Here is a 576716-nt window from a genome sequence, read left to right on the forward strand (position 1 = left end):
CAATAAAAATCCATGAAAAAACGTTTTTTTCTGAGGCATCTTCCAATGCAATATCTTTTATTTAATGTTCTTTCTCATTAAACTCATATTTTCAAATATTTGCAGATTTCATTATTTAAAGCATTTCACAAATAATGAAATCTGCAAATATTTGAAAATATGAGTTTAATGAGAAAAAACATTAAATAAAAGATATTGCATTGGAAGATGCCTCAGAAAAAACGTTTTTTCATGGATTTTTATTGAACAATGATGAACTGAAGAATAGGACCACCTTAGGTCCAAGTAAAAGTGTGCACACCTCAAAATAGAGTGCAGTACTTCTGCCCTCACCTATGTTGAATTAATAGACAGTGTTCCGAGACAAAACACTTCAAGAGGAAGTCGCACAACGTTAAGAAAATTTCTAAATATAAGTTTAAAGTGGAACTACAAGAGTGCAACTGATGGACATATAAAGATTTATTCAGTGCGTGTCTACCCCCCACAGTTAGCACCAACCCCTAATGAAGATGATTTTGGAAGATATTGCTCAGATTACCACAAATAAGGCGGAGACCTTAGCATACACTTCAGAAGAGGCAGAACAAATCTATGGACTGATCAAAGAAACCAGAGCTTTCAGCCCACAATTAAACACTGCGAATCAGTTACTGAAACAACTGGAGTACATGAGCAAACGTGAAATCAGCAAACGGTTACATGCCACAACACTAATACATTATCATCGTAACAAACGTATACCGAGAGGTTTAAGGCTTGCACTTAAACCGATGTTATGCAGGAACAACAAATCCTTTCTCAATAAATGGTATCAAATACTCAACAAATGCAGCTTAGATCTGATCTTGCTGATAGTGGAGGAACTATCAAAGGAACTTAAAGAAGTTGAGGAAGAATTAGAAGGCATCAAAAGAGAGCTCAACAAACATGATGACTTAACATTATTACTGGAAGACATTAACAAAAAACTGGATGAACATGCAAAAGAAATAGAAGACAGAAAAATAAAGAAATATAGAAGAGACACAGTGGATTATAAGTTGGAGGAGGTGTACAGTTGGGCGGAGGTTTATAATCAAAGAAAATGGCAAAAACCATCTACAAACATCAGTTCCTCTCAGGAAAGCGTTGTATCCGAGTCAGACACAACACAAAACAGAAAACCAATGGAGAAAAATGTACAAGCAGGACAGAAAGCCCAATCAGACAAAGCTTTTTTAGAGATAAGCCCTGCGGCCAACAATGTTCCAACAACATCCGTGATTGCCGAACCTCCAAAATCAGGAGGGGAAAGAGAAAAAGCAAAGGAGTCAGAAGCGGAACGGGAACTGAGATCCAAGAAAAAGAAAACGAACTTGTAATTAACATCTCAGATATATCTCTGTCTAAAGCCAGATGAACTTATTAAACAAAGGCATCACATTTGTTCCTGTATACAAATCTAATCCTGAAGAGACTGAAATAGCCATATTTAAATTTTTACGCACATTGAGGCTAAAAAACTTCTTTAATACTCTTCCACCTACAGAAAAAGTGGACAATACAAGCAAAGAATTCAGAGTTAAGAGCACATTCTGTGCCCCTACATCACATAAAACAATTGATGCTTATGAACGAGTGATCACTACAGAAATCAAGAATATTAACTACAAGAGCGGCACCAAAAGCAATTTTTCAAAGAAAGAATGGAACACACTTAAATCTTTGAAAGAAATTACTGAAATAACTATTCAGAAAGCAGATAAAGGGGGAGCCCTAGTGGTAATGAATTCGACTTTTTATAAGGAAAGTGTTAACCAGCATCTGCAGGATACAAATATCTACCACAAACTTGAACAAGACCCCACAGAAATTTTTGCAGCCACACTCAAGGAGATACTAGATAAAGCTCTGGAGATGAAATGGATTACCAATAAAACTCATCAATTCCTTAATATAAAATTTCCAAGGAGGCCACAGTTCTACATGTTGCCCAATATGCACAAGCATCCAACACGACCACCATTTAGGCCCATTGTATCAGCCTGCGGTTCTCTCTCTGAACCAATCGGACAATATTTGGATTGGTTTCTACAACCATTAGTCCAGAATTGGTGCACCCACATAAAAGACACTACCGCATTCCTAAATATTTTACAGAATGTTGAGATTCCAAAAAATGAAGAGATATGGCTTAGTTCAATTGATGTAACTGCACTGTACACCTCGATCCCTCACAACGAAGGATTAGAAGCAATGGAGTGGTGTCTACTACAGAATGAAATTGAGGGACCAGAACATTTTTTTTTATGGAAATCTTACATTTTGCGCTTTTTCACAGCTACTTGGAATGGGAACAAGAGTATTATGCACAATGCAGTGGGACCAGCATGGGCTTTGCTGGAGCACCGTCGTACGCGAACATTTTTATGTCCAAATTTGAGAGCGATCATATACTTGACAACCCAGATTGGAAAACAGGACTACTGGTCTATAAACGCTATATAGATGATATTTTCATCATGTGGAGAGGCAAGAAGGAAGAACTGGAAGCAAACATTGAGACATTGAACTTGAAACATGAAAGAATTAAGTTTACACATGAGATTGATCAGCATCAACTATCTTTTTTGGATGTAAAAGTTTCTATAAAACAGGGTCAAATATGCATGAATGTACATATGAAAGAAACTGACCGTAACAGCGGATTACACTATTCGAGCTTTCATCATCATGCTCTCAAGAGTCATTTACCAATATCCCAGTTCATCCGCTATAAAAGGATCACATCGGATTCCAATGAGGTTTCAGACACTATCGACAGACAGATCAAAAAATTTGAAAAACGAGGATATCCAAATAAATTACTACAAGAGTCAAAAACCAAAGTCATGGCCATGACGAGAGAGTCTTTACTGACAAAAAAGGACAAATCTAACCAAAAACTTACAGTGTGTGTTCTAAAACATTCTATGCAGTCACCTCAAATCACTAATATTATGAGAAAACATTGGCCTATCATTATTCAAGAACCTGATCTTCAACCTTTGTTCGCAGAACGCATAACATTTGCCTACAACAGATCTAAAAATTTAAAAGAATTGCTGAAGAAGAAAGAAATGAATCAAAGCAAGACAATCCACAAAGGAATGCGAAAGTGTGAGAACTGTACGCATTGTAACAATGTAATAACAGGGTCATCCTTCACACATCCTAGAACTGGGCAAATAATTCCATTAAAACATTCAAGCACTTGCGACACCAAAGGTGTGATTTATGGCATTAAATGCCCTTGTGGTAAACTATACGTTGGGCAAACAGAACGAAAAATTAAGATAAGAATAACAGAACATAAGAGTAACATTCGGCTAAAAAATGTAAAATCCACAGTGGCAGCACACTGGGCAGAAACAGGACATAACATCTCTCAGTTACGCTTTACCATACTGGAGGTGATTGAAACACGCCCAGACATGGACACACATAAAATGAGACTAAGAGCAGGATATTTTTGGATATAAAAGATGGGGAGCCTCCAACCGTATGGGCTCAATGACAGACTGGAATTAGCATGTTTTTTATAAATCAGCAGGAAGTCATTTTGCTTGTCCTGTATTGACCTCGGTTGACAGTGTTGATCCGTGGCTACATCTGATTACTAAACGATCAACATGTTAAACATCATGATAATATGTATTGTGTACCTTGGTTACATCCCATTCCAACATGGCCGACACGTCATTACCGTGATAATAGTTACTTGTCACACAATGTTTATGTATACCATTTTCTTTAAGGTATTTCAAGCTATTTTTATAATGGATTAATGTTGTTTTGTTTTGCGTGATACGGGAATATTACAACTCTGCTCGCATTATTTTCGTATATTTTGAACCATTGCGGTCATGTGACCGCATAACCAGCCAATGAGCATGTAAATAAGAGCTAAGAATCATTCACGCTATCTTAGCTAGACCGGCATTGGTGGAAAAGAGAAGCGGTACGCGAGTGAGCATTTCTGTAAGTAACTGACATGGAACGCGAGTCGTTCCGACCTGAAAATGCATGAAAAACCTGAAAATGCTTGAAAGACAGTTTCTTTAGACTATTGAAATGTATTTAGTTTGTCAGAATGATCGAGTCAGGCTGGGATCGTCATCATTTATTGCTAGTGTAAGACTATAAATATTTTCTTACTGATTGTACGCAATGTGCACTAATCCACAACCAAGAGTCTTGAAATTATCGATGGGTAACCACGTTTGCTTTGCATATATTTGTACGCTACACAAATCTTTAAAATGTTGAGTTAAAATCGTGTAGCGTGTTGCACCATGCAATTATTTAGTTTATATACATTTGTGAACACAGCTTTGGGCTCAAAATTGTTTTTTTGTTTTTCCATAGAGACCCCCGAGGAAGGGTCCGTTGGTACCCGAAATGCATTGGGTTGATGTGAAATGCTTTAAATAATGAAATCTGCAAATATTTGAAAATATGAGTTTAATGAGAAAAAACATTAAATAAAAGATATTGCATTGGAAGATGCCTCAGAAAAAACGTTTTTTCATGGATTTTTATTGAACAATGATGAACTGAAGAATAGGACCACCTTAGGTCCAAGTAAAAGTGTGCACACCTCAAAATAGAGTGCAGTACTTCTGCCCTCACCTATGTTGAATTAATAGACAGCGTTCCGAGACAAAACACTTCAAGAGGAAGTCGCACAACGTTAAGAAAATTTCTAAATATAAGTTTAAAGTGGAACTACAAGAGTGCAACTGATGGACATATAAAGATTTAACAAGAATCTAGCCAATGTATCGGGTACATATAATCCCTGGCTTGCCTCTTAGTTCACTAATAGCATTGTTAACTGACCGGAGCAGTAATAATTCCCAGTTTATGTTTAAAAACTCAATTTTCATAGATATATTACTAAAAAATGATATCGCAATGCACTGTCATATACAGATTGCATATATTCCATTGAAATGGCCACAAACCTTTCCCACTAACATGTTTTACTGATAATAGTGCATAAACAATGTTTGGAAATTGGGTTTCAGCAAACATATTTAAAATGTGCACATCACCAAGTAAGGTGCTCTAATATGGTTGATCCTATAAAAATATATTTTTTTCACCACAGAATTACAAGAATGTGTCTTCATAACTAGTGAAATATATTTGAAATGTTTGAACAGTTCACTTAACTATTTCAGTGTTATGTCAGAAAAAAGCCTGACATATCACTGCCTTTCATTTCACTTGCTTTGCACAGTTCAATTATCAAACAGTTCATTATACAAAATTCCCTAACTTTAGTCACAGAAAAGAAATAACCGTAGGAAGACAAATTGACTTTTGACCTTCGTCTCTGAAAGCCAGCAAATGCGACAAGATAAGATAAAAGGCATTGTTAATGCTCTATCACTTTGTGCACAATAAAGATGCATTTTAATCTGGTTATCTTGTCACATTTGCTCTGCTCTCAGTGACAGACGTCAAAAGTCAGTTTGTCTTCCTACATTTACTTTTTGTTCTGTGACTTTAGAGGATTTTCAGCTGTCCAGAAAGGGCGAGTAGTACCTAAAAATAGCTGCTCCTGATTAAATCATGTAAGTAAGTAAGTGATTTTTCGAGCCCTGATTAACACCATCATTATGAGGAAAAGATGGAAATGGATAAGATTGACCGTCAGAAGAAAACAAGACTCCATCTCAAGAACAGTTCTCCACTGGAGTCCAGAAGGCAAGAGTAAGAGAAGCAGACCAAAGAGTACCTGGAAACAAACTGTGGAAAGAGAAATGAAGGCCCTGCACAGATGGGGCACAGATACAGACACTTGCCCAAGAAAGACAGAAGTGGAGGGCCTTCGTTGCTGCCCTGTGTGCCTGGTGGCATAACAAGCAGTAAGTAAGTAAATATGACTAAAAACAATACAAACACAGCAGCTTATACTGTGGGTGTCCATGATGTTACTGCAGTGTTCATAACAAAAGAATAAAATATGTCAGCCTAGGTAGGAAGCAGACATGAAACTAACACTTCTCTATATGTCCAAAACTTCACACATTCTCGAGTTAGAGAGGGGCGTAACTGTTACGATTATGTTTAGTGTCCCTGCGAGGACACCATATGTTGTTGTGCATTCCTGGGTCCCTGCGGGGACACTGTACTGCCATCACCGGTCATGAGCTGTCAGCTGGCCGTTGACAGCTGATGACTGACATGACTGCTGCTATTATTACACTCCGCCTCCGGAGCCTGTGTTGGTCAATCTAATAAAGATCTTATTTAAAATAATTGCCTTGAGATAATCTTTATAAATTTGGCGACGAGGGTGGGATACGAATCCACGCGTGCAAATTTGTGCTAAAGCTGTACTAAATGAGGAATGGGGATGCAAAAACAAGTTAAAAGACTCTTTGAGACACTTCTGGGAAGTGAAAGATGACTTGTCAATTGAAAACGGTTTGTTAACAAGGGGAGGTAGAGTTGTTCCTCCTAGCAGTTTAAGGGTGAGAATACTAAACATATGTCACGAAGGACATTTAGGCATAGGTAAAACTAAGTGCAGAATTAAAAACTACTACTGGTGGCCAGGCATCAGCTTGGCAGTAGAAAGGATGGTTAGGGATTGCAAACAATGCATGAACTCTGATAAGACGCAGGTCACTTTCAGACCACCACTCCATCCCATCGCATGTCCATCAATGCTTGGGAGAGGATTGGTGTAGAAATGATGGGTCCCATCCTTGAACAAACGGAACAGTGGTACATAATTGTGGTAATCGATCATTTCTCAAAGTGGCCTGAGCTTAAAGTTGTTAAAAAACATGATTCAGTTTGTGTTGTTAAGTTCCTTGGCGACTTGTTCACCCACAAGGGACTCCCAAAACAGATTGTCAGTGACAATGGGACCCAATTCTTATCTGATGTTTGAAAGTCATACATGCACAGGAACCAAATTCTATGTCAGGATGGAGGCTCCGATTATGCTTTTCTCAATTTCTTTACTGGAGACAGCAGCCAATGAAAACACAGTAAAGAAAACAAAAAACTACACTTCCCATGAGCACTTAGTAACCATAAAGTACATAGAAGGTATAAATATAGTCATAGAGGTTCCAACTTCCTCTTTCTTTGCTGCTCCGCAGCCAGTTAAGTGTTTTTTCCTTTATTGTTACTATTATGCATTATTTGGTGTTTATATTGTGAGCGCTTTGTATTTTGCACTGTTGCGCTACCACTATATGCTAATTCGAACCTCCGGTTCGCGTATTCGCGCCGTCACCTTATGCGCTCTGCTTTCTACTTGGTGTCTTCGCCGCTTCTCGGCGTCGCTTCGGGGGCGTGGGCTCACCCCCCGGTTGCAGGCTTGCTTATTGCGCCTGTTTCTTCGGTTTGTGGAGCGGGAGTGGGGCTGAGAGACGCGCGTCCTTCTCGCGCGTCTCCCATTTTCGACAGGACTACTCAGCACATGCGCAGTACACCGGCTGTTCCGTTTTAGCGGTCGGCGGTGGTACTGCGCACTTGGTCCTGCGAAGAGTTTCTGACAAGACAGATGAGCGCTCAAGTGTCTCTTCGGAGATAAGTGAATTTGGCTTCTGCCTTTTCCCTAATTTCCTGTCGTTAGGCCCCTCACGCCCTAGAGTTATAAAAAAGGCCTAGGGTTGTACAATTATTGAGAGGCTCTGCCTAGAGTGTGTCAAGCAAGCCCTCCCTCCACTTTTTAAAATTGTTGGACAGGTTGCCGCCTGTTCTTGGCTTGCTTTGGGGTTACACTTCCTCTGAAGTGCCCTTTGGGTGTCGATATTTCTCTTCTCCTCTTGGGCGTATTATCTACCTTAAGGCAGAATGTCAGAATATTATGAGGATGAAGAATCATACTATTACGCTGAGGAAGAGCCCGCAGGCTCTGAGGGTGCTGAGTTCATGGGCCAAGCCTTGTATCAGGCTATAGCCCTCTAAAAAGACATTTGGCTGAATATGCTACTCAGCAAGGTTGAATACCTTCTTCAGGTCGGTCAAAGAAGTCTCCTAAAAATCCTCATAAGGCGGACTTTGTAAAATTGGCTAAAAATCTATCCACCTCCAAGACTTCTAAAAGGTCTGCCTCGTCTTTTCAGAAGCATCCAGTATCAACCGTCACTGATGACTCTTCTTCTACTGACTCTTCAGATCCTGTGGTTCCGCCTCCCAAGAAAAAGGCTTGCAAAGAACACTTCGTCGATGCCCCCTCTGTCCCACAGGTATTAACCTTTGATCCGGAAGACATTATTCATCCAAATTCTTCAGCTTGGCTTCCCTCTCCTGAAGTTACTGAATATGTACAGGCACATATTCGTCGTCCCTTTGAGAAAGATGTTCGCGCTAGACTGCGCTCTGAGTGTCCAAGACCAGACCTGGCAGACAAGTTAGCGGAGACTCCCGAGGTTGATCCCTCTATGATTACTTATATGCGCAAGTATGCCAAAGACCCGAAGAAAGGTCTGGATAGATCATGGAGGTCCTGCCAGGACAAATTACTAGATCTCTTGGGTCCATTGACCAAGATTTTCGACTTGGCGTATTCTGCAAAAAATTCTAACACTCTCATTGATCCCGAAGAGTTAGCAGGATGGTCTCAGCGAGCCATCTGCATTTTAGGTAATGCTAATTGTGCCCTGTCATGCGAGCGTCGTAGCTCCATCTTGATGAAATTAGACCCTAAATTAACGGATCTTGCTTCTTCCGAATCCGGTCCCTTAGCACAAGGGTTGCTCTTTGGTCCCCCCTTTCTAAAAGAACTAACTAATTTTGTGGCAACATTCAGTGGCCTTGACAAGGCGCAATCAAACCTACGTCGAGCCTTCCGTCCGGTTTTTGGATGGGCCGGACGAAGGGGACGTTCGCAGGCCGGGGAGGTAACTAGCCTACTCAACGAGGAGCTCAGTCCCAGAGAGGAGGAGCCCAGGATAACTATGGCTCTGGAAAATCTAGATTCTACCCCTCTCGCAAGGGCAGAAAATACTACGGCAAAGGCGGCTATGGAGGTGCCCAAGGAGGACGTCAGGATTCCTCCAACTCAGGTGAGCTTGATTCTAGCTTCGGAGGTTGTTCTGGGGGGGCAGACTAAAAATGTTTCTCCATAAATGGCAGCTAATCTCCAGCGATGCTTGGGTGTTGGAGACGGTGCAAGGTTTCAAATTAGAGTTTTACGAACGCCCTCTCCAACACCGCCTTCCCTTACCCCTTGTTTTTTCCCAACAAGATCAGGACTTCATCTCCGAAGAAGTCGAATCTCTTCTGGCGAAAGGAGCCATCATTCCTTCTTCCCGTCATCCCGACGGTTTCGTCAGCAATATCTTTCTAGTGGAGAAAAAAGGGGGAGGTTCCCGTTTGGTCCTCAACCTCAAAGATTTCAACAGCAGAGTTATATATCATCATTTCAAGATGGAAGGTATCCATCTTCTTCGAGATCTTCTTCAAGAAGGGGACTGGATGGTCCGTTTGGACCTAAAAGATGCCTATCTGTCTGTGCCGATCTATGCTCCCCACCGTCGCTTCCTTCAGTTTCAATGGTTGGGGAAATGGTTTGAGTACACTGTACTCCCCTTCGGTCTTTCTTCCGCTCCATGGTGCTTTACGAAGCTCATGAGACCGGTGATGGAGTCTTTGTGGGCCCGGGGAGTCCATTTCATTGTCTATTTAGATGACATTCTTTTGCTGGCTCATTGCCCTTTTCTTCTGCAACTTCATTTACAGTGGTCCATAGAGCTCTTACAATCTCTAGGGTTTCTTGTCAATCCTCTGAAGTCGGACTTTCAACCCTCGCAGAAGATGGATTTCTTCGGGTTCCGTATCGATTCAATAGCCTGTCAGCTTCTTCTTCCAGGTCAGAAGATCAGAGCGATCAAACGAGAATTGCGCATGGTCTTGTCCAAACAAATGGTCTCTTTGCGGACAGTGGCTCGGATTGTGGGCCTCTTGTCCTCTTGCATCCAAGCCATTTTTCCGGGTCCCTTACATTATCGCGCTCTCCAGCGCCTCACGATCAGAAATCTTCAGAAGGGCCTTCGTTACACTGACCTCATCCCCCTTTCGGAGGATGCTCGTTCGGAAATGTTGTGGTGGCTGGACCACATGGAGTCTTGGAACGGTCGAGCGCTGTTCGGGAAGACTCCAGACATTGTTATCGAGTCTGATGCGAGTCTTTGGGGATGGGGAGCCAGATGCGGTTCTCTGACGACAGGGGGCCGTTGGGCCCAGGAGGAATTATCCCTCCACATCAATTGTCTAGAGCTTCTTGCGGGCTCTTTTGCGATCCGCTCTTTCCCCTCAAGCGACGAACTGTTGCATTCTCCTCCGAATGGACAACATCTCAGCGGTGAGGTATGTCAACAAACTTGGGGGCACGAAGTCCAAACTCCTTTCGGAGATCGCCAAGGACTTTTGGCATCTTTGTTTGCAACGCCAGATCACTATTATTGCCGAGTACCTTCCGGGTCGCGACAATCTTATTGCGGATTGGAACTCTCGTCATCTCCGGGATTAGAGCGACTGGCGTCTCCAACCTCGGTTGTTTCGGACCTTGGCCCGGGTTTGGGGCCAATGTCACTTGGATCTCATTGCCTCTCGCCTGAACAAACAGCTTCCACTGTTTTACAGTTGGCGCCCGGATCCGGAGACCTTAGCCACGGATGCCTTTCTCCAGTCTTGGCCTCCTCTCCTGTGCTATGCGTTTCCTCCCTTCATGGTGATTCCCAGGGTTCTGGCCCGCACGAGGCGTTTTCTCTCGGACCTGATTCTCATCACTCCTCTTTGGAGGGCTCAGGCGTGGTTTCCAGTTCTTCTGGAGATGAGTTGCTCTCCGACGCTCCTTCTCCCCAACAGGTGGAACCTGTTGCTGGACTCTCTTCTGCAGCCCCATCCTCTCATTCTGTCGGGCATCTCCGTCTTGTGGCGCGGCGGATTTCGGGGGAACCTGGCAAGTCGCAGGCCTTTCTTCTGACGCTGCCCGATTTATCGGCGAGGCTTGGGCTCCCAACACCCACAAACGTTATGCGTCAGCTTGGAAACGGTGGTGTGATTGGTGTGCTCAGAGGTCAGTGGATCCCTCTTCGGCAGATGTCACCTTAGTTCTGAATTTTCTTGTTTCTCTTGCTTCATCTGGTTTGGCATACAGAACTATAAATAATTTTCGTTCTGCTATTTCAGCGGGTCACATTCCAGTGGATACTAAACCTATTGGGGAACATCCTTTGGTTTCTAAATTGCTCAGAGGCATCCGGATGGTAAAACCTCCTTGCCCTAAGTATGTTACTTTATGGGATGTGTCTGTGGTTTTACGTTTCTTGAACTCCTGGCCTGTTAATTCAATGCTTTCTCGGAAACAATTGTCCGCCAAATTGACAATGTTGCTATGCCTCTTGTCCTGCAAGCGAGTGTCAGATGTTCGTGCACTGGATCTTGCCGGTCGCACTTTCTCACCTGAAGGTTTTTCTTTTTCCATTTCTCGCCGTACAAAAAGTAACACATCTTCTGTGTCTCATCCCTCTTTTCCACACAATCCTAAGCTGTGTGTAGTACAATGTATTAAGGATTATGAGGTGAGTACTGCACCTTTCCGTCATGATTTGCAGGGTCAACTGCTTATAGCTTTGCAAAAGCCTTTTAAGCCTGCGTCTCGCGCTACCTTGGCACGTTGGGTACGATGGCTCATGTTAGAAGCGTAAACAATACGGGGGGTGTGTGGAATGCACTCCTGTTCACACATTTTGGATATAAATTTATCTTGCGTACTCCTTGATGCGTGCGACTTAGTTGCAGTGTCATGCCCATCAGACACTGAAGTCGTTAACCACATGAAAACTGGGCCGTTTCTCCGGCCCAAACCAAATGCACTGCAACATGTGCCATCTTCAGCGCTGCTTTCTCACTTTTTAAATTCATTTATACTTTTTAATTCATGTTCACTCTGTTTGTTGATATTTTTCATTCTAGTTCCCTTAAGACTTGATATGCCGTTTCCCAGGTTTCTAGTGTTCTGCCTGTGCCACTCGGGGCCTCTTGAAAGAACACAACTAGTGCACGGTTTCGTAAAAAACAGTGTTTAATTAGATACCCAATGCATTTCGGGCTGACATTGCCCTTCTTCGGGGGTCACTGTGGGTAAACAAAAAATATATAATATAATACCATCTCATATTTATGCTCTGCTTTACATCTCTGAGTTAAAAATCTGCATTAACATTTACATTTCTACGTTCAGCATTTTTATCTGTTGCTCAAATTGTTCCTTACTCTCCTTTCCCCTGTTGTCCAAACATGCTTTTCCTTAGAGTAGTAATGTGCCCTCCCTCCCCTCGTACAACAACCCACATGATTTGAATTTAGCAATATAGCTCTGTGTTTCTCTTGAATCACTCGCTGTGTTTCTAAGCCCACCTAGTGCTTCACTGGTTAACAAACAATGCCAAGCGGGCATTGATGTTTCCGTCTTTGGGGCCCATTCTGCTCGGGGAGCTATGGCTTCAAAGGCTTTTTCCTTGGGGGTTGGCCTCTAGGATATCATGAAGGCCGCAGATTGGTCTTTGGAATCTGTTTTCAAAATATTTTATTTCAAACGTGGATAAGCTTTGAACACGCATAATCAGAGACTCCGTCCTGACATAGAATTTAAAATTTGCTAAAATTCGTGCCAAGAATTTTCAATTCTATTATGGACAGGAGGCGAGGATTATCCCACCCTTAATGACATTTTATGCATTGGATTAAGTATGCATGTTTGCTATACTGTAATGTTCTTTCTTTTATGACTCTTTTCCCGCCCTATTGTGAATTTTGTACTCTTTACTTTGGAATGGCCTTTACGGCTCTGTTTTTAGTTCCTCCAGGCTCCGACCTTAAATGAGATGTGCTGCGAGTTTCTGCTCTTCTTGGGTCTTCTTCTAATCCTATGGCTTTGGGAGGTGCCTCCATCCTTTCATCTGGATGATGACTTTTCCTGTGGACGTTCTTAATGGATTTTGACTTTCTAATGTTCTCATGGTTCTGGACAAAGAAAGAGGAAGTTGGAACCTCTATGACTATATTTATACCTTCTATGTACTCTATGGTTACTAAGTGCTCATGGGAAGTGTAGTTTTTTGTTTTCTTTACTGTATTTCATTGGCTGCTGTCTCCAGTAAAGAAATTGAGAAAAGCATAATCCTCGCCTCCTGTCCTTAATAGAATTGAAAATTCTTGGCACGAATGTTAGCAAATTTTAAATTGTACACAAAAATACCTCAGTTTACCATCCTGCCGGCAATGGCACAGGAAGTGGTGTCACGACAGGAAGCGACGTCATGAAAGGTGGCTTGCACCATCAGGCTAATTGCCTTCCCTCGCACACCCCTTAGATGCGATTGCATCTGAGGAGTCAGCGCGTGAGCAGTGTCCTGTGAGCTCCGATCTCGTCCCAGAGAGGCCAAAGAGTGAAGTCCAGCTGTTTGGCAGGGGGGACGGCGTCCACCGGGTAAAATAAGTGGGGGGATGCCGTCCACCATTGTGGTACCCCGACTTGAGCCCTGGTGTGGCTAGAAAGAGACATAAGCGATCAGAGGCAGAAGAGAGAGGGAAGAAGAGACAGAGAATGGATGGATGGAAAGATCGAGAGCAAAAGAAGGGAAGGAGCAGGGCTGGTGTGGTATCTCCCTCTCTCTGCCTCCCCCGGCGGCTCCGCATGTGATGGTGCTGCTCGCGGTGACATCACTTAGAATGTCACCGCGACCAGCGTTCCAAGGCGAGCGCCGGGGACACTCTGAGGCGACAGGAGTTCGAGAGGCTGTGGCTGAGGTCACGGCAGTGTATGTCTTTAGAATAAATGGTTTTTGGAGTTCACCACCCTGTGTTCGGGTCTTCCTTTTGGTGAATACTACACTGGCGACGAGGGTTAAAAGCCCGTGACCTCAACACGCCAAGAAAGGAAATCGGGACTGCAGCTGCGGAAACGAAGGATCAAGGTTCACAGCTGAGAATCTTACACGGAAGCAGGCGTCGTTGTGAGCCTCCGGTTGAAGCGACGAATAACTGTGACCCGAGGACCATCTGGTAACTGGCAGCTGTGAGCGGTGTAAGGCGTGAAAAGAAGAGAACTGACCTGATCTTCACACAAAGTAAGGTGACTTTCTTTCGTGCCTCAGCGCGCACCCTAGCAGCACTTTGACGGTCTGCCTGACTCTAGCGCAGCATTTGTAACGCGCTGAAACTGACGGAAGATTAATGTACATCAGCCTGGCTAGCGGGGAGGAAATTATCCCTAAAGGAACTTTCTAAGACATTGGCGCAAGCTCCGCTCGAGCCTCCTGTCATATTTTTTTTTTTTTCCTCCTTTTGAAGTAAAAAGCGGTTGGCATAAACACCACAGGGGCGCGTGAAATCCTTTCAGACTCCGGTCTTCCGCCCACGTGTTGTGTGGCCAAATGTGACTTTTGACAACTCATTAGGGCAGCGTTGCATGTTGTCGCCACTGGGGCGAGTGTAAGCCTGGCCCTTTTGATGTACCCTCATAGTGGAGTGTGACAATTGGCATCCTGATAAGGGAAGTTCTCACTGGGCAGTGTTTGAAGTGAGGAGTATAGGAGCTGAAGTGCTCTCCTGAAACAAAGCAGCTTGGATTGTCGTTGACGCGTAATTACCAGCGCTGCGAGGAAGAAGAAGGGGTTTTGGCTGCTGTGAATAACGTGTGTAAACACCCAGAGACCTTTGGGAGCGCGGCGTGGAAGGGGAAAGGAGCCTACGAGCGCAGCAGGACAGGTTTCTTTGTCAGAATAATCCCAGCCTCATGCCTGCATGACTGTGGGGCAGTTGGCAGCGCAGTGTGTACAGTGAAAAAAAACATCAGTTGGTTGCACAATTGAGAACACAGCACGAGACTATGTTGATTGGAGTACTGTCCTGACATATTGCGCAAAGGAAACATCACTGTCTCAGAACTTTACAGCACAGTATTGAATTTTCGAGGGGCAGATTTTATCTTCATGTATATGTGAGTTAGGAAGTGGAGCTGCGCAGGGTTGGATAGGCACTTCCTCTCCTGTGTTAAGGTTCTCACTGGTAGCCCACTCTTTTCTGTAGTCACAGTTATTTGGCCTAGATTTCAGGTTCCCACTGTACACAGCTAGTTATACAGAGGGTAGGTGCATTTTAAAGTATAAAAGTTTCCCTCTGTTGATTGTGAATTAGATATGCAAAGTGTGACCCCTCCACCCTTTTTCTTGACTAACCCAGGAGATCCCACCATCCTGTGGAAAAAATGGAAAAAGGTGTTCCTCAATTACGCTACTGTTTGTGGGCCCAACTTAGGTCTTGAAAGGAAGGTTGCATTACTAGCCTATTACTTGGGCGCAGAGGGAGAGGAAGTCCTAGACCATCTCCCGGATTTAGGGGCACAGGAGGCAAGAGGTCTGAATGAATTTGAAATTAGTCTCAAGAAGTTAGATTTGCACTACCTCCCCAAGACCAGCACCATAATGGAGAGGTACCATTTTGGCAAGAGGGCACAAAAGGAGGGGGAGTCTATAGAGGATTTTGTGTCTGAGTTGAGGAAGTTAGCTGCAACGTGCAAGTTTGGGGGAGCAAGCGAGGAGAGGATAAGGGACCAGTTTGTTTTGACCTGCAGGATGGAGCGAGTGCGTGAGGAGCTATGGCTTAAGGATGACCCACCTTTGAGAGAGGTCCTTATCATAGCTAAGCAGGTTGAGCACATGTTACAGTGCGTCAAGGAGATTAAGCAAGATGCAGGGGAGAAGAAGAATGATGAAAGGACCAATGTCAGTGAGGTAGTGACTGAAAGCGAGACTGTGTCGGTAGTTAAAGGTCAGAAGGCAGTGGGCAAGGAGCAGAAGGAAGGCAGGCCGGGAGGGTCATACAGAGGTACCTGCTACAGGTGTGGAAAGCAAGGGCACCTGGCCAACGACAAGGAATGTCCCGCCCTCAGGTTCACGTGTAACAAGTGTGGTAAGAAAGGCCATTTTAAGCAATACTGCAAGAGTGGGCAGGGGGCCAGTAGGCAGAGTAGAGACAGAACGAATGTAGTGTGCGACGAGTTAGTTGTGCAAGTAAAAGAGTTGAAGGCGTGTGGTCCGAGAAACCACATGTGTACAGAAGTTACAGCACAGGTTGATGAAGATCAAGTCGATAGTCCTAAAGACACCATAAAAGTAGGGGAGTGTCATGAATCCCTTTTCTAGGCAATGCCCAGAGCTTGATTCAGTAAGAAAACCCACCCCTTTCCCGTGCACCGGCACTACCTGTATGTGAGTGTGTTTATGATTACTTGTATTTCACTGTCACTGTTATTGGCTTTTTGACATGTACTCGTTTTTCTCCTTAGACCACTTTTGTGTATCATTTGGAAGTACCACGTTAGCCTAGCAGCCAAGTAACGAGTTTGCCATTTATTTCAGGTGGATGTGTTCAGAGCGCTCTCAGAAGCTGTGCGCAGGACGCGCTGAGAGTGAAAGCCGCTCCGAGTTGTCTGCCGCTTCTGAGAGCGCTCTCAGAAGCTGCGCGCGGGACGCGCTGAATGTTAAAGGCGCCTCGTGTGATTTCCGTAGCGGAGGCGTTACGTGCGCACGTAATTATTTGGGTGCGGTTAACTATTTAAACCGCACCCAAGCTCGAGATATTGCTTTGCCTCGTGTTCCCTGCTACAGAGAGGCCGCGCTGAGGCAGCGCAGGAGACCTACCCCAAGGATTTCAACTGCAGAACGCCGACCTGCACCCGGAAACCTCTTGAAGGCATCGCAAGACCCTGCAAGGACAAGATAGAGATTAAGTTAAGTGACAAGTCTGATTTATAGGCGCCCATCGCAAGAAAGAGAGAGACTTTGAGAGTAACAGATTTCAAGAGATGCAGCATAAAAGATAGACATTGTAATTAGAGTTTGAAAAGGAGACTTTGAAAGAAAAGGTTTCTTGTGACGCAAAACAAGAATTGACATTGAACTGTAATATGGTTGTTTAGATAAATCCTTTGATTGGAAGTCCTAAAACTAGAGGAAAATATGTTTTAGTTTGGAAAGTGTTTTCTTGTCTTTTCTTTTGGAGTTGCTCAAATAGGTTTTACTTCACTGAAAGAATTCCCAGAACCCTCATATGTTACCTATTTTGAAAACATTTGCAAGTAAGTGTCACAGTCCAAGGAAGTGCTTAATTTATAGTTTTCTAGGAACAATCTCTAAGTTATTTTTCTTCATTTTTAGAAACTCATTACAACAAATCCAGACCCCAAAAGATCAACGCCAGGACAGATAAACAGACGACGATCCCGTCATCCCACCACTACAAGATAAAGAAATACTGGACAAAAACCAACTACTTCTGATCGCAGGTAGGAGCAACTTAAGTCCTATATCCCAACGTTAATCAGAGAGAGTAGGGTAATAGAGAAGAGATAGGTTCAAAGACCAGAGTTAACAAACCCCTTCCCATTTGTTGTTCGCAGGTCGACAGCAAGGAAAAGTCTACTCATCAACGTCCAGTACCGGCCCTCCTCCCATATTTCTAGTTCTATTCTTAGCTGTTAATATAGTCAGCAAGTTTATAGTTAGGGATTTGGGAAGTTGGTCACTTGCGTCTCTGCGGAAATCCTCTGCGTTGTCTTCGTCTACTCTGCTATATAAGGTAAGAGACAACGCAGTGAGAACTTGACAGAAGGCAAAGCCCACGAGTAACTTTTCGCCCAGACGCAATGGACCAAGTTTCCTTACAAGATATTGCCGCAGTTCTTAATGATTTAAGAGACGAGAATGCATCTCTTCGTAGAGATATGGCGGCCTTACAGACAGCTATACAGCAAAGACCAATCTTAAAACCCGCAACCTTTACAGGCCCGTCCTCCGAGACAGGAGCTCAGTCGCAGATCCAGGTAGTAACCCCTGTTCCCACGCCTTTGGCACAACCTGAAAGATTTTACGGAGATGTCAACAAATTCTCCATTTTTCTGCAGCAGTGCCATTTACACTTTCTGGCCAAAAAATCTGCTTTTCCCGATGATTCTTCTAAGGTGGCATTTATGTTATCTTATTTTGGAGGAGATGCAGCCCTTTGGTCAGTTCCTTTGGTAGAAAGTGATGATCCCATTTTATATAATTTTAACAATTTTGAGCGAGCTTTAAAGAAAATCTTTTCGAAACATGTTTTTGTTCAATCCTCCGATAACGAGTTACTCAATTTGAAGCAAGGGTCTTCTGATTTACTTCATTACATCTCTCAATTTAATCGCCTGGTCTTGGAAGCAAAGTGGCCTTATGATAAAAGAGTCTCGATATTTTATAGAGGCTTAAAAGACGAATTAAAGGACATGGTTACGCAAATTTTAGAACCACCAGAAGACATAAAGGATTTCATAGATTTGGTGGTAAAACTGAATCACCGTCTAGGTGAAAGAAAGGGAGAAAGAGGAAAGAGTGAACACAAGTTTCTTTTTGTAAAAGAAAAAGGTACCTCTTCCCGAGAAACAGCCCCCAAACTAGATTCTGTGGAACCTATGCAGATTGGTTCTATAAGAGGTCCCCTTTCAAGGGAGGAAAAGGACAAGAGACGTAAGTTAAATCAATGTCTTTACTGTGGAAAGTCAGGACATTTTGTTAAAGATTGTCCTACAAAACCCAATAAAGGAAGAACTAAAACTTCTGATGTGGCCTTGGTCCAAGAGCCTTCGGAAAACTAGTAAACTCGGTGAAGGTTGAGGTCAGTTCATCGAGTTCAATTCCCAGTTTGGCCTCTACTGTTCCCCCTATGGGATGTAAACATTTCTGTATTTTAGTGGAATTAAAGAGTTTAATTCCTTCCTCTCCAATTAGAAGAGTGGAAGCTGTAATTGATTCTGGCGCTACAGGTAATTTTGTTGACACTCATTACTTCTCCCAGTTAGGTTTTAAATCCATTCAGAAGGATCATCCTGAGATAGTAAGAGCAGTAGATGGCAAGGAACTGACTTCTGGTCCTATCAACAGACAATCAGAGTTATTGGAAATGGACTGTTCACCTATTCACAGAGAAAAGATTCATTTTGACATAATTGATGCCCCTCAATTCAAACTAATATTAGGTATACCTTGGTTAATACAACATAATCCGTTAATAGATTGGGCTTCTAAAACAGTGACTTTTAGGTCCTCTCATTGTGCCAATAACTGTTTTCGCTTGAATAAGACTAATGATACTATTCAAGGATTTGATTTTAGTTCAGACTCTTCTAGTGTTTTGGCTCTAGAGGGGGTCCCTTCTGTTTACTCCGATCTATTAGATGTATTTGACAAAAAAAAGGCCAACACCCTTCCTCCACACAGGGATTTTGACTGTCGAATTGATTTGGTTCCCGGAGCAACCCTACCCTGCAGTAGGATTTACGCCTTAACCGAAAAAGAAAACATACACCTTAGAGACTATCTGGATGAATATCTTGCAAATGGTTTCATTAGGCATTCTAGATCACCTGTGTCATCTTCTCTTTTTTTTATTCCGAAAAAGGGAGGTGAGTTGCGCACGTGTATTGACTATAGAGCCTTGAATAATGTGACAATCAAGAACAGGTACCCATTGCCTTTGATTCCTACTCTGTTAGATCAGGTTAAGAAGGCAACTATTTACACCAAGTTAGACCTACGCGGAGCTTATCATCTTGTAAGAGTCCGGGAAGGCGATGAATGGAAGAAGAACATGTGCAGCAGGTTCGCGCCATTCTTCTAAAACTACTTGCAAATTCCCTGTTTGTTAAATTAGAAAAAAGTCAATTTCATGTCACTAAAGTAGAGTTCCTGGGCTATGTCATCAGTCCAAAGGGGATTGAAATGGACCCAAAGAAGGTAGAAGCTGTAGACTCCTGGACCAGTCCCACAACGGTAAAACAAGTACAGAGTTTCTTAGGATTTGCAAATTTTTACCGTCGTTTTATTCAAGACTTTTCCCAAATAATTACTCCAATTACTAAACTTCTTCGAAAGGGAGTAAAATTCATTTGGTCAGATCAGGCTGAAAAGGCCTTCCAGGAATTAAAAAAGAAATTCATTTCAGCTCCTATACTAAGTCATCCTGATCCCAGCCAACCCTTTATTGTTGAAGCGGATGCTTCACAATATGCTTTAGGAGGTATTTTATCTCAAAGGGATAAAAACACAGGACAAATGCATCCTATAGCTTTTTATTCCAGAAAATTGTCTCAGGCAGAACTGAATTATGCTATAGCTGATAAGGAACTTTTGGCAATAAAAGCAGTTTTCGAAGAATGGCGCCATTACCTGCTAGGGGCTCGTCATCCAATAACAATTTACACTGATCATAGAAATCTCCAAGTGTTAAAATCCGTAAAAGCCCTAACTGCTAGACAACTCAGGTGGTCAATTTTCTTCAACGACTACAATTTTGTAATCACATACCGACCCGGAAAGGAAAATTTAAAGGCTGATGCTTTATCTAGAATGGGTTACATTCCCCCAGATTCTTCTTCAGAAGAAAGTCAACCGATCTTACCAGTGTCACGATTTCAAGCTTGCTTAACCTCTAATGATATCATAGTAGAAATCAAGAAGGAGTTGGACAAAAAAGGTTTTGATTATTGGAAGAAAGAGCTACCCTTTTTACAAGTAAGAGACGAATTATTGTACATGCATGATTTAATCTTTGTGCCTTCTGAGTCTATAAGAAGAGATATCCTTCATTACCATCATGACACTTCTCTTTCTGCCCATCCTAGTAAGATTAAGACTTATGAGCTCATAAAGAGAACCTTTTGGTGGCCATCTATGTTGAAGGAAGTTCAGTCCTTTGTGGAGACTTGTGGTGTTTGCATTCAGAATAAACCATCCCATCAAGCTCCAAGTGGATTATTGACTCCCCTTCCTATTCCACCTCATCCATGGCACACTATTTCTCTAGATTTTATAGTCGAACTTCCAAAAACCAAAAAAGGCTATTCGACTATTTTAACAATAGTTGACCAATTCTCTCGTATGGCCCATTTTATTCCTCTAAGGAAATTACCTACTGCATTGGAATTAGCTCAACTGTTGATTGTAAATATCATTCGATTACATGGAATCCCTTCAGTGGTAATTTCTGATAGGGGATCTCAATTTATTTCTCATGTTTGGAAGAGTTTGAGCTCTCTATTAAATATGGAAGTCCGATTATCCTCAAGCTATCACCCGCAAACAGATGGTCTAACTGAACGAACCAACCAGACCATAGAACAGTTTATTCGTTGTATGTTAACCTCAGAGGAAGGGGATTGGGCAGATTTGTTAAGTCAATTGGAGTTTGCTTACAACAATGTCGATCATACTTCCCTCGGTATGTCCCCTTTCTTTTGTAATTTTGGTTTTCATCCAAAAAGTTTTCCCAGTACTTCTAGAAAGGATTGTTCTGTGCCTACAGTTTCAGAATATGTTTCCAAATTATCCTCTATTCAAGATCAGGCAGCCTTTCATCTAGCTCAGGCCAAAGAAAGTCAAAAGAAATCTGCAGACAAACATAGAACAAAACAACCGGATTATGTTCCTGGAGATAAAGTCTGGTTAAGTACTAAGAACCTAAAACTTAAGGGCCAGCATAAATTTAATCCAAGGTTCATTGGTCCTTTCTCTATCGATAAGATAGTGAATCCTGTTTGTGTAAAGTTAACCCTTCCCAAGAAATATCGGATTCATCCAGTGTTTCACGTTTCTTTAGTGAAGCCCTTTAACCCACAAACTCGTTTCACCAAACCACCTGCATCTGTTATAATTGATGGAAACCCAGAATTTGAAGTGAAATCAATCTTGGACTCCAAAAGAGTTAGAGGAAAATTTTTCTATCTTGTTGACTGGAAAGGTTATGGTCCAGACGAAAGGTCGTGGGAGCCTTTAGAACACTTAAAGAATTCTCCTAGATTGGTTAAATCATTTCATGTAAGACATCCGAACAAACCTAAACCTATTGTACCAGTTTTGGGGGGGATCTTGAGGAGGGAGTACTGTCATGAATCCCTTTTCTAGGCAATGCCCAGAGCTTGATTCAGTAAGAAAACCCACCCCTTTCCCGTGCACCGGCACTACCTGTATGTGAGTGTGTTTATGATTACTTGTATTTCACTGTCACTGTTATTGGCTTTTTGACATGTACTCGTTTTTCTCCTTAGACCACTTTTGTGTATCATTTGGAAGTACCACGTTAGCCTAGCAGCCAAGTAACGAGTTTGCCATTTATTTCAGGTGGATGTGTTCAGAGCGCTCTCAGAAGCTGTGCGCAGGACGCGCTGAGAGTGAAAGCCGCTCCGAGTTGTCTGCCGCTTCTGAGAGCGCTCTCAGAAGCTGCGCGCGGGACGCGCTGAATGTTAAAGGCGCCTCGTGTGATTTCCGTAGCGGAGGCGTTACGTGCGCACGTAATTATTTGGGTGCGGTTAACTATTTAAACCGCACCCAAGCTCGAGATATTGCTTTGCCTCGTGTTCCCTGCTACAGAGAGGCCGCGCTGAGGCAGCGCAGGAGACCTACCCCAAGGATTTCAACTGCAGAACGCCGACCTGCACCCGGAAACCTCTTGAAGGCATCGCAAGACCCTGCAAGGACAAGATAGAGATTAAGTTAAGTGACAAGTCTGATTTATAGGCGCCCATCGCAAGAAAGAGAGAGACTTTGAGAGTAACAGATTTCAAGAGATGCAGCATAAAAGATAGACATTGTAATTAGAGTTTGAAAAGGAGACTTTGAAAGAAAAGGTTTCTTGTGACGCAAAACAAGAATTGACATTGAACTGTAATATGGTTGTTTAGATAAATCCTTTGATTGGAAGTCCTAAAACTAGAGGAAAATATGTTTTAGTTTGGAAAGTGTTTTCTTGTCTTTTCTTTTGGAGTTGCTCAAATAGGTTTTACTTCACTGAAAGAATTCCCAGAACCCTCATATGTTACCTATTTTGAAAACATTTGCAAGTAAGTGTCACAGTCCAAGGAAGTGCTTAATTTATAGTTTTCTAGGAACAATCTCTAAGTTATTTTTCTTCATTTTTAGAAACTCATTACAACAAATCCAGACCCCAAAAGATCAACGCCAGGACAGATAAACAGACGACGATCCCGTCATCCCACCACTACAAGATAAAGAAATACTGGACAAAAACCAACTACTTCTGATCGCAGGTAGGAGCAACTTAAGTCCTATATCCCAACGTTAATCAGAGAGAGTAGGGTAATAGAGAAGAGATAGGTTCAAAGACCAGAGTTAACAAACCCCTTCCCATTTGTTGTTCGCAGGTCGACAGCAAGGAAAAGTCTACTCATCAACGTCCAGTACCGGCCCTCCTCCCATATTTCTAGTTCTATTCTTAGCTGTTAATATAGTCAGCAAGTTTATAGTTAGGGATTTGGGAAGTTGGTCACTTGCGTCTCTGCGGAAATCCTCTGCGTTGTCTTCGTCTACTCTGCTATATAAGGTAAGAGACAACGCAGTGAGAACTTGACAGGGAGGTTGATCTAGATGCATTGTTTGACTCCTGCTCCAGAATTACTATTATCAATGCCAAGGAGTTCTCACGTGTGTCCAAAGGAAAGATAATTCTTAAGAGGTTAGACCTGAGACCAGGAGGGTATGCGGGGCGCCCCATCTCCATGAAAGGATACTTCCTGAGTAGGATTGAGTACAGAAACAGGTCTACCGTGTCAAAAGTATATGTGTCCACTGTAGGAGACAACATTTTGGGGTGGCGTGCACAAAAAGGGTTAGGAGTGTACCTCAATCCCAACAGCAATCCCCAGATTTTGATACAGGAGATACAGGATGGGGAGGCTGACATCACAAGAGAATTTGAAGAGGTGTTTAGGGAAGGGCTTGGGTGTTTGAGGAACTACTGTCACAAAATAAAATTGAAGGAACACGCCAAGCCCGTTGTGGCTAAAGTCAGAAGACTCCCCATAGCCATTCAGGAGGAAGTCAGAACTGAACTTGAGAAACTGTGCAGGGCTGGAGTTATCGAACCTGTAGAAGCGACCGAATGGTTGGCGCCCATCGTGGCAGCGAAGAAAAAGGATGGGTCGGTCCGGATCTGCATAGATTTGAGGGCACTCAACAAAGAGGTCGTCGTTGACCGATACCCCTTGCCGAACATCACCCAAATGATGAGCATGCTAGAAGGTGCCAAGGTGTTCTCCACCCTCGATCTCACCTCGGCCTATTTTCAGATAAAACTTCACGAGGAGTCTCAGGAACTCACTGCTTTTGTGACACCCATGGGCGCTTACAAGTTCAAAAGGATGCCTTTCGGCCTAGTCTCGGCGGCTGCCGTTTTCCAAAGAATCATGAGCAACATCCTGAAAGGCATCCCTGGCGTCATGTGTTACCAGGATGACGTGTTGGTTTTCGCTAAGAACCAAGTTGAGCACGACAAGAGACTGAGATGTGTGCTGAGGAGGTTTTTGTCCCAGGGTCTTACTGTGAAGAAGAACAAATGTGTTTTTAGCTGTGCCGAGTTGGACTTCCTGGGTCACAAAATTACAGCTGAAGGCATACTTCCCAAGGCCGAACTGCAAAACACCATTGTGAGTCTGTCAACGCCAAAAAGTAAAGACGAGATCAAGTCGTTCATGGGGATGTTGGAGTTTTATGGGAAGTTCATTAGAAACCTGGCAGGCAGGACTTACGCCATCAGGCTACTACTGAAGAAAGAAAGCGAATTCAAATGGAGCCAAGAATGCCAGAGCGAGTTCGAGGATGTAAGGAGAGCTCTTGCAGAAGCCCCTAGTTTGAGGTCATACCTGCCCGGCCGGGCAACGATCCTCACCACTGATGCAAGCGCAAAAGGCTTGGGAGCCGTCCTCACCCAGGAAGGCGTGGAAGGAGAAGAAACAGTAGCCTTCGCCTCAAGGTCGCTCCAAAAATCTGAGAACAACTACTCAGTCATCGAAAAAGAGGCATTGGCAGTATCCTGGGCGGTAGGCAAATTCAGAGACTTCCTGTGGGGTACGCAGTTCACCCTCCGAACCGACCACAAACCGCTGGTAGAAGTGTTCAGCAGGAAGGGGTTGGATGCCATCTCCAGCAGGATAAGGCGTTGGGTGGTCAGTCTCCAGGAGTACACATTCAATGTCGAGTATGTCCCGGGAACACAGAACCTCGCAGCTGACTGCCTGTCCAGACTCGTAAGTGATGTAGAAGCAAGTGAAATGCGAGATATAAAAGATGAAGATGAAGAAGGATTCATGGTTGAGAATGTCTGCACCATCCAGAAGGCGTTGGGTGAAGAAACGTGGAGAAAGGCACAGGAAGAGGACAAGATCATGGTAGAAGTTTGTAGAAGAGTGAGGGATGGATGGAAGCACGGTGACAAGCGTGATGAAGATCTACGGCCTTTCCAGGCTGTTAAGGACGAGCTAACCATTGCTGACGGATGCCTGTTCAGGGGAACAAGGCTCGTGCCACCAGCTGCTGTGAGAAGCAACCTGGTCGAGATAGCTCACGAAGGGCACTTAGGTATCACTAAGACCAAGCAAAGACTCAGGGAAAGCTATTGGTGGCCGAACATGGACCTGGTCACAGAAAGAAGAATCAGGGAGTGCATCCCGTGCTGCAACAGCGACAAGGTCCTGAAGCAACAGACACCGCCCATGGTGTGTAGGCCGCCCCCGTCAGGACCATGGGACGAGTTGGCTTTAGACATCGTGGGTCCGATGTCTGGGGAACTGCGGACACCTTACATCTTGGTGCTTGTGGACCTGTATTCTCGATGGCCGGAGATAAAACTCGTCAATGAAGTCACAACAAAAACCGTCATCGGATTCTTGCAGGAAGTATTTATCCGAGAGGGGCTCCCCAGCAACATCCTCACCGACAACGGGGTGCAACTATGCTCGAAAGAGATGGAAGACTTCCTGGGAGAAAGAGGCATCAGACATAAGCGATGCGCATTGTACCACCCAGAAACCAATGGCATGGTCGAGCGTTTTAATAAAACCATCAAGGAGAGCATCCAGCTGGCCAAAGCCAGTGGCATAAGTTGGAAAGAGGAGGTGTGGAGGCGTCTGGAAGCATACAGGTTCACGCCGCATCAGTCGACGGGCGTCACCCCGTTCGAACTGCTCCGCGCAAGGACACCCAACACTAAGCTTACCCCGGGGTGGATGGAATGGCACAAGGGGTGGTCGGACCGAGCCAAAGAAAAGGACAGTCTGAGGAAGCAAGAACAAGCCATGAAGGTGAGAAAAGAAGGTTACGACCAACGCAAGGCCACACGGGAGGTTGGTTTCAAAGTAGGTGACAACATCAAAATCAGAGCTCCCACAGGGAAGGCAAGCTGGTCAGACTACAGCAGTCCCACAAAGATCACAAAACTTTTCAAGAATGCAGTTAAAACCCAAGAAGGAAAAATATGGAACCTAGGGAGGGTTGTAAAGTACCACCCTCCAGCAGAAGGCCCTGAAAGTGCAAGGGGGGGGGAGAGTGGTCCTAGACTGGATAGCGGTTTCGCCAGCAGGAGGCCGTCAGGCGTCCCTCTCCCAGGTCTCAGGTCTAACAGGAGAGTGATCAGACCTCCCAGGCATTTCAACCAATATGTAATGATGTAACCTTTGACATTGCTGCCTAATGTAAGCTGTAAGCTTTTCCTCCATTTCAGGTTCCTGTTTTTTGTTCTACCTAATGTTTTCTGTTTCTGCAGGGAAGGGGGATGTGTGGTATCTCCCTCTCTCTGCCTCCCCCGGCGGCTCCGCATGTGATGGTGCTGCTCGCGGTGACATCACTTAGAATGTCACCGCGACCAGCGTTCCAAGGCGAGCGCCGGGGACACTCTGAGGCGACAGGAGTTCGAGAGGCTGTGGCTGAGGTCACGGCAGTGTATGTCTTTAGAATAAATGGTTTTTGGAGTTCACCACCCTGTGTTCGGGTCTTCCTTTTGGTGAATACTACAGCTGGCTTGGACATTTTTGCCAGCCCTGCTCTGAGTAAGCTTCCAGCTCTATGTCGAGGTTCTGAAGTTTTGAAATCCATTAGGGATTTTTCAGGCTCCCAGAGCACACGAGGAGCGACTTCAGAAACCTTTTGTGGTTTGACCAAGGTAGGAGTATTCCACCCAAATCCATCCATGGCTGCTCAGGCAGTGCACGCAGTTCCCATCTCTAACCGTGCCCCATCCGAGTCCACGCCTCATCTCTCGGGCTGGCAAACCAAATTTGGTTGATCGCCCTCACCTCGGCGCTGTAGCAAGTCACTTTAACCTTGTGCCCACCATGACCCGAATTCCCAACTGGCCTCGCACTCGTCTCCTGCCCGTTGTTAATAAATACACACAGCAGCAAATCGCTGGGCCGACCTCTATACTGAGAGTTCAGCAAAGCTAGAGCGCTAACTTCCTTACGGACTTTCTTGTGCTGGGCGCCATACTGCTGAGCTAACTACGTTTAAAATTCATTGTTAGGTTAGCAATCCCTTTTAAAATACTTTGTTCATTCAATGAAAATCATTTCGGATTGCTGGATGAATAACAATTTTCATTGTGTTCTCCATAACAGGCACGTTTCGTGTTAAAATGGTTAACGTTTAGGGGTGTTTAATAATAGGCTCGTTGTATGCGTCGGTGCAGTCCTTCTTTTGTGTCTCGGTCACTGGCATCATTGAAATTCTCTGACAGTGGCTACTGAAAATGTTAGTCTTACTTTTCTTTCCACTTTTTTTTTAGCTTTGAAATATTTGGGCACTCTTTAGAAATGGTTTTGGGGTGATATGGTCTGCCGCTGTTATATTGGGGTCAGACCAGAGTCTGTCGAAGGTCACGTGGAATGGGAGGAGCACGGGATGGGAAGGAGGGGTATCTTTGAATGAGACTCGCTAAGACCCGCCCAGCACAGGTTTGACATGGAGCCGGGACGTCTACTGAAGGCTCTGCTGTAGTCACCCTTGCACCCATCTGATTGTGCCACGGTTACAGCAAGATGTTTCCTCTGTTCTTCAGGTGTAGCATCTTCTTGCCACCCCTGCAGCTGAGTGCTTGTTCCAGTCACGCAGGTAAGGGGATTCTCTGTACAGTTTCGTAAACTGTAAGATGACAGAGCAGATAGAGGGATCAATTGCAACTTGGTGAAAGAGACAAATTGAGTTATCAGTCTTACAAGCTGTGGAAATAAGAATTTGGGCGGACAAATCACCCGTACCGTAATTCATGTTTCATTTAAATGTGCAACTTTCTTTTGCTATCTACTTTAAACATGTGTCTTCTTCACAGCAAACCTAAACAGACTTTTCAATTGGAATTGAGCATCATCCGTTTTTTAAATTAAAAATTTTCCATCAAGCCATTTCTAATGTTACTTTTATGGGGAGAAAGCAAAATGTACTTTATCATTTTGCTGGTTATTGAATATAGACTTCATCTTTTGCAAAAACATTCACATTTTACCAGTGTTAGACTAAGATCAACCCATGCATTTAATGTTTTACTCCCACATCGTACCTCATAAATTGAAAGAGAACTTGAAAACTGTTCATGTTTAAATAGTGCTTTACCTTCACCTAAACAATCAAGCCGTTACCCCGATTTACAAACATCTGAGGACAACGTAGCCAACTTGAATTTTGTTTTTTTCCTTACTGGTTTTTGCACTGTGCGGTTGACAGGTTGTAGAGCATAGGTAATCCAAGACAACCAATTCTTGGTCTATAAATCTGTGAGGCGCACCACACCATTCTACAATGTGTGCTATTTGTTCATCCTCTGAAGAATGCATTTGTTTCAAGATCTGTTTTTATTCATGGAAAGTAGTTTTAGAAATTTCAGATTGGGGAGTTTCAACCGTTGTAGGAGATGTGGGCATATTGCCAGTGCATGGGTCACCTATTCTAGCTTCATAAACCGTCCTAACACAACATAGCCTTCCCTAGTATAGCACATAGATGCAACGTGTTTCATTGTCAAGTGTTCCAGGAAACATCCAACTATGTATATGGAGGCGGGAGCGGCACACATTCTGGAAAGTGTCATCTTTATAGGTAGAAGGAATTGAGTGCTGGTGTGTAGACTGGACAGAGCTATTGTGCAGTTATTGTGCTCTTTCTCCTCATTGTCAGAAAGGCGCATGGGCCAGAATATCAAGTCAGAGACTCATTTCTTGCAGGAGTTGTGCGTGGTGGGATTTAAGTTAGTGATTTGTATGGCCCATGACCTGTGTCTGTATCTATACCCATATTTTTTCTTACACTTGTGACTGAAAAAAAAAATTGTTTTTTTCTGAATGCAGGCCTAAGAAGGACACTCTGCACAAGCCTAGACTCGCCGAAAGTGTGTATTGTAGGCAGTGGACCAGCAGGCTTTTACACCGCCCAGCACCTCCTGAAGGTATGTGTACCCCGAGTTTTATTGAACACTTTATAGCATTCTTCTGAATGTTACAGATGGATACAGTCTAATAATACTCTACAACTCCTATCATATATCATGAAAGATTCAGCTGATGCTTCGGATAGGCTGCCCAACTTCCATTCTTCAGTATTCATTTCTACCATAAGACATAACCCAGTGTCTTCCAAAGAGGCTTTATAGGCAGCGACCAGAATGACTACTGGCTCAAGAAAGTTTGATCAGGTCTTGCAGGCGTTAGCCGCGCGAAAGCGCGGTCTCGCCAGAGACCTGTTGTCAGCGAGTCTTCTTTCCAGGAGAGGGGACAGGAGCTGGCATCGCGCTCGGAATTGAGCGGGCCATGCGCACGCGAACGCGCTCGCTGTGGCCAGCTCCTGTCTCCTCTCCTGGAAAGCTCCAACACGACACACGCATGCGCATACTCAGAGACACACACACACACATGAGCGCCCATGCACGCACAGAGACATACATACAGAGACACACACCCCCCACACATACACACACACATACACACACACACACACCAGTGCACGAGCCCCCCGCCGTCGCACACACACACACACACACACACACACACACACACACATACACACACGCGTGAACACACACACACGCGTGCACCGAGACCCCCCTCCCACCCCAAGGCCCACTTACCACCACTCCGGACTTCAGCTGCCACCGCGGGGCTCTCCCTCGGGCATGGGAGCCCCGCGTCACCATTTCTCCTCTCCTGGCTAGCCACTCCGTGGGCGCTAGCTTCCAGCACAAAACGGAAGTCCCGCCCCACGGAAGTTCGTCACGCGCACGTCTTCGTTTTTTTTTCGTCTTGTTTTTTTTTTGAAAGCACAGCCTGGAGATTCCTCGGTTATTCCTCTGCTGATTGTAGGAAAGCTGATGATTTCACTAATTAAGAGGTGAGACCCGGCTTCCTAAGCAGGATAGCAATTATCAACAGGCCTCTGAAAGCGATGACATTACTACCTACTGCCTCATCTGCCACCTAAATACGTGCAATTTAATGTTACTGATAGAGAAAAAAACGATGACTTTGTTTAATTACAGAGACATAACTCGCAATCCCTGTATATAATTATCAGATAAATACGGTGTTCAGAGATGGCTCTGGCATGCACGTATTTATTTAGGTATCTGCACGGCAGGAGATATAATATGGGGCAAGTCCAGCGGGTGCATTAAGGCCGGCTCCTGCTCAAGCAGGGTCTGCCAGGAAAGAGAGGCACAAATCGTCTCTTGTCACGCACGGCCCTGAAACGCTCTGATGCTGTCATTATTATTCCCCGCTCTTGTTGAAGCACAGCCGTGCGGTTGTGGGGATAAGGAATTCTCTTAAACGCCTTGTCTGGCCGCCAGCTCCGATGCGCAAAGTAATCTCTTCACCTGGGAGACCTGTCACCCCCGTGACAGCCGGAGCTCCGTCAGAAGTGGCTCTTCCCGCTTCCTCCGGGTCCTAAACCGCCTCTCCGCATTAAGCGGTGTTTATTTTTCCTCTCCTTCTCAATTTGCCTAATGGACCCGAGTCTCTAGTAACACTCGAACGTAAAGAGCTGTGTGAATAATAACAGCTGTGAGCCCGTGCCTGAGGTACATCATCAGAGCTGTGTGAATAATAATAGCTGTGAGCCCGTGCCTGAGGTGCATCATCAGAGCTGTGTGAATAATAACAGCTGTGAGCCCCGTGCCTGAGGTGCATCATCAAAGCTGTGTGAATAATAACAGCATCAGCCCCATGCCTGAGGTGCATCATCAGAGCTGTGTGAATAATAACTGCGTCAGCCCCGTGCGTGAGGTGCATCATCAGAGCTGTGTGAATAATAACAGCTATGAGCAACAGCATACTCTTGCACACACTCTCACTGCTCACCAATTCAAAGTTTGCTAAACATTTTATGCAACGCATTGTCATACACAATGCCAATAGCTCAAACTTTAATGCTGCGAGACCTATTGCATTGTAAATGCTTGTTTCTTTGTAGGTCGAGTCTGGGTAACGCATGCTCTGTGAGGCATTCTGTAATGAGGTAGGGATTTGATGCTCCACCTACTCTCCACCCACATTTTTCATTGGCTCGTGTCATTGCCCACTGTAAACTGTATATGTTCATTGATCAAAAGGCTTAGTGTTCCCTCATTAATACCACCCTGTCACATTTTGTAACCTCCCATGGCGACACCCCCTGTTAGGTGTGAAGTTGCTCGGTAGGCTTTAATTATAGCCTCCAAGCACTATTTTCTCAAATAGCGTTGTTCTCCCTGTAGGGAGGACACGCTGTCTTCTAATGCTTTTGAAACGTTTTATAATAATAATAGTATAATAATATAAAGGGGTTTGTAAAGCGCATGGTGACGCCATCCCGGCGTGTCCCCGCGCTGTGGAGAAAGAGACAGACGTGAGCGAAGGGCTGTAAACTAAAGAGTATACAGGTAGGTCTTTAAAAGTTTCCTAAATTTAGTTTCAGTGTCCGCTAGCCTGATTTTCATTGGAAGAGAGTTCCATTTGTTGGCCACTAACACACGAAAGGAGCTGCCTCCCATTCTGGCCTTTTTTTATCCAAGGGATTTTAAGTAGACCAGTTCCCCTAGAGCGTAGTGATCTATTAGGCTCATAGGTGATGGCTAGATCCGTCCGATAAGGAGGGGCTTTGTACCAGGTGATCCTATAGCACATTAGGAGCGCTTTGAATAAGATCCTCTTTTTTATTGGTAGCCAGTGTAGAGCAGCCAAAGTAGGTTTGGAGGCTGCTCTTTTGGGTAGTCTGAGGACTAGTCGTGCTGCCGTGTTTTGTAGAACCTGCAATCTCCTGATGTTTTTTTCCGTAGTTCCTAGAAGTAGCACATTGCCGTAGTCTATTCAAGAAGTTACTAGGGCTTGGGTCATGGTTCGTCTGGCCTCTAAAGGAAGAAGGTCCAGCGTACCGTTAAGGGTCTTCAGAACCCCGAAGCATTTCCCTACAACTTTATGAATATGACCGTCAAAAGAAAGTTTGGGATCAATCCATATACCCAAATTCTTTGCTTCCTTACAAGGGATGGGTAAAGGACCAGGACAAGGTGGCCACTATTCTTTTGTCCAGCTAGCATCATTACCTCCTATCACTAAAACCTCCGTTTTAGAGCCATTTAGCTTCAAGCAGTGTTGGTTCATCCAATCTGCAAGATCCTGCAAGCAGGTTTTAAAGTTGGCAGCTGCTATGGTGGGAGCTTGGGACAGGGAGATAAGCAGTTGGGTATCGTCGGCGTAGGAGACTAATTCAACACCGTACGATTGAACCAAGTCTGCCAAGGGAGCCATGTACAGGTTGAACAGGGTGGGGCTCAGGGCAGGGCCCTGAGGCACCCCCTGTTCTAGGGCTATGCTGTCTGAGAGGTAGGTACCTCTCTGAACCTGAAAGCAGCGATCTCTAAGGAATGCTTTCAGCCAACCCAGTGCCGCCTTGGTGACCCCGGCTTTGTTTAGACACTGTAGCAAGATGGAGTGTGCTACAGTGTCAAACGCGGCACTGAGGTCCAGCATAATAAGTTCCATAGTATGACCCTCATCTGCTCCTGCCCGTAGAGTTTCGATCGCTCTTAGGAGAGCTGTCTCCGTGGAGTAACCCGTCCGAAAGCCATATTGAGAGCTATGAAGGAGATTGTTGGTTTCTAGATGGGCCATAAGCTGTTTATTGGCTATTTTCTCCGCCACTTTCGCTAGATAAGGTAGCAGCGAGATTGGTCGCAAGTTTTCCAGGGTGTCTTGGCTCACATTGGGTTTCTTTTTAATAGGGAGTACAATAGCTTTCTTCCACACTTCAGGAAGACTGGCCGTGGCAAAGGAGACTTGGAGCACATGTCTAAAGTATGGTTCCAGTACTGTTAAGCTTGCTCCCAGTACCTTGGGAGGGGCTGGGTCACGGGGGGAATCCGACTTGATACTTTTACAAATGTTTGTAAGCATTTCTGGAGGGGGAACTGAAAAACAGTGTAGGCATGACTCTATGAGACTAACGCCTTCACTTTCCATAAAATCATGACCAGATGTCAAGTTTCCAGAAAAGTTGGCATAGATGTCTGTTATCTTTCCAGAAAAGTATTTGGCAATTTTGTTGCACGTTTCCACAGAGTCAGTGTGGGACGTATTGTCAGTGGTTAGCACAGATTTCTTTAAAGATTTTAAAAAGCTCTTTAGAAGAGTTCTCTGCTTCCCCAATGCGTGTTTTATAGTGCAAGGCTTTAGTTGTGCGTATCTTTTTATTATAATCCTTTTGAGCTATTTTATATTGAGTTTTAACTGTCGAGCAGAAGTTGATGCGCCATTCCCGTTCTAATTTTTTACAGGCGGATTTAGCTAACTGAAGTTCAGGAGTGAACCACGGGTTGGATTTCTTCACATTCTTAGATTTTTTCATGTTGCGAATAGGGGCAGTGCTTTCTAGGGCAGTTAAAATCCGGTTCTGTAGGCGACTATAAGCTGTTTCGCAGCCGATACCTCCTGTTTCGAGTCTTTTGATAAAAATGTCATGAGAGAAATTTCTCCATTTCCGACATTGGTAGCGTTGTTCACACTCTTTTTTTGGGTCAGACTCAGATAGCCGTACGAGGAACAGAATTAAGGAGTGATGTAAATGTAAATGTATAGGCATTTATATAGCGCACTACTTACCCGTAGGGTCCCAAGGCGCTTCGACCGCTGCAAAACCCTTCCTGGCTTCCCTGAGAGATGGTCCCTTAATGGGTATCTCCAGGGTGAGACCAGGCATCCCCGGCGGTCTGGTGGGGCCGTTAGTGAAGATAAGGCAAGCTAATGCCCAGAGTTGCCGAGTGTGATCGCTGATCAGAGTGGGCACCGAGGCGAGAGAATTATCGAGTCCGCTGACCCTGGACCAGAAACCTGCCGCACCGGGAATCGAACCCTGGTCCCGGGCCGTCCTCTGCTCTCGGGTCTGCCGCCTCTAACCAGTGAGCCACACTACTTCACCTGGGTACCAGGGTACCAGTTGAGGAGGTTGTACTTGCACTCCGGTCCAGTTCCCGAAGATAGAGTCCAACAAATGTCCTAGTCTATGAGAGGGGTCACGATTTTTAAGGTCTAATTGAAGGGAGTGTAGTTCAAGCCTGATGTCCTTAGCATCTTTGTCGAGGAGATCATCAAAGTGAACATTCATGTCTCCAAGCACCATGAATCTACTTTTTCATATGGCTAGGTGTGCTGTAGCTTCCACCAGGCTAGTCGTGAAATCATACAGCCTACCTGGGCGTCTATATACAAGAATACCCGAGAGGGAGTGTTGAGGCCCTATTATAATAGTAAAAAAGCCTGCTTCACAATGATCGATCGTCAGGGGTGATAGGGAGCATTCCATTGGAGCTTTGATCGCGATTGCAATCCCTCCGCCCCTGCCGTCCTTCCTGTCCAGTCTGGAGAGGGAGTAGCCAGGTGGCATAGCCTCTATAATATCAGGGTCTGAATATTCTTCTAGCCAGGTCTCAGTAAAAAACAGGATGTCAAGTGCCTCATCCTCCAGTAAGTGATATATTTGTATGCTATGTTTACTAAGAGATCTACAGTTTATCAGTCCCGCCTTTACTTGCCCTTTAGCAGGCTCATAGGTCGGGTTTTTAACAGGTGTAAAAGGACATACTGAGCAGCTAGACAGAGATGGGACAAAGATCCAACAGTTCCTGTCTACCATACCGTAAAATAGGGAACTTTAGACAACCAGGATTACTGGCCCCGAGCCCCGTCCGGGCGCAGACGGGCTTGACTTTGGCTCGACTTCGGCGCGCTTCCGGCGCGCCCGCTGCACGCGTCCGCTGCGCAGTCGCGGTCCCACGCACATTTATGGGAGAGGCAGGGGCAGCTAGAGCGCTGACCTTGCAGCCCTGAGCCCAGAAGTGCTGGGCTCCTCCTCCACCCTCCGCTTCAAACGCCACTAATGGACGCGGCGGACCGGGGCGGGAGTCTAATGAGTGAATCACCAAGCTAAATTGAGTCAGCCCACAGGTGAGGCACAGTTTAAAATTATACACAAGAAATACACTGTTACAATTAAAATTAGCAGCAGATCGCTAAGTTTAAAAAGACGCTCTGTAGTCAGCGCTCGCAGTGCAGGTCTTGTTACACACAGCGTTAGCAGAAAGAATCAGCCACTGCCACCGGCTAGACTCGTCTCCACCACGCGAATGTGCAAATGCAGGTCTTTTATTCACTCTCTCGTACAGCGCAGCTAGAGCGCTGACCTTGCAGCCCTGAGCCCGGAAGTGCTGGGCTCCTCCTCCACCCTCCGCTTCAAACACCACTAATGGACGCGGCGGACCGGGGCGGGAGTCTAATGAGTGAATCACCAAGCTAAATTGAGTCAGCCCACAGGTGAGGCACAGTTTAAAATTATACACAAGAAATACACTGTTACAATTAAAATTAGCAGCAGATCGCTAAGTTTAAAAAGACGCTCTGTAGCACGCATTAGCAATGCAAAAGGTCTTGCATTTGCGCAGAGTTTAAGCTGTTGGCATTGTAAATGACAATGCCTTTTATTTATCTCTTTTAAAAACAACACATACATAAAAGGCATCATCATTTGCAATACCAATAGCTCAAACTCTCATAAATGCGAGACCGATGGCATTGCAAATGCTTGTTTTTATTTGTTTATTAGTATTTAACTTAATACACAGCAATACAAGGTCACACATAGCTGTTTTTTCCAGTTCACAAAAGAAAATAGTATTATCACTACATGCATAACAATACACAAAGTGATATTACCTACACATACACCTGTACCCCATTATGTAGACCGATTACAACCAACATTGCTGCCATTAGGTTGTGTGTTCTATAACTAACTGACTGTAGGTATATAATGATTGTAAAGTGAACAGTGTGGTTGACTCTCAGGCTAATAAATTCAATGGATTACCAACATATTAGATAATAATGCTTGCTGAGCTAGATGAAAAAAGTGAAAGTCTCCAAATGGAGCATGGCCTAAGAAGTGTAACTGGGACTCCTTTCCAAGAGGAGTGGCTTTTGTAATTAAAGGTGTGTGTTGGACCCGGCCCTTTGGGCAGGTTCACCCCTAGACTTTTTTTTGCTTTTTCCTAGCCTGTTTATGGAACCTGGTGTTGGTGATTTTAGGCCTCTGCGCACTTTTTTCACTGTGGTACAGTGTAAAGGGCTTGAGCTCTCTGTGAATGTATGGTGAGTGACCTGCCCTCCCATAGGAATGAATGGGGAATATGTATGCCCATGGTAGTTCCGGATGTGTGGGGAGTGCAGGGGCAAGTTTGGTATGTATGAACTCGTGAGAATGCATGCTGCAAAATGATATATGCAGCATGACTGTGTCTAGTCTAGAAGTACTACTTTTGGAAGTTGGCATATTTGTGTAAGTTGGTGCTGGCGTATGATTGGCTGGTGAGCCTGGCCCAGAGTGCCTGGGCCTGCTTGTGAATTGACTGTCTGGTTTGAGGATGACAGGGGCTGGAGAGCCCAGGAGGTTGTCTGAAGTCAGCCCATGGATGAAAGGCAGCATCTGCTGCCTGGGAAGTGGGAGGAGATGGCACCTGATAGTGAAGGGCTGTGCCTGCCTAACTACAAAGCTGGCTCCACCTCCCGCTGGGCGACTGTCACCTCTGTCCCTGATACTGAAGGGACTTCCCTATAACCAGTTCTAGCTGGTTCTCACACTGCCTGCTTCAAAGGACTTTAAAGACTTTTGGCTGTATAAGAAGGGGCTGTGTCCCCTTCCAAAATGTTCTTGTTTCTGACTTGAATCTACCAGGGACGGGCGCTGCCCAGCCCCTGGATGCCTGGAGGACTCTTGGGGACCCCTCTGCCTTGCCTGGGCTGATGGGGGGACTTTGCATTGCCCTGGATTCCTGATGGACTGGTCCTGGACTCCTGAAGAACTTTGCTGGAGGATTTCCCTTAATAGGAGCTGCTGTGCTGCCTCCTGGATGCCTCAGGACTTTTGGGACCCTTCTTGATGTAGGGGTCATCTCTGGGGGCTTGTGAGGCTGTCAGTGCCCCAAGCGCGATGGAAGCGCTTTATTTCTGCCTCCTAGCGCTTGAAAGCGCTCTTTGCGATATTACGAGCATTTTTGGCGCCTCACGCCCGATGCGTGTGACTTGGCAGGTGCCTACCCTGCGATGTTGTTCGTAGTTTTATTATATTTGCATGCGAGTGCCCATCTCGCTTATATTTGATTTATGTGCCCTCTGGCAGGTGCCTACCCTGCCAGGGACCTTGCCGCAATTTTACTTTCCATGAGGGAGCCCACTCCTCTGGAAAATCTCTGCCCGCCTGCCTCTCTGGAAACTGGCCGCCGCGCTGCCCGCGACGACCCGGAAGTGCTGCTAGAGATGCCCCGGAAGTCCCGCCTCGGGACCCGAGTGAGAGGAGGAGCCGAGGGAAGCATGGCGGCCGGGCTGCAGGGCTCCCGCGATGCGAGGGAGCCCTGCTGCATCTAAAGGAGCCCCGGGAGGAGCAGAAGAAGGAGCGGAGCAGTGTGGTGGGGGCGCGGGGCACATGGTCGGTGCCCGCCCCCGCCGCGAATCCAGGCCGCCAGCTGGTGGTGTCCGTGAGGCTCGCGCGCTGCAAAAGGAGGAGCCCAGCCTGCAAAAAGCCGGTGAGTGCAGAGCGGCCCCAGTTGGTATCGGGCCACTCCTCCGGCAGGGGCATTGTGTCCATAGAGCCTACGAGAGGCTCCAGCATCCGGGGGCAGTTTCCTGTGCACTGTCGAGCGGCCCCAGTTGGCAGAGGGCCGCTCCAGCAACTCTGTGGGGGCATTTCCGATTCCCGAATCCCCCAAGCGGGACTCCTACGATTCCCTGCATTTGTCCCTAGAGCCCAAGGGGCATTCCTGTTGTTGAGGCTCCGGGGCATTACTTGGTTGTTGAGCCTATGGAAAGGCTCGAGGGGGCATTTGTTTGTTTTAAGAGCCTGTGTGGCTCCAGCATTTGGCCGCAGTGTTTGTTTAGAGCCCCCGAGGCTCTTGGCGCCATTTTGTTGATTTCGAGTCCCCAGAGGGGGGACTCCAACGCTGGGTGCACAGTTAATGTCAGAGCCTGTGCGGCTCCAACCTGGCGCAGTTTTGTTCACAGCTGCCCAGCAATTAGTGGGCAGCTGCACCGTGTAGGCCCTTTTTATGATTCCCAGCTGCCCAGCATTTTGTGGGCAGCTGCCACGTTTAGGCCTTCACTGGTGACTGGCGCTGCTTGGCAGCGCGCCCTGACATTGAGACTCAGGGCGTCTGAGCCCCAACGAGGCCAGTTGGCCTAGGGACTGCCACAGGTGGTGGCTTATGTAAGTTATGCACAATGTGATTCCTATGTTTTTAATAGTAATTGCCTACTGTGTGTTTTTGCGCTATTGACTTATGTTCTGAATGTGTAGGTTTATGCATCATGTGTCTTTCTTTTCATGCGCTGCACCTCTGAATGTTTAGTCATCATGTGTCTTCTTGCGCTGCACCCCTGAATGTATTTTATTGCATCATGTGCTTTATTCTTAACACCGCTGAATGTTTTAGGCATCATGTGTTTCTCTTTATTACTCCTCTGAATGTGTTACATGCATCATGGGTAATGTGTTCTGGTATACCCCTAAATGTATTTTATTTTTAGGTGGTTGTCCTTTTTAGTACAGGTGGTCCTAGTAAGGTCCTGGTTCCTGTTACCAGTGGATACTGGTTGTGATCTTTGTGATTACCATTTTATGTTTATTATTTCTTATTCTAGAAGTACTATATCTGATCTGACAGTGGCCCATGTGGCCCTGTCTTGTAAATAATCCCATGTGAATATTGCCCGAGCCAGTTGGCACAATGTATATGTGTGATTTTATCTGATGTGTTTTTACAATACAAAAGTTATTTTTATAATAACCTTGTGTGGAGTCTCTTTTGTGGTGTGCCTAGTATGTTGTTGCTGTTGTGCGCTGGTGCAAATGCTTTACACATTGCCTCCGAGTTTAGCCTTACTGCTTGTGCCAAGCTACCAAGGGGGTGAGCAGGGGTTACCTTGGCGTGTGACTTCCTTGCCCTGACTAGAATGGTGGTTTCTGCCTGGCTTTGACGTCCGCCTTAGCCTACCAGAAATAGCCAGTTCTAACAGTGTGGCTTTAACATGTAAACTACAATTTTTGTGCTTCACTTAGAGTACCACCCAACCATTATTTTTGTGCCTTTCTGAGCTTTCTGTTATTGCATCAATTTATATAAAATAACAAGAAACACATGCCTAAAACAAGCCAGAACTATTGGCTTTGCTAAATTGTTCTTAGCAGTTAAAGATAAATGAGTACCATGAATGATTTTGTTTTAAATAATTAATATTGAAAATGTTTCAGTTCTGGAAATATGAGCTTATGAATTGAACATTACTAAGATCTGCGGGAGGGATCGTCGTCTTCTGAATGTCAAAATCGCTACCGTTATTCCCTTAACACCACTTTCCTTTGCTGTCTGTGTTAGACCATTATGCCCTGTTTCTGGATCTCCATCTTACCTAGCCCAAAAACTAACCCTCTCAGGTAGACAGTGTTAGCTTAGTGTCTCAGACTCTCGCCTTGAAATCTCATCTTTCAAGAAACGTACACACACATCAAATTATTCATGGTCAGGAAACACCTCCTTGATATGGAATTCTATCCCTCCCTGACATCCAGTCATTATCCTCTTACAGTACATTAAAAAAAGTATTTATAATATCTATTGTTTCAGCATTGCCACTCAGCCTGAAGCAGTGGCGGCTAGTGAACTTTGAAAGAGGTGCAGCATATATATGTTCTTAGAATCGGAGCAATCCAGCAAGGCTGACAATCATCTAGAGGAGGGTTCAGAGGATTCTGTTCTGCAAGGACATTTTGGAAAAAATAAGGACAAATGTGGTATTTTACTGTATTTTCTACATAAACTGGCCAAATATATAAAGGTGCTGAATGAAATAGTCCAGTGCTTTTTATGGTGTGCTAGGCACAGGCAACTGTCAGCATGTTACAGCTCACCTTCCCCAAGACGGTTGTGAAAAAATTATGATAATAATAATACTCGGTAAAGAGCAGTATGTAATAATAAACATGGCTATTTTAGATTATATATCTCATCATTTATCAAGTTGCAAAATTTTCCATTTTGCTTCTTCATAATGGGAGTCATACTTATGACTGAATTTCTTCTTGGAAGTGCTTTGCCAGAACAGCTGCACACCTTGAAGTCAACAGTAACAAAAACGCAGATAAAATCGACTGCAGGCGGGAAAAGACAAAGTCAATACTCCATTGAGTAGCATCAGGGATGCGGCGAATGTGACCACGCACGTTGCCGTAACGCCCCCTGGTTTGCTGATGCCCATCGATGAGATGAGCTGCTGGTTGATGTCCGCAGTCTCCGTCTCTGACTTCATGAACCATCGCCTGCTTTGAGCTTTTACCCGTTCACCCGCTCAAGTTAGACCCCCTAGCATTCTCCGCTTGCGGTGTTTGCGGTGCTCAGCGGTTCGCGGCTGCAGTTCTAGCCACTTTCACAGCCACCTCTGCTCTGCTTTTACTTTTGCTGAACGGGCGGTGTGGGAGACACATAAGGACGCGAGGATGCCGACAGCGGGAGGACTCGTGGTAAGCGTGGCAGTGAGGCGCTGAGCCCAGGGACTCTGCTTTGGTGTCCAGCTTTGGAGAACGAGGAAGTGAAATGTGAGAGGGTGAGAGGGTGCTCGCTGATGCTGATGCTGATGCTGAGGAAGACACTTGCGCTACGGTAGGCGTCAGGGGAATGCCACCTGTGCATCATCTAGGGAGCAAATAGTGTTTAGTCCGGACCCCCCTGCAGGAACTTTTGAACTTTTGAACTTGGGAACCAGCAGGAGTTGGACCCTGGGCAGGGGGGCGGCGGAAAAGGTCATCTCTGTACTGGCATCGTTCGAGAGGCCAACATACCTCTTAGAGCCTTTTAAAGCACACACGGGATGAAGCTGCATATCTGCATATCTTCATAACGTACACATGAGGTTCCCAAAGGGGTATTAGCTATTTCCCCAGGTTACTGCAGCGCGGTGCCCATACAATCTCTGCGTTCTGTGCTCCCTGCTTTGCCCGCTGCTGTGTTCGTCTTTAGTTCAACACACCCCCATATATTAAGCGTTCTGGTATTCTGTGATAAGTTAAGCAATTAAGGGGGGAATAAATAAATATATAAAGAACTAAGAAAAGAAGATGTCGATAGTCTCAAAAGCAGCGGCAACATTGCAATATAAACCGTCTAAAGCTGGGGCAGGAAAAGAGTTTCTAAAATCTGGCCAATCGCCACCAACACCCTTATTAGCGTCCAATGGTGTCAGAAGAGGGAAAAGAAATGCCCAGCAAGGAATGGACTTAAAAGCTAAAGTGTTGGCATTGGCTGAGAAAAATAAACTGCTTGGACAGAATGCCTTTGACAAAACCATGGAGGAAGAGGAAGAGGAGACCCTATCTAAACTCTCAGCTGATTTAAGTATGTTGGCTTTGGGTGCTGAAGAAGAAGAAGGAGGAGAGGGGGATGGGGTAGGGGATACACTGAGCAGAGAGAACGATAATCTGGTGAATTCTAAATAGTATCGCCTTTTCAGCAAGCCCCTCTACAGCCACTGCAAAAGGAAGATGGGAAAGAGACACTGGCAGATAAGTTGGATTTTGCATCTGAACCAGAACTTGAATCAGAGCCAGAAAAAGAAAAGGAAACACTCCTCACTTCAAGAGTCAACGAAAACCTTGGAAAGAAAAGAGCCGAACAAGACACTTTAATACAAATGCTAATAACTACTTTGCATGCTTTAGGAGACCTGAAGGTATCACAAGCATTTAAATATCACAGCTGCATAATAGGTTAACAAAGATGGAGGAAAATCTAGGCAACCTACCCAGAAGGGTTAAAGAGGTGGAGGCTCGCGTCTCAGCTCTGGAAGATAACATCATCACCATGCAAAAGGATCTCCAGGTGTTGAATAAAAATAAGATCCAGATGGAATCGAAGCTACAAGATCTAGAGAATTATAATAGGAGATCCAATCTACGTCTCGTGGGAATATCGGAGGGCCTAGAAAGTGCAGAAATGGTAAAATTGACTGAGTCTCTGTTGAAAAAGGTAATACCTGAATTACAAAGAGATCTCACAATCGCCAGAGGCCATATGGTACCTGCACATTAACCCGCAAATCTTAAGTACCCACAAACGATTCTAATACATTTCTCAGATTATAGAGTTAAAGAGCAAATCTTAAAGGCGGCAATATCAAGGAGATCATTTACCACCGACGAAATTAAAAACTTTAAAATCTTTTCTGATAGGTCAGCAGCCTTGGCCCATAAACGGAAGGATTTTGTCAAAATGATTGATTATTTTAAAGCCAAAGGCGGCGCAGGCGATGATTGTGCCGCAATCTAAATTAAAAGTCATAGCCAAAGGAACATTTTTTATTTTCACGGACACATCAGAAGCCCAAAACCTGTTGGAAGGTCTTAATGCTACATAAGGAAAAGGAGACTCTGTGGCCATAAGTCAACCTTGAATAACAATGAGTTGTATTTTATTTTGAGTAGTGGCATGAGAAATATTTAAAAGTTTTCTTTGAGGGGTGGATGTGAGGTAAATCAGGGGACGTAACAGGATACAATAAGATGGCGTCCAATAAAAGGAGGGAGAAGGAGAGAAGGATAGTGGGACAAACTGGGTTCTCCCTTGTTTTGGGGAGGGTGGGGTGGGGGTGAAGCAGTTAGAAAAAGAGAGTTCATGGACAGAAACTTTTTCCTTTTTTTGAATAAGTCAAAGAAGAGTATACGTAATGTTGCTATGAAAATAATACTGTAATTTATAATACAGTAATTTATTAAGCGCAACAGCTACCCCCCAACACAGGGGTGTCCCGGCGCTAGGAACACTAGGTAAGTGAGGCGACAGAGGCAAGAGTGCATATTTTCAGGTCTTAAGTACTGCTGTCCTAAAGAGCTAAAGAAAGATGCTGTTTGATATAACTGATATATTGCACATTGAACATTGCACTTTAATGCAAGTTAATGTTGATATAATTTGTACTGTAGTGTTTTGGTCTAATTGGTCTAATAGCTGCCCGATTTGCACTTTTAATAGTCTTTTGCACAATTGACATAAGTTGTACTTTAGTATACTGGTCTAAATGCGTGATTTGCACTTTAATGTATGATTTGCACAATTGTCAGAGTAGATATGGTAATGTATTGGTCTAAATATTTGCGCAGTTTGCACAACTGAAATGGCTTGTATTTTCGTGTATAACTTAGTCCGCTACCGTCTTATTGGGAGAAAAGAATCAACAATTTAAGCGGTCCCTCATCTATATATTTGGCATACTTTGCACAAGTTGCACTTTAGAAATGCATTTTGCACATATAGCACAAGTTGCACTTTAATCAGTATGTCCCGAGGCCTGTGTACAAAACAGGCTATATTTTTCCGTTTTTAAATATATCATGATATAGGTTACCTATATCTACCTTTAATCACTGACACATATAAACCTATATGTCACTCCTATGGCAGGCCTTATCAATCCTGAAGGCAGAGTGCTTGGTTTTATGTGAGAGGATGCCCATGTATGAGCAGGACCCCTCTGCAGCTTTTGGAATCTATTCTCTGATGCTGTTCTGTGATGCAGCTAGATCATATATTCTTAAGTGCATTATAACCTCGCGGTAAATGCTAACTTTGAAATTGCTGCATGGAATATGTTGTTTTTGTGTCAAACACTTTGGAATCCTACCCACCTGCCAGTCCCTGCGGCGGGGGTGGAATTCCACCCTTCTCGAGGGAGAAGACATATACACACGTACCTAACGGTAATAGTTTAAAAGAGCCCCAGCATCACAAAATGGATGTTGCAGCCACAGACCTGAGCCTGACCTCCTGCTGCTGGACGAAACTCCGGCAGGGGAGGCCTGGACAATAGGTTTCCTGTCACAGGGAGGTGAACCACCTCCCAGACAGGCTTTAGTGTATTGGGGCTGGGTGGGTGCATCCATAGAATGCTTTTCAGACAGTGCTTGGGACACACTTGGTGTCCCTCTGCATACCCCAGTTCAAACCCAGTTCGTGACAGGACGGGGCTAGGGGCAAGAGGCTATGGCGATGTCATCAAAAATCCTCGAAATCCCTTACATTAACCGGAGAACATATACCTCACAGGTATTGTTAGAGCTACGTAATCACCTCCCAACTGTATGTGATACAATCATAGAAACTCCCCTAGAAGGCCCGTTTGCTTGTCAGGCATGCCATACACAGTTTGACCTCTGTGTGGAGGAAAGAAGTCAACAGTGGGAATCAGCTGCATTGCAAGTTAAAGCGCGAGAAACGGTCCCGATAAATATCATAGGGGACAACCCCCTCCTGGGGAGCAAAAACCTACTTTGTAACACTCGTTCGCTAGTGAAGCATTCCACCCAGGTCTGGGATCTTATATCAACGGAGGAACCCGACCTTTGTTTCTTAACAGAAACATGGCTTAAGCCCTATTCAGTCCCAGCTATTACACTGGGTATCCCAATAGGATATAAAATAGCCAGGATGGACCGCCCTAACAAAATAGGGGGGGGGGGGGTAGTGGCAATTGTTTACAAGGAGGAACTGAACATAGTCATTCTTGAGGAAATTAGTACTCCTCAGATGGAATTATTAATTTTTAAACTTAGCTCTACCCCCAGGGAACAAAGGAAGGGTGCATTGGTGTACCGCCCAAGGGGCCCGAGTGGGAATTTTTCTGTTGCACTTATAGAGGCCTTAGCACCGTTTGTACAAGAAAACCAGAACTTTCTTCTGGTAGGGGATTTTAATGTCCATAGTGAGTCAGAGAAGTGTATGGAGGCAAGAACCCTCCTAATGGACCTGGACTCTCTAGGATTGAAAAAGATCAATCATGGACCCACTCATGAGGCAGGTCATACTTTGGATTTAGTCATGTCCAATTCATCTTTAACCAAATGTATGACACCCATCCAGGTAGAATGGACAGATCACTTCATCCTAAAGTTTTACACTGCTGTCATTGATAAGCCACGAATACAGATCGCCTTGGCTACCAAAAGGAGACCTTGGCATAAACTAAACACGGAAGCCTTTAGAGACAAGTATAAAGCTCCCCTGTTTAAAAACTCTACAGAAGATGTAACAACTGAGCTGAATAGGTTTGAGGAGACGGTTAGGGAAGCAATAAACATCACTATCCCGCAGAAAGTATACAAACCCCGCCTGGCTAATAGGCAAGAAATATGGTTCTCTGAGGATTTGAGATCGCTGAAACAAAAAACTAGAAAACTGGAAAAACTGTGGAGACAGTCTCGGAGGCTGGAAGATAAAGAACTTCACAGATCCTCCCTTAAGATGTACCATAAGGCCATTAGGGCTGCTCGAAAAAATCATATTGCAGCACAACTAACAGAGGCTGGGAAAGACTCTAACGTATTGTATAATATCTTACAAACTTTTACCAGGCCGGTAGCCTGTGAGACTGCAGAGGTTGCTTCCCAAGGTTTGTGTGATGAGATCTCTATTCTTCATGAAGAAGATAGATGCAATCTATGAAAGGATAATGGCTTCGAATACAGCTGCGGGAGCAGATAACAACATCTCTCAGACTAATGCACAACAGGTGCAACCTATTCAATGCCTTACAAGCTTTCCCCCCATCTCCTTAGAGGAGGTAACCTCACTGGTCACTCAAATTAAGAGTGGTAGCCCTCAGGACATCATCCCAGCCCGCATCATGCCTAGGTTGGCAGAAGTTCTGGGGCCAGGAATCCAGAATATAGTTAACCTCTCTCTTAGTACAGGGGAGGTTCCTATAGACTGGAAAAGGGCGCTAGTGAGACCGCTGAGGAAAAACACTGCTATTCCCTGGACGGAACTGGCTTATCTAAGACCCATCTCTCTCCTCCCCTTTTTGGGCAAAATTATAGAGCAATTTGTAAATCGACATTTGTCGAATTACATTGAACAAGTAGGTGGATTAGATTCTTCCCAGTCAGGTTTTAGGCCAAGACACAGCACCGAGACCACCTTGTTGTCAGTCGCAAACGATCTACACATGTTCCAGGATAAAGGCCATTCTGTTATCCTGGTTCTGTTGGATCTGTCTGCGGCGTTTGACACCGTGTCACACAACATCATGACCACCAGGCTAGCTAACATCGGCCTGGAAGATAAGGCGCTGGCTTGGCTGAGGAGTTTCCTGACAGACCGCACCCAAAGGGTCACCCTGGGTGGCTATCGGTCAGAGGAGTTGGGGATCTCTAAGGGGGTGCCACAGGGCTCTTGTTTGAGCCCTACCCTTTTTAACGTCTATGTGGCCCCCCCTAGCTAACATCATGAGGTCCCATGGTTTCATCCCAGTGTCATACGCGGATGACACCCAACTCCTCTTTCCTTTTAAAATCCTCACGGCTGAGGTTAGGAACTCCTTTGCTCAGGGGATGAAGGCAGTGGCTCACTGGATGGCATCTAACTTCCTGCAATGTAACGTTGCTAAGACGGAAGTGATGCTGTTCGGTGAGGCCAAACTTCTGTGGACCCCTGACTGGTGGCCTCAAGATCTTGGCCCAGTCCCCGAGCCCAAGCAGGTGGTGAAAAACCTCGGCGTCCGATTGGACCAGGAGCTTTCCTTAAAACAACATGGCAACCAAGTGGTGGGTTCCTGAGTCCATATCATTGGGATGCTACGGAAAGTATTTCCTTTGCTGCCAGACTCTACTAGAAAAACCTTGGTGCAGGCTCTAGTATTGAGTCGCCTGGATTACTGCAATGGGCTACTACTGTCAGCAAATGAAGCAGTAATTTCCAGGCTTCAGGTGGTACAAAATACCGCTGCTCGCCTTGTTCTAAACTGGCCCCCTCGCACCCCCTCTAAACCCCTTCTGACCAGGCTGCACTGGTTATCCATCAAACAGATGGTGAAGTTCAAAACCTGCTGTATAATACACAAATGTTTACAGGGGAAGGGCCCTGCTGACCTGTCCAATAAATTCTCCCTTTACACACCCACGCGCTCTCTGAGATCTAGCGAACAGGCCTTGCTGCGTGTACCTAGAGCAAAAAAGCAAGACAAGGAGATAGAGCCCTTTCAGTTGCTGGTGATAGTCTCCCACTAACTTTGAGACTTTGTAAGGATCACCTACCGTTTAGGAAACAATTAAAAACTTTCCTATTCCAAAATTGCTAGCATTCACTGCCAGCACTCGTTATTTGCATTATGGCTGCCAAAGGCGCGGAGATACTCCTTCGGGAGTCGATCCCAGCGCGATACAAACACGCAAAATAAAAATAAAATAAAATAAAAACGGTTGCAGGGGCACTCAGCCCCCGCTCTGGCGCGAAACTGGACAAAGGAAAAGGGGTGTAACCACCCCCTCCTTGGGTCCTCCCATAGGTGGGATCCTAGAGTAAGTCCTTAGGACTTTAGATTATACCTGGACGAAAACTCTGCAACATATATCCTGGAACTTTGACATTCTATATCAACTAGAAGACGGAAGAATCACCTGTGGCGTCAAGGAGTGACTCCCCTGTTCAAACAGGCAGTAAAGAAGCATCTTGCCGGTCTGCATTTCCAAGGATCCCGCTGGATCCCGACAGATTTGCGACTCAGGACACGGACTTACATACTTCTCAGAGGCCGACACGAGATCCCAGCAAAGCGAGACCTGCATCCTTCACGAGTGATGTGGAACCGGAACTCCTGAACACGTGCACATTTGAAAGTGTCTTGCCTTCTCGAGCTTTCCTGAGGTTGTGCATTGGGCTACTTGTAGTCCAAGCCCCTAGCATCCTTTGCACCGAGGATCGTGGGCCTACACTCCACGAGTGTTCCATGGGCCCGCTTCTAGCATTTCCGCTTGAGGCTCCTTCGTGATCAGGGCTCGACAAATCTAAAAAATCCTATTTGACCTGCAGGTCGAGTGAGTAGACTTTTCTACTCGACCTAACAGCAATGCACTCGACCCACAAATTGATCGCATAATGGACTTTTTTCAAAACATTTGCAGAAAGGTTGGTACATAACATCTAATAATAAAGACAACAAAACTAACCAAGGAAAAACCGTGAAATAAAGGAAGTTGCTACCCATTCAGTTCAGAAAGCGGCAACACGTTTGAAAGAGTAGTTTACATCGTGTAAATGTCAATGTTTTAAATTTCACTCGTTTCACGAGTGGCCCGGTCTTTGCACAACGACCGTGCTGCCATCTAGTGGAAATTGTACCACAAGCTCCTTTATGTCTGAAGCTATCTGTATTGCAGCCTAAATACTTTTACAAAAGTGAAACATTTTCCAATCGACCTAACCAATAGGGCTGCAACATGTCACACCGAAGAACAAAGCAAATGTTTGATAAACATATCACATTACAGCTCGCTCCTTGTAAACAAGGGAGGTATTCTGGAACTGCAGCAGTGGCAAATACATACAAATATTGCTTTCTCGAATTTTCACATTAATGATTCCAAGAATGTCAAATCCAACATGCCCTGCAGACTTTATAATTCTCTCAAGGATCACAAAAATGCTTGTTTCACATTTCGGGTGGAATTGCTCTGTCTACACCCATCCGTCTTTGTTCAGCCTCCTCCATTCCCTCTCCATTAATTGAAGCTCCTTCCTATTTTTCACTAAAGTGTCTTTACCAATTACGCAAAACAGGTTCTCAAATACCTCCTCCCCTCCTATCTGACACACTTGTACTGCCAATACAGCTTTACAGTTTACCTCTATACCGGAGTACTAAACCTCTACCCCTAAATGTATCCTCGTACATCTATCCTACCACCAGTGGCATGAGCCGTTCCTTGTAATGACGACGGCTCACACATGTGCACATGAACATGCTACCAGTCCCTAAGGCGGCGCCAAGTGTAGCCTCACTTGGCGCTAAATGAATATCCAGAGGAAAACAGCGAACAAAGCATTTTGTAAGGGTTGCACAAACAACATATCAGCTTATTATTTTCTATTCACGCCGGTTCTCACTGACTCAAGCTAAGGTGTCCACGTCTTCGAAAGAGAATCTATAAAACCAAATAATGTGTACATATTATGCCTCTTTTTTTAATTCTACGACGTGTATATGGCACAAGGGCTGTGGCGCGCCGTTCACCTTCAGCAATGCCCCTGTCACACCAACTGCAGCTTTCCCCCCCCCACAAGATGGCCCTTAAAGTGACCATCTTTATTACCCCGAATTACAAGTGGGAGGGGAAGTCGTGGCATTATGCCCATATAGCGTCCAACCTCAAATTATTCACAGGCAGCGTGGAGGAGCAGACCATTCTCGTAGGCCTTGGGGAGTGGTAATTACAGGACTGGGAGGGAGCCGGAGCTAGGCTGGGGAAAGGGTGACACATGACGGATCAGTCAGCTCAGCTCAGCCTCGTTTGACAAAAATAAATGTAAACGCAAGTTGTTGAAACTGACTCACCTCTGCCAAATTGCCCTGCACTCTGTCCCGAGTCCCGACTTCACCGAGGAGAGCGCGTGGTGGCGTGCTACGTCACTGCTGCACTTTAAGCAGCACAGCACGGGGGCAGGCCAGGGCCGTCATTGGTAGCGCTTTCGCGCGCTACAAGATTGATGGCCCTGGCACCCAAACAATAGGCAGCGCACCACAACACCACCACCACCACTAAGTTAGGTGGTGCGTGCATGATGCCCCCTAAAGCCTTTCACCGCGCACCGCACTCCTATCGTGCTGCCACCTAGAGCCTTCACATGCTACTGCACACTGCCAGATAGCACTCGCCAGGCCGGTCAAGTAGGCCTTGAAACTGACTCGACCATCACAAAATTCACTCGCATTTGCGAGCGGGCGAGTACATTTGTCGAGCCCTGGTGATCCCTGATCCGTCGACTGGTGGGTCCCCACGAAGGTAACTCTTTTGTTTCTTGGGTTTTCCTAGTTGCTCCAGATGTGCTCTGACTCCCCTCCAAAGGGTGAGTCCCTCAGACCTTGCTGGCCTGTAACGAAGCCAATCTTTGCTGTCTGCGTGGGTTGCTGTTGCCAAGGCTTGTTGGGTCCAATCCGGATACCGACGCCGCAGTACTCGACATCCTTTTTGGGACAGCTCGAATCCAGCACCTGGTCATCGACGCCGCCTCCTGGTCCGCGTGGCTGAATAGTCAAGCTTCACCTTCTGCACCTGAAATCACCAGACATCGGGGGTATCTTCTCATCGTCTTCCTGGTCACTGGCAAGTGACCCAGACTCTGTACCCTCTGCTTTCAGGTTCTTCAGATCTCTGATCCACCCTTGGATCCATCCGGACACTTTCCACTTGGTCGCCTGATGCACTTTTCCACAGCTCGCCATAGAAAACGACTACGAAACCCGACACGAAAAGACACCTATGCACCCGATTTCCCTGGGTGAGGTAACTCTAGTACTTCGGTGCTCCCATGGGTATTGACGCTAGAACTGCCTATTTCTAAAGGGGTTTGCTCCAAGTCCACTTCTAAGTGTCCCTAATCTTTAAAATTCTAATCGCAACTTTCTCCACAGAAGTCAATAGTGATTTGCGGCTGTGTTTAGACACTCCACGCGTCCCCTGTGGGTCCCTTGTGTCCCTACCTTGGGTGGTTCCTGGTTGCTGGTTGACCCGGTTCTTCAGGCCCTAGGCCTGGTCTCTATGTCTATTGTGGTTCTTATACCACTTTCTTAGTATATGGTTTGGTACGCCCCTAGGGCTAACCATAGATTGTGCTAATATACTGTGTTCTAAATATGTTTATTGTATGTACTTTTGCTTCTAGCCTCATACAGAGCCTAGGGGGATGTGTTTAGAATAAAGACATATATTTTATATATATACCTGATGTGGTTCTCCTTTCAATTGGTCATTCATGAGATTATAAACTGGTAAAACAAGCTGCTTTACATTCCTTCAAGACTTAGCCTGAAGGCTGCTCTCCACAGCTACCACTAGCATAGCTTTCTATTGATCCTCACGCGATATGGAAAGAAAACAAGAGGAAACTCGGCTGCGAAAGGACGTATAAGACCAGAACGCTGGTATTTTTCCATGGAACTTATCACGGCTCCGGTGCAGAACTAGAAATACATTGACCGCGACATTCCGTTGGCTTTTGAAAAAATAGAGATACCGCAAGTCTACAGGACTATTGAATATTAAAGTGCTGACAAGTACGGTGCTGAACATATTGAAAAATTGGCCTTGAGGAAGCCCGCAGGGGATGAAACGCGCGTCGGCTGTGAAGCACTTGATTTAAACGAAATAAAGTCTCAAAATTTGACGACCCTGCAAGGCTCCATTGGATTGAAAAGGAGTGTTTGTGCGGAGGAAGAAGGGGAAAAAAAAGCTTTGGATGGAACTGTTTGTGCGAAATGCGCATCGATTATAGAGACTGAATCAGATGTGCGCTGGTGTCTTGTTGTGTTTTTATAGCTTTCTATATAGGTTGTTTTTAAACCTACCATCAATAAGGGTCGTTTGGACTGGTGCAAGGTGCCCACTAGAATAGTGGACAGCATATGCCAGGCCATCTTCTCACATTGGTGTGCAGCATGTGGGATTCCAGCTTGCCATTGTTTTACCAGATAATCTCAAGTTATTGATCATTTGAAAACCATTAAAGGTACCAGAGGTACATATAATACAAGGTTAAATACAGTAAGTTCTACTGAACTTAGCGTTGTGTGTCAAGGGCTTACGCACACCCTTTCTACAACTCAAGAGAGGTTTAGTAGGTAAGCAACTAGAGTAGGTAGTGCATACACCACACCTCACTAGTTATGTCTTTAGGGGCAGCTGTCAGTATGTTACAGACATCCAAGTATGACACATTCCCTTTTCTAGAGTTCAGGGCTCTGTGTACTATGAGGAAACTAAAGACACCAAAAAATGCAACCACCCAACATTTCAGAGAGGTGTTAGTTCAGGACGACGTTAGACAGGCTTCAGAGCCTGAGAGGGCAGCCTCTGGGGTGGATGCATCAGAAGGGGAAGATGTCAGTGGTGTGAACCCACAGGACTCAGACTCTGATGTTGACCAGGCAGGTGACAATGGACTAGACCTGGACAATCCAGCTCCAAATGGAGATGAAGAAGGCCAAAGTGGCCCTGTCTTTGTCCCTAAAGGAAGAGTTTGGGGTGTGCCTAGAAGGCCAAGATCTCCTTCAGTGGAATCTAACCATTCTGACACATCTGAAGGGCCCTCTGTCTCTTCTCATAGGAGGGACACCTCCCAAGATAAGAGAGAGAACCAGCTGAAGTTTGAAGAAGCGCAGCTGGAGATAAGGAGACAAAGAGTAGCCTTAGAAAGGGAGTCCCTGGAGATTGAAAAAGCAAGAAAAAAAGATGGGACTAGAGCCCCATGGTGGCATCAATGTCCCTAGAAGTAGGGATAGGTCTTATGACCTTAAACATCTCAGCAAGATTGTCCCTCCCTACAAGAGTGGGGATGACATCCACAAATGGATAACTGCACTGGAAAGGGCCTGCAAAGTACATAAGGTACCCTAGGAGCAGTGGGCAGCAATCTTGTGGTTCTCCTTTGCAGACAAAGGTAGAGACACGCTCCTCACTATTAGAGAATAGGATGCTGATAATTACAAAGTCCTGAAGAGTGCACTGATAGATGGGTTCGGCCTAACCACTGAGCAGTATAGGGTACAGTTCAGAGATACCCAAAAGGCACTGACATAGGACTGGGTTGACTTTGTTGATTGTACTACTAAGGCTCTGGAGGGCTGGTTACAGGGCAGTAAAGTGTGTGATTATACAGGATTGTATACCTTGATTATGAGGGAGCAGATCCGTAATACCTGTCAGAATCAGCTCTTGCATCAGCACCTGGTAGACTCTGTTCTGATCTCTCCCCAAGAATTGGGTAAGAAGGCAGACCAATGGGTCAGAACAAGGGTGAAGCAGAAGGTACAGACCACAGTGGTGACCAGAAGCAAGATCCTAATAAGGGTGGGGAGAAGGGTAAAGACCACAAGGCCCCCAAAAATCTTCTCCTGGTAGGGATTCCCAATCTTCCAAGAAAAGTAAAGGCCAAAAGAAACCATGTTGTAAAATCTGTAAACAGAATAGCCATTGGACTAGTGATTGCACCAAGAAAGATGCAACTCCCACCACCATTCCCCCTAGGGCAACTGTTCCTCCTAGTTCATCCCCAAGTGGTGGTATTCAGCAGAAGGGTGTAGTAGGGTTAACCCTGGGTACTGAGATGGACTCTTGCCTAGTCAGAGTTCCAACTCAGGCTGTGTTCGTATGTGATGGAGGCATGGATATGTCCTCCTCTGTGAGTCCCAGTACCCTGGGCAAGTACAGGCAACAGCCTTTAATAAATGGAAAAGTGGCTTTGGCCTACAGGGACACAGGAGCAAGTGTCACAATGGTGACACAAGACCTTGTGGATCCTGGACAGATCATACTTGGTGAAGTTTACCAAGTGACCAATGCTAGCAATGTCAGGACCAACCATGCCCTAGTAGTTGTTAATTTCCCCTGGGGAGGGGTAACTGGCCTCAAGAAAATTGTGGTAAGAGCAGACCTCCCAGTTGAATGCTTGCTTGGAAAAGATGTAGAGATTTCAGCCTGTTCTGAAGTGGAGTTTGGGACTGTAGGAGAGTAGGGTCTGCTATCCTATGGTCACCCCAAATTTTTGCTTTTTGCTTCACTGGTTTCTGACTTAATGTGGCTGTGGGCCTGCTAATCAGACCCACAGCCTGCTGTTCTCTCTCTAAATTACTGCCAATGCACTTTAGGTGCATTACGAATTGGAACTGGTTCACCTTATGAGCCCCTGTATTAGTGCACCCTAGGTGCCCAGGGCATAGGTGTATCCAAGGCCTACCAGGGGCTGCAGCATGTATTGTGCCACCCCTGGCCTGGCCTCCATATTTGACACAACTGGCTGATCACTCAGCTGGGGTAAGTCGGTGTAACCACCTCTTACTTAGGTACAGTATGTCTGTGCCTAACCCTAAACTGGACACATATGTTCCTATCAGCCACTCCTATGGAAGGCCTCATCAATCCTGGAGGCAGAGTGCTTGGAAATATGTGAGATGGTGCTCTGGCATGAGCTGAGCCCGTCTGCAGCTGTCGGGAACAACTCCCTAAGCTGTTCCGGGATATTGCCATACCATATACTCTTAAGTGCATTATAATCCTTGCGGTTAAATGCTATCTTTGGTTTGGCTTTATCAAAACATGTCGAGTAAGGTGTCATACGAATTGGAATACTATCCCCTCGCCAATTCTGGCGACGGGGATAGCATTCCACCCTTCTAGAGGGACACGACATGTGCGTAGCCTTAACCCCGGTTAAAGTTAAACAGAGCCTCAGCTTCACAAAATGGACGCTGCCACCACAGACACAAGTCTGGCCTCCTGCTGCTGACCGAAACTCGGCAGATGGTGGCCTGGACAAAGGGTTTCCTGCCTTGGGAGGTGCGAGCACCACCCCAGACAGGATTTTGTGTATTGGGTAGGACAGGGCTGAATAGAATCAGACATGCCCGGGGCACACAAGGTGTCCCCGTGCATAGGCCAGTCCAAACCGGTTCTGGGGCCTTCCAGCCCCAGTCCTGGCGCGGAGCTGGACAAAGGAAAGGGGGTGTAACCGCCCCCCTTCCTGGTTCCTCCCAGAGGAGGGACCTAGTAGGTGATCCACCCCCAGTTTGGGAATAAGAGGGGGAGCAGTGCCATTGCACAGCAGATCATCCCGAAATCAACTTTAAACAAGAAGAAGACTGGACTTCGACATTCTGCTGCACAGAAGACTGAAGAGAATCTCCCTTGTGGCCTAGGAGTGGCCACCCTGTGAACACAGGTACCAACCAGCAACTCGACGTCTGCTTTGCCGCCGCCTCCCGCCGGAGACCGAGCCCAGAGCCCGACAAGAACCAGACTCCCAGACCTCTCAGAGCCCGATCCACAGTCCCTGCGAAGAAGGGACCCGTGGAGGCACCGAGTGACGTGGGACCGGACCTCTTGAAAGACACTCGAAAAGCTGACTGCGCAGCTTCTGAGGCATCCTCGACGTTGTGCTTTGGGGATTGAGAACCCCCACCACCGAGCAGCCCTTGCACCGAAGATCAGCCCTCCAGCATCTCCACGATCTGCGTGGGGCCCTTTTGCATTGTGCCACTCGACGCGCCATCCCGGCCACTAGCCACGCGGCCAGCGGCCATCTTGGCGACGAACCCGAAGATTTAAACAGCAGGTCTGGTTGCTCCAGACCTACCCAAGCTCCTGTGAAAAGGAGCACCCGCTCTGACCTTGCTGGTCCGAGTGAACAGCATCTTTCAACTTCTGCGTGGCTTGCATTTGCCAAGGCCTGTTTGCTCCGATCAGGTCGCCGACACCGCCAACAGCGAGAAGCCTACGTGGGACAGCTCGTGACCGACTCCTGGACGTCCTCGACCCCGGGTATCCACGTGGCTACAGAAAGAAGCTACCCGACAACGCCTGTTTGCACCCGACATCGCCTGGTTCCAATCTGGTTCCACGGTAGTCACTGGCTAGTGACTTTGAACACTGTCCCCTCTGCTTTCAGGTCTTCACATCTTCAGATCCACCCTTGGATCCACCGGAACTCTTCTCATCGAGCCGCCTGCAGCATCTTCAGCTCCAAGCACCATCGACCAGCGTGACGAAACCCGACACAACTTCGACCCTGTGCACCCGCTTCCTGTGGGTGAGGTAACTCAGCTCCGCCGGTGCTCCTGCACTGGTACACATCCCAAGGGCCTGTGTTTTAAGTTTCAGCTCCGTAGGTCACTCGGAAGGTTCCTAACTTTCTAACTTTGTGCTTTTTACGCACCATAGACTTTGTATTGAGAAGTGCGTGCACTTTGAACACTGCACCTGAGTCCCGTGGGCCTTTCCCGACTTAGTTAACTCCAGTCTCGAATAGCTCCAGCGATGCCCAAGGCCCTAGGCCTCTTCACTTTCCTCCTGGTATCTCTTATACCACTTTCTTAGTATATGGTTTAGGTGGCCCCTAGGGCTCATCCATATTGTGCAACTTTTGTGTATTTTAAACTGTCTTGTGATTTAACGCTTGTGCTTCTGTGCTCATAAAGAGTCCAGGGGATTTTAATAGTTAATAAATCAATATATATTTTCAATATATATCTGTGTGGTGTCCCTTTCATTTGGTATTCAAGGGGGTTGTGTATGGTATAACAGCTGGCTTCACATGCCTTTCAGAGTTTAGCCTAAGACTGCTTTGTCCACGTTACCACTAGGATAACTGGTCTACAAGGTTGAATTACAACCATCATCATAAGGGTTGCTTGGCATGGTACAAAGTGATCACTAAGAATTAGTGAGCATTATATACCAGGCCAACTTCTCACATTGGTGAGCAGCGGATTGGGATCTGAGCTTGCTGTTGTTTTACCATTACAATCTTTGAGATTATCATTTGAAAGATCATACAGGTACCTGCTAGGTACATATAAAACAAGACTAGTATACTTAAGTTCTACTGAACTTAGTTGTTGTAGAGCAAAGGGAGTAGCACACCCTAGCTACAACTACTAGATAGGTTTAGTAGGTAAACACCAGTGTAGGTAGATTGCAACACATCCACCCACACTAGAGCAATGTCTGGAACAGAGGGGTCCAGTGGACTTACTCCTGTTGAGAGTGACCCTCCAAGGGCACCATCCCAGTTTGCTATTTTTCCCTTTAAGGAATTAAGACAGCTTTGTGTCTTAAGGGGTCTGAAGGCAGGGCCTTCCCCTACTACAGACCACCTAAGAGAGCTCTTGGATCAGTCTGAGGCTCTAAAGACCTCTAAAGCAAACCCCACAGGGGATGCTGAAGGAGGCCATCCTTCAGAGGATGACACTGTAGACCCCCCTGCCCCTATCATCCTGGTAGATGAGGAAGCCTCCACCACTGGAGCTCCTCAGGTAGATGTAGAGGAAGAAGAAGAGGAGGAGGAGGTGGAAAGCAGTGAGTCAGATGATGACAGAGATAGTCAGGTGCTGGTCAGTAGACTGAACCAGGCTAACTTAAGTCAACTTGGGAATGAATCAGGTAACAACCCATTCAGACCCCCAGGTGGACTTAACCAGGAGCCTAGGAGGAGAAGGATTCACTCAGGTGACTCTGACAACTCCTATGCTTCTAGAGGTTCTCATGGTCACTCCAGAAGGAGGATGACTAGCCCTCAGAGAAGGGAACATGAGACCAAATTGAGAGAATCTCAAATTAGAGAGGCTGAATTGAGAGTCCAGAGACAAGAGTTAGAGATTGCCCTGGCCCAAGAGAAACTTGCTAGAGCAAGACAGCCTAGAGAGAGTGGGGTAATAGAACCCACTGGTGGCAGCAATATCCACAAGGATAAAGACAGGTCTTTTGATAATAGAAACCTGAGTAAGATTGTGCCCCCCTACAAAGCTGGGGATGATATCCATAAATGGATTACTGCAATGGAGAGAGCCTGCAGAGTACAGCAGATCCCTCAGGAGCAGTGGGCAGCAATCTTGTGGCTCTCCTTTGAAGGTAGAGGCCGAGACAGACTCCTCACAGTTAGTGATGGGGATTCTAGAAACTACCTGGTCCTGAAGAGTGCTCTGATTGATGGGTTAGGCTTAACCACTGAACAGTACAGGTTAATGTTCAGAGATACCCAGAAGACACAGACTCAGGACTGGTCTGAATTTGTTGAGTGTGCCACTAAGGCTCTGGAGGGATGGTTGCTGGGAAGCAAGGTTACAGACTATGAAGGATTGTATAATTTGCTGATGAGAGAACAAATTTTAAATAATTGTCAGAACCAGCAGTTGCATCAACATTTGGTTGACTCAGATTTTACCTCTCCCCAAGAATTGGGAAAGAGGGCAGATAAATGGGTAAGAACCAGAGTTAAGCAAAAGAACCAGAACCAGAACCAGGGTGGTGACCAGAAGAAAACAGACCAGAAGGGTGGGGAGCAGAAAGCTAAAGACCAGAAGTCTTCAACAGGGCCCCAAACTGAGACAGAGGGTGGGTCCCAAACTTCCAAGAAGAAGAAGAAAGAAGGTCAGAAGAAACCCTGGTGTAAAACTTGTAAGAACACCTCTCACTGGACAAGTGAGTGTAAAAAGGGTGGAGCCCCCAGCACTGCAGCCCCAAGGCACCTGCACCCCCTAGTACAGTTAGCAGTGTTGGTCCTCAAGCCAAGGGATTAGTGGGAATCACTTTGGGAACTGAAGGAGATTCTGACCTAGTCAGAACCCTTACACAGGCTGTTCTGGTTTGTGAAGGGGACATAGATTTGACCCCTGACATAAGTCCCAGTAACCTGGGCAAATACAGACAGACGCCTTTGATTAACAACAAAGTGGCTCAAGCTTACAGGGACACATGTGCCAGTGTCACTATGGTGACACCTAACTTTGTGGACCCTGGACAATACATGCCAGGCGATGATTACCTGGTGACCAATGCCAGCAATGTCACTACTACACATAGTGTGGCACTTGTTAACTTTTCCTGGGGAGGGGTAACTGGCCTAAAGAAAGTTGTGGTTAGTGCTGATCTCCCAGTAGAATGTTTGTTGGGCAATGACCTGGAGAACTCTCTATGGTCAGAAGTTGAGTACAGGACTCATGCAGAGATGTTAGGGATATCATCACATGTCCTTGCTGTGACCAGGTCACAGGCCAAAAAGTGCCTCTCTGAACCTCAGGTCTTGGATCCTGGAACAATGGACCAAGTACCTCCCAAGAAGAAGAACAGGAGGGTTAAGGCTGCGCCTTCCCAACTGCCTACAAGTGAGGATCAGGCTTCACAGGAAACTGATCTTGAGACCCCTGAAGGAACTGTCCCTGAAGAACTTGAACCTGATCAGGTTGAGTTTCTGGGGACAGGGGGACCTTCTAGGGCAGACTTGGGGCAGGCTCAGTTAACCTGTCCTTCTCTTGAACCCCTCAGACAGCAGGCTGCTGCTGAGGCTGCTGGGAATGCTCAAGGTGCCCATAAAGTATATTGGGACGATGGACTCCTTTATTCAGAGGCTAGAGACCCCAAGCCTGGTGCTACCAGGAGGTTGGTTATACCTCTGCAATTTAGGGGCTTCCTACTCACCTTGGCCCATGATATTCCTTTAGCAGGACACCTAGGCCAGAACAAGACTTGGGACAGGCTTGTCCCTCACTTTCACTGGCCTCACATGTCTGAAGACACCAAGGAGTTTTGTCGCTCCTGTGAAACCTGCCAAGCCAGTGGTAAAGCAGGTGGAACAACAAAGGCCCCCCTGATACCACTACCTGTGGTGGGGGTTCCCTTTGAGAGAGTGGTGATTGATATTGTTGGTCCAATGGATCCCCCTACAGCATCTGGGCACAGATTCATACTGGTGGTAGTGGATCATGCCACCAGGTACCCAGAGGCAATTCCCCTTAGGACCACAACAGCTCCTGTTGTGGCCAGGGCCTTACTTGGAGTTTTCTCCAGAGTGGGGTTTCCTAAGGAGGTAATATCAGATAGAGGTACCAACTTCATGTCTGGATATTTGACAGCTATGTGGAAGGAATGTGGTGTAAACTACAAGTTCACCACTCCTTATCACCCACAATGCAATGGGCTTGTTGAGAGATTTAACAAGACCCTAAAGGGCATGATTAAAGGATTACCTGAAAAGCTCAGGCGAAGATGGGACATCCTTCTGCCCTGCCTTTTGTTCGCTTACAGAGAGGTCCCTCAAAAGGGGGTTGGCTTCAGCCCCTTTGAATTGTTGTTTGGGCACCCTGTAAGAGGACCCCTGTGTCTTGTGAAGGAAGGATGGGAGTTACCTCTCAAAAAGCCTAAACAGGACATAGTGGACTATGTACTTGGTCTCCGCTCCAGGATGGCAGAGTACATGGAAAAGGCTTCCAAAAACCTTGAGGCTAGCCAAGAATTACAAAAAGCTTGGCATGACCAAAAGGCTGTCCTTGTTGAATTTCAGCCTGGGCAGAAGGTATGGGTGTTGGAGCCAGTGGCCCCAGCAGCACTCCAAGACAAATGGTCTGGACCCCATACAATTCTGGAAAAGAAGGGAGAGGTTACCTACTTGGTGGACCTAGGAACTCCCAGGAGCCCCCACAGGGTGCTCCATGTGAACAGATTGAAGGCATATGTCAGCAGGGCAGACATGGGCTTGCTCATGGCTACAGATGAGGGACAGGAGGAAGAGAGTGACCCTCTCCCAGACCTGCTCACTCAGAACCCTGAGGATGGCTCAGTTGATGGTGTGGCCTTAGGTGGCAGCCTCACTGAACATCAACAACATGACTGCAGACAAGTTCTACAGGCATACAGGCATATGTTCTCCTTGACACCCAGTCAGACTAACTGGTGTACACATGTGGTGGACACTGGTGACAGTCTTCCTGTAAAGAGCAAAATTTACAGGCAACCTGACCACGTCAGGGACTGTATAAAGACTGAGGTGCAAAAGATGCTGGAATTAGGTGTCATTGAGCCTTCAGAGAGCCCCTGGGCTAGCCCAGTGGTTCTGGTCCCCAAACCTCACACCAAAGATGGCAAGAGAGAGATGAGGTTCTGTGTGGATTACAGAGGACTCAATGCTGTCACCAGGACAGATGCACACCCTATTCCAAGGGCAGATGAGCTCATTGACAAGTTGGCTTCTGCCAAATATTTGAGCACATTTGACTTGACAGCTGGCTACTGGCAAATCAGGTTAGCTGAGGAGTCTAAAGCCAAGACAGCATTTTCTACCCCTAGTGGGCATTATCAGTTTGTGGTGATGCCCTTTGGTTTGAAAAATGCACCTGCCACCTTCCAAAGGTTGGTGAATCAAGTCCTCACTGGGATGGATGACTTTTGTGCAGCTTATCTGGACGATATTGCTGTCTTTAGCTCCACCTGGGAGGATCACCTGGTCCACCTGAAGGAAGTGCTTGAGGCTCTGCAGAAGGCAGGCCTCACTATCAAGGCAACAAAGTGCCAGATAGGGCAGAGCAAGGTTGTATACCTGGGCCACCTTGTAGGTGGAGGCCAAGTTCAACCACTGGAGAGTAAGATCCAGACCATCAAGGACTGGTCCCCTCCAACTACCCAGACTCAGGTCAGAGCTTTCCTGGGCCTGACTGGGTACTACAGGAAGTTTGTTAAGAACTATGGGTCCATTGTGACTCCTCTTAATGATCTGACATCCAAGAAGATGCCCAAAAAGGTTCAGTGGACAGAAATCTGTCAAAAGGCATTTGATGACCTGAAGAAGGCCATGTGCTCTGCACCTATCCTGAAGAGTCCTGACTACTCAAGAGAGTTCATTGTCCAAACAGATGCTTCTGAGTTGGGAGTGGGAGCAGTGCTTTCACAGCTTAATGTAGATGGCCAGGACCAGCCCATTGCTTTCATTAGCAGAAGGCTGACCCCCAGAGAGAAACGTTGGTCAGCTATAGAGAGGGAGGCCTTTGCTGTGGTGTGGGCCCTGAAGAAGTTGAGACCATACTTATTTGGCACTCACTTCAAGATTCAGACCGACCATAAGCCCCTCCTATGGCTTAATCAGATGAAGGGTGAAAACCCCAAACTACTCAGGTGGTCCATTTCCCTACAGGGGATGGACTTTACAGTGGAGCACCGCCCAGGGACTGACCATGGCAACGCAGATGGTCTCTCCAGGTACTTCCACTTAGAACATGAAGACACAACTGGTCAAGGTTAGTCTAATGTCCCTGCGTTTGGGGGGGGGGTTATGTAGGAGAGTAGGGTCTGCTATCCTATGGTCACCCCAAATTTTTGCTTTTTGCTTCACTGGTTTCTGACTTAATGTGGCTGTGGGCCTGCTAATCAGACCCACAGCCTGCTGTTCTCTCTCTAAATTACTGCCAATGCACTTTAGGTGCATTACGAATTGGAACTGGTTCACCTTATGAGCCCCTGTATTAGTGCACCCTAGGTGCCCAGGGCATAGGTGTATCCAAGGCCTACCAGGGGCTGCAGCATGTATTGTGCCACCCCTGGCCTGGCCTCCATATTTGACACAACTGGCTGATCACTCAGCTGGGGTAAGTCGGTGTAACCACCTCTTACTTAGGTACAGTATGTCTGTGCCTAACCCTAAACTGGACACATATGTTCCTATCAGCCACTCCTATGGAAGGCCTCATCAATCCTGGAGGCAGAGTGCTTGGAAATATGTGAGATGGTGCTCTGGCATGAGCTGAGCCCGTCTGCAGCTGTCGGGAACAACTCCCTAAGCTGTTCCGGGATATTGCCATACCATATACTCTTAAGTGCATTATAATCCTCGCGGTTAAATGCTATCTTTGGTTTGGCTTTATCAAAACATGTCGAGTAAGGTGTCATACGAATTGGAATACTATCCCCTCGCCAATTCTGGCGACGGGGATAGCATTCCACCCTTCTAGAGGGACACGACATGTGCGTAGCCTTAACCCCGGTTAAAGTTAAACAGAGCCTCAGCTTCACAAAATGGACGCTGCCACCACAGACACAAGTCTGGCCTCCTGCTGCTGACCGAAACTCGGCAGATGGTGGCCTGGACAAAGGGTTTCCTGCCTTGGGAGGTGCGAGCACCACCCCAGACAGGATTTTGTGTATTGGGTAGGACAGGGCTGAATAGAATCAGACATGCCCGGGGCACACAAGGTGTCCCCGTGCATAGGCCAGTCCAAACCGGTTCTGGGGCCTTCCAGCCCCAGTCCTGGCGCGGAGCTGGACAAAGGAAAGGGGGTGTAACCGCCCCCCTTCCTGGTTCCTCCCAGAGGAGGGACCTAGTAGGTGATCCACCCCCAGTTTGGGAATAAGAGGGGGAGCAGTGCAATTGCACAGCAGATCATCCCGAAATCAACTTTAAACAAGAAGAAGACTGGACTTCGACATACTGCTGCACAGAAGACTGAAGAGAATCTCCCTTGTGGCCTAGGAGTGGCCACCCTGTGAACACAGGTACCAACCAGCAACTCGACGTCTGCTTTGCCGCCGCCTCCCGCCGGAGACCGAGCCCAGAGCCCGACAAGAACCAGACTCCCAGACCTCTCAGAGCCCGATCCACAGTCCCTGCGAAGAAGGGACCCGTGGAGGCACCGAGTGACGTGGGACCGGACCTCTTGAAAGACACTCGAAAAGCTGACTGCGCAGCTTCTGAGGCATCCTCGACGTTGTGCTTTGGGGATTGAGAACCCCCACCACCGAGCAGCCCTTGCACCGAAGATCAGCCCTCCAGCATCTCCACGATCTGCGTGGGGCCCTTTTGCATTGTGCCACTCGACGCGCCATCCCGGCCACTAGCCACGCGGCCAGCGGCCATCTTGGCGACGAACCCGAAGATTTAAACAGCAGGTCTGGTTGCTCCAGACCTACCCAAGCTCCTGTGAAAAGGAGCACCCGCTCTGACCTTGCTGGTCCGAGTGAACAGCATCTTTCAACTTCTGCGTGGCTTGCATTTGCCAAGGCCTGTTTGCTCCGATCAGGTCGCCGACACCGCCAACAGCGAGAAGCCTACGTGGGACAGCTCGTGACCGACTCCTGGACGTCCTCGACCCCGGGTATCCACGTGGCTACAGAAAGAAGCTACCCGACAACGCCTGTTTGCACCCGACATCGCCTGGTTCCAATCTGGTTCCACGGTAGTCACTGGCTAGTGACTTTGAACACTGTCCCCTCTGCTTTCAGGTCTTCACATCTTCAGATCCACCCTTGGATCCACCGGAACTCTTCTCATCGAGCCGCCTGCAGCATCTTCAGCTCCAAGCACCATCGACCAGCGTGACGAAACCCGACACAACTTCGACCCTGTGCACCCGCTTCCTGTGGGTGAGGTAACTCAGCTCCGCCGGTGCTCCTGCACTGGTACACATCCCAAGGGCCTGTGTTTTAAGTTTCAGCTCCGTAGGTCACTCGGAAGGTTCCTAACTTTCTAACTTTGTGCTTTTTACGCACCATAGACTTTGTATTGAGAAGTGCGTGCACTTTGAACACTGCACCCGAGTCCCGTGGGCCTTTCCCGACTTAGTTAACTCCAGTCTCGAATAGCTCCAGCGATTCCCAAGGCCCTAGGCCTCTTCACTTTCCTCCTGGTATCTCTTATACCACTTTCTTAGTATATGGTTTAGGTGGCCCCTAGAGCTCATCCATAATGTGCAACTTTTGTGTATTTTAAACTGTCTTGTGATTTAACGCTTGTGCTTCTGTGCTCATAAAGAGTCCAGGGGATTTTAATAGTTAATAAATCAATATATATTTTCAATATATATCTGTGTGGTGTCCCTTTCATTTGGTATTCAAGGGGGATGTGTATGGTATAACAGCTGGCTTCACATGCCTTTCAGAGTTTAGCCTAAGACTGCTTTGTCCACGTTACCACTAGGATAACTGGTCTACAAGGTTGAATTACAACCATCATCATAAGGGTTGCTTGGCATGGTACAAAGTGATCACTAAGAATTAGTGAGCATTATATACCAGGCCAACTTCTCACAGGGACCCATGCAGAAATGTTAGGGATCTCTGCTCATGTATTAGCTGTGACTAGGTCACAGGTCAAAAAGCCTAACACTGAACAGGCCCTGGAATAATGGACCAGGTGCCTTCCAAGAAAAGGAGCAGTAGGGTTCAGGCAGCGCCATCCCCCCTGACTCAGTGATGATCAGTCTCTTGAGGGAGATGATTGTGCTCCTGAAGTAGGAACTGTCCCAGAGGAGCTTGAGCCTGATCACGTTGAGTTCTTGGCATCAGTGGGGCCTTCCAGGGCAGATCTGAGTCAGGAGCAGCTGAGCTGCCTTCTCTTGAACCCCTCGGACAGCAAGCTGCTGCTGAGGCTGCTGGGAATGCTAGTGGCACCCATATGATTTATTGGGATGATGGACTCCTGTACTCGGAGAGTAGAGACCCCAAGTCTGGTGCAGCCAGGAAGTTGGTTATTCCTTTGAAATTCAGGGGCTTCCTATTGACACTAGCCCATGATATTCCTTTTGCAGGACACCTGGGCCAGAAGAAGACTTGGGACAGAATGGTCCCTCACTTTCACTGGCCCCACATGTCTGAAGACATGAAGGAGTTTTGTCACTCCTGTGTCACCTATCAAGCCAGTGGCACCACAAATGCCCCCCGATACCACTACCTGTGGTGGAGGTTCCCTTTGAGAGAGTGGGGATTGACATTGTTGGACCAATGGATCCTCAGACAGCATCTGGGCATAGGTTTATCCTAGTGGTGGTGGACCATGCCACTAGGTACCCAGTGGCTATACTCCTTAAGACCACTACAGCACCTGTTGTGGCAAGAGCCCTCTTGGGAGTGTTCTCAAAAGTGGGTTTTTATTAAGGAGGTAGTATCTGACAAAGGTGCAAACTTTATGTCTAGTTACTTGACTGCAATGTGGAAGGAGTGTGAAGTGAATTACAAATTCACCACACCCTATCACCCACAATGCAATGGTTTAGTTGAAAGATTCAACAAAACCTTAAAGGGTGTGATCAAGGGTCTCCCAGAAAAGCTTAGGCGGAGATGGGACATCCTGCTACCCTGCCTTTTATTTGCATGTATGGGGGTTCCTCAGAAGGGGGTTGGCTTACTGCCCTTTTGAACTTCTGTTTGGGTATCCTGTAAGAGGCCCATTGTTTCTGGTGAAGGAGGGATCGGAGTTACCTCTCAAACCCCCTAAACAGGACATAGTGGACTATGTACTTGATCTCCGCTCCAGGATGGCTGAGTACATGAAAAAAGCAACTAAAAACCTTGAGGCTAGCCAGGAATTACAGAAATCCTGGCATGACCAAAAGGCTGTACTGACTGTTTACCAGCCAGGACAGAAAGTGTGGGTGTTGGAGCCTGTGGCCCCAGCAGCTCTCCAAGACAAGTGGAGTGGACCCCACACTATTGTTGAACAGAAGGGAGAGGTTACCTATTTGGTAGATCTTGGTACACTCAGGAGTCCCCAGAGGGTGCTTCATGTCAACAGACTGAAACCATATGTTGACAGGGCAGACACAGGCTTGCTCATGGCTACTGATGAGGGACAAGAGGAAGATAGTGACCCTCTCCCAGACCTGCTCTCCCATAACCCTGATGATGGGTCAGTAGATGGTGTAGCCTTGGCAGGCGGCCTCGCTGACAGGCAACAAACTGATTGCAGACAAGTTCTCAGTCAGTTCAGACACATGTTTTCTTTGACTCCAAGTCAGACCACCTGGTGCACTCATGAAGTGGACACTGGGGACAGTCTGACTGTTAAAGATAATGTTTACAGGCAACCTGATCATGTCAGGGACTGTATCAGGACTGAAGTCCAGGAAATGTTGGATTTGGGAGTCATGAACCCTCAGATAGCCCTTGGGCTAGTCCAGTAGTCTTGGTACCTAAACTTCACACCCAGGGTGGTAAGAGAGATATGAGGTTGTGTGTTGACTACAGAGGTCTCAATGCAGTCACTAGGACTGATGCCCATCCAATCCAAGAGCAGATGAGCTTATAGATATTTTGGCCTCAGCCACATTTCTGAGAACATTTGATCCTACAGCTGGCTACTGGCAGATCAGACTAGCTGATGATGCACAGCCAAAGACAGCATTCTCAACCCCTAGTGGGCACTATCAATCTGTGGTAATGCCCTTTGGTCTGAAGAATGCACCTGCCACTTTTCAAATGTTGGTGAATTAAGTCCTAACAGGCAGTGAAGACTATAGTGCAGTATATCTAGATGATATTGCTATCTTTAGCTCCACCTGGGAGGATCACCTGGTCCACCTGAGAAATGTTTTGGAGGCCCTGCAAAAGGCAGGCCTAACTATCAAGGCTACTAAGTGCCAGGTAGGGCAGAGTCAGGTTGTGTTCTTGGACCTCCTTGTAGGTGAAGGCCAGGTTCAACCATTGCAGAGCAAAATCCAAACCATAATGGAATGGGTTGCTCCAACTACCCAGACTCAGGTCAGAGCTTTCTTGGGCCTGATTGGGTACTACAGGAGATTGTCAAGGGGTATGGTTCCATAGTGACACCCCTGAATGACTTAACTTCTAAAAGAATGCCTAAGAAAGTTCAGTGGACAGTAAGCTGTCAAAAGGCATTTGATGACCTGAAGCAGTCCATGTGCACTGCACCAATTCTGCAAAGTCCTAACAACTCCAAAGAATTCATTGTCCAAACAGATGCATCTGAGTTGGGGGTAGGGGCTGTGCTGTCACAATTGAATGATGAAGGTCAGGACCAGCCATTAGCTTTTATTAGCATAAGGCTGACCCCTAGAGAGAAACGTTGGTCAGCTATTGAAATGGAGGCCTTTGCTGTGGTTTGGGCTCTGAAGAAGCTGAGGCTATACTTGTTTGGCACTCACTTCACAGACTGACCATAAGCCCCTCTTATGGCTAAAACAGATGAAGGGTGAGAACCCTAAACTTTTTAGGAGGTCATTTTCCCTACAGGGGATGAACTATACAGTGGAACATAGACCTGCGAGTAACCATGCCAATGCAGATAGACTCTAAAGATATTTCCACTTAGAACATGAAGACTCAACTGGTCAACTGGTTTAATGTCTCTGCATTTGGGGGGGGGGGGGGTAGTGTAGGAGAGTAGGATCTGCTTACTATGGTTACCCCCACTTTCTGCTGGTGTTTCACTGTTTTTCGACTTGCTGGGGCCCTGCTATTCAGGACCCCAGCCTAGCTTCTTCCTCTCTAAATTGATTGCATGCACTTTAGGTACACTCCAGATTGGTTACTGGGTTACCCTTGTGAATCCCCAGTATATGGTACCTTAGGTACTAAGGGCATAGGTACCCCAGAGGCCTACCAGGGACTGAAGCATGTATTATGCCGCCCCTGAGAAGCCTTCCAAAATGGCACCACAGGTCTGCTACTGCAGCCTGGGTAAGTTGGTGCATGCACCCCTTACTAAGATATAGGTTACCTATATCTATATTTAATCACTGACACATATAAACCTATAAGCCACTCCTATGGCAGGCCTCATCAATCCTGAAGGCAGAGTTCTTGGTTTTGTGTGAGAGGGTGCCCCTGCATGAGCAGGACCCCTCTGCAGCTTTTGAAATCTATTCTCTGATGCTGTTCTGTGATGCAGCCAGACCATATACTCAAGTGCATTATAACCTCGGGGTAAATGGTAACTTTGGAATGGCTGCATGGAAACATGTTGTGTTTGGTGTCAAACACTTTGGAATCCTACCCCCTCCCGCCAGTCCTGGCGGCGGGGGTAGAATTCCACCCTTCTAGAGAGAGAAGGCATGTACACACTTACCTAACCGGTAATAGTTTAAAAGAGCCCCATCATCACAAAATGGGTGCTGTAGCCACAGACATGAGTCTGCCCTTCTGCTACTGGACAAAACTCCGGCAGGGGAGGCCTGGACAATAGGTTTCCTGTCACAGGGAGGTGTAACCACCCCCCAGACAGGCTTTAGTGTATTGGGGCTGGGTGGGTATATTCATAGAATGCTTTTCAGACAGTGCTGGGGGCACACTTGGTGTCCCTGTGCATACCCCAGTTCAAACCGGTTGCCTGGGCAATCAGCCCCTTCTCTGGCGTGAAACTGGACAAAGGGAAAGGGGTGTAACCACTCCCTCCCTGGATCCTCCCATAGGTGGGACCCTAGAGTAAGTCCAACCCCTAAACTTAGTATAAGTATAGGAACCCAGTCCTTAGGACTTTAGATTATACCTGGACGAAACTCTGCAACATATAGCCTGGAAGTTCGACATTCTATTTCGACTAGAAGATGGAAGAATCTCCCTTGGGGTCAAAGAGTGACTCCCCTGTTCAAACAGGCACCAAATAAGCATCTTGCCGGTCTGCATTTCCAAGGCTCCCACCGGATCCCGACAGATTTGCGACTCAGGACACGGACTTCCAGACTTCTCAGAAGCCGACACGAGATCACGACAAAGCAGAGACCTGCAGCCCTCACGAGTGACGTGGAACCGGAACTCCTGGACACTGTGCACATTTGCAAGTGCATCGACTTCCCGAGCTTTCCCGAGGTTGTGCTTTGGGCTACTTGTAGTCCAAGCCCCAAGCATACTTTGCACCGAAGATTGTGGGCCTACACATTTCCGCTCAAGGCTCCTTTGTGATCCCTGGTCTTTTGACTGGTGGGTCCCCACGAAGGTAACTCTTTTGTTTATTGGGCTTTCCTGGTTGCTACAGATGTGCTCTGACTCCCCTCCAAAGGGTGAGTCCCTCAGACCTTGCTGATCTGCACCAAAGTCAATCTTTGCTTTCTGCGTGGGCTGCTGTTGCCAAGGCTTGTTGGGTCCAATCCGGATGCCGCAGCACTCGACATCCTTCGAGGGACAGCTCGAATCCAGCACCTAGTCATCGTCGACGCCTCCTGCTCCTCGTGGCTTAAGAGTCAAGCTTCACCTTCAGCACCTGAAATCACACAACATCGGTGGGCATCTTCTCATTGCCTTCCTGGTCACTGGCAAGTGACCCAGACTCTGTCCCCTTTGCTTTCAGGTTCTTCAGATCTCCGATCCACCCTAGGATCCATCCGGACACTTTCCACTTGATCGCCTGCAGCACTTTTCCGCAGCTCGCTTTAGAAAATGACGACGAAACCCAACACGAAAAGACACCTATGCACCGGCTTCCCTGGGTGAGGTAACTCGAGTACTCCGGTCCTCCCGTGGGTATTGACTCTAGAACTGCCTAGTTCTAAAGGAGTTTGCTCCAAGTCCACTTCTAAGTATCCCTAATCTTTAAAATTCTAATCGCAACTTTCTCCATAGAAGTTAATGGTGATTCGCGGCTGTGTTTATACACTGCAGGCATCCCCTGTGGGTCCCCTGTGTCACTACCTTGGGTGGTTCCTGGTTGCCCCAGCGGTTCTACAGGCCCCATGTTATAAGTAGGGCTCCCGGTTTTCCGTTTTTACGGATTTTTACATATAAATACAGACGGAAATCTATATTTCCTTTGTCTGTATTTATATTTAGAAACTGAAAAATACTTGAAAATGTTGCCACACTGCCCTGCTCGAATCCAGCTAAGCCCACTTCCTGCTTCTGGAAATTCCTTCCTGGGCGCGCACACAGCCGCACCAGAGTACTTCTCAGGTCTTTTGAAAGATCATTTACTTGTTAACGAGGCTTGATTGTTGTTTCACCCCATGCCGTAGCCTCCCCCAATGTCCCTGACTCCTCCTGTCCCAGGCCCCATACAGTGCATGTTTTAAGCCCTTCAATTCACAGTGCTGCAGCAGGAGAAAAAGAAGAAACGGCAGCTGTTCAGTTATACACGCGGGGCTAAAAGTACCAGAATACTTTAGGTGGTTCTATATAAAGGGGATGAAATACAGTTATCACAAAAATGTGTACCCCTGACACCATGGATTACACAATTATTTTTCTTACAGAAGTCCCTTTTATTGACTCTGTATGTATTCAAATATAGTTTTCTTTTTCTTTTTGTATTCTTTTGTCACATACCAACTTTCCTTTTTACCTTACATATAATACATTGACAATATTTACAACATTTTTCTCATACTGTACATTTATATACATACTTTTGTTATCACCGTTTTTATATTTAAAGAAACTCAACTCTTATATATACAGGGTCCTACTAAATTAAGGTTGTCAAGATCTCAAATTCTCTTGATCATATCCACATTCATAAGTGGTGGTCCTTAACAGATACGGTCAACAAAAATATATCTTGTAGTTTAGTTCTCAGTACTTATATCGGGAACTGTGTCTTTTTTCCACCAGATGTTGATAACACTATTTAACATTCATTTATATATGTATGACCAATGTATATCGCTGACGCGTTTCGACCTTGTCGATGTGGGACCTGCACTCTTGTTTTTGTCAAGGTCTTCTTCAGGGCTGTGTTTAATGTGTTGTAGGACAAGTTTTCCAATCTATAAAAATAATAAATTGTCTTTTTTTAGTGTTGGGTATTTTTAGTGAAGAATACTTTAGGTGGCACCACATTGAATCTGTAGAGACGCAGTGCCAGCTCTGATTATTATTGCAGAAATACACGTTGTAGAATATAAACAAACTGCGGTACGGCTCAAGCCCCCAGTTCAAAAAGAGATGTCCTAGTGTAGCTCGGGAGATGCAATTACTGCATAAACATATTTGTAAACTTCAGGTCCGGGGTTTGACTTCCAGTGTGGCAGCTGAGTGGGTTAAAGCGCCTCTTGCAGTGCTATCTCTGTCTGTAACCTGCAGAGGAAGCTCCAGGTGCCAGGCGGGTAGCTAAGCGGGTTAATGCGCCCTCTGCTGCGACTTATGAGAAATGCCAGCACACCTTTCAAACCGAGAGCCACATCTTGAGTAGGTTACATGTGTGCTTTACCTGCAGGATGAAGCCTCAGATCGCAGTGTAACACCTAAACGGGTTATACACCAACTGCAGCTCTCTGTGTGTGCCCCCCTCCCCCCACCACCACAGTCCACTGTCCTAATAAGATAACCAGGTACCGCTGGGTACACTCAGGGGTCCAAGTCCCAAACCCAGAAAGACAGCTCCGGTGGTCAACGCGCTTGCTGCAAGGATTTGTGCAAAATCTGAAAGCGGAACGATGAGCATTGTTCGACCAACAGAGACTTTTGTGCCTCTAATGGCAATTAGTAAATTACACCTGTTGTTTGCAGTGCCCAAGAGCACCTGCTGCTCCAGACAATGGTGTGAAAAATTAGGCGCCTTGAGCAGATTCTGTTGACTGAGTTGTTCTATTCCCATCTATTCATCCAGTCACCCATCCATCCATTCACAAGAAAACCTGGAGGCGCTTTAAGGCAATTGGATCACGTCATTCTTTGCAAGCCTATTCATCCATTCAGAGAGGTGCGCCCAGAGTCCTTCACTGACATTTTCTTTACTACATCAGGGTATTACAAATGCCTGCTATCAGCACAGTTACAGAATAAAACCCAGAAGTACATATATATGCACGTATAAGCATTGAGCAAGGACTGGAGACCAGATTTCGAATCCCAATTTCCCCGTTTGAAGCCTTGTTTAATCTTGGGCAAATCAGTGACGTAGCCAGTGCTTCAGACGCCCGGGGCGATCCTTCAGATATCCGCCCGCTTTGAGCCGGTACCTGGGGGAAGGGGGTGTTTGGGGTGGGAAGTCGGATGTAAACAGATGACGAGCAGCGGGCGGCGGTGGATTGGCCGGGTTTAACTACGCTTCTCTACTTCACTGCCCAGGGTGAAAGCAAAGGTCGGAGGTGATGCGTGCCCATCAGGTAATTCATCTGCAGCGTATGTGCCCACCCCACAGACGCTTTACATCAGCACCGGTTTCGTCACAAGCAGACACATTCATTTTTGTTCTGCAAAGGGAGATTAAGTGATCAAATCACTTAATCTCCAAGGTCGACTGTTGCAGCCATTTGGCCACATTCTCCCCCTTATATGTATAAGTGGCTTTAATTGAGTCTCTTGTGGCTGTTCCTGGCTGGTTAAAGATGGTGCTTACATGTTGCCACCTTCAATGTTAGAAGCGCACAACGCGCATGATGCTCTGTGGGCTGGCATGGTGCCCTGCAGGAGACTGGCATGAAGAAGAGGCTCAACTCCTGCCCAAGCACAGCCACACGTTTCCTGACTCATGTGCGTTGTGGAAAACAGTTCAGTTTTTATTTAGCATTTTAGTCAAACTACATATGAATAATGCAACATAAGAAACACTCCCAATATATAACGTTGGAAAGCAACTAAATTAACTGTATACAATAGGTGATACAGAGTGCATTCTACAAGTATACACACAGGTCAATGCATACTGCCCGTCATATATAGGTAGGTAAATTCCTATTTTTTCTAATAATAATCATCAGGCTGCAAAGCGATCACTTGTTATAGAGAGAAGCAGTCATATTTTAAAATAAGCACTGACAAATGCAATAGGTGTGGACATGTAAGGTTTTAGGTTCACGAGAACTAAGTAGCACATAGAATTCACTCACTGTGGGAAACAGGACACCGGGGGTGCTGGTGAAAGATGACGACAAGCAGCGGGGGGGGGGATTGGATTTGGCCGGGTTTGGCAATGCTGCAACCCCAGCAGCTGGTCCTGATCTGCGCAAAACTAGGCGCTAGACTGTTTCTCCTACTGCTAGAAGAGAACCCCCGTGAAAGTTGTGTGTGCCGATTCTGCCGAAGCAGCCGCTCGTGAGTGAGCCCATAACGAGGAGTGGGAAAACGGCCCTGTGGCATGTCTGATGCGTCATTTGCGCGTTTTCAGCACGGGGGTTGGCCTAAAATTATGGCCAGGAACGTCATTGGTAGCACTTTCACGCTACAAGATTGACGGCCATAGGACCCACAACAAAATCGATATGTCACGTACTTCAAACATAACTGCACGTCACGTGTGCATTTGCTCTGGGCTCGTGTGGGTGTAGGGAGTGGTGGGTGTACTTTGTGCATCACTCACTGTAGGGGCCGCGGCCGCGCAGCACTGGTGACCTGTGGTGCCGGCTGGCTTTATATTTTATTTGAGGACACTGACACTACTTTCAGAGATTGACAGTAGTGTCAGTGAGTGTCCCAAAATAAATGATAAAGGCCGCACCACAGGCCACCAGTGTCGCACGGCCGCCGCCCTCAAACTAGTGCCGTCTGGGGCAGAAACCCCCCCGCCCCCCCAACCCCCATCCCCTTGCTACGCCAGTGGGGCAAATCACGTTTTCTTACTCTTGAACTCAGCTCCATATTGGCTGGACCAAGGTATGGAGCGCTACTTTAAAACCCCGAACGATATGACGAAACTGGGTTAAACAGCCGCATTTGCCAGCTGTGTCCACGCACGCGAATCCCTCTGAAGTCAGAAGTGATGGGGTTCTGATGGTAGTTTCAATATCCAGCTGGCCCATGCTATAAAATGTGCTTTTTAGGCTAGCACATAGTCATGAATGACCAGGTCATCTTCTGAGCAGCAGCAGTGTCTGCCTGCCCTCAGTTATTGAAAAATGCTGTCACCAGTGTATCGCTTGTGTGCATTGTCAATTTAAATAAATGTGGAAAAATACTAACCGTAGTGACGTCTTTTACTGTGGCAAAAATAAATGTGGATAAATACAGAAAAAATGCCCAAAAAATAAATATGGATAAATACAGACGGAAATGGCAAAAAAATAAATACCATAAAACCGGGAGCCCTAGTTATAAGACAGGCCTTATGTTATAAGAGACTTAACGCGCACAATTACTCAGGAGTATCCTGGCGCGATACGGACTCAGATGTACGGAAGGAGAAAGATTAGAAAAAAGCTTGGTTAAAAAGGTGGGTTTTGAGAAGTCTCTTAAAGACACAGAAATCCTGGGTGTGGCGCAAAGCGACGGGAAGACTGTTCCAGAGCATGGCTACCTTGACCGAGAGTGACTGACCCCCCAGTCTGGAGCGTCGGAAGCGGGGGGTGGCCATCAAACGGTGAGAGGCAGAGCGCAAAGATCGCTGAGGAGTATAAAAGGCCACACGTTTCCTCACATAAGAGGGTCCTGAGTCATGCAGAGCTCTATGTGCTAAGGTGAGGGCCTTAAACTGCACTCGCTGGGCCACACGCAGCCACTGGAGGTCAAGGAGGTGTGCCCTGGATCTCTTAGAGATGTTGAATAAGAGTCTGGCCACTGCGTTTTGGATCAATTGGAGTTTTTATTTCACGAAATATCCCGGGATGCCAATGAAAAACGCATTGGCGTAGTGTAAACGGGACAAAATAAGTGCCCGAGCCACCATTTCCTTTGCTGGCTGAGAGAGCAAAGGGAAAAATCTACTAAGTGACTTATTGGGGTACTTATACCACTTTCTTAGTATATGGTTTGGTACGCCCCTAGGGCTTACCATAGATTGTGCTAATTTACTGCGTGCTAAATATGTTTACTGTATGTACTTTTGCTTCTAGCCTCATAAAGAGACTAGGGGGATGTGTTTAGAATAAATACATATATTTTTTATATATATATACCTGGTGTGGTTCTCCTTTCATTTGAAGCAAATGTTGAGGTGGGTGCACAGCCTATTTAAGTTGTTAGTCACGATGTGTTTGGTTCATGACTAATGTTGACTTTTGATGGGGTGCTACTTCAAGTGACGTGTCTGTCCTGTCACGTCGATATAACTAATATGAAGAAATGTGCAACCAACAATTTGGATGCATCCTTGGTTAGGGCACTCCTTTTGGTTCCACAATAAATGGACTCCTCTTGAAGTTTTTCTATAACACTTTTATTTCATTGCTCTCATTTCATTGTATGTCTTTAGAATTCTTATTCATTCTCTTTGCCATAATTTTCCACACAAATCATAGGTATAGCATTGGAGCATAATTTTGATAAGCAAGAATGCTATACCTATGATTTGTGTGGATCTGTTGCACATTTCTCCTTTCATTTGGTCATTCATGAGATTATAGACTGGTAATACACGCTGCTTTACATTCCTTCAAGACTTAGCCTGAAGGCTGCTCTCCACAGCTACCACTAGGATAGCTTTCCATATAGTTTGTCTTTAAACCTACCATCAATAAGGGTTGTTTGGACTGGTGCAAGGTGCCCACTAGAATAATGGACAGCATATGCCAGGCCAACTTCTCACACTCTCCTCTTCTAAACATGAATATAAAATGTTCTTGTAGATTTATTTGACAATGTTATTTGATCTATATAGGATATTGAGATGCATAATAATTAGTATTTACGTCAATTAGCCCAACACTGTCATTGGTCGTTTCAACTCAGTTGAAGAGTAAACTGTCTCTCTTCAGAATCCTAAATTAAATGACTTTTTGAAAGATCTTCAACCTATTAAAGGGGTATAACGGTGACATTATGTTGTTTAGTCTCATTGTGTCTCATTTACGAAGCACATTTGTACACAATTACCGTGGGGTTTAGAGGGTGACTGTTTGCTTCATAAATGTGCGTGGTGGAATTGATGCAGAGATTGGCGTCCATGATGGAAATGGCTGTTTCTCTTCATTTTTGTTATATTTTGTGGGTTCTTTATGCTTGCTTTCAGATGATGTTTTTTGTATCCTCCATTTGTACAGTGCCTTTAAGTTAGGCGCTATGTCAGGAAATAGATGAAATGGAACACAGGGTACAATTGCGCTTTAAGGCTCAATTCTTGCTTCTTTGGCATAGACCAAGGATATAGCGTTATTTATGCAAAGCTTTCTCTGTCTGTCAGAACACTGGCCTTCCTCCTCGCCATTAATCTCACCCATACCGAAGACTTTTTTTTAATAAAAGGCCTTCATACGTGATAGAGCAGCATTGAACTCCAGCACGTAATGTCCTTTGCTTTGGTTTTGAAGGACGCTAATGCACGCACATCACAACACAGGTTTTCTGAAGATTGCTGAAGGACCTTTGTGTTGAGCTTTGAGATAAAAGCCATTCTGATAACTGTTGTTACAGGAAACCTTCCCTTCTATTTATGGCCAGGGCTACTCTCTAATTTCTATCTGTCACTGGCCCGAGAAGTGCTAAGGCTGCTCATTCTATGCATTGCTGTTTAAATTGCCAGTGCCATTCTATAAAAGGCATTGCTATTGCAAGTGCCAGTGATGTCCCACCAAAGGAATTGTTGACTCAAGTGCCAGTAATATCATATTACAGGCTTTGCTGTACCCTCCCTGTGCCAATGCTGTTTCATCACATGCATTACTGTGCCCAGTGCCGTCCCATTATAGGCATTGTTGACCCAAGTGCCAGCGCTACTCTGTTACTGGCACTGCCACAGCAAGTGCCAGTGCTGTTCCAACCCAGGCACTGCTGTGCCCAGTGCCAGTGATGTCCCACTAGAGACATTGTTGGGTCGAGGGTCAGTGCTATTCTAGTGCAGACACTGCTGTACCTAGTGCCAGTTTCATCACAGGCACTGCTGTGCCCAGTTTCAGTGATATTCAACTGGAAGCATTGCTGAAGAGCTAGTGCGATCTTATTACAGGCATTGCCGGCTCCAGGGCTATCGCTATCCTATTACAGGCATTGCTGACTCAAGGTCTAGTGCTATCTTATTACAGGCATTGCTGGCTCCAGGGCTAGCGATATCCTATTACAGGTATTGGTGACTCAAGGGCTAGTGCTATCCTATTACAGGCATTGCTGACTCAAGGGCTAGTGCTATCCTATTACAGGCATTGCTGACTCAAGGGCTAGTTCTATCCTTTTGCAAACATTCTTGTGCCCAGTCCCAGTGCTGTTCCATCAAGGCATTGCTGTGCCCAGTGCCAGTGATATCCGACTGGAAACATTGCTGACTCAAGTAAGAGTGCTAGCCTATTGCAGGCATTCCTGTGCCCAGTCCCAGTGCTGTTCCATAACAGGCACTGCTGTGCCCAGTAGTGCCGGTGATGTCCCACTAGAAACATTGTTGGGTCGAGGGTCAGTGCTATCCTAGTACAGACATTGCTGTACCCAGTGGCAGCGCTGTTCCATCACAGGCACTCCTGTGCCCAGTTTCAGTGATGGCCGACTGGAAGCATTGCTGAAGGGCTAGCGCTATCTTATTACAGGCATTGCCGGCTCCAGGGCTAGCGCTATCCTGTTACAGGCATTGCTGACTCAAGGGCTAGTGCTATCCTTTTGCAGACATTCCTGTGCCCAGTCCCAGGGCTATTTCATTACAGGCATTGCTGTGCCCAGTGCCAGTTATGTCCGACTGGAAACATTGCTGACTCAAGGGCTAGTGCTATCCAGTTACAAGCATTGCTATTGCAAGTACCAGTGCTGTCACATCAAAGGCATTGTTGACTCAAGAGCCATTTAGCCCATCACAGGCATTGCTGTGCCCTGTGCCAGTGCTGTTTCATCACGGGTACTACTGTGCCCAGAGCTGTCCCATCATGGGCATTGTTGACCCAAGTGCCAGCGCTATTCTGTTACATGGGCGTCGTGTTGTGTGGCCGTACACTGATGTGTGTGTGTCTCTGTGATTACTGATTTAAAACCTCGCTGGTGTGTTGCTCTTGTTTTAAAAACTGCAGCGCGTTGTTATTTGCACAATAGAAGCTTGGAAAGTGCAATTTTAATCGTACCTGGCATCCTTTAGCCCAGTCACCCTTCAGATCTCAGCCCCCCGCCGCACGCCTCCCTTTCCGACCCCGGTCCACCACAGCTCAGGGCTGCTTGAGTGGAGGGCGGAACGGGGAGAGAGCGAGACACGCCCCCTGATCCAGCTGACCTATATCAGGCTCATAGCCTCGCGCCACGCTCCAGATTACTTGGGCGTCATGTTGTGTGGTCGTACCCTGATGTGTGTGTGTGTCTCTGTGATTACTGATTTAAAACCTCGCTGGTGTGTTGCTCTTGTTTTAAAAACTGCAGCGCGTTGTTATTTGCACAATAGAAGCTTGGAAAGTGCAATTTTAATCGTACCTGGCATCCTTTAGCCCAGTCACCCTCCAGATCTCAGCCCCCCGCCGCACGCCTCCCGCTCCGACCCCGGTCCACCACAGCCCAGGGCTGCTTGAGTGGAGGGCGGAACGGGGAGAGAGCGAGACATGCCCCCTGACTCCTCCTACTGGGACTATAAATGCAGCCCATATTGAGACCGCGCAGCGGGCGCGCCGCAGGTGCGCCGAAGGCGCGCCTAAGGCAAGCCCGTCGGCGGCCGGATGGGGCCAGGGGCCATAACCCCTACAACTCGGACCCCAGAAAGGAGAAGTTTCAGTGCTAGGGAACTTAAAGCTTTTAGGATAACTTCCCCTATTTCATGTCACCATATCTGGGATCCGATTATGCCTTCTTTTGCCTGTCCCACATGCGACTTTCAAATCAAGCCTTTCTCTACCGACAACCCGGTTAAGAACAGGTACAACATGCTCCTATTAAACTGTAGATCTCTAGTGAAGCATGCCCTAGAGATTCATCTCTTAATCCAGGAATTTGACATCGATGCCATTTTCCTAACTGAAACCTGGCTCACTGATGAATCAGAACCAGACGTGGTCCAGGCCCTTACCCCAGGGTATCAAATTGTCCACGAAAATCGCAAGACAGTGAAGGGAGGAGGACTTGCCATCATTTTTAGAGACTCTTACCAGTGCAGGACCTCCTGCCTCTCCATCGCCAGTTGTGAAAGTGTGCCATTTGTAATAGACCTTTCCCCGACTACTACCTTCTCTGGAATCTTAGTATATCATCCACCTGGATCGTCAGCAACCTTTATAAACATCTTACCCTCCTTAGTTGCTGACTCTATAGCCATGCATGCCAATTTCTCTTTGCTGGGGGACCTCAATATCCACCTGGATGAAGTGTCAAGCCCACCCGCCCTCCAGCTCATTTCTAGCCTAGCAGCGCTACAACTCACCCAGAGAGTGGATAGCCATACTCTCATCAAGGTTTTTTATAATACAAGGGGGACCCAACAGATAGCTAAGTACCATGGGTATAACTAAGTTATAGAGAACAGCGGTCCTTAGCTTATTTACGAATCAACATAATACAGTATAGGGACACAATGGAACACTATACGGATTAAGATTTCCAAACCCAGCCGGGAAAGGAGTTTATTTTCTGGAAGCAATGTCCAATCTTACAATATATACGAAATAGTTTGACACAAGCCTGTGCCGTACATAAAAAGGAAAAGAAGGATAGAATTAGAGTGAAAGGGGTGTCTTTCAGGCAAAGGAAGAGAGCTAGGACAGGGTACTGTGAGAAAATCAAAAATTAATAACAGTATTGCCTGGAGTGAAGTATACACAATCACATTTACCAATATTATGAGTGTAACCCCACTTATAAGTGTCGACGTTTCGATCTCTAAAGCTCCACTAGATACGTGGGATCATCATCAGGACTTTTTAGTATAACATGCCTGAATGAAAAAAGCCTCAGTATATCGAGGTGGAAGACCTCAAGAAGGGGGGGGGGAAAATGGTCCTTCTCTTCAGATTGCAGCGTAGGTGCACGTAGATTTTACGTCAAGGAGGTCTTTATGGGGGTCCAGAAGAAATTTAATGAATGAATTTCAGGGTCCGTTTCCAACTGCATAGAATGGCAGCTCTTACTCCACTGTTAATGGGATCGGGGAGTAGCTTAAGCAATGCAGGCAAAGGTGGCCGTGCATGAGGAATACCAACAGTGTGGCGTTATAGACGCGGGTCTCAGTGAAGACGCGTCTCTCCAGGGGCTGCTCGGACAATGCCGGATGCATGTTACACTCATAATATTGGTAAATGTGATTGTGTATACTTCACTCCAGGCGATACTGTTATTAATTTTTGATTTTCTCACAGTACCCTGTCCTAGCTCTCTTCCTTTGCCTGAAAGACACCCCTTTCACTCTAATTCTATCCTTCTTTTCCTTTTTATGTACGGCACAGGCTTGTGTCAAACTATTTCGTATATATTGTAAGATTGGACATTGCTTCCAGAAAATAAACTCCTTTCCTGGCTGGGTTTGGAAATCTTAATCCGTATAGTGTTCCATTGTGTCCCTATACTGTATTATGTTGATTCGTAAATAAGCTAAGGACCGCTGTTCTCTATAACATACTCTCATCAAGGGCCACTTTCTCGACCCGATATTTAGTAATTGCCCGGGTCTTGAAGTGTGTAGGCCCGTGCCTGTCCCATGGTCTGACCACTTCTCAGTCCCCTTTACATGGACCATATTCAATCCACAGCCAGCTCATCACACCTCTCTACCCCTACAGAGGAATTGGTCCAAACTTCCTGTACAGGAATGGCAAGCCACTCTGGACAAAACCAGACCTTCCGGGAACACAGACCCCACTTTAGCGAACGAGGACCTTAACAGCTGCATTACTAGGGCCCTCGACGAGGTACTCCCCCTACGGAGGACAGAGGCAAAACGGGGCACTAAAACTGCTCCCTGGTACTCGCCTGAACTGAGGAAACTTAAGAGCAAATGTAGACGTCTGGAAAGAAAGTGGAGACTTGACTTTTCTCCAGCTAGCAAAACCATCTATAGAGAATCAATGAAGTCCTACAAAAGGGAGATAAAAACCGCCCAAGCATCCTTTTTTGCAGAGAAAATCAATCTGGCCGCCTCTAAACCTAAAGAGATCTACAGGATCGCTAAGACCCTTTTAAAAAGACGAGAAGCGGCCCCCAACCCGCAGACTGCACAATCTCGATGTAACGATCTGGCCAACTATTTTGCAGGAAAAATTCAATTAATATATTCTTCCTTCCAGACCCACCCTGCTCCTCCACAGGGAAGGATTCCACTTAATCCCGAGACCCACCCCACCCACTCCCTACAGTTTTTCCCCCAGATTAATATGGCAACTCTCAGCACCATTGCCCCCTGGTAAAATCAGGCTCTCCTAAGGACCCAGCTCCACCTCGAACCATAGACATGGTGAAGGATAACATCTTCCCTACCTTACTGAATGTACTTAACGCCTCTATAGTCACTGGCTCGGTGCCTCTTCCCTGGAAACAGGCGATGGTCAAGGTGCTTTTAAAAAAACCTAGCCTTGACCACACCGACCCCAAGAACTATCGCCCAATTTCACTTCTCCCCATGGCAAGTAAAGTGTTAGAAAAACATGTTAATTCAGCCCTCATGGAGTACATTGAAGCTAATCACATGCTCGATGACTCACAGACAGGTTTCCGGCCCAAGCATGGGACCGAAACCGCCTTGCTGGCAGTTACGGAGGAGGCACGGATGATCATGGACAGGGGGCGTTCAGCGGCTATAATCCTCCTTGACCTAAGTGCCGCATTCGACACAGTCCACCATAATACACTACTAACACGACTATCAAACATCGGAGTATCGGGCAAGGCCAAATCCTGGTTAGAATCCTTCCTCTCTGGCCGCTCCTTCCAAGTATTCGAGGGCGACTATACCTCACCAAGTATACCTCTGGTCTGATGTGTCCCTCAGGGCTCCGCATTAAGCCCGACACTGTTTAATGTTTATATGGAACCACTAGCGGGTGTCGTCCATCCATTTGGAGTACGAATTGTTACTTATGCGGATGACACCCAGCTGGTGGTGTCCCTCAACCAGTTGGAGTCCAACCCCGGTAACTTGATATCATGCCTGGAGGAGGTATCCAACTGGATGAATATGTCATATTTGAAACTAAACAATAAGACCGAGCTAATGCTCCTGGGCAACCCTTCTCCTTTAGCCCTCAAAAGGTCTCTGGCCCTCCTCCTTAGGCCCACCCCGACGCACAAAGACGAAATTAAAAGCCTGGGGGTCAGGCTTGATAAAGCCCTCAACATTAACACCCAAGCCTCAAAATTGTCAGCAATCTGCTTTGGCTTGCTACGGGCCCTACGGAAGATCTTCCCCGTACTACCATTTGAGGCCAGAAAGATCATGATCCAGGGTCTTATCCTGTCTAGGCTAGACTTTGGAAATGCTTTGTATCTGGGCTCCCCCCAGTCGACCCTGAATACACTGCAGATTGTACAGAACTGTGAGCCCGTACTCTGCTCCAAATCCCCTGTCGAACATCAGCTAGAGATGGGCTGAGGAGCCTTCACTGGCTGCCAGTCCGACGAAGAATTGAATTCAAATCTCTGTGCACCATGCACCGGGCAATCTGGGAAACTGGCCCTCCCATTAATCGTCCTCTGGCATCCCCATACTTCCCTGCCAGGCCTCTCAGATCATCGACCGCATCTTTACTGAAGGTCCCTAGGATCAGGAAAGCCAGATGCGGAGGCCGTGCGTTCTCGTACAATGCATCCAGGTTGTGGAACTCCCTTCCCCTCCATTTACGTGCAGAACCTAATCTGTTGGCCTTTCGGAAAACACTAAAGACATTGCTCTTTTCAATCCCCATCTAGGCCTGGCCCACTCCGCCTGCCCACCTGGTCTGTCAGCGCTAGGACGCCTTAGGATAACTATCGCGCTATATAAATTGCCTTTCTATTCTATTCTATTCTACATGCACTGCTACAGCAAGTGTTGGTGCTGTTCCATCATAGGCACTAGTGTGTCCAGTTCTAGTGTTGTTCCATCACAGGCACTGCTGTGCCCAGTGCCAGTGATATCCAACTAGAAACATTGCTGACTCCAGGTTCCGGCGCTATCCTATTACAGTCATTGCTGATTCGAAGGCTGGCTCTATCCTATTAAAGGCATGCTGACTCAAGGGCTAGTACTATCCTATTACAGGCATTGCTAGCTGAAGGGCTAGTGCTATCCTATTACATGCATTGCTGGCTCAAGGGCTATTGCTGTGCTATCCTATTACAGGCATTGCTAACTCAAGTTTCACTTCGGTCTCATATCCGGTATTGATGTGCCCAGTGCCAGCATAGTCCATGATGCTTTTGATGACTTGGGTGCTAGTGTTAGCATTGCTGATTCGGGTATAAGTGAGCAGGGGACCCATATCTAGGCATACCCTGCCAACCTAGGGCGAACAAAGCAAACATAAGGAGATGATGGACGGATCCCTGAAACTTTTCACAGTGGTGAGTGTCTGAAAAGTTTCAGCGTTCCGTCCATTATCTCCTTGTGTTTGATTTGTTCACCCTAAATTGGCAGGGTATGCCCAGATGTGGGTCTCTTGCTCACTTTGCCACTGGATTCAAGCTAGCCTGGCTGATGAGGGGTGAAACCCCGAAACCGGTCCTAAGATGGTTGTTTACGGTCCAGGGAAGACCTGGCTTGGCAGTTCGGTCTGGACTGTTCTCATGGGGCACAGGGTCAGACTGATTTGCATATACCTGGGTCTGAACTGGGGTGGCAGAGTGAGCTAAAGAACGGTGATGGATTCAAACCAGATCTGTAACTGGGAGTGAGTGGCTGAAAAGTTTCAGCGCTCCGTCCTTCATCTCCTTCTGTTTGCTTTGCCGCTACAGGTGCCAGTGCTCTGCCATTAAGCAATGCTCACTCAAGCTCCAGTCTTGTCCTGTTACAGTTAGCGCTGACTCCGATATCAGTGCTGTCCCATTATACGCATTGTTGACGTAGGAGCCTGCTTTTCTCTCCCCTTATAGGAATTTCTGGTTCAAATGCCTGTACTTTTCCTTTATAGGCACTACTGTTGCATTATGCACATGCAGTTCCATTATATGTATTGTTAGCTTTGATGTTTTATGTTATTTCACGTCTGGTCACAGTAGCAGTGCTGTCCCACTATATGCATTGGGTAGACAAGTGCTGCCTGTTCAAATCTTTGAAATGTGACCATTGTGCGGTGTTCATTGCTTTGCATTCCTTTGCAGCACCATAAAAAGGTTCACGTGGATATATACGAGAAGCAGCCCGTCCCCTTTGGCCTTGTGCGTTATGGAGTGGCGCCGGACCACCCTGAGGTGAAGGTAAGCTGTGGAAGAGTGGGTAACTGCTGCACCTCAGATAAATGAGGGATGAAATGTAAACATAGTGTCCCGCTTCAGGCTTTTATAAAAGATACACTCTGTTTCTACAATTAAGTGCACCATATTTCTCCCACTGATCCAATTCGACCTGCCTTCCAGCAGGTTCTTCATCTAGCAGCACACATGCACCCCAGGCTCAGGAGCCCCAAATACTGTGTTCAGATTTGGGTGCGAAGGACTTTCAACCAGACTCTCAAAATCAGAAAGGGAGGTTGACGCTTCCCCTAATGACGGAAAACTTTGGTCAATATTTTATAGCTCTCTCCTTCGACAATCCAATTATTACGAGGAATGGCAGCGTGCTGCATTTAAGTCTTACTGACTTTCGCTTATTTCTTGTTACACTGCAGTTAGTCACAGCGCTTTAGTAGTCACTGTATGAGGTAGTAGACAATATTTCTCAATCCCCATCACTAGTTCACATAGTCCAAAGATCATTAGTCTATCACATAGAAGTTCAGTAGCTTAGCAACGGCGCGCTGCCTAACGCCACCATGAACAGTGGGCCCTTCTGCTTCTTCCTTGCATACTAAAAGATAGCCATATCTAGTGTGCAATGGTCCCCTCAAACCTGTGGACTCAGGAGCCATTACACCTGCTGCATTCATAGCTAAGTCCCTGAACACATGTAGCTCAATTTTAAACTTCAAAGAGTGCCTCAGATCACAGATATTAGACCGTTTTTTACATATTTAAATTCACAATACCTATAGAGATTCACCTCTCATCTATTTATATTTTTTTTATATGCAGGATACCCAATGTTTCGATCTAAGCTTAACTGCAGCAATGTGATAGACATGGACCAATTGCTTGTTTGAGAGACCGTCTGTCAGAATATAGGTGCAAAATCAGTTCATCACCATTTTCATAAATACATTATCCCTAGAAAGTAAGCCCATTTAATTTACTCATTGAAAACGATCCTTTTTAAAATGCAACAACCAGGCTTAGACCCTCACTCTTTGTTTGCGTATGTTGTCACTTAATAAGCACAATATGTGGGAAAGAAGCCTGCAGTGTTACAGTAGGTGTAATCACTATTAAATGTTATTTTCACAAGTGTGTTCACAAAAGGCAAAGCATAAAACATTTTTGGGGAAAAAAGAAAATTTAAAGTTGGGTCAAGGTAGATGAACGACAAATGAGCGATACAAGTAGAGTATGCCAGGCAGGGTATGCTCAGGACGTACCTATGTTGTAAACAAGATTATGGAACCTCAAGTTGGTAGGCTTCGCGCCATATATGGGTGATGGCTTAGCTCCGCATAGCAACTATCAATATCTGAGGCCTAAATGATGTAGATAAGAGAAAAAGGATCTCAGATGACCTGAAAGTTTTAAGAGCAGATGTTTATTGCCTGCAAGAACCCCATATTGCTGCGGGTGATAGGGGCCTGTGGTAAACCTTGGGGATAAATATACTTTGCTTTGCTACACAGGACACTAAAACTAAAGGGGTTGCTACATTAGTAAAAGGCAAGACTCTTATCTACGGCCAGGATGCAGTGGATAAGCACAGGCGGTGGGTGATGGTGGAATGCCAGTACTGTACTGGGACCTTTGCCCTATGCTCAATATAAGCTCCGTTCGCAGACGACCCCGCTTTGTTTAACTTCTCGGCGACTGAGTTACCAACTTGGCCAGCCCCGTATGTCAAATGTGGGGATTTGAACTTGAATGGTAGTAGAAGAAGGATAGGAGATGGGATAGGGAGCTACAATGGGTGCAAACCTCAGTCCCATAGATCTTTCAAGCTTCTTATAATGGAAGTGGGTTTAGTAGATATATGGCCCAAGTTGAAAGCCTTTAATACTGGATACAACTCTTAGCCACTCACATGTCATGAGATCATGTTGACTCCACGGGGACGCATTGAACCAGGTGGCCCGGACAGCCTCCACCTATTGGACTCCGACTCATCTTGGTCTAACTTTGTAGATTTTAACATGGAAACCGGGGGTGCTCACATAGTCCCTATGGCATGTACATTTCTACTGAATACATTGGTTACTTTTGTGTTCATTTTGTGTAGGGTGACAGATTCTCCTTGTGTAGAAATATGGGGAGGGGTGGGCTTTGGGGGAGGGTGGGGGCGGGGTTATGCTTATGCATTGTTTGTTGCTCTTCTGTTTAACCTTGTTTTACTTTCTATCAGGTTAAGACACACACACACACACACGCCATACTCTAGTGCCCAGTCCTGGATAATTTTCATTTCCTGTTTGCTGCCGGCGCACCTGGTTGGGCTTGCTGGAACCCCGGGGATGACTCCCACAAAGGTACACTACCTCACGCCCACCACACTAACCTTTCCCTCCCACACATAGGACCTTTCAGGTTATGCCATGGAACGTTAACTGGCTGTTGGATAGAGTGAAACGCTCAGCCGTCTTTGCCTCTGCACACCGACATCCCCCGGAAGCTCTCCTGATGCAGGAGACCCACCTCCCGGGCGATCTCTGCCCCTTTTTGGCACGGATGGGCTATGACCGGTTCTATCACGCGGGGTTTTCGTGTGGGGCTGGGGGCGGGGGTCACCATCTTCCCTCACTGCACCTTCCCACTGTAAGTCATGCGTACCACGTGAGACCTGCAGGGTTGTTACCCAACACTGGAAGGTCAACTATAAGGTCAAGCGGTGCTACTGATCTGCGTCTATATGCCAACCGCATCCCGGCGGCTGGGCTTCAAGATCTCTCTCAGCTCCTTCTTCCGTCTCCCACAGGGGATCACCGTGATAGGGGGCGACTTAATACCAATCCTAATCCCGAAATAGATTGCTCCAGACTTCCCATGACTTCTTGTAAGATGAGTGCCAACCATCTTGTCGACTCAGCAGGGGCCTAGTCTCTATGATGCCTGGAGGTCCTGGCACCCACAACAGCTGCAATTCACATACACCTCTGCTGCTCACCACACCCACTCCCAGATAGACCAGATCTTTTTACCTGCCCCCAACTGCCTGAAGCTCGCCCAGATCCAGATTCTGGCCAGAGGCATCTCGGATCACTCCCCTTTATCGTTGCGCCTAGAACGCCCCCTGGAGTAACCTGTATGGCACATGAATGCCTGGTACCTTCAGGACAAAGAGTTTAGACATAGCCTCCGGTCTGAACTCCAATCTTTATTCACAATCAATGAATGTTCTGTGGCTAAGGTAGGCACACTGTGGTCTGCCAGCAAAAGTGACGCTACACGGCTTTGCTAAATGATACAACAGCGGAAAAGAACGCGACCAGTCGGCTCTGATTATCCAGCTGAAGGCCCATGCTCTCCGGTTGGAAAAACAACTGGGAGTGGGCCTACAGGGGGTTGTCACTCGCCCCTTTGGCCTTATCAGTGAAGATATCCGGCTACACTCTCTTGAGGCAGCCAAACACCTATGGCGGGCCTCAACAGCCAGCATATATGGCTTGGGGGGCCAAAAATGGGAAATTACTTTACTGGTTGGCCTCCTACCCACAGGCTAACAGGATCATCCCGGAGGTACTTGACGTCCACAGTCAAGTTCAGCTTTCCCTACCGGAGATAGCTCAGACTTTTGCATCCTACTAGCAAACCCTATATTCCAGAGCTGCTATCCTTGATTCACTCCCGCTTCCCATCCTGTCTCCTCTTGACACCTGTGCTCTAGACGAACCCCTTATGGCGTATGGCGGGAGAAATCGGAGAGGCAATGTCCGTAACGGTGCTCGTAAAGACGCCGGGTCCCGAAGGCATTCCGATGGAATGATATAGCACATTCCAAGAGATTCTCACCCTGTATCTCTTGCAATTCTTTTATGAGACCGTGCAGGTGGTGGCCTTCCCCGCTGAGGTTGACTGCGCAACCAATGTGGTAATACCCAAGATGCAACCCCCATCCACTTCGTGTCCGGACAACTGCCAAATCGCTCCTCAACAGGGAATTTAAAATCTTTGGTGCGATTCTGACAAACCGAATCCAGCACCTTATCACGACCCTGGTGCATCCGGACCAGTGCGGTTTCATGCTGCTCCGTAGCACGAGACGCTGTATCGGATGACTGCACGTGAACCTGGCGCAATGGCAGCGTCTGTCCCCCAACATTGCCTTACATCTTCTCAACTTTGAAAAGGCTTTAGATTCGGTGTATTGGGACGTCCTGCAATTGGTGCTCATTTGAGCCAGTATCAGACCCAAATTCTAGGGCATGGTGAATGCCTTTTACCAAACCCCACAACACGGGTTCGGGTAAATGGAGTCCTTTCTGTAATCTTTCGTATTGAAAGGGGAACCAGATGGGGTTTTCCCCTGCCCCCCCTTTTCTTCACCCTGGGGATGGAGCCACTGGCCGCACTTATCCGCACAGACACTCTTTTCACTGAATGGAAGTGGGGGATAGGGCACAAAAATCGCATTGCTCTGTACGTGGATGACGTCCTGCTGTCCTTGGCCCCACTGGCAGTGAGTAGACCCTGATGCATCCGACTACTTAGGCGGTTTGAGGAGGCGTCTGGCCTGCGTATGAACCCCGCCCAGTGGGTCTTTGTTTCCTTCGCACCTTCCAGGGACAGCTTTGATTGGCAGGAAATTGTGCAGACTCACCTTCAAGTACCTGGGTATATGGGTCACTCTGCTCCCCGAACTCACGTGGACCCTGAAACTGCAGGCTCTAGTTCGGAAAGCCAAATCTGATCTTACCAAGTGGCGTTCCCTCTCCCTCACCAGTTTAGGCCGTATTGCTCTGTATAAAATGACCATTCTTCCACTATTGCTATACGTCTTTCAAAACCTGCCGCTTCAGTTGCCCTTAGCCTGGTTTTCAGCCCTATACAGGGCTGCGACATCATTCCAGTAGAAAGACTCCACACCGCTTATCGCACTCGTACACTGCCAGCGAGGACCGTATGTCCAACCTTTATCTTTACTACCTCTCTGCCCAGCTGCTCGTCATCCATGAGTGGTTCAACGGGGATTGGTCAGACCCCATTTACAACATAGAAATCACACTGCTGGACTTCTCCTAGATTCAGAATATGCTTTATGGTGCGCCAATCCCCCTTTGACTGCCTATGGTGACCCAAGCTTTATTTCTTGTGTGGAGAGCTGCTATGCGGCATATGTGCTGGGAGACAAACTCCACTTTGGCATGGTACATGGTGAAAGGAATGGTGTCTCTTAGTGGCTTTCGCCCCTGGTACTGTATTGGCATCATACGGTTGAGGGATGTCTGGTCGGGGAATCACATACCGTCCTTCCATGAGCTACAACAAACAGATAACCTTGCACACTCACAGTTCTACAAATACCTCCAACTCCGACATCTCCTCACCACCCACTGCCTTCTGACGTATTTCCTGCCAGAATTCAGCCCATCGGAATTTTAAACTGTTGATTTGTCACATGGGCAAAGGAGGGATTTCACAAATCTATCGACTCATTATTAACTATCCCGGGACACTAGACTACCTCAGGAACCAATGGTAGTCCTGGGTTGGACCTATGGGGATGAGAACTAAAGTAGGGCACTAATGGTGCCCCGGGAACTATCAACCGCAGCCAAGCTGCGCCTCATTCAAATCCATTATCTCCACACAGTTTATCTTTCCCCACACCGCCTGCATAGGCTGGCCTGTGGCCCTACCTCACTTGCCCACGATGCAACACCGAATCTGTGGATTTTTATCACATGATTTGGGCAAAATATGTCATACTTACCTACTGGACGGAGGTGCTCCAGGAGATGTCCGGGGTTTTGGGCTGGGAGATTCCTATGTCTCCCACAATGATTCTGCTTGGGGTATTTGAGGGGATTAGGGGAACAAGGGCGGAGAGATCCTTCCCTATTGGTGGCGAAGCATGATATTGCCTCACAATGGTTGGCTGATAAGCTCCCCACCCTGGCGAAATGGATGAGGGGGTGGATTGGTGCACACAACAGGAGCAGGTGGTATACGATGCCTGCGAATGTCCCCTTAAGCACTCCAAGATATGGGGGGAATGGTTTGTGCAGAATTCCTAACTAAATGTGCCGTCTCACCAGTGCGTTTCACATTGCGTGGTAATGTTTACTATGGGTCCAATGAGTTGCCTCGAATGGACCCCTCGTTTACTATATCACTGTATGGTATGTGTCTTACTGTACTGTTTTCAAACCAATAAAACTCAATAAATTTGTTTATCAAAAATAAATACTGGATACACTTACTATTCCGCTCCTTTGCAAGACTGGATTACTTTTTAGCGACACCAGCGCTAGTTCGTGGGCCCCAGATAGAACTATTCCCGAGACTAATGTCGGATCGTAATCCCCTTGTTTTAGAGCTCTCACTTGAAAGACTTAGAAGAGATTGCAGAAAGTGTTCCTTCTGGAATAGTTTTTTGTTTGATCCATAACATATTAAATATAAAGGGCTGGATTCTGGAATTCTTTAAAATTAATAGAGGTAGTGCTCCTCCAGGAATAGTTTGGAACACCTTTAAAGCTGGCATCAGAGGGAAAGTCACCGTTTTTTTGCCAAACAGAAGCAATCTCAATCTCAGATTAGAGAATTGTATCCAAAAATTGGGCAGTGTAAAGGCAGAGCTAGTTGTAGCCGTATCATCTGAGCTAGACTCATCTCTCGTGCTTAGCCAGATAGCCTTAATTAAATCACCACTGTACTACTCCTTGGCCAAGAAGACAGCCAGTACATTTCTTGCCTGAAAACAATAATGCTATCATTATAACGAGCAGGTGGGGCACATGTTGGTGGTTAGGACTAGGCTGAAACTGGTTGTAGGGCAAATCAATGAAATTACAAATGATCAAGGACTAACTGTCACAGATCCAGATAAGTTGAGAGAATCCTTTGCTGTATATTATAGCTCATTATATTAAGCACAGATCGCTACTATTCCTGAGGATTTGGAGCAATTTTTGAAGGCAACGATATCTAGCAGAGCAACTCAGGAAGAGCGTGAACTTCTGGGGGAAGAATTTTCGTTAGAGGAAATTTAGCAGGTGCTCCAGGATCTCCCCTTTAAGAAAGAAGGTGGCACCGACCAAATACCTCTCGAGTTTTATAAAGTGTTTCCACCAGAACTGCTTGGACAGCTTCAAGAGCGTTTTTGTCAGGTTAGAAGATGACTGTGCCCAGCCGAATCTTGGGTGTCAGTATATATAATAGTTTTCTTTAAAAAATTATGCTGATAAATAGCGATATTAAACTTTATTTTAAGATCCTGGGAAGTATCATCCATAGATTGGTATTGACAAGGCAACATGGGTTTATTCCTGGAAGGGGGGACTTCCAATCAAGTGCATCCTGTAATTGCATTCTTTGATCCCTGAGACATTGCAGAAGAACCCATGGGGTAGCCCTGTTGGATGCGGAAAAGGCATTCAACGGGGTGGCCTGGTACTACCTCTGGAAGGTCATGGAGTCTTTTGGGCTGGAAGGGCCTTTTATTCAAGCAATGCAGGTGATGTATCGCAAACCAACAGCTCAACTCCAGATTACAGTTATTACATTTTAGCCATTCCTAATTGAAAGAGGAACAAGGCAAGGGTGTCCCTCCTTTCCTTTATTATTTTCTTTGTATATCGATCCCCTTTTCCGCTGGTGTGAAGCTCCTATTGATGTCCTGCCGATCCAACTGCAGGGCTGGGAGATGAAAACGCTTGCATATGCGGGCGACATCGCAGTAGTTACAAGAGACCCCAAAAAAGGTCTTTGGGAAATCGAAGAGATAACCAAGGAATTTGGAGTATTTTCTGGGTACTCGTTAAATAGGAATAAAACGCAATTAGTGGTGAATAGCTAGCTACACGGCAACCCAGGGTTATCTGATGGTAGAACAAGCAGTTCTCTATGGGGTCACTATTACCCTCAAGGTTGAACACATAGTTGACACAAACTTGTCCCCCATTATTGATAAAGCCAAAAAAGACTTTTTAAGATTGGACAATTTACATCTGTCTATCATGGGGTAATCTTGTTAAGATGATTTTCTCCCAAAGATATTGGCTGTTTTGTATAATACCTTTGGAGTTCGAGAATGTGTGGTTTAAAACAATAGGAATGATGATCTCTAGTTGTATTTGGTCAAGTGAGAAAATCAGGGGGGCAAAAAGATTTTTGAGGGGGCTGGGTGCTTCCAAACTTCAAACTATATTATCCACAACAACTCTCAACCTGAGCAACTGTAAAGAATATAAAAGAGTCCAATTCTGTGAATAGATAGGTCCTTACTACTCACAGATACTGAAGATAGAAAAGTGATTGATAGTTCAACCCAAGTGATGAGTAGAAATCAATTAGACGTGTTCAACTGAATAAATGATAAATCAGCAAATACCTCCACCAGAATGAAAGCAATCTTCAAAGTGAATATAGACAGGGAATTTAATAAAGAAGTACATACAACGAAACTAATCCTATTAGTGTACTAACACCACTCAAGTGAATCAATAAGAGACTTACCAATCTTACTATGTTTTAGATTGAATATCTAAAAGGTTGGAAATCTCAATAACAAGTTCCCACTGGAAAGAATTTAAAGAATATACAATGTTTTAAACTGCCGGTTCTTCATATTTAAAAACAACATCTATAAATTAGGTTCCGACCTATCTATTCACAGAATTGGATTAATCACTAAACTTTATTTCTCTATATAGCCTATTCTGGTAACACTCTATTTTTGGTTGGTCGGTGTCATTTAGACTTTTTTTAATAGAGAAGAAATGTATTATGAGAACCAAGGCGTTTTATCTATGAACAGTAATTGAGTGCATATTCTATCTGTTTTGTAGCCCTGACGAAGTCTTTTGGCTGTAAAGCCAGACAAAACACGTGTTGGCAAGGATCAGTTGGCTAATTGTATTTGAAGACCATTGGATGATATGTACCAAGTGACTGGATTTATCTTGAACAAATAAAGAAGACACAGAAAACAACATAACTCTGGAAAGCTCTTATTGATTGGACTCTTTTATATTCTCTAGAGTTGCTCAGGTTGAGAGTTGTTGTGGAAAACTTATTGGCATACTTTGTATACCTATTGTTACAACCAATGGCAGGAGTTGTATCTCCACCTTAGAGCATAGGCTAGACCGACTTATAAGAATATAGATTTTGATGTACACTATCTTTGAGCAGCGTTCCCTACTGCCATAAAATTGTAACTACTTAAAACTATATTACTTAGCATCAGCTTTGCAGTATTTGCAGCCTCGCTTTGATAACAACGTAGAAGAGGGGGGAGGGGGGGGGGCTATGGATTTTTTTTCCCATTAATCTTTGAACTGGTAATTGGCAAGTCAGCTAAGGGCTGCTTGCTGAGGATTTTTAAACAGAGCTACTATAAAAAAATGGTTTAAGATTCTAATCGCCGCTTTTAAAAACTGGGCTGGCATACGGAAGAAAATGGGAATAGGGCGATATAGTTGGTATACCCCTATTAATCGTAATAGCCAACTGACTGAAATTCTCAATGATGGGTGCTTATCAAAATGGGAACGAGCAGGGTTCGAAAGGATAGGAGATTTGCTCCTAGAAGATCATATTGCATCGTTTGAGGAGATTCGTGCCGGAGTTATTATAGGTGCCAGAGATTTTTTTAAATATCTGCAACTAAGGAATTTCTTATTGAGAAGTTTGGGGGGGGCGTGGTTGCATTTTTTAGGTTATCCCAGCTTGGGCTTTTAACAGGGGAAGTTAACTACACGATCTTACAAGTATGTGGGTGTCTAACGGAGGGGATCCTAGATGACCTTGGAAAACATTTTACCAAGTGGCAGGAGAAGCTATATATGGACAACTCTGGGTTCTTGGAATCTTTGGCAATAGGATGTACATTATTACTATGTTCATACAGCTTACATACCACAGCATTATTATCTTGCTTCGCCTTTCAGACAATACAGAATCTCCCACACATTGGCTCAAAACACTGCGAAGTAGGAGACATAGAACACAACAATACCTAGAAAAGGGTTTTATTGTACAAAACGCAAAGACTCTCTTTTTCGAGTAAGGCTTGGGGTTTATTTATGCAAATCTCTCTAACAAAAAGATTTTTCCATGATGCCAAATGCACAACATTCAAATACACATAGAGATATATATCTAATTATATGCAAGCAATAATAACACACTTGGTAAATGCAACAGGTAAATGCATGAATAATACTAAGGAATAAATAAGCAGCAAATAATATGCTGGACGTCCTACAAGAGATCAGAAAGATGTTTACACTGAATCACAAAGAAAACACTCAAATGATTTAAAGCACTGGCCACACATCACAATGGCAACAATCAAAACTCAAACACCTCAAATGACAACAGCCACTGGTACCGCGCCTCACAATGGTCATAATCAAAACTCAACACTTCACCTGGTGCAAACACAGCATTTTAGCACACTCTTGACCGGGGCATTCAACAGCGGCGGATAAGAGCCTCTGAAGTAAATGTGTCCGTCCCCATTTGGATTCCAAAAACCCAGTTTCTAAGTCAACAACCGTCGGCTTTATATTCTCAAAATACACACACTAGAAGATTCGAGAGTCTTCCTTCTGTCTAGTGAATGTATAGGACCATGAGCATACACAGTAGCTGCGCTTTGCAATACAATTTGCCACATTACTGGGGAATCGTGTCTCTGGCACTTCAAACACCACCCGTGGACTTTCTATTGGGACCTGCACCAAATGTTCATGCAAAACTGCAGTTTATACCACTTGACCACATTTGCTTCTTCCCATTGCATTTGAGAAAATTAAAAATTAAAAATCACATTATGCCTTATTGTCATCTGCCCAGCTTCTGTCAGCGTGTAACAGGACAAAGCATCTATGTCTGTCCTGTATCTGTCACAGCACCAAAACACACAAATAATTGTGTCTGCGTAGTGTCTGTCAGAACACGAGTCAAAATCAACAGTCTGCCCTGTATCTGTCACTGTGCAAGCAAAATATTCTCCAGCATTTGAAAATTTTACTCGTTTTTCCCACATACTCAAAGTAGCACATTGTCCCGGAACTGTCACACGTAACTCAGTCTCCTTTCTGTATTGGCCACACGTTTAAAACACATTGCACAATCTCTTTTGCAGATTCAAAAGCATATTGCAGATTCAAAAGCATATTGCTACATTTCTTTTTTCAAAATAGCGACTCTCCAGGTAAAGCAAGGTTTGTCATTCACTGACATGTCTGATTAATAACTGCAACCAACAATCGCTAATTCTAACAGACTGGTTTGTTTATCTTCCTACATGTTTACATTTTCTCGGTTCAAATTAATTTCTGGCTGAGGAACGTCCTCAAAAAAATTATTAAAACCTCTACGAAACCTGCAGATTAACTAGCACCATTTCTATGTCCACATTTTTCACAAATGAATCACTCTGGCTATCTGAACAGCTTGCCAAAGAAAACCGCTTTGGAGCTTGGTAAATTTTCAACTCTTTTTTCAAAGAGTTGTTTTATCCTAACTGTCTCTGCAACTCACTACATTCTTTTTCCAATTGTTCACATTTTTGATACATGGTAAGCAATGCATTCAAAATGACACCACTACTTGTGTCTGAAATACCAAGTTGTTTTCTCTCTTTAAGCTTTAAGAGAGGCAATCTCCCACTCAAATGACTCAGTTGGCATCTGGGACTCTGTAACTGAAAACATAGGCATTTTAGAGAGCATCTTCCCCTTTTAAAATTGCACTTTTTCGAATCTTCGAGTGATGCTAAATGTCTTGCTTCGCCTTTCAGATAATACAGAATCTCCCACACGGTGGCTCAAAACACGGCGAAGCAGGAGACATAAACACAACAACACCTTTAGAAGAAGGTTTTATTTTACAAAATGCAAATACTCTCTTTTTAGAATAAGGCTTGGGGTTTATTTATGCAATGTTCTCTAACAGAAATACCTCAAATGACCACAGCCACTGGAACCACGCATCACAATGGCAATAATCCAAACTCAGCACTTCACCTGGTGCAAACACTGCATCTTAGCCCACTCCTGACCGGGGGATTACACAGCCGTGGATAAGAGCCTCAGCAACCAGGGTTCTGCTGTAATGAAGTAGACGCGTCCGTCCCCATTCAGATTCCAAAATCCCGGTTTCTAAGTCAACAACCCTCAGCTTTATAATCTCAAAACACACACACTAGAAGATTTGAAAGTCTTCCTTCCTGCGCCAAAGGAATCTTACTAGGACTGGCCAGCTTCCAAACAAGCATTCCATGACAGGAAGGAATTTCCACGTCCCCTCTACATTCTCGAATGTTCCATTATCTTGACAAAGCTCACGAAAGCCTTCCAGGATACATTAAACAATCTCGCACAAAAACAATCCTTGAACGTGATTAACCCAAACAACTTGCAAGCGTGTCTGTGCACGCAGAAAAAGCTCAAGCCAGACAGAGTCAGAGTTTAGGATGACAGGAGGCCATGTTAAAGCCAATAGTAAGAACTTATTAATACTACCAATGTACAACACAGTGCACATTTGTGCACCGCTGCTTATAACACTGCACTTCGAGACCAAAAAGTACATTCCACACCTCTCTCTCTCTCTCTCTCTCTCTCTCTCTCTCTCTCTCGCTCTCATGCTTTCAAATGCTCATCCCACACGTTCTGTTCTTGGCAAGGCTGTTCTACTCTGTGACAGCTCCCACTGAAAGAGTGCAAGAGTACAGGAAAGAAACCTTTAAGAGAAACAAGGCATATGCAGGAGGTCGTATATTCAGGCTAGGATAAAATAACACCCCAAAGTCAATTAAAATAATGGTAGTCAAAGGTCATCGCAGGGTGTCGGACCACAATAGTGCCTCTAGCACTACAATTATAAAACAATCTTTGATTTATATTTTACCTTCTAAAATAGCTAAAGGGGGTGGGGTTGCTGGGATACACTGCCCTTGATATCAGGATTTAAGAGCTGATTTGGTTTATATGTTTTGTTCCTGCCCCTGCCTCAATACACTTAGATTAGATATCACACTATTTTTAGGGGAGATCCTCAAGCTGAATCTCTCTCTGACCCCACAAATTATGTTGCTGGGGTTAGATGAGTCGATATCAAGGACAGGGGCCCAGCTTATTGCAATGGCAGTTTGTAGGCTTTGTACAGCCTCAGCATGGCTGGATCCCCAACCTCCATCATTCAAGCAATTGAAGGGGTTCTTTCTATATACACATAACCTGGAGGTTGCACTCAACGAGCGTAAGGGAAAGAAAGCCAAACCAAAAGGAAGGAAGATCTGGGGGCCACTTTCGGACTGAATGATGTTCCATAATTAAGCCAAGTGTGGCTTGAGTGAATGTAAGCTGCAGGGAATGATTTAAAGTTGTTTGGTCGGCTTATGAGTCTAAAATGATGTATTGTAAATCGCAGTTGTCTTTTGGTATCATTAATTTCATACTTGATTAAAAAAATGCTCTTTTCACATTTCTCTTTGTGAAATATCTTGGATTTATGTTAATTTTGTATAGATCTCAGTGGACATTGGACCACATCGGGTTCATGCAATCTCCATCCACCCTACGATTCTAGTAGTCGGTCTCATGCAACACTTGATTTGTGATTGTCCCGATACTCTCAGTAAGAATACAAAACTATGATGGATGGAATGCTTGAATTAATCTCAGCCACTGGTACTCACTCAGGCCACATTCCAGTCCATCGTTATTTTGAACATTATGCCACCTCAGTTTGAATCCTGCTATATGCAAATTAGTGTTGACCGTATTGCAATAGGAGCAGTCTAATCCAAACTGCCAGGCCAGGTCCTCCCTGAACCGGAACACTAGCAATCCGGACCAGTTTCACCCGATACTCTCAAGGATAACAAGGCCTTGGCCAACAAAACCATCGCCTAGATTGGCACAATGCAGATACTGTGTTGTTGAGAATACTTTATTCTTGCAGCAGATTTACTGTTCATTCAGAAAAAGTGAAGGGTGCAAGGACAGACAGATTACACCTGCACGTCTTGCTCTCCAACTTAACTTATCATAACCTCCCTCCCTTAAACCTAGTTATCCCCATGGATCACCAATGCCGCCTGATAGGACAGCCAATATCATGGCAGTCCACACATATGAGGATCTTCCACCATAAACTCAGTTGTCTGAAGGGGCATGAATTGTAATCGTAATCACTACGAACTCAATGGGATTCATAACTACTGTATCAAAAATAGTTGCTATCAATTTACGTTAATGCAAAATCGCAAAATGCTATTGTGTGATACTTTACTGCATAAAAGTAGAAAATAAAATATTTTTGCACTCCCACAATATTATTTCTCTAAACATAGAAATGCGCTGCTAGTAATGCTCTTAGATGTTTTTATGCAGCATTGAGTGGAGAGCCTGAGGTGTAGTCACAGAAGTGGATTTATGGCCATCAAAATTTCACTTCGAGTAGACGAACAAAACTCTTTGAACCATCCATGCTTACAAGACACCATCCAGCTGATCATTGGTAACACGAGACGTGGGCAATTTTACAAACTGAAATCATTCAGTGAGCAAGCTCTATTGTCCTATCTCTCTACACGCCTCTAACCTTATCACTGCAACCTGTTCACGGGAGATATGTTGCATTTTAATAGATGTACTTTTGAAAAAGATACCCTAACAACTCGCGAAGGAGATACAAAAGTAGAGCCTCTATTTTTAATTTAAGCAATTAAAGTCAGGAGAACCTTATGAGCTGAACTGATTAGAGTGCATATCTGCCAGATCTCTACTAGTTGCAAGGCAGGTGCTTGCCAGGGTTTGAGCACCATGCACACACTTGGAAGTGATGAGACTAGAGATGACTTTAGCTGATGATGGACATGCAGCGAGGAAAGCCTTAGTATCGAGAATAGGAAAGCTATTCAGAGAGTGTGTGACCCGATTCACAAACCTAATTGTGCATCTTCTGACTTAGTTGTGCAGATAGGTTCCATTAGCAGGGCTCTCGTAACTGGTTTTAGTCATACATTTCTGAAAAAGTTTTTTTTTTTAGCATGGAATTCTGCAATCTACATTAATGTTTGGAAAAGCGTGTTAGGGACGGAAAGCCAGAAACATCTTGCAAATGCAGTTCATGCCGGAGCACCAACAAAAACTGAAAACAAAACCAACCGGCATGGCTATTGGTCTTTTCACCAAGTATCCAAGGACTTCTGGTGAATGAACACAGTATTGTATGGGCAGCTTTAAATGTGTGAATGGCAGGGATATCTAATAGAAGATGTCTAGAGTAAGCCTATATGTGAAGAGAATGCATAATGAACGGGCAATGTTTCACAATACCCAGGTTCGAGGAATACCTATTTCATTGCTTGTCTTTTCTTTCTTCACCAGAATGTCATAAACAGCTTTACTCAGACAGCGCAGTCGGATCGATGTGCCTTTTTTGGCAACGTGGTCATTGGTCGGGATGTGACGGTGGAGGAGTTGAAGCAAGCATACCATGCAGTAGTTCTGGTGAGTGTGGGTGGTCAGCACTATGTAAGGAGAGGGACAACCGAAACAATTCACCACAACTCATGGAGGGCCTAAATCTCAAGATATGGTTTTCTATGTTGGTGCATAAAACGCGGTGCTAGTATTTTGGTCTGTTTCTGTATTAATTTCCTAAACATTGCAAGCTGTGTGGGGGGTCTATAAATTGAGTACTATTGAATTGGGGGATATTTAGTTACTTTTAGTGGTACTGAGAGGTAAAAACCACATCAGCACGTGCTATATGAGATGCGGTTTATTTAAAGAGGACATTGAGCTTTGTGGAAGGAAGCAAGGAGGGGATTATGAGGAGAACTGATGGCAGGTCTTTCTTATTCCATTACCAAGAGAGCTGGCTACACATCACAATTTATTGGATTCTTTATGAAAGTCTTTTGCATGGAAACTTTCCCACACTCATGCTTCCACTGAATGAACACTGAAAATTGTGGATTTTTCTCTAAAGCAGGCAGCCCCATTGAGTAGCTCGTGAGCTGCTGGTAGTTCTCCAGCTACCTGTAAATAGCTCTCCTTTAGGCATTCTTAGAGCGAATTTATAAGCTAATGTTTGGGGAAAAATGGTTGAATTTCAATTTAAATATATTCAAAGTTGACACTTCAGTGATAAATTGGTGCTAGGGCACTGCAACCATGGCTGTCTTGTATTATCCATGTAGAGCCATTCCACATTGTTAAAGCTTTTTTTTTTTTTACATCTCTACTGACAATCAAGCTTGATGAACTGAGGCGATCACTGCTGGTAATCTTGCATATAGCGGCCACTAATGTAATTGTGCCTGATGTGGTCACTATTATAACACTAATTATATCAGTAGCTCTGGATGATTTTCATTCAACATAAGTAGCTCCTAACAGAAAAGGTTGGAGACCTGTGCGCTAAAGGTTTAGTGTCTTTATTTTTAGTGCACATTATAGCGTTTAACCCCTTAAGTGCTGCCTCGGTGCATTGGCCGACGGCAGCACTACCTCCCCAGTGCTGCGCACGACCATTGGACGTCCATTCAGCACTAGTTCCAATGGACAGGCAGCACTGGGGAGGAATGTTTAATAGCATCTATGAGGTTAATTTGATGTCTTGTTCCAATCTCTTTCCTCTGTTGGTAACCACTTTTCCTCTCAAGTTAATTTATTTGTTTCATTCTCATTTCCTAATTCTTTCCATAAGAACTTAGTTTCGAGTTTTCTTGTTTCCTTTTTTCTGACTGGTGGCTCTCTTTTCCTGTTTAGTGTTTTGGTATGTGGCATTTAATTTAAATCTGTGTAACCTACCCACATGTCTAAGGCCGGACCTCCATGCATTTGTTCTTGACATTGAATTGTTCTGACTCAGACAAACCAATCCAGCCCAGGGAAACTTTCTGTGCGCTCACTTGGGTTAGGGATTTTCCCAGGAGAAAATATATCAGTACACAATGGGAATAACTTTTCCATGTATGAAATTCTGTGTTTTCCTTCTTTTGTTCAAACATCTGTCTTGTGAGGCCTACTTGGCTCTTGGGCATATTCCTGCTGGCTCTTGCTAAATAGTTAGAAATGGAAACCTCTGAGTGAGTAGAGAAGAATGTCCTCTTTTGACGGACTTTACTCCCAAAAAGAAAGGGGATGTGGAACAGTGCCTGTATTGTTGATTTAGCAAGTAGGAGGCCTAGGTTCTAAACTAAGCTTCCCACATTATCAAATAATGTCATCCAATGCAACTCATATTATTTATCTGTGCTCCAGGTACTTTTTTTTATTTTGCAGATAGTTGTAGGGGTTTCTAATCTCTCCTTTTGGACCAGCACCACCCATTTTATCTCTGTGACTTGGGCTGAGATATATATATATATACTTTTTCAGTACCTCCTTGTGAAGTAATCACTTAGCTAAGAAAGATGGGCTAAGTAGTAATGCTCTGCTTACTTACTGGTGACCATCATTAACCTCTTTTCTGTCCTTCGTCGTCAGAGTATTGAACTAATTTGTTGTTCCTGGAGTACTACAGATACATATTTTAGTGTGGAAGATTAGGTATAGCTGACCATAATATTGTGTGCCAGCCAGTTATTATTGGTTGATTGCTAATCCTGTTCCTTATGTGGAATCATATGAATTGATTGTATATTCAAAGCAGTTCTGCAGCCTCCACTTGTAAGCATCTCTGTTCAGTCATCATACATATTTGCATCCTACTCCCTCGGCCATACCGTTTTTTTTTAGCGAATCAGTCGTGTTTAGAATGTAAAAAAAAAAGTAGAGGTGCTTAAAGGTAATGGGAACAATGTGAGCCCAACTCGGTTATTTACTGAGGACATTTTCATTATGCAATGCAGTTCCTTTATGAGTTACAATCATCTTCTCGTCTAACCTCATTTTTTCTCCCTGGGGAATTTTTGGAGAATTGCTTTTTGATGCTTTCCGTTGTTCGCATTATCAATTTCATCCTTTCAACATTATTTATTCATTCATAAACAAGACAGTATCACTTGGATTAAACCACAGAGAAGCAACAGGAGACTTTATTCAGTCAATAAGTAACAACAGAAGACGAACAGACCTCTTTGCCTCTTTGGGATTGCTGAGTAGGATGTTGTGACTCACTGTGTCACACTTAGAGAGACATGTCCAGCCGGACAGTGGTCTTTCCGAGATTTTACTCAAAATTCATGTATTTAAATCACACAGAGTACCTTCCAACGGTCAGCCAGTGTGGAACACAGGCCTGTACCCAGCACTTACAGACCGGGTACATAGGGTTGATGTAGACAGCAAAGATAGCTTTATAAGGCAAAGCAAGTTACTCTACCAACAATACAATTGTACAGAGTATCACAACTAAGCACTTTACAACACATAGTAATCACAGTTTAGTTTCAGTGCTAGAAAAGTCGACGGCGTTTCGGACCCTTAGTAAGTCACAGGGTGACGCCAGGAGTGAGAATCTCTACCGACTACCCGGTGCCCTGGCCTCCGACGATTACAACTTAGTAACGCGGTTCGCGCCACCCGATTGTGGGTGGACGCTGTATGCTCAATTATACCACTCATCCGACCTCTACCCTTCGAGGTTTTTACCCCGGCATTTAGAGGCTAAATCACTTTAAGGCTTTTCATTGTAATTGTCCTGATGATGGACCCTGTGACTTACTAAGGGTCCGAAACGCCGTCGACTTTTCTAGCATTGAAACTAAACTGTGATTACTATGTGTTGTAAAGTGCTTAGTTGTGATACTCTGTACAATTGTATTGTTGGTAGAGTAACTTGCTTTGCCTTATAAAGCCCTTCTTTGCTGTCTACATCAACCCTATGTACCCGGTCTGTAAGTGCTGGGCACAGGCCTGTGTTCCACACTGGCTGACCGTTGGGAGGTACTCTGTGTGATTTAAATACATGAATTTTGAGTAAAATCTCGGAAAGACCGCTGTCCGGCTGGACATGTCTCTCTAAATATAGATTGACTCTGTCTATATTTTATTTTGTTTTGAAATTATCCTATGCTTGGGACCAATGTTGTTTGAAAAAAGTATGCTCCCCGAGGTCCCTGCTGACTAAATTGGGGCCCCTTGTTGTTGTTAAATTCACTGTGTCACACACCACAGAAAGGTCGAAGAGTATGATTTTGGAGGAGTCTTCCTTGTTGAGGAGCCATAGAGTGTTGTCCATTGTCTGTAGCATGAGTTTGGTGGTGCAGGAGCTGGCCGGCACCCCACCATCCCACCACCCCACTTCCCAGTGGCAACTAAGGGCCTGATTATGAATTTGGCAGTGCAGGAGCTGGGCGGCATGCCACCACCCTTCTCCTGCAAAGCCAAACTCGATCTCTGCCCTCCCGCAAGTTTACGAGCTATCTCGTTGTCTGGTGGGCAGTCACCACAATGGGAACACCAAAGCAAGTTTCTGCACAGTATGTACTCTTAAACCCAGGCTGTACAGGAACTGGGTATACATGCACACATGAGGGCACACTGTGTGCCTCCCTGCATGCATCCCAATCACCTGTAGGGCCCCTTAGTTTCTTCACCACCATCAGTTTCATGACATGAAAACCACATTGAAGCCGCTGGCAGTGAGGAAACTCGTAATATGCTTGGTGGGGCTGCAGCAGCCGTGCCAAGCATACCTTCACACAGCCGTGCCACCACTGGGAATCTTGTATCCCTGATGGTTGCGGTGGTCCCAAACCGGTCGGTCCTCCAAAGTCTTAATATCGGTCGTACCACTGGTGCAACGGATCTATGGACCGCCAAACTTGTAATCTGACCCTAAATGCTCACTGCATTATCGGGTAGCACTCACAACAGAAGAACATGCCAGAAGAGAGGGTTTTAATTCCTGCATTATAAGTAATGACGGAGTTGAGTCCATACAGCTCTTTCATGAGCGGGCAACGACTCCCTGGAGTGGATGCAATTTCCTTTTTCTGATTGAGCAGATGGACTTATTCTGGTTGGGCATATTTAGTATATTATAATGTTTAATGTAGTGAGCCCTTTCGGAAGCTCGTCTTATGAGCGTCAGCGAGGATTTAAAATATTCCAATGGGTTCTGCTGCAAAGTCTTCAAACTTTACATATTTGGTCTTGGAAAGAAACATTATCTCCTCCGTTCTAGACTGCAGCCAACTTTGATGTGTATTTTCAGGTAGTTACGGCAACAAGTGCATTGCAGTTGTCCAGTTTAGCTCTCAGTATAGTGCATGCTAGTCTAGCTCTATTCTGCTCACATAAGACTGACTAACCCGTTCACAGGCTAGTTAGACGCTGTTACATAGTCTTGGTCCGGCCATCCATTTAAATAATTAAATTTCGCACTTTACATTTTAACTTGGTCCCTGATAATAATGCAATTTACGTTATTTTGCATTCCCAAATATGTAGTCTGTATCGACCCGTATTAATCCTTTTTTGCTGAATTGAGGCTTAACCAGTTTTCATACATCCATTTATTTTTAGTCAGAAATATTTGAATAACCCGACTTAAGTTCCTACAAGGTCTTTGCTTTGAACTGAGGAAATGTGACCTGTGTATTGTTCGCATAGATATGAAAGAAAAACTTGGGCTGAACCAGTGGATCATGTTGAGGCTGCATCAATCAATCAATCAATTAGTTTATTTGTTACGGAACTCCAACGGAGGTCCACAAAAATACACCAATACAATTAAAGAAACATGCTTTATAACAAATACAAAATTCTACTTTAAGTAATCAGCATAACATTATACATACCAACTAAACTAAAAACAGAAATTCGAATAAATAGCCAGGAATGTTTCAAAAAATTGAAATATTCTATGGCAGATCATTTCATTTGGAGGGGGCAACACAAAAGATCGGGCCTCCTCAGCAGAACGAATATTACATTTGATAAAAGAGGGTCTCAAAAACATTTGCCTTGCCCTTAGAAGTTCTGGTCACACAAATAGCACATGATTGAGATCCTGTATTTGGGAACAATACAGTTCACAAATTCTCTCCTCTCTAGGAGTTTTTTCCCAAATGCCAGTTACGTCTCTCAGGGGCAACAGGTTAGTTCTTAAAAGAAGTATTAGCCTTCTGATTCCATGTGGGACATTTCATGAGAGATAGGGCTGGGGTCTACTCCCCGTCATACTCACACAGATTACCTCATTGCGGACTTTAAGGTGACTTAAAGCTATATCTCTTGCTGTACTAATAGTGCTTCCTGACTTCTTTAGAAATGACTTCAATACAGGCTTTGGCATGGGTAAATTACAATTTAAATTGAGCCCAAATAAATGGTTTGCATGGGAGAATGATCTAAAAAAACTGATTTATCTTTTAATTTTACAAAAATTTCCAACTACAAGACGGCTCTTAGAGTGTCCTCATCCCTCCAAAAGAGGGAGTTTTCCCACCTCAGGACCGCCTCAAAGAAGAAGTATAAGAAGAAACTAAATGGAATTCCAAACGAAGAACATGTGGGGCAGCCAAGGAATTTAAATTCCAAATTTGATGGAAAAACCGGCCTTCAAAAGAGAGCCAGTAATTCCTATCCAAAACTTCTGCATCATAAGTTAATGTCGGGGGAATTTTAACCTTAAATACTGTCAGAAATATTTGAATAACCCGACTTAAGTTCCTACAAGGTCTTTGCTTTGAACTGAGGAAATGTGACCTGTGTATTGTTTGCATAGATATGAAAGAAAAACTTGGGCTGAACCAGTGGATCATGTTGAGGCTACATGCAAACATTGAACAAGAGAGCTGTTAAACTAAAGTTCTGCTGTGCCACTTAATTCAATGGCCAGGATAAATATGTGTCTCTCCAGTCAATACAGCTGTTTATTAAGTCTTCTGAATTGCAATAATTCATAATATCTGTTCGCAACATCAATACAATTCTGGAAAAAAGAAAATATAAAAGATCATAAACACATTGAACATTTTGTTTTCAGTTGGACTTTAAATATACTGGAGTTAGTCAAGAAAAATTAGAAAATATGTTTCTTCCTCCGAACCTCCTAGAGTAGGGATGAGAGGAGAGATAAAAACTTTGGAAGGCATGAAAAAGAAAAAATGGCAGTACATCGGCCAAGGAATTCTTTAAATGTGCATGCTGAAAAGGGTATTACAGTAGAACAACGGTCCAAAGCAAATTCAAAGATATACAGTAATGATAACAAGACAAGCCGTGATGAGCTGCTATATATTTATCCAAGTCCAGCCGGACATGGAATTTATTTATAGTTGAATATTAGTGTATAAGCAACATTTAAAAAAAAAAAATTGAGAGCACAATCCTGTGCTTAACTATAGAACAAAGAAGGTGAAGAATAGAGAATAGTTGTGAAGAAAGAAGATATCGCAGGCAAAAGAGAATTGAGCAAGCTGGTCGCTTTTAAATCAGTGTTACAAGTGTTTTGCCAGAGTAGTACATACAGAAATTGGTACACATTGGTTATACTGTATAACTACTGTAAAAGGTCGACATTTCGATCCCGCGCTCAAGGGTACAATGGGATCATCATCAGGACTGTACAAAATTACTATGCCTGGTAAAAACAATGATGCGCCTCCTTAGTGAGGGGCGACGTATACAAAGGTAGACGCTTTATGCTCTGGGTTCAGCCAGCTGGGGTGACCTCTAAGGTTCACTCGGTTTTTTCTTAATTATAATTGGTTATCTGTCAAAAGTAGAGACGGGTCTCATGGGCATCAGTTCGTCAATTTAATCAAACCGGCATTCACGGAGGAAAAGGATCGGGCATGGCTATCGGGTGAGTAACCCATGCGTAGAGGGCAGCGGTCCTGGATAGTGCTGGATCCGCGGCGTAGAGGAACGATGTCCGCGCATAAACGACTGGCAGGTGCCGATATCCCGGCAGTCGTGCCCGATCCTTTTCCTCCGTGAATGCCGGTTTGATTAAATTGACGAACTGATGCCCATGAGACCCGTCTCTACTTAGCTAGCTGGAATCTCCATGCTGAGTTATTTATTAGAACTTGTTCAGGCAGGTTATCTCGTCGGCGTGTCTCAAAAGGCATTTTTTCAATGTATTTGAATGATCAATGGACACGCCTCTGCCGTCGTACTGTCTTACCATGGTGTATATGCAAAGATTTCTTGAGTGCTCTTGTGGTGTTACCTGGGTTGACTCCTGGTTTCTGTTATTACTTTGTTGATTAACTGGATCTTGATAAATGTGTGATACATTTCTGTGTGATTATCTGATCAAGTAATCATTGAAGTTACTTCACCTACCTGAATATCTGTAAGTATTAAATGGTTCTTGGAGAGTTGTGTAAGACGGGGGAGCATTATTTATTTGTTGTGCTGTCATATTTTGATGCCTCGGACTTGCTACCTGTGACTTTGACATGACAGTGAGGTGTGTCTGACGTTGGTGTTGTACAACTGTAATGAGTAACCATTGAATAATTAATGGTTCTCTCTCTCTCTCACTCTCACTCACTCTCTCTCTCGCTTTCTCTCTCTTTCCTCCCCAGTCTCTCTCTCTCTCTCCCTCTCCCTCTCCCCCACCCTCTCCCCCTCCCTCTCCCTCTCTCTCTATTTCTCTCTTTGAGTTACCTTCCTTTCATAGCCCAACATTCTAATCAGAAACTTGTACTTGTTGTGCGTTGAATCTGTATTGCATCTCTGAATTTGCACTAACTGTATATATAGTGTTACTACTGCAGTTATGCTTTTATTGCCATAGTATTTGAACTGAAGCCCATTGTACCAAATGTATCATATTCGCAAGGATGAAGTACTGAGTCAGCTCTGCTAGGAGTTGCATCGCATCTGTGCCTTCACATTGCTTGCACGGCTCAGCATGGACTTCTTAACACATTGCGCTTTCTTGCAAGCTTTAGTAAAGTGAATTTGTTGTGTAGCTGCTTCATCAACAATTAGTGCTTCTAGCAGCTAGGTAATGGGTAATACATTTTTGGGCAGTGCCATCAGTCACAAGTATATGTTAAATTGTACAGCTCCCTTTTTTCAGTAAAAAGTGGTGGTTTCTGCGTTGTGATGGTGTCTCATCAGTGACAGCTATGTGATTTTGTGCCTTCTAACAGAGCTATGGTGCAGAGGATAACCGACTCCTTGGGATTCCTGGAGAGGACCTTCCTGGGGTGTATTCGGCTCGCTCGTTCGTTGGGTGGTACAATGGCCTACCGGAGAACCAATCCGTGAGTTCTTTTCCTATTCTCTGCATAGATGTGTCTGCAATTGAGCCATGGACTAACTGATCATCCTGATACCGAGCATGTAGCACTTGTCTTCACTCAGGAATGTAGCTAGTTCCCTTTATTGCATCTGCGCACAAACTTACAAAGCATTGATCTGTTTTCGTCTAGGAATATGGTTGAGTAGTCTCTACATGTGAATTTCCACAGCAGTAAGGAATTCTTTAAGGTTGAATTTTCACCAGCGGTGTGATGGACACTTGTTTTATTAAACCTATTTATTCAGTGCCCACTAAGCCACAGCGTTCAAGTGGTTTCCACAACTGCAAAAGTCTAAAGAGGGAAAATGATGTGCACAGAATAATTATAAATCACATTTATATACGCCGCATTAGCCAGGCAAATTGTAAGAAAACAGATGGTCCTACAATTGACACCTAAAGTGGAAATAGGGATGGTAGGTAGCAGGCAGATTCACAAGAAATGAACTCCATACTGCTCTAGCGCTGCAGCCCTGTGAATGATTCAGGTAAGATTTTCTTTTAAGTGAAAAATTATCATCTTTAACCAAAGTATATTTTGAGTGTTGCCCTCTAGAGATGATTATTCTATGAGACAGGTTATTCTGGCGAGACAAGTGGTATTGCCATATGGGCTAAGTTGCCTGCTTACGACTTTTCCTGTCTTACGATGATGATGGCGGTAGTGGAGAGGAAAGGGAGTTATTATGTGGTCATACATGCAAGTTCTTTTAACCGGTGTGTCTGCTGAATGTAGCACAACGTTTAAATGAATGACGTATGACTTGGGTGAGGCGTGAGTTGCCAAGTGTCTGGACAGTTATTCTCAGATACTCAGACACAATGTAATACTGTTACTTTTTTCAACAAATGAAGTTGACTATTGCAAAGCCACTAAAGATTTGAGATCTTGGTTCAAATAAATCCAAGTCATTTGATTTTCAGGCGGCATGAATGTAGGAGTAATGCCATTGACAACCAATGTGTTGTTGGACTGGTACTTAGAAGGCATAGACGCAGACCAGTAGGAGAATTTTCTTTTGCAGCCTAAATGTTTGTGAGAAATATGCATCTAGTCTATGATAGTTTATAGGCAGCTGGCAGGTGCCTGATATTCTCTAGAGAGTGTCCTTTGAGTACTGTGTGACCTGGGAGATCATGACACAGAAAAAGTTCCCCACTAGATGAACTTGAAAAGTTACAGAGGTTGAAACGAAACGTGGGGAACAAGATAGGGGACTAGACTAGGCCTGAGGTGGATTCACCAACTGTCAAATGATCAGCTAGGTCAGACCAGTGGGTCTTCATAACAAGACCCCAGGATCAATCAAGTCAAATGCCTCAGGAAGATGCAAGAACTCCCCCGATGCTCCCCAACTCCATGTCTGTACCTGCTCCTGAAGAGGTCCCATCTTGGCCCTTGTATGTCTCACCAGTCTCCTCAAATGGCAACCTGTCTGCACCTGTGCCTGAATGTCACCAACTGCGACCCCAAATGAGAAACTCATCACAGTTCTGAGACCTTGTAGATCATCAGAAGCATCATTTTCTGCAGATGGGCCTACTGGCGTCTCTCTGTCTCTCAAACGTCTGACTTCTCACGCTCTCTAAAGCGACTACCTCTGATTTTCATCAAAGGACCCTTTGGTTTGCTTAGTGTCATGAGGATCAAGCCAATTTCATCGGTCATTCTTAATGGACTTCTTACTTCTTGGATCTAACCAGGGTTCCTTGCCTCTTCTGTCGTTAATGCACATACTTAGCTTTTCCAATGTCTTCTTAATGAGTTCCATAGCCTCTGAGACTGCATTGCATATTGTGTTGTCTATCGTTGCCCCAACACTCTCTTAAGGCTTCCAGCTAATAGAGAGTCACACTCCTGTTACTCTCATTCCTGGGAATCATGTGGCACATCTTTGTTTTCCTTCACATCTTATGCTCTCTGTGCAATGCTAAATATCTATTCCTCTTTTGCTTTTGTTTCAAACACTATAGTTGTGAGCACTGAGCTATATGGCATGCTTCTTTACTCACACTACACAAATATCCCCCTTTAGTTTTAATGCTCATTATTTTTAACAATACTCTTAGTTGCCAGAAACCATTGTGGAGCAATGCGATACTAATTTTCCCTTTATTACCACTGGTGAAACTCTCTAAATGCTTTGAATATTCTTATTTCTTCTAAATGTAGAACTTAGGCGCCATCTAACAACCGCAATAAATGCATATCACTTGACCCTGGAGAAGCACAAGTCTTGAGAGTGTCCCATTTGGGGCCCTAGATTCTAGGAGTCCGGGAGAAAGGCAGACAGACTCTCTCCTTTCTGCTACGATGTAGGAGTTGCTGGTCTGCGTCCTTCACTGTATGCCACGACACACCGCTTGAATGGTCCAATGGGCCTTTACTCCTCGCCAGCGCTCTGCCCTTCAGCAACCCCCCCCCCCCCCCCCCCCCAATAAGAACCAAGCATTGGCAAGGCATATTGGTCTCAGCAATGCGTTTCAGCATTGCATGGCCGGATGGGAATCGTTCCTGCGGCAGATGCAGCACCCAAGCGCTCTTGTGTAACCACGGGTATACATGAACAAGGCATCCCAAATTAAATTGACCATTTAATAGAGCGCAAAACACAATATGAAATGTTTCAATTCCGCTTAACGAGTGCGGCCCAAATTACCTAGCAAAGTCATGATACTTAATTTGTTCACCTCTCAAGCACAGAAGGTACCATCTGCCTCAGTGCAATCCATGCTTGTGTCTTGCATGTTACACACACATGCCTGCTACTGGCACTACCCTACTGAGCTATCTGACTCACTACACTCATCACGACAAACAGTCATCAAAATGCCAAAATGATTGCTTGCGCAGATTCAAATTCAGGAATCATTTATTAAATCTAGTCCCTCTTCCTACTACATGCTGTTTTGTGGGTCACTGCTGTATCTATCCGGTTTGACATAAACATGGAATAGTCTGACCATACTTTCCTTACAGTCAGTGAATTTGCCCGGTTCCCGGACACTCTAGTAGTAGTTGTGCACTTTACAATCCATCGATCCATCCCTCCATCCATCCATATTTACAACGACCACCTAGATGTCAAGGCCATTGCAAAAAAGTGGTAAGCCAGCTTATTAGGCGACTATACTGTTATCACTGGGTCATTTGGCTGGATCCTGTTGAGGCTAACTCGGCCTTTGGACGTTCTGAGGTTGATAACATTAATCCTTTTAATTTGTGTAACAGTAATCAATTCTTGCAGTTGTTAGAAATGACAGCCTTAAAGTGTTATGTAATAGTACTGTATTCTTTTGTTCCACTGTTATTATTATGGTTGGTACGGGCTTAGATACCCTGCACTTGCAAAGTGCCCCTTTGGTACCCCTGGTAGGTTGCTGTTTTCAAAATCTGACCAATGTGAATTTACTTGGGTGCTGGAATCAACATTTACCAAACCTACATCTCAAAGGTCAGTTGCTCTCTGTTGAAAATACCTTTGTTTCTTTTATCTTGCAATAACCCTTTTACTGATCATTTGCTTTTGACCTGTAATCCTGCAACATAAACCATGCTCTTGCCTATGTACTGTGCACTTGTGTTTTCTAAACAACAAAACAATAACTATACAGATGCACTCCAGCGCCTAGAAGTGCAGTTAGTGGCGTGGGGCACTTTACAATGACCATCCAGTGAATCGAAACAAGCCCTTCCGGCAGCCTGTTTTATTAGTAACCAGTGAGCCCGTTATGACGTGTTCCTGTTTTTTTAAACTATCTCTGGAGTGGGGAGGGGGCTGAGAATCGGTGAGTTAAGGGCAGCTGCAATGCCGTTTTTATGTGACCTGCTAGGGAATGGAAGGGATTGCTGACTAACCTCTAACATCCGGTTGGGACACTTTGATCTCCGTGCTAATTCCGTTCCCTTGTAGGCACTTGTATGCCATTTTAGTGGAGATGCCTGGCTCTCTGTTCCATATTTGCAGTTTCCATCTTTTATGAATTTTTTTGTTTGTAGTTTTCCCACATTTAATTTAATTAGTGTTTACTTTACCCTACCCCCCAAAGAAAACAAAAGACTTTCAGCCCCTCCCAGGAGGCATATGGGGGCAATAGCCCCTGATCTGTCTTGCTGGGGGGGTGAGGGGGGGGGGGGGCGAGGGGAGGGGAGGGGGAGGGGTTAGAAACCCACTAAGTGCCAGGCATTTTTTTTATATATATAGGTACGGATGGAGGCTGCCCAGAATGGGCATGTCAATGCCCCCACCCCTAAAAAAACAAATGCTACAGGGTTTCTGCCCCCCTGGGAGGCAGATGCGGCAATAGTGCCTTAACTGCATCCCCAGGGGGGGGCAGAACGCCCACTAGCCACCAGGGATTTCTTTTCTTTAAAGTTCGGGGTGGGGGCTGCCAAGAATGGGCATGCCAATGCCCCCACCCACCCCAAAAAATATGCCACAGTCTTTCTGCCCCTTCCAGGAGGCAGATGGGGGCAGTAGCCCCAGATCCCACAATGCACCAGCGATTATGCTGCCTTTTTTTATACAAACACAACAGGTGATGGACCGAATGTGGATCAATATCACACACTCAACCCAGTCCAAGGATCTGGGCCCAAATCCATCGTTTTTTTGCACTCCACACCACCCTGGGTTAGACAATGGCGATATGCAAATCAGCTCTGACCCTGTGCCCCATGGGAACAGTCCAGTCCGAACTACAAAAGCCATGTCCTTCCCAGAACGGAATCAAGCATACGAGGACCGGACCGGTTTCGAGGTAACACCTCTCATCAGCCCGGCTAGCTTGACTCCAGTGGTGTGGAGTGCCTGGGACCCACGTCTGGGCATCCCCAGCGCAATTAGGGCGGAATATGCAAACACAACAGGTGATGGACCGAATGTGGATCAATATCACACACTCAACCCAGTCCAAGGATCTGGGCCCAAATCCATCGTTTTTTGACTGGGTTGAATGTGTGACATTGATCCTCATTCGGTCCATCACCTGTTGTTTTTGCAAACTCGCTATAAGTGTACTGGGGATGCCCAGACGTGGGTCCCAGGCACTCCACACCACTGGAGTCAAGCTAGCCGGGCTGATGAGAGGTGTTACCTCGAAACCGGTCCGGTCCTCGGATGCTTGATTCCGTTCTGGGAAGGACATGGCTTTTGTAGTTCGGACTGGACTGTTCCCATGGGGCACAGGGTCAGAGCTGATTTGCATATCGCCATTGTCTAACCCAGGGTGGTGTGGAGTGCAAAAAAACGATGGATTAGGACCCAGATCCTTTGACTGGGTTGAATGTGTGACATTGATCCTCATTCGGTCCATCACCTGTTGTTTTTGCAGCCTTTTTTTATACGCCGGGGTCGGGGTTGACCAGAATGGGCATCCCAATAGCCCTGACTCCCCAAAAGAATAGCTACAGTCTTTCTGCCCCCCTCAGGGGCATATCCGGGCAATACCCCGATTTCCCCGCTCCCCAGGGCGGCAGAAAGCCCACTAGGCGCTCACTTTTTTTCGGAATGTGCCTACCTGTGGAATTTGGGTCCTAGCTCTGCTGTCACCTAGGGAAACCTAGCAAACCTATACATTTCTGAAAACTAGACACCCAGGGGAATCCAGGATGGGGTGACTTGACTGGCTCTCACCATGTTCTGTTACCCAGAATCCCTTGCAAACCTAAAATATTGGTTTTAAAAAAAATACATTTTCCTCACATTTCTGTGGTGGAAAGTTCTGGAATCTGCGTAGATCCACAAAATTCCACCCACCCTGCATTTGCCAAAGTCTTCAGAGAAAAATGGTACCTCACTTGTGTGGGTAGACCTAATACCAGCGACAGGACACGGCCCAAAACGCAATGTGGACCCACCACATTTTCACAGTGAAAACCGACCCTTTTTTTGCAAAGTTCCTAGCTGTAGATTTTGAACCCTAGCTCTGCTGGCACCTAGGGAAACCAATACTTTTTTGAAAACAGGGTACCCAGGAGAATCCAGGTTGGGGTGACTTAACTGGCTCTCACCAGGTTCTGTTACCCAGAATCCCTTGCAAACCTAAAAAATTGTCAAACAAAACACGTTTTCCTCACACTTCTGTGGTGGAAAGTTCTGGATTCTGTGTGGATCCAAAAAATTCCATCCACCCAAAAGTCTTCTGAGAAAAATGGTACCTCACTTGTGTGGGTGGGTCAAGTACTTGAGACAGGCAAGGGCCCAAAACATATTGAGGCAACATCAAAATTACCTCTCACAATCCAACCTGGTTTTGCAAGGGGGGTCCGGTGAGTTTTTGGCCCGGGCTCGGCGGCCAACTAGGGAAACCTACCAAATCCATGCATTTGCAAAAACTAGACACCCGGGGGTATGGCTTGCGTGGGTACCCCAACATTTCCTTAATCAGAATCCCCTGCAAACCTCAAATTTTGTTGAACAAATAAAAATTTTCTCACATTTCTGTGTGATAAAGTTGTAGGATCACTGGTCTGACACAAATTTCCTACTACCCAGCATTTCCCCAGGTCTCCCGATAAAAATGGTACCCCACATGTGTGGGTAGGCATAGTGACTGTAACAGGAAATGGCCCAAATCATACTGTGAAGACTTCAACATTACCTATAACAAAACGACCTGGTTTTTGGGGTGGGAGGGCACCTGGGCTTTTGGCCTCGGGCTCACCGCCATGTAGGGAAACCCGCCAGACCCACACATTTCTGAAAATTATGCACCCTGGGTAGTCCAATGAGGTACGGCTTGTGTGGATCCCGCAACGTTTCCCTACCCAGAATCCCCTGCAAACCTCAAATGTAGTTGAAAAACCCACATTTTCCACATATTTTGGGTGGAATCACCATACCTGCACAAATATCCTACCCCACAGCATTCTCCTTAGTGTCCCGAGTTAAATGATACCTCACTTGTGTGGGTGTCCAATGCAGAACTGGCTAAAAACATATTTTAAAGAAAATGCAGCGCTTAGAATTGTCAGCGCTATACCCTAAATCCCTATGTTTTGGGCTCTTCCCAGTCACAGGCCCTTGCCCCACCCACACAAGTGAGGTATCATTTAGCTCGGGAGACTGAGAGGAACGCTGTGGGGTAGGACATTTGTGCACGGTGATTCCACCCAAAAATATGTGGAAAATTTGTTTTTATCAGCTAAATTTGAGGTTTACAGGCCTTTCTGGATAGGGATCCACGCAAGCCGTACCTCGCTGGACTCCCCCGGATGTCTACTTTTCAGAAATGTGTTTGTGGGTTTGGTAGTTTCCCAAGATGGCCGTCGAGCTTGGGGACAAAAACCCAGGTGACCCCCTCCACTGTAAAACCAGGTTGTTTTGTGATAGGTAATTTTCAATATGTTTTGGGCCCTTGTCTATCACGGGTACTTTACCCACCCATGCGAGTCAGGTATCCGTTTTATCGGGAGACCTGGGGGAAGGCTGGGTGGTAGAAAAATTGTGGATCGACGTAGATTCCAGATCTTACCCAAAGAGAAATTTGAGAAAAATTAGATTTTTTCATCAAAATATGAGGTTTGCTGGGGATTCTGTGTAGGGAAACGTTGGGGATCCAAGCAAGCCATACCTCCCTGGACTCCCCTGGGTCTATAGTTTTCAGAAATGTGTGGGTTTGGTAGGGAGCTAAACAAATAAAAAGGTCTTGATAGCCCGTCTAAACTGAAGGAGCTCATCGATGGCCCGGATTTGTGGAGGAAGAGAATTCCACCAGCTCGCTGCCAGGACTCCAAAGGAGCGGCCACCAATTCTGCTCAACTTAAAACGCGGGACCACTGCTAAGTTCTGGCCTAGCGATCTAAGAGTGCGAGAGGGGACATAGGGGATAAGCAGTTTCTCCAAGATTTGTGGGGAAGTACCCTTTAGGATTTTAAATGCAATGCAGAGAACCTTGAATCTAATCCTCTGCTGTACAGGGAGCCAGTGGAGAGAGCGCAGGGCATTGGACACCGAGCACCGCCTAGGCAGACCTGTCACCAGTCGGGCCGCAGCGTTTTGAACCCGCTGGAGCCGCAGAAATTCTGACTGGTTAACCCCCGCCAGTAGGGAGCTGGCATAGTCCAGCCTGGACAGCACTGATGCTTGGACCACCAGCTGTCTTGTGGGTGCATCAAAGAATTTGAGGATGGGTCGAAGTCCTCTGATGATGCCATAGCAAGAAGCCGCCACCTTCTTGGTATGACAGATGAAACTCAGAGAAGGATCAAGCCACACACCCAGGTTTTTCATCTCTGCCGCTGGGAGGGGAGTCACACCCAACTCCGAAGGCCACCATTTGTCACCCCACAAAGCCACCTGTTTACCAACCACCATCATCTCGGTCTTCTTGGTGTTTAACTGGAGACAGTTGGAATTCATCCAGTTAGCCACTTCCCGCAGACCATCACAGAACCTGGGAGCCTCCAGGTCTGAGTCCCCACTCAGTGTGACCGCCAGCTGCGGTCATCTGCGTAAGAGACCATGGCCAGGCCCCACCGCTTGACGACCGCAGCTAACGGTCTCACATACAGATTGAAGAGAGTCAAACACCTCCAGAGATAAGGGGTGTAAGATAGAAAGACATTCCCCCTCACCTAAGGTGCGACCAACCTGCTCTAGCATTAGGGAACCCGTTGGAAAAGTGTGATAGATGGCTTGCACTTTTTCATGGAAGAAAGAGGCCAAACCCTCACAATGTGAGTCTGAGCATATTTCCACTGCAGTTGCTCTCTTCGCCATCAGGTCCTTTAATACTTTAAAAATAAGTTTCGATGGATTGGCAGAATTCTGAAACTGTTGAGCATAAAAGGAAGCTCGAGTTTGACACACTGCCCCGTGGTAGATCTTGACCTTGGCAAGATAACATATCTTCAGATCTGGGTCGTACGACTTCCTCCATAATCTTTCGGCCTGTCTACAGGCCCTCTTAAGAGATGCCAAGGAAGTGTCATACCAAGGACTCGGCTCCTTCCGATGACACTTGGACCAACACATAGGAATCAGAGAATCGAGGGCACCAGATATCCACTCACAGAAGGAGTCGTATCTACAATCGACCTCGGTGAGCGGACCTAAAGGAACCTCCTCGAGCAGATGGTAAAAATCCTCCAGTCTTAATTTGTTCCAGTGTCGTTTAAGAACAAGTCTGTCCTGAGATAGAAAACGAGAGTCAGACAAAACAAACTGGTTATGCAAGGGGTGTCACCTGGGTTTTTGGCCCCGGGCTCGACGGCCATCTTGGGAAAGTACCAAACACACACATTTCTGAAAACTAGACACCTGGGGGAGTCCAGCAAGGTATGGCTTGTTTGGGTCCCCACAACGTTTTCCTACCCAGAATCCCCTCCAAACTTCAAATTTAGCTGAAAAAAGTCACTTTTTCCCAAATTTCTGTGTGGGAATGTTCTGGAATCTATGTCGATCCACAAATTTCCTAACACCCAGCGTTCCCCCAGGCTTTCCGATAAAAATGGTACCTCACTCGCGTGGGTGGGTCAAGTACCCGTGACAGGCTAGGGCCCAAAACGTTTTGAGGAGACATCAAAATGACCTATCACAAAACAACCTGATTTTGCAAGTGGGCTCACCTGGGCATTTGGCCCTGGGCTCGGCGGCCATCATTGGAAACTACCAAACCCAAACATTTCTGAAAACTAGACACCCGGGGGAGTCCAGCAAGGTATGGTTTGCGTGGATCTCCCAACGTTTTCCTACACAGAATGCCCCGTAAAGTTCAAAAAGCCGAAAAAAATTATTTTCCACATATTTTGTGGTGGAATCACCGTGCCGGCACAAATGTCCTACCCCACAGTGTTCCTCTCAGTCTCCCGAGTAAAATGACGCCCCACTTGCGTGGGCGGGACAAGGGCCTGCGACTGGGAAAAGCCAAAAACATAGGGATGTAGGGTGTAGCACCAACAATTCTAAGCGTGTTTAAAAACAAACAAAAAAGTTTTTAGTCAATTCTGCACAGAAAACCGACACAAGTGAGGTATCATTTTACTCGGGACACTAAGTAGAATGCTGTGAGGTAGGACAATTGGGCCGGCACAGTGATTTTACCCCAAAATACGTGGAAAATGTTTTTTCAGCTAAATTTGAGGTTTACAGGGGATTCTGGGTAGGGAACCTTTGGAGGATCCACGCAAGCCATACCTTATTGGACTCCCCAGGGGGTCTAGTTTTCAGAAATGTGTGGGTTTGGTAGGTTTCCCTAGATGGCGGTGAGCCCGGGCAAAAAAAACATGTGCCCCCCCAAAACCAGGTTGTTTTGTTATAGGTAATTTTGAAGTCTCAACAGTATGATTTGGGCCATTCCCTGTTCCAGCCACAATGCCTACCCACACAAGTGAGTTACCATTTTTATCGGGAGATTTGGGGGAACACTAGGTGGTAGGAAATGTGTGGATCCATGCAGATTCCAGAACTTTCCTACACCGAAATTTGAGAAAAAAATGTTATTTCAGCTAAATTTGAGATTTGCAAGGGATTCTAGGTAGGGAAATGTTGGGGGAACCCACGCAAGCCATACCTTGCTGGACTCCCATGGTGTCTAGTTTTCAGAAATGTCTGGGTTTGGTAGGTTTCCCTATATGGCCGCTGTTTGAAATGGCGCTTTTGCAGGGTTATCCCCAAATTGTTGCTTCTTCCTCCATTGTTTTTCCTGACCTGTGGTTGTTGGCAATAGGACTCTGGGCAATTTTCCACTGCTGATCAGTGCTAAAGTGCATATGCTCTCTGTATAAATTGCTATTATGATTGGTTATCCATGATTGGCAGATTTGTTTCATCAGTAGGTCCCTAGTAAAGTGCACTGAGTGTGCCAGGGCTGGTGATTCAAATGCTACTAGTGGTGCCTGCAGCACTGATTGTGCCACCCACTTGAGTAGCCCTAAAACACTGTCTCAGTCCTGCCACCGCAGTGCCTGTGCGCAGTTGCTAACAGCCATACTGACCTGGCCAGTGTCCCCACTGGCCAGGCCTAACCCTTCCCTTTCTGTGCACATTGGACACCCCTCTGGAAGGCCCAAGGTTCCCCCCTGGGCAGGGTGCAGTGTATGTGAAAGGTTGAGCATGTACTAGTGTGGGTGACATGCTCTGATAGTGAAATATTGCCAAATCCGTTTTTCACTATTGAACGGCTATCTTGCCCATAGTTTAGAATGGGGAATGCTTTGTATAATGTTTACCTGCATATCTTCCCATAGGAGCAAGATAGAAAATTGAAGTCTGGTATCCCTGAACTCAGAATTTAATAACCCATCTTTTAGAAAGAATGGTTTTTAGGTCTGGCTTTCTTGATGCATAGCATAGTGCTGCTCGCGAAGCGAGTCTTATTGTCGCTGTGTAGGCTGCGAAGTGGGACAGTAGATGCGCACAAGCTTAAAAACCCATTGCAGACAATGGGTGTGAACACGCGCTTTAGCAGACATGGGCGGTGAATGCGCACGTCTGTTCTCGCACTCTCCCACGCTTTCACTTTCGCGAGGGAGTGCGCGAGCCGCAGACCACGCCAGTATGGTAGAGGTTAGTTAGCTCACTGTTTGCTACTTAACTCGCTGTTTTTTCTCTGCACGTTTTCACGGTGCATTCATGCCTACACACTAGAACTACACTGGGTGTGGCTCTAAACAGTAAGGCTGAGCCCTTGAACAACTAAAACAACCACAAATGACAATACTGATAACCATTAGAATGACTTTGCAAGGCACTAGTCAAATGTGCCAAGTTAATCAATAAAGTTTATTTCTTCCGAAGTTTATTTCTTTTTTCTTTTTACACACTTTTTTTAAAGAAGTGAAACCTCGCCATAGGTTAATACAAAAATACAAGAAAACAAATATTCAGAAATTGATCTATATACACCCAAAAATCACACAAAATGTTCCACATCCATTCAAACACTGTTCACACCCTCAACCCACAATTCTTCACTCATACTGCACGATCACACTCATGCTCAAAACAGTCCCTTGGAGTCCATAAATAAATATTTGTTCTTCTGTATAGAACCGAACAAGGGACCCAACGCCACAAACAATGCAATAGATTTAAAACAGGCTTGGTTGTCTACAACTCAATAATAACCAAGAAAAAATTAATAAATTATCACCCACTTATTTTATACTAAACAACCAGCCTTAACTGTCTAACACAATGCATTTGTTTGATAACAACAAAAAAACGAAGAGGTCTACGCGTTTCGAACCCACTTAATCGTGGGGTTCTCCTCAGGACCACCAACAACTAGAAAAAAGAAGAAAACAAAACTATATTTACTACTTCTGACTCCCACACTCAAAAGCTTACCACCTCAAAGCGCCAAGCTGGCTCCTATCTTACCTATTTTGTAAATCCATAAGTGATCAAAAAAGTTTCAGACCTAAAAAGTGAGAATGACACAAACAAAAACCAAATAAATGAAATGCGCTGTCAGAGTTGTTGGAACTCAAACTGTTTCTGCAAGAGAAAGGAGGTCTTACCAGTTACAACATGGTAACATATGGACACGGGCGATGTGATTACAATATAATTACAAATTGGGACTGAAGTTGTAGCTATAACCAATATGCGGCAGAGCGCGGTTGGTTGTAGCCTAATTATTACATTTTTTCTGCAGATATTTCTAGTCCGTGAAAAACGAAATCACATCGCCCCGCGTCCATATGTTACCTTGTTGTAACTGGTAAGACCGCCTTGCTCTTGCAGAAACAGTTTGAGAGACAGTTGTGCCACTGGTCAGGAGTTAGTAGTACTTCCCAGTCTTCCATAGGAGCGCCAAGAGGTAATCAAAAGCTCTGCTTCAACGCTGCCTCACCAGACGTCGACTCTGCCCGAAAAAGAGTTTGTAGTATCATCCGTTTCCAACACCTAGAGTGCATCTAAAGCAGCATCGATTTATTTCTCCCCACCCCGCGTACTGTAATTCAGCACACAAACTGCACCCACCACAAAAGATATGACTGACATGCAGAACTGCACCTAAAAGCCTCCAGTAGCGATTTGTTTCTTTTTTCCAACAGTACAATATATTTTTTTCAACTTTATGTGCGCAGCTACTATTTTGCAAATGAATCTGTCTGGTTGAAACACAACTGATGCTCATATAAAGCGCTCCGATACCTTCGGGTCTAGTTCGTACTATATAAAACTTCATAAACAAAACAAGCTTGTTAATTCCTGTGTTTGAAAACGGCACTTTTAGAATGTGGCTGTTTTCTTGTCTGACCTTTTTCTGTGCCTCTGCCTGTTTCTGAATTGACTGTCTGGTTTGTGAGTGACAGGGGCTGGGGTGGCTCCAGGAGGCTGGGTGAGTCAGCACTAGGCTGAAAAGATCCATCTGCATCTTGAGTGGTGGGAGGGGTAGCACTTGGGCAAGAATAGGGCTGTGCCTGCCTTCCACAATGCTGGCTCCACCTACTGCTGGGCGACTGACTACCCTGCCCCTCTCTCTCAAAGGAAGAAGGTGTCCACTAGCAGGACGCACCCAGAACTGGTTTGGATCGTTCTCAGAGCCGTTCTGCTTAAAGGGATCAAATACTTTTTGGTGTATAACTACAGGACCCCAAACCCCTGAACTTTAGATCATCCGGGAATCAAGAAGGAACCTTTGCCAAGGAGGAAAGCTGGAAGACTGAAGAGGAAGGACTGACCTGCTGTGTGTTGTAGGCTGACCTGCAGTTGCTGTTCTGCCAAGGAGAGGGGAAGGACTTTGATGTTGCTGTGTCCCCTGCTTGACGAGATCTCCAAGGGCCTGAGGAGAGCTGGCCTCCTGTTAAGAAGTCCCAGGAACAAAAGGACTTCACCCCCAGCTTTCCCCCTGAACTCTGCTGTGTGAGTTCTGGCCTGCCTACGGTGCTTGATCCATTTGTGGGGCCTCTGGTGGTTGTTTTCTGCTGTTTGGGGAGCTGGAAAAGAAGAAAAGAAGAAGAGCTACAATTTTACACGCATCGCTCGCTTGAGGAGCGCATCGTCGACAGTGCAAGAGAATTCCTGTCGCAGCGAAGATAGTCGCAGCAATAGTTGCTGTTGCAAGACCCGACGGGTCCTTCTCTTGCGGAGCGCATCGCCGTGGTGCAGGAAGATTCCTGTCGCTGCGAATATCGTTGCAGAGCCTGTCGTCGCTGTGAGACCCGTCGTACCGCTTGCCTGCGGACCGCATCCCGTTGCTGCGAACATAGTCACAGAGTCCAGCGCCAACGCACCTGTGCGAGACGCTTCCTACAGGAGAACGTGCAAACCGGAATCGATACAAGGTATCGCATCGCTCTTCATTCAGAGCGGATTCGACGCAACCTGCCCGCTACGTGCAGTGGGGGTTGTCGCATCGCCTCCCCAGGGTCTCAGGAGTGACGCATCGCTTGTTTTCTGACTCTGCTGCTGCCGCTTGGAGCTTTTGTCGCATCTACAGGTACTTTGGGCTAAAAGTGTCGCAACTGTGGATTATGTTGGGGCAAACCCTTGAACTCTTTTTAAAAGACTTATTTTGGAACAATGTATGTTGGATATTTTTCGTTTTGGTCTTGTGTAGTCTAGATAAAAATACTTTATTTTTCTAAACTGGTGTGGAGTCCATTTGTGGTGTTTTCACTGTGTTACTGTGAGTGTTGGGTACAAATACTTTACACATTGTCTTTAATAAGCCTGTCTGCTCGTGCCAAGCTACCAAGGGTTAAGCAGGGATTATCAAAAGTGTGTCCCCCTTAGCCTGACTAGAAGCAAGGGTCCCTATTTGGAAATTGGTACCTACCTCTGCCAACTAGAGACCCCTGATCTAACAGCCGCAGACCCGGGGCCAAAAACACATGGGAACCCCCTTGCAAAAAAAAGTTGTTTTGTGATAGTTAATTTGGATTTCGCCTCTATAGGCTTTGGGCCCTTGCTTATAGCGGGTACTTGGCCACACACACAAGTGAGGTACAATTTTTCTCGGAAGACTTTGGGGAATGCGGGGTGGGTAGAATTTTGTGGATCCACGCAGATTCCACAACTTTTCACCACAGAAACGTGAGGAATTTTTTTTTTTTTTTGGGACAAATTCTGAAGTTTGCAAGGGATTCTGAGTAATAGAAATTGGTGAGAGCCAACAAGTCACCCCATCTTGGATTCCCCTGTGTGTATAGTTTTCAAAAATGTATAGGTTTGCTAGTTCAAGTTAATTTATTTGATTTAGTTCTCCACTGAGAGCCACAAATATTCAATACATGATATACAAATTGAAACAGTTTTGTTAAAAAAGAAAGGTTTTCATTCTAATACAAAATTAAAATAGGTTTTAAAAATTTGTATAAATTGTAGCAGATAAACTCATTTGGCGGAGTCTTGCATAGTATGATCAATTCCTGTACAGAGTTAATTCTACATTTTGTATACATTGGTTTTAAAAACCTTTTTCTTGTGTTTACCACTGTCGCATTTGGGCAAGTGAACAACAAATGTTCCAAGTCCTGCTCCCCACCATTACACAAATTACAGATAATACTTTTTTTTTCTTTTGGTAGCCACCTGTATGTAACTGGTTTTAAGTATCCCAAATCGGAGCAGCACAATCGATCTCCTGACCCCATGCTTTACATTAAAATTAATATACTGTTGTGTTTTCTTAAAGACTATAGTTTCTGCGAAGTTTTTATATATAGACAATTTAGAGAAGTGTTGAGAGTCCAGTCTTGGAGTAAGATGTTTTAAAAAGAGCTTCAGCTGGGCAGAGGTCCATTACTGTAACAAATTAATATTAACATTAGATAACTTAAAAGCAGTTAAAACATTCCTTGAGAATACATGTTTCGAAGATTCTTTTTCAAATGTTTCTATTTTAAGTATAGATCGAAGCGTTCCTTCTTCTGCATGGAGGAGGCTGTATACCCATCTCATGATATTAGTAATTCCTCTGGCATAGGAGCTGGTTAATGAGAACTCGAGGCAGAGAGCTTGTACCAGTACAGCTTGAGACACCTTTGTTAGCTTCCGTAAGATCTTCCCTTCTTTTAGGTCTAGAAAGTTCCATTGGCTTATTGGGATGTATTCAAGAGCGTATGACAGCACTGGTGGAATCTTGGGGCAGTATACCTGAAGCAGAGAAGAAAAGTGTCTTTGTCCAGTTGATGCATATAAACGTGAAAGTGCCCCCACATGAACGTCAGATTTAAGAGTCAGATTCTGAGTATGGAGCATAGTTTGTATAGGTTTGCTAGGTTTCCCTAGGTGCCGGCAGAGCTAGGGTTCAAAATCTACAGCTAGGCACTTTACAAAACAAGCATTTGCAATGCAATCGGTCTCGCCTTTGGGGCCTTTTAAGTATTTGTCTATGCAATACATTTATCGCACATTACTGAACCTAGCTCTGCTTACATGTATTTGTAGCACAATGACATTCCCAGATGATGGTAATGACCACAACATATTCAATACTTGAGACCAACGCCCCAGATTCAGGGGAGCAAATTTAAAGTTATAAGAATAGCTTTGTTACCTTGTTCTTATTGGCGTATTACTTATCCTTTGTCATTCCAGTAGAAATGGCATCGGCACCTTATCTTTATGTTAAATAGACTCTTCATTTTTGCTTAGGTATTTCTGTACTGAACCTGTATTAACATAATCAAGAGTTGTTTGGACAATGCTTATTACGAATGATTCTAGAAGCATTGTTCCATATTTTCCGACCCACACCTGGAAGAGAATGAGACCTGTACCTAGGTAGATTAAATTCATTAGTGGCATTTGTTTGTGTTCTATGCTTTTCTATAAAACTCACTAAAATATTTGCAACACAAAAAAGCAAATGTTCAAATCCCAGAATACTAGGTCTATAAAGCCAGTAATTACTTAAGGAGTCATGGCATGGGGCCCCTTGGCAGCTGAGTGAATTCTTAAATGTAGATGTATAGGTTAACGTCGCTTAAATGGCATAATGTATGTATTACATGCAGTTTATACTGAATTGTGTTCTGACATTAGAAAGCGTGTCCGTTTACAGTATTTTCGTCAATTCACAGCAATACTGTTTTACTGTGATTCTGCAGACCATGAATCACTTAAAAAGTAAAATAACACAGTTTTACGGAAGAGCCGACAAGCGGCACATGTTGCTTCAAATAAAGAGTGCTATTTATCACTCTCAGTATATACCATTACCGTGAGGAGGGCGAGGGCGGGTAGAATACTGCATGTGATCTATACATCTCCATCCTCCAAGTTTGTCAGGAAAACTTAAACAATGTGGAATCTTTGTTTGCCTTTATGGTTACCTGAAGAAATCTGGGAGGGGGAGAACTGCGAGCATACAGTGTTTATCGCACGCCATATAGAATTTTACGCATAACTCAGAAATGATCTCTTAAATAATAATCTGGCCAAAACGGTCACTCACAACTCCTCCACCCTCATGAAAACTCCCTCTAAAAAAAAGTAAAACACAAAATACTTCCCCCTTCCACTCCCTAGAACCACCACATCTAAGAGAACATATATTAAATCCCACACAAGATACCAAAGTCCTCAAACACCACTAAGCTTTCGTCAATCAGAACGCAGCATTTGTTACCCTACAAAGCTCTGAAATTTCCGCCCCAAAAGAAAAAAAACTCAATAACGCGCATATGCAGAACCCACTCAACACGCACCAAGGAAATATCAAATACCTACTGAGGAATCCATAGCATCCCCCCCCCCCCCCAAAAAAAGAACCGAAAACCCCACTGCTCGTAGAGCTTAATATAACCCCCACAAAGACCAGACGCAGCTTCGAAGGATCACTTGGGCGCACTTCCACCTTCTAGCCGAAAACAAAGCATATATCCCCAAAGAAGCACCTACACCCAACCTACACCCAAGTAGTACAAAAGTCTCCTAACTTAACGAGCACAAACATCGACTTACCCTACCCCAAGGAGATGAGACCCACTCCCTAAACAGAACATATAGCCCGCACCTTACTGAAAGCATAAAACCAACAGGTATATACACACACACACACACACACACAATAACGCTCCGCCTTCTTTGCGAAGCACATAGCACTATCCCCGATGCTGCACTCACTAGTTTGAACTCTTCCAGAAGTTCCCGGCCATGGAAGAACCGCAGGGGCTTTGCCAGCCCGAGGATGTGGTTACCGGGGTAAGGCAGCGCTTCTAGCACCCCGCAGGAGTAGAACACTGACTCCTGTGCTAACGGGAGGAAGGGACCGAAGACGTCCAATGTCACAAAACGACGTCTAACCACCCTTATTGCACACCATTAGCTATTGCTGTAGAGAGCTTTGTGCGCGCTTCGGGTGCCTGGTGTCACAGCAGGTTATGCTGCGCACCTAGACGTGGCTCTCAAAAGCAGTTAAAAAAAATCAAGCATTGGCAATGCCCCAGGATCACCGCCGCGGCCCTGAGCTAAGATAATGCCCCCAAAGCAAAGCAAGCTCCTACGAGCCGGCTCTCACTGCCAATGTCCAAGAGCCGACTCACCCAGACTCTTTACCCCACCCCAGGTGATCACACACTGCTGCTCCCTGGACTCCTTTCCAGGCGTTTACCAGGGCAGTGCGGTCTCTTCTGTCCCTCCTGGCAGGCAGCAGTTAAACTGGGGAGGAGGTCAGGTTGCTTAGCGACGCCTTGCACCAATCCCAGCGCTGCAATTCCCTGACATCAGCGGTGCAGCGCACATGGTTCCCGAGGCTCCTGAGCTGGCGGCGGTGATCCCCAGGGCGATTGGAGTGTCGCTTTAGCTCGGGGCTGCAGCGGTGATCTTGGGGCAAGTTTAAATGGCGTGAACACAAGCCCGCGGTGGTGATAACACGCAGTGCCCTCACAGTTCCCACACAGTCACAAGCAGAGGTGATACTCCGGGCCCGTGGCAGTGATCACACAATGAGATTGGGGGGGCGGGAGAGAAGGCTCGGACAGCGGGAGGGGTGGCACAGGAACAAAGCAGTGCTCAGCAAACATGCAGTAAAGAGGCCAATGGCCATGGAAGGAGACATGGCCGTCATAAGGCGGGACTAGCAGCCTCTAAACCAATCAGAAAGCAGCATTTAGGCAGCATTTAGAAAGGACAAAGCCACAAGCCAATCAAAATGTGGGCTGGGGACTGGGCGGGGCTTCCCTTACCTATAGTGTATACTGCAGGCCTCGCAAAGCGAGCAGCGCATGCGCTGCACCGCTTGACGAAACATAAAAAGGGTCCCTTTTCACTATGAAAATGTGGTGTGTCCACATTGCGTTTTGGGACAATTCCTGTCACGGGCACTAGACCTACCCACACAAGTAGAGGTACCATTTTTCTCAGAAGACTTTGGGGAACACGGGGGTGGAATTTTGTGGATCCACGCAGATTCCAGAACTTTCCACCACAGAAATGTGAGGAAAATGTGTGTTTTCTTTAAAAACTCTTTAGGTTTGCAAGGGATTCTGGTTAACAGAACCTGGTGAGAGCCAATCAAGTTGCCCCATCCTGGATTACCTGGATTCAAAATCTACAGCTAGGCACTTTGCAAAAAAAGGGTCAGTTTTCACTGTAAAAATAAAGTGTGTCCACGTTGCATTTTGAGACATTTCCTGTCGCGGGCACTAGGCTTACCCAGACAAGTGAGGTCCCATTTTTATCGGGAGACTTGGGGTAACACAGAATTGTGGAGCAACTGTTATTACCTATTGACTTGCGGTGCATTTCTGCCTTCCAAATGAAAGACAATGTGTAAAAAGTCATTTTGAACAAGCATCGAAAATGCAATAGGTCTCGCCTTTGATCAAGTTAAATCCATTTGCTTTGCTAATGGTATTGTATATCAAAGCAACTGGCTTTAACTTTATTAAAGGCGAGACCTATTGCATTTTTATTGCTGGTTATTTATGTAGTGAGAGAGTACCTCTAAAAGTTAAGTCTCCTGTGATCATACCGTGGAATGTTTATTAGCATATTGTGTTTAGCTGTAGGAGGCCAGGGTAGGTACAGATGCTTAATGCAAAGTCCAACACAGGGACAAACACTCAGGACAGCTCCCCGAACCCATGGGTCGCTTACCTGCTCTGGACATAGCGCCCCAATTTCAGTGTGGCTTTTGTTGGCTGAGACGCTCGCAACATTTGTTTACCACACAGCCATTTTGTTGATCTGCTGACCGTCCCTGACCCTCCCTGGACCTCGCTCCCGCCTCCCTGCAGCCCCTCCCACGCTCCGCCCCCTCCACCATCCATATATGACTAATGCATCAGCGCGCAGCGTTCACGCGCAGAGTTTCGCGCCCCATTTGCGCCGAAGGTGCGCCAAAGGTAAGCCCGTCTACGCCCGTCTACGCCCGTCCGCGCCTGGCCCGCGCCCAGCGCCAGACCCCCTGACCCTCGCGCTGCCCAGCCCTCCCGCATTTCCTACGATGCCGCCACCCTCCTAGCCCTTAACCCCGGCCGTGCCCCCAACTGCGTCCAAGCCGCTCCCGGACACACCCATGGACCTTTCTCCTGCTACTCCTGCAAATTCAGTGGCACCGACAACATCTCCACTACGACCACACCTCAGATTCCCGACGCCAACCACCTACAATGCATCCTGCTCAACACCCGATCGGTACACAGACACGCCATCGACCTCTGGAATCTGCTAGACACCATCTCTCCGGACGTCGCCTTCCTTACAGAAACATGGATGAACGCTTCCTCCGCCCCAGACATCACCATTGCCATCCCGGAAGACTATAAGATCACACGCAAGGACCGCACCGGCCACACAGGAGGAGGAATCGCTATCGTCCATAAAAAATCAATCCACATCTCAACCAGCTCTGACGTCAACCTCGCCAACTCTGAACACCTTCACTTCCAGATCCACATCGATCCCAAGACCACACTCAGAGGCACCCTCCTTTACAGACCACCAGGACCCCGCTCAAAATTCAGTGAAGACATCACGGACTTCATCACTCCACACGCGCTCCCCTCCAAAGATTACATCCTTCTGGGAGACTTCAATTTTCACCTTGAAAAGAACAACGACCGCAACACCACCACCCTCTTGGACAACCTCGCCAACCTCGGAATTAAACAACTGGTCACTTCCCCCACCCACATCGCAGGTCACACACTCGACCCCATCTTCACCTCCAGCAATCATGTCTCCTTCAGCCACACTACGGATCTCCTCTGGACTGACCACAGCTGCGTTCACTTCACCTACAACAAGCCGAAACCCACCAACCACCTCCAACCAACTCTGCAAAGAAACTGGAACAAAATCACCATCGACCAGATCTCCTCATCGCTCCTTCTAAACACACCAGCCCACTCTTCTAACCCAGACCAAGCCGCCGCCAACTTCACCCTATGGATATCCAACACCGCCGACATCCTAGCACCACTGAAAAAACGTCAAAGCAAACCTGGCAGCAAGAAGGCCTCTTGGTTCAACGATGATCTTAAGAAGTCCAAGAAACTCTGCCGCTCCCTTGAAAAAGCCTGGAAAAAAGACCCAACCACTAGCACCAAGGACGCCTTCAAAAACGCCACCCGCACACACCACCAACTAATCCGAAAGGCCAAGAAAACAGCATTCAAGGATCGACTAGACAACAACGCCCACAACAGCAAGGAACTCTTCAACATCGTCAAGGAATTTACCAACCCCTCGGCCAACTCCAACGACATCACCCCTTCTCAAGCCCTCTGCAACTCCCTGGCGTTATTCTTCCACAACAAAATTGCAGACATCCACCACAGCTTCGACAACCAACCCGGAGTCCAACCCACCCAACCACATGATGAACAACCTCCCCTCTTGAACACTCTTAACGATTGGAACCCAATCTCCACTGAGGACACCATCCGCCTGATGAACTCTATCCACTCAGGATCCCCCACAGACCCATGTCCTCACCACATCTTCAACAAAGCAGACTCCATAATAGCACCGCACCTCCGAGACGTCATCAACTGCTCCTTCAATTCCGCTACCTTCCCGGAAAGCTGGAAACACGCTGAACTCACCGCCCTCCTGAAAAAACCCACAGCGGACCCCACCGAACTCAAAAATTATCGCCCCATATCGCTCCTTCCTTTCCCAGCCAAAGTCATCGAGAAAGCTGTCAACAACCAACTCTCCGCTTTCCTAGAAGCCAACAAATCCCTCGACTCCTCACAATCTGGCTTCCGAGCAAAACACAGCACTGAGACCGCCCTCATCGCAGCAACAGATGACATTCGAACTCTACTGGACAATGGAGACACAGTCGCCCTCATCCTCCTCGACCTCTCTGCAGCCTTCGACACAGTCTGCCACAGCACCCTTTTACAACGCCTCAGAAACATCGGAATACAAGGAAAAGCACTTGAATGGATCACCTCGTTCCTCACCGGAAGAACCCAAAGAGTCCGCCTTCCACCATTCAAGTCCGAGGCCACTGAAGTCATCTGTGGAGTACCACAAGGATCCTCACTCAGTCCCACCCTCTTCAACGTATACATGAGCCCCGTTGCGGCCATCGCTCGCCAACACAACCTCAACATCATCTCCTACGCGGATGACACTCAACTGATCCTTTCTCTCACCAATGACCCCAGCACCGCCAAAACCAACCTACACGAAGGAATGAAAGAAGTTGCCGAATGGATGAAACAAAGCCGTCTGAAACTGAACTCAGATAAAACAGAAGTCCTCATCTTAGGTACATCCCCCTCTTCATGGGACGACTCTTGGTGGCCGGAAGCCCTCGGAAAAGCACCCATCCCGACAGACCACGCACGGAACCTAGGCGTTATCCTGGATTCTTCACTCTCAATGAACAGACAAGTCAACGCCGTATCCTCATCCTGCTTCAACATTCTTCGCATGCTCAAAAAAACATTTCGCTGGATCCCCACCGAAACCAGAAAAACAGTCACCCATGCTCTGGTCACGAGCCGACTGGACTACGGCAACACCCTCTACGCAGGTACTACCGCTAAACTCCAGAAGAAACTCCAACGAATCCAAAACGCCTCAGCCAGGATCATATTAGACATCCCGCGTAACGAACACATCTCTGGCCACCTGAAAGACCTCCACTGGCTACCCGTCAATAAGAGGATCACTTTCCGACTGCTAACCCACGCACACAAATCACTCTACGACATCGGACCAGAATGCCTCAACTCACGACTGTCCTTCTACACCCCCTCCCGCCAACTACGTTCTGCCAGCCAAGCCCTCGCCACTGTACCCCGCATCAACAAGACCACCATGGGAGGCAGATCCTTCTTATACCTGGCAGCTAAAACATGGAACTCACTCCCCACCCACCTTCGCCTTACCCAGAACCACCTAGCCTTTAGAAAGCAACTTAAAACGTGGATATTTGACAAGTAATCCTCCTCTCCTACCTAAGCGCCTTGAGACCCTCTGGGTATGTAGTGCGCTATATAAATTATCTGACTTGACTTGACTTGACATATTGTGATTCTGGGCAAATCACTTAATCTCCCCATGTCTCCAAGAACAAACGAAAGTGTTCTTGTGTAACCTAACTGGTGCTCGTGAAAAGTGCTCCCATACCTTTGTGTCGAGTTTGCTCTATATAAATCTGCAATATAACAGGCACTTCTTTGTTTGCTAGGCATTGACAGTTTAAACCTGCCCTACTGTATGGGTTGCTGGATTAGCGTTGCTTTTTGTGTTTTTTTCAAGGGAAGTTAGCTCAAATGCAAGGCAATCCTGTTGTCCTAACAGCCACTGTAGAAATGTGTGCGCAGCAATCTGCAGTTTTCAAACAGCATTTCATCTATCCGAGATCGCTAAAATAAGTACCAGTACTGCTGATACAGGCGATTTTATGGCGCTTGAATGGGTAAGACCGGAAGCAAGCGCTATTATTGTAGAGAGCGGATTCTCTCGGCAGTTCTTGGGATCCGGTAACCTCCAGTATCCTGCTCCCCGAAAGAAGCCAACCGCAGTGGAAAAAATAGCAGAAGAACTAGCTCAGATCACGCAAAAACAAGCCACAAAGAAAGGCGCAGTATCTGTCCCGAATAAAGGCTGTTGGGAAGGGCACGCATACTGTCAGGGCAGCATATCCAGCCACCGAGACTGCTCCCAGGGACATGTGCTAATAATGCTCCTGCAAATTATCTGTGTTTCGTGTAAGGCCAACATGACACTTATTGGCGACTTCAAGGGATTTGGGACCAGAGCAAACAAGCGGTCGAGATTTCGAAAAGAAAGCATTTGCTTTTTGAACGTCAACATCGTGTTTGTGTGTTTCTAATTGTTTTCTTTTTTTAAAACATTTAATGATTTATCTGCCTTGTAGCGGGATGAAAGATTGACTTTATTTTTAGGTACGTTTATACGGTTAAAATCTGTTTCATATGCATTGGAAAGGTTGTGTGGCTTTGCTTTTAATTTATTTATTTATGGCACAATTTTTTTTTTTTAGGTTTGGAATGGATAGTGCTATAAATAAATACATTAAATAGAAAGTCGTGCTGGCGTTTTGACTGCCGTAGCATTAGTTGCTGTTCTTGAACCGCAGTGTGCTGATGGTGCGTGCCTCCACATTCCCGTGCTTGGAAACAGCTATAATTAGCCCGGGAGCCCACTAAGCGGCGGCGGTTACAATATCCGCGCCTCAGAGAGCATGTGCTGGATTCTGCAGGAGCCTGCCCCTTATTGGTTACCGGTGTTGCTGCTTGCCAGTCCGATAGGTTTCCACAGGCATCTCTGCACTGCGTTGGAGAGACGGGAGCCCTGTGCCCGTGCAGCAGAGGTGCTAACGTGAAATATCAAGGCGAAAGATTAACAAGTGGGAGAGGAAGGAAAAGTGCTGGAAACAGGCACCATCGGAATGCCTGTGCGACGCGGCTCGTCTGCTTCACAGCCGCCGTGAAGACTTTTCTCATCTGCCTCTTAAATAAACAAGCAGATAAGAAAAGTCTATTTGCACAAGATTGTGTCCTGTCCATACACGCGCATGCTGTTAGGTTTGGATAAATGGCGAGCGCAGCGATCTTTCTCCATCCCTACGCGCGCATGTACGGCTTTCAGAGAATCGATTGCAAAAGGCACTCGCATGGCGAGAGCAGCGCATGCGCTGGTATCGCCAGGCGAGACCTAAAAATGACCTATAATTCTCATGCAATATGGGCACTCACAATTTTGGAAATGTGCATATACCTATTGTTTCTAAACTCTATATTTTGTTCCAATTTCAGAAATTCATAGGTGTCTTTCACACCGATTTTTCCATGTATATATTTTCCCAAATTAATTGCTATATACCCGGTACATAATAAAAAAAAACATTGCAAGACACTGCTCAGTTATTGGCTCTGGGTTCGTTGGGTTCTTCGTGAACCTACAAGTCCTATATATCTCCACAACCAGAAAGGTACGGCGGATGTAACAAAGAAGTTACAGGTGAAAACGTTGACACAAATGGCTGTTTTTTCAACTAATTTACATTTTTTTCCTACATTCAACTGTTTGTTTCTATAAAGAAACCTTGAAGGATCTACACAAACGACCCCTTGCTGAATTCAGTATTTTGTCTACATTTCTAAAATGTATAGCTTTCCAGCATCCATTATTGTTTCAACCCATTTCTACCATTAACTGGAAGAAGGTTGAAAGCACAAAAATAGCAAAAAAAAGGCTATGTCCCAGAAAAATGCCAAAACTGTGTTTTGGTTTTATGACAAACGTCTGCTTGTCCCTGAAAGCTGGAAAGATGGTGATTTTAGCACCACAACCTATTTGTTGACACCATTTGCAGGTAAAAAAACAGACGCTTTCCTCTGTAGACCTTTTTTCCAATTTTTCCAAAACAAAAAAGAATAATAATTTAGCTATATTTTGGCTAATTTCTGGGTTCTCTCCAGGGGAATCCACAAACCCTGGGTACCTTTAGAATTCCCATGATGTTGGAAGAAAAGGACGCAGATTTTGCATGGATACCTTATGTGGGCAAAAAGTTACAGGGGCCGAAGCGTGAACTACCCCAAAAAGGTAAAAAAAGCTTAGCACAGGGGGGGGGGGGCGAAGGCCTAGCAGCGATGGGATTAAGTGTTCTCTGTGCTGTTGGTTGAGCAGTAAAGCTATAGGGAAGCATAATAGGAGTCTTCATATTATAACATAGAATTCAGTTGATCCAGTGCCTTAACAGAGTAGTATCAGGCGCGTGGTAATACAGTGTGGATCCATAGTCCTGCTCTTCATCTTGCAGCTTCAGTCAGTTGATGCGCCACATTTGTTTCTGGAAGAGACAAGGGCCTTGCAAGTTAACAATAGTGTCCCACCAGAGGACAAATTGTTTTAAGGCTCTACTAGATCAGAAAAGAGTTGACACTCATAATCACATTGGTGAAGATTTGTCCCTATTACCAGCATGCAGAAACAAGGTAACTGGAACTAGTGATGGAGAAGAGCATTGTGTATCCATGATCAGAATAAAACCAGAATCGTCTAGTAAGAGAACAATGGCAGGCACCTGCATGCTGGGGGTCCAAGACAAGCCCCATTAACATTCAACAATGACTCGCATTGTGAGAACAAATATTGAATATTTTTCCAAAAACTGTGATTTAAAAAAAATTCTTTATCTTGTATTGGCAGCTGGATCCCGACCTGACCAGTGAGACTGCTGTGATTCTGGGGCAAGGGAATGTGGCTCTGGATATTGCTCGCATCCTTCTGTCTCCAGTCGATCTGCTTATGGTAAGTAATTAGCAGGCCACACATACCCAGGTATGTAGCGTCTTGTATTATGTGTTTCTGTGTCATCAGTGCTGCTCCTCTCTCTTTGCGCCCTACACTCAGCTGGTTCTGACTCCTCTCTGTGGCAAATTGACCTTGCAGCCTCTTTTGAGTTCTTGATTGAACTCTCTGTGCACAATAGAGCGATCAAGTCGACCTTTCCAAAGGTGCTTAATCTTCTCTAGCATTATTTATGTTTCTACGAAGAGTGGAGGGCCCAGAGTGCTGCTATAAACATACAGAACAGTTGTAAAGCAGAGCATACTAGAGGAAGGCAGGGACATTGAATAGTAACATTCTAATCTAATGAGTCAGAAACCAGAACGTTGAGTGTAAAAATAAATAGTTTCAATCTGATTACATTCAAGAGGGTATTTCGTAGAAGTAACTGTGATCCTAAACGTGGTGTGAGAGAGGAGCGTAGTTGTGCTGGCTTTTGACCTCGCAGTCCCAGTGAACAGGTTTTATAGTTTAACAACTATAATAGTTGAAAACCTATTTTGGAAAGGCGTTTGTTCTCTTCCCTTCTTAAGGCTGTTGTTTACCTGGGAACACGAAAAAACAAAATTGGCTTTACAGACAATGACCGGTCAGATCACTGCCCCATCCCTTAGCCCTCAGCCTGTTCTTTCATTTTGATGTAGGAGAGCTTTAGCAACAAGTTCATTGACCGGAGGAATGGGGTAACGCAGTCACATATCTCTGGTGACTCTTTCTAGCACCAAGAACAAGATCACATGATGAGGAAACTTGGAGGAGAGAGACCTGAATGTCAGGATCAACTGATGACTGACAGTCCGGTTTTACATCAGAATAGGAGCCCTCTGAGCACAAATATGATGTGAATGCCAGAGGCCTCCCACGCCAGCCCCCAAATCCTATATCTACGTGCCTTTCCAGTTCTTCATTTCAACATGCTTTTGCCATAGTACTTTGTTTCTCTATTGAATTCTCATTGTATCCCCTTTGTTCTGGAGATATATATCAGTCATAGATTGACACGCTTCAGTAATTCTCCAGCTTCATGCTGGAAACTGCTTTTAAAGTGCTAAACATGAAAGCTCAGGGTGTGAGGGCTCTACTTTACACCAATCCCTCTAGCAGCCCTCGCGGTATGGGATTGTGTTCTACACGACGAGGCTTTACCGACTTTTCTTTGCCGCTCACCCCAATTATGGGTAACCCAGCCTTTACTCCTGGTTTCCAGCTCACAGCCTTCCAGGCTTGGACACAGGCCGGCTGTAGGTCTATCGGGCCACAGGTCTATCGGGCATTCCCCTCAAGTAATCGAAAATCACGTATGGCATCCGCGAGTCGGAGTGCTTTCATGACCCGCAGATCTGACATTGGGTCACTCACCCCAGGATGTGGGAGGGAGCTGGAAACTACTCACCATGTTTGAGAAATGGCTCCGACTATAAAAACCAGACTCATATTCAGTGAACTAAACGCCTCCCTTTCCCTCCCCCTTACTTCGGATACATGAGCGGGACAGACTCTGTGAACAGGAGCTTTTTACACTCGCACACAAAGAGTGGGAAGACATACAAAACTGATTTCACACCGCGAAGCCCCAAAGACCCAGAAACAAAGCGGAGGACAAAATGGCGCCCAGAGGGTAGGAAAGAGAGAACTTCCTATAGGCACCAAAACGAGCGAGCACAACGAAGAGGAGGAGAGGTGAGCTAAGCGCCTACAGCGAACCCACCCTCCCTACCCCCTGGTACATACCCAGCCAAGCGGAGGCTCTGAAGCACGTCTGTCAGCCGATCGCGATAGCGAGGCAGGCGGCGAGAGGCAGCGAGAGAACGAAGGGGCATCGAAGGCGGGCGAAGCTCAGAGCGGACCTCCAGAAGGTCTGAAGAGGGATTTTAAAAGCAGCGGGGGTGGGGGGCTCTGAGTGTGTACCGATCACCGCGAGGGAGTCCAACGAAAGCGAAACCAGCCTCATGCATGGGCACCGCCATCACCGGAAACTGAAGTCTAACAAGGGGAAAGGCGAGCGCAGAGGTAAACATCCAACGCTGGTCTAATCTCGGCAGCCAGGCGCTTAGCGAACAAGGGGGAAAAGCAAACAGCGAATTTCCAAGTGGTGAGAGGCGAAAGTAAAACAGAGAGGAGGCTGACACCGCTGCATGCACACGCCGGGGAAGTCACTCTGGGCCAACCGGCGAGGTCATACAGCCCAAACTATCCATAATCAAGCCTCTGCCGCCCAACTTTTAAACAAGGCGATCAAGGACCGGAGCAATACCCAGCGCTGGGGAACGTGTGGGGGTGCGGCTAATACCCTCAAAGGCGAGAGGCGAACGTGGAACCCTGAAGGGGCAGACACCAGAGCACGAACCCGTCCATCCTAGTTTGCCTGCCGAGTGTAGCCAACAAAGCCAACAGAGCCAAAGGCCAAGTGAGCCAGGGCCATAACCGCTACCGCTACCACCCTCAACCAGCCACCCTCACCCAGCCACTCATAAAAAGCAGCCGGGCCAGGCTGTAAACGAGACAAAGCACACGCTGGCAGGGGCAAAAGCCAAGACTAGAACGAGACACATCAGAGAACCAAGTAGGTACAGAACCCACACAATTGCCCCGACCTCAAAAGTAATCCCAACCAACAATTTAACATCAGCTCAGAAAGAGGGGCGCCTGGGCAGCATCCTGTCGAGAAGAGGCATCGGCACAATGGCAAACATCGAAAGCAAAGCAGCAGGGGACCTAAAAAACGTAAAGAAGGACATCTCTGACTCCCCGCTGAAGACAAAAAGCGAAACGGCCACCCTAGAGACCATCCTCAGGAAGATCAATGAAGGTAACGCAGTAGCGAAGGAAACAAAACTTAAGATGCAGCTAGAATTAGCGGCAATAAGAGCCAACCTACACAGCACCAACACCCGAATGGAAGCCGCAGAGGGCCGCATAAGCTCCGTGGAGGACGCAACTGTAGAGAACACCAAGGCAATAGCAGAATGTCAGAAAGCCACTAAAGCCATACAAAGACAGTTAGAGGAACAGGACGACAGGGCCAGAAGAGGCAACGTGAGGATCCAAGGTGTGCCGGAAGGAATAGAGGATAAAGCAGGCTCATGTGCAGCCATGCTCGAGGACATGATTCCAAAGCTCACCGGCATCAATTTTGACAGGCAGTTCGAAGTACAAAAAGCATATCGAGTGCCGGCAGGGAAACCAGCGACGGGGAAAGGACCTAGACCAATAATATGCAATCCGCTGCGAACAAGCCATACTGACGCCATTTTTGCCTTTGCCAGGAAGAATCAGAACCTCACATGGGCGAGCAGCAAGATTGTGCTGACCCAAGACTACTCCAAACCAACGGTTGAAACCAGGAAAGGCTTCTTAGCCCTAAGAGATACCCTACGCAAAAGAAGCATTAGCTTCAGTTTCATCGGCCCGGCACGATTCAAGATCACAGACAAGTGGAGAACAATGGTATTTGAAAACCCGGAAGTCAAGTCAAGTCAAGTCATAAAATTTGTATAGCGCACTACATACCCAGAGGGTTTCAAGGCGCTTAGGGAGGGGAGGATGATTATTTGTCAAATATCCACGTTTTAAGCTGCTGAGACCTGAGACGCTACATGCAAGGACCGCCGACAGAGGAGATGGAAACAAAAAGCCCCGGAGCAGCCAAAAGATGCGCCTCACCAGACGAGGCCGCGCACTCGGAATGAAAAACACAAGCAACCACAGGACTACACGTCTACCTCAAGCAAGCTACCTGACCCAAGTGCCAAGTCGCCCAAACGGGCATGATCCACGGTCGCAAAGAGAGCTGCTACTTGTTTACATGTTTTGAACAATCAACCTCAGTGCTGACAAAGACCGCACACGGACGGGAAACACCAAACAAGCAGGAAGGACTGTGTTTCTCCTTTTGTCGCAAAGAGAACTTGGGCGATCTACAGCTAAGTGTACATGTTTGGAACAATCTACCTCAGTGCTGAGAAAAGACTCTACAAGAACGAAAAACAGCAAGCAAGCAAGAAGGACTGTGTTTTTCTTTTTTTTTTGCACTCAGCCATCGATAATCACGAACTCTACCTCAGGGACGATGCGGGGCAAAGGAACTTTGTCGTCGCACACCCACTCATCAAGTAAGGGGGGGAGTGGGGCGGGATGGGAGGGGGGAGCAGGGGAGGGAGGGGGCGCGGGGAGCACATACATGGGGTTACTCTTTTTCTCTTTTACTATTACTCTCTCTTTCACTTTTCCACACTTTCTCCCAGGAGCGGCAAGCGCAGGGATAAGCACAGCCACTCACATGTAAGCGAAGAACAAAGGTGAGGCCAGCACAGGGAATCACAGAGATGGAGACCACATAGATCGCCAGATGCACATCACCACAAATGACACACAACAACCAAACTGTTGAGGTGCCGGGTTTTTAGGAACCCGGTGGTGCCAGGGGTAACACCCGGGGACCTCTGAGTTCTCCCTGTTATGGACCACAGAAACACGGAGTCTTCTAGTTGAAGTCAGAGATCGAGTTTTATTGGCTGCAACCAAGTAACATGTGTCCTAGAAGTACGGCAGCACGGGCCGTAAGTTCTCAGGAGACTGTTCGTTTTTACAGAACCAGCCTTCTCCTTATATACATAAATAACAGCTGTAGGCAAGAATTCTTGAGTTTATGATATGGCTATACACATATTTTTACAACAATACAAAGAGCGAAGTCATGCTGGTCAGCACATATTTTAGACGTCCAGTTTGTGATGGATTACTCTGCCAGATCCAGAATTCCCATCAGATATCGATAAAACACCAGTAAGGTCGGGCACCCTCCCATCATAAAACGGGTCATAAACAAGAAGCATGGACAGGTGTATGTGTATGGAAAACATGGTCTGTATGTAGTGAATGGTTTATGACATGTTGTGCCTAGATGATATCTTTTTCGGCCACTGGGCGAGGAGCTGCCAAAACAGGTTTGGCTGGAGGCAGTGGAGTCAGCTTCGGCCAGGTCATGGGGATGTCAGCTACGGCGGACGTGTCCTTTCAGATCAAACTCGGTCTTAATCGATTGACTATATGAGGGCAAGCCATAAGATGGATGCCGTTTACAAAATGGAGTCTGAGGGTTCAGGACGGAAGCTACGATTTAAGGGTGTTAGCATCACTCAATTGTGACGCAAATGCATAGGGATAATGTCCTAATCGTTACCGGTCCGTAGATACCAAATTCGTCATGGTACGACGATATTTTGAACACGAGTGTTGGACCCCGGAGCCGGTGTTACAGCAGGGGCCGAAATTACAGTACCACAGGCCCTCCTTTTGCCCTCATATTAGGCAATAGCTCACTCTAATCTGAGTCCAAATCCGTATTGATGAATTCATGGAGATGCTGCTGTAGCATCATTCTGTTGCTCAATTCGTCCCTTGATACAGGCTTCCTTACACATGAAGTAGTGCAGAGGCCACATATTGCAGGAGCGCACTGTACGAACAGGCAGAACATAAACAGAACGGCTAAGATCATCCCGATGAAGATCAGAGTTTTCCATCCCCAGGCAGAGATCAATTCCCAGAACCACCCTAGCAAGGACCAGTCCCCTTTCTCTAGGTGAAGGGAATCAGAGATTTTGTGCAATTTGGAGATGGCCTGGTATACTGTCGGAGCATTATCGGGGATGAAAATGCAACAACTAGACTGGATCACTCTACATACACCACCACGGTCTGCAAGTATGACATCTAGGGCAACCCTGTTCTGAAGGGTCATAAGTCGATCCGACTGAAGCTCAGCTGTCAGGTTGCTAAGGGCACCGGCCGTTTCAGTCACGGCGGATTCAACTATTCTCGTTAATTGTCGAATGTTCCTGCTGTTCACCATGGGCCACCAAAATGGCAGAAAACGCTTTGCGAAATCTCCAAACTCCTGACCCGCAGTGTCGTCTTGACTCACGACACCCCTAACTGTCCTTGTCCGATGGTAATCTGCCCCGGCCGTGTAGGTGGGTGGCAGCAGAAACGAGATAAAACATGTGCCCGAGAAGTCAGGGGGCAACCATGTGTAGGCTTTGTCATGGCAGATGAAATAGGTGCCTTTAGCCACCAAGAAGGGAGGGGAAGTTCGGGAGGCAAACACATATGTTTCCGTGCATACGCTCTTCCCCAACTGTGCCTTGGGATCCCTGCAAATACCTTGCAGACACAAGTGACCTCGGTGGGGTACTATCCAGACTGGGAGGATTTCTTTGTTTTCTGGCTTTTATTCAAAGAGATCCCGGATTTAGTCACGTTCCAGCGACTGTAGGGAGTGAGTTCATCTTTAGGAATCGTTTGATACGTGTCAACATCCCTACTCATATTTCTTATCCCTACCACTAGTGCCTTGTTGCTGGAATCACTCTCTGCGGAACGGGGTGGGTATGGTTCTAGGGCGGACAGGAACATGGTCTGGAAAGCCCACAGAGAACCATAATAGCTGAATGGTAGGATGAAGTAAGGGATGCCCTTATCTGTAGTGTGTGGCATGAGACCGCATATCCAACAATTAGTAGTGTTCATCACAGATTGGTGCTGGTGGAGGAGTTGGACAAATGAGTTGTTTACGAATTCTAGTCTTCTGGCAGACTCGTGTTCAGGTAGAGGGTGAAAGGAGTGTAAAGAAACAGTTGGAGGAGGTGTGGACTGAGTGTTGTTTACAAAGGTGATTCGAAACGTGGATAAGGTGTAACCAATCAAGAACATCATTATGCTACATATCATCAAAATACATATTATCAGGAACTTCTTCCTGCCCATCACAGTACATATTCTTCTTTTAAAGTTCATGTGTTTAGCAGGTCTCTCTACCCTCGGAAACTCCATCCTCTGGTTGCTGCCCGTGGTGGGAGGTTGCTTCTGCCAAGATGTGCGCTCTGTCCGATCCGGGGTAATTCCCTCAGACCGACCAGAACCGTTGACCTAGGCGTCCCCGGCTGCACTCCTCAGACTTCAACCGCGGCCCTAGCAGCAGAACCGGATGGCGGTTCGAAAATCAAAAATGAGCTAGTTCCCTGGGCGAGAGAGCTGTGAAAATCAAAAATAGTTCATGGGGAAAAAGGGGAAATCGTATTAAGTTCGTTATGTCAGTTCCTTGGTCTTGACCTCAGATTATATCGTTTTTTTCCAGGTACGGTGTGATCTTCAAACAATGTTTCAGGTTCTGTAGTGTCCAACTGCATCGACGGTGGCACAGATCCTTGCAAAATACAATCGCTCTCTTTGTCGGTACCAGTTCCCTTTAATCGTGCATCGCTGAAGGGGACAAAACGAGGTATGAACTCAGTTTCGGAGTCAGCGACTCTTTGCCGGACCCATCGGTCATATGGAAGGGGGAGCGGGACCCTCTTACAGTGGGCGCCGTGCACCCAATGTTTCTTCCCGTGGACACGTACTGCAGAGCGGGTAGACAGCAAAACCTGAAAAGGTCTGGTCCAGCGAGGCTCCTCGTTCTTTGTCCGTCTGAAGTTCCGAACCAGGATCCAGGAGCCAGGTTCGATGGAGTGGCCTGGATCGTCGGACACCGGTGGAGAGGAGCTGTGGACCTGTTGATGTAAAGCATGCAGTTTAGTTGTCAGTTCATGTAAATAGTCAAACAGTGCAGGGTACTCTATTTCCCTGAGCTTTCTGGGCCTCGGTACTCCCCATATATTTGCTGGGCGCCCGAACACTATCTCGTGTGGGCTGAGTCCTAATCTGGAGTGGACAATCATCTTGGTAGACAGGAGTGCTAAAGGCAGGGCGTCTGGCCACTTGAGGCCTGTGCTGGCTTGGATCTTGGCCAGTTTCAATTTTAACGTGCCATTATAACACTCTACCAATCCTGCCGATTGGGGATGATTCGCTGCGTGAAATTTTTGGTGGATGCCTAGACACTCGCACACTCTCTTCATCACTCGTCCCACAAATTCACTTCCATTATCACTCCAGACAGTTCTAGGCATGCCAAATCTGGGGAAGAATTCCTTGACAAGGGCTTTAGCAGTTGACAATGCAGTGTTGTTCTTAAGGGGGTGCGCTTCTACCCACCTGGAGAAAGCGCAAACGACAACAAGGACATATTTTAGGTTATTGCACCTCTCCATGTGAATGAAATCGAGTTGCAAGACCTCGAACGGATACGTTGGAGGTGCAAAATGACCAGCTGGGGTTGGGGTTCCTTTACCGGGATTGTGCTTCAAACACACCATACAATTTCTGACCAGATTCTCTGCACATTTTGGGATACCACTATTCTGCCATACTGGGGCCAACAGCTTACATATTCCTTTCACACTGATGTGTGCCATTCCATGGGCCATCGTTACCACTGCGAGCACATAGGCGTTAGGTAACAACCATCGCTGATGTTCTGACAGTTCGACCCAACAACCATTCGCATCTAACCTACCCTTGCTTTCTCTCCATTCATTCACCTCTTTCTCGGTAGCATCAGCTTGTATAGACTTCACGCTTTCAATGGTGTCCTCACACATACCCACATCAGGGGTCCATCTAGCAGGACCTACGACATACATCCGACTCATTGTGTTCCTTGCAGTCTCTTTTGCGACCTCATCGGCAAATGCATTCCCTCGACCAACATCATCCCGGATTTTCCTATGCGCGCTGCACTTTACAATCGCAACCTGTAGGGGCAAGGTGAGTGACTCGAGAAGGTCGTGTACTAGCTGTCCGTGTTGAATTCTCGCACCGTGTGATGTCAGGAACCCACATTCACGCCACAATCTTCCAAAACTGTGGGCTACGCCAAAGGCGTACTGACTATCAGTGTACACATTTACTCGTTTTCCTTTCGCCAACACACATGCTCTTGTGAGTGCGACTAACTCCGCTGCCTGTGCAGAATTCTGGGGGATGCGAGCTGTCTCTACAATCGTGTGTAATGTTGTCACGGCATATGCTGCAGTCGTATCACCATTCGGCAACTTGAAACATGAACCATCAACCCATAAATTATCATTACATTCAGGGAGGGGAGTGTCCTGTAAGTCTATCCTCCCTTTGGTCTCTTCCTCTGTCCTAAAACAGCAATCATGTTTGTCGACCTCATCTGTGTCTGCTGGAACGGGTAATAAGGTAGCAGGGTTGAGTGTATCACACCTCTTTATGTGAATGTGACTTGCTAACAGGGTCAATTCATAGCTGGATAATCGAGCACTAGTTAGGTGTTGCGTTTTCGTTCTGTTTAGTAGGATATCTACTGCATGTGGGACCATTACGGTCCGAGTATTATTCATGACTAACCCAGCCGACTGTCGGATGCAGACAGCCGCTGCGGCAGTGGCCCTCAAGCAACTTGGTAATGCCTTAGCTACAGGATCTAGAGTCGCGGAGAAATACGCACATGGGTGTTGCTTGTCCCCAAAGCGTTGCGTCAAGACTGATAATGCGCAACCTTCCTTCTCGTGGACATGGCTTGCTGTAGTCGGGGTTGCCCAACACAGGAGCTGAACATAGTGCATCACGCAACTCATGGAAACTCGCCTGACAATCTTCAGACCAAGGCAAGGGATTGGGTGTGTCTTTACGCATTAATGCCAGCAAGGGTTTGGCCAACAGTGAGAAGTTCGGTATCCATTGTCTACAGTACGATGTAATGCCCAAGAAGGCACGCACTTCTCTTTGTGTCCTTGGGACACTCAATTCTGCAATTGCCTGTATTCTTTCTGGGGTCAGTCTCCTTCCCTCCTTCGACAAGATATGACCTAAGTAGGTTACTTCTTGTAGGCAAAATTGCAATTTGGAAAGCGAGACCTTATGTTTCATGTCGCATAGATGACGCAACAATGACAACGTAGCTTGCTTGCAAACCTCTTCAGTATCTGCAGCGATCAGCAAATCATCTACATACTGAATCAGAGTCGCGCCACCAGGTAAAACAATCGTATCTAGTTGTGTTTTCAGAGCCTGACTGAATATTGATGGACTCTCACAGTAGCCCTGAGGAGCGCGTTTAAAGCGGAAGCTTCGTCCTCCTAAATTGAAGCCAAAGATATCTCTGCTCTCCTCGGCAATCGGGATGCTGAAGAAGGCATTCTTCAGGTCGATCACTGAGAACCACGTGGCTGAGGCTGGAACCATTGTCAGTAAGGCAGTAATGTCGGGGACGACTGGAAACTGCGGTACAACGATCTTATTCACTTCCCTTAGATCGATCACAAATCGGTACACAGGGGGCTGTGAAGGATCGGTACGCTTTAACACAGGCAAAACAGGACTGTTACAAATGTTGCCTGAAGTCTCTTCGACGACATCTTTCGCAATTAGATCGTAGATGATCGCTAACAGAGCCTTTTCACATTCGTTGGATATTCTATATTGGGGAATACGTGGCAACCTAACATTAGTTTTTAATGTTATCACATACGGTGCTATCTCCAAATGACCCACATCATTAGAACCATTCGCCCAAAGTACATCTGGAATAGATGACAATTCAGTTGGAATTCTTTCTCTTGACAAATACATCGGGGAGATCACTTCTTACCAAGGGTGAGTTGTACTCCCGAAGGACAACAGTACAAAGTAGCATATAATCTCTTCAACAAATCCAAAGCTAACAAATTTTCGCCACAACCTGTTGTAAGAATGAGGGGTGCTTCTAATTCGCATGGGCCAACAGAAAGGGGCATGGGACTGGAGATCGGGTTTCTAACAGGGGCGCCAGAAAAACCTACTGAAACATTCATTTCGCCGGACAAAGGTGCGCCAGGAAGTTTTGAGTGCATAATAGAACTTTTTGTAGCACCAGTATCCAGCAGAAATGGCTCTGATACTCCGGATGTAATCACCTCAACATAAGGTCCATTCTGATCTACTGGAACTGAAACAACTCCCTCTCTTTGTCCATGGCTGTCCTAGCAATTATGACCCTCATTCTCGTTCTCTGCGTAATAGTCATCTGCATAGTACTGAGCTGTCCTGGAGGACGCATTATTCTGTTGGTCAAAGCTATTCATAGAATTCTGAGGCGGGAAAGAAATGGTGTTCTGGGAGAAAGTTCCACGGCCCCTACCTCTAGGAGCCTGTTGAACACCTCTACCTCTTGCGCCGGAGACACCGTTCAAACGTCGTGCAAGAGCTTGGCAATTACTTTTGAAATGACCCTCTTCTTTGCAATATGCACATTGATTCGGGCCATACGGACAACGCTGGTGGGAAAACTCGTTTCCTTGTGCGTTTCTCAAATACTGCTGTGGTTGCTGATAAATGGGCTGACTAGGAGTGCGGGCGGATAGGCTTGTTGGAGAAGAACTTTAGTTTTTAGTTCTTTAGTCTTCTTGTCTGTCTTATCTAGCTCGTCTTTGCGTCTATTTTCGTAGTAATGGGCTGTGGCTAAAATCTGCGCTGACGTGGAAACAGCCCAAGCACTCTCTGAATCTTTCAATTTATTGCACAGTTCAGGAAGCATATTATGTACGAATTTGTCTACAAACAATCTTTGGCCACCCTCGGTAGCCATGTCCTGACCACTATGATCAGTGAAAAAGTCAGACACATTTTCATCTTTCTTCTGTTTGCATGCGGATAGCTTGTCCCAATTTACGCGTAATTCAGGCATTAGCGTTTTCATGTACGCGATAATTCTACCGGGAAGGTCTGCTATCAAGGGCTCGGGTTTAGAGCCACCAATTTGTCTGGCATCAGTAGCTGTAATATTAGCCCATGAGTCACCTAGTTCTTGATCATGATCTGCATGACGGATTTTACTCCATAAAGGATGCGGAACAACATTCCCAAACAACATGTCTATATCTGCTAAATTCATTACACATGAGCTGGCAGTTTGTGATAATTCCTTGTAATATCCTGCTGGGTTTTTACGTGGATCAGGTAGTGTCTGTTTGAGTGCTAAGACTTCGGATCTTTTCCAGGGGACATGTACCCATACGTGCTGGAAGTGTGGTGGAACAGGTGGTTGTGCATTCGCATCACCTTCCCTCCATACTGGAGGAACCTCTCTCATGGGATACTGTCGCGCCTTTTTCCTATCTGACACATCATCCTCATCAAACGATTTAGAGCTATTTCCCGTACTCCTGTAAGATAACAACAGATCTATTGCTCGTTCAACATCTGCACCTATAATCATGCCTTCGTAAAATTTGAATCGCATGCTGGCTAGTTCCTGCATTCTGCGTTTTGGGTCATTGTCTCGTAAATCTTCCCAGAGGTATAAGCACATCTCTTCAAATACATATCTTTGAGTGGATGCATCCCACTGACGGAAGACTTCCATAACGGACTGAACATCATATTTAGCAGTGTCAGTAACCCATCTGCGTGCTAACTCATTTAGTACCACTCTTTCCTCGTAGTCAGGTAGTTGACTACGCAACTGTCTACGTTCTGTCTTAGGGGTCGTTTTAGGCGACCCAAAGTAAGGTGAGAATAGACCGGTGACAGTACTTGTCACTCTCTGTCTGACAGAAGGAGAAGCTTGTGGCGGAGCAGATGCGCCGGAAAACACAGGCTGATATAAAGAGGAAGTTGAAGCAACAGCAGAGGAAGTCGAGGCAGTAGCAGACGTAGTATCATAGTGAGTAGTTGGAGCAGTAGGCAAAGTCATAGAAGTAGATGGAGTATGTAGCAAAGGCGGCGGCCCTTGAGAAGGCTGCGCCGGAGAAGTAGGAACCAGCTGAAGAGGAGCTGGTGCTTGTGCAAGAGCTGCTTTTCGTGCGCTAGGGCGTGGTATAACAATACGCCTTGGCGGTCCCACAATACTCGATGTGTATGGGGGTGGTGAGTTCAATAAATGGGACATTAATGGATCTTTATCGGATGTTCCCTTTGAGTCTTGTCCCCTTTGTGGTAAGATCGGGTAGCATTTATCTATTCCTAGCTTCTTGCTTCTGAGCATTTGTTCACTTTCCTGCTCTTCCTCATTATCACTGTATGCAATGGCAGCTTGCACCATCGACATACCTCTTTTATTTTTCTTTGCTAGTTTTATTTCCTTCTGTTTGGCCTCTTTGCGCCATAGGCGAAAAGAGTCAAACATCGCCGGCCGGGCTTTCTTCTTGAACAATTTGACCTCGAGGTTGTCTAATATTTCCGAGTCAAAACTACCATATTGGGGCCATTTTAAAACACCATCCTTGCGGGTGTATTTTATCCATACCTCATTATACGTGATAGGACCTACTCCGTGCTTTATATATAACTCATATGTTGGAGTTCCAATCGGAGGAACTGGACACGAATCCTCTAATCGGGAGTCCTTACTACAACCAAGACAAAACAAGTTTCCAAGTCTGCTAAGACCAGGCATCTTTGCTCACTAGTCTAGCTCCAAACTTCAAGGGATTATCTAATTATGATATTATCGTGAATACACAAATCCCTCGCTTTTGGTGCTTGCAAGAACCAATACAAACCGTATCGCTGGGATACCAAACTAAGAACCAAGAACCAATACAAACCGTATCTCTAGGATACCAAAACTAAGAACCAAACTAAGGACTGGGAGACGCTCCACTTATACTTAACTGAATATTGAAGATCGGTGACGTCACTAGAAGACTCTTCTATCGTTTCGCTCTACCAAGGATCACTGGGTCCAAAACAGGGCGATAGTCAGGGCAGCAGTCCTTCGTAGCCGTCGGGACGCGGGGAACCTCGCAGCAAAGACCTTCGGAACCACGTCGACATGCAGGGGTCGCTGAAGTGGCTGGCCGTCCTCTGGAATTTTCACACAAAGCTCCTCACGAACATCTGGCTTGGACCGTCACCGCTTGATACCGCCCCGAGTTGGGCGCCAACTGAGGTGCCGGGTTTTTAGGAACCCGGTGGTGCCAGGGGTAACACCCGGGGATCTCTGAGTTCTCCCTGTTATGGACCACAGAAACACGGAGTCTTCTAGTTGAAGTCAGAGATCGAGTTTTATTGGCTGCAACCAAGTAACATGTGTCCTAGAAGTACGGCAGCACGGGCCGTAAGTTCTCAGGAGACTGTTCGTTTTTACAGAACCAGCCTTCTCCTTATATACATAAATAACAGCTGTAAGCAAGAATTCTTGAGTTTATGATATGGCTATACACATATTTTTACAACAATACAAAGAGCGAAGTCATGCTGGTAAGCACATATTTTAGACGTCCAGTTTGTGATGGATTACTCCGCCAGATCCAGAATTCCCATCAGATATCGATAAAACACCAGTAAGGTCGGGCACCCTCCCATCATAAAACGGGTCATAAACAAGAAGCATGGACAGGTGTATGTGTATGGAAAACATGGTCTGTATGCAGTGAATGGTTTATGACATGTTGTGCCTAGATGATATCCTGTTCGGCCACTGGGCGAGGAGCTGCCAAAACAGGTTTGGCTGGAGGCAGTGGAGTCAGCTTCGGCCAGGTCATGGGGATGTCAGCTACGGCGGACGTGTCCTTTCAGATCAAACTCGGTCTTAATCGATTGACTATATGAGGGCAAGCCATAAGATGGATGCCCTTTACAAAATGGAGTCTGAGGGTTCAGGACGGAAGCTACGATTTAAGGGTGTTAGCATCACTCAATTGTGACGCAAATGCATAGGGATAATGTCCTAATCGTTACCGGTCCGTAGATACCAAATTCATTATGGTACGACAATATTTTGAACACGAGTGTTGGACCCCGGAGCCGGTGTTACAGCAGGGGCCGAAATTACAGTACCACACTGTTAGAACTGGGGGTCTCTAATTGGCAGAGGTAAGTACCTTAGACCAAGTAGGGACCCTTGCTTCTAGTCAGGGTGAAGGAATACACACAGTAGATAACCTCCGCTCTCCCTCTAGGTAGCTTGGCGCGAGCAGGCAGGCTTATCCCCAAGGCAATGTGTATAATAAATGCACTTAACACGACAGTAATCCCCAATCCACCACAAACTGAGACCACACAGGTAAGTATATTTATAAAAATATATATCTTTATCTAGTTTCAGCAGGTAAATAAAGCATTTGCACGATAATCACTTTTCCAATACTAGGTTGTACTTAATCTTAATGGTGGTACTTGTAAATATGAAGTTCTTTATTAAATCAGTCTGTCTCTTGTGAATCAGTACTAAAAACGAGTAATACTGACGTTCCTTTGAATGGGCTCTCAAAACGAGCAGTAAAAACAATGCCAGCCTAAAAATCGGCAAAGACCATCAACCCCTAAAGCCAGGGGCTCTCAGCGCTACAAGCGCGCCTCACCGGAATGCTGGGGACTTCTTTATGTACCTCGCCAACCAGCGCACACTCTCGCTCAGGCCCGGCCGGTCTCAGCAACCTCTCCGCCCGCCCTCCATCCTTCGGGGAGCGGCGGGGAACAGAGACGGCAGGCGGGGGGCTGGGGCACTTCCAGGATTCCCTCGGCGAGGTCGGGTCAGTCTTCCCCGGTCCCGGAGGTGATCACGCGGCACTGCTGAAGTCCCGATGACGGGGACCAATCCTGTCGCGGCGTTCGGGCGAGCCCCTAAGTGACGTCACACTGCTTCCAGGAGTCAGCCAATTGCAGTGCGGCTCCTGGACCAGGCCCACGGCAAAGGGCCAATCAGAGCGCGGCTCTCCTCGTGGCTTGGCTAATTGGGTCACGGCCTCTTCGTGGTTTGTTTACACAGCTCCTGGAACACTCGGGTCAATTTCAGGCCCCGGACCGCAGCGGTGAAATGCGGGGAGATGGATTTAGTGTGCGCAAGGACAGTAGGGCGATTTTGAATATCGCGTATCCCCCACAAAGTTTCCTTCGTCCTGGAAACACTTCCAGGCGCACTGCCACCACTTCCCACGTGCCGATGAGCACGTCGATAACCCAGCACAGCAGCTGGGGGGCAGGCAATTCACAGCGTGGCGCCCTCAAGCCTGGCAGAGAACAGCCAGCGCTTCACACGGCCAAGTAAACAATAGCCTCAGAAACAGCTCACGATCTCTGCAGCACACAGCAGCTTCAGGGGAGGGGGCGCAGCAGAGTTTTGTAGTCCTTGGGCAACCTTTATGTCCCTGGGTTGCAGACAGGGGGCCAGCTCTTCTCAGGCCCTTGGAGATTCAAGTTTGAAGACACAGCACACAGCAAAGTCTTGGCAGTTCAAGCAGGCAGGGTCACAACACACAGCAAAGTCCCTTTCTTCTCCTCTCCTTCAGTTGGATAGCAGGATAGGTCAGCCCTTAAAGCACACAGCAAGGCAATCTTCCATCAGTTCCTTCAGCAGTCCTTCTTCTGGCAGAGGTTCCTCTTGATTGTAGAATCTGATTTTCTGTTGTCAGGGGTCCTTCTCTTATACCCCAAAAAGTCTTTGAAGTCCTTTGAAGTCCTTGTGCAAGTGGGCCCTGAGCCCGGTCCAAACCAGTTCTGGGTGTTGCTGGGTCTCTGGGGGTTTACTGGCTTCCTTCTCTCTCGCAGTATCAGGGACAGATGTGACAGTCGCCCAGTGGGGGGTGGAGCCAGCATTGTGGTCAGGCAGGCACAGCCCTTCACTATCAGGTGCTATCTCCCCCCACTTCCCTGGCAGCAGATGCTGCCTTTTATCCACGGTCTGGCTCAGATAACCCCCTGGGGGCTCTGCAGCCCCTGTCATCCTCAACCCAGACAGTCAATCCACAAACAGTCCCAGGCACACAGAAAGGTTAGACAAGAGAACAGCCACTTTCTAAAAGTACTATTCTCAAACACAGAATTTAAAAACCACCTTTCCTAAAAGATGTGTTATTAAATTCTGAGTTCAGGGATATCACTCACTTATGTCCCATCTTGTTCCTATGGGAAGATAGGCTGGTATCCATTGGGACCAGCCTCCCCCATGTTAATCTATGGAGCAAGATAACCTTGCAGCATTGAGCACACAAAATGGCTGCTGCTTTCAGACGCTGACCGCATTGTCGGCTCGTCCGTACTTTTTCCAGCCTCATCCATCTCTCTTATTACGAGAGTTACATTGCTTCATTAGTGGATAGTCTGCTAAATATCGAGGCTATTGGCGCCTAAATTAGAGAGGCTGAGCAGATCAAAAAGGCATATATGTAATGTCCTGAGGATGAACCTGTATTTACAATTGGTTCGAAACGTCGTCGACTGTACTACACTATATGCAGTTGAAATGTACTAATGTATACTGGCAATAGTGTGTTTGTATTATTGTCTGATTGTGAATTGAATACACAGACTGTCTTTTGCCTTGTTTGTTTTTCCTTAGTGTGTCAGTTGACATCGGCTGGTGTCCTGCTGTAACATTTTTTTAAAAACTTTTTCTAAAAATTGTTTATCACAAAATAAATCGGTCCGGCTGGACTAAGAATATAGCGTCTATTGAGGCTATATTGATTTGATATAATTGCTTTGTCTAGGGACCACTGTCCTGTTTACAGTTGCTCACTACCAGAGCATGTTACCTGCACTAGTACATGCTCTACCTTACCCATACACTGCACCCTGCCCGGGGGGTACCTTGAGCCTTCCAGAGGGGTGACTGATGTGCACAGACAGGGAAAGGTTAGGCCCAGCCAGTGGGGCCAGGCGGACATGGCAGTCCACTGACTGCACACAGGCCCTGCGCTGGCAGGCATGAGACACCATTTTAGGGCTACTTATGTGGGTGGCGCAATCTGCGCTGCAGGCCCACTAGTAGCATCTGTCATCACCAGCCGTGGCACACACAGTGCACTTTACTAGGGACTTCATGGTGATACAAATATGCCAATCAGGTATACCCAATCAATATGACCATTTACAGAGGGAGCACTTACACTCTGGCACTGATCAGCAGTGACAGAGTGTCCAAAGCATCTAAACCAGCAAAAACGAAATCCAGCACAGCATCAATAATACATGAGTCAGAGGCAAAAAGATGGGGGAAAAACCACGCCAAGGGTGTCAGGTCTAACACAAACCAACCTCGCAGCTGATATCAAGATAGTATCCCTAAACGTCAAAGGTCTCAATAGCCCGGTGAAAAGAAGGAAAGTCCTAGAACACCTGAGGAAGCTTAAAAGCGACATCTATGTACTGCAAGAGACAAGATTAGAAGCCGAAGACATAGGGCGCCTCAAGGCTAGCTGGATAGGCGAAGTAACAGGGTCACCAGCACAGAACAAAAAAAACGGTATGGTGACACTAACTAGCAAGAAATCCAAGCTAACACTGGTGAACACGCAGGCAGACACCGAGGGTAGAATTCTAGTGACCAGCCTAAGGAGAGCTGAGGAAGCTATACATGTGGCCAAAATTTACGGTCCTAATACTGATGAAAGGTCCTTCTGGGACAAGGTAGGAGCACAACTACACACACTACCACTAGGCGAGCTTCTAGTGGTTGCAGGAGATATGAACCAGGTCCTGGACCCAGCCATTGACAAACACCCACACAGACAGAGCCAAACATCACATAAGGGCAACATCCTGAAAATCCTGTGCTCCAAACTTAGCCTCAAAGACCCGTGGCGACTTCAAAACCCAGACGCCAGAGAATACACATTTTACTCAAACCCACACAACTCCTACAGTAGAATAGACCAATCCTCATATCAGACACACACACCCACCTCATAGACCACACGGAAATTGGCTCATGGAGCATCTCAGACCACTCACACATAAGCCTAGTCCTGTCAGGGAAACACAATGAGAAGCCAACTCGCAGATGGCGCTTCGACGACAACCTGCTTACCAACACCTCAGCGAGGGCAGAGATTGAGACAGCAATAAATGAATACCTGGCAATTAATGACACCCCCGAGATAGACAGGAACGTGCTCTGGGACGCCTTAAAAGCCACCATCAGAGGGACAGTTCTGGCCATCAAAGGAAGGCTGAACAAAGACAGAAACAAAAAGATTGCAGAACTAGAAAAGGAAATCAAAAACCTAGAGACAGGACACATAGCCAACCTAGAATCCTTAGTGAAAGAGCAGGAACTTGGATAAACAAGTACAAAGCCATCAACCTGTGCACCGCAAACAAAGCAGAGAAAAATCTAGCATCCTACCTTAAGGGGAAACAGAAACAACACTCGATAGAGGCCATCAAAGACGGAAATAATAAATCCCAGACTGCAAACAAGGAGATACTTGAGGTCTTCAGGGATTTCTACGAAAAACTCTACACGAGGGATGAAACCCTACGAGAAGATGGAGGCAAGGAACTCCTAGAACGCATATCCACACCAACACTATCAGACAAAGAACGAGACATGCTTGATCTAAACATAACAGGGGACGAAATAGGGAGAGCCACAGCACGTCTCAAAGATAACAAGGCACCAGGGCCAGACGGCTTTACGGCCGGCTTCTACAAGCAGTACCTCCACATACTCAGGCCCACAATGACGGAAGTCTTCACGAACTGCGTCCAGAATGGACGCATGACACCGTCAATGGCGGAAGCCAACATAATAGTAATACCGAAGGAAGGCAAGGACACACACCAGGCAAAAAACTACAGACCAATCTCACTTATAAACATGGATTGTAAAATCTATGCCAAAGTACTAGCAGCCCGATTCAACGCACACCTACCTAAGCTCATACACTGTTCACAAGTAGGCTATCTTAAAAACCGAATGTCCCACGACAACAAAAGGCTGCTGTGCCACATAATAAACCACTCTTCCAAGAGCAGCAATGCAGCTGTCATGATAGCCCTAGACGCAGAGAAGGCGTTTGACAGAGTGTCCTGGCCATTCCTAGACCAGTGCATGCAGAAATTCGGGCTTGGCCCCAACTATAGGAAGATGGTACTAGCCCTCTACAATGATCCCAAAGCACGAGTGGATGTAAACGGGGGGACATCAGAACTACTCCATCTTGGACGAGGGACCAGGCAAGGGTGCCCGCTCTCCCCAGCCCTGTTCCTGCTAGCGATAGAACCGCTCCTAAACATGATCAGCACCAACACAGACATAGCAGGGATACCGGTAGAAGGGGAAACCTTTAAACTAGCGGCATATGCGGACGACGTCCTAATAATGACCGAAAACCCAGAGAAGTCAATCAAGGCATTGATGGAAACGATAGAACAATATGCCCAGGCCTCGGGATACAAATTAAACAGGGACAAATCAGAGTGCAAACCTTTAAACGTCCACACCACTAAGACAGTACTAGGCTCATCTAGCCTGACATGGCAAAAGAAACCAATCAAATACCTGGGCCTCCTTTTCGAGAGGGACCTTAGATCCACGCTAGAACATTATGAACAAGCCACACTACGCAAAATAAAGGAAAGAGTGGAGGGATGGTCTCCCAAATTCACCACGTGGTGGGGGAGAGTGGAGGCGATTTAAAATGATGCTCACACCAATGGTGAATTACATGCTTAACATGCTGCCATTGATAAATACAGAAGACTGCCATAAGATATTAGATAAAATGCTTAACACCTTTCTGTGGAGGGGTAAGAAGCCTAGAATTAGCCTACAGAAGCTTAGACTGACGAAAGACCTAGAAGGCCTAAACATAACAAACTTCAAAACATTTCAAAAAGCTTGCATAGCTAGACAGGGACTACACTGGCTCACCCAGAGACCAGATTATACCCCGGCATGGCTCACACTTGAGAGAGGACTACTGAAAGGAATGAATCCCATCGCCCTGCTTACCGCCACTCGACACCCAGCAATAAAAGACAACACCAGAACAGCACTCCTAAGTGTTGACAAGCTAATGGGGACAAGCATAAAGAAAACTCATTTTGAGTCCATATGGCACAACCCTAGAATAAAATACAGGGACAAGACTTTGAACATTCCCTCATAGTACAAGCACGGGATTTCCACAGCGACAATCTACAGAAGCAAGGCACAAACTTAACCTTCGACGCACTCCAAGAAGAATACAATCTAGATAGCATAGAACTGTACAACTTCCTGAAGATTAAGGTAGCAATAAGGAAAGGAGGCCTGAACGGACTAACACCAACACTCCTACAATACGCCACTAACCTTAATAAACTAGGGCACCAAGTCGCTCACCTCTACAAGGCCCTATGCCCAAAATCCACCAAACTCAACGATAAAGTCACGACCTATTGGGGTACACTAGTGGGTAGGGTGCTAAGTGAGGAGGAGAGGGCTGAGTTATGGAGATCCACATCTAGGAAAAAGGTTACGGCAACTCTAAACCAGACTAAATTCTGGCTCATACACAAGGCATACTGGACCCTCGCCCGCCTAGCATCCGAGGGAATCCGCGACAGTGATTCCTGCTGGAACTGCAACAAACAAAGGGGGGACCTCGCACACCTACTCTTTCACTGCACCAAGGTTAGAAAGTTCTGGAACATAATCGAAACACTAATAAGCGACATCACAGGGGACGTCATGCAACTAGACTTCCACAGCCTGGCACTGGGGTTCACGTCTCCTTCAATCACAACCAAAGAAGACAGTGACCTCATTGACTTACTGCTGACAGCGGCAGTCAAAACAGTTCTGAACAATTGGAAAGACACAAGGAAAGCCACGCCCAGAGCATGGCTCAACTGGGTCACATTCCTAAGAGGGGCGGACAACATTACAGCGACCCACTCACCAAAAACACACAGGCAGTCAAATATGTGGGAGTCCCTAGACAACTACCTATCATCGCACAAACCCCCATAGACTGTACAGCCAGACACCCAAGCCGACAAGTGCCAAATACCCAGCCCACTTGATAGTGCAAACACCGGAAACCTGTGCCGCTCCTTTCTCTCTCTACCTTTCCTGTCCACGGTCGGGGAGAGGGTTTAAGAGTGACAATCGATTCAAGACAAGGGGAAGGAGGACCCATGCGACAAGGCCTAGTTCGAACGACTGGCGGCCGAACTAACACAGATAAGACTGAAAAGCTGAAAGCGATTTGGACCCCCCCCCTCCGGCGTTTTTTCTTTTTTCTTTTCCTTTCCTCTCTCCTTTCTTTTCCCCCCTCGTTTTTCTTCTCTTCCTCCCATGTATATGTTGTGCTCCATGTAAATATACCCTTTTTTCAATAAAAGATTACAGAAAAAAAAAGATAGCAGCGAGGGCAGTATATTTGTCTCCCCCTCGGCGCTGCCTTACTGTTATCGGGACAAAGTGCCCATACTCACTCACATAAGCTGGCTGCATAACATATGGCGCATGTTAGGCACGGAGCAGATGACCCTCCCCGTGACCCATACATCAGGCTCCATCATGCGATGTGAACTCTGTTTATACAGCTGCTTTTAGCTCAATTCAGCAAACTGACTCGCCACAAAACTGACTTGCCAGAGCTGACAGTTGCGCCTGTCAGCTCTGGCAGACCAAATATACAAAACCGCAATACGGGTGGCTATGGCTGGGGACTTACTGGGACACAACAAGGAGTGAGTAGGAGGGAGGGAGGAGCTAAGGGGTCTTTAGGGTAAGTTTGTTTTCACTGTTTACTCATGCACTGTGGTGGCTGAGCCCTGATGGTGCATTGCTTGTCATTCTACTTTGTAAACTCAATAAAATAGATTTTAACTATAGCGTTTTTAACGAAATTGTACTACCAAGCATTGGTAAAATCAATACATCTACTATTGTTGATGCGATCTAATCAGATGATGAAGATAAGGCGCCTACGTTGGATCGGGACGGTGTGAAACCTCAAGCCTGTGTACCTAATGGCACTCACACATAATTGAAATAATTAGCATTTAAAGGAAAGAAATCCTCTGGAGTCAATAATAAATTGTAAACCATGAAGGTTTCATGAAATAATGTGAGGTGTATTACAGAAGGCAAACTAATGATTAGTCAAGATGCATGATAATCAATAGAAGGAATTAGCATATGCAGGCAATGCAATGACATAAAGTCAAGGCAAAAAGTCTGAAGTATGAGACAAACCACACAAGGTGAGCAAAGTCAAACGATTCACAATACAGAATTTATAACGTCACATATTGCCACCATCGCAGCTCTATCCTCTAACTGAATATTGATGTGCCTTATTCATATCTATAGTCATCTGATGTCGCAGTTAAAATCTAGTTAAAAAAACAATAGAATTGCAGTGCTATTGGCAGGGAGACCCTTGAATGTAGCAAAGGGCGTCTGCTTTAATTCTTGAGAATAGCATGTCAATACAGAGCATTCCATAGTGAACATTTTGGTTACGTGCGATGAACAGATCAATAGAAACACATGGTTGTGTTGAAATCCAAGATGGATTATGGCCTAAGTGAGGCATAGGTGAGTCGAGCTCAGGAAAATACAGTTCTGACAAGTGCAGCCTTTTCGTTTAAGTGCAGAAATGTCAATAAGAAAGGGATGGTTTGACACAGAATGCACTAAAGCTTACTCCGATTTAAAGAGGGCCTTAACAAAAAAAGAAAGAAATAGACAAGAGGTAATCAACTTAAGAAAGATTTACACGCTAGCAATCAGGAAAAGAAAAAAGGACCTAAAAGCAAACCTCTGGATCCAACTACTAAAAAGCAGCACTTTAAAAGACAGCACAGCTTTCTGGGAGATAGTTAAAAACCCCTTCCTAACAGAAAACAATGACGACCCTTCCCTGGACGTAGCCATAAACGCACAGGACTGGGTGCAACATTTCTCAGGGGTATTCGGTGAGGTCAAAACTGCAGACTCACTGAAACGACTAAAGCTATAAAGACGGCCAAAACAGGTAAAGCACCAGGACCAGATTTGGTCCCAATGGACTTCTACAAACTCTCACCTGATCTCTGGTCCCCTCTCCTTACTAAAGTATTAAACGCGGCAAAGGACACTAACCTCCCCGATTCCTGGTCCACCTCGATTCTCGTCCCCATCTTTAAGAAGGGTAACAGGGAAAGCCCCTCCTGTTATCGTCCCATCTCCCTCCTGGACTCGATCGGAAAAATGGTAGGGCGCATACTTCTTGATCGTCTCCAGGAGTGGTCGAAAGAACATGGTGTACTCTCAGACCTGCAATACGGATTTAGGGCTGGACTGAGTACAGTGGATCAAGTCCTAAACTTAACACTACTGGCCGGAAAATACGTAAACGCAAAAAGATCTTGTCTACATATGGTTTACGTCGACCTCACAGCAGCGTTCGACTGTGTGAAACACTCAAAACTCTGGACAATAATGCTGCAAATGGGGATTGAACCACCAATAGTCGACTTTCTCCGCGAACTATATACAGGAGCTACGGGAAAGGTTAGATTCGGGACAGGCGGACAATTGACAGATAGTTTTCCTATACAGAAGGGGGTCAGACAAGGGTGCGTACTGGCCCCTTTCTTATTTACGCTCTATACGAACGGCCTTGAGATAGCAATGTTAAAGGATGTAAAAGATCTCCCAGAAGCCGGTCGTCGGCAGATTCCAGCACTACTATACGCCGACGATGCGGTAATTCTCGCCCAAACTCCAGTCCAACTTCAACGGGCTCTAAATAACTATTGCTCTTTCATGACCAGTTTGAACTTAAAAATCAACATCAAGAAAACATATGTGATGCACGCGGGTACCAAGGGGAAAAAAGTAAAGAATATATACGTGGACAACCTACCCCTTGAAAGAACAAACACGTACCCCTACCTCGGCATCACTATTGACGAGGCATTCAACTGGAAGGAAGCAGTCAACGCCCGAAAACTGTCCCTTATAAGAACAATTGGTGCATTAAAGGCCTTCTCTCTTCGCCTCGGCAAAAGACCCCTGACCGAGATGATCAAGACATATAATGCCAAATGCCTAAGTACAGCCACCTTCGGAGCAGGGGTATGGGGAACGACAAACGTTGAACAACTACAAAAAGTAGAAAACTCTTTTTTTAGATTTCTATTGGCTGTCCCAAGAAGTACAACTACATACGGATGTCACCTCGAACTCGGGGTGGATTTTATTTCTGACATCATCAAAATTCAACCGATCATGTTGTGGCGCAGAATATGGGCAACGGACGAGTGTCAGCTCACAAAATCAATAATTCAGGACTGTCTGAAATTAGACAACATGAGAAAGATAAAATGGTTGGCCTATGTGAAATCATTTTTTACAGACATTGGTTTCCCGAGGTTCTTTGACGACCCCTTGTCAGTAACAGACATATCGAAAAAAGAACTAAAAACAATCTGTATGTCGCATTTATCTCAACTACGGATGCTGAGTGAAATAGGGAAACCATCAGTCCAGCATTGTCTACTAATTCAGCTGGTCCCCACCATCCAACCGTACTTGCAGTATGATCTAACACAATATGAAAAATTCCTTCTTACTCGTTTTAGGTTTAATTTATATCACTACTTGGTTTTGTTTCCTAAACAGAACGTTTGGACACATAATATTTCAGTATGCCCTTGTGATTCATTGTCTCCACAGTCCACAATTCATGTCTTGTTTTTCTGCAAATTTTATACACCATTACGCAGACGGTGGATAATACCAGTATTACAAGTTCTAAAAATTCGCAGATGTCGCCCTGCCTACCTGGCACTGCAATTTTTGGAAAATAACCTGATGACAAAATCGGTTGTACAGTATCTCAAATTATGTATTAGGCATCGAATGAACTTATGAATTCTGATGGAGTATCCTTTTTGATATAAGATGGACTTCTAAAAACATGTTTTTAACGTACTGTTTGATACAAAATGAATGTGATTTTTTAATATTTATTGTGTTTTTTATGTACTTTTATGGCTTTCAAAAAAATGGAAACCGAATAAAGATGATTTGATTTGATTTGAAGTGCAGAAATTTTCATAATGTTAAGCACACATTTGTATTAAACCTTTACACTACTTACTGCAAATCGTTGTTTTTTTTGGATTGTGGATGGGTGTGTGAATAAATGATGTCTGGGCAGGTAACCCCTATTTCTTTTACTCCCAAAAGTAACCTTGATATCAAGCCCATTGATGGATTAGTCGGGGGTGGTGCTAAACCTCATTTTTATGAAGCAATGTGTCCTGGGAGGAGGCACAAGTCAGCATCTCAAAAATCCAGCCAATTAAGTAAGGACGGGGTCAGTAAGTGACCACTGGGGCAGAGACAGAAATTTACAATTATTTATTACAATGCAGAAATTATAAGGTGAAGATGAATAAAGAATCAATGCCCTGAAGGCTCTCATTAATAGGACAATACAGAAATATGAGTAGAACAAAAAAATAACCTACGTTTCATTGGGCAGAAAAATCAATAAGTAATTGAGCTGCATCCCTACTAGCTTCAGGAAATCGTCTGACTCACCCCCTACCTGGGGTTTATGTAGTTACTTCTCATAGGAAAGCATTAGTTTCTGGAAAATCATCATGGTATGAGCACCGGTGAAAATAATTACACTCTTAGCAAATCAGATCACAGTTCCAATAAACGTCATATTGCTTTACCATCTAAGTGCTATCCCACTACATGAATATTGATTCTGCCCACTCTATGCCAGTGTCATCCGGAGATGGCAGGACAAACTAATTAGAAAAAAAACATCCAACTATTGTGAATTATTGCAGTAAGCTATAGGAATGCCCTTGAGAAACGGCAACATTACTGTGTCCATGTTGAAAAGTTTTCTTCAAGAACAGCTACAATGGAAATAAACATGACTCTGTTTGACTATACTGCAGAAAAAATGAACAGTGAACATGCAGGAGGAGACCGCCATTTTGAACAAAATGGCATTGAGGTCTAGTTGGTATAAACCAGGTAAAGGTACTTCAACAAGTCAAAGCAAATTCCTTTCAATGCATTAGCACCATATCCGCATATACAGGTAAATTAGAGTGTAAGTCCATGTTCTGCGCGGTTTTGTTAATGCACACATATATAAACCTCACAAAACTCAACAATAAAAAAAACACATGAATAGGTGGATCGTTGAGTGCAGCAGTGAGTACATGCATGGTATGAGTGACTAACTGGTCACTCTCCTATTCACTTGAAGCAAAGAGAGAGGGAGGACAGGGAGCCAATGAAGGTCCAGCACCTGGGCTCCGAAAACAATAATCAGATCAACAGGAAAGGTACTGTTCCTATCAGCAAATAGGAAGGAAAGGCAAAATGGTGGACGAAACATAGAGAGGAAACCTGAAGGACTAGTTCATGTTGTGTGTGTGTGTACACACCCACACACACACCCCACCCCACCCCACCCCACTCCCCCCCATCCCACACCACCCCATCCCACACCACGCCACACACACTACGCCACACACACACAACACGCACACACACACAACACCCCCCCCCCAATCCAAGGTGCTTTTTCATGAACAAAAAAAGAGGTCGTAAACCTACCCCACACCTATACCATGATATATAGTGGAGGTATCCTTCGTAAAAAGGAAATAACGGCTTCAAAATTAAAATGATAATCCAACCTGCAAGGAAGAGAGATACAGTAGGAGAGAACAATAAGTTGAGATTCTGCATTTCTGCATATCTGGTGTAGGGTGTCCTTACGATCCCTGTCCCAATACCAGAATGTGTCCAACGGTAGACATACGCATGCTGTGATCGGCACCAAATCATTGCCAAAGAGTGAAACACCTGACAAATAACATATAAACTCATCATAGCAAGCGGGTCTACAGACACAATACATACAACATGTAATGGTTAAACTTGTGCAGGTATCAGTGAATTGCCATGTGACAGATAATCTTAAACATGTCTGGTACTCTTCAGTTCGATCAGTATTGGCCCATAGGTCGGAACAGAGGTTAGTGTACAGTTGCTAAATATAACACAAAAGGTAATGAAAGTCAGGTGCACGTACCTGGTGGTTGTGAGGGTGCATGGGCCAAGCATCTAAGCCAGACACCGAAGGTATACAGACCATAGTACGGACAAAGGAAAGGAGGCAGACTGCTTTTAAAATGCAGCTAATTTGGCAATCGCCTTCAGGTGTTGGGTGTGCTGTCATGAAGTTGCATCCTGATTGGGTAACCCATGCAGTGATGCAAGCGAAGGCGGGTTCAAGCCGACCAGAGGCGTACGGACCCTTTCAGCGACCACTCTGTATCGGCGGCCATATTTGAGTATATTTATGTTGAATTATCCGTGGATTGATTTGGTTGTGATACTACCCATTGAAATGATGTTAAGAAATTCAGAAGATGACATGCGTGGCTTGGACGCCGGAGAAGATGGCGACTTAAACCCTTCTCTCCCCCTGTGGCGCCAATTTCAGAAAAGATTCCGGTGTTTCCCTGCTACTGTTTGGGAGCGGTGAAGTGGCGGAACATACAGGGCTGCTATCGGTGGTGCAACAAAATCTCAAGGGCGACTTTAGCGGCTGTTTTGACCGATCGATTGCTGTGGCCGTATGAGACCCTGTGCGAGGTTCTGCCTGCCTTGCAGATTCACCGATCATCTATGTGAGCCTTACCTGAACGGCCCGCTCGGCTCCTGGTGCCTGCTGCCCTCGAATGCTGTGCCGGACCTGAACAGACTGCCTGATGCCTGCGGACCCGACTCACGCCATGTAGGTTGGCTGATCCGCCGAACTCCCAAGGTACCGCGCGCATTAGTCTACAAGATGGCGGCCGCTCACATATGCATCTGCCCGATCCCGCTACGCGAGCATTTCTCATGCTTCCTTTTGCCAGACACGCTCGAATAACAGAGCAGCGGCTGATTCTTCCTGCATCCCTGCTCCCTGATGCTGCGTCATCCAGCTCCACTATGCCTCGCTAGTGCAATGAAATAACCTGGGTACCCTTGTAGCACGTTTCTCAGCTATCCTCCTGACAACTGGCTAGTCCTCATTTTATCACGCGCTCCACATTTACTTTCAGCATGTTTCACACTGTTTACCCACCTGGAACCCATGAGGTGGTTTACTGATGCCTGGTCTTCACAGGGACGGGGTGTAGGACCCTTCTCCATTGCCATCCTTGCCTGACCCTAAGATGGCAGACGATTTGGACACTCCTTGCAGCCATTAACTGGCAGTGGCACTGGGGCTGGTTTCGACTAGATAGCTACATTTCAAGCAATCCTTAGTAAACCCTGATCTCACTACGCCATTCAAGCCCTAAAATCTACAGTCAATCTACAATATACAGTTTATGCCCCACAGTCTTCGTTTAATTGACTGAACACAACTATACGCCTAGTGGAGCCTGTTCCTACAGCAGATTTCAACACCGGCACCATGGGTGAAAAGGAGGCCAAAAACTTTAAAAGGCTGAAAGCTGAGCTGCCGAATCCAGAATCACCAACCAAAGGAAAGCGTGATATTAACGCAACGTTGGAGACAATTCTGCTCAAACTTGCTCAAACTTGCTGAGGTCCATGATATCGCTAAGTCAACCAGAGATGAGATTGCTGCGGTTAGGCAGGACATCAAGGACACAAACGCTAGGCTCTCAGCGACAGAATGTAGAATAAGTCAACTTGAGGACTCGGAGGTGAAGCTGTGCAAATCCCTTAAAGAGCTCTCATTATCAACAAACTCCATGTCAAGGCGCCTCTCTGAATTGGAAGATAGAAACCGCAGGGGGAACCTGAGTATTTCTGGCATGCCGGAAGGCGCAGAAGATAAAGAAGGATCATGCATATCTTTTCTGGAATCCTGGTTTCCGATGGCCACCAATCTCTCCTTCAGCAATCCGCTGGAGTTCGACCGAGCTCACAGAGTTCCAGCTCGTATTACGCCAAGACAAAGGGGCCCTAGACCGATTGTCTGTAAACCTCTCAGGTACCAGCATGTGGAGCAAATCTTATCATTCATGCGCAAACATAATCACATATTATGGAGGTCTAGCAAAATATACATCTCCCAAGACTACTGCAAGGAGACTGTTAATATAAGGAAGAACTTCCTAGCCCTCCGACTACGACTACGCATGCTTGACTATCAATACGGCTTTGTAGGCCCAGCGCGATTCCGAGTCCTGATTCAAGGGGTGCCACATATATTTACAGACCCAACACACCTGAAGAAATGTCTTGACGGCCCGGACGAATCTTCAATGGACACAGCTGCATCGTGTGCTCCTGCTGTTGGCAACTAGATTGTCTGGCTGTTTCTATACATATAATAACTTACCAGCGAGCCTGTTAGCACTCCTTCTTTGATCAATAGTTACTCCACGGTGCTGTTTTTGACCTCATGTTTTAGGTCTACAGTTGATACAAGCTGAAGGGTGCCTCATTTATGGAGTTACTGCGACTGTACACCTCGTTTGCCCTATGGTCCTGGAGGTGGTTCACGGTGTGGTAGGACACACTTTTCAATACAATATGACTGTACTTATGCTATACCACCGTCCACTGTGTGCTAGTACGATATCTGTGAACTATTTCTGATCTTTTTTTTTTTTTTTACTTGTTCGCTTGACCGGAGGTGAATGCTGCATATGTCAGTGCCCCACTCTCAGATCTTCTGATGACTATATGTTGTAGTTGCACTATGCTTTATGATGTGTTCCACAATGCCACATGGCGCGCTTTTGAATGTAATGTGGTTGTTTAGGTTGTCTCTTGCATTCTCTAATGTAAACTAAATATACTACTTCTAGTATTGTTCGTTCACTACATATGTCTATACCAGGGATTTATTCATAGGTCTTATGGCCAATATTTGCTGTAGTTGCACTATGCCACATGACGAACTTTTGGATGAAATGTGGTTGCGTCAGTTGAATCAGTTACTTATTGCATTTTTTATGATGTAAGTTAGTTCTGCTCTTGGTACTGATTGTTTATATGTACGCAATGTACCCAGGATGTATACATTATGCCTGCTAATGCTAACTGTTCCGAATTTTCCAATGTTTGAGCAGGGTATATCCTGCAGTTGCCACGGAGGAGAGCTGTTGGTGTTGTTGCTTTTCTCCCTGGTCGCCATGTCCTTAGAGTACTTTTAGGGTGGGGAGGGTGGAATTGGGAAGAGGGGGGTTGGGGGGAATTTTGATTACATTGTTTTTTGTCCTTCCTTTGTTCTTATTTTTTCGCATGACTTTGTGCTTAAACGGCAGTGCTTTACACCTCAGTGATAGTGCCCACTTTGTATACACTTTCCTTCACTGTTCACCCAATTTGTGGTCCTTTTGCCTTATACAAGATATGCACATAACGATTAGCACAACTCACAACACGCTTACCGTGTCGTGCTACCAATCACACTTTTCCTCCTATCATGGCCTTAAACAGACAGTCTATTAAAATCGTGTCACTTAACGTCAAAGGCATCAATCACCCAATCAAGAAGAGGAAAATACTCTAATATATACACAAACAAAAGGGTGATATAATATTATTGCAAGAAACTAAAATTGACTCGCCACAATTTAATTCAATGAAGAATAGATGGTACAGCGAGGCAATTGGTTCTGACGCCCTAGGAAAAAGAAACGGGGTTTTAACTTTAATTGCGAAAAGAGCCAATATTGACGTCTTACAAAGTACTGCTAACACCAAGGGTAGATGGATATCTACAAAATTGTGGAAAGATAACAAAGAATTTTATGTAACTAACGTCTAAGCCCGCAATAAGGACGACCCAAGTTTTTGGAAAGAACTATGTGATCACATTAACACGATTCCAGACAATACTACACATGTCTTTGGCGGTGACCTTAATCTCCCTCTAGATCCCCTTTTGGATAGGGACTCTCGCTGCCCCTTCGGTCCGAACAGTTCGCACAAAGCACTCTACAATCTCTGTTCCCGATTCAATCTGATTGACTCCTGCAGATTGTTGAATCCAACAGGGAGAGATTATACTTTTTATTCACCTCCACAGAAATCATACTCGCGCATAGATTACCTTCTCATTTCTAGCCACTCCTCTGCCGATATTGAGGAAACTTCCATTGAACCGCGTGTTATTTCTGATCACTCTTGCATCACGATGACACTGGAGATTCAACAACGCGGTCTTGAAGAAAGATACAAATAGACTGCCTATTGAGGCAGCCATACAAGAGTATCTTGCTCACAATAAGAAGGGGAATACTACTGACCTTATCAGATGGGAGGCCCTTCAGACCACCGTTAGAGGGGTATTAATCAAAATTCGTGCAGCCATGAATAAGGACGCCAACAACAACCTCACACGCCTAGAGCAGGAGATCTCAGCACTAGAAAAGAGACACATAGTTTCTAAAGATTCTTTGGTCCTAAACGACATGATGAACAAAAAATATGAGTATAACAAAATAGTTCGTGAGAGAGCTGGAATCTGGCTTAAGAACCACAAAAACTTCAGGCTCTGTCACGCTAACAAAGCAGGTAAGGGCCTTGCATCTTATCTGAAATTTAAGTTGCAGCAAACTGCTATTAAGAGCTTGGTAGACAAATCGGGGACGCCACACTCAGACCCCACTATAATTGCTGACATCTTTAAAGACTTCTATAACGACCTGTATAGTAAAAACAAACAGCTTGATAGCTCAAAATTAGGGAAGTATCTAAACAATTGTGATCTTCCTTCTCTTTCTCCGCAAGACCAGGCGGAACTTAACCTTCCCATTTCCACTGCGGACATTGATCAGGCAATCAAAACTCTAAAAGCCGGAAAAGCTCCGGGCCCAGATGGGTTCAGTGCTATGTTCTATAAGAGCCTCTCTCCAGCCCTGGTAGAGCCTCTCAAAGACCTATATGAGCACTTCTCCAATAGTGGTCAAGTCCATGGTACCCCTGCAGAGGCTATTATAGCGGTTATCACAAAAGAAGGGAAAGACCCGACATCCCCCAAGAACTACAGGCCGATATCTTTGATCAATCTTGACTGTAAAATCTATGCTATGATATTGGCCAAACTGATTCAGAAGGTTTTGCCTAAACTCGTTCATCCGTCATAATAAGGATTTCTTAAAAACAGATTGCCTAGCGACAACACACAACACACGCACCCTTGCACATATATTAGAAAGGGCAAAGTTGACTACCTCCCCAACTGTGGCCATTACTTTAGACGCCGAGAAGGCCTTCAATAAGGTCAACTGGTTTTACTTGGAAGCCACTTTACATAAATTTAAGTTAGGGACAGAATGTATTTGCATGGTATTGGCCTTATACTCTAACCCCTCGGCGAGAGTACGAGCAGGTGGATGCCTTTTGTCCTCATTCAACATGGAACAAGGCACAAGACAGGGTTGCCCCCTCTCTCCCTCCCTTTTTCTACTTGCCATCGAGCCCTTCCTCTACTCTCTTCGGAATAATGACCAAATTAAAGGAATCTACTTTGCAGGATTCACAGTTAAAATATCGGCCTATGCGGACGATGTATTAGTAGTATCCGAAAATGCAGAGTTGGCGATTCCGGCCCTGTTGTCCACTATTGCAGACTTTGCGGAAGTGTCAGGCTATAAGCTTAATAAAGATAAAACGGAGGTGAAACTACTCAATAGTTTAGGTGACAAGAGCATTATGGGTGAATCTGGCTTGTCCTGGCAACCTAAAAGATTTAAATACCTAGGAATAGAATTTGAAAAAGATCTAATTAGCACCTTCAAAATTAATGAACATGCCCTTCATAAAAAGATATCCTCCCTTTTAGACGGTTGGTCCCCAAAATTTTTGTCATGGTGGGGCAGAGCAAAAACTCTAAAAATGATGATCACATCACTTTTCAATTATCTTGTAAGTATACTGCCTATGCTGCTATCTGATGAATTCCTCACTAAGATATACAAACTCTTCAATACTTTTCTGTGGCAGGGAAAGAAACCGAGAATCACCTTGCGGAAACTCCAACTCCTGAATGATAATGGAGGAATAGGTCTACCAAACGTCAGGTGCTACCAAATGGCATACTTATGTAAGCAAGGTGCAAATTGGTTTCAAGCTCACTCAAACTACACTGTATATGTTCACATTGAAAAGGCTATCATTAACAATTTACCATTATCCGCAATAATGACGACAGATGTCGCTGTCTTTCCTCACTCCAAATATATATTTCTTAACACAAAAATGGCCCTTCTTAACCTAGAAAGACACTGTAAAGTTAAAGTCAAAATAAACAAATCCAACCTAACCTCGTTATGGTATAACCTGGCCTTAAAAGATGAAGGCAAATATCTTTATTGGGAAAACTGGACAAAGAAGGGATTGAACATATTAAAAGACCTCTACGAGGGGTCCTCGCATCTGCTTTTTGCCACTTTACAATCCCGGTTTGATCTTCAACCTCTTGACTTTTATATGTTCTTACGACTCAAATCCCTTGTCTCTGCCAGAGCCATCTCACCGCACGATCCTACACTTTGCAGTAAATTATCTTAACTCATGTCACTGGGACACATGGTATCTAAGATCTACAAACTCCTCTCCCCTAACCCTCAGAAAACCCAAAGGAAGTGCGAACTCACTTGGGAAAATTAATATAACTTCTCTAACTCCTCTAACGTGCTATTCGACTAGGATAAGATACACCTTACCTCTTTTTTTCAATAAAATATCTCCGATACTCTCTCAGACCAAATTTATGTTGATAAATAGAGCATATTGGTCACCGGGCAAACTCTTTATGCTTAAACTTCTTGACAGCCCCTTATGCTGGAATTGCAAATCACACGTAGGTGACCTGGCTCATATGTTCTTCCACTGTCCGATGCTCCAAACCTTTTGGGACAAGATTTAGAACTACATTCAAAGAATCTTTCACTACCGCCCAATTAGGGACTTCACATATGTCTTATTGGGGGCAATAGATCCGAGGTTAGCGAGTGACCATGACCGATACCTGTTGGATATAATGCTAACACTTGCGTGTAAAGTCATCTTGAAGAAATGGAAGAGTACCTCTGATGTTTCCTTTAAAATGTGGCAGGAATGGTTGACCTCTTTGAGGGGCGCAACAATGATGTACTCCACTCCTCGCCGTGGCGAAAATCACACCCCAAACTCTGGAGTTCACTTGACTCACTGGAACTCTGTTACGATCCACCTTAGGTGTGATTAGTAATCGTACCCCCTGTTGCATTCCTCGTTTCTGTCATCTTTATGGGCACATATATAGGCGCTGATACTCCACTGTCAAGACTCAGGTTAACTTGCAAGAGTCTATGTTGCTGCTGTTCTCGTTTTCTATCTTTTTAGCCCTGCCTTTTCCTTTCTTTTTCTTCCTTCATGCCTCTTTCTTCTCCCCCTCTCTCCTCCTTTTCCTTTCCTTCTTTTCAAATCCTCTCATACTGCAACCATCCTTTATGATCAAGATTTTACGTGAATGTATACAATGTTCAGTATTTACCGATTGTGAATCTTCTGTTCATACGATTTTGTCATATTTCTCACAGGTTGTGTCTCTTAGGTTGCATTATTTTCAAGAATGTGCCCCAGTGTATTTCTTTGCCTCTATTTTCTGTTTTTGTCGTTTGTTTCTCTAAAACCCTGCTTTTCTTAATAAAAATGATTTGAATTAAAAAATCAAATTCAGAAGATAAAGTTCTTGGGTCGCATTCTTGCACATCATGAATTCATCATTACAGATAGACAAAGCCTCTTGTAGATAGTATTGTCTTTAAAAGAGTAGACCAAAAGGAAAATCGAAGGATGAACCTGTCACATATGTGAAGATACCTTGATTCCAATGTTTTTGCAATAGTGCCTAAAACGACCCTCCAGTAACAGTTGAGAGACAAAAACTGAGCATTTCTGAAAACTTGATGGCCTTGCCCATTAGGGACCTCTCCCCAATGTCCTGTAAATATTGGCCCTTGCACTCTCTTGATTTATGTTGTGCTAATATGGTGTCACCTTTCGATCCTAGGTGCTAGTGTAAATGTCCTTTAGCACATATACTGTACCAGGATGTGCCCTGGAAACCGTCGCCCTTCCCAACCAAAGGAAAACATAATGAAAATATTAATTCTCAATATCCATAAACTGCAATGGGTAAAAGATTCAAGTCAACAATATCACCACTCAAATACAAAGCTGTGACAAAAGCATTAAGCAAAAACCCCAAGACAAAGGGTACAAGTGTTAATGGCTTAACTCTCATTTAGATAAACCCTTGCCAAACCTCAACCACTAGACAAAGTCCACAAGAGCTTCCAGTCCCTGCAATTGGAAACGTGGATGTAATTGGAGCAGAAAGCACTGATCACAAAACGGGCAGGGCTTCCCCAAAATGAGTTCTCCAACTGCCTTCCAGGCCTAACTTCTATGCTGCGTATCTTGGAACGGTGCTTATTTTGACCCTTCGTCCGGTGTGTTGGAATGCAGCACATCAATATAAATCTGAAGAACCTGTAGTGGAGACGTTTCGGGTAGCATTTAATACACATCCTAATACATCCTGATACTGTGGCAAATTTGCCTGAAGTTAGTATTGGTATACTAAGCAAGCATTGACAGTAGTCAGCAGGTTTCGTGTTTCGGATTGATTGTCTTTAACAATGGGTTTTAGCGATGCTGTGCAGCATGGCTAAAGAGGAAACAAACAAAAAGGCCCACCTCATTTCGAAGGAACACACACCATGCATGTGAGCATCTACACGTTTTGCTTTCAAATCCAAGTTGGATTGGTAAATAAGCGTTAAAAAAATACAGCAAAAGCTTTATTTTTTTGGGGAGGCGTGGTTGGGGGAAGCAACATGGGAGGCAAATGTGAGGGAACCACGTGGAGGGCAGGTGTGCTGAAGGAAGCAATATGGGGAGTGGGGCAAGGCAACACAGGCAGAAGCAAAACAGAATAAAATGGTTGTGGAAGTGATACGAAGGGCGGTGGGAAGCAACACTGGATACAGAGGGAAGAACATGGATCACGGGGGAAGAGAAGCACACTGGCTAGAGAAACGAACGTGGAGAGAAGCACACAAGCGAAAAAGCAACGCGGCGGAGAAGCACATGAAGGTAAACACAACAGAGGGGTTGGTGAGAAGCATATGTGCGTGAGGGCACCACAGGACATAGTGGAGGGGTGAAGAGTGTACATGAGAGAGACAGCTGGAACACACATGCAGCCTTGCAGAGTGCTTAAACTAAAAGAAAAAGCGGGGCTTCAAATTCGAGCAGTGGACGGATACAAATTTTAAATCCATGCTCCAGGGGAATGCCAAACATATGAAGAGGAAGTAAAGCCCATACAAGCTGACAATTAAAAAGCAAGCAAATAAGAGTGACGATAAAACCCCTAATGATAAGTAGTGGGTGAGCCCTAAGCCCAATGGCAGCTGAAAATAGGTTTTTTACACAATAGACCGTTTGCACTGTCTTGTAAGCAAGACCTAAGAACACAATTACAAAATCATGAAGGTTAAACCATCACCAGACATGGAAACAAGACACAAAGATCATGGCCGCTCCTTTCGACTCCTGGCAGCGAGCTGGTGGAATTCTCTTCCTCCACAAATCCGGGCCATCGATGAGCTCCTTCAGTTTAGACGGGCTATCAAAACCTTTTTATTTGTTTAGCTCATCTGTTGTGTCTCTTCTCCTTTCTGCCCGCTTTTAATGCTGTGTTGTGTTTACCTTCTCAAAGCGCCAGGACACCCCTTTGCTGGGGCAGCTGTGCGCGGTACAAATAAAAAAACATAACATAACATAACATAACATAACATAACATAACATAACATAACATGAGAAGAGGGTCCGAAGATGCTCTTCAGCACTCATTAAGGGATGCTCCTTACCATGTATGAACCTTTGTAACCTTGGTCACACCTAGCAGTGTAAGCTGCTTATACATAGTTTCAGTTTGTGCAAACAGAAGAACTGAAATGCAGCCTTCACTCTTTAGCAGACTGGGCAGGGATCAAGTCCAATGCCCATTACCAACACCTATACCACTGTGCAGTAGCCGCTAAACAACATGATTGCACCCTACAAAACCCCCAAGTAAATAACGAGCAGATTGTGCACTGAAGACCACATACACACGCTAAAATTACACCTTAATTGAAATATTTGACCTTGGACAAATTAACTCAAAGTGCCATTGTTTACCACTTTTACCAAAATTGTAAGTGCTTAAAACTAGGTGGATACCATGTTGGAAATGTAGTAGTCAGGAAGGGACCAGCTCCCGGATAAATCCTTTCTTTCCATTGCCCTTCAAACCCAGTGTCCCTTCCCATTCACATAAATGTAATCTGTCGACTGAAGACCATGAAATCAAAAAATCTAAAAGAGTTTTCTTATCTAACCCCATGTAAACTGTGCAACTTATATAGAAAACAAAAACACAGTGCAATACAATAGGGATAAATTCAATCAAAACGCAATTATACCACAATTAAGCAATTTCCACTGGGAATTAGATTTTAATCAATTATAGAATGTTTTGTGTCAGTTAATAATATAAAGCCTGCCTCTGGAACTTTAACCGTTCTGAAATAAAGCAGTGGAAATTAATTTTCATTATGGTAATTAATTGTTTCATTGTGGCATAAGTATGTTAGATTTCATTTCTCCCTGCAGTAACCCGCTGTGTTATGTTTTCTATACCAAAAACCACGAAGCATGGAAACTCCAAAATCGGTGCAGTTCTCGTGACAATAACGTCAATATAAAATGAGAGTAATAGCCTAAGCTTACCAACAGTCTAGGCAACACCACTGGGGGATTTTTTGTGTATGAGTAGTGTACTAAAATTACTAGGTAGTCTGGTGGAACACATTTTAGCAAAATAGATTTTTGGGTCAGAGTTTGAAAGCAAAGCAGGTTAAATCAGCTACCTGCATGTGACGTGGAAAGGTCCATCCTTTACCTACAGGATAAACACATTTGTTAAATCATTCCACTTCCACATGTGCAGAGGTGCACGTTGTGACCCAGCGCAGAGCTTTTTTTTCTCACAAGTTTGGCTGGCACTTTGGTAGTTTTTGGTCATTTGTTTTCACAGGGACCAATCACAGAAAATTATTATACTCCTTTTTAAAACCACCGACTAGTTCAAGTTCAAGTTCAAGCATTTGTATAGCGCACTACTCACCCAGAGGGTCTCAAGGCGCTAGGGGGAGGGGTTCATTAATTGTCGAATAGCCAGGTCTTGAGTTCCTTTCTGAAGGAGATGTTGTTCTGCGTAAGGCGGAGGTGGGTGGGGAGTGAGTTCCAGGTCTTGGCAGCCAGGAAGGAGAAGGATCTGCCACCCATGGTGGATTTCCGGATGCGCGTGACTGCGGCGAGGGCTTGATTGGATGATCTTAGTTGACGGGTGGGTTTGTAGAAGGACAGACGAGTGTTGAGACATTCGGGTCCTAGATTGTAGAGGGCATTGTGTGCGTGGGTGGGAAGGCGGAAAGTAATTCTTTTGTTGACGGGAAGCCAGTGGAGGTCTTTTAGATGACCGGTGATGTGATCTTGGCGCAGGATGTCTAATATGAGTCTCGCTGACGCGTTTTGGATGCACTGGAGTTTATTCTGTAATTTTGTTGTGATTCCGGCTTAAAGTGTGTTACCATAATCCAGTCGGCTCGTGACCAATGCGTGGGTGACAGTCTTTCTTGTTTCGAGGGGGATCCAGCGGAAGATCTTTTTGAGAATACGAAGTATGTTGAAGCAGGAGGACGAGACGGCGTTGACTTGTCTGGACATCGAGAGAGAGGAGTCTACGGTGAAGCCAAGGTTGCGTGCATGGTCTGTGGGTGTGGGTGCTGTGCCCAGAGCGGAGGGCCACCAAGAGTCGTCCCAAGCTGAGGGGGAAGATCCTAGGATGAGCACCTCCATTTTGTCTGAGTTGAGTTTTAGGCGGCTTTGTTTCATCCATTCGGCTACTTCTTTCATGCCTTCGTGAAGATTGGATTTGGCGGTGTTGGGGTCTTTGGTGAGGGAAAGGATTAGCTGGGTGTCGTCGACGTAAGAGATGATGTTGAGGTTGTGTTGACGCGCGATGGAGGCGAGAGGACTCATGTAGACGTTGAAGAGGGTGGGACTGTGTGAGGATCCTTGAGGTACGCCGCAGATGACTTCGGAGGCCTCTGAGTAGAATGGGGGAAGTCGGACTCTTTGAGTTCTCCCAGCGAGGAATGAGATGATCCAGTCCAAGGCTTTTCCTTGTAAGCCAATGTTGCTGAGGCGTTGTATAAGGGTGCTGTGGCAGACTGTGTCGAAAGCGGCGGAAAGGTCGAGTAGGATAAGGGCCGCTGTTTCTCCGTTGTCCAGGAGTGCTCGAATGTCGTCGGTCGCAGCAATGAGGGCGGTTTCGGTGCTGTGTTTGGCTCGAAACCCGGATTGAGATGGATCAAGGGAGTTGTTGGAATCAAGGAAGGCGGAGAGCTGGCTGTTGACGGCTTTCTCGATGACTTTGGCCGGGAAAGGAAGGAGGGATATGGGTCGGCCGATAACTGGCAGTAGAGCTCGTCATATATGGCTTGAATGCACTATGAAACTGGCCCTTGATGCTACACGTATTGATGATTAGCAAGTGAAGTATGACCAGAACTGTGACTGACACAGGCCCCCGGGACACAAATGTATAATTGGCTATTTCAGCATCGTGACTCAGCTTTCAAACCTTCTAGGATTCGTCATCCTTCATAGAAACGTCAGACTGCTCTGAATGTGCATTCTGTCATCCCTTCACGTTCTGTGATCTTGCTTTACAAGGAAGGCGAGTTCAGTATAAAACCAGAAAGGCGCACGAATTCTGCACACAGGTGCCCTGTTCGCTGGTGTTATTTATTGGGAGCAAAGGGCTTGAGGAGCAGAGCTTGGGCACTCGCTGAGGCTGCGTCCACGAAGGGGGGGCTCGAGAGCCGGCGCCATAACTGTTGCCGTGCCCCCTCCTCCCCCAGGAACAGGTCAGCGCGCCAGTTTTTGGCGCGCAAATAGCCTGGGCATAAAAACCGCCCGGGCTCACGACCCCCCCCCCCCCGTGAGGGCCGCAGGGGCCAATGAGGGGGAAGCGTGATACAAACCCCCCAATAAGGGGCCTAGCCAGCAGGCAGGCTAGGAAACAAAGGAGTGGAGGGGATATAAGGCCTGCTCCCCCAGGTGAGCTCCATGCCCACGGCCGTAGCAGGGGAGGGGCAGCACCTGGAGAGGAATTTTCGTACCTTTGATCGAGGCGTCGCAAGGGAGAAGCGCTGTCTGGCGACACAAGGGACCAGGGTGCCACTTCCCCCAGAAATGTACGGCGACTACAGCAGCGAAGAGTAGCCGGAGCCCACCCGGCAGGAAGAAAGAAGGACGGCGTCATGGTGAAAGTGGAGCCCACCCTGCAAGAGTGAAGAGGGACCACGTCTGAGGACATTGGAGCTCACCCGGCAGAAAGAAACAAGGTTTGCGGCAAGGTAAACCGGAGCCCACCCGGCAAACGAGAAGCGTGCCCAGGACCGCCGCACTGCCCGGAGCCTGCAGCCGGAAGCGCTGTGGGCGGAGCGGCGGTACAGCCTCGGTGCGCAACGATCGCGCCTCGCCTCCCGAGCCCGCTGCAGCTGCTCCCATTCACCAGGGCCACATCGGGAAGGATCAAGCTGCGGCTGAGCGTGCGGGACGCGCCCCCCCCTTGTAGACCCCAACAAGCCGTGGCCAAAAAGCTGAGAAAACGCAGCGGGGACCCGACGGCAGCGGTACCCGCGGGGGCAAGAAAAGTGCGCATCTGAGCGTGCACTTCACCTTCAGGCAGTGAACACTGGGTTTAACCAGTAGCAAAGAGTTGTTTGATGCATAAAATAGGCGGCAGCACCCCGCCAGGACCTCGCAATGAGTGCTCAGACAGGAGCGGGCGACAACGTCCAGTGGGCAAGCGGCGAGGAGTAGAGAGAGCACAAATGGCAAAGAGGGGAAGAGGCAAGAAACAACAGGAGGACCTCAACGACATGCTGCGGAGGATTAGAGAAGCATCAGCAGTGCACAGGAGTGATTGGTTGCAGCCCACCTGTGGGAGAATGGAGGAAAAGGGCTCAGTAGCCAAAGACAGAATGAAGCCAGCGCACCACCAGGCAAGAGACAGAGGAGGGCGCCAGCCAAGTTGGCAGAGGCGGCGACCCACAAGAGAACAACCCCGAAGACGGCCCGGCCACCTGGACCTTCCACGGCGGCGGCTGGACCAGGCAGGGGAGACTTGGACACACCGGCAGCGGGTGAGCATATAAGCTCAATAGTAGCGGAATGTATTAGAACAATGGCACCAATGTTATTGTATATGAACTCGCAGGGCGCAGGGAACCTAGTGGGGGGAAGGCAGTCAGGCGCAAGATGGGTGAGGCAGCAGAGGACTCAAAGGAGGAAGAGGAATCGTCAGGGTTGCCATGGGGCCTAAATGATCCAGGGTTTGCGTGCCGGGCAGCGCTAGCAGGCCAGGGGGCAACAAGCAATAGACCAGGTGACGGGTCACCAGTGATAGCATGGGGAGCAGGTGTTGATCCCATTTCTCTGATAACACTACCGTAGGTTTGGGGTCTGAAGGGAATGTTTATAGACCTGTAAGTGTAAATTCCCTCATATATACTGAACTGACACTGTTGTACACTTACGGTCTTTTTACATGTGTGTACAATGTATGAAGACACGCCCTAATCAGTCTCTCAATTCTCAAAATTGTGTTATAACACAGGGGAATTTATCTAAACAAAAAGGAATCCACTCTGGTAGTGGTGGTGATCCCTACAATGGTGGGGAGCACACAGTGTTGTTTTAAATAATACCCCTCACACACCAACAGGCCCCTTGGTGTCATGCTTCATCATCGGGGTCTTCGCACCCCTCTACGGGATGCGGCGTGCTACGACTCACGACTACGTAGGAGCACTGAAGGTGGGCTATGTGTTGATGTGTGTGAAGGAAATAATTGTTAGTGGTGAGGTGATGGAAAGTGATGGTTAAAAAATACCTGGCTCGTAGGAGAAAAAATAATATATTTTTTTTATTAAGCCCTCGGCTGGTATCGTTAAAAAAGTGCAGGGTGAGGTTGTTTGTTACTAGTTAGGGTACGTCAACCTCGAAAGTGCGTCGACATGTTTCGGAGTGTAAAAACTCCTTCAGGACGAGGATATGCACAGTTATCCTCACCTTACTCACATGAAAATGTAGATGTCAAAGTGTGCTCTACAAAAATTGAAAAGGTGAAATGTACCTAATCGTGTTATAATGAATGAAGTCTGTTGCGCCCAATTGGCGTTATTAGTACAGAACCTGTGAAAGAACAAAAACATCATGAAACATAACATCACAGTATGACATTGCTGTTCAGAAAAACCTATGCTAATACATAGGAGGGTGATGAAGAACCCAAAATGAGGTCCAAGAACCCTGTAAAAGAAAAAGGACATGGACATACACATAGACAAGGACACACATTGATTGAATATAGTCGCCATGAGATTCCCTAGGATGGAATAATGGAAGGAAACACATATTTTTTTGCATATATACAGTGCTTACTTATGGACAGAGGCTAACTGGCCTCATGAGCCAAAGCGTAGTATTGGGGGTTCTTTACTTCCTGCTCAATGTAGCAACCTGTAGGATGTAAAAAAACAGCAAGGTTTTAGGTTCTAAAATGCTGTTTCTCAAGAGAGCAGTGAGAAGTAGATGCCTCTATACTCCAAGGACAAACTCACGATTACTGCAAAGCCTGGTAGGCTGTCTTCCCCTCAACGTGGCTCCGACGGTGTGTCGAGTCGTACTAACCTAGTACCTTATATAGTGCCAGTAATCGCCTTAATTAGTGCCCAATTGAAAGCGGAATATGCCCAAAGAAGGACATAGTCCTTCGGAATCAAGTCCGGTCCTGCGCACGTGTGGAGGGTGTGTCGGATCGAACCGCGCATGCGCGGAGGGGTGGCGTCTCAGCTACGCAATCCCGTACACAGTGAGCATGCGCGGGGAATAACGCTAGTCACCCGCGCATGCGCGGAAAGGACCGCCGTGATTCGATCGGACCACGGGCATTTATTAAAGAAAGTGGGGTTTTTTGATGACAAATTGACCATCCTTACATTGCTAAATATTGTTTAAGAAAGATCTATCTGACATGTTTACCAGAGGAGATACTGGTTTGGTTCAATAATGAAAATTGGGTTACATAAGCGTTGAAGTCAATGCCTGAGACCCGGATTATCTTAAGGGTTGGGCCAATAGCCTGCTACAACGAAGTATGTTTTTGTGAACAGATAGAGTTGATCATCGCAGTTGGCTCCAAGGAATGGAGTCATTTAATCCGGTGGTGTCCGTGCCCAGACGAAACACCCACCTCTGCTCCTTCTCAAATAAACCAGCATCAGATGGCAGCTGTTCAAACACAGTCCAGTGTAGTTCATTTACACAATGCTGTGCCTCCAAAAAATGTGCTGCTATCTTTGTAGTCGATTTTTTGCATCTTACATTGCTTTTATGCTCGTTTATCCTAGTCTTTACAGCTCGTGTGGTCATGCCCACGTACTCCTTGTTACATGGGCACGTGATGAGGTAGACCACGTTCCTGCTGCTGCAGTTAGTGAACGCTCGTTGTTCCCATTTGGTGCCATTCTGAAAAGTGAGGGTCAGACTCTTCTCGTCAGGTGGCAACTGTTGCAGTTTCCACATGGGTGGTGTCCATGTAGCCCTTGTAGTCTTGTTTGTTGAATCACAGTGGTTGGGGGTCTGGTGTGCACAAGAATGTCTTTTAGATTTTTTCCTCTCCTGTGGGCAAATAGAGGTTTTTCTAATTCAAGGGTGCCACTCGTCAGAATGCGCCAATGTTTATTCACCAACTTGGAGACCTGGTTCGAGATTGAACTGTATGTTGTAACACAGACTGTTCTGTTGGCCGTGTTTTCTCTCGGAGTTCTATCTTCCAGAAGAGCCTCACGATTGTTATTCTGTGCCCTTTTCATTGCACTCTTTATGACTCTGTCCGGATATCGCCTCTGTTTTAGTTTCTCACTCAGGTCCTGGGCTTGGGATTTGTACTTTGCTTCGTCGCTACAATTGCGGCGTAGACGTAGGAACTGCCCGTATGGTAAATTTTCTCTTAGGTGACGTGGATGGAAACTGTCGAACCTGAGAAGGCAGTTCCTCGTCGTGGGTTTGAAATGAGTCTCTGATTTTAGATACCCTGCCTCATGATAGATGTTCAAATCCCAAAACACCATTGATTCATTAGACATTTGGTGGGTGAACTTCAGAAAGGCGTTTTGTGTGTTCAGCCAAGTCATGAAATCTGCGATAGATCGGCCGTTCCCCTCCCAGATGACAAGAACGTCATCGATGTAACGCCGCCAGGTGCGGATTTTGCCCCTGAAGGGATTGCTGGGATGGAGGATCTTGGTAGCTTCCAGATGGTGTACGTACAGCCCCGCCAGTGTCGGCACGAAAGTGCTACCCATGCTGGTTCCGTGACGTTGCAGATATAGGGTGCCCTCATACTCAAAGAAGTTCTTGGTTAGTGCTATGGAAATGCACTCCATTACTACTCCTTGCGGGGTTTGGTATTTCCATAGGTTAGAATGGAGCACCTCCTCAGTGATTAGGAGGGTTTCATCATGTGGAAGGCTGGTGTAGAGGCTTTCTACGTCAAGACTCAGCAACATTTGCGAGTCTGGGTCAAACGGTTGATTTTGTAGTAGCTGAAGGACCTCTTTGGTGTCCTTCAGGTATGTATCTGTTGCCTCTACCAGAGACCTCAAAAAAGCATCGGTGAATTTGGATAATGGTTCTAGTATAGATGAAATGCCGGACACAATTGGACGACCAGGTGGATTTTGTAGGCTCTTATGGACCTTCGGGATTGTGTAAAATTATTATTATTATTATTATTATTATTCTGAGTTTTGTATAGCGCCTGGTTACCAATAGGCATCCCAGCGCTTATCAGAACATAACACTACTAAAAGAATGCAGGGATTAAGCGGAGAACAAAAAGGTTTTTAAAAGTTTACGGAACCTGAGAAGGCTGGCTTCCGAGCGCAGTTGTAGGGGCAATGAGTTCCACAAGGAGGCCACATTTATTGAAAACCTTCTGCCACCAGTTCTTGCCTTTTTCACCCTGCCAACCTGAAGGAGATGTTGGTGGTCAGAGCGAAGAGAGCGAGAGGCCTTGTAGGGCTGGACCATCTCCTCCAGAATAGGTGGACCTACCCCGTGCAGAACTTTGTGGGCGATGCAGAGTGACTTGAATTTCACCCTGTCCCTCACAGGGAGCCAGTGCAGTGCCCTCAACGCCGGGCGGGCAGATTGACGCCTAGGGAGACCCGTCAAAAGCCTGGCAGCCGCGTTCTGCACTTGCTGCAGTCTGTTCAGGGTAGATTCGGGTGCGCCCAGGAATAGCGCATTGCTGAAATCCAGCCGCGAGATAAGTCCCTGGATGAGAAGCCTTCGAGTGGCCACTGGGAGCAAGGGCAGAATCTTCTGGGCTGAACGGAGCAGGCCAAAGCACACGCCAGCAGTCTTTTTGGCATGGGTTTTAAACGATAGGTCCTGCTCCAGCCATACCCCCAAGCTCTTGATCTCCTGCTTGGGGGGAGGCATCGGTCCCAGACAGTCTGGCCAGCTGCTGGGGGACAAAGATGGAGAGGAGTTCCCCAGCAGCATCAGTTCCGTTTTGGAGCCATTTAACTTTAGGGCTGAGCTGCACATCCACGTGTAGATCTTTTCAAGACACGTGTGCAGCCGGTCGGGATGGTACGCCGACTGGGAAAGGCCTACCACCAGCTGAGTGTCATCAGCGTAACTGATGATTTTAATACCCAGCGGCCGTACCACACTCTCCAGGGGGGCCATGTAAACGTTGAATAAGGTAGGGCTCAATGAAGAGCCCTGTGGCACACCACACTGGAGAGGGGTAGAGGATGATTTTTCCTGGCCTTCCCACACCTCAAATGTACGACCTTCCAAGAAGGAGGCGAACCATTTGAGGGCCAAACCTGTGACCCCCACCCCCGACAGCCGTTGGAGAAGCACCTGATGGTCCACGGTGTCAAAAGCAGCGCTGAGGTCCAGGAGGATCACTGCCACTGATCCCCCCGAATCCAGCATGCTCCTCGCATTCTCCACGACCGCCAGCAGGGCGGTGTCGGTCCCCTGACCGGGGCGAAAACCCGTTTGGGAGTCGCCCAGGAGGGAATTGGCTTCCAAGAAGTTGGAAAGGCGGCTATTCACCAGCTTCTCAGCCACCTTACTGATACCCGGCAGCAAAGAGATAGGCCGAAAGTTGGCGAGATCGGCGGGATCGAGGTTAGGCTTTTTCAAAAGAGCCTTAACTACCGCCTCTTTCCAACTGGGGGGGACCACCCCATGGGCGAGAGACAGGTTTATCAAGTCCGTCACAGGGCCGACGATAGTGGATGACACCTGTTTAAGATATTTAATAGGTGCTGGGTCTTTCGGGGAGCCGCTCTTCATAGATCTCAGCACCGACAAGACTTCCTCCTTAGTGACTGGACCGAGGGAGGCCAGCTCCACCAATTGTAGCTCAAGTTGAGAGCTGGGATTGTCCTCCAAGGAGGAGACATCACCTAGCCGGGGAAGGGAAGCCAATATGTTGTTGATTTTGCTTTTAAAAAACGAGGCCAGTTCTGTGCATTTTTTGCGAGGGTCCTCGTGGAAAACCTGAGGATCGGGGGCATTGAGTAGCTCCTTAATGAAAAGTAAGGTGTACGAGGGTTTCTTTGTATCAGAAATTCTGACTCCTTCTTTGTAAGCCAGTTATGGGCCAGGGCTTCCTCTATCATTGCCCCTATCTGTATACGTAAGGATTCTGTGGGGTCCTCTAAGAGAACCTGGTAGTTTCTCCTATCAGAAAGGAGTCTGCTACACTCTAGGTCGTATGCAGTCGTCGTTTGGATCACCACTGCCCCGCCTTTGTCTGCGGGTTTTATAGTGAGCTGTTTGTTCTGCGAGAGTTCCCTTATCACCTCGCTCTCCCGTTTGCTCATATTCTGGAACACGTTCTGGTTGTGGTTTATTTTGCTGAGTTCAAGCATAATGGCTTTCTCAAATGCCAGGACTTCAACGGGAAGTTGGTTCGCCAATGGCGTGAAAGTTGACTTGGTCCTTCAACCCGTGTCCGAAGGATCCTGGGTAGGCTCTTGGTTCTTAAAAAATGCTTTCAACTTGATAGTTCTCACAAAGTCTTAGGTCTCTTTGTGTAAGCGGAACGTGTCCGGTTTGTTTGTAGGAACATACCCTAGGCCTTTATTAAGTACCTGGTTCTGTAGGTCTGTTAAGGGCCAAGGAGATATGTTAATGACTAGGTTCCCCTCTTGCTTGTTGAGGCTTGGTTCGCTGTCATGCTCCTGGTGTGGACCCTGGGGTCTGCTTCGTCCACCGGTTGCCAGGTGACATTGTTCCCCTTCTTGTTCCTGCCTCTGCGGGGTCCTGGGCCCCACGATAAAAAAGGCTGATGGTTTTGAGGTGCTGCAGTGTGGTCTTGCCCCCATTGTGGGTACATTAGTCCCATTGGTGGTGGGCCGTATTGGTACTGAGGGAATTGGTATTGGCCTTGGTAAGGATTAAATTGTGGCGGCCCTTGGAAGCCTCTCCAGCCTCTCTGGCGTGGGAATTGGGTTCTCTGCTGGCGATAGCCTCCCCTTTGTTGTTTCCTTTGTTGGAAACCACCTGAGTTGGTGCTGGTGGAGCTACCATCTGAGCTCACACTGTCAGTGTCACTTATGTTTCCATTAGCCACATAGTCAGCTTTTGTGTAGGGGTACGCCCTCTCTGCCATAAAACGGGCTTTGTCTTTCTTTAGTTTATTAAGCTTGCTCTGCTTTAATGTGACCTCAAAGTCAGTCATTTGCTGATTAAGTTCCTCCAACCCTTTCTTCAGGGCTGCCGGTGAAATGAATGCTTTGAGTTGTACCTCAAGTTTTTGAAATTCTACCTTCAGTTCCTGGGATTTTCTTGTGGCTGTCTGTACTATCAGTACCAGTCAGTCTCTGGTACAGTGCCAAGATATCAGGGACCAGGCCTTTTTAAACACAAGATCGTCTTGAAAAATGAAGGGTTCGTTTTTTTACTATAAGGCCCTGAGGGGCCATCTTGTTCCTAAGATATTCACTCATTAGGAGACCATGTAAGGCAGCCCTAATCTGGACTTTCCTTAGGTTTGTTAGTTCGTCCCAGTCCGCCACTGCTGGGCCTGGGTCATTGTTGCTCAATCCTTCGAAAGGATTCACTTCCGCAAGAATCCTGTCAATATCGTCCTCACTGAAGGTAAGGCCGTGTTCATCCTCCATTCTGATGTTGGTAAGGGAAAAGGGTTTAGGCGTTGGGTGTAATGTGTGGCGATTGTCTATAAGTGTCCAAGTTGTTTTGGAGGGGCTCCCACAGCTGTGCGCTGTCTAGAACAGGAAAATAACAGGAGGAGGGAGGGAGAGGAGGAAGTGGATTCTGTCTCCCCTAGCAATTTATCTAAACAAAAAGGAATCCACTCTGGTAGTGGTGGTGATCCCTACAATGGTGGGGAGCACACAGTGTTGTTTTAAATACCCCTCACACACCAACAGGCCCCTTGGTGTCATGCTTCATCATCGGGGTCTTCGCACCCCTCTACGGGATGCGGCGTGCTACGACTCACGACTACGTAGGAGCACTGAAGGTGGACTATGTGTTGATGTGTGTGAAGGAAATAATTGTTAGTGGTGAGGTGATGGAAAGTAATGGTTAAAAGATACCTGGCTCGTAGGAGAAAAAATATTAAGATCCCTCACTCACCCGAAGGTGACATGCTTCATCATATGGGGCCTCCTTACCAGGACATCTCTGAGCTCCTTCCTTAAAAAACTTGAAGTAGTAGCTCCCAGTGGCGACTAGGTTTTCCTCACTGGTAAGGAGGCCCCATATGATGAAGCATGTCACCTTCGGGTGAGTCAGGGGTCTTATCCTTAAGGGATGCCTTCCCCTGTGTTATAACACAATTTTGAGAATTGAGAGACTGATTAGGGCGTGTCTTCATACATTGTACACACATGTAAAAAGACCGTAAGTGTACAACAGTGTCAGTTCAGTTGATCCCAGTTCTCCAACACCGGCACTAGAACCTTATGCATGGCCATCCCCAGGGCCGGCATCACTGACCACCAGAGCCTCCGGGCTCGCAAGCCTAATACCGCTCGCAGTTAAGGAAAGGATTTGGAGGAAGGAGTTTGTAGATATATTCTCGCTACTAGAGATACAGCTAGAAGGGCTGGACCTGACAGCATGCGATAAGAAAGATGAATAGAAAAGGGAAAGTCGCAAAGAGCGCAAAGAGCGGAACTTCGATAACTGGCTGGACGCATTTCAAATTATGGTATGCATAATTGTAGAAAAATTCCCGCGCTGCGCAGCAAATCTGTGGCTGTATGAGGCAAACATCCATAATGCGCAAAGGCAATTTCCAGGCGAGGCGTGGCTCGACTACGACAAAGGTTTTAGACTAAAAATGCAGACCCACCCAGCAATGGAGTGGAATGAGGAAGACGTGTCCGGTTTCATCCATAAGATGTTGGTAGCGGAGGAAGCTAAGACATGGTACGGCAGGAACGAGCAGTCCTTTCGCGGGCACGCCCACAAGGGAAGGTGCAAACCATTTCAGAGGCACAAGCACTAAGGCGCAGGTAAACCCATGCACAACACCGGTCCACCTGCAGTATGCTGGAAATTTGAGACCAACGAATGCACATATGGGGCAGCATGTGAGTTCCAACACATATGCACCGCATGCGGGGTAGACCCGGCAGCGGGATGCCAGCACAGGAAGGAACACAAGAGAGACAAGAAAGATAAGATGAAATGAAGGGGGGAACGGGGGGAGGGTGATACAGCGGGGCATCAGAATTTCAGGCTAGCATGGTCCCCCATCAAAACACCAGCATTGAACAGACTAGCCAACAGGTACCACATATGACCGACGCGGCCATAGTAGTGCAGGGTTTCAAAGAATGCTTTCCCATCCCTTTCAGGGGCACCCTCCCCCCTGGCAGCAAAACAAATCTAAAATCCACGACACAACACACAGGGGTGGTGACCAAGAAGATTGAGAAGGAGAAGATGCTGGGGAGAAACGAGGGTCCCCTTCCTGCAAAGATGAGAGAGGGTTTGGTGATCTCTCCACTAGGAGTGGTTCCCAAGAAGGAAATAGGGCAGTACTGCCTAATCCACCACTTATCGTTCCCGGAGGGCGCTTCGATGAATGACGGGATTAGCTCAGACATATGCTCAGTAAGCTACTCCACAATTGAAGATGCTATAGACCTATTGAGGGCAACGGGCGGGGGACCCTGATGGCGAAAGCGGACATTGAATCCGCTTTCCGACTCCTCCCATTGCATCCGGAGAGCTTCCATTTGTTGGGTTTCAAGTGGGTAGGGAGCCTCTACATAGACAAGGCTATGCCAATGGGTTGCTCGGTGTCATGCGCATATTTCAACATTTTTAGCACCTTCATACAGTGGGCACTACACGACAGCCACCCAGCAGGGGGAAAGCTCCACTACTTGGACGACTTCCTATTCACAGGTCCAGCAGAAACGGTCTAGTGTGAAAGCACCCTGGCATCATTCAAGGTATTGGCCAAAGAACTAGGGATCCCCCTATCGGAGGAAAAGACCGAGGGGCTGGCCACCAGGATCACCTTCCTAGGGATAGAGCTAGACTCTGTAGCAGGCATGTCCAGGCTCCCCCCAGAGAAAGTAGAGGATTTCCGGAAGGAGATTAGGTGCTTATGAGGAAAAGAAAAGTCAACATTGCGGGAGCTCCAGAGGCTAATAGGCAAATTGAATTTCGCAGCCAGGGTGATTCCAAAAGGCAGGGTGTTTGCCAGGAGATTAACACAGTTGACACGCGGGCTCACACAGAAGCACCACCACGTCAGGCTGGAGGCGGAAGCAAAAAAGGGATTTGGTGATGTGGGATTCGTTCCTGACAAACTTTAACGGCACATTAATTTGGCGCGAGGGATGGATACCTAACAAACAGATCGAGCTGTACACGGACGCATCAGGTAGCACAGACTTTGGAGCTATCCTCGGTGACAAGTGGTGTGCAGGGCAGTGACCCGCCAAATGGCACAGGCAAGGCATCACCTAGAATATCACCTTCTTAGAGCTGTTCCCCATCATAGTGGCACTGACAATATGGGGTGAATGAATGCAGAACATGAAGCTAACTCTCTGGTCAGACAACAAGGTGGTGGGGCAGACCATCAACAGGGGCTCCGCTAGGTGCCCGGACACACTGTGTCTAATGCGTAGGTTGGTTGCATTGCAGCTGGACGGCAACATGGAATTGCGAGCGCGCCACCTCCGGGGGGTGGAGAACGAAGTGGCAGACGCCTTGTCCATACAGCAGACAAACCGGTTCAGGAGGCTGGCACCCAGGGCTGAACAGAGCATGACCCCGTTTCCAGAGCAGCTGTGGAAACTGGCAGGACCCACTTGACGGAGCTGGTTCACCAGGCACTCGCGCCAGAGGCGGCCTAGAGGTACAAGAAGTACATGGAGACAGTGACGAGGGTAGGCGGGATCGGGTCCCTGGGCGCCTTATGCGCGACACGCAGGGCAGTGGGGCAGTTTATAGAATTGGCGTTCAAGGCTAGAAAATCCAGGTCTTGGGCCCAGGCCCAGGCTGAGGCCCATTTGGCCGCTGTGGCTCATTTTACAAGAATAGAGACGGGGCATGACCCGGTAGCATCACACTACATCAAGGCGGTAATGAAGGGGTGGAGAAGGAAAGAGGGCTCTAGAAAGGACACCAGGCATCCCATTGATTTTACACGTCTGCGTATACTACTCCGCGCTCTTGGGGGGCGGTAACAGACTATTTCGAATTGGTGCTATTTCGGGCGGCCTTCTCCACCGCCTTCTTTGGGACCTTCCGCCTTAGTAAGCTAGTAGCCCCAACGAAATGGGGACCAGCAGGGAAATGCATACAGGCGAGCGATGTGACACCCACTGGAAATGGGGTGGAGATAGTACTGAGATGGTCAAAAACTGACCAAGCAGGTAAGGGAGCCAGGATACGACTGCATTGCATAAAAGACCAAGGGTGCTGCACGGTATGCTGCCTGCTTGCCTTCATGGCAGTGCGTCCGGTGGGGGAAGGCCCCCTGTTCAAACACAAAGATGGTACGCAATTAAGCAGGTTTTAATTCACAACAGTCATGCGCAGCGCACTGGGCAAAGCAGGACTACGCCTGGCAGCCTTCAGGTCCCATTCTTTTAGGATGGGGGCAGCCACAACGGCAGCACTGCACGGGATGACAGAGGCAGGCATTAAAGCGGTAGGGAGATAGAGGTCACAGGCCTACATAACGTACGTAAGACCACAGCTCCTTTGACCCACAGGATAGGCAAACCTGTAGCGGGCCGGACCACGAGTGACTCATTTTTCCTTACTTTAACAGGAAGGAGACCACCCCTGGTATGGGTGGTGGGGCACTCGTTCATATACTGGATGCAGACCTGGTGGTGTGATGGGGGCAGTAAGACGAAAGGGGGACCAGCGCACACTTGCATCCGGTGGTTTGGTCGGCCGGTAATGAGATGGGACCAGCTGCCGGCAACCCTCGAGGAATTTAGGGTGGACACAGCATGGCACCCATACGTACTAATAATATAATAATACACCTGGGCGGCAACAACCTGGCACAGCTCGGGAGGAGGACGCTCCTACACAGCATACAAAAGGAGCTCGCGGAAATAGCCAGGACATTCAGGGGCTCAGCGGTAGTGTGGTCTGAGATAATCAGCCGGCACGAATGGCGTGGGCGGAATCACAAAAGGCAGTCGATAATTCCTGCATGAAATTGAATCGGGCAGTGAGCAAATACTGCAGGGCTAATGGCCTGGCGTCAGTGAGACACGGGCTCATTCACACGGGTCGCCCTGAACTATACGCCAAAGACGGGGTGCACTTGACAAGCGAGGGCATGGGCCTGTTCTGGAGAAACCTCTGGGGGGCCATGGCATTAGCAGGGTGCAAATAGCAAGACAAACCGCGTAGTTGGAGTGGGCGCCGTAGGGAGACGGAAGCCTCCCAGACTGTGTGGCAGAGAACTAAGAGGATAAGGGTTGATAACGAGGCACACCGGAGGGCTGTGTGCCAGGACGGGACCACTAATCTTGGGATGCCTCACGGCTGGGAGAGCTGGCCAAAGGGCAGAGGGTAAGACCACTCACCTTCAGATGCCTCACAGCTGGGTGAGGCGGCTTACCAAAAAAGGGGGTAGCAAAAACAGAGACGGTTCTCGCAGACCAGCCCCCACCGGATCGCAGGGCACAACCAGAACCGGAAAGGTAGCGAGTCATGGCCTAACTCCGGGGACAGAGGCTACCCCTCCCCCTCCGCACAAGGGGAGCCCAAATCCAACCTACCAAAAAGAAAAACGGCCCGCAAGGGCAAAAAGAGACTGAACAGCAGAATGCAAAAGTTATGTATAATTTCACTGTATTCCAAAATAAAAACTGCGGCCAACAAAAGACCACAAAAAGACAGAAGTGTATGTTGGTTTTTATTTAGTTGGCAGAATGGTAATACAGGATGGTGAATGGTACAAAGAGGGGAGGTGGGGGTGAGTGCGAGGGTTAAGCTGTGAGCTGATTAAGTGTAAATCCGACTACATAGCACTGGGGAAAAGAGTTACCACATCAGTGGCATGAGGCATCAGAGCAGCAAGGTTAACGGAATGGAATATATTTTCAACAGTACTGAAAGAAGCCCTTTTAGTCGCTGCCTATGTCACACAAGCAAGAGCAATGGGAAAAGCAGGGTTGGGGGGTGGAGGGGATCTGGAGAGAGGAGAAGCTCTGAATACGGTTACAGGAGCTTAGCGTGGCAAACTGCGACAAGCTGGAGGTGGTTGTGGGGAAACGGCACAGGGAGATTAAGTGAACTATGGAACATGCAATACAATGCAACCAGCGATGGACGGGAGGTATGGTGGTAAGGGTACAGCATTGGAAGATCATGTGCAGGAAACAAAGAAAAAAATTGCCCTAAAAAAGAACACATACATACAGAGCCGTAAAGATACCACTACTTGGGCGGTGCTCGGTGGGAGGAAAAAAAAACACAAAAAGGAGGAACAAAGATGGAGGATTCACCACTAGCAAGTATGCCGTTTTAAAATACAATTGAAGGGATGAATGAAAGGCAGTGGGCGGGCTGTAAGCCAACAAATGTAAATGAAAATGCAAAATCCTAGGGTAACTCAAACATGGTTAATGACGTGACAATAATTCATATCTAGCACATGAAGGGACAAGGAAATATTAATCAAATACAAAAATAGCTTTTATTGAGGCAAGACAATAAATATGAACATGAGAACAATAAAACATTGCACAGACAAACTACAGTCATATCCGCATTCAATCTAACAGCACACTGTGCAATAAGGACAAACAGAAATGTTATACATAGATAATATCAGAGACAAAGTATATCGAATTTTTTTTATTGATTTCTCAATGATAACGATATTCATCTATTCTATCTCCATGACCTGTGATGCCGTCATAAATGGCAGGAAACTAAATGATATTAGCCCATAATTCACAAGTGTATACAACATGTCTCGAAAAGACAGCTTGAGCACTGCCTAGGCTCGACCTAAAAAAGAGTAGATGGCAAAACTCTCTTCTAAGTATTTAGTTAGGTGCAAGTAATTTCATAATTTGCAGTATATGCACTTTTGAAAGAACTCCAATGACGGTAGCATACAGAGTTATCATAAGTACAATGTTTATTATTTGTCAAACCACGCGGTGCAGCCTATCTTCCTTGTAAATTAAAATATCCCTAATTTTAAAGGCTCTCTTTTTAACACATTAACTTAAAATAGATATTTCAAGTAAAGATAAGCAGGGAGGTCGGTGGCACCAAAAGAATAAATAAGAAAAAAAGTAACCCAGAATAGATTAGACTATCAGCTCTGGCACTAAAGGGGACTGACTCACTTTTAGGTGGGCATGCACATGTGCTCAAGATGCTGTCATTCGCAATGAGGAGAGCTCTTGACTGAAGTGGGATCCTTGTTGTACATTGTGGTGGGCGGAAGCAAAATGTCAATTGAAAAGCCTAATTGAAGACCAATGGCCCAACGCCTCCTATGTATGTTATTATGTAAGTATTTCTTTTAAAGTTGTATTTTTTATTTTTTTAACAAAGAGTGTTGGCTAGCACCAGACCTACTTATCTTTTGTGCGAGAGGTCTACAACTCTACATCCCCTAGGGTCAAGAGGTCTACAACTCTACATCCCCTAGGGTCAAGAGGTCTACAACTCTATCTCCCCTGGGATCAAGAGGTCTACAACTCTACATCCCCTAGGGTCAAGACGTCTACAACTCTACCTCCCCTAGGGTCAAGAGGTCTACAACTCTACCTCCCCTAGGGTCAAGAGGTCTACAACTCTACATCCCCTAGGGTCAAGAGGTCTACAACTCTACACCCCCTAGGGTCAAGAGGTCTACAACTCTACATCCCCTAGGGTCAAGACGTCTACAACTCTACCTCCCCTAGGGTCAAGAGGTCTACAACTCTACCTCCCCTAGGGTCAAGAGGTCTACAACTCTACATCCCCTAGGGTCAAGAGGTCTACAACTCTACATCCCCTAGGGTCAAGACGTCTACAACTCTACCTCCCCTAGGGTCAAGAGGTCTACAACTCTACATCCCCTAGGGTCAAGAGGTCTACAACTCTACCTCCCCTAGGGTCAAGAGGTCTACAACTCTACATCCCCTAGGGTCAAGACGTCTACAACTCTACCTCCCCTAGGGTCAAGAGGTCTACAACTCTACCTCCCCTAGGGTCAAGAGGTCTACAACTCTACATCCCCTAGGGTCAAGAGGTCTACAACTCTACATCCCCTAGGGTCAAGTGGTCTACAACTCTATCTTCCCTAGGGTCAAGATGTCTACAACTCTACATCCCCTAGGGTCAAGACGTCTACAACTCTACCCCCCCCCCCCCCCCCTAGGGTGAAGAGGTCTACAACTCTACATCCCCTGGGATCAATAAGAAAAGATTTATTAATGGTAAGAAAAGTCTGTAAGGCAGAACAGCTGAAAACAAATGACAGGCAATTCTTAGGATGGATTGAGGTTTTGGACATTAATGTGCGTTATGAATGGCTGGATAGATGTTATAAATAAAAAACACTATCTATTTAATTGGGGACACCTAGCGCAGAACACCTACAGTGAATGAACACCACATACGGAGTCAAATGAACAAATCTATTTTGCTGTGATAAGCCCTGCAATTTGCAAAATCATAGAGTTTGAGACCTCAACATTGTGTAATTAATTCCCTTTTGCAATTTGGTAAAAATGTTACTGAATCGGCGAACAGGTATGACTCATCGTGAATTACAGAAAGGAGAGGGCGTGAAAATGGCATCTTCTGCACACCATTATAATGATTCCGATGGCTCACAGGAGATGGTAACAGATTTGCAAAGGAGAAGTTGTCCCTGTTCAACAGTTTCCACTTCGGGGATCGTGTCAGATTTCCTCAAGGGAAGCTCACTTCGTGCCAGGGTACCTCCTGACGTATTCCCAAGCAGGATGTTTTCACAGAAACACTAGTTTGGTTAAAGAATGCAGGCGGCTTATAAAATTAAATAATAATGTTTCCGCTTTTGAGAATATTAACACAGGATGGCGCCTGATTTTCATTCTATCCCATCCCTGTGTTATATGCAATCATGGAGTGGGGTGAAGAGGGTCGCAAACAGCGACTTGCCAAATTATTAATCATTAGGCAGGTCAGTCTGAGACTGGGCTATTTTGCGACATGATTTAGGACAGTGGTCTGATCGTAATACTTAAGGCTGGTGGCAAAAAGTCAGTGGGTAGCTCATTACCAGTCCGTTTGCAGACCTGGTGAGTTCGTAAAATTAATACTGCCGAATATTACCGGATGCGATGCTCTGATTCGTCGATAACTGCACATCAAATGTGATTAAATGATAAGTTTTCCGCAACAGGGATGTAATCTCATGTCCCAACCTCAATTGTCAGAATCTCCACCTTCCCTACTACCTGTACTCTGCCTGTCCCGGAGACCGACATTAAGGAGGATTCGTTCCAAGGAGGGGAGAGGATGTGGTCTGGCGGCTAGACTGCCGACCTTGGAGCTGGGAAACCAAGGTTCGAGTTTTGGCAAGTTGCAGGCAAAGGGATACATCAGAGGAGGCACTGCAATGGGAGGGGTAATGCACATATAGAGAAGTGGTGGAGAGAGAGCAGCGGATACAGTTATAACTAAGAATGAGCAGTATAGAAGGGGAGAAACGGGAGGCTATGCAGGATGTTAATAGTACAGGTAAGAAGTCACTTACAGGGGTACTGTTGAACGAGAGGGCCGACGTTCAAAATGTATTAAGACTTTCTGCCGCTGGCCTTTTGTGAAACCGAGTAAAAAATAAAATAAAAAAAACGTGCACAAATCATAGGATATTGCAATACATTGTGACTAACTAAAGTTAAGACAGCCTGCAAGCAAGTGAGATCTTGGTTCAGACAGGAGTTTAACTTCAGGGATTGCTTGGGATTTGTTGCACCTACAAAGCTGGTCTGTACCCTTCAATGAATGTGTTGTATTTGGTGGACTTTAGGTTGTTTTTTTGACGGTGATAATTGATAATTGCTTTTCTTTGGCACCACAGTTTGTTGATTTGTGTGATCTCTGCTGTTGAGTAGATAGTATATTTTAACACTGATTTGCTTGTTTTTTCAATGTTGCAACTGGCTGATAGATTCAACAGATATTCTATGTTTACTCCTTCCAATGCCTTGCATACCTGAAGCATGGTGGGATTTCTAGATTTGATGGCTTCCTTCCAGACAATGGCATTAGATCTTTGGTCATGCAGAGCTTAGTTTTGATGGCGTATTGAAGTGGGGCGCTTGTGGGCCTCTCTTCAGTGGAGACTAATGCCAGCTCTGTTTCCACTGAAACTGTGGTTGTTCATCGATGAAGCCCAAGCTCTAGTTTCTGCACAGTTCTTTGCAGTTGGCCTTTGGCAAATGAGGCGCCCTAGTTCTCAACGCTATGACATAAGATGCAGCCATCTTTGGCTTGCAGAACTATTCAATTCCTTTTCAGTTCCACATTACCTTTTAGTGAACAGTATGATGTGGTATGCTGCTCATGTGCCCTTGACCAAATGGTTTGGCATCCTACATTATTTAGAGACGCTTGTTGTTGAATGTCTGGTTCCTTATTGTTGGCGTTTGTGTAGTGATTTCTTAGATTTAGGACCCCAGATCATGGCTTTGGAATTAAAGGATTCATTTCAGATGTTTTTTAGTGCAGTAGGTTTCCATCACAGCTATGTATGTATGAATGTTTGTATGTGTGTGTGTGGCATTTGCAAAGTGTGAAAGTGCCCAAAAGCAGTGAAGCAATGTACAGAGTTAAAGACAAGGATACAGTCTACAAGTTATTGGAGCGGAATCTGTGTTCTGAGAGTGAAGTTGGACTGTTACATTGTCCTGATGTAGTGTCTTTAAACAGATGCATCTTCAACCCTTTCCTAATTTGGAGCAGCATTGGGACACCCTGGGGGTTCCAACAGTATCAACAGTAACCACCTGTGGTTGAGAGGCAGTAGTGACTGGCTGGACTGTTAGTGACCTAGCAAGAACAGAGTCCAGGGGCGGCTCCTCCACTATGGTGGCGCGTTGCCCCACTGCTGAAAGGCAGCAGACAGAAGAAAAATAAAAACTATTTTATTATCATTTAATTTTTAACTTCAAGTCTGCCGATTCTAGGGCAGCGGGCCATGTCTGGCCATGTCGCAGGGTCAGCAGTAGGGGTAGGAGGAGTGGTAGACACTGAAAGTGGTTTGGCCACTGTCTTTAGATGGTCAAACTGACATGTGCACTTGAATATCTCCAGGCTGTCCCTTAGAGATATCAGCAGTACTCAGGCGCACAGGCTACCAGTCCCAGCTGGGGCTTGAAACTGGCCCGCTTCGCCCAATCCCAGTGCTTCTGTCATACTGGGTAGTAGCATGAGAGCAGCGTTGGGATTACGTGAGGCGTCTGGGAGCCTATACTCATGGGGATTGCAGTGCTGGGAGCAGAGAAGCAGCTCAGCATGGGAGCAGAAGATCGCGTAGGCAGCAAAAGATGCATTTATATATTTATTCTTATTATTTTTTCACTGCGCTGCACCACCAGTCGGATTAACAGCAGCCGCTGCTGTGACAGACTCCTTCTTTATTCAGTTAACAATTCAAAAGTACCACCAAGAATGTACACCTGCACTAATCAACAATTAAAGTCCTCTCTGTGGCCTCCCTCCTTAGCTGCCCGCTAATTCTGGGAGAGCTGTCTAAAACCAGGCTTATAAACCTACATTTATACAATACTGTGTTTTAGCCCATCACTCTCAGCGTAACGTCTCCAACGCTTCCGACGAGGACAAAAATTTAAAATTTCCTAGCTATTGTAATGGAAAGTTTCAATTCTATTAAGGACTCTGAGGCGAGGATAATGCCTTCTTTCTTTCTTTACTTTATTTTTATATCAGACAACTTCAAAGATAGCCAACACTACGTTTCCCAAGAACACTTGGGAAAATGTAGTGTAGAAAACCATAACATCCAATTTGTACAGTCCAAAAATGTCCAATCAGGAGGCCCATAGCCTCAACATAGATCTCTCTCACTGGCCCCTCGCCCTCTTTCATCGCGCGAAGTCAGATCACTGTCATGAATTCTGTTTATTTGCATCAGATCCTACAAGACAGAGTACATTGTTACCACCTGAGCACACACTACTAAAGCCTGTGAACCAAAATGCAGTGCAAGCAGTTAATGTGCAATAGAACAAAAATGTCCAACTCAAACACTGTATAGACAAGCAATGTTACTTACTCAAATACGGGGAGGGTTGTCCTCCGGAATCCCTAGGGTGGGATAATCCTCGCCTCCGAGTCCTCAATAGAATTTAAAATTTCAGTTACTGTAGGTAGGAAATATTTCACTCTGTCAGGACTGGAGGCGAGGATTATGATAGTTTAAAGCTTGCTCAGCACGAGGTGAGCCATGTCCACACTGGCTTGAAGTAGAACCTTTTAAAGGTAGAGTCCGAAGACCAATCTGCATTGAGGATATCCTCCAAACGGGCACCCAAGCTAAATGCCTTAGAGGCCATTGCGCCCCCTTGACGAATGGGCTCCAAAGTCTCGAAGACTAATTACGGCTGCCTGCATCACTCATCTGACCCATCTAGCAATGGTAGGTGATGAGACTGCCTTAAGAGGCTAACGGAGTACAATGAGGAACTGGCGTTCTCCAGGAGGACGAAACTCCTCAGTCATTTCCTCATATGCCTTGAGGCATCTTACAACACACAGCTTTGGGAATCTGGAATTTCCGGGTAGGAGATAATCCTAGTGTGGCACTAAGTTCTTTTGTGGAGAGTGAACGTCACCCCATTAGGGGTAAACATCCTACTTGTGATGTCCAAAGCTCTCACATCTGAGAGACGACGGCAGGAAATGAGGCAAAGGAGCCTAGCCAGCTTAGCAGACAACTCTTTCCTAGAGAGAAAACGGTTCGGTTGCCAGGAGAGAAACCAGTTGAGGACCTGGTTCACATCCTAAAGAGCGAAGTAGCGACGCTCGCGAGGTGGAAAGAGCCTAATACCACGTAACAATCTGCAAACCAGAGGGTGTTTGCCCACAGTCGCTTCATTAATCGATATATGCTTGGAGGAAATGGCTGACTGAAAGGTGTTTATTGACCTGTAGGCCATACCACTGGAAGCTAGTTGAGCCAGGAAGTTCAAGACATGCACTACATCTTCAACCAGGGGATCCACACCCCGCCGCATACACCAACGGGACCATCTGCCCCAAGCGGAACTGTATCTTTTGATAGTACTGTCTGCCTAAGCCTTGGACATGAAAGTTTCAGCCCCTTGCGAAAGGACTGGGACCTCCCATCGGCCCCTGAAATATGCCACGCCATGAGCCACAATGAGTTTGCTTGCACCAGAGGATGCGTAGCCTTGTCGGGACTCAATAGGAGATTTGGAAACTGGGGGAGTAGGATTGGCGAATGCCAGGAAAGTTCCAGAAGAACTGGAAACCAAACTTGCGAACTCCAAAACAGGGTAATCATGACCAAATCCACCCGCTGACACCCAACCCTTCATGACCAGTGTGAAGAGAGGAAAAGTGTACCCCTTCTCTAGGCTCCAGGCCTGGAGGAAGGCATCTGTGGCCACTGCCAGTGGATCCGGCTTCCAGCTGTAGAAGCGGGGAAGTTGATGGTCCAGCCTTGAGGCAAAGAAGTCCACCGAATCGCAGGACCGTTTGGGTGGAGGTGACACTGTTTCCCCTTGTTGTGGACCCTCCAGGACCGAAGGAGGGGGGAGCAGGAGTGATGGATTGGGGATTTAGCCTCTGAAAGGCTTGGACGATCTGGCAGGAGAGTCTCTCCTTTAACGGAGTCATGGCCTCCACCACTGCGCGGTAAGTTGAGGTGTCCACAGCCTCATAGAAGTCATCATCCCAAGGGAGGTCAGATCGATGGTCCTCCATCTCTTGGTAATCATCTTGGTAGTCCATGCTGCGCACAGGCTTATTAGAAGGTCAGAGACCAGTCAGGGGGTGTCTGGGTGTCAGAGCACCAGGCCTTAGGGCAGCCTTTATGATTAACAGAGTTGGGTGTCAGCCTAATTTTTAATGCGAGTACCTCGCAAATTTAGGGGGGTTTCTAGCCCTGGGGCACTCACACTGGTGCAATATATTATTATAAATTGGATTATCCCCAGACAATGGGGAGCCAGCCTGGAAAGTGTCCCCTGAGCCCTCTGAAAATACTGACCCAAACAAGGCGTCAGGATGAAAAATACAGACTCTGCTGCCAAGTTTAATTCGGGCAGCAGAGTGTTAAATCGGTGATTACGACCAGCCTTGTTGCTAGGAGAGCGACCCAGCAGGGTATTCGCTTCAGTACGACAGCTCGGGGGAAAATGCGTGCGCTGAATAGAATTCCCCAGAGAGACTCCCTGAGGAATTCAAATTTGCACATTCCAATCCCGTGCCGCCTTTTACACCCTCTAGTGGTGGGAGGTCGGCGCCAAGAGCAACACCATTACGAGCCGCGTAGGAGCGAGAACACCCCCGCGGCTGAATTGAAAAGAAACGCGAGCGGTTGAAAAACACAAATGCCTAATAAAGCCACAACAACCGCTTAGCTAAAAACAGCAAGCAGCTGAAAATAATGAACGTGGCGGTGCCGCGCACAACTAAAACTTTTTAAATAAAGCACAAAGCACATAATATCAATAAATAGCACCAAAACAGTAAAACTGAAGAGTACTTATCTCTGCTGCATAGCGAGGGGCCAGTGAGTAAGGACTATGTTGTGGCTATGGCCCTCCTGATTGGACATTGTTGGACTGTCCTAATTGGATGTTGTTATATTTTTTCTACACTACATTTTCCCAAGTGTTCTTGGGAAACGTAGTTTTGGTTATCTTTGAAGTTGGCTGCTTTAAAAATAAAGTGAAGAAAGAAGGCATAAACCCCGCCTCCAGCCCTGACATAGAATTGTGAACTTGCCTCCTCATAGAGGTTAAATTACCATCAGATTTTATATTGCATGCAGTTTTATCGGACTTCCCTTTGGGACTCTGGACTTTTAACATTTCAATACCTCAGACTTCGGTGAGATCCCAGCTTCTTGACAGGTAAGGAATATTGGTTCTGTTTTTCTCCACCAACTCCCCCATCTAAAATGCATCCCTTTGGGCTTCCCAAGAGGTAGTTTGGAGTTAGCAGGGAAAATTAAAACGACTTCATCTCCAGCCTCCGCTCCAGCCATAGCCCGCAACTCCAAAGATTTATCATGATTACAAACACCCTGTGTGCATTTGTTACCTGCATTCTGATAATTTTCGTGCCACTGCACTATTTTTCATTCTTTTTCTTTCAAGACTTTGCAACAAAAAAAAAGAAAGCTGAGAGAAACCCTTTAAGTTAAAAAAATGAATTTTATTTCAGGGGTGGTGATAGGGACAAGGTGTCAATACAAAGTACAATGAAAAATGTAAAGTACAAATACATCAATAAGCAATGGGCAAAATACAGTGATAAACCATAGTTGAAGCCAGTCATGAGCGTCAAAGCTAAATAAAATAAAACCCACAATTATAGAGATAAATTATACAAAAGGAAATACATACAGTTGATGTTATAAAAGAAACGGAATGTGGGAGGGCATTCAAGGAGGCTTGAGAACTTCTTGCTGTGAAGCCTGTGGGTGAAACGGACGTTGAGCACAAACATCAAGATAAAGTGAAACAGGGAGCCATAAGTCTGTGCGCTTTGCTGCCATGTACGCAGGAAAAAGAAAAGCAGTATCCAATCTATGGTTATGGCAGACGTTATACCCCCATGCTTTAAAGGAGATGTTGGAAAAATTCTTCCAGTTGATTGTAATTTGCTGAAATGCAACAGCTAATAATAAATCAATAATCTGAGTATTAAGTTCAGCATCTTCCCAACAAGAAGAGAGACTTCCTAAAACACATTAGTGTAAGAGAAAGGAATGCAAGTATGAAACATTACATTAATTTGGGCCCAAGCCTGCAGCCAAAGGTTATGGACAGATTCGCTTAGGAATATCATATGAAACAAAGTCGCTTGCGGAGAAGAACAGGACCAACAAATGTGTGGAGTGAGTGGAAAGCGTTTATGAAGATCAGATGGTGTGAAAAGAAGTCTATTGTAAATGAAAAACAGGGTTTGTGTCAAGGTTGCTTCTCTAGAGGACTTTCGAATCTTAGACCAGATCTTATCCCATAGAGGGATGGGCCAAGATGCATCAAGATCGTGTTCCCAGCTTTCCTCCACCTTAGATTTGGGTCTAACAAGGTCTTTAGGATGAAGGTACTTGTAAATGGAGGAAGCTTTAGGAGTGGTACGTAAAAAGGAATGAAGTAAAGCGGTAGGGGCAGGAGAGGAATTGGGGGGGGGGGGGGTGCGTGCAAGAGACGGGTGTAAGTTGCCATAGCAGCTTCTTTGAGAAGAAGATATCTGTGGGTAAAAGAAGCAGGTAAACCATATGTGGTACGAAGAGTAGAGAAGGGTATGAAAGAAGAATGTAAGAATAATTGGGCGACCCAAATTAGTCCTCTATGCCGCCATGCCTTCCAGTAAAAGGGCCTATCACGTATCAGGAGGGAAGTATTATGCCAATTAGTTGAGGTAAGAAGCTCAGCAATTGTCATAGGGGGATCTGGGGAAGAAGATAAAAGTAATTTAATGGTGAATTTGTGAATGGTAGTAGGAATAGAGGAGGGTTTGCGTGAGAAGGAAAGGTATTCAGTGAAGGAGAAAGGGGAAAGGAAGAGGCGTTCAAGTTTAGCCCATAGAGGACAAGGGGAAGTCGAATCTTGTAACCAGAGGGAAGCCTGTCGTAACAGAAATGCTTTATGATAGGCTGGGAAATCTGGGTAGTTAACTCGGCCTTCTGATTTGGGACGGATGAGCCGAGCAAGGGACATTCTAGGTTTCTTGTTGCTCCACAAAAAGGATGTCAAATTTGAGTTAATTTTCCTGAAAAATTTAGAGGGGATGGGGACAGGAATATTAGAAATAGTGTAGAGGACGATAGGGGAGAGCATCATTTTAATTGTATCGAGGCGTCCCCACCATGATAGGTAAAGGGGTGCCATCTAGATCTTAAGTCCAATAGTTTTTGAATGCGTTTATTTAGACAGAGGGAAACTGTGTCGGAGATAGAGGGAGTGATGTGAAGGCTAAGGTACTTAATGTGTGAGGAACCACATGTAAAGTTTGAAGTGCTGAAATCAGGGCGGAACGTAAACTTCGTCAAGGGTAGAATCTCACATTTGTCATTATTGAGCTTATAGCCAGATATCTGGGAATAATCTCTGACCTCCGCAAGGAAGGCAGGAAGAGATTCAATGGGGTTAGAGATGAAAAGCAAAATATCGTCCGCATAAGCGGCCAGCTTAACTTGGGAATCTAAGGCCTGAAAACCGTGTATGTTTGGGTTTTGACGGAGTTTGGATAGAAAAGGTTCTAAAGCCAGATTAAAAAGAAAATGGGACAGAGGGCAGCCTTGACGCACTCCTCTTCCTAAATCAAAAAAGGAAGAAATTAGGCCGTTGGCGCAAACCGCCGCAGGAGGATTGGAGTACAATAAAGAAATTAAGGAGATACATTTGTGGCCAAAACCAAACCATTTGAGGGCATAAAATAAATAGGTCCATTCAACCCTATCAAAAGCTTTCTCAGCATCTAGGCCAATTGCCGCAAGGGCATGGGGAGATTTATGAGATTTCGATAGAACATTAAACAAAAGTCTAGTATTATCTGTGATAAAGCGGCCCTTGACGAAGCCTGATTGTTCCTCGCCTAAGAGGTCCGGAAGGAGGAGATCAAGACGCGCTGCAAGTGATTTAGCAAATATCTTGTAATGAATATTAACCAAAGAAATGGGCCTATAGTTCTTACAGTGTTGCGCATCCTTCCCCTCCTTGTGTATGAGGCAAATGTGAGTGTCAGAGAAAGAGCCTGAGGAGGCACCTAAGGCAAGAAATGAGTCTAATAGGGAGTGTAATTTTGGGATGAGGAGTTTTGAAAAATGAAGGAAGAATTCAACAGTAAGACCACCTGATCCGGGGGCTTTGTCTTTTTTAAGAGACTGGAGTACTTGAAGTAATTCGTGTTGAGAAACATCTAATTCTAAAGAAGAAAGGTCAAGAGGGAAATGGTCAGGTTTACGTATGGTAGAAAAGAAATGATCTAGGGATTGGGTAGAGGGTTGGGTCTCAGAGGAGTACAAGGTTTTGTAGAAAGAGGAAAATTCAGTGAGGATGTCTAGATCTTTATGTTGGAGATGGGAGTGAGCATCAAAGATGGATTCAATATTCAATTTGTTGTGTTTAATTTTCAAGTAATTAGCTAAAATCTTTCCGGCTTTGTTTCTGCCGCCGTAAAATTTTGCGCTGGATTTCAGTAAATAGAGTGAGGCGTCCTCTGTGGATTTTTTGTTGAACCTCATTTTGGCATTAACAAGGGCTGTTAAACTGTCTTGTGAGTGAGAGGTAAAATAAGAGTGTTCCAATTTCTTAATATCTTGAAGAAGAGCCTCTGTATATTTGCGTGCATGTCTTCGCTTCTTTGCAACGTATCCAATTATAAAATCTCTTGCCGAGGCCTTAAAGGCATTTCAAATTGTGTGTTTGGGGATGGAAGGGGTATCATTAAATTAAAAATATTCATGAAAAAATTCAGTAAAGGAAGCAGTAAATTTGCGATCCAATAAAAGAGCGTTATTGAAACGCCATCTCTTTGGTCCAACAGGCTTAGGGAGTAAGTCAATATGGACTATGGTAGGAGCATGATCCGAAAATAAAATTGGACTAATTTCAGCATGAGTGAGAGTTTGAGAAATATTGTGAGTAACAAAAATATAATCAATGCGGGACTGGGAATGATGGCATGGGGAGTAAAAAGTAAATTCCCTTGTTGTCGCATTACACAGGCGCCAGGCGTCAATGAGTTTGTGTTGGGAGATAGCTTGAGTAAATAGCTTGAGTAAATAGCTTGTGAGATTTATTTGGAACAAAGTGAGTCTTGGAATTCTGGTCAATCAAAGGATCAAGGGGATGATTGCAGTCACCTGCTAAAATAAAATCATCAGCAAATATAGTAATGTGATGGGAAAAGTCGTGCCAAAAAGCAGGATCGCCACCAGTGGGAGAGTAGATATTAAGGAGGGAAATTGGAACACCCTTGAGAGACAGTTTAACATGTGTCCATCTACCCTCAGTATTTGATTCCTGTGCAATTAGGGAATGAGACAAAGTTTTACGACATAAAATAGCTACTCCATTAAGTTTCCCATCCCCCTGGGAATAATAAACCTCACCCACCCATCCTCTTTTGAGTTTAGCCGATTCTACATCAGATAAATGAGTCTCTTGTAAAAATGCAATATCTACATTCAATCTAGCTAGATGAGATAATATTTGTTGTCTCTTGATGGGAGAGTTAATACCCTTAACATTCCATGTAATTATATTTAATGACATAATACATAAAAAAGCAAAAAAAGATCAGTAGCAATGAAAAAAGGAAAGCCCATGAGAGAGAGGAAGCGCAAGAGAATAAGATGATCATAAATGCCGGAGAGAAAGAGGAGAAGAAATGAGAGAGAGGAGATGAGTGTTGAGGAGAGGGAGAAAAGGGGATAGGGACGAAAAGGAAAGAGAGAAGCCAAAGGAGATACGCAGATGTTAGAAAACAGAATAGTAATTGCCAAAAACGAAAGGAGAAAACATGTAAAGAGGAGAGGATGGAACAAAATCTTGAAAATTAAGAAGAAAGAGCAAGTAGAGATAAAGAGACACCTTTAAGCATTGAAAAAATACGAGATCAAGGTAAAGGAGAACTTAAGGGAAAATAAACATGATGAACAGGAAGGAAAACTGTACTTACGGAAAGGGAGGGGAGCACAATCGGGAGGAGGATCAAACTGGAAGAAAAGGAGGGGGGGGGGTAGAACCAACCAGAGGAGGTCAGGCAACAGGGTCAACGAACCACCCAACCAAGGGGACAACACGGAACGCGATATGTAACCTGTGGACAAAGAAGGGTGACATTAGGAGATGGAACCATCAATAACAACAAATATAACGGAAAAAGGGAATGGGTACATAAGCATATAGGAGTAAAACGCATAGCTGCTGGACTCAGAGAGCAGATGAGGCGGGGAAGACAACAGTAAAGGACAATCATTAAAGAGAAAAAGAAAAAATGCTGGAATCATGGACGAAAAGAAGAAGACGGGCCAGAAAGGTCCATATCAGCAGCTTGGCAGGAATTCAGGAAGCTCTGGAGACGGACTGGATCCTCGTTGGTTGTCGTTTTGTTGTTGTAGGTGACCCTGAAGAAGCACGGGTGAAAGAGACCATATCTAGCACCAATGGAGCGAAGAGTGGGTCTCATATCCAGGAAGGCCTTGCGTCGATTCGCCGTGGCTCTTGCATAATCCTGCGCAAAGAACAAGGAGGAACCTGACCAGGTTAGGCGTGGAGAAGCTCTGCCTGTTGAAAGAACCTTTAATAAGTCAGTATACTCCAGAAAGTACATGATGACGCCTCTTGGTTTGGAAGAAGTGGAGGTAGGAGAGGGAGCTCTGCCAAGCCTGTGAGCCCATTGTATATTGAGCGTGATGCCTTCCGGCAGATGTAAGAGAGTGGGAAGAAAGGATTTGAAAAAGGCAACAGGGTCGGTCCCCTCACATCCCTCCACCAGGCCGTAAATACGTAGGTTGTTGCGCCTATTTCGGTTTTCCAACTCCTCCACCTGTTTTTGTAAGGATGCAACCTGCGAAGGCAAGTGTGAGACTTTAGAAGATGATTCCTGGAGAGAAGAGACGCTGCGTTCTACAGACGTGACTCTTGCATCCATATGGGACCAATTATCAGTCAAGACCTGTAATTTGGCATTGGTTTCTTCCATGAAAGGACGCAATGTTCTTATCTCCTCCGGCAACATTTCCATGGATATGGTAGAAACAGGATTGGACGGAGACAGAGGGTCCTTTTTTAGCCTTTTGGTGTTTCCTTTCCCCACAGTCTGCGCAGATTGCTCCATCGAGGACTGTGGTATGTGAACATAAGGCGGCTGGGACACTTCCAATTGGGCGACGGCCGAAAACACCTTGGAGTTTTTAATGAAAATATGCTGCGCAGGTTTAGTGACGCCGTTTGGCGTAAGTTTGCCCATGTAAGCTAGCCGTGAAGGAGAGAGGCAGCGAAATAGTAGATATGTAGAATTCTCGTTATCTGCGAAGCAATTTATAGGTAACAGTGTCGCAGAAGAAAAAAAAAAAAGAAAGATAGTCTCAGATGCAATGAGGAAATTCCAGTGAACCAGTAGTCTCAAATAAATAATTCAGAGGGATAGCACAAAACATAAAATGGCCGCCATCTTTAGAAAGCTGAGGAGGCTTGAGATAGCATGGAGAGTCAGCCAAAAAGAGCAATCACAGCTGAGAGGCAGAGCAGGTCAAAAATGAGGAAGACATGGCTTATCCTATGCAAAAAGCAGAAGTACAGGCAAGAATACAGCCGTTTTGAAGAGCTGCTCGTACCTGAGAGGCATCCTCGGTGTCACGAGAAAACAAAATGGCGGCCGCGGCTTGACAGAGCCGCGACCGGAGCCTTAGTGTCTGAAAAAACGACAATGAAGGTCCTCTGAGAGCCCCATGAAGGGCTCACGGCATTCTCAGCAGTTTCCGCCGTGAAGACTTGCGAACCACGAGTCGTGAAATAGGCTCGAACCGCTTGTTCCCCTCAGCGGGATCGGAGTGCTAACGCCTTCGCCGCCATCCGCATCTGGCGCTAAGCCACGCCCCCCTGAGAGAAACCCTTAATCTGGAGAAGTCAATGACGAGCACTCCTCCCAAGGCTTCCAAAAAGAAAAAGAAAATCGAACTTTCCACTAAGCGGAAAAAGGCAAAGGTTTTGGCCTGTGATGAAAGTGTGCTATTAATTTTAAATAGTCTTCCTTTCACCTTCCTCAGTGTCGGACAATGACCACCTATGCTGAAATTGACATCCTCGGCCAAAGAATCTGCCTCTTTAACCGGGAAGTCTTCCGCATTGAGCTTTACATTAGTATTTATTATTCCCTTACATTCTGCTCATCCGTCACCCTCCTCCCTTTCATTGATGAGAACATTATTGCAATGACATTGTTAACAACCTCAATCATCTGTAAACCTTCCAGTGAATGTGTGTAATGTGGTTAGGGCAGCATCCTAGTTAAAGTTGCTCATCACGGAAATTAGCTGTGTTGATTATCATTCCATGAGCCTGATGATCAAATCAGTTTTGCTGTCTCAAACCCTGCAATTTGTAAAATCACAGGGTTTGCGACTGCCTAACTATTTTTTTTGCCATTCCTGTAACCCCTTTTGTCAGCTGAACAGGTTTTTCTGTCTCTAAAAAGGAGTTGGGCAGCTTGTTCCATATCACTTTTAGGAAGGAGAATGAAAGGGCTGTTCTTTCCTCACTGCCATTTGAAGGGACCTAAATCTATACTTTGTGACCACAATTATGGGGGAAAACGATAAAGTACCAACTACAAAGTTGGGTTGGGATTTGATTATCTGATTTACAAATGAGAAACTGTCTCCTGGAGATAGCGGCCTCTTTGAGAAGAATGTCTTGTGACCTAGGAGAGTGGGGTTGGGAGTAGATCATGAAGTGGTCCAAAGGATCACTGCATGTCCCCCCTCCCCACCCCCCCCCCCAATGTCCACCCAGACTGGATTTTTTATTTTTTAAGCAGCGCCTGTAAATTGAAAAGACATGAGCTGCTTTAAAAATCATAAGTTTTCCGTTTGGGAATGCAGATGTAGGGATATAGGTCTGCTCAGTGGGATAACATAAGCCCCCGCAACCGCTCAAGTTTTGTTACGTACTGTGTCTGTTGTCCTTTGCAGGCACTCATCTCTGCATACATAGCCAATCACAAAGGGTTATAAAATAGCCCTGTGCCTACTAAATATTCATCAGGTAGGTAATTTTGCAACCTTCTATGAATGGTCTTTTTCTAATGCGTCCTGTCAAAACCTAAGCTGCCTGATCAATTTCATTCCTCTTTGCAAAATTGTATTCATGCAGTATGCAGATCCTGGAGTGAGAACAAAGATTAGTGCATCAGCCCCTATATCCTTTCTTGATGTATTAGCTGTAGTAATCAATAACATAAAGCACACTTTTTGTCAAGAAGATATTTGTATCAATAGTCTTGGTCCAGCGATTTTAGTCTTTTGTATTGGCGGCCTACTTTCTACGTTTGTAAAAAAAAGTCTGCGTTGTACCCTGGTTAAAGAAGCCCACAACTACATTCTATTTAAAAATTCCAGTTAATATGACCAGTCAATAATGTAAAAAATATTTGCAATATTTAGGAAAATTAGAGGTCGGATATTGCCACAAGCCTGCACTTAAAAATACATAAAATTAGCACCTTGCTAATTGGGTAACCAGCAGTGTTGGTCAATTTTTACCTCTCCCCTGCTTTAGAGACTTTACACCACCCATTTCTTTTGACCAGAACACTAAAGGGAGCCTATTTTTTTACACTCTAACTCAGCTCAGTGTTTTAGAGGATTGAATTTTGCTATGTAGTACCAGGTGTGAAGACTGCACCAGATACCCTTCCACATCCCTTCAACTATTTCTTTTCCTTTTCACTCTGCCAGTCAACACTGCTTCCTGGCATCTCTTGTACCTGCAGCCCCGGTCTGTGATGTCTCACATCGCACTGTCTTCTTGCTTCCTGACCCTTTATACCCAGACATCTTTCACAAATAACCTTTCACCCTGCCGAAACCACAGTTCTTTGTGCACTTCATTTATGTTAATTAAGACAGCCAACTAACTCTTATTGCTTCCACAGAAAACCGACCTGACTGAGCGTGCTCTGGAAGCGCTGGCGAGGAGTCATGTGAAACGGGTGTGGATTGTGGGCAGGAAGGGTCCTCTGCAGGTGGCATTCACCATAAAGGTAAATGAACAGCTATACATTGTTATGTAAATTCTAAATGCTATGGGCCCTTTCACAGCGGAAATGTGAGTCGGTGGTTGTACTGCCAATGGGTATGGAGCTTTTCTTGTATCACCTTCACCCTGCCATTTATAGATTGGATCCAGAATAGGTCAAATTGTTTTTAAAACCACTGAGAGTGTTCAAAACCTCAAAAGGGAATCTGAATCCGTGTCTAAAGGTACCCTCTAGTTTAACACTGAAAGCTAAGTTCTTTATGTGCTGTTACGTTTAGTCGTGTAATCACCGTCTCCCCTTTTGCATGACTTTTGGAATTATTTGTTGTTTTTATGACTGGTGAGGAGGAGGTGCATCCATGCAGCCTTTACAGGAGTGCTTACAATTCTTTTGCAAAATGCAGTTATGGATGACCAAACAGTAGATGAACATTCGTCCCCCCACACACCTAGTTGTATCAGAAAGGTACGTACAAAATAAAATGTATAAAGGAAAACAAGATGGGACTCATGCGCGGACACCACTGTTAGGAATTATATTTGTTTTTAGTGTTCAAGACAGGGGGTGTGTGAAAGAGGTTGAATGCTTGTGTATGTGTTACAAAAGGGCCTTTGAGGCACCGTGCAATTGTCAATAGAAAAAGTCATATGACCTAGAACATGAACAAGGCACTAAGTGCAGTTCTTTAACTCATGACATAATAAAGGATGTAATGCTAGTCATTTATACATGATGGAATAATAAGGGGGGGAAGATGATGCCCAATGTGGTTTTCAGTCCGGGGATTTTCTTGCTTTGTTTTTCGAGACTGATAAAGGACTGCGCTCAATGGCGCAGTCCTTTATCAGTCCCGCTCTGTTTTATAGCCCCTTTTGTTGTTTTTAGATCTCGCCTAGCGATACAGCACATGTGCTGATCGCCTTAGCGAGACCTATTGTCGTCGGTTTCTTGGCCGAAGGGGGACAGGACATGTGCACATGTACGGACAGGAGATGTGCACTCCGTACGCGTGCACATGTCTTGTCCCTGCGTAGGGCCACTTGCTTCTGCAGCCCATCCGGCCCACGGTCCACTTCTTGCTCCATAGAGAAGGCGGGCACTCTCACACGCTGAGCCCAACGCTCTCTGCCTCAGTGGACATGAACACAGAGGCGGGCGGCGGCGTCAGTCCCGGCAACATCCCTCCAATCCTTGGCGCATAAAGCGGCGGTCCCACCTGCTCGGAGCTCGTAGGCGGCAGTAGGGCCCCAGGTCGGACGCGGAGGTCTCCACCGGACAGCCGCAGGAGGAGCAGGTCCCCGATGCCTAGAGCGGCTTGTTGAAGTAAGTGCTAACACACCCTCATTAAACCTCCCGAGCTCCCCCTCTTGTGTACTGGAAATGAGATGTGCCAAGGAGCATGCGGTGACTTTAAGTGACAGGACCACTACCATTTGTTGTGGTAACCTGTAAAGACATTAGTTTTTCGGTGCTTGACAGTGTTTTGATCGTTCTTCGTTAGGCCAGAATCTTCAGTTGCTTTTTTCAGAATTTGTATGACGTTGGATCCTCCTCGTGACTACCCCTGCCCTCTCAGTCCTGATAATAGTGCCCGAAGTTCCCCTTGTAGAGTTCAAGAATTATATGTATAATGTAGGGGCTTATAACTCCACTGTGAACAGGGTTCTAAGAGCAATAATAAATGTGTGTGTGTGAGGGGGTGTATGGGGGGGTTGGATGGAAAACGAGAGTATCCAAAGAAGTGTAGCTAGGAATTCTTTCGAAGAGTCCCATCTACGCATTTAAGAGAGCGGCTTAAAACATGGGGTCCCTTTAAGCTTTCTATTGTTGCGTCTAGACATATCACACAATAACGGACCTATGTCTAAAACAAGCCATACACATTGGCTTCACTAGTGCGTGTCATCAGAATCGGATACATGAATAACACTTTGTCTGTGAAATATTTTAAAGGTTCTCAGAGTGTCAATCACTCCGGTCATCCTTTAACCGTTTCCTCTGCAGTCTCACTGTTAAACATGTACAACTTTTTTTTCCTGTCGATCTGAAATCTTCCATCTGAATATCTCACACCTCATTAGTCCTTTCTTTTCAATGTCAACTTATGCACTTGCTTCCTTGTATGTCCTTCACACCACTGCCGCCCACACTCATTCACTCACCTGTACTCACTGCATTTTCTTATATTTTTATTCTGTTGGTAGACAGATTTGTACATTCTTCACACATTCCTATAGACTCACAATCACAGTTCGCACATATGAGGCCATTCCTGTGTGAGCTGCGCAAAGAGGGAGTAGATCCAGTAGTGCATGAAGTTTGAACACCTTAATGAGCCACTGACAAACACGTTCCCCACCCCCCAACAAATTGCACTTCATGCCCGAGGCCAGAGGGGCTGCAAAAAAAACCCCCCAGGAGCAGGCAAGCTAAAAAAGAAAATGTCAACCATGTTGTCCTTTCTCTGGGGTGGCTAATCGCTCCAATCAAGCGTGGCTGGTAGTTGGGTCTCCTTGGGGTCTGGGTGAAATCTACCTGCTCATAAGGGGTTCCCTGGATTATGATCGTATCACAGCCAATGTTCCCTGAACAGAAATGCTTTTAGGAGGGATACTGGTGGAAAGCGGGCACTCCTCTTTCCAGCGATGCATGTGGGGCATCTCTATTCACCAGCGGGAGGGAGAAATGACCCAGGAGTCGCCGCCGCCGCAACACTCACTTGCTGCTCAGTCCAGTAAACCAATGATATTAGAGCACCATACGGCACACTGATGTCATTGATCGGGGTCGGAAGAGGTAGAAGCTATTACGACTTGTTCCCCACTTTCTTTTTTCTTTTTTAAAGGGAAGGCCTCCGTTGCTGGTACCTTGTAAGTTCTCCCTGCCCACTCCAGCGGTAGTGCACCCTCCTGAGGTAGCGCGTATAGCTGGATCGTCTCGTTAACTGCATTTAAGCAATTATGGATGGTACCAGATCACCCTGGTTATGCACCGAAAATGGAGGCCTCAGTCCTTGTTTCCTATCCACACCTTTGGATTCACTCCAGCATTAACATTTTCTATGCCATTCTGATCATATGCACCTGGCCCCATCCACAGGGCAAGTGATTTTTCTTTTTTTTTTGCTAGCTGATATTGATAGATTTCTCTCTCCAAAGCTGATTATCCCTGAAACAATTTATCTGCTTCTACTCTTGTTAATGGAAGCCTGGTTTAAGAGTTTGGGGCCTGATTTCCATGCTGAGGCCCCACAGATGATGCCCGCTGAACTTGGGTGATGGCCACTAGAGCCATACTAGACCTGTGCACTTTAGTCTATTCTGGATGCCACCAAATGCACCACAAACCATTTTAGTTTCCGTGTTTGAAGGAGGTTTCATGGCTATGCCATCAAGACTTTCAACTTCAGGCTCTTTTTCACAGAACCTCTGTTGTTTAATTAGGGGGTTATCGAGGCTTCTTGAGTTTGCTTGTGTCACAGTCTCTCAGTCGAGCTTCCAGGAAACAGTTGGGATCCCTGTTATGACTATTTACTGAAACTGTCTGCCCACGCATCTACACAGTCATGGGCACACGTATGAACTGAGGTCTGCCAGTATCTGTCTTTGAGAATGGCGTTATTACTAAAGCAGGGCTGTGGAATCATTCCTGCTCAACTACTTGGGTGTCAATATTATTATCCATCAAGAACCCTAATCCTTTTTGAAGCAACATATTTTATTTATTTTGTTTCTATTTACTTTATTTTTAAAGTGCCTGAACACCAAGTAGCTTTGGGGTACTGAGAACTAGATAGTCTTCACAGTTCTAGATCTGCATAGCCAGCATTTCCTTTTCTGTCCCTTCATCATGCATTTCTAATGTCTTATGTGACTCCTTATCAGAAATAGGCAATAATAATAATGCTTTGGTACTCTGAACCTGACTTTTGGGTACTCTGACTGCAGACAAAGTGCATTCTCCTGATAAAGATGGAGACCATGGATGGCCACAAGATAGTTTGAGTCTAGCCTCTTTGACTTTCTAACCTTGACAACTCAAATCGTCCTGCACCCTGGCAGTACAGTGCATCTCTTGCCATAGTTTGCATCTCTGAGACCAAGTACGACGGCTGTAAAGTTCCAGCCACAGTCTCGGGCTGTTCTGACCTCCACTATCATAGCTTTCATTAAGTGATGGAAAAGTGGCAGCCCTTCAGAAACTTAGTTTGGTGATATCTCGGTGCACCACCCTCCAAGCTAATGGGAAAGGCCAGAGGGTTTAATTACAAAAAGTACCTTCACAGAAGGTCGTTGTCCATATTCTGCTCAACAGACACAAAGAAACCTGTACGAATCTAAGGTGGGGTTTGCAATTTGGCAGTGGACATTTAAAAGATGCTTGGGTGTCACTACATCAATTTACCCTTGATTAATGGTGCTGGCAGATAAAATGTATGTTTTCTTACACTCTTGTGCTGATCAAGTTTGGTGTCTCTTGCTTTAAATAGAATCAAATCCAGTTATTTTCCTTACAACGCCTATGACAAATATGGCTGCATTAAGGTTCGAGGCATGTGGGCTGCTGAATTCATATCTGTGCATAGATCGCCGCCTAGTGTTGGGTCCGGTTGATTGCACATTGTTATCCTGGAAGAGTCTTCGAAGTATCACGAGATAGGTGGCTCCTCCCCTGAACTACAGAGCGCATGGGCATCGACTCCATCCTCAGATTGTTTTTTTCCGCCATTGGGTTCGGATGTCTTTGGATTCCCTTTAGTCGGAATCAATAGAAAACTTTCTTGAGACCAAAAGGTCTTTAGCTATTACGTCGGTATTGTCTTGCATTCGGTCTTAGTCTCTTCCAGCTCGGTCCGAGCCGGATTCTCGACACCCGCGTGCTCTCGGCGCGGAAGGCCCAGTCGACGCTCCAGACCTATCGACCCTCCATCATGGACTGGAGTCCATTCAAGAGATGTCCGATCTGCAACTCTAAGTATCCCCACATCGACGTCCACCCGGTGTGCAACAAGTGTCTGTCGCCGGACCACGATGAAGCCAAGTGTATGGCTTGCTCTCGCTTCAGGTCCAAGAAGACGCTTTAGCTTCGACGAGCTGCGCGCCAGGAGGCCCAGCATGCTGCACCGGCGCCTGTGGACATCTTCGATGCGGGGGATGTCGAGGACGAAGTTATCCAGGACGTTTCAGAGTCGAACCCCGCGTCGGACGTCGAATACGCCTATGATGCGGATGCTGAGATGTTCGAGGCCGAAGAAGTCGTCGACGAGGTAGGGGACGACGACGGGGCAATCGGGGCCATGGAGGATAGCTCGGATGAGGAGCTTCCTCAAACGGACTCTGGGGCCGTGCCAGTTCATGAGGCTCAGGTCGTGGGATCGCCTTCGGGCCTTACCCGAGTTCTCACTATGGGTTCTACGGCCCGCCTTCAGGCTCGGCCACAGACATTGCTGCCGAGCCACTCCAGGGAAAATCGAAACCGAAAGTGAAACCTACGGTCTCGACTCCAGACACTGCGCAGGTGCCGTCCTCAAAAGTGCGCATCGCTTTGGTCGGCTCCAAGGTCTCGTAGCCCTTGGCGCCGAAGAAGCAGAAGGTGGCCATCGAGCCGAAGGCTCAAGTCAAGGGCGTCGAGACGAAGTCTACCGCGCTGAAGACTAAAGTGAAGGTGGTCGAGTCGAGTGCGTCGGCGCCGAAGACGGTCGACGTCGGCAAAAGCCTCGGCGACCCGAAGAAGGCTATCGGCGATCCGAAAAAAGCTGTCGGTGACCCGAAGAAACGGCTGGATGACCCGAAGTTTCTCGCGACTCCGCGTCAGCAGGACAAGGCCAAGGGCACGGCGCCCCGAGAGTCGGCTCTAGGTGTGGCCTCGAGGGATTCCACTGAACCGGCGCGCCCATCCGCCGCGTTCACCAAGAAGGTGACGGACTCCCTGCAGCGCATCAGGGACGGTACCACGTCGCCCGGTCCGAAGGATCCTCCGCCAGCGAAACCAGTGGAGAAACTAATAAAGGCGTCCACGCCCATCCATTTCACGTTGCCGCCAAAGACGGCGCCGAAGGCTTTCGCTCCTAAGGCAGTCGCCAGCGTGCCCGAGAAGGTCTCCTCGGCGCCGAAGTCGTCAACGGTGGTCCCCGGCCCACATCCTCGACGACCTTCAGTGGAAGAGCATCAGGAACACTTCATCGATGCCGAAACGGGCAGGCTTTCCCTCCACAAGCGGAAAATCGCCCCTGAACGCCCAATGGAGTCTTACAAGATCCCTCTCAAGAAGAAGAAGGACTCTGCTTTCACTCCCGTTCTGGTGGAACCACTTTCCCCACAGACTCATGATGTCTCGCCCACTTACTCTGATGTGGACGCTGGTGAGGGGGATGATGAGGATGAGTACAGTTATCCTGTCTATACAGACCCTGAGGATACCAACGAACCCTGGGCCGCTGATGGTGACCCAGGGGATCCTCACTCAGGACAAGACCCTCAACTGTTTTCTGCCAAAACGTCTCCTACAGAAGACTCTGCAGCTTTCAATGCCCTCATTGAACGGGCAGCAAACAATCACAACGTCCAGCTCCATGCTGACCCTGTGGATGTCGACTTCCTTTTTGATACCTTCTCAGTCTCAGAAAAAACTGTTAAGACTCTGCCTATGCTGAAAGGTGTTTTAAAGCATGCTGCTGAAATCTTTAAAGAACCTACCAGGGCGAGGGTGATAAACCCTAGGATTGACAAGAAGTTCAAGTCGGCGCCCACTGACCCTACCTACATCAAAGGACAGTTGCATCTTGACTCCCTTGTTGTCTCGAATGCCCGGAAGAGGGCTAATTCTCAGACTACGGGTGATGCTCCTTCCCCAGACAAAGAATCCAAGGTCTTTGAGGCCTCGGGGAAGAGGGTAGCAGCACAGGCGGCCAACATCTGGCGCATTTCTAACACACAAGCGCTTCTGGCGCGCTATGACAGGGCACACTACGACACTCTGGAGACCCTGTTGCAGCACCTGCCTGATCAATACAAGGAAGGGGCTGAAATGCTGATTCAGGAAGGGAAGCTAATCTAACGCTTCAATTAAGTGCGCTCTGGACGCGGCTGATACCGCCGCCAGGGCTATAAACACTAGCGTTATGCTGCGGCGACATGCCTGGCTGAGAATCTCTGGATTTAAGCCAGAGATCCAAACCACCATCCTTAACCAAACAGTCAACCCAGATCACCTGTTTGGCCCGGAGGTTGACACCACCCTCGAGAAAATTAAGAAGGACATGGAAACTGCTAAATCCATGGGTGCCTTACAGTCCCAGCAGTTTCGGGGTGGGTCTTTTCGTCGCTCAAACACTAGAGGCGTTTCAAGGGGCCAGCTCTCCCAGTCCACGCAGTACTACAAGAGCAACATCAGTCCACATACACCAACAAGAGTCGAGGTGGATATCGTGGCAACAGCGCCAAGGGCAGAGGTCGTTGAAACAACAGCTCCAGGTCCTCTGCCACCAGCAAACAGTGATGCCTTGACACTGCCCCCCGACCACACAACACCGGTCGGGGGGAGACTCCAGCAGTTCCTGCCGGTCTGGAAGTCCATCACCACAGACAGGTGGGTCAGGAAACTTATTCAATACGGTTATTGTCTGGAGTTAACATCCACTCCACCTAACATGCCCCCAAGAACCCGTCCTAGGTCAGACGAGCATTTGCACTTATTGCAGCAGGAAGTCACTGTTATGCTGCAAAAAGGAGCAATAGAGCTTGTGCCTATGCAAGAAAGAGGCACAGGGGTCTACTCCCTGTACTTCTTAATACCAAAGAAGGACGGGTCCCTCAGGCCTATCCTGGACCTCAGGCCACTCAACCATTACATCCTGTCGGAGCACTTTCATATGCTGACCCTGCAGCAAGTGCTCCCGTTGCTCAGTCAGGGGGATTTTCTCGCAACTTTAGACCTAAAGGATGCGTACTTTCACATTCCACTGCACCCTTCACACAGGAGATACCTCCGGTTCACCATCCAAAACCAGCACTACCAGTTCAAGGTATTGCCTTTCGGTGTCACCACGGCACCCAGTGTGTTCAACTGGCGACAGTGGCGGCGCATCTCAGGAGACGGAACATTCACGTCTACCCTTATCTGGACGACTGGCTCATCCAGGCAAAGTCAGCCCAGCAGTGTGCCGCCCACATGTCCCACACCATTCACCTCCTGCACGATCTGGGATTCTCACTGAATTACCCGAAATCCCACCTCCAGCCCGCCCACATACGGCAGTATCTGGGTGCGACTTTAGATACTCTGGCGGCCACAGCACAGCCGAATTCAGTGAGAGTCAGCAGCATTCAATCGCTGATACAAAAATTCAGACCTCAACACTCTCTTCCAGCAAGAGTGTTCATGCAGTTGATAGGCATGATGGCCTCCTGCATTTCCATAGTCCCGCACGCGAGACTACATATGCGCCCGCTTCAGGAGTGCTTAGCACGTCAGTGGACTCAGGCTCATGGGCAGTTAAAAGACCTAGTGTTGGTGAGCTGTCGGGCATACAACTCTCTGCATTGGTGGAATCCACGAAACCTTTGCAAGGGCCGACCGTTCCAAGAGCCTGTGCCACAGATCATCCTGACAACGGACGCCTCTCTCCAGGGTTGGGGAGCTCATGTACTCCATTACACAGTGCAGGGACTATGGACGCAACAGCAACGGAAGATGCACATCAATGTTCTCGAACTGATGGCAATCTTCATGGCACTCAAAGCCTTCAAAGTACATCTGTGCAACCAGGTCGTGTTGATCCGGACGGACAACATGACAGCCATGTACTACATTCAAAAGCAGGGAGGAACACACTCTCCGCAGCTGTCTCATCCGGCTCAGAGCATGTGGAAGTGGGCCATTCAAAGGAACATCTTCCTCATGGCGGAACACCTCCCGGGCAAGGACAATCAGATGGCGGACCTGCTCAGCAGGCACAGCCACCAGATGCACGAGTGGGAGATGCATCCATCAGTACTCCAACCGTACTTCCAAAGTTGGGGTCATCCAGAGATAGACCTGTTCGCCACAAGGGAGAACGCAAAATGCCAAAGCTTCGCCGCCAGGTTCCCACACCCACAGTCGCAGGGCAATGCGATATGGATGAACTGGTCAGGCAAATTTGCGTACGCTTTCCCCCCAGCACCAATGATACCGCTGGTGGCACGCAAACTCAGGCAGCACTCGATGACTCTCATCCTGGTTGCTCCAACGTGGGCTCGCCAACCATGGTACACCACGTTTCTAGAACTGTCCGTGGTACCGCATCAGAGGCTACGTCTCACACCCAGCCTTCTGACGCAGAGCCATGGCGACATTCAGCATCCAGATCCGCAACAGCTCAACCTGGCGATCTGGCTCCTGAAGTCCTAGAGTTTGGCTACCTGCACTTGCCTTCTGACTGCATGGACATCATTCGTGAGGCAAGGAAGCCCACCACCAGAGCATTCTATGCGGCAAAATGGAAGTGGTTTGTCATTTATTGTGCGGACCACAACATTAACCCGCTAGATGCGTCTATTCAGAATATCATCTGTTACTTTTTCCATCTGTACAAGTGTAATCTGGCCTATGCTTCCATTCGCATTCATCTATCTGCAATGGCCGCTTATCTACAGAACAGGCAGCACCTCTCACTCTTCAGATTGCCTGCCATTAAGGCCTTTCTAGAGGGACTCAAACGAGTCATTCCTCCGCGGACTCCACCAGCTCCGGAGTGGAACCTCAATGTGGTCCTCACCCGGCTGATGGGCCCCCCCTTTGAACCACTGCATTCCTGCGAGATTCAATTCTTGACGTGGAAAGTGGCTTTCCTCATAGCAATTAAATCGCTGCGGCGAGTTAATGAACTGCAAGCACTAACTATCCAAGAGCAATTTATTCAAATTCATTCTAACAGGGTAGTGCTTCGCACTAACCATAAATTCCTTCCTAAAGTTGTGTCTCAATTCCATATCAACCAGACTATTGAATTGCCTGTTTTCTTCCAAAATCCTGAGTCATTGGCGGAGAGAATGCTCCACACCCTTGACGTCAAGAGGGCCCTGATGTATTTTATCGATAGGACCAAGGATTTAAGGAAAACTAAACAACTCTTTGTTGCCTTTGCACCACACCACAAAGGCAACCCCATTTCCAAGGCGGGCATTGCTAGGTGGATCGTTAAATGTATCCAGATCTGCTATCTGAAAGCCAAGCGTACTCTCACCATTCCACCGAGGGCCCACTCCACCAGAAAGTTGGGGGCCTCCATGGTATTCCTTGGAAATATTCCTTTGGAAGACATATGTAGAGCAGCCACATGGTCTACCACACACACATTTACAAAGCATTATTGTGTTGATGTTCACTCCAAACAGCAGGCAGCTGTAGGGCAGGCTGTTCTAAAAACACTTTTCCAAACTGCTGCAGCTGGCACGGGCAGCCGCCGTTAATGGAGGGACTGCTATTTATTCTATGCACAGATATGACTTCAGCAGCCCACATGCCTCGAACCGAATATGCTACTTACCAGTATGCATCTGTTCTTGGCATGTAGGGCTGCTGACATTCATATCGCCCGCCCTCCTCCCCGGCGCCTGTAGCAGCTGCAGAATTCACACATACTTCTAGCATGGTCATCATTCACTTAGTTCCACTCCATCTTGGCCACAATGGCTAAAAACAATCTGAGGATGGAGTCGATGCCCATGCGCCCTGTAGTCCAGGGGAGGAGCCACCTATCTCGTAATACTTCGAAGACTCTTCCAGGACAACAATGTGCAATCATCCGGACCCAACACTAGGCGGCGATCTATGCACAGATATGAATGTCAGCAGCCCTACATGCCAAGAACAGATGCATACTGGTAAGTAGCATATTCGAATCCTAGGATAAGAAAATCTGACAGAACACTGCTTTTGTTTCTCTGTGTCAGATCAGGTTACGGATATCTTACTTAGAAGTTGTTTCCAGATGTGGAAGGTTTCAAATGGAATATGCACATATCTAGTTTGGTACAATTGTGTTGTATCATACTTTCCTGCTTCTCTTACTTCTCCAACATTCCTTTTAGCATTTCCTTGTCGCCTAGTGAAGTCCCTGTGTAGTGTTTGTAAGAATGTTGATGTTGAAATGTTAACCGGTGGAGCGTTTTCCAGTTGCTCCACAACTGTGTAGCTAGCTATTAAACTAATAAACCTACCTTGGCTCCAGAGTCATCACTACGGATTGTTGGTGACGAGGATGGTTACACAGACGAACCTTCTGTATGAAAATCGCTTGTGTCTCCTTTTTCTTCCGGTCTCCACGTTGATGTTGAAGAGAGCGCCACCCTTGGTTCTTCTGTGACTTTGGCTTGGTACTTAGCCTTTCACCCTCTTTCGCCTTACACTGTTCCCAATGTGGTGAATAAATCACCTTTCAACTCTGAAGGTACTTGCACGATTCCTGCTGTCATCAAGTTCACAATGAGACTGTTTACGTTTGAGTTATTGCCCGCATAAGCACTGCGCTTGAACTTTGTACGACACCAGTTTAACTTGTTGAACAGTGAATTTGGCATCTCTGGCGTGCTCCCTTACTGTTCACTTGGTGAGTTATGCTGACTGCCGCATATCTCCGTGTTGACCGCTATGAAGACTGATTTTTTTAATCATCAAGGTTTCTCTCCTCTGATGACTTAATCGAACGTGCAGTGGGAGTCGGCGAAGTTGTGCGTCAAAGCGTCAGTCTCGAGACGTTGTTCTCAAAGGGAAGCGCAGTGTTTGTTTGTTCCGCCCAATGTTTCCTTGGTAACAATGAACTGTGGCTCACGTCACCGGTGAAGAAAGCTGCGGAATAATTTTGAGCTTCTCTCGAAACAAAGTGGAAATAAGATCCCGCCAATGTGTCATTCACTGCGTATCTTCGCCTATACGCACAGCCATCAATTACAGCAGATTTGTTGTTTAACAACGTGACACTCTCTGCATATTTTTGCCGATATGCACGGCAAATAAGCACAATTTCTCTGCTAAACAACGTGGCATTCTCTGCATTTTTGCTGATACGCACAGCAATAATTATCAACAATACATTTATGTATCCATCCACAAAGCAGCAAAGCTACATTTAAGAAGGTTCATCCCCTGATCTGTTGCGTTTAACCTATGTATTTAAGCTAACTTCATTATTGTTGTATGTTTTGTAGACACATACTGAGTATACGCTCATGTTAGTAATTAGACATTGACATCTATGTCAAATCTATTGCTCAGGGCCTTTCTTTTAGTTGTTTTTAGGTCTCGCCTGAGCCAGTGCATGCGCTGCTCTGGCGAGACTTTTAGTAATTGGGCTTTAAGAAGCTCACCACACGCTTTTGCTTGTGGCCTAAAGCTTGTGGTTACGCGCACAGTTTCGCACAGAGGCGCCATCTGGCTTTTCTCTCTTGTCATGGCTCATTAAGCGTATCGCTCGCCACTCGCCAGATGTGCCTCCTTTCTTTAAAGTTTTAGAACGAGGCTCGCGCACGTACGCACCACTCGCGTGCTTGTTGTATGTCTTGTCTTAATTCCTTATGTTCTGCAAAAGTAAAGAAATAGATGTTTTTTTATAATTCTTTACTTTCATAGCAATCGCGGGTAAATCGCGGCACCCGCGCTTTGCTTTAACCATGTTAAAGGTAAAGCGCAAGTGAAACGATTGCTACAAAAGTAAAGAAATAGAAAAAAACATCTATTTCTTTACTTTTGCAGCAAGCGTGGCACCCGTGCTTCTTAGCTTCTTGTGCTATGGTACGTTATGCCATACTTTATTGTATGGTTAAAAAGCCTGTAACGCCTTGTCATGCTATAGTATGTTATGTTCTATACTCCATGCTATTCCTTGCGGTGTTCAGGATCCTATGGGACTTTTTAAAATGTGCCTGTTTCAGATGAGCGGAAATAAAAACGTTAAATGCAGGATGAAAAGAACCATCATCTCAGGTGAAACAGAACCGGTACATCTGGGCTCATTCTCGGTGCCTTGTTCAGATTTCGCTGGGTTCAATTTTAAAAACTGCAAGAACTGGAAGAATCTACTTGTTTTCAGCCACTCTTCTGACCCTTGCTCCCTCTGGCTTCCGGCCAACTATTTAGCCCCTTGAAGCCTCTAATCCCTTCCGCTAACCCCCATGCCCCCTCCTACCTCAACACTCTGATGCCTATCTGCACCCCTCCCCCACACACACTTCCAAATATCTGCTCTCCTGCCCGTTTACTCTGCCCCACTCCCACATTGCCGCTTTCTCAAACCTGTCACCACATTCTTACTCTGAACTCTGTCGAATGTCAAATAAATAAGATGTCAATCTCCCTCAAATTTTAAAAAGTTCGAGGCTATGAAAATCTGTGTCTTTCAGAGCTAGAAACCTTTTCTGTGTTTTTCTTGTTTGTGCCTCATTCAGCTCAGATTACTACTGATTGTTAAACCCAGTTCCTGCCTCGTAGGAGTAGCTGCTAGAGGTTCTGCATCTAATTGATATACCTTAAAGGCTGGCGGGCGGGGTAGGGTCAGTCACACATCTGCCTCTGCCTTACAGAGAGCACTTGCTCTCCCCCTTCCTCCCCTCCCTGCTTTTTAATCTCCCACCTCTCCATGTTTACATGTAGGTTGAAGTACTGTTACCTGTCGGGGAAAGACACCAGTTCTCCCCTCTTCTTTCCCTGGGTGGGGGCATTAATTTATGGCAGGTCTGATTTTACATCAATAAATATTAGCAGAAAAAGAGCGTGGTCGTTTTGATTGTGACTCTAACTGTAGTTTTGTTTGTTTTTCAAACTGTTGGCGTGGTACTTAATGAGGAATCTTTAACACCTACCGCTGCAGTGATGGAACTGTGCTATACAACTACTCCCTTCTAGACAAGAGTACTTGTGTAAATACCGCAGTACCTCTGCCATTCTGCAGCTATGTGCCATGTTTGCCTCACTTCACTCACAATGTATTGAAGCTTATATAGCGCTCACTACTCAGATGTGGGGCGCTGAAGCGCTTGCCTACATGCACATGATGCAACACCATGTAGAGTGTGTAGTTGGAAGTATGTTGTCTTTGTTTTGATCCTGTTTGGGAAGTCTTTCCATGTCATTCGTGATGACCACAGAGGTATGGGTATGGTGTGATGGGACGCATCGCTTGGTATTATGTAAGCTGGTAACTTAAAGCAGCTCCGCAGGTCCTTTTATGCTATTTACTATTTCAATGGCCATGTTAGCTGGTTACTGCACTGAGCTGCACATTCTGAGCACGCTTAGGTTTTATGAAAACCTGGATTAGAGATTCCCTGGCGTGGACTTTGTTACTATCATCCCGTTTCTGATTGCCATGGTGAGATCGCAAAAGCGGTGGTGGCATGTAACTTGTTGAGACCCACAGTGGGGGACTAAATTAGATTGCTCTGTTGGCCTATGACATGTGGCCATGGCTTTAAGTGGGATGAAAAAACTGTGGGGGGGTCTCCCAAAGGGGCGTGGCCAATGTAATTAAGGGCGTGGCTTAAACATGTAAGCTAAAAATCTGTGCTTAGCATAGTGTGTTGCCCGACTTGTATTTTGCTGTTCCTATCATTGCATCCAGATATATGACACAACATGTAACATCATACCTACAACAAGTCAGAACTATTGGCTTTGTCAATGGTTGTTAGTTGCATAAGATAAATAAGCAGCAACTATGGCTTGTATATAATATTGAAAAAGCTTCCACTTGAAGGCCTGGTGACACCACAACAATGTTGCTGCTCCTGAGTTTCAAAAAGAGAAGGGAAACCCAGAGACAAAATGACTCTATTTAAAGGATTTCCCTTCCCCTACAATGCTCGCCTGGCATGAAGCCCTGCCGTAACTTCTCCACTAGTGAGAAGCGAGCAGTGTGAGCATGCGCACATCGATGTGCCTGCTGTCACTGCAGTCCGGAAAAATATGGACCGCCTCTGCCAGGGCACAAAACAGAGCCCGTTTTGAGGTCTCTTTTTTAAAAAACTGCCCGTGCTCAGCACCGGCGAGACCCGGCCCACTTAAAGCCCTGCATGAGGCAGATCTCTTCAGTTATTCTGTACCTGTTCTGTTGGTGATGGGTGGTTGATTTTGGTTTACTCCTGTGGACTAGTACAGTACTGGGTGATGGCCATGACCCAGAGCTGTTTTGTCTTATGTGAGAGTGTCAAGTTCTATAAGCAGGGCCACTGGAATTATGCAGCTGTGGTGATTTTCGCATAATTTTTGATTTGCAACCTAATTCCTCATCCGCTGAATAAACCACAGATTTTAACAAAATAAAATTGTTGCTAGCTCAAATGGTTCAAAAGCTGGTAAAAACATAGCAACACGTGTTGCCACCCAGTGGAAGGCACTTTGCAAAGGTTGACTGGCCACCTAGCTGTAGCTTATTGTTATATTTGGGTGTTACACTGGTGCTAATGAGGTACAACTAATGCCCAGTATTAACAATCTTAACAAGCATTGGCATTGCCAATAGGTCTCGCCTTTGGGACCTTATAAGTGTTTAGTTATCCAGCACAATATCCTTGGTGCAACAACATCAATTGTTGCATGGCTAAACACTTATAAGGTCCCAAAGGCGAGACTTATAGGCTATGCCAATGCTTGTTTTCTTATATCACTAAGTCCAGTTTTATTCACAGCTGTTGCTTATCTGCACTTTATTTATTTAACATTTATATGGTGCAACAAATCATCCCCAGGGGGATCTCTCGGCGCTTGGCAGCCCTTTAGCAGGACCTCGCAAACCTCCCAAAACATCCATGTTTTTTTGCTTTTCTTAAAGTGTCCCTTAGAGGTGCAGCGGCGTATCTCTTCCGGTAACCTGTTCCAATGAAAGATAGGAGAATGCGCGCCCTCCCATACTTGATTTATTGATCTTGCATGGAACTAATAGGCTCTGATTGCTTGACCTCAGCTGGCGACCTGGGACATAAGACCATACCTTCTTCCTTAGGTATACTGGTCCCATGCCTAGCCTTGCCTTGAACACCAATGTGAGAAGTTTAAAGACTGCTCTCTTTCTGATGGGCAGCCAGTGTAAGGCTTGCAGCAAGGGTGGAGACGGTCAACGTCTAGGCTTATTCAAAGCCATTCTTGCAGCAGTGTTTTGCAATACCTGGAGCCTAGAGAAAAGCTATTCCCTGGCTCCTACCAGTTGTGCGTTGCCATAATCCAGCCTGCTCACAATGAGCGCCTGAATAAGGGTCTTTCTTGCGTCCAAGGGGATCCAAGTAAATACTTTTCTTAGCATTCTCAGAATCCCAAAACAGGTGCTCGAAAGTGCCTTTACGTGATCTTCAGACGATAATTTACTATCCAGCAGAACTCCCAAATTCCTGACCTGCCGTGTCAGGGAAGGAGGCTCCCCCAGATCAGAGGGCCACCAATCTGTCGTCCATAGTTCCTCTGCCTTCCCGAACAGGAGAATCTCCGTTTCGTTGGAGTTAAGCTGGAGAAAATTGTGCCCCATCCAGGCAGCTATGTTCAACATACAGGTCTAAACTTGGCCCTGGGTACAGCAGGATCTGATTCTAATGGGATTACCACCTGCGTGTCATCCGTATACGAAATCGTTTCAAAGCCTCAAGATCTTATGATGGCGGACAGAGGGGCCACATGTATGTTGAACAGAGTGGGGCTTAGGATGGACCCCTGAGGTACCCCCTTGTCAAGTGGGGTGGTTGCTGACACAAATGTGTCTAATTTGACACATTGTGCTCTATTTGACAGGAAGCTTTGCAGCCAGGCCAGTGCTAGACCTCCGACACCGATCTCCTGCAGTCTGCAAGGCAGAATATTATGCGAGATGTTGTCGAAGGCCACCCCCTTTTGTACCGCTGATAGATCCATGAGCACCAGCATAGTAAGAGTCCCTCTATCTAAGGACATCCTGATGCAGTCAGTGACTTCCATCAGGGCTGCCTCTGTGCTGTGACCTGCTCGAAACCAGATTGAGCTGGGTCTAGCAGTTGATTCTGTTCTAAATAGTCCGTCAGTTGTTGATTAAGCATCTTCTCCATGACTTTCGAGATGCATGGGAGAAGGGAGATTGGCCTATAATTTTTCATCTCTGCCGGTTCTGCTGACATTTTCTTCAAGAGAGGTTTGATCATTGCTCTCTTCCACTTGTTCGGAAAAGTGGCAGTGTCCAAGGAGACGTTACAGACTGACCAGAGCGAGGCGGCTAAGACCGCGGCCAACTCTGTCATGATGAAAGGAGGGGCGTAGTCTGACTCTGACCCTGACTTTGTTGCTGCGAGTGCCATCCCCACTTGCTCTGTAGTGATTATGGCAAATGAGTCAAGTTTAGGTGATGAAGGGTCCCAACCCTCCAATTGGGTACCCTAGGGGCCTCTCCTCCCCCCAGAGAGTTATAGATATTGTCTTTCTTTTCTCTGACGTGGGTGGCCAAGTTATTACATAACTCTTGCATATGGGGAGCCGCTGCACCGCTCACTATAGGATTAGTGAACTTTTTTAGTACCTTAAAAAGTTCCTGTGAGGAATTTTTTGCCACCCTTTTCCGCAAGCCCAGATGTTCTCTTTTGGCAGTTTTACATCAACCTAAATAGGCTCTATGTGCCATGTTATATGCCAACTTATCATCAGGACATTTGCTTCTCCTCCATTTTCTTTCCCGGCCTCTGCAATGACCCATCTATGCTTTAAGCTCTTCCAAGTACCAAGGCGCAGGCGCCCGTTTCTCCTTTACTCTCACTGCTTCCAGAGAGGCGTTGCTATCCAGGGCATTCCCGACCGCATCCTCCCATCTTTCCAGGACCTTATTGCTATCTAGCCCGATTTTCAGCGAGGGGGCTAAGAAAACCCGCAGAATGCTTCTGGCGTGACTTTCCTCCTGGTCCTGCAAAGACCCTCCTTGACTAGGGACTTCTTTATGCCCTCTGGCTGGCTAAAAGAGCATCTTAGGGCCCAATGGTCCATCCAAGTTAGCTCCTGAGGTGTTTCTACCGAGAGGAAAGGGACGTTGGTTAAGATGGGAGTCCAAGGTATGGCCTGCGATGTGAGTGGGCTCATGCACTCTGGAAAGGACCCCCAGCGATTCCATTGCTGACAGAAGGGACCTAGAGTCTAAATTTGAGGACTCGTCCAGATGATGATTAAAGTCCCCAGTCAACACGAAACAATCAGATTGTAATATATAAGGGGCGAGAGTTTCCAGGAGGGTGGAGCAAAACAATTGTTTGCTCTCTCCCGGGGATGGTACACTACCGCTCCCATCCATCTGGCCCCCTTCAAGGACTCTATATGAAACACCAATAGCTCTCTATACTTTGTCAGAACTGTGTCCACTACTTTAATGTGGTGGGGGACCCGGGTAGCTACTGCAAGCCCTCCTCCCCGTTTGCCTACCCTATCTAGTCTAGTCACAATATAATCTTCAGGGAATGCGACTGCTAGCACCGGGGTCGAGTGACTTTGAAGCCAGGTCTCGGTCAGCAAGCATATGTCTGGCTTTTCATCTTCCAGAAGGTCCCACAGCTCACCCGAATGTTTAGGAATCGACCTGGCATTTATGCACAGCCCCTGGAACGACCCTCCATGTACTCAGTTCACTGGCTGGGGTTGCCCCCCCTTTAGCTGGTTCACCACCTGTTCTTTTCGTGGCTGAGGGGTTAGGAGATTATTTACGGGCCTTGCATGGTTCCCTGACCACCCACAGCTCAGACAATGACCCTCAAGGGCCTGCCTCCTGGCTGACATACCTCCCTTGCATCCCTGCTCCATACCCAGCAGTTGCTCTCTCGTATAACTAATTGAAGTCATCCCGCCCTTGGGGAAAAAGGGCAGCGCTTCCTGGCAGCCGGCAGCGTCCAGGCCCGGACAGGCGCAGACTGTTACTGCCCCCACCATCTTTTCTAGATTATCCTGGTGAACCACCCGTGCGATGGGAGATATGGTTTGACGCTTTCGAGACCTATTTGGGTGCCATTGGTGCATCCAAATTTGTGCAGAAAGAAAGAAATGTCTTCTACTACATTCTCTTGGTTTCGAGGACGTTCTATTTTCAAAGATCTTTCAGACATTATGAGAAGTGATGATGATAATATTGATGACTATCTCAAACTAAATAATAGATTTGACAAACAGCCTAACCTATGGTTCTTCGTCGTAAGATTTTTAAGAGGTAACAAAATGATGGATAGGATGTTGATGCCTATATTTCAGTTTTAAGGAGATTAGCAGCAGTGTGTTTGTTCTACTTAATTGACCAACTTTTTCGTGATCAATTTGTTTGTCAGTGTAAACACAAGTAAATATAACAGAAACTTAGTAATGGGGAATCCATCCCTTGAAGAGACTATTAAAGTTTCCAAAAGCATTGAAACTTCTATAGTCTCTTTAAAAGAACTTGAGGACAAGTTAATAGTACCTGATAATCCCATTTCTGTTACCAAACCAAAGCAGAAAAATGTGCGCTCTGGCAATAATCTTTCTAACAAATCCAAAATTAGTGGATCTTCTAATACTAATGTTTGTATGCGTTTTGGTAATCCGCCACATCCCAAAGGTGGGAAATGTCCTGCATTTAGTTTCACCTGCAATTATTGCAAGAAAGTTGGACATTTTGCAAAGGTGTGTCACAAACTTAAAAACTCCAAAAAGTCTGTTGTTTATGCGGTTGAGTTGGAGGAAGACTCAGAGTCTGAAGTTGTTTCTGTAATCTGCGAAAATTCTTTGTGTGATCAAACTAACATCTCATCTGTTGAATGTGATTCTTCCAAGTGTGTTGATCCAATTGCTGAAGTCACAGTGGGTGGTAAAGTTTTGAAATTATTAGTTGATTCTGGATCCAGGATCACTATGATCACTCAACAACTTTTTGAAGAAGTGTGGGATGACAAAACTCTAGAACCCCCTATTTCTTATGAATATATATTGAGTTACTTGTTTTTTTTTAAGATGACATGAAATGTAAGGGGAAAAATATGAAAGGGAAAGTTTACATAGCTGTTAAAGGACTCAACATTTTAGGGTGGTTTCACCAAGGGCTTTTTGGTATTATTCTCAGGCTGGGTAACGATGAACAAGTTTCCATTGCCAGTTGTAACGACTATGGTAAAAAATGGAAGGGCAGTTTTTGGAAATGACTTGGGCAAAATCCATGCTTTCAAGCACAAAATCATCGTAAAAGACAATGCCCTTCCGATATAACATAAACTTAGGGGTGTTCCATTCAGTGTAAGAAATGATTTGGACAAGGAGCTTAAGAGTCTTTGTGAGAAGGGTATCATTGAGCCTACAGAATCATCATTGTGGTTGTCCGCTTTAGTAGTGGCTCGCAAAAGGTGTGGCCAACTTATGGTTGGTGTGGACCTTAGGTTCCTCAATAAGGAGATTTGGGTTGATTCCCACCCCTTGCCAAAGATAATGATCTGTTTACATGTATCAAAGGAGCCAAGTTCTTCTCAAAACTAGATCTGGCTTCTGCTTACCATCAGATAGAACTCCATCCTGAGTCTCGCCATCTCACTTCTTTTATTTTGCCTCTTGGGACATTCCAATACCGGCGCATGCCCTTTGGTCCGGCATACGCTGCCTCTGTTTTTCAGAGGGTTCTGCAAGGATTACTGAAAGATATTGAAGGAGTTTTTAGTTTTTCAAGACAACGTCCTCATTTTTGCAAAAGATACCTGTTCACATGACACCATTTTACAAAAAGTTCTTAAACGTTTTGAGGAGAAGGGTGTTGTTTTGAAGCCTGAGAAATGCAAGTTCCTTTGTGCTGAAGTTCAATATCTAGGCCATTTATTACCTCAAGAGGGAGTTAAGCCTAGACGAGGTTTAGTAAAGGCTATAGTCAATGCTTCTGCGCCCACTGAGAAGTTGGGTGTCAAGTCCCTTCTTGGATTATGTGAGTACTACTCAAGTTTTGTTCCTGATTTTGCAATTATTGTTCGACCTATAAGTAATTTGCTTAAAAAAGGTGTTAAATTCTTGTGGTCTGACGAGTGTGCTTCTGCTTTCATTCTGATTAAGTCATTATTGAGTTATATCAAAGCTTTAGAGCCTTTTGACCCCGATTTACCATGTTGCATCACTGTTAATGCTAGCAAAGTTGGTCTTGAAGCAATTCTTACACAAAGACATCATGCTTGTTACAACACAGTGGCCTTTATGTCAAGAGTTTTGTGGGATGCTGAAACACAATATTCAGCCATTGAGAAAGAACTTTTAGCGTGTTTGTGGGCTATAGAAAAATTGCGCCCGTATATTTGGGGTAGACATTTCAAACTATTGACTGATTATAAACCATTAGTTTCAATTCTCAGTGCTGGCATAAACAAATGCCGTATGCCAAGGATTTTAAGAATGCTTTCTAAATTATTGCAATATCAATTTGATGTTTCTCACATATCTGGTGAAAGAAATAGGAGGGCTGATTTTTTTTTATCTCGTTTTCCTCAAAAGAGGGATGAGAATCTTGATGTTGCGTTCAGTGAGTTGTGTGAGGAAGACTGTGATGATTGTTTTGTGGCTGTTTTAGATCTCCCTACATCTGTTATAAGTTCTGAGAAAGAATGGAGACATGCATTGAAAGATGACACTTTACTGCAACAAGTTTGTGATTTTGTAAAAATGGGTTGGCCTGGAGAGAAAGTTTTATCTCCTCTTCCCCAGCCATATTGTAAATTTGAGGATGAGTTGTCTATTGAGGATGGTTTACTTGTTAGATCTGATCAACTTGTTCCTCCACACACGAATGGACAAGGGATAATTACATTCGCTCATGAGGGCCATTTGGGGGTGACTCTCACTAAGCGTCGTATTCGAGATAGTTTTTAGTGGCCAAAAATGGATGTTCAAATTGAAGAACTGGTTGCTAACTGCTGTGTGTGTAATTCTGTGGATAAACGTTTAAAGACTGCTTCTCCTCCTTTGCTGCCTATATTTTGTCCTTCTGGTCCTTGGATGAAATTGGGTATTGATGCTATGGGTCCTTTTGAAAAATTGTCTGGAAGTAACAGTTCAAGTATAACTTTAGTTTATGATTTTGGAACTCAAAAGAGATCCACATAAAAATGAAGTATACATTTACAAACAGTAAAATATGATTTACAAATGCACTAAATATTATAAAACATCAAATACAACCAATATTAATAATCATGGCCTGCATATAAATGTTTTAATACATATCTAAAAAGCACTTAAAAAAGTAAAAAATCCTATGGCAAAACATTTCATTTGGTGGTTCATAAATGGAGTCTGTTAATACAGAGGCAGAAAAAATGGATAATTGTAAACAGATTGGCCTCATCCATTTAAGTCGATACTGAGCCAGATAAATACCACATGGGTAACATCCTGGATAGAACTATTGCACAAATTACAAACTGGAGAGGAAATATACCATTTAGATAATATGTTGCTTAGAGGGATATACCCTGCCTCAATAATAACCAAAAGCGGCGCACTCCATGGGGGAGGTTCCAAGTGATATAAGCTTGTACTTTGTTTATCGCACAGGAATCAATAGCTGGATGAGTGCCTCTCTTTAGAATACGGGCTTCCCTATCCATGGTGAAACTTAATTTCCAGGTGGCCTGTTTCAAAGTGGCCTTTAATTGATATGGCGATAAGATAAAAAGTACAGATTTATTCAGTTGTAGCCAGTCAACCGCAATTCTAAAATTTTTAACAATTAATGACTGCTCATTTAAGCTTCCTAATAATTCTTTCAGGATAAAAGATCTTGGTGTGCCAGTATCAACCTTTACAAAGCGTGTAACCCATCGCACTATCCCTGCGAGACCCTGTACCCAACTACTTCTCAGACCGAATTCCAACCTTAGTGCAGCCACAGAACAAGCAGAGTTGACTGAGGCTAGGCTCCGTAAAATTTTAGCTTCTGTTGTATTTAAAAAGCCCCATTTTCCTAAGTCAAGTAGTTCAATACCATACAACAGGGAAGCAGGAATTGTAGCACGAAATACCTCTAATAAGAGTGCAAAGCGTCTTCTTCGTGTTGATCTATAGAGGGAACCCAGACTTTTCCTCTGTGTAATTGCTTTACGGATATTATTTTCTATATGGGCTTTATCACTTAAATTTCCACACACCGTTTTTCCCAGGAAAACAAATGATTTTACAAGTTACAATTTTTGTCCACCTACAGACCAAACAAAATTCCCATACTTCAACTTTTTTCTTCCGTGCATGCACATTACTTTACTTTTAGATACATTTATCTTTAAGTAGTGGGCCTCTGCATATTTGTGTAGTACCTGCAAACGACTATTTAAACCCCCTGGCGTCAGATCCAATATTAGTATGTCGTCAGCATAAAGTAAACAGACAATCGGTTTTCTGCCCAGTAATGGGGCGATACCCTCACTTAGAGACAGAGCATAGGGGAGGTCAGATATATATATAGAGAGAATAATAGAGGGGCCAATAAACATCCTTGTTTTAAGCCATTTATAGTGGGGATAGCTTGGGAGAGACCTCTTTCCCCTCCCATCAAGACTCTACACCAAGTATCAGTATGGAGAGCGCGGACTAACTCCAAAAGGATGGCCGGCATGCCCAGGTCCGACAGTTTTTTCCACAGCAAAAGGCGATCTACTTTATCAATTGCAGTGGAGAAGTTTATAAATGCTGTGTACACTCTTCCTCCTCTAACTTTAACATATTTTTCATTTGTTACCTGTAGTGCTGTTAGGTTATCCATAGTTCCATGCTTTGTCTAAACCCGGTTTGTTCAAAAGGTAAGATTTTACCCGCATCCACCCAGTCAATAATTTGCATGAAGAGGCATTTGGAAAAAACTTTACCCACTGCATCTAAAAGTGCAATTTGACGGTAGTTAAGTGGAACATCTCGGTCTCCCTTCTTGAACAGGGGGACTAATATACTCCCCTTCCAAGACGGGAGGACCATTTTATTTGCATAGCAGTAATTGAACTCCAGGTAAAGGATTTTACTCCACATTGTACTGTTTTGTTTCAAAACTGTAATTGGTAGCTCATCCGGGCCCATCGCCCCGGAGGATCGCATCCCCTTGATCGCCATTTCAATATCTTTTTCAGATGGCGAGCCATACGATGAGGGGTCTTCCTTTAGTCCAATACAATCAATTACAGTTCCATTACTTGCATATAAGTTCTGAATATAGCCAACCCATTTAGGCTCCTCAATAGCAACTGGAAGGGGTCTTGATCTAACTCCACATCCCTCCCCGATGAGAGACCAATACGTTCTTACTTGGCCTTTCGACACTGCTTCTCTCAGTTTAATCCAGATGTTATCTTCCCTCTCTTTTTTCATCTTAACCTTTGCCCTAGTCCTCCTCCTCTTTAATAGTGATATTCTATGATATCTATCAGAGGACTAGGTCAAGTACTGTTCTCTAATTAATTTGTTTATTTCAATGTTAAACGGACGTAGTATCTGGGGACTACTTTAGTACTTCTTCTTTGATTCAACTTCTTTGCAATAGCAATCACCTTAATCATGAAGGCATTAAAACTGGCAATTTCCGATCCATTCCAGTTAGACAAGTTCTCTACAGCGGCCTCTAAGATACTTTCCAGGACCCGGATTGCCTTGGTACCCCTATAGCATCTCCCTGATTTCTTACCAAAACAAACAGATTCACTGTTTAGTGCCCATGGATCGCTCAGGATTGGATTTAGATTTACAGTGAGAGTTAGTACTTTATGGTTACTGTAGAGAGTATTGGAGACCTTAAGATCTTTCAATAAGAAGGAGGTACTTCCCACTACCACATAGTCTAGGATAGATTCTCTGCTATTAGATTTACAGGTAAAGTTCGCCGGTGTATCTGAAGGCAGTCTTCCATTTGCTATAATGCCATCAACTTTCGTTAGTCCATCAAGGAGCATTTTCCCTCTCTTATTTGACCTAATATTTTGTGGAAAAAGTGCTTGTGGAATCTGTAAGGATTCTTCTTTTTCCTTATTTCGGAATATGTCCAAATTAAAAATTAGAGATTTTACAATTGAGATCCCCTAACAAAACTATATGAGGGGAGGGTTCTACTTCATTGGCTTTCTTAATGTATGAAAAAACTGCCTTCAAGAGTACATCGTGACAGGCGTCAGGTGGAATATAAGCATTTATCAACATGAATGGTTTACATTTTACATTATTATCAGGATTATACAATGTTATTGCCAAAAAAAGGTTGCTAGGATCTTTGTAGTAATCATAATTCCATCTTATGTTATTTGACAGTAGTCATGCCATCCCTCCCTTTGCATGTCCTCTCCTGGATGGAATTGCTATACAATCTAGAGTGAAATAATCCTTACATAATAGTTCCTCTGTACACCAGGTCTCTTGAAGACAAATCACGTTTGCATCTAGTGCATATAAATATTGTAACTTCTCCCTACTATTCTTTATTCCTGCAGCATTCCATGATATTATTTTTAATTCATTGCTAGAAGGATGGCTGTTGTGGAAGTTTATTATTGGATCTGCTCGATAGAACACCGGGTAACCAGTTACATTGTGGGCTCTCCTCTTTGGAGTTCCATTGAAAGGAAGGTGGGATAGAGTCTTTAAATTTCACTTGTCTGCCTTTTTTTGTAATACAGATTTTTAATTCCTCTGCCTCATACGGGCGATCTCTACTGCCTGAATCTACATGAGTTAACAAAGACTTATTGTTGAGGGCTCTATTTCGGGGTTTCTCTGAAACAGAGGTGACATCAATCCCCCTACTTTGTAGGCCTTCTGACCATTGCAATATAAGGTTTGCAATAATTTTAGAATTAAACCTTACCCTCGATTTATAGCCAACGTCTATTTTAAGATGGAGACTAAACTTTTATCACTACTTTGAATAAGTTTCAAACTTTCAATCTCCAAAAGACATTTCAGAAGCGAAGTCCTGTTTAATATTAGATCCGTATCAAACAGAGGCATGAAATCTAACTGGAGTGTGTCTATACTTTCCCTGATGCGTTCGACATCAGTTATCTCGGGTTCACCTCTAATTTTTACGATGTCAGAGAAAGGGATAGCCAAGGGATTAAGTACTGAAGGAAATAGGCTTACAGGCCCCGGCTGCACCGCTATTTTAACTGATGGAAACCCCTCTATTGCGGTATTATTAGAAACTGTTGTAGGATATGCAATATTCGAGGGGGGAGCTTCGTAGACCATCATTGGCCCTATTGCTAGATCTTTGATCTCCAGATTCACAAGATCAGCTTCGTCTTTCTGGTTCATATCTTGTGATACCTTTTTCTGCGTCTCGGGGGAAAATCCTTACTGTCTGAGGCCTCAAAGTTTTCTTGAAAGCAAATTCTCCTTTGCTTCTTTTTTGAGAATCTTCGTATTGGTTTCATCTTTTTCCCTCTATTCTTTTTATTTTTCCCATTTCTCTCCTTTTTTTCCAAGCGCGAAGCTCCCAAGACATCCTCTTTCTCATCATTTAACTGGATATTAAAAATAGGAAATACCTCCTTATCTATCCTTTTTACTGAGTCCACCGAGTCTTTTACTTCTTGAGCTGAGTCATAATTAACTTGTATAGATTTTGATGAAGGTTCAAGGGTCTTCTCTAGCATCACCTCTATATTCATTGGCTTATCAGTGGGGATTGCCATCATAATAAGTAAGGGTTAGGTAACTATTAGCATTCTCAAGAATATTCTTCACCACCTTTTCTACCTTTACTTCTGCTTCTACTTGTTTAGAATCAGTTTTTGAATTAACCTCCTTCTCCTGTTTACTTTTTAACAATACTTTTAGTATTTGATTTACAGTTTCCAACACCCAATCTGAACCTCCTACGAATTTTTCAAGTAGCGTTAGAATAGAGGATAATAGATGTTCTAGGGATAATAGTGAGTCCGAGACTAATATATCCTTCCTGACTGGGTTGGGTATTGTTAATATTTAAATCAGGGCTCGAGGTGTGTGACTGCAAAAGAGAATAATTTGATTTATTAGATGGAGTACTGCTGAATAGTTGTAGTCCTATAGGAACTGTTATTGCTGGAGTATTTGCTATTTCTATAATCTTGCTAGTATCACAAGAAATATACCCCTTGCAGAGTTCTAAATCTAAATCCGTAAGAGTAAAATCTTTACTCTGAACATCCTTAACTAGATGGGGACCAAGGGGTTCGTCTATGATTCCACAGGGAGCATGTAGAGGTCTGGCAGAATCACATCTACTGTTTTAAAAGTCGGTCCAAAGGATCCCAGGAGGATTGGTGAGTTACTTAGGTCCCCTAGGCCCCGTGCTGGGTGCCTCTGGGGTTCTGGGAATTCTCCTCCTCCAGTAGTATGTGATTCTGCCGCCTCTACATTATTTACCATGTCAACAGTTTCAACATAATGTTTGTTCCCACTCACATTTTCTCCTCCGTCTCCGCCTCCAGTAGTTACAGTATTTGATCCAACTTGGGGATTTCTATCCTACGCACCAGTAATTGCCCAGACCTTAGTTTTATTGCTGTCATTATATTTAAGGGTTATTCAAAGAGATGTACTAAAGACTAGCACAAGGACAAATATAATAAAGTTAACAAGAAATCAGGGGGTAATCAAGTGTGGACAGAAAGACACAAATTACAGAGATATAATACGGTATTATAAAGCTCATACAGCTACTATGGAGGGCATAAGTAGGCAAAATATGTCTGGTTACTTCGAATCTGAGCTCCCAGGCCTCCAAAAATCAAAGCGGCCTCCCTTCGAAATAGGAACTCTTTCACCACTGCGTAAGATGCAGCCAGAACCGAGTCCACCTGACTTCTCCAAGATTTTCCACAATATTTTTGGCCAGGGATGACTCAGCCAATTAGATGATCCCTGTGGCAGAGTTTTCTGTCCCTGCCGGACAGTTTCTGTCTCTATCTCTTTACTGTCCCAATTATATTGTCACGTAGAGTGATGGTAATGCACTAAGTGGGTGTGTAGTTTTATCACTGCTTCTCCTGCATAGGCACACAACAGGCAGCATGCAAGCAGTTCCCACGATGTACACCACACAGCCCCAGCTTACCCCCCCCCCCCCCGACCACTCATGAAAGTGCGGCGGAGCAAAGCCAAGCCGAGCCGGGACAAATGCGGAACAATGCCAATGCCAATGGCAGATAACGGGGGCAGGAGCCGCGAACTCCGGAGCAGTGTCTCTCGTCCTCGGATGTGTTCGTGAACAGCATAAACCATGTACTTGATCAGGGTCGCCAACCTAGGGATATTCACACTGCTTTTTGTAGCACACTGGAATTCTGTAGTTTTCATGCCTGCAAGGTCAGCGCGAAAACTTGGACTGGATCTGCTTTTCACGTTGCAGGGTTAGGTAATTATCAGATTATGGCGACAAAATGTGTTGGAATGTCAAACAACTTCACCGCTTGCTCACCTGGCTCTCAAGCAGTGGTTTGTACTCAATTGCTACAGGCCTATCTGGCCATCCTAAACCTACCAGAATCAGGCCACCGCAGCAGTCCTCTCTCAACGTCGGGACAGCACAAGTAACACCGCGGAAAAACAGTAGCAGCTGGGCTCAAATCAGCGCTTTCTCGCTGCAGCCCTCCCCGCTGCACAGTCAATCAGGCAGCCTCACCGTGCAGCCTGCTGTATCCTGCACACCGACCTCCGTTCTTCTCATCCACCGGCGCCTCCCCCGGTGCCCATGGGAACCAGATGTCCCAGTCCCAGGGCCGCCTCAGCCGCCCCAGGTGCCTCGCAACGAGCGGCCCCAGAGGATTTCCTGATGTCTTCGGATGTCCTCAGTAGGTTTTTCGGTGGGAGGACGGGCTGGGTGGACTGGGTGGACGAGCAGGTGCTCACCGCGGGAAGCGAGAAACCGCAGAGCACAACACAACAATAACTCCTCCACACAACACAGGCCCCTCCGTGGGCACGGTTGCAAACACGGTAATACCAGCATTGTACACCACTCAGAACTCCATCCAGTGCCAATAGATTACTATTTTTTTTTTACAGAGTTTTATATAGCGCGAACTTGACCCGACTCGTGTATCAGAGCGCTTTGCATAGCACCAGTTGCATTACATGAGGACGAATTATTTTTTTTTTTTTGTTAGGCATGGGGAGATTAAGTGATTTGCCCAGAATCACAGGAGGTTTATGGTCATTGCCGAGACGCGAACCCAGTTCCCCAGATTAGAAGTCGACTGCCCTTGGAGAGTAATATGCGGCAGCAGCTCCTGCCAAGTTAGGGAAACGTTCACGGCTCCCAGACCGCACCAGGTGAAGTAACAGATTTGTACTGGTACTCCTGGACTATGCTTCTAAAGGGCCTGAAATAAAGCTAATGCTTCTTCTGTTATTTCTTTTTTAAATGACATATTTTTGAGAGAAGGTTTTCCTGAGAACCTTGTTTCTGATATTGGTATTCAATTTGTTTGTGAGGAGTTTGAACATTTTCTTTTCTCCTGTGGTATCGAACATGCAAAAAGTTATCTTTATCATCCTCGAACTAATAGCCTCGTTGAGAGGATGAAGCGAGTAGTTGTAGAGTGTATCAAGTGGACGAGGTGTGGTAACCATGATATTGTTAAATCTATACACAGTATGTTGTGGTTCTATAGGACTACTCTCCATGGTTCTACCAAAATATCACCTTTTGAATTACTTAGGGGACACAAGGCAAACACAAGTGTCAGACCTGGATGTTGTGAAATTTAACATGTCTGAATCACAAGACAAGCTCCAAAATTGGTTTGATCAAAAGAAAAATGTCAAAACTGTTCCTTTGGTAGTTGGGGACCTAGTCAGGATCAAGTCTTTTACTTATGTTAAAAAAGGAGACAGCAAGTGTAGCAAGCCTGTCAAGGTGGTGAGAATCAGCAACAGTGCTGTTCAAGTTTCAGGTGAGCATTGGTGGAAGCTTGCCAAAATTGTTAAAGTGCGGACTCGTGATGGAATTGGTTCAAACAAAGAAGAGATAAGTGATAACAACAGTTCTGATGATGTTCAGGTTGAACTTAGAAGAAGTTCAAGGATACTTTTTATTAAAAAAATCTACTAGATTGAGTGTTATATTTAATGTTTTTTTTGTTGTTGTTAAGAAGGAGGAGAGGTATGTTGTATCGTACTTTCCTGCTTCTCTTACTTCTCCAACATTCCTTTTAGCATTTCCTCGATGCCTAGTGAAGTCCCTGTGTAGTGTTCTAAGAATGTTGATGTGGAAATGTGAGACAGTTATAATGACCTGTTAACTGGTGGAGCGTTTTCCTGTTGCTCCACAACCGTGTAGCTAGCTAATAAACTTATTACCTTACCTTGACTTTGGAGTCTTCACTACAGAGGGCCCGATTCACAGAACTAACTTAAGACAAAATCCTAAACTTACTACTTTTGGTATTCACAGAAGGCATTTAGTAGTAATAAAGTTAGGATTTTGTCTTAAGTCTGTCTTAATTCTGTCTTAAGACGCGTTTCGCGCTGCCCAGAGCGCCTGATCACATGACACAGTCAATACTTAGGACATTGGTTTAAATAAGCACCTTTGGTAGTCACATGTTTAAGCCTACAACTCGTATGGAAATAGAAAAGTTACGCAGTATAAAAACTACAAACAATTTCTTATATTGTAAAAAGAATTAATACATTATCGGCATACAGGCTAAAAACATATACAATTTGAAATACTTTATGTGTAAGACCAATAATCCTAAAAGAACAAATGTAAAATAGTGCAAAACAAAGTGTTTGTTAAAATCGATTTTTTCTATTTTTCTGAAAAGCAGCTTACAAGTTACATTGTTTCCGTTATTGTATTTTTCTGTTTTTTAATGATTCTTAATTCTTTTATTGTCATTTGTTGACAGGCAAGAGCAAAGTAAACCCGAAAAGTAACATCGGAGCGCCGATGTTACTATTGCCACCTTGTTATTAATAAAGTGCATTGTGCTTTAGCAGCTACTTATGGGTATAATGTCTACTGGTCTTATATTGGTATAGATACCAGCCGCAAGGTTAAATATGCATGCTTTCCATTCACATGCACAAAACGGCAGGCCGCGTGGTGCCTGCCGCCTTGTACATGCAAATGCTGGGGGGTACCATAGGTACCCCCCATGTGCACTCCCCACCCCCGACACCATGGGGGCCCGCAAGGCCCCCCCAGAAGCTATTTTTCACATGCTTTTCCATGGCGGTAAATCCACAGCGGAAAAGCATGTGTATACACACATTGTATTTGGCTGGCGGTGTCTTGCAAACACCGCCACCAAATTGCGGCCAACACCCCGCGGATCAGCGGCGGACGGATCTGCCGTCCGCTGCTGATCCCACCGCCATCCTAATCTGGCGGTGGGTGTTTTGAAGGGCCGCAGCAGTGATTCTGCATCCTCGGGGCCGGAGGATGCGGAATCACCGCAATCCTAATCGGCCCCTAAGTTAGGGATGTGTGAGAGATCTACATTATTTCTTGTAAATGGGCCTAATAGATCTTCTCTTATATTAAATACTACTCTTATTCATCATAAATGCACTGTCAATGATTCATAAATACGCCAGAAGTATAAAAACTTTAGATTGGTTCAATGTTGGCGAAAATGAATTCATTCCCATTAAACCTTACCTGATTTATATGTAAAAATATATAAGAAATTCTATTACAGAGTATAAACTGTAAATAAATATTTATTAATAAATATTTAAAACCCATAAAAAGTTATTACATTTTATATATCTACGTCTCCCTAAAATTCATATTTCATAAATGCATTGGATTGTGACCTTAGAGACATCTAAACAGATCCTCTGTAATATTAAGACCCAAAGGTTGTTTTGTGTTTAACTCAATTATATACCGGGTCTCGAGGCGGCGTAATTTCTCCTCTCTATTGCCGCCTCATCTGCTTGCAGGGACACAATCTATTACAAAGTATTTGAGCTCACTGCTTTTGGAATCATGTTTGGCTTTGAAGTGTCTTGCCGCTGGATAAGTATTATCTTGATTGCAGATTGCTCTAAGATGTTGTAGAATTCTTTTATGAACGGGGAGCTTAGTGCTCCCCACATAGAGCAAAGTGCACGGGCAGGACAAGACCTAGACTGCATACTTCGTTTTACACGTGAGTAGCTTATTGATCTTGTGCTCCTTCAAATCAAATGGTGAGAGGTAAGTGGTTTTATTCACAGCTTGTAGACAGGCTTTGCATACTTTACAATTGAAAAAGCCTGCATGCGTCTGTAGCCAATTAGTTGATTCCATATTCTCTGGACTGGTTTTTACGAGCTCATCCTTCATGGATTGGCTTCTGCTGTAAGTTATTGAGGGTCTTTTTGGAAGGTCTTTACCAATTATTGGGTCACTTAAAATCAAGGGCCAATTTTTGTTAGTAATGGTTTCAATTTGTTTATGTTGGGTGCTGTACTGGACAATAATCCTAAACTCTTGTTTAGTTTCTGAGGTGTCATTTCCTACTGTTGTTGCATTTGCACTTCCCCTCAGTAGTTCCAAGCTGTTTTTCTGCATCGATTTAAAGATAGCAACGTCAATTATTTTCTCTGAATAGCCCCTCTCTATAAATCTTATTTTGCTTTACTTCTGCGCTAGAATCAAATCTCTCTGCTATGGATACGTTTTAACCTCAACATCTCTCCATATGGGATGCTATTGATGAGGTGTTTTACATGTGAGCTGTTAGCGTGTAGGGTGGAATTCCCAGCAGTTAATTTACGATGGAGTCTAGTCTCAATTCTGTTTTGTTCAATAAAGACCTCTGTGTCCAGAAAAGTAACTGATGTGTTGCTGATGGTAGCAGTGAAGTGCAGATTAAGATTATTAATATTAATATCTTGCACAAATCTCTCTGCTGACTCTAAGCTCCCGTCCCATATTACCAATAAATAGTCTATGAAACGTAGCCAGGTCTTTACATTAGATTTCATAGTTTCCAAGTGCTCAGTCATGAGGACCAGCTCCTCCGACCAGCCCATGTGAAGACATGCGTAGCTGGGAGAGAAACTGGCCCCCATGGCAACACCCTACAGCTGTCTGTACATCAAATTATTAAACATGAAGACATTGTTGCTTAGACAAAAATCCACCATCTCCAGCAGCATTTGCTTGTATTTTGAATTGTTCCTCCGAGATTTCTTTAAATAAAAATCAAGCGCATTGAGGCCATCCGAATGTACAATACTCGTGTATAATGAGCTTACGTCCAACGCTATCAGTAGATAATTGTCCTCCCACTTGATATCTTTTAACTTGTAAAGGTAATCACTGGTATCACTCACATAAGATGGCAATTTTTTTTATGTGACTTTGTAAAAAGAAATCAACATATTGGGACATATGTTCGAGACATCCCTTTCTTGCTGAAATAATATATATTTAGCATTTAATTAGATCAGCTGTACAGGACTATCACAAAATGTAATTTTAGGTGCATCACAGATTACAAATTAATTAATAGACCTCATGGAAGTCTAGTTCTGTTCCTCAGTCAGTTTGTTTTTCGCGATCAGTATTTGCTTTCTTAAGGTCAGATTTCAAGTGGGTAACAATTTGTGAAGAATTAGTAAAACATCAAGGCAGCATTAGAAATATAGAAAGGCAGTACACGCCAGAATACAGCAAGAACATTGGCATCCACAGCTGAAGAGCACATCTGATACAAATGAAGATTCACCACCACTGATCTCGGTGAAGGGGCCACACTGGTATCACCTCATAAGCATGGGCTTGTTTTCCCAGCATTAATGTTTAGTGCTCTGTCCAATGTCCTTTATCACTTAGCTACGTTGTTTGGTTCCTGAAACACTCAGACACAAGCGTTTGAAAGTTTCTGAGGGGAAATTTTATAATTTGTTATTGTTATTAAATTCGTGCAAACTTGGCTTCCATGAGCAGCAGAATGCTGTACAAACATTTATAAAATTAGACCATGTATGCTTGAAAAGCAACAAAGTAGATACATGCTAGCAATTTGATAACTGAATTGGAGATCACATGCCACAACTTAATGCATTCAGAAAACCTTAAGACACCACAGATATATCATTTCAATCAACAAAAGTTTAGTGGAGTTTCAGAAGACTCTAGAGAAACTGGAATGAAAATCCAACTTAGTGGGACAGAACTAAAAATGCTTGGTTGTGTGTCCTTGTATCTTTTACTTTTATAATTAGCAAACAGCAATTCCTTGGCTTCATGTAGTCGGCGAACCGCCTGATAAGTTTAGTTTCCATGCCAGGTAAGGGGCAGCTTCAGTAACTTTAAACCTAATGCAAGAATCTTTAATAAAGATCTTGGCTTCCAAAGTGAAGTGATACTTGACTTGGAGCTCTCATTTGGGCCACTGGTGCAAAGGCTGACAAAAATGTTCCACTTTCGCCTATATCACCAATTTGTCGGCTGCAGATAGTGCTTCTGCTCTTGCTTCCAAAATTTGCCTCGGTCTCCCATCTTCTCCACGTGCTGCATTGGCTCATGATCTCTAAGCGCATCAAATTCAAAGCTTTATGCTTCATGTTCAAGGCTAGAGCTGGACGAGGACCACTATACATTCAGGATTTGGTGGCGCCTTATTAGCCCACTCGACCTCTGAGATCTTTGAACCGAGCCTTGTTCACTGTGACTAGGTTCCGATTGGCTTCTATGAAAGGGCGTTCCTTTGCATATTTAGGCCGAAACTATGGAATTCTCTCCCAGAACCGTTGAGAAACTGTTCTTCACTACTGGCTTTCTGTAAAGACCTTAAAGTCCTAGCTTTTTAATCTGATGCTCCTACTTACCTTTCCTGTTTGCACTGCGCCGGGAAACCCCTTTGGGCTAGCTGGACACATTTAAAAAATGTAATATTATTAATAGTAATAATAATAACCTGTCCAAAACATGTCCACCTATAAATATCTTCACCCATATCCTGCTCAGCCATGCAATCGTTTTACGCAGACTTTTACACTGTTCCTCCGCTATTTTTCTGTGAATTCTGAGTGACTCGTACAAAACACATGCTGTACATTAAAGAGCTATGAGATTAGTTTTTTGTCTGAAGAAACATGATCATCTTTTCCAAAGCACATTCCTCCCTTATTTGGCAACTTCTGAAAGCTCTAATTACTAAACGCAATTTAAAGTGAAAAAAACACCAAGCCCAAACTTCCTACACAGAAGTGCTATTGCACTGGTTCTGCCAAGCGCAACAGTTTCAAGCCAACACTCACCCAACCAAACTGCCTCCATATTTGTTTTCTTCCTCCCTCTTCGTTTGACTTCTGTGTAATCCCCTTCTTCACTCCCATCTCCACCACTTTCTTTGTTCTTCTGCACTGATATTTACATAGTTACAAATTCCTTATTGTAACACGTCTAGAAACTAGATTTATTGTTGGTCATTTGTTTGGGCTATAATACAATACACCAAACAAAGGATGAACAAAATCTAATTCGGTTTCCCTATGTTGTCACCTGTCTGAAATCTAGAGCACAAACCTCATTGAACTCTGAGGGCCTTTGGGTAGTTTAACCTAAAAAGTATAACCCCATATAGTTATAAAGTTACCTACAAACAAACTTTCTTCAGAGGCCATTACATGTGTACTCCACTTTGTTGCAACAATACCGATAAGAGTTGAGAGACCTCAGGGTATGGTAAGAGTAACCCATGACCCAGACATTGGCTGATGGTGACTGGCAAGGTGTCTTCTATTTGTGAGGGCAGTTTCCCTCAGTAATAGATTTACCTAACACTCAATGTAACTATCTCCATCATGCCAGTTCTCCTCTGAGGGCCATCGCTGTATGTTCCCTTGGTCAATAACCGTGTGTGATGGTGAGACAGGCTTCTATCACATGGTGTGGGGTCCTGTCGTTTCTCACTGTTGGGTGGAGGAGCTGTAATGCGTGTTGGACCTGACAGGTAGGCTGCTGTAACAGCCCACTGACATGCTTGATGGGACTCATGAAATGCACCAACAAAACAAAGCATGTATGCACGTATATAGGTGTAGCACTTGTGTATTTGAAAAGGCAAATTGCCATCTCATGCAGGCCACATCCGCCCGCCACTCTCGAGCTGGTTAAGAGATTTGTAGAAGTGGACATGTGCTGAAATTACAGTGTTGACTGATGTGAAGAGGTTGATGGGTAGGGAGATAAGTAATGTGGGATGGTGTCTTGGAGAAACATAAAGTCTCATGAACGCCCCTTGATATCTTTTCTAATGAGTTGTCTGTTCGCTGTATAACTTCAGTAGAGATGTACCTGTGATTGTTCAGTAGGAACTGAACTGCCAAGTTGTGTGTCGGATGAGGCCACGGGCTTGTGTTTTATTATAACCTAGTGAAATGTGGAGCTGTATCGCATTGTGCTGTTACCGTGGGTTTCAGTGGGATAAACCCTGGCCAATCATGCCGCTACTGTGCTGCTGCTTCAAACCAGAGTATTTGTTCAAATTGGTTCACCTTGAAGGATATGGTTTAAATGGAAATCCTGGCCCCCCCAAATGTAAGCGACAAAAAGGCTACCACATAACAGTTACATTGTTTTGATATAAATAATGATGTGTATTACATAAACGTAATAAAATGTGACACTGAACTGATAAAAATTAATCCTTGAAAAAAAAATATCTTCAGTATTTATAACTGATCTTGTGCAAGTTTTTACCAGTTTGGTGCTGTATATTTACCTGCATGGGCATACCTTGGAAACAACAATTTTCGATGCAAATGCAAGGGTATGGACAAATAAATATATGTTCTATTCCCCTCATGGAGCTGTTTGGTAAAATATTAAGCGCAACAGCCCTCAGCCACCTTCCAAGCATCAGTCGGGTGTGCACATGCGCCGTGACTTCCCACCAGTACTATTTTATGGTTTAATTCTGTTTTCTTGCTGTTTTCAGAACAAACAAGAAAAAAAGCCAAGAAGACTGCCAACTGCCAGTAAGGCACAATTATGGGCCACGCAGAGCACAAGTGTAAAGTCAAGCATTCAGGGAACATAACCCCAACCCGCCCCCACTCCCACACATCCTCCATTCAACCCTGCACTGAGCTTAGCAAGTTTCAAATCTCTATACACCAGTATTATTCCACAGCAAGTGGCACCCCGTCCTCTGGCAATCGTAACAAGCGTAAGTATCTGGGACATGTGAGTTCGCGGAACTCATGCGATAATAGGGCTAAAAGGGGGAGCCAGACTTCAGGAAAGTCTGCGCCCTTTCCGGCAAGTGTAAGTGTTATTTTTCCCATTCCCAGAGTGTGCCATAGGCGGGTCAACCAACCTGTGTATGTGGGGGCTTGCTGAGTTCCCCAGTAGGCAAGGAAATTCTGCATGGCAGTACCCAACGCTATTCCTATCAAGCGACCCCTCCTAGACTTCAGTTGATATGCCAATGGGTCTGATACTCCTAACAAGATGTGTGCCGGGAATCAAACTAGTTGAATCTCGAGGTGCTTGTCAATTTCGTCCAATACTTGGGCCCAATAGTTTTTGATTTGGGGACAATCCCATAATAGATGTACCAACGTACCTGTCTCACTGCAATTTCGCCAACAATCTGCGCTAGTTGATGGGTTTATCTTGTGCAATCTCTCCGGCATATAGTACCAATAAGTGATCACTTTCGTGAGTGTGTCTGTCAAAGCCATGTTACTGGCAGTGTGGCGTGCTCTATAACATATGCCTTCCAACTCCTTGTTGCTGAGGGATCTCCCTATGTCTCGCTCCCATCTACCCCGTCCTGCATTGTATGTATGTGTGTTTCGCATGTTGAGCATCTTATATAGGTCCGAGATTATTCCCTTATCTGAGGACTTTGACAAAAGCCATCTCTCATAAAAGGTGAGATGTTGACTTGCTGCAACTCTTTTGTGTAGTTGCAGGACCCAGTGTCTAAGCTGTAGGTACCTTAAGCGCTCTTTTTCCTCGATGCCATAATCTACTTTGATTTGTGGGAAAGAGAGTACCCCCTCGATATCAAAAAAGTGGCTCATAGAGCGACACTGGGACTGTGAAATGCTATACATTTTGTCTCCCTCACTCCTGGCTCAAAGTTCGGTTTGTCAAACAGTGGGGTCAGGGGTGACGGAAATGTTGTGAGGTTGTCCTTAATGTTAGTCTGTCGCCATTTTTGTCCGTGTGATGCCAGAAATATAGAGGCTCCGGGGTCTATGGGCTTTCTTTAAAAATTGCATTTTTATCAGTGAAGTGCCGTTACCTCTCTATCCTGAAATAACCAGTGTTTTCCAGAATCAGTTTGATTCCATTCCACTACGTGCCTTAACTGCGCAGCTTGAAAGTACAACTGGAGGTCGGGTATTACCAGCCCACCCTCACCTAGTGGTAAGAAGCTAAGACTCTTTTTCGTCCTAGGTTTACAACCCTCCCATATGAATTGCATGATCTGTGTTTGTAGTTTAGGGATCATGCCCAATGGTGGGCGCAATGGAAGTGTCAGGAACAGATACAATATTTGGGGGAGGACCGTCATCTTAATAGCTGCTATTCTGCCCAACCACGAGATCGGATGGTGTTTCCATCTATGTATATCGGTGCGCACTTGCCTGAGTAAGTTGGTTTAGTTGGTAACAGCAGTAGCGTCTCTGGGAGCAGCTATTTGAACTCCCAGGTAGAAAATTGTGTCATGGGACCATTGAAATGGGCCCTTTCCCTTGAGTCTTTCCACTGTCTGAGGGGGGAGAGAGAGGTTAAGGGCTACCAATTTCTCCACATTTACTTTGAACCCAGAAGCCCTGCCATAGTCTTCCAGTTCCTGTAGGAATGTCTCTAGTGATGTATCAGGTTCTTTATGGGTCACTAAAATGTCATCTGCATAGAGGCTTAGAATGTGGTTGTCTCCCCCCCTACCGGCCCAAATGGAACTCCCAGTATCTGTGGGTTTGTCCGCACTCTGTGAGCCAGTGGCTCCATGTATAATGCAAATAGTAGGTGTGACAAAGGACACCCCTGCCGTGTGCCTTGGCTATGTGGAGTGAAGCCAACCTTTGACCGTTGACTCTCACGTGGCCGTGGGAAAGTGACAGCAATTTAAAACCTGGGTACGAAATCATTCCACAAGGCCAAAATTAGACCAAACTTGTTCCAGATAGGGCAGTGTTCCCTATGGTATGCCTTTACAGCGTCTATTGCCATCATCATGTAACTACCTGGGAATCTGGAGGCCTTATCTACTATACGTAGGACCCTTCTGGTGTTGTTGCTGGTCTGTCTCTTAGGGATGAAACCCGCCTGGTCGTGATCGATCAGTATTGATCCAATCTCTGCGCTAGCATACCTGTATATAGTTTTAGATCTATATTAAGCAATGAAATGGGCTGGTATGCACTGCAGTGAGTTTTATCTTTCCCTGGTTTGTGGGTGACTGTTATTACAGCCACTGCCATGGAGGCCAGAATAGCGCCTGGTGTAGCAAAGGAATTAAAAAGCCTGGTAAATATGGGAGCAATTTCTGGGCAAAAGGCTTTATAAAAGACGGCTGTGAAGCCATCAGAGCCAGGGGATTTGGCCAACTTCAACCGGGATATAGCCGAGATCACTTCCTCAATTCGAAACTCCTCCTCCAAGATTGTAGCTTGGAAAATGTCAGTCTAGGTGTTTGCACATCTTGGAGGAAGCTAATGCTTTCTACATCATGTATTGTTTGTCTTGAATATAGCTGCTCATAAAAGTCTCTGAAAGACTTGGCTATCAACGTGTCGTCCGTCATCGGATCACCATTTAAATCCATAATCGCGTGAATACTCTGCTGCTGCCGGTTCGCCCGCATTTATCTCCCCCTACATAAAAGGAGTGTCGTAATTGGAGAGCAGTGTATTCCACTCAATCCAGATCCAGTGCTGCTAACTGGGCGTGAGCCGCTGATAGGTGTCGCCACACCCTGGGGGCCCGGGTCCTTTGATGTATACTTTCTAATTCCCTGACCTGTAAGGATAGGCTTTCTTTCTTTTCCCTCATCATCCTGTTGTCTGCCACCGAGTTCATCTCAAAAGCGCAGCATATCCCTGTTTTAAATGCTCCCCACAGATTGGATATGTCAGTCTCTGGAATGTCATTGTGGGAGAGATATTCCTCTATTGTGTGTTTTATTTGGTCCAAGACCGCTTTACGCTGAAATAGGGTTTCTCAGTCTCCACTGTCTACGAGACGATGTCTGGGGCGGGAGCGATACTACTGTTACCACAGTTGCATGGTCTGAAAGGGAGGCGGTGAGTATTTCTGTGCTTGTTGCTTAATAATAAATGTCCCTAGTGCCCAGCAGGTAATCCAGTCTGGCATATGTTTTATGAGCATTGGAGTAGTAGGAATATTCCCTTACTTGTGGATGGGAATCCCTCCAGAAGTCAACTAGGCCTAGTTTCAGTATTCGGAAAAGTCCTTCCTTAGACAATGCGCCTATTTGCCCATGACGTTTTGCTGACCTGTCCGCCATGTTGCCAAATACTAAGTTAAGGTCTCCCCCCAGTAGTATTCGCCATTTGTCCATGGCTAAGACCTCCGTTAGTGCGACATGTAAGAAGCCCTCCTGTCCTTCATTAGGAGCATAAATTGTGCCTACTATTAGTCCCTGGCCTCCTATTGCAAAGCGATAGGCATGCAGTCCGCCTTTGATCTCAGCTTCTTTCTTAACCACTCTGTCTCTAAAAGCCTGTGATACCAAGATGGCTAACCCTGCTGTTTTGGTTAAATTAGAGGAAAACATCTGGATGGGGAATGCCTTTGTTTTGAGTCTGTAACAGTCCCTGGTCAGGAGGTGGGTTTCTTGCAACAGACAAATATCTGCCTGCATCTGTTCTAAATACAATAGCACAGCCCAGTGTTTAATCGGGTTATTGAGACCTCTCACGTTAAGTGAGAGAATTTTAAGTTTAGAGGATTGCATAAGCGGAGTTAAAGCTTGCCCTCAATCTGGACAGTCTCCTCCTCACTAACATCCATTGAGCTACTCCCGTGACCCTCGTGCTCTCAAGTGTGTGTATAGTGGGTTGGATTGTAAAGTAGCAGGGTGGATGGAGGTCCACAACATTGTCCCCGAAACATACAAATAACAAGAATGCAAAACATATTAACAAAGATCCCATAAAAACATGAACAAGTTTACCCTGCTCGAAGTCTGAAGTTAGGCCAATGACCACTTGGGCCATTCGGGAAAGGATATGGGGTCCACATTGTGGCCAAGTTCTCGCCGCTCCACCCACCCTCCGCCGCCCACAGCAGAAAACACAGTGGGGGAACCCCCTTGTGTGCTCAGGTGCCCTCGGCTTTCGCCAATGCAGACGGTATGGTTTCTTGAGCTTCTTGCTGTCCCCTTGCGATTTCGGCTGAGCCGGTTAGCAGCTGCGTCCCTGTGTCCGCCAGCGAGGCTGTTGCTCCCCACGGGCTGGAGATCTTCAATCTTCATCCCCATGTTATCTGAGCATTTCCAGTCCCAGCAGCCGGCACGCCTCTTTCAATGAACGCAGCTGTCAGAGTCTTCCCTCCCACCGGAAGTTGACTCTAAAAGGGTGACCCCATGAGTAAGCAATGTTCTGTTTCCGCAAATGGGTAGTCACTTGGCGAACGGCTCTGTGTTTTTGCAGTGTTAAAGTGGAAAGATCTTGAAATAGAGTCTGCGTTTGATTGTGGAATGAGATGGGGTTCATCGCCTTTGCTTTGCGTATTATTTCTTGCTTGCAGACTAGGATGTCTGCTGGAGGGGTTTTGTCTGAGCGGGGGCGCCCACTCTGTATGCTCTGTCTATCTTAAGAACAGTGTCCTGCTGATTTCCAAGTATATGATTGAAAAGGTCTCTCACAAATCCAAAGAGATCGCTTGCTCCTGCCTTCGACGCCACTACCCGGACACGAACGTTGTTCCTGAGGGAACAATTCTCGAGGGCCTCCAAATGTGTTTGTAGGTCGATATGTTGCTCTTGGAGGAGTATGATCTCTTGTCTCATGACCTCTGACTCTTCCTACGGAGTATCACCCTTGTCTTCCAACGCCGCCACCCTATCTCCAAGTGCGTCTGTGTCCCTTTACATCTCCTTGATTTCCATGTCACCGACTCTTCTACCATGATGTTCTGCTATTGCGCCACCCATGGGCTTTGTAAGCATATCCTTGAGGGAGCGATCTTCCCGCTTCCAGCAGCCATTGCTCTGCACTTTTCACCAAATTCAGGCTACACTGGGGTCCGGCTGTTCCTTCACGCGTTCGAGGTCTCGCTGACCCAAGGGTTTCTAGGCCCGTAACTTAGGGTGGGCGCCTGTTCCCAGCCGTGATCTCCCTCAGAGGGACGTTGAGATGAAGCTTTGAGTCCGCAATGCCTCCTACTTCAGGGCTCCAGGCTGCTCCCCTATCGCCAATACGAGGGTTAATCAATCTCAACTGCCGCCTGATGCAACCTAAACGTAGACCCCCTGCTGCAGACTCCTGCCCATAATGGTCCCAAGACTTCCTGTTAATCTCTACTGGGGCCACTCTGGGGGTGTCTGATGCAACCAGTTCCTGGCCACTGTCCAACTCCCAGTACATCTAAAGCTGGCGCAGTCTCTCCTCCGCCTGCCTTGTGGACTAGCTCTGAGAAGCTCATAAGCCTCGCTCAGGCTCACCTCTCCACACGCAGCCTCAGCACCTCAGGTCTCACAAGGCCTCTGCTGCTCTGATCCTCCTACTTCACTTGCTCTCGCACCGCGTGCAGTTGCAGCCGTCTCAAGGCCTCGGCCACCCGCTGCTCACCTCTGGTGTAGATTCAGCTCCTTCTAGGAAGACTCTCGGGCCCGCGACCGGACCCACTCTGCCCTCCGGCGTCGTCCGCTCTGACCGCTCCTCCGTTTGGGCTCCTCAAGCCAACACACAGGTGCCTGCAGCTCGTGCCTCTTGTCTCCTCACTTCCAGACTGCCATTGTGCTAGGCCTTAGTAGGCCCCTGTTGCTGCGGTCTTGCACCATCACGAAGGCATCAAGATACACGGCAGCACGGAGGAGCAGGGAGGCCGGAATTGCCAAGACAGAGCCACATATTGTCTCTTCGAATTCCAAGAAGAGTTTTCTGAATCGACAATCATCAAGAGTCGAGAAATTATCATTATGAACCTGAAATAAAAACAGGTTTTTACGCCATTCATCTTCGGTGGCCCCTCCGTGCACATTGAATATTCGTGTATTTACAGTGAAGCTTCAGCGAGTATAAAACCGCTAGGAAAACATTATCAGATGAAAAGAATTGATACATTCGTCCGATAAACTCTACAGATATCAAGTCAAGTGTTGTGAATGTCCTGAAGAAGGTGTGGAGATTAAACAAAGCACCAAAACGCTGCGTCGACTGTTTTCACTTTTGACTATATATGATTGTTTTTATCCTTTAATGTATGAATTGACCACTGTAGGTGGCTTGTATTAATTGTTTTTAGCATTTTTTAGATTGTAACCCGTTCGGGAGGTAATAAATTTTATGTTTGAATTTTGACAAACTTTGTTCACTTAGTGTTATTAATCCTTCATATTCGTATTGTTCCTTTGTCTACTTAGCCCTGCCCTGCTTTTGGTACTATTTCTTCAGTTACCTTGTTAATAGGTGACAAAGAATCCATAACACTTTCAATATGCTCTAGGATATCTTACCTAACACAACGAAGACAGGGTTTGCAAACTCTTTTCTAGTGTTAAAATCCCCCACCCTGTCGAATTTAACAGGGGTCCCTCCAACTTTTTTGAATAGCTGCGGTCCCACCACCATGCCTGCCTTTTCTCCCACATAGACCTGCATCCTTCCAGGGGCCCCCCTCGCTCCGCTGCTCACCTCTCATGCCGGATCCACCTAGGACCCTCCAGTCCGCGTTGCAAGGGCATCTCCTGAGGCACACGCCACTGATGAGGCCTCGTGGGCCCAGGGCTGGGCCCGCTCTGCCTTCTGGAGGGGTCTTTCCTGTTCACACCTCCACTAGTGCTCCCCCAGTCAGCTGACAAGGCCCCACCGCTCGGGTCTTGTGTCATGCTGCTCCCCCTATGGGCCGCTGCTTAACTCTGCCGGCGGCAGACACTATCTCTGGGTTCGGGGCGGCTGCCGATGAATCAGTATTACAACCTCGCGGCCCTCAGCCTGCTACCAACTATCGTGGAGCCGCTGGTGTCCATCTCCAGGCTCCTCAGTACCCCGTGCAAGTGTGCCAGGGATATCTCGGTGTTTCAGCGTTTCAATGTCGAGAAATAGTGCTTTAGATCGGCGGCTGGTGGGAGAGACAGGGAGAGAGCGTCCTACCAGGGGCGGCCTTAGGCATGTGCAAGCTTTGCACCTGCACAGGGCCGCCACGCCAATATATATCCTTAATATAATAATTCTCTGAGGATTGATACATATTTGCGTGGCGGCCTCTGGCACGGATTTGGGGTCCCGGCCCAGACCCCCTCTTCCGGGGCCCCCTACCAACGCTCCCTGCCCAGGGCCGCCATGAGCCTAGAGCTGCCCCTGGTCCTACCTCGCCGCCATCATGTCCAAGCCCCCCACCAGTACTGTTTTAGCTACTCTGGCCGTGTTTGCTCTTGTGACTCCCTATTCTGATATTTCAGGGTGCTTGAGATCCCCTATCCCATGCATTGGAGAGGCCGTCGGTACGTACCAGTGTTCCCCACTGCACCCTCCCATCCCGATCGAAGAGTGACTGCTATGCACCTGCCAGTTTGCACCTCATACAGTTCAGCCCTCAGTCACTTCTTTTATACAACAGCATTTTCTCCTGGTTCAGATTCTTCTTTCACTGCCGCACATACCATGCTCATCTCCATCTATTTCTCCTCACCACTAGTCTTGGCACTGTCTGACTCTGCTCACATACTAATGTCGAATAGACATTGAACCAATCTTTTAACTGCGATCAGCAGATCACATCACATTCGTCTACTCTCATGAATTGGACAGTGGGCCTATCCCTATAGACACATCAGTCAGCAGTTGACTTCTTGCATGCAGTTAGAGTACGGATAAGTGACTAGAGTGTCTGCCGCAATGTTTCAGATGCTGAAGGTACATAATCTGAACGCACATAAGCTTTATTGTCACAAGTAACATTGGCGTAGTGGCCTCCTGGTTGATTTACATCAGTACATGTTCTCTACTAAATACAACGTTATACACTTCGTCTTGCTATATTTTATAAGGTTCATGCTGCAAATATTTAATGTTACAAGGTTGTGTGTTTGCCTCTGACAGTGAGAAGAGGGCTTTCTGGCGTATCCTTTGCCAGCTCGTGCCTGAGTGTCTTTACCTCTTCTTGGAGGGCACTAGCTCCCTTGTTACATCACATTATAGTAATAGGTCTGTTTCCATGTTATCTCACTAGGAGCTCCGAGAGATGGTTAACCTGCCTGGAGCACGCCCACTGCTGCATCCAGCTGACTTCAAGGACCTCAGGGAGGCTATAAAAGGTGAGAAAAAGGCCTGATCTACTGAGAGCAGTGACCTTGTTATCCCTCATGCCAAAGTGCTCTTGTCCTCTGATGATGTTAAACTTGTCCAAGGTACTGGTCTCTTTAGCCATTACTGTGAGGCACTACTTGGTCCTTCAGCTGCTGTCCCTTAATTCTTCGGAGATGCTTTCCTTTAACACTTTCAGCGCCCTGCTTTGCTCTTGCATAAATCTCTCCCTTAGTTGAGGTTCAGGTTTCCATTATTGCAGCAGTTGCTCTCCTTTAGCCAAGGAGCTACTTTCATCAGCTTGGGGTTGCCCCTTTCTGGCCTTAGGGCCTTCCCCCCGTGTAATCTTGAAGTGTGGCTGCTCTCCCTTGGCTTCTGGACTGCTATCCTTTCACTCGATGGCTGCTGTCACTTGACTGGAGGATGCCTCCCCTTCATTCATTCTAGATGCTCCCAGACCCAGAAAGCGACTAACCGAGCTGATGGTGAAGACTGCACTGGAAAGTCCTATGAGAAAAGAAGGTGAACAGTGGGCCTCTGCTTCCCGGGAATGGGGCCTGAAGTTCTTGCGAAGCCCTCAGGTGATCCTTCCTTCTTCCAATGGACGAGCAGCTGGCATCCGACTGGCCGTCACCAGACTGGAGGTAAGAACTCACCAGGGGGTATTGCTAGTGCGATACTTGGGTACTTGTTATATGTTGAATGAAGGTTCAGTTCTGGCTGGCACTGGAATTAAAAGTTTTGTCATAGTTTGGGAAACATGCAAACATCAATCCGGTTATACCGATTTCTACATGTTATTCCCCATTCTTTATTGTCCTACTGTAGAAAAACTTGTACTTCACTGGTAATACTGATACCCCGATTTTGATCACTCTCTATCCTGTATTGCCACCATAATTAATGGACAACTTGTTTGTAATGAGGTCCTAGGTCTTGAGCTGCCAAGGTAAAATTAGGAGCGTTGTAATATGCCCAGGGCCACTATGATCCATATTTTTCAAATTTCAACCAAAACATTTTCTAGCTCTAACAAATCAAAAGTTACTGGAAAAACAATGTGATGCTGCGCAGTTGCAGACCTTATGCAAAGGTTAGCTTTCAGCTGCCAGTTGCTGTATTAAGAAGTTAAACTGCTATTAACAAGACAACATTTTCGGCAAGACAGAACTAATGTGTGTTAAAATTGAAACGCAGAGGTTACTTACTTGGAGTTCTAGTTTTACATCGTTGGAATCGTCATTGATATCATTGAATCATCTCCTGATGTCTGTGTGGACCCGGAGCACTTTGCCATTGATATATTGTTCATCCAATATAACACAGGGTATGAAGAACCCAAATAGTGAATGCAGCAATCCTTCAAGAGTGAATTTATTCCGAAGAAACCAACAGGTTCATCCTGATAACATTTTTTGTACTACATTTCAATGTCACAAAGTCAGATTCAAATGTGGAAAAAGGTGGAAAAACATAAGTTGATAGATTTCTAGTACCAAACAGGTGTATATTATAATACACACATATTAATCTTTTTATAAGCATCTAATTAAAATATGTACATTAAGTGAACAGTTTATTTTTACTGTCCAATTTCTACTTGAAGAGATTCTTTAGTTTCTAATCCTACTCTAGAATCTGCTGGAGTATCTGTTGCAAGGCAATAGTGTCTAAAAAATGTATGTATTGACTTCCAGGTTGATGCTTTACAAATGCCCACAATAGAAACATTTCACAGCCATGCGATGGAAGCTGCCTTAGCCCTAGTAGAATGAGCTACGGTTCTGCCTGGAAGAGGTCTGTTTGCTTGTTGGTAGGAAGTTGTGGTGCATAAGACAATCATCTAGGAGTGGATTGTTTAAAGGTAGATTCTCCTGGTCTCAGTTTACCATAGTTAACAAACAGATTAGACTCACATATTTTCTTGTTTTAATGGATATAATAATGTAAAACTCTTTCCATGCCATAGGTGTGGAAGGATTGTTCATCCAGGGTAGAAGGTTTCAAGAAAAAAGTTGGTTAGGTGATTGCCTGATTAATATGAAAATCAGATACTGCCTTAGCTAGGAAAGCAGAGTTTGTGCACAATTATACTCTATGAGAATGGGCTATGACATAAGGTTCTATTTTGGAGAGTGCTTGTTTTTTGCTAACCTCTCCAGAAGAAGTGATTGCAATTAAAAAGACTGCTTTCCAAGAAAGATGTTGTAACATAGTTGGATTCAAAAGGCAGGCCAATGAATGTGTTAAGACAAGAGGGAAGACTTTTTTGATGCCTTGTTGAGAATCTTTAGCTACAGGTACTTTGAAGAAAGAAGCCTGTAAGAGCAATATCCAATAGGCTGTTATGGTCAGTAAATTAACTTTTATGGATGCGAACTGTAGTTTTGAATGTTCCAAATGTAATAAATACGTAAGTAGAAATTCTTCTTGGCATATAATGGAATTGGGACCATTGTTTTGACACCATTTGCAAAATCATTTCCATTTGATTGCATTGCAATGTCTGGTAGCAGGGCACTTAGCTTCTTTTAAGATTTGCATGCATGCTGGAGACGGTCCTAGATAACAGTACTGTCCGACTTCAGAAGTCAGCTGCCAAACTCAGTGATGTCTGATTTGGATGTAGAATTTGGCCCTGGAGTCTCGATAATAGATTAGATTTGAGTGCAAGTCTCTTGTGTGGAGCAATCAATGATGTCATAGAACATGTCATGAGTGATGTAATATGTGGAGTCATAAGCAGTGCATGGCAGGGGTGCAAGTTATATATAGCTCTGCAAACTATATTTGGTGAATGTTTGTGTTTATTTTAGCTCAACACGTTAAGTGTAACTGACATATTCACCTAACTATAACGCTACTTTAACCTTGTGTTTTTTTCTTTTTTCTTTTTTTTCCACAGTAACTCAGTGAACCAATACATAAATTAAAGAATCACTTCAAATGGACACATAATTAGAAAACCTCCCCCAAATTCCTAGCCCAACATTACGTTTCTTGACCCCCTTAGCAGAATACAAACTAAACTCTAAAAGAAATAAATTATACATCTTAGCCCTCCATCACTCGAAGGAGGGAGGTTTGGCCTGTAACCACTCAGCCACAATGCAAAGTCGGGCAACAGTCATTGCAATAAAAATAAAATATCTGTGTTTATATAAGGGAGTACCCTTGCCAACATACGGTCCAATACCCAACAACATCATTACAGGTGTTATAACAATTTGATCTCCTATACCCCTAGACAAAAATTGTTCAATGTGTTGAGTAAAGTTCATCAAAGAAGCACATGAAAAAAAAAATCTCCAACATATCTGCATTATCCCCCCGGCATCGAAAGCATTTTCCATCTTGGCTGTTCCTCCATTTTAACATACGTGCCGGCGTATAATATAAATTGAAAAAGGTTTTAAAACATTGAGCTTTCAGGTTTGCAGAGTCTCCCTGGATCTAATAATAGCATCCTTTAAACTCAAATTCTTAATGCCCAAGATCGTGGCCCATTTAGCAGTGTGTTTATCTAGGTCATTCTTTCTGCAGGATAACAATAATTGATACAGCACCCTTATTTTGACCTGACGTTGGACAGCAGTGACAACTATGCTGGAATCCGATCTGACTTTTTTCCGGAAAATAAAATCCCTTAACTGTAGAAACTTAAAAAATTGATTTGTGGGCAAATTATAATGTGGTGATAATTCTTCATACGACATCAAAGAGCCATAATTACCAAAAAAATCCCCCAATTGGACAACATCTTTTCCCCTCCACCCCAATGAAATATTATCCCAGAAAATAGAGGGAAGAATATTTATAGCAACTGTTGGTGTATACCGGGACATTTTCTCAACTAAGCAAAGCTTTCGTATTCTTTTCCTAACATTAAAGGCGGATATGAGCACCTTAAACCATGTGAGCTTGTAGTAACTGCCGTCAATTTGTTTAAAAAAAAACATTGTCGTGCTATAGGACCCAGCAGAATCTGAAAAAAAGACGGGGCCTCCGCAATATTACCAACTTCTTCTCCAGTTAATAAAATATGCATATTTAACAGAAAACAGGTATAAAAATAAAAGGAAAAGTCCAGAATAGCAAGCCCCCGATCAATGAATAAAGTCATGAATCTCATTGCTCGTCTAGGTTTACCCGGGGCCCAGAGAAACTTAGAACAGCTAGACTGTAGATGCTGAAGTTGCGCCACAGAGATTTCCAGCAGAACTGCTCAAAATACATACAACACCTTAGGTAAAACATTCATATTAATAATATTACTTCTACCAATGAAGGTAAATTGCATTCTGGACCATCTATCCAGCGAATCTTGAATATTACATAATAACGAGGTCCAATTGACATTAACCAATTCCTCCATGGATGCCCTAATTTTGATACCAAGATATACCACTTCTTTTACCACACAAAGATCGTGCGTGTTCACCTGATCAGTAATTAAAACCTGTGTCTTAGCAACATTTAGTTTGTACCCAAACACTTGCCCAAATGAAAATGCAAGCCACTCAATGTCTTGAAGCCCTACAACAGGGTCAGAATTAGTTACTGCAATATTGTCGGCATATGCAAACACTGAATAAGACACATTGTTCACCTTGAAAGGGTTGATCAAAAAGTTGTTCCTTAGTCGTTCTAAAAACGGATTTATAAATAGCGCAAAGAGGAGCGGGGAACAGGGACACCCCTGCCTTGTGCCTCGAGTGATTTGAACCGTTTCAGAAAGTAAACCCATTGAAGCGATCTTGGCGACCGGTGAAGTGTACATTTATAAACCGTGTACCAATCCCATCATTAACATCAATTCCCACAAGTAAGCCCACTCCACAAGGTTGAACACCTTTTCTGCATCCAACAATATAAGGCCTAGTTCCCACTTCTCCATCTGCGCAATATCAAACAACGTCACAACCTTATTGACATCTGATAGGGTACTGCGCTCGGGAATAAAACCATGTTGATTTTGTGATACTCAAGAGACAATCGATTAGCTAAAATTTTAGAGTATATCTTGCTGTCGCAATTCATTAGTGAAATTGGCCTATAAGAGCCCACTAATTCAGGATCCTTGCCTTTATTACCAAAAAACACAATAGTGGGTTCTGCCCATGATTTAGGGGCAGATCCATTCTTGGCAGCCCTAAATGTATTTAACATATCATCTTTTAAGACACTGAAAAATAACTTGCACATTTCTGCCGGAAGTCTATCGGGTCCAGCTGCTTTCCCCAAAGCTAATCCATTAACCGCTACTTCAAGCTCTTCCATGGAAATTGGCTCATCTAACCTCAAACTTTCGACATTATCAAGCTGTAGTATAGGCCAATCCCTAAAACTGGGTATACTAGAAGATAGGTTTTGTGTATAGAGTTCTGAATAAAACTGTTGAAAAATGGCTAAGATCCCTTTTGGGTCCTGGCAGCGTACTCTGGCATTATCCTTTATGCCCGCTAAACGCCACCCAGATTCTTTCATACATAGGCGCAGCGCCAAACACCAGCCGATCGATTCACCAAATTAGTGAATTTGTTTTTTATAAACCAGGTATTTCCTGGCATTATCAACGTTCCAGGCTCCTTTAATTTTGGAACTAGCCACCTCCACAGCCTCCTCTAGTCCTTGTAAATTACCTATACATGCAGTGGTCGCCTGAATTAATTTATTTTCTGCCTCCCTCAAATTTGCATATAACTCCCGCATCTCCTGTTTTCTCTTCCTAGTCTGATAACTCACAAAGTTTAGTACCTCGCCTCTGAAACATGCCTTGAATGAATCCCATACTATGGCAACTTGTGTAGAGTTTTGATTAATAGAAAAAAATTCCCTAATCCACTCCGACATACAACACTGAAAATCTTCATTCAGACAACATTTCCGGTCAAACGAAAATAATTCAATCGGTGGTAGAAAAGCAAGAGCAGGAACACCCAGCACAATTGGAGAGTGATCAGATGTGATTCTTGACAAAGTTTGCATTAAAGCCCCATCAATTAATGAGCTGGACACATAAAAATAATCTAGACGCAAAAACTTTTTATGAGGGAAAAAAATTAAGTATATCCCGGATTTACCACATTCAAGTGCCCCCAGGCATCCACTAGTCCATGATCTGTTACCAGATTATACAAAGCTTTAAACACTTTTGGCTTGCGTCCCTTATAGTTCCGGGGCCACTTCTTTAATTCTCCAATGGATAAAGATATATTAATATCCCCACAGACTAAAGAGGTGTCCCCCACATTGCTAGCTCATTATTAAGTTCTATTAAAGTAGAAGCGTCTTCCAAATTGGAGCTGTATATTGTGCAGAGGGTAAATTTAATCTGCCCTATCAGACACTCCACGATAGCCCATCTCCTAGCTTTATCAGCTAAACTTCGTCCTCCTGTAACTAAGTTAGGTTTGGCAAGAATCGCTACCCCCTTAATCAGTGATGATTGTTGAGAAGCCACTAGTAGTGAGTACCCCAGCGTTTCTAATGTTGCACGTTGAGACCAGGGGATTTGTGTCTCTTTTAGACATACCAAATCTGGAGAAATACTACGCAGCTATGCATAAATTGGATTTCTTTTATGCCAATTATTAAGGCCACTCACATTGAATGAACAAATCTTAACCCCCTTAGACATCATGGTAATAATTTGAGACTGTCATATCAACCATGCCTTCATCGCATTTTATCTGAAAAACCAAACAGATGAATCTAACTTTATTAGCTTGTTGAGTTACTGTGATTTTTTAGACCACTTTTCCTCCACCTCAGTGCCCCACCACCCCCACCAAAACATCCCCCTCCCACCTTATCCAACCTCCGCGCCCTCCACACCTTGAACAAGGCTTTAGGACACAGGGTCCTGTAGATGCAGGTGATCGACCTCCCCTTGCCCCTGCTCATGACTATATCTAAACACAGTAATACTAAAAATTCAACATTACAACATCGCTCAATCAGCATGCCAAAATTAGACTAACGCTACATTGTTGCCCCTTTAGCTAAGATGAGCCGGCAGCTAAATTGTTTTAAAAAATTCATTAGCAGAACTCTCACTAGAAAAAAAATATGTGTGATCCCTAAAGATCACTTTCAATTTTGCTGGATTAAGCAAATACGCTTGCGCATTTTTTGCCTGAAATCTGGAGATCATCTCACCGCAACTGTTTGCTTACAAAAATCTGGCTGTACAAAAAACATGAAGTCACGCCCTGATCTTTTTAGGTGGAGCGACCGTCTCACTGCGAAGTAGTGGGAGGAGTCACGAAGATTTATGTTTTGGAGTTAGGGGGGCTTGAACCTGCCTCTCTCCCCATTGGCTGGCTTCCTAAACGGAGGCCAGCAATTGGATGAGAGGGGGATGAGAGTGGAGAAGTGTGGCTCACTGGTTAGAGGAGGCAGACCTGGAAGCAGAGGTCAGCCCGGGACCAGGGTTCAATTCCCGGCCCGGCGGGGTCTTGAGTCCTAAAATATCTATGGACTCGACAATTCTCGCTCCAGTGCCTACTCGATTCACGGGTTCACACTCTGCGACTCTGGGCAATAGCTTGCTTAATCTTCACAACGGCCCCTCGCGGCGGGATGCCTGGCTTTCACCTTGCGGATACCCTGCCGGGGTATCTCACAGGGGAATACCAGGACGGGTTCCCTAAGCAAGTGCCTTGATGCCTTCGGGTGATACGTGCGCTATATAAATCGCAATACATTTACATTCACATTTACATCACTCAGTTCAAGCCCCGTCTCTTTCGGATTCGGGGCGGGTTTTTTGCGTTCTTTCGACTGTGACGTCATCCGTCACTCAGAACGCCAAAACACGCCCTGCATACGAAAATGGCCGTGTGTTTCTCTGAGGCATTTCTTCTTCGCCTCGGAGATAGATGGTTGGTCCGGCTGGTGCTGCTGCCTCCTTAAGTGCTGCGGTGTGGGGCGCTTGTTCCTTTTTTATAGCCAATGGAGACGAAGCGGAATTGGTAGAAAGAGAACTGTAGATACGCCTTTATACATGTATGGATTGAATAAGTAGAGCCGGGGATGACACCTCACGAAGTATTTTTAGGTCGAGGACCGAAGGCTGCGCTTGCGCAGTCTCCGGTAGGAGATTTAATGATTTGGAGTATGGGGGCTTGACCCCGCCTCTCTCCTCCTCTCTCCTCCATTGGCTGGCTTCCTAAACGGAGGCCAGCCTTTGGAGGAGACAGGCGTCACTCCAATAAAGCCTCGTCTCTTTCGGATTCGGGGGCGTGTTTTTTTGCGTTCTTTCGACTGTGACTGTGACTACATCCGTCACTGAGAACGCCAAAAACACGCCCCCGAATCCGAAATTTTCGGATGTTTGCGCCCGCCATATTTTTTGTTGCCGTTTTTTCTTGTTGTGACTTCTCTCCTCGGTTCAACAGCTCCTCGTCGAGTTTTCGCTCCCAGGCACAGGAACTTGTCGGACGTGTTTCTGGGACCTGACACCGATGGCCTGAGAGCCTGTTTTGTTCACCCTTTCGTGGCCTCCTACCTCCCCTATGCACTGTTTCTTTTGGAGGCGTGTAGGAAGCCTGTCAGGCGAGAGACCCCTCACTTCTAAAATGTTTAGCTTATTTTGCTGCTGCAGCGCCCTTTTCGATCCCGTTTTTTATCTGTGAACTTTTCACCTTTTAGTACACTTTTTTTTCACCTTGGAGAGTGGCCGGACTGTGCTGCCAGAGTTGAACATTAATAGTTCGTGCTGAAATCCCCGCCCACCGGCGGGTATATTTTTTTCCTAAAGCGAGGCCACATCATTTTCCCCCGTGAGTTGGTGGTCCAGGGAGATATGGCAATGGTGGCTTGGGGAGATCCCAACGGGGACACCAACGGCATGGGAAAGGGCTACCCCTGCAACTCCGAGGGGGAGGTGACCTCCCCCAAGGCGGTGCCAGCGACCAGGAGCACGGGGACGAGGACAAGAGCGGCATCCAGGTGGACTGCGTGGTGTGTGGGGACAAGTCCAGCGGCAAGCACTATGGGGTCTTCACCTGCGAGGGCTGCAAGAGCTTCTTCAAGAGGAGCATCCGCAGGAACCTCAGCTACACCTGCAGGTAATGGAGCAGTCCGGGGTACTCGGGTATGGACCTCGCAGGGTCATAGGTAATGGGCCTATTAAGGCAGGGGCCCCTGGTGCCCTGCCGGTAATGGGCAATGCAGGGGCCCCTGGTGCCCTGCAGGTAATGAGCAAGGGAGGGGCCCTGAGTGTCCTGCAGGTAATGTGCCTGGCAGTGCAGTGCCTACTGGGGTCCTGTAGGTAATGAACCATCCCCGGCTCCAGTAGGTAATGGACATGGCAGGGCCCTCTGTTGTCATGCAGGTAACGGACCTGGAAATGCAGTGCTGGTAATGGAGCGACCGAGATGGGGCACTGGGGGGGGGGGGGTCACTGAGTGGACCAAGATCATGGCGTGTTTGTCTAGATTCAGTGTGTTTCTATCTCTGCCACGGCCCTGTCTAGGCTCCCACAGTCATGGCAGGCCAGAGATCATCCCGAACGACCGGCAATGTCAAATTAGCAAGTTCAGATTTGAACCCAAACCTGGTGGGTTGAATAGGTCTGCCTGAGATGCGGGAGCTCCTCTCTAGAGTAACAGTTTTTGACTTCACCAGCCCACCATCGTGATATTTGTTTTGCACCGCGTTCTGTACACCAAAATTATGCTCTTACCCTCTTTAAATATTGCAGCAGGGAACTGTCTTTGTGTTTTTTAACAGAAAGCTTCTGTTGTGCAACATGGACACTAGTAGCGTTGCGTGCTAGTTTTTTTTTTTAGAAGATATCACCCATTTAATTTTTTTTCTGCATTTCATTGGTTTTTGTCACATGCAGTATATACACCAAGGCACTAGACTTATGCTTTGCAAGAAAAATTACATCCTAGTTTACTATCGAATCGCACACGGGAAAATATATATACATATATATTTTAGCATCAGTAAGGAATGGTAATGTGTAATTTGTAAAAGTGCCAATGTAAGAGGGTAAATCCCGTTGCCGGGTTGTGGAAGTGCTGCAGCCTTAGATTGTATGTTTTGTTCCCCCTCCGCATGAAGCGACTTCTGCCCATTTGTACTGGTGGCGGGGCTCCGAAGCACAGAGGCCGGGGTTATGCTTCAGGTCATGACAGAAACAGCAAAATACATGTCGGACGGCACACAATGCTTAGCACAGATTTTTAGCTTGTGTGTTTTTAAGCCACGCCTTTAATTAAATTGGCCACGGCCGTTTGAGAGACCCCCACCACCCACCCTCTGGATGCAGTGACAGAAACAGCAAAATACATGTCAGACGGCACACTATGATTGGCTCAGATTTGTAGCTTTTGTGTTTTTAAGCCACACCCTTAATTAAATTGGCCACGGCCGTTTGAAAGACTCCCCACCTCCCCCACCCACCCTCTGGATGCAATAACAGAAACAGCAAAATGCATCTCGGACGGCACACTATGCTTAGCACAGATTTTTAGCTTATGTGATTTTAAGCCACGCCTTTAATTACATTGGCCACGCCCTTTGAGGGGACCCCCGAAGATATGCCAAAGTCCCTAGTAGCATCCGAACTTTTCACTTTGTAGACTTTGAAAAGTAATGGCTGGATCTTCACAGTACACCCCTGTCTGTCCTGACACCATGGTTCTCACGTGGATGGAAACGAAGGTGAGCATCATGGAAGACTCTGGACCCCTCCCGTCGGCACCGCTTCTTCCCAGGGTCAAAGTGGGCTCTTCATGCAAGCGTCATTTTAGGCAGTGTTGAAGGGAGCTTGCCAGATTATTATGCTGCTTTTTATCAAGACTAGGTTATTATACATAGTTAGACATGTCTCTTTTCTCACCATCTGCCTACTCCGGTTCGGTTTCGGCTTCATTACTTTGTATAGGTCTTGTTCCCTTAAGCTCCCACTCTGTTGGCACCAGGGATGACACTCTGTTGGCACCAGGAATGACAAGTTTCTACCTAAATTCCTTCGTCAATGAACCTCTTGTAGCACAGGACAGCTAACTCAGGGCACAATAAACAAACTTATGCCAGCACTAGCATGGAAGCAAAGTGTTTTTTTTATGTGCACAGTCATTTTAAAAGGCGTGTTTCAATTAAATTTTTATTTTTGGTTTTAGTCTTGAAAATAAAATTCCACAGACACTTTAAAATCCCAAAGAGCTTTGACTTGTAATTTTAACTGATGTCCAGTTCTGTCTGTGTGTGGTTCTGTCTGTGTGTGTGTGGCTATGTCTGTGTGTGTGTGTGTGTGTGTGTGTGTGTGTGTGTGTGTGTGTTTGTGTATGGCTCTGTGTGGGTGTGTGGTGGCTCTGTCTGTGTGTGGCTTTGTGTGTGTGTGTGTGTGGCTCTGACTGTGTGTGTGTGTGTGTGTGCGTGGCTCTGTCTGTGTGTGTGTGTGTGTGTGTGCGTGGCTCTGTGTGTGTGTGGCTCTGTGTGGATGGCTTTTTTTGTAGGATTTCGTAAAAAGTTCAACAATATAACGCTGTAGGTCCTTTCCTTCCTTCCTTCCCCTCAGGAATCTGAATCACTCTCAAATTATTACGACGAGCACGGTTTTCGATGTCGGCCATCTTCTATTTTAAGTCGTCCTTGACAGATTGAATAGTAGCAGTTTTAGATTTTTGCTGAGGCAGTTCATCCTCTAAATTGGATATCCGAGTTTCAGCTTCAGTCACTCTAGAAACAAAATCAGCCTGTGACTTAGACATCCGCTGTACAGAGTTCTGTAACTTTCTACAAATATTCTGGACTCGCTGGCTCTCTTCACGAGTTTCGGCCCGATGAGACATGATGGATTGATAGATAAGAGACAAAGAGATCTCCTCTTCCCCTAACGGCTGTAAATTCTCAGTGGTGTACGCTGAGCCTTTATCCTCATTTAATGGCCATTTTTTCCACACAGCATGAGATTGCCCTTCATTAAGTCCAACAGCATCCTCGAGGAATGAGCTACTATGTTCACTACCATCATTAATATTCATCTGAGTTGTGTATTGTAGCTCCGCCTCATCCCCTGATGCATTAGATTGGTCAGACAACTAAAAAGTCGCCAGACTCTGTGTCAGGCATCACATTTTGATCATCGGGTGAAGTTTGCAAAAGACAATGTGGTGTCTCTATCGCTCTGCCTGTAGCAGTGGACTCCTCCACTACAGCACTAGCCCCCTCTCCCCATACCGTATCTCCAACAGAGTTTACATAATCATTTCCCCAACTAGTCATCTCCATTACACCACTAGAGGGATCATTAATCTGCACAACAGGTGCACAAGTCTCAGGCATAGAGTCTGCAATTAAGTTCAATCGTGCACAGTCATTGACGGGGGGGGGAAGTTTACCTTTGCGCTTCTCTTTAGTGGTGGAAAAAATTGCTGGTATTTTCTTCACAGCTCCCTCTTCATCTTTATTTTTAGCTGACCCAGACACCGGAACACCACCACCTTTACTGGAGTTTTGAGAGCTTTCACCTGTTATCTCGTGCCTCCAGCTCAGCACTACTACCATTAATATTCGCCATGTCTGTATCAGGTGCCCAGGGTCTCCCACGTGCTCCCTTAGGGGACATCTTTATTATTTGAATCTCTTTTAAGTCTCTTCTCGGATGCAATATAATATTGATTATAATGATATAATTTGATATTTGATATTTATGGGAATTTGTAAAGCACGGCTATCGCTCCGGAAGGAGCATCTTGTCGCTGAGCGTACAGAAGAGAGAAACGTGGTGATAAGATGGATCATATGGCTGCTAGGACCGAGGTATCAGATTGCTGGAACACCCAGGTTTTCAGAAGTTTCCTGAAATGGCTCTCAGTTTCGACTGACCTGAGATTGACAGGGAGGCTGTTCCAGGCTCTAGCAGCTAGGAAGGAGAAGGTCCCCCCCCTGGTTTTTAACTTGAATCTTGGAGTTATAACAAGATTAGTTCCTGAGGATCTTAGGCAACGTGTGGGATTGTAATACGTAAAACGCTTGGAAAAGTAGAGGGGGCCTGTTTTTCTAGTGGCTTTGAATACAGTGAGCAGAAGTTTAAACAAAATTATTTTGTGGAGTGGTAACCAGGGAAGAGCGTTAAGGGCTGCTGAGGCAGAAGACCTTCTGGGGAGTTTAAGCACGAGTCTGGCCGCGGCGTGTTGAACGCTTTGTAGTTTCCTGAGGGTAGACTTCTTCACTCCTGCCATTAGTCCATTGCAATAATCAAGTCGGGAGAGAATTAAGGCAACCGCGACTGATTTTCTGGCTGCAATGGGGAGGAAGTCAAAGAATTTCTTCAATGATCTAATAAGGCTAAAACAGCACCCGCCAGTGATGCGGACATGATCATCGAAGGTAAGGGATGCGTCAAATTGAACGCCAAGGTTACGTGCCGAGGAGACAGCGCTGGGAGGGGCTTCTGAATTTTTAGGACACCAGTCTTTTGGGCAAAAGGAAAGATCTTTCCCTAGAGGTATTATTTCAGTCTTAGCACTGTTGCATCTGAGATGGTTTTTGTTCAGCCATAAAAAAACATCAGAGAGACAGTTCTGGAATCTAAGGTCTGCATCCGCGCATTTTTTATCAATGGTGACGACAAGCTGAGTGTCGTCAGCGTACGATGTGACGAGGATTCCGTGAGATTCTATCACTGCAAGGAGGGGGGCCATGTAAATGTTAAAAAAGAGAGGACTAAGTATGGACCCCTGGGGGACTCCTGATGTAATTGATCTTTCGCTGGATAGGTAAGGGCCTAATGATATAGTTTGGGATCTGTTGGACAGGAACGAAGCTATCCATGTCAACACAGTGTTTGCCACACCGATCTCGCGCATTCTGTTAATAAGAATGGCGTGCGAGATGGTGTCGAACGCTGCTGTTAGGTCGAGCAGGATGAGTACAACCTGTCTCCCCTCATCCTGCAAGAACTTGATGGAGTCCGATAATTCTATCAAGGCAGTTTCGGTGGAGTGGCCGGGGCTTAACCCTGATTGTTGTGGGTGCAGAATATGGTTGTTCTCTACAAAGGTTTTTAACTCCCCATACACTAATTGCTCCGTGATTTTACCTAGAGCGGGTAATAAAGAAATCGGACGCATATTAGTGAGATCAGTGGGGGATTTGTTCTGCTTCTTCATTAGGGGCTTTACAATGGCCTTTTTCCAGTCATCGGGTACAATACCTGAGCCGAGAGATTCATTAATGATGGCATTAATTGTGGGATTCACAGCCTCGATGAGATGGTGAAGAATGCTAGGGGGGCATGAGTCCGTAGGAGCTCCCGATTTACAGGCCAGGATTGCCTTCTGAGTTTGTTGAAGGGAGACTGATGAGAAACTGCCCAAGGTGAATGGATTTGTAACGGCTTCATGGGTGGTGATTATAGGTTGGGGGAAATCCTTCTGGATGTCGGCAATTTTATCTATGAAAAAATCGGCAATTTGGTTGCATAAGATTTGGGATGGGGGAATTTCGGGTAGGAGAGCTTTGGGATGGGTAAAGGACTTAACTATGGAGAAGACGGTTTGTTGTTTTTGTTGGGCTTCATCTATGGCTTTGGTGAAGTATTCCTTTTTGGCCGCTTTGATGCTAGAGAGGTATGATTTCCTCTGCTGGATGTAAAGTAGTCTTGAGGCTTCGTCATAGGTTTTTCTCCATTTCCTTTCTTGAATCCTGCAAAGGAGATGGATTTCAGTGAGGGACTGGGTATACCAGGGAGCATTGGGCTTTCTTTGACGGCGGTCTGGATGGTGGGCCTTGGACTAGAGTTGTCGGAGACAATTTGGTCAATCCAGATGTGGAAATTGCGGGAGTCGGACGTTACATCTCCGACTAATGTGGGGGTCGGGCACAGAGGCTGGGGATCTGACTTGATACGTTCAGCCACTTTCTTCCAGTTGGTGGAGAAGGAAGGGAGGAAGCGCTTAGCGCTAGAAGGCGTGGAGGATTTTTCCTTTATGGCAAAAGGGATGAGACAGTGGTCGGTCCATATTTGAGGGATCGGGGGGGACGTAATTAAAGTTGTCAAATTAGAGCAGATACCATCTAGCGTATGGCCTGCCCGGTGTGTCGAGGTAGTAACAAGTTGGGAGAGACCAAAGATGCTTAGCGATTGTTGAAAGCTAATATTATGGGGGTCCGTACAGGATTCCAGATACAAATTCATGTCGCCTAGAAGAGTAAAAGTGGGATAGTGAGTCATAAGTGACCCAAGAGCTTCGTCAAGAGAGTCCAGAAAGGGGGTGGCGTTACCCGGAGGGCGGTAGATAAGTCCCCCTGAAAAGGAGGTGGAGGCATTGATTTTGATCGAGAAGCCAATGCCTTCACTGTCCTTAAGATGGCCTAGATCGAAGGTATGGCACGTAAAAGATTTTTTAATGGCAAAAGCTACCCCCCTCCTCTCCTGATGGGTCTATCTCGCCTAAAAATGGTGAAGTCTGGGGGGAGGGCAGTTGCTAGATCTGGGTTGGATGAATCATTGAGCCAGGTTTCGGTTATAAAAAGAGCATCCAAGCCATGGTGTAGGATTAGGTCATGAATGTCTTGACCATGGCACGCTAGGGACCTGGCATTAATAAGCCCTCCCTTAAAGGTTTTAAGCTTATTCTTTGATGTGGGCGATGATTTGGGTATTCCAGGGGTGGTATCCAGGGACGTCCACTTGCAGTGTCGGCATGTGAATGGGCCCCATAGGAGGTCAGTAGGGGGGCAGCCCCTACAGTGGTGAACTCCCGTTACGTCGTGCAATGCACGCAGCTCATCAAAGTCATACCTGATGGTTGGAAGAGAATGGGCAGCATGCCCTGCGCCCGGCGCGGTCCGGTCGCGGACGGGCGCAGATGGGCTTGACTTAGGCGCGGCTTCGGCGCGTATCCGGCGCGCCCGCTGCGCCAGCCCGCTGCGCCAGCCCGCTGCGCCGTCTGGCCGCCTTGCACATTATGTAGGGAGATAAGAGGGTGGGAGGACGGCGCGACTAGAGCGCTCTCCCCGCCTGCCTCACTCAAGATGGCGCCCACCGCCGCCGAGTGTCGGCTGAGAAGCGGCTGGGCAGATTGAAGGAGAATGAAAGGTGTTCAGGTGTCAGAATGCCTAAAATATCAATTCCCCTTATGTTAAAAGCCCCCAAAGATGAACATCAAACGATTTGTGAAATAGTTAAAAAAAACGCTCCAAGTGCAACAAACACAATTCTAAAATTGGGTTTCAAAATATCACGTTCGTTAAAATCATCAGCAGCTCGCAGCCCCAGTTCCCCTCACCAGGGAGAGCTTCTGAAGTGATTTAATAATGATTAAATCACTGCAATTGTTCTCACCACCACAGGGGTAACACAGAATCCCAATAGCCGCCTGAAAACGATATATCTTCCAAGGCTGTCCGCCGACTCTGCCAAATGATATGCCTCATCGGGACGCTCTAAAAAAAAAAAAGCAGTCCAACGTCCCTCTTCAACCCGCAGGCAAAAGAAATCCACTGCCGAGTGACAGAAACAGCTCATTCACTCGCCCACTGAAAAGCGCCGACAAGCGCCGGGGAGCCGGGAACGAGACACCGAAGCTCCACTCCCCGAGCCCGAATCCAGAGATGCCAACATCAATGCACCAAAACACTGAGCACCGAGCTCCCGGGGCTTCTTCCGACCAGACCGTGCCCTCCGTCACCACCTCATCGCGCTGGTCCAGGAATCAGGAAAACCACTGTAAGTAAGCTGGCAATAATGTAGCAGCGGTGTAGCGATTATTGCATAATAGCGATAAGAGGAGGCAAAGGGAAGATCATGAGTGATGTAATATATGACGTCATCAGCAGTGCATTGCAGGCGCTCAAGTTATAGTGAGTCCAACTAACTATAACGTGGAATTTCATTGGTTTTATGTCAGTAAAATTTCCAGCTAACTATAACTGGTGTGAAACCTATGGTTTTTTCAGTGAATTTAATAGGTTTTTAAAATGCTAATTCCTAACTATAACTGGTGTGAAACCTATGGTTTTTTCAGTGAATTTAATAGGTTTTTAAAATGCTAATTCCTAACTATAACTGGTCTGAAACCTATGGTTTTTTCAGTGAATTTCATAGGTTTTTTAAATGCTAATTCCTATCTATATATAAGGCCCCAAACCTATGTTTTTTCAGTGAATTTTAAAGTTTTTTTAATAGAAAATGTCTATAGCTATGAAATGTTATATTTTTGAAAATGAATCCTATATTATATTTCTATTTAAAACAATATTTTAAATGTATATATATATTTATTTATTTTTTTTCGCCCTGGAGCGCTCCTGGTGCGCGTCCCGGTGAGCGACCCGGAAAACCAGTCTTTTGAAGCGCCCCGGTGCGCGACCCGGGAAGCGTCCCGTTAGCACCAATGTCGCGAACGAAAACATGATCGTGACTTATCGCTTAGCCGCGTCCGCGTGATACGCACGGCGTAAGCGCACCCGGAAGCACTCGAGCGAATACGATCGCGCAACGTAAACATCCGACGCGCTTACGCGACGCGACCCGGGGCGCGCCACGTAAGCGCGTCGGTCATGTGACCTGAAAATAACACTTTTTATTGGTGCAGAACAGTTTTGGTTTCATAATGATGAAATCCCTGGTCTTGTGACCTGAAAATAACACTTCTCATTGGTTCAGGCCTTTTTTTTCCAAATGATGAAAGACCCCACCTTTTTTCTTTATTCTGACTTTGTCCTTTGACTTAGGAAGACCTGTTGTGCAATCTTTGAGGTATATTTTGTACTTTGAAATGGCTACAGTAGCAGCAGCAGCTGGAGCATCTGCACCACCACCACCACCACAACCACCAAGAGGACCACCACAAGATTACATTGGTGGTCAACAAGAGGAGGAGGAGGAGGAGGAGGAGGAGGTGGAGGAGGGGAGGAGAAGGTGGCTGGAAGAACACAATACCCCATACCAGCCAAGACCACACATTGTATGGGAGTTTTTTTCGATCCCAGAGGGCAAGAAAAAAGTCAATGCGGCCAAGGTGACTTGCCTAATCTGTGGCATGGAACTTTCAAGGGGGAAGCCTAATAAAAAATACTCTTTCGGAAACAACACCATGATTCGCCACATGCAGCGCAGGCATCCGATCAACTATTCTGCTGCAGAGATGAGGGAACTGGCCAGTAACCCTTCCCAATCTACAAGCACCACCTCCAAAAGAAAGCAACCCACTCCATCGGGACCAGAGGCAAGGGAGACGATCCCTTGCATTCAGCCACAGTTTGCGGATTTACGAATAACATGTATTCATTGTGGTAAGACCATCTCCTATGGTGAACTGAGCATAAAGCTCATCGTCCTTGCTGGGGACAACCACATATGCCCCAAAAAACCCTAATTTTTCCTTATTTTTTTTTTTTTGCTCCAGTTGAGCCATTTTCAATTCCCTGTTTTTTCGTTTCTCCCCATAAAAATAACAAAAAAAATATAAAATAGTTCATAAAAGCCAAAAAAAGTACAAAATGTTCCAAAAACACAAAAAAATATAAAACAACAAAAAGAAGAAAAAAACAGTTCTTTTTAGAACTACCTCCTATTTATAAAAAAAGGCTCCATTTTTTAAAAACTCTGTCATTCTTCTTTCCCCATGGGCTGCTCCCCGGTGCGCGTACCGGGCGCTCCCCCCGCGCAAATCAAAAAATATATATATTTATATTTTGCACCGTGGGGCCCTTTTATAGCCCCCACATCAAACCTAGGGGGTCAGGGGGGGTCTACCCTGCCCGCCTATGGTAATTTCCCCCTTTTTTTTTTCCACCTCTTGTGTCTCTATCCTATCGAGACACAAGATGGCGGCCGGTCCGGACTGTTTCGAATGTTTACAGACACCCGAGAGCCAATCAGCTTTCCGTGCGCACCTCGCGTGTCGAGCCCGGTGCGCGTACCGGGGCGCTGCCATAGATATATATATATATTTTTTTAACCTAAATTACTCAAAATCCACTGGAGCACATATCTTGAGACATAGCAAAGGCACATCGGGCTACCGGTCCCTACAATTTTGCCAAGTTTGGTGGAAATCCATTCAGCCGTTCGGGCTAAAAGTGAGTTCGACCGCCCTATGGAAAGGAACATGGAAAACACGTTTTGGGACCCCCCTTTTATCTCGGCCCCCGCTTGACGAATCCCCCCCACATTTTCAGGGAAGGAGCGGGCCACAAACTTTGAGAAATTCGCGAAGATTCGTCCACCGGCGCTAAAGTTATTCCCAATAGAATGTTGCGGATTTCCTATGGAAAGTAGATCCTAACTATAACTACCTACTGGCGACCGCCAGTAGGATATATATATATATATATATATATATATATCATACAACGTCTTGAACAGCTGTCGAGCAAAGACGAGACAAACCCTTAGATTGTGCAAAATTCTTTTATTGGAGTCCAAACACCATATCAACCATGACGCGTTTCAGCCCGCGAAGGGCCTTGATCACATGCTATATATATATATATATATATATCAGCTGACCCAGTCCTGAGGCGGAAGCCGGGAGCTGGAGGTACTGAACGAAGAACACTTGGCTAATCCAAGTTTTAAACCTTTGTGTGGTGTCACTTGTTAAATCTGTGCTTTTAATCACAAATTGAATTGCCAAATACCCCCTGAAGCACTCAGCGGTGCATACGCTGTAGCGCTACTTACATCAACAAAGCGGCCGCCATTAGAGCAGGCGCGCTCGCCGGACACGCCCACTAGAGGCCACGCCCCCTTCACTATATAAACGCTGCTCCACAGCGCAACGACCGATCAGCTGACCCAGTCCTGAGGCGGAAGCCGGGAGCTGGAGGTACTGAACGAAGAACACTTGGCTAATCCAAGTTTTAAACCTTTGTGTGGTGTCACTTGTTAAATCTGTGCTTTTAATCAAAAATTGAATTGCCAAATACCCCCTGAAGCACTCAGCGGTGCATACGCTGTAGCGCTACTTACATCAACAAAGCGGCCGCCATTAGAGCAGGCGCGCTCGCCGGACACGCCCACTAGAGGCCACGCCCCCTTGACTATATAAACGCTGCTCCACAGCGCAACGACCGATCAGCTGACCCAGTCCTGAGGCGGAAGCCGGGAGCTGGAGGTACTGAACGAAGAACACTTGGCTAATCCAAGTTTTAAACCTTTGTGTGGTGTCACTTGTTAAATCTGTGCTTTTAATCAAAAATTGAATTGCCAAATACCCCCTGAAGCACTCAGCGGTGCATACGCTGTAGCGCTACTTACATCAACAAAGCGGCCGCCATTAGAGCAGGCGCGCTCGCCGGACACGCCCACTAGAGGCCACGCCCCTTCGCCCTACAAATGTGCATCTACAGGAAGCGCAGCGGACGAGCGCAGCGGGAGCGCCGTTTGCGCGCCGAAGGCGCGCCTAAGGCAAGCCCGTCTGCGCCCGTCCGCGACCAGCCGGGACCCAGGGCCACAACCCCTGGCCCCTTCCCCGCCCAGAGCAGGACTTATAGCTCGGCGGCCCTACACAAAATAGGTAGGAATTGTACTCCCCAATGCCCTCGTTTATATGCCCCCACCGAACTACCCGGCTCATGTCAGGGATGCAAGCACCTCTTCCGCAAAACCCCGTCGGCCAAGGCACAAGTATTCCATATGCTTGCACTAAACTGCCGCTCTCTACCGAAACACCATACGGAGATTGCCATATTGCTCGAGGAGAGAAAACCTGACGCAATCTTCCTGACAGAAACATGGCTCACTGTCCACTCCGATCCAGACGTGGTGCGAGCACTACCCGTAGGTTATCACATTCTCAGAGTGGATAGACCGGTCGGCAGAGGCGGAGGTCTGGCGATCATTCTGAAAAACCAGTACCAATGCCGTTTCTCGGCAGACACTATCCCTGATTGTGAAAGCACAGCTTTCTGCTTAGAGTTCGATGCAAACAACTCCTTCTCAGGCACCCTGATTTATCGCCCCCCGGAACCTGCAAAACTGTTCCACAGGTCCCTGCCAGAAATCATTGCGGAAAGAACCCTCACATCAGCCAACCACACGATTTTGGGGGACCTCAATCTTCACTTTAACTCCCCTGCTGATCACATCGCACAGGATCTACTAGAAGATCTGGAGGCCCTCCAACTCGCCCAGCTGGTGGCGGCTCCGACCCATTCAAAAGGCAATTTGCTAGACCCCATTTTCAGCAACTGCCTGGACCTAACTGTTGATCAACCCATTCCCCTTCCGTGGTCAGACCACTTTCTGGTCCCTTTCTCGTGGGCCACACATAAAAATCCCCAAGCACCCCCTCAAGTGACCATCAGGAGGAATTGGTCAAAACTCCCGTTGGAATCCTGGCTGCACCAACTGGATTCCACCTGCCCCTCACCCTGCTCGGATCCTAATGTGGGAAATGACATCTACAGAGACTGGATCACCCGCTCACTAGACTCCACTCTCCCGATGCGTAAATCCTCCTCCAAAAGACTTCATAAATCTGCCCCCTGGTTTTCTGACTCTCTAAAACAGCTTAAACACACTTGCAGACAAAGAGAGAGAGCCTGGCGCCTAGATTTCCTCCCAGAAAAGAAGACCTCTTATAAAGAGGCCATCAAGGTATATAAAGAAGGGATTAGAGCAGCCCAGGCTACCTATTTTTCAGAGAAAATAATGGAAGCGAAATCCAAACCTAAGGAAATCTTCCAAATCATAAAACAATGCTCTAGCGCCACCACGGCTCCCCCCCCTATTAAATCCCAGGAGCAATGCAACGAGCTTGCAGATTTTTTCCATAATAAAGTTTTAAAAATCTATTCCACCTTCCCACCTGCAGCCACTCCCCCGGAAGCGTTCAAACCACCTCTCCTCAGACCACCTCCCTGTCCAGGCCAGCCGTCGCTCGAGCACTTTCTCCCCCTCGACCTCGACACTTTAAGCAAAGTGGCCCGTGCGGTCAAGTCAGGATCTCCCCGTGACCTTGCCCCTCCAGACATCCTGATGACGGCAAGCAGAGCCACCTTGCCTGTAATCTTGGATCTCTTGAACTCGTCCATCTCTGCATGCTCTGTCCCTACAGCCTGGAAGCAGGCCATGGTACGGGCACTGCTAAAGAAACCTAGCCTAGACCCAAACGACCTGTCAAGTTACCGTCCCATCTCACTCCTTCCTTGGACGAGCAAGGTGCTAGAGAAGCACATAAATGCACAGCTGGTGCAGTTCCTGGAGGATTACTCGCTGTTACACATATCCCAGACAGGTTTTAGACCACAACACGGGACATAAACCGCCTTATTAGCAGTCACCGAAGATACTAGAAGGATTCTGGACCAAGGAGGATCAGTGGCAGTGATCCTCCTTGATCTAAGTGCCGCATTCCATACGGTCAGCTATTCCACCTTGCTGGACCGTCTCCATAACATCGGAGTTTCAGGTGACGCTTTAAGGTGGTTGGAATCCTTTCTGTCTGGGAGGTCGTTTCAGATCTTCGACGGTGTAACAGTATCCTCAAGCAAACCCCTGAGCTGCGGAGTACCACAGGGCTCTTCCCTGAGCCCTGTGCTGTTTAACGTCTACATGAGGCCGCTGGCAAGTGTCGTCGAACCGCATGGCATTAAAATCGTGTCATACGCCGACGACACCCAGCTGGTGGTCTCGCTGGCCACCGAGAACAGCAAGTGCTCCCCTGCCGATCTGCTACACTGTCTAGAGGACATAAAGGGTTGGATGACCAACTCCTCCCTTAAATTAAATGGAGATAAGACGGAGCTCATGCTCCTAGGCCCACCTTCTCCAGTCCCATTCACCTCCCTGTGGCCCAATGCACTGGGTCCCCCCCCCACCCCAAAGGAAAGCGTGAAGAGCCTGGGAGTGTGGTTGGACAACAAACTCTCCTTCTCCACCCAGGCCACAAAACTATCTGCCACATGCTTCGGCCTTCTAAGAACCTTGAGGAAGGTTCTTCCGCTGCTGCCACTAGAAGCCAAAAAGGTTGCGGTCCAAGGGCTAATCCAGTCTCGTCTTGACTCGAACAATGCCCTATACATGGGGGCACCTGAGTTTACACTTCGAAAACTGCAGGTTGTTCAGAACTGTGCAGCTCGTTCCTTGCTAGAAATCCCGCGCACTCAGTCTGCTAAACCTGCTCTGAAAATTCTCCACTGGCTGCCAGTGAGGCAGAGGATAGCCTTCAAAGCACTGTGCCTGGCGCACCGCACCTTCTGGAACACAGGCCCAGCGGTCAACAGAAATCTTGTCACCCCCTATCATCCCAACAGGAACCTGCGATCAAAGGAGGCCTTCCTTGCCGTCATTCCCAGAGTAAAGCGAGCCAGAGCAGGGGGAAGAATGTTCTCGCTGAACACCGCCAGGCTCTGGAACGACCTTCCCCTCTCACTCCGGTCCAACCCTAATCTTCTCTCATTCCGCAAAAACTTAAAAACATGGCTGTTTGACAAACCCACTGTACCATAGCACCTCCTCCGTCACCTTCTGGTCAGCTCAGCGCTTGGACGCCCACGGGCAGCAATCGCGCTTTACAAATACCGTTACAATACAATACAATACAATATATATATATATATATATATATATATATATATATAGAGGAGGAGGCAACTAGGTTCATAACGGACATCAATGTGAACGATTTGAACCTAAGATTCACTGGTCATATTAGCAGCACAAAGGTTACCTTTCTAGATGTGGAGGTGAGCATTGCCAATGGCAGAATAGTGACAGATCTACATCGCAAGGTAACGGCAGGAAACACGGTGTTACACGCCACCAGCCATCACCCAGCGCACTTGATTCGAAGCATCCCCTAAGGGGAAATGCTGAGGATCAGAAGGATCTGTAGCACAGATGAAAGCTGTGAGAGAGCACAGAATGCCAGTAGGAAAAGATTTATTGAAAGAGGCTATTCGAGAGCGATGGTGGAGGGTGCCATGAGACGTGCAAATCTAACTTCTGGGCACAGTCTGACAGTGGATGCTGGTTCTACACTAACTTTAGAGAACAATGAGTCTGGCCAACCAAGATTAATAACGGCATATAGCAGACAGCACAAAGAGATATTTAACATTATTCGCAAAAACTGGCAGGTGGTCAAGGGAGATCCGGTTATTGGTGGGACCCTTGCCAATAGACCGGCCATAACATACAGCAGAGCCAGGTCCATGAGCGATATGTTAGTAAAAAGCAGCCCGGAGGTAGCCAATGACAGGGAATGAGCTAGGGAAGAGCAAGGGCTTCATTAAATTCGCAGTCTGCAAGGCGTGTAGAATAGGCAAGAGCCGTACTACCTACACGACCCCTTTAGTAATGAGGTGAAAACAATCAAAAAGAAAATCACCTGCAAATCAGACTTCATTGTCTATGTATTCGAATGCGCTTGTGGCCTGCGCTACGTGGGCAGCACAAAGTTGCAGGTTCACAAGCGCATTCTTCAGCACCTCAGGGCAGTGAGCAACAAGGATGAAGCATACCCTGTCGCCAGACATGTGAATACTTGCCATGGGGGGGACATAGGATGTTTGCAGTACTATGCCATTGATATGGTTCCGCCACTTCGTAGAGGCGGTGACAGAGAGGCCCAGTTGCGAGTTTTGGAAACTCGATATATTTTGGAGCTTAATTCTAAAGCCCCTAACGGTTTAAATCAAACAGAAGACTTACATTCTTGTCTTTATTAAGGATTTATTCGCACAAACCGTTTGGGCCTCCGTACAAGAAGTAACTGCAGTACTGTTAGGGAGCAAAGATGAAATTGAGTCAAACATGTATATAGCCTTCCTCGTGTTTTTAACTTCAGTTTATGGTGAAGGGAATAACAACATTTTAATCAATAGGTAATAGGGTTATGTTTATCATAACTATGATTATGATAAGTTTTTTTTAAGTGCACCAGCTTTGAACTTACGATACAGCAGTGTGGATGCAGTGGTTACATGTAGCGCTAAATGCCCACTTGGGCACAATTTTGAAAAACTGGTCCTGAATATGAGTTCCCCAGTACATTAATGATGTTTTTCCATTTGCGATGTTTGCACAATGTATAGCAAATTTGCACGGAATATAGGAATTGTATATTTTTATACATGATTTTAACATGGTATATACAAATTATTTATTCTTTTAATTGATTGTATATTTAAATCAATTTATTTAATGGAAACTGTCATGAGGAGATATTGGGAATAAAGAGTTTGATAAGCAAAAAGGAGCAACAATCCCTTTTAATAATGTTTATTTTTCTATCTCTGTATGCATGTTTAATTGTACAATTCATTTGGACCATATAGTATCATTTGTAACTTTACATTGGTTATGTTATGAAAGCGCTACTGAACCAGGCTGAAGTCTGTTTTTTATATCCACAGGCTGAGGGGTCAGCTGACGTTGTAAAAGCACTTTAAAAATTTTGGGTGTAATGTTGGACCATGTCATGTGATCAAGGGGCGGAGGTCCCGAAACGCGTCATGGCGGCGTGTTCTCTGCACAAAGGATGGAATAAACTTTAAACTTTGCAAATTATCCGTGTGGGTCCGGTTTTGTTGTTGTCCTGGAGTGATTTTTCGGGACTTGGCGGAGTTCGTGCTATATATATATATATATATATATATATACTACTATTATGAAGGGAGAACTTTGAACCTTTGAGGCGGGTAAACTCGGGAACCACAGCGCCAATCCACACACCTGATACATTGTTGTAATTGTCAGGGTGTGCAGATGGACATAGGCTATATAAATGAAAAAAAGATGTTATTTAAAAAATTTACGAGAAAAAAAAATGTAGTCCCATGGAAGTAGCGCCGGCCGCGACGTGCGTGCTGACAACAGGAGCGCGGGGAGGAGCGGTGTCCATGAGCGCGAGGAGGAGCGGCGGACATGAGCGCGGGGAGGAGCGGTGGACAGGCGGGGAGGAGCGGTGAGGAGCGGTGGACAGGCTGGGAGGAGCGGCGGACCGGTGAACTCAGGAGCGCGGGGAGGTGCGGCGGATGAGGTAAAGCTCCGGGGGACCCACGGACAATGTCGGGGCGGGCGGGGGCCCTGAAGCCAAGGTCGGGACGGGCTGCTACTCCGGGGGACCCACGGACAATGTAGGGTCGGGCGGGGGCCAGGGAGGGCGGGGCCCTGAAGCCTGATTACTCCCGGACAAGGTCGGGACGGGCTGCTAGTATATATATATATATATTCGCATAAGAAGACGAGGCAGACCCAACTTGGTGCTACTTAGTTTATTTTCTTAAAATGCCACCAAAAACCCTCATGACGCGTTTCGGCAGATCCCTGCCTTGATCACATGACATATATATATATATATATATATATATATATATATATATATATATATATATCCTACTGGCGGTCGCCAGTAGGTAGTTATAGTTAGGACCTAGTTTCCATAGGAAATCCACAACATTCTATTTGGAATAACTTTAGCGCCCATGGACGAATCCTCGCGAATTTCACCAAGAAAATGGCCTGCTCCGCTCTGCTCCTTCCCTGAAAGTTTGGGCGTGATCCGTCAAGTGGGGGCAGAGAAAAAAGGGGGGACCCAAATCGTGTTTTCCCCATGCAATTTTCCATAGGGACCTTTAGCCAGGGCTACAGCCCAACGGCTTAACGGAATTACACCAATTTTGTCAGAGAGGTAGAGTTCGGTTCGCAGATTGTGCTTTTTGTTAAATGGTGTAAATCGGTTCAGTAGTTCCTGAGAGTAAAGTAAAATCATAGCGATATCTAGAGACGAAGTACAGCACGCATACAGAAATCCGTACAAATACGAGCACAAGCTGCATGCTGATTCGATGTCAACTGTCTGTCAACACTCCAAACCAAGAAGTGTTGGCAGCCATCTTGTGCCTCTGTAGCACAGAGTCAAAAGAAAACAGTAAAACAAAGTTGAAAAATAAGGAAAAAACATGTTGGCCCTCTAGGCCTGCTCAGGGGGTCACTCATTCACCGACAGTTCTATATAGTCACTCATACATGTAGTCACTCATCATATGTACTCATACACCTATACATATTGGTACACACTAATAGTCATCCATAGGGTTGCTCACACACATACTCACATATGCAAAAAAACATCCATTTACTTCCATATACAGCTATACATACACCACTACACTTACTTCTACATAAACCTACACATACTTACTCTCTTAAACAATCACTTATAGAAATACATACTTATTTATATAGCAACTCTTCCAATCTTTCACTCTCTTATATACTCACTTATATATATCAATGCTCACATATACTAGTTTAAAACATGTGTACTTACTCATAAAGACACTATTGAGACAGTCATTCACTCACTTTCACACACATACACACACTCATACATTCCTGCACACATGCTGTCTTCAAAACACATACAAACAGTGAGTCACTTATTCATGCATCTATGCACTAAGTAATATCCCACAGCGAACCATACAGACAGTCATACTGATACTCAAAAATTCAACTAATAACCCATAAACGCACTCATGTAGCTACTCACCAACCCATGCAGCCATACACAAACTGAGACTGTGATAGAGATATTTAAATATTTAAACATTATTCGCTAATACATGTATTCACTAAGATACACTTAATAAGTCAGTTATACAATCAATTTTACAAAAAAAACATCCATTTAGATACTTATTTACTAATTTATTCTTCCATCAACCTTTAGATATAAATATATAAAAAATATTTATTTTTCAGAAAGACACACATTCACTGGATGATGGCATCAGTGATGTCATCAGTGATGTCATTTGCGATGTCATGAGTGATGTCACTGACCATGTCATGACTGATGTAATATGTGACGTCATCAGCAGTGCATTGTGGGCGCGTGAGTTATAGTTAGCTGAACTAACTATAATAGGGGAAATTCAATCGTTTTGTATAGTGAAACATCCAGCTAACTATAACATGTGTGAAACCTATGGTTGTTTCGTTGAATATATATATATATATCTCCACAAAAGACCACCTTTCTGCAAAGAAGTCAAAGGACACAGCGTGGATTCTTTGGAACAGGGGCGGCTGGTGACATTTGAAATTGGTGAGGCGTAAAAGTTGAGGAAAAGTGTTATGTCAATTGCGAGCGAGCCGACTATCATAGGAGGGACTCGAGGGGAGAGAGACTTGCAAAGTGTGTTCAAATGTAGTACTTTACAGCAAATTTGACAGGGCAAGAATGTTTATAAAGCAATTCTGAAGGTGTAGACTTGAAATATGCAAATACATTACAAAATACCCTATATCTTACAGCACTTAAAAAGCCTCCTCTGCTCTACGTGCCTCTTCTACCCTACGTGCCTCCTCTGCCTTACGTGTCCCCTCTGCCCTCCGCACCTCCTCTGCCCTTCGCGCCTCCTCTGCCTTACATGCCTCTTCTACCCTCCTTGCTTCCTCTGCCCTCTGTGCCGCCTCTGCTTTCCGTGCCTCTTCTACCCTACGTGCCTCCTCTGCCTTACGTACCTCCTCAGCTTTACGTACCTCTTCAGCCCTCTGATCCTGTGTTGCCTTATGCTCCTCTTCTACATTCTGATGCACCCTGTCTACGCTCTGCCCCCCTTCTGCCCTGTGATCTTCTTCTGCCCTCTTCACTTCTTCTACCCCTTTCCCATCCTCCTCTCCTTGCGCCTCTCCCGTGGCCGCTTCGTCTGTCTTCTTCTCCTCCTCTTAAATCCCTCACACTGACACGTGAGGCCCTGCCGGTGCGGGGAGATGGATATCAGTCAACGCGCAACCGCAGGCCAGGAGCTTGCTGAGATAACCACCGGCACCTGGAAACGATTAACATTCAGCAGTGGCTGGTGTCCAAGAACGCCAGCTGCCCCCAGCGGGCCCAGCCCGCACTCAGGCACACAGTCACCCCCGGCCTGTGGACGACTCCCAGGGCTCGAGTGGGGATCAGCGCCCGGTCTTGGAGTGTCGGGCCCCAATCCAAAAATACAAGCTTGTGTGGACTCGGTTTACCATCTCAGTCTTTTAACTTCTCTCACGGCCATATGATGGTCTCATTTGTGACCACGTCATACACTGTAATTAGCTGTATTTGTGAGCTGTTTACACACGAGGGTCAGCGTGTAACAAACGTAAAAAATACTCGATCGTTCAGGTGAATTAGATTGTGTATAGGGTCTCGCCAAATACCAACTGCCAAATGTTTCAAATGCAGTGTTTCAGCGAGATATTGAATTCGAAGCAGCACCTCTCTTAAATCGATGTCAGTGTAAAGCAAACCTTGTCAGGATAGATCTAACAAAACTTACTTCAAAAGTTCATTTTGGTGATGCTACTGAAATGTGATTGTTGAAGAGGAAGTAGACCAGTGAATACACCACAATCTACCGTCAATGCTTTTCCCAGATACTGACACAAAACAGGTATATATTCTCAAAACAAACCTGCTCATGGAACCAAAATCGCATGCCAGAGGCAGTATACAGTCGCGGCGCGGGGGTGGGGGCTGGGTAATTAAATATAGAAAAAACTGAAAACTTACCTCACAGCCGGTCCGCTCCACCTCTGCTCCCCTTGGCGCCTTCACGAACGGCACTGACTAGAGTGGACTGGCAACCCCTCTCAGCCAATTTTGGCGCTTTCAGCAGCGCCAGGATTGGCTTAGGGCACTGTTACTACTCGCCCGCTTGCACATTAGGAGACCGAGGTTTGAGCCTTTGCTCAATCCTCGCTCTCCTAATGGGCATGCGCAAGCCAGTACAAACACAAGTGCGCATGACTAGGCACAGCACAAAAAATTTGCCTGGAACCTATGGTTTTTTTCAGTGAATTTCAAAGGTTTTTTTTTTTTTTTTTTTTTGTAAATCTGTTTATTAGCATAGTAATTGGAGCAGATACATACATATTTGGGCATTGCAGTAATCAGTACGTCATATTCCTATGTCTGCTCAGTATTCACAAGCGTGTAGTAACCTTGATTTTCCATTTTCGTCTAAATACACAGTTATTGAACAATCCCCTAACATACCCACACCCTCCCCCACCCGCTAAAATCCCTCCCGGCACTCCCTTCATATGTGAGGAAATGTGACATTTGCATCCTGGTCACCTGTTGCTCCGTAAGTATTGTGATTCTGACTATTCTTCTTTTCTCCTCGCACACAGTGGCCTGTGGCCATAGCAATGTCAATGGTGCAGGGATCCCCGCACCCCAGCACAGTACACCTTACTTCATGAATGTCCTAAGGGGCCGGGCCCCATCATCCCGCCTGTATCGAGTTATCTGTGTCCCCCTCTTCCTCCACCCCCCCAGTTTCGAAGGCCCCCAGCACCGTGTACCAGTCTAGGGAGATCAGTGTTTTCCTGAGACCTCTGTGTTCTTCTCGTTGTAAAGCCTCGCCTTCTGCCTTGCCCCATCTAATCACCTCTACTTTCCATAAATCCGGGTCAGGGGGTCTGGGGGACTTCCACCTCATCGTGATTGCTCGTTTTGCTAGTAGTAAGGCCAGGTCTGTGAAACGTGCTGCCACGGTCCTTGTGCGTGTCGACGGACCCAACCCCAGTAGTGTATGTTCCATAGTGAGCGATCGGGACAGGGTTCCGGCACTTTCAAGCGAGTCAGCTATGGTGGCCCAGTAATGACCCAACTTGGGGCAGTGCCAGAGCATGTGCATTAGTGATGCATCGTCTGCGTCGCACCGGGGGCAGTTGCTGCTCGCATCGGGGAACATCATATGCAGGCGATGTGGGGTTAGGTAGGCCCTATGCAGCAGCATCAGCTGAATAAACTTGTATTTGGGGTTCCTGGCTACCTTCTTGGGGAACTGGAGGATGCGTTCCCATTCTTTGTCCCTCAGTGGCCTACCAATGTCTCCTTCCCATGCTGACCTAAGTGTTGTTAGAGGGATCGCCCTCCCTGCCTTTATGCTAGCAGTGAGCCATTTGGTTAGGTGGCTGCCCGTGCCCATGAGGTATTGCATCGTTATCAGGGGGTTGGTAGCCGGCTCCTGTCCCTCAGGCGCCCAGGTGTGTGTTATATAGTGTCTAAGGCCTGCATGTAATAGGAATGAGCCTCTAGGGACGTTATGCACCGCCCTGTAGTCTGTGAAGGACAGTAGGCGTCCCTCCGCGAATAGGTCTCCCACATGGGCCACCCCCGCGTCCTGCCATTGCGTCAGTCTGTTTGTTGTCAGTGTACCCGTGCCCAGAGGGATGCCCAGAAGCGGGATCGTGGGAGCATAAGATGTTGTAGGGGAGGCGTATTTTACTGCCTTCCGCCAGTATGACACCGCCAGCCGGAGGAGTGGCGGGGCATGTCTCGGTATGTCCGAATGGGGTAGGAGTAATTTGTGTATGTCCCCTCTCCCATGTTCTCTCTCTGTCATATTGAGCTCGTGGAGGTTGCGGCCCGCCACCCAGTAGGCCAGCCATTGTAGTTGGCACGCATAGTTGTACGCCCTAAAGTCTGGGAGGCCCATACCTCCGGAAGTTGAGGGGAGCTGCAGTTTGGCTAGACCGATACGTCTGCGCCCGTGTCCCCACACAAGTTCCGTGAGCAGTGTGTCGAGACGTTGAAACGTCGCGGCTGGGATCAGGAATGGCAGGTTGGTGAAGTGGTAAACTAGGCGAGGGAGCATTACCATCTTGGAGATGGCCACTCTGCCAGCAATAGAGAGGGGCAGTGTCAGCCAGAACTGGATTTGTGTTTTCAGCGCTCTTATGGCTCTGCCGAGGTTGCCGTCAATCATCATGTCAGCTTCCCTGTAGATGTGTATCCCTAGATACCGGAAGGTAGTACCCGCTATCTGGAATTCTTGCGGAGCGAAGGGTAAGGGAGTGGAAGAGTCTGTATGTCTGAAAGTGAACCCATATGACTTGGGTTCACTTATAGCCAGGCCTGAGATTTCCTTGAAGTCCTCAAACAATTGGGGTATAGGGCCCATACCTCCCCGTATGTCTCGAAGATACAGTATGATGTCGTCGGCATAGGCGGACACAATATGCGTTGTTCCATGTCTCTGGATGCCATATCGGGGGGCCTTCGTTCTGAGGCTGCACAGTAAGGGTTCGAGGGCAAGGACAAATAGGAGAGGGGAAAGCGGGCAGCCCTGCCGGGTGCCCCTCGCTATAGCTATAGGGCCCGAAATATGTCTAGAAGTGCGCACTCTCGCTGTTGGGAGAGTGTACAGAAGCCTGACCCAGGCAACGAATTCGGGCGGTATCCCGAATCTCAAGAGTGTGGCAAACATGTAGTCCCATCTAAGGGAGTCGAACGCCTGTTTCAGGTCCAATGAGATGCAGCCCTCCTGGCTTGCACCCCCCGTGCCTCCTAGCATCAGCTGGGCTAAGCGTCTGAGATTCATGGCCGTGCTCCTCCCCGGCACAAAACCACATTGGTCCGGGTGGATCAACTGGGGTACATATTGAATTAGTCTCGTCGCCAGCACTTTACTCAAGATCTTCGAGTCAGTGTTCAGGAGGGACAGGGGTCTGTAGTCGGCCAGCTGGAGTCCTTCTTTACCGGGTTTTGGGAGAGATGTGATCAATGCCTGCATGGACGAATTCGGCAGGGAAGCAGTTCGCAGGGCTTCCATATAGAGAGTGTGTAAACGTGGGGCCAATTGATCTATGAACGTTGTGTAGAATTCGGCCGGGAGGCCGTCAGTCCCCGGGACCTTGTTCCTAGGGAGGGCTCGTATCGCTTGTCTGATTTCCGCTAGTGAGATGTTGCGCTGTAGGGCTTTATTTTGCATGTCGGTAAGCCAGGGCAGGACCAGGTCCCCCATAAAGGCCTCATAAGCGAACTCCACCTGGGGAGGGGGGGGCTCTATAGGGTGGCGTAATAGTCTCTGAACGCCGTATTAATCCCTATTTGTGAGGTAGCAGGAGTGCCTGTTTGATCTATAATTTCTAAGATCGGGTGGCAAGGTGGGGAGTCCCGTAGTATCCGGGCCAGAAGGGTACCAGCTCGGTCTGCCTGCGTATGTTGCCTATTTGTGTGTTCTCTGTAATCCAGGAGCCTCAGGTCTTCTAGAAGCTCTGCGTGCCTGATGTGGGCCTCCTGCAGTGGGGTGAAATGTGCATTGGTGCCCGCTGCCTCACTCTCCAGGGACGCCAGGGAACCCTCTACTTCCTTCAATTGATTGATGACCTCTTTCTTTCTGCCCACTCGCACGGCCATCGCCTCTCCCCTTAGACAGACCTTAAAAGCGTCCCATTCGATCTGACGGGTGCTGGCTGTGTTCGTGTTCGTAGTGAAGTATGTGTCTATAGTGTCGGAAAGGGATGATCTAAAAACTGTGTCTTCAAGCAGGTCAGGGGGTAATCGCCATGTCGGGATTGGGGGCGTCAACTTGCCCCAGTGCCAGGTAAGTTCAACGGGGTTGTGGTCTGACAGGGTTTTCCCCATGTGTTGGGCCTGAACAATTGAGGTCGTCAGGGAGCGGGAGCAGAAGATATGGTCAATTCTCGTGTGGAGTTGGTGGGGCGGGGAGTAAAAGGTATATTCCCTCTCCTGTGCGTGTGTGCTGCGCCATGCGTCTGCCAGGTCCCAGCCTTCAGCCCAAGAAGCCAGGGCTACCGCCTGTTTTCTGCTCTCTGTGGCCAACAGTGGTGGGTGTGACCTATCCAGTGTAAGATCGAGTACGGCATTGAAATCCCCCCCAATAATCCACTGGTGGTCAGCCCAGTCAGACAAAATCCCATTTAGTGTAAGCAAGAATTCAGATTGGCCTGTATTTGGGGAGTACACACATCCTAACACAATGGCATCCCCATCCAGCGAACCTCGCACAAATACATATCTCCCCTCCTTATCAACCTTCTGTTCTAATGCCTTGAAGGGGACAGAGTTGCGAAGCCAGATCGCCGCCCCCCTTGAGAACGCAGAATAGGAGGTAGCAAAGAGCTGTCCTCTCCATTTTTTGCGTAACTTCACAGTCTCAGCACTGTTTAAATGTGTCTCTTGCAGACAAGCTATCTGTGTCCCTCTACGGTTAAGTTGGGCCAGGGTTCTGTGGCGTTTGTGTATCGCGCCCAATCCCCGTACATTCCAGGTGCACAATCGATATACATTAAGAGGTCCCATAGTCATCTGTGTGTGGTGGTGGAGTGAAGTTTATAAGTGACCATGTTAGGTTCGTCGTGGTGCCAGATAAGAGTGCCTTGTAAACATATAACCCCTGAACTGAAAGGTTCCCCGGCCAACGGGCTCGGGAGCCAAACAAGGGTGCCCAACGTGGGCACAAGTCAGTGTGTTCCATGTTCAAAACGGGGGAAGCAGGCCTCAGTTGACTGTCTGTTGATGGCCTACTTTGGCATGGTAGCCCTGAATAGGGTGAGCCCTTCTGCAGCCCACCATGTATGAGGAAGAGGGGCCGGTCATACTTTACCACCCGGAGAGGATCAGTCATGCCGAAGGTTAGAATTCCTCCGCCATCTGGGCCGTGATCTTGGGGAACAGCTGTAGGCTGTCCACTGACCCGGAAACCTCAGTGTGGGTGTCGGTGGTGGTGGTGCCCCCGTCTATGGTTGCTCCCGCGTCGTGGGCGGCCAGCGCCTCCTCCGTTAATTGCATCCGCGCTGTTGCAGTTGAAGTAGGACCCGCTGTTTGGTCCCCGGGTGATCAAGCGTTCATTTGTGCGCCTCGCGTGGGGTGTTGTCCGGAAGTGGAAGGATTGCTTCGTCGTCCCTGTGATGCCTTGTGTCCCCCATTGTGGTCGTCTGCGAGTGGGTCTTGTGAGGCCGGAGGGGTGAGTGTGACTTCCATCCATTCCTCCGCCTCTTCCGGCGAGTCGAAGAAGTGGGATTTATTGCTGTGTAGTATCTTGAGCCTTGCAGGGAATAACAGCGCATATTTCATGTCTCTGTCTCTGAGTTTGCGCTTCACCCCCAGGAAAGTGGACCGGGCTCTCTGTACCGTAGGCGTGAAGTCGGGGTACACTGATATGTTTTTGTCTTCGAAGCGTATAGGTGCCTTCTCCCTTGCCGCTCTTAAGGCAGTGTCCCGATCTTTGTAATGGAGTAGGCGCGCAATCAATGGTCGAGGGGGCGCTCCCGGTTGCGGGGGGCGCGACGGCATCCTGTGTGCCCGCTCCACGCTGTATAAGGCCGTAAGGTCGTCTTGGCCCACCAGTTTTCGCAGCCAGTCTTCGACAAATCGGGTGGGGTCTCTCCCCTCACTTCGCTCCGGAATACCTAGGATGCGGACGTTGTTGCGGCGGGCATGTCCTTCCGCATCGTCCACTCTGTCCCATAGCTGTTTGAGCTGCTTCTCCACGGTCTCCAGTTTCGCAGAATGCTCCGTTTGTTGGGGTATGAGGTCATTTAGCGCTATTTTCTGCTCCGAGACTCGCTCCGCCAGCTTGTTGTGGTCAGCCCGCAGTAGGGATAGGCCGGTCGCCATGTTATCAATGCGTGATTCCAATGCTTCGCGCGTGGCGCGTATTTCATTGAGGATGAGGTCCAACTTAGCGTCTTGGGACCCTTTCCCGGTTGGCGGGATGATGTCCGCGTTCGAAGAGGCCAGTGGGTCTTCCGAGCCCGTGGACTGCATGTCTGCCGGGGCGCCTAAGTCCTGGTTCCTGCCCCTGTGTCTACCCATTGACCTGGTAAGCAAGGCGACGCTGGGGTGTTCGTGGCCGCCGGTCCCCTCTATGCAAGTGCGTCGGGCTTCGAAAGCGAGGTATCCAGGTCCACCGAATGCAGGCGATTGCAGCCGGGATTGTTTCAGGCCAGTTCGTGTTCGGTTGACGGTGGTCGGTGGGTCGCGTGGCCGTCCCAGGGCGAGGTGGGACTCAGCTGGTGGTCTCGAGAGCCGGTAAGTGTCTGGTTGTGCGAGGCGCAGGGGGGAGTCCACAGGCCGTTGAGGCGAGGAGCGGGGGCAGTGTCAGCAGCCAGTATCGCGCTAGGCGTCAGGTTTGCAGTGCGGCATCAGGGCCTTGCAGGGCTAGTCTCCTGTCCCCCACGTGTGTCCGATGCCCCCAGCTCCAGACTATGAGGTCGCAGGTATGCCGCTATGCTGGTAGGCACTAACCTCGGGAGTGGAAAGCCTCACGCACTCCCACCGCGAAATGTCCGCTTGTGCCGGTTCCCGGGTGTGCCAATTGCCGGGATCGAAGTCCCAATGTCCTGGACCCCCCTCTGGGGTGCAAACAAGATGGCGCCTGCAGTACCTTCTCGTTGCCGGGCTTCCTCTCGCCTCCCGGCGCGTTGTGTCGTGGGCTGATTTTACGAGCGCAGTGCCGGTGGCGGGCTTCGCCTCTCACTTAGTCCGTTTTATGCTCCAGCGGGGGGTCCGGGCCCAGGCGCTGCGGTTGCGTGGCGATAATGTAATGTTGGGTCCGGTGTCCCGGTCGGACAGAGGGTCCCGGTCGAGTGTCCGGAGGGCCGATGTAGTGGCCAGTGAGGTCACAGGCGGCGCGGGGGCCCCCGCCGTGTGTCCCGATGTCGCGGTGAAGCGTCCGCCGTGTCTCCAGGCCGAGGTCCTCCCACAGCCAACCACTGTCTTAGGGTGGATCAGGCAGTCCACAAATCGAGGCCGAGGCTTCACTCAGTGTCTCAGGCCGCAGCAGTCGCCACGGTCCCAGCGCTCTCTTGGTGCAAGCTTGAAGGAGCAGCGGCTGCCCGCTGCACGTCGGCCGCCCCCGGGTCCTCCGAGCACCGATTGCAGGTGGGCTGCAGGGCAGGATGGCAGGATAATCAGCGTATGTTACGGGCTAAGGACGGAGCTCCGGAGCTACACGTCCACCATGATCGGCACTTGGCCACGCCCCCCTCTTTCAAAGGTTTTTTAAATGACAATTCCTAATTATAATGTTGACCATTTCCCCATATTTTCAACAAGAAACCAAATCTAAAATGCTACCTAAAAAAAAAGGCAATAGTTCCACTTGCCATTAACAAATTAGCATCAACATTTAACTAGTGTAAGGATGTTAACTATGTACTGTGTGAATTACATCCAACTCACACCCATATCTAAAGAGCAATATGCGATAGAGGTACTAATTATACACTTCCAACACCAAATAAAATCACAATACCCAGCGCCACCACCTATACAACCACCCCTCCTAACCCCTCCCCTCTACTACTTCACAGTCAGCGCCAAACAGGACAACGGACCTTCCCAAAAAAATATATCCCCTCAACAGCACACTAGCTCAATGTTCAGAGATGGGGCAACCTACTATGTATAAGGGAAGGAACTCGCACATCAACAATAATTTACACAATGCCAAGACTACCGGTGAAATGCTATACACAACTCACTATAGAAACCAAAAACTATTCCATTTGAAGATATACTATTGATACGTGTAGTGTACTGTATAGTGGACGCAACCATATTATCTCAGACACTGGGGAATATCTCGGTTATGTAGCTGTGTTCCCCCCGGCCACCCCACCTCCCCCTCCTTGAAGCAGAAGTGGAGTGGGCTGGTCCAACGTATGCAATGTCACCATAAGACTATAAATAATTAGGCTACTACTTGGGAATGGTTCAATTCTGCGAAGAGAAGAAACTCCACCACAGAGAAGGTGCTCACCTTGCCATGTGGCTGCCGCCATGACCATGTGCCTCCTCGATACAGGCCCATTGCGAACTCAGCACCACAGCACCGCAGACTTATGTTTGTATCGACTACTGGCTTCGATCTACACTGCGGACAGCAGTAGTTAACAACTTGAATTCTGCTTTCCATGTACACTACAGACAGCATTGAAGTTAGCCTTGATTTATGTAAGGCAGAGACAATTTTTTTTAAATGATGCAACAAAAAATATTCGTCAATGTCTGTACTGAGTACTACCTTCAAATGTACACTGCGATCAACAGAGATCACTACTACATACCAGAATCGCATCAGCACTACAGACAACATTAAATGAATTCTTGATTTATTTAAGGCAGAGACAATTGCACTGTGTCCTCAGATTTTGTTAACTGTGACAAAAAAGCATTCATCAATGTTTGTGTCGACTACTGCCTTCGATCTACACTGCGGATAGCAGGGTTCACAACTTCAATTCAGCTTTCCATCTAAACTACGGATAGCATTGAAGTTATCCTTGATTTATGTACGGCAAATACTATTTTGTTAAAGGATGCCACAAAAAATATTCCTCAATGGCTGTACTGAGTTCTGTTTTCAAATGTACACTGCAATCAACAGAGTTTACCACTTGATACCAGTGGGACATCAGCACTACAGACAACGTAAAATTCAGTCCTGATTTATTTAAGGCAGCGACAATTGTACCGTGTCCCCAGATTTTGTTAAAGTATGTGACTTCGATGTACACTGCGGACAGCAGGGTTCACAACTTGAAGTCAACTTTGCATGTATACTACGGACAGTAAGGAATTCAACCTTGATTTATTTAATGCAGAGACAATTCTACTGTATGTGTTCTGATTTTCGTAAAATAAGTGACAAAAATCATTAGTCAATAGCTCTGCTGACTACTGCCTTCGATTTACAGTGCAGACAGCAGGGCTCACTTCTTGAATTCAGCTTTGAATCTATACTATGAACAGCATGAAATTTAGCCTTGTTTTTTTAAGGTAGAGTTAATTGTACTTTGTTCTCAGATTTTGTTAAAAGATACGACAAAAATAATTTCTTGATGTCAGTGATGACTACTGCCTTCGGTCTACATTGTGAGGGCTCACCATTCAGGTAGAATCACGATTGTACATGACGCATTTCAGTAGACAAGAGACATTATACCACTGCGACCCCTCCGAACCACGAATCATCGCAGGATACGCACAAGCTGAGTTCTTTCGGTACCACTAACTCACTGCACCACAAGTCATTCCCCCATAGCCTTATGAAGGCAGAATTCATTAGGCAAAAACATTGCTCCCAGTACAGCCCCCCTGCATTACGTATTATCGCAGGGTACGTACAAGCTCGGTGCCAAAGATACTACTAACTCAGTGCACCATAAATCATCGGTCCCAGGATGCTTGTTTCCGGTCCAGGGAAGACATGGCTTGGCAGTTCGGGCTGGACTGTTCCCATGAGGCACAGGGTCAGACTGATTTGCATATGGCCATGTCTGAACTGGGGTGGCTGAGTGAGCTAAAGAATGGTGATGGATTAAACCCAGATCAGTTGACTGGGGGTGAGTGCTTGATTTGATCAAACGTTCCGTCCATCATCCCCTTTTGTATCGATAAAACATTCAAGGCTGTATGTAATAGTCTGCCGTGTAGAACTAAAGTTGTGTTGAAGTTGTGAACTCTGTTCGTCACAGTTTTTACACAAGGTAAGCAGAGCAGCCTAGATACTCAATACCTCCGATTTAAATGCGTTGAAAAGAATCAATATTGTCCTGCATAATGACGTGATGTCTCACCTAATTCTGTCTCATCTCTGAATCATTTTAAAGACCTGTTGGTCCATATTGTAAATCTGACGCCAAAAGGTACTTCCGTACAGACACCTCTTCAACGTGGGCCTATAAGAGAGGTGGAATGTTTCAGGCACACTGCAGACGTGCAAATTAACAAATATTGCCAAGTATTACCTTAACTTGTAATCTTTGACCTCCTTAAGTCACATCGATCTAATTTTAAACACTTATTTCCATTTTTGTTTTGCAGATTACCTACCTTACTTCTATTGGAGTCCATATCACATTTTGTTTATTATATTGTTTTGTTAAAGTTATGTTTCTAGTTATTTATTATATTGTTATCTTAAAGTTAAGTTTCTAGTTATTTATTGTTTTAATAAAAGTTAATTAAAAAAAGTATATAAGTCTTCTTTTTCTAACATTTCACTATTATTTAGTATGATAATCATATGCTTTAAAAACATTTAAAAATCGAAATGATGTTTATAACTAGAAGTACAATACTGAGGCTAACTCTTCACCTGCTCTTTACCAGAGTGTATAGCTGCGACTAACGGTTCCTATGTAAACATTTTAAAACTACAGCAGTTTTGATTACCAACATTGTATGGTGAACTTCTAACCTATTTAATTTTAAAATAACAAGAGGGTCCAAAAAGCTGTAACTGCACGAGTCAAAAACTGAGTATCAAATCATCAGTAAAGGGCATCAAAACAGCCAGCGGAGCAGAGTTCTAATGTAAAAGGAGCTCAATATGACATCCGAGCTTTCCCTAGAGAATTTATTGGCGAAAACTCGACGTGCAGTCTCCATCCGACATTGACCAGCACAAAATACTGCGGTATTTTGTGCCGGTTAAAAATTAAATAAACAAACCTTTTCTTCTCACTTTGGAGACAAGGAGGAGTTTCATGCTGAACAGCCTTTTTAAGAAATGTGTGCTAAGTGGTCGCTTCCCACTCCTGAAGCTTTTAGTCCTGATGATGACCCTGAAAACCATCTGGGGTTGAAACGCCATGGACACCTCCAAAATGGCCCAAATCATTGAGGACATTAATACTTTGATTATATTCTGTGTTGATTGTCGTATGAGTATTTTTCCTCGGCCAGTGTGTTTTTTTATTTTTTCACATGTCTTGTGTTTCATATTGTGTAGGAGTGTAATTGGTTTAATGATTTCTGGGTATGATTAAAACTATCTATACATTGTACATGGCTTCTTTTGATATCATTGTTTTCTCAGGCCTCTCTTTATCTGTTTCTTTTTCTTTAATTTCTTTTGTAGGCATGATGCACATTTATGGGTACTTAATTTAAGGTGTGTATGAGTATTGTTCAAGAGCCACTGTTTAGACAATTATCATTATAGCCCCTGGCTCTTGTTCTAGGGTTGCCCCGGTGTTTTGAAAAAAATATTTACAAAGATGGCTTTAAAATTGTCGCTGCTTTAACGACAGCAAACTACAACAAAAACAGCGAAAATGGACTTCAAAATCTTTTGTTATCTTACCAGAAGATTTTTTCAACGTTGATGTTTGCTATGCAAGAGGGAGAGCCGAGGCTCTCGCCCTGCCATAGCAAAGTTGGGGGCATATTATCAAGGACAGCGTTAACATGTTCTGGTGTAAACCTGGGCTTCTATTTGAATTGTCACGAATTCTCAAAAGCCTATTATTAAACCATTATGGACGCTTTAACAACACTTTCATAATGCTAAAGCAACAATAATTTTAATGCTGTCCTTGTAAATATGCCCCCAATATCGCGAGAAATAGAGCGATAATGTATGTTCGCAAGTCAAAAGCTTATTAATATACAACTGTGGACTCAACATATTAAACCACCTCGCATATTAAACATGCTTAAGTCTACTTCAGAACAAATGTTAGGATCTGACATTAATCACAATTAGCAAGCGTTTTCCTATCAGTCCTCAAATCCAGGGCCGCCTTGTAAATACAAAGCTATTGTCATACCTCAGTCTTCCTTTTAATATTCTCATAGAAACACCTACCTTGCCACTGATAACACCTATATTGCAACTCAGTGGAGATACAAAGCGAGCCCTTAGCAAACCGGCTGCTAACATGCATTAATGCATCTTAGCTTCACCTAGTAAATAGGGCAATATAATTTTCACCGCATTTTTGGCTTTTTAAAAAAAATTGCGATGAAATGGCACTTCTTAATATGCCCTCAAGCTTACTATGACACAGTGAGAACCTCGACTCCCGCCCTGCCATAGCAAACAGCAGTGTCCCGGAGGTAGACACCCTGAGACACAGCACAAGCCGCTCCTGGGGGGTGGTGTTCCCCAAGGCTTTCGACTTCTCCGGAGGGTGGTAATCTCCAGGGCTTAGATGGACCTTTGAGCTCCCTCACCCATTTATTTTGTAGCACAGAGGAATGGCGGTCCCCAGGCTACAGGCCCCTCTGAATCCCCATCAAATGCAATATTTTAGACCCCGGAATTTGGTACTCCCAGGTAGCTAATTTTTAAACAAGCACAGGAGCCCCCGCTTCCTTTTTATTTTTAGTACAGCTGATCCATGCACCCAACGCACATTTCTCACTCACCCCCCCCAAACATTTTTGGGACCCCCTAATCAGGTTTAGATGATCAAAATATTTCTTACCTGCCCCCTTTATGCGTTTTAAACACTTGTCCCACTATTTTCTAGATCCTCGCTTCTACCGAGGCACAAAATGGCTACCAACACTTCCTGGTTTCGAATGTTGACAACCACTTGACAGCCAATTAGCATTCAGCTCATGATCGGGAAGGTGCCCTTAGAGTGCGTGCAAGATTCGCGGATCCACCGAGGTCATAGATATATATGTATTTTTAATTGACATTTTCACAGGAACTACTGAACAGATTTACACGATTTAAGCAAACGGCACGAGTCTGAACCAAGGACTACCACTTTGCCAAATGTGGTGTAATTCCGTTCAGCCGTTCGGGCTGTAGCCGTGATGAACGATTCCTATGGAAAATTGCATGAGGAAAACACGTTTTGGGACCCCCTTTTTTGTCGACCCCCGCTTCAAATGCAATATTTTAGACCCCGGGATTTCTCCTTCCCAGGCAGTTAATTTTTAAACAAGCACTAGAGCCCCCGCTTCGTTTTTATTTTTTTTACGGCGGATCCATGCACCCATCGCACGTTTCTCATTTTTTTTCCACAAAAAAAATAAATCTTTTTTGGGCCCTAGGGGCCATTGTGGAACACCCTAAGCAGATCTACAGGGTTAAAATATTTCTTACCTGCCCCTTTATACGTTTTAAACACTTGTTCCACTAATTTCTAGATCCTCGCTTCTACCACGGCACAAAATGGCTGCCAACACTTCCTGGTTTAGAATGTTGACAACCACTTGTCAGCCAATCAGCATTCTGCGTGTGATCTGGACGGTGCACTTATAATCCGTTGATCCGCCGAGGCCATAGATATATATGTACTTTTAATTGTAAATTTCTCAGGAACTACTGATCAGACTTACACCATATTAGCAAAAGGCATGAGTCTGCACCAAGGACTACAACTTTGTCAAATTTGGTGTAATTCCGTTCAGCTGTTCGGGCTGTAGCCGCGATGAACGGTACCTATGGAAAATTGCATGGGAAAAACACGTTTTGGGACCCCCCTTTTTTATGTGTTTAGAATTTTTCATTTTTTTAAATATATATATATATATATATATATATATATCTATATATCTATATATATATATATATCTATATATATATATATATATATATAGATATATATATATATATATATATATATATATATATATATATATATATATAGATGTATATATATATATATTCACTGAAAAAACCATAGGTTTCACACCAGTTATAGTTAGCTGGAAATTTTACTGACATAAAACCAATGAAATTCCACGTTATAGTTAGTTGGACTCACTATAACTTGCGCGTGTAATGCACTGCTGATGACATCACATATTACATCACTCATGACATGGTCAGTGACATTACTCATGACATCACTGATGACACCATCCAGTGAATGTGTGTCTTTCTGAAAAATAAATATGTTTTATATATGTATTTGTAAAGGACGATGGACGAATAAATGGTTAAATAAGTGTGTAAATGGATGTTTGTTTTTAAAAGAATTGATTGGTTAACTGCCTTATTAAGTGTATCTTAGTGAATACATATATAAGCGAATAATGTTTAAATATTTAAATATATGTATCAGTGTTTCACTTTGTGTATAAGTGGCTGCATGGTTTGGTGAGTAGCTACATGTGTGTGATAATGGGTTATTAGATGTTTTTTTAGTATCAGTATGAGTGTCTGTATGGTTTGGTGGGGATGTTACTTTGCAGATAGATGCATCAATGACTGACTCACTGTTTGTATGTTTTTTGAAGACAGCATATGTGCAGGACTGTATGGGTGGATGAGTGTGTATATGTGTGTGTTAGTGAGTGAATACCTGCCTCACTAGTGTCTTTATCAGTAACGACATATGTTTTAATGTAGTATATGTGAGTATTGATATATATAAGTCAGTGTGAAACTGACTACTGCAACGCACTGTTTCTCAATGCACAACAAAAGGTCCTCAATAAACTGCAAACAGTGCAGAATGCAGCAGCCAGGACATTGCTATCCATCCCTAGATTTGCATCGGTCTCCCCCTATATCCGACAGCTACACTGGCTACCGGTGAGGAGCCGTATCAAATTTAAAGCATTATGCATAGCATATAAGGCTATCCACGATCTCGGACCCCTATTCCTAAGAAGAGCCTTCCGACCGCTTGAACACACAAGAGCCTTGCGGTCATCCTCAGCACATTTACTCATGGTCCCCCGTACAAGAAGGGCCAACTGGGGCGACAAACGCTTCTCAGTGGCAACAGCCATATTGTGGAACACACTCCCTCTACACATTAAGTGTGCTCCGACCCTTCTGAATTTCAGAAAGAAACTAAAGACCTGGTTGTTCCCGGCCTAAACATCCCTACCCCTCCCCCCCTGAGAGTTCTGCAACTACAGCGCCGAGACACCCAAGGGTATTTGCGCGCTCTAAAAATCGCCAAATAAATAAATAAATATGTGAGAGTGAGAGATTGAAAGAGTTTCTGTTTAAATAAGTATGTGTTTCTATAAGTGATTGTTTAAGAGAGTAAGTATGTGTAAGTTTCCTTAGAAGTAAGGTGGTAGTGTGTGTATATCTGTATATGTAAATAAATGGATGTTTATTAGTTTATTTGCATGTGAGTATGTGTGTGAGTAACCTTTTGATGACTGTCGGTGTGTAACAGGATGTATAGGTGTATCACTACATATGATGAGTGAGTATATGTATGAGTGACTATATAGAACTGTTGGTGAATGAGTGGATGTGTATATAGATGGTGGAATTACTGAATTGGTTGTTGTAACTGGTATGGGTATATCCACTTTTTTGAAAATGTTAGTTTCTATTTTTGAATATGTGTGTCAAGGGTTACTTTACAGTGAAAGGAGGTCTGTCACTTTGTCACAAGGATAGTGTCATCAGTGATGTCATGAGTGATGTCACTGACCATGTCATGAGTGATGTAATATGTGATGTCATCAGCAGTGCATTACACGCGCAAGTTATAGTGAGTCCAACTAACTATAACGGGGAATTTCATTGGTTTTATGTCAGTAAAATTTCCAGCTAACTATAACTGGTGTGAAACCTATGGTTTTTTCAGTGAATTTATTAGGTTTTTTTAATGCTAATTCCTAACTATAACTGGTGTCAAACCTATGGTTTTTTTCAGTGAATTTCAGAGGTTTTTTAAATGCTAATTCCTAACTATAAGTCTCAGTTTATAAGTAAGACTGTTAGCGCTCTAGTTGTTCTTTAGAACACTCTGGGACATTCTGTCATTGGGCTATAGTTGGGCTACATCAGGCTGATATTTGGGCTACATTTGTTTTTTTTGTCTCTGGTGGCCATCTTTGGGCTACATTGGGCTACATTGGGCTACATTTGGGCTCTAACATATATATAGCCCAATGTAGCCCAATATATATTTTTTCAAAGTAAATTTTCGTAAAAACCACTTAAGAATAGGGCTACCAGTCCCTACAATTTTTCCCATTTTTTCTTTTTTTTTTCTTTTTTCTTTTTGGAGCGCTCCCGGTGCGCGCCCCGGGGTGCGCCCTGAAAAGCGTACTTCTATAAAGCGCCCCAGGGCGCGCTCCGGGGAGCGTCCCGTAAGCGCCAATATCGCGAACGAAAACATGATCGTGACGTATCGCGTAGCCGCGTCCGCGTGATACGCACGGTGTAAGCACACCCGGAAGTACTCGAGCGAATACGATCGCACAACGTAAACATCCGACGCGCTTACGCGACCCGGGGCGCGCCCGGGGGGCGCGTAGCGTAAGCGCAAGCGCGTCGGGTCATGTGACCTGAAAATAACACTTTTTATTGGTTCATAACAGTTTTGGTTTCATAATGATGAAGCCCCTGGTCTTGTGACCTGAAAATAGCACTTCTCATTGGTTCAGGACAGTTTTTTTTTCCAAATGATGAAAGACCCCACCTTTTTTCCTTATTCTGACTTTGTCCTTTGACTTAGGAAGACCAGTATGTACCTCTCTGTACCTTTTTGATCTTTATAATGGCTTCAGTAGCAGCAGCAGCTGGTGCATCTGCCCCACCACCACCACCACCACCACAACCACCAAGAGGACCAGCTCAAGATTAAATTGGTGGTCAACAAGAGGAGGAGGAGGAAGAGGAACAGGAGGATGGTGGAAGATGGCTGCCTGAACAAAATACCCCATACAAGCCCAAGCCACACATTGTATGGGAGTTTTTTTCACTCCCAGAGGGCAAGAAAAAAGTGAATGCGGCCAAGGTAACTTGCCTAATCTGTAAGGAAGAACTCTCAAGGGGCAACCCAAACAAAAAATATTCCTTTGGTAACAATACCATGATTCGACATATGACCCGTAAGCACCCTAACAACTATTCTCGTGCTGAGCTCAGGGAACTGGCCAGTAACCTCCCCAAATCTTCAAGGACCACCTCCCAAAGAAACGAACCCACTTCATCGGGACCAGAAACATCAGAGATGATGCCTTGTATTCAGCCACGATTTGGTGATTTTAAAATCACTTGTACTGCATGTGGCAAGCTTATCGCCTATGGTGAAAAGAGCGTAAAGCTCATCGTCCTTGCAGGTGACAATCACAAGTGTCCCAAAAAGAAGTAATTATTTGGGTTTTTTGTTTTTTTGCTCCAGTTGAGCCAGTTTCAATTCCCTTTTTTTTGTTTCTCCCCCTAAAAAAATTAAAAAAAATATAAAACTGTTTTGAAAAGCCAAAAAAAGTACAAAATGTTCAAAAAACACAAAAAAAAATAAAACAACAAAAAGAAGAAAAAAAAGTTATTTTTAGAACTACCTCCAATTTCTAAAAAAAGGCTTAATTTTTTTAAAAACTCTGTCATTCTTTTTTCCTCATAGTACCTCTCTGGTCCGCTCCCCGGTGCACGTACCGGGCGCTCCCCCCGCGCCAAACGAAAAAAACCCAAAATATTTTAAATGCCCCGCGGGCCCTTTTATAGCCCCCGCATCAAACCTAGGGGGTCAGAGGGGGTCTATCCCTGACGCCTTATGGTCATTTTCCCCTTTGTTTTAGCCACCTCTTGTGTCTCGATTTTACCGAGACACAAGATGGCGGCCGCTCCGGACTGTTTCGAATGTTTACAGACACCCGAGAGCCAATCAGCTTTCCGTGCGCACCTCGCGTGGCGCGCCCGGAGCGCTCCCCGGGGCGCGTACCGGGGCGCTGCCATAGATATATATATATTTTTGAACCTAAATTACTCAAAGACCACTGGAGCACACATCATGAGACATAGCAAAGGCACATCGGGCTACCAGTCCCTACAATTTTGCCAAGTTTGGTGGAACTCCATTCAGCCGTTCGGGCTAAAAGTGAAATCGACCGCCCTATGGAAATTAACATGGGGAAAACGCGTTTTGGGACCCCCCTTTTATCTCCGCCCCCGCTTGACGAATCTCCCCCAAACTTTCAGGGAAGGACCGGAACGCCGCAAGGCCATTTTGAGGAAATTTTCAGTCAGATTCGTCAACCGGCGCCAAAGTTATTCCAAATAGAATTTTGAGATTTAACATTGAAAAAAATCCTAGCTATAACTACCTAGTGGCGACCGCCAGTAGGTTATATATATATATATATATATATATATATATATATATATATATATATATATATATATATATATATATATATAATATGTGTATATATATATATATATATAATATGTGTATATATATATATATATATATAATATGTATATATATATATATATATATAATATGTATATATATATATGTGTGTATATGTATTTGTATATATATATATATATATATATATGTCTCAGCCGGATGGGAGGACTTTGTATTGGTAATGTTCTTGGCCTACTAGAAATCTCAAAGATTTTCTGTGTTGAGGATTTATTGGGATATGGAAATATGCACCTTGTAGGTCTAGTAGACACATCTAGTTTTTCTTTATTATTATTGCAATTTAGGGACTATTAGATGTGATGCCAGCATGCAGTTTTTCCTTTTTTTATGCCTTTCTTTAGTAAATGTAAATCCATGATTGGTCTGAAATCTGGACTTGGGCCTTTCTGTTTTTTATTTAAAAATGTCTTGAATACATTCCTTTTACACTTTATTTGAGTGGTGCTTTTTCTAAGGCTTTTTGAACAGAAGTGAGGAAGTTTCTTCCCTTAACGCCATTAGCTAATGTGTTTTTTTGGGGGGTGCTTGGAGGAGGAGTCTTTTTCAAGTGAAGGTAGTATCTTTCAGATACAGTGCCTAAAGCTGACTTGTCCGTTGTGCTTGTGGGATTGATTATAAAGTTCATAAAGCCTGCAAGTTGATTGAAACCTCCTTTGGCATTTCCTTTGGTCCTTGAGCTTGAATTGTTTAAGGAGTCTTTTCTTCTTCTGTAGACCAACTGCTTGCAATATATCTGCTTCGTTCTTCATTTTACACATTTCATCTGCATGTTGAACAAACAATGAAGTGCCACAGAATGGACAATTGTCTACCTTTAGTTGTGTGTGTGGTTTTAATAAGGGTAATCAAGCCAACACTGTCGCAGTTGGAGGTAGATGTCAGATCAACTGCTGCACTTATAATCTTATTAGAAAGAGCAAGCTTTCATTCCAGTATTTATCTTTGATAGTAACCCATTTACCGGTGGTACTAGCAATTTTAAGATGGACTTATGCTGTGCCACAAATGTTTCTGCCTGCCAAACACCATTTCTTGGTCCTTTTCTCAGAACGGGGTGACATTTCAGGGGCTGATTAATTTCTGCACCTGACAGATATGACCAATACAGAATCAAGCTTTGAGTAACCTTTTAAGAAATCTGGGTGAAGTTGAAGAGCTTTGTTTTTCTTTAAAAGTCTTGGAGTGACAGATTGTATCGTTACTGGTGTCAGAATTGTATTCCGTGCAGTGTCTTGAAGACCAGGAGGAGAGATCTTTGAGCAGTGCAAGATTTAAGATGACTTACAGTGTTTATTTAGAGGTTTCTAGTGGAATATTCAGTTTATTTGTACCTCTTGATGGAACATCTTGGAATTCACTGCAGAAGCTTATGCTGGAGATGCTGGCGAAGATGTAGGTGTGTTTGAACAGTGGGTAGGTAGTATCAGTGTCCATGAAGGGAGACCGTGATCTTCAATTTCTAACTCTTTCTTCAGGCGAACGCCAATGTGGCATTAGACACTGTGGGGACATGGAGGTTGTCCTTAAGACCATTCTTGTTGGAGACAAATTTAAGCGTTGAAGTCTTTCTTGAAGAGTGTCATCACAGCATTATAAGAATTAAAGGTAAAGGAAGAGGGTCTGGGGTTTTAGGTGGCCTTCTACTTTTGGCAGAAGTTTCAGAGGGTGGTCTTCTACCTTATGAAATTGGGGATGGAGAAAGGCTTGCCATTGGTTTTCTAAAAGATGAATGGGTTGAACAAATTCAAAAGCACACCATTGACAGGGAAAGTAATGGTGTGTATTCACTTCAGAATGAAGGAAACACAATGTTACTTCAAGTGATTACTCTTGACATATCTGAGGCTAATTTGTCACAATTAATGACTTTTTGATGCTGTCGTGGGTACTGTCGACTTGGTCATTTATGTTTCGACTGTGAGTATCTCTTCATTGAAACCAAGACAATAAGATTCATCAATGATGCTTTGATGTTGATGTTGGTCTGTTTTTCGACATCACACTTTTGGATGTCAAAGGTCTTTCAAGATGTGAACAGAGTAGTTTTGTCTTTATGCCTATGAAGGGATGATGTTGACCCCACATTTGACGGTGAGCATGTTGGAGCCGATGAAGGTGATCCTGTTGGTGTCAATTTAGAATGATGTTGTGATAGATGACAGTGTTCACTTTGCTTTTTTCTGAGGATCTCCCTCTGGAGGGGTCCTTGTCAGAGCGTGACTGTTTAGGCATTGACATATGAGAGGTTGTGTTTTACAGCCTTTTTTTCTTTTTCCTCTCTACTTTCATGTTTTCAACAATTTCTCAAAGCCTGCATTCTATGCTGTCCTTATGAGTGTGTTTGGACATCTTTTGGCATAAAAAATATAACCCAACGGCTAGATGTAAAAGACGTTGAGTGAACCAGGAATTTTTTCAACAAAAAAAAATATTGTCTGAAAATCTAAGATTTAAAGACCTCACATGTGCTCTTACATTCTTCTCGCAGAGCCAGAAAAAAGAACTGAGTAGGTAAAGCAAACTGCCAGAACAAGGCATCATGTGTATAGGGATCTTCTGGAGTACTCTAAGGCACAGGTCTATCTTCACTTTATTTTGCTTTAGAGCCAATCAAGTTGCATTTTGTTTTCACCTTTTTCACATTTTGATTTGTCTACGCCCCTTAAATGCTAAAATGTAGTATTAAAATAACATCAGGATGAACATGTTGGTTTTTCAGAAATGTTTTTGGGGGGATAGACTACTGTAGGATGCTTTCATTCATTCTATGTAGAAGTGGATTCCTCACACCCTTAGGTTAGATGAATTACTTGTATATGGAAAAGTGCTAAGGGTCCATGTAGACAGCAAAATTTCATTCAAACGTTTATGACTGTTAGATACAGAAACAATTCCACAGATTGTCCCTTAATATGTTGCGTAATTTGGTCATTCTTGCCACTTGATTTAGTCAACTGTGCCACACATTTTGGTATTCTTCAGCTGTATAATTCTAGTAGCCCTGCCTACACCTCAGCATCAGCTCTTCAACCCCCTTACTCCTCATTCACATATTTTTTCTCATCCTCCACTGTAAAGGTCAGCTCTCCGTATCCGCCTTCCCTCCTTTTTTACTACCAAATCATTCTACTTCCAATGCATCTGTTTTTTCTCGATTTATATATTTTTTTCCTGTTTACCTACTTCTAATACCTACCTTTCCCGAACTCTCTGCCCAGCCTTTCTTTTGCTTCTTATTCTTTCCTCAAGGTCATGACTCTGAGCTAGTCTCCTTATAATATGAACAAAAAAAGGTTTTCTAAATATTTTTTTGGGTTCTTTCTCTCCTATGTATTATGACCCGGGCACACGCTCGGTTGCTCCCTCTTATTTCTCTTCTTTTTAACCCTCTTTTGTTCCTGGAGGGATCAGGTGATTCTGCACTGGCAGTACCCACAGAGGAGTATGAGGACCTGGATTCGGGAATGATTTTGAACAGTATTGGCTATAGGAGTCTACCGATTGCCTCTTCTGTGCCCTTTAACACCAAGCAGGGAATAGTTCCCAACACCATGGGCAGAGTACATGGAGCCTCAGGTTAGTGCCTCTCATTAATACATGTGTGTGCCTCTCTTAAGCATGTGCAAGCAATTGAAAGTTAGTTTGGAGGCCTTCCTTGGTACAGTAAAGATTTTGTGTTTGTATATCATGAAGAAAGTAAAGGTAAAGTGGGGTGTTAATCATGAAAAAAAGCCCTTAAAAAGCCCTTTAGAGTGTAGGAAAGGATAGTTGAAAAGACCATATTTGTTTTTCCTGCTCCTTCTTAACCACCCCTTTACTTTTTGGGCATTTACTGCAAAGGTTGGAGGTAATGGAGTCTTGGGGGCCGGCATAAGATCTCCTTTACAGGCTAGAGCATTCATGGAAAATTAGTAAAGACACTCCCTGAAATAAGACCAAAATAACAAATAGACAAAGAAGACCACACTCCTCTGCTACAACAGAAGATACAAGAAGTGTAATTACTTGTTTAGTGGAGTAATTGAAAGGGTACAACCCACTGGATGTAACGAGGAAGTTACATTTGGAAAATGTGTGATTTACGCTTCATAAACAGGTTTGTCAATATGCAGAAATTTTAAATGGCATTGGTGGTGCAAGATGTAATTCCATTAAAGGAGAAATGTTACTCTCTGGCTACCATAGAACTCGGAGAGCTCATCTGAACTGTTTCATGGATCCATGGGAAATCTGGGTTATTGACCTGGATGTATCAATCTGAGCCGTTTACCACTGTTGTCGTGGGGTGTAACCTTACTGTTGGCCCCAAAACTAAGTACACACCTGTAGCACTTGTCTCTTGGGATAGCAACGACCAAGGCTTACGCAAGGATGTGGTGTGGGGTTAGAGATTCAGAACACAACAAACCTATGAAATGAGTTGATAATGGACTGCCCAGCCAGTACTTTACTGTAAACCACACAATAGTACATAGGAATGGTTCAGATATAATTTACAAGGGTAAGCTAGGCTACTCTATTGGGACCTCGCAAGGCGATCGTCTGCCACTGTCTCTGGGAGGAACCCAGGTTAATCATTATGCAGTTTAAGAAGTTGTTCCGAGGGAGAATGTATGGTTGGAATGGTGCCCAGCTCTTCCATACCCTCTCCATATTACAAAAGTATGTGGGCACCCTTACAACACACAGTTACTTGTTTTGGTGTCTGATTGAATCTGGCACAGACTATGCATTTGTGTTGCAGCGTCTTAGGTGGATCTGCGCTGCTCGCGTGGTATGTTGTATTTACTGGTGTGGAAATGTTTTAATTTAATTTAATCAGTTCAACACACTACTTACAATTGAAGTCTCCAGGTCCACACCAAAATCTTCTCCTCTGTAGTGGCTCTTTGCCACCGTTTTAGAACAGCAAAAAGAACAATTGATGGACAGACTACTGAACAATGTCATACATTCACCCCAGTACAGAGATCTAGGCCTAAATCCATCGTGTTTTTCCCCATACCATTCCAGTTTGAACCCAGCCATATTCAAATCAGTTTTGACCCTGCACCCAATGGGAATAGTCCAGCCCGAAATGCCACTGGATTAAAGGTAACCTTGCTGATGAGGGGTGCTACCCTGAAACCGGTCCCACGATGCTTGTTTCTGGTCCATGGAGGACCTGGCTTGGCAGTTCGGGCTGGACTGTGCCCATGAGGTACAGGGTCAAGACTGATTTGCATATGGCAGGTCTGAACTGAGGTAGCCAAGTGAGCTAAAGAACGATGATGGATTTAACCCAGATTGATGTGACTGGGGTGAGTGTCTGAAAAGTTTCAGTGCTCCATCCATCATCTCCTTGTGCTTGCACTGTTTTAGAACGGAGCATCAATCTAAATAATTTCAATAGGCATCCTCAATTTAGCATTTAATTCAGTCACTGATGAGAGTATATGGATCAGTTCAAAAACCTTAATTTATCTATAAAGTTTAGTGTATGATTTGGTCTCTCGATTCAAATTAGTGAATCGGATAAATTTGTTTACAGAAAAATCAAGAAAATCATGGTTAGTCAATCAAGAAAATTACAGCGTGTTCCATAAAGGAATTTAAGTCCCTTCTCTACTCTAAGCGGATTCTAACCTACCAGAACTCATAAAGAGTCCTCTTGGAAAAGAGCAAGATTGAAAGGTGCATTGAAATAGAATCAGATTGAAGTCGAACTCCTCTTCAATATTACTTCTAGAAACTCTCCTGACTCTCTTCTTTCAAACAGCATCTGTAAACAGTTGCAGTAACAACTATTCAAAGTTAAGCTAAGAGATAGCCACAGCAGTAACCATAACCATTAGAGGAAAAATACACCCACAAAGTAATAAGTGACACAAGAGAATAGGTCAAATAGTGCTAATGTAAAATAGGGATGGTCTTAGAAGAATAGCCTGGACCAGTCTGGGCAGATGAAAGATTAAATGAGGCCTAGCTTGACCTAGTAATGTAATTACGATAAAAATGAGTGCTTAATACAAACAAAATCATGCTACACGTTAATTTGCACGTTTAAGAAAGGGCATTTATTATTTATTTTTTTTAAATCTGTTTATTAGCATAGTAGGTAGAGCAGTTACATACATATTCGAGCGCAATTGTAATCAGGATTGTACATGCATGTGCTTGCTCAGAACATATAAGTACATAGTATCATTGATTTTTCGTTTTGTTGTCCGGAACCATTTTAACTGAACAATCCCACGTTGTTCCCGAACCCTCCCTCCACCCTCGAGAATCCCTCCCGATACTCTCTCATTATGCGTATAACCATAGTATTTACATCTGGGTCACCCATGACACTTTGACATGTAGCTTTATCTATACACACAGGTAGGCTGAGGTAAAATGGTCGATGGTTCGGGATTCTCCGTACCCCATCACAGTGCACCATAGTCCGTGACGGTGCATGAAAGGACTAGATCTGAACACGTTCATCCTATATGTGGCGAGTCATGTGTATCCCCTTCATCCCCGTCATCCCCCGTTTCAAACGTTCCCACTGTGGCAAACCAATCTAGCGAAATCTGTGTTTTCCGGAGACCTCTGCGTTCCTCTCACTGCAGTGCTTCGCCTTCTGCCTTGCCCCACCGTATTACCTCTGCTTTCCATAATTCAGGGTTGCGTGGTTTGGATGACTTCCACCTCATCGTGATTGCTCGCTTCGCTATTAATAGGGCCATGTCTGTAAAACGTGACGCCACGGTTCTAGTGCGTGTTGGCGGTCCTAGCCCTAACAGTGTATGTTCTAGTGTAGGTGATTGGGACAGGGTACCAGCTCTCTCAAGCGAGTCATGGACAGTGGTCCAGTAATATCCCAACTTAGGGCATTGCCATAGCATGTGTATTAGCGATGCATCGTCAGTGTCACATCGGGGGCAGTTGCCATTCACGTCAGGGAACAGCACATGTATGTGGTGTGGGGTCAGGTAGGCTCTATGTAGCAACATCAATTGAATAAACTTAAACTTGGGGTTTCTAGCTACCTTCTTGGGAATCTGAAGGATACGCTCCCACTCTTTGTCTCTCAGAGGCCTACCAATATCTCCTTCCCATGCCGCCCGGAGCGGTGACAGTGTGATTGCCCTCCCCATTTTGATGCTAGAAGTGAGCCATTTGGTCAGATGGCCGCCTGTGCCCATGAGGTAGTGCATTGTTATGAGGGGGTTTGTAACAGGCTCTTGTCCCTCAGGTGACCACTTGTGTGTTATATAATGGCGAAGGCCTGCGTGTAAGAGGAATGAGCCCCTAGGAACGCCATGCGCGACTCTAAAGTCTTCAAAGGATAATAGGTGCCCCTCTTCAAACAGGTCACCCACATGCGACACTCCTGCGTCGTGCCAGGACACCAGTTTGTTCGTCGTGAGTGTTCCCGATCCCAGTGGGATACCCAAGAGTGGGATCGTGGGGGCATAAGATGTCTTGGGGGACGTGTACTTTAATGCCTTCCGCCAGTATGTTACCGCCAGCCTGAGGAGTGGTGGGGCGTCTCTCGGTAGATCCGATCTGGGTAAAAGTAATGTGTGTACTCTCACTTTTGCATGTTCATCTTCTGATACATTGATCTCGTGAAGATTGCGACCTGCCACCCAGTAGGCCAGCCACTGCAGCTGGCACGCATAGTTATAAGCCCTAAAGTCCGGTAGGCCCATACCACCGGAGTCGGAGTGGAGTTGTAGTTTAGCGAGGCCTATGCGTCTGCGCCCGTGTCCCCATACAAGTTCCGTGAGTAGTGTGTCAAGAGTCTTAAATGTCGCTGCTGGGATCAGGAACGGCAGATTGGTGAAGTGGTAGATGAGGCGGGGGAGCATCACCATCTTAGAGATTGCCACTCTGCCGGCTATGGAGAGGGGCAGTGTTAGCCAGAATTGAATTTGTGATTTCAGGGCTCTAATGGCCCTCCCAAGGTTGCCGTCTATCATCATGTCAGCCTCCCTGTAGATGTTCATCCCAAGGTATCGGAAGGTGGTTTCCGTCATCTGGAATTCATGAGGGGGGAAGGGTAGGGGAGTAGATAAGCCCGTAGTCACAAAGGTGAATCCATAGGACTTAGATTCGCTTATGGTGAGGCCAGAGATTGCCCTGAAGTCCTCAAATATTTGGGGTATAGGGCTCAGGTCGCCCCGCAAATCCCGAAGATATAATATGATATCATCCACATAAGCGGACACAATGTGCACCGTCCCGTGCCTCTGTACACCACAGCGGGGGGCCACTGTCCTAAGCCTACAGAGCATTGGTTCGAGGGCGAGGATAATTAGGAGAGGGGAGAGCGGGCAGCCCTGCCGGGTGCCCCTCGCTATAGCTATGGGTCCTGCGATGTGGCTGGAGGTACGCACTCTAGCTGTGGGGAGGGTGTACAGTAATCTGACCCAGGCAATGAATTCGGGTGGTATCCCGAATTTTAACAGTGTGGCAAACATATAGTCCCATCTAAGGGAATCGAACGCTTGCTTCAGATCCAGAGATATGCAGCCCTCCGAGCTCGTGCCCACTTGGTTTCCGAGCATCAGCTGGGCTAAGCGCCTGAGATTCATGGCCGTATTGCGGCCCGGTACAAAACCACATTGGCCCGAATGGATCAGCTGTGGTATGTATTGCACGAGTCTAGACGCCAGCACTTTGTTCAAGATCTTGGAGTCAGTATTGAGGAGGGACAGGGGTCTGTAGTCGGCCAGCTGTAGTCCTTCTTTGCCAGGCTTTAAGAGGGATGTGATTAACGCTTGCGTGGATGATTGTGGCAGGGAGGCTGTCCGTAGAGCTTCCAAATAAACAGAGTGTAACCGTGGGGCCAGGAGATCAAGGAATGTTGTATAGAATTCGGCCGGTAGGCCATCCGTTCCGGGAGCCTTGCTCTTCGGGAGAGCTCGTATTGCCTGCCTAATTTCCGCTACTGAGATGTAGCGCTGCAGGTCTTTGCATTGCCTGTCGGTAAGTTGGGGGAGGTCTAGGTCCCTCATGAAGGCCTCGAACGCAGTCTCTGATAGGGACTGGGGGGGCAGTACAGCGTGGTATAATAGTCTTTGAACGCCGTATTAATCCCTACTTGGGTGGAAGTCGGGCTGCCTGTCTGGTCTAGTATTTCCAGGATCGGATGGCAAACTGGGGAATCACGTAGGAGGCGGGCTAGTAGGGGACGGCTCTATCTGCCTGTGTATGCTGTCTATTCGTGTATTCTCTATAGTCTAGAAGCCTCAGGTCTTCCAGCAGCTCTGCATGTCTAATGTGAGCCTCCTGCAGTGGCGTGAAAGGTGCATTTGTGCCCGCTGCCTCATTCTCTAGGGACGCCAGTGAACCCTCCACTTCCTTCAATTGACTGATTACCTCCCGCTTCCTGCCCACTCGAGTAGTCATTGCTGCCCCCCTGAGACAGACTTTGAAAGCGTCCCATTCTATCTGACGGGTGCTGGCTGTGTTCACATTTGTGGAGAAGTAGGTTTCTATAGTGTCGGACAGGGACGACCGGAAGACCGAGTCTTCAAGGAGATCTGGAGGCAGTCTCCAAGTCGGGATGGGGGCCAGCCGCCTGCCCCACTGCCAAGTGAGCTTAACTGGGTTGTGGTCGGATAGAGTTTTCCCCATGTGTTGGGTCTGAACAATTGAGTCTGTGAGGGAGCGGGAGCAGAAGACATGGTTGATCCTGGTGTGGAGCTGGTGGGGTGGGGAGAAAAAGGTATATTCCCTCTCCTGTGAGTGCGCGCTGCGCCATGCGTCTGCCAAATCCCATCCCTCGGCCCACCGTGCTAGAACGTCTGCCTGTTTCCTGCTCTCAGTGGCCTGCAAGGGGGGGGTGTGACCTATCCAGTGTAACATCGAGCACAGCGTTGAAATCTCCCCCAATTATCCAGCGGTGATCAGTCCAATCTGCAAGTATCCCGTTTATAGTTAACAAAAACTCTGTTTGACCTGTGTTTGGTGAGTACACACAACCAAATACAATGGCATCCCCGTCCAACAGTCCCCGCACAAATACATAACGTCCTTCCTGATCAATTCTTTGCTCCAACATCTTGAAAGGGACAGATTTGCGGAGCCAAATTGCCGCCCCCCTGGAGAACGCGGAATAGGAGGTAGCGAAGAGCTGCCCTCTCCATTTCTTGCGTAGCTTCATGTTTTCAGCATTGTTCAAATGTGTCTCTTGTAGGCAAGCAATCTGTGTCCTCCTGCGGTTGAGTTGAGCCAAAATTCTATGGCGTTTGTGTACCGATCCCATGCCCCCTACGTTCCAGGTGCACAATTGGTAAACATTAAGAGGCCCCATGACCATCTGTGTGATGCGGTAGAGTGTAACACCTGGGTGACCATGTCAGATCTGTTTTGCTACAAGGTGAGAGTGTCTTGCGAACATGTAACCCCTTAACAATAAGGTCCCCAAGCCAACGGGCTCGGGAGCCAAACCAAGGTGCCCAACGTGGGCACAAGTCAGTTAGGTTTGTGTGCCTACTGGGGGTAGTAGGCCTCTGGTGACTGTCACTTAACGGCCTGCATGGGCATGGTAGCCCTCGACAGGGTGGGCCCTTATGCAACCCACCATACATGAAGAAGGGGATCAGTTATACGTTACCACCCGGAGAGGATCAATCGTGTTGCCACTCAGAACTCCACCGCCATCTGGGCTGGGATCTTTGGGAATAGTTGTAGGCTGTCCACTGATCCGGATACCTCAGTGTGGGTGTCGATGGTAACGGTGATTCTGTTTCGGGTTGCTTCCGCGTCGTGAGCGGCCAGCGCCTCCTCCGTTAGCTGTATCTGCGGTGACGAATGACCCGCCGTCTGATCTCCGGAAGGTTGTGTTTTCGTCGGTGTACCTTGTGAAGGGTGGCGTCCGGGGTTGGAAGTGTTGTTCCGTCGGTCTGGTGGGCTCCTGTGACTACCGCTGTGATGATCTGCGAATGGGTCTTGTGAGGTCGGTGGGGTCAGTGTGACTTCCATCCATTCTTCCGCCTCCTCCGGAAGTGAGATTTGTTGTCATGCAGTATCTTGAGCCTTGCGGGGAACAGAAGTGCATATTTCATATTTCTGTCTCTCAATTTGCGCTTCACTCCCATGAAGGTGGACCTGGCTCGTTGCACTGTGGGCGTGAAATCAGGGTATACCGATATGTTCTTATCCTCGAAGCGTATCGGCGCCTTCTCTCTAGCCGCTCTTAGAACAGTGTCCCGATCTCTGTAGTGGAGAAGGCGTGCAATCAAGGGGCTAGGAGGTGCCCCCGGTTGTGGGGTCGCAACGGCATCCTGTGTGCCCGTTCCACACTGTATAGGGCAGTAAGATCTTCCTGGCCCACCAGTTTCCGCAGCCAATCCTCCACGAACTGGGTGGGGTTCCTCCCCTCGCTTCTCTCCGGAATGCCCAGGATGCAGACTTTATTGCGCCGGGCACGTCCTTCTGCGTCGTCCACCCTGTCCCATAGTTGTCTGAGCTGTTTCTCTACGTTCTCCAGCTTCGTGGAATGTTCTGTCTGTTGTGGTATGAGGTCACTCAGCGCTATCTTTTGTTCTGAGACCCGTTCTGCCAATTTGTTATGGTCAGCCCGCAGTAGGGACAGGCCAGTTGCCATACTGTCTATGCGCGATTCCAGCGCTTCGCGCGTCGCGCGTATTTCGTTTAGGATAAGGTCCAACTTGGCGTCCTGGGATCCCTTTCCGGTCGGCGGGATGATGTCCGCGTTTGAAGAGGCTAGCGGGTCCTCGGAGCCCGTGGACTGCATGTCTGTCGGAGCGCCCTGGTCCTGAGTTTTGCCCCTGTGTCTGCCCATTGACCTCGTGAGCAGGGTGGCGCTGTAGTAGTTGCAGCCGTCTGCCACAACCCTCGCAAGTGTCCATTCAGGGTGCCGGACAGTGGCTGCGGTGGATCTGGGTTGCGCTGGAGGAAGGCAGTTGCGGTGTAGACCCCAGTGGTGGCAGGGGCAATGTTGGCTCGCTTAAAGTAGCGTTGCTGCAGGGTGGGTCGGCGTTCTGCTGAGGACCTTGCGGGCTGTTGTGTCCGTGGTCTTGCAAGGTGGACGGGGGGAGATCGCAGTTCCCAGGTGACTGCAAGGTGGGTTCCCTTTAGAAACCGGGAGCGCAACAGGAGCCAGGTATTCAACGCCGCGGCAGTGCACCGCAGTGCGTGACGCACTCCTACACTTTGGGCCGGCGCTATCAGCTCAGATACTCGGGGCACACGTCCCACTGTAAGGTGCGCGGGCCTTTGATGCATGCCACCTCGTGTCAGGTCCTTGTATTCCGCTCGTTGTCGTGTGATCTAGGGGTAGGAAGGCGCCACGTCCGAGATCCCGGGGCCCCGTCCTGGCCCCGGCGCCGAGACAAAATGGCGCTGGTAGGGTAGCCTCGATGCCGGGCCGTCCCCTGTCCCGTAGCGCGTAGTGCAGCCAGAGAGAAGCGGAGCCCACAGTGCCGACGGCGGGTTACACGCTCCACCCGTCCCGCTCTCCTCACCAGTGTTGTTGATGGTGTGGGCACCGCCGATGATGCGGGCGGGCTGCGGGCCGGTCCGGGAAGTCCCCGTGTCCCGAGCGGGCTCACGGAAGGGCAAGCCGGCTGGGGGTTAAAGCAGTTTGGAGGGAGGAAGCGGGGCTACAGGTAGAGCAGGGACACCTCTCCGCATCCCGGTGCCTCGGCAGGTGTCGCGGCTCACTTCCGGTCCGAAGTCCCGACTGGAGCGCGGCAGCGACTGGGGGCAGGTCGGGCAGGCCACTCAATTGAGGCCGAGGCTTCACGCTGTTCCGCAGGCCGCAATAGGCACCACGGTCACGCTGCTTTTCCGGTGTGGTTTGGGGGGAGCAGCACTTCACCGCTGCACGCCGCTTGCTCCCGGAGGCTTCGTGTACAGGATTCAGGTGGGTTGCAAGCAGGGATTGCAGGATAAATTGCTCGTATTCAGGGCTAAGGACGGAGCTCAGGGACTACACGTCCACCATGTTCGGCTCTCGGCCACGCCCCCTTAAGAAAGGGCATTTTTCCTGCTTTCATTCTTTTAAGCATTTTTTGTTTCCATGTCTGGTGTAAATTATGGCACTTATTTTAAGCTAAATTCTCCTGCTCTATCAATCCCCCCATCTGATGGTTATGCATTTCCCATGTGAGTATGCTTCAGAAAGCACATTCATTATCAGTTAAGTCTTGTCTCTTCCTTTTCAGACCTCGAAATTTCAATGGCTTCATGTAATCATCATTTGTGATTCCCCGAAACCTAAATCCTTTTCATATAATTTTCTTTGCATCCTTTGCTGTCTTTTGCTTAAAATACACCTATAGCTCACAAATACAGCATAAATTAAATATTAGATGGAGCCCTAGAATTATTATTGGCAATAGAATCGATTTCAAAATACCCTTTCCTGCCTTTGAAAACCAGCTTTCAATCGTTTGAACTCCTCCCAAAATTTTCAAGAACACTTGTTTCCAATTCATGTAATTCAGGATCTAAACCTGAGCTGTTCTTTGCATAGCCTTTTAGTTCCTTACTTCAGTCAGGTATGTATGTGCATCAGTGAGTTAATTTAAGCATTATGCAGACTCCACCTTTCTCTGCTAGTATAATGTCTACTGCAAGTAGGTCTCGAAGTACCATAGACAGTATTATAATTTTTTTTATTAAACATTTTATTGCAATAATTGACAGCCACACAGCACATCATCGAAGCTCAGTCCTTCTGAACAGCGTAGACCTATCTCACTCACTGAAACATTGTACACAGCCATTTATCCAACAACCCTAGTCGGGCAGATGCCGACAATACAACACGGCACGGAAAAATAGTACTTTTTGAACAACGATTACCTGCACCTAGGTGTGTGTATGAGAAAATATAAACCCCTAGTCCCCATCTCTTGAATCTGCTCATTCTAATCCTGTCCGATGATATTCCTGTTCTCTTGCATCCTGCCACTGCAAACACCACAATAGCGTACTTACTATTCTATCTACTTTCTTACTAACCATCCCTTATTACTAAGCAGTGCGAGCAAGCCCGCCAGGCCTCAACGAATACCAGCAGGTTCATTCACGCTCTGATCGCCCCAGCACACTCCTCCTCTATTGTCCCTTCGGCCGCCCTATCAGCGCTCTGCATGCAAGTAATATACAAATCCCAAAAGTTATTTGGTCTGCTTGTGGGAGGTAGCAACTCACTGTAATGTTCCGATTGTGTGGAACAGTACATCATATCCTGAGTCCATTGTCGCAGTGTCGGGACCGGACCCCTCATCCAGCATAGAGCCACACGTCTCTTGGCTATGAGCAACCCCATATTTACCAGCCTGCGTACTGCCCTAGGCAACTCCTTTGTGTACCCCAGTAGGGCCATCAACGGATCTGGCGTGAGGTCGGCCTCGACCACTGTGCCTAACTCCGCAAATACACTTTCCCAAAAGGAATAGACCCCCGGGCACAACCATGCCAGATGGAAAAAATCTGCAACCAGCGAACAGCATCTTTCACACCTAGCGTCTTCACGCAGGCCGTATCGACACAATCGCTCAGGAGTATAGTATATTCTATTAAGATATTTGAAATGAACCAACCTTTGTCTACCGTGTAGGGACACTTTCATAGTAGCCGTGCAGCAATAGACCCACCTATCATCATCTAGTTGTACGTTCAAATCACGCTGCCATGCAAGTCTGGCCACAATGTACTTATGTGCCCTGTGCGACATTGCTATCTTATAAATAGCCGTTATCATTTTCCTGGGAGAGGGGGTGTGGCTTGGATGCCGAGGAGGTAGGCAGCGTGAGCTCGGAGCTCCGTGCCCGATCCCGGTAAATATCCTGAAAATCTGATCGGACCCCGATGTAATCGACATCATCCGGTACTGGAAGGTACTGCGGAGGGTCTGGTGCCCACGGTGGACGACGCCGAGCCATTCCACGGCAGTATTTCGACTTTGAAAGTTGAACCCAGGCGAGAAGTCGCAGACCCTAAAATGGCGGCGGTGGCATGAGACTCGAAGACATCTGCCCGGAGACCCACTGAGGACTGCTCCCTGACAAATCAGAGGCGCTGGCGATTGTATCGCGCCTCTCCCTAGGTGCCGGAGTGGACCTTGGGCGCACCCTAGGGCGGTGGCTGGGGACCACCCCCTGGTAGTGGCGACGATAGTGCGGCAGTGACCCAGTGACGGAAGCCCCGGGCCCCTGGCACGACTGGCGCCAGCCGGGCTGACGGTCGTTCAGAGTTCCTGCTTCTTGGAGACAACCTTGGATCCGGGGACCCTGCCGGAGGGCGAAACCCGGCGACGCTCGGAGAACGACCAGGAACATACTCGGAGGCCACCGCTCAGGCCGGCCCAGATGGGGAAGACGAAGGGGAAGGGAGATGGCGCGGCCGATACTGAGGCTGCGGAGGGAGCGGAGCGAGACCAAGCTGCATTACAGCGGATGCAAGATCGTATCCTGGAGGCCATCGCCACCACAAAGGACGCCCTACAACAAGATATAGCTCAGGTGGCGACGGGCTTGGGCCTCCTGAAGGCCGACCATGATAAACTTAAGGACAGGGTGAAGTCCGTGGAGATCACGGTCAAGGAATTAGCCCCGGGCCAAGCAACGTTGAAGGCCCAGATGACAGATGTGATGGACCGCCTGAAGGTGCTGGAACGGAGGGCCGAAGATGCGGAAAACCGGAACAGGCGCAATAACGTACGCCTAGTGGGCCTGCCGGAAAAAATCGAAGGCGACGACATGGTGGGCTACCTTGATAACTGGCTGCGGACGGAGGTGGCACCGGAAGGATTGTCCCCCTTCTTCTCCCTGGAACGGGCACATAGAGTTCCAGCGCGCCCGCCCGCCTTGGGCCTTCCTCCTCGCCCAGTGGTGTTCAAGTTGCTCCATTACTGGGACAGAGACTGGCTTTTACAGAGGGCGAGAGAGGCAGGGCCCTTTCAAGTGGACAACAACAGAGTCACCATGTTCCCGGACTATACATTTGAGACGCAGCGGCTCCGGGCAAACTTTCTGTCCCTCAAGCGGGAGCTCCGCAAGGAAGGCATCAAGTACTCCCTGTTGTTCCCCGCCAAGCTGAGGGTGGTGGTGGACGAGCAATCCCTATTCTTCATGACCTCCGCGGACGCTTGGGACTGGTGGGACACTTATAAAGCAGGAACGGACGGTGCTAAGGCCAGGGAGGAGGAGGCTGAGATGGCGCAACCGGTCAGGCAATCCCAACGGATCAGGAGGAACCGCAGGAGGACCGGGAAACCATCGGTGTCGCAGACGGAGGCGGAGAGGCAGGCGGCGCTACAGGCGGTAGTGGACTTATCCAAGGCCGCCAGGAGTCAGTCCGGGAAGGGCACGGAATCAGAGGACCTGGGCACGGGCTCGGAGACGGGACAATCGGAATTTGGTGGAGCCCGGGGCCCTATTGTGACACCGCAGACTTCGGAGGTGATATTAGAGGCGTGTTGAACTGAACTGGTGGAGTGAACTCGTTGGTTGGACACTGGGGCGCTGGGCCCGTGGCAGTGGCACGCTACTCCTTGAGGTTTTGGGGAGCTGTAATGTGGGGATTGCGGGGTGGAGTGCGCGCGGCTGTTTTGCTTTGAGGTTCTATCGCATCGAGCCACGCCTTACTGGCCCCTAAGGTCACCGCAGTGGGGACTGCGACCATTACCACCTTTCCTTGAGGGGTGGTCGGGAGTGTTGGTTTGGATGGGGGTACTTCCAGTTGCGGGGGGGCCTGTCCTGGCGGGGTGGGAGTTGCGAGCAGTTGGGGTTGCTCGGGGGGTAGTTGTTGTTGGGGGGGTTCGGCTTCCTGTTTGGAGAGGGTGGGTAGGTGGGCCCGTGGTCGCGGGACTTGTAAGGACATTGTTCTTTGTTGTCTGGTCCGGTTGTGTAGGGGGGGATGGCTAGTACCGGGGCGTTGAAATGTGTGACCTGGAATGTGCGGGGTATGCAGTCTATGACGCGCAGACATAAAGTCCAGGCGTACCTCAAGCGTAGGGGGGTTCACATAGCGTTCCTGCAGGAGACACATCTAAATAAGCAGGAAGGGGCTGCTCTGCAAAGGCGCTGGAGGGGGCAGCTATTTTACACGACATTCTCAGCTTTTGCAAGGGGGACACTGATTTGGATACGGGCGGGGGTCCCCTTCCAGGTCACAAAGTCATTGGTGGACCCGGAGGGCAGATATGTGGCGGTGGAGGGGAGGCTGAGAGGCAGGGTGATATCTCTCTGTAATGTGTATGCTCCTAATGTAGACCTGCCCGCCTTCTTGTCTACCATCTCGGGCAAATTGGCGGGTTATTTGGCAGGGCCGGTCCTCTTGGGGGGGGACTTCAACTCGGTTGAGGATGTGTTACTAGACAGGTCCCATCCCCCGCTGCGCGCGTCCCCAGTGCATAGGGTCGCCAAGCGTAGGTTGGAATGGCAGGAGAGCTGGGCCCTCACGGATGCATGGAGGGCGTTGCACCCCACCACTAGGGACTACTCCTTTCACTCGCACCTACATGACTTGCATGTGAGGCTGGATGCGTTTCTTTGTTCGGCGTGTGTGCTCCCCGCGGTGGGAGGGGCGGAATACTTGGCCAGGACGCTATCGGACCACAACCCTTTGTTGATGTCTCTGGACTGGATGGTGACTGTTAACTGCGTGCCAACATGGCGCCTGCAACCTGACACCCTAGATGACTTGTTGTTCAGGGAGGCCCTGGGTGAGCGCATTGAGAGGTACTTTGAGGAGAACAGTGGCTCGGCCTCCGCGAGGGCGGTAGAATGGGATGCGTTTAAGGTGGTGGTGCGGGGACACTGTATTGGGCACACGGCTGGGGCTCGGAAAACTCTGTTGGATGACTTAGATAAGGCTGAGGCACGGCTGAGGGACTTGGAGCAGAGGCGCCCGAATCACCCTGAGTTGCAGGAGGAGCTTAGCGGGGCACGGGAGGGGCTGGCGGTAGAGTTGGAGCGGCTGCATAGTTTCGATCACAAGGCGTACATGACGAGGGCGCATGCGGAAGGTGATAAGGCGGGGTCGATGCTGGCTTGGCTCGCTAACCCAGTTCGGAGGGGAGTGCCGATCATGGGGATCCAGGAGACAGGGGAGGAGCCCTGCCACACTCAACCCGGGATCCTGAATAAGTTTTGTGCTTATTATGAGGGGCTCTATGAGAGTGGTGGAACGGGAGGGGCGGTGGAGCTTGGAGAGTTCTTGGACGGGTTACAGTTACCACGGGTGGAGGACTCGGAGGCGGAAGAGCTGGGTCAGCCCATCTCTCTTGGTGAAATAGGCTGTGCAGTAAAACAGATGGCCAGAAATAAGACGCCGGGACTTGACGGGCTGCCGATCGAATTTTATAGTAAATACCTAGAATTCCTTGCCCCACGGCTGCGCGAGGTGTACAATGAGGCACAGGCGAGGGGTCGACTCCCGGGCTCCATGTGCGAGGCCCTCATGATCCCGCTCTTGAAACCGGGCAGAGAGGGTACGGCTCTATCCTCGTACCGTCCGTTGTCTATGTTGACGACGGACTACAAGATCCTCAGTAAAATTCTGGCCAACAGACTGCTGGTACACATGACAAGCCTGGTTCACCAGTGTGGTTTCATACCGACACGCAACACCACTCATAACATTCGTAGACTTACAAGACTGATGGGTGCGGACTGGCCGGGTGCCGTCTCCCCATTTGTCCTCTCCATTGATATTGAGAAGGCATTTGACAGCCTTGAATGGGGATACTTGTATGAGGTGATGCGCCGCTTCGGGCTGGGGGACGGATACATAAAATGGACCAAGGTCCTGTACACCGAGGCGGTAGCGAGGGTTCGGGTGGGCACACTGATCTCGAGACAATACCCGATCAGGCGCGGCACTAGGCAGGGTTGTTCCTTATCCCCGCTCCTCTTCGCATTGGCGATGGAACCCTTCGCTGCGGAGGCCAGACTGGGCCGCCACTACGCAGGTTTATCATTTAGGGGAAGGCCGCACTTCATCTCCCTGTATGCAGATGACCTGCTGATGTTTCTGGCCGATGCGGGCCCCGAGCTCCAGGGGGCGCGGCGGCTACTGGGACGGTTCGGCCGGTTGTCGGGCCTGAGGGTCAACTGGCCTAAATCCTGCCTGTTCCCCCTGAGGCCGGGAGAACCGTGCCCACTCACTGCTCAGGAACTCCGGTGGGAGCCGCGTTGTCTGCATTATTTGGGGGTCTATGTTTATCATACCCCGACTGATTTACTGGACGGCAACATCACTCGCTGCATTAATGCCCTGCGGGGGTCCATGGACTTCTGGGCGACTCTGCCGCTATCCCTGGCTGGTAGAATCTCCCTGCTTAAAATGATAGCCCTGCCCAGGCTTTTGTACTATTTTAGGACACTCCCGGTATGGATCCCGAGCTCTGTTTTCAAACGCCTGAGGTCGTTGGTCATAGCTTTCTTGTGGGGCACGGGAAGGAGGCGCATAGCGCTCGACACTCTGTTGCGCCCCAAGGATGAAGGAGGTATGGCGGTGCCGGATTTTGAAGGGTATTACCTAGCCGCGCAGCTGCAGATTTTTACGCAGGAGGTGGCGAGAGTATATAGAGGCCCCGAGGACGCGAGAGTGGAAGGTACCCCGCGGCACGTTCTGGCGTACATTACGCTACACCAGAAGCTCCGGGTGGGAGACCTGACGGTTGAGGAGCAGACGTTCCGGCTATGCTGGGACCGGGCCCGTAAGCGGGCGGGTGTCCGCCTTATGTATGCCCCCGAAATTCCGCTGGGGATGGTCACCGCCCTCCCACATGGAGGCGACTGGTCACGCTTGCTAGGATGGGAGGAGGCGGGAATACAAATGCTGGGTGATCTCTACGAAGATGGGGTGCTGCTGCCGTTCCAGGACCTGCAGGAGCGATTTGACCTTCCGAGGGGCGACTACTTGCTGCACGCAGCTGTCACGGGCGCTATGCAAGCCCACTGGGGGGAAGGGCTGCAGGAACCGGGCGCCTCGATGGCCTGCCAGTACACTATGATGGCGGCGGGAACTTTTAAGGCTGTCACATGCTTGTACTCCAGGATGCAGCGGGAGGCCTTGCAACCTTTGGCAGCCCTGAAGGCCAAGTGGGAGCTGGACCTTCAACTGGAGATACCTGACGCGACCTGGGGCCAGTTGCTAAGGCGGGCACGGAAGAGCTCGAGAAATGCCAGGTTTCAATTAATTCACTTCTATGTCATCCACAGGGCATACCTCACCCCCGGGAAAATCCAACAGTATTTTGGGGTGGCCGACGCTGCTTGCCCCAGATGTAACACAATTGGGGCGGATTTGGGCCATATGCTGTGGGATTGCCCCTCACTGGGAGATTATTGGCAGGAAGTTGGGCGGGCCCTTAACGGCGCGACAGATAGGGATATCTAGTTCACTAAAGCGGTTGGCGTCCTTCATTGGTTCCCTCACACGCCTAGGAACAAGACGACTAGTAAATTTATAGATTTGGGGCTTATTCTGGCCAAGCGGGAGATCACGCGAAACTGGAAGTCCAGAGTGGGACCCACGTATAAAAGATGGTATGGGGAATGCCTGAGATGGGCCGCGTGTGAAAGTACTCTACGGTACCAGATGGCCTGGAGGTTGAATGACGAGAAGGCTCTGGAAAGGGCGACTGCATGGGAAGTGATGGTGCAGGCGCTCCGTGATATGGATGATGAGGGGCAGGAAGGCGAGAGCAAACTGGACCGGGCAGACCCTATCACTACACAGGAGAACACACCTTAGCGAATGACTACTTCCTCCTGCAACACACCGGACACTTTTACACTGTTAACCCAGCGCAGAGCGACCACGGGGGAGAGTGGGTAGGAGGCTGGTTTGGAGTGGTGTTGGGGTACCGAAATTTGGGGAGGGGGAGGGGTGAAAATCACAAAAGCAACCCAGAGATATTTGCCTAATGTAGCGGTCAGACGTTGTAAGGAGTTACGAGAAGTGATCAGGGATGTGGTCACCCACACTGAGGACGAGGTGCACCCCCCGGATGAAGAAGGACTGGACCATACTGATCTTGTACATGCTGTATACTTACTGATGATTATTTTGTCTGTACATTTCTATTGGTGATGTAATAAAAATAATGTTAAAAAAAAAAAAAAAAAATCATTTTCCTGGGAGAGGTGCTCTTGATAACATGCGACAACTCCCGAACCTCGGTGGTTCTTCCAAACTATCGCCCAATTGTGCTCTGAGTGCATTCCTCACCCTATGGAATTGAAAACTGGTCAGAAGCGAGACACCCTCCAGCTCACTTGTCGCCTGCTCCAGATTGCAAACCGTCCCATCACGAAATAAATCCCCTGCAACCTCTATTTTCAGTTCATGCAATGCCATAATAACGCCTCTTTCCGTACAGGGTCCCAGCCATCTCATCCACTCTAGTGGCATAGCTGGAGAATACAATAATACTCCCGCCTGGTTCTGCAGCAGTCAGTTCCACGCATGTCTAGTGCTGTTCAAGGAATCTACAATACCCGTCCTGCGGTCAACGGGTTCCATTCATTATTATTGCTGGTAGAGGAATAGACTCAGCAAAGAGCCTCTCCATCCGCAGAAAAGGGACGTCGGCACCATCATGTATCCAAGCATGCAACTGTGCTCCCTGAGCCTCCCTATAACATAGTTCAAAGTCCGGAGCGCCTAGACCCCCCAGATAATATGGCAGGGTAAGCACTCCCCACTGGACCCTAGCATGCTTGCCCGTCCATGCCAATGTTATCATTAACTGCCTCAGTCTGTGGAAAAAAGTGCGCGGAAGCACCAAGGGAATATTTGTGAAGAGAAACAAGAATCTAGGCAGGACTATCATTTTCATAATTGAGATACGCCCCATCAAGGACAGTGGCAGACGACAACATCTTCTTCTAGTCTAGAAATAGCTGTGCCATAGTTTTCTCTAAGAACAATGTCAGAGTATGTGTGCAGTCTAATGCCCAGATACCGTACAGAGTCAGTCGTCCACTGCAACTGGTATTCCATCTCAAACTCGCAAGTAACTGGTGTAAGTGGAAACACTAGGGATTTATCCCAGTTAACCCGAAGTCCAGACAGTGCTCCAAAGCGGACCACCTCCCTAATAACTGGGGCCAAGTTTTTCTCTGGGTCCCTCACATACAGAAGCGTATCGTCTGCATACATTGACACTATTATTCTATATGCCGGAAATCTGATACCTTTGTTTCCATGATACTCCCTCAGCGCACATGCCAAAGGCTCCGCTACCAGAGCATACAGAGCAACGGGGACAACGGACAGCCCTGCCTAGTACCCCTAGTAATATTAAAGGAAGCTGTGACCAGGTCGCCAATCCGCACACGAGCTGTGGGCTTGTAATCGAGAGTCCCCAACAACTGCAAAAACACCGTCCCAAGTCCCATTCTCGTCAGCACTTGCTTTAAAAACGACCATTCCACAGAATCAAATGCTTTTTCCATATCAAGAAAAACAGTCACCGCTTTGTTTTCCTGGAAAACATGTTGCATCGTGCCAAATACTGTACAAATGTTATAAGTTAAGTTCCTGGATGGGATATATCCTGCCTGTTCCGGGGCTACCAGAATATGGGACATCAGAGCAAGCCTGGTGGCTAATATTTTTGCAAAAATGTTTACATCTGCGTTAAGTAGAGACAGAGGCCGAAACGACCTACACTCAACATGGCCTCCCTCATGGATGTGGGTGCTGTGCCCGTGGTGCACATATCTTCAAATAGGGCTGCAAGGTGTGGCAGCATTTGGTCTAGGAATGTCTTATAGAACGCGACAGTCAAGCCATCCGTCCCCGGGGCGCTACCAGCTCTCATGCTACCTATTGCCTCAATTATCTCATCTCTCTCAATCGGGTGCATTAGGAGTTCCCTATGCGAGTTTTAGAGAAAAGGAAGTCGTATATGTTCTAAATACTCAGCTATCTGGTCGTCCGACCCTGCCGGCCGGGAACTATAAAGCTCTGCGTAATTCTGTCGAAAACGTTCTGCTACCTCCGTCTCCTCTGTCAAAAGCTCCCCGCTCTCTGCCTTAATTTCAGTAATTTGAGTCTTACCGCGCTGCTCTTTCATTAACCGTGCCAGAACAGATCCCCGTCTCTCTCACTCGCCATATACACACGCTGTGGCATACTTTCCCATGTGTTTAACTTCGCTATCAGTAGCCGCGTGATATTCCTCCAGGACCGATTTAATGTCATCCAAAGCCACGTCCCCACCAGCGAGTCGCATCTGCTCTAGGCGCTTTAACTTGCCCTCCAGATCAGCTAATGTCCTGCGGAGAGTCCTAAGTATTCCTGAATGCTTAGCCATCGCAACACCCCTAATATACGCATTAAACGCCTCGCAAACAGTTTGATAGCTATCCACTGAGCCAACGTTGGCGTCAAAGAAGGTATCAATGGCAACTGCCATCTCCTCCCTAAACACCGGATCCAATAACCTCCACGTAAACGGCGGTATTCGCCTACCCGGGTGCTCCAGTACCAGCAATATGGGGGAGTGATCTGAGAGTGTGCTCGGTAATGCCGAGCAGTGTCCTACCTTATTAATTAATGCAGTGGAAGCCATCCAATAGTCAATGCGGGTATGTATGTTGTGGTAAGCCGACACACGGAGGGAAGCCCCTTCCCTCCGTTTCTCGTCCGCCACACATCACACACATCCAAACGTATTATAAATTCTTCCAACTTTCTTGCTGCCGCTGCCAGGCTCCTCGCCGGGCCCACCGACCTGTCCATATCCGGATCTCTCACCAGGTTAAAGTCCCCACCCCCCCCATATTATCATAATGTCCCCACCTTGCGCAATAATCCTGGCTATGTCTCCGAAAAACTCAGGGCAGTCAAAGTAAGGGCCATATATATTCACCACCAGTAGGTCCAGCCCCTGACCCGTACATTTAGACATGACATATCTACCCTCAGGGTCCTCTCTGAGCAATGTAAGTTTAACGAATGACTTTGGATTGACCCAATTCAGTACCCCTCTGGCATGTGTAGTGAAGCCTGCCGAGTTAATGTTACCCTCCAGCCCCCTATATCTCAACATGGGGCTCGTTTGTGGCGAATGTGTCTCCTGCAAGAGAGCCAAATTGATATTCTGCCTATTAAGATAACTCAACACCTTCCTGAGCTTACGATAATCGTTAATTCCTCTAACATTCCATGTCAGCGTCCGTATCTCCCTCCCTCGCTCCTGCTCTTCCTGATGATCACGTACCATTATCCATGTAAACAATACTTATTGTGAAGTGAGCAAATTTGTACAGTGGCGTCCCGTGTAGCTTCCACTTAAGAAACACCCAACATCCGTAACAATCTTCCTCATCCAACCTACCCCTCCCCTCCGCTACCCCCTCCCACAGCAGACCACCCCCAACATGGCCGCATGTAAGTCAAATCTCTGTCCCCTCCCCCCAAAACCCCCGTTCCCAAATCCCTTCCAGTGAGAAAACAACAACAGTGCAAGGCACACGTGAGAGGAGGTGGCCCAACGTACCCAACTTCTGTAATTACCAACATTCATAGAAACTGGCCCAGCCCTCGTGCGCCATCAAAGTCATATTTTCAGCGTAGGCTATCAAGCGTCAAGCCCCTACAGGTTGTTATACATGCCCCCTTATCATATTGCTATATAACAGTCCCAACTTGCTCTCTCTGTGCCTACCCCATGACCCCCAGCCTTGTCATCCTTACGTGAATTCTGTCTACACGTTGCAGTCCCAACCAACGCCCAGCGACCAATGCGAATATTCGTAGCCACTCCCAATACACAATTCACGATTTAGCAATTTACCCTCCATAACCAGGCATCACATCGATTACCACCTCAGTTTCTCATACCTGAAAACATAGTTCCCCCCTCAGCGCAGCTTTTAGAGCTTCACATTACCCAACTTTGTCCACTGCAACTATCCTGGTCTTCCAGCGCCGCCTTCTCTGACACATCCTGTTGCCCTCGCTCCGGACGGTTCTTCCGTTCCTTCGTCCAGTTCTTGATGGCTTGTTGCAAGACATTAGGATCCGTGAAGATGTGCGATCTCCCTTGTCTATTTACCCGTAGCTTCGCAGGATACAACATGGCGTAGTCCACCCCCATCTCTCGGACTTGCCTCTTCAGTGACACAAAGTGTCTACGGGCCTCCTGGCAGTAAAGTCCGAATATAAAGAGAGTTCCGACCCCTCATACCTCAAAGTCTTCTTGTCCCTGGCAACACAATGCGCCGCATCCCGATCACAATAGTAAAGTAGTTTTGCTATAATCAGGCGCGGGTGGCACCCGGCGGCGGTCGAGGCCCCAGAGCCCTGTGCGCTCTCTCCACCACGAACATTGCCGAGAAGACGTCGTCCCCCAGCAGCTGGACAAGTAATTTGTCAATAAACTGTTCCATATTCCCTGTTGCCGTCGATTCGGGAAGGCCTACGATTCGCAGGTTGCAGCGTCGGGAACGCGCTTCTATGTCTTCCGTCTTCTGCTGCAGGATACGCATGACCTTTCCCAGTTGTTTATGGTCAGCGTCCAATGTGGTGTGTGCCTCTTCAACCTCCGTCAGGCGCCTCTCAGACATATCCAAACGTTCAGCGTGTTCATCCAGGCGTTCCACCATTCTATCCATCCTATAGGATAAAGCGTCCATTTTAGTACCCAAGGTGGTGATGCCGCTCTGGAGTGAATGTTCCATGGATTTAAGGATGGATCTTATATCTTCTTCGGTGTCGTCCTGCGATGGTGGCAGCACCCAAGCACCACTACCAGGGCCAGGGTCCTGCGATTTGATCGCTTTTGGTCAAAGGCCAACTTACAGTGAGTTTTATCCCCCTTACCCATCTTCGCTTTGGGCGCCTGCTCCAAACAGATAGGGCACAATCACTCACGTTGCCCGGCCAATTAGAAGGCAGGTGCCACTCCAAAGCTGGCCGCACAAGTCAACTGGTACAGCTTCTTGCGTCCTGCAATCTCCTTCCACCTACAACTCGTCTCGCTATCCCCACAGGGTCCTGTGCATCCGCTATTGCGTGTCTGGCAATGGTGCCCACCGTCCACGAGCTGTGCTCAGAGTGATAATCTAGGCCAACAGTTCAAAGACACTACTCAGACACGGTTGATCTTCCTTCCGTCACATTCAACCACTGCTACCACCTTGCGAGACTGATTGGCAGCATCTTAGCCTAGAATAGCTACTCAGGTCTCCTCCTGCCTAGCCCAATCTCACAGCAGGCGCGCCAGATGAGCAACGCACAGCCAGTAATCAGTTCCATGGGGGGATCAGGCCACAGATAAGTCCCAGTTCGCATCCCCACACTTTGCCTCGTGTAGGCTGTTGTAGACCCCAATATGGCTTGTATATGTGTCAGTCATGGGGGTTGCAAATAGGCCCCGGCTCCTCCGCACTGCCACGAGCCAACTCCCAGGGGGTGGGGGGGCCATAGGGGACCGGCTCTCACGCTCACCTCTTGTGCCACAATGCTGATCCCAGTTGGTATCGCCAGCGGCCCCCCACCGCAGCTGCAGTGATCGTCATATGTCATTTGCCCCTCCCCCAAGCTGTGCTCATTGCTTCCGCCAGGAGTGTTACGCCCGGGCCCCCCTCGAGATAGAGGGCTCCAGCATGCCGCACGCCTTAAGACGCATTCCAGCTGCCGGGAGACGCCTCCTCTCTTGCTCGTGCTCCGCCGGCCGTTTTTAAGAAGGGCAATCTTCTCCTTCGCCACCGGACCCCTTCAGACACTGCTGGGGCAGGTGGAGATCCAGCTACACCGCCTCAGCTGCAGGATAATGAAGGATTGTTGTGTGGCTTCACGGAGCTCCAGACTCAGGCAGCCATAACGATCCCGAGCTAGCTCCGCCCCCCCATAGACCGTATTATTTAACTCAGTTTTAATTGCAAGCAAAGCTCCAGATGTGCTTGTTGCCATTTTGTCTAAGACGGTAGCCACATTTCTAATCTTTTTGTCATTTAAAATGCCACCTACAAGTGAAATCATTGCTCCAAATATGTCTCCTACTAAGCCTGTTCTGGTTTCTGCATTTCATTTCTGTCTATGTGATGGTGTCATTGCCAATGCCTCTAAGCATTGCACATGATACATCTTAGGAATATGCCTAAATACCAAATACCATCCCAGTCTGCTGGTAACAAGAAATAAGCATTTAGTCTGCAGATATGGTAAATCTCAGAAATCTCACACTCTTCTTCTTGCAAAATTTGCTGAGTTACTCCTGCCAGTTCAAATATTTGTGTTCAAAACTACGAATTGCTACTTGAATGTTTTGTTTGGTTGTCCTTCTCCTATAAATGTAAATTTCCCTAAGTGTTGGCTTTCTAATGCTAATTTAGGGTAAAATCTTCTTTCTAAATTCATTCTCTTCCTTTTTTCCAAGCATTTTATAAAACATCACTATATTTATTTTATCACTAGTTCGTGTTATGTTAGTGTACTTTTCCTCTAAAGCCATTATGTATACTTTCTCCATTGGTCACATTAAACATGTTTGATTATTCTTGCATGCTTGATCTGAAAGAGACACGTTAGTGATAGATTCCTAACCTTAGAATATCCCCAGGCGTCAGACTGGATCCGGAAATTTTTGCATAGCAGTACCCTTGCGCGTCGGTAGGCGTCGTCTGCGGCTCCACGTCCGTCATCGGCGTCGTAGGCGCCGTGATGACGTTGTCGGAATACTTAGACGCCGCCTCCAAGTGCTGACGTCAGTTCTTCTTTTTTCCACGCCAGCAAGCGCAGATCTGGAAAAAGCAGTACTTCTAGTCACTTTTTGACTAACTTTTTGAATCATTTTGATCATCTTTTCGAAGCCGTACAACTCCGATCGGTGCCATAGGGATGCCTGGATTTAAGCACTGCGAGGATTGCGACCGCACGATGTCGGTCACGGATCCTCACCACCTGTGTCTACTCTGTCTAGGCGTCGACCACGACGACAAGGCCTGCTCCGACTGCCGGGCCCTCTCTTCGAAAGCCAGGCGGGAGCGGTCCCGCAGGCGACTCGAACTCCGGCAGTCGGTCCCGTGCCGCGAGAGGTCCCGGTCCCACAGGAGGTCGAGGGAAAGGTCGCGGGGTCAGAGCCACCACAGCTCCGAGAGTCGGCACCACTCCTCCGGGTCGAAGTCGTCATCAGGTAAGAAACACAAGAAGTCGAAGAGGCGTCATCGCTCTTCTGACTCACCCCGACGCTCGCACAACGCGGCCGGGGGTTCGGGTGACACTGCCCACGTAGCTCCATCGGAGTCGCGGGCGCCGCGTCCAGCTCCACACCCTCCGGTCCCTGGGCGAGACGCGACGCAGGAGGAGATCAAGCGCTTCCTCATGGCCATGAGGTCCCTCTCTCCTCATACGGGCTCCGACGCCGTCGAGTGCTTAAGCCCCGGCGCCGCAGGGCCCCACGGTCCCGCCGCCGCCAGCGCCTTCGGGCCCGGCGCCGCAGGGCCCAACGGTCCCGCGCCGCCGGCACCTTCGCGCCTGGCGCCGCGGGACCCCACTGGACCCGCTTCAGGATCTGGGTCGTCGCCGGTGGACCTTACGACCCCCCGGCGTCGGTCCGTCAGGTGTCACCTCTGGCGCCGTCCTCGGGCGGCGCCGTCCCTGATGGCTCCCTCGCTCCGGTCCCGGCGTCGGAACGACACCGCTGGGCGCCGCTCTCGACGGCGCTTGGGGAGTTTTACTTCAATGAACCGGCCCCATCAATTCACAACCCTGATTATCAGGAGATGGGTGATGAGGAGTATTGGGAGGGGTCTGAGGACCCTCTGACCCGAGAGTGTCAGTCTCAAGAAGACTGGACAGGTGAACTTGGGGATTCCAGAGGTCTGGTCACCTCTCCAGACACTGGTTTTGTCTCGCCTCCTACCGTAGCTTTTGAGGAGGGGGCAACCTACAGTGTGGTGTTAATGAGGGCTGCCAAGGCCTTCGGCCTTGAGTTCCCCGTCGCGGCCGTGAGGACTAACCTCCTCACTGAGGTCCTTAAACCGCAGTCATGCCCGACGGAGCCTCTGCTGCCGTTTAATGTGGCCTTGACCGACGTTCTTTTGGGCACTTGGTCCAGGCCCGCTACGGGTTCGCCCATAAATAGGAACGTGGCCAGACGCCACCGCCCGGCCCCGGGCGACCTGGTTTTCCTGTCCACCCACCCCACCCCGAGAGCCTGGTCATCCAGGCATCCACTTCCCAGACCGCATTCCTGTCGGCTCCGCCGTACAGGGAATCCAAGAGGTAAGAGATGTACGGTAAAAAGGTCTTCTCCTCCCTTAGTCTGGGACTGCGGTCTTCCAACACCGCATGCCTCTTGGGCCGCTAGACCCACTCTCTGTGGGATACGGTTGCAGAAGTGCTGCCAGAGTGTCCGTTGGAGGTACGGGCCAAACTCGGCCAAGCCCTTGTGGAGGGCCGGGATGCAGCCAGATATTCTATCCGGTGTGGGCTGGATACCACCGACTCACTAGGTAGAGCGATGGCAACGACGGTGGCGATTAGACGCCACGCCTGGTTGAGGTCCGCCAACTTTTCGGCCGATGTCCAAAACACATTGATGGACATGCCGTTTGATGGCCGTCGCCTTTTTGGCGACAAGGCAGGCCATGCGCTTGAGCGCTTTAAGGACTCCAGGGCTACAGCCAAGTCCTTTGGTCTCTCGGCCCGCGCCAGCAAACGGGTGCCTTTCGCTCCTTTCGTGGCCAAGGAAGGGGCACCCCCACACGTGCAGCCAGCCACACGCCGCAGGCTAACATCCAGCGCGGTGGCGGCCATGGAAATCGCCGTGGAGGCGGTCAGGGACAACGGCGAGGCCAGTCCACACCCACCCCCGCAGCATCCGCCTCTAAACCCTCCTAGTCCGTGCTTTTCGGCCCATGTGACGCCAGTGGGGGGCAGGGTTCGCCATCGCCACTCTCACTGGCCCACTGTCACTTCGGACAGGTGGGTGCTGCAGATCGTCCGAAGGGGCTACTTCCTCCCCTTCGAGACGACCCCTCAAGCCATGCCACTGCAACACCACCGCGTATCGGGGGATCATTTGCAGCTTCTGCAGGAGGAAGTTTCGGCCCTCTTGGCCAAGGGGGCCATCGAGCGCGTTCCTGGGCTAGAAGTAGGACGTGGTTGCTACTCCCACTACTTTCTGGTACCCAAGAAGGGCAAAGGGGGCCTACGCCCTATCTTGGACCTACAGAACGTCAACGGCTTCCTCCGGAAGGAGAAATTCAAGATGCTGACTCTGGCTCAGGTCTTAGCTGCCCTGGACCCAGGAGACTGGATGGTAGCGTTGGACTTGCAGGACGCTTATTTCCACATCCCCGTCCTGCCAGCCCACCGGCGTTACCTGCGGTTCACGGTAGGCCACGAGCACTTTCAGTTTACCGTGCTCCCCTTCGGCCTTACCAGCGCCCCACGGGTGTTTATGAAGGTGATGGCGGTGGTCGCAGCTCATCTGCGCAGGTTAGGGGTTTCAGTCTTCCCTTACCTCGACGACTGGTTGTTGAAGGCGGGCTCGCCCCAGACAGTCGTCAGCCACCTCCAGACGACGGCAGACCTCTTGCACCAGCTGGGGTTCTCCATCAATGTGCCGAAGTCACACCTGTGCCCCTCTCAGAAGCTCCTTTTCATCGGAGCGGTTCTCGACTCGGCGCAGTTTCGGGTTTACCCACCCGAAAAGCGGGTTCGGGATATACAGGCTCTGATTCCAATCTTCCAGCCTTTATCCCGAGTTTCGGTCAGGTTGACGCTGCGGCTTCTGGGGCTGATGGCTTCCTGCATCCTTCTGGTGCATCACGCCCGTTGGCGGATGCGGGCTCTGCAGTGGGACCTGAAGTTTCAGTGAGCCCAGCATCAGGGTATCCCGTCCGACCATGTCCTGATCTCGGAGGGCACTGCGAGACAGCTGCCGTGGTGGCTCACGAACCGCGATTGGGTCAGTGGCAGATCCCTCTCCCTTCCCCAACCGGAGCACGTAGTTGTGACGGACGCATCCCTCCAGGGCTGGGGAGGCCACATGGGAGAGGCGGAGATCAGAGGCCTCTGGTCTCAGGCGGAGTCCCGGCTCCATATCAACCTTTTGGAGCTGCGGGCGATTCGTCTAGCACTGAAGGCATTCCTCCCCTCTGTCCGAGGGAGTGTAGTGCAGGTGTTCACGGACAACACCACCGCCATGTGGTACTGCAACAAACAGGGCGGGGTGGGGTCGTGGACCCTCTGCCAGGAGGCTCTGCACCTCTGGCAATGGTGGGAACATCAGGGCGTGCCCCTGGTGGTTCAACACCTGGCAGGTTCTCTGAACGCCAGGGCGGACAAACTCATGGATCACGAATGGCGTCTGAACTCGGACATGACACAAGGTCTCTTTCTGCAGTGGGGAGAGCCTTGGTTAGATCTATTCGCCATCGAAGAGAACGCGCAATGTCATCAGTTCTGCGCGTTGGAATTTCATAGGCGGCACTCGCTCGGAGACGCTTTTTGTTGCGAGTGGAGTTGCGGTCTGTTGTACGCCTTTCCGCCTATACCACTTCTGTCCAGTGTGCTGAAGAAGATCGGGCGCGACCGGGCACAAGTCATCCTTGTGGCTCCGGACTGGGCACGAAGATACTGGTATCCCGAGCTACTCAGTATGTCAGACGATCCCCCGGTTCGTCTACCTCTTCAGGAGGCCCTCCTGTCGCAGCAACAGGGGACGGTCCTACACCCGAACCTGTCCAGTCTCCACCTCCATGCTTGGAGATTGAGCGGCGACAGTTGAGGCCATTTGACTTGCCTCCTGAAGTCTGTAACATCTTTCTGGCAGCCAGGCGTCCCTCCACAAAGTCGGTATACGCCTGCAGGTGGAACAGATTTGTGGCATGGTGCACAGCAAAGGCTGTGGATCCTCTCTCTGCCCCTCTTTCTGAAGTTCTTCTCTTTATTCTTTCTCTTGCCCAGCAGGGCTCTGCTCTGGGCACTATCAAGGGCTACCTTTCTGCTCTTTCAGCCTTTTTGAGGCTGCCTGATCAACCTTCTTTGTTCAAGTCCCCTATTGTTAATCGATTCTTAAAAGGCATCACGCATACGTTCCCTTCTGTGCCCTTTGGGATGCCTCAGTGGGACTTGAACTTGGTTCTTACTTTTCTGATGTGCGCTCCCTTCGAGCCAATTCACAACTGTCCTCTCCGCCTTCTTACTTTGAAGACTGCCTTCCTGGTAGCCCTCACCTCTGCCAGGAGAGTGAGTGAGCTCCAGGCTCTATCCTGTAAACCTCCTTTCCTTTCGGTCCATCCGGACAAGGTTGTGTTGCGGACAAGGCCCTCTTTCCTGCCCAAGGCAGTCACAGCCTTCCACATCGGGCAATCCATCACCTTGCCCACCTTCTTTCCGCCTCCGCATCCCTCGAGAGAGGAAGAGAGGCTCCACCGTCTGGACCCAAAACGTGCGCTCTCGTTCCATCTGGATCGCACACGCCAGTTCCGGATGGATGACCAACTCTTTGTTCGTTACGTGGGCGCTAAGAAGGGAAAAGCGGTGCACAAGCAGACCATCTCGCGGTGGATCATCTAGTGTATCCAGGCGTGTTACTCCTTGGCTATGAAGGAACCTCCTGTTGGGCTGAGGGCTCATTCCACCCGGGCCACAGCGACTACAACTGCCTTGGGCCGAGGAGTGCCCTTGCAGGACATTTGCCAGGCAGCTACGTGGGCTTCGCTGCACACGTTTGCAAGACATTTTTGCCTGGACAGCCAAGTCCGGAGGATGGCTTCTTTGGCCGTTCCGTCCTCCAGGAATTTCTGGCGTGATTATTGGTTTGCAGACCCACCACCGGGGTTGCTATTGCTGGGGTATCTATTCTAAGGTAAGAAATCTATCACTAACGTGTCTCTTTCAGATGCACAAGTTACTACTTGTGTAACGATATATCTGTAAGAGACATTAGTTAGTGATAGATTCCTTACCAACCCACCCATCCTACGCGTTCTGCGAACCGATATCTAGGGTTAAGGTCATCCCCTTTCAGGGCCCTAGTTTCAAGGCACCAGAGTTGGTTTTTAGCATAGCTCTGCGTTTCTGGCGCGGAAAAGCTGTGTCTAAGAACTGACGTCGGCACGCGGAGGCGGCGTCTAAGTACTCCGACGACGTCATCACGGCGCCCACGACGCCGACGACGGACGTGGAGCCGGAGACAACGCCTACCGACGCGCAAGGGTACTGCTACGCAAAAATTTCCGGATCCAGTTTGACGCCTGGGGATATTCTAAGGCAAGGAATCTATCACTAACTAGTGTCTCTTACAGATATATCGTTACACAAGTAGTAACTTGTGCAACACTGTCTATAGATCTGTGTGGATAGAAATAATACAAGACTGTATCCATTCTTTCTGCTCATGATGTACATTCATACTTTCTTCCAAAGGCACCCTTGAAAATATTTGATCATAGTTAGATTAGAAATATTCAAAGTATCCTCATCTATAAACTAATGAAAGTAGGATGCTGCACAAAACTTCTTAAGACAAAGGCATGTGCTAGTATGTTACAGACGTTGGTAAGTTTGCACAGACAACATTTTTTGCATAAATGGCATTAATGTATTCTTGTACTAACCTAATGTAAACATTAGCAGAAAAATCATCTTCCCTATAGCTCACAAACAAATATTTAAATTGATCTTCTTGGCTAAGGTATGTGTGTAGTTTAGTAGAATTATTTGTTTTGTTTTCTGTGTCTGATGTAAAGCAAAATCCTATCAGTACTAAAGAAATCATTATTACTGTTATTACGAAAATTGAACAGATGATATATTTACACTTATTTCTAATGCAACGCATTTCTCTTTAAGTGAGTTCCGTGCTTCCTGAGTTCAGCATTTCTGTTCCTTCTTTTGGTTACTTTGATGATATTTGTCTTTTAGAAGTTCAGTTACTATTCAGACAATCCTTAACCCTGCTTTGTGTTCTTCTAAGATATTATCCCTACTCTTCTGCTTTGGCCTGGTGTAAAAAAGTGCCCTCTTTTTGCATGGTTGCTCCCACTTTTGCTAAACTGCTGATGTACTTTGGCTGAGTGTGCCCTGGGTTCCTACCAAGCAGGTACTCAGGGCATATGTTCTTTCCCTAAACTGCATTTAAATCAAAACCCAATTGGCACTCTTTGGCTACAGGTCAGTCCCTTGTAAACTGTACCACTGGTACCAAGAGCACTATGGCCAGCTAAGTCCTCTACGGGCTGCAGCACTTATTGTGACACGCTTAGAGGCCCTGTACCTTTACACACACTGCCATTGCTGGCTGCATGTTCGTGTTTGGTGCCGAACAAAGTGAAGAGTCGACATGGCACACATCCCTGTGTGCCATGCCTACAACCCACTGCCATAGGTCAGCCACTACTCGAGCTGGGTGCACTATGCCAGTGGTGAGGGTACACGTGCATGAGCTCTGTACCCCTACAGTGTCTAAGCCAATTCTTAGGCAGTAATGCCATTAAGAGTATATGGTGCTGGGAGTTTGTCATTACGAACTCCACAGCATTATAATGGCTTCACTGAAAACTGGGAAGTTTGGTATCAAACGTCTCAGCGCGTTAAACCCACACTGATGCCAGTGTGGGATTTAATGAAAAATGCACACAGAGGGCATCTTAGAGATCCCCCCTGAAAAACGACCTAACACTAGTGTCCAGGTTGAGTGGCTGATTGTCAGCTGCCACCACCAGACATGTTTTTGGACCCCTAGGTCGAGAGCCTGCTTCTCTCGGGGGTCTGAAACAATGCACATCCTGAGGAGAGGTGCCAAGCTTCCCTCCCCAGGATGGGCAGGGTCCACGAAGGGAAAGTTTCAAAGGCTTGCCGCCTTTGTGAACTTCCCAAGGCCTTTGCTGCTTCCAGCAACTGGCCCCCATCGGTTCTGACCCCCACTTTGGGCGGGAGAATCGGTGGGAAAACCAAGTGAGGAAAGAAACTGTGCCCACCTTTGCCAACCCCATCCCTCAGGTAGGGGAGGCAAGCTGAAGCACAACTCTCAGTCCCTGCCATCTTGAATTTGGGGGGACCCAGCCAATCAGAGTGAGGGCATATGCCCCCCTCCCACTGAAGTGGGGGTACCCACAGCAAGGAAGGGACCCTTTGGTCCCAATCTTTACTTATCTGTGACACCCCAAAATGTTGTATTTAGGGGCAACCCTGAACCTTGCCTCCTCAGACAAGACCCAATCAAGAAGAAGAGAAGAAGAAGGTTCGAAGAGACATGCTGAAACTAAGTAGAGAAGGATGTCCACTGACTTGGCCCCAGCCCTACTGGCCTGTCCCCACCTCGATCCTGCTCCAACAAAATCCCAGTGTGTCCTGCAGCCAGCAGCCTCAAGAACCCGTAAAAACCACCCCTGCCTTCCAACCTAAAGACTTTGTCTGCTGTGAGCACCTGATTTGCTCACCCACAGACTCTGGCTCCGGCCAAATCCACGAGTCTGCACCACTCTTCACCCGACGGCCACAGCCCGAGTTCGAGTGGCCCAACAGCATGAGGAGGTCTCCCCGGCGATCCTGACCTGAGATCTGCTGATCTCTGATCTGCCTCGGCCCTCTCCACAAAGCTTGCAGTCTCTCTCTGGAGGATCCCCCCGACCGTGAACGGAGCTGGTATGAAAATCCGACGCCTAAAGACACCCCTGCACTTGACTTCACACACGGGCTTGGGTGGCCCAACCGACCGTGTCCCAGCATTCCCAGGCATCCCAACTTACCTCTCCAGCCGGCGGTGGTCACCTTCAGAAGATCTTCGTCCCCGAGCCTGCAGTCTTTACTGTTAACAGAGAATCCCCATTGAAACCTACAGGGTACCCAACGCCAAAACAGCTCCCTGCACCTGGCAGCCCCAGTGCCGCTGCGGGTGTACTTTGGGTGCTAAATCAGATCCCATTTCGCCCTGAACCTAACACCTGGAGCTTTGCTCCCACAAATCTGTGACCTGCTCTTGAGCAGCCACCAACCGGAGGCCACCTATCCCCTATTGGATAACATTGGGCCTAAGCACTCTGCACCCGGCCGCCCTAGTGCTGCTGAGGGTATTTTGAGAATGCATCCTTGACCCTGGGGGTACCCTAGTTCTAACCCCAGAATACCAACTCCCACAACAAAGTACTTACCTGTTAACCGATAACTTCATTTCTCTCCATAGAATACATTGACCTTTTTTCCTTGAAACCTTTTCCAAATGTGGAGTTGATATGTATGAAAACCTGAAAAACTGCAACTATACAAAAACTGATCTACTTACCTTTTCTCTAGGAAATGTCTCAGTGTGATATCTAGGAATATCACACGGAGTAGAAAAAGTAACTTTAAAATTAATCTGAAAAGTAATGGACAAAGTAATCTGTAAAGTAACTAAAAAGTAATTTCGACATTTTGACTTACCGGTATTTCAATCAACTGCATTTGAACTTGCATTCATTTGTAAATCATTGCATAAGATTTTGAAAAGCATTTATTTCACTTACCTGCACCAGGCCTGGCTTGGTTCTAGAAATAAAATAACTAAATAATATTTTTGATACAAACAAATTGGTCTGAGTTCAGTCTTTAAGTGTGTGACGTCATTTGCTGATTGAGTGTGTACAACAAATGCTTAACACTACCTTTGATAAAGCCTTACTGCTCGCCCACACTACCACAAATAGAGAGTAAGGTGCTATCTACTTTTACCTCTTTTATCTTTGGTGTTCCACTGGACTCTGTGCACACTATACCTCATTTTGGTATAGTATATAAAGAGCCAGCTTCCTACACCTAGGTTGATCTTCTCTAAAATAAAAGACTAAAATAACAAAGGTCTAACAGCACTATTTGTTTTATCAATGAGTTTGAGGTAACTGAAATTTTTATGGTCAAGTATGTCCCCTAACGTGTACCCCAACGTCTCCATGTACGTGCTTAAAGTGCATGTAATTTCCCTCCATGACCAAATATGAAGACGCAAATCCATTTGCGTCCAATGTTAACATGTCCTCTTTCAGATCCACCATGAATGGATCGATAATTCAGTTCCTAACCATGCCATGCCAACGTCTTTACATGGTACACTTTTACATTTTTCCTGGCTCTGCCGAGCTAGGCCCTGATTTCTGTCTCCGAGCCCTTTCTGCCTCCTGCCTCTGAAAGCTGCAGCATGGACACGTATCCCTGACCTCTGCCTTACTTCCTGCCAAGCGAAGCGGTGCCTGGCTCAACCTGGCCTGCCTGCCAAGACAGTATTTTGCCTTCAAGTTATCAGTTCAGCCTCCTCGAAAATACATTCCTGTCTAGTGATTTAGGTAAACATCTCCCCGGCTGCAGAGCAAAGAGCAAGCCGTCCTGTCTCCATGCAAGTAATTTACAGTTCCCGTTGCCATAGTAGGCCCATGGCCCTGCACGTAGACACGTAGACATATATGCACGCACTAGCATTCAGTATAGAATAGCCTCTGCCCGAGAGACCTTTTATTCCAGATAATACATCCTCCAAACATAAGATACTAGATATGTTATAGGTCCAGGTCGTTCTGACATCCCAGACTTCTGTCTCCTTTACTAGTGTTAAAGTTCTCCCCAGTTACACATCTATGTGACGTCATGCTAGCTGCGCGCGCATCCGCACTTTCTGCTGATTCTGCAACTTTCTCTATGCACCCACCCACATGTGACGATTCTTGTGACGTTCCTCTGACATGTATAGTGCACGCCTCCGTGTACGCCTATTACACGCCTTCTTTCACGCCTCCTCTTACGCACATGTGTTCTTATCTTCTCCTTTTCACCTGTTACGCCTACTGTATTGAATTCAATGATGCTACTTTACTATATATAATGTGTAATGTTAATAAAACGTTGACTGTCCCTTCCCGAACCCTAGTGGTGACGGAACATGATCTCCAACCTCGAGGTTCCTTTTTCATTAAACCCCGTATGACTCAGATACCACGGACTCTGCCTCTCATTTGAATGAGCTGTCTTGTAATGATAATTATACGGAAAAATTGACCAGGTAATTACATTTACCACATAATTTGGCGCCCGAATAGGAACCCCTCCCCCACCCCACGCGCCGGAGATGCGTCGCAGGCCTTGCCCTCTGCCACAGCCGTGACGGACACCTATGCGCATCTGCAGGTTTTCCTGTATCTCCCTCAGGCCTACGGAGGTGACGGAGACTGCGGTCGACATCCAGACGAGGCGGTGAGGAGTGCGGAGGATCCCGACCAGAGCCCAGCCGAGAGTAGCAGTGTCCGAGGTATCCCGAGGCCCACCTGTTCCGATGTGACGAGGCGCATGCGCAGTAGCAGTACCAGTAGACGTCCAGTCCAGTCTGAGGCCTTCAAGTTCAAGTTCAAGTATTGCTCCCGGTGAGTACCGTTGCTAGGGACGCATCTAGACGGGTGCATTAGTTTGTGTCCGGTCAAGACAGGTCTGGGTACACAGTCCTGGTCCGTACGTGTTCACTTAGGTGAGCGCGGTATGACGTGTCTCTTTATGGGACCGGTCTGTACTGTTTAGCAGTACATCTAGTAATTCAGTGATCCAGTGATTCAGTATTCAAGCCTTCTCACGTGATTCTAAGTATTGTGTTTTATGTACTAGACAGTATCTATTCGAAATGTTTTAATGTGTTTTATGTCATGGTGTGAATGATTGTTTGCTTTTCATTACTGTGTTTATTGTGTTCGAGTCGAAGTAATAATGCCGTTATTTTCAAAGTTACGTCAGATAGGAACTAGGAAAGGGATTCTCGAGGAAGCAGTGCCTGTTCCGCCTAGGGACACTCCAGGGCACTTTATGTACCACAAGCACGGCTTAGACGCTGTGTTGTATTTAGATTTGTGGGTGGACTACACCAAGCACTTGGAAGAGAAGTTTAGATGGCCTGTCTCAGGGACATGGGATGCTGAATGCATCATGAGAGTAGAAGAAGCATTATGGAAAAAGAAAGCCAGACAATCTCAGAAAGATGCCATAGAATTGTGGCGTAAAGAATCACATAGAAGAACAGAAAAAGAATTCAGAAAAGCAGAGAAAAGTAGAGAGGAATCCGAAAAAGCCAAAGAAAAAGAGTTACTAGAAGAAGGAGAACAGGTCAGATCAGAACAATTAGACCGTCAAAGAAATGCACTCATTACCGGCATGTATCCAGTTCTTGCCGAGGGCCTGCCTAAGGCCAACCCGGAAGTATCCAGTAACTTGCCACCACCATTGATTCCGACTAAAGTACGTCACCATAAGACCGCAGCAGATATTTTCCTTTCTTCCTATTTAGATGATGTAGCTCCCGCATATACCAATGTACCCGTACAACCTGCTAATAATAATCTGCCACAGCCTATTCCTGCTGATCAGTTACCACAAGCCACGACCCCCCCACGTCAGCATTTTCCCGCACCTGTTGTCACTTCCCCTACTGTTCTCCCTATTCCTGGTCCGCATAATCCGTTTGGCACAGCTGCATCACAGTCAGGTTATACCCATGCTTCCGCCTCAGGAGGGGCCACAGGAGGTCCCTATCACACCCCGCCGCAAGTACAGCGACTGACAATGAGAGAATTAGCTACACTGCGTACCCCGAAAGCGACCCCTTCTGAAACGCTTAAGCAATACCTTACAGATTGTAGATATGATTCAGTACCTGGCAAGACAGGACCCATGATGTTAGCCTCGTTACGTCTAAGACGTGTTGCAGATTACCTGATTACACTACCAGGGATGCCCGAACATTTAGACAGGATATATCATTTTATTCAGACAGGAGAAGGCCCTGAATGTGTTCGTGAAGCCATGGCATATCAGAAAGTTGATACACAAGCGTTACTATTGCGATTTTTGATTAATTGTTTGATAAGAGAACGAGATCGACCAGGTTTTGCTCAAGAAGAGATGGATGTATTGACTAAATGGAGTCAGAATATTGCAGATTGTAAGCATGACAGAGAGAAATGTATAGAGGCCATGTCTAGAAAAATCCGTAAAGAAATAGTAGCCATACATACCCGACAGAATGCCGAAAGGACAGCCGAGTCAGATGATAAAGATACCTCAGAGGAGGAAGAACCGTAGTCAGGTATTGGGAAAAGACAGAACATTTTTGATTGACACAGGGGCAAGCAGAACTACCATTAGTCATGACGAGGTTCCAGGGGCACCCCTCTCAGGCTCACAGAATGTTTCCCTTGGATTTTCAGGAAAACCTGTTGTTAATGAAGTATCAAAACCAATTCCCCTTGCAGTTGGTCCATTGTCCCGTACTACAGATTTATTGCTTACGAAGTCATGTCCAGAAAACTTGCTAGGTATTAAAACACTGAAAGCTCTAGGAGCTGTCATATGTTGTTCTCCGGAAGGAGTGAGATTGTTTTTACGTGACTTCAAGGGTCACTATGTGTTGAGAGATTTTGATCCCCGATTACAGAATGTACCACAGCATTTATGGGCACTAGGTCCGACTGATGTAGGTTGTATGCACATCACACCATATCGTGTTACACTCAAGCAAGGTGTTGTTCTGCCCAGAATCCGACAATACAAATTGCCACCTGAGGCTGTAGCAGCCTTATTGAAAATCATTGACGAGCTTATTGCTCAAGGAGTAGTTGTAGAAACTGACTCCAATATTTGTAATTCTCCAATCATTCCGATTCTCAAACGTACTGATCCAAATTCACCCCCTGTGTATCGATTAGTGATTGACCTTAGAAAGCTTAACAAATGTATCATACCCCAGTTCCCAGTAGTCCCAGATATTTCATCCCTATTGACTGCCATTGATTCTGAAGCGGTGTTCTTCACTGTAATCGATCTCAAGAATGCCTTTTTTAGTGTTCCTATTGATCCAGAAAGCCAGTACCTTTTCGGATTCAGTTTAAATGGCCGAAGCTTTAAATTTGCACGTGCACCTCAAGGGTTCACGGAAAGTCCGAGTATCTATAGCCAAGCCTTGGAAAAACAACTTGACAGTATCCACATGCCTGCTAACACTGCCCTACTTCAGTATGTCGATGATCTATTGATCACCGCCCGAAGTGAACAAGAATGTGAACATGCATCTCTGACAGTCCTATATTTTCTGGCCGACAAGGGACACAAAGTGTCTCCTTCGAAGCTGCAATTCTGTGTTCAGCAAGTTGTTTACCTTGGTCACTTGCTGTCCAAGAGGGGGAGACAGCTAACACCTGACCGTATCCAGTTAATTGTACACATGCCACAGGCCAAGACACAAAAGGAGGTACGGGCCTTCATAGGCCTCACTTCTTACTGTAGACAATGGATCCCTCAGTACGCATATCTAGCCAAGCCCCTTATACAGTTGACAACCCAGGAGGCAGCGTCATCGACTGTCCTCCCTTGGACTCAGGAACATACACAAGCTTTTGACGACTTGAAGAAAGCCCTATGTCAAGCACCTGTTTTAGCGACACCATGTTACAGCAAGCCTTTTACACTTTTTGTCACAGAACGCGAAGGTACTGCTTTGTCAGTACTCACCCAAGATCAAGCAGGTTCACACAAACCATGTGCTTATTTTTCCAGTACATTAGATCCAGTAGCTCAGGCCCTGCCTGCGTGCTTGAAATCTGTAGCAGCAACAGCTCTAGCAATCAGACAAAGTGATTCCATAGTATTAGGACACCAATTGACAGTACAGGTCCCACATTCCGTGGAAGTTCTTTTAAACAGAACACAGACTCAGCACTTGACTATAGCACGACTGACAGGTTATGAATTGACGTTATTCCAGCCACACATAGAAATCAGACGCTGCAATACACTGAATCCTGCTACACTTTTACCGTTAACTACAACAGACCCTTTTTCACATGACTGTGTAGAAGTCATTAACACTATGACAAAACCCAGACAAGACTTGACAGACATCGCATTACCAGATCCAGATCTGACACTTTATGTGGATGGTTCATGCATGAGAACAAGTACAGGAGAGTTAGTGGCCGCATATGCAGTGACCACTGAAACTGAAGTCATAGAAACAAATCGTATTGACACCCTGTCTGCCCAAGCAGCAGAGCTCATCGCTCTGACCCAAGCCTGTATTCGAGCCAAGAATAAGAAAGTCAACATATACACAGATTCCCGTTATGCATTCGGAGTTGTACACGACTTCGGAGTCCTTTGGCAAGAGAGAGGTTTTTTAACTTCCCACGGTGCCAAGATACAGCACGATCCCCTCATTCAAGCTCTGTTAGAAGCAATACATTTGCCAACAGCCATAGCCATCATGAAGTGTAAGGCACATACGAAAGTCACAGATACAGTTTCCCAGGGTAACGACCTGGCAGATCGAACAGCCAAACATACAGCTCAGACTCATACTCATACGACTGATATGACAAAGACAGTAGTTCCAACGCATTGCATGGCAGTTAGGGATCCCGCACTAGATGTAATTGACATACAGACACATGCTACTCCAGACGAAATCAAGAAATGGACAGAACTAGGAGGGATCCAGACAGAACAAGGATGGATGACGAAGGGAAAAGCCACTTGGTTTCTCCCCGACTCTATGGTTCAAGTTATCATTAACACAGCACATAGTCCTGCACATTTAGGAGAAAAAGCTATGTTAGACAGTATTCAAAACCTTTGGTTCAATAAGCATTTACGAGCAGCAGCAAAATAGAAAGTGCGTACTTGCATGATCTGTTGTCAGTTCAACCCAGGTAAAGGCATTCCCGTAGAGCAAGGTGGATTTCATCCTCCTGACCACCCTTTTGAAGTCCTCCAGATGGATTATATCCAGATGGACCGTTGTCGAGGATTCAAGTATGTCCTCGTAGTTGTATGTGCACTTTCTCGATGGACAGAAGCATATCCAGTCCCAGATTACACTGCCGTGACCACTGCCAAGCAGTTGGTTCGCAAATTTTTCCCGAGGTTTGGTTTGCCTCGTGTCGTGTATTCAGATAACGGACAGCCATTCTCGTCCGAGCTCATGAAGCAAGTTTCCCTTTTGCTAGGTTACCAATGGAAGTTCCACTGTGTTCGGCATCCCGAAGCAGCTGGTTTAGTTGAGAGACACAATCAGACTCTGAAAACTCGTCTTCCCAAGGTCTGTGCAGAAAAAGGAGTAGACTGGATAATAGCCCTTCCAGTTGCCCTCTTCTATATGCGAATGGTAGCCCATTCTAGGACAGGGCTATCCCCGTATGAGGTGGTTTTTGCCCGGCCACCGAATATGTGGGGGACGCCTCTGCCCCGTAAATTAACTGATGTTGACAGTAATATGCTGACAGATTACCTTGCTTCCTTGATGTCTGCACTACAATCATGTCGTTCACAGGTCGCAGCAGCCTTTCCAGACAACACCGAGGTGAAGCCACACAAGATCGTCCCTGGTGATTATGTATACGTCCGTAATTTTGAAAGGTCAAGTCCTCTGGAGCCCCGCTGGAAGGAACCCAAGATCGTTTTGATGACAACGAGGACTGCAGTGAAACTGGAAGGCAGAAAAAATTGGCTCCACTCGAGCCACGTCAAGAAGTGTTATGGACTTCCGCCAAAAACTGATTCCCAGGACTTTCGCATTCCAGAGACTGATACTAAACTCCCCCTGGTAGAGAAAACTCCGTCCCAGGAGTACAAATTAAAGTTGAGGTCTAGTAAGTCAGACAGTTTAATTGTTTAAGTCCCCCCCTGGGTGAAGCGGTTAGACAGGTTCTGACATGTACAAGCTAGACCCACATAGTGAGAGAGATAGACAGGAGATCAAGAAACAGAAATATTGCAAGAATCTCCGAAGCAGATGTATCGTTACTTTACTTATCATGTTCTTTCTGAGTCTTACGATTATATGCCTAAGCTATATGTTACATGTATATTTTCCTATACAAGCACATTCTTCTTTCAATGACACTGCAGACCACACCTTTAGTGATCTGCCCCTGCACGAACTTTCTTACAGACTTGCACTGCGTAATAATTCTTTCATCCGTATGTTACATCATTCTCACCAGACCAGCAATGCCACTAATTGCTGGGTATGTGGCCGACTCCCTCCCTACCAGAAAATGACGGGAGTTTTGCCTCTTTTTCCTTACCCGTTTACACATAATGGTTCATGTGGTGCATGGTTTACATTAATGTCCTCGTTAGATAGTAAGTCCAAAGTTTCCCAAGGTAATTGGATATGGGGAGACCTGAATACAGTTATGAATAAGGCATGTTTCCCTGACAAGGAGGGTCTTCCCCAAATGACAGGTACCGATCTAGAAAACGAAGTATATGGATTAGGTAATTTTACACTTAACCTCATGATCTTGAATGTCCAGTCAGAAACTAGTTCGAACTCACCTTCAATTACAGTTTTGCCAGTGAAGGGTGACCTATGCGTTAGAAAGAAAGGTTCAGTACATCTAGGACACAGCGATTGTAATACAGTTATTGAATTCCGTGATAATGGCAAGTCTTCATTCAAAGCTTCCTGACATTCCTATTTCATCTGTGGCCATACAGCTTACATACGTTTACCTCCAGACTGGGATGGTACTTGTTACATTGCATTCCTATTGCCACCTGTTTTTCTAGCCCCACCTGATTACCATAGAAATTCTCATCTCGTTCATGTCAGACCCAAGAGAGAACTCCCGATTGTCGATTACACTGAAACAACATGGGAACAATATACAGATTTCAATAAAGGATTCTTTCCTTATTTAGGAACTGTTTCAAATAGTAAACTGATACGTAAATTGACCAGAACCCTTGAAGCAGTAGTGAACGAAACTACTTTTGCCCTAGGTAACCTAACAGAAGAGCAGTCTGCTATGAGACTTGTCGTTCTTCAAAATCGTCTCGTCCTTGACGTCATCCTGGCAGATAGGGGCGGGGCTTGTAGAGTCATCGGATCCAGTTGTTGTGTTTTCATTCCAAATAATGCACCGTCAGTATATAGAGCCATAACTCGGCTCCACAAGATTGCAAGTCAGATACACCAGAATCCAGGCACCTGGACATGGTCCGGTTGGCTCTGGAGCGTGTTATCAGCCTGGGGATGGAAAGTCCTATCCTTCCTTGGAATAGCCCTACTCATAGTATTCAGTTGTTGCCTATGTCTACAATGTGGGCCAGCGATTTGCGGCAGAAGGTGTGCCTTGTCCATTGACTCACATTGTAATCCATATTTAAACTTCTTCATCCTTTTAGTTAACCATTTTTAGGTCCACGTGCACATCATGTATTCCCCATCCAAGTCCACGTTCTCGTGCCCGAATGAAAAAAGATGAGCAAATGATGTTATATGAACAGATAGATGGGCTCATGAAGATTGATATATCTTGAAGGGTACGTAGGGGACAAGGAGGGAATGAGGTAATTGAAATTTTTATGGTCAAGTATGTCCCCTTACGTGTACCCCAACGTCTCCATGTACGTGCTTAAAGTGCATGTAATTTCCCTCCATGACCAAATATGAAGACGCAAATCCATTTGCGTCCAATGTTAACATGTCCTCTTTCAGATCCACCATGAATGGATCGATAATTCAGTTCCTAACCATGCCATGCCAACGTCTTTACATGGTACACTTTTACATTTTTCCTGGCTCTGCCGAGCTAGGCCCTGATTTCTGTCTCCGAGCCCTTTCTGCCTCCTGCCTCTGAAAGCTGCAGCATGGACACGTATCCCTGACCTCTGCCTTACTTCCTGCCAAGCGAAGCGGTGCCTGGCTCAACCTGGCCTGCCTGCCAAGACAGTATTTTGCCTTCAAGTTATCAGTTCAGCCTCCTCGAAAATACATTCCTGTCTAGTGATTTAGGTAAACATCTCCCCGGCTGCAGAGCAAAGAGCAAGCCGTCCTGTCTCCATGCAAGTAATTTACAGTTCCCGTTGCCATAGTAGGCCCATGGCCCTGCACGTAGACACGTAGACACATATGCACGCACTAGCATTCAGTATAGAATAGCCTCTGCCCGAGAGACCTTTTATTCCAGATAATACATCCTCCAAACATAAGATACTAGATATGTTATAGGTCCAGGTCGTTCTGACATCCCAGACTTCTGTCTCCTCTACTAGTGTTAAAGTTCTCCCCAGTTACACATCTATGTCACGTCATGCTAGCTGCGCGCGCATCCGCACTTTCTGCTGATTCTGCAACTTTCTCTATGCACCCACCCACATGTGACGATTCTTGTGATGTTCCTCTGACATGTATAGTGCACGCCTCCGTGTACGCCTATTACACGCCTTCTTTCACGCCTCCTGTTACGCACATGTGTTCTTATCTTCTCCTTTTCACCTGTTACGCCTACTGTATTGAATTCAATGATGCTACTTTACTATATATAATGTGTAATGTTAATAAAACGTTGACTGTCCCTTCCCGAACCCTAGTGGTGACGGAACATGATCTCCAACCTCGAGGTTCCTTTTTCATTAAACCCCGTATGACTCAGATACCACGGACTCTGCCTCTCATTTGAATGAGCTGTCTTGTAATGATAATTATACGGAAAAATTGACCAGGTAATTAAATTTACCACAAGTTCTTTAGCGCATCTTCTTTATTTTTTCAAATCTTTTCCCCTCATATTTTCAGATTGCTTGCAAGTGGGTTCTATCAATTAAAGGTTCACTTGACCCAATTATTCCAGAGCAACATTTAATGCTGTGTTTACGTAGTATGATCACTCAGGTGCTGAGTATCTGCAAAAAGGCACTCTCGCTCTTTTGGATCTTCGCAGAGTTTGGTGATTTGGCTCTATACCACTTTCATCACTTGACTCAGGTTCTTCAGGTGCAGTCTCTGGTATTTGTGCTATTGATGATCTTCTTATCAGGGTTTTGCGTTCATAGCATTGTGGCCATTCAGTTTGTCGATTTACTTTTCCTGATCCAGTACTCATTGCTCCGTTTATGCTGCCACAATTTCAGTAGCACTTTTGTTCTGATGATTAGTTTCTGCTTCTTTTTCTATTTTTTTTTTTTTTTTTTGGAAAACCTTTATTTGGCAGTATGTGCAGACAAATACGGGCCTACAACCCTCAGGCCGGCCTCGACAATAAAAGGCACATCAGCAAGCAATTAAACAACTCAGCAGCATATCAGTGCAGGCACGAATAGTCCAGGTTACATTATACACAATTGTGCCGCCAAGAGGCAGGATGATGAGGTTTAATTTTTAAAGTTTTGAAATAAGTCCATAGCAACAGGTCAAGAAGGATCCGAATCAAAGCAATGCAATTAGGACTGTAGTGGGCAACGATCATCAGAAAAGTCAGCAAGCATTATCCGCAAAGCAATCGGTTGTAATCAATGAAGTCAGGATAGAAAATAAACACATCACATGATGATCCCCAAGCACTACCCACAAGTTCCCAATCCTCCCATCGACCCAAGGAATAAGAAAGGAAAGAACAATAGATAAGGTAATAAAGAGAAGAAAGGGAGAAAAAAGAGGCCCATAGAAAAGAAACCATCAAGGAAATAATCCCCCCACCCTACACGCATGCAGAGGCTACGGCCTACCCCCCCCTAGCAGTGTGTCTGTCGCCCCAAAGGAGTACCCGAAATGTAGAAGAAGAAAAAGAGAAGAAAAAGAAAAAGAAAGAGTGATAAAAAGAGAAAAAGGAAGAAAAAGAGGCCCATAGAAACTGAAACGATCGAAAAAGTAACCCCCCACCCTACACGCATGCAGAGGCTACGGCCTACCCCCCCCTAGCAGTGTGTCTGTCCCCCCAAAGGAGTACCCGAAATGCAGAAGAAAGAAGAAGAAGAAGAAAAAGAAAGAGACAAGTCACGTTTGATCGGAGGAGGGCCCAGGATATTACCAAAGCAAACAATACCGTTACCCACGGCCGCCAAACCCCAGGCCCCGACCTAGCACCTATCCAACCTGTACCTCCAACAATTGTCATTTGCAGTCCCGGCCATGCACGTAGTAAGTTGCAGCATTAGAAAAAGCATCATCAGCCCTGTCCCCTTCGAACCAGCATGACAACAGAGTCCAGTTCCAGAACAGCCAACATGGACGGGAAGGGCCACCGTGGAATCCAGTGCAGAAGTCGAGGCGCTTGCGACGAGGCAAACTGGCTTGGAAATCGATAGCAGGAGGCAAAAGAAATCACCACTGCCAGTCCGAAAACAGCACAACAGGGAGCAGGACGAGGTGAGAGTTCCAGCGTAGCGGCCAGACGATGCACAAGCAGCAAGTACAGAAGGACGCAAAGAAGCATGTCACCAGAGAACAAAGGAGAAGGGCAACATGGCGTCTGAGACGTAAGCACCGGCCATCGCGAAGGAGCAGAGTCGCCGAACTCCCCCGAGTCAAGGCCGAAGAGTACTGCAGCGGACACTGAGGCGCGCTCTTCCGTCGTCTCCGTACGCTCCAGAGCGGGTGATCCACCTTTGATCAATGGAGGATGTGGCGTAGTGTGCAGCGCTGAGGGGCCATCATAGCCAGCTGGAAGGACCTCAGTGAGCCGGGCCCCCAAACCATTAGCAGAGTTGTGAAAGGCCATCCGCAGGTCTTCAAGTGCATCCAGGATATCCCGAAGCCCCAGCGGTGGATCCGGAATGGGGGATGCATCATTGGCCACCATCTTGGGCGCACAGCTGTAAAGCGCCACGAAAAGCAAGTCTCTCTCATCAGCCAGCCGCACTCGAGAAGTCCGTGTAATGTCTGCAGGGCACAGCTGGTACAGTGATAGGAAGGCAGCCGGTCGTAGGGAAGCTTCTATTAATAAGAAGCCGGCGGAGCAAGGAACCCCTCTGGCAGGCACAGGGTTGCAGACGCGGAAAATGGCGTCCGCCACGGGGGAGTGCAACAAAGAAACAATCCCGGCCCTCTCCCAGCGAGGCCGGGATACAATGCGCCGGAGCCGATACAGTGTTGCAGGCAAGGCGCGCTGGGCAGCCGAGCAGAGGAAAAGCTACGGCGAAAAGCCCAGCGCCATTCTGCAGATCGAGTCCACCGGCTCCTCCCCCTCCGCAGCGGCCGCTACTGTTGTTGTCGCCGCCGGCCGTCTTCGTAACGCAATGACCCGGCTGCGGCCACTCGAGAGGCCGGGATGGAAACAGAGGCTCTGCACCACCGGGATCGCTCCGTTTTCACCGGGATTAGCAGCAGCGTGAGTAGGAGCGTCTCACAGGTAAGCGTGGCGCACGGAGGTGCAGGATTTGAAGCAGGATGTTGACGAAAGGCACAAAGGTCGGCGGAGCCGAAGAGCTAGGCGGCCATCTCGGCTGCTGGCTAGGCTCCTCCCCCCTCTGCTTCTTTTTCATTAGAGAATTTGATTCCTCTCTTTGTAACTTCAGGCACTTGAATTACTCATTCACCTCTTTCTTCCTCTTGCTGTGGTATAGGCAACTGTGCTGTTGGTCTGGGTGGTCTCCCAGTCGTTGGTGCAGTCACCAATGCTCTTTGTTCAGGATAATGACCACAATTGCCTCCTCTGGATTTCTCACCTTTTTGGTTTGTGAGGCAGGAATTGAGTTTGGAATTCCAGCACACTTATTAGCAGTATTTGTCTTCAAAATAACCTGGAATGGGCCTTTCCATCTGGGTTTTAGATAAGCCTTCTGAATGTGCTTCTGTATCAAGGCCCATTTGCGATCGCAAAAATCGGCAGTTTGCGATCGCAAAAATCGGCAGTTTGCGATCGCAAAAATTGCATTTGGAATGCATGAAACAAGAAGCCCCTCGCAATTTAAGAAATAGCAAAATTGGGATGGCGATGGCGATGTCGGGTGCGGAGGAGGCGTTCATCCAGGTTTCTGTGAGGAAGGCGACGTCTAGTGAGGTAGTGTCGAGCAGGTTCCAAAGTTCGATGGCGTGTCTGTGTATGGAGCGGGTGTTGAGCAGGATGCACTTGAGGTGGCTGTTGTTGGTGCTCGGCTTGGTGGCTGTGGTGCAGGTCCGGATGCAGGTGAACTTGCAGGCTTGGCAGGTGAAGGGTCCGTGGGTGCGTCTCGGGGTGGCTCGGTGGCAGGCTCTTGTTCGGTCGGGTTTGAGTGCGATGAGGGTGGCGGCGTCGTAGGTCCGTCGTGTGGGCAGTCATCGTCTGGGACCAGGGGTCCTGGCGCTGGGCGCAGTCCAGGCGCGGATGGGCTTGCCTTTGGCGCACAATCGGAGCGCCCGCTGCGCGTCAACGATGCGCGTATGCATGGGCGTCATAAGAAGGAGCCGGGAGGCAGGAGCAGCTGGGTGGCGGGAGCGGGCGGTGAATAGGCAGGAGGGGGACGGGGCCGCAGGGAGGCAGCGGTGGGAAAGGAGGTCAGAGGGTGGCTCAGCGGCGGCTGGGTCGCCCGGGGGAAGTATTCTAGATGTCTTGTAAATAGTGGCCTGAGAAGAGTGTCGTTACGTGACGACTGGGTTAGCCACGGATGGTGAGCTGCCTGTTCTGAGAATCCGGTCGTTACAGTCACTTTTATCACAGAGTACCCTGTATGCGTCAAAATCAAAGACGAAAACAGGTGAGGCAAAAGAAAAACAAAGCGATGCATTAATTCCTTGCTCACAGGTGAGGTGATACGTCGATTCCCTAATACCAGGGGAGGAGATGCATCGGTTCCTAACTGCCAGGGGAGGTAATGCATCGGTTCCTTACTGCAGCTCAGGGGAGGTGATGCATTGATTCCTTACTGTCAGGGGAGGTGATGCATCGATTCTTTACTGCGAGGGGAGGTGATTCATTGATGCCTTACTGCTTGGGGAGGTAATGCGTCGATCTCTGGACATGCAGTCTTGGTTCCTTAGTGCGGGGCTGCGTGGATGAAGAACTTGGCACACAGAGACGATGCATCGAAAATCCAGGCACGCTGGGTCGATGCGGCGGAACAAGCGCTGCATCGATTTCTTAGCCACAGAGCAGGTGATGTCAATTTTTTCTGATTTTGTTTTTTTTAGCAGCACAGCAGGGCCCACGTCGAAGTCAGAGCATGCATCAGGCACGCCAGTGACATGGTGCTCGGTACTTGGGCTTTGGTGATCTTTCAGCTCCACGGCAGGCGCTGCGTCAATTCTTCGGCCGCGCGATGCAGTCGTTTTTCAACTGCACGGCGGTGCTGCATCAGAAAAACAGGCGCTGAGATTTAACTTGTGGATTGTCTTGGTTCTTATCAGCCAAACCAACTCCAATGTTCCAGAACTGAAATTGGGACTACTTGGCATGTCAGAACTCCCAGCAGAGGAGTTCAGGGGCTGCAAATAAGGTCTGTGATTGCTCAGAGACTTCTTAACAGCAGGCAAACACACACAATTCCTTGGAGAACCTTTGAAGCAGGATGTAGAAAGCAAAGCCCAGTCTTTTCACTGTCCAAGACAAAAGCATCAAGCAGCAGGCTAAACACAGCAAAGCACACAGCAAAGGTGTAGTCCCTCCTGACAGCTTCTCCAGCTCTTATCATTGACAGAGCATCCTCTTAGACCAGATGAGTTCTGAATTTATGGTGTCATAGCCCCAGTACTTATACCAGTTTCTGCCTTTGAAGTAGGCACATTTCAAAGGAAGTCTTTGTAGTGCACAAGGCCTCGCCTTTTTCTGCCCTGGGTCCAGACACACTACAGGGGGGTAGAGACATATTTGTGTGAGGACAGGCACATCTTTATTCAGCTGTCGGTGACAATTCCTTCCTCCACTCTAGCTCAGGAAGACCCATCAGCCTGGTGGTGGGCTATCAGGATATGCAGGGCACACATCAGCTCCCTTCGTGTGACTGTCTACATTTTTTTTAAACATAGTTTTATTAGAAGGTTGCATTACAGTACATCATTGGTATAGCAACACACACAGTCTGGTCATGTCTGTATTAGTCACATGTCTCTGAACATTACAGACCATATGTTAATCCACTGTTTACAGCATTTATCCCAATGTGACATGTGTATACCTTACATCCGTTCAAATAGGACTGCATCAGCATGCCACCGTGCATTAGATTTTTAGAAAAAAAACAACAACTTCCCCTCCCACTCCCTCCCCCCATAGGCTCAGCGAGTAAGAAATTGTACATCCCTATACATATTCTAGATCAGCATATTGACTCTTTGTTATATACAGGTATTAATAAGATGGCTTACAGCAACCACCCCTTTTCCTTTGTAGTTTGTGAATTCCACAGAGTCCCAGCTCCCCTTCGGTACCACCCGTCCCAAGCTCATATTCTAGGGGCAATACTCAAGGATGTCTATAGTGCCAAGCTCCTCCAACAACAGATTCCATTCCATTCCATAGATATAGGTGTCTTACGCAGCCCTAGCGCTCCTCCCTCTTCATTTCCCCACCTCATCAACTCGTCATACCAATCTTTCAACGCCGGTGGTCTAGCAGCCTTCCATTTCATTGTGATATTACGTTTGGCCAAAATGAGTGCCAAGTTGTTAAATTTAGTGACGGGGCTACCTTTTTTGCCCCAGGGGCCCAGTCCCAACAAACAATATTCCAGCCTGTCATTACCCCACACCGGAGCTATATTTGTTAGGATCCCGCAGACTGCCACCCAGTATTGTCATAGACGTGGACAAATCCACAGCATGTGTATCAGATCCGCTGTCTGAAGTTGAGAACGCGGGCACGCATCTGAGACATCTGGAAACATGGCCTTCAACTTACTCCGCGTCAAATAGGCCCTATGTAAAAGCATGAGTTGCATGAACTTGAATTTCGGGTTTCTTGATACCTTCCTAGGGTATTCTAACAGCACATTCCACTCCTTATCCCTGAGTGCCTGCCCTACATCCGCCTCCCCTTTGCCTCGGAGAGTCTGGAGAGACATCACTGCCACTGCGCGAATGCCCCTGTATAGCCACCTTGTATGGTGTCTACCATTACCCACCAGATATTGCATCGTGATCAGTGTGTGCGTGGCAGCTTCTACACCCCCAGGTGCCCATTGAGTACGGATAGAGCAAGATACACTGGTGTGTAAAAGGAACAGTGTGTCTGGTGCTCCGTGCTCCCTCACAAATGCATCATGTGTCATCAGGGCACTCTCCCGAAAGAAATCACCCACTGTTGTTATCCCCACGTCTTCCCACGCTCTTATTCTTCTCTTAGTAATCCTGCCCATCTGAGCGGGGATCCCCAGCAGAGGTATAGTAGGGGCGTACGGGGTCATCGCCTTGGTATATCTAAGCAATTGCCTCCAGTATAGTAACACAATTTTCAAAAGGTGTGGTGCCGTCGGTGGGACTCTGCTATTAGGCAACAGAAGCGTGTGCACTTCGCTCCTCTGCCAATTTAAGTGTGTCATGTCTATTTCTTGCAAGTTTCGCACCGCCAGCCAGTATGCCAGCCATTGCAAATGATTCGCATAACAGTAGGCTTTCAGGTCAGGTACCCCCATGCCCCCTTGTTTAGTATCCAAACATAGTTTAAGTCCTATGCGTCGCCTCCCCTTCCCCCAGATCAGTTCGATCAGCATAAATCAAAGCAGTTTAAACGTCTTAGCTGGTACCATTATGGGTAAATTGGTGAAAAAATACAACAGCCTAGGGAGCACCACCATTTTAGTGATTGCCACTTTGCCTGCCACAGATATGGGCAAGGTGACCCAGAATTTTACTTGGGATCGAGATTCCCTCTAAGAGATCCTTTGTGTCCCTATATATATATATATATATATATAAACAAACAAGATCCCAACCGCTCCTGGTAGCGGTTCAAGAGGGCGCAGACCTCTTGCCCTCAGAAAGAATTCTCACAATGTTAAGTCATCCAGCCAGCACAACGATCAAGTGTCAGCAGTGCATTTTATTATGCAAAGGTGCAAGAGCAAGTGCCCTCCCTGACGCGTTTCGCTCCGCGAACGGAGCTTGGTCACATGACGCGTCAGGAGTAGGCAGTGAGTTAAATTGAAATTAAAAGCCCAAGCGCCTAAAGAAACAGGCCGCATGGGTTATGCAACAATACAAACAAGCAGTAAATTGAATGTCACATCAAACATTAACGATTACATACTTCATATGCAAAAGGATAAATTAAAGCATAGTGCTCAAACAGGCCAAGTGCAAAATATTAAATGATAAAAACGAGTCCATAATTAATAAATGAAACCCTACCCATTTGTCAAAATGGAGAAAGCAATGCAATAAATCAGTCCAATCCGTCATAAATAATAATAACAGAAGGACAAATGCTAAAGAGAAAACCCCCAACATCAATTGCAAGTGCAAAATGAGGTTCCTAAAAACTATGCATAAAACATTGGCCTGAAAAATAATTGTTCATCACAAAAATGCTTAAATGTAAAAGTGCAAATGATTATATAGACCAAAAAATAGAATGATAAATACATGGAATAAACTAAGCGACAGAACACTCTCATGAAAGCCTACTGTAAATATTTTTGAAAAAAATATATAATATATATGCATACAAAAATACATCGTATGAACATATATAAATATACATATTATAAGAGCTACTAGTCACCTGTAAGTAATCAACAGGAATTTCATCATAAAAATCTAACTCAAGATGTCAAAAATGGCAAAAGCCAGTAGAGTCCAAAAGTAAACATCAAAATACGAGGGAACACAGTTCATTCATTAAAGATTCAGAAGAAAACGACAGACTTTACAAATAATGGTGTAATTCATCAAAAGCATTTAATCCATTGGGGGATCTGGTATCAAGCAAAAGAATGAAAAAGGCTTCTCTTTGGCGAAGAAGTTTTTCACGATCTCCACTCCTACCAGGGTTAGCCACAGAGCACAACAAAGTATATTTGAGGCCTTTCAACTTTTTGTCATGCACTGATTTGAAGTGGCGTGCTACAGGATAATTCATATCAGAATTAACTATGGCCCGGATATGTTGCAGAATACGTTGGTGTGCTTGCAACTTAGTGCTCCCAATGTAGGACAAAGAACATGTGCAGGTTAATTGATAGACTACAAAGTCACTGCGACATGTAAGATGTTCCCTGATCGGAATAGCACGGTCATTGAAAGCAGATGTATAATGTGTGCCATTGACTGCAAAAGTGCAGGCACGGCACGAAGTACATCTGTAAAAGCCAGGTTTATTGAGCCAAGTAGTTTTGAGTTGATGCTCTGGCTGAGTGCAATCTAGGGAATCTTTCATGGAGGGAGCTCTCCTAAAAGTAATAGCCGGTGTTTTGGGCAAAAAAGGGCCTAAAATGACATCTGTTAGCACAATAGGCCACTCTGATCTAATGATTTGACTAACCCTGGAAATTTGGGAACAATATGTAGTGATGAATCTGGCTGTCCCCACATTAGTCACATTTGTATTCATTTTGATTTTAGGAGTTAACAGTGTCTTACGGGGACGTGCTGTTACTTTGTTCAATGCCCGATCTAATACGGTTCTATTATAACCCCTTCGGAGGAATCTATCTCTGGATTCTAATAGACACTGTTGGGTGACGTCTGGGCTACTACATATACGTTTGATCCTGATGAACTCCCCCAAGGGTATGCTGTTGATGGTGTGAGGGGGGTGGGCACTGCGGGCATGCAAGATGGAATTGCCCGCAGTACTTTTCCTGAAGAGTTTTGTCTGTATGGTGTTGTTATCAATGTAAACTAGGACATCCAAAAATTCAGCAGAAGTAGCTGAAATGTTAGCAGTGAATTTAAGGTTCCTATTGTTTACATTGATCTCATTGACAAACTCAGCTGCCAGATCCTGTGAACCCCTCCAGACGATAAAAATATCGTTGATGAATCTCCAGTAAGACACAAGGTGAGGGAGCCAACGTGCATGAGTGACACCCAGAACATGCCTCTCCCACCAGCCAACATGCAAGCATGAATAGCTGGGGGAGAAGCATGAACCCATTGCCACCCCGCGTTCCTGATGATAAAAGTCCCTGTCGAACTGGAAATAATTGTTGAAGAGGCAAATGCGAATCATATCCAATAGCATGAGATTATGATCCCTCATGGTAGCCTCCCGGGAATCCAAGAAAAACTGAACAGCTTCCAAACCCTGCAGATGGTTGATGCTGGTGTAAAGTGCTTCAATATCCATCACCAGGAAACACAAATCAGGACCCCACGTGATGTGATTAATCTTAACCAAAAAATCAGTGGTATCCTTAAGAAAAGAAGGGAGAGAAATCATATGGGGCTGTAGGAAAAAATCCACATATTTTGAGATATTCTCATTCATGCTACCTTGGGCTGAAATAATAGGACGACCTGGGACTGGGACAGTGCACTTGTGAATTTTGGGTAACAAATAAAATAAAGGTGTGATAGGATGCAATACATTCAAGAATTTTGACTCTTCTTTTGTCAGTAAACCACGTCTATACCAGGCATTGATATCCTTCCTGGTTTTTTCGTGGCTATTAAGCATTGCAAATTTAGTGGTTTTAGAATAGCAAAGGGGATAACCAAGTTGGCGGGCTGCCTCTGAAACATAATCAATTTTCGCCCACAATACAGTGCTTCCCCCCTTGTCAGCACTCTTCACTACTACCTGATTGTTACCCTGAATTTTTTTGACAAGTTTAGCATACTGCAGATTATTGAAATCACATTGTTTTTTCTTTCCCAGTACCGTCCTGTTCAGAGTCTTAAGTTCTGTAATGACCCTGTCACTAAAGACATCAACAGCGTCTTTAGGCCTCAATGGTAAGAATGTGGATTTGCCCCGGAAGGCCGTAGATGGGGACTGATTAACAGTAACAACTTGACTGACTGTAGGTTCAGTTTGTGAACTTTCTTCATTAGCTAGGGAAATCAGGGTTTGTAGGCCCCGTAAATTCCTAACTGATAGTGGTTCCTCTACTGGTGGTGTCACTGGTCCAATGTCACGTATGTTTGAATTCTCCGGATGTAACAGGAAATACTTTTGTAATTTAATCTTCCTGATAAATTTAAACACATCAATGCGTGCCTGGACATACGAAAAATTGTTTGGTGGACAATTGGACAAACCCAAAGAGAGAAGCTGTTCCTCCGCTTTAGAGAGTATCAAATCAGTCAAGTTTATTACTGTGTTGTCTTGTGCACTCGTTACTTGTTCCAATTCCTGCGCGTTCTGCCTCGCCCTCCACCTCTTTTTGGCAATTCATTTCCTGTGGCGACGTTTTTGGCTGCCACTTTGCCTGCTTGTGGAGGATTGTTCCTTGAGCGCAGAGAATATCTCCGGTCCTCGCTGACAAAATTTAATTAGTCAACTACTGAAAAAGTTGTAAGATCAGGAGCCCCTCCATCACCAGAAGGTGCACTCTCCTCAGAGCCGGTGAAAGAAGCTACTGATAAGTTGTCATCATTGGTTGTAGCAACAGCAGCAGTGTGAGCAGTTGAATCAGTTGACCCACTTGGTTTATGCTGGAGAGACATTGCTTTCCTTTTATATGAGTCGTACTTCCGAGAGAAAGTGAAAATAGGACCTGTAGCATAGTCTTGCTTATCTCTTGCAAATTTATGAATTTTGCGCTCTTGGATAGTTTGTTCCAGCTTAGCCAACCGTTGATCAATTTCCTTTCGGGTGTTCACTATCAACTCAGTTTCACCTGATGCTACTAGCAGAGCATTCACCTTGTCTATTTCAATTAATAATGCTTCTCTGTCTGTGTGGGCATATTTAATCAAAATCAGCAACATATTTCTTGATGATTGTAAGTTGTTCTCTGCCCACTCCTGAAGCATTTTGGGGTCCGGGTTTTCATATGTGGGAACAATCATAACTCGTAAGCCCCGAGGTACACGATTGGCCTCATTTTTTTTTTTTTTCTTATAGAGCGCTAACAATCATCCCAAGGGGATATCACGGCGCTGAGATTGCTAAAGTGTGGGTGTGGGCATAGTTGGGTGGTTTAGTCGGAGTGGGGGAAAAGGAAGGTTTTTAGTTGTTTCCTAAATGCCAGGTGGCATTCTGTGAGTCGGAGGGCCACAGGAAGTTCGTTCTACTTTCTTGCAGCGACGTGGGAAAAGGCTCGTTCACCCATCCTGGCTCTCTTTACCCGGGGGATGCTGGCTTGCGCCGAGCTTTGTGAGCGGAGGTTTCTGGTGGGAGTGTAGAACTGAATCCTGTTTCTAAGGATGAGAGGGCCTGTCTTGTGCAGTGCTCTATGAGTGATGCACAACATTTTAAAAGTTGCTCTTTGCTTCATTGGCAACCAGTGTAGATCACGCAGACAATTTGTGGCCGTAGTCGAATTTTCTCTTCATGCAGATAGCCTTGGCTGCTGCGTTCTGCACCATTTGGAGTTTGGTGAATAGGTACTCTGCCATGCCTACGAACAGGGAGTTTCCATAGTCCAGCCTACTCATGAAGAGAGACTGAACTAGGATCGTTCTGCACCCTATTGGAATCCATGGAAAGACTCTTTTAAGCATTTTCAGAGTTGCAAAGCCTTTACCGCATATAGCGGCTACATGAGTTTTCATGGAGAGGGAGGTGTCAATAGTTATTCCAAGATTCCTTGCTGTTGGTGTCGGGGCAGGAGGGATAGCCAGGGCTTCAGGCCACCAGGTGTCGTTCCACAGTTGAGTGTGGCCTCCGAACAGCAGTATCTCTGATTTGTCTGCATTTAGCTTAAGGTAATGCTTGTGCATCCATTCAGCCAAATCAGAGAGACAGTTTAGAAGCCTGTCCTTGGGGTTGTTCTTCTCGTCCAAGATTACAGTGAGTTGGGTGTCATCCGCATAGGAACAGATTTCAACACCCCATTTTCTGCCGATTCCAGCCAGGGAGGACACGAAAACGTTGAACAGAGTAGGGCTTAGCGAGGCCCCCTGCGGGACCCCGTATTTGATGATCCGGCGAGGGGATGAGAACTTGCCCAGGTGCACCGATTGTGATCTTTCCGATAGGAAAGACCGCAGCCATCCCAGTGCTCTGTCCCTAATGCCTCTAGATGCTAAGGTCTCCAGGAGCAGTTTGTGTGGGACGGTGTCGAATGCCGCCGAGAGGTCCAACAGGATTAGGGCAACTGTTTTCCCCTGGTCCACATGCATTCTGATGTTGTCAAGCACGGCCAGGAGAGTTGTTTCCGTGCTGTTGTTGGCCCTATAACCTGTTTGCGTGATGTCCAGTAGGTTATTTGTTTCGAGAAAACTGACCAGTTGCCTATTGACCAGTTTCTCCAGGACTTTCGACAAGTAGGGAAGTTGGGAAATGGGTCTATAGTTGGCCGGGCTGTTGATATCTAGGCCTGCTTTTTTTAGAAGGGGGGTGACTGTGGCGTTCTTCCAGCTGGATGGAAATTCTGCCACTTCTAGCGAGTGATTCAGCACTTGGGTTACTGCAGGGCAAATTAAAGGAATGAGTTGTCGGAAAATATGATGAGGGCAAGGGTCCAAGGGGGAGCCAGATTTAATTTCGAGCATTGCTTTGCCCACTTCCTCTTCAGAGAATGGGCCGAAGCTAGTACAGTGGGCTTGGGAGGTGGGTGGTTCGTGGTCCACCGGGGAGCCCGCCTCGGGGTTGTGGAAGGAAGAATAGATCTTGTCTATCTTTTCACAAAAGAAGTTGTTCATATTGTCGCAACTGATTTGCGAGGGTATCAGATTAGATGATAAACTGGGCGGGCTACATAGCTCATTAACTATTTTAAAGAGCTCTTTAGAGGAGTCTTTATTCTCTAGAATTCTATGAGAAAAGTAGTCCTTTTTTGCTTTCCTGATGGCTTTAGTATATTTCTTTTTTGTAGATTGACCTAGTCTCTTGGGATCTTGTTAACCTCCATTTGTGTTCTAGCATGGTGCATTTCCTTTTTAGTGATTTCAATTCCTGGCCGTACCACTTTTCTGACATGGTGCGCCTGGGTTTAGGATTCCGACACTGTCGAGTGCAGTGCTCGAGAGCCATTGCGATGTGGTCCTGCAGTCTATCTGTTGCTTCATCAACACTTATTTCTCCTGTAGGGGGATGTACAAAGTATTTCTTGAAAGTTTCAACCTTGAAGTTAGCATAGCTTCTTTTGTGGGTTGCTGTCTGATAGGAGGGCCTGGTGTTTTTAGCCGGTAATTGAATATCAAATTCAACCAAAGAGTGGTCTGTCCACAGTAGTGGTCTTATCCCTGAGATGGAGATAGGGTTAATATTGGAGAAAATCAGGTCGAGGGTGTGTCCGGCCCGATGGGTTGGTTGGATAATTCTCTGAGACAGCTGCAGTATCTCCATATTTTCAGTTAGTTGTTTAGTGAGGGGGTTATTACTGTCATCGTAGTGGATATTAAAGTCCCCTAGGAGTAATATATTTTTGTTCTGAAGGCAGATTGGCATAACTTGTGCCTAGAGATGAGTGTTGAATTCAGAGGTACAGCCCGGGGGGTTGTAGATGACGGCTCCACCAAATAGGATGGTGGTGTTAGAGGATAAAGAAAATGCCATAACCTCGTGGGTACTGACCTGAGTTATCACTTCTTGTCTACAAGGAAATGAGTCTTTAAATAGTAGTGCTACCCCCCTCCCTTCTTTTTCTTCCTATTCAGGTTGAGAATTTTGTAATTGTCTGGGAGGGCCGTGGCAATATCCGGGGTATTGTGGTTATCTAGCCAAGTCTCCGTGATGAAGGCTAGGTCTGGTTGATCATTTTCTAGAATGTCCCATACTTCAATTGCATGTTTGGGGAGGGACCTTACGTTAAGATAGATACATTTTAGAGTTACTTCGAGGGTAGAGGTTGGTGGGGCAGTGCCAGGGGTTGCTCAGCCAGTGGCAGTTCCAACAGCTGACTGGTCCCAAGGTGCTTAGGGGTTCCAGTTGTGCACATGATGCTTGGTTCTGAGAGTCAGCGGTGTTTAGTTTTCTTAGCTCGTTCCCTGAATAAGAGATGGGGCGTTTGCTCAATGGCTGTGGATGGCTGGAGGGTGGGACAGGGATTATGGCCCCGGGTCCCGGCCTGTCGCGGACGGGCGCAGACGGGCTTGCCTTAGGCGCGCCTTTGGTGCGCTGACGGCGCGCCCGTCCGCTGCGCTTCCGGCGTGGTGGCTCCATTTTGTAATGGCGAGGGGCGGGAGGGTGGGAGGGGCTGAGCACTCGCCTGCTCGCCCTGCTCCTGCCCTCACCCAAGATGGCGGAGACCCCGGCAGCGCTTACTCGGCTGCAATGGGGATGATCAGGAGCACATCAGGCAGTAAGTACCAAACGCTAATTTGGGCACTCTGATTTGTTCAACTATTAAAATCAGCGAACAGATTTAAGTACAATACAACGATTTAGACAATGTTTTAAAAAGCGCTAGTAGAACGTGCAAATAGCTTAGTTTAAAAGTCCCGGCTTTCCGCCTCAGGACGCTTTACCCACACTCCACGCTCAATAGCAATCAATGAGGGAATGCTTGCTGGGTCTTTTGTGATGGCGAGGGGCGGAAGGGTGGGAGGGGCTGAGCACTCGCCTGCTCGCCCTGCTCCTGCCCTCACCCAAGATGGCGGAGACCCCGGCAGCGCTTACTCGGCTGCAATGGGGATGATCAGGGGCACATCAGGCAGTAAGTACCAAAACGCTAATTTGGGCACTCTGATTTGTTCAACTATTAAAATCAGCGAACAGATTTAAGTACAATACAACGATTTAGACAATGTTTTAAAAAGCGCTAGTAGAACGTGCAAATAGCTTAGTTTAAAAGTCCCGGCTTTCCGCCTCAGGACACTTTACCAACACTCCACGCTCAATAGCAATCAATGAGGGAATGCTTGCTGGGTCTTTTGTAATGGCGAGGGGCGGGAGGGTGGGAGGGGCTGAGCACTCGCCTGCTCGCCCTGCTCAATGTATTTTTCTAAAGATTTTTTCTCCCACCACTTGGATAACTCACTGCGGAGTAGTTTCTCAAGAGTCTTTAAAAGTTCCCTTGTACTGCTGTTGGTATTGGTGGTACGGTTTTCCTGAGTAGTCTCTGGCGTTACAGTGGGCAGGTTTCCATATAGAGCCTCCGCCGCCGTCTCCCTACTCCTTAACGCATCGTTGGAAAACATGTTTTGCAGATGTAGTAAGCGGTCTCAATGTATACCGCTAAACTGCTGGTTTGGCTGTAGTTAGTACGGATGTTGTGAGGAATAAAGCCCAAAACCCGCTAAACTCAGAAATGAAAGGGCGAAGACGCACACTCGGTGCCTTACCGGTTTCCGCCTCCTGGCGCCGAAAGAAGTCAGCCGACCTCCTCAGCTGCGAAGCTCCTCACCGGGTTCGGTCACCGTTAGCACGTAGAAAGATGCCACAATCCTTGAGTTGCAGGGGGCACGGCAAATAGTACTTAAACAGTTCAATTACCAAACGCCGAAAAGCGTAGTCGGATTGCCAAACGCCGTGCCTCAGAACAATGGGCGGGTCCACGAAACCGGAAGCAAACCAATCCCGGTGTATGAATAAACAAACAAGATCCCAACCGCTCCTGGTAGCGGTTCAAGAGGGCGCAGACCTCTTAGCCCCCAGAAAGAATTCTCACGATGTTAAGTCATCCAGCCAGCACAACGATCAAGTGTCAGCAGTGCATTTTATTATGCAAAGGTGCAAGAGCAAGTGCCCTCCCTGACGCGTTTCGCTCCGCGAACGGAGCTTGGTCACATGACGCGTCAGGAATAGGCAGTGAGTTAAATTGAAATTAAAAGCCCAAGCGCCTAAAGAAACAGGCCGCATGGGTTATGCAACAATACAAACAAGCAGTAAATTGAATGTCACATCAAACATTAACGATTACATACTTCATATGCAAAAGGATACATTATATTGATTCCCAGGTATTTAAAGGTGCTAGGTGTGTGACTGTCTACATTGAATGCACAAATAGCTTAACTGTCACCCTCCCTCAGATGTAGATTCCACATTCAGGCAGGGGCACAGAATGGTAAAGAACATGATCACTTAGTAACAGTGGCACTTTCAAACTTGCAGTTTAAAAAACAACTTCTCTAAAATATATATTTTTAAATTGGGTTCAGGGACCCTAAACTACGAATCTCTATCTCTTACCAATTCGAAGATACGCTTAAAAGAGGTTACAAGGCAGCTCCAATGATAACCTATGGTAGAGATAATTCTTGCAATAGTGAAAAATTTAATTAGCAGTATTTCACTATCAGGGCATGTAAACACACCTGTACATGTCCTCCCTTTTAAATAGACTGCATCCTGCTCATGAGGCTACCTGGAGGTAACCTTAGGGATGCCTTACATGTAGAAAAAAGGGAGGGTTTATTGCCAGGTCGACATGGCAGTTGAAAACTGCACTTATAGACACTGTAGTGGCAGTCCTGAGGCATGTTTGCAGGGCTGCTCATGTGAGTGCACAATCAGTGCTGTAGGCCCACTAATAGCATTTGAAATGCATGCCCTGGGCACACACTTTGCACTTCACTAGGGTCTTACCAGTAAATCAAATGTTCCAATATGTGATAACTAATCACAAATTACACAGGGAGCACTTGCACTTTAGCACTGATCAGCAGTGGTTAAGTGCCCAGAATTCTAAAAGCAGCAAAAACTAAATGCAGCACACAGTCAAAAATAGGAGGTCAGAAGCAAAAAAGACAGGGGGAAAACAAACCAAAGATTCCAGGTCTGACAAACATGAATTGTCTGCAAAAAGTACATGATTGAGCTATATTAGGGGTTCATCCTTAATATCTGCTCTTAGTTTGGTGCATAAATCCACGACATCTAGGCACCGGGTCGAAAGGCACTACATTTACAGTAGTCATAGGTGCAACCTTAGATAAATTCAAAAAGCAAGAGCCAGATGTAATAAGGAAACTAGCAAATGGAATCAAATCAGGTTCTCCAAGGGACCCAACTCATCCCGAAATCTTACTATAAGGAGCAAACTGTATTGTACCTTTCATATCGGAATTCATCTCCCGTTTCCTCCAATCAGACGAATTTCCCTACGAATGGAAGCACGCTATGGTCCGTCCATTAAGGAAAAAAACACAAATAGATTATGAGGTACTAGAGAATCTACAGCTCATTTCCCTCTTACCTTTCTTTGCCAACATTTCAGAAAAAATAGTTAACATACAGCTCACTAACCAGAGCGATAGTAATGGCCTACTACACTGTTCACTATCAGGCTTCCGTGCCGCACACTCCACTGAAGCTGCCCTGCTCCTAGCCACAGAAACTCTACGACAACAGGCTGACGAAGGACACACAGCTGCACTGATCTTGTTGGACCTCAGTGCAGCATCTGACACAGTCTCCCATTACCTCCTACTCCAGAAGTTTGAGTCTTGTGGAATCAAAGCTGGATGAGATCTTTCCTGGCAGAAAGGGGTTCCCAGGTTATACAAGATACATTTAAATCTAAGAGAGCTCCCCTATTAAAAGGAGTACCCCAGCAGGGATCAATACTGAGCTCCACATACTTCAATCTATATATGGGACCACTTGCTAATGTAGTGGAAGGTTACAAGGTGTCCATAGTATCATACGCTGATGATACACAGCTTATTGCCACATTATCTCAAAACTCAGTACATAATGCACATCAATTCTCCCAATGTATGGTGGAGGTAACCGCATGGATGGCAGACGTCTGCCTAAAACTTATTGGCAGTAAAACAGAAGTGATGGTAATGGGAAGGGCGCCTTCTATCTGGACATCGGCCTGGTGGCCAGAAGCACTTGGCCGACTCCCAACCCCTAAAGCCGAAGTCAGGAACCTTGGAGTGTGGCTTGACTCCAACCTGACATATGAAAGTAAAATCCGGAAAATAATAGGCAAATATTTCGGAACGCTGAAAACCCTACGGAAGGTCATTGACCTGCTACCAGTTCAGGCCAGAAAAACCATAGTACATGCCTTGGTCAAGTTTCAGATTGACTACGGCAATGTTCTATACCTAGGCGTAGCTAAAAAAAAGGCTGATGAAGCTGCAATCAGTTGAAAATGCAGCTGCCCGGCTAGTGCTGAATCTCCCTAAAAGATCGTCCAACACAAAGGCCTTGGCCAACTTGCATTGGCTACCTGTGGGCCAAAGGATCCTGATCAAGGCAATGTGCTTCTGTCACCACATCCTAGCTAATAAAGACCTGAGTTATCTGCAAACTATGATAACTCCCTATACCCCCAATAGAAGCCTAAGATGTGAACGGAAGACACGAGTAATTGTACCCAGAATTAGGAAGGCCAGACTAGGTGGCTGCTCTTTCAGATACTTAGCAGCAAAGCATTGGAATTCACTACCGGTGAATTTGAGAAGAGAGCCATGTGAAGCTGCCTTTAAGAAAAGGCTGAAAACGTGGCTTTTTCCCACCAGTAAATTAGAATAGACCATTGAAACATGACAGCTAGTGCACACCTACCTATCTCGTGTCATCCTGAGAATATGCTTTAGTGCGGGGACACTGCAAATGCTGCTGCTGATAATGATGAATTGTCTTCAATGTCATCACAATCAGCATCATATACAGGTAACAAAGTTGAAGGGTTAAGCACATGGCACCTATTGAGAACAAAATTATCACAGGAAAGAATGGTCTGCTCGTACCTTGTCAAGCAAATATGGGTAAGGTACTGTGTTTTCCTTCTGGTCAACAATAGCTCCAGAGTGAAGGCCCATAACAGTTAAGGGGTGACCCATAACTATATTCTTGCTCTTTTCCAGATTAGTATTCACCGTGGCAATTACTTTTAGGTGACCGGGAAAATCTGCAGCTACGGGATCAAGTGTAGAAGAGAAGTATGACACTGGCTTTCTGGCGTCTCTGTGCATCTGTGTCAACACTGAGAGGGCACCCATCTCTCACTGCAAAATAGTGAGAATTCTTTTGAATAATCAGGCATTCTTAGTGCCGGAGCATGACACAATTTGTCTTTCAACTCTAGAAATGCTTATGAACAGTCGTTTGTGGTGGATTTATCTATAAGATTGCTTCCACTCCTCCTGGTGACACCTTCCTAACTCCTTTCACAATGATGTGTCCCAGATATTGAACTACTTTCTGACACTACTACTGCTGCTTTCCTGGAGACACTCTGTGTCCATTCCCAGCCAGGTGATTAAATAAAGGAGTGGTGTCTTGGGTATAAGCTTCTTGTGTTTCTGATACCACAAACAAGTTATCAGTATATTGCATAAGGGTTGATTTGCTTGTCATTTGTAAGGTCTCCAGGTTTCTTTTCTGAATCTGGTTGAAAATGGATGGACTCTGTATACACTTGTGGGACACAACACCATGCTAATACTTTCTGTTGGACCATGAAAGAAAAAAGGTATTGACTTTTTGTTCAATGGCACTGAGAAACAAACTTGCCATAAATCAATGACGGTAAAGCACTCTGCAGTACACAATAGCTGACACAATATTGTGGCTGGATTCCGTACCATGGGACAACGGGGAACAACGATCTCATTAATTTTCCTCCGGCCCTGCACTATTCTGAACTTTTGGTTTGGCTTCTACAAACCTATGATTGGAGAGCAACATGTACTTCCAAGAAATTCCCTCAATATTTTTTTCTTCAAATTGTCTTTTATGACTGGTGTTATTCCTGCAATAGCCTCTGCCACAAAAGGTATGGGAATGCTCTGGGAAACACTGTGTTTGTTTTTACAGTAATTCAGAGTGGTTCTATAACTTTTATAAGTCCAATAGCTTTCCCTGTGAGATCCCAAACTTCAGTATTCACTGTCTCTTTCAAATCATCAGATAAATCTTCAATTGTAAGCAAAGGGAGCACTCCTATCTTGTTTTGCTGTTTAACCATTTTAAAATCTGCATCCTCATCATGGGTCTGGAAAGCAACACCATGTGTCGTACAGTATATAGTGCAATTTAACTAGGACAGCAAATCTCTTCCTAGTAGATTTACAGGGCTAGAGACATAGATAACTAATTGGTGTTTTTCTTCAAATGAACCTATTTTTACTGGGAACTTTTCTGGAATGAGATTCCTGAACTGTTTCTTTGTAAGTCCTACAACTTGGATAGTTTCGCAGAGAGAGGTAGATATGAAACTTCCACTGTTCTAACGGAGGGTCTGGTAGCGCCTGTTTTGATAAAAAAATTAGGCACCTTCATTGGGAATTTTCAGAACCTGAACCATCAATTTCAAAAAAAGGGATATTGCGCAAAACATTCAAGTTTGAAATTTGAATTTGTGGCATGGAATTTTGAAATGAGTTTGCATTCATTCTTGGCATTTTATTTAAATCTAACTGAGAGTTTCTCATATTTTGGGATTTGATTTGGACCTGTGGGGCGCTGCATCATTGAGACCTGACCTTGCACTGGTGCTTGTTTCTGCTGTATAGGCATTATTTGCATTTGCATTACTTTCGGCATCTGTACTTTTCCACCAACATTATTAAGATTAAGTCTACATTCTCTTTTCCAATGTCCTATTATATGACAGATGTGACAGGGATGAATCTTTTTCATAGCAGCAACATCTCCTCCAGAACCTGTACACACAGGATCACCTCTGCCTCTACCAGGAGACATGTTAAAACCTCTCTGGTTTCCCTGAAAACCAACCTGTGGAAGTGCAACTCTGTGCATATACCCTTGATGTCCTGCAAATTAAAGATTCTGAACACCTTTCTGAGCCAACTTCATTTGTGCAGCAAAAACTTCTCTTTAATTTTCTTTTGCTTCATGTCTAATTCATCACTGCAATACTTTGCGTATCTTAAGATTTCATTGAGTGACTTGTTCTGTCAAAAGATCACGCTTTGGGTTATGTGTATACAGATCTCTGGCTTTAGGCCTAAAACAAACTTCTCAGATACTCTTGTCCACTGTGCTTCTGAAACACCTGTAACAACCTTTTATAATATTCATCCACTGTTTCTTTCGGCTCTTGGGAAGTTCTTTTAATTTAAAGGCAATCCAAGTCTCTCTGTGCCACTCTATCTTACATGAAAGCAATCACTGCCTCATATGTCTCCAGCTCTACAGGAGATGGTGCATTTGTCCTAGTCTCCCTCACAGTTTCTTCTTTCGGTCATTGTACCACAGTCTTACAGTCAGCCCAGGTACTATGTCAGTAAAAACCAATTCAAATCTCTCCATAACATCTTTTAAATATTTTTGAATTGTTCCACTTGTGCTTACCATTGCACCGGTTTATCTCGCAATTTCGGGAAATTGTTTGTAGCATGTACATAGAGTCCTCCTGCTATTACTCTGAGTGGGTATGCTGTTGTTTTTCTCTTGCTAATCTCCTCTTGCTTCTTTGCTATATATGCTTCTCTTTTTCTTTTCATGCTTCTTCACCCATTTAATTTTTAGTTTCTCAGTCTCATTCCATTTGCAAATTCATTTGACTAGTTCTATAATGTGTAAACTCATTCCAGAAATTCTCATGTTCTCTAAAGCTGGATCATCTTATTGAACCCTGTAGCTTCTCTGCAAGTGAAATTTATTTGCAAGATCAATTTCGGATTTCTGAGCCAATTTTTCATGTACTAATGCTGCTCTTCATGTAATTTCCTTACACAAGTAAATTTACGCCTTTCTTTGATATTGTTCAATATGTTACAATTCTTAATTGTAAACATTCCCTTACTATTTCTACTGATTCCACCTTCAATTGAGCAGCATTTAAAGCCCTTTCACTCCCTCTCTGGCCTCTCTTGCATCTCTGTGATTTCTGTTTTTCTAATTCCTGCTGCTTCTTCTAACCAAGCTGTCGTATAACCTTTGTTACTAGAGGTAATAGGGGCTGTGAACTAATGTCCTTCCATCTATTAGTGCTTGTACTGTCTGTGGGGTTCTCCACACAACACTAAGAATTGTGTGAAGTTGAAACAAACCCTGTGGTATGTACACTTCCAACGACTTGATGAACTTCTGGCCTGGAGCTCCTGGGTTTGGGGATCACCAAATCGATGAATATCCCCTTCTAACCCAGCCATCTACCCCACATACACAGACAATAATACCACAATGATAAGTACGACTCCAATTTCCTAATTTGGAGCTGCTTACCTGAAGTCAGGACCCCTGGTAGGCCCGCTGTATCAGAATCTCCACGCTCGTCCCAGTTCCTCCTTGACGACCACGGAGGGCTGCAACTTTGAGGTGGCTGCAGGACGCCTTCTGAGTGGAAACAACCGCTTCAACCTCGACGGCCACGATGGATCTCGCCTCTGCTGACCGGTCACATTCGCCCCCGCAGAGCCCTAGGAGGGCTGCAGCTGCGTTGTGGCTGCGGAACGAAACAGTGTGGAGCCGACCTCTTCGGCCTCGACGAGCTCGCCTCTACTGACCGGGCACACCAGGACCGAGACAGCTAAAGGGGCAACTGAATGACCCGGAGAGGTGGCGTCCTCCTCTGCCTCCAGCATTGACGGCTGTGTTGAGGAGGGAGGTGGGTGCTTCCACTTGACTCCGCCGGGGCCCTTGGTCTGGCTGGCCCAAAGTTTTGTTGTTTTGGCCGAAGACCTCACTGCTGCCTCTGGGTGCCTTTTGCGGCCCGGATTCATGATTGCATCGCTGACTTGGATGCATCCGATCTCGAGGCTGCGGTGACGACATCCTTAGGTGCGGCCTGTTAAGAGTGCTTTGCTCAGGCTTGCTGCTGATCCGTCCGGAGACTCTCTTTGAGGGGTTTTAACCATCTGACTCGCAATCTGCTGGTAGTTTGTACATACAGCAGTAATTGGAGAGATCGAAGAGCTGGCCAGCTACTTTGTTGCAGCTGCCTCTGTAGTATTCTGCGCCGAATTGCCCTCAACTGATGCCTCTTTATGTTTAACTAAAAGAGTCTTTTCTCCGCCTTGCTCCATTCATGCTGCCTTTGCCTGGGTGCTAATGGAGTGACACCAACATCCGGTTTCTACCTTGACAGGGTAAGTGTCTTTGCTATCTAAAACTTCCCTGCAACAATGGCAGCTCACTTGGAGCTGTGAGGTAATGACCTCCTTTAGACAGCTTGGCTCTGATCTTATTACTTATTTCAAACGAGCCTCATAGTGGAGCCACTCAAGGTTATTCTTCCACTCTTAGGCAAATACTCAAAATGGCCACTGCTCAAAATGGCCTTGAAGATGGTCTGAACCAGACCTCTTTATTTTTTGAGTTAAGTACTCTCAGGACCCTTATCAAATGACCACTCTCTGATCGCACTGAGGCTCTGATGGCCACTCTTCCTCCCTCATTCTGTTCTTCATGCCGCAAGCTCTTTTACAGCGGGACCCTGTTCCGATGCCTGCATCGACCCCATCGTGGCTGGAGTGAACCGCGGACCAGGCCTCCCCCCAGGCGGTCACACTCCTCACATGAGCCGTTGACGCTGTTGCCTGCTCTCTCACGTCGCAGCAGCCCTGCTGTTGTGTATACTACTGGACTACCGCTGGTACTGCTGCCGGCTCTCTCGCTCCCCTACCCATCGCGGCTAACTGGTGCCGAAGGCTCCCCTGTGGATTACTTGGCTCTTCCCACCTGGTTTGCTTGGGGCTGCGGGGTGCCCTCCGCGCCTTGCGTGACCTCCCCGGTAAAAGGCCTATTGCCTCCTCACCCTGCAAAGCAGCAGATGAAGAGAGACCTCATCCAACCTGCCCATAAGGTACAGCGTCCATTCTGTAAGGCTCTTACTGGCCTTTTCCCCCTCTTTCTTTTTGCAAGGCAATGTGTGTTGACATTATATTCTTAGCTCGACCACGATCGTGCCCCATTAAGTGCCTGACCCTAAGATGGCGGCTGAGAGGAGGGATAGGCTCCATTACACCAAATCAGCAGCAAACACTGTGATCAGCTGCCCACTATGATCTTGCCTGCAGGCACCGTCGCCCCCCTCCCCCCGTATGACTTCACTAACTCAATCTTGACAAATGCAGCTGTCTCACTCTAGCTGAGTGTTGAGTTTTCATAAGAATTACAATACAGTAACCTCAAACATTACCAGCATGTAAATCATTTCATGTTGAAACGTTACAGTGTGTACATTAACACATTATATATCATAACATTCAAATCATATAACCATGTGACGACTGCCGCGGGGGACTCCAGAGGTACCAGGCACTCCCAAACTGAGCTGGTGGGACGTTCCACGGGATCAAGTACCTCTCCTGATCTAAAATCATCGTCCTGTTCTGGATCAGCCCTCACCCGACCCCGCTCCTGCTCACCCTCCACGACACTTGACTCGGAGATCTTTCCATCGGTGGCTGAGACCTAGACATTTTGACTGACACCCGGTGGAGCTACCTAGCGAGCTAAGGGGGAGATGGGCTATGGATTTCCCTCCTGGACCATCACCTACCCAGCCGGTCCTTGGGCAAACTCTCCTGCATCTCTATACTGGACCTTTCTCCCTTCTCCGATTCACCATACCCCCTACCTCCCTCCTCTCTACTCTTCTCCTCTTTCCTGCTATTGACTTTTGCACTCACCCGTCCTTGCTCATGGTTCCCACCCTGTTTATCCCCTGGACTTTCTTCTGTGTACTTTCCCTCGTCAGTTGAGACCTAGCTATCTGACTGATGCCTGATGGAGCTACCTGGTTAGCTTTGGACAGACTTCCTTTCGTCTCTCCTGCCCTCTTTTTCCACACCCTCCCCCTTCACACTCCCCCCTCCTCTCTATTTTTCTCACCTTTCTTTCCTCTCCCAATTTATTGCTTAATTTCAAAACTGTTTGTACTAACCTCAATGCATGAGCAACCATGGCCGATGCCCGGTTGGAGCGGTCACATGCAGCTAAAGAGGAGTCGAGCCCTGGTTTCACCCCCTCGGACGTCACCTACCAAGTCTGACATCTGACATTGTTTTCCTCGTTTCTCCCGTTCTGTATTCCCTCCCTCCCCCTCCCCCTCCCCCTCCCCCTTTGACTTTGATTTAAGTGATGTAACTATGTAACCTGTAACTCGCTGTAACTCATGTAAAGCGCTCTCATACCTCCGGGTCTAGCCAGTGCTGTATAAAACTTTTAAAATGAAAACAATTAAATAATAAATAAAAATACATGCGTTATTTGGGCAGTGGAACACACTCCAGTTGTATTAGTCACAGGCGCAACTGTAACCTGTGGTTGAGCCATACTGGTGGGACAATTTGAAGTATCTTTACAGCTCTTTCAATCTGTGTTAAATTTGGATCTACAGGAGAAGTTGCCACTCGAATTAGCAGTAGATTCTCTGCGATCAGTAGGGGTTGAAACGAGTATACAGCTCATCCTAATCTTTCTTTTGGTGATCGTAGCTGCTTGCATAGTAATAGCTGGATCTAATCTTATTACATCTATGACAACCTTTCTCCACCTATGCTTTTCTTCATCCCATCGAGCCTCCACATAAACCTGCGCCACTCGTTTTGTTATTCTCAGGTATTTTTCCCTCTCTTCTCCCTTGCAACCTTTTTGCATATATTTGGGGCTTCATATTGAGTGGATCTAGGTGGTGACTTCATCTCATTCCATTTTCCTCTCAAATTATCAAGAATACTGCTATTAAATGTCCTGTATCTAGTAAAACTGAATGCGCCTTCATTTTAAGTGATTCTGCTCCATTGGCGAAGCCAAGAACAAGTATGTAACCAATGCTCAGTTGTCATAAAATGCACAGGGAGGTGCCTTTTCACCTTTCCGTACTGAAATAATGACATCCTCTCTTACTAAACTCTTCAGTTCCTTAAAACATTATTTGTTTTTGCAATGCATCAAGCAACAAGGTAAATTTCAATCAAATGTTATTGTTTTGGTCTGTATATGTAAAATTTCAATAAACCAATCTGATTAAGACTACTAGTTTCCCAGTTTTTGTTGTCAAATCCAAATACATTATTCACTTTCATGTAATCCAATCCCAGCGCAACGCCGTTACGTCACCGACCAATCCCAGCGCCAAAGCACACAAACTGACCAATTTCAGTGTGAAACAATATGAAGTATGAACTCATTCATTACAGCAGTTTGTTTGTTTATGTTTGTATGCTTATAAAGCGCTCGATTGCCGAGGCGTCTTTGCGCTGTGAAGTGTTGGTAGAGAGGACTGTTGTGATTCAGGCCTAAGTGGCTAAAAACAGCCAGGTTTTGAGACTCCTCCTAAAGAGCTGTAGGGTAGGTGGAAGCTTCAAGGGGTTGGGCAGTTTGTTCCAGAGTTTTGCTGCACAGTGCATGATTGCTCTGACACCCCCCCCCCCCCCCCCCCCCCAATCTCGCCAGCCTTACTTTTGTAGTTTTAATAAGGCCTAAACTAGCCGATCTGAGGTTGCGAATAGGAACGTAAGGTGTAAGGTTTTGGAGGTCTTCAGCGCCCCTGCCATGGATTGCCTTATGCACAAGAGTTAAGGTTTTAAATTCAGTGCGCTGCTTAACAGGCAGCCAGTGCAGTAGTTTGATGCCGGCCGAGGTTGACTGACCTCTCGGGATGCCCAAAAGGAGTCTCGCTGCAGCATTTTGCAAAGACTGCCGTTTTTGCTGCTGGTATTTATCGATTCCCAAAAATAGGGCATTACAATAATCCAGTTTGGATAGAAAAAGAGCGACCATCACTGTCTTTTGTAGCTCTTGCAGGATATAAGAGAAGATTTTTCTCAAAGTTTTTAAGAGAAAGAAACACGAAGAGATAAGGCTATTTATCTGGGGGCCGAAATTCAGTTTGCCATCAAAAATGATGCCCAGGTTTCTGACCTTCTCTACTGGAGAGGGACAGTCTCCAGCTTCCGTAGGCCACCAGGACCGATTCCACAGGGGATGGCCCAACCTGAACTCCATCACCTCTGTCTTGTCTGTGTTTATTTTCAGGTGGTTCTGACTCATCCAGGCCATAATCTCTGTGCAGCAAGTATGGAACCTGGCTGCTGTGGTCTCTGGCCGATTAAGAATAAAGATGACGAGTTGTGTCATCGGCGTACGAGAGCGGAGCGAAGCCATGCATCCTGACAAGATTAGCTAGAGGGGTGACGTAGCGATTGAACAGAGTCGGGAAAAGTGCAAACCCCTGCGGAACACCACATGGGAGATAGAAACTGTCCGACTTCAAGTCGTCCCAGAACAACCTCTGCTCTCTTGCTTCCAGGAAGGAGGACAGGAGAACCAGAGAGGTCCCCCCACCCCTACATCCCCCAGCATCTGCACCAGAATAGTATGGTTCACGGTGTCAAACGTGGCTGAGAGATCGAGGAGCACGAATACCGCTCTCTCTCCCTCATCCACCACCCTGCCGATCTTTTCAGTTGCAAGGATTAAGGCAGATTCGATGGAATGGTGTGAGCGGAAGCCGTGTTGAGAAATGTCCAGCAGGTTGTTGGTTTCTAGGTATTTGGTCAGCACCGTGTTTAGGTGTTTCTCTAAAACTTTGGCCACGATTGGTAAGCCAGCAATAGGTCGATAGTTTTTAGGATCAGTAGGGTCCAAACTGGATTTCTTTAGAAGGGGGGTAATGGATGCTGCCTTCCAAGTTGTTGGATAGCAGCCTAATGTTATAACTTGATTCAGAACTGGGGTGAGATTTTCACAGACCTTATGGGCAGCCTGATGCATGATAGGAGGGCAGGGGTTGGTGGGTGCACCTGATTTTATGGAGAGTAAGAGTTTATGGATTACTTTGTTGTTTATGGGCTGAAAACAGGTCAGTATGCAGGGATGACCCGCCACCGATATTTCCGTATCATGAGATACAGTGTCCCTTAAGAAATCGTTGCAGATTCCTTGCACCTTCTGTTGGAAATATGCAGCTAGTCTGTTACAGAAGGCTAGATCGAGCTTAAAAGTATTTTTTCATGCTGAGGTTTAGTTAACATTTTGACAGATTTAAATAGTTCCTTAGTAGAATTTCCCGCCTCCTTAATTTTTGTTGTAAAGAACTGTTTTTTGCAGCGATGATTGCCTCCTTATATTGGGTGATGGAACAGTTTTATAAATATTTCTTTTGGCTGTCGTAGTCCAGCCTCCAGAGGCGCTCAGCGCTTCTGCAACAGATCTTTAGGCGTTTAAGCTCTGGAGTATACCATGGTGATGATATCTTTGCTCTTTTAATCGTCACCAGTTTTTCTGGTACAACCTGATCGGCGGCTGTCAGCAGCCAGTTGTTAAACTGCAAAGCAGCCCCATTTCTGTTAGTTTCTAAGAAGACGGGAAAAGAGTCAAGTGCCGCCTCAAAGACGCCATCTTTTAATTTACCCCATCGTCTGATTAACACCTTAGATGATTTGGCCTGTACACCAAGGTGTGACTGTTTGACTTTAAGATTGAAATATATGGCCTTGTGGTCTGTCCATGGAAGGGCGACCAGACTAGACAGGGTGACGTCAGGGTTACTTGTGAAAATCCCGTCTAACATGTGCCCTGCCAAGTGAGAAGATTCTGTTACGATTTGATTAAGATTAAAAGCCTCAAGATTGTCGAGCAGCCTGGCGGTGTCAGTGTTGGTTTTAGATTCTAGGTGGTAATTGAAACCCTCCAGAATTGTAAGTGAATGAGAGTCGGTGTAGGTTTCCAGAAGCGCCAGAAGAGCTTGAGGAAACGTTGCTTTGGTACCAGGTGGGCGATAGATAAGAATCCCTTGAAAGGTCTCAAAATTATTTGGTTTTATGCGAAAATACAATGCTTCTGCGGGCAGGATAGTAATCTTCTCCAGCTGAACTTTGAAGTAGTATCGATAGATGATTGCTAAGCCACCCCCTTTGCCTGTCCTATCTTGTGATGAGAAAGCATACCCTCCTGGTGGGTGAGTGGAGAAGTGTGGCTCAGGGGTTAGGGGCGGCAGACCTGGAGCTTGAGTTTCGGCCCTGGACCAGGGTTCAATTCCCCGCCTCGGCGGGTCTTGGGCTCAATAATCCCACGGACTCGATAATTCTCGCTCCGGTGCCTTCTCGACTCACGGGTTCACACTCTGCGACTCTGGGCAATAGCTTGCTTAATCTCCACATTGGCCCTTCGCGGCGGGATGCCTGGCTTTCACCTTGTGGATACCCTTCTAGGGCTATCTCACAGGGGAATACCAGGACGGGTTCCCTAAGCAAGCGCGGAGATGCCCCAGGGTAAGTCCTGCGCTATATAAGTTTCATACATTTACATTTACATTTACATTTACATTACATTCCTGGTAATGGCAATATTCCAGTCAGGTATTGAGGTCGTATCTGTCCAGGTTTCAGTTATGAAAATTAGGTCAGGGGTGGAGAGTTGGATTAAGTCCTCCAGCTCGTGTTTATGCTTGGCTACAGAGTGGGCATTAAGCAACAGACACTTAATGTGCTCCCTTGCCATATTTTTAAAGACCCTGTTTGCCCCTTGCTAGTCCCTATCCCTGTTTTCGCTTTCACCGCTTCTATCTGTGGTGTACTCTGTATCTTCTCGCCCTTCTCTAGATTTAATTGTGGGCCTGGAAGTCGAACATGCTATGGGATTAGTTGTAAACGGGCAATTTTTGCATTGAAACTCTGTCCCTGTAACATTTTGAGGTAGTATACAGTGAGAGGCACACACACTTTTTCGTAACTCTAGCAGTTTGCACCTACCATATGTGTGGGGGCCGATTTGGCCAGGGGTTCTGCGCTGGTCGCGCTCCGGGCGCAGACAAGCTTGCCTTTGTCGCGCCAGCGGCGCGCCCGCTGTGCGCTTCCACTGCGCGGACTCCCCAGCGTGACAAATATAGTAATGCTGAGCAGAACAACTAGAGCGCCAACCCCAGTGCAATGCGGTCCCGTCTAACTTCCGGGTACCGCAGGGGCCGAACACTTTATTGCTGGCGGCTATTTGAAAAGAAACAGACTATGAGCGAAGTAAAAACAGGCAGAGCAATTTGGTGAGTAGAGTACCAGTGTTAGACAGCTACAGCTAAAAACCAAACCTAGGTAAAGTAATCTTGATTAAACAAGCTCTGTTAAAAGCGCTGCTAATTTCCGCAATTTCAGTGTTGCAATAGCTAGTGAGGGCTTCTCTGGCATTCACACAACTTCAAAAATAAACTTAAAGCTCTTTCTTGTTTGCTTCTACTAAGGAAATAACAGTATTCAAGATACTTGAACAGTCGTGCAACGTGTTTAAAAAGGAAGGAATAATTGAAGAAAATAGCGCATGGAATACCAGAAGCTCCCAATTAGAATGATTAGAGGTTCCGCTGTTGATGTGTGAAATCGGAGGTTCCACCACTCCAAAATACGAAACAAACCCATTGAGATATCCATACTTGGGCAGGTATCAGTAAAGTTTACCGCAAAAGAAAATATATGATCCAAGGGTCACCAACACTCCGGCTGGAGTGTGTCTATACAGGATTAGAAACAAAAGATTTCCCACTGTTCACCTACTAGAAAAATAGAAAATCAATAGGTCCTAATGAAGATGGAGACAATGTGTCACGTCCATTGAAACGTACGTCGACCCAACAGTATGATGTCCCAGTTATCAGCATAGCATCAGAGGGTTGATGTTCCCACCCGAGTGTTTTTCAATCTGTGTATGCGGTGTTGTACTGGGCAGCATGAATGTGTGCAGTATGTATCATTGAGTGTGGAGTATGTGAATGAGCTGTCAGTTTGGGGATGTTGGTATTTTTTGAATTGGAAAACTCATTTTAGTGTTTAAAGTAGAAATATTATTGATTTTCTGTATAGATTATATAAGGATTGTAATGGTTAGATGGTTACAAGAAAATGTATTATTAAAATCTCTGACATATTGGAAATGATACACAATGTAAATGTAAAACAATGGAAAATAATGTTAAAAAAATAGTATGATGAAATGAAAATCATGATCTTTATTCAATTTATAATAAAATATATATGAAATTTTGATTTTGGGTGGAGACATTATGAGTGAAAGACCCGTTTCTATGCTATAGGTTAGCAAGAATTGAAGTAATTGAGGTCATGTGGGAGGATGTCTATTTTCTTGGTTTATTTTCCCCTCCTTCCCAGACCTACAAAGTATTGTATTTAGGGGGCGCCTTTCCCAAATAACATAAAGATGTCCTCAGGCATGGTATAATTATTCTGTATAAGGGTCACCACTATTTTCATCCTTGGCCAACAGCATCATTTGTTTGGGAAAACATTCATGATGGTTTCCAAAATATTTATGGTTGTTTTCAAAACATATTGATTCTAGAAAAAGCCCTGGAGTGACCATTTTAGTATAAAAGACCCTCACACCCCTCTATAAATTAAAGGAGAATTCCTTCCACTCTGACACAGAGTCCCGCATGCTGAATCTTCGACACGCAGTGGTGGTCTGACATCCCTTGCAGGCTGTCATCCTCGAAGCAGAGACAAGGTCCTTCGTTCTCAACCATCAGGTGAGGGGGTTGTTTTTTCCCTAGGGGTTTCTTGGCTACTACATACAAACGCATATACATGCTACACATGTAGATCTTGTAAACCTGGAAACTGGTAAACTCCTGAGGCGGAAGCCGGGAGCATCTTGATCCTGTTTTTAAAATTATTTCACTTGTGTCACGCTTATTGCTTGTGTATTTTTAAAACCACGCTGCTTTCTGGAAGTCCTAAGACACATTGCGTGCACTCGAGTGCACCGCACAGCGGATCCTAGCGCTGTCAGCGGAGCCCAGGCACGATAACTTTTCTTGATCGCCATTGTCGGCGAGGCAAGAGGCCACGCCCACTTCGAGGACACGCTCCCCGCCCCACCAGTATAAAGTACTGATCATTAGTGTATTCGCTGGAACCTGGTAAACTCCTGAGGCGGAAGCCGGGAGCATCTTGATCCTGTTTTTAAAATTATTTCACTTGTGTCACGCTTATTGCTTGTGTATTTTTAAAACCACGCTGCTTTCTGGAAGTCCTAAGACACATTGCGTGCACTCGAGCGCACCGCACAGCGGATCCTAGCGCTGTCAGCGGAGCCCAGGCACGATAACTTTTCTTGATCGCCATTGTCGGCGAGGCAAGAGGCCAGGCCTCTTCGAGGCCACGCCCCGCCCCCTTTCTGGCTAGAAATTATGTGCATCCATCGTACGCGCAGCGGACGGGCGCGCCTAAGGCAAGCCCGTCTTCGCCCGTCCTCGCCAAGACCTCGCCTCTCGCCAGACCCCCTGCTCAATTATCATACGTATACGATAGCAACCTACTTTGGTCACTTAACCCCGGCCCCAGATGTCACAACCTAGAAGGATGTATTGGACGAACAGCTCTTCAATGTAAAAGCTGCAATCTGACTATACCAGAGCCACGTCCAATCAGCCGCAAAACGACCAGAAGGAGCCAAGCTTCGCTTACCATCTCTCAGCTCAACGTCAGATCCCTGGTCAAACATCATGCGAAGGTAAGAACGCTCTTAATAGATGAGAACCTCGACATTATTTTTCTCTGTGAAACCTGGCTGAGAGATGATATAACTAGCATCCCTAATTTAGCACTACCGCACGGGTTCTCTATGACCGCCATCAATAGGGTCTCGAGAGGAGGTGGCATTGCCGCATCTATAGATCTTCCTTCACCTGCTCTTTCCAATCGGAAAGCATCACGGGCAGTGAATGCGCACGCTTTAAAGTATCTACGAGCCCTCATTTCTCTCTTTCGGGCCTGTTTATCTATAGACCCCCGGGGCCTTCCTTGAAATTCATAGAAGAGCTCCTTGAGACATCCCATGCACTGATCACTAGTTCGGCTAATTTTACTATCCTAGGGGATCTTAATCTCCACCTAGATGACACCGGTGATGCTAATATCAGCAACTTCTTAGCGGACTTAGAAGCCCTGCAGCTGACCCCTCTTGTTCAAACCCCCACTCATATAGCGGGTCACCTTCTTGACCCAGTGTTCACTAATATCCCAGCAGCCAGAGCTGACGATCCCAAACCCATGGCCTGGACCGACCATTCTCTGGTCACGTTCTCTATCCCGAGTGTTTCCCCTCCCGATACAAAGGCACCCACCTCATGCCTAAAACGGCCCTGGCACAAACTCCAACATCTGAACCTCGCTGACAGCCTAGGTGAACTTAACCTGGAGGGTATTAACGACATTGAAACGTCGTATGAGACCTTCCAGGACTGGCTCACCAAGGGACTGGATGCTGTAATACCGGCCAAGTGGACTAAACGTCGTAACACCCCCTCCAACCCTTGGTACGATGAGAACTTGAATACACCGAGGAAAGCATGCAAAAAAGCAGAACGTTACTGGAGGAAAGACTACAAGCGGGAGGAAAAAAACGCATACCTGGTCCTGCTTAAAGCATATCACAAAGCCATACGCTTGGCTCGCACAGCTTTTTTCGCCAACGAGATTAAAACAAGCCCCAACCCCACGAAAACAATCTTTAAAATCGTACAAAAACTGCAAAATGGAGACAAGCCGGCCTCTCACATCACCTCCACTCAGCAATGTGAAGATCTAGCCACCTTCTTCACTGAAAAAGTGAAGAAGATTTATAATTCCTTCACTCACGACCATCCAGAGGACATGAACTCTCCCAACGTCACCTATGAGGGCTCTAGGCTCTCCTGCCTTCCAGCCATTTCTCGTGAGGAACTAACTAGAATATGCAGGAAGGTAAAATCCGGCGCCCCCGCAGATCCCATGAGGCCAGTTTACTTTCAGGGAGCCCTGGAATTCTTCCTTCCATCTTTGACCTCACTCCTCAATCTCTCATTCGCCACGGCCATTGTACCCATCTGCTGGAAGCAGGCCTGGGTCACACCCATTATAAAGAAGCCCACTCTAGACCCCTCCAAGCCGGAGAACTACCGGCCGGTCTCACTGCTACCTTGGGTGGCGAAATTAGCGGAGGCCCACGCGAACAAAGTGCTGAATGACCATATGGCGAAAAATAACATCCTGGATCCTTCCCAACATGGGTTCAGGCCGGGCCACAGCACGGAGTCCGCTCTCCTTACCTCCACAGAACACCTGCGGAAAATCATGGACACCGGCAAAAGTGCGGCGCTGATAATGCTAGATCTCAGCGCGGTCTTTGACACGGTCTCCCATGCCATTCTACTCAAACGATTGGAAAACGCCGGGATCATAGACTCAGCACTAGAATGGTTCCGTTCGTTTCTCACGAACAGATCCTTCCAGGTATCGGCCCCCCCCTTCATTTCCCAACCCCAAGATATAGGACAAGGAGTCCCGCAGGGCTCTGCCCTCAGTCCATCCCTTTTTAATCTATATATGCAACCTCTGGCGGAAGTTGCCAAAAAATGGGACCTCACAATGGTGTCGTACGCCGACGACACACAGTTGGTCATCAGCCTTAATGAGCCTCCCCCGATGCCACTAGATTCAGGGATGGACTGACCGCCGTCGCCAACTGGATGACAGCGAATTGCCTCCAACTCAATGGAGGTAAAACTGAGGTGCTGCTCATGGGCAAAAACTCCAACAGCTGGAGCAACCTTTGGTGGCCCTGCTCATTGGGCCCAGCCCCCCCTCCTAAAAATCTGGCAAAAAACCTTGGAGTCTGGCTGGACTCTGCACTCAATTTCCAGTCTCACACTAAAAAAGTTGCCGCGACCTGCATCGGACTACTGAGAAGCCTTAATCCCATCCTAGGCTTCTTTGATTCCAAAACGAGGCAACTCATCGTACAATCGACCATCTTGGCCAGGCTGGACTACGCGAGTGTCCTGCTGTTAGGAGCTAACAAAGCGCAAATCAAGAGATTCCAACGGATTCAGAATTCCGCCGCCAGGACAATAGTAGGTCTGCCTAGAAGGTGCTCCGCGAGAGCTACCATCCACAGACTGCACTGGCTGCCGGTGGAAGCCCGTATCCAATTCAAGGCCCTCATCTTTGCCTTTAAAATTCTGAGTACTGAGGGACCAGAGCTCCTTCGCCCGCTGCTAACGCCCTATAATCCCCAACGTAATATCCGCTCCAAAGGGCAACACTTAGTACTGGTCCCCTACACGAAGTACTGTCGTATAGGAGGACGCTCCTTCAGACTGCTAGGGGCTAAGTTATGGAACTCCCTCCCCCTCCACATCCGCTGCATTGACAACCTACTGGCTTTCCGCAAAGCTATCAAAACTCATCTCTTCCCCCCCATGTAGGTTTTCTCCCCTCTTTTCTCCCAGTTGGTTATGATGGTTCTAGCGCCGGGACGCCCCGTTGCCAGGGCAGCTGTTGCGCTTTACAAAATGCTTAACATAACATAACACATAACATCTAGCCTAGGTCCATTTTGGCAAATTACATAGGGCGCGCATTTTAGGAATATGCAAGTGCTACTGTTTTTATCTGAACTGCTTATGTTCATCTTATTAGCACAATGGTAGAAATGTATCTACTATTTACTATATTGGTACTAGGAATCTCTTTCATGTGCTTCTGTCTCCTGATAGTCGCAGCACATATGCTTCACACAATGTCACTGGACCAATAAATACTTATTGAAACGTCCAAATCGCCATCCTATGTGGATTCTGAGAGAAAGCAAGCCCGAGTGTCTGAGCGTAACTTACTGTACTGTTTTCAAGTATCCCTGAGGAATCCAGGTTCTCCAGCATTGAACCTTTTGGAGATTCACATGCTTGTATCTTTCCCGTCGTCATGGTGGGAGTCTTGCTGTAGTTAGAAAAAGAAGTACAATAAAGTACATAGAAACTCCCAAAAGAAAAGAAAAACTTTAACATTCTTCTAGATCTTTATGTAGTTCCAAACTTCGACCAATCAGAGACCGGCCCTAGAACTCAACTCTCCAGCAGAGCCACCAGACCTCAAATTTCTAACCGCACATTGTGTGTAAGGGCATCTCCCTGAGCTCTGCTCAGTTTGTCAGTCAATGAACTTTTGACCCTGCTAGAATTCACCTCAAGGTATTGTCTTTCTACCTTCTTTGCTTCAAAGATGTCTGAGGGTTCTATGAAAAGACATTTTAGGTCTTGTAGATACTGTGGGAAGGCAAGGCTTTTTTCTGAAGATCCACACAAAGACTGTCTTTATTGCCTTCACCCTAAACATACAGCCAAGGACTGTAAATACTGTAGAACCTTTTCAGCAAAAACTCTAAAGGATAGAGAGGCCAGAATGTTGTTATGGTTCCAGAAGAAGACATCAAAATCAGACTCTGCATCTGATGTTGAAGAGAGCCCTGGGCCATCCTCAGCTGAGAGGAAGCATAAAAGTGAGGGCTCTACCTCACTAAAGGCTGTTTCAAGGAACTTACAGGCAGAGCAATCCTCCACTACCCATAAAACAGCCCTTAAGCTTAAGGATTCAGACCTAAAGAAATTCTCTACTGCTTCTCTGCCTGTCACAGCTCCAAACAGGCTTCTTCGGAGAAAAAAGCACAGTCGACGAACACTTCGTTGAGGACTTCCTCTAAATCCCCGACTTCTATGGCTACGACTACTTCAACGAGGGCCATGCTGATGGCATTGTCGACGAACACTGTGACAACGATTTCCTAGTTGACGGCGACAACGATGAACACTGTGTCGTCGATTGAGTCTACAACTTCGTCAACGAGGGTGTCGACGGCGCGTCGATGGGCGCTCTGTCGACGACAGTGTTTAAATCACCCTCTCAGCCAATGTCGACGACGATCACTATCAGGCGTCTTCCTTCGTCGAAGGAAAGTCTGTTTGGCCCCGTTTGCAGCTCCTCAGAGTTAAATGCCAGGACACTGATAAGGAGAAGGAGGTGCAAGGACAGGACACTTCAGATTATATAGGAGATTACTCATTCACGGGTCGCTCTCAGGCCCAACGATACGACTCTTTCCAAGAGAACTATCTTTATGAGGCTTATGAAGAGCGTCCGGAAGTTTGGAGAGATTTCATGCTGGAGACAATCTCCCTGGTCACAGACCTTAGGCGTATCTTAAATGACTTTTATGATACATTTCCAGACTCTCACGCCTCGGTTCCATTGACGCCTGGTGGTCCGAATATTCACGTTCCTCTGCCTCTACCAGTGGTTACTCCGCCGCCTGTTGCGCAGGTTGAGAGACAGGCTCCTCAATGCATTGCAATCCAAGATGAATAAATCGAGAGTGAGGCAGACGAATAACCCGAGGAGGGTGAGCTCACTCAGGATCCGGACCTACTTGGTCAAGAATGGGATGAATATGTGGCTCCATCTTTGCCGTCGCCTTCTTCACGCCCCCCCCTCTCCCCCCTCCAGCTACTTCCCCCTGGGAGATATTGGGGGCTTTCATGACGTTCGCTAGAGAGCCTCTAAAATATTTGATTTGCCTGTGGTACAAACCGAATGTTTTCTTTTATGATTTTAAGGATGCAACAAAGTGATCGGTTTGATCCATTCCGATTGTGGATTACATTTGGAGTGAAGGTTTAAAAATTATGAAGAACCCAACCTCCGTTCCTGCTGTGCTACCGAGGATGGAGAATAAATACAAGGCACCTGATTCTGCTCTGGCATGTTTGATTGGGCACCCTTGTCCGGTTTTAGTTATAATGCAAGCTGCGCAGAGGCGTTCTAGGAATCCGCAATCTCCTTGCTTGGTGCCTCCAGACAGGGAATGCAAACGCCTTGACAGCATCTGTAAACGTTTCACTACTATGGCCGCTACTGCTATCAAGTTCTCTAACGCCTTAGCAGTTTTAGGGAGGTACGACCGTCAGTTATGGTCAGATCTGACTCCTCTTCTCGAACACCAACCAGAGGATAAAAAGAAAGAAGCAAAGGACCTCCTGCTGGAGGGTGCTAGAGCGTCTTTGGAGGTGATTGATTCTGCAATGGATTTGCCTTTACTTGCTTTCAGGCAAATTGGAGGTGCTGCAGTTCTTTCCAGACAGGGCTGGCTTAGGGTGATGTCCTTCCGTCCTGAAGTTCAATTGAAAGTTCCTGATATGCCCTTCCATTGGGAAAATCTGTTTGGAAAGCAGGTAGATGAAGAGCTACAGGGCATCAAAACAGATACTGAGACCGCACTTTCCTTAGGCAAGTTGCAACAAAGGCGTTTTTGGTCCTTTCGTGGAGGTAGAGGAAGAGGTCTGTTCCCGCAAAGACTGTCCTACCGATCATACAGATATCATCCATATTCTCAGCAGAGTTATAGACCACAATATGGAGTACAACAACAGCAGCAATTGTGTGCCTTCAATCTGTCATACAATCAGCAATCAGCTAGACGCAAGCCTTCAGGACGAGAAAAGTCGCAGGATTCCTCAAGACGTCAGTAACGTTTGTCTTCCGCCAACCACCTCATCTCGTTTTTAGCCTCTACAGTCCCATCAGCTCTCTCCATTTCAAATCAATTGCAAGCCATCACGTAAGACGAATGGGTGCTGGACTTCATCCAAGACGGCCACACCCTAGCATGTGTCCACAAGCCTCCTCGAACTCCACCTCCAAAAAAATAAATCCTCATCATCGGTTCCTGTTAAAGCAAGTAATTTCAACTACTAAAAAAGGGGCAATAGTAAAAGGGCCTTTCGGACAACGAGGGATGGGCTTTTATTACAATTCCTTCCTTATGAAGAAAAAATGCGGGAAATGGAGACAGGTCATGGACCTCAGACGGCTGAACAAATACATCAAGAAGCAGTCGTTCAGGTTGTTGTCCCTTCAAGAGATTCTCTTATTAATAAACTAGGGAGATTTTCTAGCGTCCCGCGATCTCTTGGACGCATACTTTCACATCCCCATTCATGCAACGCATCGCCAATTCCTAAGGTTTTAGGTGGCTGGGGATCACTTCCAGTTCAAGGTTTTGCCATTCGGCCTTCGCTCAGCATCCAAAGTGTTCACGAAATGTATGGCTCTGGTAGCGGCTTTCCTGAGAAGGCAGAGACACCAGGTTTACCCCTACCTGGACGACTGGCTAGTGAAAGGAGCTACAATTCACTCTGCCAGAAAATCGACGCAGCTTGTCAGCGGCTCTTCAAGTCTCTGGGGTTACAACTCAACGTAGAAAAGTCGCAATTGATTCCAAGCCAGAAGCGTATCTTTCATGGGGTGTTACTGAACACCAAGTCGATAAAGGCGTTTCCCACTTCGGAACAGAAGCTCAAGATAAGGCGCTAACAACCCTTCTACACGCAAGAGAGTCCACTTCTGTGAGAGTATTCAAATCCTTACTGGGGATGCTGTCATCATGCATTCCATTGATTCCAAATTGTCGGCTGCACATGAGGTCTCTCCTGGAGCAGCAAGACTTGCAGTGGGTTCTGGCGCACGGCTCATTCGAGGACTTCATTTCTCTCTCACACAATGAAGCAGGCTCTGTCATGGTGGGAAAAAGAAAGCAATATCTCTCCAGGCCTCTTGTTCCAACCAGCACAGCCATGTTACATTATGACAATGGACGCTTCAATGGACGGTTGGGGAGTGCATCTCCAGGAATTTGAAATCCACGGAAAATGGTCCGTTCAAGAAACTTTTTTGCACATCAATCTTTTGGAACTGAGGGCAGTTTTTCTGGGACTGCAGTCTTTTCTTCCAAGAATCCAGGGATCATCTGTTCTGGTAAGAACAGACAATACCAAGACAATGTTCTATCTTGCCAAACAAGAGGGCACCAGGTCTCTCACATTATCAGAACAGGCCCAGGAGATTTGGAGGTGGCTATTTCAGCACAACATAATGTTGCAAATAGAGCATGTTCCGGGCGTGGACAACGATTGGGCAGATTTTTCAAGCAGAACCAATTCCCAATGTCACGAATGGGAGTTAGACGTGGACCAGCTGCTACGAGTCTTCAAACTGTGGGGCACTCCAAAACTGGATCTTTTCGTGACAGAAATCAACAGGAAGTGCGAAAGGTTCGCCAGCCGGTTCCCTCAGTAAAACTCTTGGGGGAACGAGCAGCAGATGCAGTGGACGGGGACGTTCGCCTATGCGTTCCCGCCATTTCCCCTTATCCAAAGAGTATTAAGCAAGATTAAGAAAGAACCATGTCATCTCATTCTCATAGCTCTGGAATGGCAGAGGCAGTTTTGGTTCACGGAGCTTCTCCTGTGCTGGATATCTCCTCACATTCTCTTTCCTACACTGCCAAACCTACTCTCAAAATGAGCAACGGTCAGATTGTTCATCCTCAAATAAAATCTCTAAGTTTGTCAGCTTGGAACCTCACAACTATGAATTCACAGATTTAGACATTGCTCCGGATTGCAGGTCCATCCTCCCAACGGGCCAGAGCTTCTTCTAATAGGTCATATGCAGCAAAATGGAAGAGATTCTGCCATTGGTGCACGGGAAAAGACTTGCATCCTTTGCTCTCAACCCCGGAACGGATTTTGCCCTACCTGCTTCACTTAGCTAAGTCAAAATTGGCTCACTCATCAATCAAAGTGCACTTGGCGGCAATTATCAGGTTTCGCAGGAAACCAGGAGAACTCTCCTTGTGGTCAACAAGAATTGTTAAAGAATTTATGAAAGGCCTCTTCAGGGTTTTCCCACCTTTAAAGCACCGTGCAGTCCCATGGGAATAAAACACAGTACTAGCCCAATTGATGAAATCACCTTTCGAGCCCATGCACAAGACTGATTTAAAATATGTTTAATAGAAAACTGCTTTTCTTTTAGCCCTCACATGGGCTAGAAGAATCAGTGAAATTCAGGCTTTCACGGTAGCGGCACCTTTGCTTCAATTCAGACAAGACAGGCTATTATTGAGAACAAATTCTCAATTCATTCCTAAAGTTCCAACTTCTTTCCATTTGAATGAACCAGTTGGACTCACCACGTACTTTGGAATTCCTTCAACTGCCGTTGAAAGAGCATTGCACTCTTTGGAAGTAAAGAGATACATCAAGTTCTACATTCGAACATAGACTTTCAGATAATTGGATCGGCTATTTGTTTTGTTTACTTTGCCAAGCAAGGGCCAAGCCTTTCAAGGAGAAGTATTGCACGTTGGATCTCTTCTGCAATTGTTTTCTACCATAGCAAAGCTGGAAACCCTCTATCTGCGAAAGTGTATGCACACTCCATAAGGAAGCTAGCAGCTTCTACAGCCCTCTTTGCCCGGGTATCGCTTCCGGACATTTGTAGAGCAGCAACATTGTCTAACGTGCATACATTCACCAAGCACTACTGCCTAGACTTGGCATGGAAAGGTGATGTTGCAGTGGGTAAAGCTGTCCTAAGACATCTGTGTGCTTAAGGTACAGTCTTTCGTATCTATCACTTCTATTAATCTGTATTTGGGTTTTCACAGATTTATTTGCTATTTAATAATTTACTTGGATTTCATGATTCATATGTATTGGTATGTTTAAGTATGTTAATTTTTATTGCATAGGAAGGTCTTCGCTTTGTCACAAATTTAAGGAATGACACTGCTAACTACTCTGATACAAGCATGTGAATCTATAAAAGATTCAATGCTGGAGAAAAAACAAGTTAGTTACCTGTACACTGTGGTTCTCCAGTATTGATATTGTGCATAGATTCACATGTGGCGTTACTTCTTAACCTTAACACAATTGTGCGCAAAATCTGAGGTCTGGTGGCTCTGCTGGGGAGTTGAAGTCTAGGGCTAGTCTCTGATTGGTCGAAGTTTAGACCTACATGAAGAAGCTGACGAATGTTTACGTTTTTATTTCCTTTTGGTGGTTTCTATGTACTTCTATGGTACTTATTTTCTAACTACCGCGAGACTCCCACTATGATGACGGAGAAGATACAAGCATAGTAATCTATGAAAGATATCAATACTGGAGAACCACAGTGTAGAGGTAAGTAACTTGTTTTTTGTCATGTTCAGTGGTTGCCAGAAACTACCTACACCACTGTAGAATACAGGGGGGTGGTAGTGGTACTGTAGAGCTCACTAGTCTAACAGCTGACATATCTTTTATGGTTGTCCGTAAGTGGTTGGGACACCAAGCTCTCAGTTTAGGTCATCCAAAACGCGCAGGTTCTGGGGTATTCCTAGGAACTACACAACAGCATGTTTAAGCAAGCCAAATGCTACACATTAATTTGCACTTTTAAGAAAAGGCAAATTCTGATGGATACTTCTGCCTGTGGATTCCTCACCTTTTGAATATCCCCTGCGCCAGCAATCCACGGAAATTCTTTCCTAGCTCTCCCACGTTGACGAGGACGTCATAATAGCATGGCTCCGCTCGTGACTCCCAATGGCGTCATCGGAGCTATAAGAAGACCTTGTTGGCATGCTGACGTCAGCTCCCTTTTTTCCACGCTGTCGACGCGTAACGGTTTTTCTAGAGACTCTCCATTTTCTATGGTTATTACTTTATTTTCTTCAAGATTTCTAATGGCTACTTCTAGGAAGTCCGGATATAAGCCCTGCAGGGAGTGTGGAGGTCACATGTCGATCACTGATCCCCATGAAGATTGCCTCTGGTGCTTATCTTCTTATTACGACGTTGAAGAGTGTCGAAGCTGCAGGAAGATGAATCCTAAAGCCCTTAAAGAACATGAGGCTAAACTTTTTATGGCTAAAGCTAAAAAAGAGAAGAGGGGTCAGAAACGTGCGAAGTCATCGTCTTCTCACACTTCGAAGTCGAGAAAACACAAGAAGTCGAAGAAGAGACACGGCTCTCTACGCCGTTCGTCGAAGAACAGGGCTTCGAGGTCGCCTTCTCCAGCTAAGCGGCTTAGAAGGAAAGACTTTGTTTCTCCATCTCAAACTCCCATCTCCACGAGCGATGCCGGTTCAATCTCCGGCTCCGAGGTTGAGGGCGTCCAAGGGCCCTTTGACGCCTGAAGGTTCTCATGCTCCAGTTCATGTGGCTTCACCTTCTCCGGCTGGCAGGTTTCAGATCAGCCTCAGGTGATTCAGGAAGGTACGCATCCATATCCTCCTTTTCCTGCTCCTAGAACAGACCCTATGCATTTTTTAAATGCGATGTTTGGCATGTTTGCCAGGGCTTCTCATCCATCTGGTGCGCCATCGGGCCCCGTGGGTCCTTTAGCCTGTCTGGCGCCGCCGACGCCGATTCTGAAGCAGCGCTCTAGAAGGGATGCGCAGAGGCTCGTTGAAGAGGAGGAATATAGACAGGAACAGGAGGAAGGAGAGGTTGTTGAATCTGTGGACTCGTTCGAAGACTTACAGGAAGCCAGTGGATTAGATACTTCACCCGAGTATGAACTCTCATCCAAAGGCAGGGAGGGGTATTGCATGATGTTGCTCCTTATCATGTCGTAATAAGGAAGGCAGCTGAGTTGCTTGATCTGCAGTTACCTACAACTAAGGTAAATACCAACATCCTGACTGAGGTTCTAAATACATCTTCAGCAGTTTCTGAACCTCTTCTACCCTTCAATGAGGCTTTAACATAGCCTATTTTAGAGGTCTGGCAAAAACCCTTGACTGCTCCTGCAGTTTCATGGTCCATTGCAAGAAGGTACAGACCTGCTCCTGGGGCTCCGACGTTTCTGTCTTCACATCCATCACCTGAAAGCTTGGTGGTCCAGGCTTCTTGTTCGAAGCAATCTTCTGGTTCATTTCCTAATATGCAAAAACAACAATTGATGGGCAGAATGCAGAACAATGTCATACATTCACCCCAGTACAGAGATCTGGGCCTAAATTCATTGTTTTTTTGCACTCCACACCACCCCAGTTAAGACATGGCCATGTGCAAATCAGCCTTGACCCTGTGCCTCATGGGAACAGTCCAGCCCGAACTGCCAAGCCATGTCTTTCCTGGACCGGAATCAAGCATCCTAGGATCGGTTTCTGGCTATCAGCCGTCTTCAGCCAGGATAGCTTGACTCCAGTGGTGTGGAGAGCATGGGACTCACGTCTGAGCATACCCATCCCACTTGGGGTGACAAATGCAAAAACAACAATTGATGGACAGAATGCAGAACAATGTCATACATTCACCCCAGTACAGAGATCTGGGCCTAAATCCATTGTTTTTTTGCACTCCACACCACCCCAGTTCAGACATGGCCATATGCAAATCAGCCTTGACCCTGTGCCTCATGGGAACAGTCCAGCCCGAACTGCCAAGCCATATCTTTCCTGGACCGGAATCAAGCATCCTAGGACCGGTTTCTGGCTATCAGCCGTCTTCAGCCAGGATAGCTTGACTCCAGTGGTGTGGAGAGCATGGGACTCAGGTCTGAGCATACCCATCCCACTCGGAGTGACAAATGCAAAAAAACGATGACCACATTGTTCCAACGGCAGTGTGTATAACATGAGTTAGGAAAACTGTAAAGGCGGTTTGGTATTCTGTAACTGTACCGGTTACCTGATGGTTGTGGATTAAACGGCTCTTCAGCATATCCGATTTTTCTTGTCTTTTACTGGATTGTATGGATATTTCTTCATAACATGGCGACGAATGGGGGAACTTTTCCGTGCTGCACTTAATTCGTGGAAGTATTTATTCAAGTTTTGGATGGTTTCGTGTGATTTCATGTCTTCGCTCTTCAACGTTTCGAGCCATCGGTCGCTTCACACAGAGCTGTTGGTACCGATTGAGCATTGAGAAAGAACTCTCCTGTGTCATTGGCTGGATATTATTTTGGGTACCTCCTCATTCAGGAAAGTGAGAACCCTATTGGCACACGCTGATACACATGAGTATGCTTGTTATTGGGTATTACTCATCCAATCAAAATTGGGCAAACTCGTTGTTTTGACCTGGAGGTAAACATTGCTTGTTGCTGGTTAATATACGATCAGCAAGGAGACTTCTTGAAGCCTGTGTGAGTATTTTATAAAAACAACAAGTTTTATTTAAAATTTTGGATTTGCTGTGATATACATTTAAAGAAGTTGGTTATTTCACCATCTCTTCAACATCTGTGACACACACACACACACACACACACACACACACACACACACACATCTAAGTGTGTCATAGGATTATTTTACCATCATCTGTGACGCACACATTATTACTAAAACAAAAAAGTAATTTCAATAAAATTATAACAATGTCGGGCATTCAAACTCCTCCATCATTACTTAATTTACCTGGTGAGCCTCAGATAGAGTGGGACATTTGGGAGGCAATGTTTCTTGCTTATGTAGACGTACTAGAAGGAGAAGAATGTGAGCCAGAAAGGAAATTAGCCTTATTGAAACATTGTCTTGGTGGCATAGCTTTGAAAGAATTCAAGAATTTACCTCCTTTAAGAAATATTTCGGATTTGAATGTTTATCAAATTGCCTCTAAGCAATTGGCCATCCGTTATGGGAAGAAGATGAATATGGTCATGGAAAGGTTTACATTTTATTCAAGGAAACAAAAATCTGATGAATCCATTGATAACTTCGTATCAGCTTTAAGAGCATTGGCTGTCATGTGTGATTTTGAACATATTAACTAGGATCAAGTCTTGAGGGATCAGATTCTGATGTGCACTAATAATAAAAAAATACAACAAAGGTTGTGGACATCATCTGATATGTCTCTCAATGCGGCTATTGAGATAGCAAAATCTATTGAACATTCTGAAAAATTTGTGGATGAAATCAGGTCATGCAATAAATCAGATATACATCTTGTCACCAAAGAAGTTGATAAACAAAAAGAAGTGGATAAGAACAAAAGGTTTTCAAGCTATAAAAACTATGGATATCATAGAAATGAAAACAGGAATAGATGGCAAAGACCAGATTCTAGATGGAATACTACTTTTTGTTTTAGATGTGGTAGTAGCTACCATCTTGGTAACTCAAGATCGTGTCCTGCTTTAGAAAAAATATGCGCTAGATGCAACAAGAAAGGACATTTTCCTAGAGTTTGTAGGTCAGCTCCTAGAAGAGTCAATATCATGCAAGAGGATTCACCGGATTGTGATTATGATGTGAATACCATTCTTTGTGTAAACAAAACTGAACACACAAGGAAATTTCCTTCATGATTAATGGTGTGTCTAATAAGGTTTTAGTAGATGCTTGCTCTTGGTACACTATTTTATCTTATGACCTGGTCTGTGCTAATTGGCCTAACGTAACACTCATACAACCTGATATTTCTTCAAATGGATATACTGGTCATAAGTTACAACTTGTTAGGTATTTTGTAGCTACATTGAATTTTAAAGAACGCAGTACCAAAGGGAAAATATATGTTACTAATGTTGGGCAAGCACTTTTGGGTTGGTCACATCAGGAGAAATAGGTATAAAATTGGATCCTAATGCTGATCCTCCTGTGTATGCTGTTGACACAATTATTCCAAAACAATGTCAAGTTGAACCTAAAGATCTCTTTTTCATTTCAAAAGTAAAAAAATTATTTTCCTTCTTTATTCTGTAACAAGCTGGGTGAATATAAAGGATTCAAACATCGCATAAAAGTTAATGCAAATGCAATACCTGTAACGCCATAGAGTTAGGAATGTACCTCTATCGTACAGGAACACATTGAAGGTGATGTTGGATGATTTGTGTGCCATGGGGATTATAGAGGCAATAGAATCCTCTCCTTGGGTTACTCCGGTGGTGGTTAAATCTGGAGGTGGCCTTTAGGTTGTGCATTGATTTGCGTAGTCTCAACAACGCTATATGTGTAGATTCACACCTGTTACCTAATTTACATGAAATGGTATCCACTCTAGGTGATGCACAAGTGTTTTCTTGCTTAGATTTGGCTAGTGCCTATCATCAAGTGTCACTTCATGAGGAATCCAGAGATCTTACTGCATTCATAACTCCGGAAGGATTGTATATATTTTGCAGGATGCCTTTTGGATTAGCCAGCGCAGCTGCTGTTTTTTAAAGGTTGATGAAGGAAGCGCTACAGGATCTCACAGGAGCTATAGTGTTCCAAGATGACATTCTAATTTTTGGAAAAAGTGATGAGGAGCATGTCTACAATTTGACGAATGTACTTCAAGCCTTAACAAACAAGGGTCTAGCATTGCGTGCTGAGAAATGCAAGTTCAAAAAGAAAGAAGTAGAATATTTGGGACACTGCATAAGTGGCAATGGAATTAAACCAACGTTGGCACATTTGGAGAACATCAGTAAAGCTCCTATTCCGCAAAACAGAGAACAACTAGTTGCATTTCTAGGTTAAGTGGAGTTTTATGCGAAATGTATTCCAAATTACGCAACAATTATTGAACCATTTAGGAAATTGTTAAAATAAAAATGAAATTCATTTGGACGGATACCATGACAACTACCTTTGCTACACACAAAGATATGATTGTCAAGGCACCTTGTCTCAAGCCTTTTGTTATTGGCAATCATTACATTGTCATGGTTGATGCAAGCAATTGTGGCTTGGGTGCTGTATTAATTCAAGAAGAGTGGGGCAAAGAATGGATTGTTTCTTATGCTTCAAGAACATTGAGAGAGTTTGAGCGCCATTACTCCGTGATCGATAGAGAGTTATTGGTGTGTGTGTGGCGTGCTGAACACTTCAGACCATTTTTATTGGGAACTAAGTTTACAATCAAGTCTGATCATAAACCGTTGGTGCATATATTATCACCAGGTGGTGGACGCACATTGTCTTCTAGATTAGCTAGACTGTCTTCTAGACTACAAAATTCTAGATATTCCCTAGAATATGTTCCAGGTAAAAGTAATGTTCACGCAGTTTGCATGTCGAGGTTACCTTTCCCATGCAAAGATTCAGATTGTGTTGACAAGGATGAATGTGAGGTAGCTCATGTTGTGGCTGAAGTTAATCTATTGTCTGACGGGAATTCTATTGTTCAAGAGCAGTTGTGGAATGATGAAATGGAAAAGGATTTGGAACTTGAGCAGGTGATGAAGTTTTTTTCTAATGGTTGGCCAGAAGAGTAAGAAATTATAGGAAGCATGATTAGCTATCATAAGATTCGTGATGAGTTGGCCATTGAAAATAGTAACATTATGAGGGGAGATAAATGTATCCCACCTTTTGGCCTTAGAAAGACGTTTGTTGATTTAGCACATGTAGGACATTTTGGGATTTCTACCACTAGAAGATGATTGAAAGAATTTTTGGTGGCCAGGTATTGATTCATATGTTGAACATACAGTAAGATTCTGCAAATTGTGTGCCAATAGTGATAAGTCAGTTAAACCATTATCTACTGTTCCACAACCTTTTGAATTGCCTGTTGCACCTTGGAGTAAGCTTGGGATTGATATAATTAGCCCATTCAGTATCTTACCTTATCAGCATTCTTTTGGTATTGTACTCATTGATTATTACTCTTAAGTGGCCGGAAATTAGGATGGTTAAGGATGTTACTTCTGCTGCCATTGTACAATTTTTAGATGATGTGTTTTGCAGAGAAGGTATTCCTCAGGAGATAGTTACCGACAATGGACCACAGTTTGTAAGCAAGACCATGGAAGATTATTTAAATAGATGCGTTGTAACTGGCCAGATAGAGAGATTCAACAGAGTGGTTACGGAGGCCATTCAGTTAGCCGTTAAAGGTGGGTTAAGTTGGGACAAAGCAGTACAATCTATGTTGCTCGCTTATAGGACAACTCCTAATGCAGTGACTTCCTTGAGTCCTTTTGAATTGCTGAGAGGTCCCAGACCAAGTACACAACTAGTTCCTTGGTGGTTAAAGAGTAAGAATGAATCACAAATGGAATCAGCTGAGATAGATTTCAAGGAAACTCATTGTAAAGTTGAGTTATATAAAATGAAAATGAAAAATGACCTATTGGGGAGTAAGAATGTAAAGAATTGTAGGATACAGGTAGGAGATTTGGTGCGGTTGAAGAAAGGTGGTTTTGTGCGCAAAGGGTTACCATCTTGGTCTGATCCTTTGGAGGTGGTTGAAGTTTTTAAAAATGCAGTACGTCGGGAAAATGGAAGTGTTTGGAATCTCAATAGAGTTTCTATTTACAGAGGTAAGAAGGAATTTCATGATGATAATCTGTCTTCAAATGTATTTTTGGATGTAAATGTAGACGAAGCATGTGATTCGAATGCTAACTTATCTAATTGTAAACAAAATTACTTCAGTGGTTGTTCTATTTCTAATGGAAGTGTTTCTGTCCAAAATTGTGACATCAGAACTTCAAGAATTCGTAAGTTATCTGTGAAGTTTAAAGATTTTGTTCTATCTTAAAAAAAATTTAAAAAATAAAAGGTGTGAGGTGTGTTGTGAGCTTGTGTGTTTACATTTGAAGTTGACTTGAGTGCGAGAGCGCTCGTGTCCGCTTCAATCTTTATTTGCGCGGCATTGTTTGGTTTAGAAAGTATCGCGTAGTATGAGGTTGTATGTTATTATTTAAATAGTATAACATGAGTTAGGAAAACTGTAAAGGATGTTTGGTATTCTGTAACTGTACTGATTACCTGATGGTTGTGGAATAAACGGCTCTTCAGCATATCCGATTCTTCTGGTCTTTTACTGGATTGTATGGATATTTCTTCATAACACTGGCGACGATTGGGGGAACTTTACCGTGCTGCACTTAATTCGTAGAAGTATTTATTCAAGTTTTGGATGGTTTCGTGTAATTACATGTCTTTGCTCTTCAACGTTTCGAGCCATCGGTCGCTTCACACAGAGCTGCTGGTACCGATTGAGCATTGAGAAAGAACTCTCCTGTGTCATTGGCCGGATATTTTTTTGGGTACCTCCTCATTCAGGAAAGTGAGAATCCTATTGGCGGTTGTGTGTACTACACGACCAAATGCACGCGCTGATACAAATGAGTATGCTTGTTATTGTATGGATATTTCTTCATAACAGGGAATAAGGATTAGTTACTTACCTGTAATCCTAGTTCTCTTCCAGGGGTATCCTAATCAAAGTCATAAGCATTAGAATATTCCCGCCCATGCGCGGGACCCCGGAAACACTATATTATATGTGCCTCTCATATATATACTCCTATATATATATATATATAAATACATATATATATAAAACATGCAATAGCAGCCAAATCACATCAGAGCTGAAATATGCTGTGAAGAATTTCGACCATACATGAATAATATGCATTAGAAACATGAGAAACAACACCAAAGATTGTTTAGAAACTGTTTTAATGGTTAGGCAGCAGTAGAAATTCTTATAACTTACTGAAAGCATAGAAAGCTCCCAGGCTGTATTGCAATCACACAGACTAAAAAGACTGAAAAGCTAACCTGTAGCTGTATACAAAAAATCTGACACCGTGCCTTTAAGGCACCCATGACCCCCGGTATCCCATCATGCCTCAGGGGTGACAGTTAGGTCAGTTGTTCTTTTCGGAGACTGAAACAAACCCAGTAACAAAATAGGTTAACAATATCTCCTTATTAAAGATTGTCCTTTGCCCGGGGAGGCGGGAGGGTTGCTTATGACTTTGATGAGAATACCCCTGGAAGAGAACTAGGATTACAGGTAAGTAACTAATCCTTCTCTTCCAGGGGATCCTCATCAATAGTCATAAGCATTAGAATAGAATAGCGAGCCTCTCCTCTTCCCTGCGGGCAAAGGAATGACAAGACAGCAATCTCATCAACAAGCATGAGTAGGCTATAGGCTACCCAAACAGATTTCTCAAGGAGGCTTGCCCTACTTGAGTATCAGCCCTGGAATCAGATTCGAGACAGTAAGGCCTCGTAAAGGTATGAACTGATTTCCAGGTTGCAGCCTTGCATATTTCTGACATTGGAATGTCATGTAGGAAAGCTGCTGTAGCGGCCTTCCCTCTATTGGAATGCGCTTTTGGTGACACCAATAAAGGCTTGCCTGCAAGCTGGTAGGCCAATTTAATGCAAGAGACAATCCATCTGGAGATGGACCTCTTGGCCGCTGGAAAACCCGTCCTCATTGAACCATAGTTCACAAACAGTTGATCCGTTTTTCTGATCCCTCTAGTCTTTTCCAAATAGAACTTGAGTACTCTCTTAAGGTCCAAAGAGTGCAGTGACTGCTCGGCTGGGGTCGTGGGATTTGGAAAAAACGAAGGGAGGGAAATGGACTGATTTATATGAAAATCAGAAACCACCTAGGCAAGAAAGATGGATGAGCCCTCAGGACTACTCTATTGTGGTGGAAAACAGTATATGGTTCCTTCGCACAGAGCGCTTGTATTTCGCTTACTCTGCGCGCTGAGGTAATCGCCACTAAAAAAGCTGCTTTCCAAGAGAGATGTTGCAAAGAGGCCTTGTGGATGGGCTCGAAAGGGGGTGACATTAACCTGGATAGAACCAGGTTCAATTCCCAAGGAGGAGAAGGATGTCGTACAGGGGGATACACTTTTTTCAACCCCTGGAGGAAATCCTTAACCACCGGAATCTGAAAGAAAGAAATCTGATTAGGTGATTTTCTGTACGCTACTATGGCTGACAAATGCACTCTAATGGAAGCATATTTCAAACCAGAAGTTACCAAGGAAAGGAGGTATGGCAGGATTACCTCCTCCTGCCCTTTAGTCGGATATAAGTGATGATCCCTACACCATATGTAGAACCTTTTCCACTTGAACGCATAGGACGCTCTTGTGGAAGGCCTCTTAGCCTCCTTTAAAATGTTCATGCATTCGGGAGGTAAGTTCAGATGTCCGTATTGCAGGACCTCAGGAGCCATGCTGTCAGGTTCAGTGATGGGAGGTTGGGATGCATTATCCTCCCGTTCATCTTGCTCAACAGGTCCGGCCTGCAAGGAAGTTGTCTGTGTGGACACACAGACAGATGCAGAAGGTCCGGGTACCACCACTGCCGTGGCCAATCCGGAGCTATAAAGATCATCTCCATGTCCGACCTGAGGAGCTTGGACACTACATTCGGAATCAGAGCCAGGGGAGGAAACGCGTAAGCGAATGTTCCCGACCAATCCATCAGGAGAGCATTCCCCTGCGTTCCTGGCTGGTGGAACCTGGACGCGAAGGTGTGGCATTTGGCGTTTTCGTCGTCTGCAAACAAGTCTATGGCTGGCCGACCCCAGCAACGAAACAGCTCTTCTACCACTTCGTCGTTTAGCACCCAGTCTGGCTGATCTTCGAAGTGCCTGCTGACTGTGTCCGCTTTTACGTTCAACTCGCCTGGAAGGTGCACCGCCACTACTGTGAGGCCTCGAGAGAGAAGCCAATGCCAGATTGTTTGAGCCTCTCTGGAGAGTTGGCGAGATCGTGTGCCTCCTTGTTTGTTCAGATAGAACATGGTGGTCGTATTGTCCGTCTGAACTAGGACTGAGTTGGACACGATCGCTGGAAAGAAAGCTTTGAGAGCTAGAAATACCACTCTGAGTTCCAGAATGTTTATGTGGTATGTCTGCTCCTGCGCAGACCACTGACCTTGAATTTGAAGTGGACCCATGTGCACTCCCCAGCCTTGCAGAGAGGCATCCGTCACTATAGACTGGGATGGAAGAGGTTGGTGAAACGGCACTCCGACCAGCACATTCCTCCTCCGAGTCCACCATTTGATGGCATCCTTCGTTGCTTGGGAAAGAGTGATACGATCTTCCCAACGCCCTGTCGCTTGGTCCCACTGGTCCTCTAGAGCCTGCTGCAGAGGCCGCATTCTCAGCCTGGCGTTTGGGATGAGAAAAATGCAGGACGCCATGGAACCCAGCAGGGATGCTACTTGTCGGGCTGTTGGAAACCGAGACTCTAGCAGAATCCCACATTTCTGACTCATGGAAAAAAGTCTCTCCGAAGGAAACGTTTTCCCAATCTTGTGTCCAGAACGGAGCATAGGTAGTGGATGGACTGTGTAGGTCGCTAGACTGACTTCTCCAGGTTTAAATGGAGACCGAGTCTGTGCAACTGGTGCAGGCAAAGTTGCAGATTGTGCGTTACCTGTACCGGAGATGAGCCCTTTAGGAGCCAGTCCTCCAGGTATGGGTAGATGAAGAGTCCCTTTTTGTGAAGAAAAGCCGCCACCACTGCTATGCATTTGGTGAAGACTCGTGGTGCGGACTTGAGACCGAAGGGTAGCACCTTGTACTGGTAGTGTTTGCTTCCTACGACAAACCTCAAGTACTTGCGATGCTGTAGAGCAATTGGAATGTGAAAGTATGCATCTTGCAGATCCACCGAACACATCCAATCTCCGGCTTGAAGATGTGGGCATATTTGGTGAAGAGCTAACATGCGGAACTTTTCTCTGACGATGACTTTGTTCAAGAGACGCAGATCGAGTATTGGTCTGAACTTGTCCTCCTGATGTTTTTTGGGGACCAGAAAGTATCTGGAGTAGACTCCCATTCCTCTTTGAGAGGGAGGAACTTCCTCTATAGCTCTTTTTTGTAGTAGAACTTTCACCTCTCTTCGGGGCAAGTTTAGCTGGTGAGGGCAAGAGTTCTTTGGAGGAATGCTCTTCGGAAGTGCACGGAAACGTAGCCTGTATCCATTGCGCAGTATATTCAGCACCCACTGATCCTTTGTGATGCTGACCCACTCTGCCAGGTGTTGTGAAGCACTTCCTCCCACTGGAGTGGGCAATGGCGCCAGAGGAAGCCACTGCTAAGGCCTTTCCTCCTCTCGTGGTATTAGAGGACTGTTGGTGACCTCCTCTACCTCTGTTGGCTTTAACTCGAAACTGGGATTTTCCCTGGTTCTTACTTTGGGACCACTGAGGGGTTTGAACCCTCTGTTGAGCCCCTCTCCCCCTGTTGGTCTTAAAGCGGCGTTTGAATTATTTTTTCTTTATCAAACCCACCGCTTTTACTGTATCTAGTTCTGCCTTCATACGGGTCATCTCTTCGTCCGCATGTTCTCCGAAGAGAGAGGAACCCGAAAAGGGAAGATTAAGGATGCGATGCTGAGCATCCGGCTTCAGCCCTGCGAGGCGCAAACAAGCCGACCTCCTGGCACAAACCCCATGTGAGTAGGAATGTGCCGCAAGCACTGCACCATCCGCAGCTGTGCTTATCAACTGGTTCGCCACCAGACATCCCTCTGTCATAGTCTCTTCAAAGTCCTTCTGGTCTTCCTTTGGCAGTTTGGACTTGAACCTTTCCATGGAGTCCCATAAGGCTCTGTCATATCTACCCAGAAGTGCAGCCGCACTAGAGACCTTCAGCGTGGAGACAGCTGAATTGCAAACTTTGCGACCCCCATGAGTCCTGAGATTTGCTATCCTTGTCTGGTGGGACTGAAGAGGAAGCAGCCACTGCATGCGTCTTCCTCGCCGCTGCCACTATCACAGAGTCTGCTGGAGGGTCAGATTTTACAAAAACTGGGTCCGAAGATGCCGGTTTGTATTTCTTCTGAATGCGGGCTGGCACCGCTCTGATAGCTGCTGGAGTTAGGAAAACTTCTTTGACAGGATCCATAATTCCCGGGACTAAAGGCAGCAGTGGACGAGAAATAGATTTTTTGTGTAAAGTTTCAAAAATGACTGTCGTAGTAACCTGAGGGACAGACATTTCAATGCTCAGCTTCTGAGCTCCTCTTTGCAGGACATCCAGATAAGTGCTGATGTCATCCACTGGAGAGGATCTAGAAGTAGGACTATCAGTCAGTGTAGGAGAGTAATTCCTCTTGGAAGACCTGGTAGAAGAGGTAGATGAAGTAGACGAGTTCTCTGACATCTACGGTGAGCACTGTGCCTCCTCTCACGCAATCTTTTTGAATGTTCTTCCTTTCTTGGAGAGCGAGATCTGACCCGATCTTCTCCTCTGGGTGAACGAGGCCTGACCGGACTTTCTCTTCCGGGAGATCGGGATCTAACCGGAAGTTCCCTTCTGGGAGAGCGATGTCTGGTTGGTGTTCTCACAGGTGATTTGCGCCTGGGAGGACTACGCTTGTCCATCTCCTCTACCAGACTCTGAAGAGGAGATCTGTGATGCGGGCTGACATACTCTTGCATACGTTTAGCAGCCCCTGAATCTCGCCAATGGTCCAATGACTTGTACCATCTAGGTGACAGTCTGATCTCTGCGGCCGAAGGATCTGGCTGACGCACAGGAGATCTGCGGACAGGACTTCTGGACCTTGACGATGTTGTTGAGGAGCCAGAAGACTGTGGAAAGCAGGATGCCTCACCGGTGTCAGCAGCCATCCGCTTCCATCTCGTTGGCCCCATAATCGCAATCAACAAACAGTTAGGCCTCCCGGCCTCGGCAACCCGATCACAGGCTGCACGGTGGCCATGCCGTCGTCTCAAACGCACCCAGCCAGCCAATCCACTGTTTCCCGCCTGAAACGCATTACGTGAGGACCGCAGCCGACTGCGCCCTTCTTGCATTTTTTGCACAAGTCACAGCCGCAAGTGTGTGGGGGGGGTGCACTGTATATCGCTCACTGTAGGGGTACTGATGACCCATGACGGCGTCCTTTATAATTTATTTGGGGACACTGACAGTCTGTCAGTGTCCCCAAATAAATTAGAAAGACCGCTGTCATGGGCCATCAGTGCCACAAGGCCGCCGCCCCTAAAATGGTGCAGCCTGGGGCCGGCCGCCCCCACCGCTGCCCCACCCACCCCCTCCCCCTAGCTACGCCGGTGAGTCTCTGAACTTATTAATGTCTGATTGGCCTGCCAAGGCTGTCCCTTTTATTTCTTAACACAATATTGCTTTGGCTGTATTAGTAAATGTGCTTGTTGGCTAGACCGGGTTTTCAGAGTAGTAGTATAAGACAATACAATCATGCTACTCATTAGATCGTAAAAACATTAGCAATAAAACTAAGGCCTGGCCCGAATAGCAACAAGGAGGAAACCCTAACATAAATTGATAATGTCTCCACTAATGGCATTTGCTCAGCTGTGGCATTGTCATCTATATACAGGTTCTCTGAACACCGACTGTTTTCAAACATGCTGCTGGAGCAGCTCAACCTCCACCCTCCGCCTTCATTACTTTGAAATATCGCTAGATGATCTATGCATACCTTGTGAACCTAAAATAGGTTCACTATGCAAAAAAAAATAGTTGCATACCTATAGCAATATAGCAATAGTTTTAGAGCTTGAGACTCTTCTAGATTCATTTGCGACCCTCTCATTTTTGCGGCAAAAGAAGTGAGTTAATGCCCGAAACCAAACAATAATACAAGTGAAACAAGCAATGGCAAAGCCAATAGGTCTCGCTTGCCTATTTTAGGCATATGTGTTTTTTGTAATAGTTATGTTGCTGTTTGGATACACGAACAGAAAACATACATCTGTGTACCATACCCAGATGCATATAGTGCCACCTGTACAAAAAGTTTTAGCAGGCACAAACAAAGGATCGGGCATTTAGTGATCGCTAAATAGCCTTGTACAAACCCTATTTTGCGAGTCGGTAACTAATTACCACTCCCAAAATAGGGGTTGCGAGTCACTGTTAGGTTGGGGCGGGTCAAGGGCATCCCTAATTAACAGCGAGTCGCAGGGGGGATGTATGAAGTTTTTGCGACCAGAATGCGATTGTAAAATATTGCAGTTTACCCCCTAATTCAAGCAGGTGGCAAGCCAGTGGCTAACAGGAAGTGGTCCCCAGGTGGCCCCTTCCCCTTTGTAACTAGTTGCTAAAATATTCTGTAAGAGCAGGCAGGTAGTGGTCCCACAGACCCCTGCTTACGCTTAAAAAATTAAACTGAAACGTTTCATTTTTCTTTTTGAAACACATCCCATTTTCCTTTGATAAAAATGAGCTACATTGCTTTATTTAAAAGCAAACTCAAACATGGTGGCCTGCTGTCCCCAGCAGGCCACCATCCCTATGTTTTTAGCGATTCCCAGTGGGTTGCACGTTGTGACCTACCTCTTGAATATTGATGAGGTAGATCAATTGCGACCCCATTAGGAATCACTAAATGTGTCTGAGACACACTAGTACATTGCATTTTGTGACTTCCTAGTTGTGAGTCGCAAAATGAAGCGGTTGTACATGTGGGCCATATACACAGACAAAATTTAGCAAGAAATGCAGATAGGCAAAAAAGAAATGGAAGCTTGCAAAGGTAGTTGTCAATGAATGGATGGACTGATGGATTTGGAGGTGAATACATGGTTAAACAGATGATTGGATGACTGTGCATACTGAGGTGAATGCTTGATGCACATGTGGATATATGGATATATGGATGAGCACTTAGATATCAGTTAACGAACTGATGTGTGAACAAGGGTTGCTTTAAATGTGCATGGTTTAGGGTGGTTTGTAGTTGCTTGGGTATGAGTGTATGGATGCATAATTTCATGTTGATATGTTGATGCCTGTGGATGAGTGAGCTAGTGTTAATTCAAGGGTGATGTGCAGATGACCGAGTAAGTGCTGGGGAATACTAGGGGCAAGGGTGTGGGTAGGATGCGTGGATATAGTTACATAAGTCAATAGAGGAATGCATGAGAGGGGGAGGCCTCCTTAAACATTGAAATAAAAGCAATGGTTTGCTGATGAGATAGTAGACATTGCATGATTAATTCTCTCATCCGTGAAAATATCAATTAAATATATACCTTACTTTTCACATAGAGAAACACAGACAGAACAGATTTTGAAGATGGGACATGCTAAACCTTCAAATAAGTAACATTTTTGGGACACCGGGCCAGTAATTCACGTCACTCATAAGTTGTTTGCCAGGATTGTCCTGGAGCGTCTCCAGTCCTGCGTTGACGAGCATGAAATCCTGAGTGCGCACCAGGCTGGTATTCGTAAAAATATTTCCACTATTGACCAAATCTTAAGGCTCCAATTATTATATTGGAAGACAGTGTCAATAGAGGGTGGGAGCCTCTATTTGATTTTCGTTGATCTTAAATCAGCCTTTGATTTGGTACCTCGCGATAAACTGTGGGTGGTTCTTAAGCAAATGGGCATTCCACCATATTTGCTGTCTTTGATAAAGCGTCTGCATACTGGAAATTTTGCCCAGGTGAGATACGGGAAATATGGGGAACTAACGACCCGTTTCCCAGTAAATAGAGGTGTAAGGCAGGGGTGTGTTCTGGCCCCTACACTGTTTTGTCTTTTTATTATTGCTCTGGTGGACCAATTAAATGAGGTAGCTAACAATGATGCCCCAAAGCTGATCCATGACAAGGTGCCAGCAATGATGTTTGTGGAGGACACCTTGTTACTATCCAAGTCTCCCATGGGAATCCAAAGGATCCTTGACAGCTTCTCTTTTTTTTGTAAAGACAGGGGGTTGGAGATCGACACATCAAAAACCAAGTATATGGTTTTAAACCAAGCAAAACATCTATCCCAAATTCCTCTCTAAAGGGCACCCAGCTAGAGAGGGTAGCTGTCTTTTGATTACCTTGGTGTTACGCTGACAGAAACATTTGGATGTTGCCCGCAGCAAGAAAAGGAAGGCTTAAGGCTTGTACAGATGTCTGGGGTTACAGTAAAATAATTCAGGAACTCATCATATAGACTGCCGGGCCCGCTGGCCGAGATTTACAAAGTCCAATACAGGAGTGCCATAATGTATGGGGCAGAGCTTTGGGGTCATCTCCCTGCAGGTGGATTGGCCAAATCTGAGAATAAGTTTATGAGGCAGCTCTTGGGTCTACCACTTAGTACCCCTCTCATCTCCCTTCGTATGGATCTTGGGATTAGACCCATAGAGGAGGAGATTGGTCTGCGACCTTGACTTTCTGGAGTAGACTATGGGCGACCCCCGAACTAACAGTCTACCAGTCTGAACTTAAGGCGATTCTGGGACTCCCATGGGTGGGAAACTATCCTGGTTTGCACACATAAGAGATATGTGCTTCATATTAGGCCAGCCAAACCTATGGACACACCCTGATGAAGTGTCCCCGACAATATCGAGGATAGAACTAGTTAAAGTCTACAGACTGCTCAGGCTGGCTGAAACTCAGGGGAGAACAAAACTAGGCCGCCTAACTTCTGACTTCCTTAATTTTAAAGACCAGTATCTATTGGAGTCTTTCCTTGATGTTTTTCAACCCTCCATGGCAAGGAAACTATATATGCAGTTCAGATTGAGCTCCCTGCCAGTTCATGCATGTACAAACAAATGGTCAAAAGCTTCTCCCATTGGATGTCCTGCTTGTGTCAGCCAAGAAGAGTCAGTCATTCATGTTTTCTTTTTCTTTCCTGGCTTTAATGCAGCCAGGATGTACTGGCTCTTACCACTTTGCAGGAACTTGGGGTATAAGCAGTGTCTGGAGGCCTTTAGAGTTTTGAGAACTGACACCCATCCTCCAATTTTTTTTGCTGTGTCCTGTTTCCTCAATTCTATGTGGCTTAGGCGAAGTAAGTTTTTAAATTCCCCCACATATGTTAAACACCCTCTTTGTATTTTCTACTGTTTTAACACTATTAATTCATAAAATCGCTGTTTTTACTTCTTTTTAAATTCTAAACATCTTTTTAACTATTATGAAACCTGATCAATTCACCTGAATTCTGGTTATAATTTTTTTAATGTTTATTGGTGTTTTTATTTCCCAAATCCATACTTTTTGCTTTTATGGTCTATAATGACGGAAATAAAGCTTGGGAATGGTATGGAATGTGTGAGGCCCCTCTAATTTACATAGGTGAAACCTTCAGAGCTCCGGAAGCTGCTTTATGCAGACTCCTCCTGTGCCTCGGCTCCCCTCTCTGCCACCTACAAGCACCTCTTTCACAGCTCATATGGGGCTGATGGTGTGAGAATAGCTTGGGGGCTGAGTGCTAAAACAGTGCAGACTGTAAAGTACCGACAATGGGTGTCCAGCACTGTCACTCAATGGGCAGCCAGGCAGGAGGTCTAATTGCAACTGGCGCAAGATGAAGTGTCCCCCTCCCCTAGGCCTCCCCACACCATCCCTGAGAGGCCCAGGGAGGGGGTCACCTCCTGTAAGCCTAATTGCAAACAGACACCTTTCTTCAATGGGATCGGCAGGGGCCCAAGAGGTTTGGTTGTGTGTTGCACTGGTGCGGGCCCCATGCTGATAGGCTGAGTGCGAGGCCCTGGGCAGCTGCCCACACTGCCCATGCGTAGCGCTGGTTCTGCATTTCGGTCCCTAATGGACTCATCTACTGTCGAACCTTTGAACTCATAGCAGTGCAGGTCAAGGTTTTGAAACAGCTGATGGTATGATGGCATGTGCTGTGTTTGTTTGTGGTGGGTTGTGGGTGGTTGAAGTTGTTTCTGCAGGTCTTTGTTTGTGGACTATTGCTTAAGGGGTTCTCATAAGTGTGCTGTATTTGAATGAAAGGTATGAAAAAGCATTGGAGATTTTCTCCAAATACATGATCCATGTGAATGTAGTTCTTGTGAGGTGGTCTGTGAGGTATTGAATGGCAATGCCTGGTCTGTGCGGTGATGGTCAATGTGTGTGTGTCTGTCTGTGGTAAGCTTTTGACCATTAGTTTGTGAAACTGCTTAGGCTGTTGTTTATGATATGATTTGGTCAGGCTCCTCTAGAGGAGGTCTGAAGACAGCGGTTTTCTATATGTGGATTGGAAATTCCAATAATTCTGCTGTTGGCAGGCTGATGCAATGGTTATTTTTTTGCAAACACATATCACACAAATTAGAAAAAGAAATAAAAATGTGAAGCCACCTAACCTTGTCTGACGTATCCTTGAAATAAACATTTTAGGTTTGAACAAAAAGTTGCATAGAATTTTGGTAGACTGGTACAGGTGCTTCCTAGCAGGCAGGTGTATTTGGAACTGGTATAGAAACCGGTTTTAGTTTTAATGCGCATCACAAAAAGTATGATTCCTATTGACCTTAATGAAAAGTACTATTGGCTTTGAATTACTGTAACCTGTAAAAAGAGATTAAACACAAATGAAGCACTTAAAACAATAAAAGGAATGGTGAAAAAAGCAGTGTTAAAGTATGGCACTGAGCCATTAGCTCTGAAGTGAATTTATAGTTAGACAGATATGCTCGCTTAATCAGACAAAATTCTGTGTCACACTACATGTTTTTTCCGATGTTCGTGTGACCAATTATATCACAAATATAACATTCTCCGGGTAAAAAAAAATAAGGCCACAATACTCTTTACTACAAAAATACTCTTTTGGTGGCTCTCACTCTGGTTTACATTGTCCAGAGAATTTTTAAACAATTGTCTCAATCCCACATAAAACCTACAATACCTAAATGAACGATTAACACCTTTAGTATTTACAAATGTAACAAAAACGTGGAGATTGTTTCTCACAGAGAGGAAAACTTATTTCTCTTCTTGTGGGCCAATGAGTTATTAAAGGAGAGCTGAGTTTGTAAAGAATACACCATGGCAGTCGTCACCAGGGAGAGGGATTACGTCAAATTGGATGTGGTGTAAACCGAGAGCAGCACGCAGTCTCCTGGTCAACTCACGCCGCATTTTCCAATTTTACCAGAACTAAACCAGGACTACTTATGCAGTCACCATTCAGACTGTGGAGTCCTGCATACCAACGACCCAGATGTGCAACTTCCAGGAATATCGCCCACTTGTCAGGGACCTGGTGCTTTCTGCGCTGCCTTATCTCTATAGCTTAATACATAAAAGTATGGCACAATTTGTGCTAATTGCTACAAATGTTCAATTAGAGTACTGTAATTACCAAGAATATGGCATTGAGTACATTTTAAGAAGTAGTACCTTAAGTATTTGTCTTAAATATTATATAGAGCACCATAAATGTTGAGATATAATCACTTCACACTCGTACTGCAGAAAGTAGTGGACCTTCATGCAGTGCTAAGTTTTGATGATTTGAATGAATATTAGAACATTGGAATGTTGAGGGCTCCATTGAAGTCAATGGAGTGCTCCGGGCTTCTATTGGCTGGTAGAAGCCCCGAGCATCAGCATTCCAATGTTTGTTCACAGCTTTTGCTGTGAACGAAGGTCTCACGTAGCCTGAGGAGATTTCAACCCCCCTTGTGCTCTGTGAGGCCTGTATTTTACAAATTAGAAAATTCTGCCTTCTAGGGGCAGAATGTTCTGATAGGCTTAGAGCCCTCCATAGCAGGCTGTACCGGCACTTAAAAGGCCGCTCCCTTGTTAAAGGACCTCGCCTTCTGCTCATGCCTTTAACGCTGGAGCAGGCCATTAATGGCCGCCAGAGCCAGCTATGTCGGGTTCTATGGCTATATTGCAAGCATTCTTTTAGTGTTCCGCTCATAGATACATCTCTGTATCAAGTATTACAATATGGCTACGAGATTTACACTCACATAAGGGTCTTTCACAAAAGGTTTGTCCTTTGTGTCCACATCGGGACACTGAAAAAGATTTTTCTCCTGAGCTGTCAGAGGTTTCTGAGCGCAATAACAGACCCTTGACTGTCTGTCCTGCAGCACTCACAACTTCATGAAAGGTGCAATAGAGGACGTCATTGAGCCTACAAATGCACTCTTTTTAGGCAGTGCTTAAATTGTAAAAAAAAAAAAGTGCCAGGGTCCTCATCCAGAAGCCCCTGCAGCTTACACCACCCATTGCCCCTGTGAGCACTCCCAGTGAAGGTGCTACCACAACTACTAACCATCCTAGTAGTGTGACCATTCAGACTATTTCCGGCCCCCCATAGCTTTAGGAATGGTTTTCCCTCCAGGTATTAGTAATTTTTAATGGAGGTACAATTATTAACTGTTGTTGTGCTCTTCTCTAAATTAGACAAACACCACCGCCATGTGGCAGACTGTGATAAGTGCTAGCGCTGAGCACCAGAAACTACTGGCTCAAATCAAGCACTGGTTTAAGGTGCAGAGTGAGTCGCACACAGGGCCCTCAGTGAAAGAGCAAACTGCAGTCACTCATAGAGAAGCACACTAAGGGCTGAAATGGGCTGACTCCGTTTCCCATGTTGTATGCTGTGGTGGGCGGGAGTAAAATGTGAATGACACTTGAAAGGACCAGAATATGAAGATGAATGACCCACAACCACCCCCAGGGATGTGTATATTGGAGTATATGAGTTTTTGAGTACATGATGCTGGTGAAATATGTTACGCTGTCTCAAGGCCAGACCAAAAAATATACCTATTCAGCAGCAATCCATCTAAAGCATGTATAATTAAAAAGAATCTGCAGATGGTTATTACATACTGAGTTATTGTAGTTCTCGACAGCATAGTAAATAGTACCGGCTCTACATATGGTCACCATCCAACATAAAACTTTGAATATTTCGAAGCATACTTCTAGGCCAAAACACTGGGGAAGTGAATGATGCGAAGTGAATGATGCATAGCATTGGAATCTAGAAGCGTTTCATGATAAACTGTTGCTACAGGTAAGTAACTAATGTTCTTTGCTGGTTTGAAATCTGTTGTGCAGTCATATGCTCTGCATTCGATCACATCTAGTACTGGGGTTTAGAAATAACATCTTCATGGAGAAGTGAATGGTGGACTCTAACGTTTCTAGAATGAATCACTATGAAAGAGAGCCAAAGTACAAGTACATAACGTCACTGGTGTCAGCACTTTTTAAATTGCTTTTTGCCACCATCTGTTTGAGGCGCACTCACAGCACTATTACAAACTGAAAAGAAATATGGCAATAAGGGAAGCTTTGGCAGAGACGTTTAACTTTCTTATTAAGTTTGTGTTTACGATATGCTATTAAAATCTGCCTGGGCACTACTGCAGTTTTATTTCCTTTGCCTTTTATGTGTTTTGCTTTTGCAAAACCAATACAAGTTATTGAAATAAAAAAATTAATTTCCTGGGTGCAAGAAACGGGTAATTTTTCTGTGCTTGCTTTTTTTGTACTTTGTTGTTTTACCGTTTAGAAAGGACCGTGAAGTAAAGCACAGCTGTTGTATGGCTTTCACACATGGCAGCCTATGTGAGGTCATCAGGACACATTAACATAACAAAAGATATGATGCAAGTCAGGGAGTGTTTTTCCCAGGGAAATGGCACAAGCTGACCAAAGTTCTCAGTTTGCTGTGGAATCTGCCCACAAACTGCAGAATGGCAGAGAGCAGGGACACAGGGATGGGAGAACGGTACCATTGTAGGGACTCTGTTACTATCAGTCTGCAGCTCTTTTCGTTATCAGTGCCCTTCTGTAGACATCCTGTCCATCTTCCCAAAGCAGACACTGATAGCCCTTTTTGATGAAAAATGGTTCTGGTAAAGATCTGCATAGATGCGGAGGCAGGGTGTTGTGTGCGGTGCCAACATATGCAGTACACGAAACTTTGGAAAGCTCTGAATAAACCGCTTCTGGAGCAGCTCTTGATCCCGCCAGGGGGTGGCAGTGTGACCACAAATAAGATTATGAAAAATAGTCTGGATGCATAGTATTGGAGTCACCATAAATGTCACTTTAACCATATAACTAAGGAGGATGTAACGCACTCTTCTGTTAAAGGAACGTCGAGCAGCATACCCAACTTAATGGCGGATGGGCATAGATGTGAGACGTCCTTAGGTTGCCTCCACCAAGGCTTACATCTTAAAAGCATGTACGACTCTCGTTCTGCCAATAAAGATCGCAGCACCTGCATGCACGCATAATGCCATCCTCACTAGTTGGACAGGATCTCCATACACATATAGAGTGTGCACATTATGGACTTTCATGGATGTCCTTGTGCAAGCCTGAAGAATGTGTCCGACATCACACACTTTTCTGCACTCAGGACGAAGAATACTGCTTTAGGTATTATTTGCTGCATGTAACGCGATTACTGATTTCATGCTGCAAAAGGAAAATGTGCAGTTTCCTGCCTTCCCGATATTTAACATTTGTGGAATTTGTAGCTGCCAGTTTATACTCGTCTTCTCAAAGGCAAGGTTTTCTGTACATTGAGAGATCTTTTTCTCTGCTCTGCAGCATCTTTTACACTCTAATTACATGTAAACAAGATTGTAATGTATATTATCTATTACAATATTTATATAGCACTTACAAATCCCATGTGGGGTGCTGAAGCGCTTGCCTACACGGGTAGCATGCTACGCCTTGTAGGGTGTGGTTGGAATTGCATTTTATTTAATTTGATTTTGTGTGGGAAATGTTGACATGTCTTGCGTGATGACCACTGTGGATCTGTTAGGATGTTATGGGACTCAGCTCTTAGCTGCGTAATGGATCAAGAAGGATGGGAGAGAGGTGCTTATTTGTGTTCAATATGTATGCACACATGCGCAGTGGGATACGCCGGCCTTGAGACTCTTGCTCAGCGGTGCTGTACAGGGCAGCACGTGCTTTGTAAAGTCCACCACGCCCCGGTCTAGGTCAAATTCTTTGTAGCCATCTTTCGTGGTGGTGTCCTGGGGATCCAACCTTTGCAGGTCTTAGGGTCATTGTCGACTACGTTGACAATGGAGACAAGGAACTTGTGGACCGGTGCTTCTCGAAATGCCCATCAGATCTGCAGAGAGAAGGAGTATAATATTTACAACCACGTTGGTGAAGGATGCAAACACACAAAAAAGTAGATTAGGCTGCACAGGGCCCACGACATTAAGAAACTAAACCATCCCTCTATGTGCATCTCTGTAAGGAAAGGGTACCACGCGTGCATCATTCTACATCTTACTGGTTTAGTACATCAAAGCTCATTTTATAAAAAAAAGGTAAAGGTGGAAAAAGTTGCATTTTGAGGCTTGGAGAGGTTTACACGAACAAGCTATCACATTTAGGTGTTTGGTACTACAAGGGAACTAGGCAGAGAAGTATAGTCACATCAGGGCCACATGAACCCCGGCCCCACATGCCCAAACCCGCAAATAACACAAAGACACAAGTGTTAGGTTTGGGAAAAAATTGCTGCAGGTTTATTACATACAACATATGTAATGACGGTGGGTTAACTTACGGGCGATCCTAGGGCAGGCCGCATTCTCGCCACCTGCCCGCCTGTTGAGCCAAACAACACAGTGGCGAACCACCCAACTGTTGCACAATTACCATAATTACACTGACACGCCCATTGCGGGGCGTGACTAGGCAAACCCCCGGTTGCACAGGCCCACAACCGCCCGAAGGACTACTGGGGCGCCGACACAAATTCCTGCACCTCCCATGAGGTTACAGGTTAGGCTCTGAGGTTATGCTCTGGCACCCCTATGTGCCCGCTGACGTCCAGCGTTTGCACCTCTCTTCTTCCGGATCGCCCAGTAACTCCGCTGCAACGAAAAAAAGGAACACATTAAAAGCTCCCCCGGAGCACCCTGAAGCAGACACTCTGGGTTCGAGGAAGGGCGGGAAAAGAGTGTCCCAACATGGAACTGCGACGTCCGGAGCGGCAAAGAGGCCTCCCCAGCGGGGCAGAGGTCTGAAGTACTCCAGACGGCTCCTCCCAGCCGCCCCGGACGTGCATCACTTACCAGCCTCCACCAACCAGGGGAGACTGCCTCGGGTGAGGAAACTGCTGAGTCATGCGGGGGCGGGACAGCCCTCCGTCACTAGGAGCCCGCCCTCCTTATGGCCACTGCGTGGCCTCGGGCAGGCGCATAGTCACATCAGGGCCACATGAACCCCCGCCCCACATTCCCAAACCCGCAAATAACACAAAGACACAAGTGTTAGGTTTGGGAAAAAATTGCTGCAGGTTTATTACATACAACATATGTAATGACGGTGGGTTAACTTACGGGCGCCACCTGCCCGCCTGTTGAGCCAAACAACACAGTGGCGAACCACCCAACTGTTGCAGAATTACCATAATTATACTGACACGCCCATTGCGGGGCGTGACTAGGCAAACCTCCGGTTGCACAGGCCCACAACCGCCCGAAGGACTACTGGGGCGCCGACAAGAATTCCTGCACCTCCCATGAGGTTACAGGTTAGGCTCTGAGGTTATGCTCTGGCACCCCTATGTGCCCGCTGACGTCCAGCGTTTGCACCTCTCTTCTTCCGGATCGCCCAGTAACTCCGCCACAGCCCGTGCGGTGGTTCCCGCTGCCGCACGGGCCCCCCCACCACTGCTACTGCTCTTTACCTGCAACCTTCACCTAGAATTGCTTCCTTCAGATAGAGGAGGAACAGGGCAACGCCCATAGGCGTGGGGTGACACCATCAGCCACCATTAACCCTGACCTACAAAACTAGCTCGGCCGAGCTCCTCGTCAGTCCCGGGAACACGACCAAACGCCAGATGCGGGCACCCTATCCACCTTGAAGAGACCAAGGCCCCCGACATGACCTTACATGCCCGAAGGAAAGAAAGGCCCCTTCTGCCACTAATCTGCAGGTCCTCCCGAGTCCTTTCACCAAATCAGAGAAACTAAAGGGATAGGAGGGCCCCTACTACTGAATGCCCTTTGTATCATGAATTAGGCTGTCCAGCACCTGCCGCTGGGACGCCAACATATCCCTCCCACTGAGCGTCAGAAAACTACGCCAAGGTGAAATCACTGCTACAGCTGAAGCGCCGTCTTCTGCACAATCCAGCAGAAAGTGTGCTTACATGACGCTTGTGCTGCTAACCTCGATAGAGGACCGGGAATAGGAGGGCTCAATATATATACTAAAGAACTTGGGCAAGTCCCAGATAAGCTAAATGAAGGGTCTACAGGCAATTACGGCCGGCATCCCCTGCCCTCTTGGGTTTTAGGCTGGAAGCGGCTTAAGCCATGATACCATTAAGTTAGATAGTCTGTAAGCCGACTTACGACCACCTCCCTGGGACAGATGAGACTGCAACGAAAAGCCCCCTAAGCTCCTGACCTGCGCAGGGACACGCCGGTAGAAACACAAGCCACTCCGACACCAATCGGCGTAACCACCCGGGTACAATCCCTCTACCGCAATAGTGTAGACTATCCCAGGCAAGAGACCAGGTGATGAGGAGGGCCCCCCCCTGCAGAGATCCTTCCCTAATATGCCAGCGCAGTCACAAATTCCAATCTAACTGCAAGTTTACGCTTGAGCAACTACACCCCCACAGGATACAGAAGTCTACTGCAGTGCGCGAATGCATATATTGGTATAACTTGCGGCGTGGACTTACAAGTGAAATACAGAAAGCCACGGTGACAGCCGGAAACACATGCCCCCCCCTAGTTAATACATGCCCCCTAGTTCCGCCTGTCGGCTGCAAGTCTATACTACCACGGGGATAGCTTGTCCTTAAGGTTAACTAGGACCCCCCCTAAGGGATAGAGAACTGACACCGGGGGGGGCACTGGGTAAGATACCAGATAGAATATTCTCTAAAAGTCTTCTAGGTGCCCACCGCAAGGGATAATTGGCAGTCCGGGCTCGGGCTGTGGAAGCCACAGTTGTTCTACTTATACCTGAAATGAGTGTTATACTGTAGGCTGCTGACCGCGGTGGGCTGCCAGCAGGTACCCGAGCCTTGGAAGAAAGATAGACAGCAGGACCAATGGGAGGGGAGAAATGACTATTGACATATGACCTTCCCTACTCATGGTAGAGCGACACAAGTGCCGGAATCAGGGGTGTACAGGTAACAGGACTAGCTATACGTCTTTGTTGAGGCCCCCCGGAGTGGAAACGCGCCAGGCGATGTTTCCAGTGTAGGGCTGGGCCCAGAACATGCTAACACTCCCACTTCGGCACATCCCAGACTGTCTACCGTGACTAAACCTAGCCAGACAGTCAGATGAAAACCCCAGGTGTGAGGGTCCTCCCCAATTTAGCGTCACAGGAGAAAGAACAGCGGCAAAACTGACACGTGCATGAAATAAGGTGCCAACAAAAGTTCCACACAGCCAAACAGACCAAAGTACGTAGAATACATGCCAAGGGACTAAGGATTAAATCCTGATGCACACTGATTCCCCACTGAATGAATTACATACCTGCTGTTCTGCCCGTCGCAACACTATCTTATTTGGGATGACGATAAGTGGAGACCCGACACGCCCCCAACGGCCAATCCCCCCCACATATAAGTATGCGATCCCGAGGTGGGACAAGGCCGTGAATGCCGCACACCCCCAAGGCCAAGTGTGATGACAGAGACTAAAAGCAGGTCGACCACCACATTCACAAAAGAGGGGCAGCAGGAAACTAAATTACATGTTCCAAGAGTAGGACAGGAAGACTGCTGCATTGTCACTTTTTCCCTGAAATAACAAGCCCCTGCTCTGGACTAAAAGGAGCCACAATGTAGGGTAATAACTTCCCCCGGCTCCGGAGTTCCTTCCAAGGAGTACAGATGGGGTGAGAGACTACCCCCACCCCATAAAGCAGCAAGCTACATGCTCTCTGGCTTGGGCCACTACTGAAAGTGCGCACTACACCCTTAAAACACCCCACTATCTGCACATAATATACTCTTGCAGCATGCATAACGGACCCTTTTCCACTTGTAAGGACCCACTAGCTCACACGTGAAGTAACTCAGGGAAACTGGTCTGGCCCTAGCTGGACACAGCGGGCCCAACTGGTGCGATCCTGTGGTGGGACAAGGCCCTAAATGCCGCACACAACAAGGTCAAGTCTGATGACAGCGACTAAAAGCAGGTCGGCCACCACATTCGCATTTTGATCACCTTGTGCCTAGTTTGCTTACTGTGTGTGTGGAATAACACAAATCTCTAACATCAGCACACAGAACACGTACACGAGTCACCTGATACAGTTCTAGCTTGCTGCATGCCTGATGTAACACCTCTTGTACAGGGGCACCCGGTCACACGTACTCATTAGCGGCCCTCATGCATAGTACACAAGCTGATGACCTGTTGTACCGCACACCCCACATTTCAGGACTCAAACCCGTAATTCTAACGAGTATCTCGTTTTAACTTATGCAGGCACCCAGGATAAGAACATTCTGAGTATCATGCAGTGTCTGTTCGCTGCTAACCTGGTTGCCTCACCCGCACTGAAGCACTACCAATTCAGGTGCACACCAACCCCATGGCAGAACCTAGCATATGAAATAGAAATGCTTCCGCTCACCCCCATTCCTACGCAACTGTAGGCGTTTCTGTCTAATAACATTATTGGCCCCGAGGCAAAGAAGGGGAACTGATTCTCTATAATGCGCTCAGACACCTAAGGGCAAGGCCGCGCTGAATAAAACATTCCTACAACTGACAAGCTACCACTCCAGCCCCGCAGCATGATGGAAGCCTCACCGTATCTATGGTATGCAAGAGAGCAGAGTTTAGTGCGCTCCAAAACTCGAGGGCTCTTAATAAGAGGATCAGATTGATCCTCTGTAAAGCTGAAGGGTATACAAAATATTAGGGTAGAGGATAGGTCATAGAGAGTGAGTATTACATTAACAGCAGTGGAACCACTCTCACCTTCAAACACAGACATTGTGACTGTTTTGCTCAAATACCTGATGGGAATAACAGGTATAAGAATTAGCAGTCACCGCTGACCCTCCCAGTCCGAACCTCAGTAGCGCTGTCAACCCATTCAACCTGGTATTGTGCCAGTCTTATAAATATCCTGTCCCATAACACAGGTACATGGGGGCGATAACCAGTAAAAGTTATTTCAGCAAACCTGTATTACTCAACAAAGTATAATATTGTTGTGAAGGGAATTAGGAAAGCAGTCGTTCGCAACTGGAACTTGATGCATGGTAGACAAGATCCTCATCTGTAAAAATTACTTTATTGGGCTTACCCCAGAATAGATGAGATGAGGGGAGGATAGTTCTGCTACAGTTATGACTGCTGCTGCTAAGTGCAAGCCAGGCGAGTCCCATGGATGAGAGCCTAAGGAAAAGGGGCTCAGGGTGTGTAGCAGCGAGATACAGATGACTCTTCATGTAAACTAGAGCTACAGTGGCATTAGCAAATGTAGAGCTTCAGCTAACGTTATTTGAACAGGAGAAGAGGAGATATATTTACCATGAATGCGTATATTAACATTGAAGTGCCCTCATGGATTCTGCCTTGCAGTGGCACCTGGGTGTATGCACGTGTCTAACATCCCTTGGAGAATATGGCACCTATGCATACCGTGAATCTGACTCATCACTGATCACATGGCAGGCTTAATATGATCATCACAATAAAATCGTCCTGTGCCATTGATGAGAGCGCATGGTAAAACCCATAGAAAGGACGGACCTGCAACTACAGCGTGTACAGCAATCTGTGACACCGGGGACCAGACCACCCTGTGGCCAACTCACCTCACCGCCCGAGAAGGACACGAATGAAATAATGCTAACATCATTGCACAGTTCGTACACACGAATATGCCAAAGGCGGAGCCGCAGCCAGCGGCACAAACCCAAAAAAAAAACCACAGTAACACGGCCGGCCAAGGACCTCGACAGACAAACGTCACTCTCCGCTCCCGGGGTAGTCCGAGTAGCGCGGCCCAAACAGGTACGTGTACCCCCTTCCCAGTGTCCTAAGTCTGAGAGGGCGGTCACACATATGGAATCACGCATACCAATCTGACGCAAGGGGTGCCGCAGGCGACTCCCCAGTTTGCAGCCCAAAATCGTACAGACTCGAAAGGCTAATGCGCACGTACAAGTCCCCCACAAAACTCGAAAACGCCGCATGTCTGAACCGCGCGTCATACCCACATGTGCCGGACATCTCGCGAAATATTGCCCCTGGGAATGGCCGCCCTTACCCACGTGCACCGGTCAAAGAAACATGGCACCCATAAGATGGCCGAAAGCGGACACCGACTGGTACCGTGGTAGCAGGAACAGCGACAAACATGGCAGCTTAGCGTAACTGGCGCACTTCATCTGCCTATCATCACTAGCTGGTATGCGAATGGAAATTGATTTCCTAAGACATGCGGTGCTGCGACATAGCCGACATTCGAACCGCAAACCCGACTCAGTAAATGTGCAGTAGACCTCGCCATAGGAACTCTTGTCTATGCGACCTGAACTGCGTCGCAGAAACGTGCTGTTACTGGTACACGCCAACGCATCGCCTTAAGTTGTTGCAACAAGGAAAGCTCTGAAACGCTGCCGAGCCCATCGCCTCCAGCAGCTGCAGAGAAAGTCAGAATTGATCTATGTGTGCCGCACCCACATGGCGCCTGTGCAGCGGCTGAAACCAAGATGGCCGCACCCGGGCGCCATTGCACACGTGTGCAGCAACCTATTCGCAAATGCATTCACACACATGCAGAGACCCATCGCCGTTCTGGGCCCCCGCGCGCCACACATACGAAACCGGTGCACCCTGTTTGGAAAATGGCCGTACCCAAGCATGACAACTACATAACTACGCCCAGAGCAGAAGGCCTAATGTAGCGCACTGCTAATACTGAAAGCCAATGCGGGTAAAAGTTCGTCACACAACAAGAGGGTAGAAACCACATACTATCTGCGAAATGTCCATCTTGATGCGCCTAAACCAAATTCTCAAGGACAGTGGCTAGTTCCCGGTGCACGCCTATACACGGGGTGCTATATGTGCCTGCACTAACACCTAAGCATAACTGCCCCCGCAAGTCGCTTACCCTCATCCACACGGACGCTACCATTATAAGCATGTGAAAATCTGGAGCAGATACCGGGCAGGCTGCCGAAGACTAAATAAGGCATGAAAAAGCATGTTTGAAAAAAGTCCCACCTTATGTCCACAATTGCTGAAAGAACAAAACTGCAAAGTCGGACGCAGAACATACCAGGTTTACAGTTGTAGACTCACAAAGCAGAAAGAGGATCTTCTGGAGGATACAGGCATCGATCCCTCTACCTCTCGCATGCTAAGCGAGCGCTCTACTGTTTGAGCAAAAAACCCCTTATGAAAAGTTAGTGCAAAGCGTTTAATGACCTAATCGTATTGTAAAGAATTAGTCCGGTAGTATACTCGCACCAGCATTGACCGGTGCATGCAAAGCGCGATGAGATAGACCTCACGCTCCCATCCACGCCGGATGTTATCAGACTATCGCCTAGCGTGCCCTTGTGACTCTCGCGCCCGCTGAACTGCAAGCTCCTCTGAGCGATGCCCTCTGCCCTTGAGGCGTTGGCCTAACGCGCTTCCTTGTTACCCCTTGCCGCGCGGGCTGACCTGGAACCAGTGCTGACACACATGACAAGCAACGATAATCGTACATCACACGCATTTCCATAAGCCCTCACTCTACGGGTACAGAGGCTGTATCATGGAGAAATCTCCCGGGGCACTTGGCAGCGGCATGCCCCCAGACCCGCGCAGAGACACCACCGCTGCCCCATACATGAAAAACGCAGAAACCCCCGCCAGCCTCCCGACTCACCGCAAGTGAAAGACGCCGACGGAAAGCCACAGTACCCGACGCTAGACAAGCCTCATCTAGACCGGCCTCCGGCCGACCTCCAGAGGCACACCAACAAAGAGTGTCCCAACATGGAACTGCGACGTCCGGAGCGGCAAAGAGGCCTCCCCAGCGGGGCAGAGGTCTGAAGTACTCCAGACGGCTCCTCCCAGCCGCCCCGGACATGCATCACTTACCAGCCTCCACCAACCAGGGGAGACTGCCTCGGGTGAGGAAACTGCTGAGTCATGCGGGGGCGGGACAGCCCTCCGTGACTAGGAGCCCGCCCTCCTTATGGCCACTGCGTGGCCTCGGGCAGGCGCATTCCCTTCTGTTTATCATATTATTAAATCACTTGCACGTCTGATTGGGCAACTTGGGTGATTGATCTAAGACTGGCACGATCATCCTAAAACAGTTGTAAAGAGGCAAGCTGCCCTCCGTCATCCGCCTCGCATCGACCCACTTTTACCTGCCATCGAAGCTCCACGTTACCGGAGGTGACTCCTTTACCCCCCACCCCCCCCCCCCCCCCCACCCCCCGCATCGCTCGAAACCTCCTTGAAGGCTGCCTGGTGCCCATGCTGCCTTTGCTGGCCCTCTCCTCCGGGCGGCCCTGCTTCCTCATGATGGCGGCACCCTCGCCGTCTGGTCCCTGGGCCAGACATCTCAGCCCGGGCGCCACAGCTTTTCCTTCTCCGCCCTGTTCACCTGGGACCCTCCTGGCGGAAATGGACCGAGCCGGTGACTGACGGGCGGGCTGTGGAGCCCGGAGTCGCGATGTGGGCTTCTGCCCCAGTGTCTGCTGGATCGGAGGGGACTGATCCCGGGGCATAGTGGAGGCACTCTGAAGGGCAGAGAGGCACCTGCGATCTCCCGGAGGTAAAGGTGACTAAGGGAGGTTGCCGATCGACCCTCCGGACGACGTAGGGTGGGGCGCTACCAACGCGACGGCGCCTCTGCTCAAGAAGAGACAGGCTGGGACTGCGGAACCGGGCTTGCCGCTCTGCTGGCCCTGCCCCCGGGCGTCATTGTGGTGGCCTGGGGAACGCGGCTGCCTGGCTGGATGCGGGAGTGCGTGGCGCCGGATGCGGCCTGAACTGCTCCTCTGGGGATGTGAGGAGACTGGGAGACCAGCTTGGTGTCGCCTCCCCCGAGCTTTACTGTGGGAATACCGGGGCCGCGCAGACGCGCCTCCCGGGCAGGTGGAGAGACTGTGGGCCGTGGTGGTGCCTGGCCGGATGGATCGCCATTGGGCCTGGGACTGCTGTATTGCCTGCTGGAGAAGCCTGTGTGCCTTACTGCAACCCGGTGTGTGACTCCCGCTGGGCACCCTGATCCCCCCTTTAGTCTGCTGCAGTTATTTGCGCCCTCCGCCATCTTGGGGTGCAGTGGGGGATGCATGCGGCTGGACCCGCCGGAGGAGCGGGGCGGCTGACCTGGGACAGTCCTCTGTTCCCGATGACGGGCTGCTCGATCCGCTGCGGAGTGTGGCACCTCCATTGACTGTCCTGACACCGGAGAGGCAGGGTGCCAGACTTCCAGGGCCCTGCAGGTTCTCCGACCTACCCCGGACTCGTTGCCTGGGGGGCCCGCTTCTCGCTACTATCTGCGGGCCGCGGGGTGTGCTGTGATTTGGTGTAGGGGCAGATTGGCTACCGTGTCGTGTGGCCCATGCGTGTGCCTGCCCCCCCTTTTCTTCCCCAGGTCGCCTGGGGCTTGCTGCTGAGGCCTGTTGGGGGGCCCCGGGTTCTTGGGGCCACCGGAGCTGCCTTGAGGACCGCCACTGCTGTTAAGAGTTTGGCTCCCCTAGAGAGCTGCCTCCTCCCTTCAACGTCGGGGAGTGGGTGAGGGATCGGCCACTATACCGGGTGGCGGGGGCTGCGACCGAGGCGCTGGTGCTTCCTCCCCCCCCCCCCCCCCTTCCCCCTCCTTCGGCCACCTTAAACTGACTCTTCGAGGACATGGGCAGAAACCGCGCCACCAAGGCCTCCATTTCCCCAACCCAAATTAATATGGACCAACTTACCAAGTCCGATCGAGACCCAGCTGGTGGGTCTACGGCTGCGCCGGGGGTGATCTCTCCACCATCCTGCAGGCGATTAGCTTGTCACAAGCCTCGGTGGAGAGCAGGATTGGAGAGGTGAGGGTGGACATGGCCTTGATTCGACAGGACCTCTGTAATGCCACGGCACGCATGACAAGGCAGAGTCCCGTATCTCTACGGTGGATGATGACGTGGGCGCTCTCAAATCCCAGGTGGTCCGCCTTCAGACACAGACCTCGGAGCTACACCGTAGGGCCGAAGATGCCGAAAATAAGGCCCGAAGAAACAACTTGCGCCTCCTGGATTTTCTGGAGGGAGTGGAATAAGGCTGCACCAACACCTTCATTGAGGCCTGGGTCCGCTCCTGGATCCCCAAAGAGAAACTCTCCCCCTGCTTTGTGGTGGAGCGGGCTCACCGCTCCCTCACTCTCAAACCCCCTCCCAGGGCTCCCGCTCGTCCCATTATCCTTTGGTTCTTCAACTTCCGGGACCGGGATGTGATTCTGGAGGCAGCCAAGGAACTGGGTCCGTTACACTTCCAGAACTCCAAAATTTTGGTCTTCCCAGATTACTCCAGAGAGGTGCAGACTGAACGCCAGTCTTATGACGAGGTCAAGGAAAAACTCAGGGCCATGGACCTCCGATATGGTCTCCTCTTCCCGGCTCGACTTAAGGTGATCTTCCAGGATAAAAAAAATTTCTTTGACACTCCCAGGCGGCATATATCTGGCTTACGGAGGAGCGATCCCTCCTACCTGGTGCGGTCCCCTCCCCTGCCCGAAGAACAACGACGCAGCCTAGCCAGGACACACCCAAGGCACAGCGGCGCCGAACCGGATCGCGAATCGGGCCGTATGCCACCGAAAAAATGCTTTGTAAATCTGTCCCTAGATCCTCCTTCCTGCTTTCATCCTTTTTTGGCTATTTTTAGCCTGTTATAAAAAGAAAATCTCAAAACATGGTTCTTTCAGTGGTAACTTCACCTTCTCCTTGTCCATTTACCTTTGAATTGCTGGATGATCTACTAAGAGCAGGACAATCAATTAATCAATCAATCATAGCATTTGTAAAGCGCACTACTTACCCATGAGGATCTCAAGGCGCTGGGAGTACGAGGTGCTGCTATTGCTCGAAAAGCCAGGTCTTGAGGAGTCTTCTGAAGGTCAGAAGGTCTTGGGTCTTCAGTAGGTGGATGGGGAGGGTGTTTTAGGTCTTGGCGGCGAGGTGGGAGAAAGATCTGCCACTGGAGCTCGCTCTTCGGATGCGGGATTCTAGGGCGAAGTCGGCGGAGCGGGGCTGGCGGGTGGGAGTGTAGAAGCTGAGTCGTCTGTTGAGGTACGCTGGTCCGATGTTGGGAGTGCCTTGTGTGCTTGGGTGAGGAGCTTGAAGGTTACCCTCTTGTTGATGGGGAGCCAGTGCAGGTCTCTCAGGTGGAGTGTGATGTTGCTGCGGGGAGGGATGTCGAGGATCAGGCTTGCAGAGGCGTTATGGATGCATTGAAGCCGTTTCAGGAGTTTGGCCGTGGCTCCTGCATAGAGGGTGTTTCCATAGTCCAACCTGCTGCTGACGAGGGCCTGGGTGACCGTTTTTCTTGTTTCGGTGGGGATCCACTTGTAGATCTGGCGGAGCATGCAGAGGGTGTTGAAGCAGGAGGAAGAGATGGCGTTGACCTGCTTAGTTATGGAGAGGGTGGAGTCGAGGATGACCCCTATGTTGCGTATGTGGCCCCAGTGCGGTCAGCCAACAGGAATCGTCCCAGGCTGAAGGGGTGGGTCAGAGGATGAGGACCTCGATCTTGTCTGAGTTCAGCTTCAGTTGGCGACGGCCTTCATTCCTTTGTGGAGGTTGGTTTTTGGCGGTGTGGGGGTCTTTGGTGAGGGAGAGGATCAGCTGGGTGTCATCGGCGTGAGAGATGATGTTGAGGTCGTGTAGTTGGGCGAAGTGGGCGAGCGGTGCCATGTAGATGTTAAACAGTGTTGGACTGAGGGATGAACCCAGGGGTATGCCGCAGATTATCTCGGTGGCTTCGGAGTGGAAGGGGGGAGGCGGACGCTCTTTGTTCTGCCAGGGAGGCAAGAGGTGGTCCAGTCCAGGCCTTCTCTTGGATCCCGGCGTGTGCGTAGTGTGCAGTGCTGGACTGTGTCAAAGGCGGCCGACAGGTCCAGGAGAATGAGGGCCGCGGTTTCTCCGTTGCCTAGCAGGGTCCTGATGTCATCGGTGGTAGGGATGAGGGCAATTTTGGTGCTGCGGAACCCGGACTGGGATGGGTCCAGGATGCTGTTCTCCTCGAGGTAGCGGGTAAGTTGTTTGTTGATGATTTTCTCGATGACCGTCGCCGGGAACGGGAGCAGGGAGATGGGCCGGAAGTCATTGGGGTCCGCCTTGGGTTTCTTGAGTAAGGCGTTGATCTCGGCATAGTTCCAGCTCTCCGGGAAGGTTGCTGTCTCAAAGGAAATGTTGATGGCTTTCCGGAGACTGGGTGCGATGGCGGTGCTTGCTGGCTTTGTTGAAGATGTGGTGTGGGCATGGGTCTGATGGAGATCCGGAGTGGATGGTGTTCATGATCTTGATGGTGTCGTCGTCATTAATGTTGGTCCAGGAGAGCAGGTGGTAAGTGCGGATGGTGGTCGTGGGGGTGGAGGTCTCAGTGGTTGTCGGGCGGTCGTGGCGTTGAAGCTGTCGTGGATATCTGCGATCTTGCGATAGAAGAAGGTGGCCAGCGAGTCGCACAGGTCTTGCAAAGGTGGGATGTTGTTGGTGGTGTAGCTGGTGTTGGAGAGTTCCTCCACGATGTTGAAGAGCTCTTTGCTGTTGTGTGCGTTGTCTAGGCGGTCTTTGAAGGAAGCCCTTTTGGCAGCTCTGATGAGGTGATGGTGTCTGCGGGTGGCGTTCTTGTGGGCTGCATAGCTGTCCGGTGTTCGTTCCCGGAGCCAGTTCTTCTCTAGCTTCCGGCACGTTTGCTTGGAGGCCTGGAGGTCTTCAGTAAACCAGCTGGCTTTCTTGCTAGTGTGGCTGTTGGAGGGTTTCTTGAACGGGGCGAGGGTGTTGGTGCAGTCGTCGATCCACTGTCTAAGGTTGCGGGCGGCGGTGTCGGGGTCAGTCGGGTCGGCGGGTGGGCTCTGGGCGAGGGTGGTGGGTAGCTGGTCTTCGGTGACTTTGCTCCAACAGCGGCGAGGCATCTGTTGGGTGCGGTGATGCTTGGTGGGTTTCCAGAAGGTGAAGTGGATGCACTGATGGTCGGTCCAGTGGAGTTCGGTGGTGTGGTTGAAGGAGACGTGGGGGCTTGCGGACAAGATGGGGTCAAGCATGTGGCCGGCGGAGTGGGTGGGTGTTGTGACGAGTTGTCTGAGTCCGAGGTTGGCTAGGTTGTCGATTAGGGTGGTGGAGTTGGTGTTGTTGTTGTTCTTGAGGTGGAAGTTCAGGTCCCTGAGGAGGATGTAGTCTGTGGAGGCGAGGGCGTGTGTGCTGACTAAGTCGGCGATAGAGTCGCTGAACTGTGGTCAGGGTCCGGGGGGTCTGTAGACGAGGGTTCCTCTGAGGGTGGTGTTGGGGTCGGTGTGGATCTGAAGTGCAGGTGTTCGGCGGTGCAGCGGGTGTCGTCGGTGTTGGTCGAGACTCTGGGAGTGTTCCTTTGGACGATGGCGATTCCTTCTCCTACTCCGTTGGTGCGGTCCCTGCGGGTGATCTTGTTAGCCTTCCGGGATGGCTATGGCGATGTCGGGTGGTGAGGAGAGGTTCAGCCAGGTCTCCGTCAGGAAGGTGACGTCTGGGATGGTTGAGTCGAGTAGGTCCCAGAGCGGCGAGGGAACAGAAGGCAACAAGCATTTACAATGCAATGGTTTTGCCTTTGTTAAAGTTAGAGCTATTGGCATTGCTCTTGACATTATTTTTATTTATGTGTTTTTTTAAAACATAAATAAATGGCATTGTCATTTACAATGCAACTAGCTTTATCTCTCGCAAATGACACACACAAACACCCACAGAGAGCCCACCCACACACACACAGAGCCCCCCCACACACACACACAGAGCCCCCCACACACACACCCACACAGAGCCCCCCACACACACAGCCACACAAAGCCCCCACACACACACACCCACACAGAGCCCTCCACACACACCCACACAGAGCCCCCCCACACACTGCGACCCCCCCCACACACACTGCAAGCCCTACACACTGCGACCCCCATTTCAATAGATGTGTGATGCTTACCTGGTACTAAATTGGTCCCTGCATGGCTGAAAGGTTGAAATGGTGTAGGAGGCAAGGGGACAAATGTGAGCATGGAGAGAAAGGAGTATAAGTTTGAGATTAGTGACTGGGTGAAAATAAAATCAGGAAGGACACAGGGTGGTCTTTTCAAATTAGATGGCCTATTTCAGGTAGAAAATGTCAGTAGGTTCTTTGTGTTCTTGAGGGGGGATAGGTCCAACCGGCACCATAATCGGACGTTTAATGTTTATACCCATTCACAACAGGCAACTAGGCAGGATGGTCGTCTCAGAGCCCAATCAGCAGTGAAGCAACAAGGTCCCTAAACCTCCGTAAAAGCATGTGAAACACTGAGGGGCCCTCCTCACCATACACAGGGCTGAATCTGCACTCTGAATCTGCACTCTGAATCTGCACTCTGCACTCTGAATCTGCACTCTGCACTCTGAATCTGCACTCTGAATCTTGAATCTGCACTCTGAATCTTGAATCTGCACTCTGAATCTGCACTCTGCACTCTGAATCTGCACTCTGAATCTTGAATCTGCACTCTGAATCTGCACTCTGCACTCTGAATCTCCACTCTGCACTCTGAATCTGCACTCTGCACCCTGAATCTGCACTCTGAATCTCCACTCTGCACTCTGAATCTGCACTCTGAATCTCCACTCTGCACTCTGAATCTGCACTCTGAATCTCCACTCTGCACTCTGAATCTGCACTCTGAATCTCCACTCTGCACTCTGAATCTCCACTCTGCACTCTGAATCTCCACTCTGCACTCTGAATCTGCACTCTGCACCCTGAATCTGCACTCTGAATCTCCACTCTGCACTCTGAATCTGCACTCTGAATCTCCACTCTGCACTCTGAATCTGCACTCTGAATCTCCACTCTGCACTCTGAATCTGCACTCTGAATCTCCTCTCTGCACTCTGAATCTGCACTCTGAATCTCCACTCTGCACTCTGAATCTGCACTCTGAATCTCCACTCTGCACTCTGAATCTGCACTCTGAATCTCCACTCTGCACTCTGAATCTCCACTCTGAATCTCCACTCTGCACTCTGAATCTGCACTCTGAATCTCCACTCTGCACTCTGAATCTGCACTCTGAATCTCCACTCTGCACTCTGAATCTGCACTCTGAATCTGCACTCTGCACTCTGAACTCTGAATCTCCACTCTGCACTCTGAATCTGCACTCTGAATCTCCTCTCTGCACTCTGAATCTGCACTCTGAATCTGCACTCTGCACTCTGAACTCTGAATCTCCACTCTGCACTCTGAATCTGCACTCTGAATCTCCTCTCTGCACTCTGAATCTGCACTCTGAATCTCCACTCTGCACTCTGAATCTGCACTCTGAATCTCCACTCTGCACTCTGAATCTGCACTCTGAATCTCCACTCTGCACTCTGAATCTGCACTCTGAATCTGCACTCTGAATCTCCACTCTGCACTCTGAATCTCCACTCTGCACTCTGAATCTCCACTCTGCACTCTGAATCTGCACTCTGCACTCTGCACTCTGAACTCTGAATCTCCACTCTGCACTCTGAATCTGCACTCTGAATCTCCACTCTCCACTCTGCACTCTGAATCTGCACTATGAATCTCCACTCTGCACTCTGAATCTCCACTCTGCACTCTGAATCTCCACTCTGCACTCTGAATCTGCACTCTGCACTCTGAACTCTGAATCTCCACTCTGCACTCTGAATATGCACTCTGAATCTCCACTCTCCACTCTGCACTCTGAATCTGCACTCTGAATCTCCACTCTGCACTCTGAATCTGCACTCTGCACTCTGAATCTGCACTCTGAATCTGCACTCTGAATCTGCACTCTGAATCTCCACTCTGCACTCTGAATCTGCACTCTGAATCTGCACTCTGAATCTGCACTCTGAATCTCCACTCTGCACTCTGAATCTGCACTCTGAATCTGCAATCTGAATCTCCACTCTGCACTCTGAATCTGCACTCTGAATCTCCACTCTGCACTCTGAATCTGCACTCTGCACTCTGAATCTTGAATCTGCACTCTGAATCTGCACTCTGAATCTGCACTCTGAATCTGCACTCTGAACTCTGAATCTCCACTCTGCACTCTGAATCTGCACTCTGAATCTGCACTCTGAATCTGCACTCTGAACTCTGAATCTCCACTCTGCACTCTGAATCTGCACTCTGAATCTCCACTCTGCACTCTGAATCTGCACTCTGCACTCTGAATCTGCACTCTGAACTCTGAATCTCCACTCTGTACTCTGAATCTGCACTCTGAATCTCCACTCTGCACTCTGAATCTGCACTCTGAATCTCCACTCTGCACTCTGAATCTGCACTCTGCACTCTGAATCTGCACTCTGAACTCTGAATCTCCACTCTGCACTCTGAATCTGCACTCTGAATCTCCACTCTGCACTCTGAATCTGCACTCTGAATCTCCACTCTGCACTCTGAATCTGCACTCTGAATCTGCACTCTGAATCTCCACTCTGCACTCTGAATCTCCACTCTGAATCTCCACTCTGCACTCTGAATCTGCACTCTGAATCTCCACTCTGCACTCTGAATCTGCACTCTGCACTCTGAATCTGCACTCTGAATCTGCACTCTGAATCTGCACTCTGAATCTGCACTCTGAATCTGCACTCTGAATCAGCACTCTGCATCTGCACTCTGAATCTGCACTCTGAATCTGCACTCTGCATCTGCACTCTGAATCTGCACTCTGCACTCTGAATCTGCACTCTGAATCTGCACTCTGAATCTGCACTCTGAATCTGCACTCTGAATCTCCACTCTGAATCTCCACTCTGCACTCTGAATCTGCACTCTGAATCTGCACTCTGAATCTCCACTCTCCACTCTGAATCTGCACTCTGCACTCTGCACTCTGAATCTGCTCTCTGAATCTGCACTCTGAATCTGCACTCTGAATCTGCACTCTGCATCTGCACTCTGAATCTGCACTCTGCACTCTGAATCTGAACTCTGAATCTGCACTCTGAATCTGCACTCTGAATCTGCACTCTGCACGCTGAATCTCCACCCTGAATCTGCACTCTGAATCTGCACTCTGAATCTGCACTCTGAATCTTGAATCTGCCCTCTGAATCTTGAACCTGCCCTCTGAATCTTGAACCTGCACTCTGAATCTTGAACCTGCACTCTGAATCTACACTCTGCACTCTGAATCTGCACTCTGAATCTGCACTCTGCACTCTGAATCTGCACTCTGAATCTGCACTCTGCACTCTGAATCTGCACTTTGAATCTGCACTCTGAATCTTGAATCTGCCCTCTGAATCTTGAACCTGCACTCTGAATCTGCACTCTGCACTCTGAATCTGCACTCTGAATCTGCACTCTGAATCTGCACTCTGCACTCTGAATCTGCACTCTGCACTCTGAATCTGCACTCTGAATCTGCACTCTGCACTCTGAATCTGCACTCTGAATCTGCACTCTGCACTCTGAATCTGCACTCTGAATCTGCACTCTGAATCTGCACTCTGAACTCTGAATCTGCACTCTGAATCTGCACTCTGAATCTCCACTCTGCACTCTGAATCTGCACTCTGAATCTTCACTCTGCACTTTGAATCTGCACTCTGAATCTCCACTCTGCACTCTGAATCTGCACTCTGCACTCTGCACTCTGAATCTGCACTCTGCATCTGCACTCTGCATCTGCACTCTGAATCTGCACTCTGCATCTGCACTCTGCACTCTGAATCTGCACTCTGAATCTGCACTCTGAATCTGCACTCTGAATCTGCACTCTGAATCTGCACTCTGCACTCTGATTCTGCACTCTGCACTCTGAATCTGCACTCTGCACTCTGAATCTGCACTCTGCACTCTGAATCTGCACGCTGCACTCTGAATCTGCACTCTGCACTCTGAATCTGCACTCTGAATCTGCACTCTGAATCTGCACTCTGAATCTGCACTCTGAATCTGCACTCTGAATCTGCACTCTCAATCTGCAGTCTCAATCTGCACTCTGACTCTAAATCTGCACACTCTGACTCTAAATCTGCACTCTGACTCTGAATCTGCACTCTGCACTCTGAATCTGCACGCCTTAAAATCCACTCTCGGTTCCTTTGTTTGCCTGATGTTCGTTACGAAATTTTATTAAAAGGTGAGCAGGAAGTTTCAAAGTGCGACAGCATAAACATTTTTTTTAAATATCAGCTTACGATTCCTACCTTATTTGGAAGTTTATCTACTTGAAATATTCCCTTTGTTCTGTAGTAAGCAGACCTTTTTATTCCTCGTGTTAATACGCATGCAATGTTTGTCAATGCCCTTCGGGTCAGGCAGTGTTCAGTAGCACAATATTGCTGCCTCGTGGCCTTTCGCTGCCGCGGGAAGTGCACAATTAGGCGATGCTGTGATCCCGGGTGCACTTTTCTGGTCGGAAAGTGGAAAGTTAGTGGTTTCACAGTGGGGGTCGGTGCCCTATAATAGGTAACACATGGGAAGCTCTAAATAAATAACTTCATCTAATGAGGCTGTCATTAAATAAAAAAAAGAAGCATGCTCGCCGCTGGGACATTTATCACCGCACAAATTAGTCTGTTTTCGCCTCATAAAAATAAAGAAAAACCAGCGTGAATTCGGTATACTTTACTCCCATGAAATAAAACACATCCAGCAAAGGACCTAACTCTAAAACGGATATTCACATATATGTACATCATTTCAGTCCTTTTTAATGTCCACAACGCTAAAACGTATAAAATAAACAAGCTTATAGTAACAATGAAAATGCTGCATCGGAAGGCGGGTGCCGGCAATGCCGGACCAGATTCGGGGGCGTTCCCGGCTTTTGGCTGACGTCACGTGACGTAGCCAAAAGCCAAAAATTCTCGGGAACGCCCCCGAATCTGGTCCGGCATTGATGGACAGGCCTGTCTTCCAATGGCTAGCCTCCATTTATGGAGCTAGCCAATGAAAGACGGAGGCCGTTCCTGTCTCCCGTATACATCTCAATAGGTTTTTGCCTGCGCGAAAAAGATGCGCAGAGCGCATCTTTTCGCCAGTCAAAACCTAAAAAGGGCACATGGCACAGACTACACAGACACAAATTAGCAATAAACAGAGGGGGAGAGAAAAAACGAAACAATTAGAGAGAAAAACAGAAGCAGTACAGTACAAGCAAAATCAACAAAAGAAAAACAATGCAATCAAAGCAAACCTACGGCCAACCACTGTCCACCATTGGGCCAACCACTGTCCACCATTGATGAGGCGCAGGTGGAGGCCTGCGGGTGGAGTAGGGGCTCGAACCTGCAGCAGTGGCAGCAACAGGGGGCACAGGAACAACAGGTGGTGCTGTTTCGGCGTGGGGAGCGACCTGCCTGAAGCAGGGACAAGGCACACCCTTTTCCTAGGGTAATCAGTCACGTTTTATAAATACAAAAAGTAAGCAAATGCCCTGAAAACTATACAGCCACCTAAAGCTCAGTAATGGGCAGACATACACCTGAAAAGAACAAGACCAATAGCAATGTCCCACACAGATACATACCACGATCCAGCTGAATACTTCTAATTCAGTCCATCAGTAAACAATAAACCAAACTACCCCCACCTAGCTGATTACCAGACAATAGGACTCACCCTCATAACAGTTCAAAGTACAGTCGATTTCACTTTGAAGAGACTACTTTGACTGCAGTCAATGACGGTTTTACTGTATGTTGGGGAATTAGTATAATACCCTTTATAAAAGCTTGCAGAAAACCTCTATTTTTTTTATATATGAAAAAAGAGGTAGTCAGTTAGATGAAATATTAAGTCTCAAACTGGTAAGCAATGTCGGGTTCAGAGATAAAACTTTTGTAGCAATTAACAATGTTTCAACATTCATACTTCTTTGTGGGCTTCCTGCTGGGAGATACAGCAGTAAACTTCAAGAAGATTTCCAAAATGAAAGAATTACAGAAAAGTTTATTGCATAACTTATATTAAAAATCCCATGCCATAGATATTAAAACAACCTAATGAATTCTATTAATTTATAAAATGATATTATCAATCATCAACCACCAATTAAAATTCCTATGCATAACATTCAAATTAAAACGCCTAATAAAAAATAGTCAAACCAGGCCTTTAAACGCAACTCTACCAATGAAAAATATTTAGTTAAACACCCAATGAATTTGCTAGAGCTCCGGCAAAAAACAACTGCGCAACATCTTTAAGTCCTTGTAATTACAGAATAAAAAATGTATTTTTAATCCAACATTAATCCAAAGAGAATCCATATTGATTGTTATCAATTAGCGAACGTTTATGGGTTTGCTGGGTGCTGTGATCCTATTGATAAGATATATGAAGATTTCTACTATGGTTTCACGGACTTTGGACTGTTGGATGCGAGTTTCAGCTCATTAGGAATCTTATGGAAAAAAGCCAGTTCCCTTCACGTCAGCTACACTGCTGAGTGTATGCTGCTGATAAGCTGACCCTTCAGCCCTTGCTGGTTTTGGTTTTTGCTTCTCGTTCCCACCAAACCAGGGGTCGATCTGGTAACTTCTTGCCTCCACAGATTTTGAGCTTCAGAAAAGTTTGTGTGCAGGTACTTTTGGTCCTAATATTTATGGAGAAGTTCAGAAAAACCCACCCACCCACTCCAAACTATGAACAAGCATTTACAATGCAATGGTTTTGCCTTTGTTAAAGTTAGAGCTATTGGCATTGCTCTTGACATTTTTTTTTTTTTTAACATACATAAATGGCATTGTCATTTACAATAGCAGGGCAGGGCACGGGGAAGGGGGGCGAGGAGAGACAAAGGAGAGTTGCGGGCTCAGGGAAGGGGGGGCGAGGAGAGACGAAGGAGAGCTGCGGGCTCTTGTTGTAATGTTGCATGGATGAGTTGGTGCATGCATGGGTGCATGCATGGATGGGTGTATGGATGGGTGTATGGATAGATGCATGGATGGGTGGATGGGTAGATGCATATATACAGCCAATCCCTCAACAATTTATGCAATTCACCAACCCATCCAACCAACAACCCATCCATGCATCCACCCATACATCCATGCATCATGCATACATCCATCCATCATGCATCCATCCACCCACTGCGTCCCACTCCGACCCCTCTAAATATAACTCATTTTTTCTCTATATAGAGATGACTGTATTCACTAGTATATGCAGTAGACCTTTCTACTCTAACATTCCTATGTGACTCTTGCAGTACATCTATTCATATCCCTTCCATATGTATATAGAAATATAACGAGAATCAACAGTCTCTTCTTTGTGTGACTACATCTAGTACATTTCAATTGTTTTCTTGTTTGTATCTTTTACTTAACGCATGTAAATCAAAGTCCTTAGGTTTGGCAACTGTTTCTTATGTAAAGCGCTGTGACACCTTCGGGTAAAGTTCGCGCTACATAAAATCACATTAAATAAAACTTTACCCCACAAATCCAACCATCCATTTGTGCCTAGGCTTACATTTTACGGCCTCTAAGCACACAGAGAAGGGACAGTTTAGTAAGTCGAGGCGTTGTAGGGTGCATGGCAGGGGACAGTTTTAGGCGCCAAGGGAGGGTAGAGAGCAGAGTCAGAGTACTTCACGGAGGTAGGGGGCAGTTTTTTATGGTTCAGGGCAGGGGGCTGCGGTACTTTTTGGAGCATGGCCTTATTTTAAAGGGCTCAGTTCAGGTGGAGGAACGGCACAAAACACCAGGCAGACAGAGGGCAGAAGGATACAAAAACGAGGGGAAACAATTCACAGCATCACTCAGCACCACCACAGCATGACTCAGGGGCACCACAACCTCACTATGCGTTACCACAGCATCACTCGGCGCCACCACAGCATCAATCTGTGCAACCATTCAACAACTGGATCAAATATGTTCTCTAAATGTTTCAAGCTTTATTACAAATGTCAATATGTTAATATTTCACTTCTGTTCTTGGATTTTCGTCACAATAAAATACATTGAACATCTTTCTGAAGGCCCTAACGGATTATATTGTGTGGCGGGTTGGCAGGCCCAGCCCTGCGCCGTGTCACCTTTGTCATCATGACCGTGAGACTATGGCAAACAGAAGAGGAGTTCTGTCACCGCATCCGAGAAAAAACAAAGCAAACCTCAACTCCAAAACAAGGTCTCCCTCCCTCCCCCCCCTCTGGGGCCCGAAACGCATCTGAACCACTGCATCCCACGGGCGGCGGCCAATCAACGGCAATGTCCACTCTCGAGCGCCATGACCGGGGCTAAAATGCAGCGCTGAATGAGCGACCGATTGAGCTATCAAACCACATAGATTACAATACATACGGTGTATGTATACACACACAAACACACACTTAAGAGACATAAGTAACGCAATAATACCGCAATACAAGACACCAACAGTGAGTGAACGTTGAGTTTTTTAATGACATTATCAAACAAAGGTCACCATCTGGGCACCACGACCAATCCCTGAACATATGATAATGTAACACTAGCAACAGACAGAGCTGCTATTGATCTGACGGGCACACATCCCAGATTCAGTGTGCATGAAGCAGTCACAATATTTTTAGTCTAGACGTCTGACACAATTGGCACCCTGAGCAGCATTTCCTTTTGATGCCCTGCCACTATCAATCTTAAATTTGTGCCCCCCTCACTCATCTCCAGCCTGCATAGGCAGACACAATTCTTAACAGGGGTACATGAAGAGAAAACACACAGCTGCTAAAATGAGTGAAAAGAAATCAAATTTTGCAAATCCTCCAGTTGGGCTTCCGACAAGACAGAGGCACTGAATCCTTTTTAGCAAGTACATTATCATCTAACCACCCGCCATTAATGCCAGGCCACCATCTCAAGGATTCTCAGCAACCTATGCAGTAGGCCACGCCATTCTGCTAAAGAGGCTTTAGGTCTGGGGAGGGGAGCTACGTATGGCCTATGAGTAGATTCAACACTTCCTCCTCAACTGCAGCCAGAAATCTTGAATTAGATCAACAGAAATATGTTCTCAGAGTTTCACAGGGAGTACAACAGGTGCCTTCCCTCTCACCTCTGCCCTTTAATGGCTACACCCACCCCAGGCTCAAATATCAGAACAACATCAGATGCTCTTGCAAATGTCTGATGACACCCAAGCACATCTACTTGAAGAACAGAGAGGCGGGTTCTGCTGAATACCTTGATTACACCCACCACTGGATGAGGGAGAGATTGCTCCGCTTGTAAAAATGTGTAGACTGTAGCGCAAGTTCTGGGAATTGGTGTCGCCAAATCATTCCTGTTAGACTTGCTTGCATCCTTGGGGCCTGGGTCCAGCTGACCTACAGGGCAAACTGGCAGTGCCAGAAGAACTGGTCCGACAAGTCAGTGTGTGAGCTGGCTGTTTGTGGGCCTTTTTTATGGCCTGGCGAGCCTGGCTTTACTGTTAATTTGACAACTTTTCCCACAAACATTGCCCGCAGCGAGTACACATGCATGCAGTCTCCCATCCATTGCGAAACATCCACACAGCTGCCCTTCACAAGTTAAAAACTGCCGCGATCATCAAATGGGGTGGCGTATTTTCTGCCCCAGTCAGACACAACCATGCACAGGGTAAAAGACACAGGAATCACTTGTGTTCCTATTTTTGACACAGGTGAAGGCTCCTGTGGCAGAGCTCGGAGCAGTGCGCTGCATTCGGCACCAGCCTCATTACAACATGTTCACACTCACTCAGTGCACCTCTTGGTTAGAATGCGGGGAGCGGCACACACACACTGAGTATGTTTGGAATTAGTGCATTATTTACATGTAACATGGTTTCTAATATTCAGATAGTTATTTATCTCCAAGTCTGGACACTGGTATGAGGGGCCTTTGGAAATGCATGCTTTCGTCTAGAAAACCCAAGATCTGCTGACAAAGACATCTAACTTATAAAAGATCTCAGAGTGCCCTTTTTGGCAAAACAGGCTAGAGTGAAACCACAATGCCACTCACCCGAGTGCCAGGATGAATGAAAAGCGAAACTGATGGCAACGCAAAACTAGAACAATGACCGCAGGACATGGGTGCAGTTTGTTTACCACCCCCTCCATCCTTCACGTCCGTCTCTCTTCCCATACCACATGTGACGTGTTGGAAGGACGCATGCCAGGGAAGCTTTCACAGCTACGGTCTGTGCAGCGTGTGAGTAAAGTATGCACTGGTACTGCGAAGGAATCACACGGTGAAAAGTTTGGGGATTTTTGAGTGGAACGGTGCGTGTATGTGTATGCTGTGCTCACCAATGACGCATGTATGGTATGTCAATAACATGCCATGGGGGAAGCTTGCTTTGATCCTGTTTAAGCAGAACGGTGTCTATTAGTTACTAAAACTGGAAGGTGGAGCTTTTCATTGCTCAAAAGGGTACATTTTCTGATATATATAATGGTCGCTCGGTTTTACTCACAGAAAAGTGTCCCGCATTTGGTAGTTGAACGTCACAGAATAAAACCTTGGCAGCTTTAGGATGTAAAGTGTTGGGGATTCCAGTGCCGCGCCTGCCTCGGGTGCCCTAAAGCCTAGCTCTGGATTCTGATGCAAGGTCCCGAATGTGGCATCAAGCGGCCACAAACTGCTGTTCTGTGAAGAAGTAGAACACGGAAAGAGGCTGGCTGGACACAATAAGCATTGGCGCCTGGGCAAGGGGGTAATGAAGACTCGCTTTCCCACAGCAAAAACAAGCGCAGGAGGGGGCTTCCCTGTCCACGCTGAGAATAAACCACAGGGCAGCGCACTCGGACCCTTTCCCCAGACACAACAACACCGCCGCCCGGCGAGGGCTCCAGGCGCAGAGCGGCATGGGAATGGCAAGTGGACTATACCAATCCTTGTGGGGTGAAGCGGGGGAGCGGGGTTCAATGTACACATGGCCTTTAAAAGCACGAAGGGTTGCCACTGAATCACAAATAAGCATTTTTGTGTTCCAGATTACATTAGCAGCGCCTTAAAACGTAGCTGCATCGTTATGAGTGGGACCACCCACCTCTCACAATAAGTCGCGAAAGTGCCCCAGCCCCTACTAAAGTCAGCAAAAACGCAAGTGCGGCAAAGAGGGGTTAATGGTTAATGCATCTCAGCCACAGCGAGGAGCCGAGCAGAGGGGGCATAGCGTCTCCCCGGCCGGGCTTGCTGTTTAGAACTTGGCAGCTAAATGTTTTCTGTAGAGGTTCTGGTGGGTGTTGACATGACATCTTGTTTCCAGTCCTAGGCTTACATAAAAACCAGTGCATTCTGGGAATTGTGGTCTTGTGTGCTCCAAAGCAACTGACGCCCCTCAGCGACATGGCGCTGCTACATGCACCTTTACCCATCACAGGGTCCCCCTCTGCCTGGGCCAGTGCAGCCCGCCCACCGTGGTGTTGACAACCCCCCACTGCCTGCTGGGGTGTCGGCGGGACCCAGGCTTCCCGCAGTGAACAGACCCTTCCCTTCTCTCGGCGATAAGGCTGCCTCGGTGCGCATGTGTTATGGAAACTCCGGTGCGCGAGGCCCCTGCTGTCAAGGAGACACCCCTGAGCCCCAAGGTAAGCAGCCCCTGGGTCCTGCTTCTGCAGAGGCTGCTCGACCATTAGTAGGCACGGACCCCTTGGGACCCGTCACAGGCAACGGGCCCTTCCACACACCTCCCGTTCATCAGCGTACCGCAGCGCAACCACACCCTCGTCACAGGAATTCATTTCACATCACCACTGACGAATCCGGAGTCCCAACCAAAGTCATCACCCTTAGTTCTACAGTCACCTCACCCCTACTGCACACGTGCTGCACTGTGTGCACAACGTGCTTCAGCACCTTAACTCCCCTCACTCAACACGGGCAGCTACAAGTCACCACTATCACGGACTGTCTAGACACCCGCCGAAGTGACTTCCAGAATTACTTGATGCCTCTGGGACGGTGTCCGAACAGCTCACATTTTGCCTCCCGCGTCCCCCGTAATCCCTCACTTTACACAAACCTCGGCAGCGGATTTCGGTTTAACTTAATTGCTTTACAACATTACCACACACCCCTCTTTTCCCACGTCATTGATTTTAATTTTCAGGGCTCACTTTATAACAGTGCACGATGAAAGATTTAACCTTTTAATGACCGCGTTTTTATGTAGCACTCCAAACCGGCCCTGTGCTTTTTCTTAAGAATTGTACTCACAAGAGTGCACCGAGCGGGTACAAGAGAAAGGTTAGTGAGGAAAGGCACGAAGAGCGGGAGGGGGGTCGGGAACGGCCACACACGAGGTAAACGGAGGAGGGGGGGCGGAAAGGCACGAAGAGCGGGAGGGGGGTCGGGAACGGCCACACACTAACAGCGGGAGGGTGAGGGGCGGGAACAGACACACACACACGGACAAAGCAACAAACTAAAAAACAAAGCACTCACCTGGACATCTGGCAGATCTCTTGCTTCCTGCTCTCCACTCCTCCTCCCGATGACGTGGTGGAGGCTCGGCCGGCTGGGCCAATCCCAGCGCGGCCCTGGCTGGAGGCGGACGGCTGCTTCCTTCGGCTGGCCGGCCGGCCTGAGGAGAGGGAGGGAGACGGGCTGCCACGGAGCGGGAGGGAGGGGCTATCGAGCGTCTTTTGTGCAATGTCCCGAGCAGGAAGGCAGAGGCAGGTGCCGGCAATGCCGGACCAGAATCGGGGGCGTTCCCGGCGTCGCGTGACGTCGGCAAAAGCCAAAGAATGTCGGGAACGCCCCCGTGTCTGGTCCGGCATTGACGGACAGGCCCCTCGTCCAATGGCAAGGCTCCATTTACGGAGCCAGCCAATGAATGACGAGGGCCGACCCAAACACACACACACAACTCAAGAGGTTTTTTGGCACATGCGCAAAGCGCATGGCCAGTCAAAACCTAAAAAATGCCATACTGATTTGGTATTGAGAGCCTGCCAAGTTTGCCTGTCTGCTTAATTATGGAAGCAGGATGAATACGTAGTGTGTCCAAGGGCGGTGGCTCTATTAGGACATTGCCCCACTCATACTCCCCCTCCCCCCAATGAATGTGAGCAAACTACTAACATTTATTTGAAAGATTTTTCATTCTGCCCGGGGCAGCTGCATGCCTGTTGCATAATCGAGCGCCTGAGGCTTAGGCGGATCCTAAGCCAGTGCAGGTCTGAGGGAGGTGGGCCTTAAGTTAAGTTTAACATTATTGACAGGCGCAAAATTTGACAGCCAGGGCACATGTAGGGTTGGACAGCTGACTTTCTCCAGCCAACCTGTAATGCCCACTAGAGGCCTCTCAGACACTCCACCTGCACATTAGTGAGCCTGGGCTGACTCAAAGCCACAGCCCCCACTCTCAGTAATGAGCGATGAGGTTGCCTGCACCTAGTCAATCCAAGCGTTTCTGGATTGACTTAGAGGCGTGGTGGTTTGGTTACCAGACAGGGCCCCTGCTCTAGTGCAGACTGTGTGTGCATGTGACGCGAGGCAGCGCAGTGGTGGGAGGAGGCTGTTCTCCCTCTCCCTCATACTCTCTCTCCCTCTCCCTCCTCTTCGTGTGACACCGGGATTGTTGGTTGCTACATCCTATGGCCCGCATTTGAAAAGAGCTTCCACAGCAGGTAATTATCTTTAATAGTTATTTGTTGCTGGTGGCCATGGAAATTACAGTGTCAAAACACCAGCTTGCGTGTATGCTGTAAGACAGGCCACACATGGCTCCTCAGTGTAGGTGGATGGTGTTGGGTCAGACATTGCTTTTGAGGAGCACATCATTGCGATCATGTCCACAGTTACTCTGTAGCGCAAATAAACAAAAAAGCATTAGGCAAAGCTCTGAAGTAGAACAAAGTCGGAGTCAAAAGGAACACAAAGCTGACTCCTCCTACAGCAGACAAAGAGCTTGTGTGAGACCTGTCTGCAACCAAGGCCCAGTCTGGCTGTCCCACCACAAATTTATTTGGACTGTTAACTTTGTAGGTACCTGAAAACTTGTTTTGAATATGCCTTTGCATACTGTATACAGTTTGGATTTCTAAAAGGTTAATTTTGTCTTGCTTCTGTGAGGTAAAAATATTACATAGATTATTAAGCGTGTTGCTTATGAATTTGAGTGTATGTACAAAATGACTGCCACAGTGCAACACGTTTGCTTTCTTTTCAGGACATTTTTTAGCATAACTACAGGAGCGGGGGGAGGGGTTGCTTCTTTCGAATTATCCACGACACATCATTTGGCCCCAATTCTAGGCTATCCCACTGAAGTTGGGTTGTTTCTGTGCTAGATCTACTTGTAGTTCTTAGAAATGGGGTCTGTAGTTGGCAGAGGTAGGTACCTTTGTCCAAATAGGGACCCTTCTTCCTAGTCCGGGTAAGGGGGATACACTTCTAAAATAACCCCTGCTCACCCTCTTGGTAGCTTGGCATGAGCAGACAGGCTTATCGCAGAGGCAGAGTGTAAAGCATGTGTGAACACATACAGTTATACAGTGAAAACGCTACAGTTGGACGCCACACCAGTTTAGAAAAATAAGTAATCTTTAGCCAAACCAAACAAGACCAAAATTAAAACAACCCACAATACCGTAATAAAAATATGACTTTCAAACGGTAGAAATAGTTCACTTCAAAGCAAATTGCAGATGCAACACTTTTCACACAAAGTACCTTGGATGCATCGCGCACACAAACAAAAAGGGTCACTGGGAAGGTGATGTGTTGGTTCCTTACACTCAGGGAAGGTGATGCATCGGTTCCTTGCTCTGGGGGAGGTGATGCTTTGGTTCCTTACTGCGGCGCAGAGGAGGTGATGCTTCTGTTCCTTACCGAAGAGAAGGTGATGTGTCGGTTTCTTATTGCGTGGGGCGGTGATGCGTTGGTTTCTTACTGCGTCCACCAACGATGCGACAGACCTGGCGCTTCAACGCGATGCGACAATCTGGGACGATGCTTGGGTTCTTGCATCCGCACAACAGGGCTTGCGTCGGAATCGGTGTAGTGATCTCGAACTTCAAGGATTGGTGCATTGATTGCGGCGCGGGCAGGCGTTGCGACGATTTCTTTGGCGATGCGTCGTAAACCGCTGCGGATGCTTCACGCTTCTCGAAGTTGCATTACTTTTACAGCTCCCAGCAGCAAACAGCCTCCAGAGGTCCAAAACAACAGTAGGCACCTCCTAGCAGGTTAGAACTTCCAGCAAGGGACTTCAGGGGAGCTGGTGGGGATGACTTTGTGTCCCTGAGACATCAGCACAGGAGGAAAGTTCAGTTTCAAGCCCTTGGAGAACTTCCTCTAGCAGGGGACACAGCAAACAGCAAAGTCCTTTTTCCTTTCCTTGGCAGAAGGTAGCCACTCCAGGCCAACCCCAGACAGCAAACAGCACAGGGGCAGTATTCCTCCTCAGTTTCTCCAGCTCTTCACCTTTGCAAAGGTTCCACTTGATTCCCAGAAGTGATCAAAAAGTCAGGGGTATGGGCCCCTCTCTTGATACAGTAAACCTCTTTGTTCTCTAGTGCAGAGAAGCGCTTTGCTCATCCAAAACCAGTCTGTCCTCTCTGGTGCAGCTTCCTGGTAGGAGGTGGAGACAGCGTTGTCCTTGGCAGACCAGGCCCATTCAGGTGCGAAAGAAATCTCCCCTACTCTAAATGCTGCCCATGTCTACTCTAAATGCTGCCCAGGTCTATTTAGCCCAGCACTGTCTCACCCTGGCAAGACAGGACATACCTCAACCCCCCAAGTGGCTGTCTGAACAGAATGCACATCCCCAGCTCCTGTCACTCCAAAGCCAGACAGTCAATATACAAACTAGCAATGGCACTCTGGATGGTTAGTCAAGAAAATACCTGCTTTCTAAAAGTGGTATTTTCAAACCCAGAATGTAAAAATTACCCTCACTAAAAGATGCATTTTAACATTCTTACTTCAGGCATATCAAACTTTATTTTCTTATCTTGTTCCCATGAGCAGGAATGCTCATAAGATGTTATGAGCAAACTCCCCATTCTATCCTATGGGGACAGATATCCTTACAATAGTGAAAAACGAAATTGGTAATATTTCACTATCAGGACATGCCACACACATCAGGGCATGTCCTACCTTTCACATACACTGCAACCTGCCCACAGGGGTACTTTGGGCTTAACTTTGGGGTGACTAACATGTATGAAAAGGGACGGTTCGGGCCTGGCAAGTGGGTGCACTGGCCAGGTCGACATGGCAGTACCAAACAGCACACAGGCTCTTCAGTGGCAGGCCTGAGTTACATTTACAGGCTGCTAATGTGGTTTACAGACCTGGGCACACACAGTGCACTGCACTAAGGACTGACTAGTAAATGACAAAGGGAGCACTTGCACTTTGCAACTGAACAGCAGTGGCAAAGTGCTCAAAGCATCGATACCAGCAAAACAAAGTCTAACACACAGCAAAACCACAGGAGGCCACAGGAGGTAAAGGCAAAAATACTGGGGAAACCCACGCTCCCGAGCTGCATTCCTGATAAAGTCTGCAAGGGTAAAGCGCTGAAGCAGGCGCGTTGTTGTGCTCGCACAGCACTGCGGGTTTAATAGTTCTGGCTGGTGTCGGCGAAATAACATTATTCGGACGTTTCGACTGAAAACATGTGAATCGAGGAGCGGAAAACATTTCTAAAACACAAGATAGGAAATGGGACGGAAATAAAAATGCTGAAACTGGAACATATCGTGCTAAACTTTCTATTTTGTTGTTTTGCCTAACGTAATTGTTATACTGTATGTTGAGAATGTCATCAATTTTATAAGGCGAATTGCTATAGTTAACAGTTGTGGTGTTTAGGATACCTGGGAACTCCACTATGGATTGGACCATATCTTGAAAAGCATTGGCATAGCCAATGGATCTCGCCTTTGGGACCTTAAAAGTATTTAGTTATGCAGCACAATATCCTTGGTGCAACAACATCATCTGTTGCATGGCTAACCACTTATAAGGTCCCAAAGGCGAGACCTATTGACAATGGCAATGCTTGGTTTTTTTTCTAGTCGCCGTCAGGCCCAGTTGTCATTCAGTCGGTGCCTGCTATAATAGTGCCACTGCGCCACACTGTGCCTTAAGCCCTATGTCACCACAGTGAAGCTGGTCAAGGAAGGAAATAAATATAGTTGCAAGTGTCCTGTGTTAAGTTTCTGACATGTTTTACGCTTTTGGTTTTAGCATGCTGCACAACAAAGAGTGCTGTACAACGCTGATAATTAACTTGCTCAAGTGACATATATCATCCCAGACTGCCTGTACCAATTGCAGCACCAGGTCACGATGCCCTTTGTCTCTATAGGAGGGTCGATAAAACAACTGTTTTACCGATGTAATATTGTCAAAATGTGATTTACATGGGAGCGTGAGGGGAGCCTGCAAGCATTTACAGCCCTCCCTCCTGACTCCTCCAGAGCACTGACCTCAGTCCTGTGTGCTAGCTTTATGGCCTGCATGCAGCCTACATAATAAAGGGCTTGCATTTTACTGCCTGCTTTCAGTAAACCAGTGAGTCTGTCAGGACATAAACTAACCACAAAAAAAACACAGGTCCTGCCTGTTAACAGATTCTAGGGATGGTCCCGGGCTGTATTCTCTTCTAGCGGTGCTATAACAGTTTTTTAAATTGGGGGTGCTGTCATCAATGTTGCGTGCCTGAGTGAAGTCTTAGGGAATATGAAAAATACAAGGGTAACACGTAGCACTGCACAAAGAACAAAAGTTGCACATTTGCAAATGCCAACAACCATTCAGCATGAAAATAGAGTGTAGTGTGTAGCTGGTTGTGCATTAGGGGCACACTGACACAAATATGTTTCTAAAGGTTAGTGCTGTAGCATAGTGCACTGCCATTAACACATTGACCATTTGTTCTTCCTTAACTGCAGGCATATTTTGAACTATTTGTACAGTTTATTAGCATGTATGCACATTTTATTGAGTTAGAAATATGTTTGCGTCCTGCAGCTTTTCTCTTCAAACTTCATGTTATAAATCATTTGTAGGTATATCAAGAAATAAAGAAATCTATGAGTTACTTAGCCTTGTCATCTCAAAGTTTGTTATGAAGTTCTGTGGTTATAATGAGTAAGCAACTACCTACGTCATTATATGAAATCTCTTTATTGATGTCATACCTACACTTTCACAATTGTTTTTTAACCTTCTTTTTCTCAAATATGCTAGAAAATTGCACCATTTGCCCACTCTTTTTTTCAAAATGTTCTCTCTCGCTGAGCTATGATTGCTCGCCACCGGACGCTCATCACAAAGTTTTCCGCCTCCCCACTTTAAAATGCCTCCAGCCACCACTGGGTGTGTCACTGACTGCATTCAGGATACATTACCTTTTCACACTTTCTTTTCTCCTGCCACCTTCGACCTTTCATACTTAATTAAGGTATGTACACCCCAGTTGTTAGGCTTCAGAAAGGTGAGCAGCCTCGAGTGTCTGCAGAGGGACTGCTTTGGCAGTTCGCAAGTGAATACAAAAGTGCAGGTGCTAAACAGTTGAGCTTTCTATTGGGGTGCGTTTTGGGGAAACCTATATCTCAGGGATTTCGAAGAGGAGGAAATAAACCAGATTTTCTTATACTGTCCTTCCTTTGCAGGTCTCTATTGCAGTGGCTGGGTAAAGAGAGGACCCACTGGAGTTATAATAACGACAATGAACGACAGCTATGACACAGCACAGTCTGTCATTGAAGATCTGTGCTCTGGCGTGCTGAACGCCTCGCATCCCAAGCCTGGCTCAGCTTCCACGAAGTCCATCCTGCAAGATAGAGGTTTGTGGTCTCACATTGCCCTGTGTCTGGAGGTGGGGATGGGTAGTGTAAGGAAACCTGCCCCTTTCTTTATAAGTACTCAAGTGAGTGTTACTGTATGCCGTTAGAAATGTCTCTTCATGTCTGCCTCCTCACACCATTTCAGCATTAAGCTGATGGTGCCCCTATTGGTCTCATTTTAGTGTGTCCCAATTTGCATTTCTGAGTTTGACCAGGTATGCTCACTTTTACCTGTGGTGTCCATGTTTCTATACTGTTTCTTTACCCTATATCCTGCATTCATTTATTCTGCATCATTTCGACTTTCAAGCCCAATGTTGCTCATCATATATCTTTAAAATATGTTGTTGATGATGCGTGGTTGCCATTGGTGCTTTTCTGTATCTGAATATGCCCATCTCTCCACAGGGATCCAGCCTGTGTCATTCTCTGACTGGGAGAAGATTAATTCTGTGGAAATGTCACGAGGAAAGGAAGTTGGAAAACCAAGAGAGAAGATTGTAGATCTTGAGGAGATGCTGCAGTTGGCAAAGTCTTGACTTCCCTCCATTTGAAGATCTGTGAGACATGTTGGCAAACAACCTTTCTTAGATAGGAGGTACCAGTCTGGGGGTGGCCAGCACACAATGCAGGGCCTGTAAGATTGAAGAGAACCCAGAGTTCACTTCCGCGTGAGGTCACTTCCTCTAGTGGACTTGATCGGCAGATACTGGGCACCTCAGCTCTGCACGTAGACAATGTTACAGAACCACAGAACATATCCATGGTATGAAGCCAACGAGATGGCTATTGAGATCACTGATGTAATGTTGTAGCTGTAGAGTTAGTCACACCAGTCCAGATATACGATCGAGCACAGTCCAGATCCAATTTAGATTGTCCTGTGCTTGGCTCCATGCACTGTCTTTGTAAGATCAAAGTTCTGGTTCCGTTTTCACTAGGTCTGAATTTAAAACATTTGCAAAAATAACCTTTAAAATCCATCTATAACATCTGCAATCACTGCTTTCAGTCCTTCCATTACAAACACAGAGTAGTTGAAATAGTTGTTTTAACTGTTTTACGTTTTTGTATGCAAATGAAGCAAAGCCATAATAAACTAGGCAAATATGTTAAAAAAAAATTGCCTCTCTTTTTTTAAATTCCAGGTGCTGTATTTTATTGAATAAAAGGGTCTAACAGATCACAAGTATGAATGAAGTATTTGGAGAGAAGATGCCAAATTCATTAACCATGATTCTTTTCTCAAATATAAACTAAACAAAATTATCTCATGGGTTGAAGCCTTTTTAATAGACCGCTTAAAAATATGTATGCCACGACAGCAGCAAATTGTCTGTCGTAAAGTATCAAAGACAAAAGTGGTTCATAAGAATATAAAGAAATATGTTTCATAAGTATAATGTTGTAATTTACTTATTATTTAGTGACACCTATTTTTGGAAACAATTTGCATTTAATTATATTGTTATGCTTTTTCTTTACATATTTTTCTCCTTTACCTCACACCACTTTTTGTTTTGTCGCTTGCTTCTTTTACAAGAGTGAGAAGGGTCATGGGCTTTGTTCTGTCCTGTTTCCCCCTTTGCCCACAGTTTTCTTATTTTGTTTTCCCTTTTTCTCTTGCTTTTATAGCTTAGGGTGGGAAGTCAAGAGAGAAAGTAGTGGTAGCTTCCAATGTTTGCTATTGTTCTTCTACCCCTGTCTGCTTCCATAATCACTTCCGTTGTTTTCTCTGATGGGACAGCTCTCAGTCTTCTTCCTTTGCCCCCGCCATTCCATTTTCAGCTTTTATCCCTGATTAGTCTGCACAGATTGTCTGTTCCCTTTACCGCCACCCATCCTCTCTTCAGCACACATCCCTATTAAACTATGAAAGTATGGTGGCTATCTTAGCATATTTTACTGTGTCTTGCCCCTCTGGTTTCTGGATATGTAGAAGGCATGATCGGAACCTTCACTTGTCCTTCTTCTGTAAAGGTCACAAAAAAGGCACAAGATTAAATATTGTACCTCCAACACTCATTCAAGCTTTTGTTTGGCGAAATACTCCATTATACTCAATGAGTGTCCTTATTACGTTCTCTCCACTGGCTTCCCACTTTTTAATTTGTTTGTGTCTGATTTTTAAACCCTTGCATGGGAAAGGACCATGATATCTTAAAAACAAGTTGCAGCCATATATTCCGGCTCGTCCACTCAGATCCAGTAAGCTATCCTTTCTACGCCCCAAGCGCATTCGTACGGCCAGGCATGGGGGTCGATCTTTCTCTTTTGTGGCCCCCCAAACCATGGAAGCAGTTACCCTTACATCTGCCCTAGTGCTCTGACTTACCCTCTTTTAATGAATCTTTAACAACCGAGCAGTTTGTTTGATCTTTAATGTTCGCATTGAACTGTGACCTTCAGGCTGCTCAGGCGTCGAGAGATCCTCTCTGGGATGATTTGTGCTTCTTTCTATTGAGCAAGTTGGACCACTACTCAGAGACATCTGTTTTACTTCTGGCTGGCTGCCTACGAACAAGTAAAGAAAAGAAAAGTTCCAGCAAATCAAAACATTGTCTTGTGCTGTTCCCGTTCAATTTTGACCTTCTGGGAGTGAAAGATCACCCCAGCAAGCACTTTCTGATATGGCAAAATACAACAAAAGGCAATTGGCTGCTCACTATATTTGACCAAATATATAAATGATGAGGCTTTGAAGTGTGCCACCAACTATTTTGCCCCAGCTAAGCTGACTGGTTCAAGAGGGGCTACTGCTCCAGGCAAAAAATACAAACCAAATAATATCCGAGTCTCAATGGAACAACTGTCTGTTAGTAAAGTAAGGAGTTGAAGGAAGAGTACAGACTAAAAAAAGCACCAAACAAATCGGTAAGAAAAGGGAAAGTTCCCAATACTGCCTTTGTACTAGAGGTATTCTGAGCTACAGAAGGCTGGATATGCATATGTATTATTTCCACACATCCATTGCCAAGAACACCATAAATTGTTGATGCTTCTGTTAAACCAACATTTCCACATATCATGTCATGCTTGTTGGCCTAAATTCTGCTTGATTTCTTTTCTTCTTATTTATGGCAGTGGAACCGTCCAATTTCACGAAGATTAGGATCTTTGTCTGTCCATACCTATTTCTAGATAAATGGCTTCTCAAGGCAAAAGTGCGTCAAGATTTTCAGATAACTTATTATTTTTTCCATGAACTTGGACCCCCAGTAAATCACAGAAAACCAACATTTGAGCCAGGACAGAGAATACAATACTGATAGCTGTGATGAACAGGAGGAATCCAAAGCGTTTTCTTTTGGAAGAGATACTATCTTCTACCCATCTAAGGCGTCTGCTAGTTTAACCTTAAAACAACAGTCAGCAAAATCTTGTCTGTTTTTGGGTTGATAACATCACCTACGTTCATAGTTCCAGAAATTTCGCAAATATCAGTAGTTCCAAAAGTTGGGAGACTTGAGGAATACATACAGCTTTCCAATTTCTCCACTAATAGTGTCAGAAGAAGATGGATGTTTCTCTACCCTAACTTGTATGTTATTGAATTGTATTGGGATGGTGTTTATGTAGCAGATTGCTACAACTATTAGCATTGTTTTTTATAGCCTTGCAAGCCTGGTTGACTTGTCTCATTAGGTGCACACTGGAGCTTGTGTGCCGGGTTCTTTTGTTAGGTTTGATATATGCCAGAGCTTGTTTTTCAAGGCTGACTTTATTATTACAGTGGAAGCTGTGGTTGGTCAAATGTGGTGGTGTTGGAATGTGGCTTATGGGAATAGACTTGGTGGTGTGTGAGTCTTGAAAGGTGCTCCGGACGTGTCCATATGGCGAGCTAGTGCCTGCTTGCAGAGTTGTGGAAAGAAGCGGGATAAGGTGGGTAGAGGATCACTTGTTATATATTTAAATACATACCCCTAGGCTACAAGCATGGTTGCCTTGTCAAATGTTGTGTACACTGTATTTGATTAAATGGGGCCAAGACTCAGTCATTTTCATCATACTAGACTAGATGCCTCTTAGAGTAGACACTCGTTTTACTCCCCCCACACTCAAAACTAGGACCCAGGCTGGTCTTTGTAGAATAACCATTTACCAAAAGAATTCTGCGGACTATATTCCAGGGTCTGCGGCATGGAAATAAACCTAGAATTTAAGCACTCAAAGGAGAACACACTTTTTATTGAGTGGATTTAGCAACAATGAAAACGTTCACATATTTGTCATGTGCCCGTACAGTCATTGGAAACTACAGAAAAGCCGTGCTCAACAATGTGTGAGAGTCTGTATTTTTGTAGAGAGTATAGTCCATTGTGCTTTTGAACATGCGGCTATCGTGAAAAGTTCTCATATACAAGACTCAATAATTATGGTAAATCCAATATTGAGGAAAGGCGTGGCAAGTAGCCATCAGGACTGAAGTGCATAAGTATATCCAAAGTATTACTGGAAATAAATAATAATAAGGTTATTGGAATAATACAATATGCTATGCACACTCCTGCCATCTAGTGTTGGGCTCGTACTCTACAACTGTTTTGTTCTCAAAGAAGTGTTTTTTAAATGCTAACGTGACGTCAGGGCTCCTCCTCTTTGAGAGAATGCGCATGTTCAACAACTCTATTGTTAGATTGAGTTTTTCCTCCATCTGGTTCTGATAGATTGCGCCGGACCTCTGTGCATCTTCGACGCCTTCATGACAAGTGGTAGCGCAGCGGACTCGTAGCAGGTTCTACTTGAAGAAGCCAACTCTACATCGTCATCATCAACCGTCAGATTTAAGTTTTTACTGACCATTCCGTTGAGGTCGGCTTCAGCAAGAGGACCCCCTTCCAGGTTCCGCTGAAAATGTTTGGCTCCAGGTGATGGAAGGTAAAAAAGGAGACTTTCTAGGAAGTGTCCTCGGTGTGGGGCAAAATATGCATACTATGACCAGCACGACATCTGCAACCTCTGCTTGTCGCTGAAGCGCAATTAGACTGGGTCTGCGCTGCCTGCAGCTCGTTCAAAAATAGGAAAACCTTACGCTCCTGACATGACCAACACCTAGCTCATACCATGAAGTTGGCGGCAGAGGCTAAATACGCTCCAGATAAAGAGCAGCAGGTAGAGATCGGTTATGAAGGGGGCCTTCCTGCAGAGGGGGCGCCATCTTATGCATTCCGCAGAATGTCACTTCTGATGACTCCAGCCAGCATGATGAGGAAGAACGTGACAAATCGATGATGTAGGCTGTGGGACCTCTGGAAAAACAGACATCGGGATGGAGCCCAGGATGAGGACAACAGCAAGGGCTGTGTGTACCAAAGGTCCCCTGACCCATACACATACCTAAAGGATACCTCCACTGCCCTCCCACCATCTTCTTGGTGCATCACAACCTTCGGGTTTTGGCTGACAGTGAGAGAGTGTGTCAGAGCCAAGTCAAGACGAGACTGTGCTCGAAATCGATCGGGCTCCAGGCCTAGGACATACATGGAGGGGACAGCAGCTGCAGCAGCACTCGATACCTATAAAGCCATTGATACATGCACAGCCTATGGCACAGAAATAACCTGTAACGCCCCACCATCCATCTGGGTCGACAAAGCAGTCGGAGCCAACCAAACTTACAGCGTCCACACAGCATACCCCATCGAAGCCGAGCCATGCATCGACACTGAAGAAACCATTGGCATCAGTGGCATTGACATCCCACGCTCTAGTAAAGGACAGGTGGTTAAAGGCTGATTGGGACATGGTGCCCAAGAAAAGTAAAACAACCACCTCTGTGGATATGGAGGGAAATGTTTTTTAAAACATTTCCCAGAACTAATGGTTAAAATACTCTCTGTGGAGGAAGAACATTTGCCTGAGAGATGCCACAAACAGAAAAGGCTTGACATTGAACTGCTACCGCCTCTTCCAAAGAAGAAGTGTATGGAGCATAAAGCCACTAGTCATATACCACTTGACATTACACCTCCTACACAACCTATGTCACCATCATCCACACTTTCAGACGATGCAGAGACAGGGAATCCCTAGTCATTTTGCTCATGATACATAGTCACAGACAGCCCCTCCCAAAGCCCAGACCCCTGGGACGCATATGATGTAGTACTACCAGACCCAGACATTGAGGTGACAGTCCCAGGTAAAGAATCACTGCCTGACGATACTTCCTCCTATGCATGCAGCTGAATACTATAGAGTGCAGATGCATACTACGGAGCAAGAAACTGACAGAGCTCAATTCAATATGTACCAATGATAGGGTCAATGCTGAAAGTCTCCACATAGATATTCAAGACTTGGTCAAATCTAGAGTATTAACATCATGTATTGAACGGAAATACAAGCCTTCCCCTTCTGACCCACTTTATATCTGGGGACAACCAATAGATGACTCCCTGGTTTTAACAACTGCAAGGATGATGGCATCCTTCTGGAGACACACCTCGTCCTGATAAGGAAAGCAAACACATAGATGTGGCAGGAAAAGGGGTTGCAGTGGGGCATGCAAATCATTTGTGCATAGCCAATTCAGTGGGTTTCCTATTGTGCCATTACAGGGCCACTTGAGTTACATGGAAGAGTTGCTACAATATCTACCAGAGCAGTACAAAAAGAGACGAGAAGGGTTAGTCACTGAAGGTAGGCAAATCTCAAACGCAACTATATACTGCGCCCTAGACAGCACAGACACACCGAGAGGAGTAAACTCCTCAATCCTTCTGAGTTGAGGCATGCCCGGCTATGCATCTCCGTGTTCAAACCTGAGATGCAGCAACACCTGCTTAGTGTGACATTTTATGCGGATCATCTCTTCGGCCCGGAGCGAGACTCCCAGTTAGAAAAAATATAGTATACAAAAACTGCGAAATCCACGGCGCAGTGCAGTCCACCATCCCATGTCAGCAGTAAATTTGTAGACATCAGGGCAGAGGGGCCTAAGACCACCACCTCTGATACCAAGACACTTCAAAAGCAGCACAAACATATCACCAGCAAGGGGGTAAAAGTTACTACAAAAGTGGCTTCAAGTGGGGTAACCAGAGAGGCAGAGGTTGGGGAAGTCCCGGGAAGAGAACCTACACCGACTCACCACATATTCCCCCAGTACATACAGCATCTGTCAGGGGAAGGCAGAATTGGTTTCACCACCTGTGGCCAGAGATAACATCAGACCAGGGGGTACTATCCATTGTCTCCCATGGATACTGCCTGGAATTAACCTGCACCCCCATAAACATTCCTCCACACAGGCAACCTCTCAACTCTCAGCATCTTCACTTTCTCAAAGAGGAGGTAAAGGCTCTCCTGTTAAAAGGTGCCTTACGCCCATTCCACACACACATCACGACAAGGGGGCATACTCCCTATACTTATTAATACCCAAAAAAAGAACAGGCACTGAGGCCGATACTGGACCTAAGCCCTCTCAATTGTTACATTCTGAACACTTTCACATGGTGACAATACAGGATGTATTACCACTGCTGCAAAAAAGCGACTTCATGACGGCGTTCCACCTGAAGGACTCATACTTTTATATTCTGTTACACCCGGCACTTCACCGATACCTCAGGTTTACAGTGAGTGTACATTATTACCAGCTCAAAGTACTGCTGTTTGGGGTCCCGGTAGCCCCAAGAGTGTTTTCCATATGCCTAGCAGTGGTGGCAGTCCATTTGAGAAGACACAACATCCATGTATTCTCATATCTCTCAATGACTGGCTGATCAAGAGTTCCACGAGGCAGAGGTGTCTGCAGGATACGCAGACCACCAACAATCTGTTACACAAATTGGGGTGTTAAATAAATGCCACCCAATCGCATGTACATCCTCTTCAGATACAGCCTAATATGGGAGCAATCCTCAATTCGGTCTCAGCCACAGTAAACCCAATGCCCAGAGGGTTTTTAATCGCTAGAACAACCTAACTCTTTTTCAGCCACATTGTCGCCTGCCAGTCAAAACAGTGATGCTCCTTCTTGGCATGATGGCCTCCTGTATAGCAATAGTACCTTATGGCAGCCTCCACACGCATCATTAACAGGAGTGTTTTGTATCTGAGTAGTCACAAGTGGGGGCAGTTTAGTGGAACTAGTGTAAGTTCCTTTCAGGGACCCAAGGGCAGACAAGTGACTATCCCCACATATGCATCACTTATAGGGTGGGACACGCATGTGAAGGACATGACTGTTCAGAGGCCTGTGACCGGTCATCAGCAAACGCCATCCACATCAAAGTGATGCAGCTCATAACGATTCCGATGGCTCTAAAAACCTTTCTCCTTAAAATAACCAGGAAGACCCTTCTTATCCGAACGGTCAAAATGATGACACTGTATTACATTCAAACAAGGAGGAACACAGTTGATATAGTTGTCTTAGCTGGCACAAGACATTTGGCACTGGGCTGCCATCACATCCACCTCTTAGCAGAGTATCTCCCAGGAGTGGACAATTCGGTAGCTGACCTGCTAAGCAAGACACAACAAGATCCCCAAAGTCCTCCACTGCTACTTCTACCAGTTGGAGGGCACCAGGCGTGGTTCTCTTCGCCACCATAGAAAACACAAAATGCCAAAACTTTGCCTCCAGCTACCACCATCCACAGTTCATAGGCAATGCTGTTTGGATGAATCTGTTAGAATTATTTGCATACGCCTTTCCGCCTTTCCCACTCATTCCATATCTTGTCAGGAAGCTCAGACAGATATCTCTCTTTTCTAGTAGCTCCCACCTAGGCGCGATAACCCTGGTTCATGACGCGCTTCGAGTTGTTCCTAGTACTTCACAAGAGGCTCCCCAACATATCCTACCTTCTCACTCACAGCAAGTGCAGGGTCAGACATCCAAACTCCAAACTCAACCTGGCAATCTGGCTTCTGAAGTCGTAGAGTGTGTGCAGACATGGATCGCAGGCCACTGGCCTAGCTCAGAGATCAATATGGGTCCGGAGAGCTGTGTGCTTTTCTTCATTTATGTTTGGTTGAACGGAATGCAACTTCATTTGAATACAGTATCACCCACCTGCGTGATCAAGACATATAAAGCGTGACTAGAAAACATAAACGTGCACTCATGCCTCGAATCAATATGTGTGCTCTGTTGAACCTCGATTCAGGAACAGTGGTTGGAAGAGCTGTAGGTGGGACATTGAAGAGGCCCTGTGCATCATCAGCATTTAAGTCATTCCTGTATTGACAACTTCCATCAGGGTACATATAGGAAAGAGTGTGCCATTCTCTGATGCTATGCCCTGAATTAATATGTGTTGAGTCATCGTAATCCCTGGTACCACTGACTAGCAAACGAGTATGTGCTAAGCATTCACAATGATGGAGTGTTAATGGTGTCAATACTCCAACAGGTCTGTCCTGGGCCTCAGTTGATTAAGTGTTACATGTGCACAGTCTATGGGTCAAAGCACAAGGGGTAATGGTCAGTGCGATGGACTGTGCCAATCAGTGACAATCCTGCAGGGACTGTGGCATGGTGATCAACTACACTCAACTTTTGATTTATGTCAGTACCTGCTGCAAAGAGTGGGCCTGGTCAGCCTGCGAGCTGCCAGACGTGGCCCTGCTGGAGTGTTCCAGTGGCCAGGAAGTGGAGCGAAGCTGGTGCCTGGGCACGGGCGAGGTGGCATGAGGGTGAGGAACGAGTGAAGCTGGCTCGTGCTCCCCTTTAGCACCAGAACCAGGTTCACATCTCATCTACAGTGAAGTGGCGTCTCCCTGCTACTTCTTGTTCGCACATGCCAAATAGAGGGGTATTTTCCCTGACCGGCAAGCCACTGGATACTCTGAAGTGGTCCTGCAGCCTCCTGGGGGGACAGGCATGTGCATACAGCGCGCTGGGAAAGCGGGGCTAGGGCAAAGTCTCTCCCTCTGTGCTGGCGAGATAAAGATGAGCTTCTTCTGCACTATTTAAGTCAGAGGAGTTGCGTTTCCTGAACAATCGGATGAGACCTGAGCTCTGACCGAGGCTGTGCAGGGACTGTTCTGGAAGCTGACACATAGCTTTGTCTCCAGGCAGGCTAGTCCCTCTCTCGACGCACCTCGGTTACAGCAACACTAGCGCTCACTGAGGCTGGCCGAGGATTTAGTCCTGCTCCTGCAGGAGTGTGGCAGCCCCAGAGCCCCTGCTCTTGCAGGAGTGTGGCAGCCCCAGAGCCCCTGCTCCTGCAGGAGTGTGGCAGCCCAGAGACCCTGCTCCTGCAGGAGTGTGGCAGCCCCAGAGCCCCTGCAGGAGTGTGGCAGCCCCAGAGCCCCTGCTCCTGCAGGAGTGTGGCAGCCCCAGAGACCCTGCTCTTACAGGAGTGTGGCAGCCCCAGAGACCCTGCTGCTGCAGAAGTCTGGCCAGAGGGGCAACTAGAGTCAAATTTCGAGGGGTAAGGGGGGGAGAAATAAATTGGGGGTGGGGGGGTTGATTCTTCAAGCAAAAGGCAGAGTGGAGCTGCAGGGGCTCTAAGCAAGGGGGGGGGGGATCAAAGCCTCATTAACAAGCAAAAGGTCTTTAAAAGACCTGTGAAGTGCTCGGTGGCGGCTGTGTGTGTGTGTGTGTGTCCGGGAACATGGGCGTAGGAAGTGTTGGGGAGACGGGGGACATATCCCCCCCAGATTTTGGAGTGGGGGGACACGGGGGACAAGGGTGGGGGGGACGAAGGGACAAAAGAATTTCCCCTCTCCCTTCTGTTATTCGCAGGGCCATTAGCGCGTGAAAGCGCTACCTAATGGCCCTGTACTTGACCTGTGACCTCACCTGCCTGCAGTCAAACAGGCTACCCGCCCTCTGCCCTTTGTTATTCTGCTAATATAAACAAACAACGGTCCAAGACCTATATTTTTCAAACAAGCAATTAATCAAAAATTATTCGATTAGAAGGCATATGTTATTTAAACAGCCCCGTTCAGTCAATGAAGAACATAAAAGAGATAAGCAACAGCAACAGACTCCAAATATATATGCGATATTTTAATCTATTGTCATATTCAAATATTGAAAGCGAATTCACAATATTATATACATTGAATTATGTACATTGCCCCGTAATATAGAGCGTGCAGTGAAGTAAAGGGTGTCAAAAGAGCGTGAAGGTGATAAGGTGAAAAGAAAGGAAATCACACAAATTTGTTATTGTTATTATTATTATTATTATTATTATTATTTAGTAAATAACCTGGACCACTAACTATATCTCCCTCTGTGATATAGTGCAGACATTTTTTACATCCTATGTCTCAGAATAATAATTAGGGATTGTATACGGACTAATTGAAGTGGCCAGGTTACACTGTTCCGGCTTTCATTGGCTGGTTTTTTGAATTATTTGAATTACCTTTACAAATTTGTGTGATTTCCTTTCTTTTCACCTTATCACCTTCACGCTCTTTTGACACCCTTTACTTTACTGCACGCTCTATATTACGGGGCAATGTACATAATTCAATGTATATAATATTGTGAATTCGCTTTCAATATTTGAATATGACAATAGATTAAAATATCGCATATATATTTGGAGTCTGTTGCTGTTGCTTATCTCTTTTATGTTCTTCATTGACTGAACGGGGCTGTTTAAATAACATATGCCTTCTAATCGAATAATTTTTGATTAATTGCTTGTTTGAAAAATATAGGTCTTGGACCGTTGTTTGTTTATATTAGTACAATACCCAGGTCCAGTACCTCCGGGTTACCCCATTTCTTTAATGGCTACTTTGTTATTCTGCAGTAAGGCTTGGCCAGTCTGGGAAGGGCAGAGAAGGAAAAAAACTTGTGTCTATTTTCCGTCATGCCCAGAGAAGGCAAGGACAGTGTCCGCTTCCCCTGCTCTGCCTCTGCTTCCCTCCTCCCCCTTTCTCTCTCTCTTTATTCCTCTATCTCTTTCTGTCTCTGTCTCGCTCCTCCTTACATGGTGATTTCATGAGACAGCTCTTACCTACTCTCTATTGCCTCTCTTTTTCTTTATTTATCCCCCTGTGAAATGGATCCAAAAACGAGCAGAACACTTTGGCTGGAAATGTCATCATTTTCTGACAGGGTTCTATTCCAAAGTACAACCTCGGGACGGAGAGAAAAAAGTATCAAAATAAGAAAAATTATTTAAAAACCAAATAAAGCAATACTGAGTGGTCAGCGGACAGGCCGGATTGTTATTTACACCCATGCACCTTAGTGCTGCTTTACAGAGTTTTCCAGTGAAGCAATACTTTCTTTTTATCTTCTTTCTTTGAACAACAATGTTTCTCAGTGTGGGGAAGTGCACCATTCATAAAGGGACAGCAATACCTGGTTGAGGGGTGGACTGGAAAACGTTTAATATGAGCGTTTTCAACAGTTTTAATTATTTTAGCCTATAAAATGTGTACCACAGCTCTGTGTTGAGGGATTTGGGGGCATATTAGCAAGGGCAATCTTGCTACTTTAGCTGGACTTTTTCCCGCTAAAGCGGCAATATTTTTTATCACCCTATAAGCAAGCTGTCACTAACAGCAGTTAGCGACAGCTAATAGGCGATAGTTACAGGTTTGGGGCCTGCTTTGCATGTCAGCGATATTTATCGCTAATGACATGCAAAGTAGGCATACCCAAACAGTTAGCGACTGAAAACATTTGCTAACACAGCTATCGCCTATTAGCAAGGCAGGCGAAGCGATAAAAAAAATCGCGCTAGGCGCGATTATCGCTAGAATCTAACACTTGCTAAAAAGTTGACTTACCTGTATAGTCAAGGGGGATGGATTATCACATTATGCCCCGTTGGCGTTAATGAGAAAATATCACTGGATTTCAGTCAATCGTAGGTGTGTAAATCTGAGTATAGGAAATGTTAAATAAAACTACAGGGTGTAGGAGTCACATCTCATCCATACTTGTAGACAGTATTTTTAAGAGTGCTTGGTCTGGATGTTGGAAAGTGGGTTAATTGTAGGGGCAAGTGTATATCTGTCCCCGGCAATAAGGACTTTACCTTAATATATAGCTCCGTACCGGTCTTCAAAAATTATTCTCATGCTCAACCCTTGCTAGCTTGGCTGTGAGCAGGTATGTAAAGCATTTAAAAACACCAATTCAGTAAATAATTAAGACACAACACACAATAAAAATCCAACACCAATTTATAAAAATACAAAATATTTTTTTCTTTAAAGTGAAAAAAATCCAATGTAGGAAACAGGGAATATGACTTAAAAAAAATTAGCGCGATATAGCACATAGAAAATTGAACTTGAACATCCCTTTTGGTACATCTGGTCACACTGGACCTGCTCAAAGTCAAAGTTACAGGCCGACCACGATGAAGCCCTGCTGGGCTACTCCTGTGGTAGGTCTCGGTCTGAGGTGCCGGGTTTTTAGAGACCCGGTGGTGCCAGGGGACCACACCCGAAGACCTCTAGGTTCTCCCTGTTCTGGACTACAGAAACACAGAGTCTTCTAGGTGAAGTCAGAGATCGAGGTTTATTGGTTGCAACCAAGTAACATGTGTCCTAGAATTACAACGACAGGGGCTGTAAGTTCTCAGGAGACTGTTCGTTTTTACAGAACCAGCCTTCTCCTTATATACATAAATAACAGCTGCGGGCAAGAATTCTTGAGTTTATGATATGGTTATACACATATTTTCACAACAATACAATGAGCAAAGTCATGCTGGTCAGCACATATTTTGGATGTCCGGATCGTGATGGATTACCCCGCCAGACCCAGAATTCCCATCAGATATTGCTGAAACACCAATAAGGTCGGGCACCCTCCCATCGTAAAACTGGTCATAAACAAGAATCATGGACAGGTGTATGTGTATGGAAAACATGGTCTGTATGTAGTGAATGGTTTATGGCATGTTGAGCCTTGATGATATCTTACTCGGCCACTGGGCGAGGAGCTGCCCAAACAGGTTTGGCTGGAGGCGGTGGAGTCAGCTCGGCCAGGTCATGGGGAAGTCAGCTACGGTGGACGTGTCCTTTCAGATCAAACTCGGCCTTAATCAATTGACTATATGAGGGCAAGTCATAAGATGGATGCTGTTCACAAAATGGCGTCTGAGGGTTCGAGACGGAAACCACGATTTAAGGGTGTCAGCATCACTCGATCATGACGCAAATGCATAGGGATAATGTCCTAATCATTACCGGTCCGTCGATACCAAAGTCGTCATGGTACGACGATATTTTGTGATACGAGTGTGTGGACCCCGATACTGGTGGAAAGGCAGGGTCCGGAATTTGCAGTACCACAGACCCTCCTTTTGCCCTCATATTAGGCAATAACCCATGCTAATCGGAGTCCAGATCTGTATTGATGAATTCATGGAGATGCTGCTGTAGCATCATTCTGTTGCTCAATTCGTCCCTTGATACAGGCTTCCTTACACATGATGTAGCACAGAGGCCACATATTGCAGGAGCACACTGTACAAACAGGCAGAACATGAACAGAACGGCCAGGATCATCCCAATGAAGATCAGGGTTTTCCATCCCCAGGCAGAGATCAGTTCCCACAGCCATCCTAGCAGGGACCAATCCCCTTTCTCCACGTGAAGGGAATCAGAGATTTTGTGTAATTTGGAGATGGCCTGGTACACTGTCGGAGCATTATCGGGGATGAAAATGCAGCAACTAGATTGGATCACTCTACACACACCACCACGGTCTGCAAGTATGACATCTAGGGCAACCCGGTTCTGAAGTGTCATAAGTCGATCCGACTGAAGCTCAGCTGTTAAGTTGCTAAGGGCACCGGCCGTTTCAGTCACGGCGGACTCAACTATCCTCGTCAATTGTCGAATGTTCCTGCTGTTCACCATAGGCCCCCAGAATGGCAGAAAACCCTTTGCGAAGTCTCCAAACTCTTGACCCGCGGTGTCGTCTTGACTCACGACACCCCTAACTGTCCTTGTCCGATGGTAATCTGCCCCGGCCGCGTAGGTGGGTGGCAGCAGAAACGAGATGAAGCATGTGCCCGAGAAGTCAGGGGGCAACCATGTGTATGCCTTGTCGTGGCAGATGAAGTATGTACCCTTAGCCGCCAAGAATGGAGGGGAAGTTCGGGATGCAAACACATATGTTTCTGTGCAGATGTTCTTCCCCAACTGTGCTTTGGGATCCCTGCCAATACCTTGCAGACATAGATGACCTCGGTGGGGTACTACCCAAACTGAGGAGGATTTCTTTGATTTCTGGCTCTCACTTAAGAAAATCCCATACTTGGTGATGTTCCACCTACTGTATGGGGTAAACTCATCCTTGGGAGTTGCTCTGATCGTGTCAATATCTCTACTCATATTCTTGATTCCTGCCACTAGTGCCTTATTGTTTGAGTTTTCCCCTTGAACGTAGGGTTCAAGGGAGAACAGGAACATGGTCTGGAAAGCCCACAAAGAACCGAAATAACTGAAGGGCAGGACGAAGTAAGGGATACCCTTATCGGTTGTGTGTGGCATGAGTCCACATATCCAACAGTTTGTGGTGTTCATAACAGATTGGTGCTGGTGTAGGAGTAGGACAAATGAATTATTTGCAAATTCTAGTCTTCTGGCAGACTCGTGTTCAGGTAGTGGATGGAAGGAGTGTGTGGGAACAGTAGGAGGAGGTGTGAGCTGGGTGTTGTGTATGAATGGAACTCGAAAGATGGACAGAGCATAGCCAGTTAAAAACATTATTATACTACACAACATTGAGATGCTCAATACTAGAGATCGTCTCCTTGCCATTACAGTGCATATTCTCTTTTCAAAGTTCATGTGTCTAGCAGGTCTCTCTACCCTCGGAAACTCCATCCTCTGGTTGCTGCCCGCGGTGGGAGGTTGCTTCTGCCAAGATGTGCGCTCTGTCCAGTCCGGGGTAATTCCCTCAGACTGACCAGAACCGTTGACCTAGGCGTCCCCGGCTGCACTCCTCAGACTTCAACCGCGGCTTTAGCAGCAGAACCGGATGGCGGTTCGAAAATCAAAAATGAGCTAGTTCCCTGGGCGAGAGAGCTGTGAAATCAAAAATAGTTCATGGGAAAAAGGGAAGATCGCACTAATTTGATTATGTCAGTTTCTTGGTCTTGACCTCAGATTGTATCGTTCTTTCCCAGGCACGGTGTGATTTTCGAACAATGTTTCAGATTCGGTAGTGTCCAACTGCATTGCCGGTGGCACAGATCCTTGCAAAATGCAATCGCTCTCTTTGTCGGTATCAGTTCCTTTTAATCGTGCATCGCTGAAGGGGACAAAACGAGGTATGAACTCTGTTTCGGAGTCAGCGACTCCTTGCTGGACCCACCGGTCATATGGAAGGGGCAGCGGGACCCTTTTGCAATGGGCGCCGTGCACCCAGTGTTTTTTTCCGTGGACACGTACTGCAGAGCGGGTAGACAGCAAGACCTGGAAAGGTCCGGTCCAGCTAGGCTCCTCGTTCTTTGTTCTCCTGAAGTTCCGAACTAGGATCCACGAGCCAGGTTCGATGGCATGGCCTGGATCGTCAGATGCCGGTGGAGAGGAGCTGTGGACCTGTTGATGTAAAGCATGCAGTTTAGTTGTCAAGTCGTGCAAATAGTCAAACAGTGCAGGGTACTCGATCTCACTGAGCTTTCTGGGCCTCGGTACTCCCAATATATTTGCTGGGCGCCCGAACACGATCTCGTGTGGGCTAAGTCCTAGTCTAGAATGGACAATCATCCTGGTAGACAGGAGTGCTAAAGGCAGGGCGTCTGGCCACTTGAGACCTGTGCTGGCTTGGATCTTGGCCAGTTTCAATTTTAACGTGCCATTATAGCACTCTACCAATCCCGCTGATTGGGGGTGGTTTGCAGCGTGAAATTTCTGGTGGATGCCTAGACACTCACACACTCTCTTCATCACTCGTCCCACGAATTCACTTCCGTTATCACTCCAGACAATTCTAGGCATGCCAAATCTAGGGAAGAATTCTTTGACAAGGGCTTTGGCAGTTGACAATGCAGTGTTGTCCTTAAGGGGGTACGCTTCTACCCACCTGGAGAAGGCGCAAACGACAACGAGCACATATTTCAGGTTGTTGCACCTCTCCATGTGGATGAAATCGAGCTGCAAGACCTCGAACGGATACGTTGGAGGTGCAAAATGACCAGCTGGGGTTGGGGTTCCTCTACCGGGATTGTGCTTCAAACACACCATACAATTTTTGACCAGATTCTCTGCACATTTTGGGATACCACTATTCTGCCATACTGGGGCCAACAGTTTACATATTCCTTTCACACTGATGTGTGCCACTCCATGGGCCATCGTCACCACTGCGAGCACATAAGCGTTAGGTAACATCCATCGCTGATGTTCTGACAGTTCGACCCAACAACCATTCGCATCTAATCTACCCTTGCTTTCTCTCCATTCATTCACCTCTTTCTCAGTCGCATCAGCTTGTATAGATTTCACGCTTTCGATGGTGTCCTCACACATACCCACATAAGGGGTCCATCTAGCAGGACCTACAACATACATCCGACTCATTGTGTTCCTTGCAGTCTCTTTCGTGACCTCGTCGGCAAATGCATTCCCTCGACCAACATCATCTTGAATCTTTCTATGTGCACTGCATTTCACAATCGCAACTTGTAGGGGCAAGGTCAGTGACTCGAGAAGGTCGTGTACTAGCTGGCCGTGTTGGATTTTTGCACCATGTGACGTCAGGAACCCACGTTCACGCCACAATCTTCCAAAACTGTGGGCTACGCCGAAGGCGTACTGACTATCAGTGTACACATTCACTCGTTTTCCTTTCGCCAACACGCACGCTCTTGTGAGTGCGACTAACTCTGCTGCTTGCGCGGAATTGTGGGGGATGCGAGCTGTCTCTACAATCGTGTGTAATGTTGTCACGGCATATGCTGCAGTCGTATCACCATTTGGCAACTTGAAACATGAACCATCAACCCATAAATTATCATTACATTCAGGGAGGGGAGTGTCCTGCAAATCTACTCTCCATTTTGTCTCTTCTTCTGTCCTAAAGCAGCAATCATGTTTTTCGACCTCATCTGTCTCTGCTGGAATGGGTAATAACGTAGCAGGGTTGAGTGTATCACACCTCTTTATGTGAATGTGACTTGCTAACAGTGTCAATTCATAGCTGGATAGTCGAGCACTAGTCAGGTGCTGTGTTTTCGTTCTGTTTAGTAAAATATCTACTGCATGTGGGACCATAACGGTCAGGGTATTATTCATGACTAACCCAGCAGACAGTCGAATACAGACAGCTGCTGCAGCAGTGGCCCTCAAGCAACTTGGTAATGCCTTAGCTACAGGATCTAGAGTCGCGGAGAAATATGCACATGGGCGTTGTTTGTCCCCAAAGTGTTGCGTCAAGACTGATAATGCGCAACCTTCCTTCTCATGGACATATAATGTAAAAGGCTTGCTGTAGTCGGGGTTGCCCAACACGGGAGCCGAACATAATGCCTCACGCAACTCATGGAAACTCGCCTGACAATCTTCAGACCAAGGCAAAGGATTGGGTGTGTCTTTACGCATTAATGCCAGCAAAGGTTTGGCCAATAGTGAGAAGTTCGGTATCCATTGTCTACAGTACGATGTAATGCCCAAGAAGGCACGCACTTCTCTTTGTGTCCTTGGGACACTCAGTTCTGCAATCGCCTGTATTCTTTCTGGGGTCAGTCTCCTTCCCTCCTTCGATAAGATGTGACCTAAGTAGGTTACTTCTTGTCGGCAAAATTGTAATTTGGAAAGCGAGACTTTGTGTTTCATGTCGCATAAATGACGCAACAATGACAATGTGGCTTGCTTGCAAATCTCTTCAGTATCTGCAGCGATCAGTAAATCGTCTACATACTGGATCAGAGTCGCGCCACCAGGTAGAACAATCGTATCGAGTTGTGTTTTCAGAGCCTGACTGAATATTGATGGACTCTCACAGTAGCCCTGAGGAGCGCGTTTAAAGCGGAAACTTCGTCCTCCTAAATTGAAGCCAAAGATATCTCTGCTCTCCTCAGCAATCGGGATGCTGAAGAAAGCATTCTTCAGGTCAATCACTGAAAACCAATTGGCTGAGGCTGGAACCATTGTCAATAAGGCAGTAATGTCGGGGACGACTGGAAACTGCGGTACAACGATCTTATTCACTTCCCTGAGATCAATCACAAATCGGTACACAGGGGGCTGTGAAGGATCAGTACGCTTTAAGACAGGCAAAACAGGACTGTTACAAATGTTGCCTGTTGTCTCTTCGATGACATCTTTCTCGATCAGGTCGTAAATGATTGCTAACAAAGCCTTTTCACATTTGTTTGATATTCTATATTGGGGAATGCGTGGTAACCTAACATTAGCTTTCAATGTTGTGACATATGGCGCTATCTACAAACGACCCACATCATTGGAACCATTCGCCCAAAGTTCGTCCGGAAGAGATGACAATTTGGTTGGAATATTCTCCTTTGCCAAATACATTGGAGAAGTAACTTTTCTTCCTAGGGTAAGCTGTACTCCCGAAGGGGAGCAGTACAAAGTCGCATATAATCTTTTTAACAAATCCAAGCCTAACAAGTTTTCGCCACAACCTGTTGTAAGAATGAGGGGTGCTTCTAATTCGCATGGGCCAACAGAAAGGGGCAGGGGATTGGAGATCGGGTTTCTAACGGGGGCGCCAGAAAAACCTACTGAAACATTCATTTCGCCAGACAAAGGTGCGCCAGGAAGTCTTGAGTGCATGATAGAACTTTTTGTAGCACCAGTATCCAGCAGAAATGGCTCCGTTACTCCTGATGTGGTCACCTCAACATAAGGTCCATTCTGATCTACTGGAACTGAAACAACTCCCTCTCTTTGTCCATGGCTGTCCTAGCAATTATTACCCTCATTCTCGTTTCCGGCGTAATAATCGTCTGTATAGTACTGAGCTGACCTGGAAGACGCATTGTTCTGTTGGTCAAAGCTATTCATGGAATTTTGAGGCGGAAAAGAAGTGGTGTTCTGGGGGAAATTTCCACGGCCCCTACCTCTAGGAGCCTGTTGAACACCTCTACCTCTTGTACCGGAAACACTGTTTAAGCGTCGCGCAAGAGCTGGACAATTACTTTTGAAATGACCCTCTTCTTTGCAATAGGCACATTGATTCGGGCCATACGGAGAACGCTGATGGGAAAACTCGTTTCCTTGCGCGTTTCTCGAATACTGCTGTGGCTGTTGATAATTGGGCTGACTAGCAGTGCGAGGCGGATAGGCTTGCTGGAGGAGAACTTTGGTTTTTAACTCTTTAGTCTTTTTGTCTGCTTTATCTAGCTCGTCTTTGCGCCTATTTTCATAGTACTGGGCTGTGGCTAAAATCTGTGCGGACGTGGAAACAGCCCAAGCACTCTCTGAATCTTTCAATTTATTGCACAGTTCAGGAAGCAGATTATGTACAAATTTGTCTACAAACAGTCTTTGGCCACCCTCGGTAGCCATATCCTGACCACTGTGATCGGTGAAAGTCTCCTCAAATCTTGTGAAAAAGTCAGACACATTCTCATCTTTCTTCTGCTTGCATGCGGACAGCTTGTCCCAATTTACGCGCAATTCAGGCATTAATGTTTTCATGTACACAATAATCCTACCGGGAAGTTCTGCTATTAAAGGCTCGGGTTTAGAACCACCAACTTGTCTGGCATCAGTAGCAGTAATATTAGCCCATGAGTCACCTAGTTCTTGATCATGATCTGCATGACGAATCTTACTCCATAAAGGATGCGGAACAACGTTCCCAAACAGCATGTCTACATCTGCTAAATTCATTATACATGAGCTGGCAGTCTGTGATAATTCCTTGTAATATCCAGCTGGGTTTTTACGCGGATCAGGTAGTGTCTGTTTGAGTGCTAGAACTTCAGATCTTTTCCAGGGGACATGTACCCATACACGCTGAAAATGCGGCAGAATTGGTGGATTTACAGTTGGATCACCCTCCCTCCATACTCGAGGAACCTCTCTCATGGGGTACTGTTGCGCCTTTTTCCTATCTGACACATCATCTTCATACAATGATCTAGAGACATTTCCCTTACTCCTATAGGATAACAATAAATCTATTGCTTTTTCAACATCAGCACCTACAATCATACCTTCATAGAACTTAAAACGCATGCGGAATAATATCTTCATTTTGCGTTTGGGATCGTTTGTCTCTAAATCCTCACATAGATATACACACATCTCTTCAAACACGTATCGTTGAGTGGGTGCATCCCATTGACGGAAAACTTCCATAACAGACTGAACATCATATTTAGCAGTGTCAGTAACCCATTTGCGTGCTAACTCATTTAGCACCTCTCTTTCTTCGTAATCAGGCAGTTGACTACGCAACTGTCTACGTCCCGTTTTCGGCGACCCAAAGAAGGGTGAGAATAGACCAGTGACAGTATTTGCCACTCTCTGTCTGACAGAAGGAGAAGCTTGCGGCGAGGCAGATGCGCCAGAAAAGATAGGCTGATGTAAAGAGGAAGTCGAGGCAATAGCAGAGGAAGTGGAAGCAATAGCAGACGTAGTATCATAGTGGACAGTTGGAGCAGTAGGCAAAGTTGTAGAAGCAGATGGAGTATGTAGCAAAGGCGGCGGCCCTTGAGAAGGCTGCGCCGGAGAAGTAGGAACCAGCTGAAGAGGAGCTGGTGCTTGTGCAAGAGCTGCATTTCGTGCGCCAGGGCGCGGTATAACGAAACGCTTTGGGGGTGCAGTAGCGTCTAACGCATATGGAGGTGGTGAGCTTAATAAATGGGACATTAATGGATCTTTCTCGGATGTTCCCTTTGAGTCTTGTCCTTCATGGGGCAACATCGGGTAGCATTTATCTACTGCTAGCTTCCTGCTCCTAAGCATTCGTTCACTTTCTTGCTCTTCCTCATTATCCCTGTATGCAACGGCGGCTTGCACCATTGACATACCTCTTTTGTTTTTCTTCGCTAATTTTATTTCTTTCTGTTTGGCTTCTTTGCGCCATAAGCGAAAAGAGTCAAACATCGCCGGCCGGGCTTTCTTCTTGAACAATTTGACCTCGAGGTTGTCTAAAATTTCTGCGTCAAAACTACCATATTGGGGGGGCGTGGCTTAGCGGGCGATCATGGCGGACGTGGCTTCTTAGAGCTCCCGCCGGCCCGAAGATTATCCTACCAATTCTCCTGGCCCCCGGACCCGGAAAGCATTTCAAAGGTGGGGCACAGGTAGCGGACGACTCAGGGTGCATTCCGGTGCCGGGACTGGCGAGCCGTGACCCTTCCTGGTGGTGCAGTGAGCTGGAGCGGCGGGCGGCCTAGTGCCGGTCAGCAAAGCCGGGGCCTCGATTTTGGCGCACCCGGATCGGGGTGCTCGTCCTGGGGTCCGAGGCGCCGCTTTTCCTGCCACGATCCGGCGCAGCCTGCAGCGGGCGGGCCATCACGGGCTCCCCTGCCCTTCCACACAGAGCAAGTGAGGAGAACTGGTGCTGAGGAGTGCCTCGGCGACGCTGCGGCCTACCTGGCCTTGGAGGAGCCGGGGCCTCGAGTTTGGCGGCCCCTGCCCGGAATCGCCTACACAGATCCTTAGCCCGGAGGTGCAGGCGCCTGGGAGCCCCGGGGACCGAGGGGCCAGTGGCGAGCCTTACCTGGTCGGCTGTCTTCCCCACTCCGGGGATCGCCGGTGCTGTGGAGCCCGGGGGCCTGGACTGCAGTGGCCCGTGCCGCATTGGGGGTGCCCGGCGTGGACCTGGTGCCGACCCGCAGTGAGACCCGACGAACCGTTAGTGTTGCCCCCCCCCCCCCCCCCACATATGGCGCTGGGGTGATTGCTGAGAGACGCTGTGCCCGGGGGGGTCGTTGGGGGCCTGGCCCAGACTGCCGGACCTGGGGGATTCCCTGGCAGCCGCTGGGACACACGAGGTACACCAAAGTAAGCTGGCATAGAGGGGAAGGTGCCCCGGGAGAGGTTTACACGCGCTGGGACCTGGCCTGCGGGGGTCGGTGGAGTCGAGTCTGGGGAACAACCCCCCCCCCCCTTTTTTTTTATCATCTGGAGTGTACGGCGGCCGGGGGCGTGAGGAGGCCATCGCCTGTGAGGGTGCCTTGCCCTTGATAACTGTCGGAGTGAAGGTTGCCCCGCCGTCAGCAGCCGCCGGCGCTTTTGGGGACAGCTTAGCCGGGCTCAGCCTTCGCCATGACCAGAGGGGGTGGTGGGCCCGCTAAGCAGGGGCCCATCGACAAATTCACGGAGCCACACGGCGGCCCCGGAGCGCAGGGAGGCCATGGACCGGGGCCAGACAACGCGGCGCTGATGGCAGCTATCACCCAGTCGAGAGACATGCTGGATGCTAAGATTGGGGCTGTTGGGGCCGATGTGACACTCCTGAGGCAGGACCTGCGCAACGCAGTGGCGCGCATAACGGAGGCAGAGTCCAGGATCTCAGTAGTGGAGGATGATGTTGGGACCCTGAAGAAGAAAATGGCGGCGATGGAGAGTATCCAGAAGGGTCTTAGAGTGGCGGGCGCGCAGGAACAACCTTCGCTTTGTGGGTTTTCCGGAGGATTGTGAGAAGGGTGACATGGGACGCTTCCTTTCTCGATGGCTGGAGAGCTGGCTCCCTCCGGATACCCTGTCCAGATGTTTCGTGGTCGAACGCGCGCACCGGGCCCTGATGCAGAAACCGCCGACAGGTGAACGACCCAGGCCGGTGATCGCCAGGATTCTGAACTTTCACGATCGAGACGTTATATTGCGTGGGGCGAGGGCCAAGGACTCTCTTTCATTTGAATCCCACAAGATCATGATCTTCCCCGACTACACCAAGATGGTGCAGCAACAGAGACACTCCTTCCTAGCCGCCAAGGCTAAGCTTCGGGGCCTAAAGATACAGTACTCCTTACTCTATCCGGCCCGCTTGCGGGTGATCTTCCACTCTAAAACTCACTTCTTTGAGACGCCGGAAGAAGTTTTCAGGTGGACAGATGAGACAGTGAGGGTCAGGCCGCACCCCCAACCGGGCCTCGATCCAGGCCACACGAGTGATTCATCACAAACCCAGAGTGACCACCAGGACCGTAGCCGGAAGAGTAGGAAGTCCAGGTCCAGGCGCCGCAACGCCTCCAACACTGGGCGCAGCACCGCGGAGCCAGCTGATCCGGACAATTCGGGGGGTAGTGGATGAGGTGCAATGGGTGGTCCTGACCGCCTGCAGATACCAGCCGCTCCAGCGGTGGAAGTGGCTCCACCGGTGCCCTGCATACCTGAGGACTGCATCATGTGCTAACTGTTACGTTTTCTAACTGTCCCACAACAGGTTCAGACTTTGGGACGGGTTCGGGGTGCTCCGATACAGGGGCTGCTAGCCTCCTGCATAGTGGGGAGTAGATAAGGGGAGGGGGGAAGCTATAGAGTGAAGGGGTGTTCGGGATCCATTGGTATGGTAGGCTTTGGGCGCTCTGTTTTGGGCCCGAAGCCGCCCATATCGCGACAGGTACTTCAATGTTTGGTGAGGTATAGGGGGGGGGGGCAGTTGGGGAGATTGGCTGGGGGACAGGTTGGGGTTGCGGTTGGGGTAGTGGGGGGGGGTAGGGGAGGGTGGCGCAGTGTCTGCATTACTTAGGCTACTTGCTTGTGTGTGTGTGTGGCTCCGAGAGCCCGGGTCCTTACATCTCCTACCCATTGACTATGGTTGATCACCGACGGGTAGGCCTACCGAGGGCAAAATTGCGAGTGGTGAGCTGGAATGTCCGGGGGATGCTGGATAAAATTAAGCGAGGGGCGGTGCTGCAGCTGGGGAAGAGGGAGGGGGCGGATGTACTCCTCCTCCAGGAGACGCACCTTCAAGGCACCAAGACCCTCAGTTTACAGAGATATGGATATCAACAGGTGTTTCATGCCGGGTTTGCAAGGGGATCCCGGGGGGTGGCGGTCCTGATACACCGAAGGCTCTCATATGTACACGAAACACATTGGGTCGATGCACATGGTAGATACGTGTTTGTTAAAGGAATGATTGGGAATGAGCCAATGGTCTTTGGTAGTGTGTATGCCCCGCCCCCGCTGCAGGATGCCCTTATCGAGAAGTTGTTCGAAGTGTGGATCGATATCCCGGATGTTTTGGCGATTGTGGGAGGAGACTGGAATGATGTGATGGATGGGCGGATGGATCGCTACAGGCCCGGTAGGGAACCCCAGACAGCGGCGCCGACAAGGCTTCATGGCCTGGCACAGGGCATGGGCTGGACCGATACATGGCGCTACCAGCATCCATTGAGCCGAGAATACTCCTATGTGTCGGCTGTGCACAAGTCCTTCTCTAGGCTTGACTACCTGTTCGTACCGACTCCTTGGCTGTCGAGGGTCGCTGCCACGGCCGTACTCCCCCGTGGCGTCTCGGACCACTCCCCCGTGTCCCTTGACCTGCTGCTGGACAGGAGGCGACAGCCCTTTCGCTGGCGCCAATCCGCGTGGCACCTACAGCAGGGTGGGTACCGCACACGCTTGCGCGAGTCTATCTCCGCTTATTGGACAGAGAATGGCGGGCCAGAGGTCGACGCCGTCACCCAGTGGGAGGCGTTGAAGTCGGTGCTCAGGGGGGTAGACATTGCCTGGTGTGCGGAGGCCCGAAGGACCCATCTGCGCGAGGTGGATGAGGCGGCGGGGCGGGTTCGGGACCTGGAGAGGGACTGTACCGTGAGTGACACGGACGAGGCGGTGGGGCCGCTCCTGCAGGCACAGCAGTCGTACTCCTCCCTGCTACACAATGAGGCGCGCCAGCTTTGGCTGGCCACTCAGAGCAGGATCTATCAATGGGGAGATAAATCCAGTACCATGCTGTATAGACTTTGCCAGCACACCTTCCGGCCCCAGGCTCTGCCGGGCATTTGGGATGACCAAGGTGTCCAGTTGGCGGCCCCTGAAGCCATAGCTGCCAGCTTTGCGAGGTATTATGCCGATCTTTATGCCCCCCGTGAGGTCCTCCCTGCGGAGGATATAGACAAATTTTTGACGGATATCCCGCCGCGCGCACTCCCAGAGGAGGCCAGGGATCGGCTAGACCTTCCCCTTTCTTTGGAGGAACTGGGCACGGCCCTTGGGGAATTGAACACCGGCAAGGCCCCGGGACCGAACGGGTTTCCATGCGAGTTTATGAAGACCTTTCACATCCAGCTGGAGGGGCGCTACCAGTTGGCACTGGAGGCGGCCAGGGAGAGTGGACACCTACCGGCGGATTGGCGACACGCCAAAATTGTTGTTTTCTGTAAGCCAGGGAGGCCCCCGGAACAGCATTCTTCATACAGGCCGATTTCCCTCTTAAATTTCGAAGCGAAAATATTGGCCAAGGCCTTGGCCAATCGCCTTCTCCCATACATCACTGACTTAGTGCACCCTGATCAGGCAGGGTTCATGCCCCATAGAGCAACTCGGCACAACATTCGCCGGGCGCAGGTGGTGGTGGAGACAGCCCGGGCAGCCGGGATCCCAACGGCGCTCCTCCTGGCAGATATTGACCGAGCCTTTGACTCTCTCAGCTGGGTGTACCTTAGGGCCCTTCTGTCCCGCCTCAATCTCGGGCCGGTCTTCCTCTCGTACTTGAGCTTGCTCTATACGGACCTGACCGCGTCGGTGCGGGTGGCGGGAGCGGCGTCCGAGTCCTTCCCCATCGGACGGGGCACCAGGCAGGGATGCCCTCTCTCCCCCTACCTCTTCGCCCTGGCCATGGAGCCTCTGGCGGCGTGGGTGAGAATGGATGCGCAACTCCGGGGACTGGAATGGGACATGGGCCCCTCTGACCGTATTGCGCTCTACGCCGACGATGTCCTGTTCTTCCTCACGGACCTCAATAGGTCTGGACCCAGGGTCCTGGAGATAATGAAAAACTTCGGAGAGATTTCAGGATTGCATCTGAATGTGCGGAAGTCCAAGCTGTGGGTTCTGGGCGGCGGGGAGGGGCCGGGTGATTGGGCCTTGACACTGCAGAGCGCGACGGGTGGCCTCAAGTACCTTGGTATCTTTCTTACTGATGCTCCGGACTTGGCGTGGGAGCGCAATGTGGGGCCTGTGTGGGACAAGGTGCGTTCGGACATAAAAACCTGGTCCAGATTGCCGCTGAACATATATGGCCGGTCGGCGATCTTTAAAATGGTGGCCCTGCCGCGCCTTCTATATCAGTTGCAGAACCACCCATACCCCATTGCACCGCAGTGGTTTCGCCAAGTGAACGCCGCTCTAAGTCAGTTCCTTTGGGCTGGGGGAGTGGCGAGAGTGGCCCTCCGCACCTGCTTTCTTTCTACGTACTGCGGGGGCCTGGCCACCTGAGATATTTTATCTTACTATCAGGCGGCACACTTGCTGGTGCTCAACGACTGGTGGTATGGGGATCGGGGTGACCCGACTTATGCCCTGGAGCGGTACCTGATGGACCCTGACACGATCCACACCATTCTATATTCGGCGGCTATCAGGAAACGGCTCCCCATGGTCACTCAGGTGGTCTTCCGGGTGTGGCGCGCCGCCTTGCGCCGTATGGGATGGTGGAACAGACTGACGAGGGAGACCCCGCTGTGGCAGAACGGCCGTCTCCCGGCGCTGGCGTCCATGCAGGGATTCAGGGGCTGGGATGATATCGGTATCTCCACGCTCGGCTGTGTCGTGAGGGGCACCACCCTTAAGTCTTTCCAGATGTTGAGGGAGGAATATGACATGCCCAAAACTCAATTCTTTAAATATTTACAACTACGTCATGCACTAACTCCCTCTCTGGTGGGCTTGGAATCTCTGCCCGAGTTTAGCCCCCTGGAGGCCAAGGTGTTCATGGGGGAACTAGAGGAGAAAAAGATCTCCAATATATACCAAACTCTGGTCACGCACTGTTCCTCCTCTCTTGATGGATTGCGTACTGCATGGGAGAGAGATCTTGGTGCGTTCGAAGAAGAGGACTGGAGAGAGACCCTGGAGGCCCCTAAGGGGGCGACCATTGCGATGCGCCTCCGCTTTATTCAGTTTAAATACTTACACAGGGCCTACTTTACCAGAGAGCGGTTGTGGAAGGCAGGTTTGATTGCCTCCCCCGAATGCTTGAGATGTGGCCGGGAGGTTGGAACGTTTGTCCATACTGTGTGGTCGTGTGCGAACTTGGCCAGGTACTGGGTGGGGGTCTGGGACTGTTTGGCTGAGGTTCTGGGCTGGGACCTTCCCCGATCACCGCAACTAGGCTTGCTTCACGTTATGGAACAGGTGGGAGGCAACATATACAAGCGTCACTTACTGGTCCTAGGCCTCACCGTAGCCAAGCGGGATATAGCCAGGGCCTGGAAGGACCCCAGGGCCCCTTTGTTGGAGGTTTGGAGACGGGGATCGGACTTTTGCATGGGACTTGAGCGCCCGATCTTTGAGGCCAGGGGATGCCCCCGGAAGCATTTTAAGATATGGAAAAGATGGGCGGACTACAGGGGACTGTGGCTGGAACCACCGATGGCCCAGGACACTGGGGAAGACCTTTAACTGCTGTACCCTGGGCGACAGGGAGTACACACACTGGCTCTTATTATACTCTATGCCTTGAGATTAGCAGACACTGGGTGGGGGCGGGGTTGGGTCAGGGGAGTTAGGGATTTGGGAGTTGGGGGGTTGGGTGTTTAATGCAATAATGCTTGTACTGAATGCATACCCTTTATTCTAAATGCCTATGCTCATTGGTCCTGCGTTGTGATGCGGGACGATGTCCTTATGCTCTGTGTAATATCAGTACTTGAAATAAAACTTTGTTCTGAAAAAACTAGCATATTGGGGCCATTTTAAAACACCATCCTTGCGGGTGTATTTTATCCACACTTCGTTATACGTGATAGGACCTACTCCATGCTTTATATATAACTCATATGTTGGAGTTCCAATCGGAGGAACCGGACACGAATCCTCTAATCGGGAGTCCTTACTACAACCAAGACAAAACAAGTTTCCAAGTCTGCTAAGACCAGGCATCTTTGCTCACTAGTCTAGCTTCAAACTTCAAGGGATTATCTAATTACGATATTTTCGTGAATACACGAATCCCTCGGTTTTGGTGCTTGCAAGTACCAATACAAACCGTATCTCTGGGATACCAAAACTAAGAACCAAACTAAGAACTGTGAGACGCTCCACTTATACTTAACTGAGTATTGAAGATTGGTGACGTCACTAGAAGACTCGTCTATCGTTTCGCTCTACCAAGGATCACTGGGTCCAAAACAGGGCGATAGTCAGGGCAGCAGTCCTTCGTAGCCGTCGGGACGCGGGGAACCTCGCAGCAAAGACCTTCGGAACCAGGTCGACATGCAGGGGTCGCTGAAGTGGCTGGCCTTCCTCCGGAATTTTCACACGAAGCTCCTCACGAACATCTGGCTTGGACCGTCACCGCTTGATATCGCCTCGAGTTGGGCGCCAACTGAGGTGCCGGGTTTTTAGAGACCCGGTGGTGCCAGGGGACCACACCCGAAGACCTCTAGGTTCTCCCTGTTCTGGACTACAGAAACACAGAGTCTTCTTGGTGAAGTCAGAGATCGAGGTTTATTGGTTGCAACCAAGTAACATGTGTCCTAGAATTACAACGACACGGGCTGTAAGTTCTCAGGAGACTGTTCGTTTTACAGAACCAGCCTTCTCCTTATATACATAAATAACAGCTGCGGGCAAGAATTCTTGAGTTTATGATATGGTTATACACATATTTTCACAACAATACAATGAGCAAAGTCATGCTGGTCAGCACATATTTTGGATGTCCGGATCGTGATGGATTACCCCGCCAGACCCAGAATTCCCATCAGATATCGATGAAACACCAATAAGGTCGGGCACACTCCCATCGTAAAACTGGTCATAAACAAGAATCATGGACAGGTGTATGTGTATGGAAAACATGGTCTGTATGTAGTGAATGGTTTATGGCATGTTGAGCCTTGATGATATCTTACTCGGCCACTGGGCGAGGAGCTGCCCAAACAGGTTTGGCTGGAGGCGGTGGAGTCAGCTCGGCCAGGTCATGGGGAAGTCAGCTACGGTGGACGTGTCCTTTCAGATCAAACTCGGCCTTAATCAATTGACTATATGAGGGCAAGTCATAAGATGGATGCCGTTCACAAAATGGCGTCTGAGGGTTCGAGACGGAAACCACGATTTACGGGTGTCAACATCACTCGATCATGACGCAAATGCATAGGGATAATGTCCTAATCATTACCGGTCCGTCGATACCAAAGTCGTCATGGTACGACGATATTTTGTGATACGAGTGTGTGGACCCCGATACTGGTGGAAAGGCAGGGTCCGGAATTTGCAGTACCACAGGTCAAAGTTTTTACTTTCTGACTTTGAAACTTTTCTGGAGCTTTTCTTCATGGGGTCCGTCGAAGCTCTCAGCCAGCCCTAATTCGGTGAGGGTTGGCAGGCTTGCCTTGCAACGAACTCCCGGTCACACTTATGGAAGTACAACCTCCCGAGCTTTCCAGCGGTACAAGCTAGGGATGCAGGCTGGCATACAGCTGATGGTGAGTGGCTTGGCTCTCATGGTTGGCCCCGGTCACCTTTTCTATGTTCGGAATTAGAAATGTTTGCAGAGCTTTTTCTTGCAGGGTCCCTCAATGCTTTTCACTAGGCCGGATTCGGTGAGGGTTCGCCAGCTTGGGTTTCCGCCAACACCCAATCAAACTCTGGAAGTCGGACCCCTGGAGCTTTTCAGCCGGAGGAACCTGGACGGCAGGACAACTCATGGTTGATGGTTGTCGGCTTGACTGGCCAGAGTGAGTCGGTGCACTTATGGAGCTTTTTACCAAAGTTGCTCCAAACTTCTCCAAACCTCGGGAACTTCTTCCTGAAGTTTTCCAAAGGGTCTCAAAGTGTCCAAAACTTACTTCACGGGTCTGGAATCTCCAAAATAGTCCTTGAAATAGACTTCAGTTACCACAATCCACTTGGACAAAACCCTTTCAAATTCACTGGTAGTTCTCCAGGCTGGGTATTCTTGGTGGTCCAGGTGTGCTCTGTTAACCTTCAGCTTGCAGGGAGTCCACTATTTAGTCCCTTTGAAGCAAGGTAGTCCATAGAACTGTAATTCCAGATTGTGCAACAGGCACAATCTTCAGTCCAGGGCCTGGTTGGTTCAAAACAAATTCCTCAGCAGGGACCCTTCTTCTCCCAAGTTTGAAGCAGCATAATCTGAGAGGATGTGTCCCATTTAAGATACTTATTCCAAGTTCTCTGGGTCAAGAAGGAGGACACTCCTGTCCAATCAGGTGTAGGGCAATGCTCCAGGGTATGGCCACATCCTCTTAAGTGTGGCATTATTTTCCCAAAGAGAGCACAATTTCTCCCAAATTCATCATGGCTGATTTTCCAGCAGAGGGAGCAGAACTAACTCAACCAGCCTACAGGATGGCTTCATCTACCTAGGTCCACTTCCCTTACATCAAGGAATTCCTCCTTAATCCCCCCCATCCGGCTGTGGGAGAGTTGTAAATGAAAGTGATTTTACCAGCTTGTCTTCTTCTCTTGAAGAGCATTGTTTACTACCCCTCCTCCTAGCTCTGGCATTCCTATGCCCGGCAACCTCTACTCCCAGACAGGCCTCCTAACTCCAGGGGTCATTTATCACCTCTTCAAACAGCCAGTCCAATCCACTTACCTCTGGCAAATCAAGGCAGGGCACTAGAGGGCTGAATTGTGGCTTGCAGACAAGAAAGTTGTATAACTTCTTGTCTGTACATTTTAGAATAAATTCAACAATACCACATTGTTGCATTTATCATTAACATTCTTCTGAGTCCTTTAATCCTAGTTGTATGGCTTTCCTTTCTCCAGTTATTAATTAATAACCTCTTGCAGTGTTAACCTATGGGCTGGGTATCTGTAATTGAAAAATTAACTGGCCAATTTCTCCAATACTAGGGCCTATATAAGGATCCTCCTTATGCCTACAGGACCCCCCACCCCTAGGATACATATGAAAGACTTTAGGGGTTCTGATTATATCAAAATATTGCAGATCCTCACTTCACAGTGCTCCTAGCACAAAAGCCGATTTTGGGAAGCACTATACTACAATGTAGGCAGTGAAATGTGCAATTTCACCAAACCCAGGGCATATAACACTCATTTTATAAGGGTCCTCCTTGTAGATACCTGACCTCTAACCCCTGGGACACCTAGGGGAACCCCTGGGGATACCTAATATGCCCCAACATTGTAGTTTATCAATTTGTAAGTGCCCCAAACCCAAAAGTCAAGATTGGGCACAATTTGCATTTTAAAAGCAGTCCTCCAACACGGGCCTGCTTTTAAACTGACCTCAGGCTACAGCAGTGCACACATGCAAGTGCAGGAAGGGCTGCTGGCCTCTAAACCACTATGCCCTACTATATACTAGGGACTTAAAGGTAGTTTCAATCCCCATGCCCTATTATGTACTAGGGACGTATAGGATAGGTCATGTCAATCATGGAGGTACCCTAACCCATGGTGCACCTTAGTGTATGTAGGTGTTGTTACTGTATTTGTAAGTGTCATTTCAACACAACATAGCACTTGCCCTGGGCCTGGTTAGTCAGAGGCCAGGGTCAGTCAGAGTCAGGTACCACCAGTACCAGTCAGCCTAGTATCAACAGCTCAGAAATGCAGCCATGTCACTTCCCTGTATGTTATTCGCGGCAACATATAGTTATTAGCTTTGCACCATCAAATGCAGAACAACACGAAGAAGAATTGCTGCTCCGTGTTACTTTCCCTTCAACCTAACTTTGCAATAATATCACGACTATTGATTGCGGTAACACGATTAATCTAATCATGTTATTACTGCAGTCAAGTTGACATTCTCTATCTGGAGTTCTCCGGGTAACGTGACTTTTAGAATGGAATGGACAATAATGTCTTTTTTTTTATCTACTTCCACAACTTCCAGTTGTTTCTTCTTTGGAAGGTTGGGCAGGCATCAAGATGCGCAGCCTTCAGGGCGCCATTATCTTTACCTTATCTCTGCATTTTAGACCAGAATTATAAATAGTGTCTGCTGATTGCTGAAATATAGCAAAGCTCATTGTTTCCCTCACCCAGCCTGGATTTAAACCGCAGTGACCTTTGAGCAGGGTTTGTCAGGTCAGCACTCTGCACTCTTGGTGACATCCTATCTGGTTTCTTGTTTTCCCTTCTTCGCTGTTACACTTAACTTTTAGTTAGCGATTAATTTGAGGGGTTGTGAGATTTGTGTTCAGCACCACGGTGTGGATCGACTGTCAACCTGAGCAGCAGACCAAATATGACATTTCAAGGAGGAGCGGAAGGTTGCACCGTGGATGCCTCCGAGACCTGAATGACGGCCGCTGCAGAAGAATGTCTGGGCACCCCCCTAGGTTATGGAAGCCTGTCTTTACGGGGACAGCCCCCGCAGCAGTTCAGAACATCTTTGCTTTTACACCGTTCACATCTTGCAATTCATTCCTTTATTTGTCAATATAAGGAGATTTAAAAATAGCATCTTTACCGTCAATTGCCAACTTTTTATTCTTACTTCTCTTTAACTAAAAGCACGCTCTTACAAATGAAGCGTTCGATAAAAATGGAGCTTCCCAAGGAAGAGGTAATCAGTAGCTGTAATGAGACCCCCCAGCAGTGAAATTCATTCACACCATATATTACACTAGAATCGCTTTACGCCGAGTTTTGCAGAGTTTGGCAGCCAGGAAGCAACTCTTTTATGGCTGCACGGCGACACCTAGTGACGTGTGTGCCGCGTGCACCCAATAAGAAGCCTTCATTATTTCCTTTCTTCAGGCAGACCCTTTTTAGCAGCCAAATCAGCAAATATCACGGCCATCGCGCTAATCTGCCGATTTCGCGATTTTTTCGTGAATCACGAAATGCTGGAGGGTCTGGCCTTGCAGTTCTCATGCAGCTCTTTGATGACGGTTAATAGCTCACTGTTCAATGTTAGGATTTTAACTTACAAACTGCAAATACCAAAGGAATCTCTCAGACAAAAGCAGTAACTCACTGACCTATTTACATTATATGCATTTTGTGATCTGTGTGGTACACGTTCTTTGCAGCAGGCATATTACCCCACTGTGGCTACCTTACCATGAGTCAAAACTTCCACTAGACAAACCTCCGATCTCTCTCAATAAAGAACATTATTCACCAAAGTTATCTTCACATTTTTATTGTTGCCTGAAAATTGCTGGAGACCAGGAATGCAGCAGCAGGTACTTTTCAAACCATAATGCACTTACAAACATGACGCCCTCACCCGAAGTCAGCGACCTTTTTTGCTTGGTGCATGAAGATGCAAGATTCATATACATGTTTTTTTAACATTTGGTCTGATTACTATTTGAATGTAAATAACAATAAAGCATACATGCAAACTGTGACTACAGGCCTGTTTTTCTCAATATTTCACTTCAAAACTATGCAACTGTATTTGTTTAACGGACGGTGATTTGTATAGGGTCAATGGAAAGTCCACAAGGTTGTCCCTGTCCCCCTACCCTCCCCCCCCCCCCCCCCCCCCCGAATTTTAGTGTCTCCTACGTCCCTGCCCGGGAAGATGTCTCATCCTGGGCTGACACGCACGGGGGGGCGAGGGGCGCCCTTTGAGTCCAATGGGCGCAACGCGCCTGAGTGTGGCAGGGCCCAGAGACCCCACTCCTGGATCTCGGGTTCCTCTGCCACTGGGATGTATGTACTTGCTTCACGTCCCGTAGGTTGTATTTTCAGGATTACACCGGCTTGCACCAGGGGGCGCTGTGGGACTTGTTTTCGTTAGCTATTCTGTAGCACGTGTATTTTCTGTGCCCTTTCGGAGCGGCATGAGAAGTTTCTTCCTTTGCTGATGGGCATAATAAAGGACATGGTGCGATGCCCTCTCCGGAGAACAAACGCGTCAGCCGTGATGTACAACTAAATTTACCTTTTCTTTGAAGTGTGCATACGGGTTACAACCTTGATATTCAGGTAAACATGCTAGATGTTCGTTATATGAGTCTTTATGTAAAATGCACATTATCCGTCAGCTGTATAGGTCAGCAGATATGGATAGGAGAAGCCCTCGTTCCCCCTTCCAGTTCCATGACACTACCCCCTCCTCCCCCCTTCCCCCCCTTCGCCCTCCCGGGCAGCACTACTACCTTTGTATTTCCGTACGTGCCAACTTACACTGTGCCACTGTAAGAGACACCATCTCAACTCCCTTCACACGGTCTCCGGGTGAGGAGTCGATATCACACGGGGGCAGGAAAAACGAGCTGGAAATCACTGTAAATAGTGGTTTTCCAGCTCGTTTTCCGAGGCTTTGAACTGCCGACGTTCAATAGAAGGGTATATTTTTTTTTTTAAGGAGTGGGCTTGGGGTGGGTCGAGGTTCAAAAGTGCCTTGTAAGTACTTCGCGGCGCGAAACCCCGCACCTCCTCACTCACACATGAGATTGTTCTTCAGGTTGGCTGGTATGCATTCCGTGGGTTTCCGCTTCTGGGTGGCACCTTGAAACGCCACAGATTGTTCATATGCCAGGAAAAGCCATGCATGTGAACAGGGCGGGGGCAGCTGGCGCTACCCGCCATGCCAGACGAGTACCAGCTTCGGTTTAGCTTCGTCTGTTAGTCCCGTCTGGGGGGTAAGCTAGGAAGGGTCTCGGTCAGTGCTTCATTTGAGCTGTGGTTTCTGGTGCTCGGCACTTGCTCTTAATTTTCAACGTCAATACTTGTGATAGTCTGCCACATAGTGGCGCTATTAGTCCAAATTAGAGACAAGCTCAAAAACAGTTTATAAGTTCAATATGCATTAAAAATTGCAAATACCTACCGCCAAAGCCATTCCTTTAGCATACATGCCAACATTTTAGAAGAAAGTGGGAGATTTAAAAAAATAATTGGGAGACTATATTTCTCCCATCGATTTATGTTGAGGCCCGAATCAGGTCAATTGTCGCATATGGGACTTGCAACTGTGCTGCTGCAGGATCGGATATTAGAAATACTGGATTGGTGTCACTACAACGCATGCTTTTACATCGCATGCCTTTACAACGCGGTTTTTACCACGCAGTCCATTACAACGCATAATGCTTTTAGGCGCTGGATAGTGAATTATTTAATTTACTATTCCAACTCCAGTCCCCGTGGATAGCAGGGAAGTTGTTGGATAGTAAATTAAATATATTCCCTATCCTAGAGCGCCCCCCAGCGCAATGCGTTGTAATGGTATGCGTTGTAATGGTTGCGATGTAATGGTAGTGCGTTGTAAAAAATGCGTTGTAAGTGATGTTCCCCGAAATACTAATATACTTTTTTCCCTTGCCTGTCAAGAGCAGGGATAAAGCGCTAGGGCAGGCATAGAGTGTGACAAAGGAGCAGGTTACTGGCAGTGCACACTCCCAGTCACACAAGACAAGTCCCTGTCGTCAGAAGTGTGCTGAGGAATAGGGCTTTTGGATGTAGGAATCAGGGGGGCGGGAGACTAGCCTTGAAATCGGTAGTCTCCCACCTGAATCGGGAGGGTTGGCATGTATTCTTAAGGGCCTGCAACAGTCATAATTGTCATACTTCTAGGATGATTAGTAGGTGTGTTGTACCTGCACTTAGCAGCGCTGACACTGACAGAGGCAATGGGCAGTGCAAACAGACGTGGCCTGTGTTGAGGGCCTATGCGCTTATGTTTGTTGCAAATCAAGTACTGGTCTAGGCATGTTGTGAAAGCCACTCCCAACTCAATCTTCTCTCAGTGGAGGGAAAGCCTCTGTCCCAGGGGATGCCACATGCGCATTCACTAGTGTACACAGGGAAAGCAGGGTTACTTTCACCTGATGACCTGGGTAGGCCATTCCAGTGTGTGGGAGGTAATGCCCTCACTACCTGTTCAGCTGCAGGCAGGTCGAAGGTGACTTGTGGATCAGCCCACGAACAGAACTAGACCTTATCAACTTGGGATACCCCGGAGAGGAAAGTCCAAAGCTCAGGTGAAACCCGGGTGTCTTCCATTTAGGAAGTGCACAGCTGCCTGGAGCCTACCATGATACCCCCCAGGATGGGTCACCCAACCAATTTTAGCTCTGGACTGAAATCCGATCAGCTCAGTGTAGGCCTCAGCCTTTCACATATGAAAAGTGAGCGGGTTCTATGCTCTGGCTCGTTGTACCTATTATGTGACCATCTTGTAGTCATGAAAACAAGCAAAAAGATGTCCTTTATGGTAAGCTCCCTGACTATGGAGTCTGATCTGCCCTTAGCCCTCATGACTTTTTTCCATAGTCATTCAGGGGAATAGAAGAGTATAAAGGACCATGTGATACTTTAAGTTACTACCCAGACGCCCCAGGATATCGCGCTCGGGTTCAACTCTCTCCGGCTCACCCTCCTGTTATTGGCCCCTGGCGGGTGCAGGGTCAATAAGAGGGGGATGGAACTAAAGATTTTTTAGATTATACAGCCGCCTTCATAGAAATCGCTGGATTTTTACAAAGTCCCAATTTTGCTATTTTGTTGCAAATGACAAAATTGCAAAATCCTGCAGGGTCTCACAAACTAGTGGTGGTGCATGGGATCCTTCGATGGTGAAGTGGATTATGGTGTGATCAGTCCAAGTGAGTTCATTGACATGATTACTTGACTCTGTTACTGGCAGTGAAGATCGGATCAAGCATGTGTCCTGCGCTGGAACATTATGGAACATTATGGAAGCCGGCTCAGGCAAGATACAATATCAGGTCATAGGCAGGTATTAGAAGGACATGACAATTCAGATCACAGATAATTGTTAAAAGGACAAAACCATTATGTACATGCTAGAACATGAACAGTAAAGACTAATCTGAGTTTCATTGCGGAAGTCAGCTTAATCAACAGATTGTGATGATCCTCAATGACATGACAGTTCAGTTATGTGCATTGTAACACCAAAATATGACCAGTCAAGACGGATCTGTGTTCCTGCAGTACGAGAGTCGGCTTAATCAGGATCACAGGCAGGTTATTCATTTGAAACTCAAATAACAAACAGTGTGGAGGGTCGAGGGGATAGTTTACCGACCTGTCTACTCACTCCTCTAAACTAGAATACATTACAGCAGAAGAGTAGACCAAGTCTAGAAATGGTGTGTGTTTCTGAACGAGCGAACATGTAACATTTGAATGTACATGCAGATGGTGCCAGAGACTGTTGACTAACCGAGGTTTTGAATAGAAACCCATCAGACCACCCATTTGGCGGAAATTCATCATTTGGGGGTTGGTAAATATTCAAACCTCTACCTGGCCATTTTAGTGCCAGGGTAACATAGAACCTCTATGTACAATGTTCCTCAATGTAATGATGTTAATAAAGTGCAGTGCTCAAATAAAAATGGTGAATAAAATTGACTACTAAGACATAAGAAAGTTTCAAGATAGAGGTCAGAGTGTCAAAGCTTAAAAAACACGCCATGTAGTTGGAAAATGGATACTACTCTGTGGTGCTGAGCAAGGTGGTCGACATGTTTCAGCCTACAGGGGAAACTACCCCGGCTTTCTTCAGGACCTTTCATGTAAACTTGCTACTGCAACAAACAATAATATGTGATATGAGGAATAATGAAAATTGTGCTTATAAAAAGTCACATATCTACCAGGAACTTTACATTCCAACGTTCACTGGAGGATGGGAGACAAGGCTTCTTCCTATCGTGAGACAAAAATTCACACAATCAAACAGGACAGGGTCACCTACATGCATCCGCATGATTACATATACACCACTCAGAAAAACACACATGCCTGAACAAATTATATTCCGCTTAACTAGAACAAATTATATTCCGCTTTACTAGAACAAAAAAGCATAATAGCCACATCACTCAGAGGCATTTCCTCCTAGTGATACTCACCCAGCTTTGTGTGGGTGACGACCCCACCTCACCCGGCAAATTGAGTGCATATTTGGCAGTTACCATTGGTTTTTCCAGCACAAGCTGCCCTCATACTCTGTGAGTCACCTGATATATACTATAATAGCTGGGCAAATCAAAATCAGTAGAGCTCCACAATATTTACCAATTGTTTATAGAATGTTGGTCCTAAATTATTGTGCGCATCTATACCCTAAGCCTGGGGTCATTTATGAATGCCTCTTTTGTGGTTGACAATGTGATTATCCAGAGATATTTAGCAGTGCCCATAAGGCGTATTCTGAAGCACACCCTTTGGTGTCTGTGGCCCCCCACTATCTCATGACTTAACTTTGAGTAAGTAACTTATTGGTCTGATATTTGGGTTTTCATCACACGTTTGTTGGGTTGTTGTGTAGCGCAATTTGGCTGGACAAATAAGATGTTGTTCACTTACTATGTCCTTTGTCTACACTATAGAGCGGGGCCTCATTCTCCCGAGCGGTTGCCGGGTGAGGTGGGGTCGTCACCCACACAAAGCTGGGTGAGTATCACTAGGAGGAAATGCCTCTGAGTGATGTGGCTATTATGCTTTTTTGTTCTAGTAAAGCGGAATATAATTTGTTCTAGTTAAGCGGAATATAATTTGTTCAGGCATGTGTGTTTTTCTGAGTGGTGTATATGTAATCATGCGGATGCATGTAGGTGACCCTGTCCTTTTTGATTGTGTGAATTTTTGTCTCACGATAGGAAGAAGCCTTGTCTCCCATCCTCCAGTGAACGTTGGAATGTAAAGTTCCTGGTAGATATGTGACTTTTTATAAGCACAATTTTCATTATTCCTCATATCACATATTATTGTTTGTTGCAGTAGCAAGTTTACATGAAAGGTCCTGAAGAAAGCCGGGGTAGTTTCCCCTGTAGGCTGAAACATGTCGACCACCTTGCTCAGCGCCACAGAGTAGTATCCATTTTCCAACTACATGGCATGTTTTTTAAGCTTTGACACTCTGACCTCTATCTTGAAACTTTCTTATGTCTTAGTAGTCAATTTTATTCACCATTTTTATTTGAGCACTGCACTTTATTAACATCATTACATTGAGGAACATTGTACATAGAGGTTCTATGTTACCCTGGCACTAAAATGGCCAGGTAGAGGTTTGAATATTTACTAACCCCCAAATGATGAATTTCCGCCAAATGGGTGGTCTGATGGGTTTCTATTCAAAACCTCGGTTAGTCAACAGTCTCTGGCACCATCTGCATGTACATTCAAATGTTACATGTTCGCTCGTTCAGAAACACACACCATTTTCTAGACTTGGTCTACTCTTCTGCTGTAATGTATTCATTTGAAAGACATGACAATTGTGCACTGATGACATCAAGTTCATTTAAACCGTTGCGGACGGTATCAAAGGAGTGCATCCATTTGCATTCACGAACACTGAGCACTAAATTTATGTCACCGCCCCTGATGCCCAAAGAAATCTTTTCTAGGACCACCCACTTGATGCTTTCCGGTGGATGGCTCAATGCCTGAAATGCTCTACTAATGGTGCCCCAACAATGCCACATCTAACCCGGCTATAGTGTTGTAAAATGCGGGCCTTTACTTTCTCTATTGATATAGAGCAACCATGTACATAATGGTTTTGTCCTTTTAACAATTATCTGTGATCTGAATTGTCATGTCCTTCTAATACCTGCCTGTGACCTGCTATTGTATCTTGCCTGAGCCGTTTTCCATAATGTTACACCAAAGACCGGCATTGTTATATCTAATTGTTTATTCATGTGTGCGGTTCGGAACCTGTTTAGATCACATTACACCACACTGATGGGTTTACACCGCACTCTAATTTAACCCCTTCACCGCTGGCAGGATTTCCCCGCTATGCTCATGACGAGGTCAGCTCGTCATGAGCCACGGTGCTCCGGTGCTCAGGACGAGCTGAGCTCGTCATGACCGCGTCCGTTCCAATGTAACGTTCAGCACAGCAGGGGAATCAGCCCAGCGTGCAAGCGTTCCAAGGAACTGGCGCGGTCATGACGAGCTCAGCTCGTCATGAGCACCGGAGTGCTGTGGCTCATGACGAGCTAAGCCCCAAGGCCAAGGCAACCGAAGTCATCTGCGGCGTACCACAAGGATCATCACTCAGCCCCACCCTCTTCAACGTCTACATGAGCCCCCTCGCACCCATCGCACGCCAACACAACCTCAACTTCATCTCCTACGCCGACGACACCCAGCTGATCCTCTCCCTCACCAACGACCCAGCCACCGCCAGAACCAACCTGCACGAAGGGATGAAAGACGTAGCCGAGTGGATGATGAACAGGCGCCTGAAACTGAACTCAGACAAGACGGAAGTCCTCATCCTCGGATCATCACCCTCTGCCTGGGACGACTCCTGGTGGCCCCCTGCCCTGGGCAGCGCACCCCAACCAATGGACCTCGCACGCAACCTGGGCTTCATCCTGGACTCCTCCCTCTCGATGACCAGACAAGTCAACGCCGTCTCATCATCATGTTTCAACATCCTACGCACGCTCCGAAAGATCTTCTGATGGATCCCCACCGAAACCAGGAAGACGGTCACTCAAGCACTCGTCACCAGCCGACTGGACTCCGGAACCACCCTCTACACCGGAACCACAGCCAAACTCCAGAAAAGATTCCAACGCATCCAGAACGCCTCCGCACGACTCATCCTGGACATCCCTGACACAGCCACATCTCCAGACACCTGAGAGACCTGCACTAGCTCCCCGTCAGCAAGAGAATCACGTTCCGACTCCTCACCCACGCACACAAGGCCCTCCACGACCGGGGCCCCAGATACCTCAACATCCGCCTGACCTTCTACACCCCCACCCGACAGCTGTGATCAACCAACCACGCCCTCGCCGCCGTTCCGCGCATTCGAAGAGCCACCATGGGAGGAAGATCCTTCTCCTACCTGGCAGCCAAGACGTGGAACTCCCTCCTCATCCACCTCCGTCTGACCCAAGACCACCACTCCTTCAGGAAGCAACTCAAGACCTGGCTGTTCGAGCAGTAGCGGACCCCCCTCCCCCAAGCGCCTGAGACCCTTCGGGTGAGTAGCGCGCTATACACATTCCTTGTTTGATTGATTGATGAGCGTCCAAGAGGTTAACATACTCTAACTCTCCATCCCATTTATAATTACGGCGGGTTCCATAACAGCCCGCCCGCCCGGCCTTGTAGACCAGGGTAGATTACCCATCCTACTCCCCCTCGTCGATGTTTCTTCATCCCAGACGCTGACACCCGCCACGTTAGGTGGTGGTTGTCAGTATCTAGCGGCTGAGCAAAACAACGTGCCGATGGGGCGTGTGCTCGTCACCAGCTCTGCAGGCTCTATAAAACTTGCCGCTGTCACAGCCCCGCTTGCCAGACATCTGTTTGATCTTCAACGAGCACAGAGGTATGTTTTATGCCCTGCCCACTTCATACTACTCGTTCAGTTCTGTGTCTATACCTTGGGATAGGTTGTGAGGCAAATTACCTTAACTGTGTTTTCCTCACTAGATCGCTTTTGGATTTAGTCCTGTTTGGAGATTTTGATTAACTCTGCATCTCCCGTTTTCATTCATGTTTCAGAACAGATATTGAGTAAGTTCATTCACATCTTTTAGGGTACTGGGGATGGTTATGCATTCAGTATTTTACAGGCTACTGTTAGTTGTTGCTGTATATATTGCACATCGCCCTTACTTCTTAGCCAACCCTCACCAACTCACACCCTTTGAGCACTCCCCCACTTTCCTTCCTTGGGTCACCTTTCCATAACTATGTAGACATTTGTGCTGCTATTTGAATTTGAATAACCTGTTGCTGTACAAAAATGAATAAGTTGTTACATTTGATTTACTAAAGGTGATGTTGGATTATAAGTAGAGTTTATTTCCACTGTGACTACTTCACTTTGTACTGATATATGAAAAGGCAGCAGTTTATATTGAATACAATCAAGGACACAGGGAATTAATCATTGTATCACTGTTACAGAAACCAGCCTGTTGTTTTACACGTGTCGATGCCTTGTCGACCCTTAAAAGAACATAAGGGTCTCATGTCATCTGGACAGAAATTGCAGAGGGCTGGCTAGTTATGTAGAGAGTCAGGTCAGTATAGTGGGGACCCACTCAAGAGTTGCAAACAGTCATTGTTCCTAGTTGGTAAAGGCAACTTCTAATATGGACTATGGAAGGGCGAAAGTACCCTTATTAGGTCCTTGAAAAATCAAGGAGCAGCTGTGGTAGGCTCTCATCAATATAACAATTTCTTGCAGAATGACAAATTTGATGAGCAGCTGTGGTAGGCTCTCATCAATATGACAATGTCCTTATAGGGCAATTTTGTGTTCCTATTTCAGCCAATCAATCAATCAGGGGTTTATAAGGGTCTCAAGGCACGGGGGGGGAGTTAGGGGCAGCTCCGGTTAAGTCGAAGAGCTAGGTCTTGAGGTCCTTCCTGAAGGTGTGGGGGTTGGAGTGCGTCTGATGTTCACAGGAAGCTCGTTCCAGGTCTTGGCAGCGATGTAGGAGAAGGCTCTCCCGCCTGCTCTGTTTCTGCGGATGCAGGGGACCTCTGCCATGGCGAGGTCGGCGGTGCAGAGGTTCCTCTTGGGCACGTGGAAGGATACTCTCTCGTTGAGGTATTTGAGTCCGATGTTGTAGAGAGATTTGTAGGCGTGGGTGAGAAGTTTGAATGCAACCTTTTTCTCAACGGGGAGCCAGTGGAGGTTTCGCAGGTTTTGAGTCATGTGTTCATAACGCGGCGCTCCGAGGACGAGTCTGGTTGCGGCGTTCTGGATGGTCTGGACTCTGTGTAGTAGAGATCTGTTGATTCCGGCATACAGTGAGTTGCCACTCTGCTGAAAGGGCACTCTCCTGGTTGAGGATGCAACCATGGCATCATCCTGGACAGCAAATTTATGATGAAACACCGGATCATGCAGTCTCCTCCCCCTGCTTCCACACTCTCTGCTTGCTTTGAAGGATCTTCAGATGGCTCCCTGTTAGCACCAGGAAAACCGTCACTCAAGCCCTAGTCACCAGCCGGCTGGACTATGGCAACCCGCTCCACACTGGTATCACCACCCAATTCCTGAAGAGACTCTATAAGATACAGGACTCAGCTGCCAGACTTATCTTCAACCTACCTAAACGGACCCACATCACCAACCCACATCAGGAACCTCCACTGGCTCGCCTTCCAGAAAAGATGGCAAATCAAGATACTGACACATACCTACAGGGCCGTCCATGACCAAGGACCAGCCTAAATCAACCTCTGCCTGAACTTCCACCAACCCTGCAGACACCTACGCTCTACCGCCCTCGTACTCACTCCCTGCATCCACCAGACACATTGGAGGAAGTTCCTTTCCCTACCTCTCCTCCAAGTCCTGGAATGACCTTCCCCTTCACCTCCGAACATCACCCTGTATCCCGGAATTCAGAAAGGATCTCAAGACATTGCTTTTCGAAGGAGCCCAGTGAGAACTTAGGACCTGGATACCCTGGCGGGTAAGTAGCTGTGCTTTATAAATCCTAGTTGATAGATTGATTGCTTGACTTTACCCTGAAAGGTTTCATGGTAGTCAGAGATACATCAATGTACAAGAACAGACAGTATTAACCAGCGATCTGTTGTGAAAAGAGGCAATTGTACATCAATTTGTGAACTGGAATTCGATTATGTACTTTCTACTAGTAGGGAAGCAGGGAATTCCAAAGAGATTTTCAGAGAGCAAAGGGGGTCGCTCTTCCACCCATGGGGTCTTCCCTCATGCTGTTGTCAAATGCAAACTGTGAGCGCTTGTACCAACACTTTACTTCAAACAGTTTGAAAGGGTGCTTCTGAAGCGATCCTGTTGTACAAATTCATACTACCTAGCATCTTCAGCTTGTACAAAGAGACAAACTGCAAGAAGGCTCCATTCCCACAAGTGTGCTGTGGCCAGCCCAGACAAGGAATCCCTTTCCTTCAAGTCTTCCATCCTATCAAGTTATCTGGTCTACTTTACCATGTTTGGGTGTCCTTTGTTGACTCCAGCTTTATCGGGTATACAGTCAGCCATAAGGACCTAGGAGTAAATTCCTACCCTCGTTGCATGCAACTCTGCATTCTGACCTTCAACAGCCAACTTTCATGTACCTTCACTGGCAGCAAGCCAGATATAAAGGAGACAAAGAGCTGCAGAAGGGCCACAGCCTGGCTAGTTTTTCCTGCACTGAGTTTTCCTACTTTGCTCCACTGCCAAAGGGAAAGAACCACTGTCTGAAAATGTACTTGCACATTTATTAATGTCTTCAGCCAAGCCAAATAACTGCTAGGAGATCTGTGTATCTATGACTATAAAGCTTGCTTTTCCTCTCGTCTTTTTCTCCCACACGAATACCCTACATCCAACAGATCTTTGTAGGCAAACATCTACTCCACACCAACGGTACTCATTAGATAAGCCCCAGCTTCCATAATTCATACAACACACACTCAACAGGATATTCATATCAACACAAATCCACCCAATAAGTGCATTTTAGACAGTTCTTACTGTTTCCACCCAACACACTTAAAACATCCCATAACCTGGCTTCATCGGATATGCAACAACATTCTCCTCTAAACATTATCCCCTCACAACTTCTTTCCGGAGACATATGCACGTGGCCATCTTCAGACAGCAAACACTAGACAGAACGCACATGCGCACAGCATACACCAAACCAAAGTAGTTGGGGGGAATACTGGATAACAGCACTGTCATACAACACACCACCATATACTTTGCAGCCACTTAGATAAAACCAACGTAAACGTGCCACGCCCTCCTATTCACAACATGACATCGTAATAACCAGCTTGGGCTTTGATTTGTGTATGCAGAAAGAGTGCCGGATTCTGGCTGAACAATAGCATCCACCCAATCCAAAGGAAAATCAAAAAATCTTACTACACACTCTTTTGTACAAATACGGCACTACAAAGGTCTTCCAAGTTAACAGCAATTTTCTTTCATACTAGTCTAAAGAAACCACTTAAAATCCAAATATCAAGCAAACTCTCTACTAAGCTCACACAACCAAGCAAAAAGCAGACACAGTTCATAGATGGCACTCCCACATGCACCTGGATGGGTGCTCAGAGTGAGAATACGCTCTACAATAATATTTGTAATAGCTGTACACATGCCAACTACATAACCTGATACCTATAATCAGCTGATCACACATTTGCGTAGAGGTGCCAGTTGAAGTCTGTGTGCCCCACCCTGGATCTCCTAGGTTATTCATTTCCCTCTCGTATTCAATAACTGTTTTAAGTTCCCCCAATAATTAGTGTCCCTTCATACCAGGAAAAACCTTTAATTACTTTTCGAAATGTGTGTTACAGCAAAAGATAATAACTAGCCACTCTACATTTTGTCTTTGACCCTCTGTTGGCAAACACTTAACCAAAAGATGTCTGTTTAGCTCCATCTACCACAGCCTTCCTTTCACACAAAGAATCACCACATAACTACCTGTCAACTCTATCAAGGTCCACCTAGGTCCGTCACCTACCTCTTACCCTTTTAAGGCTCTCTCCTAGACTTTTGTCCCTCCTCAGGAACTTCAGTAGTGTTCTTCACCTGTCCTCCCTATCTTCAAAATGGCCGCCTCCATAGTCTCCAGTGCCTCGACCCTTTGCTTCAGTGCTGGACAGTTTCTTCCCCTGCGCGTGCTGTCGCCTAGCAAGCTCTGGTCATTATGTTCTGTGCAGGGGGCTCCTGGCAGTCTGTTTCTTATTTCTCCCCCATGATGTCTTCAAGATGGTGAGTGGCGCCGTCCACTCTCGTTTTGTGCCTCCCCTGTGCCTCGCACCTCTTCCATTAGGAGTCAAATCCCCTGCGCTGCCTGCGATGTGTAATGTTGTGCTTTATTAACATGCATATTTTCTCTTCAAGAATCTAGGTTCTCTGCTCAGGACAATTCTTAGAATAGGAATGTCATGTAATTCTTAGAATAGGAATGTGATGTGAATACTTGGTCAGTTACCACCTTGGGCTGTTGGTGGATGAGGCGATTAAATTACTCTTGTGGACTTCTTCATATTTCCTGTTTATTTCATTTGGAAAACACTACATTTATATTGGCGACGATCCTACCTCTGTGCCTCAACACACAGCCGTCCCTGACTCGTTCTACCTCCCCAGCGGCTGATCAACTTGGAAGGAAGCGTTGTCTTCCCAGCGGCAGTTCAAAGGCATCATCGACACGTTTGAAGAGCGAACTGTGCGGTGAGGAGTACAGCGGGAGGATATTTAAGAAAGAAAGGGACTTTAAAAAATAAAGGGAAAATAAATAACGCGCCGCGCTTTAGATTACAGTTAAATATTGCTCGCGCTTCTCGCGCGCTAGAACGCGAAAGAATTTAAAAGACGCTGCACGTCTCAGTGACATACTCTCTGCGTGTCAGTGACGCGCTGCGCATAGCTGTGCGCTTCAGTGACGTTACACGCTGCGTTTCAGCTTCGTTCTTTGCGTGTCATTGACGCGTTAGTTTGTAATAAAAGGAAAAGAACGAGGATTATCTTACCGTTCTATTCCTCGATTCTAAAAAAGGAACGAAGCATTGTTAAAGTAAATGAATGAAAAGAACAATCGCTCTGAAGCTATGTCTGTATTCCTATTATGACATAAACAAAAAAAAAAGAAGCAAGAAATAAAGCAAACTAGAAGCAAGCAAGTCATTGTTACATAATAATACTTAATACAAGGACAATTTTTTTAAATTATATACTTAAGGAGAATCTTTAAAGGAGAACGATTTACAATATTTTCAAAGAGGAGCACACAAACTAAACAAAGAAGTCTACAATTCACTTGAAGAAGAGTATTTCGACTTTAAAAAAAAAAAATGCAAAATGTAACCCAACCTGTGTTTTTCTTGACAAGTCCTGGTGAACCAAACGTAAAATGGCAGAAATGGAAGAAAATATTTGCAAATTACGCAAGGGTATGTGGCACAAACTTAAGTGCAGAAAGGAAGCACTCATTATTATTACACTGCTTAGGAGGAGAAGGTCAAGATGTACTGGAACATTTACCAGAACTTACAGCGGCTGAACAGAGGAACTTAAATGAGTACGAAATAGCCATAGAACAATTAGATCGTCATTATCTCCCTAGATTGAGCACAATAATGGAAAGATACCATTTTGGATTAAGAGGTCAAAAAAGGGATGAGTCTGTTGGAGACTACGTATCTGCTCTAAGAAAATTAGCCTCTTCTTGTAAATTTGGTCAAACGTTGGAAGAAAGAATAAGAGATCAGTTTGTATTGAAATGTGCTCATGACAGTATTCGGAAGGAACTATGGCTGAAGGATGAACCACCGTTAGAAGAGGTTCTTGTTATAGCAAAGCAAGTAGAACACATGACGAAGTGTGTAGATGAATTAAAAGGAGAAAAAGAAAAGATGGTTGAACCAGAGAAGAAAAATGAATCCAAGGTTGAAGAAGTTGTTTGTCAAGTCAAGAAGGAAGAAAAAGTGGCCAGTGGGAAAAATGACAATGGAATGAATGGATTCAATCCACGTTTTAATATGTCTAACACATTTTCGTGTTTCAGATGTGGTAACACTGGTCATTTAGCTAACTCTCCAAACTGTCCTGCATTGAAATCTATTTGTAATAACTGTGGGAAAAGGGGTCATTTTTCTAAATGTTGTAGAACAAAAGGCAACAAAAGAGACAATACTAATAAGAGATGGTCTCAACCTCAGGTGAAAACTGTGACTTTCCAAATCAGTAGTGGTACTTTAGAACATCCCACACACTTAGTTAAAGTGGACGATGCCATGATAGAGTTTAAATTTGATTCATGTTCTCAGATTACCATGATTGATGAAGATTTGTTGCATAGAACTTTTGGAAAAAATGTCAAACTTTTCAAGAGTGATATATTACCTTTAGGTTATGGCAGCAAACCAATTAAGATTTTGGGATATTTTATGGCCACTATGGAATTGGGATGTCGAATTATTCCTGGGAAGATTTATGTTACCAATTTTGGTGATGCTTTGATTAGTTGGAGAGACCAACGTGATCTAGGAGTTACACTTAATCCGAATGCCTCACCTCAGGAAGTAGAAAACCTGTCGGATATGTTTGCAGGAAAGTTTCCTTCTGTATTTAAGGATAAGGTAGGATGTTTAAAAGGTTACAAGCATTGTATAAAGCTTTAGAAAAATGCGATCCCCATAATAGCAAAAGTAAGAAGGATTCCACTAGCTGAACAAGCAAAAGTGCAAGAGGAAATTGAAAAATTGATTGCAAACAATATCATTGAACCAGTAGAAGCAACAGAATGGTTGGCGCCAATTGTGGTAGCCAAGAAGCCAACTGGCGAGATTCGCTTATGTATTGACTTAAGAGCTTTAAATAAGGAGGTGGTAGTAGACAGATTTCCTTTACCTAATATAGACGAGATCGTAGGTACATTAGAGGGGGCAAGGTACTTTACTACTCTGGATCTGGCATCTGCCTACCACCAGGTTGAACTAGATATCTCATGTCAAGATTTAACCGCTTTTATAACTCCCATGGGTACTTTTAAATTTAAAAGAATGCCTTTTGGATTAATATCAGCGGCCTCTGTATTTCAGAGAATCATGACACACATACTTAAAGGACTTCAAGGGGTAAAATGTTACCACGATGATCTCTTAATATATGGTTCCAACATGCTAGAACACAATGAACGTGTGTGTGATGTGTTAAAAAAGTTGTCTGACGCTGGTTTGTCTCTCAAAAAGGAGAAATGTAAATTTGGTCTAGAGGAGGTGAATTATCTTGGGCACTGTATTAAGAGTGAAGGTGTTTTTCCAAAATCAGACTTAGTTGCTTCTATCGATAACATGGCTGAACCAGTTAGTAGGGATGAGTTATTATCCTTTCTTGGTATGGTAGAATTTTATGGAAAGTTCATTGTACATTTTGCAGATAAGACAAAGAATATGAGGAGACTCACTGCTAAAAGTGTTACATTTGAGTGGTCAGTTGACTGTAAAAAAGAATTTGAGGAGATAAAAGGAATTAAAGAAAGCTCCATGTTTACAAGCGTTTGTCCCTGGTTTGCCTACATACGTATTCACTGATGCAAGTGATAAGGGATTAGGAGCAGTTTTGGTACAAAATAAGCATGGCCATGATTCTCTAATTGCTTGTGCCTCTAGGTGTCTTCGTGGTCCGGAACTAAATTACTCCGTTATTGAAAAAGAATCATTGGCTATCTTCTGGGCACTTAAAAAATTTAAGAATTTAGTTTGGGGCACTAAATTTATTGTCAAATCTGATCACAAGCCCTTAAAAGAAGTTTTTTGTAAAAAAGGTTTAGATTCTATCTCCTCTAGGATTAGAAGGTGGATAATATCTTTGCAGGAGTTTGATTTTGAGGTACAATACTTACCTGGTGTTTCAAACAAAGCTGCTGATTGTTTTTCGAGGTTGGTGAAAGGTGATAACATATGTTGTGATGAGGAGTTCATAGATGAAGATGACTTTCTCAATGTTTGTGAGGTCACAGAGGGAGTAGTAGGAAAAGATGAATGGAAGGAGGAATTACTAAAGGATGAAGAGTTGCTTAGAGTATTATCCTTGATAAGAGATAATAAACGTCTAGACAAACCATGGTCCCTAGTCTCTCAGGAGTTATCCATTAATGATGGCATGTTAACTTGTGGTCTGAGACTTGTGCCTCCTTCTTCTTTAAGGAAAAGGTTATTGATGCATGCACATTCTGGACATTTGGGCATAGTAAAAACTAAGGAAGATGTTACGTACCCAATTTTGGTGGCCTGGTATGGATTTGGAAATAGAACGCATGGTTAGAGACTGCGTTGAATGTTGTGCAAGTGACAAGATTCTAAAAATCAGACAAATGCCAATGGTATGCAGAGATTTACCCAATCATCCCTGGGATGAATTAGCCATCGACATCTTGGGTCCCCTCACAGGAGTATCTGATACACCTTACCTGATTGTTTTAATTGATTTATATTCACGTTGGATTGAGGTATGTGCAGTCAGTGACATAACATCGGATTCTGTTATCAAGTTCTTATCTGATATATTTATGAGGGAGAGTTTTCCCAATAGCATTTTATCAGATAATGGACCTCAGTTTTGTTCTACCACGTTTGATACTTATCTTAACAAATGTGGTATAGTACATAAACGTTCTTCATTATACCATCCTGAAACCAATGGTGCTGTTGAGAGGGTCAACCGTACATTAAAAGAATGCATTCAGCTTGCGAGAGCTAATGGATTGAATTGGAAAGAAGCACTAAGAGAAAGAATTGATGCATATCGTTGTTCCCCTCACTCTACCTCTGGAAAATCTCCTTTTGAACTATTCAAAGGTAGAGTTCCCAACACAATGTGGTGTCCAGGATGGATGAATTTGAAAAAGGAGTTTGTTGACAATCATGTTGGTGCTTGGAGGGAGAGAGAAATAGAAAAGCAAACTTGTAGAAAAACGTACTTTGACAAAATTAAATGTGTTAAATTTCATGAGGTAAAGGTAGGTGACCTTGTTAAAATAAAGGTGCCTGTTGGAAGAAGGTCTTGGTCAAAATACACTAATGTTAGACCTGTCATTAAAGTTTTTGGCAATGCCATCAAAACACAGGATGGGAGGATTTGGAACAAAAGTCGTGTTGTTGTGGTTAAGTCAAGGAATATTGCTCATGCTGACTGTGATCCAGACTCTAATCTCTTTGGTGCTGTCAACCCTCCTCCGGCTTGTTCTAACAATCCACCTAATTATCGTATGAGGAGTCAGAGATTACGCAGTGCTCCAATGTATATGAAAGATTACGTGTAGGCAATTTTTATCTTTCCTTTAGTTGTTTATTCTTTTTATCTTTATCTCTTTTTGATTCTTTGTGTTATAAGTTGTTGTAAAGAAGGGAGATGTGTAATGTTGTGCTTTATTAACATGCATCTTTTCTCTTCAAGAATCTAGGTTCTCTGCTCTTGACAATTCTTAGAATAGGAATGTCATGTAATTCTTAGAATAGGAATGTGATGTGAATTCTTGGTCAGTTACCACCTTGGGCTGTTGGTGGATGAGGCGATTAAATTACTCTTGTGGACTTCTTCATATTTCCTGTTTATTTCATTTGGAAAACACTACACGATGCACGGCTGTGAAGTACTTGGCACACTAATGATTTAGGTAGTTGGCTACTGTATTGTTGGCAACACTTCCGTTTCAAGGAGTCGTCCTACTGCTTTTTTGGAAGTTGTGAAGTTAATTAACCTCATAGATGCCAGCTCCCATAGGAGAAAGAATTAACAACAACCCTCTGGCCACTATGCCATGTGTTGAAACCGTGTCCCGAGGTCAATTGCTGTGACAGTGACCAGAGCTCACTCACTTCTGTCACGGCATTTCTGTCTCCTGATGTCATCTACATCAGAAGTCACACAATGATTCCTTCTGATCTAGATCCCATTTTTTGTGCTTTCATGTGATGCGATTTCTGATGAGGTCATTAGTTTTCTAATTAGTGATGTTGAAGCCTAAAAATTCGACCTCTTGTGGGTCAGTTTTATTTTGGCAAGACTGCTATGAGTAAGAGCTGGTACAGCCTCATTGCAAGGATGCCCTACATCAAAGCTGTGGAATGCAGCAGTGACACGGGGAGCAAAGCGGCACAAAGAAAGACAACACCTGTGTTTTATGACAACAAATAAAGACAACACCTGTGTTTTATGACAACAAATAAAGACAACACCTGTGTTTTATGGCCACAATGGCAGTGTAATGAATGTGACACGGAGCATCATTCCAAGCTGTTCTCTTTCATTTCTTCACCCTGCAAGGGATTCAAAAAACCTTCTGAATGGTTTTCCTCTTTGTCTCACGCCATTTTTTGGCTGGTTCATGTCGGATTTTCTAAGCCTTTGCATGTAAGTAATAACTATTTTCCAGGGAAAGGTTAATGTATGTTGGCCCGTAATCTGCGTGTCTTGATTTTGGTAAATGATCTTTAAAGCGCTGCCTACATTTTTTGTAGGGCGGTAAATATTGCTTTTTCTTGGAGTGTCTTCTAAAAACCATATTGAAATAAACGTAATCCTGCAGCCTGCAAAAGATGCATTTATTTGTGTTTGCTAAAGGAAAAATAAAGGAAGAGTGAGAAGGGGCTGAAAGCGAAATAAATGTTAATTTTTGGAACCTTAAACCGACTGGAACAAAGGTACATTTTTTCAGCACCAGACTTTTCATCCCATCCTACCATCCTGAGATCCTATTTTCAGAATAGTTTCGCCCCGGGGTGCAGAAAGCCACCTTTGAAGTCAGTGGCGATCAGCTTCACATGGCTGCAATCCTGGTCACGTTGCAGCCCCTTCCTCCTCGGAGCTGTATGACGTCGTCTGCAGTGGCACCTTGCATCAGTGTTGTGTAACACTTTATATGTAATGTTATTGTACTGTACTTGCTCCTTTAATGGCTCGTGATGCAGCGAGACATAGAACCATTTGAATGTCTTCTTGATTCCAGGCTGGGCATTCACTTGCGGTTGGTGCCTGAGCCTGCGAGTTGTGCTATCTGGCACTTGCTTGTTCCTAATATTCATCTTCAAGAATAAAGCATTACAAGCTTATAATAGCCTCAACTATCTTCATTATAATTGGTGACGATCGTTGTGGAAACGCTGCCACGGAATCCAGTGGTTTTTTTAAATTTATTTTTCATTTTTGACGGAATCGACTTTCTGAAATTTGTGGACCTGCTTGACACAACAGCCGCTGCATTTATCAAGGATTTACAGGGATCAGCGCTGCACGTGTTTATGTTTTTGCCAGCGGAGGATTTTACAGGAGAATACACTTTCCTAAGGTGAGAGTTACCTTGAACTGCTGTGTGGTGACAGTTGGGGAACCCCCACCGGCTGCATCTTTAGGAAAGGGGGGGCTGCTCGGCCCCCACGAAAATATGGCGGGGCCCGTCCCCCCACTCCCCTGTACCCTCGCTGATGGGGCGTGCCCTCACCCCAAGGCGGGTCGCGGCTCGATGACGCGACCTGGGTTGCCCCATCACCGATTGGTGCTGGCCCCCGCCGTTGACCCGGAAGCAGTGTAGTGCTTCTGGGTCAAGGGGGGGGGGGGGAGGTGGTGAGTTTAAAAGGCCTTGGGAGCACGGGAGGCACCCTCTTTGGCACCCGCGCTCCCCAGGCTTGCTCCTCGCCCCTCTGCTGGGGCTAAATAATTTTGTTATTTGTTTTTCAGGTTCCTGGTCGTTGCTTGCGGTGGAGGAACGGAGTTAGGAATCGCTGAGACTCTCGTGGCGAGTAGAGCGAGTAGGCCGGCACCTGGAGACAGAGCTTCGTTGGTGCGCGGGGGACGAGATCAGTGTGACCCGTGAGCGGAGCCCCGAGGCGGCCCCGGTTGGCGAAGTTCAAGTAAGGCGGGAATGGCAGGGTCGGGCTGGGCACCTACACTCCCCCAACAGGAGGCGGGGTCGGTCCCCGTAGAGCGCTCTCAGTCGGGGTTTCGCAGCACCTAGCGCCCCTCCCCTGTGATTTATTAGCCCGTAGCACCTGGCTGGTGTAATTGGAGCAGGCAGCTCCCTCGGCTCGTCTCAGTCTCCCAGTGCGAGGAGTCGTGCGAGGGTATAAATCAGGGTAAAGGGCGAGCCACGCACGTGGGGCTACACACAGGCTATTCTTGTTATAGTAATCCTTGGTCAGCTACAACGTTAGAGGCAGCCCGGCAATAAAAACTGCACGCTCGTTGTGGTAGCTGGGCTGCATTTTAGGAGAATAAAGGTAACAGGATCGGTCTTGGTTAGTAACTGGATGGGAGACCGAACTTAAAAGGATACATACAGTTCCTTCCAAATTAACAACAAGGTGTTGTCATAATTTGTAGAGTTTCACAGCGGTATTTAAGGCATTTTGGTATAATTTGAAACCTTTATTTACCAGGGCTCGGGGACTGTGTCAATTGTAAAACAGTAAACGCTGATTTTGTCACAAATCCTTTGGGGTAGTCAAGTCTGCCACAGGGTGGTGGTTTGTACTCTGCAAATTACATATTGTGAGGCAGTCTTGCTGGTCACTGTCTTTTCTGCTAGGATTTCATTTAACTTTCCTCTCATCGTAGGTCGGCATTCGGGGGCACGGCTGAACGGACTGTCGGGGCAGCACACGGTGGACGTCGGGAACCGAGGACACGGGCAGGCCTGCATTTCATTGCTTCTGGCGGGCCGCCGGGCTAGAGTGCGCTCACCCAAGCACCCAGGCTAGCTGGTGTGTTGCGGTCACATTTGCGTGGTGCATACGGCCAGCCTGTGAGCCTCCAACTTTGGTGCAGGTACAATGCACACAGTGCCTATAAGTAAAGTGTTGTGCAGTGTAGGTTGTGCTCCACTGTGAAGGAATATCTGGTAGGCGGGGCGCAAGGGGTTCCCGAATGGAGCTCATGTTTCAGACTATGATGCGCAGAATGTCAGTGATGGACAGGAAATTAGGGAAAGTGGATCAGTTGGGGAAGACCGTGGCGGAAATGGGCGAGAGGCTTGAGGCTCAGGCAGGGCCATCAGGAAGACCCAAGCGGGTGGTAGTGCCCCCTAAACCAAGGCGTGAATTAGACGCTTTACCTAAGCGGGTGAGGGCCAAGAGGACTTATAGTCACACTAGGGTACATGCCAGAGATGGTACCCTCAGGAGCCTCACTAATGGAGCACTAATAAGTGTTGGTTGTATATATATGATGTAGCCTTGTGATCTGATTTTTGTCTATATTACATAAAGGAATTATAGCAATTTCTATTCTCCATCTCAGGTTACATGCCTTTGAACTATTGGAGGTCCCTATTTTGCAATCCACGAGTCGTGTTTGTATAGATCCCGATTTCAATACTATATCAATTCGGTAAGTGCTCTTCTTTCGCATTTCATTGTCTGGTATCGTACTTACGACCGGCTTCACTTTGACTTGTCCACTATGAGTAAGCTTGACAATGTGTCTATTCTACTTTCATACTATTCCTTCGTTCCAATGGTGCTGTTTCCAAAATCCCCTTTCTATAAATGGATTTTTGCTCTAAATACCCTGATTTATTCCAAGGGGTTTGATTGGATACAACTCTCAGTATAAATGTAGTAGTGCCTAAATGGATGCCGGCCCCTGTAAATATTATGCTGCTATTAATGTGCTTGTTTCTCTGTTGTATAAACTGGCTGTACATACTTATATGTCATGAAACAACGGGTGCGGGTTTTTTTTCTTTTTTTTTTTTTTTTTTTTTTTTTTTTTTTAAAATTTTGAATGTACATGAATGTAAATAATATGTTTTATGGGTCATGCTTTGCACTACTGGTTGTACATATTAGGTTTTTGTAATGGTGCAAACCCTGAGGAAACTTGAAGGTTGCCGCCAAGATGGTGGCATGTTATTATTTCACATAACACTGGGTGTTTTTTAAATCCAGATGGACAGAAATGTATTGTCTTCATTGGTTTGTCTTGTTGAGATAATATCGTAATAATATATGTGTCTTGGGTCGTGATCATTGTTCTAAATGTTGTGTTTTGTTGGTACGTGTAGAACTTTTTAATTGTATATTTATGTATATATATGTTTGTCGCTTTTTACAGCCCTGACGAAGTTCCATATGGTTAAAGGAACGAAACGCGTTGGCTGTGCCTGTATGTGGAAAAAAAACTACTAATAAAGAAGAAGATTTATAATATACTTTCTTCCTTTGGACTCTCATTGAGTGCACCTTCCATTTTTTGTATTTGGATCCATGGACAGGAAATTAGGGAAAGTGGATCAGTTGGGGAAGACCGTGGCGGAAATGGGCGAGAGGCTTGAGGCTCAGGCAGGGCCATCAGGAAGACCCAAGCGGGTGGTAGTGCCCCCTAAACCAAGGCGTGAATTAGACGCTTTACCTAAGCGGGTGAGGGCCAAGAGGACTTATAGTCGGCATCCCAAGCCATGTGGGGGTGGGGCAGTCCCTGATCGGGTACCGACTTCACCGGTGGCTCCCGCACCAACTTTGCCACCCCCGATAGGTGTACCCAGTGACCTAGCCCCGCCAATGGTCCCACCAGTAATTCCGGTGCCGTCCACGCCAGCACCTCTCCGGGTCAGTGAACCCCCCGGGGCTGGTCAGGCACCCCCTAAATTGGCAGCGCAGATAGTGGCCGTACTCCCCTGGTTGGGGATTTGGCGGGGTGTTACCCTCATTGGCTGATCCCTCGGCAGAGGCCCAGAGACTGGTGGCTAAGATCATGTTGGCTAGGGGTGATAGCGCAGTGCCAAGTGCACCAATTTCTCCCCAAACAGGTTCTGCCAGCAATGCGGGGAGAGACAAGACTTTAGAACCTACGCGAGTCACTGAGAGTGGTAAGGAGGTTGCTTTGCCGGTACTGGGCGAAGGTGCAATACCCTCACGGGGGGAGAACCTGGCTCAACATGTGTCACAAGTAGTGAAAGAGCTGATTTGGGCAGACAAATATGTGAATATATTCTCATTGTTGATTGATAACCGAGAGTTAGAGTATGCTAAGTCACAAAAGGATTTGATGTTTCCTAGCGAATGGCTGTCTCAGTTGTCTAAATTCAGGGTGGAGGAGACACTGATTAATTGGATCAGAGCCTTTTCTGTATTTATGGCAGTTACCGCCGAACGTTCACCCAACCTGCAGGCAGAGATGGCTTGTTACCAAAGTAGAATTGCAATGTTCAGTGAGAAGCATGGGGGGACGGATGGAAGGAATATGACATTTCTTTCAGGAAAGCAGGGAATTTGACCGATCGTTAGCCTGGAACAAGGTAGACTCCATTTCCTGGCATAGCCAGTTTTCAGGTGGTCAGTCCACAGGGGTTGCCACAAGCTGGAACATGGGCTATTCGCCCAAGCCCCAGCAGCCCTTTCGGCCAGCACATGGGGGGGATTGGTCCAGCAAGGCAGAGGCAATGGAGGCGGAAAGGGCGTGTGTTGGGACTTTAACAGGCGCACATGCACGAGGGCAGCTGGCACCTGCAAATTCAGACATGCATGTTACATATGCGACCACTCATCCCACCCAGAAACAGCATGCCGTTCAAAGGGTAGTACTTCAGGCAACAGGGGGAAGAGGAAACAGGATTAGTGGGGGATAATTGCAAGTCGCACATTCACCCATTGATGTTCTGGCTATGATCCCTTGGCTGAACAGGTACCCAGATCATGCTTCCGCAAGGATGCTGCAAGAAGGTTTCACACACGGTTTTTGGATTCCTGCAGGGGGCTACACCGGGACACCAGAGTGTAGGAATCAGTTGCCAGTTAGACACATCCCTGGGGTGGTGGCATCCAAAATCTTGAAGGAGCTACGCCTAGGTAGGGTAGTGGGTCCTTTCTATGACATCCCGGTACCTGACTTTGTTTGCTCACCCCTTGGAGTGGCCCGAAGAAAGAGAAGGGCGAATTCAGACTCATCCACAACCTCTCAGCACCTAGGGGGAGCATCTTTGAATGATGCAATCAACGAGGGCATCTGCAGTGTGAAGTATGCGTCCTTTGACCAGGCAGTAGAGATCTTGAGAGTTCTAGGCCCCAGGGCATTGATGGCAAAATCAGAGATTGAATCTGCTTTCCGACTACTGCCAGTACATCCTTTGGACCAACACCTGCTGGGTTTTTCCTTTGAAGGCAAATACTATATGGATATGTGTATGCCCATGGGTTGCTCCGTGTCATGTGCATACTTTGAGACATTCAGTTCATTCTTAGAATGGGTGATGAGACAGACAACAGGACACCAACATGTGATGCATTACCTGGATGACTTCCTTTTGCTGGGGGTGGTGGACTCTCAGGAGTGTGCGTGGGCATTGCAGGAATTTTGTGTGCTCATGCGGGCTTTTGGGGTCCCGCTGGCACCAGGAAAAACGGTGGGTCCATCGACTTGTTTGGAATTCTTGGGCATTGAATTGGACTCTGTGGAGGGTTGTTTCAGGTTACCCAAGGAAAAGATTGTGAAATTCAGGGCAGCATTACAGCAATGTTTAGCGAAAGAGAAGGTCACATTGCAACAGCTGCAACAGACCGCTGGTCAGCGGAATTTTGCATTGAGAGTGATACCTACGGCACGCCCATTTTCCCGCTCTATCGCGCAGGCCATGAAGGGCCTGCGGGAAAAACAGCATTGCACCAGACTGTCAGATGAGGTGCGCCAGAACATGCGAATATGGATGGCATTCCTGGAGAATTTCAATGGCAGAGTGGTGTTGTGCGGCCCCCCACCACATCGGCTCTTCCCAATATGGGTCGCATTAACTGTCTGGCCTGAGCAGTCGTCCAACCAATCAGTGATATTATGGTCAGACAACATGACAGTAGTCGAATGCATCAACCAACAGGCAGCGCGGTGTAAGTTTATACTCCGCCTCATAAAGGAAATTGTGTTACAATGCTTGAAATTGAATGTGCAATTTAAGGCCAGACATGTCCCAGGGGGTCTTGAATAACGCAGCTGATGCCCTTTCTTGCTTTAAAATGCAGCTATTCAGGGAACACTTACCTGCGGTAGAAGCTTCACCAGCACACTTCCCAGCAACACTTTGGCAAATTGAAGCCCCTAACTACAGAACCTTGTGGCAGCCAGTTTAGCACCCAGGACCGGGACAGCTTACGAAGGGGCGTTCATGGCTTATTGCAATTTTTTGGGACAAGCATGATAAGTAAAGTGGGGGCAGGAAGTGCATTTAAACTCATACATGAACACACTGCACGGAGATGGGCGCTCAGCGGCGACAGCTAGCAGACACAAAGCGGCTGTCTCTTTCTTTGCACAGTTGAAAGGTGTCAGGGGGCCCCACAAACAGTTTTTTAGTGCGGAAAGCATTGAAGGGGTGGCGACGCCTGCAGGCAAGCACCGCTGATTACAGACGGCGAATAGGTTTGGAACGGTTGTCCCGGATGTTGGATGTCTTATCGGACACATGTAGCTCCCCAGGGGAAGTACTCCTATTTAGAGCTGCATTTGCTTGGGCCTTTTATGGGGCATTGAGGGTAAGTGAACTGGTGGCCAACAACAAACTGGACAGGTTGGGTGGGCTGCAGCTGGAAGACCTCACGTTAAGGGGTGTTTCAATCTGGTTAACCATACGGAAATCAAAAACTGATCAGGACGCCATGGGTGATAGCTTGGTACTTCACCGGGCACCAACTAACTTGTGCTGCCCGGTGTCACATGTGGAGGCATACCTCAGGCAACGGGTGGGCGTGGCAAAAGGGTCATTGTTAATGCACACGGATGGGACCCCATTGACCAGGTTTCAGTTCCAAAGAGTTTTAGCAATGGCAATCGCCAAGGCGAGTCTGGATCCCAAGGACTTTGGGACACATTCTTTCCGAATAGGTGCAGCCACTGAGGCAACAGCGAGAGGTTTGCATGCCACCAGTGTAAAGAGGATTGGGAGATGGTCTTCCAACGCTTATAAGCGCTATGTGCAGCTGCACATGTTGTAAGTACTGACAAACCAACCTGACACCTGACTTGTTGTCTGTTTCCTTTCAGTTTCTCGGACCTGTGACGCAGGACGGAAACTGTTACCTCAACAAATACAATCAACAGCAACGGGGCAACAACAAGACGACAGGAGGAAGATGCATGTAGTATGGGTTGTTGGTCACTTTTATGTGAGACGAGCTAAGCCAATTTTCTTTGCAGGTGATTGTGTACCGCGGGAAGAGAGCAGGGGTTGTCAGGTCTCATTTTATGATAGGGGGGGCTTTACCTAAATCAACTGAGGAGTTTTGTTTTCGACTTACTCGACAGACACACCCCGCCGCCCTCCGTTGTCATCTTGCATCTTGGGGGGAATGGCTTAGTAAATGTATATAGCGAGCTACCCTTTCTGACAGGAAAAGGATTGGGTCAACAATCTAATAAAAAACAGAGTTCCTTCTCCTGGATTCAATAAATCATCAGTGGTGTTGAGATCCCCAAAGGGGGACGTTTATAGCAAAGAGAGGGATTACAATGTTGCACCGGTTACCAAATTTACAACTAAGTGTATGTGGGGACTAAAGGTACCATGAAAAACATGAAACAATTCTATTTTATAAAAACATTTTCCATTCATTTATTTGAGAGGATTAAAAATTTGATAATAACATATACAAGTCATATACACAATTGTTTTCCATAAAATTCAGAAATTAAAAAGCATATAATATTCTTTAAAAATTGCTATTTTAGCAACGTTAAATACAAACATTACAACATCATGTTTACAAGAAAATAGATTGTTATAGGAACGAAATTGTCATTTATGGGAATGACTTAGCGACACTAGGCAGAAGGGTCCTATTAGAAGAGATTATCGCGGCGGCGGGTTGGCTGGCGAAGATGCTCCCGGGTTGCACCATAGTGTGGTCTCAGTTAGTACCTAGACTGCAGTGGAGAGGGGTGGAGTCAGTTAGGGCGTTGAACCACTCGATAAAGAGAGTCAACAACAAGATAGAGAGGCTGTTCAGGACACCTCACTTACAGAGTATTCCGCATGGGTGCATCTGGGGGGATTACTTTTACTTGCAGGATGGGGTCCACTTGACTAAGGCAGGCAAGCGCTTATTTACAAGAAACATATTAGCATGGTTAGAAGGTTTCGCGAGGTAGGTATTGGGGGGAGCAGATAGTCGGTCAACTATGCTGGCCTGTGGCTGTAAGGTCATGATCGGTGAGCAGCAATTTAAGGTTCTTAGGGGGCGGCACCATTCTCGAATGGGTTTGCCCAGGGGGAAGGGCCAATGGTCTCTCCTACAACTTCAGGGGCAGGATATCCGCTTGGTCGGAAGGGTGCGGGGGAGGAAGTAACGCTTTCCTTGGGCTGATAGCCACCCCGCACATACACTATGACGTCTTAAAGTGGCACGAGTGAAAGGGCCCTCCGTTTTGGTTTAATGGAGTTCACGGAGCGGACGGGGTAACCAGGAGAGGTACGTACTCTCCCGGTAACCGGGCCCTGTTGCGCATGCGCACTCATACGTGAGGGCGTAGCTGGTAATAATGATCTGACACCAGTCAACGACCTTGCCGTAGGCCCAAAATTGTTAGGATGCAAAATTAATACGTAGGATGTTAGATTCGGTTAGGAACATGCTGTATTAGACAATTGTTAAGGTTAGCCCTTCATACCTGTCTATGATGATGTAAATCTACTGTCAGAATTTTGCATATTAATGATTGTGTAAATAATGTTTATTTTAACAATTTTAATTTGTTTTCATATTTTAATAAATTCGGCCGGGGGGTCCCGAGACTCCCCGCCTTCCAAAGAAACTCTTCGCCTGCCTAAGTTACTTAGCGTATTGTTGTGGTGGTTGCTTGGCAGGGAGGGGGTGGTCGGTAGTCCCAGAACATAAGGAAAGGGGGGGCCGCTCGGCCCCCACGAACGTATGGCGGGGCCCATCCCCCTCCCCTGTACCCTCGGTGATGGGGCGTGCCCACACCCCAAGGCGGGTCGCGGCTCGATGACGCGACCTGGGACGCCCCATCACCGATTGGTGCTGGCCCCCGCCGTTGACCCGGAAGCGGTGTAGTGCTTCCGGGTCAAAGGGGGGGGGGGGGGCTGGTGAGTTTAAAAGGCCAGGGGAGCGCGGGAGGTGCCCTCTTTGGCACCCGTGCTCCCCAGGCTTGCTCCTCGCCCCTCTGCTGGGGCTAAATCATTTTCCCACCCACCATCCCTTTAAACAGCAGTTTCAGTTGGACGTTTATTGCTATTATCCTTGAATTTTTACTTGCACTGTAAATATGTTGTAAATATTTTACGTTGGCCTTTTTTCCCCTTTTTTGGTACAGGTGATATTGGTGAATATGAACTGTTTGGTGTGTTTGTAAATGTTATATATGGTTTTCTCCTTAGGCCTTTTTCCCTTTCACAGGCATCTTATTGTCGTATTTATTGTAATCCTTGGTCAGGCGGTAAGGTCATGATCGGTAAGCAGCAATTTAAGGTCCTTAGGGGGCGGCACCATTCTCTAATGGGGTCGCCCAGGGGGAGGGGCCAATGGTCTCTCCTAGAACTTCAGGGGCAGGATATCCGCTTGGTCGGAAGGGTGCGGGGGAGGGAGTAACGCTTTCCTTGGGCTGATAGCCACCCGCACATACACTATGACGTCTTAAAGTGGTGCAAGTGAAAGGGCCCTCCTTTTTGGTTTAATGGAGTTCACGGAGCGGACGGGGTAACCAGGAGAGGTACGTAATCTCCCGGTAACCGGGCCCTGTTGCGCATGCGCACTCATACGTGAGTGCGTAGCTGGTAATAAGGATCTGACACCGGTCAACGACCTTGCCGTAGGCCCAAAATTGTTAGGATGCAAAATTCCTACGTAGGATGTTCGATTCGGTTAGGAACACGCTGTATTAGACATTTGTTAAGGTTAGCCCTTCATACCTGTCTATAATGATGTAAATCTAATGTCAGAATTTTGCATATTAATGATTGTGTAAATAATGTTTATTTAACAATTTTAATTTGTTTTCATATTTTACTTCTTCGCCTGCCTAAGTTACTTAGCGTATTGTTGTGGTGGCTGCTTGGCAGGGAGGGGGTGGTTGGTAGTCTCAGACCATACGAGCAGCGGCAGAGTTCCCTTCTTGTGCGCTGACCCGTGATCTCCATGACATGTGGAAGCAGACGCGGTAGGTGCACATTTCAGCTGATGTCATCATGCAAGGTCACGTTACGTGACCTTGCGTGTGCGCCATTTTTATGGAGGCATATTTCACTCAGGAGACTTAACAGGTGTTCACCGGAGCTGACAGCAGTTTCTTAGCTCGGTGTTTACTTTGCAACGAGGAATTTATTTTGGGGCAACGCTTTAGGAAACTATTATATAGGAACAGGTGAGATTGTCGGATCATGACTAAATTATTATTATTTGTTTTTAATTATTATATTTTTCTTACATGCCCATTCGTATCATCATTTTAATATTACTCTCTCATGGTGCAGCAAGACTAATATTAGGTTTATATCACCATTTATGTTATTAAATATATCCAAATAGTCTCTTATGGATCAAGGTGATCAAAGTGCTGGAGCTGTGGAACAAACCATAAGTGTTGCAATAGAGAAGCAAGCCATGGCACCACAGAGCTTTACTATTAGTTCTGCCCTTCCTTTCTTGGCTACAGGTTCCCAACCAAGTATCAAGTGGTTGGAGTGGAAGGATTACTTTGTGAATTACATATGTGCTATTAATGAGTCAGGAAAAATGAAACCAGAACAAAAAAAAATAATACTTCTCCACTCTTTAGGCCATGTGGGATTAAAAACATATTCTCTTATGCCAAAAATTACAGATGCTGCGATGGATGTTTTTGAGGGTGCACTCAAAGACATGGATAAATATTTTGCTCCAGTAGTCTGCATAGGAGTAATAAGGCATACGTTCTTCCAAAGAAAGCAGAATAAAGAAGAGATGGTATATGACTGACTTGATGACTTCAAAAAAATTGGCAATTGACTGCAAGTTTGGAGACCTTCATGGTGATTAATTACGTGATCAGTTGGTCAGCATAATAACAATTCACCTATACAGGATCACTTATGGGTGAATGGAGATGCTCCTTTAGAGGATGTTTTGGCCATTATGAGGAAGTCAGAGATGTCAGTTAAAGAGTCAGAGAAAGACATACCAAAGTCTTCTGGTGGTATTTTCAAAGTACAGGTTCCGGTAAAAAGTCAAGCTCAACAATCTTCTGGACGTTGGTTGAACCAACCGCAAAGGGGCTTTGTCAGAGACAGGAAACCGGAAGACAGAAGAAGCTATCGCTGCGACAGCAGAGAACATTTAGATTTGAGCAAACAGTGCCCTGCTTTAAAAAAATTGAAATATGTGGTCTTTTAGGTAATTTTAGCAAAATGTGTTGTAGACATAGTAATGTGAAGTATGTATGGGGTGAAGAGGAGGGTACTGTAGAAGATCCTGATGTAGATGAGGATTGTGTAAAGAATTTATGAGGAAATATTCTTCTGAATGTAGTAGATGATGCATTGAAAGGTAAACCTATATGTGAGTTAACCTTAGGCGGTGTTGCAGTAAATGCATATGCCAACTCTGGATCACCATACACTATTGTAAACGAGGAAGTGTGGAAGAAAGAGTTTGGAGGGAAAATTGGGCATCATTTGAATGTTTCGGATGTGAACCCGGTATATTTCACTGGAGAGAGGATAAATGTGCTGGGGTTTAGATGGCTCACATTTCTTTTTAAAGGAAGAACAGCCAAAGGTAAATTATATGTTGCCAAAGTTGGACCTTCGGTCCTAGGGTGGTTGGATCAGAAAAATTTGCACATCATACTGGATCCAAAAAGTGAGGAAAAAGTACTCATAATGGATGAGACAAGTAAATTAAGTGAGGTGGTGTATAAAAAAATTCCGAATGTGTTTGGCAAGGAATTCGGTGCACTGAAAGGATTCGAACACAGGATCATACTCAAACAGAACGTGGAACCAAAAGTACATAAAGTAAGACCTAGTCCTATGCTTATAAGAGATGACGTTATCAAGAAATTACAGGATTTATTGTCAAAGGGAGTTATTGAGGAGATAGACACTTCAGAATGGTTTTCTCCAATTGTGGTTGCACGAAAATCCAACGGAAGAATCCGTCTATGTATTGATTTGCGCCATCTTACAATAATATTGTGTTTGAAAAATTTCCCCTCCCAAAAATTTATGAAATGGTTTCATCTTTGAGAGGGGCAACCTGGTTTTCAACCATTGATCTTTCCACAGCTTATCATCAGATTTTGTTAGAACCTGAATCAAGAGCACTTACAGCTTTTATTACACCTTTTGGATGTTATCAGTTCAAGCCTATGCCTTTCGGCCTTTCATCATCTGCAGCTGTCTTTCAACATCTTATGCACAGACTTTTTGGCAAAATGAAGGGTGTATGTTTCTTTCAGGATGATATTTTGATTGCAGCTAATGGAAAGGAAGAACATGACTCTGTTCTCAATGAGGTGTTTCAAACACTACAGATTGCTGGTTTAACAGTTGAACACTCAAAATGTAAATTTGCACAAAGAAGTGTTTCGTACTTAGGTCACGTTATAAGTGAGGAGGGGGTGAAGCCAAAATCGTCACTTGTTAATACCATAATTGGATCACCAGCTCCCACTTCCAAAGAAGAAATCAGATCATTTCAGGGTATGGCAGAATATTGCGCTAAATTTATACCGAACTTTGCATCCAAGGTGTACAACATACGTTTACTTCTAAAAAAGAATGTCAAGTTTGAATGGTCAACAGAGTGTGACAAAGAATTTAACTTGATTAAGGTTGATTTACAACGTGTGAATGCGCTGAGTAGCTTTGACCCCAACTTAGAATGTTTGGTAACCACGGATGCTAGTGATAAAGGGTTGGGAGCGGTTCTTTCACAGAAAGGGAGAGATCGCAAGCAGAGGATCGTCCTGTTTGCTTCCAGAGCTTTATCCCCTGCAGAGGGCAAGTACCCCATTATTGAAAGAGAAGCATTGGCTTGCCCCTGGACTTTGGAACATTTTCGTGCTTTTGTTTGGGGCAAACCAGTGGTGATCCGCACGGACCATCGACCTTTAGTACGTATTTTGACCACTGAAGTGTGGGAGCTTCTTCTAGAATAGCGAGAATATCCATGAGAATGAAGGAGTATATCTATAAGATCATCAATGTACCTGGTAGAGACAGTGTTGTTGCTAACTGTTTGTCTAGACTACCTATCCCTTGGAAGAAATTGTGGATGACCCTTGGCGAGATTTCAGTATTGCTTTCATCCATGATTCTGGTACACCAGCAATTACTAAAACCGAATGGGTGGATGAACAGAAAAAGGACAATGACTTACAAACTGTTTCAGGTCCCATTTGTAAAGGGTGGCCTAAGAAACAAAATTTCATTGGTGACTTGAAATCTTTTTGGGTTGTGCATGTGGAGTTGTCTTGTGACAAGGATTTGTTATTGAGAGGTGATAGAATCATTCCTCCAAGAACTCTACGCAATAAAGTGTTACAATTGTGCCATTAAGGTCAATTTGGCATCGTGAGAACAAAGTTGATCGTCAAAAGTATATTTTGGTGGCCTGGAATTGATAAAGACGTTGAGATTTTTGTCAAAGCATGTTCTATTTGCTCCTCTGCAGATAAGTCTTTAAAAACTTTGAGACCTCCTATGAGTGAGAAGTCAATTCCCAGTCTTCCCTGGGAGACCATTGCTATTGACATTTTTGGACCTGTGGGGGATTTGAAAGAGTATGGCCTGGTAGTAATTGATCTTTTTTCTAAGTGGCCAATTGTTAAGAGTGTTGCAAGAGTCGACACACAAGTTGTTTTAGAATTTTTGGATAAAATATTTGTTATGGAGGGGTTACCTGCCTGTGTATTAAGTGACAATGGAGTACAATTTACGTCAAAATTGGCTAAGGACTACTTTGATAAGTGTGGGGTCAAGCACAAAACAACATCTTTATACAATCCTAGTGGCAATGGCACTGTGGAGTGTTTTAATAGAGTGATAAAGGGTGTGATTCAAGCGGCCATGAGTAAAAGATTAGACTGGAAAATTGAGATACAGAAAGCAGTTTGGGCTTATAGAGTTACTATTCACTCTACCACAGGGCTATCACCTTTCACAAGGATGAAAGGGAGGACACCTAGGCGTAAATTCAACCCAAGTTGACTTTTGGAAGAGAAAGTACAACAATTGTCCCCCACTGAAATGAAATGAGATTTAGAATCTCTACATATGAAGAGTAAGCAGTATTAGGATACATGTCATGGCACAAAACATGTTCCAGTTATGGTGGGTGACTGGGTTCGGACCAAGAAACCAGTTAAGGTCCTCAAAGGAGAAAGCAAATTTGAGTCTCCACAACTAGTTGTGGAGGTTCTACGCAATGCCATTAGACTCAATGATGGCTGGGTGTGGAATCTCAAAAATGTTGCTCTGGATGTTAATCATCAGGTGGTGGAGCATACTCCAGAGCCTCTACATTCATCCAATTTTGACTGGGTAGAAGATTATTTTGACAAAAGTAATCTCCAATCTCTAATTCTTCCTGCTCTAATTCCAACCTTTCTGCCTTTGCTTTAATCAGTGGGGAAGGGTGTTAGAGAGCTGGTTATTCTGCTGGTAATTTGTTAACACTGAAACTATTCATGAGTGTACAAATTCTACGGAACCTACGTAAGAGGAGGAGAGTTCTTCCTGGTTGGTTGAAAGAATATGTTATGTGGTTGAAAGTTTATATTATGTAATCTTATTCACTATGCATTTCCTGTGTTTCTTTTCCCTTTTCTTTTATCCATTTCCCTTTCCCGGTCCCCCTACCCCTTTTTCGAACCTTTACCCTATTCCCCTAGTTTTGTTTTATCATTTTACTTTTTCATGAAGAGGGGGGGGGTGTTGTGTAACACTTTATATGTAATGGTATTATACTGTACTTGCTCCTTTAATGGCTTGTGATGCAGTGAGACATTGAACCATTGAAATGTCTTCTTGATTCCAGGCTGGGCATCACTTGCGGTCGGTGCCTGAGCCTGCAAGTTGTGCTATCTGGCCCTTGCCTGTTCCTAATATTCATCTTCAAGAATAAAGCATTACAAGCTTATAATAGCCTCAACTATCTTCATTACAATCAGCCTACCCCCTCACATTAAAAGTATGTGAGATGGGTGAAAGCAGGAGATGGGCTTAGTGACAAGCCGGTTGGCGCACTTCATACCCCATGGGTTGGGGTGCTGAATGATGCCTGCGTGTAAACCTCTGTTGCACCTCCTGGAAGGAAGGTGACTGCAGGAGAATCGGAATATTGGGCAGGTGAGCGCAGGAGAATCAGAATACTGGGCAGGTGAGCATAGGGGAATCAGAATGCTGGGCAGGGGAGTGCAGGAGAATCAGAATGTTAAGCAGGTGACAGAAGGAGAATCCTAATGTTGTGCAGGTGACCACAGGAGAATGTCGATCCTCACAGGTTTACTGCGTAGAGAATCATGATTTTATTAAAGACAAGGAGGCTAGCATGATGCCTAAATCCTTTTTTAATGTAGAAAATATGCAAGGCATGTTTTGAGAAATTGATTATTGAAATATGTTGATGTAAGAAGTGTAGAAATGTGTAAATATGGTAATGATCATGTATTTTATTGTTAATTTTCAGTGTCCCCTGACGAAGGGCGTTCACAGCCCGAAATGCATTGGGTCTCTTAAATAAACGGTGCTTTGAATGAACTCCTGCATTTGTTGTGTTTTGGCAAGAGGTCGGGATGGGCACAGCTTCAACATTAGAAACGTGGAAGTATAATATGAATTTTTTGTCATAGAGGCGCAACTTAGCTGTGCGATTGGTCTGGGGCAAGATGATGCCCCACTCAGCATTGTGTAAAACCTTTATTCGCCACTTCCAAGCAGCACCTTTAAAGAATCTCAAATAGAACACTAACAACAAAACAATAGAATAGAACTCTACAGTCCAATAAATGCCTCTTGTCAGCCATCTTACTTCTCTTTTGTTCAGATGCTTTCCGTAAGGCCTTCTTCTTTACCCTTTAATCCAGACTTGAACTTTAATTCTATGTAAGAAAAGCATAACAAAAACATCACCAATGCATTCTCATTTTTAGAAACATATATCCTCAAAATCAGTACCAAACACTACATAATAACAAAAAAATTCTTATACAACTTACAATTATAATAGCATATCAATATCCCTCCACACCATTAATGCTAGCATTCTTCTCTTTAATAAAATTGCAATTCTCTATGCAGTAAACCTCTGAGAATTTACATTTTATGGTAAAACAGAAGACTAGCATTATGCATGTTCAAAGCTTTGTAACACTTTGTTTGAAGTATGTTCTACTGGTCGAAAATAAAATTTCCTGAACAGATCAACATTACTCCATTCAACCTCTATCAAAGTTTCTTTCAATCTACCTTCAAACATATAAACCTTGCTAACCATCGCACCTCTAACAGAAAGGGGCTTAAACTGTGCAAATATCACACATGTCTCTTTCATGACTGACTTCACCCATTCAGAAGTCATAGCAGCTGTGATGACACAATATGGTTTAACATAGGAAATCAGTAACTGATCCATTCCATGACCTCTATTCTCACACACTCTAGACTCATATTCTTGTAAACAGTGCACAACACATAACTGTGAAATACCATATAATCTAGGATAGAATACAGACTCTGACATTGTTTTAGTCCTTTTCCAAATCTAAAAAAAAACTTCCATTTGATTAAAACATCTACTTAACTCCAAAGCCTTGACATTAGAAACTCTTTTAAGTGAAATCAAACATGATAAAGTGGTTAACTTCCATGTTAATTCTTTTACGGCAAGATGTCAGAGTCCCACAAGTCTTACCTTATACCTGTGAGGTGATCTCGCAGAGGCGACATAAACCACCACCACCCTCTCCCACCATACCCTAGTAGACGTGTGTATACCGACCAGGATAGAGAGGTACCGGGGGTAGAAGCCAGGCAAGGAGAAGTAAAGGTCTTCTAGTAAACAATTCTGAGGGTCTCACTACATCTCTGGAGTCTTTCTTGACACCAAGTCTGCAATAGATAATAATATAAATACTGTTACAGTAATACCTCCAAACCTCCTTACTGCTCTAAGGATTGTCAACCTCATTGATTACCTCAAATATGAGACCGTGAAGTCATCGGTAGCAAACAACCAGTCAGCGCTCCTGCGCCAATATCAGTAAACAATGCGTACTTCAGTGCACTTAGTCTGCACAAGGAAATGCTCCGTGTGTGAGATCCATAATGAAAAACCAGCACTCCTGCAGAAATAATAAAGAAGAACTGTACAGTGCAAAGTACCAAGGCTTCTACTGCGATGAGCGGGCAAGGAGGGCGTCTGCACTTAATAATAGTCTATAACAGTCGGCGCTCCTGCGAATGTACAATAAGGAATAGACAAAATGTACCACAACAGCCAGCACTCCTGCGCGTGAAAATAAGGAATAAACACAATGTACCTTACCTAACACACTCCTGTGCGTAGGCGGCAAGGAAGAACAAAGCAGGCCAAACCAAGAACAGACAGGCGCAAAGAGAGTGTCTGTATGAAAAGGCAGTCTGGAAAGCGCTGCTTACAAATGGTAACCACACTTGGCATACAGCTGAAGTCTCAAGAACAGCGCCCCAGCGCGAGTGCCGCGGAGGCATCAAAAACGGCACCAGGGAATAGAACAGCTTACCAAAACACGATACCCGAAGGAGGACGGTCTTGAGTACAGTGTGTCTTCCGCAGTGGCAACGGTGTTAATCCAAAGCGCAGAGGCAGCTGGAATCCCCGTCTGTTAAGCGCGTCCGCCCGGAAGTGTTGAGATATGGTAACATCAGCTTCCGGTTCCAGGAGCATAGACCGCTAACTCGATTTCCCCTCGGGCAGCGACAGTAACGCTATGCATGCGTGCGGAGATCACGCTACAAGCTTGTAACCATGTCACAAGATTTCTATCACCTGGTCATTCCTGAAACAACTTAAAAACGAAATTCACATCCCTTATGGAAAGGGGCGACCACTCGGTCCCCCCGAACGTATGGTAGATGCCCGGATCCCCCCGGGAAACCATTTTGGGCGGGGGCGTGTCTCGGCTGGTATGCCCGAAGCGGCGTAGCCGGGGCGCACCTTTTTCCCGCCCAAGGAGGGTTGTCCTAGACACCTTCACCATTGGCCACGCCCCGTAGGCGTTCCTGAGGAGGGTACACGCCCTCCCGAAGAAGAATAAAAGGAGCAACAATCCAAAGAAGCATCCTCTTGTTCCTGTGCTTGGAAGCTGCACCGTCTCGTTGCACGTGAGCCCTCGACGGAACAAGGAGCAATTTTTGAGAACTTGTAATTCTTGTGTTTCTCTTTCAGCGACTCCGTACTTTTGGATCCAGGACTTCCAGGACCTCGTACGCAGCAAGGATCGAATATCCGACAACGATGCCTGGCAAGAAGCCCGGAAAGAAGGCAGGGACTGACCAGATGCTCCGCATGTTAATGAAGGAAATGGCGAGCATGAAAAAACAAATGGCGTCAATGAACAACTCGGGCAGATCGAAAAAGGTAATCGGCCCAGCATTGCCGGGAGTAGTCCCCGCTGGGAGAGGTAAAAGGGCCAGGAACAGGGCAGCAGGGGGGGAGGCCCCAGTTCCCGAGTCACCCCCGGCAAGTCCGGTTACTCCAGTAGAGACCCCGGTTCCGATCCCCGACGAAGGCCAACCGATTCCGGTTGTAGTGACACCCACTAACGAGGAGGATATGCCTCCGGAGCTGGCCGCCCAGTTAGCCGCATGGCTCGGCAGAAATACCGAAGGTGCTACGGCGCCAGGAGACACGGCCGAAGAGGCCAGATTACTAATGAAGCAGTTGCGGCAATCGAGAGATGCTGCAAAGGCGAATCTCCCTGTTGTCCCCCCACAGGTTCCCTCGGAACGACCGGCGTCTGGGGTTGGAAAGACAGCGGGACCAGCTACGGATTCCGGTAAGCAGCCATTGCCAATGGCGAGGGAGGGTTCGATACCCTCAAGAAGGGAAAAAGTGGTCCAGCATATTCCGCTGGCCACGAAAGAGTTGATTTGGGCAGATAAATATGTAAATATGTTTTCTCTGTTGACCGACCACCACGAGGTGGAGTATGTTAAAAGTCAGAAAGATTTGTGGCACCCGAATGTGTGGCGTGCAAAAATGGCGGGATTCAGGGTTGAGGAGACGATCTCAAATTGGGCCAGGGCATTTGCGATGTTTACCGCTATCATGGGGGAACGTAGGGCCGAAGTGTTGACCGAATTGGCCTGCTATCAGACGCGTATAATGGATTTCTATGAATCATATGAAGGCAATGAATGGTTGGGTTATGATAGTAAGTTTCGTAAGGCCAAGGAGCACGATTCATCTCTGACGTGGGATTGTCTCGACTCCATCTCTTGGCAGAAGCAGCTCCTGCCGGGCCCGACCAAGTCATCTTCACTTGGCGGGAACGGGTCGGCGCCCTCCCACCAACATTCGGCGGCGCCCTTTCGAGCAGGCCCCAATGGTGACCACCAACCAAGGAGTGGTGGGAACGGAGGTAAAAAGGGGGTTTGTTGGAACTTTAACAGAGGCAAGTGCACGAGGCCACAAGGAACATGTAAGTTCAGGCATGAGTGTGCAGGGTGCGGACACTCTTCGCACCCTGAGAGTTCGTGCAGAGCCAAGAATGGTGATACAGGGGGTAGAGGAGGGACCAAACAGGTCTAATATCGACCGAGGGGTACCGCTACCTACCCCCTTAGATATCATGGCAATGACCCCCTGACTAAATGAATACCCTGATCATGTCTCCGCTGGGGTGTTTTCGGGATGGCTTCTCGTATGGTTTCCACATCCCGGCGGGGGATTTTCGGGGGGAATCACTATGTAAAAACCAACTGTCGGTACAGCAGAATACGGCAGTGGTGGAAAGTAAGATTGCAAAAGAGGTTGCCCGGGGCCGGGTTGCTGGCCCATTTAGGCACCCGCCAGTCCCTAATTTTGTTTGTTCACCGTTGGGAGTAGTCCCCAAGAAGGACCCAGGTGAGTTTAGGTTAATTCATAACCTGTCGGCCCCAAGGGGTCTTTCGGTGAACGATGCGATTGATCCAGGACTTTGTTCGGTGCGGTATGCATCCTTCGATGAGGTCGTCGCCATGTTGAATCGCCTGGGGCCCGGAGCGCTGATGGCTAAATCGGATATTGAGTCAGCGTTCCGGTTGCTCCCGGTACACCCACAGGATCAGCGTCTGTTAGGCTTTGTGTTTCGGGGACGCTACTACATGGATAAATGTATGCCAATGGGTTGTTCTATCTCTTGTGCCTACTTTGAAAAATTCAGTTGTTTTCTGCAATGGGCGTTCACCAAAGCCACGGGCTATACCCAGGTTATGCATTACCTAGACGATTTTTTGTTCCTAGGGGCTGCTGGCGACACAAAATGTGCACTGGCGTTACAGGAATTTTGCACTCTCATGAAGAGGTTCGGGGTGCCATTGGCACCCGGTAAAACGGTCGGACCATCCACTTCACTCGAGTTTCTTGGAATTGAGCTTGATTCAGTGGAAGGATGTTTCCGTTTACCGGTGGGGAAGGTAGCAAAGTTCAGGGCTTCACTGGAACTGTGCATTAGCAAAGAGAAGGTTACTCTCCATCAGTTGCAACAAACAGTGGGCCAGCTTAACTTTGCCCTACGAGTGATACCAATGGCCCGCCCCTTTTCCCGCTCTATTGCTCAAGCCATGGTCGGTCTCAAAGAAGGACACCATCGCACCAGACTGTCTGCAGAGGTTCGCCAGGACATGCGCATATGGTTGGCATTTCTGGTGGACTTCAACGGTCGAGTGGTGTGGGGCAAGGCACCAGCGTCCTCGGACGAGCTGGGTTTGTGGACCGACTCGGCAGGGAGCGTGGGATTTGGCGCCATCTTCGGTAATCGATGGTCGGCAAAAACATGGCTGACCTGGTGGCACACCAGTGGGCTCACAGGTAACATTGGGTTTCTTGAGCTGTTCCCTATTTTTGTGGCTCTGAAGGCATGGCCGAATGAGTTTCGTGATCGCACAGTGGTGTTTTGGTCCGACAACATGACCGTTGTTGAATGTATAAATAATCAGGCAGCACGCTGCAAGTGGATATTGAGATTGCTAAAAGAAATTGTACTACTTTGCATGAGACTGAACGTACAGTTTAGGGCGAGGCACGTGCCGGGTGTGTTGAACCAAGCGGCTGATGCACTCTCTCGTTCCCACATGCAGGCCTTCAGGGGTTATCTACCTTCCGCGGACCTAGTGGCAGCACCATTTCCCGAAGCTCTCTGGTTGCTTGGTGCCCCGGATTACAGGACCTCGTGGGAGCAAGCCTAGCCCCCAGGACAAGGAAGGCATACGAAGGAGCGTTTCGTTCCTATTGTGCATTTTTGGGTCCAGCAGGAGGGGATAATTGGGGCCAGGAGGAGTATGTTCTAAAGTTTTTAGTGGCACTCCACAAGGCAGGCCGATCTGCGGCAACGGCCAATAGGCACCGGGCCGCCATTGCATTCATGGCACAGGCGCATGGCATCAAGGACCCAACATCGTCCTTTCTGGTAAAGAAGGCACTACGAGGGTGGCAACGCCTCGAGGGTCATAGAGCTGACGAGAGGCGCCCGATTGGGTTAGAAAGATTGTCCCTGTTGATGTCAGTACTCCCCGCAACATGTTCCTCCCAGTCCGAGGCAGTGCTGTTCCGGGCCGCTTTCGCATTAGCATTCCATGGGGCTATGCGGGTGAGCGAGCTGGTGGCAAAAAATAAGCAGGATGTGGGGGGAGGACTGTGTCGGGAACACGTTATGATCAAGGGTGATTCAATGGTAATCACAATAGCCATGTCCAAGACCGATCAAGGTGCTATGGGGGACAGTATTGTTGTCCAGCGCATGCGAGGGTCCCCCATGTGCCCGGTGAAATGCGTTGAGGAATATTTAGCACAAAGGGCTGTAACATGGGGGGGAAGCTTGCTGAGACACACCGACGCCACCCCACTGACTAGGTTTCAGTTTCAGCGGGTGCTTACAATGGCAATCGCGGCAGCGGGCCTGGACCCGGGCGATTTTGGGACCCATTCCTTTAGGATCGGGGCTGCTACAGAGGCTACAGCCAGGGGTCAAAGTGTGGAACAGGTGAAACAATTGGGGCGTTGGTCCTCGAACTGTTATAAAAGGTATGTGCGGTTGCACATGTTGTGAAGCCAATGTCATGCACTCACGCTTCTTGTCTTCTGTTTGGTTTACAGTTTCGCAAGCATACGATGCGGGGCGTACTGTGCAGTCGACCCGACACCTGGGGACCAGCGGTCAAAGATCACCGACTGAGGAGAGAGTGGTGTGGGTCGTGGGCCACTCATACGTGAGGCGTGCCGCGGACGTATTCAAAGCAGGTGACATGATTCAAGCAGCTGGGGAATACGGGTACAGGGTGACCTTCTACGGAAGGGGCGGGCTCTGTATTGACCAGTTTCAACGTTTTGTTGAGGGACTGTTAGGGCGGACAAGGTCACCGCCGTCTGTAATCATAGTACACCTGGGGGGCAATGATTTGGTGACACTCGGTAGGCGAGTACTACTCGAGAGAATTCTATCCACTGTTCGCTGGTTGGCAAGAAGGGTCCCGGGGTGCACGATAGCATGGTCTCACATGATTCCCAGGAAGGTGTGGCGGGGGGCCCTTTCAGTAACAGCTTTGAATCATTCTGTAAAGAAAGTCAATAACAAGCTTGGTAGGTTGTTTCGCTCGGCGCAGTTGCACTGTATTCCGCATGGATGTATTCGGGGGAATCACATGTATCTCGAGGATGGGGTACATTTGTCCCGGGAGGGGAATGTCTTACTCATAGGAGACTTCGTAGCATGGTTAATGGGTTTATAAAAGCATGACCTTTAGTAGGAGTGTGGGGGGCCGGATAGCCGGTCAACTATCCGGCCTGTGGCGGTAAGGTCATGATCGGTGAGCAGTAATTTCAAGGTCCCTACAGGGGGGCGCCACCCATTATGGATAGGAGCGCCCGGGGGGAGGCGGCCATTGGCCCCTCACATGGGGAGGCGGCACCCACTAAGTATGGGGTCGCCGAAGGGAAGGCGGTCATAGGCCCCTCCCAGGGGAGGAGGCGGCGAGATGCCCCTCCTATGAATTTCCCGGGGCCAGGATATCCACGACGGCGGATGTGAGAAGCAGTGTGGGGTGGGAGGGGGGTCCACGCTACCTTCTAGACACCTCACACGAGTCCTCGGACGACCATTAAGATGGCGTCGAGTTAAATAAGGGGCCCCCGCTAAGACAAGGGAAATTGGAAGTTGGCACAGAGGTACAGTCCTCTGTGCGCCCGCCCCTCACACCGTGAGGGGGGAATGTTGGTAGTGGGGACCTGACACCGGTTACGACCTTGCCGTTGGCCCGTAATGTTAGGATGTACAATTTTATTTTAGAAAGTATGCATTTGCAGGATGCTTAGACTCGGCTAGGAGAACCTTTGTATTAGAGATTTGTTAAGGTTAGCCAATGAACATGTCTGCATCGTAATGTCATAAATATAAAATTGTACATAATATGAAACTGTTATTTTAATGTTTTAATTTTGTTTCATATTTTAATAAATACGGCCGGGAGAGTAACTCCCTCCCGCCTTCCAAAAAGTTCAGAACTGCGTCCGTCTTCCCATCCTTGGGGATTGTGTTGGGAGGGGGTGACAGGCATCCCGGCCATACTCAAATCATATCTCACCACAAGTGGTCTCTTTAAACAAATCCATTTCATAACTACAAATCAGAGGACTTCTGCCAGTAAAAACTCCATTCACTAAAGGTTGACCAACAGCAACTGCAGATCTGTAACAATTCACAGTTTATTTATTATTTATTAATTGATTTTGTTGAGCGCGACAGCTACCCGTAAGGGTTTCCCGGCGCTAAGAGACAGACTGACAACATGAGACAGAAGAATTAGAGGTCAAAGAGCCAGGTCTTTACTGCTCTGCGAAATCGCGTGTGACTATTTTTCATCCGTAGGGCCAGTGGAAGTGAATTCCACAGTCTGGGTCCTAAGTTTGAAAAGGAACTACCTCCCATTCTGGTAAGTTTGAACCTGGGTACATTAAAAAGATGGTGAGATGAGGAACGAAGAGAGCGAGCTGGAAGGTAAGGACTGACAAGGACTTGAAGGTAGAGGGGTGCTGATCCGGCTTTGATCTTGTGCATAAAGCACAGCGCTTTAAATTTGATCCGGTTTTCAACACAAAGCCAATGTAGTTCTCTCAGGCGTTCTGTGATGTGGTCACGTTTACGACCACCACAGAGGAGCCGAGCTGCAGCATTTTGAACTAGCTGAAGGCGGCGTATGACGGCCATTGGAGACCCCAGATAGAGCACGTTTCCGTAATCCAATCTGGAGGTCACCAAGGCTTTCACTACAGATCTCTGGGTGTTTATAGGGATCATCCAGAAGATTTTACGCAGCCATCGTAGGATGGTAAAACAGATGGCTGTGACGCTGTTGACCTGATCTTTCATGGTGAGACCTCTGTCGATAGTAACTCCCAAGTTTCGTACTTGTTCAGATGGAGTTGGAAGGGGACCCATGGAAGTGGGCCAATGAGTCAGGTTCCAGAGATCGGGTTTGTTGCCAAGAATCAGGACCTCCGACTTCCCGCCGTTTAACTTAAGTAGGTTGTTATGCATCCATTCGGCTATCTTGCTGAGTCCAGTTTGCAAAGGGGGGGGGGGGGGGCATGGGATCAATTTAGGAGAGTGAGAAAACAATTTGTGAATCATCGGCGTATGAAAAAAGATTTAGTCCCGAACATTGTGCAACATAAGCTAAAGGTGTGACATACAAATTAAAAAGCAGAGGGCTAAGAATAGACCCTTGGGGGTACCCCATAGGGGGAGGAGTGACTCTTGGAGGATGATGATTTAGAAAAAATTTGAAAAGTGCGATCAGACAAAAAAGATGCAAGCCAGTCCAATGCTTTGTTGCCAATGCCAACGGCAGCAAGGGATTTGAGAAGGATACTGTGTAACACAGTATCAAAAGCTGCGCTGAGATCGAGCAAGATCAGCGCAACTGTTTCTCCTCGATCCAAAAGCAGACGCAAGTTATCTGTAACGCCCAACAGGGTCGTCTCCATAGAGAACCCAGGGCGAAATCCCGATTGTGAAGGATGTAACAGATTATTGTCTGTCACAAATTTTGAAAGATGGAAGTGGATGTGCCGTTCCAACACTTTCGAGAATGCCGGTAATAAAGAAATGGGACGATAGCTGGCGGATATTTTTGGATCCGCCTGTGTTTTTTTTAGTAACGGGGTGACCATGGCATGTTTCCAACAACTAGGAACAGTGGCAGTATCGAGTGAGTGGTTTAGCATCTTACAAATAGTGGATAGATGTGAAGAGTTCAAAGAACGCAGGATAGGGGCGGGCAATGGGTCCAACGGGGAACCTGATTTAATTTTGCTCAGTGTTTCTGAAAGAGTTACCGAGCAGAGGTCAGGCCATGACAGCAGTAGAGGCAGAGGTGACCCAGAAGAGTTGGTGGGCACATTCTTAGTCTGAGGGGAGGTCGGGGGAACAGGTATTTTGATTTGAGAAAGGATATCCTGATGTATACTTGTGATTTTAGAAGTGAAGTATTGGGCAAGCTCATCGCATTTTGCATTGGATAATTGGGGAGGAGTAGCTGTGGTCTGAGAACCAGCGAGCTCCTTCACCACAGTGAACAGGATTTTTGATTTATTTATTGCTTCATTTATGGATTTATTGACGTGGATGGCTCTGGTTGTAGCACACGCCTTGTGATAGCATTTCAGCTCAGTTTTATAGGCGGTACCAGATGTAAGAGAGTAATCTTTCCTCCATAAACGTTCTAATTTCTTACATTTTGATTTGTGCAAGCGAAGCGACTCATTGTACCAAGGGGCAGGTGCTTTGTGAATAATCCCTTTCTTGCGGGTAGTAGGGAGACAGATATTTAAGGCTTCCAAGAGCCAATCGTTTACAGATCTGGCCATCACATCCATATCATTAGATGTACATAAGTTCTCTGGCTTAAGATCAGATAGGATAGCATTAAAAACATCAGGATTGAACTTTTTCCAATCCCTTTTCTGTGAATAGGTATCTGGTTTGTGAATGGGTGTATTTAGATCATTTGTGACGGTGAATTTAATAAAAAAATGGTCAGACCAGATGAGTGGCACAGCCATGGAACACTTTACATGGATACAATTTGAGAAGATTGGGTCTAAAAGGTGACCGCCTTTATGAGTGGAGCCCTTGTTAGATAGGTTGAGATTCATGGAAGCAAGGTCTGCGATAAGATTGCAGGCCAGATTGTCATTCTGATCTTCAAGATGTACGTTCAGATCACCGATGAGTACAAAGTTGCTCGATATAGATACAGCCGGGGCTATGATTTCAGAGAGTTGTGGTTGCCAGGCATTGCTAAGGCCTGGCGGGCGATACACCAGTAAACCTGAAAGGGTGATTTTAGGTTGGAGAGTAATCTTAAAAAGCGCTGCCTCGCAGCCGTTTAATGGGGCAGGATCCAGATGGCATTGATAGACATTTTTAAATATTATTGCAACACCGCCACCAATTTTCTTGGGGCGATCATGCCTTACAATCGCATATTGAGCTGGAAGAGCTTCTGCTATATCTGGTCCGGAGCTGTCAAGGAGCCACGTCTCTGTAATAAAAAGTGCGTCAGGAGATTCATCCGTGAGGAGATCGAAGATCTCACGTTTGTGTTTGGGTAGAGAACGGCAATTCAAACTAAGGAAAGTGTAGTTTGAGGGAGAGGGGGTTTCTGCTCGGGGGGCTAGACTACGGCATTGTTGTGGATTATCCAGATGGAAGGAGCAGTGGGGGCAGCATTGTGGGAATTGATCTAACAGGTTGAAAGTGGCTGTAGGATGGTCCAAAATAGGATTGAGAGCAAAAATTTGATCAGCGCCATAATATATTCGTGGGGGTGCAGTTTGGCCAGGGGGTATGGCCCCTGGGCCTGGAAGGGCACAGACGGGCTTGCCTTAGGCGCGCCCGCTGCGCGTACGGGGGAAGCACATTATAAGTAGAGTGGGAGGTAAGGGAGGGGTGTGGCCAGTAGAAGGGGGCGTGGCCAGCGGCCTCAGCTGAATGGCGGCGATGAAGATTGTGGCACCGCTGCAGCTATACAATCAGCTGCGCGGGCCTGCCAGAAACCATCAAAGTTTAAAATACAAGTGCCCAGGAGGGGGGGGGTAAGTGGGAAAGTGCAGTCAAACATAATTAGTTTAAAATATCCGCTTCGCTATCTCCCGGCTTCCGCCTCAGGAGTACTGTATGTCTCTAACCTCGCGCTCGCATTCAGCGCGTTTATGAAGGCTTCGGCGGGGGCGTGGCCAGTAGAAGGGGGGCGTGGCCAGCGGCCTCAGCTGAATGGCGGCGATGAAGATTGTTGCACCGCTGCAGCTATTCAATCAGCTGTGCGGGCCTGCCAGAAACCATCAAAATTTAAAATACAAGTGCCCAGGAAGGGGGGGGGGTGGGAAAGTGCAGTCAAATTATTATTATCTATACGACAAACCTCTCTGAAATAAATCTGACAAAAAATTTGCAACCATCACCTCATCAGCTTCCATGGGATCCAAGTCCTTGCCATGCACTAACGGGACTAGGCACTCCAAGCACTGCTATATAGCTTATTGGTCCCTATAGCCTAAGACTCATTGAGCAATTCAGAAGCTGTTCTCAAAAGATCTGTGAGTCTTCCTGAACTCCTGATATTCTCCATACTAGAAAGTTGAGCATATTCTCCTCCACTAATGGATGGTATGCTCCATCTGCACCTTCCAGGAACCCCTGGAACACTTTATCAAATATTGAATCTCTGCCACTGTTAGAAATGGGGGTCTCTAGTTGGCGAGAGTTTGCACCTTTGCCCAAATAGGGACCCTTATTCCTAGTCAGGATAAGGTAGTTACACTCCTTGGTAGTAGTCAGGCTTATCTTAGAGGCAGTGTGTAAAGCATTTGCACATAACCAACAGTAATACAGTGTTAGCACTACAAATGGACACCACACCAGTTTAGAAAAATATCCAATATTTTTATTAACGTAAAATAAGACCAAAACAATAAAAATCCACAATACAGTACTTTAAAAATAGTTAAGTTGCAAGATGTCTTTAAAAACACGTTGAAAACACAGTTCGTACGAGTCTGTAGCTCGGTTCGAGTCTGCCACGATGCTGAAAACAACAGAGTCTCGCAGTTCCAACTGATCGCATCGGTACGGGCCAGCAACAGCGTGAACAGACTCGTTAACAGTACCTTTCTTAGTGCGGCTCACACGGAGGTGCAGTTGGTCTTGGCATCTGTCGTGGTTGCTATACAAAGTGGAAGCAGTTCCCGGTGCGGTGTCCTCTCAATGCGGTGCGAGCAGCGTCTCTGTGACGATCGTCCAGACGGCGTCGGTGAGACCAAGGCTTGCATTGCAGGGCGAGACAGTGCTTGTTGCTGTGCCAGCAGGTTGCGGTGCAGGTGACAGAGCTGGTCGTGGGTTCTGTCGCAGTTATGGTGCAAAGTGGAAGCGGTGCAGGGCGCGGTGTCCTCTCAATGCGGTGCAGGCAGCGGCTTGGGGATGATCGTGCAGACGGTGTCGGTGAGACCAAGCCGTGTGGTGCAGGGCGAGACGGTGCTGGATGCGGTGCTGGCAGTTTGCGATGCAAGCGACAGAACCAGTTGGCGGGAATTGGCGCTGGCAGAGCCCGGATAGCTGTGCGTGACAAGGTGGTCACGGGTGTCGAGCCAGCAGCGATCGTGTCGGTGAGACCAGGTCAATGAAGTGAAGCGAGGCAGTGTGGGCTGTGGTGCTTCTCGATGCGGTGCAGGCAGCGGCTCGGTGACGATCGTGCAGACAACGTCTGTGAGACCAAGGCTTGCTGTGCAGGGCAAGACGGTGTGGCCTGCAGTGCTTTCAGGACACAATGCCAGCAATGGAGTCGGTGACAGAGTCGTCACGGTTCCCTCTTCTCTGTGGCAGCTGAAGCAGTTGTTGCAGGAGTGGTACCCAGAGGTTGGGGGAAGTCTTTGCAGTCTCTGAGGGCGGAGCTTGCTCGAGACCAAGATGGCCGATTGAGTCTCGAGCTCCGCAACACTGGCTAAACATCCTACAACTATCCAACAGCCTGCCGCTGCCAAAACATCCAATTGCGCGGTCGCAACGCAACGATCCAACCCCGACCCCGGATAAACAGCCGCTGACGACGGGCGAACCACTGGGCCGCTAAGCCCCGAGCTGGTGTACTGAGAGGGAGGAGTCACATCTCCGCACGTGCCGCGAAAAACCCCAGACATCGCCCGGTCCCTCAAGCACTGGGGGACCAGTATCTGCTGAGGCTTGCTGTGACTTATCGTGACGACGGAAGCGCTGGGGAGTGCACCTTGCTGATGCGCCAGCCAGGTTAAATGCCAGGTTAAATTGCTTGGGCGCTGAGCTACCTGGACGGAGTACTCCACAGTTGGCACACTTGAACTAGTCAGGGCGGAGGTACACATTCCCAGTCGGTGAGGTTGGACGCTGCGGCAGCTTCGGAAGTTGTAGACCACTGCTTGGCCTCTATCGGACCACTAATTGCGGGAGCGCTGACAACAGCCCCACCTGGAGAAGATAATGGGCAGAACGGGCAGGACGAAGTCCAAGCTCACTTTTGAAAAAAAGCGCTCTAAGTCACACGACAGCGCAACGGAGATGGCCAATAGGACTTTAACATTTACAGAGGATGATCCAGACATCGGGAGTATGCTGCTGTCATTGGAAAAAGGCTTTCAGAGCGGCATCACCTCCTTGGGCACAAAAATTGACGCCCTCTCCTACCGGATGGACAGAATGGGGGAAAGACTGGATAAACATGCGAGCGGTTAGATATGTCCGAATTGAGACTCACGGAGGTAGAAGAGCCGCAGACTACACTGGACTCACATCACAAACAGCTCGGGAGGGTCATACATATACTTCAGGACAAAGCAGAAGACTTAGAAGCCCACTCGAGACACTGCAATCTATGAATTACGGCCTACCAGAGACGCCGCAAACTGGCAACATAGAACACTTCGTTGAGAAGTTGTTGGTAAACCTTCTGGGTGCTGAAATCTTCTCCAACATGTTCGTTGTGGAGAAAGCGCACCATTCCTTAGGGCCCCGTCCACTGCCGGGAGCCCCACCACACCTGATCACAGTCAAACTGTTAAATTACCGGGACCAAGATGTTGCCTTGAGGACGGCGAGGGACCAACAATCGATGGCATTTGAAGGATCGACCATCTCACTCTATCCGGATTTCACCCCAGAGTGCAGGGGGCATGTAGACAATTTGTACCCATGAAAAAGCAACTGCGTGAACTAGGCCTGGACTACGCAATGCTGTACCCGGCCAAACTGCGGTTGAAGAAACAAGGTCGCTCCCACATATTTACTGACCCAAAGGCCCTACAAAAGGCACTGAAAGACTGGCCAGAGAACAGTGACAGAGCCCAGAACGGCTACTTCTGGATGAGGCGGCTGGAGGATCGCTCGAGGAGCAGAACTGGAACTTGCTTACTCATGCTCAGCCGATAAGTAACCCGGGGGCAGAGAGGGGGGAGAAGGGAGTGTAGATGGGATTGTACATGTAGAATAGATGTAGCTGCATCTTATTGAGATTTCTGTATACAGGCCAGCGCGACAATTTACTGATAAGGACTAGTATAAATACGTTAGAGGATAACCTAGGTAATCTATTTCAGTCACAGCGTTAGGCGCAGGGACCGTCCTTCAGGATGCAGAACACTGGTATAAGAAAATAGGCTAGCTTGCAGAGTGGAATTCTAGCTTACATGACCGAGAAGTGTTCTACAGTGGGGGCTGTGGCTCTACCAGTCAGTGTGTGGGGGCCGGGACTAGAGAAAGCCTGCATCTGGCTGATTGCTGCACACAGAGTGACCTCTGCCAACGTGTGACTAACACCACTACTGTTATTCTAGTTCGGGGAGGTGGTGGGGGGATCGGGTGGAAGTTACAGGAGATGCTGCACAACCGAGTTGTGGGAGGTCTGCTGTGGGAGGGGGGATGGAGGGGTAGAGTTGGGATAAGGTTGTTTTTAAGACTGGAGATGTCAGCCAATTTGTTGTATGATGCACATAACACATACAAGCTACAGGAGTCAGAACACACTGTGATAATTAGCAGTCAGGATGGCTACAAATAGTGGAACTACTGCTCCGAGAGCTATTGATTCCCTCCGAGCACTGTCGTGGAACGTGAGAGGCCTCAACGACCATCGCAAACTACGTAAAGTGCTGAACTACCTAACTAGGCATAATATAGATGTAGCCTTACTTCAAGAAACTCACCTCCCACTATATAGCCCAATGATGCACAATAGAGGTCTCTTGGGAAAGTCAACGCCTCGGCCTTCACCACTCACGCAAGAGGGGTAAAATGACCTGGGTCAACCCCACATCAGACTACATGATAAGGCAGTTGGTGGCGGATGCGGAGGGCCGGTTTATAATCTCTAAACGTCAGGGTAGGGTGATGGATCTGCTCAGAGTGAACGTCTAACGCCCCAACTATGACTGTCCGGAGTTCTTTGCAACATTAGCTAGCATGATAAGTGGTTATGGGTTGACACAAATACTCTGGGGCGGTGATTTCAATTTGGTCAGAAACCCCGACTTAGACAGATCAGGGGGCCCGATGAGGAGACCGGCATTGGCGGCCAGAACTATAGAAAGCGTCATGATCAGCAAGGATCTTACTGATGTATAGAGGGAGACACACCCTTGCGATGGGGGTTTCACACATTATTCTGCTTACTGTAACCTACACACACGAATAGACTACTGGCTGGCATCGACATCCCTCATGTCTCAGATTCGTGCTTTCCCGGTTTTGCCACATACTCTGTCTGATCCCTCACCACTCTTACTGGTCCTGTCCACGCCTAAAAAGACAATTCCACAATTTACATGGAGTTTCCCCCCATACTCGCTACTGGACCCTCTCTTCAAGGAGGAGAAGGCAGAAGCTATAGACTAATTTTTCACTATTAATATTGGTTTGGTAGACAGTTTCTAAACGGTGTGGGAAGCTTTCAAAGTGTACATTTGGGGTGTGGCCATGACTAAACATTCGGGGGTACTTTGCTCAATACGACAGGTTTTTGACCTTGGAGCGGAGATTTGGGGAACTGGAGACTCGTCAGTCGGCTGGGGAGGATGAGGACGTTACAGGAACAATGAAGGACTTATTAGCGTAAGAAACCGGTGTGGGAGCACACTGCTTCACCTCCCAGCAGAGTCGCCCCTGGGCATCATGGTAGATGCAGTTCAGATCGACAAGCGAGTACACTTGGAAAGTCTTGAGTGTTTCACCAGGTGGGTGCAGAGTAGTGCTGGCCATCTCTGGACACGTGTTTCTGGATTATTATCCGTCATCAGCAGATATTAGGCAAAATTATTTGGGGTTGCTGAGCAGGCTGCCGTATTCTTGGAACGCAGTATCTCTCTAGGCGCGCAGGTGCCTCTCCACGAGCTCGTCAGCTCAAAGCGGCTCGAGGGAGCCTTTAAGTAAGAAACCGGTGTGGGAGCACACTGCTTCACCTCCCAGCAGAGTCGCCCTGGGCATCATGGTAGATGCAGTTCAGATCGACAAGCGAGTACACTTGGAAAGTCTTGAGTGTTTCACCAGGTGGGTGCAGATTAGTGCTGGCCATCTCTAGACACGTGTTTCTGGATTATTATCCGTCATCAGCAGAGATTAGGCAAAATTATTTGGGGTTGCTGAGAAGGCTGCCGTATTCTTGGAACGCAGTATCTCTCCAGGCGCGCAGGTGCCTCTCCCCGAGCTCGTCAGCTCAAAGCGGCTCGAGGGAGCCTTTAAGTAAGAAACCGGTGTGGGAGCACACTGCTTCACCTCCCAGCAGAGTCGCCCCTGGGCATCATGGTAGATGCAGTTCAGATCGACAAGCGAGTACACTTGGAAAGTCTTGAGTGTTTCACCAGGTGGGTGCAGATTAGTGCTGGCCATCTCTGGACACGTGTTTCTGGATTATTATCCGTCATCAGCAAAGATTAGGCAAAATTATTTGGGGTTGCTGAGCAGGCTGCCGTATTCTTGGAACGCTGTATCTCTCCAGGCGCGCAGGTGCCTCTCCACGAGCTCGTCAGCTCAAAGCGGCTCGAGGGAGCCTTTAAGTAAGAAAGCGGTGTGGGAGCACACTGCTTCACCTCCCAGCAGAGTCACCCCTGGGCATCATGGTAGATGCAGTTCAGATCGACAAGCGAGTACACTTGGAAAGTCTTGAGTGTTTCACCAGGTGGGTGCAGATTAGTGCTGGCCATCTCTGGACACGTGTTTCTGGATTATTATCCGTCATCAGCAGAGATTAGGCAAAATTATTTGGGGTTGCTGAGCAGGCTGCCGTATTCTTGGAACGCAGTATCTCTCCAGGCGCGCAGGTGCCTCTCCACGAGCTCGTCAGCTCAAAGCGGCTCGAGGGAGCCTTTAAGTAAGAAACCGGTGTGGGAGCACACTGCTTCACCTCCCAGCAGAGTCGCCCCTGGGCATCATGGTAGATGCAGTTCAGATCGACAAGCCAGTACACTTGGAAAGTCTTGAGTGTTTCACCAGGTGGGTGCAGATTAGTGCTGGCCATCTCTGGACACGTGTTTCTGGATTATTATCCGTCATCAGCAGAGATTAGGCAAAATTATTTGGGGTTGCTGAGCAGGCTGCCGTATTCTTGGAACGCAGTATCTCTCCAGGCGCGCAGGTGCCTCTCCACGAGCTCGTCAGCTCAAAGCGGCTCGAGGGACCCTTTAAGTAAGAAACCGGTGTGGGAGCACACTGCTTCACCTCCCAGCAGAGTCGCCCCTGGGCATCATGGTCCCGCACCTACGCGCCTGAGTGGTACTATACCTGGCAGATATTGGCAGCCATCGGCAACCCCAGTACACGGCCTATCCCTGCTGATGAGGGGTAATACCCCGAAACACGTGTCCAGGGATGGCGAAGACAGCGAAGATAGCAGAAGATCGAAAGATGATGCATCGCGAACACTTTACTACATTGACCGGAGTCCTATGGGGCGACACCGCCGGTGTGTGAGTAGTGTGCGACCCCATCCCCATTTGTAACTTTAAAGCTCCCGTGAGCAGTGGGCTGACGAGCCTGGGATCCCGCACCTACGCGCCTGAGTGGTACTATACCTGGCAGATATTGGCAGCCATCGGCAACCCCAGTACACGGCCTATTCCTGCTGATGAGGGGTAATACCCCGAAACACGTGTCCAGGGATGGCGAAGACAGCGAAGATAGCAGAAGATCGAAAGATGATGCATCGCGAACACTTTACTACATTGACCGGAATCCTATGGGGCGACATCGCCGGTGTGTGAGTAGTGTGCGACCCCACCCCATTTGTAACTTTAAAGCTCCCGTGAGCAGTGGGATGACGAGCCTGGGATCCCGCACCTACGCGCCTGAGTGGTACTATACCTGGCAGATATTGGCAGCCATCAGCAACTCCAGGACACGGCCTATCCCTGCTGATGAGGGGTAATACCCCGAAACACGTGTCCAGGGATGGCAAAGACAGCGAAGATAGCAGAAGATCGAAAGATGATGCATCGCGAACACTTTACTACATTGACCGGAGTCCTATGGGGCGACACCGCCGGTGTGTGAGTAGTGTGCGACCCCACCCCCATTTGCAACTTTAAAGCTCCCGTGAGCAGTGGGCTGACGAGCCTGGGATCCCGCACCTACGCGCCTGAGTGGTACTATACCTGGCAGATATTGTAAATGTAAATGTAAATGTATTGGCATTTATATAGCGCACTACTTATTGGCAGCCATCGGCAACCCCAGTACACGGCCTATCCCTGCTGATGAGGGGTAATACCCCGAAACACGTGTCCAGGGGTGGCAAAGACAGCGAAGATAGCAGAAGGTCGAAAGATGATGCATCGCGAACACTTTACTACATTGACCGGAGTCCTATGGGGCGACACCGCCGGTGTGTGAGTAGTGTGCGACCCCACCCCATTTGTAACTTTAAAGCTCCCGTGAGCAGTGGGATGACGAGCCTGGGATCCCGCACCTACGCGCCTGAGTGGTACTATACCTGGCAGATATTGGCAGCCATCGGCAACTCCAGTACACGGCCTATCCCTGCTGATGAGGGGTAATACCCCGAAACACGTGTCCAGGGATGGCGAAGACAGCGAAGATAGCAGAAGATCGAAAGATGATGCATCGCGAACACTTTACTACATTGACCGGAGTCCTATGGGGCGACACCGCCGGTGTGTGAGTAGTGTGCGACCCCACCCCCATTTGCAACTTTAAAGCTCCCGTGAGCAGTGGGCTGACGAGCCTGGGATCCCGCACCTACGCGCCTGAGTGGTACTATACCTGGCAGATATTGTAAATGTAAATGTAAATGTATTGGCATTTATATAGCGCACTACTTATTGGCAGCCATCGGCAACCCCAGTACACGGCCTATCCCTGCTGATGAGGGGTAATACCCCGAAACACGTGTCCAGGGGTGGCGAAGACAGCGAAGATAGCAGAAGGTCGAAAGATGATGCATCGCAAACACTTTACTACATTGACCGGAGTCCTATGGGGCGACACCGCCGGTGTGTGAGTAGTGTGCGACCCCACCCCCATTTGTAACTTTAAAGCTCCCGTGAGCAGTGGGATGACGAGCCTGGGATCCCGCACCTACGCGCCTGAGTGGTACTATACCTGGCAGATATTGGCAGCCATCGGCAACCCCAGTACACGGCCTATCCCTGCTGATGAGGGGTAATACCCCGAAACACATGTCCAGGGATGGCGAAGACAGCGAAGATAGCAGAAGATCGAAAGATGATGCATCGCGAACACTTTACTACATTGACCGGAGTCCTATGGGGCGACACCGCCGGTGTGTGAGTAGTGTGTGACCCCACCCCCATTTGTAACTTTAAAGCTCCCGTGAGCAGTGGGCTGACGAGCCTGGGATCCCGCACCTACGTGCCTGAATGGTACTATACCTGGCAGATATTGGCAGCCATCGGCAACCCCAGTACATGGCCTATCCCTGCTGATGAGGGGTAATACCCCGAAACACGTGTCCAGGGATGGCGAAGACAGCGAAGATAGCAGAAGATCGAAAGATGATGCATCGCGAACACTTTACTACATTGACCGGAGTCCTATGGGGCAACACCGCCGGTGTGTGAGTAGTGTGCGACCCCACCCCCATTTGTGACTTATTAGCGTAATATCAGGAAGCTGTGGACAGTGAGGTGAAACACCTGGGCAAGTATACCACAGCACACACATATGGGGAGGGTGATAGGCCGGGATCGGTATTGGCTCACATGTTGAAAGCCAAACGCAGCAAAACTCTGATTACTGAAATCCGATCGGAGAGGGGTGAATTGTTAACCGAAGAAGAAGACATAGCTGACAGGTTCAAACAATACTATTCAGGACTGTATGCTTCCCGCTCCTCAGCAATTGATGATGAGATTCTAGACTACCTAGAACAAATCAAACTGCCCTTCCTATCGGACACACACAAAGAGTTCCTCATGCTCCCCACTGAAAAAGCTGAGATTGTTGAGGCACTAGCGGGAATGAGAGCGGCCAGTGCCCCAGGCATGGATGGCCTCACAGTGGGCGTCTACAAGGCCTTTATAGATCTGCTACTTCCCCACATCTCAGCGCTATTCGATGACCTGTGCGTGACGGGCAAGATGCCACAATCTATGAGGGAAGCGATTTTAGTGGCTATCCTCAAACCAGGTAAGCCCCCGGGGGAATGCGGCTCTTACAGTCAGCTTTCGCTGCTGAATGTGGACACCAAATTGTTCGCAAAAATTCTGGCCAATCGCCTAGCCCTATTGACCACAGAACTTGTGGCCCCGGAGCAGGCCGGTATTGTACCTGATAGGAACCTCACCTATAACCTGCGAACAGTATTCGGAACAATGCAAATGATAGGTGTGTTGTACACCGCCCCTTCGGTGCGCATCCGGCTGGGGAATCTTGTTACTGAGGCCATCTCTATCTTCAGGGGACCTCGACAGGGATGCCCCTTGTCACTGACGCTTTATGCGTTAATCGCGGAGCCCCTGGCATGCGCGCTTAGGGAATATCATGGACATAGAGGGGTCAGGTTCCCTACTTATGAAATAGTGGTCTCTACATACGCGGACGATACATTGTTATACGTGAGAGACCTGGAAAATAACCTCTCCCCGGTCCTTAGAGAGGTAGTGCACTTTGGAGCGCTATCTGGGTTAAGGTTAATTGGACAAAATCCATAGCTTTCCCGCTCACCCTGGCTACTACGCAAGTCAAGATGGAGTACCCACTGCAATGGTCCAATGACTGAGTTAGGTACCTTGGTATCAGATTGAACACAGAATCGGAAATTGTGTTCTGCGAGAACTATGGTACAGCTGTAGCTAAACTAAAGGATGACATTGAAACCTGGATCGGACTGCTATTATCTTTAATTGGCAGGGTATCCATTATGAAGATGGTGGTGCTGCCCAGGTTCCTTTTCTTGTTTGTAAATATTCCGATAGTGCTGGCACGTTCTTTCTTCACCAGAATTAATAAATTGCTAATAAGATTGGCTTGGGCAGGCAAGCAGGCACTGGTACAATGGCGAGTGGTCACCCTGCTATACCACCGCACCCGACCTTGAGTTATATTATAGAGCAGTTCAGGGAGCACAAGAACATAGATGGGTCCACGGCATGGATAACACACCATATCTACGGCTTGAAAGGCTTTTTGCTGATCCTCCCCCCTTCCAGCTGTTATTCTTGAGCCGGTAGCTCGCAGGACAGGTATACTGGACTCTCGGAACTCGACGTGACATGCATAGCACAGCCTGTTACAGCAGCAAGCGGGGGCACTCTTATATAGCCCGGAAATGCCAATAGACTGGATGGTCTGGCTATCCCCCTGCATAGACAGCGGGGTCGTGTGAGCGTTACAAGCGCTGGACATTCACAAAGCGGGAGACCTGTTCTCAGGCGGAGTTGCAAAAACGTGGGATGAGGCCACGATTACCACAGAAGCTCCCACTTTACTACAACGTTTCCAGTTCCACAGAGTGCGCAGACCACTACATCAGCAATTGGAGGATGACTTGAATGAACCCCTTGAGGTACAAGAACTGTTGTATCTTATAAAAACTAAGTCTCCCCGTAAGCTCGTCTCCAACATATACAAGTTGGCAATGTCCCACAGAGCAAATCAGTACTCAATGGCCAGGCTGGCCTGGCAGCATGATCTGGACATGACAATAGACGATGCCATGTGGTCTTATTGCTGCAACAACACGAAACGGATATTGTTACAAGGCAAACACAGACTTATACATTTCAAATACATTTATAGAGTGTATTATACACCAGAGTGACTGCATAGATAGGGGCTGAGAGAGAAAGTGACCTGTGATAGATGTCACTCCCCAGCAGCCAATTTCATGCATTTAGCGTGGGGTTGCCCGGGTGTCTTCCAGTATTGGGATAAAGTATTTTGTGAACTAAGCACCATAGTCAGTTTTGAAATCGCTCCCGACCCAGCCGTGGCACAGCTGGGTTATTCTAAAACATTACCGAAAGTGACCCGCAGACTGGTGGACTTGGGCATACTGATAGCGAAGCGTAGGGTGGCAATGTGCTGGATGAGGGGCCCCTTGCCTGCAGTGACACAGTGGTCACACGATGTCCTTTACTGTTGCACGCAGTCGGATAACTTCAGCGAACTGCTTCCCCCGCAAAGTAGGCCTAAGAACTTCTGGGGTTATACACAACATACCTGAATAGTAAAGGAGAGTGCTCAACTGCAGAGACTATGACAGAGCCTGAGGCAGGGAACAACACCCCTGCCCTATAGGGGATATTGCAGTTTTTACGAACCTGGACACACACAACTTCTTTGGCACATAGTCAAACCCAGATTAATTAATGGTGTAGTGGGCATAGGTGGGAAATTTGATGGCACCGGAGACACTCAGCGGTAGGGAACAGGTATAGAGTAGCAATCGGTCTAGGGTCCCATGGTTAAAATTTGATGCAAAAGGTGACATCTCTCTGTTTGTTATAATTCTTGTGCACTGTTTCTGATCACTGATTCACAGCAGACACACTCTACACATTAACAAGAGCCATTATCCTTAAATGTGACGCTGCCCTGCCTCCGGGATGTGGGCCATCAAGCTGTGTGCAGTGCCTTGTTTTTATAAACCGCCAGCCCCAGGTTTGTAGTCGTACTGCTGTGTATTACAGTGACATATGTTTTTTTACAATAAAACTTTTTTAATGTTAAAGGCTTTGCAGTCCCTGGGACTTCTTAACAGGAGGCCAGCTTGGTTTCAGGCCCTTGGAGATACTCAGCATAAGTAGAAAAAGTTCAGTCCAGTCCTTTCACTGCCCTAGGCAGAAGCAGCAGGTGCAGGCCAACCCAACAAAGCAACAACACAGCAAAGGGGCAATACTCCTCCTGGCAGGTCTTCCAGCTCTTCTTCTTGGCAGGATCCTTGATTCCAGCGACTTCTACTGTCTTGGGGTTTGGACCCCAATATTTATACTAGCAAATCCCTTGTCCTCTGATGACAGAGGGGCCTGTACCTAGTTCAAACCAGTTTTGGGTGCATCCTGCCAGTGTGCACCTTCTTCCTTTGTCAGTGTGGGCCAGGGACATCAGACGCACCAGAGGCAGTGGAGCCAGCATTGTGGAAGGCAGGCACAGACCTATTCAGACCCAGTTGCGACTCTTCCCACCGATCTATGTGCAGATAGGTCTATTCAGCCCTGTGCTGACTCACCCTGTCTCCTGGAGTCTCCCCCAGCCCCTGTCACTCACAAACCAGACAGCTAATACACAAGTTAGCAAAGGCAGGTTGGATGGTTAGGTCAGAAAATACCTACTTTCTGAAAAAGGTATTTTCAAACACAGAATGTTAAAATCAACTTCACTAAAATATGTAGTTTATCATTCAGAGTTCAGGCATACTAAACTCTAATTTCTACCATGTTCCCTGGGTCAGTTAGGAGTATAGGATGTTATAATCAAACTGCCCCCTCTGGCCGATGGGGAACAGGCAACCTTGCAATAGTGACAAATTAATTAGGCTGGAATTCACTATCAGGACATGCCACACACAACAGGGCTTGTCGTACCTTTCACATACAATGCACCCTGCCCATGGGGGTACCTTAAGCCTACCTTAGGGGCTACTCACATGTAGAAAAGGGAAGGTTTAGGGACTGGCAAGTGTGTGCACTTGCCAAGTCTACATGGCAGCCCCAGGCTGGGCACAGGCTCTGCTATGGCAGGCCAGAGTTACACTTTATGGGCTATTTGCGTGGGTGGCACAATCCAGTGCTGCAGCCCACCAACAGCATTTGATTTATAGGCCCTGGCACTCGAAGTGCACTGTAGTAGGGACTGATACATTAATCAAATAAGCCAATCATGGAAACACCAATCCATAACACATTTTACAACAGGAGCACTTGCACTTTACCACTGATCAGCAGTGAGGCAAGTGTGCAGAATCATTACACCAGCAAAAACAGAGTCTAAACGGGATGTCAAAAATAAAAAAACTCAGGGGAAACATGCCAAAAGATGCCAAGTCTAACAGTCACCATCTCCATAACCACTGGGAACCAAGCTTGAGTCATTCAAAACGTGGTTACCAATACCAAGTGACATGTCTGCTTCCTTACTTGAACCAATACTCTCTGTATTGTTGCAAAAAGGAGGGAATGCATTGCCCCTCACCAACGACCAATACAGGGTAAATGCATCTACTACCAGAGCCGCCGTATCCAGTCTCCAACTGAAATAATTCTCCAACTGATGTGTCAACCTAAAGGCAAACGGATCTACCTGCAACAGTCCTTAGCAATCCTATATCCTCATGACATAATCTTCCCCCAACTTGCAATCGCTGAAATCTGCTAGATTCCTAGAATTCCAATCTGCTATCCAGTTCTCTTTCCCCAGTAAATACTGGGCCGTTAACCCAATCTTGTGTTCCAGGCAGAACTCCACCTCTCCTTTGCTAAATCTGCCCACCTTTTGGACCTGCATCACCCAGTCTCTTTATATAAGACACTGCTGTAATATTGTCCATCTTAAACAAAACAAATGCCTCCTGGACCTGAGATATGAAACTTTGCAACGCAAACATTCCTGCCTTTATCTCCAAACAGTTGATATGATCCTTCCGTTCTTTCAAACTCCAACCCCCACCCATCTCCTGGCAAAACACATGGCTCCCATTCAAAATTGCTCGCACGTGTCTCTAATACAAAATCTGAGTGCAATTACAATTGCTCCTAAAAAGCTAGGGTGGGGGGAGGAAGATGTCTTGGATGGGAACAGGTACAGAGAGCTGGCTTACCTAGATCAGGAGGAGGAGGGGAATCTGAGTAACATTGATTAGGAAACTGGGTCGTCGCACAGCCTGCGCATCTTGTCTTGGAATATTAATGGCTATAAAAGAATATGGCCTCAAGAGACTTTCAAAAATCTCCTTGAAAAGACCGATATTATGTGCCTACAGGAGACATGGCTGTGCGACGAAACCCCCGTTACGGAAGGTTTTGCAAGTCACATAAAACCTGCAAGAAAGAATAAAATGGGTAGGGCGTCAGGCGGCCAGATGACGCTGCTCTCCACAAAGTTAGTGAGAGATATCCTCCATCTCGACCTAACATGCATCTGGGCATTGGGGAGCAGAGTGCTGATCCAAAATAACAAGACAATGGGTGAAGGTTTTTGTATTATCAACGTGTACATACAGAAAGGGGAAAAACAGGAGTATAAAGCAGAGCGGGATCGTTTAAAAAAGGATCTAGAGTACTTACACGAACTCTATCCAGGAGATGTGATTTTAATACTGGGAGACTTTAATCATAGATTGAATCCCATAAAAACGGATGCCTGGAATAGTGACATACTAAAAGCGTATAACATAGAGTCTGCAAAGTTTATCAGCACTGAGCTCTCAAATCAGGATGAGGAGCTTGGACGGCTGCTGGGGGGCATGGGTCTGGTTTGTGTGAATGGTAGGAAAGAAACAGATCGGCCCGCCAAGCGCACATTTAAAGTAGGCCACCAATTGTGCCCGATAGACTATGTATTTACCCAGGCCTGGTGTTTCCACACAATCCAACATTTCGAAATACTTCAAGTAGAGGGCAGCGATCATTTCCCACTATTGATAGAAATGTATGTAAATAAGGTCCCGCCAAGACAGAAGGTGTTGCATGTAGAGGTTGAATATCCCAAGCGACTTACAACCCGGATAAGTGAAGAACATCTAAATAAACTGAAGGACCTTCAGATAGTAGCTGACTTAGGAAACCTAGTAAAGGGGGAAGAGATACCCTGGTATGAGGATATGATAAGTCAACTCGTAGAATGCCTCAGAATAAACATTAAACGGGGGAAGCATAGCTTGGGAAGGAATCTTCCACTACATGCAACTAGTAACCCATGGTTTGATGCAGATTGCCGTAAAGCAAAGGCCGTTATTAGAAAGAAGGAAAGAAGCCTTAGGCGGAGTGATAATGAAGTAGAATTTCTAGCCCTTAAGAAATTAAGGATAAAATATAAGACATTGATTAGAGACAAAAAAAGATCTTTCAAAGAAAACTGCTGGAAGAACCTACTAGCGACAATCGATGAAAAGAATGTCAAAGGCTTCTGGAAACTGATACAGGAATGTGCGGGGAAAACAGCAGGGTCCATGCAATGTTCTGTCCCAGAGGATAAGTGGGTAATCTACCTTGAGGAGATCTACGGCAAATGGCCAAGAAGGGAGGCAATAGTACCATCTAGTTGGCCAGGAGTGAGGGGTGAAGTAATGGAGCAGTTCTCCCAAGGTCGTATTAAAATTGTGATAGCCAAATTAAACTTAACACGAGCTGCTGGTCCAGACAATCTACCCGCCATTATCATAAAAACAAATATAGATTGGTGGGCGGATTTGTTCGCAAAAACGTTCTTAAGAATACTAAAAACAGGAACGTTACCAGATAGCTGGAAAGGGGCTATTATTAGACCCATACACAAAAAAGGCGACGTAAACTCCCCTAAAAACTATCGCCTGATAAATCTCTTGGACATTGGGGAAAAAGTCTTCTCTAAAATCGTTCTGGGTCTATTAAAAGATTGGGCTGAAGATAATGATATAGTACCTCCTGAACAGGGGGGTTTTAAAGAAGGTCATTCAACAGTGGATCATTGCTTTGCCCTCTGGGCGGTAGCACGGAAGTCTATAGAGCAAAGGGGTAATTTGTTCTGCTGCTTTGTAGACTTCCGCGCAGCATTCGATCTTGTAAGCAGGGAACAGCTATGGTCTACCTTGAAAAGCTATAAGTTACACGCAGACCTGTTAGCCCTTATTCAGGCCTTGCATACAGATAACTGGGCCCAGGTAGTCCTGGACGAGGATGGTGGATTATCTGGCAAGATCCAGATTGGAAATGGCCTGAGGCAGGGGTGCGTATTAGCCCCGTTGCTATTCTCTTTGTTTATAGCGGACCTACCTCGGAATCTAAAAGAGGTTAGAGGGGCTAGCCCAAAGCTAGGGGGTAACCATATATCCTGTCTGCTTTATGCAGACGATCTGGTGATCATGGACCAGACGGAGATAGGCTTGCAGAGGAAACTAGATATGTTCCATAAATACTGCTTAAATAAAAAACTGGTAGTAAATATGGAAAAGACCAAAATCCTATGCTTCGGCAAAAGTAAGACCCGTTTCCCTTGGTATTTAGGTACGGAACAACTTGAGAAGGTAACGGAATACAGATATCTGGGAGTATGGTTCACTAGTAACTTGAAATGGACCACCCATCTGGAAGCGTTAAAAATCAGGGCAACAGCCTCTATAAAGGGCTTAAAAAGGTTTAATAGCTTCTACGGAGACTTGTCAGATAGGCCGGCTATAAAGGCCTACCTGGCAATGGTCCCCGCGCAATTCCTATATGGATCAGAGGTTCTCCTCCTTAGCGGGAAAAAAGGTTGGGATAAAGAGGAGGGTATGATCCTAAAAAGCTTGTTCTCGTTGCCGAAATCAGCAATGGTACAAGCAGCAAGATTGGAGATAGGAGTCACTTCTTGGGCAATTACATCCAGGATGGCACTAATACGGTTCTGGCAGCGTCTGGAGACAGGGGAACCTCCCAGAAAAATATCACAGTGGTGTAGAGAGGAAATTGCCTCCAGCGAGTTATCGTGGGCTAAAGAAACAAGACTCTCACTAAAGGAAGCCTATGGGAAGCTAGGGATAGAACTAGATACCCAGTTAGGACATACCAATATAGGCAAAAAAGAACTACGGTCATTGGGAGCGGATGTGTCCTGCATATGCGATCAAGAGTATCTCCGACAAAAAATATCGGTGTCCCATATGATCCAAGTATGGATTTCAGAAGTCCACTACTACCCTTACTTGGATAGGTTGCCGAATCAGCACTTAAGAAGAGAGGTTTTAAAACTGAGAATGGGCATAAACCCCTGTTATGTAAATAACAGGGTTAAAAATTATATGATAAATAGTAATGGCAATTGCACATGTACGCTAGGTACCTCCTGTGATATTATTCATATTTTATTAGACTGTAGGATGACCCTTGATATACGTAAGGAGATTTTAGGCCCGCTATTCAAAACTTATAGGATTATGAATAGAAAGCAAGCTGTAGATCTCCTGGTGGGGATGGTAAATCTGGATATAGCCTGCGCCTTGGGTAAATACATGAGCCGAGTCAGGGGGTTTCTCCAGAGTACAGAGGTATAGGCGTATGGTAACGAGATTGCACTTCAATGTATGTATTATGTTTGGAAGACCTGGTCACATATGTTTTCTCATGTTCACCCTTGTAATTTTCACATCCTAGGAGGATACTGATTAATAACAAAGTTACTGGGGTTTCCTCCCGGAAAGGACTGATTTGCAATTTTACAAATTTTATATATTTTGTGTTTTTATAAAGTTTTATAAATGTATTGTGTATACTTTTATGGTTGTAATAACCCGAATAAAGTTTTAATGACTGACTGACTGACTGAGTGCATTAATATTGTCCATCTTTAACTAAACAAATGCTTCCTGAAACTGAGATATGAAACTTTGCAACGCAAACATTCCTACCTTCATCTCCAAACAATTGATATGATCCTTCCGTTCTTTCAAACTCCAAACACCACCCATCTCCTGGCCAAACACATGGCTCCCATCCAAAATTGCTTGCACCTGTCTCTAAAACAAAATCTGGGTGCATTCCAAAGATAACTTATCTGTTTCAAGCTTCTAAATTATCTAGCCACTATTCCAGCGCCTTCCTTGCCTCCTTTAATATCTTCACCATGACCCCATACCATAGACCTTTGGAAAGTTCCAAATTGTTCTGACATTGCAAGGCCTTTAAAGTAGGGGACCTGGCAACACTGCTTGAATTGAACATGATAAAAGACCTATCACCCTGGCTATCTCCCTCAATTTGACCAGATCTCTCCTCATGACCATCCTCACCTTCTATCTTATCTTAACAATTTTTTTTCCTGCAGAAAAAGCTGCCACTTGACGGTAAATACAACAAAACCTAGACACTCCAGACTCTGAGTGGGTTTTAAAATCAACTTTTCCAGATTTACTGTAAACCCGAGGGACTCTAAAAGCTCCTTGGCCATGCACATCTGGGTCCTCAAAACAGACGAACACTGATTCATTAACAAAATGTCAACTAGATAAATTATCAGGCAAATTCCTCGCTCTCTAATAACCTACAACAGCCCTCATAACCTTCATAAAAGGGTCTGAGGAAAAACTAAACGGAAGGCACAGAAATTGAAATAACTACCCTTTCCATCTGAACTGTAAATACCGCTGACGTGGCAATCAGAATAGTAAAATACCTCTCAGAAGTTGCAGAGAAGGTAGTGAACAACCAGTAAACGGCTCATATTAACAAACATGACTTCTCCACCCCACCCAGTCTGGTTTCTGAGCATTGTACTCGACCGAATCGGCCCTGCTCATTTCCACCAAGACTATTAGAAGGTACGTTGATAAGGGACAGATGGCGGCCTTAATTTTATTAGATTTGATTGCCGCCTTTGACACGGTGGCCCATCACATGTTGCTACAATGTCTCAGAAAGGGAGGAGTGGATGGTAAAGCTCTGGAATGGATGGAATCCTTCCTGCGGGACCGCAGTTTTTAGGTAGCACAGAGACCTCATCTGTCGAAGAGCATCAGGCTGAAACAGGGGGTGCCTCAGGGATCTACCCTTAGTCCGACACTATTCAATCTTTATGCCACTCCTGTGGCAGAGATTGCGGGGAATTTCGGCGTCGAAGTCGTGTCTTACGCCGATGACTCGCATTTGGTTGTATCCCTTGCACAGGATGACGATAAGGCAGCCTGCAACTTCAACTCATGCATGCAGGAACTAGCAATATGGATGGCCGACAATTGCCTCAAATTGAACGGGAGCAAGACGGAGTTGCTGGTGGTTGGTAAAGCTCCCTCTGTGTGGACATCAGCTTGGTGGCCACAGACCCTGGGCCCTACCCCTGTACCTAGTGAGCAGGTCAAGAACCTAGGGGTGTGGCTTGACCCGAGCTCTCATTTGAGCACCATACAAGGCGGGTGGCAGGCACATGCTTTGGAGTCTTGCGTGGTTTCCGTAAGACATTGGACCTGCTGCCCACTACAGCTAGGAAAACCATGGTCCATGCCTTGGTAACCTCTAGGCTGGACTAGGCAAGTGTCCTTTACCTGGGTGCTAATGTCAACTGCATACAGAGGCTACAGCGTATCCATGATTCTTATGCTACCCAAGAGAGCCTTCTCCAGAAGGGCCCTGGTTGCCCTGCATTGGCTACCAATCAAGGAGCGAATCCTGTTTAAGGCTCTGTGTGTAAGCCATAGGATTCTACACAGGAAGGGGCCCACTTACCTACATAATCTTCTGACCTTGTATACCCCCTCACGCTAACTGAGATCTAGCGAAACGGGGCATGTCAAGATCCCCGCTATCAGGAGGGCAAAAATGGGCAGCCGCTCCTTCTGTTTCCTGGCGGCTCTACAGTGAAACAAACTCCCAGGAGGTAGGAGGCCTCGGAGACAGGTTTCTGTATGAACTTTAAAACCTTCCTATTCCCCAATTAAAACCTTCCTATGCCCCACTGACTAGCTTATGGGTGGCTGGGTCTGAACGGGGGGGGCATTGGCAAATTGCCTCTTGGCTGTCGGTACCTCAGCGCGGGGACACACAAGCCTAGTGTAACCAGGCGCTTTACAAACTTCCATATTATTATTATTATAAAATAGGCATCTTCCAGATCCATCTTAATCAACCAATCTTTTTCTAACAGCACATCTCTGAGAAGATGAGTTCCCTCCATTTTGAAATCATGAAAAAAATAAATTCTCTTACATTTATCACTGGATGCTTTCCTATGTCCGTTTTCTCTACTACAAACAGCATGATTACCAATCCTCCCTCCTCATTGTTCCCTCTCTTCATTCTACCTCTTTCCAACATATAATTTATTTAGCAACCCACTACCTTCTGTAACTGTTCGCTGAAGCAAAGCTTTCTTGGTTCTCGAGCTTGCAATGTGCTTGAACTGTATTCTAGTAGCTGTCCTGTAATCTTGGCTAAAACCCATGCATTATTAGTGATCTGTTTCCACATCTTCACATGAAATCTCTTCCTTCCTCTGACCTTTCTGTGGATAAAACCAGAAATACTGCTTGTACTCACCTGTTCCCGAGGCAGAAGACTGCCCTCTACCCCTTGATGTCCTAGCTTTGGATGCTCTTCCTCGTTGATGGTAAAAACCATCTGTGGTGTGGAATCTTATTTGATGATTTCACTGTTAGAACATCTCTGAGGCGATCTTGTGTGAGAATTCTAAGTAGTGACAGTTGCTGCGCCACCGCTGTTGGATGGGGTACTGAGATTAAACTGATCTTACCTCCACCTCCTTTGTGTCGTCATTATTTCCAGACATTACACCCTCACTGTACGATCCTTGGACTCCTCTATAAATCCCTCTCCCTGCATATTACAACTTATAAAAACTTTGGCTGAGAGGTTGTCCTCTCCTCCCAGCCCTGCCGCATAAATTACTTGTTCCTGAGAAAACATTACACATGCGGGGGCGGGATTTTGATCACTATCTTATCACTCTAGATCTAAACCCCGTTCTGGTCGACTGAATCTTTATTGCCTGTCATTGAGGGAAGAAAGTGCATCTCTTACCAGGTTAGTTCAATCAATAATGGACTCGGCTCGGAAAAACCACAAACTACTTCTAGCTTTTAAAGATTTATTACAAGGTTAAGGTTAACTGCAAATATAGGCATCTCAGAATGAGATTCAAAAGATATACGGGCACCACTACATACATGCGCTCTCTAAAAGCCCTCAGGCGAGCAAAGAACACTACGAGTACCAGTTCTAAAATCAAAAGGGCTGCAAGCATAGACACGTATTGTGATCTCTCCGTCATTTACAGCAGAAGTGAAAGGTTCAGGTTAGGCTGTCCCTACCCTGCTCTAGATGGTATCCCTACTTAACAGAATCCCAACCTATCAAAAGGTGTCAGTTGTGAATGACTTCCTAGGAAGGTCACTCACTCTTAGTCTCTAGGTGAAAAACCTATGATCTCCAGTCATGACCCCTCTCTGCCTACCCGTCCGCTCTCTAAAGGGTCCTCAGGCATCTGCTCTAACTCCACCCCGTGGTACTGACCCTAATACAAAACCCCAATTACAGTTGGTAGCTATAGAGGATGGTTGCCTTCTTGAGGAAGGTGATCTAGGCCAGGTTAGATTACCCCAAGGCCCCTAGAGATCGATGACCAGAAGAACCGCCCGCCGAAGAGTACGTGTGCCTAGCAGAAGATACGCCACCCCTGAGTGGACATATCTGGCGACAAATGTCTTGGGAACGAGCGACAGGGAGGATCAGAGCGGTGCTGGTGTCCAGCTCTGAACCCATCATCACTGTGGAAGTACAGCTGTTAGTGCCCGGAGTCGAAGCAGAAGGGTCACTAACGTTCACACTCCCCAACCCTCCCCGCCTAAGCAAGTTAAAGCACATGTTTTTCACCGAATTGCAATTCCCCGACTTTGGAACAAAGATAACAAGCCATGAAGAGCACGTTCTTCGTTTGGAAATATTGAACTATGCTGTCCAAGCCGCAGGCCCAAGCCTAATTGTAGATGCTTAAAGACTTTGTAAATAAGCAAGAAAAAGAAGATTACCTAGCGCCTAGGAAGCAGAGAATCTTAGGGACCTTCTCATAAGCTGACGGAGAAGGGCTAGGGTTGTCTGTGTTAAAGCTTTAAAGAAAAAGACTTTTGCTAAAGGAGATTGCCAGCTTCCAATTGTGTGATTCTAAAGACTGGATGATCAAGAGAGACTGTAAAGGAACAAAGAAGAAAAGAACTTTAAATTGAAAAAGAGAAGGAATCATACTGTCTGACGAAATGGAGGTCGGCACCCCGAATCGTAGAGCCAAATGTATAATAGGCACACTAATAGTAGGAGTGATACTTCTAATAGCTTTAGTAGTTACTGTATCATATGTAATGGGACATGAGAGTGAGGCAAGGGTATCAGATGAAAAATCTGTAGTGACACCGAAACCCACTGTTGCTGGTAAGAAAGAAGAAAACATACAGGAGAAAGCGTTATTAGCAGCAGAAGCCCGTAGGTTGCACATGGATGAGTCCCAAGGTGACTTTAGGTCAAATGCTTATGCCAAACTTTTGTATGAATACGTGGATGCCATGGAGGTTAAGGACTGCTACGTCTGCATGCAGCTGCCGGCGTCTGTAGATGAAGGCATTAGATATCATCACCTCCCGTTGACATATGGCATTACATGTAGCTTATTGCTTAGCATATTTTATGGGAGAGATAGTTTTGAATACTATTTCTCTAATTATGACTCAGTGTTACCAGAAGTCCCAAATTACAAGCAAATGAATAAATGGGACTACTGGAAGAGTGAAGACAGATTGGCCAAGTTCTTCATTCCTTGGGATACTTTAGATACTTCACATGCCCGCAGAAATAACCTGACATGCAAGGTATCAGAAGTCGAAAAGAAGTTTATAGGGCAAGTGGATGATCGATACAGGAGGCAAAAGATTTTGAAAAAATCAGGACAATGGAAAACAGATTGGACCGAGGAAGAGAAGGCACACAAGAGGAAAGGTAGTAGTGGTCCAATAGCTTTGGATAAAACGCAGAGAGGGAAGTTATGTCTTCACAGAAGCAAAACGTATTACGAAAATGTATTCGTAGGGGAAGTCAGTTGTGAACATGCTTTCAGATTAGAATATTACACAAAGGATTTCTTGAAAGGAATGCAAGTGATTCCAAATGTATATTTTGTGTGTGGAAGAAATGCCTACGTGAGACTACCTGACAATTGGTATGGATCATGTTACTTGGCAATTGTCTTTCCCAAAATATACCATGCCCAAGACTTAGAGATCATCGAGGGCAAGGCCTCGACAAGAGGGAGAAGAGACCTAGGAGATGCAGAAATAGTTGGAGATGTGTTTGGAGCTGCATTTCCTCTCTTAGGACTGATCCTCAATGATGTCAAAATTAGACGACTGGCAACAGTCATAGACAGGTTGTCTGCCAGCACTGCTAGGTCCTTAATGCTGGTGGAAGGAGAGATGCAATCGATAAGGGCCATGGTGCTTCAGAACTGTCTTGCGTTAGACGTCCTGCTAGCAAAAGAAGGCGGAGTCTGTAAGGCTTTGAAGGTCCAGGAATGTTGCACTTACATTCCAGACAATTCAAAACCTCTGGAGAAGGTCATTATGAATATAACTAATATTCACAAGGAGATCGAAGACCTAACTAAAGTAAATGTTTGGGAAAAAGTGGGTCATGGAATGGGAGAAGTTGGAGGTTGGTTTGCCAACCTAGGGAAGAGCTTTGTATGGTATGTGCCGAAACCCATCATCATAATAGTGATCTGCGTGATCATGTTGTGGGGATTGGTAAGGTCATACCAATGGTACAGATCGAACAGATTGGAGAGATCCAGGAGAGAACAGTTACAGAGATTGGCTGCCATACAAGACAATCAGTACAGGAGCCTGAGGGCTCTAGAAACGCAGAAACGAGGAGCGTTAGCAATTAGTTCAGTTTGAATGTTGGTGATGACCCCTAGAGGTCTTCAAAGGGGGGAACTGAGAGAGCGTAAACTGAACAAAATGTATGAGTGTACCAAAGTTACAAGTAATACGCACAAATCATAAAGAGAAATGCTATGAGTGCTGAAAATATATTCACCTATGCTTAGAATTGTGTGGTTAACCTAGAGTTTTCATATAGAAGTGGAACTAATGCAGAAATGTGTGGAAAATGTATAACCTTATTAAACGTGATTAATCCTGATCCATGTTATGTAGCTGCTAAATGGAAGAATGACAGGCTGCAGAGCACAGAACGGAATAGGCCTCATGGCCAGAGCTGAAAAAGTTTGGGAGAAGGGTTCATTTGCATAATTATAGATTGCACTAATGTTAAAATGATTGTTTATTAGTTAGATTTATATTGCATAGATGTGTTTCCTCATTAAAAAAGAATAATATGCTAACATGAGATTTTAGTTTAGCTTGCGAGAAATGTTGTAGGCCTGAAGCAAATCAAAGGCTTTTGAGTTACACGTATTGGTACAAACCAAGCTGTGCCGAGAAGTAATGTTACAAACTTCTGTTAAAAGTCTATGGGAATGGAGATTCAGCTACGGATGTCTGTCTGCAAATGTGAGGGGGATCCAATTAATAATTGGATGAATAGAACTTTGTTCAAGAGACTGGTACAGACATGGAGGAGGGTTCAGGAATGTTTGAGGGGTATCGGCGGGCCGGAGAAGAGTCTGAGAAGCAAGGTCAACTCTAACGCACGAGGCCCAAATGAAGATCATCATGGAAAAAGCCAGAAGAGACACCACGTGAGGGGCGTCCCGAGAGGGGCGTTCCAACTGTAATTGGGGTTTTGTATTAGGGTCAGTACCCCGGGGTGGAGTTAGAGCAGATGCCTGAGGACCCTTTAGAGAGCGGACGGGTAGGCAGAGAGGGGTCATGACTGGAGATCATAGGTTTTTCACCTAGAGACTAAGAGTGAGTGACCTTCCTAGGAAGTCATTCACAACTGACACCTTTTGATAGGTTGGGATTCTGTTAAGTAGGGATACCATCTAGAGCAGGGTAGGTATAGCCTAACCTGAACCTTTCACTTCTGCTGTAAATGACGGAGAGATCACAATACGTGTCTATGCTTGCAGCCCTTTTGATTTTAGAACTGGTACTCGTAGTGTTCTTTGCTCGCCTGAGGGCTTTTAGAGAGCACATGTATGTAGTGGTGCCCGTATATCTTTTGAATCTCATTCTGAGATGCCTGTATTTGCAGTTAACCGTAACCTTGTAATAAATCTTTAAAAGCTAGAAGTAGTTTGTGGTTTTTCCGAGCCGAGTCCATTATTGATTGAACTAACCTGGTAAGAGATGCACTTTCTTCCCTCAATGACAGGCAATAAAGATTCAGTCGACCAGAACGGGGTTTAGATCTAGAGTGATAAGATAGTGATCAAAATCCCGCCCCCGCACACATCAAATAATGTATCTTAACTAGAGCCTTGAAAGTCTGCACATACTTTCCCAGTGCCTTGATCCTTCTTTCTCCAAAAAGTAACCCTTTTGCCTCTTCACTCAGCTCCTTTCTGGCTAACTTTGGGTTTATTAAAAGGAGTACAGCCTTCAGAGGCTCAGAAATCAACTCAGTATATGCAATGCCTAAAAAGGAAATTGCTCGCTGGCACCATCCTCTAAGCAGATTTATGTTGAAGTCAGTACCCTTAGCATTCACCTCCTCCACCATATCAAATAACAATGTGGTCCACTTGCTAACTTTTAACAAAAGCAAATATAAAGTACTGTATTAGGTATGGCCTTGGTGTGCGAACAAAAATGAAAAGATCATACACATAATTCTTCAATTTAATTACATTTATATTTTCATTTTTTTTAAACATATAAATATAGTCAGGAAAAAGTTGCTCACAGAAATGCATAGAAGGAAGTGCTCATATGTAAAATGATGAAGAGGAAAGTAAAAACATTTCATTAAAGTTAAATCTTTCAATGCAAAACAGTGGCTAACGTACCACTCCTGAGCCTGTTTGAAAAAAACACTTATTGGCTCAAAAATTAACGTACATTAGTAAGAACAGATGGTGATTAAAACCTGTCACACCACTCTTGAGGATCAACGTATTCAATCGAGGCTAAAATGAAGTTGCTGACGGTTCCACCCGACTACTGCATAAGGTGATTTAACACCCTGACATGCGGGTCTTCATCAGGACAGTGAAGACGTAAATGGGCAACCTAAAACCAAAATGACTACATTTGTCTCTTGTTACAAAATCCATAAACGGGCATCGCCAAGCAAAAAACCTTACTAACCTATATAAAGTGGAGACAGTCTCACACTCGAGTAGCCTATAACTGGGCCTAAAATCTCCTAAATCCACTTATCCAGTTAAGTTCAAAATGAATCTGGTGATATAAACGGATTAAAGTATTCAGTAAAGGAAATCAGAATATCTAGCAAAAGTCATGGTGTTAACAGTGGGAAAAGTTCACCCTGAAGCGAATCTCACAGCAAATATAGTTAAACTGGGTGGGTACATGGAAAATACAAATCTGTATCCGTCACCAAACACTGGTCTGGGTAAATAAAGGATAGTTGCCTTAATCAGCATCCGTAATATCTCGAAATAGAACTACAAATATGAGGGGGGGATGTACAACAACTTATTCTCAAGTCCTATACTCACCCTAGCCATTACTTTAAATTGTATCATGGGTGACAGGTTAATTTTCAAGCACAAATGAATCGTTCTGAAAAGACAAACTAGTTGTCTGTCTCCTTAGACTGTTTCCAAATGCTTATAATGTTCAAAAACAGCCACTGATCAAGATTTGGTGCTTACATCTTAGGGTATTTCAACTGCAACTCTCAAAACAGCAGCTCATGTGTTCGAGCAGCATGGAAAGAAGAGACGGGTGTTGCAGTGGCAGCGTGCACGCAAATCCTGCACCCAGGTGTCCACTGCAAACATGCGCCTATTCTCAACACACCGCTATGTTGGTCAGTGTTTCAGAATAAATGAGCAACCAGGCTGTGTCCCTGTTGTTGGAGAAAACGGGCGGCGTGTCCGTGAGAAGACTGTATGCATTCTACCTCTTAGACGAACAGCTGGCCCATAAAGAGAACAATATTGCAGGGAAAGTAAAAGAGGATACAGTGATGGAGACACATTAAAAATTAAGTATTTATTCATTCAATAGAGTAGTAACAATTTCATAAATTCTACACACTATATACATATATAAAAAGGCCCATACTGTGCCACCAAAGGCCAATATAAGGAAATTGTGTAACATATAATTGCATTAAACAGGTGGGATAACAGTGTCCATGATGTGTGTATCTTCCTCATAAGTGTAAGGAACTCGAAGAGGGATTCAAGTATTGTTGAGGGTTGACACCTGCCGGGAGATTTCTTCAACTCATTTCAACCCCTGGTTACTGTGTCAAGATGATGAATCCACTTGCACTCGCGTAGGCTGAGAATGTTAGCAAGGTTTCTCCCCTGGGGTTGGTGCTGACCCTTTCTTTCAGCACCACCTCAGGGTTTCAGGAGTGTGCCCAAATGTGTTAAAATGCCCCACCAGTAGTGCTCCCTGGACATTGCATTTAATCCTACTACAGTGTTGTAGTATCTGTGCTTTTACTTTCTGTCTTGTCTGTCCCATGTATAGAAAATTGCAAGGGTAGACGATTGTATACACCACATCTACGCTGTTGCAATTTGTGCGGTGTTTGAAAAAACTTTTGTCTCCATTGTCAAAGAGCATGCTCTGCATGAGCTGCATCTGTAATGACCCTTGATTTGGGGCAAATTCCACTGGGTCAGCAAATTAGTTTTCATGGGCCTGCTTAATACTGACCTTACAATGTAATCTGTTTGACTTTTCCCTTTCCTGAATGTATGCATAGGTACCTCAGGGGTTTCTACCTCCTCAGTGGCTAGAGACCAATGGCGGTTTATACACTTTTTAAATTCCATTACTTTAAAAATCTCATTGCTGTGTGGACAGAACGTGGCCATGCAGATTGTTCTATCATGTAGTGTTTTGATGTTTTTCTTGGGTCCTAAAAGAACTTTTCTTGGACTGAACCACGCTCTCTTGTGTGCTTTTTTAACAGACTTTTGGGATAGCCTCTGTCAGAGAGCCGATCGATCAAGTCTTCTTATTCTTTAAAGTAGTCAATTTTTTAGAACAGTTTTTATGGAGTCTGAGAAATTGCCCATAGGGGAAATTTTCTCCAGGACTCCAATGATATTCAGGTTTCCCTTGAGCACAATAGGAGAATTCATTTCCTTGACATTACCATCAAAGAGAGGAGGGTTCTCTTGACACTACACTATACAGAAAGAGTAGTGAGAGGAACACTTTACGGCGATAATCAAGTCACCAATCAAGGAGTCTTGCGTATGAAGAAATCTCCAGGCAGGTGTCAACTCTCAACAATGGTTAAACCCCACTTCGAGTTCCTTACACTTATGAGTAAGATTTTGTTTCACTCAATTTCCTTATCATGGCCGACGGTGCACATTATAGGCCTTTTTATATGAATGTATGTTCATGTGTATAGAATTTATGACATTGTTACTATTTTATTGCATGAATGTATATTTCATTTTTAATGTGACATAGCGGCCATGTTGAGAGTAGGTGCTCGTTCGTGTGAGAAACCTGCATGCTCCTCTGGCGTGTACCTTGCCATCTCAACATTGATCTCTTCTTTTCACGCAGCTCGAGCACACAGTTGACGTTTTGAGAGTTGTGGTTGGGATACACTAGGAGGTAAGCCCTGATGCTTGATCTGTGGTTGTTTTTGAACATTATAGGCATTTGAAATTAGCCTAAGGAGACTGACGACTTCCATCTGGTTTGTCTTTTCAGAACGATTAATTCGTACTCGAGCATTAATCGGTCACCCAAGATACAATTTAAAATAATGGCAAGGGTGAATATAGGGCTTGAGAATATGTTGTAATACATCACCCTCTCATATTTTTAGTTCTATTTTGGATAACAAGGATACTAATTAAGGCAATTATACTTTATTTCCCCAGACCAGCGTTTGGTGACCGATACAGATTTGTATTTTTCCATGTACCCACCCAGTTTACCTATATTCTCTGTGAGATTGGCTTCAAGGTGAGCTTTTCCCGCTGTTCACACCATTACTTTTGCTGGATATTCTGATTTCCTTCACTGAATACTTTATTTCTTATATGTCACCAGATTCATTTTGGAATTAACTTGATAAATGGTTTTACAAGCTTTTTTGGGCCCGGTTATGGGCTTCCCGAGTGGGAGCCTGTCTTCACTTTATATAGGTTAGTAAGGTTTTATGCATGGCGATGCATGTTTATGGATTTTGAAACATAAGACTAATGTAGTCATTTTGGTTTTAGGTTGCCCATTTTCTTCTTCACTGTTCTGATGAAAACCTACATGCCAGGACGTTAAATCACCTTATGCAGTAGTCTGGTCGAAACGACGACAACTTCATTTTAGCCTAGATTGAAAACATTGATCATCAAGAGGGGTGTTTCAGGATTTAATCACCACCTGTTGTTACTAATGGACTTTAATTTTTGAACTGATAAGTGCTTTTTTATACAAGCTGTCTACAGTGGTGCAGGAAAGATACAGTAGTCACTGTTTTGCATTGAAAGATTTAATGAACTCTAATGAAATGTTTTTAATTTCCTCTTCTTTCCCTTGCACATGAGCACTTGTATGATCACTTTCTTCTATCCCTCTCTTTGGATCAACCTTTTCCTGAATATATTTCTATGTTTGAAAAAAGATGAAAATATAAATTGAATCGAATTGAAGAATTATGTGTATGATCTTTTTTATATTTGTTCACATGCCAAGACCATACTAAATACATTACTATATAGCTATTGATAAACACTTGCCAGTGGACCACATTGTTTTTTGTACTAAATGTTACCCATGTCCTATGGTATATCTTGGGTCATCCCATTAGTTTATAATGGTGCTCCACCATATCAGAAATCTTAGCCAGGGGACCTAATACATCCAGCAATTTATACTCAGATTGTTTAAGTGAGCGTTCCAAATCTTTGTGAGGATCTCATCCCAGTTTATATAGGTACGTAATCAGTTACGCGTCCAGATTAGGGGATAGAGTCTCGTTCTCACCAATGACAGGACAAGAACATTCCACTCTCATAAGACTATGTTACCCTTCCTCTAATGGTTTACTAATCCACTTCTTAATAAATTCTGCCACATGAGCTAGTGGCCACTAATCTGATCCACAAAGATGCCTAATCTCCCACGATCAAACAGCTTTTGCACTAGAGGGTCCACAATAGGTCTCTTATTTGCTTCTATACCCAAGCTACTTTCTTCAGATTTCTCAGCCAAGGAATCCTTGTAATCCAACTCCAAGATGTGCTCACCTGCATCCTCATCATACGCAGGATTTTCCTGCCCATCTTTAATATAGCTTGTGACAGCAATTCTATGTGGGCTGCTTGGGACTCCTCTCGCTTCATGGGAATGTTTCCTTTTTCTAGAACATTTTCCCTCTTAACCTCTAAAAACTTTGTCTTCACCTTCTGATATCAAAAAATACTCATCCTCCTCCCTCAATAGGACCATCTTCTCACTTTCAACGCCTTCCTCACTGACTCCTGTACAAATTTGCTCAACTCCTGTGGTATTAACCATTCACACTGACTTCCTGACAAGACTCACCATCCACTTGTTCAGTCATGTTTAAACCAAGTTTACTAAACCAATATTAGCAAACCTTAAATTAAAATCTATTTGAAGAAAAACACTGAATACCTTTTTTCTGATCAATAAAGTACTATAATGACCAATAAAATTTCTAATCTGCACACATTAAATTAATCTTTATCAGAAACTGCTAAATATTCCTCAAAAAATATATAAAAAATGGCACTTTTTTACTCCCACTCGTAATCTTGACTAAAAAAGAGCTGTAATGACAGATGTTGGTAAATGTTGCCTAGTAATGAAACCCACCAGCTTAGAAAATGGTCCACATGTTTACCTTCCCTGTAAACAAGATTGTATATACTTTAAACTTCATTCCTAAATAAATCGATAGGGATAAACGCTCATTTCCGAAAATTGAAACTTCAATTTTATTATGTATTCCCTTCTTAGTAATCAGGCTTTTCATACCCTGCACACAAGGGAATTTATTCCAAACCCCTGCACGCAAGCAATATGCCCAGCTTCCTTTAGAAAGAGCCTGAAACACAGTGTGTGCCCTCAACAAAGATGGCCACCCACAGTATGAATACACAGAAGTCAATAGAGGCGAAATTGCCCTTCTTGCAACGAATGGCAACAAGCATGAGATGTGCTCTCAACTGCCACCTTTCTCAAGACCTTCGAGTCCGATTATCTACAAATTAAAGGTACTACTTTGAACTACCATCACAATCACATAAAAAACAGTCCTAAGATTGTATAAGCATACAAGTTTGGCATTACTAGCCAAAACATTACTAAAAACCAATATTTTAATGACGTGCTAAAACTAAATATCTACTGCAAGAAATCCATACATTGGAGTTTTATTCACACATAGAAACATGTAGCAATATTAACACATTTCCTAAAACTTATTTCACAAATTGTGAAACACAATTAAGAACCTATACTTATCTACTCAGAAGCAGCAAACAAAAAAGGAGGAAGATGGCTGTTAGGAGGCTTTTATTAGACTGTAGTGTTCTATTCTATTGTTTGGTTGTTAGTGTTCTACTTGAGATTCTTTAACCCCTTCGATGCTGATGACGAGCACAGCTCGTCATCAGCCACGGGGGCGTGTGCGGATGATGAGCTGAGCTCGTCATCTAACGGGGCTTTTAGAAAAAAGCTGCGTAGCGAAAAAATAACCGCCGCAGCGATGCGGTTAAAGGCGCCTCTTGGAAATGGTGAATAAAGGTTTTATGCATAATGCTAGCCTCCTGTCTTGCCAAAAAAATCTGAATGTGGGCAGGTGATCGCAGGAGAATCAGAATGTTGGGCAGGTTACCAAAGGAGAATCAGAATGTTGGGCAGGTGACCACAGGAGAATCAGAGTGCTGGTGCTCTGGAACAGATTGCGGCTAACTTTGAAGGCATGTGTGATTACCTAAGGAGTCCAAGCGATTAAAACGAGTGCTATAGAAAACCATGGAAGTGAAACAACATCAAAGGTAAGGTATTATATCCTAAAAAAATAGATTTTTAGTCTGTTGAGACCTGGGCTTTCTGGTCTTGTATGAGCTGTAGTCTTCTTAGTGTGGACCAGCCCGCCTCATGAGGTCCACTATACTTGGGTAAAGATGTATTTGGGTCCCCTATACTTGGGTAAAGATATAATGCCATTCCTTTCTATATGTTCACTTATTCCAAATCACACTGGTGATGGAGCAAGGTTTCATACGTAACAAAACTTGCTTGAACTCAACCCCCTCGAAATAACCTGTAATCTACTAATCAACATGTTTTGTCCTACCAATAATTACACCCCCCAACATTTTAGCATCTAGGGAAAGCTTGTCTATGTGCTTTTACTAACAATACCGGAGTGTCCTAAAATGGCCGCATGGGTCTGCCACATCCACGTGATGTGACTTACTTTCTATTTGGTGGGAATTTCTTGCAGCTGCGCACTAGTGCCAAGATGGCCACTTCATGTCTCACACACTAAAGCCTATGTTGCTGCATGAAATAAACCTTGCTTGTTCTGCTTAACTATCAATGCTATAGTTAAAATGAAGTAATGGGAATAGAGTAGAGATAAGTGGTATACCGTGCATTAATTTATTTCTGCATTTTAATTGTTTCTCTTTAAATTTGTGGCTAGCTCATATTTGGGCCTGAAGGGTGCCTCCAAAACTCTATCTAGAAAGAGCTGCGCCTGCGCAGAGGAACTCAAAAATCCTTGAAGCATTGGCATTGAAACGCAGCCAAGTCCTGACTTACTCGCAATATTCATGGGAAAATGAACATTTGACCCTAGGAGAGGAAGAGACAAAATAACTTGTATAAAAGTTTGCAACAATAATGCTGGGTAGAATAAAAGTGCATGGGAAAGTAAATTAGTGGGCGGGAACATTGATCAACGTTATTGAAGGAAAATAATTTCATACTGGTATGGTTTGATGACATCTCTTTGCCTTTCTGACCAATCAAATGAAGGGAATATACGAATTTGCAAAACTGGGGGGTGGTACATTGCCCTGGAAAATATTATAACCAAGGTAGGCTTAGTCATTTAGATTGTCCGACTTGTCACAGACCTGTCACTGACCCAACGTATGCTGGAGGAGATCGAGAGCAGGGTGCTAGTAGAGCACTCTGTCAGAAGAATTGATCATTTGCTGAGGGAGAAGAATCGATGACCCAATCGTGGTCCGACTGTTATTTTATTTATTTATTTATTTATTTATTATTGCAATTTGTAAAGCGGATACGTATGCCCATGGGCGTCTTGGCGCTAAGATTTCAATTGGAGTCTCTAAGAGAGTGGCGGCCTGTCATTAGAAAGGGGGGAAAACAGACTCATTACTGGTTGAACAACTACGTCTTCAACAGTTTCGTGAATTGGAAAAGGGATTGACTCGATCTGATTGTTAATGGAAGAGAGTTCCAGAGTCTGGCTGCTGTCACCGTAAAGCGTCTGTCTCCCCAAGTGACCTTCCTTGTGCGTGGTACCGCTAGTTGATGTAGTGACATCGACCTTAATTGTCTGGTCGGACGGTAAGTGGAAAGCTGCTCTTGGAGAAATGTCGGCCCTTGTTTGTGAATGGCTTTGAAAGTCAGGCAGAGTGTTTTGAATTTAATCGGGATTTTGATTGTTATCCAGTGATAACTTCTGATCGTTTGGCTGATCGGTTTAAATTTAGGGGTCCTAGAGAGTAATCTTGCTGCCGCGTTCTCAATCATTTGTAATTTGGAGATTACCCGGGCTTGGGCATTGGCAAATAAGCCATTGCAGTAATCTAATGGGGAAACATCCTTAACCACGATGTTTAAACAACTACTTACCGGAACAACGAAGAGTGAACAACGAAGAGGGCTGAACCACGAAGGTAACATCCACGAACGACGGAACAACAAAGGATGGAACCACAACTTTTAGAACACCGGAGAATGCTAGGAAAACAATTAAAAGGGTAAATGGGGGTGTGAGGAGGTGTGGGGGCTCCCCCCACAAATAAAAAATAAATAAAATATATATAGTAAAAAAAGATTGTGGAAGATTAAAATCGAAATAGATTAAAATCAAAAACAGCAAAGGTTGTTGAAGAAATTAGTTTAAAAAAAATTACCGGTTTATGTCAGGAGATGGCAGTGTTGCTTTCATTTTAAAAATTGTCAAAGCATAAGATTCTCGAACAGAATATTGAATTAAATCTAAAAATGTCGTGGTTTAGGGAGTAGTGGTTTAAAATGTAGTGGTTAAGAAAAAGTCGTGGTTTAGCCTTCGTTGTAAATGAAGTCGTTGTTTAGGCAGTAGTTGTTAAGTCATACAATCATAAGTCTAAGTTTATGATATGCGTTGGCCACTGTTTGATTTGCGTGTGCCGCAAAATTGAGCTTCTCATCGAAGACAATTCCCAAATTTCTGACCCTTGGGACTGGCGTTGGTAACGCTCCCAAAGATGAAGGCCACAAAACTGATGACTATAACGGGGAAATCTTCCCAAAAATGACCACCTCCGTCTTCTTGGAGTTCAACCTGAGGCAGTTGGCATTCATCCAGTCTTTAATTGCTGACATACCTTCTTGGAAACGTGCCGCTACCTCTTCTCCATCATTATTAATAGCAAGCACAAGCTGGGTATCATCAGCATAGGAGGTAAGGCCCATCTGATAGGTTTTAATAACTCTTGCTAAGTCCGACACATAGATGTTAAAAAGTGTCGGACTTAGGGATGAGCCTTGGGGAACTCCACAGGGAAGAGCCAGTTCCAGCGATTTAAATGGTCCCAGCGTTACAGCTTGTGTTCTGCTGGATAAAAACGAGGCAAGCAGGTCCTTTGCTCTAGATTGAATGCCCAAATTTCCGACACGGTCAATCAGGATGGAATGATTGACCGTGTCGAAATCCGCCGATAGGTCCAATAATATAAGGACTGCTGTCCCCCCCCTGGCCTCTAGTGGTTCTTATGTCATCAGCGGCTTTGATGAGAGCTGTCTCGGTGCCATGAAGCTTGCGGAACCCAAACTGTGAGTCATCCAGCAGATTGTTTTGCTCGATGCAGTTGGACAACTGAACATTCATTGCCCTCTCGAGCAGTTTGCCTAAAAACGGCAAATTGGCTATTGGTCTGTAGTTCTTCAACAGGTCCTTGTCTAAAACTGTTTTTTTAAGGAGTGGTTTTAGAAGAGTGTTCTTCAGCATATCCGGGTAAATCCCTGACGTGAGTATCACATTACAGACTTGTGTGATAACTTCGCTGATGGAATCAATTACAGGAAGGTAAACTTTGGGGAGGCATGGAACTAAGGCCGATCCTGTTTTTATAAATTGCATAATGCCCTTAGTTTATTCCTCCTCCAGTTCTTCAAATTGAACTCGTGAGCAAGCAGGGCGTTTAATGTGAGTCACTAGAGGGACCAGTGTATCCTTTGCTGAAAACTCTGAATAAATGTCATTGACTTTTGCAAAGAAAAAGTTAGCCAAGGAGTCACAGAGGGCCTGCGATGGAATAGGAGCTGCATCTGAGGACTTCCCAGCCAGTTGTTTCACTACATCATATAGTTGTTTGCTGGAGTTCTTTGCGTTATCAATTTGATCTCCGTAAAACTTCTTTTTGGCCTCAGTAATCATTTTTTTGTAAATAAGCTGTGTCTCCTTATACCGTAGTTCACTAACCTGATCATAGGACCTACGCCAGTATTTTTCATGCTTTCTACATTCTTGCTTTTGTTTCCTAAGTTCTTCTGTGAACCAAGGTGCCGAAGGCACCGTCCTATTTCTCGAAATGGTCTTGGATGGGACCAATAAATCCATTGCATTACCTATCCAATCTGAAAATTGTTTGGCAGCTAAATTAGCATCCATAGACATAATGGGGCAGGTCTTAACCAGCAGCTCTGTGAGAGCTACATTATCTATATCCTTCCATACTTTAAAAGCCTTTTGAGTTAGGTGAACCTGTCTGTTTAAGGGAGAGTCAGTGATGGAAAAAACACAAAGAATGGCATAGTGATCGGACCATGTGAGGGGCAGGATATCCTGAATTGTTATCCCATTTATGTTAGAAAAAATGCCATCTAAAGTGTGGCCGGCCTCAAGTGTGGATGCTTTAACCATTTGAACAAGTCCTAAGCTTTCCAGGTCGCCGATTAGTGCTGGGGTGTCAGCATCATCCCTCTTCTCCAAATTAAAATTCAAGTCCCCCAGAACTATAAAGGAGTCCTCGGTTACCAATGATTCGATCAGTGAATTAAGATTAGCCAGAAAATCAGAACGTGGACCTGGCGGTCTGTAAATAAGTACTCCCTTAAGATTAAACGAGGGAGTCACCTTAATGGCGAATTGAAAGGCTTCGCAGCTTGTGGACAATATTGGAAATATTCTGACGAGAAGCTGTTTTGGGTGATTATCGCTAATCCACCTTCTTTCTTTCCCTGTCTGTCTAGACGATGTACCATATATCCCTGCGGTACAGCGACCACTAGGTCTGGGTCTGACTCAGCATCCATCCAGGTCTCGGTAATGAATAATATATCTATATTCTGGTCTAGAATCAGATCTTGAATTTCCTGTCTGTGCCTTCCCAAGGATCTAACATTAATGAGTGCGGTAGTCACCTTCTTAATTTTGTTATTAGGATCTGTATTAATACGTGCTTTGCTATTAATGAAAGGTAAAGGAGAATCGCAACTAGGACAGGTAGAGATTACCGTTTGGGCAATGAGCTCAGGGTCATATTGGGGGCAAATGCTACATTGGACTGACCTGATCTGTAGGAGATCAGCGACAGAGTAGAAGATGTGCTCCGATGTCCTGTCTGGACCAGGGGTCTTGGCCCTAGGCCTGGTCTCGGCGCGGATGGGCGCAGACGGGCTTGCCTTTGGCGCGCCGCCGGCTCGCCTGCTGTGCCCGCCCGCTGCGCGGGCGAGATGACGCCGTCCCTAAATCTATTGTGGAGGAGGGCGGGATGCGGCCAGCAACTGGACCGCAACCCTTTCCTCCACCCAGTATGGCAGCTAGGAGCACTCTCTCCAACAGCAACAGCACGTAATCTGCTGCGCTGGGAGATGCGGTGTAATCACAAATGAGGCTGCTAGTTTAAAACTTTCCCAAACTAAAAGAAATGCCACAAACAAAATTGAAATGCACAGTATTTAAAAAACACGCTAGCCTCCGGCTTTCCGCCTCAGAGGTAAGCCCAATTGAAATCAGCGTGCTCGCTCTATGGTAGAAGTTTAAATACCTTGGGAGGGCGGGATGCAGCCAGCAACTGGACCACAACCCTTTCCTCCACCTAGTATGGCGGCTGTGAGCACTCTCTCCAACAGCGACAGCACGTAATCTGCTGCGCTGGGAGATGCGGTGTAATCACAAATGAGGCTGCTAGTTTAAAACTTTCCCAAACTAAAAGAAATGCCACAAACAAAATTAAAATGCACACTGTTTAAAAAACACGCTAGCCTCCGGCTTTCCGCCTCAGAGGTGAGCCCAATTGAAATCAGCCCGCACAGAGGGGTGTGACGCTGGCGTTGCACTTAGCTGAGGTTACTTGCCCGGTCCTGACCTGCACCTGTCGTGATCTACACTTGTCCTGATCTGCACCTGTCCTGACCGCTTTGCACCTGATCCGTGGGAAGTCCTATTTCTTTTTTGTATCAGCCCGTGGCCAGGGTTGGTCCTCACACCATTCTAGGTAAATATAAATCTGTGTGGGTATGTCCTTGTGCGCTGTTTCCCTTTCTCACCCTTCCCAGGTACCAATGTCTAAAGCCTCATCTTTAAAGTCTTGCAGAAGTATTGCTTTGATAATTATTTTCTTACTTAAAAGAATTCTAATCTCATTTGTATGTTTCATGATTTGCAAATTATTACATAGATAAAGTGGTTTAAACTTTTCCTCCTGAGTCAGAGGTTATTTCATGAAGGTAAAATGTTTCTACCTATGATGCTAACTCCCTTTGATCCCTTAGGACTTTAAGCCCAATTGACAAGGAATTGGTAAGTTGTGGTGTAAAGGTATAAGTCTTAAAAGTGAATAAAATTCTGATAGGCAGGAAGTCTAGCCAGGATTGCCGGTTCAAGGTGTAAATGTTTTTATGGGGCCCAGGTGAGTATAGTACACTGAGCTTGTAATCCCGCGCGTGCCATCAGTATTTCTGTGGTAATACATGATGGTTAGGGTTTAGTTAAGATAGGTAGTTAGAGTTAGTAGTGTATTGATTATATTGATTTTGTATAGATTAACCTAAAACTCATTTGTATTGTTTTATGTTGTCTGGAAGCCCCGGGGATATTGAACAGTGGGTGGTAAATGGAAGCCACACTGCAGTGAGGTTACTTGTCAGTTGAAGTAAGTGCAGATAGTTAGGTAGAACTTGAAGCACTGGTTAGGCATTTTTCTGTTGTAAAAGTGAGAATAAGTTATAGTAAAAAGGTTCGCTGGTGAAACTTTTGCCTCATATCACCTAGAAAGGGTAAGTCTGAAGGAGTGACAGGTTCTTTGATGCTTGAGTGAAGAGTAAGCGGAAGAGGTTTTACTCCTAGCTTGTGAAGAGTAAGCGGAAGGGTTTTACTCACAGTGAGAGAAACTGTCTTTTCTTTGAAATTTGTCAATCAGACACAGTAGCAAATGTTTCTATGTTGTTAATTAATGAAATGTGCATTTAAATTGAAAAGAATTTAAGTAATTGTATTACCTTGCAAAGTAGAGAGTTAGTTGCGGGTGCTGCACTGCCGTCACAAAGAGCCGCAGTGGGATTGGTTGAGGCAGCGGGTGTGTGGTTCAGGTGTAATTGTAAAGGAGAGGTGAATGCAGAGAGCGTGAAAAAACTCATCTCATTAAAAAAGCTGTGCAACCACTGGTTAATGTGATTTTATAAATTAAATGTTGATTGGTTGTTAAAACAAGAGACGCGCTGCTATTCGAGAAGCATTTAAGTGAAGTAAACAATTGATTAAAATAAGATTTCAGTGAAAATTAGAACAGCAGTAATTATATGTGGCTTCTAGATCCAGCAATTATAGGAAATCGCCCTGATAGAAAATATTTAGGGTTCGCCAGAGAACAGCAAATTAGAGGAAGACCCCATATCATGTTCGGAGAAAGGAGAAAAATTTCATTTTTACAGAAAGTTAAGATTTGTTTCAAAAAGGATAAACCTATAAAAATGAGAGAAGCTAATATTATCCAACCTCTAAATACGCTCGCATCATACATGATGATTGAAAGGGGCTACCCCCCTGTGTATGGTTAGAAAATTGGATAGAGTATACCAAGGATGATGGCGTATTGGCATTCCCAGAATATGGTACTTTTAATGGTAGAATTTTGCACAATCTGTGAACTCGCATGAATGAATTAGATCTAAGTATGGGCGAATTTTGCGAATTCGCGATTCGTGAATTTGCGGATTTGCGAATTCGGGATCCGCAAAATTCGCAAATTTGTGCGAATTTGCAGAATGTTTTTTTTTGCGTGTTCGTGGGGTGCTTTGCGTGTTCGCGGGTTTTTTTGTGCGAGACCGCTCGTTGTTGTGCCCTTGTGCCCTCTGCCCCACTCGTTTTTGTGCCATTCTGCCCTCTGCCCCACTCGATTTTGTGCCCTTCTGCCCCACTCGTTTTTGTGCCATTCTGCCCTCTGCCCCACTTGTTTTTATGCCCTTCTGCCCTCTGCCCCACTTGTTTTTGTGCCATTCTGCCCTCTGCCCCACTCGTTGTTGTGCGATTCTGCCCTCTGCCCCACTTGTTGTTGTGCCCTTCTGCCCTCTGCCCCACTTGTTGTTGTGCCCTTCTGCCCTCTGCCCCACTCGTTGTTGTGCCCTTCTGCCCTCTGCCACACTCGTTGTTGTGCACTTCTGCCCTCTGCCCCTCTCCTGTTTTATTTTAGAATGGCGCCGGCAAGCTGCCAGCGCCATTCTAAAATAGTTACAAAGTTAGCTTCATCAGGAAGCACTAATAGATAAAATAAAGCAGGTGCTCGAATTCAGTTAAACTCGAGCACCTGCTTCTATTAGTGCTTCCTGTTGAAGCTAACTTAGTAACTATTTTAGAATGGCGCAGGCAGCTTGCCGGCACCATTCTAAAATAGTTACAGCTTGAAGCTTGAACTTTTGCCCACTGGATCCGTACCGCTCGCGGATTCGCGAATTTTCGGCAAATTCGCTGGAATCCGCGGATTGCGAATTTGCCGAAAATCCGAAAAATCCGCGAGCGGAACGGATTTTCCACCCATACTTAATTAGATGCCAGACCAAGATTAACGCAGTATGAAGCTTTAGAAGAGTGTGAGACTGAGGCTTTTGAACGCGATAGACCTCGGTGTGACAGGAGTTTTAGTAGATTTTACCAAAGATATCCTAAAGAAACAAGAGATAAGCAGTTGAAACATTGGAGACAGTCCATGTTAATCGAGGGATTATATCCTGTATTGACCTCAGAAGAACCAGCAGGAAATAAGAGTACAGAGAAAACAAAGGATGTAATGACTAGTGGTTATTCAGAAGATGATTACCTTGAAGATTTATTAATGAAAAATCTGCCACCTTATCAAGAAGAAATAAGTAGAGTTAACCCTAGTGCTCTGTTCTTAAAACCACCTTTAATTCCACAGATTGTACATGAGACTAGTATAGAAAAGGTATTACAAGAAAAGGAAAGGGAAGCAGTAAATAAACAGCGTAATTAATTAATTCAGAAAATCACTCAATTGAATACGAGTCCTGAAGCCCTAACAGTACCAGTAACTATAGATGCTGTTGTTCCCTTGTATGGAGATAAGCAACCTAGTTCTATAAGTTCTGAACACACCTGTGGTACAACCCAGGAAAGAAAACATAAAAGTTCCTGCAGATTTGTGGACTGAATGTAAAATTACGGTAGATTGCCTAATAATGAATACCCTAGAGACCCAAAGACAGGAGCTCCGTCAGATGAGATAACCTATTTGAGAGGAAAGGTATCTCCAAAGGAGACAGATTGGACAAAGATAGACCCAATAACCCAAAACAAAGATGAATCAGTGCACCCAGTGGCATCTGCATTGCCAGGATTTTTGAAAGCAGTAGCTGCACCTTGCATGAATATAGAACAAAGTGAGTCCATTGTGATGGGACATCCTGTAACCGTATATATCCCACATGCAGTTGTAATTCTATTGACCAGAACACGCACACAGTACCTAACTCCTATTCGGCTGACTAAGTATGAGCGAGTTATTCTACGTGCAGAAAATGTGACGATAACCAGATGTACGGTCCCGAATCCAGCTACCCTGTTACCTAACTCACATTTTGAGGAAGTAAGGGAAGAAGTCGAACATGATTGTGTCGACCTCACAGAATATAGTACTAAACTTCGCCCAGACATACAGGAAAATCCATTAAAAGATTCTGAGTATGAGCTATTTGTAGATAGCTCATGCATGAGACATGAGGAAGGAGGATTGAGTGCTGCTTATGCTGTCAAAGCATCCTATATACCAGGAGTCAAGTCTGCACAAGTAGCCAAATTGATTGCTTTAATAAAAGCTTGCAAAATTGGGAAAAATTGGAGAGTAACCATTTACACTGATAGTCAGTATGGTTACGGGGTTGTGCATGACTTTGACCAACTCTGGATGCAAAGGGATTTCATGACTTCTTCAGGCACTCCTATTAAAAGTGGACAGTTTGTAAAGGAATTACTTGAAGCAATTCAATTGCCAAAAGAAGTGGCCGTGGTCAAATGTGCTGCTCACCAATCTGGATATGACAAAGTGACAGCAGGTAATCATTATGCTGACCAAGTGGCCCAACATTGTGCCAAATTTCGAATAGCAGTAAACAAGAATATCAAGCTGTGTGGAATCAGCTGCCAACTTATGTTGTTAAAAGGTGTAAGAACATGGGAGGTAGTGAGGGATTTGCAAAATGAAGCAGAACAAAAATAAAAAGATGAATGGGCAAGAATAGGTTGTCAGAGAAGAGCTGACGATGGTGTCATTGTTTACTTAGATGGAAGACCGGTGTTACCAGACTGTATGCTTGCTCCTATGGCTAGGATGTACCACTGGCAAACACACATAGGCAGAGACGCGACGATAAGGTTATTCAGACAAACTTGGTTTAATGCCAAGTACAAAAAATTTGGCAGAGAGTCTTTGTCAGAGATGCTTGATTTGCCAAATGATGAACCATGGGTTGGAAAACTGTAGTTTGCCCTGGGAAAATTGGAAAGGCAAAAGGCCCCTTTATAAGATTAAAAGTTGACTTCATTCAGTTACCTCCTTGTCGAGGATTAAAATATGTCCTTGTCATTGTATGCCTGTTTTCAAAATGGGTAGAGGCTTACCCCACAAGGAGAAACAATAGCTTAACTGTAGCCAAACCTTTATTGAGAGAACTCATTCCTCGTTTCAGTTTTCCATTAACAATTGAATCAGACCGAGGGTCTCATGTTAATAATGAAATAATTTGTCTAATTTGTGAAGCATTCAATATTGAGCAAAAGCTGCACTGTGCATACCGCTCAGAGGCTTCTGGAGTGGTAGAACAACTGAATGGCACAATCAAATCAAGATTGGGAAAGATGTACCCGATTGGAGTGGCCTGACGCTTTACCTCTTATTCTGATGGGAGTCAGAAGCATTCCAGACAAGAACACAGGCTTGAGTCCCCTTGAAATACTCATGGGAAGAGCAATGAGGCAAGTATGGGTACCAGGACGCAAGCAGATAAACATAACTGATGATTTGGTATTGGAGTCCTGCAAAGAGCTGGCTGATCAAGTGCGTTCTATTTCTCACCAGGTTGGGGAAGACGCTGTGGCCAGACAATCGACTCCAGCACATGACTTGAATCCAGGTGATTGGGTAATGATAAAGGAACACACCCGAGAATCGCTCCTAGCACCAAGGTGGGGAAAACAACATCAAGTAATATTGGTTACCACCACAGCTGTAAAGTGCAAAGGAATTCTGAATTGGATTCATGCCAGTCATACCAAGAGAGTCACTGAACCTGATTAAGTAGAGGCTGAAAGTTGTACAACTGAAGTGTCCCAAGAAGTCGATCCTGAAGTAGCTGATGAGGAACAACCGAGCACCAGTCAGGATGAGTGGATTCCAGTAGTCGACATACCTGAAGAGATTGTGAGAACCAGAAGCCAAACCTATCTAAATAGACAGAGTGATAGTGAGGATGAGACAGGAATAAAAGAACGCACTCAGATTACAGAAATCAAAGCCAATAGTAATTCTGAGGAGGACCAGATGAGGAAAGAACAGTGCACTCAGACAGAAGAAAACAACAGCTTTCCTGAGTCTGAGGAGGGACAGTCCGGTATTAGAGCAAAAGCTCAGGCAGAAGACAATCAAAAGATTACGAGACCTGAGCAGGACCAGACAGGTATAGAAAAACGTTTTCAGGAAAAAGAAGGTGAACAAAGCAAAAGTCAAAGCCAAATCCAGCAAAATCCTGACCAAGTTCAGATTAGTGTAGAAGAACCCATCCAGCCAGAAACGACAAAGGTAATAAGACGAGCATAAAGAAATTGTGTCACAACCTAATGAAAACAAAAGAACTTCTGAAGAAAATCAGAGCACAGTGTCAGTTAAAAGACTCAGGAAAGGTGATGTTTGGCCCAGATTTGTCAAAAGAATAAAATATCACTTTAAGACAATAAATGAAGAGCCTGATCAAGTAGACGAAGTAACAAGTCAAACTGAACCTTCCACAAGTCAACCAAGAAGGAGAAGTCCATGCTTGAAAAGACTGAATAATAAATTCAAAGGTTCCGAATGGACTTACTTGATACTCGAGGACTTTGAAAACCTGGATATCAGTGACGAAAGTGATGGAGAACTGATTACTGAGCCAGTTGACGAAGAAGTGAGACCAACTTGAAATTAAGTCACAGTTTTATTCTGTGTAAAAGTGACAAAGAAGGGCTGAGTCCCCTTATTCGAAATGGCTGATAATAGAGTTACTGGGAACTCAAAAATAAATTGTATAAAGACATGTTGTAGGGTTTGCATATGTAGTATATTAATAGTACTCTTAGCATGGGTAGGACTGACAGTAACAATACCTTACTTGATGGTTGCTGAAGAGCAAAATGACACTAGTACACCAGATGAGATAGAATTACACTATAATAGAATTAGAAATGAGACAGACCAAAATGTATTTGCTAATCTGTTAGTACACTATGTAGAAACAATGGAAATCAGTGATTGCTATGTGTGCATGAAGTTGCCCACATCAGTAGCAGAAGGGGGGACCTACCATCATTTACCCTTGACTCATGGTATTTCCTGTAGTATTCTAACTAGTTTATTTTATAGAACAGGAAAATTACAATAATATTATTCTAACCTAGATGTGATTTTTCCTGAGATCCCTATACGTAGAAATATGAACCCTGTTCTTAGCGCTAAACGTGCCCAGTTCTTTGGTGAATTTTTCCTAACAATGAAAACAATAGATATAGCTGAAGCACATAACGAAAATCTAACATGCCAGTTATATGAACAAGAAAAAGTGTTTTTGAATTTAGTTGAGAAAAGCAGACAGGATTTCCATAGAAAGGCCCATGAACCGAAACCCCAGATACCACAGTGTGCTGAAAGGGAAGATTTTATGCCAACTGTCAAGACTCATGCTGCTATGTCTCTGGACTTTGAATGTGAAAGCAATTTCCTGACAATTGGAGGCTGAGGACTAAAAGGGGGAACTGATCCTGTTTTTCCTGGAATGTATTTCATTTGTGGGAACAAAGCTTACTTTAAGCTGCATGATCATTGGTATTGGAGTTGCTATTTCGGAATAGTATTCCCAAAAGTATACCATGTAAAAAGAATCACTGGAAGCAATGAAGACAATAATGAACTAACAAGATATAAAAGAGCTAGTATTTCAGAAATTGCAGGTGACATATTTAGTGCATTGATACCTTCAGTGGGAGTAATTCTGAATACTCAAAGAATTTCTAAATTGTCCACAGTGGTTGATCGTTTATCGACTGACACTGCTGGAGGATTCTTACTGATCAATACTGAATTAGTTGCGATAAGATCTATGGTTTTACAAAATTGACTTGCTCTTGATATATTATTGGTGAAAGAGGGCGGAGTCTGTAGAATGTTGAAGGTGCAACATTGTTGCTCGTATATTCCTGACAAAAGTATTGAAATTGGAAAGTATGTCAGGAATATTACTCATTTAGAAGAAGAATTGAAACCACTGGAGGTTGATTGTGCATGGAAGACAATAACTGATGGTTTCTCTTCTGTATGTAGTTGGTTTTCTAACATAGGAAAAAGTATTGTAGGTAGAATACTGATGCCAATAATGGGAATAGGCCTACTGATTTTAATGACCATGATTTGGTGCAAATGCTGCAGAAACAAAAGGTGGTATGCAATAAATGAGAAAAGAAAGAAGAGAACATTCGATGAAATTCAACTTGAAGAGATGAAAGGGGACATTTATAAAAGAATGAGGGGTTTTCAGAAGAATAGGGAAAGAAGAAATTCTAAAGTAATAGAAGAAATTGAATTGGGAGATGTTGAAGTTGGCATCTGGTTCCTTCATTAGTGATGGTATAAAATACCATCAAAGAGGGGATTGATGGAGCAAGGTTTCATACGTAACGAAACTTGCTTGGACTCAACCCTCTCGAAATACCCTGTAATCTACTAATCAACATGTTTTGTCCTACTAATAATTACACCACACAACATTTTAGCATCTAGGGGAAGCTTGTCTATGTGCTTTTACTAACAATAATCTGAGTGTCCTAAAGTAGCCGCCGAAAAACGAGGTAACTTTACTGCAAATGCGTCTGCCACATCCACGTGATGTGACATACTTTCTATTTGGTGGGAATTTCTTGCAGCTGCGCACTAGTGCCAAGATGGCCGCTTCATGTCTCACACACTAAGGCATATGTTGTTGCTTGAAATAAACCTTGTTCGTTCTTCTTAATTTCCGCATTTTAATTGTTTCTCTTTGACTTTGCTGCTAGCTCGTATTTGGGCCTGAAGGGTGCCTCCAAAACTCCATCTTGAAAGAGCTGCGCCTGCGTAGAGGAACTCAAAAATCCCATAAGCATTGGCATTGAAATGCAGCCAAGCACTTACTCGCAATATTCATGGGAAAATGAACATTTGACCCCAGGAGAGGAAGTGACAAAATAACTTGTTATACTTTGTATATAAGTTTGCAACAATAATGCTGGGTGGAATAACAGTGCATGGGAAAGTAGATTAGTGGGCGGGAACATTGATCAACATTATTGAAGGAAAATGATTTCATACTGGTATGGTTTGATGACCTCTCTTCGCCTTTCTGACCAATCAAATGAAGGGAATATTCAAATTTGCAACACTGGAGGGTGGTACATTGCCCTGGAAAATAGTATAACTAAGGTAGGCTTAGTCAGTTAGATTGTCTGACTTGTCACAGACCTGTCACTGACCCAACGTATGCTGGAGGAGATCGAGAGCAGGGTGCTAGTCGAGCACTCTGTCAGAAGAATCGATAATTTGCTGAGGGAAAAGAATCGATGACCCAATCGGAGTCCGACTGTTAGCCGCAGAGAGGGGTGTGATGCTGGTGTTGCACCTAGCTGAGGTTACCTGCCCCGTCCTGACCTACACCTGTCCTGTACTGCACTTGTCCTGATCTGCACTTGTTCTGACCGTTTTGCAACTGATCCGTGGGAAGTCCTATTTCTCTTTTGTATCAGCCCGTGGCTGGTCCTCACACCATTCTAGGTAAATATAAATCTGTGTGGGTATGTACTTGTGCTGTTTCCCTTTTTTCACCCTTCCCAGGTGCCAATGTCTAAAGGCTCATCTTTAAAGTCTCGCGGAACTATTGGTTTGATCATTATTTTCTTACTTAAAAGAATTCTACATTTCTTGATTTACAAATTATTACATAGATAAAGTGGTTTACACTTTTCCTCCCGAGTCAGTGTTTATTTCATGAAGGTAAAATGTTACTACCTATTATGCTAACTTCCTTTGATCCCTTAGGACTTTAAGCACAATTGACAAGGAATTGGTAAGTTGTGGTGTAAAGGTATAAGTCCTAAAAGTGAATAAAATTCTGATAGGCAGGAAGCCTAGCCAGGATTACCGGTTCAAGGTGTGAATGTTTTTATGGGCCCAGGTGAGTATGGTAAACTGAGCTGGTAATCCCACGAACGCCATCACTGGCTTTACTGGTCTTAGTCATCGTTATCAGAGTGGTGTTCACTAATGTTCCATCTGTAGATGAAATGTTGTGCTGGCTCTGTGCGCTTATGGATTCCATTTCTAGCACTCAACTTATGTTTCACAACCACATTTTCAACAGTATTTTGATTTGTTCCAGTGTTTCCCAAACTATGGCAGATTCTTGGTTGGTTATGAATGAACAAGCACTAAATAAAGATGCCTTTAAACTCTGTATTTAACCGGTCAGATTTGCTGTACTTCAAAGCCAAAAGTCAAATGTTAGACTAGGTCTTCTGATAAATTGCTGACTTATTTCAGTACAGAGACTGGTGTTTGCAAACTCCTCCACTTGGCAGCCAGAAATGACGGTGGTCAGATACAGTATTACGAAAGGATATCTTTGTTTAAGATTGATAATACTTTACTGAAGAAAATCAAATAATATACACTATTATAAATTCATATGAGCATGTAAAAGCACTTGTAAACAGCAAAAGGATAATTGAAATGATCATGATATATATAAGAAAGATAGATGGTGCTATTATAAACTTAATCAAGAAATTAGCATTATAAGATATTTGAAGAGTAAAAGGACGAAAAAAAAAAGAAAAAGAAAAGAGAGAAGGAGGAAATGGAGGGGAAACATCACAGTATAATTAAAGAAATGTAAACATAAGCAATGTGATTATAATGCATAAAGCAACCTAGTAATCCTTTAAAAAAATTCATGGGGGTTAAAAGGTAGTAGTAGTATCTGAAGAGGTTACAGCTTCTCTAGATAAGAAGGATATGAGTGGCATCTATAGCAAGTCTTTTTTAATAATAAGGTGTGTGGTTGTAGCATTAGTTTCATCTAGTCTATGATTATGACATAACATGTTACACCATCAGACACACAAAATGTTGATAGTATCCTTCCAATTAGATGTAATGGTTTGTAATGCAATCGCAATACGTGCATCTACAAATTTTCCAACCATAATTCAGAATGCCAGATAGAAAAAAGCCTACCAAAAAATCTGTGGTTTATTAAAAGATATGTTAATAGAAAAAATACCATTCATCTTATTCCAAACCTTTTAACCAAAATGCACTTACATGAGGGCATTCAAAAAAAATGTGTAGCAAGTCACCATTGTCCTTAAGACAGGATCAACATTCGTTGTCACGGGAGAGTTTGAACCGATGAAGAAACATAGGGGTAAAAAATAGATTGTTGAAAAAAAAGACTAGTTATTAGCAGAGCTGGAGGTAGAGTGGATTTTAAACCAAATTGTTTTCCAGATATGAGGAGAGAAAACTTGTTGATGATTTTCCCACTAAAGCACATCTTTGACTACTTCAAGCAATGGTTTAATACTTTCTACGGCTAGTCACATGACATATTATGCATTTAGCAGGCTCCACTGGCCCACTGGAAAGAGGATAGGGTACAGTTGTCTATCTATGTTGGATACTGCAGCTGATAACAAATAGTATTGCAAGAGAAGATGATTTGTCTTCTGTAGAGACATTGGTTTCTTTGTAACCTTACCAACTAAATGCATTTGCCACTCATTGACCACTGGAGTATTTTACTTGGTTGGTTAAGCAGTCCTCTTCATATAGAAAACTATTACAATCACATCATATCAGAACTATTGCTGCCTAATGCATGCATATAAATCCAAGATGTCTATGTTCATTTTGACTCAGAGTTTCTTTTTTAACATAAAAAAACTAAAATGTGGCTAACTGGTACTATAACGGTTGTCACTTTTACCACATAGAACACAATCCATGGCAATCAGCTTAGGTACTGCTCCATAGCCGGACAGTAGACTTTTTTGATCTTACATTTTGTTTGGGTCCACCCTAATTAATGTATGTGAGCTATGTATGTGAGCTAACTGTGGGACCTTCTTTCCAATGGCCACATGCATCATTGTTGCCGTTTGCGATTTCTTAATTGCGAAAATTAAGGAATCGCAATTAAGAAATCGCAAACGGTTATGCACCAAGAAATCGCTATTTTTTTTGCGATTTCTTAAAATTCCTTAATTGCGATTCACAATTTGCGAATCGCAATTAAGGAATCCCTTCCCATTGATTCATTCCTATGGGCCTAGGGGCCCATAGGAATGAATGGGAAGTCATTCTCAATTTGTGTTTAGTAATTTGCGAATCGCAAATTGAGAATGCAATTTCAAGAGTGCACCCCTGAAATATAACTTTAAGTGCATTTTTCACACACACATGCCCCAAGGGCATGTGTGTGTGTAAAAAGAAACTTTAAAAAATGCACTATTGTGCATTTTTGAAAGTTTTTGCTAATTACCATGAAGGTTAACTTCATGGTAATTTACCTCTCCCTATTTGCGAATTCGCAAATTTGAAATGTTCTTGCATTCCATTTAAGAAATCGCAAATTGCGATTTCTTAAATGCAATCGCAATTTTAGAAATCGCAACATAATTGCGATTTTTAAAATTGCGAAAAACATGATGCATCCCAATTTTGTCAATTGCATTCGCAAATGGCCGAAATTTGTGATTCGCACCGTTTGCGAATGCAAATGACAATGATGCATGTGCCTGCAAGTGCCTTAGTGCCTTAAGGGGTGGGATCTTGTAATTCTTTATTAGGAGCCCATTTTCAATGGGGAGTTCCTGCATTACTTAGGGTTACAGCTAAATGTTAGGTTCTTAACCCTGGCCTGATGAAATATACCCTTGGCCTCTGCTACATTGTAATTCTGCATCCACTGCCCTTATGTCTTCCTCTTGGGATAGATTCTGCAGGCCCCTGTGTGACATTTAAAGTAAAATGATTTCCAGATTTCAAATGATTTAAAAATGGTTTAATCTTCAAGAAAGATCCCATCCATACAGGTTACACCATACCAAGCTGTCCAGCTCCAACTCTACTTTTCTCCTATGACCTATGTACATTCCACTAGATTGAGCAGGATAATAGATACAGGGAATGATAGACAATACCAACCATAGAGTTGAAGATACATATATCAAGATAATAATAATATAGATAATAAGATACTACAGCAACTCCCTTTCTCAACAAACAATTTAAAAAAACAAATACTATACATAAGCTTTGAAATAAGATGGCCGTTTCACCAATCTAGAAGACCGCCATGATGGCAACATCTTACAATCATTTTTAGATCGTGAATTGAACAG

At 46.3% G+C, this 576716-nt stretch overlaps 1 protein-coding gene across 1 annotated transcript; it reads left to right on the forward strand.

The window, feature by feature from the left end:
- The first annotated feature begins 27659 nt into the window (after positions 1-27659).
- FDXR (ferredoxin reductase) lies at positions 27660-446493 on the forward strand. The gene is made up of 12 exons (XM_086930805.1): positions 27660-27986; positions 29216-29313; positions 84495-84590; positions 99974-100096; positions 108658-108771; positions 135359-135460; positions 207669-207776; positions 253078-253162; positions 253599-253795; positions 304170-304341; positions 445197-445370; positions 445779-446493. Exons 1-12 carry the CDS (start codon positions 27914-27916, stop codon positions 445907-445909), a joined length of 1473 nt encoding a protein of 490 aa, XP_086786931.1. The 5' UTR covers positions 27660-27913; the 3' UTR covers positions 445910-446493.
- The last annotated feature ends 130223 nt before the right edge of the window (positions 446494-576716 follow it).

This window comes from Lissotriton vulgaris, chromosome 7, assembly GCF_964263255.1.
Source record: "Lissotriton vulgaris chromosome 7, aLisVul1.2, whole genome shotgun sequence".
NCBI classification, from domain to species: Eukaryota; Metazoa; Chordata; class Amphibia; order Caudata; family Salamandridae; genus Lissotriton; species Lissotriton vulgaris.

What these genes read in the sequence shown, in the direction of transcription:
- FDXR (XM_086930805.1), top strand. Translation starts at nt 27,914, where the DNA reads ATGTTTCCTCTGTTCTTCAGGTGTAGCATCTTCTTGCCACCCCTGCAG. An exon ending in TGGCCGTCACCAGACTGGAG is followed by an intron (nt 253,796 to 304,169) that starts GTAAGAACTCAC and finishes TTGTTCCTGGAG; the next exon opens with GGATCAGGTGATTCTGCACT. An exon ending in CAGAGTACATGGAGCCTCAG is followed by an intron (nt 304,342 to 445,196) that starts GTTAGTGCCTCT and finishes CTTCCTTTGCAG; the next exon opens with GTCTCTATTGCAGTGGCTGG.